Source organism: Apteryx mantelli, chromosome 3 (genome assembly GCF_036417845.1).
Source record: "Apteryx mantelli isolate bAptMan1 chromosome 3, bAptMan1.hap1, whole genome shotgun sequence".
Lineage (NCBI taxonomy): Eukaryota > Metazoa > Chordata > Aves > Apterygiformes > Apterygidae > Apteryx > Apteryx mantelli.
The window spans coordinates 19,626,051-20,172,406 of NC_089980.1; the positions used below are offsets into that span (position 1 = coordinate 19,626,051).

Below are 546,356 nucleotides of genomic sequence, written 5' to 3' on the forward strand. Positions count from 1 at the left end.
GGTCAGAAGAGACCTCCGAAGGGGAAGTGGGCATGCCCTGTTGCAGTACCTGGAGGGGCTTTCCAAACCTTCTCCGTACCCTGCTTTGCTATCAACATGTCACCCCTCAGCTGCGAAGGTCCCCATCTCCACCATGCTCCCGACTGCTTGCCACTTTTCTCTGAGCCAGGTTAGCAAAGACTCAGTATCGAAAGAAACTGCTGACGCTAACAGCTGATTTGGCCTGAAAGGAGCAGAGCGCGGTGGGAAGTGGCCGCCGGACAGGGAGGGCATACCTAGCTGGCCAGTGCATGAGTTTTTGGGCCGGTGGCCCCTTCAACCAGCAAAGGCACGGTCTTACGCTACAGACAGCATATCCTCCTGGTTTTGGCCATGCTGGTTTAAAGCTCTGCTGTCCCTAGCTTGTCCCAAGCCCACTTCAGGCCAGTCTACACAGCTAGTGTCATCAGTGCAAAGAGGCAGTGCTGCCCAGGGCCAGGGCAGGAGGACTGTCCCCTCCCATGGCTGGAAGCAAAACAGACCCACCAGGATGTCTCCTAGCCTTCAGTTGGCGTGGTGTGGCGCGTCGCAGCACGGCACAGGACATCTCCTGACTTACCCTTGCAGAGGTACCCGCTGGGGTCTAGAAAAGGCCTGATCAGGCTCAGCTCTTTTACACTTTTCTGAATAAAATGCTTCTCTTTCCCTGTCTGCTAACCTGCGCAATGCTGCCAGGGTTGTTTAAGGTGACCTGCATGACAACACGTTGCTGAGCCCAACACCCGCTTGACACACACTGAGCACCAAGCCTCGGCTGGGGACAGAGCAATCTCCCGTCCCAGACGTGACACCACTGAAGGGTCCTGGGACGATCTGGAGGGGTCTCTGTCAGAGGTACTGCACTTACCAATGTCTTTGCTCATCCGCGTCGGTCTGTGGAGTCCAGGCTCGTTACCAGGCCAGTCTCCAGCTCTCCTCCAGCCCACGCCAGCACCGCAGGCAGCCAAGAGCTGAGGGCAGATGCCGTGAGATAGAGGAGCTTCTCCCAGTGGCCTCCACGCTGTCCTTAATGACAAGATGCCTCCTGTCCCGTGGCTGCAGTCACTAGACGCCCTGGGGACTTCTCAGGGGGGAAAAGCAGGGACGTGAGCAGAGGGGCAGGCCTGCGGCGGTGGCCCCGTGCTGCTCTGGGAGCAGCTGTGGCTGGGGCGGATGTGGTGAGCTGCCCTCCCACCAGATGCCACTGCGGGAGCCGCCTCACTAGGGCAAGCCTGAGATTTCCCAACAGTCTCCCATTGGGAAATCCACCTGGATCTCAGGCTTGTCTGCAGAGGCAAACGTATGTCCCTCCGAGCTCAGGGCCCTACCGCCCCATAGAGGGATGAGCTTGGTTTCCTGTGTGTTTTTCCTCACTGACATTGCCCCAAGAGCATCTTGCTCTGCTCCAGGGATGCTGTCAGCCCCTCTCTGTCATGCAGACAACCTGTAAGCTGCCCCAGCTGGAGAGGGCCTGGCGCAGCCCTGAGTGTGTAGCTACTTGCATATTTTTGCTGCGATGAGCAGCCAGCCCCAACTTAGGGTTTGCCAGAGCAAAGCCCGACGTAGGACCAGCCATGGCCCCAAACCTGGTTCGACGCTTTCAGCTCTGCATTCAGAGCACGGGAATAAGGGATGCCACCTGGAGCGAGCAGGAGAGCTCAGAGGAAGCAGAAAGCAGGTTGGGAAGGGAGGAAAAACCCTTTTACCAACTCTCCCGAACCTGCAGCTGTCCTGCATGCTCAGGCAGGATGCGTTTTTAACTGGCAGCAATGCATATGCTTGAGAGGCAGAGGAGAGCAGCCCCTCACACAGTACTCATTTATAGCAACTCGAGTGGGAGACATGTCCCATTCTCTCCTTGGTGATGACTCAAGAGCTGCTCCTCTGGGGAGGAAGAATGAAATAACGTTGAATTTTAGCTGTTGTCGGAGCATGTGTTGCTAGGCACCAGCTGCAGGAATTGCCTGCAGGTGCTTTCGCAGGAGGGGCCGGGCCGGTTCACAGGGATCTCCGCATGCAAAACTGGGAGCGCAGCCCAAGTGCCAAATGTCTTTGAAAGGGGCGTAATCCGTTCTCCGCCTGAAGGAGCTGCTGCGCCATTTCCCTAGGATTAAGGGTTTAAATCCAAGGGGCTGTGGCGTAGCCGGGGAAGGGCAGTGGGCAAACTCCAGAGCAATGCTTTCTTTGGTGGTACGGATTAGGGAGGCTCTCTGGGGGTTACCCAACCTCCCCATGGACCTACACGTGGAGCTGGCAAGCTCGCAGGTGCGAATGGGGAGGTAGCTTTCTCCCCTATCCTGCCCTCTCTTCCATAATCAGGGTGATTGACATTTTCAGAGGGTTAAAGGGCAAAGTGGCTTTCTTCTGCTCATGGAAATGGAGCTCTCTGGCCAGCTGAAGCTTTCACGTGCAAGCATTTGCTCACACTGACTCCTATCATGTGGCATGACTATTTTCCTCCAGGCAGGATCTTTGCAGAGTTTGTATAAACACGGTCCACTTTCCATCACACTGTTATGCAAGAGCATAACAAGATGAGGCCACTTTTAAAGCTTGGGACAGAGTGCTAATACACCTGCAAACGCCAGGGCTGCCTCGTTGCAGAGATACTGCTCTGTCTGAAGCCAGCGCTCTCCTGCCAGCTTTGCCCGGAGGATGCAGCTGCTTCCTCGTCTCCTGCTGCATGGTGGGTTTTGACCTGCCTCTGTGTCAAAAACAAGACCAGCCAGGACAAGCCCTGCAACCAGGGAGTATGCACACACGTACAAAATGCCAGCATGGTGAAATCATTTTCCACCCAGGCTTTAAACTGCTTTTTCTCATCTGGCTTGGGCTTCTCGAAGTATCTCAGGGTTCAGGTCCCCTTGGTGGCATTTCCTGATGGTTCCTGAGCCCAGACAAAGCCACCGCAGAGAAAAGACTTTCCTACACCCCCAGACTCTAGCTCCCAAAGCTCCCATCCTGGATGAAGAGGAATGGCTCCAGCTGTCACTGCGACGCCTGTCAAACGTCTCACTGAGATAATCGCACCAGCTGCCGAACCGTGCTGCCTCCCTCCAGGGCGCAGAGCCGGCTCTGCTCCAGTAGTGGATGCAGCAAGGCACTTGGCTCGAGAAAGGAGGAGTCCCCAGCGTTGTCCACTCTGTCAGCGATACCAAGCTTCAGTCCCCATTAGCAGGGCTTTTTCTGGACAATGAACAACGAAACGATCAGATTAACAGAGCCAATTTGGCACGGGAGAAAGTACTCCGTGGTCACGGAAGCATCATTCTCGATTTGGGGTATCACTTGGAAAAATGCCATGTAGACATGTTGCTCTTTATTGTAATAAAATAAGACTGACTGCTTAATGTGCTGCTGGTGTTTGCTAGGAAGCGCTCCCATCAGCACTGGCTGTAGCTTTCACAAGAGGATATTTGTCCTTGCTGCTTAACCGATCTTTCATGTTGCAGGCCAGCTCCTGCTCTGCAGGGCGAAGCATCGCTGCCCGATACCGATTTGAGCAAAGCAGTGCTGCTTTACCCCGGGGGAGAGTGTTTTGCATCGCCAGAGCCCTGCGCAGGCAGGCCTGGCTGTGTAAGGGCTCGAGTATGATCACCCTGGCGTACGAAGAGTGCTAATTACGCAGCAGCGTCTACTTGCATCCTTCGCAGCGACATGACTCTGGCTCTGCTGGGCGAGATTTACAGGTCTCGCAAGGAGGCGGGCGGTTTATTCCCAGAGTTTCACGTGCCTCCTTCCCAGGCAGATTCAGACCGGCCGCCCAGAGATGAGCTGTGCTTAAAGGAGGGATACCGACATGCATTCCCACGGCAGTAACCCAGCCCAGGCGGGACCCGAGCTGCTTCTGGCAGCAGTGTGGGCTCACTAGAGGGTGCTGGGGGCACCCTGCAGGGACGGGGTGACCTCTTGGCTCTGGTGTGCACCAGGACCCGGGTCTGGAGCGCGGTCCTTAACACATGAGTGAAAGTGCCTCTGGCATGAGACCAAAGGCTGGGGTGAGTCAAGGGTGCGAACCACCAGACCGTGCTCTGCAATCTGAATTCCCAGATCCAGTCTAATCTCTGGGCCAAGTCTAGGACACAAAGCAGAATGCGCCGTTTAATCTTTCTGGATTAAATGTGGCGGATTTAATTAGCTTTAATCGACTCTCGCTAAAATCTGCAACGTGCACTAGCAAAACAATGGTTAATCTTTCTGCGGGTCCCTTTCCATGCGGCCGAGCAGCATCGTAGCCACGGGCAATTGCAGTGAAACGGGAAGCCAAGTTTTTGCAGCACTCAGATGGTGGGGCTGAGATCGGGGTCCCGTCACGGTTGGCTGCGTGCCGGTGCGATTCAGAAGTGCTCCCGCCTGCGCAGTTCCTGCTCCCGGGCCTGCTCGCGAGGCAGCCGGCTCTCCGCGTCCGTCTCCTGACTTGCAGGGACCGCGGAGGGCTGTCGGGAGAGCTGCGACAGCTGGGGGTCTCCCCTTGCGGGGCTGAGAAACTTGCACTCATGGGCCAAAGTGAAGCACATGTGTCTTCACGGAAAAGCCCCGATGTGCTCCCAGGGGACGCTCACCAAGAGCACATCTAAGTTCTCCAAAAAACACTGCTTTTTCCGGAAGGGAGATGAATTCGGGTGCTGTCCTCCATGCTAGGGCCACGTTGGGTCGGTCTCTATACCAGGTAAGTCACAAAAAGCACCGTATTGCACCGGCTTTGGTCACGCTTTGTTAGTTCGACAAAAGAAGAGCTCCAGCAGCTTATTGCAAGAAAAAAGGCATAAAATGGTTTGGCAATGTTAGTCGGGGCGGGGGGCGTTACCTATTCTGAGCAGATCAAGTAGTGTTAATTTGAGAGGTGGAGGGAGGGCATTTCTGTTCCTTTCCCGGTTCTGCCCGCACTGGGTAAATGCAGACGGGCTGGAGGCTCGGCTGCCCAAACCCAATTCGTTTGCGATCCAGGGATTAAGATATGATCATTTGAACTCCGATTAAACAGTGTATGAGCTCCACAAAGGACAGCTTAAAACATTTGGAAAGGTGTTAAGGAAAAATCGAGTGGGATTATATGACAAAATAGCCGCATTAAGCCAGCCCGCCTCCCTGGATCAGGTGAAATGGGGCACCGGAGAGCCTGCTGGCAGCGACGGCCAAGCCTGCTGCGCGCCTCGGCTTTGCAGCATTTCAGCGCTGAGCAACTCGCTGCAAGAATAAAACCAGGGCAACCTGCGCTCGGGGAGAGGTCAGCAGTAACTCGAGCGCCCTTAAGGCCAGCCAGCCGTTCCCCAGGGTTTCGCTTCCCACGCGTCCAGATTTCCCGCGGGTTTCCTGACCTCCTCCGCGTGCCTTTTGCTCTGCGACGCCTTGGGAATCGTTAACCCAGTGCTGTTAAATGGGATGCAGCCCCGGGTGGGCGGGCGGGCGGCAGCCCCTGCAAGCAGTGCCCGGCCCCGCGTGGCTGGCCCCGTCTCTAACACGCTGCTTCTCCTCGCCGGGGAAGGCAAGGCGGCAAACGCCGGCCTGTTTTCGAGCCAGCCGCCGTCGCCTGGCAGGACCAGCGGCCCCGGGCGATGATTTAATGCCGGATTATATAACCGAGCGGGGCAGCCGTTACATTTCCATCCCTGACCTCAGCCCTGGGACATCTCCCACCCGGAAAACGGCCCGTCTAATCTTTCAGACCTTGAGGGAGCAGCCTTGGGCACCTGACGGGGCTCAGGCACGCAGCCCGGAGCCCGCAGAAACCCCCTGGCCGAGCTGCTTTTGCAAATTCCCCGCTCCCAGGTAGCCAGCTAAATAACCCCCCGCTGGCGCCCATCTCCCCGCGTGGACACGGCTCTGCTGGGCGGCTGGAGAGGGTGAGCTGGATTAGAGACCTCCAGGGGCCCCTTCCCAGCAGCACCGCGATGAGCCTGCCATAAAGCAGAGAGCAATTATGCACCAAGCTGAGCCGAAAGCAGCCTCTTGGCTTCAGCCGTTGACATCGAGCGCTTCTGCTCTCGCACGACTTACAGAGCTGCGCTTGCTCCGGGATGCAGCGGGTTTTGCAGCAGCCCAAGCTCGGAAGCACATTTTGCAAACGGCCAAGGCCAAAAAAAAGGTTCAAAGGGCGAGACGAGGAAATCCGACACATTAAATCTGCAACGCTGTCGCCAGCTGGGCAAGGGAGCGGCGCGGAGCAGCTCCAGGCAGAGAGCTCACCGAGGAGCGCATCCGGGCGCGAGCGCTCCCTTATCGGTGCTCTGAGTTTATCGGGCCGAGGGCCGGCTGTCCGCGAGCTGGAGTTTCGACCGCGCTCAAAGGGCAGGAGCTCAGGGTTGCTCTCGCCGACGTGATGAGCAGCCCCCGAGCACAAGGGCAGGTCGTGCACACACGGGGCTACGGTCACGGGTCACGGCCCGGAGGCTGGGGATTGCTAGAAATGCCGGACAAACCGAGCTTTGTTTCTCTTTTCCCTCGGGGAGTTGCAAAATCCGCGGCCAAAGTTAAACACTGAAGATATCCCGACCTCTGGATCCGGGCTGAGCCTTTGGAGAGCACGGACAGCTCGACCAGGCAGAGCCCATTGCCCTGTCCTGAAAGGAGAGAGCACAGGCGAAGAGTAAACTGAAAAAGAGCAAATCCAAAGGGAAAGCAGAGCGGGAGAGAGCCTGGGCTGCAGGCCGGGAGGGAGGCAGGGCAGGGGCACGTGTGCCTTGCGAAAGCTGTTCCTCCTAAGCCAGCCCTGAAGCATCAGGGCTATCGGCGTAGGTTTGGAGGCACACCAGCTCCCTCGGGGAAGGGGGATGAAGCAGCCTCCCTGGCCTGATGGATTAAATCGCTTACACAAGCGGGATCAAATCCAGGTTTCTGGGCTACCCGGCAGAGCTGTTTTGCAACTCCGTTCTCAGGAGAGGGGTTGAGGAGGCGTCCGAGAGCTGGAGGAGACGTTCAGGCCTTCTCCTGAGCTTTCCAACCCGGTGGGCCTGGAGCAACGCACCGGATGGAGATGGGAGCAGCTGATCCCGGCCCTTAGACCGGGGCTCCACAGCCCCCGACTCGGAGCGGAGGGACCTGCGTTTCTTGCTGCCACCTGCTGTCCCCTGCCAGCAGGGCAGACCTTGCCCAGCTCTCCTGCCAGCCCTGCCCCAGGGACCCCCGAAAGCCTGGCCCTGGGCTGGGGGAAAGGACACAGCAGGCCCCCGTCTCCAGCTCTGGGCACGTTGCGTTGCTGCCTGAGCTCTTCCTCGAGCGCAGGCAGCTGAGACAGCTCAGCGTGAGCAAAGCTGGCAGGAGAGAGGGGAGCAGCTCTCACAGAAGGATCCATTTGGCCACTACAAGATCAGTTTTGGGCAACCTGCAGACAGCAACTTTACTGCGGGGGCTAAAATTGTCCTTCTGATGTGTTTTCAAGAGCGCTAAGAGGGAATTGGCTAATGTTTGCTCTGCAGCTTTTCCTAGGGGGAGATTTAGCTTGTTACAGCGAGGGTTTGCTCTTGAGGGACACTTGAGAAAGTTAAACGAAATCTGGTCTTCCAAGCACTGAAACCCCGCTCACATATGCCTTCGCAGAGTTCACGTGGCCCGTATCTGATTTAGTTTCCTTCATTTTGGAGGTGTGTGCACACAGTTTCACCGATCCACTTTAAAGCAATACTCTTAGTTAATCCGGATTAACCTCAGGAGTTCCCAGTGGCCTGGTGAAACACAGTGGAGAAGGCAGGTATCTAGGGCAGAAAACCCCTTCAATGCATTTGCTAGACCTCAGAGGAGGCTGGAGACAAAGTCATTTAGAGAGACCATCCCTCTACACCCAGGTAGATGCTTATTGAGGACCGTGCCTTGTAGACGTAATTCATCGTCCATGCTTCCCTTGGTGATCTTCAGCTGGGACTGGCTTCGTTGCGATGAATACTGGTTTCTGAGAGCAGGCAGCGCCGAAGCTCCGTCCCACCGGTAGCGCTTTCGCATGCAATGCTCTCCTTGCGCCAGCCGGTTTCTGATGCCGCACAAACACACCAGCAGAAAGACACCGTCTTGCAGACGATCAGATGTCGGGTGCGGAGAGGCCAGTCCATTAAAACGCTGCAGGCGTCCAAGCGCAGCAGAGCTGCGGTGCTTGGCCCCAAGCAGGACCCTGCCGGATCGTGCCCGTCCCTCCACGGCAGCCTTTTCTGTTTCAGAGACGGACAAGACAATCCAGACTGCAGCAGCTGGGCTGGGCCCAGCCTGAAGGGATCTATACACCTAAAGCCCTTTTTTCATCCTCTTCATTAAATACCGAATCATTTATTTATAGGCAGAAGTCTGTTATGAGAAGTCTGTACAGAAATAATCAAAAACTGCCCTTTCTGCAACAGCTCTCCTATCCGTCGCTGTCCTCACCTCCTCGCTTCCACCACCTTCCCCACGCAGCCCAGCAAGGGCCCTGCTTTGCCGCACCCGAACAACCAGTGCGGGACTGTTCCTGTGGGAAACGCCTTGGTCCTCACTGACCTGTCTGAGATCGGTTGTGTTAGGATAAGGGCAGGCAAGTGCCCTATACCTGCGAAGACCGGCACGTTCCCCAAGGTCAAGCAAGCTGCAGGTGCACGCTGCAAGGGCGAGCTGCGCCGTTTCACCACTCCACCAGGAAACCAGAGAGACCTGGCAGGAGAACAACGGGGAAACCGAAGATCTTGGGCCTTGCGCATTCATCATGTGCCAACGGGCGCACGGTTATCTTACACCAAGTCCAAAGCTACCTACATAACAACAAAAAGGAAAAAAAAAATCCACATTACAGCAAGGAGCCCGCCAGACATCTGTCTGCTAATCGAAACCCAAACAGGCTGTGCTGCTTCGCAGTCCACCAGCACAAACGCTCGTGTTTGTTCTGTGCTCCGATTGCTGGCATCACCAGGAGCCAAAGGAGCAGATAAGAGCAGGTGTCTCCCGAGTGCTGCAAGGACAAGGGTGGGCAAGTTTTTGAGCTGCTACTGAAACTAGGAGCTCTGGGCAATTTGTTAGAGCTTCGCCGCGCCAAGGGAGAGTCCCCAGCGTGCTGGGCTCGCCTCCCAGCTGGCAGACCTCAGCTCAGACCTTGCTTACACGGGACTTAAAGCAGGCACACAAGAGGATGCCATTGCTGGGATCCACTCTGCAAGGAGGTTTACCCTTAGCAGGCCGTTCTCTGGAAAGCGCCACAAGGCCAGAGTTCCCCGGAAGCTGCGTGTTTGCAGCTGGCAACCCACCATTCCCCCACTTCTGCCATTCTCGGAGAGCACGATCAGCTCTTCCTGCCACCCGGGACATCCCTGCTCTATCTATTTCCCAGGCAGTCCCAAAAACAGACAGATGAACCAGCGCTGTTTGAAACCTTTGAGAGATAAAAAGGAGGAACTCCGTATCTTAAGATACAATTTGGTGGTGACGAGGCCACGCAGGATGCAGACGTCGCACGTGACGGCAGGGGTGGACAGCAGCGGCGCTCGAGCACAAATGGCGCGGTATAGCGCATGCTAGAGAAACCATGAAAAGCAGCGTCAAGCTTGGCTGTGAACTTGGGGTCCATACCCCAGAAAACTGTTATGGGGAAGTACTATCACCTTGTTTCTCTTCACAGAGGGAAACTTGTCCTTTAGGCTGCTTGGACAGTTTGATTTATCATTATAAGAAAGGTGTAGCTGAAAGAGCTAGACTGAAGAGCATGTTATTCTGAAAGGCTTTGAAATAAATCAATAGCAGAGTCCTAACTTGAAATCCTGTGGTTAGTTTTTGTTGCTCCACGTTAAAAGAAGACAAGAAGCAGAAGACAGACACGCAAGGATTATTAAAAGGCACAGACAACCCTTCCTTCGTCTGCACAGCAGCAAAAAGATGAAAAGCCTCCACAGAATTACTAGGGAAGATGAACATAGGTAAATATAACTAAATTATTCCAGTTTAAATTCTACCTTCAAAAGTCAGAGCTTGTTTTTAATTTAAAACTCCCAGAAGAGAAATGAGAAGTGAAAGCTCAGTGTGGGGGATTCCCACCTAAACTAATGAGGAAACTTGATTTAACCATGTTTCAGACAGAAGCCACAAAGTAACTTAAAAAAAATATTACCCAGGTCAGACTCTTTCTCAGGTAGTCTTCCAAAACCTTTGGGCAGGATGCTTATCTAAAGCCACTGACTTAATCTGATTTAGCAATTTCAGTGCTGTGGTTAACGGAAGAGGAAAATAGAAGCATAATCTACATTACATGCAAATCCCTTCATCGGTGCAATACACAGGCTGTAAGCTTACACTTGCATGATGGAGAAAGCATTGGCTAACACAGCCAAAGCCTGCTGTATTAACAGCCTAAGTAACAGAAAATTAGTTCCAGAGAGGAAAGTTTTGGTAAGCAAGTACACCAACTAATAACTTCTAGGGGTTTTTGTTGTTTTTTTCTTGGACTACTGCACACTTACGTTTGAATGAAACAAACACTTGCAGCTTAAAGGAGGGGAAGACCACAAATGGAAACAGTGGCAAGAAGAAAAAAACCCCAAGTCACAGCTTATATGCCATTGAATAATTACATACCACATCCTGCAGCAACTGCTAACCTCAGCCACCCCCCACGCCACAAGCCCATTTTAGCGCTACGTTCTGGCTACCGCTGTCCTGCTCCTGGATCCCGGATGCTCTGGCAGAGAGGGTTAATTATTTTGCCTCCGTAACGGACCGCAGAGCTGCTGGCGCTCTGTCACGTTCCTGCAGGAGCATTCATTCCCCTGCGTGAAGGCCCAACTCAGTCTGCAGCTGCTCTGCGAACACCAGCGAAGGAAAAAGTAAAATAAATCGTGCCAGAAATGAAGAGCTTGCATCAGCAGCTGCAAGGGGCAAAAGGAAGAGCGGAGAACCCGTCTGAATTAATGCGTGGCTCTAACCCAGGGAGCTGGCTGCGAAACACAGAGAGGTTTGGCATAGGACGGATACCAAAGCTTTTTAAGCACAAGAAAAGGGGCTGAGGTTACTTCCTTTAGAGGATCATAGCCAAAGCACGGGGCAAGGGAACTGGCTACGTTAGGCTCCCCCACATCCTGGGGGAATTACAATCCCCGGGGAAAGGAATCTTAGATTTTTAACAGGGAGGGAGTATTATGCATAAGGAGACTTAGGGGAACACAAATATTGTGTGCTTTTAACTCGATGGTACAACTATCTAGAAATGGAAATGCTTCAGCTTTTATTGTATCAGATGCTTTACTGGTAAAACTTGGGGACCTCACCATCACCACCCCCCCGAACACTTTATTTTCTCCTCAGACTATGCTCCCTGCCAGCTTTAGAAGGAATCGGAACAGTAGGTTAGGCACGTCACCACCTGCGCACAGCTGATCACCCCTCTCCACAAGTGCCAGTTTTAATGATGCAATGGAGAACAAGATACTACCTTACTCTTTAGTGAGCACATATAGGGTGAAACAGGTGAGAAAACACAGGACTTTTTTTTTTTTTTTTTTTTTTAACAGATGCAGAAGGACACCAACTATTCCTCAGCTCAGACTTCCTTGGTAAATAAAATCAACATTTTTCACATTCTAGTCCCCTCCCAGACCATTGAAACAGTAGGCATAGGTAGGTTGGGATAAAGCCTAGATTAATTTAAAACATGTGGTCTTAACAATTAAGAAGAAAAATGACACAACAAACTAGAGGAAACGAAGGAAGTGAGGAACACATGTCTTTGAAGACAGGACAGCCTTTAGGTGAGATCCCACACATCAGGCCACTTCACCTGGCTGCAGTTTAATATCCACCTCCTAGGTGGATCCAAATTCACAGATTTGTTTTCTGAAGGTTGACAGATGTTTATAGCTGGCAGTATATTTAGCAGGGAAAATGAACTCTTCTGTGACAACATGCCAGGGCGTTGCTCGGCCATAGCATCAAACACGCGTACTGGCACGGGTAACCACCACGAGACAAGTGTCACAGCAGGACTCCAACGTTAACTTTTGGATTCCAGACCTGTAGAGGCGAAAGGCTTTGAACAGTTGCATCTAGTTTAAGGTCGAAACCAGAATGATGATATTTTCCACTTCAGGAACTCTTCACAGGAAGCTGAGCCCATACCCAATGTTTTATTTACCCGTGTCTTCTCACACGCTATTTCTGGCCAAAGCCAGGTTAGGTCAAACAAGATTTTAGAGATTAATATCACCTCTGTAAGTGGCAGAAGAAGGCAAACCAATACGCTGCATAAATATAAATAACTGGAGTGGCTAAAACCCCCAAGGAGCTACAGATGCAAGAACACACCATCTTCAAAAGAAGATGCAAAAAATCCAAAAGATTTTTAAACACATCCCAGAGATGAAAAAATATTTAAACAAGTGTGTTTGTGTTCCCAGACTTAGGTGTATTATTTAACAGAAGAGACTGAGCGTCTCTTCCTAAGCCACTGTGAGATTCAAACAAGTTCAAGCTCTGTTCACAAGAAAACACACAGCAAGAAAAAGGAGCAAGTTGCATTTAATTACAACAAGGAGGGTTTCAGCCAGTTACAAGCCAGCTTACCCCAAACATTATCCCTTACTGAAAGACAGACTTAGTGACACCACATTAAATTGCATCATTCCTTTTATAAAGCAAAACACCCAAACATTTCCTAAATGGTTTCTTTTATATCCTTTCTTATATCACCCTAGCAACACACTCTACCTACCTTACTGTGGTGGTATAGAAAGTCAAAAAGCAACTCTTCCCACTTCTTCCCCTTATAAGGGGAAATAAATAAAGATTATGGTACCATGAGAGAAGATGAAAAGATCTCCACTTCAATATATCATCTACCTCCAATGAAAGGTGGTCAATTAGAAAAAATAAGCTTTTTTTTTTTTTTTTTTTTTTTAAAGAAAAACATACTGGAACTGTCATGAATATATTACAATGCAAATGTTAACTGCTTACACGCAGGAAATCTGCATAGCAATGTTCACTAATTTGGGTGTATGGCTTATGCAAAAGGGACAGAAAAATTGCATCAAGAGACCTTAGTGCTTTAATTTAATCTAACAAGTACAAGTGGTAGGCTGCCAAACACCACACAAACCTCACCCCCTTGGAGCAACTCTTTACCTGTCCCACTATTTTGGCTCCATTCTAATGAGCAAAGATTATAGGTGAACGTGGACCCTGACTGTGGAAGGAGACCACCAGCTTAATTCCTCCCCTAGGAGGAGCACCCATCCATTTAGGCCCAGGAGAACCTATTTTCTTTTTACAGCAAAATACTATCAAGGAATCTTTCCTATTCTCAACTTTCACATGAACGCAATGATTGTTTTAAGGAGAAAGAAGTATGAACAGTTTCTCAGTCTCCTCTCTTCTCTTCCCCATGTGGTACAGGCTATTCTCATTTGGAGAATGGGGACCTCCAGCTGATAGAAAATCCTCTCGGAAACGCCTAGAACTAGTCTGTCCTCTGTCTGATCTGAGCAGCCACAGGAAAGATGCCTTTCATCAAGACATCTTAGGCACTGAAGGCTGTGATCCATGGAGAATATGGTAACATTAAAGTGCTTTTCTATAAAAACCTGAATGTTTTAGGGTCACTCATCCTACATCCCAAACAGGACCAGCAGATAACATGACTGTTTTTAATATTCAACTACAAAACTTCTGACTTCTTGAACTACATTAATACTAATACTAATGCAAGCTATGACGAGAGAAACACGTTTCCACAGAACATTCAAGCTGACAGAAGAGAAATGAATGATTGGGAGAAGACCTTTTACAGTCAAAATGCTAGGCAGCGCAGAACGTTTCACGAGCACCCAGCATTTCTGCTGGCAAAGGGCAAGGTACGGCATGTAGCCTTCTCGACTGGAGCTCTCCAGAAGCAATTTCTGAGGCAGAAGCAGTGAGGCTGAAAGCAAGTGCCCCTAAAAAGCAAGTCTGCCACAGACCGGGCGGGAGGCCATTATTACTCCAAACTGTATGCAGAAGGCAACATGAAACAAGGGCTGCCAAACGAAGTGCAGCTGTCCGTCCCTTGGTTCCTGGTACGGACATATTAGCAGCATGCTTTGAATTCCTGAAATACTCATTACCAGAGGCATGAACGAAATGGGGGTAGCCAGGATGAAACCGAATCATTGCTGACTGGAAAACCTGAAGGACAGCTGACTCATTTTCCCCCGTCTGGTTAGGTGTTTCTACCTTGAAATTAAGAGTGGGGAAAGTCTAGCCTGTATTTAAAGATGTGTGCAATACCCACCGTCTGTAAACAGACTGCAACATACTCTCTCAAAGGCAAGCGTACTTGCATGAATAATCCTGCACTTGAAGACAGGACAAAGAACATGTAAGATAAAATGCAAGATAAAATGGCTGATAAAGTAACTTTTCTTTGATCACTAAGAACAGATTGAAAAAAGCACTAAGCAGTTTGTTGCATATTCAGAAAGGGGAACAAACATGGACAATGGCTTCCAAACGTTCATGCTTGGATACCCATTTCTGGGGTTGGGCCCGAGTAAGACGGCAACTCCAGTGCTGGAACAGAGAATTGAGGACAAAACAAATCATCTTCCCCAAAACAAAATATTTCTCATTTAATTACATGACGTGAAATTAATGAGAAGCATGTTAGTTGAATCCCACCTACATTAGATCAGTGCAAGTGAGAAGCTAGCCAAGTCTATTCACCCTATGCATCCTTTTATCATCATAACAGAAGTATAAAATAAAAATCAGACAAAAGGAAACAAAACACTGATACAAACATCAAGTGTAAATCAAATTAACAATCCAGGTATGAGACAGTATGGTGGGGCTTGCCTTTTGTTTTAACTACTTTTACCACCTTTGTTCTGTTGTGATCAATCTTCTGTTCTCACATATCCAACTTTTACCATTTAATAAGTCATAACCAATATTAAAAAAGTTAAGAGGATATGTTAAACACCAAAGATTAAGTTTAAGTTATGGAAAATGAGGATGAACACACTGATACAGGCTTGCAATTTTAATTTTAAAAAGGCCCCTACGGTGGGACTAGCTATAGATAGCATCATGCTAATGCAAATGGAAAATAGTTTTTTTTAAAAAAAACAAAAACAAAACCACTTTAAATAAGTATGAATTCACACCATACACGTGTACATACTTATTATTTTCTACGTTAGCTTTGTTTGGAATATAAATCAACTAAATCTATACTACTTAAAATTCAGTATGTGCAACATTAACCTGATTTAAGCATTTTATAAATACAAGCTTTTTTAGTATTTATTGCAACATACTTCACTACTTAACATACTGAAAAACAAGTTCTACATTTAAAATTCTGATGTAATAGTTCTATCTGCCAATTAAGACTACAAATGGAAAAATACTTGCTAATCTTCAACATCAAAAATGCAAATAAATTTCATTTTTTGAAGAAAACAATTGACATTTTAGGGTCTGAATGGTACACTATCTTGTATATGTTACTGGTGTTTCTTTAGACTTTTGAAAGTATTACATTAATGAAATACAAACTTTGTAGTTAGCTTACAACATGTACTTCTCAGAGGCAAAGAGGAAAAAATCTGTTTTGTATTTATGAAGGAACATCCATTTATTATAAAACAAGATAAAAGATATTAGAATTAAGTTGAAACAAGGCAACGTTAGAGCAACCACTTTAGAGCTTTGTGAATGAAGTGTAGTTTCAGACTTGCAAATCGAGGTGAACGTAGCTCTTAACATGCTGTCCTCTTCTCTATAAATGGGATGAAGTAGAGAAGCAAAGCTTCAAGGTATAAGGGTTGGAGCCATCTGTCAGGAGGCAAAGAACATACTCAGTACACTGCACTCTGTGGCGCTCTTGCTGATCAAGGCACCTTGCACAGTCTGACAAATTTACCAATTCTGTAGGTTTAATGCTTCTCCCAAAAAAGAATGGCCTGCAGACACCTGTTGCCCTGTAAACAGGGGTTTGGGGTTTTTGCATTTTAATAGTCTACCAGCGGTTTTTTTTTTTGGTAGAGAAACAAAGGGATGGATTTGATCGCAAGGGAACGCAGACAGCATTTTAACTGTTGAACTGTATGCAATAAAAAGACACCCTACCATTATTATTGCTCCTCCTCCCTTCTAAACTATTTAGAAAAATCAGTACTTAACAGGCAAAAGGGCACAGATAGATAAGGAAGTCAAGACTCAGCATGTGGCACTTCTGTCGGAGATGGGGTGGCACTGGACAGTATTCTACATCTTTGACAGAGAGAAGGAAGAGCAGGCCGTCTACCCCTTCAGGCCTCTCCAGAAAGCAAAGCATACAACCACCCCTCTCTATTCGGAAAGGCTGCCAAGGGCCACAGACAGCAGCACACAGTTACTACTCTTAGGTCACGGAAAATACGTCCTCCTGGCTCGGCCCACCTCAGGCAACCTTATTACAGCAAGTCCTAATCGGTGGCCCTTGTTTTAACATACTCTGTATTTTCCTCTAATAAGTAGACTTGATTCTACATTACGGTATGTCTTTTTTCATGTTAAAAGAGCAAATTCTTCTCTTGTCTGTACCACCTCTCCAAAACGACAGATAAATACAAAATTGTGAGGAGTATGTTAACAATACCTTAAGAAAATTCCTGCCCCTGAAGTAATTTCAGTTCCTTATCAAGAGGATGGACAAAACGGTGGGGAGCATAGATAAGAAAGGTTTAAACAAACTATTAAGACTTGCCAGGAAGAGACAAATTCATAATAATTTGGAGAAGATAGTTTACTGTAATAAATGGAATTATTGCAGAAGTTTACAGATATAATTTGGAATCTAGCCCCGTGCCTAATAGTTTAAACTATCTTTACTGTACAGTGCAGATCTGGCCCACTGTGCATGTCTAGCAGGTGAACACCCTCTCCACTCCTATTAGACTGAGATAAACTCAGCTTGGCCCCACAGTTTGACTTGTGAGGAAGATTCTCATTCAGAAAGAGTCTAATGGATATTAACCTATAGAGGATTACATAATATACTATATACATAAAATATACACACACACACACACACGTACACACACACACAAAAAAGCAATTTTTAGCTGCAGAGATGGAGCTACTGAAGCCTCACATTTTACAGCAAAGACAATACCAAAAAAAAGAAAACATGTTTGTTCTTTAATAGAAATAAAAAATGAGCAAGATTGACTTACTTGGGACTCTTATCTGGTAGTGATTAAGTACGGTGAGGGCTTCCACTGCATCTGTCTTACATTCCCATTCCAACAGACCAGAGAGTGTTTTGGCAGAAGCTGTCAGAGTGAAGAAAAAAAAAGGGGGGGGGGGAGAAAGGGTATCAGTAATGTCTGCTGCCAGTGTATGCTCTTTTCAAAACCAGAGCTTGAAGAACCCCTTGAATAGGTCAAGATTTACTTACGTTTTGGATCAAACACTTTGTATTTAATAAAGCTGAGAACTTCATGATCCTCACATAACTGCCACAAAAATAAAATAAGAGGTAAAACTTCAATAAAAACGCACATAAATACTATTTGCAAAAATTGCAACATTTCCTGGAAGAGACACAAAAGAAAATACTGACTCTTTAAGAGAGTTTCCATGAATTTATGGCAAATGATTGTTCTGAGAAACACTAAGATTGGAAACTCTTTAGAATACCATTCTGTAGTCTGCAAAACAGGGCTTCTATATCTGTGCTCTCATGATAAATATAATCTTATAGGCACAACACAATTATTAGAGTACAAATACCACTATTGCCTCAAACAAAAGATATCTAAGTAAAAACATCTTTCTTTTTGACATTCCCACTGCAATTCAATAGCTCAGAAGTCACACACACAGACACACCATTCATGAACCAGAATTAACTTTCACATGGAGACTGAAAAGAAGAATTCACTGAACTGTCATCAGTTGTACTGCTGCCTTCATGTAAGAGGCCTAGCATCACATCCAGAATGTTTTTAAGCATCCAGAATTCATTTAGGACCCAACTATGCAAACTGTTCCATGTGCATGTTTCTCGCCATTCCGAAACATCCTAGCAGTCATTAAAGCAACCACCTCAGGGAGCTGATAAATCCCTTGTGGACTGTAGTCTTGCTCTTGTTCTACATGTCTTTTCCACACAAACCACATTAAGCTCTTCAACTTTACTTCCAAAAATCTTGTTTCTCATAATAACAATATAAAAAAAAAAAGAGAGAGAGAGAGAGAGAGAGAGAAAGAGAGAGAGGTGCCAGATATTGCAGAAATATAGCAACTTCTATATATAGAGGCTACAAGCCTATTTTAAGAATCAATTATCTTCCAGTTGCTATCCTATAACTATCCCAGTTATTTGCTTTTTTAAAAGTAACACAGGGTATAAAGCTAGGATGAAGCCCAGTATCCCTATATGCCGCAGTCGTTTCAGTTGCCTACCTTTACAAAGGTTTCTTCAGTAACACACAGGGGTACATTATAATAATGCAGCACACAAGAGGGTGGTTGGATGATGTTCTTAGATGCTTGGCCAGCACTGGTGAAGCGATTGTTCTTACTCATTGCAAAATCCTTGTAACTACTTGTGCCATCCTCCAGCTCAAATATCTGGCTTGGAACTACTGAATGCTGCTTGGAAACACTGGAATTTAAGGATATACAGTTAAAGTTTCTTAAACAATTAAGACTTTGCACACAGAGTATCGATGGAATTGGAACAGAGCTGACATTTCTTTTCAACAACTTGAAATAAAGGGAGAACAAGATGAGCTGGATTTGATATCTTCCTTAAAAGCTGTGGAAAGGGCGATAAACTGTATTCGGTAACATGTCTTATTAACAGGCAAGCTAGATAACGCCTATATACATTATTAACATAAGTTTTTACTGAAATGGTCAGCTGTCAAATTTACAACTTATTTGTATTTTACTCAAAAAAAAAAAAAGTAGTTGCAAATAGGAAATCATAACTGTAACAACGATGACAAAGCAAGGGGATACCCTCCCTCTGTAACCTCATCACATCTCCTCAGTAGCAGACTATTAAAGTAATAAACTGCATATTTACCAGACATTAAGCCTCTTCCCAAATAATTTGACATTGTTGAGATGTGTGACAGCTCTTTCTACAGCATACTCATCGCCCATTTCAACCAGTGCTGTGCCTGGAATAGTCTTCATAAATTTCACCTGAGGTAGATAAAGAAAAAATGACAATGCAATGAACAGCACAACTAAGGATTTTACATATTGTCAGACAATATTTTTAGATCATCTCAGCCATGTCTTTTCCAAAACAACTAAACTGACATATTTGGCTTCAGTATAGCAGCCTCTAAGTTTCTTATAAATGATGCCTTACCTTCTCAATGTTTCCATACAAGCAGAACAGGTTGAAGACCCTTGAACAGTTCATCTTTAGCTGATGCAACCCACTGACCATAACAACTGAACCAGAAGGATTTCCACCATGCATGTAAGAGGACGATGCCTGGGGCAATGGATAAGCAACGAGTTCTGGAGTGTCCCGAGATCCCATTCGGTACCGGCTCGGTAAGGGCAATAAAGGACCATGTGACCCTAAGGGGATGAGAGATCATGTTTTTGTGTTACTTGAAACACAAGTTTCACTACTTAATCATGCTTTGAAGCCCACATATATAATGCATAATTAAAAAAAGAGTACAGCAGTTCCATTAACTCTTTTTCTAATTTTAAAAAACAAGACCTCTTCTGTTCCCTTTAATGTTTTGAGTCTGTTCTTATATTACCATATAAGAAGGAAGATGTTTCATAGTATTGTTTTATACATGAGCAACAAAGGTATTTCACTAATCATTTTGATGATTGATCAAGTTGCAGGTTATACCCCTCCAAAAAGTTTGCTTAACGCAGTCTCTCCCCCAGCATCCTACCAAAAATTTAAACATAAAGCCATCAAAAAAAAATATTTAAGATAAAGTCATCTCTATAGTCAAGTTTACCGATAGAGCTACGTGGCACCAAAGTAAGTATTATAAAGGAGGAAGGAGAAAACAAAACAGAAGCAGCTATTTTTTTTGCCTGGCATCAGGAGACAAGGTGATATAGCTAGGTTCTGTAGACAAGACATTAAGACAGAAGACTACCTTTCTGCAAACAGCTCATTTGGAAAAAAACACAAGTACCTAAAACTCAGCACTACTACAAACAGAAGCCGTCCTAATTTCCACTACAGGTGAAATGATAGGTTTCACTGAATGAAGCAATTTTTTTTTTTTTTTAAAGGAAGAGACACTATTAGTATGCAATACTTTACTGATATTTTCTGTAAACAACAGAAAAAAAAAGGAGGTTTGGAGAGGATCTCTGTTCTTCTGAGTCGATAAATAACATGGAGTATAAAAGGCACCTTTTGCAGTTTTTTCCAGCAAAAAACAGTAATGGAAGTGAGACAATGGTAAAGGAAGAGGTAACCATATTAGTTAAGGTGAAAGGGTACATCAGAAGTGTACATTGGAAGAACAAACTCCCCTCCCCAAAAAACAGTGAATACAAGTTGGAACTTGAAAATTCTGCAGATTTGAAGAGCCTTTGGAAGACTAGGTAGAAGGTTGACCTACGTGGTAAAATAATACATTTACAAAGAAAGAGGCAAGACAAACCACATTGCCTCTGACAGTTAAGACAGTAAATAAAGAAAAGTCACATCTAACCCTTGATACCATTTTCTCATGCAAGTCATGAGAGTGGTGGCAGATCTTTATGTAGATAGCACAGGTAACAACTGCATCACTTGCTACCTGAACTTTATAGCAGTAATTCTAAAACATCCTTCTTATGTAGGGACATGGCTGTACTTTTCAGAATCAGCTACATTCAGAGAAACACAAAGCACACAAATAGTAGCTCTGCATGCAAAACCAAAGAGCTCTGGGTTGCACTAAGTCATTTATCAAGCTGTGTTGCATTTTCTAGAAGAAAGCTGCATTCCCAGTACAGATGTTATTTTCTATCCATTGCCTATGGTGATGGCAGCTGACAAAAAACATTCTTCAAAGAAATACATTTGTAAAGCCGGATGCTCTCCATGAAAATAGCGTTACTGTAATAAGTGCACTATGGATTTCAGTCTACCACTAGCATTTTTAGAATATGGACTGACAGCACCACATGTATAGTGTAATATTGAACTATACATGCTGTAGAGAAATTTATGGTTATGCATTGTCTAAATATTTAGAATTCCACATAACATGTGCAGAAGTTATTGCCACCTGCGATCCTACGTTACTTACCATATCCATCATGTCTAAATGACGATGGGTGCTCTCCCAAAATAGCTTGCCTCTGGCGGCCCTTCCCTCTGTCTAACATGTGGGAAGGGAAAGAAAACAATTTAATATGGACAAGTATGCACTTGATTTCTCAAGTTAAGACACAGTGCTTCTATATAAGAAGCAAAAAAGTAATTTGAGTCCTTGTTAACTTTATAAGCAATTTCTCATTCGTTATATGTTTAAAACCACAAGCTGTAGCCCTTGGACACCAAAATTAAAAGATTCATCTGTATAATAAATACCACTTAAGTTGATTGGGGAAGGGAGGGGATAGTGGCCAAAGAGATGCAGACATTTAAAGTCTATGGAAATACCCAGTAGTTCTCCTAAACAGACATCGCACATTATTATAGATAACACCATACAGCAGGATTTACCTATGCGTCTCTTAAAACAAATTTGAAATGCAGTACTTTTGAAAGACAGTACCTGAATCATAATATTAGCTTCAACAGCAACACATTTTCAAAGTGGGCTTCTTTCAAGAAGTTTCAGCATAAGCCAACAACAACCTGTATTACACGGTTTCATAATCAGTAAACAGAGAGCATTACATATGTGTACATATATATTTACAGAACACCTACTGTTTTAAGGGCATGCTGAAAGGATTGTACACTATTGCATTATCAGCAGCATATGACAGGTCAATTGAAGAAAAACATCACTGAATAATGCACTTAACCAATGGTCAATCCTTTAAGAAAACCCAGTTCTCTATGATATAAAGTTAAGCAAGGGGTCTACATTACTGGAGGAAAGCAGTGCATCATAGTCAAAGCAGTGTTTTCTAATCAGATACATGCTGCATGGCAAAGAAAATCTGAACTTTTTTTTTTTTTTTTTTTTTTAAGATAAGCAACAAATCATTTCTCACATTTTAAAAAAGAAATCTGTTCTTGAAAAGCCACATTGAAAAGGTGGGACAAAATATTCAATTTGCGACAGTTCCCCCAAATTCAAATATGACTGCTGAAAATGGCATCTCCAGCCCAATGCAGCTGGAGATGCTTCCCCTGAAAACCAGGAACTATTCACATTAGGCAATACACAGTGGGAGATGAAAACCCGTGTGCCCTTTCTCCTCAGGATTTTGAGGACAGGTTTCAAGTCAGACAATTACTTTGGCAATAAAGATTCGAGAGCAAAGAGTACTGACTGCTTTCAAACATACAGAAGGAAGACTACTTTTATCTGCAATTGATTCCCCAATTAAATAAAGTTCTGTTTTCCATTCCCCCTTCAGGGTGACAGCTCTGAACTTCTTAGCTGGGGAAAGTAGATGGGCAGTCTTAGTGGTTATTTTGAGCATTTACACTGTACGCAGTAATAATCTTTCAGAAGAATCAGCTTTGTAATTCTAGTCCGTGGAGCTGAATCCTTTGAAAGTGTGCACAGTAAAGGACTGCAACCTTGGAATAAAAAGTGCTGGGAGAGCATAGTTTGACAAATATTTCCTCCTGGTGGCAGAGCAGTCCACTGCCCTCTCCTTTCACCACACTTGTTGCTTCCTTGAACTAAGTCCCTTGATTGTGCCAGTACAAATATTTGCACAAACAGGCAATGAAATAGACCTAAACACTGATCTATGTTAAAAATAATCCTGAAAGAGAAGTTTTATTATAATAATCCAGCTTTTTTTTTTTTTAATAAATCAGATTCTTGAGCCTCAGGGGCAGCAGTAGGACAAACTTAGGGGAAATACAGAAGCTGAGTAAGCTGGTATTACCACCAAAAGAAATGCCCAAACTATGGTTTGAGCTTTCTGTCTAAGAAAAATATAAAAGGACAGGCTTTTTTTGGTTCAATCTAATGCAATATAGTAGCAGGCATTTGTTAGGAAGCCTACTTAAGTGGAGAAACTTTCAGGGGAAGTAAGTACTTAGCTACCAAACAGAACTAAAAATAGTCCTTTTAAAAAATCATTAGCAAAATGAATTTCCTCTGTGCCTTAAGCTAAGGGGGTGGGGGAGTGAAATTCTTACTTCAGTGGAAACTTTGTCACTGCATTTACTGATTGTATTGGATTCTGCTCAGAGCTTGATGTCTGTTCACACAGAACTACAGTAGCCTAACTCTAAGTTTCAGGAGATACATTTCAGCCTACAAGAAACAAACTTTGGTTTCTTTGAGCTTTTACTGATAGAAAGGATGTACTAGCATGCTTGTCCTCAGAATAAAGCTCCTCTGGGCTAAGATTTTGTTTGCTGAACTCAGAACCCCACCAGTAGAAGCACACATACTAAAACACTTACAGAAAAGTCCTGGATTACTTCGTGGATGTAACTGCTCTAAATACCTGCTTTCTCGACTATATTGCAGAGTTCATTCAACTATTCATATTCTCATTTTTTTTAGACCAATGGATGCAGGCCACAATTAAAGAAAAATCATGGTATATAATATAAATTTAATCCCTTTTTTCTTAGGGTTAGTAAAATCATGTACAGAAAACAGACAGGCACTCAAAGTAACCAAAAAGGAAAAGAGTAGAGTCAGAGTTCTCGAGAAAAAACAAGCCATACCTATGTTAAGTTTTCATTTTCCACTGGGTTTTTTTTGTTTGTTTGTTTGTTTTGCTCGGGGAACATCTAGTTCATACAGCCATATCTATCTGCAGACCAATTATGTAATGTAATTAGATGCATGATGTTATAGCTCAATCTCAAAACATTGCAATAATCAAAAGACACAAGGGTCGAATTAATCCTTCAGACTTTTTCTTGCCTTTGAGTTTCTTCAAAGTCACTTTTTGACTCTGGAATTTGGGAAAAAAACTTGAATCCCGATTCAAATATTCACATTCTACAAGCTGCAACCAATACTGTAGCTCCCTTGTTAACCTTTTACAAGAACTTCATTTTGAAAATTCAAACCCTGCATTTTTAGTTGTACAACAGGTTTACAAGCCCAGCGTCTCTATAGAATTACTTTGAAAGTGCACGTCATTTGAGATAGCCAAAGCCCTGGCTCTCATATAGCCTTTGATGGATAGATACTCTATCTTAGACATGTTGTCTTCACTTGTCTAACTTTACATTGCAAACATTATTGTACATAAGTTACGAAACACTGCACTCGATAGTTACAAATTTTTTTTCTTTTTTTTCTTAAGATAAACGCTTTACAAGTGTTAGGCTACACAGCAGTTTGTCTTTACATGTATAGGCATAATTTCCACTAACATGAGTTAAGCTCTGGGTAATTTTTACAGCTGAGTACTTAAGAGACAATATGCCTGTACCAGGTATGAATCTCCCTGTTCCGAATACTTAAATATAACTGAGGGGACCTATTTGATATTGCACTGCTCAGTCCCAGCTACCTACCGATAAGGATCAAGTTTCCCTATTACTAGACAATATTTACACTGTTAAGAATGAATTCAACTCTCACATACAGCAAGCAATAAAACTTTTACAACAACATCGATGATACCAACAAAAGAGGTTCTTAATTTTGGAGATTCTCAATTTTTCAGTTGTAATTTTAAGGGAAATAAGACCAGCATACATACAAACTTGAACAGAACGGGTACAGTCTATCATGTTATTCATCCCATACAAATCTGAAGTACTGAAAGTGTCCTCCTTTAAAAACTTGTGGTGGTGGTGCATGCAGTATGCAGACAAGGTGAATTGCAAGTCTGAGGTTTTTCAGAGGGTTTGTTTGTTTGGTTTTTTTTTGCTGATGCCGATGTGGTGCATGATGAAGTGTAGAGTCAGCCTGCTGAAGTCCTCTATCCTTCTTAATGCCTCGTCCAACATAGGGGGAAAAAAAAAAAAAGAGTCCTTTCCAAGGAGAAGCAGTGTGCAAGTTTGTAGTTTGTAAGGAATAGTCTGTATCAGGTTTCCTCTCCTCCAAAGAGAGAGAGCTGCTTGGAGAAATGCAAGTCCTTGAGAACTGCGAACGTGCTTGCAGGTGTGGGCTCCTTGTTGAACTAAGTGGCTCAAGCACACGGCAGTAGGGGGCACTAGGGCTCAGGGTTACTTTCCTGGGTTACAGGTTGCTTGTGCGGCACAGCCTTCAGCAGCACTGGCTCGCTTTGGAATGACTATTGCGACACAGCCTGACCACGTGTGGAGGACTGTTATTAGTATAGTCAAACATCTACAGCGATAACGTATAAAAACCTACCTCGTCGGCCCAGATACGGTTTAGTGTAGTCCCAACTATCGTTGTCGTTTCTAATGACATTAAGTCGAGTTGGCTGTTCAAATAAAGTAAAAGTGAAAAAAGTTAAGTCTGGACTATACATACATTGTGAGCAAAATTAAGAGAGAAGGTACGAGCATTACCCTTGCATATTCAATTTTTAGTGTACAGCATCCTGCATAGATATCTGCTCCATTTAGTGCAGCCTTCGCCTTCTGGGCACAAAAAACTGATTCAAACATACACATCACGTTAAGGATTTTTTTCTCCAGATTTCTCCTTCACGCCCCTTTGCCCTAAAATGGTTTTATTTCTGTAGCCTGCATGTATTTTGCCAAGACCATACCTTATAAAAATTCTGAACAGACTAATTTAAAATGACCACAAGGTACACACAGAAAAGTTCCCAAAAGTTCTCAGGTTTAACTCAAGTTCAGCATCTGTTTCTGAGGTGTAAGTGGTGCAAGGTGAGACCATTCATACATTAATAGGTTCTTCGGGGTGGATTATATAGATGCACGCTTTATGTTCTGAGCTTATGCAGTTTTTAAAAGACAAACACTCTAGGTGTGCACAAAACTGAAAGGGGATATTCTGGTGGATTTGGTAAGTTTAATCAGCGGACATAAAAAGTTACCAGCAAGCCTAGAGAATATCTGAACTGTAACCAGAAGGGAAAAGTTCAAGCTGAGTCTTTTGGGAAGGGATGGGAGCTTTGGGGCAAGAAAGCATGACTTAAGACCATGCATGCATTCTTACAGCTAGCTCCAGCTAAAGAAGGATGCCTAGGGAAAGTCATGAGCTCAGTAACTTTACAATGAGATGAACTAAGAAAGAGCACATCTTTTGTAGCTTGTTAGCCAAATAAACCACAGAACCAAAAGATATATTTTGAATGGGGGGGGGGGGGGGAGAAAGAAAATCTTGCATCAAAAATACGACAAGCAGTTTTCTTTAAATCCACTGCTCAAGGCAGATGCATGGACCAGGCCCCAACATGCAGGTTATTTCATATCCCCTAGATACTCCCAGATCAATTCTATTAGTAGCAGAAACATGTGCTTGAGCATGAAGAGCCTTGGAGCACAGCAATCCATGGCCTCATATGTATTCAATAGCATACTGTGCCAGAAAGCCCAAATCCTGCAGCAGGCCAGACATCTTGTGCCATCCTTTGACATAATTCAGTGAAATTTTGAAAGTACTCTGTACTATGTCCCTTGTGCTTTACTATATTCAATGCGGTCCAGCTTCCTCCACCAAGACGTAAATCCACAGTGCAAGTGGTTCAGCTGCCTTGAGCTTGTCAAAAAGAAAAGTGAGAAGAGTCAAGTTCTCCAAACCTCTAAGGTTAGAAGCTGGCTAGAACTGTGGGAGCACATCTGCAAAAGTGATCGGCATGGCAATTAGCAATGAAACTTAATAATTTTTGGAACCTCTTCAGATAAGGCGTGCCTTGAAGCTCACCTAAGACTTTTTTTCCCCAAACTGCACACCTATATTGCTGCATTACTTTGTTCATATTTGAGGGGTTTCTTTCAACTGCTGTTTTTTTCTGTTTGCTTGTTTTTAATAAAAGGCATGTTGCAGATTTCAATCCAAAGGAGAGGCAGTACGGTAGATTTTAAGAGCGTATATACCCAGGATCCTCTCCCACAACTTCCTTACACTTTCACAAGACAGAGAACCACCCCCCCCAGCTATACAAAAAGTCATCTGAACAAAAGAGCGCTTGCCACAAATTTGCAACACTATCATAGCAAGTCAAACCGCTGCCTGTTGGGATGCACAGCTTATGTCTTCCTCAGAGCTAAAGAGCAATTAGTTTGCTTTTATGGAAGTTGGGGCAATTCTTTGTGCCTGGCAAATGATCAATGAAGCCACGGGTTAAGTTGTTAAGTATGTTACAAAAACGCACCAATAAAGCTTGCCACACTGGTAGTAGCTGAAGTCAAAACAGAGTGTGTGAGAGTTCAATACAATTTTTTCCGGGATATCTAATTTCTCTAAATAGCAGCTACAAAAAAGGAGGGTGATCAGAATGGTCTATTAGAGTTTTATAAACTAAGGCTTAATCATATCAGACTTTGGACCTTGCAAACCGCAGTAACACATTAACAACTCTGAACATTCATCCTGCGTACGACATAGTGCTACAAATACAGTAAACAGTATGATAACAGAACAGCAAATTTCCTCAACACATGATAAACAGGTCAAGGAGGCCTAAGTTGGTCACACGTTTCATTAAGTCAGAACAGAAAGATAAGCACTACATATTAGAACTATTTTAGAAGAGTTTAAAGAAGTCAGACTACACTTTTGCATGCCCTTACCCAATCAATCCAGGCAGAAACCATGAAACTTCTGTGTACAATGTGTTGTCAAATCCATGAAATATTTCATGTCTGCAACTATTAGCCTTAGGATCACCTATAAACATGGTGACCAAGAACACTTGTCAGAAAAACAATGTAATTTTGAGACTTTTTTTTTAATCTAAGACATTGTAATTTCTAATATGTATTTGAAGTAAAATAGCACTTATACACGTCATTTTTATAGAAAAATAATGATGTCATCATTCTCATGTTAAATCCCATCTGCAACTGAGAACCTACAGGAAAAAAACAATTCCAAAAGGATATTCAACCATAGCTTGTATTCCGTTTCTCTTGAATATAACAATGCGCTGAACTTTTCCAACAGGGTTGCACACAGTATACAAGACATCCTAAGAAAGATGAAAAAACTATTTTAGTAAGATATGAAATTTCAAACATATTCAGTTCACAGAACATTTTCTTTCACTGGCATTTAAGACCAAAGAAAAAGCTTGTTAATTTTTCTTTCACCATTTTCTCTATACAATTAAACATTTATGATTAGCATTTTTATGGGTTAATTTACTGCATCAACAGGCAGTCAAACGTCTGAGAAGAAAACAGGAAGAAACCTTCTACAAGAAGCACTCAAATGTTAAAGACAAATGCCTTCAACTTTAACAGTGTTAAAAACCAGGAATTGCATCCATGCTTCAAGCTGGTGTTCCTTTTTAAGCGTGCGCTTAGTCTCACCAAAAGTTTCACCAAACAGTCGATCAAGAGTATCCCCAAAGCAGAGCGCCAAAATGACACTGTGATTATGGCATATTTCATTTTGTAAAACTCTGATAGGTGCTTTTTTCCTATTTTTTTAATTTTTATTTTCAGAAAAGTAACCTAGGACAGTCCAAGATGTAAGCTTAGCTAGCTCATCAAAGGGAGAATTTCAATTGGATTCACTTGAAGCAAAGACACTGCAAGTGGTTGCAGGGTTCCTCTACTTAAGGCAGAGAAAGCTTCTGACAGGAAACACCAGATTCATGCAAATCCACTGTTCAAGCTTTGCTTTCATCAGCTCCTCTCTACATTACATGGAACTGATAAAATTCAGGACCATTTTCAGTGCTGCAGGGAAAACCAAACATAAGGAGAAGAGCCCTCTTTACTCCCAACAACACTTCATACTGTAAAGCCCGACCTGATGCGATGGGTAATATCTCAAAGGACGACCTCTTACACCTAATAGAATTTAGACGTTATGGTACTGGAAACTAGCCTCACGTGCGAATTCAACTTGGAAAAATACATCTATTTAACAGAGTATTTAATATATCTAATATACACCCACAGGCAAAATTCCCAAGAGTAGGGCTCAAGAACCTGAACAAACAGGAACTGTGATTTCAGGAAACAATACACCTGTTAGATCATGTTCCAGTAGCTGAAAACACATAACCTTTAGCAGACAGCCCATTCTGTAGATAACCCTAGCGGGCAAAGGCACTGACATTTCAGTGAAACACCCAACCACAGTCTGTTTTTCCCTTCCTTTCTCTACATGCAAACCAAATACTTCCAAAATGCTTGTTCCAAGATCCTCACGTACATTCCCAGGTTTATTTGGGGGACAAAAAGAAGAAGGGGGAAGGGAGCAGGTACAGTATTTATTATTACCTTCTGCAAAATAGCAGATTGGGAGGCAAAAACAACAACAACAACACCAAAAAAACCCCACCCACACACCACAGCAATCAGAAGATCACACTAAAGATACTTCTGAGACATCAAGATATTAAGAAAAAAAAAAGATGTCTTATTGTCTGTGCCAGCAGCCTTGCACCTGACTCTCCAGTGACTGTTTTATGTAGCTAAATCAAACAAGCTGGGGAGACAGTTAACCTGAAGTTTTTCAGAAGACGGATGGACAATTTTAGAAAGGATTCAAGCACCCCTCACCCACAAAAAAAATATCTATAGGATCATATATAGGTATATGTTTTATTCATAGGCAATAGCACAAACACCTGGCCTCCATCTCTTCCTGCTTGGGAGAGAAGTGTACCAAAGACTTCCCAGCTCCAGACCACATTAATTTTAAACCACTTAAGTATCCTTTTCCAAATTGTGTCTCGAAATATTTCCTCATGGTTACATAAAAAAAGAAAAAGAAAAGGAAGAAGAAGAAGGAAAAAAAAAAGGCATCTTTCAAAATTTAAGTTTTACTCAAAATGCCATCAGCAGCCAACAGGCACACAGATGGCTTAATCTTTTTATTTTATTTATTTTTTAATTAAATCAGCTACCTTAGATTCCCAAATCAACCGAGTGTTCACAAGATAATCATGCAGAATCAAATTTTAAATGAAGATTTAGCACTGACTTTATCTACTTACTAGTATATCTAAAAAAAGCAGTACAGCAACTTAGGTTCAGAAGTTGGTAGTTAAGTTGGTACAGCACTTTAACCACCAAGGAACACCACACGTTCCTTGCACATGTATAGAGGGTTTAGAGGGTAAGAACTGACAGGCAACAGCAGAGATCTGCTTGAAGAGACAGTAATGACTGTAGCAGTGGGGGGGGTCACTCCAAAAATGTCAGGAACAACTGTTCTTAGAGACAAATCCCCTACAAATCTCTGCCCACAGGTAGGGAAATTGGGAAACACAGCTTCAAAGACATATGCAATGACAATTCTTGGGCAGAAGTTTTTCAAACCCTCCCCCCCCTACCCCGGAGTGGAAAGTAGTTAGGAATTAAATACAATTAACTTGCTCTTCTTCCCCTCCTTGCCACACCCCTCCAAAAAGAAAACAAAATTGTGTAAGGAAAGAAGCAGGTCACAGAACGAAGGGAACCACCTTGCAGCAAAACTGGAGACTCACTGAGCTTCTTTCACAAGACGCCCTTGAGCAGACCACTTGCTCTGCAAAAACTCTCTATTGTTTTGAAAGAGAAGTTCTTAAGAGCTGTACAACAATTTGGTGCAGTAATTCAGATTTGCCACTTAAGACTGGCTGCAATTTTTCATGGTTTTTCTAGCTGTAGAGGGTTTGAATTAATTTAAGGAGAGAGAAGTTTAGAAGAGGAAGAGGTGTTGTTGGGTTTTCGAGTTGTGGGTTTGGTTTTGTTTTGAATAATGCAAACTTTGCCTGAGGCATTCTGTAATTTTTAGTTTAACCTATTGTCCAAGCGTAAGACTTATTTTCCTCATCACATTTACACAGGCTTTCCTAGTTTCTACAGGTGCATTTGCTTTTCCAAGTTGTTACAGGTAGGGTGAGAGCCTTGACTCATCTATACTGTCTTCGATGAGGTCTGGTGCTTGCAAGTAGTTTTTGAAATCTGTCTGCGTGTAGCGTTCATTGATAAATTCTAGACAAACAGTTGTGGGTATTGGGGAGCAACAGAAAAGAAGGGGTTTTTTTGGTTAAGGAAAAAAAAAAAAAATTACTCTGCACTCGAAGCCTCACCCTCAGAGCCCCCGTGAACCTTTCCTAGCCCAGAATGATGCTTCAGATATTAGAGTTTTCTGCAGGCATCCTGGTAAAGCTCAGTTGCTTTTACAAATCAAATTTAAAAATGCATGAATACTGCTAAATGGAACTTACTTTTCAAAATTAAAATTATAGTCACATGCAAAAAGCATTTTAACTTAGTTAATGGATTTGTTTACACAGCTCAAAGCACGTGTATTTTTAAACACTGATGAAAAAACAACTCACATACTTGCCATACTTTTCTACAAAGAAATCTGATAGAGAAATAAAATTCACCACCCACTAGTGAATCAACAGGAGAAAACCTATCTGTGTTCACAAAACAGTGAAGCAAAAAGCATGATACAGAATGGATTGCTTGTCAAATTAAGTAATATCAGGAATGCTAAGCTTCAGTCAATTTGCTAATGTAATATGGGCACACAGAACTTAACACTTACATTAAGTTACATGGTTCCACACAAACCAAACACTTGGATTCATCCAAACTGCCTTATATCCACACCTTTCTCTAAGTTACGCTTATACCACAGTACAACAAAAGTTAAAGCTAATGAATTTACTTCTTTCTGAAATAGTCCTGTGCAATTTAATGGTGTATACTGTAAACCTTTATGAAAAATATAAGCAGACATTCCAATGCATGAGAAAATACACATTCTTAAATACTAGCAAAAATATCATTAAAAAAACAACAAAAAAAGCATCTGCACCATAAACAGATGGCAATAAATTAGGATGTAACTATAATATATGGCATGACTAGAAATACTGAAAACTAAGAAGTATCAGCCCAAAATAAGAAAGGAAGGTTCCATCAAACTGGATTTGATCATCAACACAAATCAAGGTTTCAACATCCCACAAAGGAAGTATTTAAGAACAAAGGACAATAATAAAATAACCCTTCTTATTGGAAAAATTACTTGCCATTTGCTATAAATGGAACTTATTTCTCAGGCCCTGAAAGCTAAATGACATTCCTATTATGGCAACACATTTGGAAATACTGCAGAAGTATGTAGCAACTTAAAATATTTCAAAATCCTGACCACTGAAGTCCTAAACGTATTGCAAAATACCCATGCAACAGGACAGACTCATCTTGAAAAAGGTTTTTTCCAGAACTTCCATGATACTTATGCGAGGATGGTTTTAAGCTTTGGTAGGTAACTGTAATTTTTGACTCAGATAAGCAGCATACAATTTTAACAAACAGTACACAATAGAAGTGATATAAAAATAGATTGTTCCCCCTCCCCCCATCCTTTTTTAATATTAAGAGAAACATACCACTGTAATTGGGTAGAGAGGATTCTGAATTGACAACAGGAGAACTTTATTTCCACCAGATGGGTCATCAGTGTTCCCAGGCCGAGTAATCCTTTTGCTTGTTGAATAGTTGAAAAAGGCTTGCTGTCCAGCAATGTATACAGGTTCGTCTGCTGCAAATGTTACGCATTTCTTGGCACTTTCTACATTCTCAAACTCCACCAGAGCCTGGCGCTTAAACGGCATCATCATGACATAGCTGGTAAGAGAAACATTACAGTAAATTCTCCCTTATGCTTGCTCAAAACAACTCTGAAAACCTCTAACTGTCATACATAAATATTGTTTTTCTAAACAATTCCAAATGAAGACATGAAAGGAACCTAGGTCTCCCCCCTCCCATTTCCCAGACCTAGTCACATAATTCTAAAATATTTGCACAAAATGACTAAGGAATTGTACCAATAAGAAAAATAAGCAATAAGCTGTTGTTTTTCTGAAAAAGTTTAATATATAAGAACACTCAATCAATACAACTACCTAATCACCAACTTGTTAGAGCTACAATTTCAATATAGAAAATGAAACTCGCCATTTATGAGGTAAAGAATCAAAACGAATGCAAATTATTAAAAAAAAATCCAAAGTTGATATATTACACTAAACACTCTTGTTGCTAAAAATTTTTTAAATACTGTTTTTCTGGCGCATAACTACATTAGAGTAAATAAACAGAAGTATTCTAGTTACCTGAAATAAGATGCAGACAAATTCAAGATGCTTTTTCAGCTAGTTTAAGTTTTGGAAAAGTAAATCTCTCAGGCTAAAATGTACCTACTTGTATTCCTGAACGAGCCTGTGCTTACTTGTTTTTATTTATTTATTTTTAAGGTCCTGGTACAAGTATAATTCAGTTATTTGATTATTAAGGCAGTTAAAAATATAATTGCAGAAATATTTTTACCGCAATAATTTCACCTCATACCTCTGAGAGGGATGGCTATACAGTTTCCTACATACTGCATAACTCGGTCTACTTCTGTGGAAGACCCTACATTCTAGTACTATTTACAAAAACCCTATAATTTTAATTAAGCATTTAATTGAGAAGAATTGCATGTTTCCAAAATGAAGCCCTCAAAGCTCAGGATAAACTGGTTCTACCAATTCATGTTTATTACTTTACTTACAGATGAGGAATCTTTAGGCTATATAATCACATCAAATATTTAAGTTTACGCACTTTGATTTGACCACTGAAGGGGCTTTCTTTGGATAATCATCTCATTCTGCAGGTCTTACCATATCATAAGCATTCCTCTTGTACAAAACAGAGAAAGCAGCATCTGCTCTGGCACATCCCTATCCTTTGTATATTCACTTATATCAAGACAACCACCTTTGTACTGTATTGCAGTTCAATTTAGTTACAGCTTATACTTAATTCCAAGAGTAGCTGTGCCACTGAAGTCTAATGGTAGACTCCAGGGCACACAGAAAGTGTAATTCTGCTTGTTCAAACTTGACATAAATAGAAAAAGAGTATCTTTACACAGTTAGAAGATCTTTATGCTTTACTGGTAACTAAATTCTGAATTTGAAATGGCTATTGCAATATATTTAAAGAAGTCCAAAATACTTTTACATGATGCCTCCAACTAGTCCAGAGACATGACTTTATACTAGCTCACATACCATATGGTTCCAAACTTTTCCAGAGCTTCCACAAGATCTGCTTCCACAACTGATTCACAGAGTCCTCGGACATGAACAACAGGCGAAACAGAGACTTTGTGATGACTTCCCCCTGCATCCTAGCAGCAGCAAAAATGAAATTTAAAAATCAATATAGAAGAAAGAGCACAGCTATCATTAACTAAAATTAAGTATTTGACAGACAGTAAGTTGGGTCCAGAAGTGGCCATCCAGACAAACGATCCAAACATATTTTATATAATTTAGCTTTTCTTTCCAAACAGATTGCCAAGTTTAGTTGATGAAATCTACTCATAATTAAATCTGCAAAGAATTTCATTTATGTGTTTGCCCAGGCAAGCCTATTCCAATGTAAAATAAAGCCTATTCTAACACTCAGTTCAATTGCAGGAGGTCTTCTACCCAACACTCTTAATAGACGTTTTTAAAAACTCTCCCAATTTCTGGTACATATGGACATGTTCTCTCTTTTTTTTTCCTACCCCATGGTTGACTAACATCAACAGATTCAGTCATGGTAAACTAGTACTCACAATTCCCACTATGAACATTTTCAGAGCTAGTGCTGTGAGAACTTAAGACAGACTTGGTTTTGTACAACTGAACAGTTCAGGCTGCAATCAGTTCATCTTTTGATGCAAAGCCTGAAGTAGGGCTTAAATGTACCTTAATTGTTCTAAGACAAAGGGAAAAAAAACAATTGAAATGTAAGCCAACAATGAAAGAAAAACAAGGAATGATTAGACATAATAAAGGCCACATTAAATATGCTGCAATTAACAGATCCCAAATTTAATATAGGTGACTGTAGTGTAAGGTTTATGTATTCAAATCTAGCAACTACGTCAATGTGTTTGAGATCTAACGGATCAAGTCTTGTTGATTTTTCGCCTTTTTTTTGTGGAGGGGGAAAAAAAAAAAAAAAGCATAGCATCTTCTGGAACTAGCCAGATATTCTCATCTTCAACACAAGCAGCTTTCAGCTGAAGTAATTAAATAGCCATGACAATTACTACTGCTACAGACATCTCTCTCCTTCCTACCACCTTTTAAAGCTACAAATTCAAGGAAAGTGACAACAAGTTCCAGATAACTACAGACTGACAGTCTTGATGTGTGTTTAACTCCTATGTTCCATCTACAGCTCTCCCCCCAAATTATGCATTTTTTCTTTAAATCAAGGATTTGCCTATTCTATTTGAACCTTAAGCCAGTACTTCTGATTTTGGTGAACTTCAAAACAATTTGCTGTTCAATCTTTTAAGCTTAGTTTACAGTTTACTCCTTTGCACCACAAAAGCATTGTAAGCAGCAACACACGTTCTTTGAATAAAGGTAGCAACAATTGTGGGAAAAGACCAACAATATTTGCATAAGATACCCTATACCCTGAATTAACTAGCTGAGGTCTACAGCAGTAGCTGTAGACAAATTAGTCTTAAAAGGTTAATACTTCGAGCTGCAGACACTTATGCAATTGCAGAAAGAACAAAAGTAAGCAGAGATTTCTATTTTCAACTTATCTGTTCTTTACTTGGGTACACACTTTTCAAAGCTGAAAGCAGCACCTACGGAAACCTTCAGGAGAACACTACAACAGTAAACAGTTTTTCCTGCAAAGTCTTGTACTCCAAGATATTAAGATATCAGGCATCTCCACTTTATTTACAGTCTACTGAAGGATCAAGAGTTATGAAATCGAATATTCATTGCTCTGCATACTTGTTACTATATTAAGGTTCTGGTTCATATTTGGAGTACACATTTCCTTTTTCTTCTTTTTTCCTTTAACGCATTCAAGAAACCTCACCTAAAAACCACATTTATCTCTATATCAAATGGCAAAAATAAGCAATGATTTTCCCTACTGAAACAAAGACTCAATACAAAAAGCTGCCTTCCCTAATTATTACCCTCTGATCTACTCCATATATGAGAAATCAAGCTTTTCAGAGAATGGATCACAAGGGAACATTATTTCTCTCTCCCACCCTTTCCCAGTTCAACCTTCTTGTTCTATCTCCAGTTTGTGCTTCTTTGTCATATATTTTCCTTTGTATTTATTTTTAGGTCTTCTGAGACTAAGTGTTTAGATTTTCAGAAGAGTGCCATATGCATTTCAAGCCTGTAGTTTGCCTGCTCAAGAGATGAAGCTTTCCAGTAGTAGTGCAGACTCACTCTCTTAAAAACAAAGAAAACACATGCTTTATACATGCATCTTTGAATCCATAATACATGAGTTAAATGCACATATACAGGCATCTACGCTACTGCATACTGGAAATATTCTCAGAACCATCAACCAATACAGATTTTGCTGTCTTTTGTAGTTAAGACAACATTTGACTGGTCAGCCAAATTGTTCCAAAGCCAAATTTCTTCCTCCCTAATACCATGAGGAAAGCATCCTTTACTTCTAGTAGGAGATTTAGCCAAAATCAAAAATCATAGTAACACTGCTGCTGTTGTAGTAACTTACGCATGAGCTTGAGAAGCGCAGAGTGAAGAACTGTGTGAAAAGAAATCTCAGTGATTTGCCATGAAATTAAGGGCTTGCCTACATACCATTTCTGTATTGCTAAGCCATATCATTTCAGAAACTAATTTATACAGATAAAACCAGTGACAGTACAACTGGCCAAATTAGAGGTCGTCTATGCCTTACTCAAAATAGTTCCTAACCAGAAAGAGCAAACAGCAGAACAAAACTAAGTATAAGTCAGTCCTGAGCCAGGAAGCCACAAACTAACATTCACAGAGCATATTGGTGAGACATGAACAGGTTCCACAGGCAAATATTTTTTTGTATCCCCCTCAAAAAGAAAGAAAAAAAAAAACACCCACCAAGGGCACATGTATGTATTATAGTCAAACAAGCTTTGCAGCTACCAAACAGCAGCATCAAGCAAATCTAGAAGCATCCTTGATTTCCTCTAAAGGGAGGAGAAATAAAACCACCAGACCACATGAAAAAGCAAGCATGTCTTGTCAATGCAGAGCATATTCACAGTTAAGGTCAGACTGGATACAGCTCATCCAAATGCTGTCATTATTTCTTTCCACAGATGAAAGATACAGGATTTTGACCAAGATTTCACAGTCGCTGTATCTTGAAAACTACATTTGTTATACAGCTGGCACACAGATAAAAGATAAATCAAAACACTTATCTATCATAAAGCAGATTGACTTAATCTCCAAACAGTTTAGAAGTTCACATACAGATTAAACACCACCAATACTTCTGTTTACAAAGGGGTCTCTCATTATTCCATCTCCCAGGACGGCACAGAAATCCCACTTAAAACTCCAGCATGACACCTGCCCTCTGCCAAAGCCAGCAGAACAGACTAGCTAATGTTACTGTATGTGCTCATCAATAAGTATGACTTAAGGGCCTTTGAAAGCTCAGTAACAATTTCTCAAAGAATCATCAGCTGGGCAGAAAATGCAATTGTTAAACAGATAATGGAAACAGACTTCTTTCTAAGTGCTCAAGACCAGTAACAGAGGGACAGGAAAGGTTCCCCTCAAGAAAGAGGCTAGCAACACAAAAATACATAACATATTGAGGTGAAGTTTCTTCAGAGAATTGAAGCATGGAGGGAAGTGTTGACATAACCAAGCACATGAAGCACAATGAAGTTATTTCACATACATAAGACTAAAATAAAAGCAGCTTCAAAGAACGGCTGTAGAATTTTAGTATTCCTTCTTTGCTGACCTACATAGTTCTAGGCAACATTTTAAATATTGCATCGGTTTCTTGCTAACAAATTCTGATTTGCTATTCTGAGAAGAAAAAAAGACGTGAAGAGTTCTAGGATTAGGTATCTCTTGCCTACTAATTTCAGATCATAGAATTTTTCACCAGTTTTTTTCCACGCACAAATTTGTTCTTTATACTCTCTTCAGATGCCTTCCATTCACTATATTCACCCTAGTTCTATTAGTTTCTATTACCTTTTTTGGACCATCTGCTCCTTTACTGTTTGCTTTACCTATGTCCTTCATCTCTCTTTCTTTCCCCCTTACTGCAAATGGATTGCACTCTTCCTTCATACTCTCCCCTCTAGATACTTAAATATACTGTCATTTTATTTCTCAGCCTTCAGGTTCTCTTATTCACAACTTTTTCCTCTCACTGCATCTCTCAAATTCTCTGATCTTTTTTTAAAATAAATACAACAGAACTAGGAGGGAAAGCCCCAAAATGTTGCTTATTTTGTATTTAAGTGCCTAAATCTTCATTAATGCCTAACTACGGGCTGGACTGCATCCAGCTGCCTTGCAGGATGTCAAGGGTAGCCAAAATTATCACTTGAGAAACCAGAAAGAGCAAAGTTATGCACCACATTCCCAGTAATCTTAGCTCTGTCCACCGGGGATGGTCCAACAGAGGAGGAGAGACTGCAATAAGAAGGTAGGCTGTATTTCCTGCACATTTTTCAACTGCTGGATGTACTACATGATGATGGCTTTAGTTAAAGCAGTTTGCCCCATCATACTTCACCTCTGCCAGCCACACCTGCCCGATTTCAGCAATTCAGAAGTCTCTTGCCTGCAGAGGTGCAGGAGGCACTTTTCTCCTTGCCACCTGGGCTTTCTGTAGTCTTGGAGTGACAACAGTAATTTCTAGGATGCAGTGAAGTAAAGACAGTGTCTCAGACTAACCAAACAATAAAGACAAAGTTAATGTTCCATGGCAGTAGAGGAATATATGACAGCTTTATAAATCCTGGGATTTAGGTTTGCTTTTTTTTGGGGGGGGGGGGGGGAGGAGAGGGAGTGAGAAGGGGGTTAACTTTAGGCAAACCCCATATTCTGGAAGGCTATCTGGCAGTCTTAATTTTGGTTTAAATGTGGGGTTTTATGGTATTCAGTTCCCCTTGTTGTATATATACATCTTGCCAGCACTCTACTACTGTGTCCCTTTCAACAATTACAGCTGCTACAGAAAGTAATATCTGCAAACTGGCCCCTTTGCTAGCTCAGAATCATCTTTACCCTCTCTGCTCAGCACAATTTGTGTATCCTGTTTCAGGGAGGAAAAAAAAATTAAAAAAAATCAAGTATCAGCAGGAGATTCAACCTGAAAGAGCTGGAAGAGAAAGAAGAAATAGTCTGAAGCCAATGGCCACTTTTTTTGATGGAGGACAATTTACACTTAGAAGATGGCTCCATAACAGATTTCTAGAATGTACTTAAGAAATGGATCTGTGAACATGTTAAAACGAAATAAGCCAAGATCTGAATTCTTTGCCATCTAGACCTTGCTACTGCAGCTGCCTGCAATAGACATGACGTAATTTACTTGAGAAGTGAGCTACTTTCCATTCACCACAGAGCAAGAACACCGCACGTCGGAAGTTACAGCAGAGTAGCTGAGATGCTGCAAGCAAACATCCGTATCTTACTTGCAGGAACTTGTTTTTATGTCTGTGTCTTTAGAGTCCATGTCTCACCTCCCTAACCGTAAGAACAGGAATATTAGCCCTTCCTTACTTCATAAAAATATTTAAGAATAGATATGCGAGAGCGTGAGGCACTCAGATGCTACAGAAAATATGGGTTGTATAAATACTGATTAATCAACCAAAGAGAAACTTAAGTGAGGGAGAGGGAATGGAGCCAAAGATCTCCCAGACACCCTCCAATACAGCTCTTAGACATCCTTTGCACCTCACTCTCTCCCACTGTTTTGACCCTTCGCTACATCCCAATTCCAACTACTCTACCTAGGCTCTAACATGACCCTTACAGAAGCAGTGCTTGGTCATTTTTCCTAAATCTTGTTTCTGCCCCATAGAATATTGCCGCAAGACCTCTTCCTACTCTTCCCCTGGTGCACGCTCTGACCTGTTCTTGGCTATCCATGCTCCTTGTCCTTCAGATGGGGAGATGGGAATAACTGTGGGCTGTGAGGAGTGTCCATACTAGTTGGAAGCAACAGAAAAGAAATATGAAATATTTTTTCCACCTGGGCCTTATACAGAGGGAAGGGTTTCTAGGCATCCATTTGCAAAAACAACAAGCTCAGAGGTGTGAAGGGCTCATTCAACACAATGAAACAATCCCAGAGGAATGAGAAAAACACTAGGACAATAAATACAGTCCAGCAGGGAGACCCCCCGACCCACTAGAACAGAAGGGTCATACCACAAAACAACTTTTATACAGAGAGAACATACAATCCTTATGGGCAGACAGTTTACCAGTATTTCAGGACACATGCTAGGAGAGAAAAAACATGTGACTGGCAGACTCCTATCACTCTTACTACCCTGGTCATCCACTTTCCCATTTCTCTCTTGTAATTCCCACTCCCTATAGTTCCTCCTGCTTCATCTTCACTTACTCTCTTTTTCTGCTCTCTTCTGAGCAACCCAACACACACTTCTTCCCCCCATCTTAGCCTGGCCCCATCTTACATGCCTTAGACCTGCACCAGAGATGTAACTGTTACATGCTAAGAACGTCCCTGTGGGGAAGAGAGGAAAAATATACATATTAGAAGAAAAAAAAAGACAAAATATATCAGTTTCCTATACAAATAATTTTTTTAATCAGAGGAAAAAATAAAATCCACATGAATTAACTCTAATGAATAATTTTGCTATTACAAATCCCAGATAAAACCACTAACAGAAGTGCTCAGCCACTCTTTTTCCATATTCCCTCTTCGTGTTACAGCTTATTCTTAAGAAACTATTTTGATCCCTATTATCAAGATAATTGCTGCCTCTCCGATAGCTGAGTTGCCAATATAGCTTTACCAGCAAGCCATCAGAACATTAGGAGAGTCAGGTACAGCAAGGACACTCTGATCTCACTCCTTGCGGCACATTGCAACTGAGACAACAGGCTGGGTAAAAATCCTCCTGTTCTAGACTTGCCACACATTTGTTTCAGTTTCTTCGGCTCATGAGGCTCAGCACGTGTCATTCTTGAAATCCCAACTGTAAAGTTACAGACATTCTCAGTATTCTCTTTACCTAAAGGGTTAGCGCGCCCTGGGATGAACTGATACACTGAGGTCAACTTGTAGACAAACAGAGCCATAGCCAGAACCCAAAATGTAGGCAAAAAAAGAAAAAACAAAGAAAAAACACCCCAGCAACAACAAAAACGGTAAGAACTGGCTGACTTTCTAGAATGCTGCAGAAAAGAGGAAAGGCAAATTGGTAGATCAGTATCTTGTTCCTATTTGAAACATTACATGATGTCCAGCTCTCCCATATGACAAAAGTTCAAGGTAATTTAAGCAAGCATATGGATTTCATTTAGAACTAGCCTCTAAGACAGAACGCACCGCTAATCCTTGACTGCACAGAGCCAATGTTCTGCCATAAAAAATTACGGATTTAAAAATAGTTCTCACCAATGATGTAACTTTGCTGCAGTTTATCAGAGAACTTTTCTAGTCAATTCAGTAGATTCCTTCTCTCCATCAAGAAGTTTAACTCTTGGAGAGATGATAACAGCAAAAGCTTCTATCATTATTCCATTCTGGTCTTAAGCAAGTTCATTTCAGCAACTAGCAAAAGAGAGGTACTTTAAATTTCAAGGTCTCATTAAATCAATGTTTTCTCAATAATGTCTTTCTCAAGCAGAAAAAAAGTGCCAACAAGAAGAAAAATGATTATAACTACCTGGACAGTTAGTTAGCTAAGAAACCACATGGTAGGCACAAAAGCATTGTTAGGGCAAATTTATAGGTCAGGGACTATCTTGACACTTAGTTACAAATTCATAAATAAAAGGTAGGCTGCAAAAAAACAGTGAACCAAACTTACTCGGGAACATTGTTGGGGGGGGGGGAGTAGAAGAATAAGTGAATTTAAAAAGGAGACAGTCATTTATGATGAGCTTTTCTGATACGCTGCCAGACAGAAAGGTAAAACAGAAGGATGAAAGAAACCCTCTGCCTCACTCTCTTCCCCCGCTCTACGTTTCTATAGCTACACTCAGCAACAGGGTAAGCATAAAACTTGCCATGGCAATATCCCAAACGGCAACAAGCTGTCCACAAAACAGAGACGATCCCCGGACTGCAAAACCCAGATCAAGTACAGCTCGCAGACTACCTCTCCTCCGGCATCCAGGGTGAGAAACAAACCGCCGCCTGCCTGCCCGCCCGCCCGCCCGCCTGCCAGGGGAGCAGGACGGGGACCGGCCCGGCTCACCACCACCACCACCACCACCACCACCACCACCTCTCCTGCCCCACGACCACGGAGAGGGAAGCAGCGCAACCCCCACCGGAAGCGCCGCTCTGCCCGGGGGAAAGGGCCGGCGGGCTCCACCCCGAGCAGGCCGCACGGCCGGGGGCTCCCGGTCCCGCGGGAAGCCCGCATCCCGCCGCCGGCGCCGCCGGGGGAGCCGGGCTGCGGGGAGCCACGGGCCTCGCCCGGCGTGGGGGGGCGGGGCGGCGGCTCGCTCGCCCCTTCCCCTCCCCTCCCCCCCCCCGCCGCCGCCGCCGGCCTCCTGAGGGAACGCGCCCCCCACCCCCACCCCAACGGCCGCCGCGTCCCTCACCGCGCCCGCGAAGCCGCCGCCGCCGCGCGACGGGGCCGCCTTCTCCCGCCGGCTCTCGCTCTCCTCCGCGCCGCTGTACTCGATCTCGCCCTCCTCGGCGGCGGCGCTGGGCTTCAGCCGCTTGGCCTGGCTCTCGTAGGCGCCGTCCTCCTCCTCCTCCTCCTCCTCGTACCGCTCCCCGGACGACGGCGACGACATTGTCGCGGGAGGGAAGGGGTCGGGAGGGGGAGGGGCGCGCGCACAACGGCGAGGATGCGAGGGCGGGTGGGGGGGAGCGGGAACCGAGCCTGGCGGCGGCAGCGAACACTAAGGATGCTCTCCGCTCCGCTCCGCTCCGCTCCCCACCACACGCACACACACACACACCCCTCCCCGCACCGGGAATGGGTCCCGCCTCCCCGCCGGCGCCTCGCGCCGCGATTGGCTCAGCGACGGGGAGGGGGCGAGGGGCGCCTGTCTATTGGCGGGACGGCACGCCCGTCGGGCGCCGCGGCCGCTGCGATTGGCCGGGAGGTAATGCCCGTCACGGCGCCGCCGGCCTCCCTCGGTGCCTCCCCGCTCCCTCCTGCCTCGGTCTTTGGTGCCTGAGAGCTGGGGAAAGGGGAAGGCGCGAGGCGAGGCGGGGCGCGAGGCGAGGCGGGGCGCGGGGGGGGGGCGGCGGGCTGCGCGCGCTCGCGCACACCTGGGGGCGTCGCGAGGCGGCCGCGCAGCCCAACGGCCGGCGACGCGCGCCCGCCCCAACGGTCACCGCGCCCCCCGGGCGCCAACGGTCCCGGCCCCAACCGCCCTCCGCGGGGGCAGCGCCTCCCGCCGCCGCCGCCCCGACCGCCTTTGTCTGCTGCCCTCGCCCGAGGGCCGGAGCGCCTGGGCTGCGGCCTGCCCGCGCGGGCAGCGATGGTGCCTCCCGCCAGCGCGGCTGGTCTCCCTTCCCCAACTCGCGGCTCTCGGGCCCTTCCTCAGGGACAGCAGTGAGCTTCAGCCCGTGAGTTAACCACGGCCGCCGCAGAGCCCCCGGAGAGCGGCGAGACAGGATCGGAGGCAGCTTCTGAACCGCTTCTCACACAGATCTGTTAGCTTCACACCTAGCGCTCACCCCACCAGCCCAGCCCATGAAAAGCAAGCTTGGGTGCTTGTTCACATAGGCTAGCATGGTCCTGCGATCGCTTCGTCAGGTGAGGAACAATACTGCAGCAAACACCTGGCGCAGCCCGCTTTGTGAGTGTGGCTAACAGCTTGGACGGCTGGCTCCGTCCCCCTCGGCTCCGCTGCTGCCATCACCCTTTCATTGGCACCGATGCATGCCCCTGAGACGGCCCTGCACTCCCTACAGATCCGTCTCCTGCAGGCAGCGTAAACCGCCGCCAAGTCTGCTCGGGCGTCCTTCTCCACCTACGTGCTGGCGACGGTGGCTTTTCGCTTTGAGCTTGTCTGTAGTGCCCGTCTTCCTTAGGGAGAGAGGCACAGAAGGAAAGCTTTCCGCGTTCGAAGTGGGGCTGACGGTGCTTTCTAGCCGAGTTAGATTATGCCCTTACGGCTGCCAAACCCAGGTGGATGCAGAGTGGAGGAGCCCTGCCGAAAGTAGGTCAATGGAGAGCGGGAATAGGGTTGTGTGAGTAATTGATTTTTCAGTTTGGCAGCCAAATAAGAGAGAGAAGTAATTCAGAAGACAGCCAAAATAAATGTTATTCATTCCTTACAGTTTTGTTTTGGTGAGGAGAAAAAAAAACAAACCCCAAACCTTACTCTTCTATCAAACAAAACACGTTTGACCTGAAATGGTGCTTGTAAGCTAGAAAGGAAAGCAAATGCTTTGCTGCTTAAATGTTTTCTGTTATTCTGGAACCCACTGGTAAAGGCACTCATCCAAGAAGCAGTAGGCCCAGGCTCAGTTTCCTTCTCTGCCTGATGTGATTTGAATCTGCATCGCTCAGGTAGCCATTCTAATCATCAGACTTTTGGGCAGTTCATCACTTCAATAAACTATTTGTACTTTGCATTGCATTTAACACAAAAATACACAGTAGCTTTCTATTTCACTTGCTGCTGTTTCACAACACCTTAGCCCCAAAGCTTGAGAAATAAGGCTAAAGGATAATCCATAGCTGGGGGCTTTTGAACTGTTGGAGCTGTTCTGGTTTGCATAAATGATTCAGCGTTCACTTGCAGAGTATCTGCCAAGGGCTCAGTTTGCAAAGTGTCCTGAACATCAGTTTGAAGAGTTTCTCTCTCTTTTTCTCAGTGAATTAGTCCACACACAGTAAAAGAACTCCAGAAGCAAAAATTGAGCCCACCTTGTAACCTGGTGGTTGTGTTATTCTGCCAGGAGACTAGCACCCTTGGTTTGGATGTGCTCGCTGTCTGTCTACAATTCAGGGATATGAATTTGGTGAATGTTGGAGCCAACATGTACAGCGTAGGCAGCACAAAGTCTTTGGCAGTTTTATAAATGTAGGTTCTAATTAATCATTTGTTTTTTCCAGCAGAAACAACTTGACTCAAATTCTTGTTTCAGAATGAACACCCATGCATTTTTGGTAAAGATTTTATTTGCCAAACATTTTCTCATCTCTAAAGGAAGTTCATAGACCTGTATAAACTTTGACAAGCAAAGGTGGTAAGTTTTTTTTTTTAATAGTGTGCATGTAAACAAATAAATATTCTAAGTATATGCATACAGACTTATCTACAAACACATACATATGATTTAATTTGCTGTTTCTTACCTTCTTGTTTTCTCTGTTGTTTTTCTTTCTTATGTTTTTCTCAGAATTTCTTTTACTTGTATCTATTTTTCACTTTTAACAAAAATTCATTATATCTTTGAGAATATGCAGTCCATGCAGCTGAACCTCTACAGCAGGTTCAGGTAGTCAATGAGGAACATGGCTTATATGATGACATTAAACTTAATTTTCTTGGCACTTCACTTCTTTTTAAAGACACAGCATATGTTACTCTACAGACATTTCTGCTGTGGACATAAATGCTTACTTGCCATATGAAGTTTCTAGTAAATTAGTTATGTGTGCTAGAGCTGTGGGATGTTAGCAGACATTCACACCTTACAATCGCAAAAAATAACATCCTGAGAAATCGCAGAACATACCAGAGTTATAGTCAGAAAAATGGCACTGAAATTTTGCAACAATTAGGTTTTTCTTCCCCCCAACATGCACTTATAATTATTTTTTTGAAAATGAAGAAATGACTTACTGTTTGACCAAATTCATGTTTACTGAGTATTCAAGCTGCCACAAGAAGGAAACAGAAAAGTTTCAGCATGCTTCTGTGCAGCATATGGACTCCAATGTCATTTGTTAACAGACTCTGCTCTGCTAACTAATGTGGTATTTAATTACTCCACAGTGGAGATTTTAAGATATTTTCTCATATTTAAGTGGCAAGATTGAGGCTTCTGCGCTAAGCTACTGTCTTGTTCCTTGTGAGCAGACTTGGAATAGTCATTCTTTCTGTTTGTACTTCATACATGTGAAAGTTGGGAGGGAATATGGAAATATATCCCAGTTATGTAAGCTTGAAACAGAGCATCTGACTCAGCAGAAGGATTTCACTGTTAGGTTGCTTGTCAGACCTGTTTCTTTTGTATAAAAGAGAGAGCACAGAAAGGCGCTGATACTGCCCAAAATAGCTATTTTCATACAATTTTTATTACCCAGAGCCAATGAGCAAAAGTTATGGTTTCAGTCCACTACCCTCCAATAAGAACGGCAATTAATATTATTTACTTAACACTGTGCAGTCAAGTGCAACCACATAATTACGTAAAGAAGAAAAATCTCCAAACTCCGTAGAAGTTTAAACTGCCTTATGCACAGTTATGGGAGTGCATGTTGTTACCAGTACAGTTTCCTCTCCTCTACTGTTCCTGTGCTGCCTTGTGTTTCTTACATCCCTTACTGTAATTTATATTACATTAAGCTATTAGCTCAATGGAGCAAGGAATGTTTCTTACCATGCTTACATATTGCACTTTCAGTGCTAAGAACAGTGCACCAAGGTACCACAGTAACAGCCAGAAGAAAAATGGGAAAAGAATTTTGTTCATTTGGTCGAAAGTGAAAATAATTAACATACATTAATGATGACATTAATAGTGGGACGTTAACAAGGTGATACCCAAGAATTATCTGTGTATGACTTTCGAATGTGAGCTGAAACCAATCCTTTAGCAGTCACACATTTTTGTGCAAAGTTGGGTGAGTCCTCCTGGTAAACGTCTTGGTCACTCATGTAAGTGTAAATTGCTGTTGATGGCGAGGGAGGCTCCCCTGCTGAGGGTTTTTATTCTGCAATTCTTCTTGCTCAGGCAGAAGTTAGCTGTTTTGACCAAGTAATGCCCGAAGGATGGGGTCTTAGAGGGGTGGGGGACAGCTCCTGGGAAAATTTGCACTGCAGGAGTTTGCATGTTCAAGGCTTAAGGCCTCCCTTCCAACAGCTCTGAGCAGGGTGGCTTTCTCCTCTTTAATCATTTCAACTCATCGCCTTTGCCAAAAACTCAGGAGCTCCCCAAGAGTCAGTGGAGTCACTGAGTTACATCACTGAAAGACAAGCACATAGCATGCATGTTGAGTGCAAGGTCTGCCATGTAGCAGTGTAAGGGAAGACTAGCAGTAGTGTTCATTAGCTACAGCTGTTGCTTGAATATGCAGGGCTTTTGTTCCTTTTGGGGGCATTTAGTCTTAACAGCTTAAGAAATTAGTGCTCTGGAGTAACTGTCCGCCCTGGAAGTTGCCACTGCCTCACCATCATACCCAGACAGACTGGACTGAGCCGTAGGCTGGAAAGCTTTTCTTGGTTCTAATTTTTGCTTATTTTGATTTGGGTTTATTCATACTATCCCCTACACCGGACAGCAGTTGCTGCTGCTTGCAGCGTTCTCTCTTTTCAGTCCGCCACCAGTTTATAGACCCCTAAATTTGGGTACCCATCACAAGACATCTGAAGCCAAAAAGTAAAAGTACTGAGCCTGCACCAAACTAGTTATTGTCAAGAGAAACTCTGGCTGCTCAAAATGTTCAACACAGGCTCGAGATCCTAACTCAAGGTGAGGTGTGCGCTTAGGTTGATAAACAGCTGCGCTACAGGTCAAATCCACCCTGACCAGTAATGACATAAAATTATTGCCTTAACCAGCAGAATTGCCAAGGCTTGCACTATTACCAGCGCTTTCAGTATGATCACAGATATTGTGATATTTATTACTTCTTAAAGCATCAGACTCTGGAGTCTCATGGTTAGAGAAGCTTTACTTTTGTTTGGAAAAAAAGCAAGATTTTAACTCCCTTGATTGCAGCTGAAAACCATGATTCTTAAATGCTTCCATGCCAGGGGACAGCCCACTCTCTCAGTCATTTCAAATACACGATGCACAAAATCTCATAGTTTATAAGCTCTTCGGCTCCTCTGTATATACAGAGTAAGCATGCACACAGCAATTAAAAATTATGAAGCTGCTTTCTTTCTCCTCACACCTATGTAATACTAGGCAAGTCACTTAAACCAGTTGCTCGAACTAATTTTCAGAACGGAATGTACAGTGCAAAACAAAATTGCATTATCTGTGGAATCAGGTCTTAGATATTTCAAATGGTGCCCTGAAAAGTATTAAGGATGAATCTGGCCAAAACCTGTTTGTGTATCCGTTCTCTATCTCTGAAGAAGACTACCACACCTGCTCTTCTCACACGACAGTGACGCACTTCCCTGCGGTAGTGAAAAATACTCAGAAGAAAACACATCATTCTTCTACCTGCAGAAGAGCTGAAGAGTGTGCACTGAGCACAGCTTGGGTTCACTTTGTGAGTGGGAGGAAAACGAAGAGCGAGCACTTGCTCGCTCACTGGGCACAGCCTGTCTGATGCACCAAATGAAGCTGGAGTCCCATGGTAAAATTAATAAGTGATGGTAAAATTAAAGTCCTTATCACTACAAGTTATGCAGGAGGGGGCCATTTAAGCCTGCATTCGCAACTTTCATCCTGGCATTTTCTATTTTGTATGTTTTTGACTCTGTACATCTAATCTTTTTTTCTTTGTAACGTAGCCATGCATCTGTTTTTCCTGGGTTACAACAATAAAAAGGCAAACTGATGGGTCACTCTGTGGTCTTGTTCAGACACGTGTACAACAGCGGAACACTGGCAAACTAAAACCACTATATTTGCCTCACAGATCTCTGACCCTTGCGATAATGGAGTCACAGCAGAGACAAAAGTCCCAATGTCACAGCTCCCACCCAAGGATGCTTTTTTGGTTTGTTTTACCTTTATTGCTTGTTTTGTTACCAGAGTTCTTTTCTTAGATAAATGGCGTAACATATCTGTCTAGTCAGTATTTCCTGTCTCTGATTAAGATGTCCTTTCTCTGCATAAATATTAGACACCCATTAGTTCTCCAAGACACTGTGAGGTCACTTTCACATCCCCGTCTGTGGCTGCTTTTGCTTCTTCTGGGCTGTTTCGTAAAATAACTGCAGTTCTGAAATTTATTCTCTTTGCTTGCAGGTTACTGATCTGTTTGCAAGTCCAGAGTAGACAGATGACTCCAGTGCCATACAGATGTGCCAGACAGAGGTACCTCATTCATGTCACAAAGCAGCCATCCCATACTCTCTCTTGGCAGTAAGGGCTAGCTTAGTTCTCCAAGGCTCTAGCGTAGGTAAAATGAGCAGCGGAGCCACAGCTGCCTGCTCTCCTAGAAAACTGTCTTTCTCATGCCTGCACTCAGTTTTGCAGCTGCTACACGCAAACCTGGTTTTATTAAATCAAGGGTTTTGAAGCACACCTGCAGTTTGTTTGCATGCACGTTGGCTGTACCCTGTGCATAGTGAGGTCTTCTGAAAGAAACACAGGCAGCTGCCCCCATCCTGCCTGACCCAGGGTCTGCTTGCACAAAACCAGTCCTGCTTCTCCCACTGACAAAGCAGACAGCAGTCCTGCTGTGTGTGGGCACAAATCGTGCCTTTAGCCCTCTCTGATACTTGCTTACAAGCTGAGCTGTCATCTGTGGGCATAATTATCTAGACACCAGGACTGTCCTTTCTTTCTCTGTTAAAATAGCTGCTCCATTCTAAAGACAAGAGATTTTGGAAGCATTTCTGATGATGAGTGTTGCATCCCCCAAGAAGGAATGGGTCATAATTCTGGATTTATATTAGGCAACAGTTCTCAAAAATGAGCAGTGATCAGTTTGTGGAACAGGGGTTGTTCCCAAGAATCATCATTTGGTAAGCTCCTGTGAAGCAGACTTACCAGAAAGGATGCACATTTCTAAAATAGACATTTAATTGATGTTCTGTGGTTTGTATCTTGCCCTTTGATGGTGAACACTGGGGGCATGAGACTCAGTGTCTAAGTGAGGGAATGTCTGAGAGCCAGGTGCTTTCCCACAAGTTACTTTATTTTTAATCTTGGTCTCTTTTGTCTCTTTCCATCCAGGATGGAACAGTGCCACAGGACTACTTTGCTTGCTGTGGCAGGAATACAAATTGGCGATGGATTTTGTGCTAAATGGTAAGAGAGGACATGTCTGCAGGGTGAGACAGGGTGCACTGCAGAGGTTTCCCCACCCAGGCACTGGGCTGAGACACTGCATCCCCAGAGCACCAAACGAACATCTTGCAGACATCGTTGCCTGGGCTCCCAAAGCAGTTTAATGTACACTTTACAGCACAAGTACATCCTCTGTGTGTTGTAAGTTCAAAGCAGTTCTTCTTACCAATGTTACTATGCTGTGTGTGGTACATGAAGATTACTGGTATTGACTATGATTAAAATGTCATCCCCACCCATTTTTACCTATCACAAAGAATTTTCTGCTAGCTAGAGCCAAACAAGACATTTTGGGCCATTTCACCTTGTTAGCTGCAAGAGCCTTGGTGTAAATCCTTTGTGATTTCCTCATAGTGTAACAGTTCTCACTTTCCCAGGCTATCTAAGCAGGGCACTAACACAAGGATTTTGACAGCAACAGAAGGGGGCGAGTTCCCAAATACTGCTTCTATTGCTTTGGTTTTGCAAGGACGAAAAAGAAAAAAAGAAAAACGTTTACCCACTTTCACTCTGCCTCCACTGGTGATAGTGTCTAAATCTTTGTCAATTAAATGGGTGCTGCTGCTTGCAGCCAAAGATGACAACACTGTAGTGGGGGTGGAGGAATGAAGCGCTCCGTGAACGCGTAGTACATACCTAAATGCAGTCGGCCTCCTATTACACAATCTGCAATACTGTTTACCGCATGAGCGGCTCCACAGCTACTCCTTCGGCTGGCACGCTCTCTCTGCCTGAGGAAACGCTCTCTGCACAGACAAGGTCTGTGGTGCCTCGTTGCTGGCTCTAAGAGCTCCGGCGACTTGGCTAGGAAGTTGCACTCGATGAAGAATGTCCTTAGGGTGTCCTTGATACACTTTCTTGGGTAACACACTTCATCTTTTCACACTCAACTTCACAGGACCATTCATGCATTGCACAGATGAGCCACACATTTAGACAGGCTATCTACCATACAGTGACGTAAGATAACTCATTTTTCTGGTATTTATGAGCAAACTTTCAAGGGTTTCTTTCCTCTTATGATGGTGTCTGTACTAAAGAGGAGTTGCTGCTGAGAGGAATTTTGTAATTATGCCGGCAACAATACTTATCTAGCGCAAACTAGTTCTCCAGTAGAGGCAGTCTTTTGTGGCCTTGCCTGAGTTTTTGCTAACATAGCTGCGTCTGTCGTATGTGCTTTTTTCTCCAAGCTTTTAATATAGCAAGGCTTCCTAAAGTACATGTGTTCTAAGCATCTTGTTAGGAATACCAAATATAAAATAATTAATTTAAAAAATTACTCCAAAATTAACATACAGAGAAATCCAGTTTTCCAGAAATAACCTCATAAATGAGTCTTTAGACCAGTACTGCCCGTCCTAGGCATCAAATGTCATGAATTAGATCTCTCCTGCTTCCTCCAAAACATGGCTTTAAAAAGTCATTTTTTGTGGTTAGATAGGACGGTCTGAATTATTTTGTTTGTGTTGGGGTAACTTGAGACTGTATATTATACTTGGATCATGTTTTTAATTGTGTTTTTAACTCCCCATGAGGGCTACTGAGTTCCTGTTTAAGGAAAGCCAAGATTCTTCCTGACACCATTTTAGGCTAAAGAAACAAATTGTGTTATTCTGCTGTAATTGCAGGGGTCGGCCATAGCGAGTACAGAACTGCTATCCAGGTGATATGTTTCAAGGATAGCTGATAATGTATAGAATCAGGTAACGCATTGGTTTGATTGTGAAACCTTGTCTTCATATGTCTTTCAGTTTTACTTTTTGTTCTTTAGAGCTTCTTGCTAGAGAAATACTTTCTTTTTTTCCTTTCTTTTAGGATTTTGTATCTTAAATACTGTTTCAACGGGAGTGCTTGGGATTTCTGCTTCAGTGACAGTTTTAAGGCCTTGATATGCCACAATCCACCAGGGCTAAAAATACAGCAAATTCTCTGACACGATAGCAGAAACCTTAGCCCAAGAACTTTATATAATGGCCATAGGAGATTCTCAGATAGAGAAATTGAAGAATCACAAGTTTAATACAGAACAAACACTTTAAAAGTACTCATAGCTGAACCCTGCACAATTGGATTGTTGCGAATTAAAAGTTTGGCCAATTGTAAAAAATAAATACAAATAGAGTCCTTGCAATGCCAGTATCATTTTTTCAGGGGTCTCCTGTCCTGCATCTGCGCCCTGCCCAGTGCCAGCTCAGCTGAAGTGTTCTGTGCACCAGGCACAGGGGCCCCCTGCCTCCACAGGGCTCTGGGGAGCACATGCAAGCGGGAGGGCTCGTGGCATGAGACAGCATGTGAATCTGGTTGTCAGAGCACTCCTGGACTCCTGTTTCACTGCAAACGCAGCGTCACTCTTGACTTTCCAGGGCCATCGCTACATGTAAAAGCCACCTAGCTTTAGGGGTACCGGTATCACTAGATAACAAGCCTCACACAGAAGCGTGCGGGCATGCCAGTCTAAGGGGGCTTTATCAGGCTTTGCCTAGGAAAAAGTGCTGGTATAACTCCCTGCTGGGCTTGCACTGCTCCAGCTGTTGTCAGTAAAGCAGCACACCTCAGCAGCAAAGCTGTACAGGCACAAAACTTGCACGTATGTTATGCCTAAATCTGTGTGTGCGTGTATATCTGAATGTCTACACGTGTGAAATACAGTCTTATCATCCGCTGCCTGCAAGTCTAGCAATAAATTCTCAGCGCATACTCTTCACATGTGAAGGCCCAGTTTTGTCCTGTGGTTTCACCAAACATCCTCCCTCCCTGCATCTTTGTATTTTGCTGTTACTCAAACAGGAACTGTTTGTGTTCACAGCCTGTTAGCATATCGTGCAGGTCTTTTATCTCCCTTTGGCATCTCCCTGCCGGCTGCCAGTGCAGCCCTGTACACATCTGACAGCGAATTTTCTAGGACAGTACAGGGTTTGCACTGCAATGCAAAATCTTTTCCCTGCTTGTTTGCTCCCTGCTTTCATCCTAACATCTCCAGCCCCTTCTCTGAGCCCTTTGCTATGTCCTCATCCTCCTTTTTTTGCTCTCTGCCTGCAAAACCGAACAGGTACTCATTGCTGGTGCTGGGACCCTACGTAGGCCATCCCCAGTAAGTCACAGATCTGCGCTGCAGCTGTTCAGTGCCCCTGCTGCTGCTTCTTGAAGCTGGAGGGTGACCTTCCCGTTCGGGGTCTCCTTCATGACCACACAGAGACATCACTGTGGGGCTTATCCCTCTCCTGGGAAATGCATCTGCGCACTGTCTTTTCAAGCAAAAGGCCCGCGGCCAGCAGCGTTGCTATTTAAAGTGGCACCCAGAGATGGTCTGTGCCTTCAGAACTGATTGCGGGTGGCAGGGGAGGTAACATCTGCCAGCTGTTGGGGTGCTCTGAAAGGCTGTTTTGTTTGCAGCGAGACCCTTCTCTAGCCTCTCCAGTACTGCATGTCTGTGGAGCATTTACTTCACCAGTGCCTTTGCCAGTGAAAAAAATGTTAAGTGATACTGGGCTGTTCTTGTCACATTCCTGCCTAACCCGCTGAGCTGCTTTTGAAGCTCCTGCAAGACCCCCCCCCCCCAACCGCCGTTGCTTCGCAGGGCCCTCGGTGCTGAAAATTGGCCTCAGCATGACCGGTCCCATTTCCTACCAGCAGAAGTGGAAAATGATTCCAAATCTTCTTCACCCCCCCATCCGAAACCTCAGCCGCAAGGCTGCCCTACCGCTCTGTTTGCTACTTTTATTTTTGAACCTGCAACAGTTTTAGACCTGCAACACATCCTCTGTAAAGGTTAAATTCAAAATGAGCTGTACAAAGGGAAATCTGTCTCAAAGTGTGCGCTTGAACTCCCCAGCCCCCTCCAAAACAAAATGGAGGTGTCCCTGGTTCAAGGCAGCCTACACAGCAGCAAGCTGCAGGAGCTGTAAGCTATTATTTTAGCTCCCGAGGAAAGTAATTACTATAGCAACCAACACATCCAAATGGCTCTTTGGCTGTTACTGAGATACAAACAACTTGCACACAGAGGCACATCTGAAACATGCTGCGTTAAGAGTGTTATTGGGTAGTTGTGTTTTTTGAAGAGCTTTAGAAAACACGTGTAACTGGCTCCTGATAAATGACTGCCAGAATAACAGCAAGCAATTGTTCCATGCCAGGTCTTAAAATAACCTAATCAATGGCAGAGTATCATTTGCCCCTGAAGAGCTGAAGCACAAAACAGTGCCGGCTCCATTTTAAGCTGGCGTGCTCAGAAGTACCCAGCAGAGCTGAAGATGCATTCAATAAGCAGACAATAAAATGGTGGGGGAAACGTCTCCCTCTTTGTTCTGTCTGCAGATGCAAGCTCCCCGCAGGCTTGAACAGCTTCAGTGCTGGCTCAGCCCCTCAGGCTTACACAAAGTTTTTCAGAGAAAAGGGATTTAATTACAGCCTTGTAATGCTGCAGGGTATAACAAGTGACGGTCTAAAAAATTTGTCTCCTTTTCTGTGTCTACGCAGCAACCAGCCCCAATGGACCCCACCTCCAACTGCAGTGTTTGAGTGCATTACTGTTGAGCCACTGAATCGCCAAACAAATAAGCCTCTTGGGCAACAGCAGACTGTAATCAGTGGCCATTGCTTAACTCAAGCATTTGGAGTGTTTCTGTCAGCTTCAAATCAAAATGCCACTGACTTAATATCATCTTGCTCATTGCTGGGTTCTCCATGCAAAGCAGCACCTCTTCATGATGCTGAGACAAGCAGCTCAGGTGCCATAAAAACAAGAAATTTAGTCATGATGGGAGCAACTTGGCACAGGAAGACTGTCCAAAGATTTCCCCACAGGGCAGGAATAGCTATTTCTCTTATCAGGGATGGTGGCTGGCGGTGGTGGCTGCATGCTCCTGTTCAGCTACATGATGCAGCTCTGCTGAAAATGAAGGTTTTGGATCTGGTAACTCAGAACAGAGTCTGATCCTGTAAGAAGCGAACACAGTACATTCCTCTACAGACCTGAACTGCTTAAGACATTTTTTTTTTTTCTCCAATCAACCAAAACCTAAATTCTTGCTCTGGGTCCAGAACAAGTTGAAAATCCCAGGTGGGTTGAAATCAAAGACAAAAGTAAGGAAGGAAGTGTATTGATGTAATTTATTACAGAAGTGCCTAAAGACCAACCATAAAAGGATCTTGTGGTAGCAGGTACCATGCAATAGAGAATAAGAAACAGCTCTTGCCCGGAAAAGCTTCCAATCTTAGACTAAGCAGACAAGGGGAACCTGTAATAGGATGAAAGATGGTGTCTCAGAGAGACACCCATTAGCGCAATCTAAAATGAAGCTACATGTCTGTCAGATACAGCCGACTTGGCGCATTCAGCAAAGCATTTAAGTGAAGTCTGAGTTTTGGACATATGAATAAGTCCAGCAAAACCAGCATGTTACCACGGTACAGGCCTGCATATCCCCCCACAGGCATGTCCACCTTCAGAAGGTGCTGGGTTTAATCTGAGACCTTGCAGAAGTCAGCACACTGACAGCTTTAAGACAGGCCTTAAAGGCCATAAATGTACAGAAGAAAGTGTAATTCGCCTCAGCAAACTCGTGCCTGGCAAAAAGGTGATGGGTTTGCTGTACACAGGGTAGATTTTGATAATGGTGGGTAACACTGCTGCCTAAATAAACAAGAAAAGAGTGTGAATATTCTTAGTAACGACATTATCAATCCTGGTATGCTCAGCTTGACTGTCCTTCCTCTATTTTGACTTCCCTATAGCTGTAGCACCACCACTTCTCTGTACAACAAGATCTCTGTGAGACCTTTTGTTGTTTGGGAAAGTCTTTAGAAAGCAATTACTTCATTGTTGCAAATCTAGCCATGATTCATGGCTCTAAGATGTAAAACTGGTGCAAAAATTTGGGTCAGAAACATCAAATCTTTTGACAAGCTACATTTTTATGCCACTGATAAGGAGCAAGCTTGTGATTTGAGTTTGAAAACCCTTTTTTTGGTTAACCTTAGCCTTTCAAGCAAAGTCACTTTGGGATTAAAGAAAAACATCTCAAATCATAAAAATAAAGTAACCATAAGAAAATAGCACTGGCGTGTGTAAAACCTTATCTTCTGAGAGCACTTGGCAGTGCAATAAATGCTGGCCTCTCCAAAAACCCGTGCCTCTTCACGATATGCCTTTTTTGTTAGTTTTTGGGTGAGGCTTTAAAGGCAGGACCATTCGCTTATGGGCTGACTTCCCAGTTTGCCTTTGCAGCCAAGGCAAGAAGCCTTCGTCATGTGCCTCTGCGATACCTGCAGGGTGAGGTGCTGTGATAGAGCTCATAAAGCCTTGTTCCTCACTAAAGCTTTCAGATTTGTCGTGTTGCAAAAGGCTGGTGAGAGCAAGGGGAAAGATGGAGCAGGGAGCTGATGCACTGCCCAGCTATCTGTGCAGAGCTGAAAGGCAAAGGGAAACGAAACCGAAGCCTCGGAGATGTGGAGAAACCTTTTCTGAAGACTCACTGGTTGTGGAAGTGCCCTGCCGAAAACGCCTGGCGTGTTCAGGCCTGGCACTGTGCATTTCTTCTTGGAAGAAGGATAAAAATGAGAAGTGCTTGCATTTGACCCTCCCTATCAGCAAAACTCAGTGCAACAGTGACTCAGGCCTGAAACAAACTCTTCCTATGAAATAGGAATGACCAAGAAGAAAATCCAGCAGGCCTAGATGCCAAGCACAACTTGATTCCTGCCTCCTCCCCAGTAAAAAGCATATTTACTCGCAATGCTGCTTTCAGATAGAGAGCATTAATTGCAACAGCGAGGCAGGAAACACTTAAAGCACAGCAGTTATGTTATACTGTGAACACAAAGCCATCACTAGCAGCCAAAGAAATGCAGGCTTCAAAACCACCTTAACTACAAGCCAGGTCGGAGGTTTTGATTCGGGGTCGACTTGGAATCTGTGTTTTCTCTTGTCTAAGGGGGATTGCTATACTGGAAATAAATATTTAGCAGCTAATGCTAGATTTTGTTGTTGTTGGGAGTTCTTAGAATTATCACTTCCTGAGAAAAATTCTGGAAATGGGCCCCCTTAAAATATAACAATATCAACTTGTAGTAAAGCTGTATCATCAGGCATTTGAGTCTTATCAATAGATGCCAAAAATGTATATACAAATTATTTCTAGTGTTTTCCTACAGACTGAGCTTGCTTGCCAAGGCCTGAGACAGCCAGGAGAAGTCAGTATTTCAAAAGAAGGTAATTTTTGATGGTTGAGGGTCACATGAATGGATAACATCTGGCTAGCGACTTCATGATTTAAAAACAGCATTTTGTCCTGTCGTACTTTGCAAGGGCCCCAAAAGCGGAACTGTAATGAAAGCGGGAGGAGAAAAGGTGGCAATGGCGATGCATGCCGGCAGCCGAGCTGGGATCCGGTAGGAAGCCAGCGCTTGGCATGACTCCTCCCCACTGCGCGGCTCTGGGAGGCCCCATGTGATTTTGCTGGCTCCAGCTACTCCCTGAACTGTGTTTGCTCCGCTCCCGGCCACCATCGCTTCCTGCTAAGCTGCCGTCTCGCCCAGAGGGGCCGCAGCTCCTGCTGAGGGACCAAACTCCGGGGAGCGATGACGGAGGTGACAAGGGAAGCATTCGGGCACCTGCCCCAGGAGGAAGGAGGAGGAACGGTGGAGAAGTTTGTGTTAAAGTCCGACAGCGTGAAAGTGGAGATCCTGTCCTTGGGGTGCATCGTTGCTGCTCTGGAGATGAAAGGCAGGGATGGGGCGTTTGCAGACATTGTCCTGGGCTTTGACAGCTTGGAAGGTGGGTCTGAATCCCTTTCTAAAAAATAAAAAAATAATAATAAACATCAGGGAATTTAACCAGCTGGGCTCAGCAGTGGACAGGGAAGGGGGACCCTGCTGGCTCTGGCGTTTAGCTACCTTCTTCTGCTGGGGTGGCTCCGTGCCACTCCTTGACTGGCAGCACTGGGGGCCTTTTCTGCAATTTTACACAGAAAGCAATTCCCACCCCCCCAACAGCTGTTTTAATCAGAGATGTGCAAGACTATCCAGTGCCTCCCTGGTCATGTCCTGTGAAACACCAGGAGCTCAGTCTCCAGGTCCATCTGGTTGCAGTCCCAACAGGCAGTGGTCCACTGCTCCTATCTTTAATGACACGCTGTTTTTCTGACCAGGTTACACCAAGAAGCACCCCTTCTTTGGGGCTGTCGTGGGGCGAGTTGCCAACAGGATCGCGAAGGGGAGGTTCACCCTGGGCGGGCAGGAGTATCAACTGGCCCTCAACAACGGACCCAACAGCCTGCATGGAGGAGCCAGGGGGTTTGACAAGGTAAATCTCAGCCTGGTGGGTCCAGTGGCCTTTAGCCTCCAGGTGACAGCGAGAGGACCCTGTGTCTTCAGTCCTGACTCTTTAGAGATTTCTGGTGGGTTAATGAGTTGAATCAGCAAATGCCCTAGCTGAACGCTGCCGATCATTGTCTGCCCTCCCCGATCCTTCTCTTTCCCCTAGCTCTGGGCTGGACTGCTGCAGCTTCTGGGGCCAGATATCACCTGCGCTCTGTGAGGGGCTATAGCAGCAGAGTATCTCCTCCCTCTGTTTCCTCTCCAGAGAGCCTTGCTGATAATCCTGTTCTTTCCATAATGGACAGAGGTTTCCGCTTTCCTGAAGCCTTGGGCTTTGTCGGATCGAGCGCATTGGTAGCCAGCAAGAGGTTGATCCACAGTTTCCCCAGAGGAACTTGTGCAAATGTACTGCTGCGGCTGCTTTCCCAGGTTAATGTTTTGCTTTGTGAAAGAACATCCAGGCTGACGGGGCAAAAGTCAAAGCATTTGTGGAAAAAAAAAAAAAAATCACTTAAAGAGCAGCATCAACTATGAACTGGCATCAAACCAGGTTTCAAACCTTCCTCACACAGTCTGTGGGGCAAGCTCAAGCATCTGCAAAAGGCCCTGCCACCAGCCTGGTCCTCTGTGGGCTGCTGCAAGCATGCCTGGGGCAGAAATTGTAAAATCCTATAGCCAGGGCCTGGTGGTGAGCACGCAGCTCATATCTCCCCAGTTTGCATGAAAGAAAACCTCTTCCCCAGTGCTCAGCAGAAACACACTGCAAGCGCAAGCTTGACATGCTTAAGCCAGATAACAGTGACAGTCCAGGGATCTGCAGTTAGCGCTGACAAAAACAAGATGCTCTGGCTCCTAGCTGTGACTGTCTTAGTCATCTTGGCAGTTTTTCCTTATCTTGAAGACCTCAGCGTTGTGGTCAGCGACTGGGCTGATGATGCAGGAGTTTGGGGGCTTTTGCGATGCTGACGCCTGACTCTGTGGCTGGAGGACTGAGGGACTACAAAAAATATCTGGGTTTTGAGCTAAGATAAATCACTGTATCTGTCTTTGCCTGCTGAATATCTGATGACCCCTCGGTGGAAGGACTCGCTGGCCAGTGGCCTTTTGGAGCTGGGTGGTGGTGCAGGAGCCCGCTCTGGCCATGCCATGCATGACCCTGGTGTCGCAGTGCCCCGGGGGCTGGTTGTCAGCAGGTACCTAGGGAAGAGCTTAAAGATGGTCTCTTCTTCCCACAGTCTGTGGGCAGCAGCTTGCAGAATATGCTTACTGGCCTTTAATGGCTTTTTCTTCCACAAACTTAAATAGCCACTCCTCCACAAATGTAAATGCACAGCATCCCATGGCAGTGGGTTCTACAGCTGAACTATGCTCTGCATGGGAAAAGGACCCACTTTGCACCCTGAATTCCTGCTTTTGGCGAAAACATTGCCTTTTGGCAAGTCTGATTTTGTAAACTCCTCACAGGGCATGGAGAGGGTGATCTCAGGAACATTGTCAGGCCCTTGCCTCTGGATCAGTCCTATCTGATTAGAGAGTAACTCTCCCTTAGAAAAACTGATCACAGCCTGCACCCTTTGAGACACGGAGTAACACAACAATGCCCAGGACAGATTCCCCCCTTCCCCATCACAGCAAGCTGCCTCATTTGTTCTGCTCCACATGGAAAAACTTGTTCCCTGGTGCTGGCCCTGACTGACTAAGAGCAGGCTGGTATTTGCATGTGTTTTTCTCCTGCTTCCCTCTTTTTCAAGGGAATGTCATTCTTCAGTCCTTCATAGGTAGAAATAGGTAGATATTTTTCCTAGGAGGAAGAGCAGGGAAGATGGCTGAGAAAAACCTTCGTGTTTGTTTGGGTGCATTGTTCCTTGGGTGCTTTTTCTGCCCAAGATCAGCCCAGCCTGGGGCAGGCGATAAGAGCACTGCATTTCCCATTGCTCTCCAGTTAACGGCCCAATGCTTGCAGGTTCTCTGGAGCCCCGAAGTCGTGCCAAATGGTGTCCGCTTCTTCCGGCTCAGTCCAGATGGTGAGGAAGGCTACCCTGGTGACCTGAAAGTCTGGGTCACCTACACGCTCAGTGGTGGGGAGCTGGCCATCAACTATCAAGCCCAGACCAGCAAGACAACACCCATCAACTTGACAAATCATGCATACTTCAACTTAGCTGGGCAGGTAAGCATGTGGAGGCCCAACACCATAGAGCAGCTGCAGGGGAAGGACAGGAGCCCTTGGAGAAAAGACTTCCCATGGGATTATTCGGACCAATACGCTGGTTTCTAGCAGTCCGGGCCTGCTGGCAGGTGCCTAGAAAAGGGGGCTGGCAGACAAAGTTAAGACTGTTTCAGTCCATTCCCATCATCAAGCATGGGAAAGGCATGTGCCTTTTTCCCCATATAGAAGAGAGTTCAGTAAGGACATGGCTTCTAGAGACACAGGGGTGGGGGTTGTCCCTGTGGCTAGTGGGTTGGATGCAGCCTGCAAGCTGGGACAGGACTGGTTCATGTAGGGCTCAAGCAAGCCTGTGTTATCCCAGTGCCTCGGGAACAGATCATGACTGTTACAGAATCACAGAACGGTTGAGGTTGGCAGGGACCTCTGGAGATCATCTGGTCCAACCCCCCACTCAAGCAGGGTCACCTAGAGCACGTTGCCCAGGATTGTGTCCTGACAGCTTTGGAATATCTCCAAGAATGGAGACTCCACAACCTCTCTGGGCAACCTGCTCCAGTGCTCTGTCACCCTCACAGGAAAGGAGTTTTTTCTCATGTTCAGACGGAGCTTCCCATGTTTCAGTTTGTGCCCGTTGCCTCTTGTCCTATCGCTGGGCACCACTGAAAAGAGTCTGGTCCCATCCTCTCTACACCCTCCCTTCAGATACTTACACACGTTAAGTGTGTAAGTGTGCTCAGCCTTCCTTTCTCCAGGCTGAGCAGTCCCAGCTCTCTCAGCCTTTCCTCATACAAGAGATGCTCCAGTCCCTTCATCATCTTAGTAGCCCTCTGCTGGACTTGCTCCAGTAGCTCCATGTTTCTCTTGTATTGGGGAGCCCAGAACTGGACACAGGACTCCAGATGTGACCTCACCAGGGCTGAGTAGAGGGAAAGGATCACCTCCTTGACCTTCTGGCAATGCTCTTCCTAAGGCAGACCAGGATACCATTGGCCTTCTTGGCCGCAAGGGCTCATTGGTGGTTCATGGTCAACTTGTTGTCCACCAGGACTCCCAGGTCCTTCTCGGCAGAGCTGCTTTCCAGCAGGTCAGCCCCCAGCCTGTGCTGGTGCATGGGGTTATTCCTCCCTAGGTGCAGGACCCTGCACTTGCCTTTGTTGAACTTCATGAGGTTCCCCTCTGCCCATCTCTCCAGCCTGTTGAGGTCCATCTGAACGGCAGCACAGCCCTCTGGTGGATCAGCAAACTTGCTGAGGGTGCACTCTGTCCCTTCATCCAGGTCACTGATGAAGAAGCTGAACAATACTGGAACCAGTATTGACACCTGGAGGACACTGCTTAGTTGCAGGCCTCCAACTAGGCTGCACTGCTGGTCACAACCCTCTGAGCTCTGCCATTCAGCCAGTTCTCAATCCACCCACTGTCCACCCTTCTTTGTGGGCAACTAGAAAGTGTCAATCTCTCCTGGTCATGGATCCTCAGAAGGATAACAGGAGGTGCAGAACTGGCATCCCCTAGCAGTGGACGGGCTTTTCTTAGCCTTTGAGACAACGTGCTGAAGACCTCTGTCAGGATGGCATAGCTGAGATCAGATCAGCATCTAGATGGCCTGATCAAGAGAAATGCCCTCATGGAAAGGGGATGTGATGGGGCCAAGGTTGCACCGTGGGGCAGTGGCAGGACCAGGAGGGCATGCAGGGGTCCTGCACACCAGTCAGGGGTCCTGTCAACTTGACTGCACTGTACCTCAGCTGCGTTTCAGTCTCACTGTGTTTCTAACTGGACTTAGAGGAAAAGGATCTGGGAAATAACATTGCTGGACAAGGAATACAGGATGATGCAATCACCCTCAGATCTGAACACCCTTAAAAAGCTCATAGATAGTGAGAAACATCCCAAGCCCTCCATGCAAGGTGTCTGCTTATGCTATTGCTCTAACTTTGCAGTTAGTTTACCCTGTTTGTCCTCCCAGCAATACAGTTATATAAGCACCTACAGCATGCAACTCAGGCATGTTTCCAGAGGAACAGCAGACCTTTGAGCATGAAATTGCTACTCAGATTAGGCGGTGCCATGCACACTCAGCTTTGATCCCGCTCCCCATCCAGCCCAGCAGGTTTCTTGCCAGCATCCCTGAGGCCACAGGAGAAGAACAGGAGTGCAACCCCCTTGCACCACACGAGATGAGCTGGGAAGATGTATTGTGTCCCCCCACACTTGCTTCCTCCCTACTTTTGCCTTCCCCTGGGTGCTCAGGGACCAGTGTGCTTTGGCTAGTCAGTCTGCAGCATGGTAGCACTTGGCAAGGCAGAAGTTCAAACTGATTGTCCCAACTCTGCAGGATTTACAGCCTCCAGGCCCCATGCAGATATTTGCCAGTGCTGGTGCCTTTGTCCTGTGCCCTCTGAAGGGGACAAGGTGGGAGAAGACACTGTAGGACCAGGCAGTACCAGACCAGCTCCAGTAGCACCATGGAGCACCACCTCCCGGATGCATTTAGGGCTGCAGCACATATACAATCCTCAGATGGTTGAACAACCACAGCAAGTATTTCCCATCCTCCCACAGGGCTCACAGGACATCTACGACCATGAGATTTCCATTGAAGCTGATTCTTACCTGCCTGTGGATGACACCAAGATCCCTACTGGTGGGTGGCATGAGACTCACTGCAGATGGGGGAAGATGGTTTCACAGATGAGCATTTGGGGGTCCCAGGGAGCAGTGAGAACAGGGCTAGAGAAAAGGCTGCAACATGGGTCCAAGAGGCTCATCCAGGAGACAACCTACCCACAACACAGGTCCAAGGACCACCTGGAGCCAGAGACAGGAGGGAACAGAAGCTGCACCTACAGCATAGCCCAGGCTGAGCTTAAATAGGGCTCCTGGGCCCATGGGTAGGGGTTTGGGAGGTCCCAGGTGAGGCTGCTCAGGGACATTAAGGCGTTTTGGTTGTAGAGGTGGAAAGCCTGGAGCACAAATCACTTCTTGAGTCCCCTTTTGCTTGGTCTCTGTGGCCTTTTGTCCCGCTTTGTGTTTGGGGAGTGCTGCTCCACGTTTACGGCTCTGATCCCCTTCTGACGCTGAGCACTGTTATATTTTTAGTCTCTGTTTAGACATGATGACGACCAAGGTTTGTCCTGGGGGTGGCTGTGTTGTACCTGACCCCAGAGGTCTGAGCATCTCAGGAGTTCAGTGCTCAGCTCCCTGGGCTTGTTCCCTGGTTTGATGCTGGCCCTTGTTACAAGTCGACAGCAGCCTTAGCGTGCACGCAGTCCTCCACGGGTGGATTTTGGCTGTGGGAGCTCCAAAGCCGCTGGGGTTTTTGGCGTTTGGGAGCCCGGCATCGTTCTCCTTGTGTGACCTGAGCTGTCAGTCGGGATGGGAGAGCCGGCACGACTGGCTGCAAGTCTGAATGCCCCAAAGCAGCACTTTTAATACAGCTTTTTTTTCCTGCCTTAAGCTGGCTTTAATGTCCTGCATGCCTAAAGGAAGAGAGCCGGTTAATGAAAACCAGCATGTTTTGCATGCTAAGTAGGTTAATTAAACAAAGGTGCTATTACCCTGTCTCAGTGTAGAAGTAGACTGTCAGCCTCTTGCACGCAGCCTTGAGTTGGGGGTAAAAAGGATAAAACAGGACCCCCCCCCCCCCAGTTCCTCCTTTTGGGTGCCTTGAGTTTAGCCCTCCAGCAGCTCCCCTTGAGTGACAACTTTTTGGTTTTGTATAAGTGACCCCCATGAATTGCAGTAAGAGCAGGTCTCACTGCAAAACGAGTCTAATTTCAAGTTTGGCTGTGAACGGGGCTCTTTTTTAAAAAGGAAATCATTGGAAAGAAAGAAGCATTCACCTTAAATTTCAAAAGCCTGAATTAGATTCAAACAACCAAAAAAGTGGACCCAGATATTTATATCCGAATAATGGATTTTTTGTCATCCCGGATGGCTTAGAGGAGACCAGATCATGCGGGTGCAAAGGCGACCGCTGCACACTGGCAGGCGAGCAGAGTGGGACCTGCTCTCGGCTCCGGCAGCGCAGGGACAGCCTGGCAGCAAGTTTGGGGTGTAAATGCCGGGAAGGGGGCACTGCTCAGCGTAGCTAGCGCCTGCGGATGAGAAGCGGCGCGTGGGGGGGCCCCAGGGGCCGCTGCGGCGCCCGCCAGGCAGTTTCTGGTAAGCGCGGGCCTGCCGAGTTTTGCTGGAAATGGCAGGTTTTGGTTCTCTGACGTCTTCGTAGGGCCGCTTCGTCAAGCACAAGGGAGAGGAAGAGCGTCTTCAAAAAAAAAAAGAAAGGCGAGAAAGCTTTTTAGTTCAGGTGTCTGCTGTAACCGAAGTCACGTTTGCTTTTGCAACCCCAAAACTGCTGTGCACACATCAGCTGGCGCCTGGAGAAATGGGAGAAATGTTTTGGGTAAAGGTGCCTGCTGGAGCTGACGAGACCGTGGCTGCTCTCAGCCCCCGGGATGAAGGCCAGGCTCGGGCAACCATTAACACTGAGCCCTTCTGCCCAGCCGCTGCTGGATTTTAAGTAGGTGCCTAAATCAGAATGGTTTATATTTTTTTCAAAGTGTTTTTCCACCCCACAGCTGCTCCTTTCAGATAGGATCAGAAGCCGCAGAGATGCGCAGTTTGTCACATAGAGACCGCTCTTTCTCTTTGCTTTTCTTTTTCAAGGTTTGCAGCGAGGGAGCAGTGCAGAGCAGCATCTGGGCTTGAAGCCCGCTGCAGCGCGCGGCAACCGCTCCCGCTATCAAGGGATAGGAAAATGCGACTTTCGGGGAAAAATCCCCTGCCGAAAATTGCCTTTGGGTTGGAACAGCTGCATTTTGCATCGTGTTTAACATGTCGTAGGGTGGTTGTTCTCACTGGGAGTGTTTTAGCGCAGGATGCAGCATTCCCATGTGGGTTCTTAAAAGAGACTTGAGAGCAAGTGTTGGGTTTATGGTCTTAAATGTTGTTTTTTTACCCCCCCCCCAAAGGGTGAGGGAGCCAGGGGTGTCAGAGGCTCTGGAGCAACAGCTCCCACACGAGGAGCTGGGAGTCCAGTGGCATTTCCAGCTTTTATGACTCAGAAAGAAATGGTATCAGCGAGAAAGACTGCGAGGAGAGCAAGATGGGCACGTTTGGTCTGAGATAGGACAGGGTTTATTTATATATTTATTTATGAGTTTGTGTAAGTCTTATATATATAAATATGCATCGCTACTAATAATATATTTGTTTATATGTCAGTTAGATGGTACAGTGCCATGTCGATGTTCTGTTATATAATTATGTATGTATTGATTATTATCCATCTGCAGTCCTGTATACGTTAAAAAAAAAAGGAGGGGCCAGAAGCTGCTGTCTCGCTGCGCAGCTGACGGCCACCGCGCTCAGCTCTCCCTGCAGGCCCACCAGAAGACGAGCTCTTGCTCGCCTGCTTTACTGCCACAGGGTACCACGACACGCCGAGGGCTGCAAATGGCTTCAAATCCTCGTCCCGCCAAAGCAAGGGGTTTCAAACCCACGCAGTGTGAGGCGCGTCCGCTCGCGGGTGCAAAGCGCTCACGCAGCCGTTCTCCTTGCTCAGGGGAGGTGGCTACTGTGCAGGGCACCGGCTTTGATCTCCGGGTGCCTGTGGAGCTGGGGAAGCACTTGCAACGGTTTCGCCTGGATGGCTTCGATCACAACTTCTGCCTGAAGCCGGGACCAGCTCGGCACCTTGCAGCCAGGTAGGACGGGCCCCCGGCGCTGCTGTCCAGCTCCTCGCCCGGGGCTGCTGGTGGGTGGCCCCTGGGACTGCGCGGCCACCCACCGCCAGCTCACCCAGCCTCCTGTGGTGGCATCTGCAGGGCTCGGCACCCCCCCACCGGCAGGGCCCTGGAGGTGCACACCACCCAGCCCGGCCTCCAGTTTTACACCGGCAACAACCTGGACGGCTCCCTGAAGGGCAAAGGCTCCGCCAAGTACCCCAAGCACTCGGCCTTCTGCCTGGAAACCCAGAGTTGGCCTGACGCCGTCAACAAGGTAAATTGTCCACTCTCCACCAGGAGAGCTCTGCCAAAAGCCTTCAGCCTCCCCAAACCATCTTCCAGCCCTTGCTTAGCTAACTGGGGTGGCGTGGAGAAAAGAGCACTCACCACCACCAGAGAGGAGAGAGGAGCTGGGATTTTAGATCTGCGCTACGGCGTGGCTGCTCTCTGCTGTCCCAGCAGCAGATTTCTGCCCTGGTGGGAGCTCACGATCGCTAATGTGCCATTTCCTCCCCGCAGCCCCACTTCCCTGATACCCTGCTACGCCCGGGAGAGGAGTACAACCACACCACTTGGCTCGTCTTCTCCGCTGCTTGAGGCCTGGCGACTCCCTCCGCTGAAAGGAGTAAGTGCGCCTAGCAGGTTAGCCAGGAATCCTGTAAGAGGCAAAAAGCTGCTTTCAAACTATACTGGATGATGTAACAGATCCAGGGACTTTTTATTCCTCCTGTGATTTTCACCTTTGGATCCCGCTCACTGTGAGTTTAACTCTTGTCACCACATCTGCTACTGTCTGCTCTGTGCAAAGCTTTTGCGCGTTGTTCAGCCTCGCTCCTAGGTAAGAGGTTTTGTTCCTTAGGCAAAACGCACGGAGAACACTCCCTTAGGCACATGGCAGGCCTGTGCTTAAACTACAGCAGGGGATGCTTGGGCAGAGCGCGTGGGAGGCCTCATGGAAGCTCCCCATCAGCAGAGTGCTCCAAGCTGTGCCCACCCCTTTGATTTGCCCCAGCAGCTAGGGCTCAGGTAACTGCTGAGGTCCCCTGCTGAGTTACCAAGACCACAAAGCTGCAGCCACCAGATCCGAAAGCAGTGTTACAAGGGCACAAGTAGGGCTAAACCCAAGGAAAGCCCAACTAGAGCCTGCGAGACAGCTGCAGCCCCGTCCCTGGTCCTGCGTAGAGGGTGGAACCGACTACTGGTGCAGAAGAGCTTTGTGGAGGACGGTGGGCCGGGATTATCCCGCCTGGCCACCTCTGACTTCTCTCCCATTTCAAAGCCGGCAGCGATAACCGCCCAAGAGCCTATTTTACACTGCACCTCTCTGCCAAGGTAAAGCAGGACCGTTCTGAATACACAACTGCAGAAGAAAACAGTAAGCCTTAGGTTGCGTTTCCAAGCAAAATAACGCCTGTCATCCTCCAAACCCCAAAATAGGGAGAGGTCTGATAAAACCCTAAAAATTTATAAAGTTTACAAGCATGAAGAATTGACACAAGCCAGCCAGGCACTGTCACCATGTTAGGAACAGCAGTGCTCAGACTGCTTGATGCCCCTCTCGCCCGGGGACACACGGGTGACCAGCTCTCATGCAAGGCAACACGGCCCAACTCCCTCCTGTTGTAATGCTGCTACCGACGGGACCAGGCAAGCAACTTCCCCATCCTCAGCAGCAGGTCGGGGTGAGCGACGCTTACGGGACTGAACCTCCTCCAGCTGAAAGCACTTGGCCTCTGGTTTTGCAAACATTGCGGAGCCCTGTTGTGGTCAGATCTTCCACCCGAAGCCCCCCCAAAGCGAGCACTCTGCTGCTGAGTGCATGGAGGCGTGCTGCTGGGCTCAGGGTTACTGTGACAGCACTCATGCCAACACGCCCCGGTGTCAAAGCAGCCTTTCAAAGCGCCCAGGAAGAGCTCTGCGAACGCCTCAGGGAGCTTCTGGTCAACCCCGTCGAACTAAGGCGAGCACTGAAGCTGAGCTGCCAGGTGAGCACCGCTGCCGAGGACAATGGCTCAAGCTGGGGGAGGGAGCAAGGCCACCCAGCGAGATGCTCATTTTTGGTCACCACAGACCCACGAGAGCCCAGATACCAGGAAGGATTTGCCACTGCCCCTTCTCTGTGCCTCAGCTATCGGCCATCCTTCGTAGCAGACCGCAGACACGCAGCCTCTGCCCTCTGGCACAGCCCTGCCTCCTCGCTCCTAGTTTTCTCATCGCTAAGCCTGGGTTTAGCAGAAACCCCGTCCGCTCTGGTAACCCAGGCTCCACCACTCCATTTTCCATAGCATCTCTGGGTACTGAAGAACAGGTACCAGTACAGCTGTAGTGTTAGTCGGCAGGTTTATTGTGGAGTAGGTTTGCCTTAAGAGTACAGAAGAAAAAAAAGCTGATCAAATTCCAGAGCGCTGGTGCAAGTGTACTTCTCATGGGTTATGCTATAAAACGGGCAGGCAATACACAACCAATAAATAGTCCAAACACAAGTCACAGGCTTTCGCTATTTCTGATAAATCATTCCAGGCCGACACGTGTCACCTCCTGCTCTCCCTTTGCAGTTACAGTGGAATTTCATGGACAGGGCCAGAATATTGGTCATTGCACCTGGCACATGAAACACTAGTTCCCGTTGCTATGTGCCAATGGAGCGTCCTGACGGACACCAAGCATCGCAACAATCAGGACTAGGCATAAAGGCCAAAAGCTTGGCTTCTTCAAACAGTGCTGCACTATGAGACACTTTCAGAATCTGGACTATTGGCTCATACACTGAAAAAGCTCCATAAAGTCATCTTTGAACAGAAAACCTGTTTTCTGGAAATCATGGGGTACCCAAGATGCTACTGAAGTTAATTTTGTAATTTTTTTTTTGCTTTTTAAGCATACTCTGTTGTGGTTTACACATTTGAAGCAATCTACCATTACCTATTTCACTAGAAGCCCAAATAGCCCTCATTTTCCATTTCAGTGCTTGTTTAGACAGGCTTGTAAGCTTTATTTTAACACTGAAACTGGCATTTATTTCTGCTAGATATCCCATCACAGTTTAAAAAAAGAAAAAAAAAGTTTGTTTTTCCCTCCACCTACCAATTTTTTTGCTGACAGCCTAACCTTGTTTCCAGTCTTTTGGTGTGATCAGTGTCAACAAAGTGCCTTATCATGCAATTTTTGACTATGGAATGAGTACAGAGTTTGACATACGTATATACAAATCATTAAGCCTTCAGCTATGTATTTGCTGTATGAAACTAGCTTAATCAACAAATTTGACTCCAGAATCTGGGCTGCTTTAAAATTGTACCATTTTCTGTGTAGCAGGTTAAAATTCCTGAGGTTGGCAAGGAGAATCTTTCACTTTAAGGAGGAAAGGTAGAGTGCACTGCAGGAAGACTAATAACAGCTTCCTCTTGCCCCTCAAACACATGTTCAGAAGTTCTTTCAGAAAGTATTGTTTCCTTAGGTCTTCCCTCAAAAAAGGAAAACATGCCTTGAGACATTTTAGGAATTTTTCTTTAAACTAAAAAAAAAAAAAAAAAATGCAAGAAAGGAAAGTAGCAATCACTGAGTTATTAATGATTTGTATTCTGTTTAGATGTTTCTGGAGATGTTATTTATTTTAAATATGCCAGTGTTTTGAATAAAAGCTCATTCTTACATTTTTGGACACTTGGTATCACACTAGTCCAACCACCACAGAGCAAGCATTGCAGAATAAAAAATAAATTGATGAGGGAGAAAAATGAATGCCCTTTAAAGATCATAGAGGAATAAAAAGGGCTTATGTAAATTTTTAACCATCTGCAAACAGAGAAGATGAAATGCAACTTCCATTTCAAAGAAAGCAGAAACTGATCCTATCACCAAAGACCATTCGACAATAAATGGGAGAAGTGACTAGCTTGAGAAGACACTAACATTAGTCATTGCCATTTTAGACATTTTTCATCCACATTACATAGCGCACAGTGAAAGTTACCCAAATGTTAACAGAAGCCGCAGGGTTACTACAGAGAAGTTTTAGTTAAAAATACACATTTTATTTCAATGTGCCAATAAAAAAGTCCCACATTTTCATATCACAGGAAGTTAATTCATACAATAAAAACAGGCCTGCGCTAGTCTATTGGTGCGACTAACTCAGAAGACCCAGATCATGCCAAATTTTCGTTGATATACTCTTCTATCTACATTCTTACATTTACAAAGACACCACAAAATCCCTTATAATGTAAGCAAAATAACTTTCTTCCCAAAAGATTAAGTTCATAACTTTAATCCATTCTTTCAGGACTTGCACTTCTTTGAGGGCTTCCTGATGGTGAACGACTGAAAAGAAAAAAATTCACAGTTAAAACTGCAATAGTGATATGCGATTCACAAATACAGGAAAAAGACGGCAGAAAGATACCCAGCTACTCCAGCACCCTTCAAGTACTGATCATCAATTAAAAAAACCCCCAATCACTATCGACAAAATTAACGGGCTGATTATTTCCACATTAGAGAGAACGTATTTATTTTACTTACGGAAAAAAGAGCATTTGAAAATTTCTGTTTGTAACAATCCTAATAAGAAGCAACTTCTTCATAATTAGCTCTATTAAACAAAGTCAACCTGGATACTTGCTTTTTCCAATGTAGACTTAAATTTTTGCATTTCTCTACTGTTCTACTGTTTAAATGTGATCAATGTAAAGTAACAAAAAGAGTACTACTGGTACTGGTTTTCAATGTAACCAGGATATTTCTTCACCATTCTGCTACAGGAGGTTGTCAAAACCTCCTGTCACCTATTATGGTGATCACTTTGATATATAATGAGCATTTATGCAAGTCCCATGTGATTGTTTGTGAGGTTAGAGTACATGCAGCAGCATTTTTAAAGGGGGAAAAAACCCCGCAAGTCTAGAAGTTCTACAAGTATGTAAAAATAAAAGCAGCAACTTGCAGGGTAGAAAGCTGACCAAAGTGCAGGACACACTGTGGCAGGACTACAGCTATTCTAAATACCACATATTCCCTCCCTACAAATCCTGAAGTTCAAAGTTGTAAAAACGAGCTATTAATGACTTCAAATTAGGAAAAAAAGTGCTGCTGATTCTGTCATTACATGCAGATACAGAACTATTTACTGACTGGGGGGGAAAAAAACAAAACGGAGTAACAGTAGTAAGAATAACAGATCAATCTTCCATAACTGACTGCCATGCTAGGTTACTCCACTGTGTCTTCCCCAATCTCACTTAGCCTTTAATGAGACCCAAACCTGATGCTGACATTTATTCTGAGCCTTGGGTTCACTCTTAGACAGTCTCTGTTCAGCAAAACTGGTAGAGAACTGAAATAACATAGCAGCAGTCAAAGGCAAGACATAATATGGCTATGCAACCAATATCTTGGGGGAATGTTTTAAAACAATGGGAGCAATAACCACAATCACATTATTTTTATCAGAGGGATCTTTTCAGCAAAATACCTTTCTAGCATTTCACTATGAGCAGCAATAAGACTCCTCAGCATAGATCACTGCAGATACTAAAATGCCAACTCGACGTACCCTAGGCTATTAGGAGAGAGATCAACATACCTTCTCTTTGGAGATGGTGATCGGGACTTTGATCGACTGTCAAAACAGAATACAATCAATGCAGCTTACAGTTAAAAATGGAACTTATATATTCAAGAAAGTAAACATCTGAGACAACAATGTATTTATCACGGGCAATCGAGCCTGAAGTTCTTTAAAATGGCAAAGTTATCAAATCAGCTTTTACAATAGTGGGAATTCTCAACTGATTTAGACTAATTTTAAGGAACCGTCTTCAGCAGAGAAAACACTGGAAAACAAGGGGAAGAACTGAGGTGAGGCTTTGAGACAAGAAACATCATCATAGATCCTTTCAAGTATTTCACTAGCAGCATTAACAAAGCTAATGCCTTTTATCTGATGGATAGTGGAATTTAATAGAATACAGCACAACAAAATCAGTACTGCGATAGAAACCACAAAGAGCTAATGAAAACCAAGAGGTGGGTAAGGAATATATTCCAAAGACCAGCAAGGGAAATTATATAGTCACAGTTGTATCTGAAACAGATCAGCAAGGCACTCATGCTTTGGGTTATTTTTTTCTAAAAGCCCCCAGAGACAATTCATAGAATTAACAAACTTCTAAAATACAACTGAAACACTGATCCAAGGACCAGGCTTTGTTAATCATGAAAAAACAATACTGAGTTCTAGATACCACTGCAGGTTTTATCTTTGTATGCTCACCTCTTAGCCGGGGAGCCAGATTTAGATCTGCCATGAGACCTAGACCTACAATAAGAGGAAAAAATACAGCTCAGCCAGGAAGCCAGTAGCATGCCCGTGTCTGAGATAGCAAGATTCACACTAAATGCATAAAAACTGTAATGCTGAACACAGACAGAATCCTGCAAGCTTGCAAGCCTTATGCTGCTAAGTTTTAGAAGAAAGCCTTCTAAATTGATGCTGCACATGTTGCTCAGTACTGTGGCACCAGGCTGATGCCTGATGTTCACTGATGCCAGTGGCAGGAATACATAAAGTTACCCAAGTTCTGGCCAGTATGTTCACAAAACTCATAAAAAGCCATGCTCTAAACTTGCCATTTTTTTTAGGCTTGAGTTACACCTGCCACTATAGTTTAAAATGGCTGCAGGCAGGATGCTCCTATGAATGCCTTCAATTCAATGCATTTAATCTTTTATACGCACTTGCTAAAAATGTTCTTTCAAATCTTAACCATTTTGAAAAGACTGTCAAAAATAACAATCTTTTTGTGATAAGATTGCTGCACCAGAACACTACTAATGTTGCCTACAACAATAGAAATTTTTAATCATCAAAGGAAATGTTTTACTTTTCACATCCAAGGCTTTCCACAGCTACTTCCAGATTTATGCTTTAATGCTGTCAACCCAGCAAACATGATGTAATACTTCAAAGTCTACAGTTTAGTACCATACATTCCTTTGATTCTTCTGTAAAGAACCCATCTTTCAATTGCCTGATACAGAAACGTAATAGTGACTTCATTAGAAATTAAACACCAACATTTTGCCAGTTTTCAGTAATTCCAGTTCTGTAATTTCCTCTACCACGATCACTGGAGGTGCATTTAAAATGAAAGAAGTTTCACAATACAGAGTTTAAAAACTACACTAACAGTATCCTGTACGCTTCAGAAAATCATCCTGGCACTTAAAAAAAAAAAAAAAAGAGAGAGAGAGAGAAAATAGTGATAATAAAAAAAATCAAGAGATTTTGCTCTTTGAGAGCCTGTTAACCTTAGCTCTTTTCTGCTCACCACTGTCAGTACATCAGCAATGAGCCAAGGATAAATCATGTTGGAACAACTAGTATTAAGATTCAACATAGTCTAGTGACAGGTAAAGAAGCTGCCTCTGACCAACAAAGGGCACTGCTTCGCTGACTCAGGGAATTTCCCTTCTTTTTTTGCTAGTGTTTGGACTGTTCACACCAGTGTTTCTGCTCTTAACTAATCCATCTCCTGGTCTTCATCTCTCCATTGCCTAAAAAATCCTGTCATTGCTTGATGCTCCACCTTCCCCCCCCTCCTTTCATCACTGAGCACTCCTGGTTTCAAGTGTACACTTTTCCACTTATCCCCCCTTTAGCTAAGGCATCCCTTCATTTTTTTTATTTCTTCACTGTTGACTACTATATTAATTATTTCAAAAAGCAACTATTCAAGCAGAACAGCAGGCCCCAGTATGGCCTGGGAAAAAACCCAAGACCCTATCCTTCACAGCAGGACTTCAATTTACTCTTATTCCCTATGACAGCTCCCAGAAGACATCCAGTCAACACGCGTCAGCCATGCTGTTCTTAACAAGTTTGCAAGCACAGCCTACATTCCTTTACTGTGGAAGGATTAAATCCCATTATTGAAGAGAACAAATGACATGCGGTATTTCTTTAAAATTTGATGGTCATACTGATGGTACATTCGATGGTACAAAATAATTCTCCAAGCTGTTATACCATCTCAAATTTAATTCAACTACCACAAATCAACACACTGTGAATAAACAGTCATGTATTTAAGACAGCTGGAAACAGTCAAACCACTCAGGGCACTAGCAAGTCCTTCAAGACTTGACTGTTTACATATATTTAATGCTTTAAAAACACTACCAGAAAGGTGTTCTAATTTCTGACAAATTACAGAAGGTGTCCACAATCTCAGATGTGCTAAACAAAACAAAAGAAAAGCACTTTTCAGATTAATTCTACATTTGATCGCCACGTCAGTTAAGTTATAATGCAAACCAATCAAAATTGTACTTCTGTTCACTATCAAGGCCCAGATATTGATATGTAAAATAAACATAAAAAGAGAAAGAATAACCTTCTGTACTGTTTTTTACAGCTTCCAACCCATGTATTTGCGGTGAGAACACTCAACTTTTTCTGAGATTTTTAAGATTAGAAAATGTTGACAGATCGTTAAGCAACTGTTACTAAGTATCCTCTGTCGCTGCAGAGATCTTACCTGCTTCGTGGCCACGTAACAGATCTGGATCTAGACCTGGATCTTGATCTAGACCTGAATTAAAAATTAAAAACATAACAAGATCAAAGAATGCAACTCAACTAGAAGTGATGACTGTTACAAAACTACTTAGATTAATATCTACATATTGAGTGTAAAATCTGCATGATTACTAAATATTTTAGACATCAAAATTCATCATGGGACATGTAGTTGTTTTGAAGTATCAAAAAGTAATCAGATCACCATGCCTATAACTTTATTCAGAATTATCAATAACTTTTTAAAGCATTCTTAGCCTGACTAATTACCTTGATCTCTTCAAGGAACCCGATCGGGATCGGCGGGGAGAGACAGATCTAGACCTACGAGGAGAAATGGACCGGGACCTGCGATAGGAAGCTGACCTGGACCTGCAAAAAAGTATTTAAAAATGAATGATGAAATTGTAGCTCCTTCCTGAGAAAAAATATATAATAATAAAAGACAAACTTAAGCATACCTCCTACCACGACTACGACTGCGTGACCGAGAATACCTCCTTCCTCGGGACCTTGAACGGGATCGAGACCGGGACCTAGTTTTAGGTTAGAGAAAACAGGTATCAGGAAACAGCCGCAGCAATCGGTGCACGTGAACCTCTGCTGAAGTCAAAACTTTCAGACAACTAAAGAACTAGCATCTGTCAGTTGGAAAAATGTCTGGGCCTACTTGTCTTGAGCATTTTTACTACCTAGAAAAATGTTAAAAGCTGAATTACATTGCAGAATTACATTAGAATAGAAAACACTGTAATGCGTATTTAAAATAAACCTTGCAAGTTTGCAGGTCGACCCTCTTTGGCCCAAGGTCTAGCAGATCTAGACGATCTAGAAGTATCTATAGCCGATCGCTGCATCTAGGTGTTCTCTTCAATCTAACGACGATCAAACTGACAGCCCAATGAGCCAGGGTGAGGCTTGATTGACGCAAGAAGATTTTTCTAGGTGGGAATGTGGTCAATCTGGTGTTCCTCTTTCTAAACCGGAGGGGGGGCCCCAATTGAAAGCCAAATTTACTGTTATGGCGATCACCGTCTCAAATTTTCTGCCCTTAAAGAATAAGGTGAAGCTACGTGTAGATGGCTCGAGGGGATCTGGCCTCTTATGCTGATCACCTCAAGGTCTAGGAGGATCTTAAGTGTCGGATTTGCAAGGCGCCTCAGCATGAAATCTTAAGGCTCGTGACATTCTGAATCAAGGCGACTGACTCAAACGAAGAAACCTGAAAGGTTTTGACCAGGTTGATTATTAAGATATTAACATTCGATAGAAATATCAACAAATTGTAATATACGCCTATACATTTATTCTAGCTTTAAAGTTAAAAGAAAACTGGCGTAACATTCTCTTCTTTGCTAACAAGAGCTACACAAGAGTTAACTGGTGAAACAACCCAGCCACTCCGGTCCCATACGTACCTGCTCCTCCTTCGGCGACTATAGCGATGGCAATCATAAGCATAGTGGCCTTTCTCGCCACACTCATAGCATCTGTCATTAGGGTCAAAGGGGCGCCGCGCCGGAGGCCTGTCATAGCGGGAGCGACGAGGCATCCCTGTTGACACTTCCACTCTAACCCTGGAGCCACAAATCACCCTGGAACAAATCCACAACAGCTATAAGTTAACTTACTGTTTGCCCGTTTAAGGCAGAACTATACAAAAGAAAAGAACCAGACAGAAAATGCCGTTTCTTTCTCTCTCTGGTTTTAAATAGATGCAGCTCTACAGACATCCGAATACACACGTACTTGCCATCGAGTCCACGGACAGCATCCTCCGCATCCCTCGGGTCTTCAAACTCCACGAAGGCAAACCCCGGCGGGTTCCTCGCGATCCACACGGTTCGCAGCGGCCCATAGTAACTGAAGGCTCTCTCCAGCTCTCCTTTGCCTGCGCCCGTGCCCAGGTTCCCCACGTAGACCTTGGTCTCTGCCGGGAGCGAAGGCCGTGTGAGCAGCTCCGGCGCCCGCAAGGCGTCCCGCAACAGCCCTGGGCTCCCGCGGCGCGGGGAAGCGGCCCCCCCCTCCGCCCGTGCCGCGCGCCGCCATCTTATTGCGCGCCCCGCTCCCGCCTACCGAACCAGCAGCTACGCGCGCGAGCGCACCCCTCCCCCACGGCCACTGACGCAAAATGGCGGCGGCGACAACGGCAGCAACGGCCGCCTCGCCTCCCTCCCCACTTCACCGACCGCCGGCGGCTCCGCTCCCCTCGGTAAGCACCCCTTTGCACAAGCTCTCCGGCGCCCCCCCCCCCCCGTCCCGCGGCCGCCCGCCGCTCGCGAAGCCCCGGCCGCTCACCGCCTCCATATCGGCCGTAACGCGACATGCTAACGGCTGCTTCAACCGCCTCTCCCCGCGCGCACGCGCCGCCGCTCGCGCCTCCTCCCTTCCCCCCCCCCCGGGCGCAGAGCGACGGAGTGCACTCGCGGCACGCACGCGCGCGGCAGCGCTGGCCTGGCGCGCGCCCTCGGGGGCGGGGCGGGCAGCGGTTGCCACGGCGACGGCGGGGGGAGGGCCGCGGCTGTTGGCGCCTGAGGCGGGAGAAGGAAGGGGCTCAGGGGCCGGTGGCGGCGCTTCCGTGCCCATCGCGGCCTGGGGAGTCGCCACAGCCGGCCCCCTTCACCGCTGCGCCGCGGGGCCGGTCCTGCAGTGCTTATTTACCACCTCAAGCCCACCAAGAGCTTCCGTTAGCGGTTAAGAGCTGGGAGTGGCGCTGCTTGAGACCCCGGCCCGGCCGGGGCTCGTGGGGGAGCGCTGGAGTAACGGGCCTCTGCCCTGGCGGGAGTCTGTCATGCAGGGCCGTGAAACTCTACCGCCTATATATATACATATATATACACACACGTGCACACACACAATTATGCTCCTACTTTCCATTGCTTTTCTTTCAAACATTTCTTACTGTGCTGCTTTGCTCTTATAGTGAAAGCGATCAGATTTGCTAATCCCTGCTTTCTAATAAACTACAACTTTGAAAGAAAGCAATAACTGAATGCTGTAGCATGCATCATTCACGAATAATCCCTACCACACTGTCCAAATTGAATTGAATCTTCACAGAAAAAAAAAAAAAGGATATTGCCTCCTTAAACCTGGAAAATAAGGCTTTATACCTCACATTTTTATACTTTTTTTTTTTCCTGCTTGGATCACAAAATCATCACATGTTTTCACTTAAACTACTGAAATGATGCAAGCTTGTTTGCTTCATCCATGGGAAGTTTTTCATTAGTAGCCTAAAAATAAAGCAGCTTTCTTGAAAAAAAATTAAGTTTCTCAACCTTACAGTTGCACAGGAAAGCTTGTAAAGACAATTCACTGACAACCCAAAAACTCAAAACCAGAGAGTAAATATATTGATATATTTTATATAGTAGATACAGCACACGTCTGTACATATTTATGCACACAGATTGCTTGGAAGGGCTTCGACCATGATTTTGCATACTGAGTTAGCAATCCCACAGTACTAATAGGACAATCAGCAAACTGAGATGATTTTAAGTGGGGCAGAAGGCAGAAAACCAGGTGTGTTAAATGCTACACCACACACCTCGTTTTGGAATTTGACCCATCTCGTGTGTGTGTTAAAAAAAAATATATATATATATTTGTTTATATACACACGTATATTTATAAAACACCCCAGATGTGGGCATTTCTCTGCCTCAGAAGCCTCCTGTTTTGTGCTTAACAAAATAAGGACGAAGGGGAGGGTGTTTCCGAGCAGCAGGAAGTGGCGGGCCACGCTAGGGAGTGTGGGCCCTGGCCGAGCTCACACCCGCCCTTCGCGGGCTCGGGAGCGAGCAGCCAGGAGCCCCGGTCGGTGAGTGGGAATGTGGGTGCAGGGCCTGGGGGCCCCAGGAGCCCAGCTGGGCCGCTGCAGTGGGGGGAGCAGGGCTGCCCCCCTGGCCGTGCCCAGCGCCCTGCTCGTCCCTCGCTTGCTGCTTCGGCTGGGAGCAGGTAGGGACTGTGGGATGGCGGCTTTGCCAGGGATGAAGGCAGAGCACGAGGGGGCTGGATAACGCCCTGCCACAACTGTAGAAGGGCTTGGAGGCAAGCGATGTCCCAGTGTACAGAGTGAAGGCAGTAATTTTCTGCCCTCCAGGGGCAGTGATCCTGAAGGTTTCGTGAGACAACACAACGGCAGAGACACTAACGACAGTGTTTAATGCTAACTAACTAGAGTGTTTAAAGTATTAAGTTAGCAGAACAATGATTTTTGAAGCCTCCCTGTGTGCCTTTAAAAACAAATGAACTGAGAGGAAACTCTAGAGAATTGCAGTAATATGCAAAAATACGTCAGTGAATGTTTGTGTTTAAAAAAAGAAAACAGGTGAATGGAAGATGGCTACCTGGAGACAAACTTAGTTCTAATGTGAAGGCTCAGAGCAGGGAGATTCATTACTTCTGCTAATTGCTCTGGCTGTTTCCTAGGTTCTAAATGTAGGAAATATGAATGACTGGCAAAGGAAAAGCCCTCTAGACTGGCAAACGTATGTGAACAAACAAGTGAAAGTTGCAGCAGCTGAGAAACACGAATATGAAGGATGGGTCTTAACAGTTGACCCAGTTTCTGCCAAGTAAGTACCAAAGCTTTTGTTTCCATAAAACTAAGAGATAACAAGTTTTTCATGAAGAGAAAAGAGGATCCCAAGCCTGAGGCAAACTTGCTTGGAGCAAAAACCGCACTGAGGCTCTGTGCCATCTTTTTTTAATTGGCAGGACTTAAGAGAAAGGGATATTGCAGGTGATAAGGCCAGTTCACCTAAAGCCAAACTGATCTTGTTCACAGGACCGATAATTTGGGAGAGCAGGTAATACCTATGAGCTTCTTTGCTCTGGACTTGTGCTGACTTTACTGTGGATCTGGGACCTGTACTTTAAATGCTGCTCCCACATTTAGGACTGCTTTTAATAATATACCAAGCCCTGCCTCACAAAGAGGCCAGGAATGCTTTTAATACGTTAGGTGTTACTGAAATCCTTGTCCTCTGTTGAGCTCTCATGTCAATGCCCTGCTTTCCCCTCCACCCAGATACTAACGGGGATATAGTGCCTGCTTTGGGGCTTTGGACAGGTACAGAAAGTGGTACCCACAGGTCCCTGTATCTCAAGTAATAGGAAAACAAGGTTTGAAAGGGTGCACCAGGAAATAGGTTGAAATTTGGCTCCTTGCTGCTAGAGCTTTTTCTTGCCTTTTTGGTTGCAAACATGTCTAACATGAGCATAAGATGAACATTAGAAACTCTAAAACATCCAGTCCCTTGATTCTGTTTTAAAAGAATTGGTTGCTGCTTCAACTCTGGAGTAGCTCTGATACTCTAATCTCTTGGGGTTGCTTGTGCTTGTTGGTGAGAACAGTCTGTGCATCTGTGAGTAATTCTGGGGATGGCCCAGGCTAAATCAAGGCATGTTTCATGGGATGTTTCCCCCAAAATTGTTTACTCAGTCAATGGTGGCAATAGTAGATTAGCAAAGTGCTGGCATCAAATTCAGGAATTTTTCTTCCCACAAGAGGAAGAAGATGTTTTCTGTCCTCTTCCTTGATTTATGTGGAAGAGATCCTAGAAATATAAGGAGTTGCTTTCCTACCTGTACTTTGGAATTTCTGGGATCTAGGTGCCTTTGGGAAAAGACCAAGCAAGAGCCTTAAGCTGCTACAACAGGTCATTACCTCTCAGTCCAAGCCTGAACCTGCTGTGGTGTGTTCCCATTGTAATACTCAGAAGCTGGCAATACTCATTAAAAAAAATAATATTAATTACTTTAGTAATGATCAATTAATCATTAAAAGGTCCTGATGCTACGTTGTTAGCTGCCACCATTGCCTTCAGCACTCAAGTGTCCAATGTATGAAGGTACTGTTGTTTTTGAAAGTTGGAAGACTTAGGGTGCTTTTGCAAAGCTGCCCCAAAATATTTGGATTCCCAGCCCTGGTTTTGACACATACTTTACTTTTTTTTAACATAAAGTTCTGCTGGATAGGACCTAGAGCAGTTCTATAGTCAGGGCCAGAAGTTACCCCCAAAAACTCACACTTTCAGCATTGAATGGGTATGATATGTTTTTCAAGAAAATTGCTGGGTACTCAATATTGCCTACAAATCTGGGCTACACTGAGCACTTACCTCCAAGATTCTTGGCCTGTGTTTCTCAATCTTCAGTTAACTATACTCAATAATATATCCTTCTTTTCTTGGCAGTATTGTCCTTGCAAGCTTTCCAGAGAAGGAAAAGGTGGTAATTTCAGTCGTCTTGGGCCATGCTATCCAGGAGGTCGAAATACTTAAAGAAGGGGATGATGAAATGGAGAAACGACTTTCTCGCTTGTTCATGCCTGAAGAGAGCAAAGCTTACAGCCCAGAAGAGCTGGAAAAGAGGAAGAGCAACTTGAAGACTTGGCTAGAAACAAATCACATCCCTGTAACAGAGCAAGGTGAATCAGGAAGAACGCTATGTGTGGCAGGTGTATTAACTGTTGACCCACCGTACAGCCCAGAGGAGTGCAGCAGCTCCAATGAGATTATTCTGTCTCGGGTTCAAAGCTTGATACAGGGCTATCTTGAAAAACAACCGTGATGTCTGCTGTTCAAAGCATTTATATTTAGGCATGGGTCTACATGTCCCGTTTTAAGAACTATCCTGGATATCTATATTCACTATATGCAAAACTGCTGGGTTTAGGTGTTTTTGTTGAGTGTTGTATACTAAGAAAAGGATGAAACAAGCAGTATAAACTAAAAGCAGGAAGCATTTTACACATACTATTCTTTTTATTAAAAGCAAGCGTTGGATAATAATTAAACTGATATATACTTATGAGCAGTTTTTGTGACAGTATCGTGAAAGATCAAATGAGAGAAATTTAAGCTGTGTTTTCCTCTGCCTTTAAAATTAATTTCGTCCCATTTTCTAGTGGTGTAGGCACATTTAAATGAACTGCTTGCCATGATTTTTTTTTTCCAGAAAGAGAATAGCTGGAACAAAAAGATGACTAAACTATTTAAGTTTCTTTGTGGTACTTGGAACTTCCCAACCCAGATGCAAAATTTGTTCTGATTTTTTTTTTTTCCCCACAGCAGTTCTCCTGTTTTAAAACATGAACTGTAATACAGGACCAGATTTTGTAACATTATTAGGCAAGGTAAGCAGGATTAAAAAACATCATTTCCTTTCTAAATTTGCTATTTTAGAGTAACGGTGGTTGGAAGACCTTTGTTCCTTACAAAGAGAATTTTCTTGAAATTCAGTAAGTTTTTTTTTTTTCCTTAATGTTTTGGTGCTGCTAGATTATACCATTGCCACAACAAACAATGCAAAAATCATTATGTGATTATTCCAGAGATGATTAACCCAGACAGGAAGTTTTTACGCCCTTTGTTTCACGAGTGTCTGGGTATGCTGATTTGTTATGTATTATTACTAAATAGCACCAAAGGCTGCGTTGTTGTGTGCACAGATGCATTTGGAAAGTCTATCTGCTCCTTGTTAACAAAAGGCCCCCATTTGCGCTCTGGTTCTTTTAAAATTACTCCAGATCAGTCAGGTTCAGGCTGATTGTGCTTAAAATAACCCCCCCTCAGCCGCTGGTATTCTCCTGTGCCCACCGCCTGAAAGGACTGACAGGAAAGGCATGTCGACTCGCGGATGCCTCAGCTGCTTTTCTGGACGAGCGCGTGCGGAGGCGCCCTAGCTCCGGGGCACCGGAGGCCAGGCGGGACGCAGCCAGGCCGCGTCCCTCTCCTCAGGGGACGCAAGGAGAGCTGCAGGCTGCCTCCCTAAGCGCAGGTGACGCACCATCTTACCTCCTGGCTGGGCAGAAGGACGCCGGTACGCGCGCCCGCCGCCCCCGGTCCTGGCTGGGCCGCGGAGGGGCCAGGGTCAAGCTACCGGCCCGGTCCGGCGGCGGGGCCCGCCGCAGCCGGCTCCCTCAGGAGAGCCGCCCGGCGGGGCGCCGGGGAGGGAGCCCGGCGGGCCGGGAGCCGCCGCCCCGCCCGGTCCGGCCCCGGCCGCCGCGGGCCCCGCCCCCCCGCCGCTCTCGCGAGAGCGGCCGCCGCCCGCCCGCGCGCGCTGGCGAAGCGGGGTCCCTCCCGCTCTCCCGCTCTCCCGCCCTGCCCCGCGTTGCCAGGCGACGCGAGCCCCGCCCCGCCCCGCCCCGGCGTGCGGCGGTTGGGGCGCGGCGCGCAGCTGCGGCGGCGGCGGCTCCCTCTATATAAGGGGTCGCGCGCGGGGCCCGGCCTGCAGCCGGGAAGATGTCGCGCTACGGGCGCTACGGTACGGCGGGCGCCGGGGGGCGGCGGGCGCTGCGGGGCAGCCGGGCGCGGAGTCGGGGGGCTGGCGCCGCCGCGTGTGTGTCGGCGGCGGGCAGGGATCGCTGGCGTGGGGCTGAGGTGCGGGATGGGGAGAGGCGAGGGGGCGGCCGTTGTTGCGGGCAGACGGCTCTGGGAGAAGATGGCGGCGGGAAGAAGAGGGAAGCGGCTGCCGCCGCCGCGGGGCCGGGAGGCGCCGTAGCCGCCGATCCGGCGAAGGATGGACCTAGGGGGGCTGGGGGGCTGCGGGCAGGGAAAGCGCGGCGGCGGGAGCGCACCAAAATGGAGGCGGTGTCAAAGATGGCGGCGCCGGCGGGGGAGGGGCGGCGGGCGCGCGCGCGGCAGCGCCTCGTGCCGGGGCCGCGCGTGCGCGCCGGGCCGCGGCGCTGACACGGGCCTCGGCGCTGACACGGGCCTCGCTCCCGGCAGAGACCAAGGTCTACGTGGGGAACCTGGGCACGGGCGCAGGCAAAGGAGAGCTGGAGAGAGCCTTCAGTTACTATGGGCCGCTGCGAACCGTGTGGATCGCGAGGAACCCGCCGGGGTTTGCCTTCGTGGAGTTTGAAGACCCGAGGGATGCGGAGGACGCAGTGCTCGGGCTTGATGGAAAGTAGGTGCATGCTCAAACCCCCTTGGCCGCTCTGGCAGCGCTCTCTGACCTTCTCACCCTGCACCTGTCCACGACTTCTGTTCTCTGCTTAACAAACACAAAGAAAAGTATTTCTGTAACTAATATCTACTGTGTCTTGCAGGATAATATGTGGTTCCAGGGTTAGAGTGGAAGTGTCAACAGGGATGCCTCGTCGCTCCCGCTATGACAGGCCTCCGGCGCGGCGCCCCTTTGACCCTAATGACAGATGCTATGAGTGTGGCGAGAAAGGCCACTATGCTTATGATTGCCATCGCTATAGTCGCCGAAGGAGGAGCAGGTACGTATGGGACCGGAGTGGCTGGGTTGTTTCACCAGTTAACTCTTGTGTAGCTCTTGTTAGCAAAGAAGAGAATGTTACGCCAGTTTTAACTCTTAATGTTGTAAGTCAACAGGTGTATATCGCAATTTTTTGCTAATACATATCGAATGTTAATATCTTAATAATCAACCTGGTCAAAACCTTTCAGGTTTCTTCGTTTGAGTCAGTCGCCTTGATTCAGAATGTCACGAGCCTTAAGATTTCATGCTGAGGCGCCTTGCAAATCCGACACTTAAGATCCTCCTAGACCTTGAGGTGATCAGCATAAGAGGCCAGATCCCCTCGAGCCATCTACACGTAGCTTCACCTTATTCTTTAAGGGCAGAAAATTTGAGACGGTGATCGCCATAACAGTAAATTTGGCTTTCAATTGGGGCCCCCCCTCCGGTTTAGAAAGAGGAACACCAGATTGACCACATTCCCACCTAGAAAAATCTTCTTGCGTCAATCAAGCCTCACCCTGGCTCATTGGGCTGTCAGTTTGATCGTCGTTAGATTGAAGAGAACACCTAGATGCAGCGATCGGCTATAGATACTTCTAGATCGTCTAGATCTGCTAGACCTTGGGCCAAAGAGGGTCGACCTGCAAACTTGCAAGGTTTATTTTAAATACGCATTACAGTGTTTTCTATTCTAATGTAATTCTGCAATGTAATTCAGCTTTTAACATTTTTCTAGGTAGTAAAAATGCTCAAGACAAGTAGGCCCAGACATTTTTCCAACTGACAGATGCTAGTGTTTGTTTTATTTTTTTTATTTTCTTTAGTTGTCTGAAAGTTTTGACTTCAGCAGAGGTTCACGTGCACTGATTGCTGCGGCTGTTTCCTGATACCTGTTTTCTCTAACCTAAAACTAGGTCCCGGTCTCGATCCCGTTCAAGGTCCCGAGGAAGGAGGTATTCTCGGTCACGCAGTCGTAGTCGTGGTAGGAGGTATGCTTTAGGCTTCTCGGGTTTTGTTTGTTTTGGGGCTTTTTTTGCATTTTTTTTTTTTCTTCCCTCCCTCAGTGTTCTGTACCAAAAGTACCTTGTAATAATTCTGGGGCTTTTCTTTCTTTGTTTTGTAGGTCAAGATCAGCTTCTTATCGCAGGTCCAGGTCAATCTCTCCTCGTAGGTATAGATCATTTTCACCTCGCAGATCACGGTCTGGTTCTTTAAGGAGATCAAGGTAGGTGTTACCTGTTAGGTTGTAGGTCCAGAACAATATTGGAAGGGAACACAGCTGTTAATTTTAAGTCTGTATGTCATGCTCTGTGTCTACAGAAAGCTTCATAGAGCTACAGTCCTGAAGCTTACCGGGACCTCTCTTCTCAAGTTAAAACTTGTGCTGAAGAGTTCTAGATTTGCTGTTCTTAAGCTTTTTGGCACTGTATCATTATTACAGCATTAATCCTTATCTATGGTTAAGAATAGTTACTTTATTTTTAAGGATGCAGAGAGTAATTATATTTACTTAACTAAGGCAGAAGGATTTCTTATGTGGACAGTTTTACTGAGCAAGTCTATTACAATATTCTGATAATACAAGAAGGTTACTTCTGCAAAACTGATGGTAGTCTTTGTCTAACAGTATTGACTTTAGAGACCTGGGTTTTAGGATGTCAGCTGTTTGTATGAATCGTATGGTAGTTGTTTTCATTGCTCTTTCTAGGTCAAGGTCCAGATCACGCTCAAGATCCCGGTCTGTTGTATGGCCCCGAAGCAGGTAAGATACTTACTTATTTGATTCAAACCAGTAATAACCCCCCTTTTTCCTCTCCCACCCCCAGGAAGTTTAGGCTCAGAGTGGTTACAGGGTTTTGCAGCATAGCTATATTTGCTGCAGTGACTTCTGCCTTTTCGCAGTCTGCTTTTGTGGTCTGTTTCTTGTAATAAACAGATGTTTTAGTCTGTGGTTAGATCTTTGTCTGTGTGTATATATGTATATGTAGTCAGAAAAAACCATACGATTTACAAAAGGGTGGGAGAAATACAAGTCCTGTGGGGAGAAGTTCTGGAAACTGATTATATGTTTAGAGAATGCTTGAGCTCGTGTCCTGCGGGAAGTTAGCAAAATCCCATAATGCTGCTTAGTATTTTCTTGGTGTGCTTTCTGTGAATTCTACATGCTGAGAAGTGATAAGAAGATTCCCACTAGTGCCCCAACTCTTGCTTACAGGTGTTAAGTGTTCCGCCAGTTTTGGGAACTGGATAGAGTCATGTTATTGTAGAGCTAAGAACCACCTTGCACGGGGTAAGGCACCTAGCTTGAGGGTTTTAGACACCAGAATGAAGAGGAATGCGAGTCCTGACGTTTTGAGGGACTGCTCTGACATGTAGTCCTGGTTTTGTGGACCTAGATGTTTCCTGCTGCCTGTGGCCAGCAGGCTGAAATGGAAGATGAGGAATTTAGAGTAAATAGTCCTGTATTATTTTCCTCTCCTTTGTGATGAGTCTTAGCTTGGAAGAAGGATGAAAGAGTAGGATAAAAATATTACAGACATGAGAGCTGACAAGTTGGAAGAAATTGTTTTCTGTGTTGTATTGGCACAGGGGAAGAGAAGAGGCAGTCTTAGTGGTCTGCCTACTACTTTGGGACCTGATGTGTTGAGCCTTTAAAAGGATGATTATTTTTTATTAGGGCTGCTATGATTGACTACAGTGCTGTAATGTAGATAAGCCAGGCTCAAACTGCTAATGTTCCTTGGTGACTTCTAGTTTTGGGACAGTCACGTTCCTGTGCAAAAGACTTTTTGATACTGACACTGAAATTTCCGAGGAATGCTGACTTTGTAGGACTGCAATTGCAGTGGTCGGAAATGGTAATTAAGGACTGGAATTATGGAAGCCCTGTGGAGAAACTTGTTATTTCTGTATTAGCCTGTGTTGCTCCTGTGGTAATACAGCAAAATGTTAGTGCGCAGCGGTGGTGCTGCTTCTAGAACTGTTGTTTTGCAGTCCTTGCTTGCTTGCCTCTGGGAATGAGTGCTTTGCCAGCAGTTCTCCCAGTAAGATGATGCTCTTGTGTGCTACCTTACAGTGTTTCTGAACAAAGGAAGTCATGCTACAAAATTATGGAGTTCAGGATAGATTTGAGCAACTCTATTCTGTGTAACTTTGATACAGTAGCAAGATTTCTGGTTATGGTGAAAAGTGTTCCAGGCTGACTGTTAAGAACTGTTACAGGTGACAAGCCAGCATGGTGGCTGAGAAGCTTTAGCAGCAGTGGAACGTTACTCTTTTGTTTAAATGGCTCTAATGGTGTCCACATAGTGTTTTTATAAACTAATGGGCAAGATAAAGGTGAATCTTGATTACCCTTTAAAACTAGGTCTGAGCAGAAATAGAATAAAAAAGCTTCATGCTCTTCTGGCCAGTTCTGTTGAACGACGGACTGTAACTGGCACGCAGGCTTGCTGACTTTCAGTAACGCTGCATGGCTGAATGCTGAGGCTCTGGAAGGAGACAAATTCTCAGTGACCCAGCCTTGAATATTTGAGTCAGCAGAGTAACATGGTGAATATGGGAGAAAGTCTTATTATAGCTTCTAAGCCATAAAATGAACTTTGGCAATAGTTTACAAATTATAAAGTCCTTCTAGTATTTGCAGATTCCAGGATCTAGTATTCTAGATCCACAGCATTTCAGTTTTCTGTTAGATGTTTTCATTGGGATGTTTGAACCTCAATATTATACTCTAATAACACTGGCACTGAGAACTTTAAACTGAAGAATGCATCAGTTCTTCAGCACTTACCTCTAGTTGATATCAGTGTCTTAAGGTGGTGTTACTGAAAGGTTTTCCAGATGGATGCTTGAAACAGTAGTTCCACCTTCATGCGATACTTGAAGAACAAACACCTGGGAACCTTGAACAAGGCTTTGTTTTGTGAAAGTGGTAGCCAAGGCTTTGCTGGGGAGCTGGTTGAGCCTGTATCATCTCCTGGCAAGTGGGGTCTCTGGACTAGAGCGAAAGGAGTCTTCTGAAATGTCCTGCAGCACTGGAGTCTTCCTCTTTGGTGTGTGATGCTATGTAGTGTGAATTTGCTGTTGCTCATTCAGCTAACTTTCATTGTACGTGCATGCCACTGGCTGCTTTGCTGAGCTTTATTTTTCTCCTGTTGTAGGTCTGGGTCCCATGGTAGATCTAAATCTGGCTTACCTGCTAAAAGGTGAGCGTGAATACAACTAGCACTCAGTTTTTTGTTTTGTTGTGGTTTTTTTGTTTGTCTGTGGGTGTTTTGTTTTTTTTTTTCCCTCCCCTCACATGATGCAAACTCTTTCCTTGGACCACTATTTCAGTTGCACTTGGAAGAGTGGGTCTTTTTTGTTGTTTTTGTTGTTTTGTTTTGCCCCCCTTCTTTTAAACATAGGATGAGCTGATTTTTGTGGCATGTTCTTCCCAAAGGGATTGGATATCTATCATGTTTTGTTTCACCGATGACTCTGACCAAAAGTATTTTTACAAGATTTGGGACACCTCTTCCCTACCCATGTTTCTTAGCTGCCTGTAGTTCCTAATCTTCCTCTCTTCCTCATTTCATATACTGCTCCTGCTTTGGAGAATTGTTGTTTCCACTTTTTAGCTGCATTGAAGCTGTGCACTGCCCTCTCCTGAGGGCTCCAGCTTTCAGCAGTATTCTTTTTCAACTGCAGTTCCTTGCTTAAAGTAAGTCTGATTAAATTGGGAATGTTTGCTTTCAGCAGCATTAAGGGCGATACCTTTAATGATTTTAGCAACATCAAGCTATTTACTGTTTTGAAAGGGTCAAGAGTGGTGACTGAGTGCACAGAATTGTTATATTTTTATGCATATTATATACATGCATATACAAGTTGTTACTTAAAATGTTACATTGATTGGAACTTTTTTTATTTTTAGTCGCTCAAAGTCCAGATCACCATCTCCAAAGAGAAGGTAGGAGTATCTTTTAAAACTGGATTGTGCTGTTTGGCTGCATTAGCAGCTGCAGTGGTTGCTACTGAAACTAACTCTTGTAAGGATAAAAGTGAAAAGTTTTTTTCCTTGTCCTAATTTAAGTGTAAGCTATGACAAGATGAATTTTCATGGATGTTTCAGTGCTGGTAGTCAGCACTTCATGACTAATACTAAATCTGCTTCTGAAAAGGGCTTTAGTGTGGCATTCGTGTGTCCACTTACTCTTGTGTTATTAGAGTCCTGTAAGGTAAGCTGCTGTAATGAACCTTTCAGAGGACAGTAGAAAATGAGGGCAAATGAGAATCTATGTTCCAAAAGTTCCTCAAAGAAATTTAGAGTCTGGGGAAGAAGTGGGTAATGGAGGAAATAAAATGGCTCTGAGTGCAGCTGGAAAGGGAGTGGTGAAGTATGAAGCAAAATGTGAACCATGTGGCAGAATTAAATTCCTGCTGGTGTAATCCTTACAACTGGCTCTTGCTCAGTTGCACAGCTGCCAGGTCTTGCTATGCAGCCTAAAGTAAAAAGCAACTTTCCCTATGTAACCAGAGAGGTACATGCTGGAATTCACGTAGTTTGACATGAATATTTGGGAGTTTAATCGTGGCCTAGCTCCAAACTGGAAACATGGAGGTTATAGCTTACCTTCATCATCTTGGCAGTGTAAGCAGCCCTCTGAACAGCTGCAGAGCTGACACCAAAGTTGGTCTTTCTGAGCGTGCTAGATGTCCTACCAAGTCCTTGTACCAGATGACTCTTCTTCTGAATGGGCTTTTCACACTTAAAGCAGTTGCTGCTTATATGCTGTAAGATGTAACACTTTTTTCCAGTATTCATGAACTTCAAATGAAAATCCTGTGCAAGCATGGGAAGAGGCAGTATGGGGGTGGGGAAGAGGGTGACTGGGTTAGCTTTCACACCAGGCACAGTGATGGCTCCAGTTCTGTGCACCGATGGCTCAACAAGGAGGAACCACCTGGGCTAGGTTAAGGAAATGTGGGTTAGCATGGATTTTCTGTTGGTTTTGCTGTGGGAGTTGCTCTTTCTTACTCTCTTCTTTCCCTTTCAGTCATTCACCATCAGGAAGCCCTTGAAGGAGTGCATGTCCTGAGAGAATGGATTCAAATTAAAAAGTTAAAGTTTAAAAAGAAAATTTATTTTGTTTACATTATTATAAGGGATTTTGTGGTGTCTTTATAAATGTAAGGGCTTAGTCCTAGAAGGCTATTTCTATCAACTAACAATTGGCATGACTCTGGATCTTTTAAAAGTCTTATTGGTAGACTAATGCAAAACTCTTGTGTTAACGTTCTGTGATCTGAAAATGTTGGGCTTTTTTATTGGCGCATTGAAATAAACTGTGTATTTCTAACGAAGAACTACTTTGTGATGACCCTACTCTTTCTGTTAATACCTTGGTAACTAAAGCAGGTCATATTCCACTAAGCTGAGAAGCAGGAATCCAAATATAACGGGCACTTGCAAATTGGAGCATAGTGCAGCAGCCACTCATGGATACCCTGTGCTTGTCCCCATTGTGCGACTTGCATTTATTCCTCCATGCCATTGATTAGGGTGAAACGTAACCAATACCGGTTGTCATTCTTACTGTTCATTCTTGAATGTTACAGTGATCTGTACCTTGTATTTTTATTTGCACCTCCACGCAGCTCAGTGAAGCTTAAATGCTGTGTGCATTTTTTTTTTTTTTTTTTTTTGAGGTGCTTTGCCTTCTAAAACTGTCTTTAGAGGGCATTAACAAATGCAAATGGCAGAAAGTTAGGTATGTGCGAACTCTGGTCTTGCTTCCCCATTGATTAAAGGACCAGTGAGCTTCAACTGAAGGTGTCTGGAATACTTCTGGAATGTAAACTGCTAAAGTGAATATTTTTTAGAACTTCTGTTTTCTGTCCTGATTGTCCAAATAGTTAAAGTACTGCTTCCTTTTTATGATGTTAATGATAGCCTGGCAGTTCTGGTGCAAAAGATAATACATTTAGACATTCTTTTTAGGAAATTCAGGCTTTTCTGGCATAGTGAAGGGTAAAGTCACAAGCACAACTTGCAGGTCACCTTTAAATAACAGTACAGGCTAGGAAATAAGAGAGCCTCTCCTGTTACACTTACCCTGTCTTATCTGCTTAGTCATGTTTTCTCCTTAGACAATAAACTGTAACCAAGTGGCTTTCTGCAGTTCTGAGCAGTTGTTTTGAATAGCTGGACTTGTATCTATATACAGACAATCTCTCTCACCATGAGTAGGTTACGGAAGGATTCAATACAAGTATGATGAACTAATGAACACTTGCTAGCTTGATTTGCAACTGCACAGAAGCTGACAGAGGCTGTTCATGAGTCTTTATCAGGTTAGTGAAGGGATCAGATTGCCAGAAACTTTTGAGTTAAAAGCCTTTTTTAGTAAGTTCTGGGCTGTGTTGATGCAGCTTACATGCTGCTGCCCACACCATAGGAATAATAATTTTCTTAGGTTGACACTATGTTTGGAGGCTTAAAACAAACTGGCAAATCATGGCTCTGAAACAGGGACTGATTGTTAGAGTACCCAAAATGGAAGAAAGCATAATGTGCCTGGGGGTCCAACCCATAGTTTTCAGATGGACTTTGTTCATTGTTATTTCAAAAGTAGTCCAGCTATTAAAAGAATGATAATTAGACCTCAGGCAAGACTTGACAAAGGCAGGCTTCCCGTGCACTACCAGCACTTGGACCTACATGTTTGTCTTTCATAGTTCATCATAGGTGCTTGCCAATCTTACCTAAGGTTAGCTGGCACTTTCCCAGCTTTGTGTTGTCCCTCCTCTCTCCTTTCTTGCCCATATTGGTACATCTTGGTGCATTGGTGCTTAGTAGGATAATTGGCTTTCCTTGCTAATAATGCTGCAATTACTATTTGGTTATAACTGTAAGTTTTAGTTGGTTACAAGCTGCAGAAGAGGGAGCTGGAAACAACAGTATTTTAAGTACTTAGATTGACTTAGCAGAAATACCCACACTATTGGCTGTCTAGCTTGCAGTGTACAGCATAAATGGTGAAAGTACCCCATGCAAAAGTGCTTTGAGGCCTGAGTTGTTTTCCCCCCCCCCTTTTTTTCCTTTTCTGTACTGCTAAGGCAAGCTGACTCCACAATAAACCTGCAAACTAAAACTATTTTAATGGTACTTTTTTTTTTTTTTTTTTTTTTTTTTCTCAGTCTTTCCACTCCTTAGCTGTGTGGAGAACTGGGTAGCAGGCCCTGCAGCTGCCTGCTCTGTGGCCAGGGGCCTGAGGAAGGCTGACAGCATGGCCAGGAGGAGCCTGCTTGGCTTTTTGTTCATCCTGCAGGTTTGGGAGAGGGAGGCAGGTCCTGTTAAGCTGATGGGAGAAGTAACCAACCTCTTCAGCTGTTGCTAGTACTGGCCCTCCTGCCTGCTGTGGGGGTGCTCTCCCTGTAAATCATGGGAAGAGAGAACCGTGGTCATTAATGCAGTGCCTTCAACTCCTGCCACTAGGTGCAGTGCTGGCCGCCTGTATTTAGGACAGTTCCTGTCATCTTGTTAAAGACCTGTCTGGGAATATTCAAAGCTAGTTCCAGCTGTATTGAGGAAGGCTTGTGAAGCACCATGTGGCAGTTTGTACTGGCTGGGAGCATGGTGGCTAGGCTCTAGCTCTTTCTCTCCTGATCACCTGCCTGGCAGGTTTGACTGGCTTTTTCCCTTGCTCAGTTGCTCATAGCTACTCGCCATTGCTTTGTGGTATTTTAAGCCTTTACTGTAAGGGTAGCAGGAAGCGGAGGGGAAGCTAGATGTTGCTACCCTGCCCATGGACTGGCAGTGATTTAAGGGTCTGCATAGTTACCTGTGTAAAAATATACCTGAGGGATAAATACAGATTTAATGCATTTCATCTGTCTGTACTTTAGATCTGTGTAAATTGTAAAAAGCACAAACTGAGATCAAACTTAATATAAGAGCAGTCACTACTCTCCTGTAACTTGGCACCAAGGCAGCGCCTAAGATGAAATAAATCATATTGTAGAGGCCGCTACACACACAGGGTCTGCTAGGCTGCCATACAGCCACATGGCATATGCATGCAGACACCAACTGCTAGGGGAGGTAAGTAAGTCCAAAACATGCTGCACTCGAGGCTGTGAAAGCAGGCAAGTACATCCACAAGAAGCATGGAAGCCAGCCTGTGTTTCAGAGGAGGATGGGGCACGATTACATTAAAACCCTCCTAAAGGTTGGTTTAGCAATAACAGGCAATCCATAAAGCAGGGGCAGGAGAGGGGTGGTTACATGGCTCAGTGTCACTTGTCATCTCATTGTATGGATGGACTTAGTTTCCCTTCCCAGGCTTAATATGTGCTGCCACCACAGCACAGTGCTAGAACAAGTCCTTCTTCCAGCTCCTTAGATGCTTCTGATTATAACCTGTGACATAAGCTGCTGTCCTTGCCCTCACCTTCACTTCAGGATGGCTCAAATAAATAGAAGAAAAATGTAGCCGAGTGTTTAGCATGCGTTGTACAGAGCCTGCTTGAGCACTGCTTTCCAGCCAAAACCCAGCACTCCCTGATGGTGAAGTCCTCTCATTCAAGCGGACGGCTGCTTTGAAGGTAGATGCAACTTGGCAGCAAACAATGGAGCCTGTTCCTCTTTTTGTCTCCACAGCCTACCTGAACGCAAATACTGAGTATTTGCTTATCCTTATCGGAGTGACTGCCCGTCATACACAGAGGCAGTGCTGGGTCTAGCAAAGTGTCACTTAACACAGAGCCAAGGCCTGGGGGGGGTTTGTCTGAAAACACAGAACAGTCCTCTGAAATGCTTTAGTGTTCCCTCTTCGCTAGCCCCCAGAAAACCAAGAGTCAGCATCTACTACAAAACATTTATTGCAGATACGCAATTACAGGAATACAAGTGCTACTGCCAACCTGTTCTTCCTGTAATTTTAAACAGATATTGGAAACATTTAGGCTTTTGTAGTTCAGCATACCTGCAGAGACCATCCTAGTGTGCCAGTACTTCAGTCTTGGTACTTGCTTCCCTTTTTCTTCCTTACGCAAGGGGGTGTCTCTGTGAAATGCTTTCTATAAACACTTGAGCGTGTTTTTGAAAAAGCAAACTAGTCATGAAAAGAAACCTCCCTCTGCTCCTTGCTCCTCAGCTCAAAGGCTATTTCTAGGTAGGTTTGCTGGTATAGACACGTCCTGTTTACTATGATTTTTACTATTATTTATTTCAGATGATAGTAGTCAAAGTTATTTATTTCACTTAAGGCACTTGCTATTATTTGCAATTGCTAAGGCAATTGCTATTATTCCAAGCAGATCAGCTGTAATTATGCAATGTAGAAGGGAAGAGGTAATATCTCATCATCACTGCAGCATTCTCCACACACTTCTGTGTCTGTCTGCTCCCCAGAGCAGGAGTTTGGCTAAAAAAAAACCCCCTCAAAACTTTTTAAAAACCTTGACTTCCTTTCAGTTGTATGGGGTGGCAGGAAGACTACCTCCCACTGGAAGAGTTTAACAGAAAACAATAACTGTCCACCCGAGGATCCATTTTTATTAGGCTATAGCAGTCCATCATCTCAGCTGTTTTGCTCTTTGCACAGTTCGGGGGGGGGCCTGAAAAGCAGGTCTTTCATTCAGAGGAAGCGTCCACCCTCTCCTGCAGTTTTACAGTTAGTTGTTTAACTAGAAGCAGTCTGTGCTGATCCAGCTAACTGAACCCAACTGTCATAGTCTCTCCTTGTTAGAGGAGGTTTTGTAAATCCAATCCAGAATCCCTTGACATGAACAAAAAGGCTCCCACCTTTTTAAGGGCTTTTGATCCTTAAGCAAGTCAATTCCTGCTCAGCCAACATAGACTACCTCAGTGAAGTCTTGGCCAAAAAGCAGGAGTGAGTATAGACCAATTTGGGAGCAGCTTACCAAGCAACATGGTGCCTCCAGCCGTTACTATTACAAGCAGCAGCTAGGTAGCAGGAATTTTTTGTGACCAGAAAACATATTGCCAGCATATAACTTCATCAACACTTTGTTTTCTGGCTTGGAGGTTTCTATTCCTCCTGTGAGAGTTTCCACTTTCCCGTTTCCCAGTTTGTACTGTAAGATACCTTCTTTTCAACCAGTCAGCTCTCTGCAAATAGTCAAAGGTTTAAAAAAAAAAAAAAAAAAAAAAAAAAAAAAAAAAGTGAATAGTACAGTTGCCAACTTGGTCTTCCAGAGATCAGCGCCATGTTTTGACTATACAAAGACACTGATGTTACTCGGTCTGTTCTTGGGCAGTAGCAAACAGCATCTTTATCGAAAGGTGTTCTCACATTACTGTGTGGTCACAAGTTTTACAATCATGCCAATGATCCGAGATCCACGGGGGCACATGCATAAGTCCATGCTGGGATTCTTGATTTTATCCTGCAGCAGCTGGTCTAGTTCACAGCGTAGCTCTTTCACCAGCTCAGCCACCTAACGAACGCACACAGTAAGACAGAGACAAGGGCGTAAGGCTCATCTCCTGCGTTCTAAACACAAGCACAGATCTGAACCGCTCCCAGGATTATCGCTTCTTTTTGTTACCTGATGTGAGGCAGCCACAAATCGTATCCATCCATCGTCAAGGGAAATGACAAATTCTCCCTTCTGCAGCTGCATGTGAACCTGCCCGCCTCCAAGGAGGACCAGCGGGTACACTGACACCATGCTGCAGTCTCGAATGAACACGCGACTGGTCTTGATCTTCTCGTGATACACCAGGTAGGGACTCTCAAAGTGCCTAGTCTGGAACGGCAGAGCCCAAAGGGCTGCAGTTAGGTAGAAAGAACACGTACCCGACCTCCTCGTTGCACGGCCACGCAATTAAGGAACAAAGCCAAGCTACTTGCTCAGGCAAATAGGGGCCTGCCTGCCTGCACAGGCCCCCTGCCACCTCCTCTAAGGGTGCATTTCTATCCCTGACATGCGCTTGCCTGACTAGCAGGCTCCCTTCACCCTGTGAGAGCTGCCAGCAAAGTCATCTCTGCCAGTTACCCCTTGCTCCTTCCCCCGTCGCACATGAGAAATCGGCTAATTTAACCAAGTTGCCTCCAGGCCCCCAGCTCTCCATTTCATGCTAAAGAGATTTGCCATGTGCAGCTGGTTTGTTACACTCTTTTAGAATAACAGTGATGAACAGATCAAAGCCTTTATAACCCTAGAGCTAATGATGTAAGACTGCTTTTTTTTTTTTAAGCAAGTAACTGACATCCTGGAAAAGTAATGAATATGGAGACAGACTTCATTAGACAAGTGTTACCATGTATCATGGTAGAAAGAGAAGACCTATCATCTAAAAATTAGCTATCAAGCTAAAAAGGAAATTAACTACATTGAGGTTATGTGAAGAAACAAAGCCATGAATAGCCATGAATTATTTACCAGTAAATAATATTTCAGCTGAAGAGATCAAAGTCCTGTGGGGGTCAGGACATCTGCTACCCCCTACATGAAGGGGGTACATGAAGGCTATCCCCATGCATGCAATCTCAGTCAGTGTGAGGGAAAGGCTGTGGAGTATTTTAACTGCAACATTTTTGTGTGTAATATCGCAGATGTGGCTGTAAGAAAACATGAACTGAGAGGCTACTGCCTCTACTAATTCTACTCCATAAGCTGGAGTTTAACTCTGCACCTGAGAGAACACTCTTACCTCTGACACACACACACCATTATCTACAATCCTGACAGCAGGATTGTTCAGTCAAGGAGTTGCTTTATTTACTTATTTTTAACATCAGTAGGGATCCTCACTGTAATCTCAACTGCTTAAGCAAAGGTGATTCCCATTAAAAAAAAGGTGTGCTTTACAGAAAAAAAGAATCTGACCTGATAATTCACAGAGGAAGGGTGAATGTGAACATAGCCATCATTTTTGGTAACAAACTTCAGCTCTTCTGCTTTTGGTTGCATTTTGACTGCTCCTGTACTAGTCTTCTGGTATTTGCCCTCCGGCGTTTTCACCTATATGATAAGATAAATACAGTTATAAATCCACTGTACTAGAAAGGTGAATTCACTTTTTTTTTTTTTAAACTTAAGTTTTTGTTTTATTTGCTCCTGGCATCTGTGTGGCACCAAAAGCAAACCTGTAGGAACAACAGCAGTATCAAACAAAGCAAACGAGTTCAGCTGCACAGCCCTAACACTATAAGCAGAAAGCTTAGTCAACTCAGAGATAAACCAGGCTCAGGATCATATTGGGAAAAAAGTCTGCCACAATCAGACCAGATTCAAAGCCGGCAGTGTGGATGTGCTATGCAAAAGAAGGGAAAAAACGTAAAAGCATTCTTTTACCTGGACAACATTGGGATAGAGTGCAGCACACAACATAGCTGAGATCAGCTTGATGTTCTCCGCATTCGAATTTGCCTGTGAAATTAATGCATATATTAGGTATTCTACGGGTAAATCAAAAGGCAAAGCCCTGCTTCTGAAATGATTTAACTGCTGAACACCGTTTCCTGTTTTAGCTGCCTTGCTGTGCACCCCCCACTTGCAGGCTGGAGCAAATTGGCCACCAATTATCTTGCTGCAGTTAGTGCCTAACCTAATTGCTCACTAATGCTTGGCTGCAAAGTGGCTTGCCCCCGAGGGAAAAAAAAGCAGAGCCTGTCCCCGGTCTGCACAGTGAGTCTCTGCAACTGCCAAACCCGTATCACCTCGTCACGTAGCGCTGCGAGATCTCTGACCCAGCAGGTAGCGCTTTCTGAGGATTTTCAGCCAATGCTGAAATATTTCACTGCTCTGTAATGCAGCTCTGTTCCCAAAATAAGGTCTGCACTAATGCCAAGATTCAGCACAGGTCATGAATCCACAGCTACAGTGAGTATGTAAAGTGGAAACTGCACATGCTGCTGTACAGAACCGAGGGCACAAAAGCCCCAGCCTCCAGTCTCTCAACCTGCATTACCATGTACAGGGCAGAATAACAAAACAGGCAGGAGGTGCTAAGGTGAGATAACAAGGCCAGGCTGTGGCTGGAAGCTCCCCAGGCTACAGAAAACAGCTCGCACTCAGGCCAAGTCAAAAACTGCGGCGTCTGTTCAGAGCACCAAAACGTAGCAAATTACCTCTTCTCCTGTGGCATCCAGCACGCCATCTCCTTGGCAACACTTCTTCTCAATGTCCCTGGCTCTTAAGCCTTCCTTCACAAACCCAATATCAGAAAGCAGTTCTGTGAATTGCCTTTTCAGGCTGGCAATTTCCTGCAAACAGACAAAGAGCTGCGAAAGGTGCCACGCTGAAGGAAAAGAGTCTTAACAGGTTGCTCATTTTAGGTACAAGGACTCTGCCTCGGTATCTCAACCAGTCCTTGTGCAAGGCCACAAAACAGACTTACTTGAAGAACTCTTCCTGATAAAAAGTTCTCCCTGCAATAGTTGTAGCTTGCCTGAGAGCCCTCTTTGGTACTTAAACGCCATCCCTAATTAAGAGGAGGGGAAAAAAACAAGCAAACAAAAAAAACCCCTTTCATAAAATGTAACAGCTTGGATTTCAGCACATCACAAACCTCTGACAGAGGCTCCTGATTTTTAGCTCACCTTATAGGCCTGAAGAAGAGCCAGATAGTCACTGTTTCCTACTGCAAACTCCAACTTCTTTTTGTTTGCTTCTTCCCTTTTATCCCATGGTGACACCTAGACAGGCAGCAAGAGATTAAGGCTCTTTTTCCTCCCGACTCAGGCAACGCATCCCGAGATCTGCACGGCACAACCTCTGCTATTCAGTCAGCAGCTCACAGGTCAGTCTGCAAATTCTCGCCATGGATAACAGAGTAGGGAGGCATTCAAAAATGCCTAGTCAACAGCAGAGCACCTAAGCCCATTGCCCTGTCTCCTAACAGCAAGAGACCCAAAGGCAAATTTGTGAGTGACCAGCTCACAAAAAATACCTCCTTTAGGGCAGACCTCTCTACAGCTGCTGAAGTCCAAGATCTGTGAAAAATGCCATTAAGAAGACTTAACAAGTTAATGAAGTTCAAATGAGAGAGCACATAATGGGGAAGAGCAGGGCAAGTCTAAAATCCACTTGGGTCTGAGAGAGTGACAGCAACTCAGGACATTCAAGAAGCTGGGCTTAAATCAAGCTATTCTAGATCATCACATAGAGACTTACAGCACTTAAAGTTACAAGGCTGCAGAAAATGCCCATCAAGTATATGGGGGGAAAAAAACGCAATTTAATAACCAGAACAATCTACTTCCATCTCTTTCACAACTATCCCCAATATAAACTAACTATAGCAATCAAAGCTTCACTGGCAAGAAAGTCTAATTTTTCATACAAGTCTGTACATTGCCATAGAAATTGCATGGAAGTAGGAGCCCCAGGAAGTACTGCAGCTGATTTAAAAGGCCAAAGTGAAAGCGAACACACAAACTGAGATCAAAACTGAACTGTGCATTCACAGCTCAGACATGTCATCTTCATAATTATCACAGCCCCATAATTATTCCTAACTGCATGTGGAATAGCGTCAAATAGTCGACAAAAGATGAAAAACACCGATTTGCAATCTTGACACCAAACTTGGACAAAATGTACTGGCTGTGCTTCTTAACTAAGTTAGAACTAAAAATAATATCCACATTATCTCTACTGTTCACTTATAATATAACTAATGTTGTTGTCCCTGTTGGCATGGTTTGGGGTATCTGCTTACAACTGGACTTTTTTCCCCCGAGGGCTGCATTAACACATACACAATCTAGGCTAAAAAGGAGAATCAAGATACTCAAGTGTAGTACGCTGCAAACTACAACAGCGTTCCCTGCTGAACGGAAACACGCCACTTTCAAAGCGCAGTACTGAGCTGTAGCTCAGAATACTTACAAAAGGTGACTTAAAGGCCAGGCTGGCTGCTATAGTCAGTGCAGGATCCAGGCAGCGGAAGATGGTGCCAAACAACATTAGCTTGCCAATCCTGACATCAACAGGCAGGGAAGCCAAGTGATATCCCAAGGGGGTGAGCTTTTCATCTGAAGTTAATGCTCCCAAGTCTTGTAGTCGCAGCTTTGATGCCCGCAAAGACTCAGTTCTTGGGGGCTCAATTAATCGTGATAAGACAGAGTGAAGACTCTGTGCAGAAAACATCTCCAGAATCTTAATTCTTAAGGGGGAGAAAAAAAAGTTCAATACACTGGTCAAAACAGCAAGCTTTTATCAAAAAGCCAGGAAACATGCTCCTAGAAGAGGGCCTGTAAGGCATAATTCAAATCAGGAAGCAATGTGAAACAAGTGGAGGGAGTTTTTACCTCATCCAACCTCACAAAGTCAGTGAAAACAGATTCCCATTTAGCACACTGGGTTTTTACTGATGCCTTTACCATAATAAATTGTGTTGAGTTTTTTGTATGAAGGGGTGCACAGAGTGAGGCAGGGATAGGAGACCTTTTTATTTAGTATTGACATGATGGCGGTGCTTGATCCAGTTTGTGGCTTTACTGCACTACGCTGCGCACAAACACCAAGGGAGAGTTTACAAACATCTGCAGTGGATCTGGAGAACAGGAATGCAGCTGCCTCTTCACGTGATGACAGACATACCCTTTTCCTGGTGCCAACTGAGAACTAAGGAACAGGAAGGAGGACAGGGAGAACTGGAGAAGGGTGCCATTAGAAGGGGCTCTGGACGCAGCAGCAAGTTGATAGCAAGCTCAAAGCGATCAATCATCAGAACCTTAAAACTCCAGAGCAAGTTTGTTGGTTTCATGATGTCAGAAAACTCCCGAGCAAAGCCAAAGCCTTGGTAACGGCAGTGCAGGTTACTCCCTGCAGTGGAGAAAGGACATCCCGCTCTTTAAGGCAACACAGGAACAACAGCTCACCTCAGACAAAGCTGCTCCAGGGGCACTCTTTGTATTTCTGGTAACTGCTGTTTTATAAGCTGGTGGTTATAGTGATGGCTACTGAAAAGATGAAAGCAGACTCCTGAGGCTACACGGCCTGCTCGCCCTTTCCTTTGCAAAGCATTGGCCCTGGACACAAATGTGTCTTCCAGACTTTCCATTCCTTTGCTTGGGTCGTATCTACAGGAGAGCAAGAAAAGGCTTGTGTCCACAAGGGCAGAGCGAACACACTGCAGCTCAAGCAGACAGATGCTGCCACCTTCTGAATGAACACAACTCCCACCCCTGCCATGAGATTTGGGAACTGGTCCAGATGGGCTTCCCCCACTTCACAGTAGCTTTCTGCAGATCAAGCTCCTCCACATTTTCCCCAGCTCTTTGGAAAATGGAAATTTGCAGCTCAAGTTTCCAAGATTAAGAAGCCCCGAGGAATACCGGTACCTTTTCTCTTTCATTTTCCCAGAATCAATCACATAGACCACATCATCAATGGTGACAGACGTTTCTGCAATGTTTGTAGAGATGATGATTTTGATAACTCCTACAGGAGGCTTGAGGAACACAGACTGTTGTTCTTCACTAGACAGTGAAGAATGAAGAGGATAAACAACACACCTGGAGGGAAAATAAGACAGTGTGCGCATCGTCAGCCTTTTCCCTCCTGGTAACAGTCTGTCTGCACGCACGTTGGCCCAAGAAGCACTAGATGCTGCATATGGACATTCAAAGGAATGTAAAAATAGGAAACTTCTCTGCCCTCTTAGGTGTAAGACATGTTCTAGGGGAAGGTGGAGAAGTTTACAGAAGGGACATGTCTCAGAATCAAGATGAGCTAGAACTCTGTCTCTGTTGAAGAATCTGGAGGATCCCACTTACAATGCTAGATTAGAAAGAATCACTTCAGTCAACCTTGCCAAGGGCACCGTGTAAGCAATGTTTAGTCAAGGAGATCCATTTACATCTCCATGTAACGATCTTAAGGCTGAATGCAAAAGCTACAACAACAACCACCAAACATGTCTCCACAGAGCTTCTGAAACAGAACAAGGGCTGAGGTGAAGTTTTCAACAGTCCACTGGATCACGCAGAGCAGAGAGTGAAGAACATTAGCATTTTTGAGAACTACAGATAAATTGGTCACAAAATTTGACACTTTTCACCTTCCTGGCTGGAAAAAAAAAAAAGAGCAATCCAAAAAGATAGTAGGAGAACAAGAATTACCCTGAATGGAGTCAAGATCTTCCTATCATAAGCTGTCTCACACATTCAATAACCTTAATTTGTCCCTGAATAAAAGTAGGCAATGTGCAGAAAGCTACTCTTAATTTACGGGTAAAGGCTGATAGTTTTGGGGCTTTTCTGCCTTACCTCTTGCTGTGCCTGTTATTGAAAAGAGCGTTAGACTGGAGCTGCTCATAAAGCATCTTGATTTCTGCTAGACCAGGCAAAAATATCAACACAGCACCTAGACACACAGATAAAAAAAAATTCACTGAGTAGAAAAGATAGAAAACATTTAGCATGATATTTTATTAATGTGCAGAGGGCCCTCATCAAAACTGCAGTTCTGTTTTGCAATTTTTGAACAAAAAGCACACAGGCTGTAACAGTCCCTCACCAAAGACTTTCCAGAGAAGTGGACAATTCTCTCATCTTCCCCATCCCATGCAAACCAGAGGCTTTGTCACTCAGACAGAACCTTATTTTTTCAGTAATAGTCAGTAACTATGGAAACTTAGCATTCAAAACTTTAGCTTGGTGCTGTCTGCTCAAGCCCACAGCCTCCATGAATCTACTTTTGTTTATCTTTCAAAGGCAGTGAAGTTACCTGGGGGGTATGAATGTCTGCCGGCGACTATCCACTCCAGCAAGGCTTCGATTAATTCCAGATTAACTTTGTCCAAGTCCATGACAGACATTGTTTTCAACACTGTCTTGTTAACTCCTGGGGACAAAAAAACCCATACACACAGTAAATCCATCTCCTGTAAAAAGCATGTGCTGGATACACTGAGCCACAGTCTGGCTGCTCAGGCAACCACACCTTAGTCCAAACAGTCCCATAAGTAGCTCAACGCACCCCTTTCCCCATTCCATTCTTTCCCCCATGCCAGCTCTTCCCTTCCTTTGTCATGCCTTAACAGGGCTCATGCCTACCCGGTACAGAGCCTACACCAGCATTTGCCTCCCAGCAGAATGGCACACACACACCAGTGGTAAGAGGAGCTGAAAGCCTTCATATGGCCATTGACAGATACTTCCAGGATGCCCTTCTCAAGCTCTCTCTTCTCCCTTCCAATGTTTCTTATGCCATATCAAGAGCAGACACACAGATCTCCTTACCCTTCTAGGAAATACATTTTCCTTTGGCTATCTCAGCACTACCATGAAAGGACCATAATGAAAAGACAGGGCTGATCATGCAATGGCGTTACCACCTTCACAAGTCACCTTCAGAACCTGAGATGTTCACTTTCTAGCCGGCATCGGAGGCTTTTAAGCAAAGTCTCTTACTCGTTATCTCTGGGGAGCTTACCATGAGGGTGTGCAGGGAGAAACTCTTCCGGGCTAAGCACATGGAGGACTTTGATGTTGACAGAGCGGGTAGTTAATGGAAAGGTCTGCCTGCCTTATTAAGCTGTTCACAGGATGACTAAATTTCTCATGAAAGGCTTGTGATGCTGAAGTGACCTCCCTGATGTGGGCAGATGGACACTGTGCTTTACATAAAGTTGCCCCAGCAAGAACAGGTACAGAGAAGAAAGCAGAAGTCAACAAGGCATCAGAAACAGGATGGAAATAGATAAGAACTGAAAACTGTCCCTCTTCAGATGCTAAAAACTATTTGCAGACAGGATGTTTGTTCCAATTTAAGAGAATGATGGGTTTCTTTTCTTTTCTTTTTTTTTTTTTTAAGTTGGCAGGAGGTTTCTGATCTCATCTAGGAAGTAGTGACCTGCTTAGCTTGACAACCACAAAACTCTGAATGATGTCCACGCATTAAATGTACACTATTATATGCTAGCACACCATGCTGGCTGGCAGGTATAATATGCCAGTTTACTACATTTAAGAGAGAACTCACCCTTATATCGTGCCAGGAGCTGTTTTAGAGTTAATTTTTGGTCTGGGTCTGAATCCTTGATAGCTATGTCAGTCTCTTTCAGGATGCCAGCACGTCTCAGGTCCTCCTCTACTTCTTCAAATGCAGTTCTTGCGTGTCTTCCATTCAGTTTGTTTTCTTGCTTTGTCTTGCGCCTGTAGGGACTGCTGTCCTCTAAAACATACCTGAAGGGCAGGAGAGCATTCAGTGGTGTGGAAAGAAGCCTAACAATCTCCTCCTAATAATGAGCTATGGAGATAGCTTATCAAAAGTATTTATACTAAGTTCCTCTCAGACTTATATCAAGGGGTTTGCAAAACCACAGACAGTAGAGAGACTGGGACTTTGCTCTTATTTCACTTCATGTTGCAGCTCTACCTTCCACCCCAAGGACAGCCAAAGCAGTACTTCCGAAATGAATTCAGTTTTACTGGGGGAAAGCCACAACAAAGCAGGTTCTTCGCCCCCAGTGGCAGCTCTGAGTTTGGGGTAAGGTCGTTCTGGAATGGACTGATGCTCAAGGAAGTCTTGTCACCCGCAGTGCAACTCTCTCTCTCTCTCTCTCTCACTCACTAAAAGAAGGTCACTGGTGCTGAAATTTAGAGCCAACTCTGGTGGCTGGCTGGTGGAGGGAGAGATGGCCTGCCTTCCTGGGATGTTAGTCTTTTAAAAGCTGTAGTGAGAAAGACGGACTGCCAGTTTGATCCTAACAGTTCAATGGACAGCTGAGAGCAACTGTCTACAGCAGTTTACAGTGGCTGATCAGTTTACTATCCAGAATATCTGAGCTGCTCTGAGTCTCTAGTAACTATAATTGATAGCAGGGATCTTTGTCTCACTTTCTGCTGGGAGGTAGGGCTTACATAAAAGCATTTGTTTTGTATCCTGCATTTTTCACCTTCCATGCTGAAATCTATCTTCACATTTCTTTTTCTTCTCAACATCTAACCATCACTGAAACAAGTGCCGAGGAGAGAAGTTTGCCAACACACAAGCACCAACAAACTCTTCATGGCAAAGGTCACTTCTTCTTGAGTAATTACGCAGTATCTAATGCAGAAAGGCTTGTTTGGGACTGGGGCCCTAGACCCCACTGCAGCATGAGAAGTATGCTTTAGATTCAGTACTTTAACAGAACTCTAAGACTGCAGGTGGTGGTGGGGATTTGAGAGGATTCACTTTTAAATTCACACACACAACTAGTGCAGTCTCAAAGTCAGCAGTGCAACTTCAAACACCAAATACATCTGAACATGTTTGGCACTTTCATACCTTGTCATTGCAATCACATCTTCCAGAAAAAACTGATCCACAGGAAACGTTCGGCCTAAAGAGGAACGCGAGAATAATAAATCGACATGCCACACAACACGCAGGAAGAGGTATAAGACAAGAGGTGGTATTATTGCATACCCTGGTTTCACAACTTTAATCCTAACCCACCTCTGTGAGCTAAAAGGGAACACGGGACTCTGAGATATATACTGCAGTCTTCTACACAACTTCTGTTTAGAAAAGCAGTGGATGTTTTCCTAGCATGGTTTGGCAATGTGCACTTGCCCTGTCAGAGAAGGGCTGATAAGCTTTTGGGAACACATCCATCAGACTAAGTGCTTCTATGATGCTCCATGTAATGACAAAGCAATTTAAAAGGCACATTTGGCTAAATGTGTACACTTTCAACTAGATCCTCTCACTGCTCCTTGTTCACAAGGATAGAGGAGAGTTTTCGGTTGTGGTGAAACTAGCTCAGAGAACTGTGTCATATATTTCTTGCCATTTTGGCATTTGGGGAAGAAAATTCTGCTGATATAGAGAGAACATCAAAAAGGCTCCATTTCCACATCTCCTTTCCAAGGAAGCTCATTACTCTTTCTTTCTAAGTCCTTGGAATCAAAGCTCTTGTATAAATCCTCATCTTGCCCCTTTGCAAATCAGCCCTTGTTTGTAGCTTGGGTTAGAGAGATCTATTCCCCATTTACCACTGTAACTACACAGGAATAGAGAAAAACTTCACAAGCAGTAAAACTGAAACCAAACCTCTAAAACAATGAATGTGACAGATAATGAAAATGACTTTTTTTTCACCTGGTATGTTAATAATTGGACAGGAGTGAAAGTACTGAGAAAAAAGCTCTGCATTCAAGGTGGCACTCATTAGTATAATGCGCAGGTCTGGTCTCTGAAACATTATATCCTTCAAAACCAGCAGCAAGAAGTCACTGAAGAAAACAAGCAAAAGACATTTGAATTTCTTCAGTGTTAACTTTCAGAGTCTCTTCTTTCTCCCCATCCTGTCCACTTTCGTGCTTTTCCCAATAGCACAGCTATACTATTACATCAATAGCATGAGCTTCGCAGAATGGCCGGCAGCTAACAATGCAGTAAATTAATGGGCGCCAATCCGCTTATTTTTTGGCTGTCCCTTACTAGAGTGTCAAGATTACTTGGCAACTTTATTTAAACAACAAAAAGCTCCAGCTACCCTATAAATTAGTTACACTAACATTAATGACAACACAAGAGCAGTAAATAACAAATTAACTCAAAGCAACAGATGAATCCTTTTTGCTTCTTCCCCACCGGAAGGAGTTATTCAAACTTACCCACTCTTCCTAGTTCACTGCATCTCCCCCACATATTAACAGTTTTTGTGCCATGCCTAGAAGATTGGCTTAAAGTGATTTTAGACCAGGAGGAAGAAGAATCCTCAAGAGATGCAAGCCCTTTTATAAGGCCAAAATATAATTTGAGCTGTAGAATAAAACATCACAGTCAAAGCTGCCTCAAAATTCACTGCATTTCAGTATTCCACAAGGAAAACATCCAAGAAAAGAGCTTCTTGTATCGCTCATTTTACAGAGATAGTGACAGACATGGTTGTTTGCCTGGCATCAGCAGGTAAGTGGGGTATAACTGCAGGAAGCTGGAGCAGGATAGGATGAGGAATGTGTAGAACTGGTAAAATCTAGACTGGAAAATAAAGTGAGCACTTGTCCTTTGCAGGTGCTCTATTGAAATCTGTGTCAGGATAAACAGTTTCCAAAAGGGTATGTGAAGAAGTGGGGTATTTGGTGAGAGCTGAAACAGGGGAACAATAAGGTCATCAGGACCAAATAAGCGTGGTTAAAAAGTTACTTCTTGGCCCGTATGCCCCATCTTAAATCTCTTTTCAATGCAACCGCAATGAGACGAGCACAGAATATTTGAGAGATGTGCTTTCTTTGCAAACTGCTGCAACACAACTCCCTGTTGTCTAAAAACAAGAACCTAAAAGCTGACACCTTCCATCATCCTGCATACAGATTACTGCCATAGGGTCATCAAGTCTGACTTCAGTTATCTGCATCTTAGTCACCTCAGTGCTGCTGACTGCGTCTCTTCGTTTTGCTTAGGGGATAAAGGATTACTTACCTTTCTTCTGTTCTTTCATGAACCTCATCCACAATAACATGTGTGACTCCCTGCAAAGTCAGATCTCCTTCCAGCCTTCTCAGCAGCACGCCAGTAGTGCAGTACAGCAGTCTGGTAGCTGAGGACTTGAATGTAGCAAGTGTTAATAATACAGTTACTAATACAATCATATCACTGTGTGATATGTATTGGTACATAAAGTTAACAAGACAAAAGCACAAAGGATTCAGTTGGACTTTGCGCAATTTAACATTGTGCAAAGAGAGTATGTGTTGCTGCAAAACATTCAGTTCCAGCTGAGTGCCAGGTTTGACAGAAAGGGAACAAACAATTCTGGCTGGAGACAATGCTGAAGATCTTTTCTTTCCATATTAGTCTTGATTAAAACTCAGAGCATCTGCTCCTTACCAAGGGGCACCACTATAAGGGGTGAACAAAAAATCTGAACTAAGTGTTTTCTATGGAAGTGGCTGGGTATTAACTCAGCTCTCTGTCCCTGGGATGATTCAGTGAATCTCTTTTTTAAACACATTCCTTGGAAAAAGCAATCAGCGGGAACGCAGACAGAACTTCACTTCCAGGACAGCAGTTTAAATTCAACCTCCCCCTTCTGGCTGCCTGAACCTCTATGGTTCAGTCTCTACTTGGAGACAAATGGAAAGGCCTCGTGCAACCTTCCAGCAGACAGAAGTGTTACTAATACTCTCAGCCCCGTCATCCACTGTTTCAGCAGAGAGTGAAACAACAGCACAACACAGTACTGTGCTCTCATGCTGTAAAGTGGACTGTGCGAGTTGGGATGAGATAAAATAGAGGGGCAATATAGACTTGCTGATCTCACTATATGATGGATATAGGACAGAGATTCTGCGTGCTGGACAAGCACTAAACACATTTTAATAGAACTAAATGAAAACCAACAAAGAAACCACACACACCTTTACACTTTCTAGTCGGATCTGATATCCAACAGTGACCCCGACCCTTTCTGTTCTTTCTTTGGCTACACGTTCAGCCACAGAAATGGCAGAGATCCTGCGAGGCTGAGTACAGATGATGTTTGCAACTCTGTTTGGAGAACCTTGCAATGAAGCATCCAAAATAAACTGAGGAATCTGAGTGGTTTTCCCACATCTGCATGACAAAAACAGGGATCAATAAAACAAAAAAACCCCAAACTTCTATCCACCTAAATTAAGATGACCTGATCCCACTTGAAATTTCCTTGTTTCATTAGTGCCACACTGCACGCAAACTTCATCCAGGATTGCTGTCACTGGTCATAAATAGACCATGACCCTAATCTTTTCAGGACACGGTTACGTTGCACATTCTTCTGTGTACAGCTTGATATATAAATTCTACGTGGCAAATCACACTCTTACCCAGTCATGCCGCTCACAACAAGAACTTGGTGGCTATTCAGCAAATCAAGAATAGTTTCTCTTTCTTGCCATGCAGGGAGCTTCTGTCTTTCCTGCAACATGGACTGGAAGTGCCTAGAAGACTGACACACAAAAATAATTTAAGAAAAGTTGGTATCTGTGGTTAGTCCTCCCTAAGTTCATCGATTTTAGATGTTGTAAATAGTCCTTTTGGCCTTAATCCAACTTCCTGCATAAAATAACCTACAGAATCTTTTTCTTGCATCAAGCTTATCTATAAAGTAGAGCAAAAGGATATTTTCTAGAAAGCCAACTGAACTTCAAGTGAATTTCAATGATTTGCCACATTCCCCTAGTAAGTTGTTCCTGTATTCAATTATTCTGGTAAAACCTGGCATTTATTTTTAGTCTGAACTCATCCAAGAGTTGCAAGATCTCTTTAAAATGCCTAATGCATCCCTAATGCATCTTGCTGCAGAACTACAGCTGCTGCTATTCTTAGAGGTATCTGATATATCTTAGCAAATAGTCTGAGCAATCTCCTACTAAAATATCTAATGTGACACTCAGATGAAAGCTCCCAGATAAAAGCTGCAGTTAATTTTGCTCTTCTGACTCTCCAACAGTGATAAAACTCAGCTTTGCAAGAGACCAAGATTCCCTGCAGGTTGCTCAAAACCAGTGGAGGCACCTGTCCCATGAGCCAGGGGTTTCTGCATCTAGAACAAGATGCATTTTGTTTGCAACAGTCTAATTAAAAAAAAAAAAAAAATCAAACTAGCCTATAACTCTTCCAAAACAAGACCCTGCACTGCATATTTCATTCTTCACCGGGAGGAAGTGTATAGCGGTTGGCAGATGTTAGAAGCATTGTTTGCTGAACTACTGGAAGACAAGCAGCTTGGTAGTAAGAACACCACTGGAGTGGAACAGAGCTGTTTTGACAGACAGTCTGTTATTTAAATATATTTTTTTCTAAAGCAAGTGTGAAAACAGATACTCTTTTCTGTATACCGTACCTTTTTCAGCCGAAATTGCTTGCAGATTTTAACATTTTCATTATACAGAGACTTTGCCTGCATATCATACTTTTTGGAAAGCTTTTTTTTGAGGTTTACATAACTCTCATTCTCCACAATGACTTGTTCAGGCTCATCTTCCTCCTCCTCCACCTCCTCCTCCTCTGCTGCCTCCTCTTCCTCCTGAGGCTCTGACACTGTAGAGACTTAAGACAGAGAATGCAGTTATTCGTATCACCAAGGAACAGGACCGACCTCAGCAGTGTAGAAAAATCGAAGAGCCACATGGTCCAGGAGCATTTTCAATAGAGAATCTTGTTAGATTAGAGCTGGGGAGGGGCAGGACTGTTTTTGACATGCGTTTAGCTCACCACCACCAGGAAACCTCCCCTGACCCTGTCAAACAAGCCACCACTTCTCCGACTCCAACCCACTCATTACTACCCCTGCACCAGCTCCGTGCTCTGCAGCGCCATGGTTTGGGTGGCCACATGGTGAACCAGACTAAGTAACTGGTTTGGCTGGAAAAAAAACCCCAACCAAAAACAAAACAAAAAAACCCAAACAGAAGAAACCTTCCCCATCCTCAATGTTTTTCATCTGCCTCAACTTCCCCGCCCAATCCAGCACATGACCACTTGAATGCAGCACAAGACTGTGATGGCAGTGCCAGCTCAAATGAATTAAAACTACATCATAACATTTTTAGGCTACTGCAAAGTACTTTTAAACCAAGGCTGAAACTGGACCAGGTGCTTTGGTGCCTACTTCCTATCAGTTTAAGTGGGATTTGCTCACACAACAAGCCAGCCCTCAAAAGTTTTGAGGCTGTATTTATCAAAACAAGAAGATAATTTATAACATAAAGAAGATTATTTGAAACCTCTATTCAATTTCAGTTTCTGGAACAAGGCTATCTTTCTGTGGAGATGTTTAAAGAAATATCAGCTCTTTTACTATAATCAAAAAAATGAGGTTGTCACCATTTAGGTGCTCTAAAATGTGATGCAATTATTCTTGCAAACTCTCTTTAATAAAGCTTGCCTTAGATAAGACAGCTTTAGAAGTGAGAGCTAGAAGGTCGTCTAGGCCATGTGGTTGCTGTCACCCTGCCATCAATGACGGGGGTCCCAACTCTGCCCCTGTGAAATCAACCCAGTTGCACGCGCATGCGAAAAAGAGATGATACCATGGGGAACAGGGCAACGGTCTAGACCTGCTTGAAACATTTACTCCACCTTTACAAAATTGATATAGGGCAGAGGCTAGGAATTTTTTTTTCTTTTTAAAGTTTCTAGATGTTTCAGAATTGGCGAGTTGCAGAAGTACCAAAGCTTGCAGACAACCTTCCCCAATTCCTTCCAAAGGCAGGTGAACTCACACCCCCTCTCTCAATTTTTAGCAATTGCGTGGAAACAGGTCTGATTCACTCCACAAACCAAAACTCATTAACTCTGCACTCCTTTAACTCAGTTCTTGCAAACAGAAAACCTCCCTTAAGGAAGGGACTTCCCAAGGCACAGACAGTTGAAGGATCTGGCTCGCTGCATGACCATAACCGACAGAAATAGATTTGGAACAGATGCCTGAATTGTGCTCTCTGCCTTCGCTTTTTTTAACCTCTTGACTGCCCTCCACCTAGAAGTGCTAGAGGGAAATTTGGTGCACCTTCCGCCACGTGATTCGAACCAGACGAACCCTCGGCACGCAGTCTTACTGATGGCGCTGCCAGCAGGGACAGAGGAGGAACGCTGTACTTGTGGTGAGTATTTTTAAGCAATTCGCTTATTTCAGATTCGTCTTCTAAGCAAGTCACTAACGCGTACACCACTGGCTCGCCGGACTCCGCAGCTACCAAGGCTTTTCCAAAGAGGAATTCAGCAATGTGTAAACGACAAGCAAGAGGTAGATTCTCATTGGTGGAGTAAAATGCCACAAGAGGTGCCTGGAGTGGATACTTGTTTTCTTCGGGAAACCTTATTTCAAGTTCATACATGGGAGAGTCATCGCTGTTAGGTCTGAGATGAGCATCATCTACACAGCTCTTGGCTGGTCGTAGGGGGTGATTTGGAGGAATTTCATGTCTGAATCTGCATTTTGAACCAAATCTGCAGCCTCCTTGGAGATAAAATTTACATATTTCTTGGGAAGTCTGCTTTGTTGTGTCTCTAGTAGAGCTACCCTTTTGTTTAGATTTGCTGAGCCTGTTTGTTAGGTACTCCAGTTCCAAACCAAAAGTCCAAACTCGGTTTTGAATTCTTTCTACAAATTTTTCTCCGTAGATTGACCGGAGGACAAAAGCCTCCTCTTGTCTCTGTTCTAAACATTCTTCTCGACTGGCCTGAGCAGCTGCTGCAGAAACCTGCATCTTCTCTCTGTATCTTTCTGCAAAGCACTGCAACAGCAAATACTCCAGTGATGCCCCAATATTACCGTTGCAGGATCTCAGCACTGTCCTACAATGCTCCTTGTCAAAACCATACCTGCAACAAAACAGAGCAAACACGACAACAGGTGAGAGACAAAAACTTATAGGAAGCAAAATAATCATAGATCTGTTCGATCAGGCTTAGAGTAAGGACACATGTATACCATGAGATACTACCTATTGCGAGAACCCCAATGTTTACATTATTTTAAATGACCCTGGCAGGCAGCAGGTTTTGCTTTCTGTAAGTGCCAGTCTGTTGTTTAGAAGGTGACAAATTAGGTTACATGGCAACTGTCTCACACCTCTGAATGTAACATGTAAGAGCTACAGGATTAGATTTCCCAGTTGCACCCATAAACTCAACTCTTCCGAAAAAGCTGAGTCCTCTTACACAAAAAGTGCTCTCTAACAAAAAAAGTTAATAAAAGCTCGTATCTGAGCAAAAAGGATGAAGAAAGCTTTCAAGTTTTTGAAATTATATCTACCTGCAAGAAACATAAATCACTGAGCAATGCTCCTGAGCTTTCACAATATCTGTTTCATTTTCTTGGAGAAAGAATTGAAATCTTCACTGAAAACAGGCTAGAATGATTTCTTTTCATAAAACTATTATTCTAAATTCATCTAGTTGAGGATTAAATTCATAAGAGATAAAATCCTAGTAGTTATGCACACACAACTTCCCTGGAGTCAGGAATCAGGCACCAAGGGCTCACAGTATCAAACCTAGAGCGATTTACTCTTCAGGATACAAACCATGCACTGTGAAAAGCATCACCTGGACAGTTTATGCACAGCAAATGGAGACACCTCATTTTCCACAATTTTGTGTTCAACTGGTTCAGCAGAAGACCTTGGAGTTATGCCAGAAACTTCTTGATCTGTTGACCAGCACTGCTCATCATCAAGGTAATCAGGTTCATCATCATCTTCACCAGAACCAGCTACTCTGATTTAAAAAAAAAAAAAAAAATTTAAATAAAACAGAATTTTATTGATGATTAGACAAAAAATTGTGCTATTCATGTAAATGGAGAATTCTACTACCCCTTTTCCTGAGTTAATACTGTACAGGAAACAAAAGCAGACTCAAAAACCAGAGGATCTGAGATCAAATTAAGTTATGGGAAAAAAGAATAGTGCTTTAATTTCTAACAGCATGCTCATCTAGAAGAGCTGGAGGTGGTGCCTCTGTTTAAACTAACTCTGATTCAGGTGCCAGCTCCTGCCCTTGAAGCTCTCGAAGAAGTTCTTTCACTCTTCTCTGGTTCTCTGAGGTCATGTGTATGGTCTGCAGCGGCATTCTGGCTTCAGCTCTCTGTCTAGTTTGCCCTCCTCTTCTGGCAGGGGCACTCGATCTACAAATTAAAATTAAAATAAAACAAGACAATGACTTTCATTTGCTTGGCTGAAATGATGTTCACTGAACAGATACGTGAAGCTGAACTTTAGGACCCAGCCCTGTATTTCAAAACAAGAAAACCGAAATAAGACTCTTCTGCCATCTAAAGAACATTTAGTTTGGTTCATCTTTGCATGATCAGGATGCTTGCGTGTCTGTGTGCATGCATATACGCATTTTTTCCTATGCCAAGTTCATAGTGAGTTAATAAATGCTTTACTAGATAAAGGTGTGGTCAGACTACAGTACAAACAAGTATTTCTGGGCTTGACTGGCTACAGGACATTCAAGAAAACAAATTTATTCAAAATTGCTTATTTCACATGGTCCAACTTCTGCTTTGTAACACACAAAAATGATTATCCTGTGTTTATTAGTGTCTTCTGGTCAAGGATGTTCTGAAATTACTTTTCAGTCAAGGAAGAAAATTAACAGAGAGGTTCAAATCTTAAAAGAAGCAAAAAACCAAAACCCTTTCATAGCTAAAAAAGTTAACATTAATTAGAACAGACATGTAAAAGTAGCATTATACTGCAACAGCTTTAGCTTGAAAATTTAAGCATCCCTTTGCACTTCTGCACATTTGAAGATGCCCCAAAAGCAGCTCCAAAACATCCCAAACACCTTTGCAGCAAATATCCCCAAATTAATGGAAGCACCTGGATTCCAGCCTTGGTTCCTCAAAGAGACAAAAATCATCCCCATCGTCCCAAATTTTTGTTGAACATTTCCTATTTCCACCAAGTTGAGACTTGTTTGAATGGCTGCTGCCTCCTCCTTTCCCTCCTCTTCCTTTTCCTCCTCCTCCTCTCCCTCTTCCTCCTCCTCTGTTGGGCCTTCCTCTTCTCTTCACTGCTGAACTCATGTTCTCTTGCTGAGGAAGAAAAATATGCCCCCCCAGTTAGGAGGATGATTTAGCAGGTCACAAGGGTCTTGGTACACACTACTGTATTTGTTTTTCCATATGATAAGAGGGGATCCCCTCTCAAACCACAGTTAACTACCTACGTGTTCTCGTATTTGTATGCACCTGAAGCAAAATATGTTCTTCCAGAAAACTGTTAAACAAGTTCAGCAGCTTTAAAAAACAAAAAGGATCCTATTTTCCCTCACAGCTTTTCCAAGCAAAAAGCGCAGGGCCTCTGAAAAAAGACTGAGCCTAGCAGCAACGCTGTCCAGCCCTGTCTCACGGACGGGATTTCCTTGGGTCCAGGTGAGCAAAGGACAAGACTTTGGGGGAACCTTCACAGAGGCGAGCAGTCTGTGCCCTGCCACTTTTCCACTCCGGAGTTTGCAGGGCTGGGAGTGAAACGTCAAAGGGAAGCTGAAGCAAGAAATCCAATTTGTTTCCACATCAGGCTGCTCCTGACCTATTCCCCTTCTGCATGGGGCTGCCCAGATGGCCAAGCGCTCTCCGGAGCCTGGGGCAGAGGTGGCGATTACAGACCTCTTCCAGAAAACAGGAACCCTCCCCTCCTTCCCACAGCGGGATCTTCACCACTGCTGACACAACAAGCCCCTTCGTTTAAAGCCATCATTGCAAGCGACAACAGAATGGCACAGCGCTAGCGTCTGCCCTAGCTTCACAGTGACTGCACTGGCAATGTTCCTGCAAATAGGAAGCTGCGCAGGGACCGGTGAGCAGCTCCAGGCGGTCCGGCAGGGGCTCACTACCCAGATCTTTGCACTGGTATCTCCAGGGCCAGGACAAGAACTGATGGGGCCAAGCATGAGCAATAGCTCAAACGAGGGCTCTGAGAGCGCAACAGTTCTGGTCTTGGAAAGAAGCAAACCTCCCTTTTTGTAGCACTTCTCTGTGCTGGGGATCAACCAGGGCCAGACAGGATTGGAACAGATGAGCTGCCCCTGCTCAGGGCCTGGATGTGCTCGCAGCAGCCCGGTGTAAGCGAGGGGGGCTGCGGGGAGCATGGCCTGTCACAGCCAGTCACAGACACTGCAGCGGTCCCCAGGGATGCTCCCACGTGGGGTCTGCGTCTCCTTCCCCTCCACACGCAGCAAGAGCCCGCGGCAAGGCACAGCATCGCTCCCACCCTGGGGGCACCCTATCCCCCAGCTGCCTTCCCAGCCCCTCCCCGCCCCAGTCCCCCTGGGGACCCCCAGCGCCTCCCTCCGCACCCCCCGGGACCCCGCTGCTGCCCACTCCCCAGGGATCCCCCCAGCCCCCCCCAGCCCCAGACCCCCTGGGGACCCCAGCGCCTCCCTCCGCACCCCCCGGGACCCCGCCGCAGGTCCCCCCGGGGGCTGCCCCACTCCCCTCCCCACTCCTGGGGGTCCCCTCCGCTCCCAGGGGCCACTGCCTGCCCCAGCCCCAAGGGACCCCACCATCCCCTTCCTCCCCCTCTCCTTCCTCCTCCTCCTCCCCGCCGGACCTACCTCTCAGGCCGGCTCGCACCGGGCCGGCTGACCCGGAAGTGCCCGCGCTCCCCTTCCGGGCCGCCGGGCTCCCTAGCAACCGCAGACACTTCCGCCTAGCAACCATGGCCGGTAGCCCCCCCCCCCCCCATCCCAACCCCCCGGGCATTAATTAAACGGGGAAATCAAAAAACGCCTGCACCCGTTTCTATACACCCACCTTCGTGCGCGCTGCGCCCCGGGGAAGGGCGGGAGGGCTGCGCTGTAGCCGACAGCCCCCGAGGCCGCCGCCAAGGCCTCGGCGCCAATGTAGCACCACCACTATAACACGCTGACACCCGCGTTTCCCTTCTGCGACAGATGCCGCCGTTTTTAGAGTGTCTTTTGTCTTCCCCAACAAGGACATGTTATAGGTAAACGCGACAAATTGACAACCACTCGGGCCGGGTTGCATAAATTCCAATTTAATAAAATAATTGAGCAAGTCACAAGTAAGCAAAACAGCGCTGGGCAGCCAGGGAGTCTCCTGCTCCACCAACGGCGCGCGCAATCCCCCCCTCACAGTCTCCTTATATGCAATTCCAGCTCCGGGTATATGTGGCACTTCCTGTAACTTCTGCGGTTGCGCCGGCTGTTGCTAGGGGGTCTTCTTCAGCCCTCTGGTGGTCGTGGGGATGAAGGCTGGAGTCTTCCTCTGCATTGTGAGTGGTGACCCTCAGGTCACGCATATATTTTACAACTTTCGAGGTCGTGCTATATTTCACAGTTGTGTGACATCGCCATCACCATATTAGGCTATCTAAACTAACATTGCCGCTTCGCTAGCTCAACTCCCTTATCTCAGGCAGGGTACATGCCCCCACCACAGGATGTAGGATGTTCCCACAGATGTTCCCAAGGCTGTTTCTTACTTTGATGTAACAAATTAGCACACATCACAGTCCAGGATGTTTCAAGGCTGTTTCTCACTTCGATGTAACAAATTAGCACATATCACAGACACGTACGGTAAGAGAGGCCGGCAGCCGGCTCCCCGCTCCCGCGCAGCCCGCCGAGGAGCGGTTTGGGGCCGAAGCCACCCGGCCTCTTATTTTTCTTTTTTCTCCTTCGAGAGGGCGAGTGCACCAGGAGCACCGAGGGCGTCCTCAAGAGGAACGGCCACGGCGTGCACACCAGCCCCAATGGCATCACCTACGTCGGCAACTGGGAAAACGACAAGGTAATCTTATTCCTTGCAAACTCCCATGGCTCCGGGAGTGGAGCCCGCTGCACTGCACCTGCCCGGAGCATCAGGCACGTGGGAAGGAAAGACCTCGCCTGAGGAGAGGAGGAACGGATCAATGCTGCGGGCGCTTCTTCCGCCTGGAAGGGGTGTTGCAGCGGAGCCTGAAGACCGCAGACGTTTGGGGTCTCGGGATGTCCTGCAGCCTCTGAAGGCTCCCGCAAGATATGGCGGTGCCTGCGGGCAGGCAGACCCTGGTGAAGCCCTGGGCAGCGCGGAGGCGGTGGCCCCCGGTGCGGGACACCCTCTGTGGAAGCGCTGCTGCGGTGGGCTGCAGCATGCACGGTGGGTGAGGCAGGGCCTCGCTGCGTACGCACCGCACGCGCACCTCCCAGAAAGAAACAGGGGAGCTCTGGTCATTAAGAGATACGCTGTTGTCTGGCAGCCCGGGATTATTAGGGTCTCCAGGAATTAGTTAGCAGGTACAGGAAACTTTTGGTGGTGTTGGAGAGGACGTAGCCCTGAAACAAGACAAATAAGAGTTTGAAATTAGAAAACAGTGTCCTGTGGCTAGACAGATCTGTCCTTTTTTTCAGTCTCTTACAAAAACGTTTGTGCAGTAATAAGAGTTAAGATTATGGTACAAATGAGCTGTAAAGGATTTAAATTCCAAGGGATGGTTTAGTGGCCTAGGGTGAACAAATGAAAGACTTACTCTGCCTTGATCTACAGAAGGAAATTCTGGAAAATTTAATTAACCCCTCAGGCTGTCAGGGTAGATGAGTTCTTTGTGGGGTTGGAGGCAGCAGTTCCCTGGTTGCATAGATTCTGAAGATCCTGTGAAATTCCCATCAGAGGAGGGGTTTATTGGGCACTGGGGTTGGCCAGAAACTTCTAAGCTCTATCTGAAGTCCTTGTAGAAGCAGGAACTGACCAAGTTTGAAAGAATAGTCACTGTCCTCTCCATTTATCTGAGTATGATAGCAGCCTCAAGTTTCAGTTATCTGAAAGAACATTGTAATGAAAGGAAGTAATACTGTAAACATAAACATTAACCCTTTTCTTTATCCTCCATCTCTCATTAAATGCAGATGAATGGTAGAGGAAGGCTTGAACATCCTTCCAGGGCAGTTTATGAAGGCGAGTTCAAAGACAACATGTTTCATGGAGTAGGAACCTACACATTTCCAAATGGAGCAAAGTACATTGGACCGTTCAATGAAAACAAGTAGGTTTAAAGTTGAAGAGTCACATAGTCTCTTCCGTTAGTTTCAAATTGTAAGGTTTAAAGTCCAATTAAAATTGACTCAGCATGGGAGTAGATTTATTTTGGTACCAGGAAATTTGCACTGGTCTCTGAGTGCAATGATCCCAGTAGTATGCTTTTCATGAGATCAGTCAAAAGTCCATGTTTTTTTCCCAGTCAGAAGTTTTCAAGATGGTTATCCCATCCACCCACCTTCTAGTTTGTTACCAAGTCTCTGGGCTTGCACACAGTTCAGAGGAACAGAACAGTTCAGATCTATTTCGGAGTTACTGTTTCAAACTGCCTGCCTATAGACTCATAAAGAAATACAGCGTTGATTTGTGCCGATAGCTGTTTGTGAAGTTTTTTGTTTACTTACTTTTGAGATAAAGTACAAATTTCAGAGACATGGGAAAATCTGGAGGTTTATTTTTATCACTCAGAATAAAAAGTTTTAGGGCTGCTCATATAAAGCAGCAGCTGAGTTCATTTCTGTTGAATAAGTGTGTGTGTGTGTGTGTGTGTGTGTGTGTGTGTTTTGAATTGCTAAGATACTGTCTTCTCCTAAAACAAAAAGCTGATACCCACTTTATAATCCACAAGGCAGATCTAATGAGAAAATTAACTGTAAAAAATGACATCATGGTGTTCATGTTTATTCTCATTAAATGACTTCTCTGTCAGATTTGCAAATTTGTTTAATTTAATTTTTTTAAGTACCTCACTAGTCCCACATCTGAAATAAATCTAAAAGGTGTATGTGTTGGTAATAGCTAGTCTTTCATCAGAAAACGGCCCTGTCTTGCCCTGCTGAATAGCCCATAGCAGTACTAGAAGCATGACGAATTCTCTTTTTAAATGACCAGACACCAAATTCAATACACGTTAGCAGAATGTAGTTGGATACAAAATGGAAACCTGTATAATCTCAAACTATAATTTGAGGAAAAAGACATTTATTTCAATGCTTCAGAACAGATCTAGTGCAATTAAATGATACCACTATCACAGTGGCATGTTAAAATCTGCTCAAGAGCTTCTGTCTTTGCTGTCATATTAAATACCATCTGACCTCTGCGTGAGGACTAGAACTGTAAATAACCATCACTTTGGTGAGGCTATTCATCAAGAGATCACAGATGTGGCTTTACAGGCATTTTCTCTCAAGAATGTTAGGGCAATGCCTCTGTTCTCATGGGAAAAATACAGCCCAACACAGAAGTGCCAGCACTGCTTGTCACTAGTATCTGATCTGTAGAGCAAAATAGCTGATGCTGATTCAAACTTGTGATCTAAGTTAAAATGCTGATGTAGACACACCCTGCTCTGCAGCAGAGACCCCATCTTTACCTACACTGCCATTTTTCCCCAGGGAATTAAAACTTTTTCTTGTTTGACACCGATTTGTGATTATTAGTACATGCTGCACCCTGACAGCCTAATGCAGGCTGTTTAGCCAAGTTTCAGGTCTGCTAGTTTCCACCTACTCACACAAGATAGGTGTCAGTTCGCCAGATCACTGCAATTTTTATGGGAGAATGATATAGGCAGCACCATGGCAACTAGCTGTGACTGCTGGGTGGCTTTATTTTTTAAGGGAAACAAATCTCCAGTAATTGGTTTTAAAGGTTACTTTTTTCTCATTTGCAAGGGATATTGGTACATAGACATTTCTTCTTTGCAGCAGTTTTCACATATAATTATGAGCTTGATCACAGCTTTCAAAGATCAGCAGAGATACATGCATTATGAGAAGTGAAATCACATAGCAGTTACATTTTTTTCCCACAGGAGGCTGTAAATCCCTGCACTTTGTCATAACACCACTTAGAGAGTGATGGGGGAAGAGTAAGAGCAGGTGATTTTTTCAGCATTAATATCACACAGTAAATGGCTGCATACAGGTATACACACCTTTAGGATGCCCCTAATGAAAGTCAGGATAAACTTCACAAGACTTGATCCTCAGTGACCTCAAATCAGGACCAGGACTATGACACTATTTCTGTACAGGCTACATGCTGGGAGGATGTTGGTGTAAATACACTTCTGCAAAGGAAGGAATATGTAGCTTGGCTGTCTAACCTGTGTGCTTCATAAGTCTTCCTAGCTTGTAAGTCAAAACTTTTATAGGCTACCATGTGGGAAGAAAGTTAAGGCAGGTACTTTAGTCTAGACAGGAAAGTTTCTGGTTCCTGGTAATTTTTTTATAGAGCTTGTGCACATTAACAGACTGGATTTATGCTGTTACAGGCTGGAAGGTGAAGGAGAGTTTATAGATGAAAAGGGAGTGGAGTGGAGCGGCACATTTCATCACACAGCAGCAGTGGGACTGAAGCAGAAGCTGAAAATGTAGCTATTTGGCACTGACAGTAACACTGATTTAAGGCAGCTCTTTGGTTGCATTCTGGGCTCAAACAGCTGTGACCAGTTTTCAACAGGCATTCATTTCTTCATTTATTTATTAAAAATAACTTCTGAAGATGCATATCACCAGCAAATAGAATAAATAGTTATTTTCTTTTCAGTTTGATCAGCTGAAATTTTCTAAGTGAAAACCTTTAAGAAATGGGGATGAATACAGTGAATTTATAAGTGGAGCAGTTAATAACTAGAATTCTTTTTTTTTTTCTTTAAATTTGTCCAAGGAATTTCTTTCTCCCTGGGTTTCTCAAGATGAAGCTGAAAAAAACTATCATCGCCAACCCATGAAGCCTAATTTATGCTCAACTTGTGTAACTTTCCCAGAAAAACAAACCTCTCCGCCCACAGAAGCCTTTGCAAACACAGTGCTCGTATAATCATGTTTACACTAGGGCAGGCTTGGCATAGTGGGGGTCAGCACAGACAGCAGGTGCAGCCCTAGCACTTAATTACTCCTCCCAGGGCAAGCCCATAAACCCCCGGTTTCAGCAACAGACTACTCAAAGATTTATCTTTGTCATGCACCAAAGCTACTTTTCTGCGGAAGGGAAATAGATGGGAGAGCACACATGGGCAGCTGAGCACTGCCACTGCCCCTGTCAGAAGGTCTAATACAGTGACAAATCTATTTCTCTTTTTGTTTGGGTTTGGTCATCAAAAATCTCTTTGCTCTATGTATCTAAATACTTTGCTTTACAAAGCAGGAAGCTTGCCTTCTAGTAAAAAAGAAAAAAGAAAAAAAGAAAAACAGTGCTGTCAGGAAAAAATGCACGTTTTGAGTCTTTGCTTGCCAGATGTTTAACAGAGTAATTTTGCAGACATGGTGCACAAATGCTATTCCTTCAGATGTGCCTTCAAATATTCCTCATTTTGCTAAGATTTGGGAAAACAAGAGTCAGAAAATCACCTCCATACCAATCCTCAGCCAGTGGGAGGTGACATTAACAGGTCCTTAAATCCACTGCAGGAGACTGGGGAAAGAAAAGTGTGTTAAATAGGCTTAGCTGCCAGATGCCACCCGTTGCTACCAAACATTGCTGGCTTGGCCCGCTGCTGTCCTCTGCTGTGGCAATAGCCCAGGTGTGGAGAAGAAAGCCATCGGAGCAAAATGGCACACGCCAGCAATACTTCTGCGACCAGAAAGCTCATCCAAGGGTATGGCTTTTCATCCATGTTTCCTTGTAGCCATGGAACAAGGACGCTTAATATTTTGCTTAGAGAAAAGCTTCTTGGACATATGAAAGCATCCCCTTCTGCTGCTGTCAGAAACCAATTGAAGGTTTAGAGGCTCTGGTGGTTTCTTAGCAAAATGAAAAAACGGCACATTATCAGCTCACTGAAACATACTTGGCCATCTGAAACAAAGCAGCTCATTGATCGTTTGGCAGTATAACTCCTTGCAGCCCTTTTTATTAAAGCTGCCTGTAGGAAAATCTCTATTTGAAATGTTTTCTTCCTAAACTGGTGAAGCTAAAATTTTTTTTTATTATTAATTTTTTTTTCTAGCTGGAACTATTTGTTGAATTCACAGGTATCTTTGACCTACCAAAAATGCATTTTCCAGCAAATTGCTTCTTCAGAATTATCATTTTAGTTTGCTTAGTTCTGTTTTGCTCCTGAAATAGCCAGCTCCAAAAAAGAAGTAGCGTTCTCTGTCTCTAGTCCTTGACTTCAGAGGCAGCAGCATCTTCCACAGAGCTTTGTTAATCCAGGAGTCTGTCCTTTCAGCTCCTTAGCTAGGACTCTGCATCCCACCTTTTTGTCTGTGCTGCACAGTAATTATACTGAACTAGGCTACACGGTTTTACATTTCAAGTTTTATGCCTGATGGGTGTCTTTGAAGATCTTTATCTTTCAGTGAGAAATTCTTCTTCCTTTTGCTATTTTTCCTATTCCTCTATGTCTCCTTGCTCTTCCACAAACCTCTTCCTGATGCTCTTGGCCTTGGGTTACCTGCTTTCTCCCCACGTCTTCTTGACACTTTTTGGAGCAAAAGCCCTGCAGGACCTTAGCAAAGAAACTGGACAGGTGCTCAGGGCTGCTGCCTCCCGCTCCCCCACCTCCCTCAACCCTCTTATTTTTTTTTCTCAGGGGGAATTTTTCATAATCTAACCAGAAACGGAAAATACACAAGTGCTGGTGGTTGCTGCTCCCCTTCCCTGGCTTCTCTGGCAACCTTGCTCTTGGCCCTTGCGTGAGGGAAGGCATGTAGGCAAGGTGCTGTCCTGGCCCTGGTGGCCCTGGGAGACTGAGGGTGCCACAGAAGGTGGGGAGGAGCCGGGCCCCACGTCCCTGTCCCCAACCGCAGGCTGCCTCGCGCGGGTGCCACGGGAGGTACTTAACAGCCACCGAGCTCGGCAAAGTAGCACAGCCCACACCAGGAGCCGGCTCGCGCCGTACGGCCCCCTCTGCCCATTGCTTTGCGAGGCTTCCCTTTGCAGCAACGTGCGAGTCTAATTAAAAAGGAAAAAAAAGTCGGTATCGTCTTCTTCCAAGCGCACAGTCCTGATTTTTGCATGGGGATGCAAGGATGTGACCCGAAGATTACATAATTAGAAGGCATTTGTTATGCTTGCATTTCAAATCAGTGATTAGCATGTGACAGTCCCATCCTGGGAAACGTCAAGCCACCATTGCTCTCCCTTCTCTCCTCTCTTGCACACTGCTAATTCCCAACTCTGGTGACTGCCAGTGCTGACGGATCTTCAACTAGCCTGGGGTAAGTTTAACATGTACTCGGCATGAAAAGTGGGATTAATAATACTGTTTTCCACATTATTAAGAAAAGCTAGAGCTGTAGCTATTAAATGTTGCATGTACAGCATATAAGATGGCATTTAAAGTATTTTCTATCTTCAGTGCCCACAGTTATTTCTGACTAATTTCTTCTAAGACTGTGCATGGAGATCTACTCAATGTGCTGGAGAATTTTGCGAGGCTGCATTTATAGTAAGGTCTCTAAAATACTAGGTTAAAAAGACCTCTTTGCTCTTACCATTTAAGAGCTATATTGAGGTCTCATGCTTGCTTGAAGTATTTGAATGATAATGCATTAGAACTAGCTGGAGACAAAGCGTGAGACTGATAAATCACCAGTTTTTTGCTGTCTGTGGACTGGGGGTGTTCTCAAGGTGGGATATTTGTAACAGACAGCAATCTCAGCCGGCAGGGTTGTGAGACAATCACCAGGAAGACTGTGAGCATGCATTTAGGAAAATTGCGGATGTTTAACAACTGAGGGAGCAAAAGTGCATTCAGATTCCCCTGCACTGTTACCCATTTCATGATTTCAGAAACAGAAAGGGATGGAAAACCAAACAAATAATAACTGTTGCCCATCCAGGCTAGGCTGTATGTGCTTTACCTAACTTTGTTTACATGCTGATGCTTGGGGTATTTGGTCTTTTTAACAAGTGATCCTATAAACAGTTGATTATTTCTCCAAGTTGGCCCATTTCATGTCTGGAGGGAAGCACTGGAAGGGTGAACACCATCACACAAGCACTGTGCAGGCTTCGGGACCTGCCTCCTCTCCCAGTCCCTTTGGCCACACTCTGGGGCCAGCTGCCTGTGGAAGGTGCCAGGGCAGTATTTTTTCACTGGACACTGGTGGCCAGAGTCATGAAGATCACTGATGGCAGAAGTGCCATTCAGCTTTGGTTCTTGGGCTCAGCAGATTTGGGTACAGGAGGAAAGATGGGGACAAAAGGGAAAAATGCTTCCTTTTGCCACAAGGGAGGAAACCTGGTGGCGTTAACGTGCTGAACGTATCCTCTGGGATACGTCCTTTGCTCCAGAGATACCATGCTGGCTCAATGAGAGCCGCAGGAGGGCAAATCCGAGCTTTAATTCTCAGCTCTGAAGAAACAAGTATGTCTCTTCCGTTTCTCGTTGTCCCTAAAGCAGAGGGTCTGCGGGCTTTGGTGGCAGGTCCAGGCAGTCTGCTGATGACTGCGTGCTGAGCCCGTACTGTGGGAGCTTGCAGAGGAACAGCAATAACTTCTCTGGAGCTACTTGTTGAGGAAACTACCCCATGGTAGGCTGGCAGGTGAGGCAAAGCTTGGACTTGCTGTGGGTGGTTTAGGAAAGCAGCCTCATGGAGGGCTTCCTCTTGCTGTCTAGTGTGCACATGCATTTATGTATGTGCATACGGGAAGGGGTTTAGGGAATGGTGCTTGCTCAGTACTGGGAAAATAAGCAATCCTCAGGGCACTGGAGGGCCCAGAGAGGCTGTGGTGTCTCCAGCACGGGAGATATTCAAACCTCTCCTGGACACAGCCCTGAGCAACCTTGATCTAGCTTTGGCTTAGCCCTGCTTTGAGCAGGGAATTGGACTAGAGACCTCTAGGGATCCCTGCTCACCTAGACCCTGCTGTGAGCCTATGATTTTTGTTCACTGCCAGCAGAGGCAGGATTTGAACCAGCAGCCCATGAATGAGGTCTCGGGGCCAAATGGCAGTCTTATTTTCCAAGCCATTTTTGTAACCTTTGGGAACAAGCCAGACACTTGTCAGCCAACTCGGATTGACTAAAACATTTGTCTTCAGTGAGGACAGTGTTAACAGCTTCCCCACTGGCACTCGGGGGGACAGAGGACAAGCACTTGGTGCGGCTCTGCTGAGCTGGCCCAAACCACAGCAAGGTGCATGTTTTGTTTTAGTACTGCGCAAGGACCAACTAGTTCTGCTCCATATATTTGATAATTCAGAAGAACCAGGGACAGGTAGACAATGTTATATATTCACTGAGTCCAGCAGGGATTCCTAATCTCTGGCAAGAAGCCAGCATAATGCAATTATTTAATGTAATGAAGAACTGAGGGGTGACTCAGGAAATTGCAGGCTGCAGCTAAAGGACACATGAAAGACAGCTGCTCTGGAATGACAAGAAGATTTTCTGGACCCACTTAACCAAGGTCAACCTACTTTGCAGCACTGTTACATAGCAGAGCTCTTGGTGGTGCTGGAGCAGGAGGGGATCACGGCATCCCCGATGTCCCAGTTCCAAAGCCTTGCTCCCAGGCTCTGCAGAGGACAGAGACCACACTCGTGTCATCCGTGTCCGCGCAAGTGGGACGTGGAAGCTTCTCGCTCAGCTGTGTGTGCTGTGTGGGTATTGCTTAGAGTTCCCTTTATAAGGAAAAGTTACTGCTGATATCAGGAACCCACAGTGTTTTCATAACCCAGGAGGCAAGATGCAATGTCGAGGGGTTCCCTTTCAGTCCTCTGTGGCTTTACATTAAAAATGCATGAAAATAGATCAAGGACGTGAATGAGTAAGGGCCCCCCTTCTACGAGTATTACTTCTCTCTCATTAAAACCCCACGTAGGTCACTTCTCTCCTCATCGGACAAATTCATCCATCTGTGTTTTAGGAGGCAAGCAAGCAAACCCTTTTCTTCCTGCTGGATCCAGGAGGTTGCACAGCCTCAGCTGTAGCATAGCGGAGGGCAGGATGCCCACCTGTGAGCTTCTCCTCCTTCCCCTCGTGAGCACCATGTTTCCATGTGGGCCTGGAGGGTCATGGCAGGTGCTGTCTCTGTTGTCCCCTGCATCCTGAATTGCCTGCGGTGAGGCTGATGGCAGAGCTCGGGGGGATGTGTTGGGTAGGGGTGCCTGCAGAAATGGGACCTAGACAAAGACATGAGCATTTTGAGGTCTCAGGCACCTGGGAAGAGCTGGTCTAAGAGAAGTAGTAGATAGCACTTGGTAGAACTGAATTATGCTTTAATTCTGGCTTTTCTTCACCTTGGGTGCCTGATATTGCAACCTGTTTCCACACAGTTTTCTCATGGGTTAGAGTCCCCTGACTCCCCCATTTAAAGCTATGCAGCAGTATAGGTTGGAGTTGCTTGTTTTCCTGTGTTTGAATACGTCTTCTGGGCAAAAAAAAAAAAAAAAAAATTCCCCTGGGTGGAGATACTTCTGCTCAGTTCCAGTCTTCTCCATCCCTCCTCAGCACAAAAAAAAAAAGTTTCCCTTCCCTTCCATGAAGGCACCGACAACTGAGCGTGAACATGCCTATGACGCTCACTAAGCAAACTGCCGTCACTAGAGCCCCAGCGATGATGCGGCCAGCTAACATTGCTCAGCAGCTGAGCGTCGAAGCTGCTGTTCCCAGTTTAGACAGCCCTGCCCTCCCAGCACAGCCCAGTTTGCCTCTCCACGCTGACAGGAACAGTGGCTCTTGCTGGGGCTGGTGCCTAAAGGTGCATCCAAAATGGTCTACCTGGACCTCTTACCAGCCGAGTCCCAGAAACACAGCGGTTCAACCTCAGAAGCAGAAATGAGTTTGGGGACTTCATGGCCCTGCCCTAATTTTTCTGCAGAGTCTAAACTTTTATCAAACGTATGTGCCAAAAATAGTTTTATCTATTCCAGTTGCCAAATTGTGGCCTTCACCCAAGAGCCGTTGGGTGGTTGTCCTCCCACTTGCAACACACCGCCGCACCAAATGCCCTTGCAGGGTACGGGCACGCTGCCTTGTGAAGGCCAGAGGTGTCAATACCACATTGTCACTGGAGATTTAGCGATCCACAGAACAACTCATCAAGTGGATAGTAAAATTATCAAAAACTTTAAGATAGGCTATGAATATAATTGATTACATACTAATTGATGACTGCTGGCGTTATTAATTAACAATTACATAATGGTAATAATTACTATAACTGGTCTAGGTAAAGGCAGAACTGGTAAAAAAAAAAAAGTATATATTTTTGTTAAAAAGAAAAAAAATTCAATAAATTTCTGGCCAAAAGCCATTTTCCACTAAACCCTAAATCTCTCTGGCACCATGCTGCAAGTCTCTGTCAGTCCAAGTCGTACCCCAGACAGCGATCAGCCGAATATGCTGACACTGTGATGGCGGCTCACTAACGTTCGGCACGGCCCGATCGCAGGGGCGCTGACGGCGTCACCGCCTGCCTCCCTGGGGATCTCGCTCATGGCAAACACCAGAAAGAGGCGGCCAGCTGGTGGGCCGAAAGCGCCTGGTCCCCAGGCTGCAGCGCTGACTGTGCCTGACACAACCACTTTTGCAGCATTTCCTAAAGCCGCACCGGGCTTTTCTTGCCTCTCTCCGGCAAGCGGTTCTTTAATACTAGGTGACCTCCTCTGTTCCTGCTTCCTCCAAAATACGGCCCCGGGGCTTCTCTGAACCACCACAGCTCTCCTGGCTGAGCTGTGTCAGCAGAGCTCTGCAGCATAATTACACCAGCCCCTCCGATCCCATTAGCAAAGCTACCGAAAACTCACATCTATCAGCATAGCCTTGGGCATATCTATCAAATAGGAATGGAGGCGGGGGACTATTTTAGACTCCTAAATCACATCTGGTTTCCTAGTAAGGCTGAACAAAAGCAGACTTGAATTGAAACCTAGGGAGTGGAAGAGTGGATGTGGGGCAGTGCCCATGCTTATAAGAGAAGTGCGTGCTTGTAAGAGAAGTGAGTTGGTGCAATCTTGTTTTTCCGGGGCCCTTCCTGCATCGTTAATCAGGCATTATCTTAAGATTGTTCCCAAGGTCCTATCCCATTACCAGACTCATGAAATGCTTTACCAAGGGAGTGACTTGGGCACAGCGTCATACTTTGTCAGCCCTGGTTTCCAGAGAGGCTGTGTCGCTACCTGTCCGTGTGCCTCGCAGCACTCCTGTGCCTCTAAAAATTAGACAACGGACAGAGAAAGCAGACGTGACAGTACAAGTGCCCCTGAAAGTGCCAGTAGGATCTCACAGCAGCACTGAGAAGGTAGTATGTCTTTGGCCCAAACACAGGTTTGCAGGACAGTTTGGGTGACCAGTTGCATACCAAAAGGCCTTTGATCCAGAGCACCCATGCAAGATGCTTATATGCTTCTGACTGTTCAGAATACATCTTGTTTTGCTTCTGTGTTTGGACAGGAGGTGTCTTGCTGAGCAGAGTCTCTGTGGGATTACATAGTACCTCTTACTCACCAGCCCACATAAGCACAAATGGCCCTGGATTGACTGGGAGGAAAGTGTTTGTACTTGCAGGCCGCTCTGCTTGTGGGGGCACTGTGGACCCAAACAAATCTTTAGGATGCCTCGTTCCCTCTCAAATCCCTCCTCCGTCTGTTTTCTGCACTTGGAGCCTCTCAGCTCAGTAAACCCTTTCTGCATCTTTCTGCACTCAGGGTTCAGGCCATCTGACCCATCGCAGGGCTCACATGCGGGCAGCTCTAAACCATGGGATGTTCCCAGTGACCAGCCAGAGCCCTCCAGAGTGAGGACAGGAGTCCCTGCGAGGACGCACACCCTATAGCAGCCATGGACTCAAACAAACAAGAAGGTAAAACATCCTCTTATTTCACTTGCTGATGGTACGAAATAGAGCGAGGAAGAAAGCCGCCCTCATATGACCTGTCAGCCCCATGAGAGCACCTCTTGAGCTGTGGCAGAACCAGTTGGGCTGTGCGAATGTTCCCTTCCTTTAGTTTGGTAGAAATATTTGGGGTTTGAAGTTTTTACTTCTTATTTAAAAAAACACCTCTCCTTTCTCCTCTGGAAAATAATCCTGTGGCACATGTAATGTGCCATATGGGAAATAGTTCTCCCACTCTTTCCTTGGACCCACCTCTTCCTTGGGATCTACGGGGACTTCATGCTGTCAAAAGCAACATCTTACAGAAAGGCACGGTGAGGATCTGCTTCTCTCTCCCACATGCACTGTCACAAGAGGTTATGGCTCATGTCAGTGCCCCAATCCAGACTCCTGCTACAGTCAGCAGCACTTCTACCAGGTCTACGAAGCTCAGCAGTTTCAGGTCCAGGGCTTTAGCTGTTACCAGCTTTAGACATTCTTCTTGCAGAGGGACATGGGGCTGGTGTTACTTGCTTTCCACCCCAAACCACTCGCAACATCGTTGTGCTCAGCCTTGCCACCTCAGAGGTGACTGCATTTGGATGCTGAGGAGCTCCTGAACCTATGAAGAGCAGGGGGAGCAGCCTTTACCGTTGCCCATGATTATCAGCTCGAGACCCTTCCTGTCTGGACTGTCGCCTTCCCTCTTAAAAGATGCTCGGTGGTGCCAACGTTCAGTCATGGCACAGGAACTGGAAGAGTTAATTTCTATATTATTGTTATTCTAATTTGACTAAATTAGGTCTGTGTACCTAGGCCCCTGCACAATAGCTGGTTGAAAAGGAAATTAACTTAAGGATTTTTTTCCAATTAATTGGTATGCCCCCACGGGCTGCAGATGTTCGCTGCAGAAACTGGGAGATAACCACGAAGCCCCTTGCTTCCCACAGTGCAGCTCAGCAGCGACTTTGCAGAGATGATTGGGGTTTTGGCTGGGTATAAGCAGGGTTCAGAGAGCGCATCTGCTCATACGTGCAAGGGTGGGAGGTAAAACCACAGTAGCAGGGATCCTCTCCCATCTTCTGCCCTTTCTCAGAGGTAGTTCCTAGCTTTGAGCGTGTCTGAGGATGTTACAGACTGATCCGGATCCAAACCCAAATGAAGATCCCTGCAGACTTCAGCAGGACTTGGCTCCAGCCCTCTGCATTATAGATCAGTTTGAAAAACCACCCAAAGGAAATGTGAGAAGAGAGAGACCATGGCCCTTCCTCACTCTGCCTCGCTTCTGCTTGACATCTCTAGCACTTCACACAGCTCAGCATCCAACACCTTTAGCACTTTGCAAAAACACCATCTCCCTGTCTTCCCAGCATCTATTTTGTATTGTGCTATTAACCAAGAAACATGTTCTCTTGCTCTTCTTGGGTCAGTCATTACCATCCCACAGTAAAAGTCATTTACATCAGAACAGACACATACCTCAAGGATTCTTCTCGGTTTCAGAGGATCTCAGTGCACTGGCTGTTTTCTCAAGCCTCGGCTCCAGGAATCATGAGCAAGTTTCATCGGTCAGGCCAAAAGCCAGTTTCCAGTTTGTAGGGTGGCAGAGGAAAACTGAAGATGAACCCAGAGGGGCCAAACCTGAAAATAAAAACAACTTGTGATTTAAAAAATGCACCTCGGCCTTTGGTGAGGGCTGGCTGATGGATTTCAAGCTCTAATGGCTGGCAGTGCTGGTCTTGGTTACTTTTCCAAATCAGCCTCCTGTCCCTTGCTTCCCCCAGCAAGAACCCTGAAGGATATCTCCCAGAGGCTCAGTGTCTGACCCTGCTGCCAAACCCCTCGGCTGGCACATGAGTGGAGAGGGGCACCCAGCCTCCCCTCCTCTGCCTCTCGCTTCCAGGAGTCTCTAGGGAATTTGCTCACATTCCTCCGAATCAGGACAAATCCTAGAGACCAGAACAGGGCCAAGTCGTAGGTGCCCTTGGCAGTAACCCATATTCCCCCTCAGGGGCAGAGTAATCAGCATGGAGCTGTGCTTTGCAAAGCCCTGTCTTCCAGGCTTCATCTTTCCACTTGTTAACTGGGGCAAAGCCTGCCCTAAACCCTTCTCAGGCCTCTGCAGGTCTGAATTTCCGTGCTCTTAAAGGTAAGGCTCTGAGCCTCCGGAGCCAGCAAGGACAGAAGGAGCTCAGCTGCCCCTAAAATGGGCCACTGGCCACACCGGTGACTGACAGTGTAGAGGGGTAAAGCAAATTCCCGGAGGCAGCAGAAAACCCATATTATGAAGGGACATTGCCAAGGGAGGTGGCCCAGACCAGGAATTGGGTGGCATAGTGCTTTCTGGGAGGGGGAGGCCAGGTAGGGAGTCTGATGTAGAGAAGAACACGGAAATCGATGGCAACTGGACTGCAATTCCCTTCAAGTGCCAGGGGAGCACAGTCAGTGACAATTTCTAGTGGATAATTGAAGGTCTCTGCACAAATGAGACCATGTCAGAAGAGGAAATAAACAAACATAGACTTTTTTCCATCAAAACCCCAATAATGCCTAGAGAGAATGCCTCTGCAGCTTTCAAATCACTTTTGCAAAACAGATCTGAGCTCCTCTGTGAGCCAACTCCGTTTTGGAAATTTTAAGCCCATCTCCATTATATAAGATCAGGTGGGATCACAATGCCACAAAATCCCAGGAATTTAAACTTATAAAAGGGTGTATTTTTTGGTGCTACAAAACACGATTACTGCTTGGGACATGTTGTGACAAAATATAACTTAGAACTTAAAATACACCGACTGGATCAGCCATTTATAGGGATAATGAAAATATGTACAACAGAGGATAAAAAAATCACAGTTTTATAAGAGAGACTAAACTGTAATGCTTGTTACTAGAGGCTGGTACATGGAAATGAACTTCTTAGGGGGCAATTTATTCATAATTGTGCATACAGGGTTTCTCATCTCTTTGTATAGATCAGCTCTGGGACAGGCACAGGGCAGCAAATGAAGTGAATGTAAGGTCAGATTTAGTTGAGCCATTCCCATTTTGTAACTGCAACCTATTGTACAACCTATATGGTGTCCACATCTCTTAAAGTGAGACTTGAATCCTTTAGAAATGATTTGTACCTCGAGAGGGACTTCAAATCCTCTGTTCCAGTTATTTATAGCAACCATAATAAGTCATTTTAATTGACTGAAGTTCTTTATTCCCACAGGAGAGACTGAAAGTGTGCCTGTGAGTAACCCTGCAACACAGATTTCCCAGGTAAAAATGAGCAAAATGCCCTGAATAATTCCATGAGTTTGAAGAGTTACTAATAGATTAGTTAGAATAGTAGTTACAAAGCTAATCCAGAGGGGAAAAAATGTAGGCACTTACAAGGAACACGGCAACCAAAATGTGCACACTGCATGAATAAATGTCATACATATCATCTCTTGGGCCTCATCTTAAAAGACATTCCAGTAAAACTTCTCCACTCACAACCGGTTGTGTTCAGACAGGTGATTTGTGCGCTCAGCTAAGTAACTACCTGGCATCATTAGCACCGATTAGAGAATGTCAATTTATTGGGCCAGAGGGAGATTACATGCCTGAGCTCTGATGAGCTTTCAACCAAACTGGATGAACTGCCCCAGGAGCAAGGACGTGTTGATTGACCTGGGGGGTCTTCTCCAGCAAGGAGCAAGTCTCCTGGGGGGCTCTAGAGTTATCCTGGCAGCTTCGCAGCTCCTTGGACCGAGGGGTGCTATTGCCTGATACTCCAGTGCAGCCGGGCAGGCCAGAGCTTTGAGTCTTGCTGCATGTCTCTGCCTGGCTCCCCAGCCAGCAGCTTGGAAACCCTGAGCTTGATCCCCCGTGTGGTTCAAGGTGCTCAGGACTTCCAGAGCTCTGCGGCCATTCTTCGATGTGGCTAATTGCAGCACGAATGTCACCATGAATGTGAAAGATTGTCTATGTTACGGCCCAGGGAGCCTCCTTCCTGTGAGATGCAGAGTTTCAGGGTCTCCACGATGATGTTTCCTAGGCATTTCCAGTCTGCGGGAAACTCAAAAGAGTTTTGAACACTTTAAACCTTGGCCCAGTTTGATCTGGAGCTGCACTTTGAGAGAGCAACATTTCCCTAACTGGAAATCCTGGCTATCCGAGACCACCCTAGGCACCATTGCAACACTAATGCCTGTAACTGCTTACAAGTGCAACATGGCAAGTGGTTGTAGAGTTACTGGATGCCCCTTGCCCATAACATAGAAGATAAAGCATTGCATCAGCAAAGTGGTTTCCCTTGTCTTGTCCTCTTTTCCCATCCAGACAGCTCCGAGAAGGAGCTGCGACTGGGTTGCTGAAGAGCCCAGTGCAGTGGGTCCAACGTGTCTGGAAAGCTCACACGCTGTAGGGCCAGTGTACTGGGTAACCTCCCCCTTTGCAGTGCTGAGGAACACTGTGCTCTTGTATTGCTTTCCAGAAAAACTCAGCTGAGATGCGGATGCCCTAAAGAATCCTTTCAATTCAAGTTACCAGCTCAGTGCTCCCTTCTGCATCAGCGAGGCCCCTAGGGACACTGCAGTTACCAAAAAAGACATCCAAGAGGTGAAATGAGCTGAGAAGTGCAGCGTGCTTGCAGTTCCCTTTAAATAGCTCCACCCTTCTCTTTTGTCCTTACCCTGCTGCTCTTTCTGTATTCCCACTGTCCTTGCCTGTAAATGCTAGATATACCCTTAGGGTCAGGCTCCCTGCTGCTGTAAATCAGCACAGCTCTGCTGACTTCCAGCTATGAGGCATCACAAGCCTTCCTAATGCTTGATTGTAGAAGTGCTGCCTTTAAACATAAGACCAAGAAGCTGTACTAGAAATTTGTTTTTTTTCCCTAGAAAGAGCATGCAACAAGCAGCTTAGGAAAATCAGATTCAGACTTTGTGGAAAGTGCTGGATTTTCTGCCAAATTAGTTTCAGGCAATGTCACTAACAAGATAGAGCCATCTTTTGCGTAACACAATATTTACTTACCTCTTCAGATCAGCCATATATATGCAAACTGATGGATAGGAGATAAGCTGGCGGAAGCTGGGAAGTGACACAGTTTCAATGTCTCCATGATGATGTTTCCTAGGCATTTCTAGTCTGCAGGAAGTTCAAGAGTTTTGAGCACTTTAGACCTTGGTCCAGTTCCACCTGGAGCTACGCTTTGAGAGAGCAATATTTCCCTGAACTGGAAATCCTGGCTATCTGAGACCACCCTAGGCACCACTGCAACACTTCTTCAAGGCCATAGGAGGTTCTGCTCTTTTCTAGGATATATTTATAACAAGAGAGCTATTCATCTGCAGTATTTCTTCATCACAGACTTGTTTCCTACTGGCTTGGACAGGCTTCAGCTCAAGGTCCCCAAGAGCAGGCCCAGTGCTAGAGTAAGGACCATAGGCAGCAGGTGCAGAACAGTGATCCCTTTGGAAGTGCAGAGCCCTGGACAGCCTGGCTGGCTGGTGCTGGGGGAGATGTGTGGCGACACAGCTACTTTTGGCAACAGGGGTTCCTCCTCACCTTCCCAGCAGCAGCAGGGGCAGTAAACCCAGCTTGCAGAGGCTCTCCCCTCTGCTTTCCATCCCAGATCCATCCTTCTGCAAGCTATCCCCATCTCCTGGCTATGACCCTCTTCCTTGGGCTGCCTCAAAGTCTCAGAGCAAAGCCTTCAAACATCAGGGACAGTCATGACATTTTGCAAATAGAACCCATCAAGCAACAAAGTCTAGCCATCCATCCTGGCTTTAGGTCTATGGGCTGTGCCCCCATGCTGAGATCGTGTCTTGGAGGGGGAGGCTCTGCAGATTTGCTGCCTCCTGCCCATCCTCTGGGGACAGCACGCCAGGTGAGACATGAGTAGAGGCTCAGCACAGGAGATTTCATAGCTGTTATCACTCCACTCTTACAAAGCAAAGTCAAAACCATGCTGAGATGTGCTTCTTGCATGTCTTGCGATCTCACCCTTCCAGGCTGTGCATGGTCATCCCCTCTAGCCATTATGTCCTTCATATGGTCATGGTTCCCCCCTCCATGTTGGGAAATGCTTGCCCCCCTCTCCAGGTGGACTTCTACACAGAGTTCATATTCCCATATGGAGGTCAAGTGAGAGTCACAAGTTATTGCTTCTCGTTATCCTCTTGATCAGAGTCACGCAAAGATGGGAGGAGAATCCTTCATTTTCCAATGGGCAGTTATTCGGTCTTGCTAGATGTCTTATATGCAGGGCTTTTCCACACAGAGCTGAAAAACACCAGGGCAGCAGGTAAAATGAAAGTTAGGCACCCCCGAAAAGACATCACCTATTACAGATGCGTGGTGCTGGTTCCCACACTGCAAGGGCAGTTGGGTGCTGAAATGTGTATCTCATACTAGATTATTTAGATTCCTAAAAGTTTTTTTGGAACATGTCTTTCCCAGTTCTTGGACAGGTTCTAAAGATTCCTTCTGACCATGCCGATCCAAGGCATTAGATAGTTCAAATTAATTTACTAGGTGTTTTCCTCTTCAGCTGTATTTGTTCCCATGAATAGGTGAGTCAGAACAACACATTACAGCTAAACTCTTGCCAAGTTTCCATGGCAGTATAAAATCTTTTTTGGTACATGATGCACTTTAGAAACTTTAGAAACACTGAATTTGCTTGACTTTCCAGGGGCTCACAAACCAGTGAGTTGTCTCTCCAGGCCCATAGGCATAAGCATATGGGCAAGCCATCAGCATGAGCCGGCACTTTGAAGGCTTCCATTCATTGTAAAAACCCAAGGGATTTAAACAATGGTTTTCTGTAGCTTGTTATTAGAAATGAGCTCAAACTAAAATCCAGTGCTCAAGCACCACACCACACTTGGCAGGAGTTCAAAGATAATGTGTTGCTTTTAAACCATTCCATCTGATTTGGGGTCAAATCTGCATCCCATGCCACAAGGCTGTTTATGCTTCCTTTCTGTGCTCCTAGCACTGAGGGCAGCAGAGGAGGGAGTTCTGGCAGGACCCAGCTCAGGGTTTCATCATTTCGTGTCCAGCTGAACAAATCCTGGTAGATGCAGCTGACTGGGATCACTGCTGCTTTCATCCATCAAACGGCAACAAAGGGAAATGAAAGTATAAGATGCATTTTGGTATCTGAAATATCCACTGCCAGCTTCAGCTGCATACTGGGCACAACAGACCCAGGCTGGGATCCGGAGCATTGTCCTGAGGAGTAGACAGAGAAACCAAACTAGCAGAGTGACTGGGAAAGTTGAGACTGGCCAACAGTGAACCCTACAATAACAAGTGACTGTGTGCCTTTAGATGCATTTGCTGAGATACAGAGGGTACTTTAGTCCAGTCTCTAGTCCAAATCTTTCCTTCAGCTGCCCAAACTCTGCTTTCAAAGAGTTTCAGTACACATGGACAGTGAATTCTCTACAAGAGCACTTTTTTTTGCTGACTTTGATGATGCCCAGCAGTTTTGGACTCTAAAACCTCAAGGTCAGCATTGCTTCCCATCCCTGTAACTTCTGCAAAGGATCCGTTTAGTTTACCCCTATGCTGGAAGCATCTGAAGAGAATATGGCCAGGCTTGTTGGTGGGGACATTTCAATTTGGGCTTATTCTCCTCAGACATAGACATCTCCAGGGCCAGCTTCCAGATTGCCTCCCCTGCTAGCAGGACTTGTAGGCTGTGATGCCTCCATCCTGAAGCAGATCTCTAAAACAGGTCTGAAGCATCACAACTTTTCACTTGGAGGAAAGTGTAGGATGCCCAGCCCTGATGCTAGGGAAATCAGCCGTACTATGTAAAGCACTGGCAAGCACCAGTGACAAAGCATGGGAATATCAACATTTTGCACAGTTGCAGCACTTTTTGTCCCCCCATTTCTCCAAGCTTGTCTGTTAGGATGTCTGATGATGCCAGGACCACCTGGTTCACCACCCTGGGCTTTGATAAATGGGCAAAGATATCAGACGTGGTGTGTGCATTGCACCCCGTAGCAGCATAACTTCAGCAGCTGCTCTGAGCACAGAGCCTGAACAGCCCCTCTACCCCTTCCGGCTGCCCTCACTGCTGGACATGCTCTGGTCCCAGTGGTGCTATGAGATCCCCGGGTGCTCCCGTAGCTAGGCAAGGCCGAGGTTTTTCCACCCCAACGTGCTCCCAGTCCCCTCTCACTGGATGCCTGCCCCTATGGGAGAGGGAGGAGGTCAGGTGAGGGAGCCCTTTGCAGCTCTGGAAACGTGTGTCCAGCCAGACCAGACTGGGGGACCGCAGGGCAAGCGCTGGGGCAGGAGTGGGGATATCAGGCAGACGTCCTCTGTAAAGACGCTGCTGGTCCGCTCCACGGCAGCGGAGACCGAGGCCGTCTTGACCAGAGGAGGATGGTGTATGCCATTGCCCTGAGGTATCGGAAGCCATCTCTGCTCCATTTACAGGACTCAAGCGCCTGAGTTCCCCGGGGTGGCTGTCCTCTTACCATCAGTGCTCCAGTTTTGGACTCAGTTTATAACCAGATGTTAGGCCGAATTTCTGTTGTAAAGGTAAAAACCACTGGTACCGAAGCGCCTTGGGCCGCGACCTAGCTGCGGGCTTTGTGCAGGCAGAACGAGAGCCTTGCTGACAGCAGTGGGCGCCGAGTTTGGGGTCGCTGGCCCGAGCTACCCCCGAAGGGGGTGTCCCTGCTTAGCCCTCCGCAGGCTGCCTCTTTCCCTAGTGCCCACCTCCAAACCTGCCTTGTCTGCTCACTCTGCCAGCCTGGCTCAGCCCGGTCTGCCTCCTGCTTCGCCCAGCTATCAACCGGCTGCCTCCAGCTTAGGTTGTGAGCTCTTCCGGCAGGGCTAGGGCCTCTAGGGATAGAAAACAGCAACAGTGGGCACGCTGTCTTTGTATGCCAGGAGAAAGCCCCCACTCCCTCCCCGCTACAAGCTAAAGAGCTGCTTCCCTCCCTGGAAAGGGCCCACTGACAAAGGACATGGCTTCTCCGCAGCCCTCAGAGTCAGGAGGCGTTAGACCTGTGCAGGGAGAGCACCAGCCCTGCGAGCACACGGGGGAGGAGGCCTTGCTCCAAAGGGGTCACATTCTGGGTTGCTCAGCTGCTTTGGGGATTGATAACCTGGCTGCTGTTATTGCAAACCTGCTCAGCGTGTTTCAGGCTGTCCTCTCCTGCTGGAGACAGACGGGCTGCAACCTGCCAGGAGCGTGGAAAAACTCTGGGGCTGGAAAGGGGCACATTAACTGTCCGAGACAAACAACTACCCCATGCTGAGGCTGCAGCAGGAGCCGAACCTCCCCCCATGTCTCCCAGCCATAACAGGAGGAGGAGAAAGAGGACGTCACCTTACAGGATGGGTTACACCCAGTCTTTGAGCCATGGGTGACCCTTGGGGACACAGCCACCTGTGTCTGGGAGGAGGGACTGAACCCACCGTGTTTGTGGTTCCTCTAGTTGCAGGCATTAGCCTCTGAGTTGAAGGCGGGTTTCACAGAAGCGATGCAGGAGCTGTCACGAATCCAGCATGGCGAGTATGCCCTGGAGGAGAAGGTCAAGAGCTGCCGCTGTGCCATGGAGGAGAAAGTGGCTGAGATGAAGAACTCCCTCAACACGTTCAAGGTAGGAGCGCGACTAGCGGGAGGGATGCCTACCTGCCACATTTGCTCTGGTGGTATGGGGCAGCTCTCTCCCATCGATCATTTCTGCTTGAGAAGGAAATGAATAGGCAATTATTTGCAGATGTAGTTGGTGCAGTTCCTTCGGCCTTGGGTTCCCCCCACAGAGAGACCTGGGACTCTCACCCAAATGTAACTTGCGCCCTGGCCCATTTGGGCTTCTCAAGGGGCCATGAGGCAGTGCCGCCTGCCGCCTCAGGCACAAGGGGCCTGTGTTGAGGGCTGCACATGTGATAGGCTACGGGCACATGGTACGCTCGCAGGCTGCTGTGCCCCTGCACCGTACATCTCCCTGGGTCAGGTGGGGGCATTTCCTGCAGGAACCGAAGCCACTGGTGGGCAGGGAACAAATACAAAACCTTAAAGCCTTTTGAAGTTGCATTCCCACGCGGCCGGGAGGAAGCGCTGCCTGGCTTGATCCAGCCCAAGAGGCTAAAGACAAAGGGCTGCAGAGAGAGCCTAGCGAGAGGGCTTGGTGTGCACTTCAAACCAGCCAGCAGCTCCCTGCAGAAACTGGATGATTGCCTGTGAGGAGGCTGGTAGAGGAACTACATTATTGTTTTTATGGTAAATTTTCCCCAAGAGGTTTTGCTGAGTCAATAATACCCCGTGAAGATAAATAGGGCTACTTACTGGAAAAGCCTGTTATTGCCCCTGTGGCAGGCAGAGACAGCTGGCACTAGGCAGAAGGTGGTCCTGTGGTCCTAGCTGAGCAAGGGAGACAGCAAGAAGCATAAGGGCACATGGTGGTGGTCACAAAGCAGCCAGAGGCAGGGTTATCCAGGACATCATTATGGGGGAAAAGGGGGTTTCAAAACCCAGATGCAAGGAGTTACACCAGGAGCAAGAGGGGCAAAGGCTACTTTCCCTCTGCCTCATGCTCATGTCCATCATCTAATAATGTGGTTGAGCTCCTGGTAAAGCCTCTTCCTTGCTAGGGAAAAAAAAAAACAACCCCTCCTGCAATTTACAAGAAACTCTTGAGTTCCTCTTCTCCAGTCTGCTGATCATGTTGATGAAACCTGCAGGAATTTCATGCCTCGGAGAGCTCTATGTCCATGCCAGGTCTGGCTGAAACTGTCTGAGGGCTGCTGGGGGAAGACATGCTGATAGTGAGCCACATGCACAGGGAGGTTACACTGGGCCTTGTTTCCTTGGGAAACAGGGCTAGAAAGAGAGCTTCAAGGCCTGATTGACAAAAACTTATACATGTGAGTGATCACACTGGGATCTGGGCCAACAAGCACAACGTGTGAATACCTATGCTGGGACACTGGGAACATTGTGCTTTTGCTTGTTTCTCAGGAGGAGCTCAGCGATGCAAAGTCAATGATTGAAGAAATCAGCGCCAAGCAGGAGGAAATGCAACAGAAAATCGAGCAGCTGCAGCAAGAGAAGAGGCGGGAATCACGGAAAGTGAAAGCAAAGTAAGGGCCTGAACTCCAGGGCTCCGGGTGGGCTTACTAATACTGGTGACCGTTTTGTTTCATTTCCTTAGGGCTTAATTTCTCAATCTTTTCCTGGCTGTGCATATGCATAAACCCTGATTAATAATGGCAGCTCCAGCCTTCAGTTCATCCCAGGCTTTTAGACATCTACTCAACTGAGCAAACAGCAGAAAAACACCAACACTCAGTGGGATTCTAGCAGCAAAAAAGTCCCAGCAGCTCTCGGGGAAACCAAGGCCTGCTGAAGTACACAGACCTACTGGAGACGCGTTGGGGCAGGAATACTTGTGACCATTAAAAGCTGTTGCTAAGCCACCCTATCTGACAATAGCAGTGGGGTTTCCCCTCCCTCCTCCCATTGCCAAGCGTGCAGGACTTGACGGGCACCTGAAGGCGCAGTCATGCTCTGTTTCCTTGTCACCAGCCTTTTCTTCTCTGAGCAGGGACATGCGGGAGCATGTTTTCACATTGCTGGACCACGCTGTTACTGTGAGGAGGCAGACTGCTCGTCCACCTTGGCCCTGATTAGCCTCCCTTTGAAAATGGAGTTTGGATGACAGATGTACAACTGTCTTGATGCAAACACTTTGCAAATCTAGGCTAACCCCTGAGCTAATTAAGCCATTTAATTAGCTGAGATACGTTCTGCCAAAGAGCAGATCTGAAATAACTTTCTCCTATAGCCAGTGGAAGTTACTTCCAGGATATTGTTCACAAACTGCATCAAAGCCAACTCCATTCCTGGTGTCTGCTTGAGTTGTTCTACTTCTGTCTCTGCGCTTATGCTGGTGTCTGCCACAGCTGTAGTGTAGCTAGAAGCCTCTCCCGTAGCATTCACACTTTGTCTCATTCTTTGTATTTGTACAGAAGAGCACAGAAGGACGACCACGGGTCACAGACAGTACCTACGCCTCTCCAAGGCAGCCCATTTCGATCCATTAACCTCCCAGACCCTGTGCTGATCAATGAAGATTTTACTAGTCTTTTGCACAACGTGACCTATGAAAAAGGTAGGAGACAGGTGGAGTAGGCTAGTGCAGCGCTTTCCTCAGGAAAAAAACTGCAGAAAAGGTCCCTAGGGTAAGAGGACACCAGGTTTTGCTCAGGTGCCAACAGCACAAAAAGAGAACAGGACAGTGCTGCCTCCAGCAGCACTGCTCCTGGGTCTGTGTGCGCACCTCAGCACTGTGTTTCAGGAAGGCAAGCATGGCCTTGGCACCGGCCTGGATGCAGAAGACACTGAATGTTGCCCCAAGAGCCATTCCTTGCCTCCTTCAGCAAAAGGGAAACAGGCTGCATCTTCTCCCTTGTAACATTAGCGATACACACACAACTGAGTAGGAACTCCTGATGGAAATACTACAAGCTGTGGATATGTTTTTGTGCAAGGGAACAGGGCAGAGAAAGGAGAATCACAGGGGACTGGGCTGAGAGAGAATGCGTGGCATCATCGAAAGGATGTACCAGTGGTTGATTTGACAAGGGGACATGGGAATTGGTACATTAGCTGGTGCATGGCAGCATCAGGCTGGTGTTGGAGATACCCACCCTGGGCTGGCTGGGTCACTGCCCCTTACTAGCTGCTGAAGGCTACCACATGGGGTTAGGGCTACACCTTGACCCAGAGGGACACTTCCAAATGTGCTTCCTTGTGAAGGTCACAATCAAAGGTGATGGCCCCAGTCTTTTTTCCCTGTGTTTAACTTCTGGGGGTTTGAAGTTGTCTATCACCCTCTTGCTGTTCAGACAGCAAGATAGTAAAAACATACACATTTAAAATGCCAGCAAAGGTACAAAAGTTGAGTGAAAACAATGTACCATTTTCTATTCTGTTCTGCTCAGAATCTGGCCAGTTATGGGTCCCCTCTGCCCTGCTCTAGGTGGTGTGTCAGCCCTCTCCCACACATCCCTCATCCCACACCTGCCTCTTACCTGCTTCTCCTGGTCATCCGACCCCTACACTCTTTGGTAAGCTCCTCCTCACCCAGAATACCAGCCGTGTCACGGTGGCAGGCCTCCCATCCTCTCACTCTGCCTGCTCACGCTCCTCTGAGGTGGTACAGCACAAAGCACAACCGGGACCCCACATTAGCTTGTCTGCAGGTGCTACTGAAACAAAGACCAGAGGCACAACGGTAAAGAGCAGCTTTTTCCTCAGCAGAGGATTTAACAGTTGTTTTCCCAGACCAAAAATGTGAAAGGCTAAAAGATCTGACCATACTGATGGGGTTTGGCAGGAGGAAACCTGCTCTACAGCCATCTCCTCTCATTAAGTTTTCCTTTGTTCTTCAACAGTGTCTGACACCAGGATCATGCCAATGGGAGAAGGGAGCGTGAAAGTGATAGCAGGTCCAGGTAGGAAAATATCCAACTGTTAAAAAACAGTAGGACAATGATTCAATTACAGTCCGGCTTTACTGCACTGAAGAACTGCTTTCAAGGAATGCATTTCACAGCAATGACTTTCTTTTCACCATGCACCTCTGTTTTCATACGGCTATCGAGCTGTCAGGGCAAATCTGGGTCCCTGAAGTGCCGAGTAACTGATGGACAATGAGAAACATTGCTATTCGGCAGGCACAGCATTTCTGCTGCTGTGTTTGTAGGTTCCAAGGGCTTTTGCAGAAAGGAAGAATTGAGGCTCACTGATATGGCAAAGACTAATCACTGAGCCATTCTGCCACGTGGCAAGAGATGGCTTTCACAGCGACTACCCACCGGTAGAGGTGGTGAGCTGCTTTATTCGCCCACCAGCTTCCAAACAGACTCCTCATAGACATTCCTGAAGACTTAGAGAACAGTTAGTTTTCTGTGGCAACATAAAAATGGGTAAGAAATAAGAGAATGATGTGGTGAGGGCACACTAAGGATCCTGGCCAAAAAGAAAGAGGGCAGATGAGAACAACCACTAGAGGTTTACAGTATTCACTAGAAGTGCTTATTGTTACAGATGGCTCTTACACCTCAATCCACTGAAATAAAAAGAGAACAAAAACTATGGAAGGTGGTTCATTGCAAACCAAATTCAGATTATTTGCATTAAAGCAATTCCAGCCCTATGGCACTAACATGTCCTCCCCTGCCTTCTCTGTGATTTAATAGCCTCAGACTACCCATCCTGCTGCTGCTGCTATATAATCACATTACACTAACAAAAACTGTAAGTCATGACAGTTTATATCCACTGAGAATGATATTTAAATCCTAATTCTAAAAATTCCCATTTCTACAATACCTGTCAATAAATGTCATATTATCAAGTCCTGAAATGTTGCAAAATCTTGGAGTGCAACCATGCCTGGAATATATATATTTTTCTTTTTTAGCATGTGTATCTAATTTTGGACCTTATTGGGTCAGAAAATAAAACAACCGAGTTTGAAAAAATGCTGGAAGGGTGCAGAACCTTGTTTTGCTGAAATGTTCATCAACTGTACTTCCGTTTGGAGTTGTAAATTAACTCTATGAGGCTATACCACTTGTTAAGCATCAAGAATGCTTCAAGCTCCCCTTTCAGTACTTTATAGGGAAAATAATACACGTTAGCTGCCTGCTTCAGCATACCTGTTGACTGAGACATCACGGTCCACATCGCTGTTTGCCATTGCAGGAGCAGCCATAGAGACAGACGACGGCCTCAAGCCTTCCTTGGCAACGGAGGGTCAGGCAAAGATGCATCTGCCATCGACAGTGTGGAAGCAGCCCAAGGACACCAAGGAGTGGGGAGATGAATATATATCCAAAGAACCACCGGAGAGAGGGAAAGATATGGGCCAAAGCAGATACAGCTCAGCAGACAACATTATATGTGAACCCTCTTTGGCTGGTAAGGGCAGAGGGGAAACCTGCAGCCAGAGAGGCTCAGAGCTGCACTCGCACCTGGTGGGAACTGGTAATGACCCTTTACAGATGGAGACAAACAAGCCAGTTTTCCCTGCCCGGAGGGAATCCCTTGGGGCCTCAGACTCCCCAGGACCCCTGGCCTTTGTACTTGCTGGTCTAGGCCACCAAATAAGATACCCCAAACACACTCTGCACCCAGGACACCCATCCTCCGTTCCAAGACCCAGCAGGTTCAGAGTGCTGGTGGGGCTGTGACAGTGGAGCTGGGGAAGTGGGTGGGAAATACAACTTCTCATTTTTTAGGAAACTGGACGTGAATCCCTGGTATGAGTTGTTTTGCCCTTGGTTGGTTGTTTTGTTTTTCCTAAGATCTTTGAAAAAAGCTGGAATCCATGAGTGGAAACATGTTTGCTGTAGCATCAGGCTAGAATATCATATTTTGAGGAAAGCTGACACTCCTTTTATGATTTAGTGTCAGATCACCAGGCCAAATGAAGTCTAACATGATGCTGTCCTTGGGTTTTTTTTTCCTTTTCTTTTCTTTTTCTTTTCTTTTCTTTTTTTTTCTTTTCTTTTTTTTTTAAACTTAACCATTTTTTGTGGAAGCTAAAAGGCAGAACATCGCTTTGGAGCTGCTGGAGTCAGAAAGGAAATACGTCATCAACCTTTCCCTAATCCTGAAGATCAAGGCCACATTGCAAGGGCCAGATGTGAAAAGGAGCACCAAAGAGAGAAGGTATTTGATTTAGTATGCTCTTTCTTTAGTCAATATTCTTTCTGTTTCATCCCCTCATCCAGTTCATCCAGAGATATTTAAGCATTTAAAGCTTATTTCTAGTTGAAAATTGGAGGCACTGGAAGGTTTTTGCAGGGATAAAAGACATTCCTGCCTGTTTGTTGAAGTAGCAAATCTCTGAAAAGCTGTAAATTTGTATGATTCAAGACAGACATTGAAGTTTCCTCCTGATAGATCGATGTGGCTGGCAGGTGCTCACTTTACAAAGCCTGCAAGGAAAAATCACACCAACTATTTTGTTTTGGGTCATTTCAGTTGGATTTGATACATTTGTTAAACTGAATAGAGAAGTTTCATTTCAAGTTTCTTAGCCCCTGAGCCTGCAGATGCTGGGGTCTCTGACCATACTGCATTTCACACAATGCACTGTGTCCTGGCTGGAGGCATCCTTGGAGTCATTTGACAGAAGGACATTGTGGGACATTTGGTACATGGGTAAATATGGACTCAGTTAAACAGTTTCACGACAGACAGTTCAGACTGAAACATTTTGATAGTGCCAAGCGAGTTTTCACTTTTCCTTTTTTTCCCTGGGAACCTTCCATCTGGCAAAATATTTTGATATTTGATATTTTCATCCTGATTCTGGATGAAATCAGCATGAAGTGACAGAAAGGCAATGGCACATTTTGACCAGCTCTGCATCAGAAAGGTGTTTTTTTAAAGGGCTCAACAAATGGGTCAATATACAAAGCTGGGGAGCTCTCCTCCAAGCACTCTGGGATTCCTCAGGACCATGATCTTGCTCCATTAGCCAAAGCAGCACTGGCTTGGGCTTTTCAGTTGTGGAGATTCTGGCTGGCTACACAAAACAGTGGAGAAGTCAGCTTAAGAAACCCTCAGAACACTAATAATAAGCCACTGGAGAGGATATCTGCATGTACTCAGCGCCTGAAGCAGGGCCTCCCGGTGCAGCCAAGACTCCAGTAAAAATGGTTAATAATACCTGTGTATAAAGCCCATGCTGACTGCCTGTGAATGCAAACTTCAACAGTACATGCCCAGGGCCTTGAGATTTGATTCAGTGTTTCTGCTCTATATAACTGGGTCTGATATTCTCTCCCTTCAGTTTCTTCCCCAACTCTTTGCGGTACCTGGTCCAGCAGCACGTCGATTTACTTCACGCTCTACAGGAGAGAGTCTTGAGCTGGCCACGCCAAGGGATCCTAGGAGACATCTTCCTGAAGTTAACAAATGATGAGGTACGTTACAGACCTCTCTGGGCTTTTCTGCTTTGATGCATGACATTGTGCTGGGGTCAGGCAAAACAGCATGTCCCACAGGTGGGCCGAGACAGCTTGCAACAGAGGGGCTGCACTGTGAAGCTGGGCCTAGAGTAAGTGATGTGTAGTGGCATGGTTGGACCAAATTCTGTAGCCCCAAGTAAAACAGCACCTTCACAGTCATATTGTCTTGTTCATCTGCCCATGGGCCAGCACCTCCTTCTCAGGGTGAAGGTCTGCCCAGCCCATAGTGAGGGGTGGGACCTTTCATGGAAGGATGCTACCTCAAATCTGATTTGAGGCTTTTAAATTTTAAGTGTCATATAGGTAAAGTTTCTTCCTTTCCAAGCCCCTCCAAGCCATCTGCTATGAAGTTTTATACACTGTATTCAACAGCTGAACCCATTTTAATAAACAGACTTTCTTGTGAAGTCCTGAGCCCTGTAAACTTTACACAGCTAGGAGCTCTGTTGAGCTGAAGAGTGATGCGGAGGAATAAACAGCTTCTTGTTCTGGCTGACTCTGTGGCTAAAAATCTCTCCTAAATTTCCTTCTTTCTTTCTTTCAAGAACAATTTTCTGGACTACTATGTTGCTTACCTGAGGGACTTGCCAGAATGTATCTCTCTCATCCACGTGGTGATCCTGAAGGAGGTAAACTTCCTTCTGTGTCTGTGCTTCACAGACACCTAAGGGCAGCGTGCATGCCTGGCTCTCCTCCTGTTGTGCCTTCCCACAGCCGGACATCCCTGCCAATCCAGGAATCCATTTGTTCCATTATCAAATACCAGTTTCCAGAACATTGCCATGGCTGATGGTTGTTAGGACCTACTAAGGGCAACTTCAAACATGTTCACCACTGTGTGTAAACAAAACTATATCCCTGCTGTGACACGAAACAGTATTTCAGATCAAACCTCCTGGAAAGTTCTCCCCTATGCAAATCCTATCCAGACCTCTCCTAGGAAAATAAGAGTGTTTCCTGGAAAATAGAGGACTCATTCAAACAGGGAGAAGAGCAGCAAGGTTTTAAGTGTTAAAGTGTTTCCTCAGAGAGACAACATTCTCTACTGTTCAGCTTTAGATATTTGGTCTCACATCCTTGATTCTTGGTTTTAACCAGGAAAGTTAAATGTAAGGGTAATTTTAAAGTGCAATAACTAAACAACACTAACTTTCTTCCAAAATATCTTAGTTCAAGAGTCTACGCCATTTTGTTCCGTTCACTTTGGGCCTAAACTAAGGCCTTCATTCTGAAAAACAGTGTCTGCCCGGGGTTTCAATGAGTGACTAGGAGTGACTCTGATTTGCTTTCTCTGTTTCAGGTAGAAGAAGAAATCAAATCTGATCTCTACATTCTGTTCTTCCATATAGTCCAGCGAATCCCCGAATACCTTATTCATCTACAGGTAGGGCCCTAGGATGGAAACTGTCTTGTTGAACTCTTATGACAACACATGGCTTTTATCTCAGAGCTGGCTTTCGGGCCTGTACAGCTACAGGGCTTCTGGACAACTCAGTGGGCTCTGTGAACAAACCTTTGAAAGGGAAAGTCAGCTGAAAATGCCTAGATTTTAATTTTTCATCTGCAACTTGTTTCTGTTTGCCATTTTCCCCATTGAGCCTGACAGGACCAGCCTCTGTTCCCTGGGAAACCAAAAGCTGTGCTGCCTGCTGCTTGGGGAGAACAGCAGGCCAGAGATGGGGCACGTCCGCTGTGAGCTGAGCTCTTGCAACAGAGCTGCCCCCTCTGCTGAGTGATCCCTATGCCTGGGGGCTGAGAGAGAGCTGCTCCTAGGGGCAAAGGACCTTTCCTGTGCAGAGCTGCCTGAAAAACAGAGTTCTGGTTTGCAGGAAGGTTATTTGAATTGTATCGAAGCATTGCAGACAAGGCAAATACCAACACAGGAGCAAAACCCAATAAAAACCAAAGAAGAAATTGTTTATCCAATTTTGGATTTATCCAAAGCTAGACTCCACTACTGCACCCCCCCACACCCCCAGATTATGTTTATGCTGGTTATTGGTGTATTTGTACTGGAAGAGCAGCAGACAGGCTCTGTCCAAGTCCCCCAGAAACTGGTGCTGCCTGGGAGAGATCCCACAGTGCCCTGGCAGTGCTGCGTGCACTCCAGAGGGCCAGTCCAGGGTCCCGATAGTACCTTCTCCTCAGAAAGGGTTAGGACATCCTCCAAACAGCCTGCTTTCCTCTGTGCCCCAGAATGTCCTGAAGTTCACGGAGCAAGAGCATCCTGATTATTACCTGCTGCTGGTGTGTGTGCAGCGCCTCCGGGTTTTCATCTCACACTACAGCCTCCTCTTCCAATGCAACGAGGACCTGCTCATACAGAAGCGCAAAAAGCTGAAGAAGTAAGCACAACATCACCTCGTTCTCTCTATCCCCAGGAAAAGGGGGTGGGGGGGGCACCCAGAAATGTGGGGTGTAGGTCCAGGCAAGATCAACAGGCACACAGCTCTGCTGAATTAAAACACAGCCCTTTGCTTATGAATGCTGGAGATGGCCAGCTGTTGGCATCTGTCCTCCAAACTGAGGTCAGACTTGGGGTGGGCACTTACCTGTAACTCAGAGTGAAGGGAAATTCAGTTTAACCCTAAACATAGCTGCTATGTGTTTTATTGGAACATTTGATTCCTTAAGCTGATAGCAAAGTCACTTGTTGCTGGCAGAATACAGGGGGGTTTAGCTGCTTCAGCAGCTCAGGGTCCTGGGGAAGTCCAAGCCTGTGGCCTGAAGCCCTTAGAGGCTACACAAGAGATCAAGAGAGGATGGTGTTACCTTATTTTAGTGGGGGAGTGGGGTGGGAGAAACAAAAGCCTCCCATAACTTGAGATGAACTGTGTCAGAATAGACACTGAACCTAGACTCCCCAGTTCTGGTTCAGGAGTCTTCCCTGAAATCTTTTTTTTTTTTTTTTTTTTTTTTAAATCAAAACCTGGTTGTCTTTGCTCCTTGTGATGATTCACTGGGGGAGTAGGATGAAGGAAGAAAAATTGCAGCCATGCTGCTTTAGATCAGACTTCAGGGAAGTTTCCCAACATGGAGGGTGGTAAAGGGCTGGAACAGACTGCTGGGGAGGGACTGCTATCATGAGAGGTATTAAGAACAGGATAGAAAGATTACTGTCTATGACAGACTAGGTGCAATGGGTCTTTCCTTGGGAGGTGCAGGGGAATATTAAGGTCCCTCCCAGCCCTTTTTTCTGTGATTCTACATGCTCGTGCTCATTCCCTGCCTTATTTCTTAGCACGACGATGGATTTCTCCTCCCTCAGGTCGTCCCTGGTGAAGCTGTACAAAGGTCTCACCTCCCAGTGTACGAGCCAAGAGGTTTCTCCAACGCCAAGCGCGACCTCTATCCGGGACAGCGGGATCCACTCTGAAGAAACCATACAGTCGTTCCCACCAGCACCTTCCTCTGGCACGACAACCCCGTAAGCCTCTTGTTCTAGCACAAGGCTGTCAAAGTAGGCTGAAAACTCTCCTCTCTCCCGTACTATGCCAGTGACACTAGGCAGTAACAGACTGTCACCTCCAAGGCTACTCCCCCAGGCACACACAGCGAGATGAGGGGCTGGCTCCTTCCTGCCATCCACTACCACGTAGCTTACAGGCAGGCAGCACTTCAGAGCTCTACCGCAGGCTGCCAGTGCTATGGTTAGCTGCTAGCTGTCCTAACGGAGCGTGCGGGGAGGGACGCATTTGTGCATGGCTGGCAGCAGGGTGCGCAGCAGCTCTCTGAATGATCCACTGACCGGCATGTTACAGAGCTAGGGAACATGACCGAACAGGAGGTTTCAAACTAGCAAAAAAAGGGGGTTTCCACACAGCATGTCATTAAACTATGGGACTCTCTGCCACAAGACGCAAGTGCAAATGGGTTCAAAAAGCGACAAGACTAATTTAAGGAAGACAAGGCTACTGGTGACGCTGCAATCCCTGGCCATCCCTAACCTACTGATAGGTAGAAGATGATCAGAGAAGAAACATGCTAGGCTTGCCTTATTTCTTATTTCAGCATACCAGGCTGAATGAACCTGTGGGCTGCTCTTTTGGGAACTGTCCCTGCAGACAGAATGACTTTTACTTTTAGCACTGTCTAGGCCAGATGCTGCCTAGGGAGACATGTGGGTTCACTGATCCTACAGCACTGTCCCATGAGTTCCTGGATCCATACCATAGAGCAACAACTCATTAAGAGAAGTTGCCCCTTTTTTTTTCCACTGGGAACCAGAAATATTTGATGAGACCTGGCAAGTGTCCGTCACCTAGATAAGTAGAGATGCACACAGAATCACAGAAATACTCATTGAAAGGGGCCGCTGGAGCCTCCATCCAACCTCCTGCTCAGAGCAGGACTATTGCCAACATTAGATGAGCCACGGCTTTATCCAGCCCGTCTTGAAAAGCCTCTGAGAAGGGAGACCCCCACATCTCTCACAATCCCCCTAATGAAATTTTTCCTCCTACTGTTCAACCTGAAACTCCAAAGCCACAATTTGTGGCTGTTGTGCTTCATTATATCGTTTGATACCACAAAAACTTTGGCCCCACTGTTTTTCTGAATGCCCTTCAAAGTAGTTGTAGAATGTTATTAAATCAATTCTCAGCCTCCTTTTCACCAGACTACCCAAGCCCAGCTCCCTCACCTCACCAGTGCTGTGCTCCAGGGCCCTGACTGCCTCGGTAGCCCCCACCAGCCCCTCTCCAGTTTCCCCACATCCTCCCTGAACCAGAGGACCCAACACTGGACACGATCCAGGTGGGGCCTCACCAGTGCTGCATAGAGGGCAAATAATAATTCCCCTGGCTCTGCTGACCATGGGGCTCCCAAAGAAACCAGGACAGGGTTTGTCATGTCTGCGATGAGAGCGCACTGCGGGCTCTTTTTCACCCTGACATTCACTGTAACCCCAAGTTCACAGCAGAGCTGCTGCTCAGCCCAAATCTCCCAGTCTGGCCTAATGCATGCAGTTATCCTGCTCTGGGGTAGAGCTCTCCAAGTCTCCTCCTTCAACATCACAAGGTTTTTCTTGGCCCAGTTTTCAAGTTGACTAAGGCCCCTCTGGACTGAAGTGCTGCTGTTTGTCATGTCAGCCACCTCCCTAGCTTAGCGTCATCTTCAAATCCTCAAATGCTGCACAGGCATTCCCAAGCAACACAAGCCCCAGCTGCCGCAATAGCTGCTGGCAGCATGCCTGCATGGATGGCCTGAAATTAAGTCAGGATCACAGCACAGCACGTACACAGGAGTATGAAAAGTGTTACTGCCTAGCCCCAGACCCCCTCCTTTTTCACCCAAAGGGAAGGGTTACCCAGACTCCCAGTGGTGAGCATAAAATCATTCCTTCCCCCACCCCATTCAATGTCCCCAGTGGATAGCAGCATTACTTTCTTAACTAGAGTTTTGTAAGTGCAGGGAGGTGCATACCTAGTACCTCCCTGATGCAGGACTCCCCGCTGACTTCTCTGGCACACATGGAGGGTAGCAACTCTCCAGGTACCCTCAACATTTTTCTAGACAGAATCACCTCCCCAAAACAGGCCCCTACATTACAGAGAGGGGAAGGAAGGTAAAAATCTAGAATGGGGGTGAACAGGAAAGAGAAGGAGCTGCCAGCCTCTGCTCTTGGTTTCTATCTGTTAGGTGGTGTAGAGCTCAAATGACCCAAAGCTACTGGACAAGCAGTCCTACCCCTGCAGGTTCGCTCCTGCTAATCCATCTAGACAGTTTCTATTAACGGCAGCTCTGTTACTGTTCTCCAAGATACTAAAATACCTTTGGATATTAAAAGCAAGAGGATGGGGGTGGGGGGGTGGCTTGTCAGGCTGTCTCTCTGTCATCCTTTTGTACTCCACTTCCTTCTGTTTTTTTTTTGTTTTGTTTTGTTTCTGATATTTAAGGCATTTGATGCCCCAGATGAAGAAATCCCAGCCAGCTGTGATGGAGAACATCCAGGCTGTAAAGCCCCCCGACTGGGAAATGGAAAGTAGAAAACATGAGAGGCCAGAGAACATCCTTGCATCCTCTCAGCTCACGGAGCAGGAACTCAAGGCTCTGACAGCCCCCTTACAATCTATCCCCGAAATGGAGTATGAAGCACCGCCAGCTGATGCAGTGGGAAACACTGAGAGAGCCATCAGGACCTCTGTGGAGCTGCTGCAGGATGCGAGGAACTTTGCGCCAAGCTATGAAGAGTTTGACTACCCTGGGGAAGTTTTCACCCTGCCAGGCCCCTATGAAGATGACGCCTTCCAAAACCTTGCTCTCTTTGAGAATTGCTCCCCAGCCTCTTCCGAATCCAGCTTAGACATTTGCTTCCTTAGGCCTGTTAACTTCACATCAGAACCAGAGAGGACAGATCATGCCTTACAGCCATTGCCTAAGAGCTGTACTCCCGTAAGCAGCAGTACTTACAAGCGTGAGATGTTCCACAGCAAAGGCAAGCAGCTGAGCAGGTCCCTGAAGGAGCTGCCGAGGAGCGCTGAGGGTGTGAGTGCCAGACTCTACAGCACGAGGAGCAGCAGTGGGAGCCGGCTGCAGCAGAAGCAGGAGAGAAATGTCCAGCCTCACATGATCTCAGCTTCATCTCGAAGCTCCCAAAGGAGCTACTTCCCCCCACAGAGAGGAGCGGGTGAAAAACAGAGCTTTTTGGAAGTAAGGAGGCTAAAATAGGAGGAGAAAAGGCACATGGTGGTGCAGAAGCAGCAGCAGGAGAGAGATCTGAGATACAGTTAGGGGAGAACATACCAAAATAGCTTTCAAGTCTTCACATTCAAAGCCCTCATCTGCACGTACATACCAAGGGAGGGACAAGATGCAGGACAGCTCCTTTTCACACATATCTCCCCCAGGGACAAACAAGGGCTTGAGACATGCAGCTGGCTGAGTGCAGAGCTAGATCACCCTGGAGACAAGCTAACCTCCCATGTTTCTTTAGCTGTCACTGAGCTCCCCTTACAAGTAAACGTTGTATTTGATCAGGGCCATGAGGTATGAGCAAAGCTGTTTGAAATGAGTGCTATTAGGTTGGCACTCAGTTAAAAATGTGCCCTTTCACCTGCTGCGAAAAGGAGTGCTGGGATAAAAACCTTAGGATCAGATCCTCAGCTGGTGTAAACCAGTATGACTCTGCCACATCAGCCCATTTGCACCAACAAGGATCTGGTCCATGGGTTTTATTTCACCTGCATTTGCTCTATGGCCCTTGGAGCCATGCTGAAGTCTGTGCGAAAACAGACAGAGCCAGCAACTGTGTCCCTGTCCCTCAGACAACTACTGGCATGGCAGGTGGCACTCCAGCCCTGCAGAGACACCAGGCCTTGCAGGAACAATGTTTCTGCAGTTTGCAGTGGCTGCTCAAAGTCAGCTTTGACCTGGAGCAGTTAGGGGAGAAGGCATGAACGAATATCCCTGTGCCTTTCACACCTCCTTGGGAAGAGGCCTAGGTGCTAGGCTAGTGCCCTCTCTGCAGCCTGGAGAAACTCTCTCCTGTTCAAGTGAGGCAAGGGATACGAAGGTTGCAGATGCAGATGATTATTGGAGAAACATTCCTGACAGCCTGACTGAAAAGGCAGCAGGGAAACCTCAAAGAAAAGAAAGAGAAAAGCCTAGCAAGTGGAGGAGGTAGCGGAGAGCTGAACAGGGGAGGTGAAGCAGAGGGAGAAGAGCTGTAGGGACACAGCCCACCCAGAAAAAAAGAGCCTGCCAGCTGCTTGGCACCTGCCTGCACAGAGCAGGGTGCAGATGGGAAGTTAGTCCAGAATAGCTGCTGTGTGTTGGCTACAACCTCTGCAGGACATGGTCTCCCCCAAAGGAGACCAGTGCAGCAGTGGTAGGCTGAACTGGAGAAAAAGAGGCCTGTCCAGAGCCACACTGAGACGGACTTGGCCATCTCCTGAAAGGGGGAGAGGAGATCTTTCAGTGGCACATTTACCACAAGGTGTGTGTGCTAACGAAAGCCTCTTGCTCCACAGATATACAACAAGGGAGCAGCAGAGCCACCAGAAGAGCCTCTCCCATCCCATCAGCTAGGGAAGCCTCCCTCTTCTAAGGTAAATGGAGTTCACAAGTGAAGAGGGGGCGGGAAGGACCTGCTCCTTCAACTCCTCATGCTGGCTTGCTCCCTCATTGGCCAAAGAAGGGGCTAGCAAGGCCTTTCTACATAAAAAGGTTAGTGAGAAAGGCTCCAGGTCCCTCTAACAGTGCCTCTCCATTCCTCTGCCAATGCCCTGGCTTCACAGAGCCAGCAGCAAGCTCTCTGCAGAGGTGCCAGTGCTGCCAAGGCCCGAGTGACATGTTGTCTCCCAGCCTTGCCAGCACCTCATCACCCACCAGGTCCCTCTTAGCACAGAGAGAGAGAGAGAGAGAAAGGGACAAGGACGTGAGGTTGCAAACGCTGGTTAAATTGTCTTTTCCCTTTTAGGAGCTCCATGCAGAAGACAACACCAGGTTCTGCCAGAAGGATGACAATGAGCAAACATCCTTCAGCGACCACAACCCGCGGCACGAGCCCAAGGGGGGTTTCCGGAGCTCCTTCCGCAAGCTCTTCAAAAAGAAATAAGCAGCCCCAAGAGAGGCAGGCCGCAGCCTAAGTGCGACAGTGCTTCCCCAGGTCCCTGAGGGTGGAGACAGACAGCGAGGCCCTGAGATCCCCCCTTGACTAACACAGTAGGTGGAGGGGTGGGGGAGAGGAGACGGTCGCAGCTGCCTCACAAATGCAGCCTGTTCTTCCTAGCACAGGGGAGGGCCAGGCTATGGGTTGAAGCAGAGCTCAGCCAGCAGGTCCAGTAAGCACAGGAACTTGCTAGCTTTCACCCCTGCCTGACTTGAACCTAGCTTTCCTTGGAATTTTGGAAAGCTTTGGCCAAATCCCAATCTCTTCTCCTCCCCCTCATCCCCCAAAGTTGCTTGATTTCCCATACATCTCTGCTCTTCCAAATTCAAACCAAGGCTAATTTGGGCTTACCCACAACAGAAAGGTTTTGTCTTTGCAGCATTTGCATCCTGGCCAGAAGTCTGAAATTCTCCTCTTTCCTGCACTTTCTAAAGAAAACCCATCATCAAAGATATTTTCCAGGAGGCCAGCTCACATTACCCAGCTGGGTTGAGGAGGTCTAATAAGTATCAGCTGAAGCACCCGGGCTTTGTACTGCTTAGCCAGCAGCATCCTTTCTTTCGGACTTCCATCACTCCCTGAAACCTTGCTCTACCTTTTATTCGATGCGTTGTTCCTTGAATTGCCTCCTACCGTATGAATCTCTACTCTTGCTGTCAGGATCACCTGTGTCTCCAGGCAGGTGGCATTGGTTGAGTCCAGGGCCCGCCACAGGAAACAAAGACTCTTCTCCACTCTCTCCCCACCATGGACCGATGCAGACACTGACACAGTCAACCAGCATCCTGGCTCCTGGTCTGTAATACATTTTGAATACACTTTGCTAACTCTCTTTGGCCTGACACCGCCTTACAAGCCCCAGCATGTGCAGTACCCTGCTTTGGAGCAGCTCTTCTAGCTAACATTGAGGCATCAGGGCAGGAAAGGTGATGGTGCCCCACGTTCCATGTCACAAGCACTCCTCCTTGTGCAACGATACCCCTCCTCCCACAACAAAGCCACGAGCACGCCCTCCCCACATCTCGATGTAAAAAGCCCTTAGCAATGCTGTTTTCTATAGAAGACTAGACTATAGCTTTTGTTAAAGCAACAATATGGAGGGAACCATAGCCCTTCTGGTGTGTTATCCATGCCACACCTCAGCAGCAAGAGCAACTGATTGCTCAGGGCTGTGACATTAGCTGAAGCTGGGGCACACTGAGGGCAGCTTCAAGAAGAAAGGTGGTTTTATCACCCTTTTTTGGCAGGGTTGGGACACTGGTCTGTCATCTCACCTGAAGAGGCTGTGAACTGTCTCAGCGGGGCCAACAGCAACCTCCTGGGGGGCAAGGCTGTGAGATGAGGGGCTTGGCATGCCAACACCAGCGCAGGGTAACTGAATCTGGTGCCCAATGATTCCCCACCTAGTGGGGCAAAAAGAAGAGCACCCAACATGCTATACGGCTCTCCAGGAAGTGGCAATGCTACAGGGAGGGCAGGAAGCCAGTGTCCTACGCTGCAATGGCTAACCACCAGCGGCAGACCCAGGGCCTGCAACTCTTCAACAGTGCTGGCTGACCTGCAATTATCAAACCTGCTTTTCCTCCTCTCGGGGAGGGGAAGAGGTGTGTGTGAAAAGGGTTTTTAACCCAACCCAAACAAAATCTGTCTTCTATCTCAGTCAAAGTTTTTCCAACATTTCAAGAAAGTGACCAAGCAAAACCCTAGAGACTAAAATGTTTTGTCCAAGCAAAACCCTAGAGACTAGAATGTTTTAGCCAATGCCTGCCCCGTATATTTTACTGGACCCAAAATAGTTTCCCAAAACCCATCTCTCCTCCTTCCAAAGGGGAAAAAAACCCCAACTTATGCTAGATTTTTTCTGGTGTGTCTTTTGGAAACTATTATGGGAAGATTTTTTTGTTGTTTAAGGTTTTTAATGGCAAAAAAAAAAAATTCAACCTCTCTCTCCCTCGCATGCTCATGAAGTTATAAATTCCCTGGCCTTTCCTCCTCAGCGCTGCTCCAGGCTGACCAGCCACTGCATCTTCAAGACACTCCTAGGACTTAGCAGCCCTCAGTCAGACAGCACAGAGTCAGGATAGCCCAATGTGAGAAGAGCCAGATACTTGTAACTGAGGCATCAATGAGGTCTGTTTGTTCTGCAAAGGAATCAGCCACAGACAGACCTATTTGTTTGTCCATGGAACCAGAGTTTTATTGATACGGGCACGTTTCCCTCCCCAACATCATCCCTGTCCAGTCGTGTCAAGATGTCTGCAAATGTTTTGGGAAAAGGGTTGATGAAAGGAAGGAGGAGGAAGGCAAAGGGCTGGGAACATACTCAGAGGACCTGAGAAGAGGCATAGTCTAGGCCAGTGGTGGGTGGTAAAAAGAAAGGGATGAGGAGTCAAGCAGAGCCAAGTGCAGCTGCCCATCTGCACGCAGAGCACTCAGAAGCATAGCCTGAAGGCCGTACACATGCTGTGCCTGCTGCAGGGGTTCTCGGGAGCGCCGCTAAGCACAGGCCTACCCACGTCACAGGTGGGTGCTCAGAGACCAGTGATGGGAACTGCTACTCAGATCTTTCAGTGTTGTCTGGCTCTCCCGTTTCTGCATGGACAAAAGCAAAACGGAGAACCCTTTCAGTGACACCAGACATCCCTTCCTTTGGGAGGGAAGGCTGACTGTGCAGTGTCAGACACTGGATGAGAAAAGGGTGGTTTGGAGACCCTGGTAATTATGGGCATAGTGAGAATGTCCCAGCATGGAGAGTTGTTACGTAGATTTTTAAGGTTTAGCTTACTGAAATACACTGATGCTGCCAAGGCCTCCGATGTTCATGTTTTTGGGTCTCATACACAACCAGACTTCTCTCTTTCACTGCACAAATTTGCTCCTCACACCTGCCAGGTAGATGCCAGGGCAGAAACAGGGACAAAAGGGAAAACCTACCTTGCCACATCTCCTGAGTGAAGAAATCCTTTCAGAGTGGCAGACCCTTGCTTGCAAAATGCACATGGATTTTAGCTTCTGTTTTACTGACTGAAGGCATGGTGAGATTGATGGATATTATTTCTTTCTGCCCCTGTGTGAGTTCTTACTTCCAGGCCTATACTTATCATTTGAGATGTCCTGAATCTTTCCTTGTACCTGCTCAGAATCTGCAAAATGTAAATAAAATGAGTGAATGATGCTCAGTACCACAACAGAAACACACAGCCTCTTGTAGGATCCAACCCAACCTCATCTTTAGTATGTGTGTGTGCTCTGGATTATTTTTCTTCCTGTGCCAAATAAATGCTGCTTTTAAATAATGCTGTTGTCTCTTTACACTGAATCAGCCATTAGGTTGCGTCCATTAAAAGGAGAAATACATGTTTCTCAGGTCTCTCTCCAAGGCAACATTACTTACAAAATCCTGTTCCCCTGCCCACACATGGAGTCACGTGAGAGGACGGTGCTCCCATACACCTGGTTCCAAGCCTCTCTCACCCACCACTCAGCTGAAAAGCTCTCTCTTTCCTGGCTTCTAGTCAGGATCCCACTGCTGGTGCAGCTCAGTGTGACATTTCTTCAGCGCTCCCCTCCGTCTCCTTTACTCTTTCTGCTGCCTCTGTTACAGACGAATCAGCCTTCACAGAAAATCCCACGAGCCTCCTCCACTCACACACATGCCACTGTAATTTCAACTATCCAACTCCACATGAGATCTTAATATCTTCTTGTCCATCAAAGACCTGTCACATACCAAGTTTCTTCATGATTAATTCAAATTCCGACTATCAACACTGTGCATGCATCTTACCTTTGCCACATTCTCAAAAGGTCCAAAGCAATGATACCACAAACAAGGCAACTCAGTCCGTTGTGCTCACAGCTCCTCACGCCACGCAGCACCAGCAAGCCTGCCTAATATCCCTCCTACTGCTCTGTGGCACCTTGCAGTCTTGCTTAACTCAGGGACAGTGGTCTCAGTGATTAGGATCTTGGTCGGCAGCGTTTTGTATCGCCAACCCAAAAAGCAGTTTTACTCCTGGGCAAATCTACTGGGGTGTTTCCTGCTCAACTCCCTTTCCACCATATGGATGCAGCATGTGCCTATCAGCTGGTGGGGAACCGCCAGTGTCTGCGACAGCTCCCTATGGGACATGTTGTCATCATGCCTGTAATTTTTCTAGATCACCTTTCCACAGCTTTATTCCCTGCTTAAGGCAGCCATCCTGAATCTCCTCAGATTATGAATAACTTTGGCTTTTAGAGCTGGCCCAAATGTATCCTCTCACCACTTCATCACTCTAAGTCAGCATAACAGAGCACACTTCCCTAAGTTTATATAAACTAGGTACCTTCTCCTACTTTTTTTTCCAGTGAGGCAATTTTTTATGGCTTCCTCCATGTGATCTTGAAGTATTTTCACCTCACTACAGACTATGCCAATATTCCCCGGCAAAAGCACAAGGATTTCAACAGATTCCACTGAATCCAGTTCTTTTCTCCAGACTCTGCACAGAAAGTTTTAGGGCCCTTTGCTCATGCACGAACAGGAGAGGAGCCGTGGCATGGGTAGTACTGCCTTTGGCTGTTGGGGTTTTAGTTTCTTTGCTTTTGGGGGTTCTGCAGGGGGGACTAGGGAGAGGAGACTACCAAGACTAACAAGCAGCTTCTACTTATGAGTGGTTTTTATTTATTCACTCTGTACTTTGAAAGCAGATATTTTGTCTAATGCCAGATACAAGTCATGAAACATAACGTCCCTTTATTTACTGTGATCTGATTCAACAAAGAGATAAGATGTAGGCTCTTTACGAAACAAACTACCTAACAGATTCATACAGTAAAATCAAGAGACAGTATCTACCCACGAACTAGAGATCCTTTGATGCAGTAAATTATAACAGAAAGCTGCAGAGCTGGATTAACACCTACAATGAACAATCCTGCGGCAGAGAACAACACAGTTAAAAGATGCTATCACTGTCAGGAAACCACTCTGTTTCCCTCACTGTACATATATCTTGCTCACTTGTCTTCTACTCCATATGGTTCTGCTGTTCAGAAGCTACTGCATATTTTAACATTTTACTATTCTGAGCAGTGCCTACATCTGTAGCAGACTCACAAGTGTCCTTAACATAAAGCACACAGTATTAAGCTCAAGGCAGCCAGTCTCAGACTACCAAGACTTTCATTGTATCTTACATATTCAAAAGTGTACACTTCCGGGATATGTAAGGCATTTTTTATTTTTAGAACATATCTTTTAATGCCAAAAGGTAACAGCCACTATTAAATTTTCACTTAAATGCAATCCGAATACCACTGCAGACACAGCATACAAAGATCACCTACAGACAGTTAGGTACACAGGTCATAAGATGTGCCAGGTAAAGTTTACCACTTTTCTCTTTCTGCTTTTTTCTTTTTACATCTGGACTGACATAGCTTTTAACATTTACTCATTTTGGCAAGTAACCATGCCATTAAACAAAGGCAAATGTACACATATACTGGAACAAACTTATTGGAACCTAAAATTTGCTCATTTCACAAACAGAAAAAAGCTCATTCCCAAGTCGATTCAAACAAATTTGTCCAAAACAATTCCAATACCATGCGACCCAGATAGTCTACCTTTCTTTTTAAAAAAGTTACAGATGTTCTTTGATAAAAGGCACATTTGGCAGCTACTAAAATTGTCATGCATCTGGCACATTTTTTAATTTTTTTTTCCCCCTTTCAACCTTTCAGCCACTGGAACATGATTTCGCAATTGCTTGCTAGGAAGTCAGAAAAGTGACTTGCCCATTACTTCGCTTGCCTTATAATGCTGCAGCAGTTGGCTACTTAATGCACTATTTTTCATTAAAGGCAAAAGGGAAATTTGCTCACAGTTGACAGAAAAATGCACTTAAAGGTGTTTTTTTAATGGAGAATAAGGCATGAAATTTACAAACTAAGTTAAAAGCTCATTCGGCTTTACAACTATATTGGGCCACATGTTTCTTTCCCTAACAAATAAGAGCAAAAAAGACTTCAGCCCATGTATCATCTAGGTTTTGAAATGACAATAATTCTACAACTAAAAAGGATATTTAGGGGCAGGGGAGACCATAAGAAGCTGCCAACTTTTTCATATTATCTTAAAGAAAAAAAAAAAAACCTTTTTGAACAAGGCCCTCCTTGCTGACCGAAAAAGGCATCAGCATTCAGGAGAAAGCCAAGGAGGGACTTGTATATACCACAGCCAAATGCACTGCTCACAGCAGCAAAGCATTAAGGAACATTTTGCTTAACATTTTTAATTTTAAACATTTTTTATAATTCTAAGATAAACATTCATGAACTATGGGCTCTTTCTAGTTGAGCTTAAATTGCAGCACTGCTAGAAATACCAGTAGTAGAGGCTGCCTGTGTAAATTGCTACGCTAGATTGAGACAACAGCCACCAAGACGAGAACTGACTCTTATTATAATGCACTGGCTTTGCCACACAGCCTGCTGTGATGCAAATTTGTTCAAGCACCTCTTCAGGCTCAGAAGAAAACTTCCCTGTATGTAACAAAGTAAAACCCTCTCCCAAAAGCACAATAACCTACTGACTGCAACAGCGGTACCTCCAGTGACATCGCTGAGTTTGAATCCGACCCAACTGAACAGAGAAAGAAAGTCTAATTTAAGATACGCACAAAAGAAAAATAACAAAACATCCAGAAATGCTAATCTAAATCCTGAAAGATCTAAATCCAGTGCACTAGGCATAAATATACTTTTACTGAGACAGACCTCTTCCTTGCCGAGGCACATCAGGGAGGCAGATTAGCTCGTGCCAGAGATGGCTTCTTGAGGATGGAGCGCTCACGATTCCCCGGGATGAATCCCGAAGTAGGATAATGGTTTCCCTAAACAAACAGCGACAGGAAAACTTCGCCTGGGCTGCTGAATGCCTTGACAGCAATATGTAACTTGGGGCACCAGGTAGCAAGATAGCTGAGTGGCCATCTTGTAGGCTGCACTGAAGGAACCGTGCACGGCTTGCAATACCAGCAGTTCCCAAACTCCCACGGGACTTTTCTAAGCTAACACACAACTATGACATCCTCTGTGGAAGAAAACAAACCAACCCAGATTACGCTATGCTGCTGCACTACACACTAAAGCAGAAACCTTGATGTGACGCAGCAAAAACTGTGAAAGTATTGCACCTGTGAAGTTCTGCCGACCTCTATAACCATGGAAGCACTTCATCCTCCACCCTTGCCCATGTAAGGATCCCTGCACCCAAAGTACTTTGCAGTCATCTGGGCTCACTTTTAGCCATAGCAGGCACTCTAGACTAAAACAGCAACTCACCCAGCTAGCCGTCAGCCTCCACATAAGCATGTTTCATTGCTCCAGGCCACTTCATCCTCTCAGGCCACACCAGACCATCCAGGGTCGTTCAACAGGGAGCCAGACAGAACCAGAAAAGTGATTCATTTTTCACGTGAATTTTCCATGCAAAAGTATTGTCACTAATGCAAACATGGTCCAAATAAAAAGTCATTGCAGATGAAATAATTACTAATGCAAATAAAGCTGTCATAAGACAAACCAGTGTCTTAGCAGTTGGGCTCAAAACTCTTACCCTAAATGCAACATGTTCGATTCTCACTCTGTCTTTCCTGTTTTGCAGCTGAGTCAACCCCATGACTTGCGCATTGTACATGACTGGACTCACTCTGCTGGGCTCCATAGGAAGTTTAAGCTAGGTTCTTGCACAGCAACTTTTATCATTTAGCATCAGAGTACCCCACCAGTAAAGAACTTTAATCCTTATCCACCAAGAGGCAAGACAGCATTCTCCCCATTTCAGAAAGGGAAACGGAGGCTTAGCAACATTCAAGAAATCCGTGGATTAACAGAGTGAACATGGGCTCCTAGTTGGGCAACGTAACCACCGGATCATTCCTTCTGCCTCGCCTGCCTTGACTACGAATTAGCACAGAACCAGAGCTAAAGACCCGAGAGTCTACATTCAAGGAGCTTTCTCTGGTAATCCACTGACGAGCTACTATAATAATTTCTATGACATTGTCAACAGTATGCCCATCATAGGGTTAACATCCAAAACACTAATAACCTAAACTATGCTTCCTTTAGCTGAGGGTTTTTACAAAGCTCCCATGATGAATGTTCTCCCTTGAAACTGAGATTTAGAGATCTTAATTTTTTCTTCCTTTGCCAGGAGAATATTTCAAAATAAAGTTGTTAAAGATACCAAAGAAGGCATACACCCAACAAATTCTCACCATTTGACTAGGATGAAAACTGCTGTTTATGTTGATGAAATCTGAACGCTTTCTGAAATGTAAAGACCACACTAAAGGACCAGGGTGCATCGATCAATGGCATTGCAGAAAGTATTAGAAAAGGCGATTTCCGTCATCATTCTACTAACACGATCTCTAACAGCACAGCCTTCCAAGATGCTGAAATGTGTTCTTCTTCCAAAGAGGAAAGGTGATAGAATTTTACTTTGACCCATGAGCCTTATTAACTGAAGATGAGATACTTCACGCTTGACAAACATACTGTAGTGGAGATTACAGAGCTTCTTTTCTTCAATAACTGGCATGCATTATTTGTCACAGTATTGGCTACAGTTGAAGAGCAGTACACAGGTTTATGGATAATCCATGTCATGAAACTTATGCCAGTACACGTTCTGTCATGTGTACTTCAGACATAGAAAGGCTACTGTAAAGATTAATGTAAGTTTGAATTTCTCTAACAAATGGCATACATGAGGTCTGAGAATTTTTATAACCTATAATAATTCACTTTGGGAGTAACCCAGCTTCTCAATTATTACTAAATTATTACTTTGTTACACATGCCAAAACTGACTTCGCTTTAGACTCTTATTACTAAAATACATATGCTGAACTAGGAAAAATACGTACCACAACATGTGCTTTTATCCCCTTCAGTGTTTAACTGAAAAACTGAATTGTACATTTGTCCATGTAATAATTTAACATATGTCAGCCAAACATATCTGTATCTTTATTTCAATTAAATTAAAAACAATCTGCAAGTATATTTATGCAACATTCACTATATACACATGATTTCTGCAACTGCAAGGCAATTCTATGTATGCTGATTAACCTATTGTTAGTAAAACATGACAATAGCTATGGAAGTTGGCCAGTGAGTGCTCCTTTTCACAAGTGACTGTTTTCATGGCATGACTGAAGAAGAATAGCTACTAGCCATGAAATGGATTATCAGTAAACCTTAAAAAGAATGTGACATAACCTAGCAGAGATTAACAGTCTTCTAAATGTAGTAGTATATTTACTTCAGGTGATAGTGCTGCTTTTTTTTTTTTTTTTTAATTTTGCTGTCATCTTAATGATGTAAGACTTTCATCTGCTCTATCTAAAGAAAGCAATAATTAGACATTATGCTTCCCGGCAAAAATTTATTTTGAACTGGCACCATAATATTTCAGAAAAAAATAATTAAGTACCTCTTTGGTGAAGCCTAGGTACCCCCTACTGCTCATTGTAACAACTTGTAAACAGGATCGCAATACAGTGCTATGCTTTAATTCTAACTTGGTTAGGTACCACAGATCTTCCTCACAGTCCTTCTCATAAATTTAGGAAAGTATTTTAAAGCAGGGAGTAAAGCAAAGGAAAATTAAGAAGGATATAAAGTTCCCTGTTTGAGATTTAAAAAAAGTGCATAATGTTTTCATTCCAAAAACTGTGCCACTGTACGGAACTGACGGATACCAGACTGTTTTCCTTCCTGTACTGGACATTAGAGCTCATTACACAAACACAGTCTCTACACATTGGCCAAAGAAGTCCCTCAAGTCTGTTTTCTGGTACAATCAGTTGTCCGATTACTTTAGAACAATGTCCTGCATACGAAAAGAGGAACAGCAAGTTAACCAGTTTTTCCACCATAATGTCTGCTTTTGCAATTCCATTTCTGTACACTGCATTTCCAATCTATTGGAGAGTTTTTAGTGTTTGGCATACACATCCCAACTCCTTGGCATCACCAGGTTCAGTGCATCCATTGCCAGCAACAGACGTAGCACCAGGAAAATGTGACTCCCAGCGCAAGGGACAGTTCAGGAGGAGTGGGCGTTCTCCAGCAAAGGCGGTCCGTCTCGATGCATCGATGGGTGTGTGTGCTCCCTTTTGTAAGTTTTTGGAGGAAGCTTTGGGATATGTTGAGAAGTGCTTTGTCGTGGAGGAACGGGTGGTCCAGCAACAGAATGGAGGTCCACGTCTTGCGGTATCAAAGGTGGTGATGGAAGATGCCTCCGTGCTACATGTGGAGAAGGTGTCTGAGGGGGAGGGGGAGTAAACGGAGAGGGACTATTCGGGAAGAAGGTGTTACCAAGTTCACTCTTTCTCCCCAACGGTGGAGGTTGGAGGTGTAGTGGTGAGCTAGAGAAAACATCTGGAGTTCGCACAGGTTCTCGTGGCGGTAACACAGGAGGGCTTTCAGGGGGGTCAGAGATGCAGGTCCGGTCAGGCACTGAGTACCTTGGTGAATACACTTTAGAGGTTGGTTGTCTAGGAGGGATTGCTGGTGGGCTGTCCAGGTGCACAGAATTAATCTGAGGTACACAAACATTTCATTCAATAAACTTTCAGAGTGGCAGCAAAGAACAGGACCCTCTTGTGAAATGGGAGCACGGTGGCTGCCCTGCAGATTGCTCTATCCAGTTAAAGAGAAGGAACAGCAAGCAAGTGCAGAACGGAGGTGGGGAGTAAGGAAGCGAAAGGGAGTGGTGGTGTCTGACAACAGCATGTTCTCAGAGTGATGCAGACAGAAAAGATGAAGAGACTGGACATGCAGGGGTATAGCAAGGATATATCAAAATGTGAGTTAGCCAGTCAGGGATGCAGGGAATGAAGATGCAGGAAGAGGGAAAAAGGCAAGGCAAAAAATGATCAGAGCAACAGTTTCCATGCTGGTTCTGGATCTGCCTGCTGACATGAGTCTGGGTATCCTCCACTACCTGTACACAAGAAGCACTCAGGATGGCTAGAACTACCAGTTATTTCCCCAAGAGAATGAGGAGAAAGAGAGAGGCAGGTGATGCTGAACAGGGTAAAAAGCTACATTCAGAAAATGGAATTAAGGAAAGGTGGTCAGGATTATTGATGGGAATGGTTCCCAGGCTGTGGCTACAATGACAGGGTAAATGGTTTCCACCATCCTATCACATTTATTATGTTTTTGATTGCATTTTGGTAAGAAAATAAAGAGATGTGTTAAACTCTGCAAGTTGACAGCAGTCTGTAGTCCAAAAAGGACAATTGCTGAAGAGACATATACAGGTCCTCTTCAAAGCCAAAGACACACACGCTCCAAAGTAATTTTGAGTGGGATTTTCAAATCTGCCCAACTCTCTGAAGTCATGAACCAACTCTCACTGAAATCAAGAGACATCTGATACTGTCTGCAACAAAGGCTGGAACAGTTCCCAAATGCCAGACAAATGTAACAGGAAAAAGCAGCAATGGCTCAAGCAGGAAGACGGACAGGACAGACAATCAAGGCAAAGCACTGAACACCACAGCACCAGGGTCAAATAGTCTATTGAACCTTTTCAGGGGACTGTAGTGTGTACATCACCTGTCATTGTTATTATTCTTCAATTCTTTATCCCTGCTTATATACTGCAAGATGATAATCTGGGACGATTATCCCAGATGGAAACATCTGCCTGGAACCTCAAGTTCTCCCAGGCAGTGCCAGGCCCTGAGCACAGCAGATCAGTAGACAAGAGGGTGAGACACGCTTCTAACCCTAAATTTAGGTCCCATCTGTTAATTTTCATTGGTTTGGGGATTAGGACATAATGAGGCAGAGTTGTGCAGGTTTGAAATACATGCTTACTCTTTCACATGCAGCTCTTTAAAAATACAGACATGATCTTTAAGAGCTTCTTTTCTACCTTACCCCACCCTCTGCTCCCAACCCCTCCCCCCCCTTTTTTTTTTCTCTCCTTACTTACTTTTGATGGGGAGGATTCAGCTGGGGCAGACTCTGGTCTTCTTCGTGGAGGAACCGGAGGGGGAACAGGAGCTTCATCTGAACTTTTGGTAAAGTTTATGGATGACACGGAAGCAGACCCTAGCGAACATAAAAAATTATTATGATAATGATGAACTTTTGTTCAATTCAGCATATTTCCCCCTACTGTGGCTAACAGAGCTGTCATGAAAGGCAACTTGCTTTTACTGAAATAAATAAATTGCTCATAAAAAAGTGTGAAAAATGAAGGTGTTAAAGAAAGACACCACCAAACAGCCCTCTGCTTCCAGCTCCCAGACAAACTGCTCTTCAGAGCTGCAATTGCCTCTGTGGCCATCAACTTCTGCACTTGCTGGGCAATCCTCAAGACAAAAAACACACAACTTGTTCTTGTATCACGAAAGCACTAAAACAATATTCTGGACCTGAAGTCAATGGGTCCATCCAAAAATGAAGAAATAACTTCTTCTACAGGGGTACTCAGGAGACCTGGCTTGAAAACTCAGCGGTGTTGCTGGTCTGCTAAGCAACTTCTGCTTTAAGCCAGTCACTTCTCCTTGTGACACCCAGCTGAAAACAGGACTAACCCTGTCCTTTCTTTGAAAGCTCTAGGACCTGAAAAGAAGCTAAGTCCACTACAAGTTACTGAAAGTACATCATAAAATGTGTGCTTCCCTGTATGTCGGTGAAGAGAGAAGGAAAATAGATGTAGATGAGTCCTGATGGATTTAATGCATAGAAATACTGATTTTAAGTTCTGCAGGAAGAAGGTCTATGTGCACTGAAACCAATTAGGAAGGCGAGAGGGCAGAGTAAGGCACCAGAATAACCTTCACTTGTATTCTCATTATTCACCACCAAACAGATATTCACCGCCTACTTTCGCCACACATATGGCAGCAAATCCCACAAGTGTTGGCTTGGGACATATATGGGCAATAAACATATATCAGCCTTCTGTTCCAACAGTTTCTCCAAAGATATGCAATACCCTCTATGCAAGATGCCTAATTCTACTCAGTTTCTCCCTTAACCATAAAAACTTATAATAAAAAAGAAATGAAATGCACTGTCAGTTTTTGCTGTTGCAAGGAGACAAAAGTGACTATTTCTTTGTCACTTTAGAAGAATAAATGTGATTTACCATTTTAAGACCATAAAATCTAATACATACATTTTTTGCAGACTATCTATTAGCACCTACTTGCATGAAAAGGACTTGAAGGATCCGAGTCGAACACACTGCAGGCATCTGTAGTACTTGAAGTAGCAGAAGCAGGGGGTGGGGTCAAAGGCGTTCGCGGAGAGTTTGGCGCAGATGCTGTAGTTTCGGTTTCACTCTCTGGGATCCGGCTGTAACTAATTTTCCTTGGCTCCTGTTGCAGGGGTGTAGGGTGTCGCATGGTACCTGGCCTTGGATTAGAGGGACGAACACCTGGGGACTTGAGAGGATAGCTATACTTTTTGGGCTGGGAAAAAAAAAAAAAGACAATATAACACAGTTAAAAAGGCCATATGAAACCAAACCACCACAAAATCAGCTTCATGTAGCTTTTTAGTTAAGAAGCTTGAGATCTACAAGGACTTCTGCTACCTGTGAAAGACACATTTAAGCACTTTCTTGAAAGAAAAAAAAGGTCTGGATACTAACAAATCTTGGTGGAGGCTTGACATTTCGTGGCTCTATTTCTAGTGACTTGTTGAACAAATAATCTGTAAATTCTGTCTCCATGCTGTTTCCCATTGGATTCAGGTTTTCAAAAAATCTCTGAAATACAAGAAGGCAGAAAATTTACATCAGCTAAGATTCTTCTACAGTGTCTGTTTCTTTTGCACAAATGATCTCAACAGTTTCAGCATGAATCCTAGACAACACTGAAGTCAAAAGCGATGACATATCTAAGTTGTTAAACTCATTTGTTGCCAGCCCTCTGCTGGACACTGCTCCTGCTATGCTCAGCCTGAGGAACCAACTGTGCAAGTATCCTAAATAAATTGCTGCATGCAAAAATCAAACCAGGTTAGCTCAGATGACCCTCAGAAGAAGCTGGAAAGAGTCCATCTTTACACTGACACCGGGGAAGACTGCTCTCAGAAAACATTCTGTCAAATCCTGAGGAGAATGAAAGACAAGAGAAAATCCTGCGGAATCTCTTAAAATAATCAGTGTAGAACTATGGCTCTTGAGAACATATAGCTCAAAAGACACCAAAATCTTAAAAGAGAGAGAGCATGCGCATGCAAGAGCATGTTCACATGAAGTGAACACAGTGCTGTTTCGGCAAACCTGGAAACAGATCACAAAGGCAGTGTAATGGAGGAGAAAAATGACAATTGGGCTCACTTTAGGCCAGTAACAAATAAAAGGAACTGAATGAAATACAGTGAGAATCAGTGGCAGTTTCTGTTCTGTTAAACGCTGACCAGTAAGACCTTCTATCTACTAATGTGCCAAGAGCTGCAAAAAGAAATAAATCAAACTGCGAGCCATGAGCTTTACGCCCTTTCTTGCAGTGAGACCTTACAGAGATTTTTTTGGCAGGCTTTCTGCTTATCTCTGTGTCAGTCTATCAGTTTACATGGTCTGTCAGCTGAGAGAATCACCCCAGAAGTAGCTCCGTATGTGGAGGCCCAAGGAAGTAATGCCACTTACTCTGATGTCAAATTCTACTCTTAAACAATATGGCTGGTTCTGGTACTGCTGGATCTCTCCTGTTATTTCAGCTACCTTTCTTCTCTTGCTGAAGTTTATAAGCTCTTTCCCATGTCGCTTTAGAAATTCAGGGTTGCCTTCTTCTGTTTTCAAAATGTTAGTTAAGTAAATTCCTAAAGAGCACACAGAAGAGATGCTAAATATACAGCACAAAACAAGGAGGAAGTCATACGGCTGGAATAAAAAGAACTCTTCAAGAACTTAATTTGTGAATTTTAATTACTTAGAAAAATGCTCTGTTAGGGTCAATAATAAAATCACACCTCATTTTCAAATAATGGCAATAATTTAATTATTTTAATACAGCTTTTCCTGAGAGCTGCCTTTTTGCATCAAAATTTCGAAGTCTATACAACTTTCTATTGTTTAAGAAGCTCACAGCACATGTACTGAACTGTAACCAGCGTTTTGCAAGACAGGAGCTCACTGAACTGTGGAGTAGAGAGACCAAGTGCTTACTCTCATCTGTTCTGTCCCAGTTCAGCTTTACTCCACCAGAGACCTCAGCTAAGCTCAAAACAATTATTTTTTACACTCAGCATCAGACTGATGCAGAATAATGTGTCATCTGCCTGTCACTCAGGTTTTATTCTTTTGTTCAAGTCTCCACTCCTGGCTTCATAATTATATCAAGTCATGTGAAGATTAGAGAGAAAAGCGTTCTCTAAAGTCCACAGATGATGTATCCGGAAGTGTCAAGGCCCACTATGACTCTTCTATGCATAGCTTGAAAGGAGAAACTAAAACTGTTCATGTGTGATCCTGCTAACCTCTGCTCATCTCTGAAGCAGGACAGAAGGTTTCTTAGTTGATCTTATCTTTCTTTGCAGAGCTCTGGAGTATGTCTTTCCCCAATCTGTAAAAGGCCAAAAAAGCCATCAACACCATTTTCTTCCAGTTTTGGCCTAAAGCCTGTGTTGGACAAATGCGATGTATTGCCAGAATTGGAAGTGATCTGCAGCAAACATTTGAGTAGCTTGCTGAAGAACTGAAATGCCATTTGCTTAGCTTCACAATTTGCTAAAGGCCAGAAATTCCAAATTTGAAAGAATTGATAAGTCTTTGATGATCCAGAGTGGGGTTCTTTCCCCAACTCTATATACATTTTTATTTCTTGGAATTCTTATGGGGGGGGGGGGTGGAGAGAAAAATTCTTTCTTTCTGTATTAGTCAATGACAGTAATATTTTTAATGTGCCCACCTTTCATTTAAGATATTGCAGGTATACTTATTTTTGCTGCAAGTGACATCTGCAATTAATAGTCAATTTAACATTTCTTTCATATATAGACAATTCACAGTTTCCCTTATACAATCAGCCCCATTGCCAGTTTAAGCAAGCCAAGGGAAATGCTGAAATTCAAAACTGATTGTCTTGTTAAAACTAACTTCTCACTATTCTTCATACTTCTGTTTAGTGCTTTAGCTCAATTCTTTCAAGATGCGTGTGCATGATACAGCTCATTCAGAACCAAAGCTACTTACCAAAAAAAGGCACACAAGGAGGATTAATGGACCTGAGTTTTGCCAAGTATTTCTTATAGTGATCCTCACTCAGTTCATAAGCTTCTTCTAAAATCTTCTTCTGGCGACTTGGAATTTGCTAAGAAGAGACGAAACAGGTTAGCCAGAAAGACTAGGCCACGAAGTGACCCATCAACAACATTCAGAGCAACAGTCTACAACTGATACTTAGATCAGTGACCATGAGAACAGTACCCCACTATCTCAGGACCTTGCTACCTTTTTCTGCATTTATTAAGCAAAGACTCATTTCTTGCTTCTGAAACCAGGAAATTAACTCTGTATTACCATCTAATTCATTCATCCATTGGGGGTTTTGCTTTCCCTGTTTCATCTTTAGAGAAAACGCTTACTGAAAAGACAAGCCTTTAGAGTAGCTAAGGTGCAATGCACGACACTTCCATATCAAAAATAGAAAACATTTCACCGTACCTCAAATGTGTGATCCAACCTATACACTGCTGCGGAGTTCATAGCACTGACAATCTCAAGGACCCCATTAAAGTTGTTTAGCTCTTGAAAAACTTGCAGGATCTCAATTATCCGGCTCACTACAATTACTCTTTCCTCTAGGTTTTCTGTTTCTACAATGCACCTAAATACATGAGAACATATGATTTTTTTACTGAAGCATTCAAGAGTTTTGCAAAAGCAAAAATTAATTTGTAACACAAATATACAAAGTTTAGCTGGGCGCAGTTTTGAAAATATTTAGAATGAAGTCCTCTTCTAAGAATAAAAAGAATAAAAAGCTGAGACCATTACGGCAATATTCTCTCAGAGACCAGTCGTAGCATCAACAGGAATTCTCCCAAAACAGAAATTTTCACAGTATATTTCTGATGCCCAGGAATGGAGTTGGTGCAGATTTAGGAGAGTCACTTACTTTTCAAACCACAAAGTGAGGTTAGTTGTATGCCTTATCATTTTGAGAAGGTTAGGAGAATTAATTTCTTTATCTTCCTTTGTCCACACACTTCCAACTAGCTCAGATGGCTGCACAGCTCTAGAAAAGTATATACACTTATTAAAATGTGCAATTAGAAGCATGAAAGATGATATTATTTTTCCAAAAAGTCTTAATTTCCAGGGAATTTGAAATTAATATTTGGAAATAAAAAGGTATCACTGCTCTCCTATGATCTTAGGCTCACCCCATGACTTCAGTGACTGGTATTCCTGTGCTTCTTTTTTAGACTGTAAATATTTGTTAGTTTACATTATTCTTAACTACCTCTGTTCATCTAAACGAAGAATGATGTCTAAGTCTCATTCATCATAATAAAACGTGATCTTCCAATGCCTGAATAATCTCTCACAGACATCTGGTCAGATCTGACATGGTCCATAATTTGCTTCACAAACTAGGATATGAAGAAAATTGATTTAATTCATGTTTGTATTTCTCAAAGGTTGGTCTACCCCGAAAATATCAAGAGATACCTGGAGCAAAACACAGTTAACAGTATGCATCAGTCACAGGTTCTGCATGTCAGCTTGGGGAGACTAGACAAATACTGGGTTTTGAGGTACATTTTTCAGAATTTTTTTGCTGAAAAAATAACAATTAATGTACAGCACTGGTAAAGTCCCTTGACCTACCGTGGGGCTTCACAGCAGGGGCCCGCAGAAACAATTTCATGCTGGAGGATATTTTGATTTGTGTCATGTGTTTTTCAATGGAGGAAAGTTACCTGTAAAAATCTGACTCAAGCAAAGTGAGCTGCCGAGCAATTTCTATTGGATGCAAAGTGAGCAAGTCAAAAGTCTCTGTGTGTCCTGGTTTGCTTATGTGCCACTCAATTGCCGGAGGCGGGCTTTCAAAAGTAATGTTGTGACTTGGCCCAATGGCTTGTGCCTGCTTTTTCCGGTTGATTATCTTTGTGATTGATTCAACCCATTTCTTCATTGCTTTGCCTGGCACACAAAGAGAAAATCACTATTTAGTTAGTCTTAATACTGTTTTTCCAAAGGGGCCAGTATAATTTGGAAATCTTTGGATTTAAATCCCCAAATGAATAAATTAAAGCAACCATTCATTCTTTAGAAGTGTGTAAGTGGTGTTCCCACAGAACTTGCAAGGTGTTCAAACACATTAAGAAGAATAGTCACAAAGTTAACCTTAATCAAATGAGCTTCACCTATCCAGGATCTCTCAACAGTCAATGCCAAGGATGCCAGGTTCACCCAAGCGCAAATCCGAACACCTACAAAAGGCTCCTGCTCTAAATTTGGAGCTTTTTTTCTTTTCTGACTTCACAATGAGTTTATGGGAACTAATCTTCTTTTGCTCAAAGTGAGCTTCTGAGAACACCCCAAAACTTATGCCTTGGAGAAGCGTATGTGCTTACCTCGGATGAAACAGAAGGGCAAAACAATGAACAGGGAGAAACTTCTCCCTCAACTGCATTCAGCTTCAAAACTGAGAATAAAACCAAGGGCCAAATGCCTGTTTAGCTCTACACCATAAGAACTTCATGCATAAGATGGCAAGTCCATTGAAAACTTACCAGTAATCTGCATTAAACCAGCTGTTTCACTCTCCTCCTCTAATTGCTAAATAACCATTAGATACTTCTCTAACATTACCTTTTCCTACAAACAACTCCTGTAGCTGTCCCAGTTTTTAATCACAAGCAAAGAGGAAAGATCTGTACAATCACAAATGGAAGGTGATCTACGGGTCTGATATGCACTGCGAAATATCTGGAGAACCCTTGCGCTAAAGACATAGTGGTTTCACCATTAATCTTTTACAAAACTCACCCCTGCCTACAGTTTAAGAGGACAATCAAAACAGCTATTCTGTTTTGAGCCTCACTCATGTCTTATCAATTTGCATTTATTTCAACCCCCTTACCATAGAGCTGAGACATATTTATCAGGATATAAGTAATGTATTCTTTCTTTTGAACACAGGACATGCTTTGGAGAATTAACAGATTTTTTTTTAAAGTTTTTTTTATGTTCTTTGTGAAGTATTTAGTAAGTAATCAGCCTTATTTCTCTTTATCTACTCACTGAAAGGAAAAATGATCCATACCATACCTTTGAAAAGGGATGATTTATGATAAATACCAGTATGTAAGAAACCATAAGTACCTCTTACTGTTCCAATGAATTCCTCCAAACGTTGCAGAAGATCAGCATCTCTTTCAAAGTCATAGAAGTGGTGTTCTACCCAGTGTCGACATACATTTAATACTCTGCAACAGTAAAGGGGAAGTAAGCACTCCGGCAATGTGACCTTGTCTTCAAGTCTAGCGTTTCAAGGCTTTTAGTAGTGGAGGGCTCACAGGACTACGAATCAGCAGACCAAATGCAATTTCTCTACTGTTTGCGTTTTACCAGCAACCAGTTATAATCATTTTTCTACTTTAAATTTAAGGAAGTCAGAGTAATGCTACCATTCAGAAAAGAACATTATTTAAAATGTTCTGTATAGCTCTCTGTGGCTAACTTATGCTTTACAGCCTTGCAGAAACATAGATTCCAAAAAAATGCACACACCAACAATCTCAAACTCAGAATGGGCTTTAAAAAAAAAAAAAAAAAATCACTTTGCCTCATATTGCTGCAATACTCACCGTAGCTGCACGGGCTGTATGTACTCTTTCCTAAATCTTTTTAACTCGGCACTAAGAGGCTGGTCTCCATTCTCCATAGCGATACGATCAGCTTCTGTTGGCTCAGGCTCTGGAATTTCAAATCTAGCACAGAAGATGTGTATAAGCACGAGTTGCCTATTAGACCAACCTTGCTCACAACATGACGAATACATCTTGATTAAAGATAGCTCAAAATTCAGAAGGATTCCACAGGTTAGAACCTTATTTCTTGGTAAACACATAGGAACAATTGTTAAATTCAGTAATAAATCTATGCCTTTTCACAAATATGAGATGATTACAATAATACCATAAAAGTATTAAAACCTCGGGACACTGGAAGTAACCAGAGCTACTTCAAAAAGCATTTTACTTGCAATCCTTGCCATCCTTAAATTTGACAACATTCAAAAGGTGTTATTAGTGAATCAAAGCCAATTTGAAAACAAGAATTTTACAAACTTTACTTGAAATAAAAATAAAAAAAACTCCACCCAGATTGCACTTCATTGAACAATATTTTAAAAAGCGTCATACCTTTCTATCAGCAGACTCAGCAACTCTTGTGGTTTACAGAAGGATCTATATGTCGTCAGAAAAGTCCGAACAAAGTTGGGGTCTAGGAAAAGAATAATTTTGTGCTCGTGTCAGCAGTTATCTAACTTTTCCTATTTTGAACTAATTTTAAGTCAGTTGTATCCTTTAAAACTAAGGATCCTGGACTAGCAGTTTGCAGAAAAGATAATGTAAAACAAAACTGCTTCTGTAACAATTCAGACCCTCGTGAAATAGCAATATAATGCAGAATTTAAAAGCAATTTTAATTCTGCTTGAGAATTCATAAAAATGACTCTGCCATCTCAATTATTAAAAGACTGGATTCTTTTTCATCAACTCTGAAGATAAAAATAGATTATTTTATTAATGAGCCATCTCGTAAACAATCTTGTTTTTGACAATGACCAGGATACGATAACTCAAATGACACAGCAAGTAACGTTGCATTGGAAAGAAATGGCATAACTCTTCTTGGGGAGGACTTCTTCCCAAAACTGGTGTAATTTATGACCAGTTGTGGTTAAGGCAGGCTAAAGATTTTTTCAGTTAACTGACAGGTATACTCTGAAGTTGTATTTCTTTCACTTCAACAAAATCATTTCATTTAAATCGACCACTTACATATCGCTTTATTTAAATATTCAAAACAGTTTTAAAAACAGGTATGCAGAGTGAAAACTGGAGTGTTTCCCTTAATGACAAAAGCAAAACCATTTGTTTTCAAGTATGAGGAAACCCGGTGACAGCATGTTGGCACCACACAGAGCTGACCAGCAACAAGGTTAATGTTACTACTGGGGCCAAAGTAACGAGCAGGTTGCAAAGGCTTCTCCACACACAGATTTAAAAACCAAACGCAAATTGGAAATGTTTCTAAGATGGAGTGGCTGAACTAGCATGCAAAACTCGTAGCAGGAGTCCCTGCAGGCTGTATGTGTAATGCAGGAAAAAAACCCTATGATATTTGACCTAAAACTCTAGATACCAATTACACTGGTAGACTTGCGCACTGGAACACAGGGTTTTAAGTTTTTTTTTTTTTTTAAATCTTCCTTAGCTATTTACATGCTTCTTACCCATTCGAACAAGCACTCTACCTTTCTTGAAATCCTACTAAGGTCTCGATCTGAGGAGCAGTTTACTGTAATGCTTTGCACAGGTTCATCACATATTGTATAACACAGCTTTTCCTTGCATTTCTGTTCCATTCAAATTCCAGTTTCTTAGACCATGTGCTGGCTATTCTGCTTTATCCTTTCATTTCCTTCATTACTCTGTCTTCCTTATGGTAATACCTCTTGCCCCCTCCTCCTTGAAACTGCATAGCCTACAAACCCTTTCAAAGGCAACCACCCAAATTCTGCTGCCGAAAGCGTGTCACGCTTGTTCCCACCATCCTCAGCATGCAAATACATGGCTTTTACGTGGTTTCCAGAGGATGAATATGTCCCCGGGTGCCCACAGCCCCTTGCTTCGTGTGTATCACTGGCCCTTCTCAACCTGCGAGGCAGCAATTGGTTTGGAAAGCAGAAAGATGTTACAGACAGAGCTACTCACAGGTAAATGAAAAAAAGGGACACCGTACACAGCAGGCACCCTAGGCAGATTTTGTCTCCACAAAAGAGAAAAAAGACTCTATAGGACCAACGTTTTCAGATCCCTGCAGGCTCTAAGTCCAACTAGGTTTACAGGTAGGGTCAGTTTTGACATCCAAAATACATATTGAATTTCATACGAAGTAAATCAGAAAATCAAATCTAACCTTGTTATCTTACTAGCAAAATCTGTGACTTAAAATAGTGTACAATATATGAGCAAGTGTTAAAAAAAAAACCAAAAACAGACAACACTAGTTAGTCAGGATGTCTGCTCATGTGATAATTCTCTCTTCAATACAGCCAATTTGAAAGCTAAAAAAGAACAATAACTTGTTCTACAAGGATTTATAAATAATCACCCTTGAATTCCTTAAGAAAGGAAACGGACACTATGATGACGCACAAGCACTCTTAACATATCAAAGCTTTAAAAATAGAAGAGCACTGCCCTATAGATAAAAAAAATTGCCATAACTTTCAAACTTTGGTACCTCCTAACCTAGCCGCTCTTACACAAATATCAGAAAAAGGAGGAGATAATGAACACAGATGCACATTAAACACGTACAAACCCCAGAATATGCAAATAGGGCCAAAATCTGAATTTCCATTTGAAGGACAGTTTCTGTCATGTACAAATATATGTAAAGTGGCTTTTGCAGAGGAGATTTCTCCTTCTTATCTGCTCCACCACAGGATGGTTACGGGTTTCCACATGTTCTGGTGTGTCACTGCACTAGCTTTGGTGGTGACTGCGCGTCTCAGCCCTTCACAGCACTGCGGGGTAAGAGCTAGGCCACCAGGCAAGTCTCTATTTTGCAGTGAAACAGGGAAAAAATTCTGCTGGTAAGCTGTTATTGTGCATGTGCCACAGAGGTGAGGGAAGGAAAAAAAAAAGGGGGGGGGGTCAAACACCCATTGCTACAAATGGGACACAGATTCTCATATGGATCTTTGTACGTGGCAAAAAAGTTGAGCCCTGATTTGAGCTGACTGCTGTCTGCACATAGCTCGTTTACTCTTCAGTGTACAACTAATTCAACTGTTCTTCAGCAACTTGCAACAAGTTGGCACAACCCATGCAGCTGTACCTGTTAGTACTCCTTGTAGTATTTGACCTGCAAAGATAAGAACCTAGCGAAGACACAGAGCTACAGCAAAGGGAGTCTTCATGCTGTCGGAGCAAGGGCCACCTACCCCGTCACAACGTACAGGAGAAAAACTGCATCAGAAAAGCAAGGGCTTGCTCTCGTGGCTTATTTATATAAAGTCAATAACATTCTTTTAAGATTACAATCGTGCGTACACAATCCTGTGCGAGGCAAGAAAAGAAAACCTACAATCTGTAGCTGTTTGGCTAGATACCGCCAGGATACTCGCTTTCCTGTGCCTCAAGTCTCAAAGCAAAACAGAAGCTGAACTCAGCGGCTACGTGTAGGAAAGAATAACTGAAGGGTTACTATGGAAAGTTGTTGCCTAACTCACTGCATCTCATAAAATGCAACAAAACACGGAATGATTTACATAGTAAACGGACCTCGCTTCCCGTGCAACAGAGCCATTTTGGCTGAGTCACTAAATCTGTACTCCTTTGTTCCCCTAGAAAAGGCAGCAAAGAATAGTTAGAATGACTACATTTTTCCTCACAGAACACTAATTATAAAACAGAAGGTATATAATGAAAAATAGGAGTACAGAGAAACGACTTTGAACTTAGCATTTCAGCATCAGATCCACATGCTGAGCTAAAATCTTTAAGGTTACAAATACAGGCTAAATCAACACATCACAAGACCAGCCTCTCTCTCTCTATTTTTTTATTTGGTCAAATTGTTCTAGCCTGTCTAACAGTACCCACATCCTTAGTTTTGTTATAGAATGGTTTGGTCATGGTCACACAAGACAGCATCTTTAGGCTTCAAGCATCCTACTCATGGCTTCGTTAAGTAGGGGCTGTTAAGTGCAGGGATTTAAATGACTGTGGAAGAGGGTGGATCTAACCAATCAATCAGGCTTCTTCCTTGCTGTCCTGCACGCTAGAAAAGCCAAAAAGACATGCAGATGCAAAAAATCAACAGAAGAGACCTACTTCAAGAAGCCACATGTTCTTTAAAAACTGCTGTTTTCATTTTATGCAACTCAAGAACATAGTTCATGGCTTGCTGAACAGAGACGAAGCTTGGAGCACGCTACTAACACTTGGAACAACGCCTAAGTCACTGTGCCAAAGCTGCCGTGTATATGTAAAGGGCAATTCTCAATGGTATGCAGGTTAGCCAAAACAAAGCAAATGCTCACAAGGGCACTAAAAGGTACTATTTTTGTTAATTCTCTGCCAAATACAATTCTACTTAAAAAAAAAAAAAAAAAAAAAAAAAAAAGCCTTCCTTTCTCTAAGGCTGAATTGTTTTATTCCAACCTCCAAAAAATAATTCTATGTCATAAATCATGCCTGTAAAGTTTTAAGCCAAAAGCTAAAGGTTTATAAAGTTACACCATGAGCACAGGCACAAAACAGCTCTGGTAAAAACTGCAGGCAAGATACTGCATTAATGTTTCTAATTAATGTTAGGAAAGCTAAACTGAAGGAAATGTGGAGAAGAGCAATAAAAGTAATGGAGTAAATAGATTTATTTACAAGCACCTTAAAAATAAAATAAACAAAACCACAAAACTGTCCTAATTATATTCAGCTTATTCCCTGCTCCTTCCAAACAAATATTCCTGCTCTCTGCTAGGTATTGAGTGCCATCAGGACTGAGCTACACAACAATTTAGGATAATCACAGTAGAAAGGAGTAAAAGGAAAGGAAAAAAAGTGGGAGGAAGCTATAGTTGAATAGGAGAAGCACTAATAGTAAGATGCATGAAGATTTAGAATAACTGCCATAAAGACAGAATCAAAAAACCCCAGGCTTTTCAGCAGAGCCGAAGAAAATACTGGGAAATTATCAAGAAAAACACCACACGCTGAGGGTGGACTGCATGATCCATTTCATGTATCTGCTTTTGATGCATCTTCAGCCCAAACAGAAACCTGTAGTCAAAAGTTCTCAAATCAAATCCCCACCAAAATTCTGATTAAGGCGAAGTGCTGAGGCTAAATTATGCAGGTGACTACCTCCAGCAAACTGGTATTCGGTCTATTTGCTGCAAATTCATTACATGTCAGCTTGGGCACAGGTAACAGTTTATAACCTTAACTGAAAGAGCTGGGCCGTAATTCCCTTCTGAAACGCTGGCCCTGCATACACCACCCCAGCATTGGAAGTCCCAAGGGAAGGCAATTCTTGTCGCCTGGGGCATACAGGAAAAAGTATTGTCTAGAGCTCAATTCCTGCAGGCGCCGCCCCCCTTCACCCCTTGCATGAGAATAGCTCCATGCACACACGTATCCCACTACGCTCAGCCAAACAGGATTCATGGTTTTAATTTCTACAGCCACAAAGCTGCAGAAAGATTTCTTCATAAAGCCCAACCTTAATTCAAAAAGCACTGCAGAATATTTGCAAGGCAAAGCATATTCCCTTTCCATATACCATATACGTTTTGCTGTATGTACTTAAAGTAATACAGAAAAAAAAGCAGCATAGCCTAGTCAACACTTGTTTTGGCTATATAAATAACACACCTCACCTGCATACATGTGGTAAGTCAGCCTCTCAATGAGCTTGACAACAGTTCCAGCCTTGATGATAGGGATTCCAGACTTGGGCTGCATGTTTTCTTCAAACACGATATTCTCCTCAGAGTCTGGCTCTGCAAACCTATAAAGCTCAGGATTTGGAAATCTCATCTGCTCCTCTTTTTCTTCCTGTAACATTGTCACATCCAACATTCTTTCCAGCGTGCTTCTATATTGCAAAGATATCAATGCTGCCATCCAGTTGTTTTTCTCCTCAGCCGATTTAGCAGCAAAAATAACACTGTTCTCATCTTTTAAGATGATTTCAAAAGCATGTCTGTACTCATTAGTGTCGTCTTTATCGTTGATTTGTACCTTTCGCATAAAGAACTTTTCTTTTAGACGATATTCTGCATTGCTAGCACCAGGAAGTCTTGGCTGGCCATGATTTGACTTACAGCAAATCATCAAGCCATCAAACAGAAATATATGTCTCTCATGCTTTGCTCCTACACGTGTGAGCGTTCCTTCCATGATGAACTCATTACAGCATTGTCCAATGTCCTTACCCTCCCAACCATCAATATTTTTCTGGATTTCATTCATTTTCTTAATTGCTAGCTGTTTCCCCTTCATCTGCTGAGTATAGAACCGGCATGCAGATTCACTTCGGTGACGGATGGGAGAAAGGCAGCCTATTAGTATATTTGTTTTTAAAAACCACAACCACCACTAACAACAAAAACACAAGATAATCTATTTTCTGAGTGATGAGAATCCCACTGAGAAGACAATTTCAGAACTGAGTATCAGGACTCTTCTACCAAAAGCACCATTACAGGACCTGACAAATGTTTTTTCTCAGCACCCCCCATCTGAAGAATTTTCTACTTATCTTGTATGCAATAAATATTTTACCTAAACACAAGCAGCCAGAAGTAGGCAAGCCGTTAGAGTACCTTCTTACCATATCCCTCACTTCCACAGCTGACAGACTGTTTAGAATGTATTAATTTGAAAGAAGCAGATTTAGAGAAAATAAGCTGTTAAATACATTCATGTCCAAGCTTAAAGATTATACTTCACAGTACAGAACTTGTTTGGTGCATACAATTTTGAAACAATTTTAAGAGCAAAGTTTTAACAAATGTTAAAAAATAGTAAAGAGAATGCTGCCAAAATTCTAATGTTGAAACAAATAGATTATATTATACAAGAATTTGCTACAACAGGGCAACTGAATACTAGTTTTCTACATATCTAGTAGTAATTTTAACTAGCCATTGTACAAAAAGCTATTCAGATTACTTTCAAGTAGTTTCAAATTCAAGCACATTCCCTCCTAGTCACACAGAAATGCACATGTACAATACTTTTACACAGACATTTATTAACTGAGCATAATTAACCTGCAAATGCTGTGATTTTCTACTTACCAGTGAATCCTCGGGACGTCGCAACTACCAGTATGCAAAAACGCATAGAAATTCGAAGGGTTTTAAAACAATAACAAATTATCTTGCCTTTGATGTCACTTCCTCTGAAAAAGCAGGCTTGTCACAAACTATTTTGTTCATTGTTTACTAAAAGCGGAAACTGGGAGCCCTGGATTTATAGCAAAGCATTAAGAGCAGAAAGCAGGAAAAACAGAAACGTGTTTACCTAAGCCTTCGTTTTGCAAGACTTTTGGAGCATATCCTTTCCATACTGCTTTGAAGATTCAGTAGGGCAGTTATTGCTTGCTTTAAGCACTCTTTATCCTCTTCATCCTCACTCTTTTCTTCTAATTGCTGCAAACATTCAAAGTCAAACACAAGAAGTGTTACAAGCATTTTGGTACACGTGTACCCAGAAGCTTGACCTAGGGAAAAGAAATCCCACCATTTATTGTTTTTGTGTGCTCCTGTTTATTACCAAGTATGATGAAGTACCCAGGTGCATTACTGACAGAGACAAGGGAGATAATTCTCCACGAACGGCCTAAACTCAGTAAGAAGAGAGCAGCAGTCACCAGTCCCTTGGATATGGACAAACTCAGGCACGCGCGTTTACCACAGAACTAGTTTGATTCACCTTGCCCTACCCAAAAAGAACCAATTAAAGGTGCTACTTTCTAGGAGGAATAAGTGAGGAAGGAGATATGTATAAGTACCATTCTACAGGACAGGATCAAACCTGTGGGAGGTAAGTATGTTTGTGCATGAAGGGAGCTTTTGGGACAGAAGAGCTAGACTAAAAGCTAAGGAAACCTCCTTCATCGCATTTATAAACAGAAGATTATAAAGGCTCTCACCTCACTGACAACTTAATCACTCAATAATTTAGGTTGGAAGGGACCTTGGAGGTCATCTTATCCAACCTCCTGCTCAAAGCAGGGCCAACTTCAATCAGGTTACTTGGGGCCTTACTGAGTTTTGACTCTTTCTCAGGATGGAGAGACCACAACCTTTCTGGTCAACCTGTTCCAATGTTCGAAAACTCTCATGGTGAATTTTTTTTTCCCCTAATAGCTAATCAGGATTTCCCTTGCTGACTCCTGCCCTTCCACTGTGCACCTCTAAGAAGAGTGTGGCTGTCTTCCCTATACCCCCCACCCCGTTACTGCCAAAGACAGCAAGAAGAGCCCTCCTTAGCCTTCTCATCTCCAGACTGAACAAGACCACTCCTACATCACATGCTGATGTATATACTGAAAAAAAAAGTCTTGCTAGTGGTAAATAGAAAGGAACAACCACTTCCCTCCACCTGCTAGCTCTCTTGCTAATACAGCACAGTATAGGGTTCATGGTATTGGCCTTCATGGCTGCAAGGGTATTCTGCTGACTTGTTGTCCACCAGGACCATGATCCTTCACACAAGGCGCAGACGGAAAACAATAACCAGACGGGATTGGGAAGAGGAAGTGTACATTCAGGCCCGAAGGGGTGGGTTGGTTGGTCACTTGTCAGCACAGAAAGTGGCACCTAATTTTAGGTAGCTTGTAAAGCAAAGGTACAAAGTCTCCATCTGAGTACACAACTACAGCCTTCAAATACTAACACAACTTTTCTTAAAGGACAAAGCAACACAGTCATAAACTAAAATTGGAGTAGAAGGTTTAATACTACTATTTTGTGCCCGACTATTGCTATAACAGATGAGTTCACTAGAACAAAACCCACTGTTCTTTATCCTACAACACTGAATGAGATTTTCATCCTAAATGCTCTAGTTTAAACATGAAAGTATTTTGGTTTATAGTCACTGAAAAAATTTCCTTGCCTATGGCTGTGGCTTAAGTATAAAACTGAGGTATCAATTATTTACAGGATTAATAAGAGATAAGTGGTTCAGATTATTACACACCATCAAGAACTGGCTCCACATGATTGAAAGATATATTTTGACAGGTGGTAAAAGCGTAACAGGCTGGCGTGAACCAGAAAGGTAAACCCCCTTGGAAAGAGCACAGTTGCGCTGTTGGCTTCCAGTGTGAAATGTAACTACTGTCCTCCAAAATCCACCTGAATACAACACATTCATGTTTGACATTTGAACGGGGTCACAGAATAGCATTAATTCTTCCCCTGACCAGAGCTCATCATTCAGTGCAATAGGTGTCTATGCGAATAACCACCACCACTGTGTTTTTAGCCATAAGGATGGCACGAGGTTTATTCTTCACAGCTCTAGTTCATGTAGCATAATCTGTCATACTCTTGACCTAAATGGAATTAGCCATGAGTGCCTACTAATGAGACGAGCAGAGAAACAGAGCTGACAATACACCACAACAGGCTTTAATTCAAGAAAGGTCAAGGTCCAAGAATGAACAGACTACTGCTGTCATATTCTGCTGAGTGCACAACATGTAGGTATCATCTTCCCTTCACTTGAGTTGTGCAGGTCCATCTATGTTTAGAGAGGACCTAAGACAAATGAGGCAGGTGCAGGACTGCTGGAAAGAGTCCTGAAACAAAACTAAAAGACAGGTGTAACTACCTCTAAGATTCTGCATCTTTCCTGCACAAGAGTTCAAAGGAGGTTCTTCGCCTCTTCACCAACACGTGTCGTCAGAGTTTGGCTCAATTTCCTATCATCTCTGGTTGGTTACCCTTCAGCAATAGTTAAGGCTGTTTCTGGCCTAGTTTCCTTGAAAACAAGGCTTAGTAGATTGCAGCATATTCTGCCATTTGCCTGAAAGGGTATCACAGGAGATGGGGCAGGGAGCAAAAGGCATGGTGTACAGCACAAGGGTAAATTCAAGGAAAAGGTAAGACTAAGAAAAATGGTAATTCATATAGTGTTCTGAACTGCTATAGAGACATTTCTCTGTGAGACAGAAATAGAATTTGAGATTTTATTTTCTAGCCTCATACAATTACCATAAACTGCTATTAGAAACAGTCTTAGTCAAAAATGACCTTAAATTACAACAACGCCCTTATCTTACACTACCCCTAGATAATTTAGAATAGGAGATTATGGAAAGTGAAACGGCATCACTGGAAATGCATTCATGTTCCTCTGCAAAACCCACTGATTTTCCATAGCTGCGCAGTGCCCCCTAATGAATGAAACAGGTAGATGCCAAATAAAAAGGTTGTTCTGTTTCTTTTAAATACAGTCTACTATAAAGAATACCATACTATTATTACAGGAAAGAGGTGCAGTTTCCTGATTATCAGTAGTACTATAATCATTAGACTATTTTTTAATAGTCTTACAAGAAAACATTGGTTTATAATAATTTTAATATAATAATCACTATTGTAGGTACAGTATCCTGGCAATTCAAGGCGAACAAACTTGCAAAACAGAATACCTACAGAAGTCTCTAACAAAAAATTATCATAAAAAAAAGGTTGCAAACACTGAAGGGATGTCAAGAAGTAGAAGATGGGATATTTTGTTCTACCTGTTGCATAACACAAAGATCAGATAATATTTATAAAACCAAGAAACAGGAAATTCCAAACAGATACAAAAGAAATCCTTTTCGCGCAGTGCACAATTAGACTATGGTATTCCTTCCCGTAAGCAGGGAGACATCTATCTAGAAAGGCAAAGAAGGAAAAGACATTTATACATATGATGAGAATATGAAGATATAACAGTGCTAATAACTGTCATGAGGATATAAAAACTTGCACTTCAGGTCCTGCATCAGGATCTAGACTGATATCTCCCTGGAAGATTAGCCTAAGTCTAACCACTGAAATTTATGAACTGCAGGTTCCTGGATTCATCTGACAGGAGAGATCACAGATTGGATTCTATAAGCAAAAGACGTGACAGCAGGTGGGAGGTAGGGAAATCACAACTGAATTTTCTGAACTGCAGTCCCACATCCGCTTATCAAGTGGTCTCTAGATTGAGGGTGCTAACAAAACCTGCTGCCCCTTGAAACATCAAGCCAAGATGTTTAGTGCCCAAGAGGTCCCACCCAAGAAGTGGAAGCCGCATGCAGCTGTACTCTCAGACAACGCTGCTTTCAAGCATCTCTTCTCAATACACTCTAGGGAATTTCTTTGGACATCCTGAATCCCACAGGCAGGTAACAAAACCCTCAGAGAGCTGGCAAAGGAAGTATGATCTGTGGCACAACCTAGCTATCTTCTCTGTAGGGAAATGCTAAATATATAAGCAGCATTCATGAGAATTTGAAAATAGTTACTCCAAATTCTATTCTAATGCCTCCCCATTTTCTTCAATGTGTTTTTGAAGATGAAGTACCTACTGAAAGGTAATCCTCCGATAGGCTATTTTATGATCACGGAGAATAAAACCGAACAGAGTTTCTCCTCTGACAAATGTAGACTGATAGATGTGCTGGCACTTTGCCATTAAACAATCCCAGTAGCCACTTTTCTTAACGACAGCCCAAGAGCTCTTCTGCCTTTTTGCGATTTGTCCGAATGACAAAAACTCAGCCCGCAGTAGTAGTATGCTAGAAAAAGCACTCTGATTCAGAGACCTCTCTATTTTTTAGAAAGCATCAAGAAATCACCTGGAACATCAACGGGGGAGAACTGCAGGGAACATCATACTTCTGGAAAATGCTAACAGTCAAAGAGGCACTTCACACTTGAAGCTTGAAGGAAACTCAACGTGCTGTGTTCCTGGAGATACAGTCACAGCTTTAACGCATTCAAATTTTAAAAATCCTTTCGTTTTCATGCAAACTCAATTTTGAGCACAGGGCGGCAAAAATATATGTACATCTGTATGTAGCTGTTTATTTAGATTTACGTTACAGAGAGTCTTATTTTCTTAAGAGCGGAACAGAACTTAATATACTGCCAAAGTATGGTAAAGTTTTTTCCTCTGATCAAAATTTCTTATCAACTATGCCTTCACAATTTAATTATAAAAGGTAAATTATATTAAAATACATAATCTTATACAAATACGTCAAATAGCAACCCCAGGTGTTAGATAATTAGTTACAAAAAATAAAGTCCAGCATTCTCTTGGAGATACAACATTTTAAGAGAGACAGGAGCTAGAAAGCCATCATCTTATTTTGTATAAAATCTTAACTCACATAATATAAACTATGGGCAGTCCATTAGGAATTTTACTGTATAAGTGTTAAAATAGAGGAAAATAAGCAGCATTTCCTATTCACCAGCTTTCAGTACAAGCCTCCCAGCTCTTTCACAGTTTTTCTATGTGATTTCAAAATATATCTGAAAGATACGTAGAAAGTTTGAATATGTCAAACTTAAGACAAGCCCAAAGAAGTGAAGCAATCTGGATTAAAGAAAAGTGTGAATTTAAAGAATTGCTACTTTGATTTCTCGATATGGATGCTCTTATTCCCAGCGGGGGGGGGGGTGGCAGGGGGATATGAAATTTTAATTAACTTGCTTCAGGAGTGATTATAATACTCTGAAATAAGTGTCTTCTTCCAAATTAGAAGAGGACACAGCAAAAAGTCAGGAAGAGCTATTTAGAAATATATACCCCACAGAAATTCATCAGTTGATGTTTCACCAATTCAACAGTTTGACGTTTTCCACGACAGGTTTCGAGATGCCAATTTGCCCCTAGTACTCCCATGAAAGGGTACAGCCTGTCAGGCAACTGTATTCCACATTAGGTCTGCTCAATTGTTACTGCAGCCTGCTGGATATTTTGACTGAGGTCTGCTCAGCAGGAGAAGAGAACATTTTGTTTTCAGTTTCTGAATTTTTAAGTAGCCAAAGAAGGGGTTCATGTATGCGACCAGTTCTGCTTATTGAGCTTACACAATTAACATTTGCTCTAGCAAGGAACAGATATAAAAATAAAGCTTTGTTTTCAAATAAGTTACTTGATGTTTTCATAACGCCATTTCCTAAATATTCAGGTTTTTGGTAGGCTAGTAGCTGCGAGCAGAATGTCTATATGTATTTTATATGCCCAGATTCCCATCCTGGGGAAATGGCCACTTTCTTTACAGGAGGCCTTCTCTTCTCTGAGTATGAAAAAAAAAAAAAAATCATTTGCTCCGCATTCTTCAAAAATATGTATTTTTTGCACATGCGGATGTCTCTTCCACAGCAGATTCATTACCTTTCTGCAACCAATGTACAAGTTCACACAGATCCTTCCAGAGCCTACATGCTCCGAAATTCTCTTCTTTCTTACTGTCACTTTGCTTTGTCTCATCATTAGGAGCAGACCTGCAGAGTACATTAGAAATTTAAAATGCATAATTAAGTTGATAACACTTAGCTCTGTATTTGAAATTTCACAAAATATTTACCTAAGTGCTTCCACACTTGTAATTGAAGTCTTCCACTTTCTTCCCCCAAATTTTCCATCACAGTAAAGACAATTCAATCTGAAAACATCTTCCCTTTCTCTTTTGTAATTCCCAAAGTGGATTAGAATCCACTTTCACTGCTTTGACACAATTCAAGTATTATCTTTAACAGCCAAGTCTGCAAGGCTGAAATGGATGGCACCACTATGTTTGGATACAAATGTGTTAACTTTTGAAAGCTACATCTGATGAATTCCGAAATTTCAGGGTTCATTGTGGGAAGCAATGGTAGAGCCCTGTTGATTTTAGAGAGGATTAAGAAAAAACAGCATAGGAAATGAAGGACAAGCAGAATCCTGTCAGTTGCTAATCAGAACCATCAACTTTGAACATTTTTATTTATAAGGAAAAAAAAAAAAAAATCTGCTGATGGCAGCTATTACCATGCTGCATTCCAGGGCAATGCTCCATATCTCTGCCCTTCTGCACAGACTTACAGATGGCACATCCTGAAAAATGATTGACAGAATGTGGAAAAAAAATGAGAGCAGAGTGTGCAAAGAAAGTCTGGTGCAAAGGACAAAGTGGGAGCTGCAGGCAATAGCTGAAACTAAAAGAGACACAGCTTATGAAGGAGCAGAGGGATGCAAGGAGCCCTCAACGAAGACAGCTTGGTCTACAGAAACCATGAAGGTAGCTTGTTGTTTTACTTCTATTTGTTATTTCCTACATTTTTCCACCAGTCTCCACTGGAGATATCAAAGTGTTGATGGAAGAGGTAGTCCATAGCACTGAAGAACTATAACCCCCCCACTGCAATGAGAGCAAACAGAGAAAGCATGCTGGTAATGGGACTAAAATGCAAGATGCAAAGCCCCATCCACATCCAAAACATTCTGGCTGAATGTCCTAACCATAGAACTGCCTCTCTCCAAGGGTCTCCCTGTGTACAGAAGGTGACAGGAACTGAGGCAGGAATAAAGGACAGGGAAACAGACTACTACTGCAATTAAAAGACCATACATCAATGCAAATGTACCAAGGACTACATTGTGGATGTCTCAACAACAAAAACAGTGTACAGTGCTTGAAAGTCTTAACTATAATAATAAATCATCTTCACACACAACTATGAGTTATTTGTGCCAAAGCTTTTATTTAGAGGAAAAAAAGATCAAAGTTTCTCCAAGTGACTCTAACACCCATCTATTGTCGTGAAAATTTGGCCTTGGGCATTCAGCATGAACTGATGCCACATGAGCTAAAGAATTATCTACCTTCAATTAGCAGCAGGCAGCTGTCATCCAGAACTGGGAATAGATCACCAGCTCCGGAGAGCAGGCCGCCCCGGTACAGCCCTCCTAATTCCTCAAGTTCCAGGGAAATTTTGCACTGTGAGTATTCCTAGAAAATGGATCAGGAAACAGGCCACTGAAACTCTAAAGTACGTAAGTGAAGGCAAAAGAGTCAGAGTTTGGTTAGTGCTTCATTTGATTCTCCAAACAGGGTATCAGCTAGATGAGAGCAGCCTGGCCCATCGCCATCCTACTCCCCGCTTCAAGGGATCAAAGTACAGCATTTGTTGGTACAGCGAGATGACAATAACACTTCGAAGTGTCAGTGAGGACTGTAAGCCAAGTGAAAGAAGCAATATTTATTTTGTGAGCTAATACTCAGCTTTTGCAGAAAAGTAATTTTACAGGATAATGAAAAAAAAAAAACCCTCCTCAAGATGATTCCTTCTCATCAGAAAATTCCCTGCAAATAGACACCTGCTACTCAAAGAAAAGCCCTGAAACACCCTTTGTAAAAAGAAAATATTATACAACAGAACATACATCCCCATCATAACTCCATTATAGATGGCATAAGTCACTGGACAATGAAGTGATATGCATGTGTGTATATGTATCTTATAGATACAGACAGATGCATAGGCAACCCACCAGTCAGTCCCACAGCTAGAAGGAAAAAAAATATACATTCTGCATAACTTGTTTAATATTTAGTCAAAATGAAATGACCTCAGGGATCCCAAACAGTTAGATTAACAATAACCAAGTTTGTGAAAAAAGTGCCCTCTGTCCCCTTCTCCCCCCATGCATACAGTGACAAGGTTTTATTTTCCTTATCATCTTCCCTTTGGCTGCTGCCAAATGCGTAGCTGACTTCAAGCAGAAATGCACCAGCATTTAGAGGAGAAAAGCAACCACATAAGAACTATACAGCCTCCTTTACATCAACTTCTGCTACGGAATCAAGGTCTGTATCTTTACAACACTGCAGTTTAAGGCTTCATAGCTTAACCATATGAAGAAGTTGCTTAGATTTTTCCACCTACTGTCACACTCTAGGAAATCTCTTCTTAGACTTGAGACTGATTTTGACACTACCCCAGCTCTTCTGCCCCAGAAACACCGAAAAATGCTATGCGGTCCTTGTCCCACATTAGCAACAGATTTATCAAGCTACATTTCCTCCAACAGCTATGCTTGCATTTGTGCATGAAACTGCACTTTTAATCTCCGATGGACATAAACCAAATTCATGCTCATCTGCAGTTACATATACAAATACATGTAAAACAACAACATTTTGCTTCTATTTTTATTTCAAAACAATATTGTACATACAAGCTACTGTGTTTGGAAAAAAGCAAGCCAGACTACAAAGTGACTTGAGAAAACAAAATCTTTTGCTGACACTAAGTAAATACTTCCTTAAAATAATTCAGAGTTGGTCTGAATCTGTGATTTTCTGTTGTTAATATTCATTCAAGGAGACTTTAAGAATAGTCTAAAGCAAGAGAACCTGTTAATTACAGTGTGTGCACTAAATACAAGCTACACAGACAGTGTTTCAAGACAATGATTTATAATTGCAGATATTGTAAAAACTCTGCAGACTGCCAAAGTTCAGCTAATTAAGAGTCTGATTCTCCACCCTGGGCTGGGTTACATCAGCTACAGATGGGATCACAAACCTGCTTCATTAATTTGTGTTATGCTCTGGATCATGAGCCTGGCTGAAGCAGGGCTAAGAATCAAAGCGAAGTCAAAGTCCACAATAGTTTGGGATGTGTTGCCCAATACAGCAATACAGCATCAGCAGAAATATACTCTCGTTCCAAACTACTCACATTTCCCCCTCCTGTGCCTTCTCTAGCACCACATAGCAAATTTAATACCATCAGGTTGGGGGAAGGGTGGTTTCTTATCTTGGAAGACCTTGTCAAACTAGATTTTTTTCAACTTACATTAACATAATGAAAGAGGCAGACCAAAAAAAAAAAAAAGTTAAATTAAGGAGTATTTCCACTCAAGCTGAACTGCCAGTCTCTAGAGAATGACAAGTCATTTGCCATCTAGAACAAAGTTAAGAGAGAAAAAAAAAAAAAGCCACCCACAAGATGTTATTGTGAAATGTAAACACCCTGAGAATTCAAACTCATTATACGTAGAATTCCATGTAAAAAATATAAGCAAAGAGATATGAAGTTTCTACTCATAAGCCATGGGAGCCAAGTTTGCACTTGGGTGGAGAACAGATTTTCTGGAAAACAGAAAGGTAATTCCCTGTTACGAAATTTAAAGATCTTGCATTTCAGAATTAGAGGCATCTACATTACTAGGCATTACTAGGAATCCACTGTGGACTTAGTCCACAACTTTATTTATTTATTTGTGTGTGTGTGTGTGTACATATGCATATATGTATATATCTCCATCCCATTTTCCACAATGTATTATTTTATCCAAGGAAAGTTTAACATACGCTTTGAAGACCTTTCTACTTGGAAAAAAGGAATTTTCAAGTAATCTTTCCTTCACCCAAAGAAAAGAAAGCATACCACACATGCACACAAATTACAATATCTGAGACAATGCCCAATTTAAGTTTTGTAAACTTTTTTTTCCCAAGAATTCAAAGCAATAAATTACTGCACTGTTCGCACACCACTCTACCTTTCAGTTAACGATTTGCATTTGGAAAAACCCATTTACAGTATCTGCAAATCTGCACAAAAAGCATGGTCCCATACAAAACTGCTATTTTATATGGTTAGTTTCTTGTTTAAAAATTTGAGGACTTTTCAGCTGCTCAAAGGAAAACAAAGCCCTTAGTCATATGCTAATTTTCCTACAAAGTTAAAGCAAGAAACTTCAGCTAAAAATAGAATATGTATTTGTGTGCTGCTGGTGCCCTGCCAAACTTCAGGAGGGCTTTAGTTTCTAAATATGATAACCATCAGCGGATAGAAATTTACTTTTTTTGTAGTCTGCATAGTTAGAAGGTAACTTTCTGAGATGTACTTTAAACAGATAACTTCAAAGCATGCAGAATTACACAACATAGCTCAAAGAAAAATGCTAACCCCTTTATCCTTAAACATCTCTCTTCTTGAAGAGAAATAACATGTTTTTTCATTACATACAACACTGTGCCAGCACTTTATTTCCTCATACCCAGAGATCCATTTTTGTAGCACTTTAACTCAATTACGGGGATATATGCCTACAATCACTACGTCAGGGGTCTTAGCATGTAAGAATTTAATAAAGTCGTGCATCAGTGAAATTGGTCGGATTCTAAAACTAAAGAATGCAGCAATTTAATCCGGACATTTGTAATATTACCAGACTAGAATCTGAAGATCCCAGATGTAAGAAAGAAAATGAGATCTGCCAGCAGAGGCTATTTGCGGGAGGTATTCACACGCTGCGTGTGCACACGTGTACGAGCTGGTAAATGATTACTGCCACAACAGCTACTGTCTCCCTTCACGTGCACCTATTAGCCACCACTGCCTACTCTGGGCATCACATCTGTCAGACCGCAGAAAAGAGCGTCTCCCTAGAATGGCGGGTGGAAAACACAGTGGGGGGACAACCTGGAAAGTTATCAGATGTAGCACAAAACCCAAGACAACAATATCAGATTACATGGGGGCAGGGGAAAGGGGAGGGTGGAGAATTAAAGGGAAGAGACAAGAATTTTACATGAAGCATGGGGCAGGAGCCGGGAAAAGATGAATAACCTTCTGGAGCTGGGCTTAGCTTAGACTCCAGTTGGCCCTACAAAAGGCACAGGTGAGCTGCTGCCTACCTTTTAAAGCACATATGCCCCCTTTCCCCTGCTAAGATACCCAACGGCAAGAAGCAGCATGGGATCCTTATGATTTAGTCAATGTTAATCTTTATGCTTTGCCTATCAAGTACCATGTTCAGGTGGAAGCTATGTAAAACCACTAGGTACCACATTTTGAGACTGTATGGTAAAAGCGTGGGCAGAGGAATCTTATGGCTGTGCAGGTCTTTATGATACAAAATGCAGACAAGCTGTCTCACACCTCTCCCCCAGCAGAGAGCCAAGAAAGGAGCAGTATGTAAAAGGTACCTGAAAAGCCAGAACAAACCCAAGAGCTACACACACAGATTGAGCATAAGTTTCAAAATTCAAAAAAAGCATGTGACACAGAAGAGCAACATCCTAAAACTGTACTTGCAGACCCAACTCAGTGTAAATGGCGTTAAGACTATAGAGACTTAGAGTAGACAGACTCAAAGATGACCCAGCTACTGGCTCATCTCAGGACAGCCAAATAAGCATCCAAGAAGGAAACACAGCCAGACTTCTTCAAATAAGCAGAGATTTTTTTTAAACTTCTCATCTTAATTCCCCCATGTAATTATGTTTGAAACACTGCAACCCTTAAGAGTTTCCATTAAGTCAAAGTGAAGATTCTGCTTGAAAGTTTTCCTCAAATGCTCTGCTCCTGAAAAATTATTATTCAATGCTGTTTGATAAATCCAACAAAAACATTCTGTAGCTATTTGCTTTGCATGTGTATGTCACACAATCTTTACTGCTACCCGATTGATATGAGCTCCTATTACAAAAAGCCCAAGAATTGTACACATCAACCAAGCCTTTCCTCTGAAGGAAGGATATCACCTGCCTACCCACCATAGGATGTGTGCTGCATGAAGGAGAACATGAAAGGTTCTACCAAAAGAAAACGAAGTCCAAAGGGGAAATCTTACTTTGCTTGTAAATTTACAAAGTAACAGCTTGAGAAATACTTAACACATTTTCTGTGAAACTGCTATTTTGCCCATAATCTTTTACCACTGTTCAACCGGCCTTGCAATCATTCTAAAAATGTGTGTACCTAGATCTCCCAGATTTCCTTTTTTAATTAATAGTTATAGTAACTTGATCATTCAACACAAAAAGCATCAGCTGCTGTACAACTTGCATAAAAAAAAAGCCAACATTCAGTTAGTTATAGAAAGCACAAGAGCATATAAAACTGCTATGATGAAATGTTGGTTATTATTCAGATTCTAATTAAAAGTTTTACATCTAACTGAGCACACGAAGCTCTATTATCTAAAACACAGTATGATTAAAAAAAAATAAACCCCCCACATAGCATGACCAACAACATTTAGAGGGACAGAGTGTTCTTACTTTTAGCAGTTCAAAATAATGAAGACAGTGGTAAACAGGGGCAAGGAGCAGCCGGGGTAGAACATATTGAACAGCTTCTTTAAAGCCTTCACCTATCGACTAGAAACAAAATAAATTTCAATCTTATAACAATAAATGTACTGAGGCAACAATACAATGTGATTAAAAAAATTATGTGGTTTGCTTAAAAAAAAAAAAAAAATTACCTGTAAATAAAACGCTGCTCCTGGCTTTGATAATTGACTTAGAAAATGATCATGAAAACCAGGTCGCAAAATATCTTGTGCATATGATTCATATGGATCAAATGCTAGCTCCTAAGAAGAAATATAGCAAATTTTTACAAAAGTGATTTAGTATCTAGACCGCATATTTCTTAAGGAAAATACATATACTACATAGGAAAGACTTTTCTACCTAGTTATTGTGAAACAAATATAGAGGAGAATGAATACTGCGAAGACTTATGTGCACAGATTCATAGAATAATTTAGGTCAGAGATCTCTGGAGGTCAGCTGGTCCAATCCCCTCTTCAACGCATGGCCAACTTCAAAGTCAGGTCCAACGTCAAAGCTGGCTGAGGTTGCTCAGGGCCTTGTCCAGCTGCGTTCTGAGTACCTCCAAGGATGGAGTCGCCACAACCTCTCTGGGCAGACTGCAATATGTTCAACTACTCTTTGTAGAATTTTTTCCAGAGTATCTCATCAGGATTCCCCTTGTTACATCTTGTGTGCTCTCTTGCCCTACCACTGTGAGCCTCCATGAAGAATCTGACTCTATTCTACAACCTCCCTTTAGGTAACCTAAGCAATAAGACCTCTTCCTCAGACTTCTCTTTCTGAGACTGAATAAATCCAGCTCTCTCAGACCCTCCTTGAACATCATGTGCTTCAGCTCCTTAATCCTGACCGTGGCCCTCTAACGGACTTTCTCCATTATGTATAGGCATATCTTGTACTGGAAAGATCAAAACTGGACACGGTACTCCAGAGGTGGTCTCAAGCGCTATGCAGAAAGAATCCCTCAACCTGCTGGCTACACACTTCCTAATCCATCCTAGTAGGCAGTTAGCCTCCCCTGCTGCAAGGGCGCACTGCCAATTCCTGAAGAACCCCAGGCCCTGTTGTGCAGCACTGCTCCCCATCCAGCTGGGCAGACCATTGTGCAGGGTCACTCCCAGTTTCAGAACTTCACATTTGCCATTATTCATCTCCATGAGGTTCTTGTCAGCCCATTTCTCTAGCCTGTTTTCAGGTCCCCCGAAAAGCAGACCTGCCCTCCAGTGTCACCATCTGCCAACTGGATGAGGTGCATTCTCTGCCTTCTCCCATGTCACTAATACAGGTGTTAAACAGCACCAGCCCCAATACCAAACCCTGAGGAATGCCAATAACAATTAGCCACTAGATGGACTTTGTATCGCTGAGCGCAGTCCTTCAAGCCTGGCAGTCCAGCAAATTCCCTGCCTACTTTATAGTTCAGCTAGCTAGGCCACATCTCACCAAGCTGATTATAAGGATACTACGGGAGACTGTGCTGAAGGCCTTGATTAAATCCAGACAAATGATACCCACTGCTCCTCCCCCCGTCCGTGGAGCCAGTGGTCTCCTCTTAAAAGGCAGTCAGGTTGGTCAGGTACAGTTTGCCCTTGGTAAGTCTGTGCAGGCAGTTCCCAATCACCTTCTAGGCCTTCATATGCCTGGACAAGAATTTCAGAAGGATTTGCTCCATAATCTTCCCAGGGACTGCAGTGAGGATGACCACCTTGTAGGTTCCAGGATCCTCCTCAGTGGATTTTTTGAAAACAGGCATAACGCTTGTACTTTCTGTGATTGGGGACCTCCACAGATCACCACAAAGTTTCAAGGATGCTAGAGAGTGGCCTTACAATGACATTAGCCAGATGCCTCAGCATCCTGTTTGCCCCATAGACTTGCATATATCCAGGTTACATAAATAGTCCCTAACTTTACCTCTCTCCCCCAAACTTTGCTACTAGGATAAAAAACTGGGAGGCCTAAAAGCAGATCTTGCCAGTAAAGACTGGGCAAAGGAGACAGTACTGCAGCCCATTTCATGTCCTCTGTCAAAAGGTCTCCCAGACTACTGAGCAAGATACCCACATTTTCTTTGGTCTTCCTTTTTATGCTTTTTTTTTTTTTTTTTTTTTTTTTTTTTTACCTATACAAGGCCTTCTTGTTCCCCTTCACTTTCCTCACCAAGTTTAACTCTAGCTGAGTTGTAGTCCTCCTAAGACTATTTCCACCCACCTAGACAATGTTTTTACATTCCTCCTGGGAAGCCCACATTTCCTTTTTGTGTTTGGCTGAACAGGAAACTCCAATATGAGCTCAGCCTGGCCTTTTGTTACACCTGCCCTTTTTTTTTTTTAAACTTTTTTTTATTATTTTTATTTTTAGGGTCTGGAAATACATTTTCCTTGTGCTTTGAACAAGCTGTTCTTGAAGGTCAACCAGCTCTCCTAAGCTCCTTCAACCCTCAAGGCAGCTTCCCATGTGATTCTGTCTACAAATCCCCTGAACACAGGAATTGCTCTCCCAAAGCCTAGTGTCTTTAGTCTGCTACTTGTCTCCTGCACTTCTCTCAGCACCTTATACTCTGCTACCTCGAGGTTACTGCAGCCAAGCATGCCATTAGGTATGACAGTCCCATCATTTCTTCCTTATTCATGAGAAAGGTATCGAGTGGAGCACCTTCCCTAGCTGGCCCATTAGCATCTGCTGCAAAAAGCTGTCCCCAGTGCCCTCCAGAAATCTCCTGGATTACTTGAGCCCTAGTAAGTTGTCCTCCCAGCAGATGTGAAGATGGTTATTCTCTCAAGAGAAACAGGGTCTGTAATCAGACTACTTCTACTTGTTTAAAGAAGGCATCATCTGCTTCCTCTTCTTGATTAGGCAGCCTGCAGCAGAAGCCCCACCATGACATCCCCTTTGGTAGCCTCCCCCTCTGATCTTGATCTGTAAGTGTTCAACAGGCCCATTATCCATTTCATGACAGCTCTGTATATTTGAGCTGCCCCTTTGCAAAGTCTCCCGACCTCATCTTCCCTACCCATCCTTCCTAAATGCTTGTATTCATTCACACAACCCTCTATCGCGCAACCTTTCCTGCCACATCACTGTAATTCCAGTGACATCAGAGCTCTGCAACTGTGCACAGTGTTCCAGATCCTCCTGTCGGTACGCAAACACACGCAGCCTGGAAAACAGACACTTCAGATGAGCCCTCAGTCATCCAGCTTTCTCAAGGGCAGAGTGCGACAGCCTCTCTTGTCATGCTTTCCTTTATGCACATCCCCTTCTCTTTCCGTTTCCTCAATTATCTGTGAGCTTTGGTCTCCATCCCCTAACGAGCCTAGTTTAAAAATCCTCCTCATCAAGTTAGCAAGCCTGCTAGCAAAAAAGCCCTTGCTCAACTTGGTCTCCCTAAAGCAGTCCTGACCTACAGCTGATTTATAGGATACTTCCATTCCTGTCCAAATCTAGACACAAGTGTTAGACTACTCTGTGTGTGTGTGTGTGTGTGTGTGTGTGTGTGTGCGTGCTCTCCCCAGAACTAAACACGAAACAGACCTACAAAAGCTGAGGTCTAAAGACTGTAAGGTCAAAGTAGTCTCAAAAATGGGACAGTCTATTCATGATGTTGGGGGGAGGGGGGGAAGCGTTGAAGAAAAGATCTCAACCTAAACAAAGGCAGCTAGAACAGAGATACTTTTAGCATCTAAGTGCAGGTCAGTAAAATGCACACAAATAGCAAAAAGCACAATTATTTTCTTACCTCAGCCATGTCTTCAAAACAGCTGCCTACTAACGGGTGAGGACTACCTTCATCTGTCATTTCAACAGTGTCTTCTATATGGCCCAATAATTTCACACTAAGTTCATGAATATCTGATATACGACTAAATATATTTTCTACATCCTGTGAAAAGCAATAGAAACAGAAAAAAAATCAGCAGAGAAACAGATACTAAAATTTTAAGAGAAAACATATGTGCAAAGCTACTCTGCTACAATACAAATGTTAAACAGTATTGCAATTAGAATAAGATTTTTTAAAATCTATTTTAGACACATCTAAATATATTTCAGACGCATCTACAATATATATATATAAATAATAAATTAAAAAAATTACACTGCAAATTGGCATAAAGAGTTATGATTCAAAAATGGCAAAGAACAACATTGACAAGCCTTAAAATACATGCCTGCAAGCGAACAGAACAAGCTGGGTGGTTTCTTCTACGAAGAAATTAGTATTTCTCAAGTGTTCCTTTGCGATTTCCATTTCAGAACTCAAGAACAGTGCTTTCTCTACTATGGATATGTTAAACTGGACAATAGTTAAGTCCTAGAAAAGTTCATCTAGACTTACAGTACATTATAGCAGGTTACAATTTTTACATAATACTTACGTGAGATGAAAATAATTTGGAGTTGGAGGCATATGGCTCTCTAAAAACTCTGATAATGAGGTTTAGTTCCCTTATATATTGTCGAACTTCTGCCATAAATGACTTCACTAGGTCATAATAGGTTTGCTCCCCTGAGGTGGAGGGTTCCTCATCAGATAAAGTTAGTGCACTTAAATCTTCTACATCTTGATGGAACATATCCATCAACACCTAGGTAACAGGGAGGGAGAAAGCCAGAGAGTGAAAATATCATCTTTTCAAAATCTACGAGTAAGTTACTGGAGAAGGAAATCTATTACTGCCATAAAATTAGACTGATCAGCAAGAGGAGATTTATGCATATCATTCTGCAATTGGTTGAGCATTACAAAAGCAACATTCACTGCTATGATTTTGCAAGTCACAGAACTATTATTTGCAGAGACAATTTCTGAAGAATCCCCAGTCATTTAGACCAATTCAGACATCTCTCCAAGAACGTGGTCCTAAAATCAATTGATCATTCTAAGAAATAAGAGTTCTTCAAAGTATACCAAGATAGCATTTAGCCATATTTTTTGTTATTCTGTATTTGCTGTGCAGAATCTACATTTCTGGAGAGATTATGTTTTCTGATGTCAAAAAGTATGTGTATTTGGCTTTTCACCTTTAGCTTTAACAGGAAGTCATACATGATTTTCCTCAGAACGCTTCAGTCAGCAATGTCTGCTGGGACTGCCCACACACTGTACATGCCCTGGTCTGTCCTTAATGGCCCCTAAGTCCTCTTGTTAAAACAGAGCCTCAAAGAAGGGCTCCAGTTTCGGAAAAGAGAGTGGCTGGGTTGTAGAACTACAGAGACAAAAGGACTTCTAAAAATTGACTACCAAAAGTTCTAATTCACTCATTTGCCCAAGCAAGGCTTACTAAACACAAACAATTAGTAATTACTTCTCAAAAGAAAGGTTTTCTAAGCAGACTACTGAATACTTCTTCCAAACATGGCATCTGAGCCAGGAATTACTAATGACTTAGCAAGTGGCTAATGGAAATTATACTTGAGGTTGCTGTCTATGAAAGACAAAAAAACAGCTTAAAGGTAAACTAGAGATGTTGACTGCAAATTAGTAAAGTGCATTCTAACTTCAAGTGTCTTTAGAAAAAAAGAAAGCCTAAATAGAGTCCACACACTTAATCTACAACAATGTAGAAAACGTTAAGAACAAGCCAGCAAAATACGCAGTTTATTACACAAGATAACTTTGTCCTGGGAGAGACAGATGGGACAGTATTTAAAAGTCTGGTGCTCAGAGCTACACCCCCCTCCAGAAGTCATGAAGTATATCAAACAATAAATAAGAACCTCAAAATAAATTAGAACTTTTACATGCTGTCTTCCTTATGAAGAGATGGAGGTGAAGCCATGACAACCTATAGCTGTATGCTCCAGGGATGGAGATGACTGCTGTCAATCACCAAGATGACAGAGGTGTGGCAAACTGGACGATCAAAGGACGATCAAATGCTCCTTTGAGAGCCACATGAAGAAAGGTTGACGCATTAAACATGAACTAGAGCTTTCAAAATGGTAGAAAACAGAGTGGAAGAGTCAAGTGTTCTGCAAAATAGATATCAAACTGGAGTTCAAGAATTAAACTTCTGAATAAACAACATGATATTTAGCCTGGTATATGCAGAAGTCTTTCTTTAAATCAAGACGTTATGTTACATTCACTTACCCAGAAGACATCAATAAAGCAAGATGTTGGGTACCCACATCAGACAAATGAAGTATTCTGCACAGAACATCTGGCAATTTAGAAGTACTAGAGATGGTCTGGTAGGTTCATCAGACCTGATTATTGGAAGAAACACGCGTACCTGGAGCACTCATTCTTCACCCAGGTCTTTTCCTAACACTCCCCAATAATGTACAGGTCTAGTGGGGAGGGAAATGGGCACGCAGCAGGTTCTTCCTCCTAATGAGTCAGAGGTCCCTGCTACACACCCTGGTCTTAAACATCTCTGAAAGCAGAACAATGGACATTTTGCATCAAGACTGACTTCTGGAAGACATACTCTAAGAACAGAAGATGAATCATCTTTTAAAGCCAGTGAATTTACATGGAATTCAGATTATAGGCAGAATCCTAACTAATTCTGGAAAGTGGGATATTACAGGCTCACCGCTGTGGGCAATAAGATGGACTAATACAGGTATTCAAGGAGGCGCCAGTGTTTGTAATTATTTCATGGACGCAGTCCTAGGGCATACTTGAGCTAGAAGATTCCAGGCTGTATTCATAAGGCACATCCAGCTCCTATGAAATCCACAGAAACTAATCAAAATAAACATATCCCAGATATATGTTTTAGTCTGTCCTCCATTCAGAGGAATGGACAGATAGTGGAAGAAAAATAGTTTGCATTGCAATAAAGTTTTTTTTTCTTTTTTTTCTTCAGACAAGGCAAAATTTTTCAGAGGAAAGGATGGTAAAAAAGTGCAAAAGCGCTTGAGAAAAAACAGGCATATGAGGCCATGTAAACTGCTTTGGTGGTTTTGTTTCAGGAAATAAAAAACAAAGTATTTTGGGGGTAGGAACCTAATATAAACTTGCTCTTTCCTTCAGAGCCTTTCGAAATTCTCTTCTGTGTATGTATTAAGAGTTCCTCCAATATAAGAGTGCCTCTTGTAATGGAAGTTCCTAAATCAACCTCATCATGGTTCTTCTGCTAACTGCTTTTCCCTAGCTTCACCTAGGATGGAAAGAACCGTGCTGCATCAGCATTGTCCCTGTTATCATGACAAACATTCAAAGGCTTTCCTCCAACAACTCAGGAAGGTACAAGAGTGACCACGACAACTGCCCTGACTGAGAAATACTTTACACTTCAAGATCTCAGAAGATACCTTTCTTCACCCTCTATTAAGATGAAGAAAGCGAGACTGAGCAGGGGAAGCAAGGATGAACAAGACACTCACTGAAACACAGAGACAAGTCCAGCTAAAGACACTGATTAAGACAGACCAAGATCAAGCACTGAAAAGAGGTGGTAAGCCTCAAAATCCCTAGACTTCAGCAAGATTAGAGACTCTGAATTCTCCTCCCTTAAGGGGTGTGTGTGTGTGTGTGTGTGTGTGTGTGTGTGTGTGTGTGTGTCTTCCATCATTTCAAAAAACAAAGCTTGAAGTAAAATTTGAGATGCTGATGAGGTGGCCATAGAAGCTGGAGTGCACAGACACCTGAAAGACAGCCAAGGGAGCTTGCCCTAGCCCTGCTGGATCACTGGGGAAAGGCAACTCCTGTCTAAAACTAGTGACTCCTCTTTGAAGCTACAGGAAAGACTACTTGCAAATGAAAATATGGACCCCTAAGGAGGATTAGGCTGACATGCCTTTTTTTTTTTTTTTTTAAACAAGCAAGACAGCTTTATTTATTTTGGGAAGAGGCCTATGCTTAAGCTTAGCTTTCTTTTTTCAAGCTATGAAATAAGTCTCCACTATCACAACTTAGGAATGTTAAATTTTGAAGTTAATGTTGCTTCCCAGCAATTTTTAAAGCATTCACATGCTGCTGGGATTAGGGAAGTAAAGACTTCAAAAAGACGACACACTGAACTACTAACCAGCATAAAGAACAACTCTGTAAACTCAATTAGCTTTTTGATAGCTTTGCTATATTACTGAAACCATATTTTAGTGCAATAAGTTATTCTTTTAAGTGTGCAACATTCCATGTATACAATAAGGAATAAACACTATCCTCTCAAGACTTAATTAAGCCTTTCTTTCTGTTAACGTGAGAAATGAGTTATGCTTACCTTATCAGCACACATTGCCACTTTAATATCTTGTTTTGTAATCTCATAATGCCTTATATTCCGCACATAGTTCCCAACCAATTTTAAGATGTCTGCAGAAATGTATTCTAATACTGCCACTATGTAAACAGATACTTGGTGGTCAATTTTGTAGCCTAGAACTTCCTGAAAGGGAAAAACAAGTGTTCCACTGTTAGTCAGTTGATCAAATATATACCATAGGATACAATTAAAAATCAGAAGTTTAAGACCCTACTCAATAAACATTCACCACATATCTACAGTGTATTCCAGTAATGCAAGTACAGTAGTCTGTAGGCCTAGAGGGGAAACAGTATCACCACAGATGCTAGTCTGCTATTAAATGTGGAGGTGACAACAGACAAGAATTCTCCCCAAAAGCCTCTCTTTAAAATGAGTTAATTCTCTGTTGGATAAACAAAGCTAAGCACTCATTTGCTACAAATGTGACTGTTCTTTTTTCATTTGTGTAACCCCAAGAAAACAATCAAGAAGTTTCTGGAAATAAAGTCCTAAATGTTTAAATGAAAAAATACATACAATTCACTAAACTGGAAACACTGAAAATGAAATTATGTAACATGAAAATACAGATAGCTTTCTTATTCCTTTTTATTTGCATTTCAGACAGCATACACACATTACATGAAACAAAGGTGATTACTTTTAGTTACACTGTGAAGGCAAAGTTATATGACTACTTACCTTTAATAAAGGATGAATTTTTTCTACTGGGAGAGATAACGGATTTCTTCGTTTCCTCTTCTCAATAGCAGACTGGGCATCAGCTATTGCCCATTTATCAATAGGGTGGGGAAAACTTTTTTGAACACGATCCTTAAAGAGAAGACAGTACTAAAGGGTAAGTGCATAATCTGAATGAGTTCAGCTATATTACTACATTAAGAAGGTGCTTTCCATTACTTAACAAAAGAATGTTTGATGTTAATATTTCAACTATAAAAGCTTACATATCTGTGAATTCAATAGTTTGAGTATCAGAATATCATTAACACAGAAAAATCTAGTGTTCAAAATATGAGAAATGCCAGAATTAAGCTCCCCTTGCAGGTGCAATTTGTTCCCTTTGTGAACATGCCTGATAATTCAGCATTTAAGTACATGACTGCATGTTATCATAGCACTTCATTCCATGTATAGAGTGGATACCGGTCACTGAATGAGATGCTATGCATTTTCTGCTTTACCTTCACTGATCAGCATGTGGTCCATATTGTGTATTACTCACACAGAAACCACTCTGAAGACAGCAATGAACATGTTCACAAACAATGTCCAACAACATCCATATTTTTCAAAAACTAGTTTTACAGACTACAGTTGGACCAAATATGCCCAGACTGTAGTTGGACCAAATGATTTCCCTCACAGTTTATTCCTTCCAGCAGACAGGGAGCCTGAACACACACCACTCTCCTATGCTTTGAATGGCTTCCCTGCTGGGACTTGCACGCAGGTCTCTGCAGGTTCAAAAACTGGTTTTGGTAGCCCTGGAGTCCAACTAAAGATGCCAGTAATCCAATTTCTTGGATAACTTCACTTTTTTCTTCTTCAGACCACAGCTCCCACTGTCTGTTTCGGTTGCGAGTGCTCACTTATGAAAATACAACCCCAATTTGAGCAACAATGAAATGAGGAAGATGAAATTAATGCCCACTTAGGAAGAACTCCTACAAGGCAAGGTATGCAAACAAAACCTCTTTTACAAAAACTGAGCTCTGTAAAGGTGGCACCCAACTTTCCAAAGTACAGCGTTCCCCCCCCTCCCCCCATCTGCACTTCAAGGAAAGGAGAGGTCCTACAGACAAGTCTCACTCACTATCCAATACTGATTCATTCCCCTAGCATAGTCTAATCTGCTGACTGAACAACGAAGGTGTCCTGGGGGGAAAATAAATGCATATGACCATATAATTAAAGACAGCATCATCATGCATAAACACAAAGGGGGTAAATTGAGGTTGCTTGATCACCTTTAATTCTTGCATTTCTCATCCTAAGGGCTTGACTTCACAACCATAGGCTCTTAATATAACACCATGTTTAATGCTGTGCTCAACAATGCTAACAAAAAAAACTTGCACAGACTCTTTCAAACACCTCTGTCACCTGAGCTAACACCAGAAATAATTGTTGCAGTACAGGCCAGCCACTAGAGGGGACACTGAAACACCATTACAGGGGTTAGCAATTAAGAGAGAAGAGAAAGGAAGGAATTCACGAATCCTGAGTTAAAGGACAGCTATTTCTTGGCTTTCCAGCCTCACTGTAATCACAAGCCTTTGTCCACAGCCTCTTAGCTCCTCAGCCCCCTGCACTTCTCTGGCAGGGAGCTGTCAGCACCGCTTTCTTCAGACCTTAAGGAAGTTGCATCTTGTTTTGTTACCTAACCTGGCACAGCCACAGCCCCCAGCTACTGGAAAAGCAGCACGCACACTGCAGATGCAGTCTGTACAGGCATACCTCGTTTTATTGCGCTTCGCTTCACTGCGCTTCACAGTTACTGCTTTTTTTTTTTTTTTTTTTTTTTCAAATTGAAGGCTTGTGGCAACCCTGTGTCAAGCAAGTCTATTGGCACCATTTTTCTAACAGCATGTGCTCACTTTGCGCCTCTGTGTCACATTTGGGTAATTCCTGCAATATTTCAAACTTTTTTATTATGATATCTGTTATGGTGATCTGTGATCTTTGATGTTATTACTGCAATTGTTTTGGGGCACCATGAACTGCGCCCACATAAGATGGCGAGCTTAATTGATAAATGTTGTGTGTGTCCCAACTGCTCCACTGACTGGCCATTCCCCCATCTGCCTCCCTCTCCTTGGGCCTCCCTAGTCTGTGTCTCCCTGAGACACAACAATCTTGAAATTAGGGCAATTAATAACCCTACAATGGTCTCTAAGCGTTCAAGTGAAAGGAAGAGTCTCACGTCTCTTCCTTGAAATCAAAAGCTAGAAATGATGAAGCTTAGTGAGGAAGGCACGTCGAAAGCCGAGAGAGGCCGAAAGCTCGGCCTCTTGCCCCAAACAGTTCCCCAAGTTGTAAGGGAAAGGAAAAGGTCTTGAAGGAAAGTCAGAGTGCTACTCCAGTGAACACACAAATGATAAGAAAGTGAAACAGCCTTATTGCTAATATGGAGAAAGTTGTAGTGGCCTGGATAGAAGATCAAACCAGCCACAGCATTCCCTTAAGCCAAAGCCGAATCCAGAGCAAGGCCCGAACTCTCTTCAATTCTATGAAGGCTGAGAGAGGTGAGGAAGCTGCAGAAGAGAAGTCTGAAGCTAGCAGAGGTTGGTTCATGAGGTTTAAGGAAAGAAGTCATCTCCATACCATAAAAGCGCAAGGTGAAGCAGCAAGTGCTGATGTAGAAGCTGCAGCAAGTTATCCAGAAGATCTAGCTAAGAGAATTGATGAAGGTGGCTACACTAAACAACAGATGTTCAGTGTTCAAGACAAAACAGCCTTATGTTGGAAGAAGATGCCCTCTAGGACTTTCATAGCTAGAAAGGAGAAGTCAATGCCTGGCTCCAAAGCTTCAAAGAACAGGCTGACTCTCTTGTTAGGGGCTAATACAGCTGGTGACTTTAAGTTGAAGGCAAGGCTCATTTACCATTCCCAAAATCCTAGGGCCCTTAAGAATTACGCTAAATCTACTCTGCCTGTGCTCTGTAAATGGAACAACAAAGCCTGGATGACAGCACATCTGTTTACAACATGCTTTACTGAATATTTTAAGCCCACTGTTGAGACCTACTGCTCAGTAATATTTTGAAAGGAATCTCTTTCTGCTCATTGACAATGCACCTGGTCACCCAAGAGCTTGATGGAGATGTACAGTGAGACTAATGTTGTTTTCATGCCTGCTAACACAACATCCATTCTGCAGCCCATGGATCAAGGAGTAATTTCAACTTTCAAGTTGTCTTATTATTTAAGAAACACATTTCGTAAGGCTATAGCTGCCATAGATAGCGATTCCTCTGATGGCTCCGGGCAAAGTAAATTAAAAACCTTCTGGAAAGGATTCTAGATGCCATTAAGAACATTCATGATTCACGGGAGGAGGTCAAAATATCAACATTCACAGGAGTTTGGAAGAAGTTGATTCCAACCCTCATGGATGACTTTGAGGGGTTCAAGACTTCCGTGGAGGAAGTAACTGCAGATGTGGTGGAAACAGCAAGAGAACCAGAATTAGAAGCGGAGCCTGAAGACGTGACTGACTTGCTGCAATCTCGTGATAAAACTTTAACGGATGAGGAGTTGCTTCTTATGGATGAGCAAAGAAAGTGTTTTCTCGAGATGGAATCTACTCCCGGGAAAGATGCTGTGAACATTGTTGGAATGACAACAAAGGATTTAGAGTATGACATAAACCTAGTTGATAAAGCAGCAGCAGGGTTTGAGAGGACCGACTCCAGTTTTGAAAGAAGTTCTATTGTGGGTAAAATGCTATCAAACAGCATCACATGCTACAGAGAAATCCTTCGTGAAAGGAAGAGTCAATCGATGCGGCAAACTTCATTGCTGTCTTATTTTAAGAAATTGCCACAGCCACCCCAACCTTCAGCAACCACCACCCTAATCAGTCAGCAGCCATCAACACTGAGGCAAGACCCTCCATCAGCAAAGAGATTACAACTCACTGAAGGCTCAGATGATGGTTAGCATTTTTTAGCTATAAAGTATTCTTTTAAAGTATGTACTTTTTTTTTTAGACATAATGCTATCGCACATTTAATAGACTACAGTCTAGTTTAAACATAACTTTCATATGCACTGGGAAACCAAAAAATTCATGTGACTTGCTTTATTGCAATATTTGCTTTATTGCAGTGGTCTGGAACCAAACCCGCAATATCTCTGAGGTATGCCTGTAACTGGGCAGACATCTTCCATAGGTGGTGAAGCACAAGGGCCACCAAGATGTTCATGAGCTTATAGCTTATAACTTAGCTAAGCTATAAGATCATAGCTAAATTAAAAAGTCTAAAATTATAGCTATAAACTTATAGCTTAGGCTGCTTCTCAGATGGAAATAAAATGTATACCCCTCCTCTCAAATTTCAGGCTTCTCCGAGCAATGCAGTTTGTAGATCTTCAAAAAAATAATTCTAAGAGGTTTCAATGTAGAGGAAAAGTCTTCCTTAACTCATTCTGAGAAAGTGACTGCACTATTTTTGTTCAAATTGCTGGGGGGAGGGGGGGGCATAAGTAAGGAGAGAAATCAGCCTAAATCATCATGCTGAGAAAGCAGCATAAAGTTTCAGACTAAGCAGCTATAGTTTGAATGCAATACAAGTGCAAAAAGGTCTTTTGAAAGAAACCAGTCAGCTTTACCCACAGACATTACACAAAGACAGTTTTACTGTGTATTGAACAACAAATTCAATTGATATGAAAAAAAGCTATTAGGTAACTCAGACCAAAACAGGTTTTATGCTGAAGGCTCTAACTGATACATAAAGATACATGATTACTGTTTTTCTTTCTTATACTGTGTATTCAATTTTACATTTTGCAATGATTAATATATTAGACTTTTCATACAATAGTTCAAATTAAGCTGTAAGACACAGATCAGACTTGTAATAAACATTCACTATACCTCTACATCCAGAAAACTTCTTGGCTGGGCTTGACACAACATATTTAACAACTGGAGAATTAACTCCTCGACATACTGTAAAGCATCTTCAGTAGAGGAAAGTTTAGGATGGACTTGCACCTGAACCTGTATGAAATAGAATTCAAGCTTTGAATTTCACTCTTCCCCAAACCACATGCTCTTACTTCCAGAGAAGCTGACAAAAAAAAAAAGATCAAAACACAGTTTAAAAAAACCCAACCAGAATTGTGTGCACTGCAGCTCTGCTAAGACACACCAGACAGATTTAAGTGAAACATTAATTTACACTTCGTAGAAATATAAACCTCAAAAGTTAAATGCACTCAAATTGCTGTTAGTAACATTTAATGTCAAGAAAACAACTAATTAATAACAGCGCTTAGCAGGGTAATTAGGAAAACTGTTTAAAAAACACTGCATACATTTGTCTTTTCCCTAGCTCTTACACCATTTTTTGTACAATCAGCTTTAAGTAGGGGTTCTCTCTCTTTTCCAGCTCATTGTATGCCACTCACGCTATCATAACATGAATACGGAACTTATTCAAAGGTAGAGCACTACGGAAACAGGGATTGTTCCTTCAAATCTCAGCAGTATTTTGCCTTCAAATGATTTAACCCATCATCAATTAGCTCCCACTAGTAAGTTTGGTTTAGAAGTGTCCGAAGTCTGCTTCTGCACTCCTCCTCCTTTAAAAAAAAAAAAAAAAAAAAAAAAAAAAAAAAAAAAGGGAAGCCAGCCTCTAGAATAGAAAACACTTTAAAAAACACACAACACTGTACTGGCATTAAGTGGCAGTTCAGACTCTTTGAAAGTTTGGTCCCCACGATAGATGAAGTTTACATATATGTCATAACTGTCTGTAAATTCCCACTGGCGTAAATCTATTGAGGCACAATCCTTCTTGCTTCTCCCAAAGGGTCAGGTTACCAATTCGTTTTTCTAGATAGTTATTTAACTTCAGAAACAAGTCTGCAGCACGGCTTTTCTTTGCACTCTCATAGTTAACAAATAGGGCAGTTTTAACCAGTTTAAATTTCAGGCATGCAAAGCACAACGCTTCAGAGCTTAAACTGACAGGTAGTTTAACCTCAGTCCTAAACAGCAATAGCAAATATTATGCCAGAGCAAGCTGACTGCTAACTTTCGCAACAGATATTTCAAGTCCCAATTTCATCATTTTACCATTCCACAGCACCCAACTCTAAATGCCTCCAGTTCACCCAGTCACTAACAAAAGAACTTAACCACCTTAAATCAAAACCCAACAATCTGTCTCATCCAAATATTAAACCCGTGCCTATATTCAAATATTGCTGCCATAATTATTTAATTTCACAGCTGAGTTTTCATTCCTATTTGCAGTTATAGCGTGAATTATATCTGTTATGAAGTTCAAATGCACAGCAGCCTCAACTAGAAATCCACTTGCCTGCTAGGGCGCTCATTAGTTTGGAAACTTCATGTCTGGGCATAGTCCTGGTGTTCATATAACTGCTGTTAAGATTTAAATATGCTAGATCATGGGTTTAGCTACTTGCAGATTGTGTACCCATACACAGCGGGTCTTAAAGAACATCTCCAAAATTTATTGCTCTAACTTAAAAGCACTCGACCAAAAACAGAACAGGAGAACTCTCCTCCAGCTGACTAGCTAAAGCAAGCATTTTGACTGTGCCGTTCATTTCATTTTTGCCAAGAAATTCACCGTGCATAGCTACAGAGCGTGCTTTTGGAGGTACCCGAGTAGCAGCATGCCCAGCAGTCCCAAGCATTATTTATAATGCAAACACTGATGCCTGAAATACTGCGCTGTCTTGGAGCATCTAAACACCACCAGAAATTACAGACTTGCACAAATGTTCTCTCAAAGATCAGAGCTGATATGAGCTGCCTGGAAGATGCTGTCTGTCTTTTTCCCTTTTTTTCAAGCAGAGCTGAACAAATTAACATTACACTGACCCTACAATATACTCTAGCATTTTGTATTTCGAAAAGCGTTGAATTACTTAGCTAATCAGACAGTAAGAATACAGAACATGGTAAACCAGGGTGATGAAGAATGGCTGTTTTCTCCTTTGCTTGGAAAACAGATTCTAGACTTAAATAGTCTCATCATACGCTTTCAGTCTGTAATACAGATTCTATATGAATAAGAACAAACAAGAGAATCGCGTCAGGCTGTGACCCGAAACATTATGCACAGTCAGCCAAAACAGAGTCAACAAAGATAACCTGCTTCTGGTTCAGAAGATAAAAGTTCCCAACGTGTCTCCTAAGCGTTTATGTTTGGGGGTAATTACATCCCTCTTCTCAAAGGCCATCATCTTCTGGCACTAGCAAGCTCTGCTCAAGCAGAATATCCACCTCATCAGAGAAAAACATCAGCAGGTACCATTTGCCTACTAACGCAGCTTGTCTATGTTAAGTAGGTAGTAAATAAGTTGCAATGCTACTCAAGTGAGGTATAGTATCATTTAGGTTTCAAAGTCATACAACAGAAAGCAAGAAAACTACTAGACTAACGAGCAAAATTACAGGATAGCGCGGTATACAATTATCACAGAACCATGTAATTTTAGTATCTGAGCTACCATAGTACCTAAAGGCTCAGATTGAGATTGAAACAGTGAATTTTAGAGTACTCAAAGCAAGTCCCAAGCAGTTAATCTAAGACGTGATGCAACACTGGATAAGATGCAAGATTTAGTAAGAGAAGACAAGAAATGAGAACATCTGTTAGCATACACTGTCACATGACCAGTTACAAAAAAGAAGATCAAATTACTGGGGGTTTCCATCTTTTTCATAAAGTCAACTCAGATTTTAAATTAAAAAAACTGGGCCACCCTGCTTTATCACCCTTGAAAGGAGGGAGCATGGCTTGAATCCCACCAGATCATTCACAATCCCGTGTTAGGAATCCACACGATAAAAAACAGACTAACAACTTCTGAAGTGTGGTGATGTTTAGATAAGATACTTATCTAAACATTTAACCTCTCCCTTAAATAATGACAGAACCCATCCCTTCCCTCCTACACACGCACACCAAAATGTCTATCTTACGATAAGAAAAAACTTCTGAAAGAACAGCTTAAGATCTTTTACAGAAACTTCAGTGCATCAAAATACCCCACCAAATTCTAATGGGCATATACAATTTAGATCCACTAGAAATCCTTGTCGCCACTGCTCCAGTTGTCACTCAACTTACCTGACTGCTTTTTTTGAATGTTCAATCCTCTCAATCTTTTCATAATTTTCAAAAGGGAGAGACCTGGGATCTTTTTTAATTAAAAGATAAGCAGAGCAAGCATTTCTTGAACAGCTTTCCACTCTCTGCTCAAGAACAAGAGCAGAGACACGCAGTGTCTGGCTAAAAAAGAAAACTTGTAGTACTTTAGGAAAATCCTATGGTATGACCACTGAGGGCTTTTTTTATTTGACAAGAGCAAACAATTTCTCTCAGGAACAGCAACAGCTTAAAAATTAGGTAACGAGCTTTCTGACAAGCTGTCAGAAAAAGTCCATGAAGCCCAATTAGAAAGTTTAATGAACAATACAAAGATAAAAATATCATATTTACCATCTTATTTTATAACTCTTTAGCAACTTATTTTACATAGACCTTTCTCAAACCACGCCCTTCAAACTTTACATCATAAACTACAATATATATGCATCCACAAGCCTCATGGGAAGCAGCAGGCATCTAAACCAAATCCAACAACAGGGTTCAGTTGAAAGAATGCAGATTAGACAGATTCAGCTTACACAGAGGTTTAGTCTCTGACCGGTCCAGCAGAACAATTCCTAGGTTGGTCACACAATAATTCAAAATAGAGTCTAGACTGATATACAGTAATTTATTCTGTGCTTAAGAGAGATTTGACAACAGGTAAGAAAGGAAGACTCGCACAGTAAATTTAACAATCTGATTGATATGAAACCAAACTTTCACAGCAACAACTTCAAGTTACCTCTTCTTCAGAGTCACCTTGTCTCCAAGAAAAAAGGCCTCCTTTATGCTGAGCATGAAGCTACAAATACAAGCTCAACGCTCCCCAGTCATCATTAACAGTCAATGCAATCAGGCTTGCAGTTCTCAGTTTTTGTTCTGCTAAATACAGAACATACAAAAAAACCCCTACGTACTAGAAGACTGTGCAGAGACAACCACAGAATTGTGTCCCAGCAGGAACAGTAGAAGCTCTAACAGCTTCCAAAAGGTGCAAAACAGAAGGAAATCATTCTAGAGTTAGTTACATAATGGAGTACCGAAATGAAAATGAAGCATCTAATGTTAGGAAGAGATCATCTTTTCCATATCTGGGCAAGACTACCCATCTATTGGGATTCTGGCAAAAAGTAGAAGTATGAATCAAATAATGATGTATGCTAAAGAACAATTCTACTTCACTACTGAGCACAGGTACCACTGTTCTTGGTGGCCGCTGAAGTGCTTGTAAGAAAGTGTCTACAGGAAACAAACAAAAAAACAACAAAAAAAGAAAAGTCACGCTAAAGAAAAGATAAAGATTGTAAAAGGAAAGAAAGACATAGCTGCCTACTGGGATGCTGAATATTATCCTGCCACCAGAGGGGGGAAAAAGGTTTAAAAGAAAACTATGGTTTTCATTACATTATCTCAAGTTGGAAAGAAGCCTGGCCTCTAACACCCCTCCCAAGTCACAGACCAAGGTACCTTCCAAAAGGATTTCAGACAGGGCAAGATTTTACTGATTACAAGTATTTTCCTAAGCCTTCAAAATACTAAGTACAGAGAGGTAGCAAAAACAGGCCTTTGCGGCTAGTTTGTCCAACAGATTTTTAATAGCACGGCAGAATTTTTTTTCCAGGAATTTTCTTCAATTAGTTTGAAAGTCTTCACTAATGTTATAGCCCTTATTTTTACTCAACATGTCTTTTGTAACCTTTCTTCAATGACTACAGTACTACTGACAAATAACTGCTTGTTACTTAAGCACTCCAAGAAGAAATATTTTACAGAAAGTTTGCGTGCGTTTTTTTATCATTTTTTGCTAGAATTCTGATGATACATGGCAATCCTGTCTTGTGTTATTACCTAATGTTTTGTTACCTTGACCAGTTAAAAATTCAGTAAATTAAATGAAATACAGATGTCTTAGATCCATACTTCAGAATCTTGCAGCCTCAATGAATTTCTTCTGATTTTAGCTAACATCTCTCTTACATCAAGGCAGCAGCACTACACAGCAGCAGTCAGCAAATGAAAGTAGTTACAGTAAGACTTGAACTGTAGGAGTGTTTTAACTTTATTCTCCATAGCCATCAGAAGTACAGAGAAGCCAAAGCCACCAGAAACTAAGGATGCCCTATATCTGCAGTAAAGCAGCGCTCAGAACACCTATTGCCATTTTGAGTAACAAGCAGCAATTGGAGTGTCATTAATTTGAAGAATCAGCTAATTAAAAGAGGTAGAAATATTTCAGTCAGCCATGGCTTCCTGAGTATTCTGAAGTCACTTAAGACACTTCTCTTGTCTCTTTTGCTCCATGAAAGGTACAGAAGACTGACTGCATAATATACAGAGTATCTGGAAGCACGCTTTTGCCTTAACTGAAGAAACAAATCCCCCTTAAGCTGTCAATCAACTTCCATCCAATCGTTTTGACCACAATAAACTCTGAGAGCACCCCTTACACACCTAGCCTTGTTAATTGCTCAGCTACTTCAAAACAGTGGAATATTTGCGTGGTAAGAAAGTCCTTCTATCTCTCTCAGTTGTTAAGTTGCTTAAGATACCAATCCGTAACATATCAGGGAAGAAGCAAGTCATAGGTGTGCAGAGAAACTCCTACTGCATAAATGAAAGTTATACAAGCAAGATGAAGCCACAAGGGAAGATGTTTAGGAAAAACTATCCAAAAAAATTCTGGTCAGAAGAAAGTGCATGTATAAAATCACTAGTAAAGGAACACCAAGGTTGGAAGAGGCATTGATTTGCAGACATTCCTTTTGAGTCTGTTCTCCAAGGTGTATTAAAAGTCACATATCTCCATCTCCAGCCACTCAAGAGCTCTGTTGTTTTGTACATCTTGAATCCTCTGTCTTCAGCACCAGCATCTCACCTTCTGTCCTTCTCCGCAATTACAATTTCAAACAACAGGTGTTATTCTTACTTCCTTTTCTTGTACCTCATCATCAAGATTACTGTCTTTCGCCAGCCACTAAGGGATCTCTTTAACACTCTTTTTTTGTTGCTTCAAAATAACAGTGACCAGGCAGAGAAACATCTCAGAGTACACATCATTTTCTTCCTAATTGAGTACACTGGAGTCTATCTTGACAGCATCTGAAGGAGAATTGGAAGAAAAGGGATTACATTATGATCTGAAGGGTACAAATGCTGCTTTTTGTGAATGCAGCTGTTTCATGCAAAGACAGTGCATTACAGAGTCTATTGTTAAGGTCCATATCTAATGAAAGACAAGGCATACTTTCCTAAGAGTTCATTGATGTAGGAAGAGATTTATTCTTACTACATATTCTGTTTTTTGTTGTTTGAAAAAAAACTTGGAATCAGAACTCCTCCTTGGGAAAAATACACATTTGCACTGGTTTAACAACGCCTAGCTTTCAAGCAATTGTTTCTGGGGCTGTAATTTGGACTCCATACTACAAGCCAACTCAAAGTTACAAAAGGGTAATGGCAGTTTAATGATTCAGTCCACGTGTGGTAGCTCTCCCTGGTGGCTGGGAACACTCCATCCTGGTATACATACTTTAGCAACATTAAATAAAAAAAAATGCTACTCTCCTAATCAAAGATATCTCTTCAATACAGGCCTTTCCAAATCATCAAGTCTCATTTCCAACACAGGAAAACATCACAATCCCGTCTGTAGATCTAACTGGCTTTAAGGGAGAGTTCAGTAAGCTGCTTGCTGTCACTACCTGAGACTGAGCATCAGAATCTGGCCAGCTAACTGGAAGTCATAAGGAAAAAGCCCTCTTCTAGTAACCATGGGATGCACATGAGCATCAAGTAATCTGACTCTGACTGAGACAGCTTACTCTGGCAACTTAGCAGAGAAAGCTGCAGGGCACTATATTTCCCTCCAGGCCAGTTCTGCCCTTTGACCCTGCTGGCATATGCTGCCACATTCTCTATTTTACCAGCTGCACAGGCTGGCCTCTAGCTATAGGCTTGGCCTACAGCACAGCAAAGGGTCAACGTCTCAAGCCCACTGACCGCAAAGCTGCAGTATCATCTCTGTTTTCTGAACAATTCAACGATAAAGAAGATGATCAAAACTGCAACATGCTTACTTTGACTGTTTTACCTGCCAGTTACGTTCATTACTTTAGGGGGCCCATCAGGATTAAACACCCTAGCCGCAACCATGTGTACCTATACAAGTTAGTAAAATACTCTATTTGGCTTTTCCATTAGCTTTAATGTTTTCATTTGCCATTTAAGTTTCCTGTAACTAGAGTATCCAGCTGTTCAGTAAAGTAGATGGCAATATGGACAGATGCTTCATTTCTACATTTACAGGGACAGGAATAGTAAGCAAAGAGGACTACGATTCTGGAGCACACTGGACTATAGCCTGAGAGAAGATAAGAAACAGGTGGTGATCTCATGAAGAACTGAGGTTAGAAGAGTTAACATCTGCCATACTTTTGCAAGTTTGAGTGGAGAAAAGTCTTCAACAGTAACTCCACTTCACTCTGCCTCCCCTCACCACCACCCCTCTGCACACAACAAGAAATAGAGCATAACACAATGAAACCAAGACCACATACCTTGCTTGGCCAGTTTGTCATCCTTCATAACTCATCATCGTTGGCCTTCTCTGTTGACTTCCAACTCCAGAATTCCTTGTCTCTTTTTCCCCAAAGTATTCATCCAGCTCCTTCAGCGAGGATCTTTAATCCAGGGTAGCTCTGTGAATGGCTTGTCCACTGGGATGAAATCTAGTGCTTCAAATGTAGCAAGTAATTCCAACGTCTCAACTCATATTTGCCTTTGGATCCTTGCTCTTTTCCTCCAGTACTTAGCACGGAGCTTCGTTCCAAACTTGACAAACCTTTGCTACACCAGCGAGTAACCCACCCATCAAAGAAACAAGCTCTCCTGGGTTCAGACCTTGGTAGCTCTGGGTTCCAACCAAGCTTCAGCTGGCTGGCTGTCCAGGTGCTTAAAAGCACCATAAGAAGCAGGGTTAGCCTGGGTCATACGGTTAGCCCAAAAGTTTATTTTCAAAAAAGTGACTAATGATCAAGGATAAGACATTAACAGCATGCACTACAGATGAGACAAGAAAGACGACTTCCAAGAACTGGATGAAACCACACAGTGCTGGAGATCTCAAAGAGCATGCCCAGAAAAACATAGGCAACGCACTGCAAGAGGAAATTAGGAAGAAATACTGAACGGGTACAACTGCAACACCCAAGACTTCCAATCTGTGCTGGGGAACCCAGCAGTTCAGCTAGCCCCAGGCGCAAGTCTTCGGCGCAAAAGTTGCAGTTAGTTGCTATAACCAAGCGGACTTGCAAAATGCGGCTGCGTATGACTAAAAAGCATTGACAGAGTCCTGTGATCTGAAGCCGGTTCAAGTAAGAGTGTCTGAAGCCTCCGGTTAATCTCAAGTCTTCCACTTTCTGCGCTCTGACTACAGGAGCGGAAAAGCAGCCCCGGCGATTTTTTCCCCTCCTCCAGATAAACTCCTTCCACGCCGCAGACCCCAGCTGCCCCCTCCCGAGGCAGCAAGGCGCCCTGCTTCGCCCCGATGGAGCCTCCTCAGCGAGGAGCCCTTACACCGAGACAGGCTTAACTAAGAGCCATTAAACCTGAACACTAATTAACCCAAAGCCTCTCAGCAGCGGCGGCTCAGGAAGACGATTCCTGCCCCCCCCCCCCCCCCGCCCCGACGTGTCACTCGGGAGCTCGGCGGGAGCGCGGCCCGCCGGCTCCCCGCGACGGGCGGCGAGGCGCCCGGCCCCACCGCGGCCCGCCCGGCCCCGGCGGCGCTCGGCGGGCACCGGCCGGCGCGGAGCCGCCGCTTCCGGAGCGCGGAAAGCGCCGGGAGCGGCGACCGGCGCCGCGAGGCGGCTCGGCGGCTCGGCGGCTCCGCGGGCCCGGCCGCCGAGGCGCCGCGCCCGGGGCGGGCTCGCCGCGGCGCTCCCAGGCCCGGCGCTCCCAGGCCCGGCGCGGCCCCCCGCCCCCGCTCACCTTCTTCAGGGCGGGCACCAGGAGCCCCCGCCACTTGGGCGCGTTCTCCTCGCTGAAGAACTCGTAGCCGAGCGGCGGCGCCTGCATGGCGGCGGCGGCGGCGGCGGCCCCCGGCGGCGCGGCCGCGGGCCCCTCAGAGCGAGGCGCGGCGGCCCCCTGCTGCCGCCGCCGCCGCCGCCGCCGGCAGGCCCCCAGCGGCGGGGGGGGGAGGCGGCTGCTGCATTCCCCTCCCCCCGGCTCTCGGCGGTCGCCCCCGCGGAGGGCGGCGCGGTGGCGCGGCGCGGCCGGCGGGCCGCGAGGGGCGGGGTCGGCCGCGGGGAGCGCCGCCGCCGCCGCTCAGCGCTCCGCGCGCCCCTTCCTCGCCCGCACGGCTGGCGGCCAGGGCGCAGGCGCGGCGGCGGCGCCCCGCCCCGCGCGGCGCCGCCCGCGCATGCGCCGCGGCGACGCGTGGTCGGGCCCTCCCCCACACCGCCTCCCCCTCCCCCGCGCCGCCTCGCGAGGCGGGCGCCGCCCTGCGCGCGCCCCCTGCGGGCGGGGAGCCGTTAACGGCCGCACAGGCCGCGCGGCGACCCCCGGCGGCGGCGCGGGCCGTACCGGGCTCAAACGTTGGGATTAAACGCGGGGCCGGCTGCTTACGCACCCCTCGCTTGCACCTGCGGCGCTGTCCCAACGGGACGCGGCGTTGGGCAGGAGAGGAGGGGGGAGGAGAAGGGAGTGACGGAGAGGGGCCGCGTTTCACAGCCCTGAGGGGCGCTCGCCTCCCCTCAGCCCCTCACTGCGGCTCCTTGTGGGGAGCGCTGTTAGTGTCCCCGAGGCTTCGCTCCCAGCAGACCGGCACCGATCTCCTCACAAGCCTTCCTTGCCCGGGGGACCTAGAGCACCGTCGGCCCTTGCAGTAACCGACTGCCTCTGCCGGGCTGGAGGCCGTGGGGCTGTGCGACGCCTCCCTGGGGACTTCAGTCTCTCGCCGCTTGACACGTACAGTCATCTCACACGTGGATGGAGGTCAGAGGTAAATAAACACCCCGTTAAAGCAGTGCAAGAACAGCCGTAAGGGTGAAAAGTGAGCCTGGTTCTTGGGGGGGAAAAAAAGGCCAGGAAAAGCAAAGGCAGAGTGCAGCTAAAGTGCAGTGGCTTAAGCACCACAAAGTTCGCGGTAGTCTGCCTGACAGGCAGGATGGAGGGAGGGAAGGATGATGCTGGAGAGAAGTTTTTGCTCTGTTCTGCAAGGTGTGAGGCCAGGGAGAACCCAAGGGCCAGAAGAGGCAATAGTGAGCTGCTGTTAGGGAGCACAGAGGGCGAGAGGGATAGGAAGGATGTATGAAAACCTGTGCTGATTGCTGAAAGGAAGGCTTAGGACCAGCTTTTAAGCTGGGAGGAGGGTGAAGTACCCCCACAGATTGCTTTGGAGAGACTGTGGAGTCTCCCTTAGTCTCAAGGACTGGTTAGACAAACATCTGTCAGGAATGGCATGCATGTTGGGAGGCTTGGCTAATTAATGTTTATGAAACGCTCTGGGGACAGGAGACGTTCTTGAGGAGCTAAGCAGTACTTTGGTAGATAATGTATCTAGCCTCTCAGAAGGAGCTGTCTTCACCCCTCAGCCCTGCCTTGGGCATTTTTCCTCTACACAGATACTCCTGTCTAAAGGAGTCAGACTACTGCTTTGAACATGCTGGAACAGGGATGAAAGGAAAGAAATTTCACATCTCAGAGCTATTATTTCAACCTGCCAGGCTGCCTGCAGATTCAGGAACACTCAGTCTCAGCATCTGATAGACTGGGAAGATGTTGTACTCATTACCTTATGGTGAAAAATCAGTCTGTCAGAGTTTAAATCCTGAAGCATAATACTTCAGGAACTCCTGAATGTGCATAACACTGGGTGTAAAACTGCACCAGCATTCTGCTTTCCAGCCCCTCTATTTGGAAATGATGGTCAGGCAGTGCCAGGACTGTGATCTGAGACCCCTGAATACCAGTGAATGACCTACAGTATCTCTTCCCTTCACACAAAAGAGCATCGGGTAATGCAAAATTTCAGGTTCTGTGTTCACAGTTGGTTCAAATGTTTGGTAAGGCCACAGGACACCTCATGACTGTGAGCTATCAGCACCCAGTCCCCCTGTGTTTAGCCTTCTTGCTCCTGGCTTTGAATGCCTTAATGCCCACTTTAAAATCCCTTTCGAAGGACACTGAGGGCCTGGAGGGGAGGGGAATCCTGTCTTCCATCTGAGCACCGAGTATTGCCTAAATGGTTGTGACCTGGGCTGTTGGTGAAAGCCTAGGGTTGCTTGGTTGACATTTTACACAAATTCAAGGCTTCCCTTCTGACACAGCCATTTTCCACAGCAGGGCCAGGGCCCTGGCATGCCCAGGCCCACCCAGCATGGACCATGTGCTCCCCATGCCTGGGGGCCCCTGGGTTTGTCAGTGGACAGGGCAGTCCAGGTTCCTCACTGGCCCCTCATTCTCTGCCTAATCACGGACACACTCCGTGTGCTGCATGGGAGGCTGCGGTTTCCCTTGTGAAGCAACTTAACAAGCTGCAACTATTGCTGGGGCTGTCTGGGGAGCTGTTGTTTCACAGGTGGCAAAATTAAACCAGCATCTAAGGCAGGATGGGAAAAATCCCACCTATCCATTGAATGTGACTGAGAGCAATAGGATGTTGTTCGCTCACCAGTTGCAGTCCCAGATCTCTGGATTAGTGCTCCAACATCCATGGAGGAGAGCAGAGGCAGCCAAAGTGCAATCAGGTGGAGGTGCTGCCAGTTACTTGGTGTGAATGTGTGCATCACCACAGGCAGGGTGCCTAAGGACCCAGAGGGAGGATTGCAGCCTTCTTGGCGTTCGCTATGGAGCAAGCTATTGCAGGAAAGCGCATGGAGTTAAAAGCCAGAGGCTGCTGAGGGATTTAATGACAGAGGAATCAAAGCATGAGGGGAAGGAGAAAGCTTGGTGGCAAGGGGAGGTGCAGGGAACCTGGCAGCGGGATCTGCCCTGAAGCCAAGAGAGGCGAAGATGATGCTGAATGCCACTGCTGTCAGAAGGAGCAGAAGTGAAAGGTCGCAGCCGGTACGGTGGTGGCTTGCAGGGCTGTCTGCGGTGTACGATGTGCGTGAGTGGGATGGGGATGTTTGGGATCCCCAGGGCTGCTGCTGGAGGGAGAGAAGGACAAGCTGGAGGGGCACAGTAGCCCTTTGCCATACTCTCCTCTGAGGGCTGGAAGAGCGGCTGGGGCTTACAAACAGTGACAGCACGCCTCCAGACTGAGCGGCCGCCTGTGGGGAATGGGAGCGGATGCCACCAGAAGGGCCTGACAGGGGCTGAAGACGTACACTTGTATTTGGACTGCAGGATGCCACTGGGAGTAGCTGCTGGTCAGACGCCAGAGCAAAGGAAGGGGGACCTGAATGATGTTGGATTTAAATTAGCTCCGGGGGGAACATCTGCACCCAGGAGGTATTTCCCAAGGAGGGAAGGAGACAGTGATGCAACCATATTGCAGAGGATGATGCTGGGAAGCAGACAAGCTAATCTCTCTCTCCAGCATTGCTATCCGCAATGGGGGCTCGAGAGTCCATCAGGGCCTGCGTCCTCCCACCCCCCGACACATGTTCCCCAACAGCTCCCTCTGCACCCCTCAATACAGGCCTGGAACATGGCTCTGTATAACCCATGTTTTAGATCAACCTGGACTGTTTCCTCAAAGGGAGGCAAGAGGTTTGGGTGTGTTCCCTGGTTTTATCAGCTTCTTTTCAACCCTTTTACGCAGAACCCGTTAAAACCCAGCGGGGCATCGCTAAAGCTGAAGCCTGTGGTGAGGTAAGAAAGTCACCCTGCCTGTGCGCAGCGCCTCAGCCTTGGGGATGCATCCATCCCCACCGCTGCCCAGAGACCACCTGATGCCCCCAGCCCAGGGCACGTGCATTCTGATCTCCAGGTCATGGTTGCAAAGCCATAAGGAACAGGTAGGTAGCAACAAGTGTGTCACCTTGCAAAGCTCTTGCTTTCAGTTGATGGCAATGGAGTGCAAAACCTGAATCTGAGCCTCTCCCTTTTTGAGAATGTCCCCATTTCTGATGGGGGCACAGAGCACTGTCTGTAGAGATGCACAAGAACAGGATAAATTCAGCACTCATTCCCCTGCCCTCCATGCTTCCAGGAACATCTCCGCAAAGGATCAGAATATCTTTAAGAAAGCTCAGTTTGAACCAGGACCAAAGCTTGGCCCTTGCACTGATCAGAACTTTGCTACCTGGTTGGTGAATGTCCTATCGTTTGGCCACATCAGAGCACACTTCCGCATGTGAGCGGCTAGGAGCGAAAGCAGCCAGAGTAGACGGGGCTGGGAAGAGAGAGAAAAGCAGAACCCATGCAGGCTGTTAGAGTAGCTGCTTTAACTAGCTGTAGGCTTGCCTGTAATTCAGTTTCCTGGCTATGAATCTGCTCCTTTCAGTCAGCCGCACAGTCTTACATCAGGAGGGGTGGTTTTGGAAACTGCCACTAAGCATGGCTCTAGGAAACTGTTGCTTCAGGGCAGCTGCAGTCTAGCAGAGGAGACCTCTTGCTCTACCAGACATCCAGGCAGCTGCCAGCCCAGGAACAAAGCAGCTTGGGAGGCTGGAGAAGCAGTCTTGCAGCACAGACCCCCAAATTCTGCAACAGAACAATTCATCAAAAGCAGGAGTCCTGGCACCCTTTGGAGTCCTCAAGATTTCAGGAGCAAGCCTAGTCTGCAGAGCAGCTCCCCACTTCCATGGCTTCTTCATGGATTAGAGAGGAAAAACCTCTGCTTCTTCCTCATCTTTGAGAGTGGAAAGCAGCATGTGGAAGCCAAACTGTCTTTACCAATACATTGGAGACAAACCTGTCCTAGCACAACATTCCCCTTCCCTTCCTGTCACATGCCATTGCCTTGTCCTCTCTGTTTTTCATCTGGCCAGCTCTTCCAGCTGCATCCCAGATTGCATCCATATACCAAAAAAATGCTCAGCCAAAATCAAGCAAATGCCCCTGAGCTCCTGTTGCCTGTAATTCAGCAATGGCCCCAAAGCAGCAAGACAATTGGCCACAGCTGCTGCAGAAACCCAACAGGAGGAAGCATGTTCAGGGAGCTCTCATTTGCACATCAGCTATATTGTATTTTAGGGGTGTTTTGGTTAAGATTCAGCTACTTTTTGTGTGTTTAAGTGAGGAACAGCCTGTGAGAAGAGAGATGGAAATCCCCCTCGGGCAGCAGCAGCAGCAGCACAAACATGCTGTGAAATGCACAGAAGTTCTTGCCTTTTCTGAGAATTCAGCTTCTCAGCAGCGGGGCTTGTGTTACCATCTCTCCCGTGGGGCTGCTCTGAGGTTCAGTACAAGGGAACAGAGGAGATGGGGCTAGCAGAGGCAACACACCCGAATCCTGTAGGCAGAAAGAGCCCTGTTGGGGGAAAAGAAAAAAAAAAACCATTTTTTGCAGCCAATGAACTTGGAAAACTAGGCGAGGGAGGGAGGGGCCCTCAAGAAAGAATTGAAACAAGTAAGCTGAAATTGGGGAAGACAAATTCTAAAGTGTATAGGTCTGGTGCTTAAAGGCCAAAAGGGTAGTAATACCTACCCTCAAGTGCTAGCACAAGCCAAAATTCAGTTGAGCCCCAGCAGTCTGACCATTCGTACATTTGGAACGGCCAGCTTCTCTGTTTGGCATGTAAACATTTAATAGGAGAATTCAAAACTTGGTATGTTCCATCAACACGTTAGCTTTATGTGGAAATTAGTGCAGGTGGTAATCTACTTGTACAACAACGTGTTAAAAAAAGTTTATTTTACATTATATACATTAGGGAACATATTCCAAAGCATTACCAATCACAACAATAATGCAGGCCATAAATCACTTTAAATTTAGTTTGTTTTTTAGTGTATATTATCACAATAAAATATAAAGAACATATACAAAAAAAGGAGTCAAATGTGTGCATTTTGCTAAAACTTGGCATTTACATACTCCATTGGAAAATAGCAATCAAAAATACTTCTGATCAAAACTAAGTTCCTGTGATGCGTAGTAACCATTGTATTGTTTGAATGAGGTAGTAACTAAATTATTTTGGCCATGTGTTAACACCCTAAATCAAGAAAAGTGTGAAAATGGTTAAGGCCAAAAAAAGTCAAAATGACAAGATCTTTGAGCCATTTCCACAGTGTGGAATGTTGCTACTTTTCATTGTGATATGAAGCTATTTAGTAAGACAAACAGTAATACTAATTTTTAACCATTGTATACACTAGTAATTCAAACACCTATTGCAGTGTTACAGCAAGGTACCACTATTCTGGGACTGACACCCATCCAGGAAGTATTGTTTTCAAGCATAGAGAAATAATCGTAAAGAGAGTTTTAATTAAATATAAAAATACAGGTGTTTAACTGGTTTGTTTCACAAAGAAAACTACCCAAGTAAACTAAAAAAAAAAAAAAAAAAAAAAAGGAACTCTGAAGCCCAAGTCATATCCACAAAGTCACAGCTTACCTTTGTGACTAAATACATCACATCTCAATACGTTGTGCAAACGTGAACACCAGTGTGTTGCATCAAAATTAAAAACAAGATTGTAATCTGATTACAGCCTTGGTTACAATTTCTAAAAGTTAAGATTTATTTGTATTAGTAAATTACATATAATAAAATACAATAGTGTTGTTAAATGTACTATATTTGTTGCTAGCATCCCACTTTATAATAAACACACAAGAAGTCCTTAAAATAGTACCCCGATTTCATTTTTGCATCCTCAGTGACTTTTACATCTGTACAGGTAAGACACTTGTACTTAATAGGAGGACCACTATCTACATAAGGTCAGTGTAGGTCTTCAGCAAGAAGTTTCACTGAAAAATACTGCGTATGTACAAAGATTACATAACAGTAAATTAAGCACTTCTGTGGTATCTTAATGCTAATGTGTCCATACCACAAACAATTCTCATCTTCCTCTCATGCCACAATAAATTATAAAGTAACTGAAGTCGGGTTACTGCAGCTTTTGTGCATTTTCAGCCTGCCATGAATGCTGCAGCAGGAGTGTTATCTTGTCATGGTGAGTTGCCATGCACCGTTCTCAGTAACTGTTCTCATGCCCTGCCAGGATATATAAATTGCTGTTGGCTGTCGGGTTATCTGTTGGCCTACTCTCCAGCACCACGACCCTAGGGGGAAAAACAAAACAAAACAAGCCACAATAAGTCAAGTAATCCTTCATTTAAAGGCATCCCTGGATATAGCTGTAAATATTCTTCCCACTTGTCCATTTGACTAGCAGTCGTTTCTCTTTCCCTGGAGACCTCTAGTCTAACCCCTGCTCAAAGCAGGGCCAATCTCAAAGCCATCTCAGGGTCCTGTCCAGCCATGGTCAGGGGATCTCCAAGAATCTCCGCAGCCTCTCTGGGCTTTTAGTCCAGTGTTTGACCACCCTCACAGTGATATTCTCCCCCCTTTTATCCAGTTGAAACTTCCCTTGCTGCTACTTATGCCTATTGCCTCTTGTCCACACCTTTCAGCGGGTGCTTCTGAGAAGGGTCGGGACACATCACAGCCTACTGCTTGGGCTCGTGCTTCCCTGGAGCTTTGCAAAGCTAACCTGCTAATCAGACACCAGTCCTGGAACGCATTAGCCCTTTACTGAAAAAGGAGAAAAGTTACCCTCTCTCCTCTCTCAGATAGCGTGCCCGATAAGAGGTACAGGAGGTTTTTCTGACAGAGGCTTATTTTGCAACTGAAGAGGCAGCCCTGAGTTGTGAGAGGCAGTTTGTGTTTTGTCCTGCTGCAAGATATGGTGAGAGGGGAACTGTGCCTGCTGTGCTGTGCAAGACCTGTGTAGGGCACACTGGACCACTCAAAGGTAAGTGTGTGTGTAAGACTTGGGCATGTATATCACACCACTCTCAGCACTGCACACAAAGAACTACATTCAGACCACTCTCAGAAGAGGAATAAAAAGGATCATTGCAGTCACCCTGAACACTCACTGAAGGCAAGCATATCAACATAAGGGAGAGCTGGTCACTTCACCTGTCCTTGGCCATTGGACATGACAGACCCCAAAAGTTGACATTCTGCAAGTTTCTCCCTGAGCCCACATATTCCACAAAGGATCACTAAATCCACAGAAACTTTCTCCAGAAACACAGAGACACAAAGTCTTGTAGGCTGAGACAGTCTCCAAGGGAAGGATCACTATATGCATAGTCTCCTCTCATACTCTTTTCTTGGCACCAACTTTTAGCCAGCATTGGAGACAGGAAAGTGGGTTAGCTGGATCTACACTACCACTAGAAAGACCGTAAGGAACATCCTAGATCAGACCATTCTCTTCAAAGGAGGGAAATTAGCAATCACAACTCAGTTTCACAACCTATCCAAGATGTTTAATCAGGCACTGAAACTGCTGAATGGAGCAGGGTATATGAATTGCTGTTGGCTGCTGGGTTATCTGTTGGCTGTTCATGACCAAATTCTGCCCCACAAACACTGAAGAGTGAAGGTAGAAACTGTGGGAAATTCAAATCCATCCAACTGTTGTGAATTTGACCAGGAAGAGGTTGCTTGCTTTAAAACTAATGTTCAGAAAACCCAGCCTCTGCTTGACATGCTCTAAAAGAAATGACATCTCATGCCACGGGGCATTCCTTGCTCGCCAGGAGAAAGCAGCAAGCAAGCTCTTATCACACCAACGTCAGTGTTTTGGCTTCTCAGAGCCCCAGTTCCTGTGAACCGACTAGGAAGTGACGTGTTACTGAGGAAGGTTTCAAAGCTAAAGCATGAAATATGACAGTCCTGCAAGCAAAATGATGTCTGAAGAAGTTGGAATTAATATTTACTGCAGTGCAAAAATCTTTTAACATTGTCTCAGATTTGGGAGAATATTAGTGTAAGCTGGAAATAAATGGACCAATAATTAGAGAAGAAGCTATTTTTCCAAGGCAGTGATCTGCAATGTGACATTCCATTCTGAAGTCAGACTTGTTTTTAAACTGAGCTGCACTCTCTCTCAACAACTAAGAGAAATGGCATAATAAAGCTGTGCTCCACGCACACCTCACTGGCAGAGAAGTCAGTGATGAACGCATTTAGTTACATTTGCATTACATTACATGCATTTAGTTTTGATGCATTTAGTTTTGCACTTAATTACCTGTTACCAAAAAGCTATCAGGTATCGCACATAAGGCAGAACCCCCAACCTCCGGCCAGCAAATATAGCCGGCAGGTAGCTAGCTGGTAAAGCCGTGGTGCTATTCAATACTGTTGATGTTATGGGCAATGACAGGGCTGCGCATCAAGCTTGGACAAGCAGATAAGGGGAAAGCCTTTGGTTGATGTGAAGCTTCTCAGCATTTCTGAGATGCCACACGAAGGTGAGGATCCCTCTAAGTGGCGTAAGACAGAGGCAATTCTCAGCAGAAAAATGAGTCTATCTTTGCACTGCGTATGAATACATTGCTGGTGAAGTTGTCACGTCAGCACACACTCCCCAGAAGACAGAACATCTGCTGTCTTCATGACTGTTAGAGAAGTACAAAGTTCGACAACAGGGCAGAGAAAGTTGAGGAAGTCAGTAACGCTCCTAAAATAGCAGTTACTGACTAGGCAAGCTGATATCTGATGGGTCAGACAGAGGCATAGTGTTACAGTCCTGCGAGGCAGACACCGAAGAACAGCTACACTGGGGCTTATGAAGGGCTCTCGAACACCTGAGCTGTCGTGTTAGGAGGACAACAGTTAGAGCTCCTTTCTGGGGGAAGAAGTGAGATATTTACATTTTTATGTATTTTCTGAATTTGTCTCAAGAGGTAGATCCTGATGGGCTGCTGCAGCAGAGCATCTGAAAAGTGAAGGTTTTGCCAAGTTGAACGCAAGAACTGCAGTGCAAAAAGGAAGATGTTCCCAGAGACTTGTGATTGCAGCCAAATACAGGCTTACTACTACTGAGGCTGAGTACCTTCTGGAAGCCCACAAGCAATATTTGTATTCTTTTAGAAGAAAAAGTAGTAAACTTAAAGGGCTGAAAGGCATACATGCACGCAAAAGGAATGAGTAAGATGGTTGCAAAAGGGATCACAAGAAACAAGCAGAAATACTTTTAAAAGGTAGAAGGAAAAGATAACAGATTAGTCTTCTATTTTAACATTCTAAGTTTGGTTCTGTTCATACCTGTCAGATCCCAGAAGCCTGAATATCCTTGTATTATCAGAAATTTCTTGTGTGATCTAGACAACAAAAATAAGACAGGCATTTATGTGTGAAATGCATTTTTTTTTTAATCAACCTAGAGAAAAGAATCGACCATGACTGATGTTATGAATTCACTGCTGATTTAAGTCAGCTAGAGGATTTAAGGTAACTGTCACTCTTAAATGAGGACTAACAAAGTTTTCTGCAACTCCTGCCACATTATGTGAATTTCTCTGGTAGCAATTGCAAGCATGACAGCAGGGCTCAGCACTGCACTACCACAACATCTGAGCTACTGGTGCAAATCTCTTTAGAACCAGGAGTGAAACAGGTACCTGTGGGGTGAAATTTGTCTCACTCTACAGTAGATATCCAAAACAGTCAGGTAAATGGCACACAAAATACCTACGCATTTCATTTAAATTCTGAATCATAATATTGCAGGAAGTTCATATTCTGAAAAGCTTAACAGAGAAATATAATCTAATTTGTGACACATTAAGTTTTCTTTTCACAATGGGCATATTTTCACATTTGAGAAATAGTGTAATAGAGCTTTGTTTACTGCAAGTGACTTGCACTACTGTGATGTCTTTACGATTATGTGAATGCCAAAGCACCAAAGAAAATATCAAGTCAAGTCAAAGCCCAGTACATACTCCAAAGGATATCAAGTCACCATGTCAGCAGGCAGCACCGTTTACAAAGCTCCCTTTCTACACAGCCACTTTTCACATTTTTGAGAACAGAAGTGACTCTTCTCTCCTTCCCAGATCATAGCAGGTTTAGTTGACTTTGGAAATTCACTTTTGGCACAAAGGACTACAAGAAAAATTTTAATTCACAACAATGAACTTCCACACTTCTGTGTTGGGGGGCTCAGTCTGTACAATCCTGGCACAAATTCTGAGAGTTTTGTCTCAGAATTCACACAGTTCCCTGTTGTTTCATTCTTCCTATTGAATCAAGCCACTGTGGAAGGTCACAGTTGTGGAAGGAAAAGGTGAAGTGACTTCACAAACAGCTGAAATCATCTCCAATTAGATTTACCAATATTAGAATAGAGAATTCGAGCTAATGTGTTCAAAGACAAATGTGCAGCAAAGTTTGGTTAGTTAGGTTTTACACAGTAAAAATCCCCACAAAGTAATGAACACAGCCAAGATTTGAGCCCAGTAATGCAGGCCTTTCACACTTGCAGATGAAAATGGGTTTATTTTCTTCTTAACAGTTGTGGCAACCAGGAGAGATATGGATTTTAACAAGACCTGAGAGCTTGCCCTAGAGATGTTCTACAGAAAAATGTTTGGGTTGGCTTGCTTTCTGACATTTTGGTCTTGCCTTCTGTTCTTCATTTAGGTGCTGGCTTGACAATAACAAAGCAAGACGACAGTGTTCCTTATGCTTATGTAAACAATATAAAGCATCCACTTGGGCTGCAGCACCCTGGGGCACATCCTCTCACAACTGGATCAGAGATACTGAGTGCCAATGGGTGGAGTAATACACTGAGACTTGCAGAATGCTGCTAGCAGCATTTTGGGGTTGGAGAAATGCCGAGAGTCACCATCTCCTCCTCGTGGGCTGTGCTAAGAGCAGGGATATTGCAGTTCACCATTACGGTAAACATTCTTGGGAGAAGGACAATCGTGTCTGGTGATCAAATATACACAGATGCCACAAAAAGCATTTGTAAACTTAGAAATAAAGAGTAGTCTGACTCTAGTCTCTAGCCCAGCTTCCCACAAAGAGCAGGATTACTGTTAGCACAGATTAGGTCAGCTGTGGCTTCGTATAAATAAATGTAATTGTGTAATAATGTGGAATATCTAAACTTGGCATGGTGTGAGTGTATGGGTAGTTTAAAATACTGTTAGCTATAGTGAACTCGATCTCTCCAGCTGATGTGCCGCTGATGAACTAATTGGTAGTTTGTAAATATTCTTTAATGACCAAATCAAGAGATTCATTAAAATCCAACAAAGCACAGTGCTTCCACCAACACATAGGTTTGCAACAGGAAAAAAGGTATAAGAAAGGTACTTATAATAGTTTAACTATGTTTAAAACTTGCATGGAACTGGCTGAAAAACAGGACTGCACAGAAATTTTATAAAGAACAATCTTTAGGTCAGTCTGATACTGTTCTCCTGAGAATACAAAATCTTGTGAAAGTTGGGCACTAAAATTTTTAAATGACTCATAAGCAAAATGATCATGGAGGAGACCAAGAATGATGGGCAACCACTGTTTGGCACTGTGACAAAAAGCTGGTCTTTGAAGCAATTTAACCTGAAGATTAATGTAAACAAGACTTAAGCCGTGGTTACTTTTTACGGCACCAATTCTGCTGCTTTCTGCTTTGTATGTTAGACCTGAAAGGAGTTCCCAGTACAGCTTCACCTCAGCTGCAGCCTTGCAGCATATACCAGCTCAGCTCATTTCTCAACTGCAGAGGCACCACTCACCACTACTGCCGATTCCGTCATGCAGCTTTCTTCAAGGGAGTGCAAGGGAGGACCAACACTTCAGTCACATGCCAATTTAGCAGAAAAAAATTCTTGGCCTGAGTCAATTTCTTTGGCGGGCTGGATTCTCCAGTGCTTCCCTCCACCTATGCAACATGGGCATCATATCCCACCAAGCCAGAAGGACAGTGTGTCCAACTCGGCTGCTTTATGCAGTTTTCCACTAGGGAAGAGTAAAAGGATCTTTGTTCTAAAGAAATATTTCAACATTTACACTTTCATCGTTGGAATAGCAGGTCTAATTCATTTGTAGCTTAGAATCCAGCTTCCAGGTCTAACCTAGGATGTTACTGAAATGTTTTATTCTTTTTCAGATCACAGCATTATCTATTTATCCTAAACTTGGGTTATCATATAAATACTAGAATTTGAAGCAAAATGCAGCACTCACCTCATTAGATCTAAAACTCCTTCCTTGCATTCCATGTTTCCAGAAGGCTAACACACTGTCTTGTAGACAGACTGGTAGAAAAAGAAGACTGGAATCAGACATAATGTCAGCTCATTCTTTTGAGGTGAAAAGCATAGCATTGCAATTTTGAAGTTTGTGCAGACTGAAAAGTGTCTTGGAAGAATGACTGAATCTGCCTCCATAGTAGTTCTGTGTGTGTTTGTATGTATATAGATATATATTTTTAAAAGAAGAGTAAGGTTTACAAATAATCACACCCAATTAGAATCTCTTTCTAGTTAAAAAAAAAAAACAAAAACCCCTTTTCCTCTAAACAGGAACCTCCTCTCTATTTTAATGTTAGCATAAAATGTTAATTGAATTTTAGCAGAAAAGTTACAGGGATCCTGCAGTGATATGTCACTTTACAAGTAACTACGGGCTAAGACAGTCCTTATGTAACAGCAGCGGGAAGTTTTAGGGAGACCTGCTCTCCCCAGCCCTTCCACTGTCACCTAAACAGAACCATGCAACAGGCACACCTGCATTTTAATCCTGTGAAAAGAAATGGGTTGAGGGCCTCCTCGGAGACAGCAGCAAGTGTGTAGGTCACCAGGAAGAGTCTGTCCTGTCTGCTTCCAGCCTCCTGCCTCTGTGAATCAGGGCATGGGTGCAGGAAATGGAGCAGAGCTCTTCAGAGACACTGCCAGGCCAGAGCAGGACACTGGTACCTCATTTATGACAAGGTGAAAGAGGACCACAGCATGTGCAGAGTTCCCACAGGGAGCAGATTCAAGTACACTTACTCCTTCCTTCCCCCATTCCTAACCAACAGGAGGCATAAAAGCAATGTTTTCCATGACAGTGTCTTTTTTTCCTGTCCTGTTCTCTGTGGGAGATTATGTTTGAAGTGCCCAAAGCTTCAAAGCGTCTCCTCAGGGAGAAATTCAGTTCACCTCCCTATTATTTTTGTTCCCACCGTTCCTCTCGTTCTGGTGCTACTCTCCATTGTGCACACATCCTTCCTCATCCTTCTCTTCCCCTTGTGGCTCCAAACTATTTCCTTCATGCAATTCCTTCCTCTGATCACCTCCTACCCTTGGGCTCCTCTTCTCATCCACTCTAGTAACAGACTGGGACTGGAAATGCCTTCAGCTCTCCCAGCAATCTCCCAACTCTCTACCCACTCCCATCTCTAAAAAAAAATACCCAAATGAATGTATTCTGTCTTTCCGTTTCACAAATCTAATTAATTTTGATTCTTCCCAAGAAAACAACTAGGCTCTTTTTACATAAAGTGTGACATATTGTATTAATTTGGTGTACGAGCTGCTTTTTAGAAACGGACTGTGTGAACACACATGCAGAATGAATCGGCCATGAGTGATTCACAGACTTTGAGCAGGTTGTGTTAAGGTTTTCCTTTAGAGGCCGAATGTCTCCCTTAGAGACTCCACGTCTCCAGGCTGTCTAGCCTAACCAGGGAAAACTCTGGGGTTACTGCTCTGTTTGCTCTTGGGGAAGCACATTGTACCGTGTGCTGAACCTTCCACTGAGCCTTCTGACACAAGTGGAATGCATGAGTTCATGTGTTTCACACGTCAAAGACCTGACAGTTAGCATCTTTAATTCTGTACCATAATAGTAAATACGTGAATCAGGATAGTCAATATTAAGACTGAAATCTAACTTACCTATCGATTCAATTTGAAAATCAAACGTGAGCTCTGATGACAGTTTTCGGCTGGATTTTAACCTGCCTTGTAGATTCACTATTTTTATGCAGCCTAGACAAAAAAATAGGATGTGTCAACCAACAATTAATCTTCAACATATGGCCTAATTTGCAGACAGACAGTATGCATGTACATGCATATGTATATATTTAATTGGTTCTAAAACTTACAATCCAAACACACCAAAATGGTATCTCTCTCCAGCTGTGTTACATGTACAACACTTGTCTCTGTAGTGTCTATAAAAAAATGACAGTGTTAGTTTATAACATAAATTACCATGAAATTTGAAATGGAAGTTCTAGAGTTTGATACAATTTAATGGGTTAGTGTGTTTTTAATCTACTGAAAATTATCATCTTACCAGTGACATTTCTCTTCTCTTAGAAGGGCATGTCCACTTATCCAACATGTTGACTGTGACGGGAAAACTGAAGCTGTAATATTAAAGTATGGACTTAATCCAGCCTTTTCTGAGCCATGTCACAAAAGCAAACTCATGTGTACATTGTTGTCCTTTTATTATCTCTTGGTCTCTCTTAATATTGCTGTTGCAAAAAAATGCATGCGTCTGAGACTGTCCACACTAAACCTGAATGCTCTTTCATTCCATTTTTGTTTTGCCTTTATTTCTAAATCTTGCTAGGGACTTTTATATTATTACCCAATCCTTGTTGCTATTTTCAGACTTTCCATCCCCAGACTTTACAATATGGGGGAATATTTTTCCTTCTCCAAACTCCTAAAAGGAAGGGTTACCTTTTCTTTCTTCTGAGTTACAGCTGCAGCAGCCTCCATCACAGAAAACAGGGGGATCTGACCCACAAGTGATCAGTGGACATGTCAACTCAAAAGAGAAGTGTGATTGTGATCTGTTTGTTAACGTTAAAATTACACAAAAAGCAGCTCTTACTAATTTGGCATTGATGCCAGTGATTCTGCAGGCATTCTTTCATACAGAAAAGAGTGAAACTCATTAAATCTGTTAGAGATGAGAAATTAGGGCATGTTACCTAAAATACAAAAGCAGCTCTCAGTTAAACAATGAAATCCACAGTCCTGTTAAGAAGCAAAAAAACTCCCCAAGTGGGATGGCAGAAATGTGGTCCCTGAGATGGTCCCTCCATCTCTTTTTGGCATTTGATGTCTTGGAAGGTATATATTCGTGATCTTAACCAATTTCTAATGCATGACTTTAACCAAAGGTGGATATAGCCACGATGAAAGCATGCAAGAGAGGACTGGACTATATACATCTATGCAACCACATTATGATACGCAGAAGCATGCACTGCACTGGCTGAAGCTGATGAGAGAAGGAGAGGAATGGGAGAAAGCAAGCCCTTGCTTTATGTCTGGGCCTGCTAATATAAATAACTTCCTTTTTTTTTAAATGTCTTTATCAGACATTCACAAACAAATACTAAAAGTCAGACAAAGAAAACTATTTGATGGAAGCTATTTGTGACAACATGGTACACACTTTCCTCATTCAAAAACACTGAAATTTTGTTTGCTTGCTCTATCTCCATCCTGCCAGCAGGGGACAGGAAGAAACCAATATAACAAGGGTTTAAATTAGCATCAAACAAATAGGAGAAAATGACAACATAGACACAACAAGAGAACATACAAATGATTCAAGAAGCTAGAAGTATTTAGGAAAGCACAATGCAGTGTTAAGTTAACCACATAAAAAACATGGGAACCAGGAAGGTATTACTGTTCTTGTATTACACACCGATGCAGACAATATTGAAAGAAAAATGACAACAGGGCATTATAGTTCAAAGAGTTTTTCTTCAGTATGCTACTTTTATTGACTCAACTGAAGTCACCTAGTTACATAAATATATGTATAAGCTTGAAAATACAATGCATTAACTTTGAAGTAGTAAGTGCATTAATTGGCCATCCACTGATCACTTTGTTTTTTGCAGCTATTCTTTAAACTGTATCAAAATCTGACAAGTACTTTTTAGCAGCAAGAAAGCAGGCCTCTTTCTAGTGGAAACTGTACTTTTCAGTGAGTTCCACAGTATCCGGTCAGCTGGATCCATGCACATGTATATGCCAGTACAGGACTACTTACAAATTCACCATGGATCAACAACGGAATTCTGTATTATTTTCTCTGTGCCTGGTAATAGCTAAGTTATTCACTGCTTTTAAACCTGCAAGCTAGGACTGGGGTCCACTCACTACCGTAGCTAGTTTTAAAGGAAACCCTGCAAATCTAGAAACATAATTCTTAGCACACTTCCTTAAGACAGTTTCTACTGTTGCTTAGGTGGTGTCTTCCTCACTCAGTAGCACCCGGACCAGTGATGGACAGGGGCTTAGTTTCCTGCTAGTTCTTTTTTCATTCCACAAACGTCAGAAGAATAGAAATACTCTCTCTCTTGCTTAGCAGTAGGCTGATAACAGCATTTTTAACCTTACTGGCTTATTGCAGCAGAGCCAAACCACACCTAGAATGATTTTGAAAGAAACTACTCAGACTGAAATTGTATTAAAATCTCTTAAATAAATAAAAGTCATGGTGCCAGGCTAGAGCACAGAACACCTCAGTGGATGAGAGGCATGTACAACTTGATTTATGGAAATGCCAAGGAACCACAATTCTGTCCTCTGTTATACTCGAAAGCTTAAAAAGTCAAATCAGTGCAACAGTAGAAACATTCAAAAAAAAAAAAAGTGAAGGTGCTACAGGTACAATCAGATAGCCCCTTTAAACTGCAAATTTATAAGGATCACTTAGCCTTAATGATATGACCATTAGTTTCCTTAGAGGAAACTGTAACTTTCTGGTGTTTCAGCTATAATAAAAGAGCAAGGAACATTTCTGAATGCAATCACAGTAGCACACAAACCTGTTTCTGTAAACCATGAGGAGGTAGAATTTGGGTTGACAGTCTCAAACTTCACCACTTGGTTGAAGTCTCTCCCTCTACTGACACCAACACAAACTAAAGGGAATTCCTGCTCGGGGACTACCAGCATTTCAAACAACCTCAGCGGACAAGGTACAGGAAAATCTATGTGCTGGATTAAGAAACAAAAATAAATGTTAGAAGAGGAACAAGTAAAAAGTTTAGTCCGAGTTGCTATTAGACATTTAAACAGCATAGCAAGTTTTATCCAGTACGTTTTGTAACATTAAGTTTACTTCTTCAGATAACAGTAACTGATAGATGCAGAATGTCCGAGTTGAAGATTATAGAGCCTTCATGCCAATTTGGTTAAAATAGACAGGATCTGTCTTTAATCATGTGCTTTCCTTGTGGCTGCCCACAGATGAGTACGATACCCATCATTGCTCTCCCTAGCAATAAAGCCTCTAAGCCATTGCTTCCAGGTTGATCAAGTCATAGTAGCTGCAGATGTTTAAATAGCTACTTTCAGTGTAATTTAACAGAAGCCAAGAGAATTAAAACAATAATTAGCTAATACTAATTCTTAACAAATCACAAGATAAATACAACTGAAAACCAGCAGAAGAGTATTTCACCTTATCGTAATATTACCTTGATTAGCATAAATTTTTGCATTGGTTCAACCCATTCTAACAAAACAATGCTAGACTGTAGTGCTCCACAAAGGTACTTGTGACCTGTGTAAGGATTCCTCACTGCCAAAAAAGCAGAGGTAAAGTACATTAGTATGCTGAGCAAATACAGCTTCTAAACCATTTTCAACTAACAGTCCATACAATTTTGGAAAATAACCACCCCCATCCTAATCCTATATAAAAGGAGGCTGCTGAAAAGTCAACATCCACACTACAGTGGCAGCAAGCACGTTGAAATAGTGGCTGCCCTTCCCCAGGACATAAACAGTAGCTGGTGCCAAATAAGCCATATTAAAGTTTAGTGTTGTTTTTTAAATTGGTAGATGGGATTTACTGCTCTAGATAGTCTACAAGCTAGGTCTGTGCATGCACTTCAAGTATCTCCCTCCACGATGTTGGCTTGCCTAAGCCATCTCCCAATTATCACAAGAAGCTGTTAAAGAATGGCTTTTTCTATGAGACGCTGACTCTTCTCCAGCAGGAACTGAATAATCACTGTCATTTAGGAATTGCTCAGCTGCCTTTCAGGCACTGTCATTGCAGGTCTGAAATCCAAATACTCTGTATTTCTGATGACCACTTGTTCAGATCAGCAGGAAAGCCAATTTTAAAGTGATACCATCAGCTCCCACTCAACTGCTCTTCTTCTGCTGTTTATCAGAGCTCAAGTAGAAACTTGAAAAAAAGCACTCAAGTTGCAAAGTTGAGCACTGAATAGTCAAGAAATGCCAAAGTCAATTTTACAACCTTAATTCTACAGACCACACAGTAATGACAAGACTTCATTCCTTAAGCACTGCCAGCATACCTGTTGTATAAGATGAACAAGTGTTACTTTACACCTTGTGCAGCTATGCCTAAAGATCCGACTTTAAAGCGCAATAGAACAGCCTTGGGCCGCTAGGGAATTAACAATGCAATTCAGATAACGAGTGCCTACCACAATACTATCTGCATAAATGAAATATGCTCATGCTATTCTATTCCCAGGGAAATCCACTGGCAAGCCACTGGCACTTTAGACACCAAAGCTTAGTTTCATGAATCTGTTTTCTCGCTCAACATCAAGCAAACTGCAAAATGCAGGAAATAATGCTTGGTGTGACCCTTAGTAAGGCTGAACACAGCAGTAGAAACTACAAAACATACAATTATCAACACCAGTAAGCTGAAGAAACAAGACCAGAAGTTCTGGTCTTTCTCTGCCTCCTATGGCACTGCAGCTTCTCCCAGGCCATGGGATACTTATGCTGCTGCCAGGAGTTGAGAGTTAGGCTGCACATAAGCAAGGCAGTATAGGGGGGCCGGGGGATCTAACCTCTCCCCTTAGGCCTGTCTTTTGCAGCTGCCTGTGTTGCCATCACAAACTCTCCCTCAGTGCCTATCATGCAAGAAGCACTACAGACTTATTAGGTTAAGCTATTTCTGAATGCCAGAACAGCAAGCTCCCCCTCCATTAGCTATGCCAAGTGCCATGGCACGCTTGTGCAGCTCCAGGCCAGTTAGTACGGAAACCATAAGAGTACGGAGGAACGTACCACCAGGTTTCTCATTTTGTAAGTGGAGACCTTAAAACATACGGACTTTGAAATGAACTTCCATGTCAGAAAGCCAGAGGTCCTATCTACGCCGATTCCCCCCCACTCCCCGGCTGGCTTCCATCCTTGCACAGGCACGAGAGGCCGAGGATTTTTCCTTTCATCAGTCTATTAACGTTCACAGCTTGACTATTAAGTCCAGGCCTGGATGTACACAGTACATATTGTTAACACCCTACCGCACCCTAAAGGATTTGTATCCCAGAAAAAGTCAAGTTTTAACAGGTGAGCTGGACAAAGAAGTGGTAACAAACAAAAAGGATGTTTCAGCAGTATCTGGGAGATTTTCATCAAGATAAATGACAGATGGATGCTCACTCACCACTGAGCCTCTGAAAATCTCCTGCATAATACAACTCCTCACAACAAACACTTGATTATGGAACACCAGGTGAAACATTTCCAGGGACAAGAGCTTGCCTCTGAGAGATCATGCATAGGTACCTTTCCTGTTTTTTTTTCTTTTTTTTTAAAACTATCTGCTCCTATCCCCTTTTTCAAACACATTTTAACACATTGCAGCTGTGACTCTTCAGCAGCTGGCACTCTGAACACACTATAAAGGCTTCAGAGACAACACTGCCGCAAAGAATTAAAAATACTCCTTGTTTTTATTATCTGATATTAATAATTTGAACTTGTGCGCTGGAAAGCACACTGCAGCTGCTGCTGCTTCTTTAAGTCAATCTGTTTGGGGAAATCAGGTTTTTCCTAAAGGTTGGTTTAAATTTGACATGTGTTCTGCTTCTCTGCATTTCCTGAGAATTGTCTTTAAATATGAAGAGAGAAATGGGGAAGTTTTCACTGGTTAAATGCAAGAACTAATCTGAAGGAGTTCTCTGCCTGGAGATGCAGATTTTCACAATAATGTCAGAAAAGCCTTTTCTTCTTGTACCTCCAGAAACTGACTCAGAAGTCTTAATACTGCTACCATTTGTACTGCTTATTGGCATTTATTCTGCAGATCTTTACTTACCAACACAACACTTCTGACACCACTTAGTGTCAGGAATTTTTGTAGACACTGCAAACTTCCTACAAGATATAAATACAGGATTATCGGTCAACTAAAACAACTGAATGAAATTGCTTTTCAGAAAGTTTTTGGTGGGAAAATTATATTCCCTCCCCCTGCCCCGAAAAACTAAAAATATAATTTATTTGTATAATGACATGCCAGCACATACATGGGATCCCCCTGTCAGCTCTGAGATGCTGCAAAATTCTGCAGCCTTATGAATGCATTTAAAGGTCAGGAATGGAGGGAAAAGGCACTTAGCTTTCAAGCATCATTTACCACTGTCTCTTGCTATTTAATTATATGTATTTATTACACACGCCTGGATAGTCTACTGGTACTCCCATGATCATTACCCTTTGTAATGCTGTAATTTGTTGCATCTTCTTGTTCTGGATGCTGTACAGACAAAACAAAGGCCATTCTTGCCCCAAGAACATCACAGCTCGAGACAAGACACACGGACCCAAAGGATGTGGGAAATGATGTCATACTCGATAGCTTGCTGTGCCACAGTCTTCACAAACCAACAGCTTGAGTGTTGCAAAGTTTTTTTTTCATAGGCAGCACAGCATGAGTTTTAAGAAAAGGTGTGAAGGAAGACAGAAAAGCAGCTTTGCAAGATCTCTTCTTATGTGCAGGGGACACTCCCTGAGAAATCCTGAAAATAACTGCTTGAAAGTTTAGCAGATACGTCAGGGGAGATGGTGTAATCTGCCAGAAGTGGGAATTAGTATTTCTCTGCAGAGTAAAAGACAACAGACAGTATGGAGTAGCCTCGACAGGAAAAATAACCGTTTGGGCTGATGCTGCGGCAAAGATGCAGATAAGTGGAGTAACAGAGACAAGCATTACAGGCAAAGTTATGAACCAGGAACATATTTGCATAGCATTTCAAATGAAGTTGTCCCGAAGTGACTGATAAAGCAGCAGGATTGAGCAGTATGAAGACTAAGTACTGGTCACAGAGCTTGGCCTTGAAGAAGTCACAAAAGGCATGAAAAGAACTGCTCAAGGATGCTCGAGGGAAAGAAGCTGAACAGGAGATTTATCACAGAATTATTTTCTGCTGCTAAATGCTTGTCTACTAAGTATCATAAGTTAAGCTTAGAGCGTTTTGCAGATGAACACACTGAACCTCACATAACTACTTTGAATTCTATTTTGCTTTGCATTTTCTGTTCAGAAAACTTAATTTTTAGTTTATTTGGATTTTTCATGCTGCACCATGGTATCCAGGACCCTGCTGCAGAACATGCTTTGTGGTCTGGTAGGAAAAAAAGTTATTATGCTATCTGCATACTTCAACTTATACTTCTGGTAGTCTGCCTGACTAATGCTACTCTGATGCCTTACAGCCAAGGGGAAAGACAGCAAACAGGAATATCTGTATGAGTGTGCTCTGCCTTGGAGTGACTCGCACATTCAGGTTGCGCTGCATTTTTCTTGGGACGCGACAGGACCAGACAGGAAATTTCCTGAGCCCTCTGGAACTTAGGCGCGGCATCATTCCAGGCTGAATGTCCTCTGAAGCTTTTCCTCACAGGGCCCTTGGGATAATTATGGTTATCAGCCCACTGCTGATATGGTCATCAAGCCAAAGTCACTCAGCCACAGTTAGTTTGGAAGAGAAAGGAACAGAAAGGTGGTGCAGGCACACAGAACACAACAATGCAAAGCATAAATTATCTCTTTTCTTAGATAATCAGAGTTTAGCTTCTAGGGAAAACACAATTTTGGGCAAGCTTTGCACCATTAAGTTTGCAGAGGACCAAACAGAAGCCTTTCCTGGATCTGATAATTAAATGCTAATAGCCTGTTAATAGAACCACAGGTAGTCGAGAATCAAGTCTGCTATGACCCAATTTCCTAACCGAAAAACCTGTTATATGAAAGGATTCTGTGATTCACTATGCTCTTTAAGAATCAAAAGTTGCTTTGCAAACTAGGTTAGCGTTACTGCTTCCTCATCTTAGATTTGAGCGGGTTCCTCAGGCTTGTTTGGCAGCCAGCACCACCCCCGGTCTCTGGGATTTTGTATGCCCCTTGCTAGTAAATAAAGTCCGGTGGGACTGCATGCACAATCTGTTGTAGGCATAGGGGGATAAGTAATCCATTACAATACCTCTCAATGTTGTTTTAATCAAGTCTACCCTTCTACCCAGGCCTGAGAGAAATGACTTGCCAATGATTAATGTCAAATCCGTGTTCAAGTTCTGCTACTCCTAGCTTTCAAAATCACCCATCAGCACGATCCCTCTGCCATGAGGGCTGTCTTACTCATCTTGGCCCTTTTTGAGAAAACTAGTTTCACCTCTCCAAAACACCCATTATTTCTTACATGATTACTTGCATTTAAATGGATTTCCTCTGCCTTTTTTTCTTTTTCCTGATAGAATGGAAAAATAGCAGCACAGTGCCCAGAGTTCAGGCAAGTTATCTAATGTCAGATCACCATTTCTACCTGCTTGAAGTATCACGAGTACAACACTGATCCTAGATTTTGTTTCACAACAAATACAACCAGGACTTGCCATGCTAGGCTATACCTGACAAGAGACTTCCTGACAAGAAGGGTAAAATATATGGAAAACAGGTTCTCTAGTAAGAGTATATTCACATCTTGATTCACGTAAATTTAGGCGTCTACACTCTGATTAATGATCGTATGAATTATTCATGGCAATCTATCAATTTAGCTCCAAATTATTTGGGATTCCCAAAGCTTCACAAGCATATCATGAACTCTTCGAATCAAGCTGATCTATCTGATTAATGTATATTTACCTGGGAAGTATTCTGTCAGGGAGTTTGTGTGCTGGAATAGCAACAGGTAACTTTTGCATTTGCCTTGCATAATCAAAGAGTCCTGGTAAATTATGGGAATAAAGCTGAGAAGCTTTACCTAGAAATTAGAAAACAAAAACACACTTCAAATACAAAACAAAAGGTATTCCAGCACTACTGATTAAGGATAGCAGAGTAACTCACCAGATATTGATAACAAACAATTATTCATGACATATAACCATGTACACCTTCGAGGAAACAGCTGATAAAGGAAAAAAATAAATTCAATTTTATATACACAAAACACGATTACATTAAGCTGATCAATTAATATCTACATAGACAATACAACAAAACTAATACTGACTTGCCTTTTTAAGCAGAAATTAGCTTAAGCCACGTAATATTTACCTGGATTCCAGAGTTAATTCAGAGTAAATCTTAGGCACACAAACTGTTTTACATACACATTAACATTTAGACAATTGAACATTTTATATCCATGTGCTCAGTATACTATAATTAGCCCACAATACGTCATTATAAAGATCAATCCAACCTTTTGCCAGAAACTTTAATGACCAACCTTTCTCCTTCACAGGAGAAACGCTTAACCACAAACCTCAGCACACAAAGCATCTTCAGTAAACTACAGCCATTCTCAACACTATGGTATTCCAAATCGCTTGAAACAATTAAAACTGGCACTTGAAGGGACCTTCCATACAATTACACGTTACACCTAAGTGACCAAGGGAGGCAGCAAATGACTGAGGCAGAGCTGTCATTTGTTAAATCCTGTAATTATGAGAAAGAGGGGGCTGAAACTGGTAGCACATCCTTTGGGGGAAAAAAGAAAAAGAAAAGAAAGAAAAAAAAAAGATAGATAAGGACAGTACTTCCCCCCTGCAACACTTCTGGAGCTTGCTGCCACAAGAGGTCGTGGAGATGGACAGTACCAACAGGCTAAAAAAGGGATTAGACATCTTCATGGACAACAGGTCCATAAATAGACACAAAAGGGAATAGGCAGAGACGTACCCTCCAACATCCCTAATTCAACGACTGTAGATACTGGAGGAGTCAAAGGGAATGGGCAGCAGATAGCGGCTGGGCTCATGGGCATCTCCCACTGCCACTGCTGGAAACTGGCTATTGGGCCAGACAGACCACTCACTGGTCTGACCCAGCAGGACACTACTTATGCTTCAAACAAAACAAACAAACAAAAAAAACCCAACAAAAAACACATCCTCACTGCCGATATATTAGAAAGATTTGAAGAACTCTGGAGATTAAGTGAAAGATTTTTCCGCCAAAGCTTGAGAGATTAACCTTAGAGCTGTACTAACTCCTGGAAATTTGCATTATTTATGCTTCATCCAACAGAAGAGTGAAATGCAGTGGAAAAAAAACCAAGGACACAACTTTTGTTCTTACAGTGAATTTTACCAGACCTAGAGGGCAAACAATGAAGTGAAACACAGGACTGGAAAGTGCTACATGAGTTAAAGCCCAATTGACTATAATTATAAATAGCCATGTAATAAATGGTCAGCACAGGGGGCACGTAGCGCTTTTATTCCTGATGTCGCCTTATAACCTAAGAACACATTATAAAAACCTACAGCAATAAACTAACAGCCTGGTTGCATCCAAATTCAGTTTACAGGTTTGACTGGCACCGTACTGCGACTCTGGGTTTGGATTTGAGGATTAGAGACCAGCAATACTCTAAACTCCCAGGTTGCTGGCATCTGCACCCCTCCCCCTGCTCCACACACTGCTGGCTAAGTGTGCTTCCATCTCTTCTCGCCTCTGCGTGCTTATTACAACACCTCTCAAAAACCTCACCAGATACCACATGCAGAGCGCGGTGCTTAGAGAAGACACGGACAAATACGAGAGCATGAGGTTCATTATATCTACTCTCCTCGCCATTTTTAAGACACTGCTGTTGGTGTGCTTGGCCTACAGAAATTATTGTATTAGGGATGTTTCTCAGGGTATGTTTTACAACTGCAGCGTAGCAGAGAGGTACCTGAGCTAACTTTAAGCTAGCGAACTCAAGCACCAGTAGCTGATTACGGATTACACGGAGCTCAGTGCAAGCTAGCTAGGCCGCCTGCTCAACACAACAGACAGATCTACAAAGTCTGGACCCTGGAAGATGAACAAACACCAGTGCCTCCAGCTTACAGTGTGAAGGCTGTCCTTGCAATTTCCTCCATCTTGATGGCAGATGCATAGCTCCCTAAGTTAGGGAGAAGGCAGGAAAGAAAACAAGTCTCTTAGAGATTAATAGAAGAGCCAGAGAAGATGCTATACAGAAAAGCCTGCAATTGGCATTTCCCCCCTCCCCACTTTCCCCTCCAAAAAATTACTATTTATGAGATTCTGCAAAGACCGAATTTTAATTCGGATTCAATAAGTTGAGTCTCATCTTCAAAGCTGCTTTTAAGACCACAAGAATGGAACCTAGCAAATAAAGGATCTCCTCACTTTGTAGCTGTAACATATGTTTGCTGTAAAATATTCTATCTTGTAACACAGCTTTAAAGAAAATGGGAACCTTTACCCAAAATATATCAAGGAAATTCCATACTACTAAGCAAATCATTTAACTGCTGGATAATGCACTACGTTGAAGTTCAACACATTAATATGTGCAGACCTCCTACTTAACCATGGTTCAACCTACGAAAATCTTAAACATTGCACACAACTGAAAGGTATCCCTCATAGTAAACATTTAAGGTAAATCTCAGTGTACCTAGTGCCTATGTAACTGCAGTAAAGAGGATTTTAAAAAAATATATACAGCATTAATCTGAGTGGCTAAAAAATGACGAAGATGTAATTTTTTCCAAAACTTCACAACAGAAATATACCTGCTCCATTGATGTTTCATGAAGTTCATTGAGGTTCAGTGTGTAAATACCTTCTTCTGCACCAAATATCAAGTACTGGTCTGTAAACATAAATAAATCCAGAAATTCTGATTTAAGGAAGGTGTGTTTTATAAGAGTATGCAACTTCTGTACCAAACCTTTACACACACAAACAAAACAAAAAGAGAGAGGGAGACAGAGAGACTGACTCAAAACAGTTACATGTATAGTCACTGTGTTTCAAAGCACTGAAAATTAATCTTGCCAAGGAAGCTTAAATTTGTGGATGGAGCCGTTGTAAGATCTTAGGAAAGATCAGTCTTATGTTTGTGGCTAACAGTTTGAACAAAGAGAGCAGTGATACAACCGTAAGCAAGAATTCAGGTGAATAATTTCCACTTATATAGATTAGCCAATTTAAACATTTCCCTGTATTGTCTGACAGATCCGTAGCTATTTCCTGGAGTGCTTGAACAGTAATAGGGAGTGCAATGTTTTCATGGTATCTCGGGGGTGCCTCACTTCTGGAACATTGTTCCTCTCTTCTTTCTTACAGTTGCAATGGAAGTTAATTAATACCTTCATTTGCATTTGCACACACAAACGAGACAGACATCTCACATGAAGACATCAACTGCAAAGACTGGCTTTAATAATTTCAGCTTCTAAAAACACCTAAGCATTTTCTTGCTCACTTGCTCAGTAGCATCCAGCTATGCAGCCAATAAGCAAAAGGCGGAATTGCAGGCATTACACATACAGTGTTACCAGTTATCCCTTTCACCAGGCTACTGAATAAAGCACTGAAACATATGCCTATATGAAAAGAGATCCAGAAGCCTGCATGACCACAAAGATTTAGAAAAATCAAACAGATGATAGAGACAAATAAATCTCAAGTAGGGCCTTGGGAAGTCAGATTTTTTAAAAATCAATTAGGATTGGCATGTTTGGCATCACCTACAGTGTGGAGAGAGTTTTGAATCTCAACCAAAGAATGTTTCCTTACCTTTATTCATATGTAATTTATTCTTTTTAATCAAAGCTGAAAACTGCACCCCTCATATCTTAATATAATTAGAAAACCCACTGAACTTCAAACAGCAGTGTTGCAATTAAGGAAGACTTTCTGCCTATACAAATAAATTTATTTTAAAAGGAATAGCCTTGCTCATCTAAACACTCTTGAAAACTTCAGGAGGATAAAATGGGTAAAATATACATAATATAATACCTCTTGTATCTGGATTTATCCATGATGTTGCACAATGAATTTTTAAGGGACAGCCATTGAAAACCTTCGAAAAGCAAGCACCCATCTGTAAAAGTAAAAACAAGTTTTTCTAAAAACAATGAAAAAATTACATAGGAAAAATTAAATTGTGACATTTCCAATAGGATTATTTTGACTTAAAGTAGTATTAAAAAAAAAAAAAGAACCCCCCCCCCCCCAAATCCATACAGTTAAGAGCACAGCTTCATGTCATGCAGAAATAATCTCATCCAGACAACATATGCTGGCAAATGGGATTTTTTTTTTTAAGTGTTATTTTCTTTGTCTGTACAACCTTTCTGAGCAAACATGCCAGAATTAGTCTTTTTTAGGAGCTCCTAAATTAAGAGTCTAAGCATGTTTTTACTGCAAAAATGTGACAAAACTGAGGAAGGTTCCTGAATTTTGTGATTTTAAACCAAACAGTCCCAACAGTGATGTTCTATTCCTGCCACATTTAACAAATTTAAAATCAAGGGTAACTTGTGAAATATTGTACCTGTAACTTAACACCTGTAAGAGATACTGGCTTTTATACATTTCCCCCCCCTTTTTTTTTTGAACAAACAACAAACATTCAAAAAATGTCCTTTCTCAGCTTTAGTAGAAAAACATGTTCTATCTGCAAAATGCATTGGTATGAGTCAGTAATACTCACATGTACTTTAGGTGTGGGAGGAAGGCCATTACTAATTGGTTTCTAGAAAATAAAAGTTAAAAAGTATGTTTATACATCCATGTGCACATATTCTCCCCCCACTTGCGTAACTAAAATACAAATTGAAAAAAATAAAATAATAAAACACACACGCGCGCCCTTTTTACACTCCTGTTAAAAGCAGTTGGTAAATAAATAACTATAATTATACCAGCAGAAAATGAAAAGCCAGTACTTTTTTTGCATTACAGAAATGTTTACAAAATCCTCCTTGCAAATGTTTTAGACAGTAAGTAGAATCGCGCTGTGTCTTTCTATGCTAATGCACTAAGCGCCTCCTGGGACACCCGCTGTGTTCGACGTCACACGTACCACATCGGAAAGCCACGGCTGACCCGATCTGGTGGTGGCTACAGCCCCATTTTGGGCACAAGCTGAGGCTGGAGACCTTCCTGCCAACCAACACTTTCATAATTCCGTACAAGTTTGCTGACCACCCCTCCCGAATGTCCCCACACCACAACCTACTCATATCATTTTCTCTGGTTAAGGCCTCTGCTATGATTCCTTAATATCCCCAGCTGAATTTCTGCCCAATCTGTTACACATTTTTACATTAGGAAGATGCATGAAAGAAATCAGAATGCCATATGCAGCAATACAAAGTTTAAGCAATATTGCAATTGTTCAGCTGCTCAATAATCCAAGTAGTGACCTGAATTCTATCATTCAGCACTAAACTCACTTTACCGTATCAGTAGGATTTAAAAAAAACAAAAACAAAAACAAAACAATGCCAGGAATATCATTTTCTCCTAGTAAAAACACACGACTGATGAAATGCTTGTTACAGGTACACAGGAAATTTCAAATGTACAATTTCAAAGGCCAAGTTCAAAGTAGTTCAGGAAACCATACTTTCTAACGGATTGCCAATATTACTGGCACTTCCTTAAAAACAAAACAAAACACACAATGTTTCTGCCCTATTTCCTCTTCGCTTCCCTCAAGAGCGCTGCATGTCCAACATCATCCTTAGAAGGAGCCACCGACGGGTACAGTTCCAGGTTACATTTAAGCTGATCTAACCACAGGCTTCCCACTCTCTTCTGTCCCACATTCCCACTTCCACCTTTGCATCACAGTAACGGGGTGACCATCACGCAAGTCACGCTGCTTTGATGGAAAAACTCCCTCGGGAGAGGAGAAAGCTGTCACGATGCATGATCTCTCAATCTGACGCAGAAAGGCTGCAGGAACGGGGGCTAGAGGGAAGCAGGAATATTCCCTTTCCTCAGTCCCACAGCTGGATCCCATTACGTACAATGGAAAACCCTGCATTCGCTGCTTGAGTGCAACTTCACCTGAGCGTACGTAGCTCAAGTCTGACACCGCACCCAAGCTCCTAAACCCTGAAACCCGGAGCTCCAGAGGCCGGTAGGCAAACAGTACTTATATCTAACCTCCTGAATCCAACTTCTCAATCTTTTTTTTCCTCTAGACACTAAGAAGCTTGTATGCCTGTACCTGGGATACAATAGGGACTCATTCAGGAACAGCCCTGATCCGGATCCTTTCCCAGGGCCAGCCAAATCCTCCAGCAAGCCATCAGGTGGCAGCATATTCCTTAATTTCCTCATTTGCTTATACAGTATCTGCTCAGTAAAATACATCTCTCTTGCATCATCTCTCTCTCATTACATTTCACACAAATATGTGAATACAAGCAGTAAACCTTCTATACCCATGATTAAGTTACAGTTTCTAATGAGAATTAAATACTGATTCAAACTTCAGCTTAAGACTATAGAATCCATGACTAGACAATCTAGTCAAAATGTGCTTTGACTCAAAGCAAACGAGATGCCATCCAGCGTTGTTTCTAAAGACTTTGCTTGCTCTTTTCCATTTGCACACTGAAAACAGTTGAGACATTTTTAAATAATACCTAAATACTTAAATACCTACCAGTATTTCTTTCTTCTCTTTCCTTGAAAAATTAGTGTCTCTAGCTTCATTCTGTTGATGTGGTGATCCCTCTCTTTCACCATTTAACTGTACAGAAGTGACTCCATTACCTTAAAAAAAAAAGATCGACATTTCAAAAGTGTGTTCCTTTCTTCTACCTACAGACGGAAGGGTAGTCTAGTCTACAAACAATTTAAGGGCCAAAATCATGTCATTTCCATTGATGCCAGAAAATGGTCCAATAGCATAACTTATTTCTAAAGCATACATATTCTTACACATGCACATATAACTACCTATAAAGCCACATTCAGTCTCATTCCATGGTTTTTGGTAATTAGTATAACAAATCTGATGTGGGCAGAGAAAGGGATATGGTTATGGTTATGAGGAATAATGTATTTAATACATCTAATTCAAGAGAAACTTGGAGATACCTAACGATTCAGTTATCAATTCTTTATACATAGCATCAAGGCATTTCTTAGTGCTGGATGTTTAAGCATATTACATACTTCAAGGTCATACATCTACCACAGTAGTAAGGGAGTAATAAGGAAAAATTAGTAAGATACCAATTACGAGTCAGATGCTAAACTTGCTTAAAACAAACCAGTCTAGTAGAGCACTCAAAGCATCAGACCTTAACATAAGCATCAAAGAAACCGCCTGAGTGAACAGTAAATAAGCACAATTACCTGCCATACCACCCTGCCCAGTTCATTACATATGAAAGGGAACTCTGAAAGCCAAACTCTATTCCTGACACATTTACAGAACTCAAATGACAACAGTGGACATAGCGGGGCAGAACCTGGAACTTACATACAAGAAAACTTATTTTATTCCCTGTGACAATCTTGATAAATTACATTATGAGCCTGTTGCTTAGGAAAGCAACTGTGCTGCCACCGACATGAGCAGGAATCCTGTTTATGGCTTCACTGGAAGAGGAATTCCACCCATGTGGAGCTTAAGCGTGCAGTCTTCATGCAATTTAGTTGTCATGCACTTTCTGCTACTTGCCCACTACAGAAAAGTTACCGCAGTATGTTTTAATGTGTGCATAGGTGAGGATGTAGAAATAAACTGCACTACATTATTTAAGAAATACCTGTACACTTCTTGGTGTCACTCTTATTACCTAAAACATTAGATTTCTGTGGAGGTAACCGAGGAGGTGGTGGTCTGGGTGGAACCTGAGATGCAGATTTTGCTGGACTCTCTGATGTCGGGCATCTCTTGATTGTCCCTTGATTATCATTTTCAGAAGAATGAGTTTCTTGGGGGATAAAGATGGATTTAGGCTGAAAAAAAGACATAGTAATACTAATTACGGAATGAAAAAGATTCAAAGCATCTGTGTTGTTCTCAATGAGAACACAAATGCAATATCTGGATCCGGGAATTTTCACCTATAAAGTGATGTGTTCTGCCATGCAAACAAAACAAAAAACCCAAACAAACAAAAACCCCATCATGCTAGGGAGAAATGCGTAGCAATAAAGACAGATCTTCCATTGACAATTTATTGAATTATTATATTCAAACCATGCATTAAACAATAACTGTGCACACTGACATGTCACAGTTTATGACTATGGATAACCAAACCAGAGGTTTAAGTAGAAACTCAGGAACATTTAACGATATGGCCAGAATTTTAAAGGAGAGAATCCCGGATAGGGGTTTTAATCACAAAGGACAAAATTGTTTAGACAGTGGCTGCACCAATGCTGCTTGTAAAATCCTTCTCAGTTATGCAAAATTCATTAGTGCAGGAAGAAGAGTAATCAAACCTGCAGCTTTTGCCCGGGGAACTGATAGCCATCAGACAACACCACCACCACCACCACATTTAGCATTTTTTTTTTCCCCCTTTTTAATTTTGCTCATATTAAGATAACTTCAGTGCAAGAAGATTCAATTAATCTTCAAGTGGCAGTATGCAAAACCTAATCTGATCCAGGCACACATCTAAAGATCACATTCTTCCACCAGAAGTTAGCAAGCAGATGCTTAATTTGGCGGTCTTCTTTTTAAATTACTTCTGTGGCACTAAATTTTGGAACTACCCAATTCTGTTCCTTTCCAAGTATCAGAAAGGCAATTTGTCAGAAAATGGCACTTTCACTTTGGTCAGTATGGTACAGTGCAAGACTTTGTAGCCTTTAATTGCAAATCTACATAAACATATGGGTCAAACCCCACCTTGTTATACCATTGACTTACAACTTGATTTAAGTCTTCAAGTCATGGCTGTGACAAAATCCAAGAGAACTGGCGGCACCTTCATTTAGAGACTTATACTTTTTTTTTTTTTTTTTAAGTCATTTAAAAAAAAAATTTAAAGCCTTTCTGTATGTTCCCTTTTATCTGGGAAAACAACCCCCCCCACACTTACCTTTGGTGGTAAAGGAGGTGGCACTTTAGGTTTCATAGTAGCACTATAAAGAAAAGAAACAAAACAGGTTGTTATCCAGTCTCTCTCTCTGACCCTCATATCACAGTGTTTGAGAGAATACAGGATTTTATAAATGCTATACAAGTAAACACCATTAACATGTCAACAGCACTATTATGTCCAAATAACTGCGTAATTAATACTTTCAAATCCTGTTTTCTCACTGCCGTGCATACCACAGACACTAGCAGGGAGAACTCCAGTGACACAGATCATCCCCTGGAAGGCATGAATGTCTTGAGCTGATCTGCTAAAGATGCACATACTTGTGCAGAAAATTCCTTCAAAATTCATTCCTTGAAAAATTCACCATTGACTTCTTTGAAATAACTTCACACAGGAAAGCAAAATCCATCTGCAATGTACAGCTAGTCTGCTGTCTGGTTTTATTTTCTTCTCTCCTTTCTTTCTTTCTTTCAGGAGTTTCCTTTTTTCCACAGAACTCTGCTGAGAAAGACAACTTTTTAACATGAGAACCATTCAACAGCTTGGTTCTGGAGCACAAGGTGTCTGCACGAGAGAGGAAAGCTGAAGCATCAGGGGCTTTCTTCCTCTGTCAGTTTGGTGTTTTAAAGAATATGCTGTGTTTTTCTTAATCCTAAATTCCTAATGTTTTTACAGAGTCTTGTGCTGTCCTGTTTCCTCATCTTTTGGAACAGAAAGCTGTTTCCATTAAATAAACCAGGAATACAGCTGCGAAAACTTGGCATTCTTGCACAGTATTTTGCTTATTTTTAAATTATGCTCCTCCAAAGTTTTAGGAAAATATCCAAGAAGTGAGATGTTTGTTTGTTTACAGATCAACCACCTGTTTGGTTTGCTTCATTCTTTTCAGGAGTTTCTGTCATGGCATCCTATCAGCTGCCTTTTTTTTTTTTTTCTTTTGGAGAAGCTGGAAGGGGAGTTTGGAGAACAGGTTACCCTGTGATGTTTGCTTCAACCACAACGATGGCAGAAGTTACATTCCCTTCACAACGCAGAACGAGGCATAAGTCCTCAGAGTTGCATGCGTCCAAGCTCCATTCCTATTTTGTTCCGCATCCTTCCTTGCTTCTCACAATGTTACTGGGCAGTCACATGTTAAAAAAATGCCAAGGACTTGGCATAAACGTTACAAATGTTTGTGCAAAGGACTGCACATCCTGGTGTAAGCAGCAAGGCTTATATGGAATTTTTCACCGTTGATGATGCAGAGCGGTGACCCCAATAATTTTTGATTTCAAAGCTTCCATAACCAGGAAGCTCAAGCATCGTCAGCTTTGCTACATGAGAGAAAGAAAAGTATCAAAACAATCAAAATGATTAGAAGACGGAAAACACTTTATATTATTCCCTGAAGTGTGTGGGTTCTCTGCTGCTATGAATCACTCAGTTTGAGAGTCATGCAGTGGCATCAATTTGGACTGGCAAGGGTACAGCTGCTTCATTTGTTTGAGTTCTGGATCTGAGAGAAAAAATGACTGATGTCACGTGTGGTTTTCAATCGCAGCTCCATCGCACAGAATACAAATCAAACAAAAGCCCTGAATCTTCAGTGGGCTCCAGAGAGATATGTGAGACTGAGTTCATGTCCCACATACTGATGCAGAGCTTTGGGCTCAAGCTGATACCAAGAGGAGAGTCATGGATGCAGAATCTATCTGATTCACAGTTGAGGCTGTCAAGGCTTATCCCATGTTTACAGGAAAATTTCAGGCCCTCTCCATAGGACAAGAATACTTAGGATGAAACACGGGAAGAAGCAAAAAACCCCAGGACTTTCCTGGAACACCAACTGTGATTGACCTTAGGGTCAGACAAATTGAAATCTCCTGGAAGCTCTCATGCGCTCTCTCGTTCAGCCTGAAAAAGAAAATCCACAGAAACACGACAGCAACAGAAACGCCTAAAGAAGCCAATGCTGCATGAAGGTTTTAATGGAGCTTGGGTGAGAAACCAGGACCTCAAAGCAAAGCAGTCGGCGCAAGCACTTCAAGAGGTTCCAATTCCTGGAACATGACTGAAATAGATGATACTGGCTGCAAACAGAGTAAGAAGGGGGAAAAGCAACATTAAGCAAAAATGAAACAGAGAGACACAGCTGTACACAAAAACCAGCTAGAGATTAGCACAGATGGAAGAGAAACCAAGCTGAGCTGGCTTGCACAGCAGTGCGGATGTCCAGAGCATCTTCGATGAAGGCCATCAGAATGGAGTTGGTGGTAAGGAGCTCTGGGGGACTGTTATATTCTACTGTACGAGAAGCCTGAGTTACCATTACTAGCACCAAAATCTATACAGCTATGAGCAAAGCAGGTTCTCAGCTTGGTCCACATGCTGAGAACAGACCGAAGAGTAACATTATCACACTTTTCTCTTCAAAGATAACACAGGGGAGTTTCATTTTATTGATGAGCTGTGTAATTGAGCACGTCTTTAAACAACCACTTAATAATGAAACATGAGAAATTTCTTAAGCAATTAGCAAGGGAAAAAAGCCTGCTAAAAAAATGACTAAAAATTATTTTTCTTCTATAATTATCACTTGTGTCAAATGGCAAGCCTGCTTGCATTTTGAGATCATTAAACAATGCAAGTTTCATGTGCTGGCACCTAACTAAGATCAGACGCTATAAAGATCAGTAGCCTTACCCCTCCTCTTGAAGAAGACTGTCCCTCCTGCTCAGTACACAGTAATAAAAAACACTGCCTTTGTTACAAGAGAACAGCAGTAAAATAACGCAAGAAAAATTTTACAGAGATATTTGGTTCTCTGTATAAAAGTAAGCAATCCAGCAATGGATAATGCTTGTTTTATAGGTTTCTGGTATGAAGCAACAGCTTTCAAAATTATCCATTAACAGGAAAGCAAACAAGAATCCTGTCTCAATAGCACCTTTCCTCTCTATCTTTACACCGGATTTATTTAGGACTGCAGAATTCCACATGGTGGCTGTGTGATTCACTAAAAATGTTTCAGCTCTCATCTGTCAATCAGAAAAGCTCAAGAATGACATTTATTCCAGTGGAATTTAGTATGAACATAATTACTTTAAGACTTGTTTATCTACAGGGTCTTTGCCAACACATAAGCTTGCTCCCTCTGTGATAACAGAATGCAAGCTAGCGCTGTTCCAGAATCAAGGACCTGCACAAGCATCCACCTGGCTGAAAGTGCAGACAGAACAAACTCAGATGTCTTGAGAAGATGGTTACAAATATATTTTACATAAAATTTTTAATGAGATTTTTTGAATATACAGTCATTAGTTCTAAAAACAACAACAAGACTAGACTTGGACGATTTACTGGCTCAATATAACTATGCGAAGATTTTGTTCAATAATAGAAGATGAGAGGACACTGGAATATAAACCGTACCAAGTGAGGAACAAGATTTTTTCCCCCTAACTTATCACAAATTTATCCACAGAATAAGCAAAATTCTGGTAATGTAATCTATAAACTACTTTAAATATGTACCTTTAAAAAGGCTACAGAAAAAGAATCCTGAACTGTTATGGATAGGACACAATTCAACCAAAATTTTATTTTGAATCAGACTTTCTTCTTGGGGAAAAAAAAAAAAAGAGGGACTTACTGTTTAGCATCATCGTCTGCATCATCATCATCTTCTAAATGTGCCACATGTCCCCTAAGGAAAGGAACAAGGTACTATGGCTGAGTGAATTTTATCAAAAAGACTTTGGCTACTGTGAAAAATTCTGAGCTCAAGGGCTACTACCTCTTCTAGAGTTTTATTGTCTGTTAGATTTTTATCATTATTATTACTATTATTATTAAAAGCACAGCTGCAATCCAGACAACTAAGCCTCTCCCATATCTTCTTGGCATGTAGAGGGACAAACAACAACTTGTTGTGACACACATAAGAAATCAATGCACAAATGACTGAAACGCACAAGAGGAAAAAAAAGAACAGAATTACCGCTGATGCAGTTCTTCTTCAACTGATTTTAAGAGACTCCTTCAGCATTAAATAAGAAATAAGAACAGAGTTAATTGCTGCACACAAACTTAATCATCAAAAGCCAGGGCAAATGCTCCTGTGATTCTATCAGTAAATAATCCAAAGCATTTTAGCTGGCTTTCAGAACATATATTGACTATCTACATATGAACAAACGCTGGTGCATTTTTTAATCTGCACACTTTAATCTGCATTTGTTAATGTATTGCTATTAAGTGAAATGGTCCTTGTTCCTTGTGCTGTAAACCAAGGACTGATTTAACTCGATTCAATTTAAAACAAAGCCATAATATCCAGGAAAATTACTATCACCTCCCCCCAAAAAAAGGTCAGACTGACAAGAGGATTGAATTAGTATTGGAATAAATTCCTTCCTCCCCAGTTATTTTTTCTAACATTAACTTCATTTTTGTGTCTTTGCCTAAAAAGAGATTTCAATGTGGCGTAAAGATGATAAAGTCCAAGCAGGGAGGAAGAGCAGGTGTAACATGGGGATCAGAAACATCAGGATTTCTGAAGGTATCAGTATTCATATTTCCCCCAAATATGATGTCTACAAATAGTATGTTCTATGCTTAGGTTTTCTCCATTTTTTGCAATTTAGCAATGCAAAGCTAGGCACCCTAGTTTCAACGTGCCTAGCTAGGAATTAAATTAAGAAGTTGGGTAGAAAGGCATTATAACATGAAAAACTATTTCACATGATTAATACATCAAAATTATGACACCTACAAACATGAAGTTGAAGGACGTCTCTGAGACAGGTACATTTTATTTTTTAAAGAACCTACAAGTGAATGTTTCTAGTGTCCTACAATGTGAACAAGGGGTTCATAAAGCAATTTCAAGGAGCAGCACTTATAGTTCCTAGGTGGGATAAGATTGCGCTCTGTGGGACCTACCATAACAAGCATTTTGGTAAGAAGCAGACTGAGATAATGGCTCTTCTAGAGAGAAAGCTCACAGCAGCGCTGCAGCAATATAGTCAATACATCCTCAAATACTGAAAAGTCCTGTAACTCTGTATCATTGGCATTGCTATTACAGTAGAAATATATAGTAATTTTGGAATTGCAACTGATGTAAACAAGCTTAACACATCAGTTTCAGCTAATGTGTTTAACATATACTTGTGATTTTATATTAAAAGAGATGTGACTGAATTAAAGACAGAAAATGCCATTGCTTACTCACTTATTTGCACCCAAGAAGTAGCCACCCTGAGGACCATGACCATATTCTAGCTGCAGATCCTATAAATACAAGAGAACAAGTCTTTAAGGTGAGCATCAAACATACCCTGTGTCGTGCTGTCCCCCATCCTCTCTGCCACACCTGAGCCACAGAACGAGCCCGTTTCTCTGCCCCTCCTGGCCCCTAGCACTGCTCTCAGGCCCATCACGCCCAGAAATTTCCTCTCACCCAGCTTGCTGCACTCCTAACTCCTCTGGAAATTCTGACATTTGTCCCTTCCTTGGGCACACAGACATTTGCTTTAAAAAAAAAAAAAAAAAAAAAAAAAGCGCGGCAAGGGGGAAAAAAAACTCAACCCCCCCCCCCCCCAAAAAAAACAAAAGGACTTTTGGGTGTCCCATACCCCAACAAATTTATCACACTACTTAACAGAACCCAGTCATCTCTGACTGGCACATTGAAAGTATTATTCTTAGATGGGGACTTCTTCTGGCAAGGAGCCTGAATGCCTTTAGCATATGGGGATGTTAAAGAAATAATTCAGAGAACACTAAAAGTGTTTTTGTAATTCTGGTTATACCGATGTATATTTTAAGGATAACTGTACATGGCTACTTTAACATAGCCTTTTGTATTGAACGGAGAAATGCAGTATTAACAGAACAGGCAGCAAAGTCACCTGCTCAAGCGATCATGGTGTGCAGGTTACTTGCAAAAAAGCGGCAAAAGGCCTAAGACACTACTATTCAAAAGATGCTGTATGGCATATAAATTTAATTCATTAATGGGACTACAGAGAGGCTATCTTGAAGCACCATCAAATTAACATCTGCCAGGAAGATATTACTACAATTACAGGGTATTTGTTTCTGCAGCTGGATCATGACAGGAGAAATCAGTGCATAAACTTGCTCCCAAACTACTGGCTGCACCCACCATGAGAAGTTAGTTATTAATCACTTAAGTTAGTGATAAGTGAAGCTACACTGCTGCTTTCCAGTTAACATTGCAAAGGTCTCTTAACATCTGTAGAATAGGCTTCTTTTAGCTGCAGCCTGAATCAAAACATGCCATCCGTCCTAGAAGAGATACCCAGGTACCCAGGCTAAGAGAGCAATAAGCTTGGATTAGATAATGGTGACAGCTCAGAGGTTTGATCTCCCAAAGAGCAGTTGTAAACATCAGGGGAAAGTCTCATGCTAGACTTGCCTGTGCTCCAAGCTGACAAATCACAAGCCACCTCAGCTTTCAGCTGAAGGGCAACCACTTTAATAGAAAGCTGTATAATATTGTTTGCTACTCAGTAAGTAGTTCCAAGTTTTGTTTCCTGCACCCTCAAGTCTGCTCTGTAAAGGCAATAGTTTCCACATGAGTGTTTCTACCATATCTCAGTAGCATTTGATTGCTTCAGTGACCTCTCATATTCTCCCAAGACATAAGAGATATTGTGGGAGTCTCCTTCCCTCAAGAAAAGTTGTCCTAAGCTCTCCTCATTTTCAGTCTCTTCATTATTCCCATCATCTGTCACCTCCAGCCAATTCCTTTTTGCTGGTCCTCACCATCAGTTCACGTTCTCCTGTCCAACACAAGGCTACACAGATTTAACTTTCTTTACCATGAATACTTATATTACTTCTAAATAACCTCAGAAACTTCCACTGAAGTTAGACGCAAGCACCAGTATTTTTGTCATTCAGGCTTTAGGCTAGAAAACAACCTGACTGGAAACATAAGATGTCACTAGACCTCCAAACAAGGAGGTTAAACGGGTTGTGTGAGTTCATGTGTAAGGACTAAGGACTGCAAGGCTGTTGGGAAAAAAAACCCTAGAGTGCTACAGTGAAATCTGAGATTGCCACCTTAAGTGACAAATGTTTTGCCTACAAGTTCCAAAATCAGATTAAACAGAAGGGGGAAATAAAAGTCTTATGTTGGGCAGAGCCAAAATGTCTGTCCATTTTAATTTACACAATGTGCAATGCATGACTATATATACTGTACAGCAATGACAGGAATATTAACAAGAGAAAATAAGCAAACCTCCATAAAACATAAAAAGCCTTCATCTGTCTCCAGACCTTACAAGACTTACAGGCATTCTCTTTATGAAAAATGACATCCGCCAGAGTTACTTATCTTTAAATGCTTTAAAAGGACAAAACCTTCATATTTATTCAGTTTACTATTGTGCTGTCTACTAGCATTCCTTAGACTACGATTAGAATAGGATATGTATATTTTTCTCTTCCTGCCCTTAACTTGCTTGTTAGCGTTCTTGCAAGCCTTTTAAACATTCCTGCTTTCACCCCCAATGTGGATGCAATTCGTTGCTAGGGAAATTCATTTTTTTCACTCTTGACAGATAAATGCTGACAGCACGAGAGTCTTTCCAAAGTTCAATATATTTTTTCTTGTACCCTCAATTCCAAATATATCCAGCAATTATAATTTTACAAACCTTCACGCTACATATTTGATATACAAACAGAGGTAAGTACTCTATGCATTCTGCAAAGCCTCCAGAGAGCTGTTGTACTTTATCAGAACAATCAGTATAATTAGATTTTTTTAAACCAAACATAAATGTATTTCAACTAAACTGAAGTCTTATCAGGTCTGGATTCCTCCTAGCAATAACAGATTAGCATTAACTATTAAATGATGCAACTGTCTGTTTAGTAAAAGCCTTTACCTCTCTTGCATCCTTAAAGTATCCCAACAGCAGTATTAATCTCCATGAATATTTTCATTTAATGTATGTACAATGTCGATTAGCATTAGTTGACTGAAATTCTTTTTAGATCAGACAACACTAGATCTGAGTGACCGGACAGATATCTGCCAAAACAACCCTGAGGTCTGTGGTTGGTAGCAATGAGAAGAGTGTCAACAAGCTTGATACCAAATCAAAGCCGCAATCCCAAATTACTCTGCAGTCTAGCACAAGTTACCGACGACCTCCTCCTGAGCAGCTAGATCCATGTACAAGTTACCATGCTGTTTGCTGACAGCGATCACTTAAAAAGACGATAATACAGGGAATAATTACTGATTCTTCTCATCATTCTAGCTATTATTATATGAAGAACTCTTGCAGAAATGCCATTCACACCTTCCTGAGAAATCAAGATGTACATCAAATTAATCAATGACTGAAGAAATATGGAGATTTCTCAAAGTGAAGACAAATTTGGGGATATGGCCATGCTGTCAAACAAATTTCCCGAGACTGATCCAATCTACAATACCTTCAGCATTTTAATTTCCAAAAAGTTATAATCATTTTCTGCACTATTTCACAAAGAACTGATTGCTACTTTAACTTTCATAGTCTTACTTTCCTGATTAAGGGATTTATTGCCTAGGGCTTAGTTGTACTGGAAATCCATTTTTGTGTGTTTACAATCCTTCAAAAAACAAATCTGAATGTATACAGTGAACCAGTAATTCACAGTTACTTCCTACATTTGCTATTCCTCAAATTTTAATCTAGTGATAAACAAGATTATTTGGAGTGACAAAATTAAGACTTTAACTCCATCAGCTGCTGGGGAAGTAATTCTGAATTTTAAAGACTACAAATCACCTTTGGACTATTAACATATATGAAATAAGAAGGTACAGACACATCTTTATCTCAGTAAAATGAATGATTAAGCAATTCCTACCACATTCCTCCATACAGAAGGATGCTTATTTTAACAAGAGCCTAAAATTACTTAATACATATGCTGTACTTCTAATGCCCAAATTGCATTCTTGAATTTCTTTGGATAGTGCCAATAGTTTAACACATCCAAAATAGGAAATCCTATTTTATTAACGTGACCAAATAAATCTTCAGTCAATCACCAGGGAGGAATCACGTGCATTACTGCTGCGTAGCTACAGTTCCTTGTCTTCCCTTGTTTGTACAATGGTACAATTCTGTCCGCGTTCTGTTTATGCACATCCACTTGGCAGAAACCATATTACTTCATATCCATATAATGGAGAGGAACATCACTTTCTAACTACTTATGGTAAGGCCTTGACACACAGCATTTTTAAAACTGCTTCCCAACAACAAAATTGGAAATCTCATTTTCTCACTTACTTTGGCCAAGGCAAGAAAACACCCAAAACTTACAGGGAAGGAAAAGATATGGCAAAAAACCCACAACCCAATGACCTGAACAAAGCAAACAAAGTCTTCCAGGGAAAGTTCTTCATCATCTGTGTCAGCCACTCCTCCTTATCTAACATTTTCCTACTGGTACTTCAATTTCTCTGCCACAAATAATCAATTAACAAGTAATAGCTACTCTGAAACACTGCATTCTTAAAACTAATCGTTGCCAAAGTCTTCATGACAAATGATTAAATCCAGAAGATGTTTATGAGCCACAGAAATAGACACGACCAAAGCATTTAAACAGGACCAAACGTGTAAGTGCATTTGGCAAATACAACAGTGCAGACTGAGTGGTAACTGTAAACCTCTAATTGAATTATTTGCTAAAGAAGTCCAAAATAAATGCTAAATTCATAGAACAACTGAAAACAATCTTAGGCTGGGAGCTGACATATTGAATTCAGGTGCTGCTCTACTCCTCTGCCCCCACTTCCTAAAAAGGTAGAATTCAATACTTTTCACTGTGTGTTGAATAATGCAGGTTGAATCAAGTCCAATGCAGGAACATTTAATTTTTCCCCCTATTGCAAAACCAAAACCAACAAGCAATATCCCCCACCCAACTGGCTATAGCGTTACCAATCAGTCACTGTGATGCAGACTAGGACCACGTGGGACGCATCCAAGGTGCTGAGAAAGCAGGCTGACATCATTGCAGGCCCACTCTCTATCATCTCTGAGAGGTTGTGGTGAATGGGGAAGGTCTCTGATAACCGGTAAAAGGCACATAGTACACAAATCTGCAAAAAAAGGCAGGGCTGCTACTCAGAGAAACCTGAGCAAGCTGGAGGAGGGGGCAACAAAACCTCACGAGGTTCAACCCAGCCAACTGCAAAGTCCTGCACCCGGGACAACAACAGCGCGCACGAGGGGAGGCAGAGGACTAACTGGCTGGGGCCAACTCTGCGGAAGAGCATTTTGAGGTTGAGACAAGGAGCTTTTTGAGACAAGGAGTTGACTACAAGTCAGCAGCAAGCACTTGTGGCACAGGTGGCCAATCACATACTGTGCTGTATTAGCAAGAGCACAGCCAGCAGATCAAGGGAAGGGATTATCCCCCTGCATTTGGCACTTCTGAGAGCACCTATGGATGCTGCATCCAGTCTGAGGCTTCCCAGGACAAGAGAGACATTGATAACCTGGAGGGAATCCAGCAGAATGCCACTAAGATGGTTAGGGGGCAGGAGAAAGTGAGCTAATAGGAAAAGATGAGGAAGTTTTTGTAGCCTGGAGAAGAACAGGCTAAGGGGAGAAAATAATTGCTATCTTCAGTTCTCCTCACTAGCCTAGACTATCTAGATTATCGAGACCAGAGATCTCCAGAGGTCCCTTCCCACCTTACTTTTTTGTGATTCTATGATAGTATTTACAGTTTAACAAAGTATGCGGCAAAGTCTACTGCATATGAACTGGAATGATTTTTCAGCTAACTATGACAAGCCCACAAACTCGGGGGGAAAAAAAAGATTTTTTTGCCACAGTATTTCATTGTGGGTCAGTACAACCCGAATTAGAGTACTTCCGTTTGCTCAGCGTGCCCTTCTGTTTAGGATCGGGTTGGTGGTAGGCTCCATTTCTCAGAAATGGGGCTTCTGGGACCAGCAGCCAGATTCTCCTACAGATTCCCCTTGACAGACTGCATCTCCCATAGGTACGAGACAGTGCCTCAGAGAGATGGGACGCAGCTACCCATGCAGCAACAGCTCTGCAGAGGCTGGGTGAAACAGCCCTTGCTCCTAGCTTCTCTGCTCTACCCCATGCACCTCTCTCAATCACACTGACCCAGCTGTTTGCAAAGCGGCACAGGGAACCTGAACAGGGAACTGATATGGTTGAAAAAACAACCCGAAAAAGAGTTATGCACTTTTCCCCGCAGGATGTTACATACTTGAGACTATTTCTGAACATGTACTTAATAAAAAAAAAAAAATGTTTTAACTGACAGAAATTTGGTCCGACTGTGCCAGTTCATGTAGAGTGCTGAGACTTTCATCAGGGTGGTTGTCCCAGTACAAGACGAACAGTCATCCAGTTAGCTAACCATTTGCCCTTCAGATACTTCAGCCAGGAACGACAGCATAAAACTTGAGATTTGTTCTAGAACAAAGGTGTGCATATTTTTCAAGAAGATGATTTTGATTTAAACAGTTTATTGAACTCGGGGCAAATGCAGTGCTCAGCTCTCCTATTCACTGAGTCCACGCCCAAACTGCTCTTAAAGTACATAGAAGGGCAATGAAAACGTGGGCGAAGCATTCGGTTGAGGTTGACGCTATGGAAAGTCTAATGCACAGGTAAGACAGAACTGTTTTTAGAACTGAGCAGACCTCTGCTGCTTCGGAGGCAAAGAGGGAGAAGGTCAGAAAACAGTGGCCAAAACACAGCGCAATGCCCAGAACAAGAACATGAGGAACCCTAAATAACAGAACGGACTATGTACAAGAAAACCTCAAGCTACGGAAAGCACTGGGTAAGTTAGTTGGGGCTGACTAGTTGCAGAAAAAAAGAATTTATCCCGAAAAAGTGAAGCGCCTTGCACCTTGAGCAAAATATTCTCTGTTGATTTGTTTAGTTATGAAGCAAAGTTATATTTGTAGCAGATCAAAGAGTAGTAGCATCTTGTCTGAACCCCCCCGCAAACAAGAACTGCACTGAATTTTCCCATTCTTTTGGCAGCTCTTGGTAGCTGTGTCTTGTTGGGAGAACCCCCAGATGAGTGAAGCACTATTACCAAAGCAGAATTCCCCTTCTCGATTCACAGTGAGCACAGGGAGTTGTGAAAAACCCAGGGAAAGTGCTGTTAACCTACTTTAAAGGCTCTCTCATAACTGCAACAATATTAATTCCCTTCTTTACCATAGTCATTACTGAGAGAGTGGTAAACAGCAAGGGGCAAAAGAGATGGGAAAGGGAAGGTCCAGTTAGGAGGCACATCCTCATTCATCTCTTAGACCCACAGATACTAGGCTAACAGGATTGGCAATAATGCTGAAAGCGACCTGAAAAAACACAAAACAAAAAAGCACCAGAAACTGGAGGAGGAAAAAAACAAAGCGAAACAAAACCCAAAGCAGAGCAATTGTACAGGATGGAGCTGTTCCCACTACACACAGAAACCTAAGCTACTGACCTCAAAACAACTTGTGAAATGTTTAAGCAGACCTACATGAAGTTACTTCCAAGACCAAGATGACATAGCCCAAGCTCTCAGTAATTATGGTATTGACAGATTCAAGTCACACCAAGCCAACCAATGGAGGGGGAAAAAAAAAAAAAGCCACACAGGAAAAAAAACAAAACAAGAAATCCCCAAACACACAGTTTTTCATTCCCTCCTCTCTCCCCCGTGGACTTAAATTATACAACTCACAAATCAAAGAACATTATTAAAACAATGCAGTTCATCTAGTACAGGATGTTTCTCAATTTTTTTCTTGTTTTCCACAGTATATGAAGATGTCAAATATTTAAAAACATTGCTTTTCTAGCTGCATAGCTCCCAAAGAGCAAAGAAAAAAGAAAGCTCACTTTCTACAGTAATTTTTACACTGCAGTGCTAACAACTGAATTTTTTAGAAGTGCAGTAAGAGAAAGTTTGGAAAATATATCAGAGTACAAACGATGCCAAATGCCACTGAAAGCACTTATGACCCCAGCTTTTTAAATATTCTTTGTTATTTGTATTGTTTACATTCATTCTGTGACATAATTGTTGGGAGACTTCTGAGATTTAAATTTATATAATTTTAAATGCCTTTCATGGGACTAATTGATGGAACTACCAAACAAAAATATAAAGAGAATGTCTTTTCTATTTGTAATCCACCCTCCCCCAAAATTAAGAAACTATGCATTTGTAAGACAGTTAAATAAATTAGAACGAGCCCCCTCAATAAAAATGATTCAACTAGACATGAATGTGGGCTAGATATTTTCAATACTAACATACTAAGAATTCTTTCCTACATTACAGAAACATGCATATAGACTAAACCTTGCACTGAAAGGCTCTAACACAGATGAAGACACTGGTACAACAACAGGACAAAACACAAGCTTTGAAGAAGGAAAATAAAGACAAACCCAACATTGACAAAGAAAGGCATAAGATGAAAAATACCAGGTTAGATCTTGCAGTGTAGTATATTTCTTCTGAATTGTCCAAAAAATCGCTACTGTCAGGCTGTTCATTAGATAGAGATCAAGAAACTTAAGTTATTTACATTGTGACTGAAAGGCAAGTATACATAAAGGGAAATTTTCTTGCTAAGAAAGAAAAAGAAAAAAAAAAAGAGTTGTTAGTTGAAGCTTAAACCATGTTAAAACAGTTCTGGGGTGAGGGGAAGTATTTCAAAACACAGCTGAGGGTATGGTCACATCGCCAAACACTATCGAATTACACCAAAATAATGAATTATTGTTCATCAGCTGACCTGTGATAATGGGCAACGTACCACCACCAATAACTCACTACGCTGCAGGGGTCCAGTCCTTTGGCTTGTGCACTCATACCCTTAAGTAAATTAGCATAAAATTTAAGCATGCCTTAGTAAGACAGAAGCAAAAGGGTCAGAAGAATTGCTTAAATAAAAAGGGATCTGCATTGTTTTCGGTGGAGCAAGAGACAGGCATTTCTTGCTCCCGTTTCCATTTAAAATAATTTCCTCTCTCCGAGAGCATGTACATTATTACAAACTTCTTACTCTGTCTTCTGCTGAGGCTCTTCACTAGAGCATCCACTCTCTGAATAGTTCTCTCGCAAGCATTTGACATGCCAATTTAAATTGTCCATAAGTTTCAGACCTAATGATAAAATATGGTTTTTCTCTGGTCTCTAAATCCAATGCTCTCACTTACAAAATCATAGTTATGCTTCCCTCTTGCCTGCAGCAGTTGCAAGAACCAACACAACTCTAATTCAGCATCTACAGCTAGCAGTATATTACAAAAACAGCTAATGTAGATACAAGTATCTGATGTAAGCAGTTACCTTTGCTTATTGGAACTATCTATCTTGCTTGCAGTGGCATTTTTATGTACATCACAGTAATTCTGTGACAGTCAAACTGATGATTGTTTCATAAAAAGGCATTCTTTTCCATTCATGCTTACACTGAAAACAAACTCAAATAATTGTACTAGCATTACACAAAAACTTCTGCCGAGTCATCAGAAATAAGATATTAATCTTTTAAAGATGAAAAGTATACAAAGTGTCCTAAAATAAAGGAATTTTTTATCCTGAAAGGCCAAAGCAGGTCTGCATGCTTCATTCTTACAGGGGCAGTGGGGCAGTTAATTTCCCCCTTCAGAAAGATCCAAACACGCAGTTACAGATCTTTCTTACGGACAGGGAGGTAAGGCAAGTTCTTTGGACAGCTTGGAAAGATGTAAACTCCGACAGGAATACACAATACAAAAAAGATTTCCTTAACTGCAAAATTAGTCTGAATAGTTTGAGTCCCCACTTGCAGCAGCAAGAGCTTTGGGGATCCAAAGCACTACGGTCCTGCTCGTTAATATAAAATGTGGGGAAAAGCTCAACCCCTCTCCAAGAACACCTGCCAAAGAAGTGCTTTCAAAAGTTGTGTTTTAAACCTTGCAGAAAAACTTCTCCTCTCAGCTTAGCAACACAGGTTGAAAGGGTGCAAAAAAGCCACCTCTCCATCCCACGAGGTTGTCCAGCTCAGTTATTGTTTGTATAGTCAGTGATGGATAAAATAAAAATGAATACCAGGAAAACTAACTGGAAAAGTGTTTTTTAAAACTTCAGTTTCTCGATTAAGATCTTTTTGCAATTATGATCTTATACATAAAATGAAATTCTTAAAGAACAAAAGCATGATATTGAACTATATGATGTTACCAAACATTTTCTTTAAAATCCAAACAATGCAGTAGGGAAGGAAAGTCCTGATAACTTGAAATCACTCCAAAAAAATCATTTTGAAGTGACAGGTGAGTTGATGGTTAGAAACACTCACCTTTTACTATCATGCTCAACAAACATATTTATAATCAGGGCCCCTAAACAATGCTATTAAGCAGTTAAGTCAAGGGCTATATAGGGTATCTGAAATTGTTGAGCAACTCCTGAGTGTGACTAGGTAAGCTGTTTTCCTGTCTTGAACAGACACCAGAAACTGCAGACTACCTGTCCAGCCAGTTGCTGAGGAAGAGTGAGATTACATACCACCTCATCCACCCACAGTCGCCTGGCAGACTACCAAAGGACAGGGCACAGCGAAGCAGACCTTGGTACACTACAGAGCCACACAAGGAAATCGGCGTCAGAAATCCCACGCACGCGGGGTTTGTAGACTATAAGAAGAGAAAGTCCATGCCTAGGCACACACCTTTCCCAAAATCAACTTGAGGAGCAGAGCTGGTGTCCCTCCCCCCAGTAACAGGCCAGCCTTTTCACCTTAACACCTGCCTTAGATAAGCAGAATATGGAAGCCTGCAGTAAGGAAGCAAAGGAGTGTCTTTCATCAGGAATGAGAAGGAACTGCCCACATGCACAAATGTGGAAAGCAACAGTCGCCATGGAAGAGAAGAAGTTACAGCAACAGCATGTATGAGACAGCACAGACACCTTTTCCCCCACTGCTTGCATTCTCATTCCCCTTGTACTGACAGACCAGTGGGAAGAAAACAACGAAACAGTGGCAATACATCTTTACAAAATATGCCAACTGCTAGACTCAGCATGGCTCAGGTGTGATTTAAAGACTCAAAGTGGGGCCACAGAAAATTTATTTGTGTGGGAAAGTAATAATCCCCCCCAAATCCATTTCTTTAGGGCATCATAGCTCTTTCCAGGCTCTCAATTTTATGATTACAGTATTTCTGATATCAATCACTGTCAATGAGAGCTTGAGGGAGAGCAAAACTTGAGTAAGCACAATAATTCTATAAGTAAACAAATAATTCTATAACTAAGGGGAATGATATACTTGGCAATGAGGTATAAAGGATAGAGGAAACCCACAAGACAAAGAGTTGTTGCTTACCACAGACGTCACACCTGACAGAACCCCAAATAAGGGGTCTTGCTGCACATAGTGTAGTGGCACCAAAAGATTTAGGACCAATATGTTACCACTTACTAGAGAAATTGCTAATGAGTTTAGGGGTGCTAAGGAAGTATGCCACACATCTTAGATTTCTCCTCCTCCATGAGTATTTGCAGGGATTAATATGCAAAGCCCACGCTACTTGTTACTCACAAATTCATGATGTGGCTCTGTCTCCTTCCGCAAGGGTGGATCAAATTTTACTTGACCAACTAGAGAGGAAAAAAGAAAACCAAGAATTTAAGTTGGACTGAGATAAGAAAGAATTTAGCTCCAAAGGTTAATAAAAAGAAATAATTCAGTTGAACAAGTCCATCTTATCACCATGGATGAAAACTTTTGACATGTGCACAGCTTGTGCCCAGTAGAAAGCAATGGGCACAGAAATTGCTCATCTTCTATCACAAAGACAGCACTGTCATCGTTTGCCCCAACTTCTCTTTAGATGGACCGGGAAAAGGATTTAGAGAATAGGACAGGGGAGCGCCCTCTTTAATGGAATAATACAGCTGTAACTTACAGAAAAACACATCCATTGTGTGAATTCACTCTTGGATCTGTTCTTCTGGGAGACTCACTAGCACTAATGGTCTTTGAATGAAATTTGGAGAGTGCTAATCATACCTTGTAGGACAGCTCTTTGGCAGATACTCTTAATACTCCTCCTCTTAATTTTAGCTTAAGAAAAAGGCTTCAAGTATTACTCTGGTTTAATTTAAGCAAAGGAATAACTGCATTTTAGGGGATGGAGTCTGGTTTTAACAGCCAACGATCGACCTCCTCCTTTCCTGATTTCAGCATGACTTGTTTCAATTTGAAAGTAAAAATGACAAAAAGATACTAAATTAATGAAGGATGAAGAAGCTTCCCCTGCAACACCTATAAAATGGTAGAGATTTTCATTTCAGCTCTGTGGGAACCTTTGTCTTTTGACCGAACAGTCCAAGATTTAATTGCAATACTTTTCATGTTCAGACACCTAGATACAGTATACTTACTAAGCAGCACTGTAACAGCGCGCTATTCAGCAGAATCTGGCCTCACTCTGAATGCCCATTCTGGACTGAAGATGCATTGATCAGCTCAGGTTATACCCTCCTCATTTAAGATGAAGCACTGCTGAGATTCGTTGGAGTGCAGACTTAAAAGACTGTATTCAAGTATTTTGCACTAATATTTATTCTGCAAAGTCATCTGGAGCCTATCTCTGTAGATGAAACTGCACATGTTTTTATTTTGCTGTATATCAATAAAAATGTTTCTATATATGCCAGATACCCAGCAATCCCAGTGGAAGTTATTGGTGAACATCAATAACTAAATTGAGAACATTTAATATATACATGCTTACAGTTTATTTCAGAGCGTGTTTTTTCTTCTCTCACATTTCTACTTGTTGAATGAATTCTATGAGGCACTACGAGAGGCTAGAAAAGAAAAAACAAAAAGCTTTAATACCAAAGTATATTCACTTCAAACAAAGCATCTTTGCCCTGTATTGTATACCTCATCTTTAGCATGTTTCTTCAGCATAATATCAAAAAAGAAGAAAGAATTGACCAGAATCATTTGGAGACCTTTCATCTGTAGAATGTCTTCAATTTCAACATAAGGGTTTTTGAACTCTGGATTTGAGGAGATAAAGTCAATGCTGGCCAGCATTTACTTTTACTCGTATAACATTTTCTTTTTGCACCTTCCAGTTCAATGGTATTGATAATTTCCCAAATAAGCAGCAACATTAACTCCAAAGTGATTGGCAGTATTTTGATTTGTTTAGATAGAAGTATCCTACTCTTATCACATTCCCAGCTTCTAACCTAAACTTTTTCCCCAACACTCATTGATTAGCTTCTCTAAATAGATGACAAGGTAGCTTGAGCTTTTCAGAGCTGAACATAGGACAGAGTATTCCTGGTATTCTTATGCTGGGTGGCAAGAATGATGCCATCATAAATATCAGGGTGAATTTGTAGTAATGTTCCACTTCTACTTTTCCCTGGAGTTCTGTTTACTTCTGTATTGAACGAAGTGTCATGAACTTTAAGACTTGGCTTTCTTTTCTTTCCCTGTTTTGGGTTTTCTCTCTTCCTTACACATCAACCACTTCAGGTTCTCTTGGAAACTACAGCATGAACTTTCTTAACAGTAGTACAAGACCAACTGACTGCTGTACAATCAGGCCCACACATTAGCAACACAAATCTTAACAGTACTTTCTCAGCATGTCTTCTGTGATAATTATTATTATTATTATTTTTTTTTGGAGAGACAGTAAAAGTTAATTCTTTCTGATGTTGGCCCAAGTAATCTAGGAGTAACCCAAAGAACCTCAAATTTAAACATGCAAAGTGTATGTTTGCTACATCTCTCTGTTGAACGTGTGGCAGCAAAGTAACTTTTAATGAAAGCAATCCAACTAACTAATGTCAGAAAACTGATATGATGATATTGTAACTTTGCTTTTATATATATTAATCTTCACTTGGCAACTTTTGATTCAGAAGTAATGACAGAATTAAAGAACTTCAACTGCTATACAATCACAAGGAGTCACGAACCATGTTTATCCCTAAAATATTATCTGAAAGTGTTATTGCCCTCCTCCCCTTTTCATCTCACACAACCTCCTTGCTTTATATTAGAATCCAATACACTCATATTGCTTCACCTCGCATTTATGTTCACTTTGGTCTTTTTTGAAATTGCAGTCGCCAAGATTATGGGTATGTATTTTCTCCTATTTATCTCACAGGCAGATTTTCACCTTTTGTAACATGTCTCACTCCTCCCCTTCTACAGTTGTCTGGTTTGTCTATTATGTATTCTTCTGAGCTTTAAAAAAATGGTTCACTGTAGCTCAAGATGCATGTTGATTTGATTTTCTACTCAAGTATTTCAAACACTAAGTGCTCAAAGGTTGCTTACCTACAACTCTGTTGACAAGTGTCTACTTGCACACAGTGCGTGCATGTTTATAACACAACCATCAGGAGCCAAAGTTTGGGGGTGGGGGACATATTTTTGTCTTTGTAGCATCATTGTGCGAGTTCCTCGGATCCCATCACAGATGTCTGCGCTGCGCTACAGGCAGAGCCTGCCCTTACACTGGGTTCTCCCAGCCCACAGAACTCCTGGAAACCCCCTTGGGAGCCCACAGGACAGAAGAGGAGAACAGGTTGTGAACAGACACAAACATCGGACACTAAAGAAGAGTTACAGTTGAGGATGTCCCACACCCACACCCCTGAAGTGCTGGCCTACATGTCAATTCACACACTGAGCAGCTCTATCCACTAGAGCAGCAATGGGGAGAAGAGTCCCAGAGCCTCTGGCTGAGTTATGAACGAAGGACAGTTCAAAAGTTGGCTGGAAGCACCAGCACCAGCGTATTGCTCAGAGGGTCAGCGCAGAGTCCGAGCAACAGCTCTGTGGGTCCCACAAGCAGGAGCATCCCAGAGGGAATTACTGCTTGAGCTCTGGTAAGATGGGTCACAGTTCTTGTGGGAAGGAAGGCTCTTTGCTATCACCTAACAAATCCAAACGCAGCTCACTATCAAATCCTCATCACCCTGTCACAGAGGCAAAGTTCTCAAGTCACCCTGAATGCCCTACCCAGGTGACAAACCGATAGAAACAGCTGACGTACAAGGTGTGCAAGCTGTGATCGAGTACAAAGGAATATAGGTTAACTCCCTGACACAAATGCCATCCAGACACAACTTTAAGCGCAGTATGGAGCTCAAGAGCAATCTTAGCCCCAAAACATATAGTGCATGAAGGAGCAAACAGAAGCACTTTCCTCTTTGCAGCCCTTTTCACTAACACTATATCCATCACAGGAATCACTGTCACAAAAATGAGGTGGAGAAGCAGTTTCCAACAGCTCCAAAGGTTTATTCATCCAGGGGTGAATGCAGAATTCCGGATGGAAATCCTTTCTTTGACTGAATGGGAAACCAAATGGTCCTTCATTACTTGGGTGGGGGGAAACGATGGAAAAATGGCACAATCGCACATATGTTGCCAAATGAATAATGACTATATCAAGGGGAGACCTGTTTGATTACATTTGAATAAGCAGATTGCATGATTGTTATCTTTTGTTCTTCCACAGTATTAACCACAATGAATATGTTACCTTTGCCTGAACATAGTTAAGAATGATTTGAAGAAAGTAAGGTACTCCTCAAAGAGGCAGCAAATCCACATCTTACTCTCTACCTCACCCACATAACTCCCCAGAGTATCCAAAGAGTAACAGATAGCATCCCCACAAAAGCAGCACAGGCCAGGTGAAGAGCTGGCATTGCAGTGGGCAGTAGACTTCCCTTCAAAGACCACTGATAACCAGAAAAGCTCTCTAGTTTTCAAAAAAAGACATTAGGGAGTAGGTCTGAAGCTCAAGATTCTCACCAAGGTTGTACCATCTTACGTTGCTTCTTTCCATTTTTGATGGATGCATTCAGGTGATTGCCTCTAGTATAGAAGCAGATATTTCCCAAGTTCGGATGAGCACCTCCATCTACCTCTATGAACAGGCAGGTCTTGGAGCAAGTTCAACTGTGTATAAAAAGAGCATGCACATTTCTTATCCCCTTTGATTTATTCGGGGAATGACCACAATGCCAACAACTGCTTTATCTGTGGCAGGACTTCTTCCTCATCTGAAATACAGACCTTGCTCAAGATGCATCAGATAATCTGTTATCTGCTTTGTTCACAGAAGAGGATTCTACCTTGCTTATTGTGCAAGAGAGAGCTTTCACAAGTGCCACTATCAGTTTTATTTTGCAGGTGGATTAAATGCCCCAATGATGGAATGTTATCTGGTAACATGGTTAGGAGAGAAACGAGAAGAGACATCTGAGTCGTCTGCCTGATGAAGAAGATTCAGCACTACAGATAATGGTGACTGAAGCCCACTGAAGAGCTCAACGCCACATGATGAACAATGATGGAGAAATAACAACAAACTTGAACTAACTTTGTAAAGAACAAAAGTCAAAAGACATGTGAGACAGCTTGCTTAGCCTCAGTACTGTCAGCCAGCCCAGGTCCTTTATAAATGATGAAAATAAGTGTCTTTGATCACTGCTGTGAGGTTGTTTTCTCTTCCTATTATTTTCTCCCCAGACAAGGCATAGCTTTTCCCTGATACCATGCTTCATATATACTGAACAACAGAAGAACCTTCTTAATAATAAGGCAGAAGTTACATGAAAGAGTGAATACTATTTTGAAAGCTACAAGTAACTGTCAATAAAATGGGTACTGAAGTGATGCCATACAGGAAGGGAAGTGAGATTCTTCACCTGAGTGGCCCAAAATAAAGATGTCTGGGATTCCTGCTGAAGATGCACGCAAGTGACACAGGGAGATGGCACATGGATAATTCAGTACAGCTTCCAGGAAAGCAGGGAAGAGCCCAGGGCAAGCTACTCTGATACGAGCAGTCCACTGATAGGAAGCACACCCAAAACAGATATCTTCCCTTCTTATGATGGCTCATGAAAGCATTGGCTTTCCGGTTTCAACAGAATTTCTGTTTCAGGCAGGCCTCAGAGCTCTCTGTCATCACTGAACTAAGGAACACCTGATGCCGGGAGCTTACTGTAAGGAAGAGATCTGAGCTTCTCAGTGCTGTCTCTGTCCACAGTAAGGAATCAGACAGCTTTCTCTTAACACTGATGTGAAAGTCTAATACAGTAAGAGTTTCTGTGTGTGTTTAACTTCACTGAAGAGTTTTTATAGAAAAATTTACTAAGGGCTCTCTTTCACTTGCAATTGTTTTAAGCATATCGACTATTCAATCTTTATGCCTTCCCCCGCCCCGAAATATTTAACAAAAACTAACATTGCACTCTACAATAGAAAACCAGATTTCACTTTTGCTTTTCTCCAATTTCATTTCAACTTCTAAGGAAGACAGAAACAGACTCGGTGCACGTCAACTTGTCTTTGCTGTTCTAGAAGGTGGAAGCTCATTTAACTTGTAAAATCTGAAGATGAATCCCTTAAAGTAGTTGCTCCTTGTGAGACTATTTTCATTTGAAGGCATTTTGAGACTAGTTTTTCTATAAAGAAAAGTAAAATACCTAAGTATGCAATTAATGAATCAGTGGAAGTTATGGGAACTGTAAACATTTGGAAAGTCTTCACTAGCATAAAGTTAACTGTGAAGATGGGATGCAGTGAAAGTATTTATCTTCTCTTATTTGTGAAACACTTCAGTCCTGCTGAGTTTCTCATTCTTACATAAGCATGATATTTTTTTCCCCAGCTGTTAAAGCAGAAAAGCAGAAATTTTGCCTTTGACAGAAGTGAAATCAAATCTCCTAAATTATTCTAAGACAGAAAAATATAATCTGCAAGAAACACACAGCAAAACATTTGACAAAACACACCTATGGGATCCTTCTTTTTCTTCTTCTCATGTCAAAATTGAGCAGACAGTAGACTATGAGCAAAAGACTAAGTTCTATGCAAGTGTGAAATGATTTTTATGAACGCTTTCCTTGCGGATGAATGCAAACATCACTCCATGAAGAAACAGAAGGCATGGCAGAACTCAGGACTGGGGAAGTAGTCCACATTTACTTTTGCAACACAAATTCTTACAAGGAGGACAATAAATGAAATTTTAAAAATATTTAAATCTCTTGCTCTTTGAGCTTCTCCCTTCCCCCCCCCCCCCACTATAATAACTTTGGTAGATGTCTGTACATGTGATGGGGCAGCACAACCAGAAATAAAAATAACCATTGAGAGTATTCTGAGATCACAAAAGGTTCTGTGGCTCAATAAATAGTATTTATGTATCTATTTATGATCTAATCATTTTGTTTTGTTGGCAAATGAAATCCCAATCTGATTTTATGATTAAAATGTATTCCTACCTCAGGGTCATCATCATCAAAATCATGGTAAGTGGAATGATCAGGATTGTTCATTTTATCCAGAAGTTCAATAGCAAGACTTCTATTTAATGGCTGGGTAACAAAAGGATGCTGAAAGACAGAAGAAAAAAAAACACATTAAAATTTTCAGTCATTTTAAGCTTATTTTTATTTCATAACATTTAAGAAAGGCATACACAAATTTATACCTGTAGTAATTTTTCAGCTGTAGGTCTTTTTTTAGGATTTTTTGTAAGTGCCATTTTCACAAAATGATGGAAACTATTGGACCTGAAAATGAAATGGTAAACATTAGAATTCCTTGTCCAGTGAAATACATGATCATTATCAACTGAAGCAGAGAACTGCTTACCATTTCATTTTGTCCTTTAGCTTAGGAGGCTGGAAGTTGCTTTTCGTCATTAGAAAGAGTGCCCTGAAAAAACAGTATTTCTGTGGTTTGCATCGCGATACAAATACAAGACAGATTATTAAATTCACTTTTTCTGTTGGCAGTAAGAAGTCCATCAGTTTGAGAGACACTACCAGGAAAGGTTACACATTTATGCGCCAGAAGGAGTTACAATTTCTGTCACATACATTCAGAACACTTAAAACTCAATACCCTTGCAGCAGCCCCAAATACAGCAAGCACACGTAGCCAGCTACTCCAAACAGATTATTTATGAAGATCTATTGCTGAAACAAGCTTTAACCATTTACTAACCTCATTGGATGCAAGTCAAACATCGGAGGCTGAAGTTCGGCAAGTTCTATAGCAGTTATTCCAACTGCCCAAAGATCACACAGTTGGTTATATCCACCTTTTCTTTCCACTGCAGCAACTTCTGGTGCCATCCTAAAGGGCAAGACACTTTTCTTTTAGATACACTTCCCTCCACAAACATTCCTTTGTATGCAGCTGTTTTCTGTGCATTCCTCTATAGCTCTCTATTTATAAGCTTATAGTATATACATTTATATTAGATATATATGTATGCATATATATGTAAAGGTATATAGCATACACATCTTAATTTTAAGCTTCTAAATTTCACAAAAATTTGGAAAGTGCAAGTTTTTTTCTTTCACTCTGTCCCTTTCTTTCCAATGAATTAACTTTGTGGTACTTCTTCATTTAATTGAGAGCAATGATAGGAAAATAATTCCCAAAACAGAATCCCTCCTTCACTGGAGCGAATGTGAACTTTTCATCAACCATCTTCCAGTGACTAAATGGGCAGTTTTGAAAACAGATGTTTGGCAGGAAGTGGATGAAACCAATGGTTTTGGACTTTTTTTGCAATAGCAAAAGGAACTGTCGCAGTCTAAGATATAATCATTCAACTAGAGTAAAATTGAAACAAAATTATGCACGTCATTCCAGAAAGCGATCAACTGACTGAGGAGAGGCATTCAAAAGAGGAATGTAACAAGCAACAGCTTTGTGGTCTCCAGAAAGCATGAGACCTGAGGACTTATCGTCAGCTCTAAACAGAGTTCTCCTCATCTGTAACATCTATCTCATTGTAATGTTGAAAGACCTCATTTAAGTTTACAAAGTAGTTTCAGATCCTCAGGTGGAAAAATTTTACATTCCTAATTGACCTGCATAAATAGGAATACCTAAAGAAAATGATTCAGTAGGCAGTGTCACATGTTTTGGATTCCTGAAGTAAATCAGGGATTTGATTGTCCTGTGTAGCCGTATCAGACAGCAAATGTGTTAATGTTTTTAAGCTTTGGACTTCACTAGCCCAGGAGACCACCAAAAACAAACAAACAAAATCCATTTGGATAAACTACATTTACAAAAATTTCCTCCAGAGTTTCACCTGTGCATGTTAACCTATACCATGAGTCCTCAATTACTGCCTGATGTTACCAGAGACGGCTCAACTGATTTTTGTATATATTAGACTTTGTAAAGAAATCTCCCTACTTTCAAAAAAGATCACAAAATTAAAGAGTTCACAGAAGCGAGAGCAAGAGAGACAGACAGACAGACAGACAGACAGACACTTTAAATCAAAAAGGGAAGCTACTGAAAGAGGAACAAGGAGTTACTGAGGTAGAGGGGGAGCAAGGGATAATTTTAAAATTAAATGGAAGAGAAGCGAAAAGGTAAATAGATGGATTACTGGAACTAAAGACACTGCACGGTTTTCCCCTTTGTTTCTCTGCCATCCAGCCACCATATCCTTGCCTGCTCGGACACCTCTGATAACCACTAAAACCTTCACACTGCTGTTTCTCACTCAGCTTTCCCCTCTGCAGTCTCAACAGTTTTGCTTCCTTGCTTCTCCTCCCAAATCTCTGAGAAGCCTCGCAAAGGAGAAGTGGTGCTTTTCATCACTATTTAACCTACGTAATGCTTTCAAAGTTACTGTTTAAGGTTCTGGCGCGTCATTCGAGAAGCCTGGCACAATTTGGAAGTTATCCAGTGACAGAGGTCGGGACCGCAGTCACCCAGACGTCTTAGTCGGGAAAGAGCCATGGGCCCCTTACGCAACCGCGACTGAGGGATGCTTGCGTTACTCTGAAAGGGAAGCGAATCCATGCCTTGGCGTGACTTCCACTACACAAGAATGCTAAAAATGCTCTGCTTGAGCCTATTTCAAGTCTGAATATTTGGATTATTTTTCCTTTACATATGCTTTTTCTTGGACATGCTATACTTTCATACGGAAAGCTCTGAATACTTTGCAAGGAAAAACACACAGCAGAAAAATGCTATTTTACAGTGAAGAGCATGTTATTTACTTCAAGGCAAAAGGGAACAACCAACTCCCCTAGAGAGAGAGCAGAGAAAAATTAAAAAGTTGAAATATAAAAAGTATGAATTATGCAAACTAGTTTATGGAGGGAAAGATTAAGATGCAACACAGACAGAACAGAAAGGTAAGTTTTAGTTCAATCAGTCTAAACAAGGTAAAAAAAACAGAAAGAGAAAATAGCTTAAAGGAGACATTTCAGACATGGCAAAAGCATCTGCGGAGACAAAAGTGAAACCTCATTATGAACAGAAGAGTTGCAGAAGAGACAGAGCTGGGGTGGGGGAACGTAAGGCACCAAAATGGATGATCAGGAAAGAAAAATTTTTAAGATCAGAGACATGCAAAATTACAGATAATTTGAAATGGACTGAATTGAGATACATTAGGCAATAGCAGCACATTGTTTCAATTTTTCAGAGCATTACAACAGCTTGTCTGATGTTCAGTTAGTTCAGGATTTAGCACAAATAATTCAAATATGATAGCTAGAAAGTTTGACAGTCTTCAGTGATTCATCTACCCAGAAAGTTATATAACTTAAGTTTTCAACAGTGGTGCATATTTTACTACTATACTAACAACCAAAGAAAGCAATTACCAATATGGGGTGCCAATGAAAGATTTCCTTTTGGCAATTGTAGCTGTTATCTGTGCAGATACTCCAAAATCAGCTGTAAAAAAAAAAAAAAAAAAAAAAAAAAAAGATGACAGTTCATAACTGAAGCAATGATTCAGTGTAATTCATTGCTTATGAACATGACAGTTTGGTTTCCCCACTGTAAGATTTTTTTCTTTAAATATACTGGGAATATTTAACAAAAAACAAACAGTAAGAGCAAATAATGGAAAATTGGTGACTCTCAAATTGTGGGTCAGCCCCGCTTGATCACCTGCCAAATACGCAGGCTGCACACAAACATGTTAACACAAGAAAGGAAGTGGCTGGCATAGAAATCCTAACATGTGCTTTCGTAATATGAAAAAATATGTCACTTAATACTCTCTAAGAGATTCCTTCAGGGAGTATTTTAAACTACATTTCATACCTAGGAACTCCAGATGCTGCATTTTATTAAAATTAATAACACTCTCTGATTTGATTTTTAGCTTGCCTTCACAACACCATTTGGTCTTTTTTTTTTCCTCCAACCTCAGTGTTCCAAAACTATACCCCAATTACTCCTAAAGTACTAATTTGATGGTGGACAGTTAGATATTACCAGCAAGAGAAAAATAATTCTGATGTGTTCCCCACTGATGTTCGTTAATTCCTTACACAAACCATTACATGAGATTAAAACTAGAAAGTCTTCTGCATTATGTTTAGAGTACATACAAATTTAACAGAGTTTTATTAACAGAGTTTTATTAACTCACCTAATTTTACATGGCCATTATCCGTTAAAAGAATGTTTGCTCCCTTAAAAACAACAACAAAAGACCTTCAATTAAAACATGCAGATTTTTCTGATACTTGATTAAAGTTTTTTTTTTTTTTTTTTTTTTAATGGGAGATCCATGATAGCCTAGGGGCCAAAGGCAAACCAAGGATTGGGCGTTCAAGAAATCTGTAGCCTTATAAAGGAAATATTTGTGAAACTGGCAGCTTGCCATTCTATTATCTAACGGAACTGGGATATACAGGGTTTCTCATGACATTTAAGTTTAGTCCTCTCTAGCCTATGGTACTTCAGAGTTCCCATTGTACACAAAACCCTCTCAAACAGCGGAATATGATGATTTGCCTATGCTGATGAATTCTTACTTTCTTTTTCCTATTTACACTGATTGAAAGGAACCAGGAACTGTAAAAGGTCAAAGTGGAAGTAGTTTAATTTTCTTTTCCATCTGTAGGAACTGGTTTTGTCTTGTTTGAGCGCCTTGGTAATTATAGCCTTAAGGACAAGCCTTGATATTCAAGTGTTTAGCAAAATTATTTCCGTCCTTATGCGATAGAGATTCTATTGTTAAAAGTTCATTTTTTTGTGACTAACGTATCTTTTACTTCAGTTTAATAATAAAAACTAACCCAAAACAACAGTTGGTACCATAAAATTACCACATAAAAGGACTGAGGACAAACCTGATCTAAAGAAGGAAACCAGCTACAGGTAGATCGGAGCAAAAGTAGAAGTTGGCTAAACACAAAGCTAAATGCAGAGCTATGAATGCCAGCACTGCCCATAAACCGGACAGAAAGGAGGCAAAGACGGGTTTCCAAAGGACTTAGGGTTTTCCAGATTATGTTTTTTTACAGGAGAAGGGAAGTCAGGCCTGCAGGAATACTTGAGCAATGCAGCCTACTCTGGCAAGCATTGCACAAGTATAGTTAAGGAGCCTTATAAACGGAGCTTGGTAAATACCGCGACAGCCCAGTAAACGTTCTCAACCTTATCTGCCCTTCAAGACTAACAGGATAAGTATTCTAAAGACATAAAACTTTGCTATTGAAGGAAGCAGGTATAATTTGACAGTGAGATCTGCAGATGACGATACTGTTTCTCCATGCTTGTGTGAACAATGTTTTGTAAAATCTAACTGTAAGTATTCCGGGCATTTTAATTAGCACAGTTCTGTTCAGAAACAGATACCTGTGCACTGTGTCCTTTTAAGCATCATTTAGCATTCTCTAACTTGTGACAAAAATATCCAAGTTTCGTGTCCAAATTAATATCTCATTCAGAAGTGATTTTCATGAGTGCTCAGAACCCAAATATCCTTCTGCGGTCAACGAGAACTACTTGGAAAAACTCAAAACTAGGCTACATTATGCGGTTGAAACTACCACGTGCATTGCACCCTCAGTTTCACAAAAAGCACAACACAAAGGAACATCATAATTTACTGTCAGATATCCAGGAGGAAGCCTGCCAGGTTTAAGCTGGAGTCTGAGCAAGGAGGAGTTTGGAAAGGTGAAGAGCAGGTAACAAAACTCTCCAGGGACAAAAAGTGAATGGGAGGCACCAGAAGGAAGCTACAACAGAGAGTATAACAGTCTGAGCAAACCAGCTTTGGTACAGCCTTGTTGAGATTAAGTTTTAAACAAGTCAGTGGTAGGAATCTGACTTGCGGTCGCCTCTCTAGTTTGAGCATGGGCTGGAGGAGACAGAAGAAGCAGCCTCCCATCTCCAAGAACCATGTAAAACAGCCGCCACTGCCCTGCAAACTGCTCACCAAAGGAAAGGCAAGAGGCCAGAGCAATGGCTCTGTTTACTAGCAGGTGCAGAGAGACGGGCATGTCAAATTTCTTGAAGAGGCCAAAGCTCTTTCTTCTTCCGCAGAGAACGCACTCTTATGTCAAGCTGAACACGAGCTGCTCCGGGCACCAGCTGATGTCTAAATTTCACAGCACCAGTCTAAATAAGTGCTCTCTTTGGCTCCCATTAAAAGAACAAACTATTACCATGAATGCATTTTAAAGAAAATTTTTTCTTCCCTTGAGCAAAAAATTTAGTTTTATTCTAATAAGCAGAAGAAACAAGCTATTTAAAAATATCTCCAAAATATCTCCAACAATAAAGAACCATAACAGTTGGTATATCTGATTTTAAAAACACGAAAATTCCCTTCAGCTTTGACTTACCTTAATGTCTCTGTGCATTTTTCCTTTACTGTGAAGATAATATAGTCCCTGCAGGAAATATTTAGGTAATAATTTAGTCCAGTATTTTTCATTTTATAGACATCTCTTATTAAATTAACAGGCAGATTTGGGTCCAATTCAGTCAACTGAATGACTCTGTGCTTGAAGTACACTCTTATTTTTCAGTGCAAGTTAATTACATTTGCAAACTTGGTATTCTTAGTAGCATAATATCTAAACATGGATAGAAGGAAAGAACAGCAGGCACCTTTTGTAGGAAAACTCAACTTGAGAATGTTTTTCTTCTGGACCTGCTAAGTGTCACCTTTTTAGTCCATGCTAATTACTTTTAAATTGCCTATCACTGTACTATTCAACAATCTGATCACAAGATACCTGGCGCAGAGATGTTCTCCTATATCATTACAGGTTTCAAGTAACACTAAAAGCGTACCAGCAGACAGCGCCTTGGGGCTAGCACAGGAGTTCAACTCTAACTCATGAATTTCTGCAGGAAGTATCAGATTGACTTTCTGGGTCTTGGTGATGGCACCAAAGGATTTGGGGACTCAGTGCCTCAACCCAAGTTAGACATTTTAAAATCTTTGGATGAATACAAGGAGACTGAATCTTTGCAAGAAAAATCACAGAGCATGTCACTTCTGGCATTCCAGGCTTATCTCTAAAATATTTTTCCACAGGGCAAACTGCAGGTAAATATCTGTGTCACTCTGAGGTCATGAACCTCCATAATGACTACGTTTCACTGGAGATGCTAATGGCACAACAGACTTTTTTGCCAGCTTGTGTAAGACATCACAGAGTTGATTCCAAAAAGAAATTAGGACTGTTATCAGTTATCAGCATTTTCATGGATAGTCCAAAATAGACTGATGGAAAAAAAAAAAAAGAGGGGGAAATACTTACTTACATGACTTGGTACTTCAAATTTTCAAGTAAATAGCATTGTACAGATAGACAACAATACTACTGATGATATATTTTAGGGGTATCTTCTCTTTGTCAGCTCATGAAAACCTGAACGTGATGTAGCTGAAGGCCTAATCAGTTACGAAATCCAACTCCTTAAATGAACTACAAAAGTGAGAAAAAAAAGCAAAAAAAAAAAAAAAAAAAAAAAGGCAACCCCCCCCCCCCCCCAAACCCAACCCTGCTTGCTGATATTTCAGCCTGGGTCCTTCAGGGGAATGACAAAAAATACTCAGCTGGACCTATGATTTTTGAGCTCCTCATGGCAGGGGTGCAGGCAGTCCCAAAACAGAACTCATTTTGATTTGCTTCTGGTACAGAAGTGTAATTAATCAAAGCATCTAACTGACCATTGCAACAAATGGCATTAGCTGGCAAAGTCCCATTTATATTCCTCATACTTAAATCTCTGGATGTCTCTGGCACAAAAAAATCCAACAACTCGCTCAGTTTTACTACTGTCCTGAAAGAATTTGAGGCCACCATTTTCAGAACTGAATGCCTGGAGGCAAGTACTTTAAAGTTCATATTTAAAGGACCTACCTTTTCAAAATCATTCCGATTCCAACCAGAACTGATAGCGAGCATTTTTTGAAATCAGACCATACAACAGGCTTATAAATATAAACATCGAAAGCTAACTTTAGGCATTCGAGTGAAATTCTGGACTCAGAGGTAAAATGAACACTGGACAAGTGACTTACGGACTGACAGAAGGACTATATTCTCAGATTTTTGACAAAGAAAAATGACTGCTGGGTTATAAACTATAACAAGATATCAGAAACTCAGGGTGCAATAAGCACACGGTTACAGATAACTTCAGAATATGCAAAAATGGGTACTGGCATAACACTTAAAAAACACATACAAAGTAGCAAACTCGTAAGCAATTTACACAAATTGACCAAGAATTCTCCCCAAATAATAAATAGTGATTTCACAAATTCCATTTTATATACTAAACACTTCTCAGACTTTGGAGAAGAGGGATTAAAGGTTTGAAAACCAAAAGAAGAACACTCCCACGTGCTACGTAAGTCAAGTAAGAGACTTCACTGTAAGGACAGAAAAAAACAAAAGCAAAAAAAAAAAAAAAAAAAAAAAAGTTGTGTCCCGTGAGTCAGAAGTCAGCAATCTCTGGCACACTGTATGCAAATCGTAAAGGGCATGTGGCAGAGTTGGCTCAGAGGCGACAGACAGAGGTTGGACAGAGGTATCCTGAGAGCGCGTTTGGAAAAGGCAGCAGCTCTCCGCTGCCAGCAGTCAGGAGATTCACATTCAGCAGAAGCCGAGAACTGCGCTCTCCAAAAAAGCTGTGTCTGATGAAGTTTTACTGGTGGGCTTAACCTTTAATTTGGGAAGGAAAGGTAAAACCTGGCATACCTGCGATGGAGAGGCTGACTGCCTTAATTTGAACATCTCTAGTACACAGGCAAATTTTTTTTTTTTCCTTACAGGCACAGACCAACCATAAGATATGTAAAACCAAATCTTTAATTTTTCCTTCGAATGTGCAGCAACTAATTTGTATTGCAAACACAGAGAAATAAATATGCCTCTTTTTTCCCTTTTTTAAGAGGAAGAAAAAAAAAAGACAACAGAAAGAATGGCAGCTTTCATCTAAATGATGTGGGATAATTTGAGGTTATGCAGATTATACAAACCAGCTCTAGGCTATAATAAAGGACCTCCTAAAAAATCAGAGGAAAATGGTAAGTCATCTAGACACTGCACTTCCATGGCATCACACAGATATGTTTAGCTTTTATTTTTTAGCTTCTAACACTTTTACATTAAAAAACAACTGTACACAAATTATAACACAAGAGCCTTTGAACATACTACCTGTAGTGTTTCTCTGCTAACATAGGCAATCTGCTGTTCTGAAAGTGGTCCAGTCACTGAAACGGAAGGGAAAAAAAAGAAGTTATTTCTTTCTCAAAATCTGGTAAGATACTTTTCCTTCCAAGCCTGTGCCTCAGTTACTTCCCATTCACACTGGGAGGATCTGACATCAGATGCAGCCAGAGGAAAGCACCATGCACCTTTCCAAACTCTCCCTCCGAGCAGCCTAGGCGCTTCCCAAAGTAAGGAAGAGTCTGCCTCTCCCCCCAGGTCCCCATTTTACTCATGCCTCTTAAAGGAGGAGGATTTAATTGTAAAGAAAAGCATAAACCAAACACCAAAACACAAACAAGGACTGGCCTATGACCTGTTCCTGGTCACAGGACTTTAATCCTGAAATTAAAAGATTTTAGGAACAGGAAATGCTGTTCTCACTGCAAGCTTCTCAGGTTTTGGAGAGAAAACAAAGGAAACAAACATTGGCTGGGGTTTCTCAAAGGAAACTGAAGGAGGAGGGAGTTAAAAATTAAACAAGAATTAAGCACCTAACTGCTTAGCTTCTTCAAAACTATAACCATACAAGAAATGAGTATCATGCAATATATATCTTTAAAACAGATCTAGAGTCATCTACCCTTTTCTGAAAGAAAAGCTCCAAAACCATGTAAAACTAAATATATTAGCACCCAGAGTATATACTTCTAGGCATGTATGTTTATTTTGAGCAATTTAATTCTGACAAATTTAAATGTTATTTTACTTAAGATTTAATTGTTGAGGCCTACGGTCCAATTGGAATAAGGCACTGTGGAAATTAGTTAAGATCAGAAAAGAGCCTTTCACTCTAGCTAGCAGCAGAGAAGCCAAAAGCCAGTTGCAACAGGAAGCTGTTCCTGCAGGACATTTGTTCGGGCATGTGTGTGACGTGAGCTCGCTTCCTGCTCTACAGGTGTTCCACAGAAAACCTATTAGGCACGATGCTCTTATCAACGCTGGCAGAGATGCGAGGGATTGACCAGGCTGTGCTCAAATGACTAAGCCATTAGAAGAGTCTGAATTTGTACGCTGGTGTCTCGTTTTCATGGCATCGGAGATAAACACAGAAACGTTTATACACAAGATAAGGATGTGAAGATACAAATGCAGAAAATCTTTGCAATTCAGAGTTTGGACCAATTTCCTGTCTGAAAAATATCACTTCAGAACCACTACTTGTTTATGGCTTTTTCTTCTTCCTAAACACACCTTATTGCCAGGGCATTATAACCCCTTAAAACCGATTTTGCCTTTTGAAAACCGGCAATCAATTGACTGATCCTCTCTTTATGCAATAGATTTACACATCCCTTGTTTTTCGACCACTTGTTACACCTAAGCCTAAAGCAAATATATAGGTCACCTTTGCTTTTCGCATGCCTTGCATCTGGCATAAAAAAAAGGCCCTCTTGGCACTACTGCAATACAAACATACATAAAGTCACTGCTTAAAAAGCACAGGAGCATCCATGCTAATCAATCCATTTATCTAGGTATCTGCAGGCAGTGGTATAGATTATACTAAGACAAAGGTCGAAAGCTCAGAAACAAAATGGCTATGAAGCAAAACTGCACAAGTTCTTTTTACAATACAGCATTGTTTAATTTTTACATGTTTTTTAAAAAGTAGTGGTCAGTAGATGAAGTGCTGAAGGAAGGAAATAACTTGTTCTTAAAAAAAAAAAAAAAGCAAACTACAGATAATTTTGTTTCAAAAAAAAAGTTACACAAATATGTAAGCACGCTAAAGCCGACCTTCAATGGATTATTATGTGTTCTAAGTTTAAGATTCATCCTCTTCCATTCCAAAAGACTGTAATCATCTCCTTTTTTGAAAACAAGCTTTACTTAGCTTTTTACGGAAGTGTGGTTTTGACATACCATGATAAATGTCCTGTAGAGAGCCACCTCCACAAAACTCCATGCAAATCCATAGCTTGTCTCGTCTATAAAGGGAATAAACCATTCATTAGCTGTCACACTTGAAAACCGCACCTTATGAAAGATAAGTCAGAGGACTCAAACATCACACAGCACAATATAACAAGCTCTGTATCATGAAAAATACAAATCATAACAATGAATATGATTTAATCTTTGTGATAATGCACTGTCAAAAATAATAACTAACGAAATATCCAAAAAATATTCTAGTGATTATAGGAGTAATATGAACAGTATTAGTGAAACATGTGCACACTAAATTTTGTAAAGATTGATACCAAAATGAAACACGTTTCTACTGATAGCGGAGAGAATGCAGATATTGGGTTCTTATTTCTTCCTCATTTTCACTTCTCCACTTCTTCTAGAGCAGAGGAGGTTTAAAAACAACAACAACAACAAAAACCAAACACACAAAAACCAAAACAACCCCCCCTCCCCCCCCAAACACAAAAAGCCCTAGCGCCATCTCTCAATTCCTTCCTTCCTTCCTTCCACAACAAATGGAGCGAAGCTCTAATGCTCTAGCCAAAGCTAGGCACAGCACAGCCCATGTTGTGGACAAGTGCCTGCTGAGATTATGTCTTTTCCCTCAAAATACCCGTGGATATTTTTGGTAGTGGGGGAAGAGGGAAGCTCTTTTGATCCCTCTCTCCGGGGGAACTGATTCAGCCTGACTCACTGCGCTCTCAGGAAAGGGTGATCTCCAGTTTAAGAACAGATAAACAGGCTGAAGACCTCAAAGGAACAGCACAGTACAAAAGGCACAGTTATGGTTTTCTTCTTTTATTTTCACTCAGTAATTTTCATTGGTAGGACACATGTACCAAGCGTGGTCGCAGAGGGGCATTTTGGACAGCAGAAAATCTGAGATGTGCCTGGTCATTCCTGGCAGCGGAAATGAACAGGAGAAAGAGCAATTGCATACACGGGACACAGGACAACCAAAGGAAAGACTGATGACTGCTCCACAACTCGCCCACAACCCCTGGTTTTGGGTTGCCTGTGTTCAGGTTTTGTTACAATAGCCGAGAAACTGCTTTGGGAAACGCCAACGTTCCTGGAAGTGTTTTGCAAGGCAACGGTGTAAATGCTGAGCTTATCCCCTGGGCTGGCACTTGCTAATGCTTCTCACCAGCAGGTAACAGCTTAGGCAGAGCTGTCTGCCTTGGGTGTCCTCCCTCTCTATGTCCCTCCTCCACATGCTTCTCAAAGCCAAGCCCTAGTTGCTTCCTCTAGCGGTGGGAAAGATGCTGTCAAGGCATTTCAGACATTTTAGGCAACAGAAGTCCCCAGCTCTTACTCCATACCTTTTCTAGGGGTTAAGTAAAGCACTGCTACTTTGACATAATATGAAGACTTTTCACTGAAATAAGGGATCAAAAGCAGACACGGAAGCAGTCTCAGGTACTCGTGACAGACAACAGAATTAGCAATGGCAGCAGGGGAGCATGAGTGAGAAAGGCGCACTGGAGACAGGCACCTGCAATCCCTTATTCATTCCCTACAACAGTACAGGGCCCAGACGGGGACATGGAGGTGGGCACAGGACATTCGCACCCTTGCTTACTGTGCGCTAACTTTCCCCCATGGCCAAGCCCTACAGAAAAGGGAAATGTAAGAGGATCAAAAAAGGAGACTGCATTTCTAACCCTCTCTCTTGCCTTCTAGTAATCTGCCGCTTGAATCCCAAGTGCTTTGAGGCAGGTGAAGATCCATGTCATGACAGTAACAAGGTACCCCGCTGCCTGCCTTTGCGGAGCATATGGCAAGCGCAGCAAACAAAACGGAGACAGGATCAACAGTACCACTTAGTGTCTGCAACCTAACACCTCCCTTAACAGCAAGGCACAAATTGGCCTCGCGGGAAAATCCGTACACAAACAGAAGAGCAGCATGGGGAACAACGTGCAAAGCAGTGCCAAGTGCAGGATGATGGTATTTTTCTTATTGTTCCTAGTATTGAAAGACGCTGGCAAAACAGAAGGTCAGGCAACGAGAAGTCTCTTGAACGCAGCTATTCAGTTGTCCAGACAAGAGAGTGGTGGAGCCCCTGTTAAACAGAGGGGAGAGCACCAAGCGAGACCAGAAGAGAGCGGGCGCCTTAGCGTATGTGCCAAAATTAAATTTAGGGTCTACAAAGGTGTATCTTGATACCCTGAGACTGGAGGAAAATAAGTTTTTAAAAGAAAAAGCATCACAGCCCAAGTACAGTGTCATGAGGAGAGGCACCATTTTCAGTCTCAAAACCTTCATTAGAGTAGAATGCAATGATAACATTTGTTCACAATCTATTTTCACATAAGTCTTAAAAATTATCAGAAACAACTTTTTATTAGTTATCCTAAACAATCCAGTCCCACTACGACTGATTTAAAAAAACAGTCGGCAAGACAACTGGATACTTTTGTCAATACTCCTACAAAACAAGTAATCTTTCCTCCAAAAACAAACAAAAACAGAACAGTCACATTCTGGTCAGCAGTTCACGCATTAGAAAAACAACTTGGGATAACTTCAAGAGCACGACAGAGCTCCAGCCTTCCCTTCTTGTATTCCTCAAATACTACTTCTTTGTAAATCCACCTTCTTAAAAAGTTTGCAACAATGCCTTTCAGGTTTGCTGAGCGTGCAAGACTAATGTCATGTATCAGGAAAAATGTCAACACAGCTTCCTTGCCAGGACTGTAGAAAGGTAAAAATAAGTGAACTTTAGCACCTGACAAGCTGTGAGTGGCCAAACAGACTAATAACTACACAAATTCAGACCAAACCAAACAAAACAACAACAACAAAAAAAACACTTTCACAAGATTTTGAGGTATTTAACAGTAGTAAGACTTGATTGCTCATGTGCAAGAAAAAGCCTACCAATACTGAAGAGAACACAAGTAATTCACAGTTTAGGTTAACCTCAAAATTGACCTAAATATTGAAAACTGAAGTGCAGACACTCCCCGGGAGAGTTTGGAGCACCAAGCCCCTACATGTACATATGCTCTATCTGTCCGCCCAGCCGCACAAACTTGCACATAATGCAGCTTGCATATCAACTCCATGCTGAAGAAAGCATTAAGGCTGCCAAGACAAGCACCCTGCAAACTCGGGAACGCCAGAACAGCACGGCTTATTCATCTGATGATCGTGCTGCCCCCTCTGTGCGTGCGTATACGTGACGGTACACGCAGGACACGACTGCCTGCTCTTGGCCGCACGACTCCCTGCTTCGCTCAGCGTCGAGCACAGATGGTGTTCATCTAACGAGCTATGCCACGGTTTGCTTTCCTCTTCAATCCTACTCTGAAAACTAAAGTCCTCTTGGAAACTTCCTTCATGCTCCACACTAAACTATGTCTGCGAAGTACTAATATGACCAGGTTTTCCACTACACCCCTTTGAAATGACTATAAAACGGAGATAATTCAAAACACAGATCCCACTGGCTTGAATCATACCTGTAAGTGTGCAACAGTTGCATTCAGCAGGCAAAGGCTAACAAAGCATTTGAACTGAGAGAGGTGACGAATCCCCACCGGTGAGAAAACACGCTTTCGGTGAGTGTCCAGGGCCACCCGGGACACTGAACACCAGAAGCAGGGAGAATATCAAACTCCTCGGGCCACCACTGCTCTGCCTTCAGCCTGAGACCTCCCCTCCTCCTCCACACTCCTCGCCCGGGCTTTCTCTCTCCCCCTCTGCCGACTCCAGCTCTGGCATGTTCACAACATGGCCAATTTCCGTTTGCTCCAACTACACAGATATTCAGTGTCGAGGTGTCTGAGAGCACACGAGAGCACTCCACGCTCGCCGTTTCAGCATCTCGCCCCAGTTCCCCCCCTGAGCAAAACAAGGAGCCACTTAACTTCGGCTGAGCGAGCTGGGGAGTGCACCTTCAGCTGCTCTGCAGTGCTGCAAACACACACCAACGCGGGCACTGCTGGCTGTAAGGAAAACTGTAACTCTAATAGATCTTGAACAAAAGTTAAAAAAAAAAATAAAATAAAAAATTGCAGTATTTCAGAAGGTGACTTGGCCAAATTGGAAAGGATTTTCGAAAGGGAAAGACACATTCCGAACACAAAAGCCACCTCCTGTCAAATATTAAATTCCTGCTTCAAAGATGGTGCACAAAAGCCTTTCAATATAAAAGTTACCAAGATTTTTCATGTGAAAATATCATCTCTTTCTTCCTAGCCCCAGCCTCCGAAGCACCTGACCTATATTGCTGAAAAGCTTTAGGCTATGGCAGATACCCATCATGGAAAATTTCAGCTTGAGCTGCTGAAGTCTGGTAAAGGTACCTATAATTGAACTTGGCATCTCTCCATGAGGGATGGGGTCTAGCAACCTTGACAGCATGCAGAGCTATCATGTCCCACCTATACCGTCCCCAAGCAGAGAGAATATACGTAAATATCTGAAATGAATCAGAAGCCTCTGAAACTGCATTAAAACGTATCACACGTTTTCAAAAGCCTGTATGATATGACTAAAATTATGACAGTATTAGGTTCACAAAATCCATCATTAAAAAAGGGGCAGTCCTTACTATCAAGCAATCGATATATCTAGCATAAAACATGTATCAGGCTGTATTAAAAAGAATTATAATATCAAATGTAATTAAGAATTTGCTATCAATTTTCTAAATACAGAGACTCTGTATGGAGTTTATTGCTACTGTAACAAGTAAGCATAACACCTTACAAAAGGGACTACAAAAAAAAAAGAACAAAAAAGACAAAACGATTGAAATGTACATTATTACATATACTAAAGAACAATGCAGCTCAAGAGGGAAAAGCAAAGATTAAAGAACCAAAATATTAATCTTTCTTATATTTCAAGGCAAATTCAAAACACAATCACCAGTGGGATTTTTAAAGGCTACATAGTTTCCACTTTTGTGTGCTTCAGTACAGATTTGTCTTTAAGATTTAACGTAGCACTACTACTCCTAAGCAAGGAGAGGAAAAAACAAAACAAACAGAAAACCCCAAAACACAAACTTTTCCTCCTTATTTCTCCATAAAACTCAAATTTAAGTTCTCAGACACTTTCACGTGCCAACACCAGTAAAGTCAGAATATTTCTGAGAATTGTATTATGCAGTGTGGTACAAAATATATACTTCTCAAAGTTTTGCAACTTTAAGATACTTTTCACTGAAACAGATTTAAACAGATTACAGATGCCTACTATTTCTTTACACTTTTCACACTTCTGCTTAACTCTTCCATTTATATTTTAAATGCAAAGCTTTTCAATGACAACTCATTTCCAAGGGAACATGACTACTTTGTCACAGAAGGATTTTATCAAAAGAAACATACTTATTTATAGAGGGACACTTCCGTAAACAGACCAGATTTTAAGGTAAATGAAAAATATACAAGTGAATAATACAGATTTGGTAAATTATGTTTTGTCTAAGAATCCTTATGGACCTGTCCTTTTCAAGGAGATAGAGGCATTTGTATATGAGCAAAAGAAACAAACTGTACCTGAGATAGCTGCCAAAATAAGCAACAATGTTTGGATGTTTACAGTCTTTCATCATAATGATTTCCTGCTGCACAACAGCAAAATCTTCTCCTGAAAAGCAGAAGAATAAATATTTTCATCAGCCTGGTCCATACCCGCCTCTGAACTAGACTTTCAGCACATGTTTTAAAAATAAACATTTTGAATAATTAAAACTAATGACCCGCCAGTTTCACATACATATAAAGCAGCTATAAATCAATATTTGTCAGCAAGGTCTTAGCAATAAGAAACTGAACTCTTAAGGTAAGAGGTCTCATTCCAGGCCAGATGGACTTCACATCTGCTATCCGATATCTCTTATGACATTGGCCACAGCTCTTTTTAAACTTTGTATTTTCCCTGAGACCCCACTGTGTCCATCTGCACATACCCTGTCATTAACCTAGGTTCTTAAAAACACGACAAACCTTGCTATTTTTGGCCACGTGTCCAACCTACATTGTATCACCTTCCTGAACAAAAACCCTTCAGTAGCACACTACTGCAACTTTTCAGTATACTCAGCGAGCACAACATTTTATGGCCTGTGTGTAGCTTATGTCCAGATAAAACACTGGCATAGTAAGGCCCGGGTAAATGCCAAAACTATTTCATGCTCAGGTTGCACCTGTCTTTCTATAGAAAGTTCTTACCAGATGCATACATCATGAAAAACACATGCCAAGAGGAAAACCTGAGATGTTTGCAAGCGGTGTTTTTGCTTTGGGGATATGTGCGGGGATTTTGTAGGCAAGGTGAAGAGAGAAAAGGGGAAAAGATATCAAGATGTAGGAGAGTGTTGATAACAGAGTTCCCCCCCCCCCAAATACCTATCAAATGTTATTTTGCAATTCAGTATCTCATGCTGGGGCTCCGCTGAAATTTCTTAAGTCATCAGGGCAAATTGTAGCTATTTTGCATTTGTTACTGTTATTTTTAAAGTAGTTCTCTGGAAGTCTGTTTAGCTCCTAGACAAACGCAGTTCAAAAAAACCCCAATTCATCCTTATTAACTTTAAGGACTTCACAGGTAAAATAAGCATGAAGGTCTTGAAAGAAAAATTAATGTCATGAATAAGAGACACTAAACAAACTGAAAAAGCATGAAAATTCAAACTCATCCTCTCATGATGAGACATGTCAAAATTCCCCTTTTGGCGTACTGTCATAGCACGCTTCAGCATAATTTGAGAGCTTTTAAGCCGGAAGCCAAAGCTTTTGTCCAAAGTCTCAGTATAGACAGCAAGCTCATGTTTATCAGTTATACAGCTGCTAATAAATTCCAAATGTAACACAAAATAAACTCCAGGAGAACTGGCCAAATTATTATTTAAGAAGACATTTGTTTTAAGTTTTTACCAATGCATTACCAAATTCTTAGGTCATCAAGATGTTACTTTTTAACCACAGATCTGATATGTATGTGTATTTTATTTACTGAAAGCAAATTTCAGACTGCAGGCTGCAAGGTAATGTCACAGTCCACTGTTTTCTACTCGTGGTGTGTTGCCAACAGCTTAAATCGTAGTGCTGCTGCTGCTGTTGTTCCCCGGCTCGGCCTTTACACGTGCGAACCCCTCCTTCCAGAGCAGGGCCCAGCACCGCTCCTCGTCTTGCCTGGATCGCCCACCCAGCACTACGTTATGCACAGCCAAACGCTTCGGTGAGGGGAACCTCCATAAAAAGTTAAAGCAGAAGAACTAGCCAAGATAATGAGACCCCCCCAGCTTTCAGTTGGAATAAAAGATGCATCATGAACATATTTTTTGGAACTCAAGAGTAAAATACTGTTTTGAAAAAAACAATTTACATACATTTTACACATATTTCTAATCACTTCCAGAAATAAGAGAAAATAGAAGAAAGTAGTAACTTCTGTCCTTCTCTGGCTGCATAGACCTTAAGGACAAAACCAGGTAATATTTAAAGCATTTTCCTCCCTCTACATTTATTTTGAAATGAAACACCAACAGTGGCGAGTTAAAACACTCGGACGTGTTACTTCCCAAATTACAGTACTTATGTCCAACAAGTCTAATCACATTAATCAAACAGCACTGGCACGCTGATAACTGACCTCTAAGGGAGAGGCACTTTGTAAAATTAGGACATACCCACAGTTCAAGCATTAATCTAGCACATCCCAAAGTTTTAGCCAGGCTCCCTGTTCACCCATCATTTCACCCGTTCTTCTTAATACTTCTCCTTCTACGCTTCTGCCAGCCAACTTCTTTTCTATCTTGCAGTCTTCCTCATTTCTCTTGTTCTGTGCAGGTTTTTGCATTACATGAGTTGAAAAGGCAGTACTCAAGGCTGAAAAACCCCATTCAAACTGAAATTTTAAATCAACTTTCCTTTAACTGTCCTCCAGTTATGTTTTTTTCCTTCTCACATCTTGCTTGTTACTTTTTTTTTTTTAAGAACAAGTATTTTGCCCTACACTAAGAAGAAGGCAACAACAATCATCCCTTTTTTAAATCCTCAACATGAACCCAACTGATTTTGTAAAAGTGTATTTTAAGCATGAAAATATTTAGTTTCAGTAACTTATTATTTCACATGAGAAACACTTACCTGGTTCTAGTTTTATTACTTTAATTGCTGCTAGCTCACCCGTGTTAACATTTCGGGCCTACAAAAAAAAAAAAAAAACACAACAGAAAAACAAAAGAACACACAAGAAACAAAACCGTATTTAGAGAGCAGAACACAGCAATAGACTCTGCAATCTCAACTGGAGAGTCTCTGACAACGCAGAAGGAAAGAGCAACTGAGACGCACAAGGGTCCAAAACAAAGACTTTTCTTTAAAAGCAAAAACAGTCTCAGTATGAGCCAATACATCAAAATATTTTGTACATTTATTTCACGTAAGGTTAGATTTTTCTTCTAAAACACACTATGTATTTATTTTTTATTGACCTTGCAGCATATATTTTCATTAGATAAGCATTGCTACTGAGTTTTGTTATAACCAAAACACTTCTTTAAAATAATCCATGTCTTTGCTTAATGACAGTAAACCAAACAGTAAGAATTCAGTGGCTAACACGCTCTTCCCCAATACTCAACACAAGGTCTTTTGCCTGCTTTATTATGCCCTCTTTTTGAAGAATTTAACTACCAACTAATCTTTAGACCTACTCACGTGACTCAACTGAAAAACTCAAGCTTGGACATTTCTGAAAAGAGATACTTTTGTAGGAAACATTCTTCCAACAACACTTCTTGTACTGGATTTATTTTCTAATGACAAAGCAAACTATCTCGCAAAAACATTGAATGGCTAATTTGTACCGAGGTCTCGAACTCTAACCTTTAAGTGTGCTCAAGCAACATTGTGCTGGCACACAACAGTCCTGAATTATGCATGGCCTCGATTATGCTATACCTCCATATTAAAATCCGCAACCAACTGAGCACTGAGATATTACTTGCAAAGTACTTATAGTAAACGTGGACCCCAGAAAAGCAGGGCCATGGAGCACCAGGTGCCCCCCGCCCCCCGCAGAGTATGCGACTGCTTCTAACGAGGGAGATGCCTTCTAACCCTCTCTCCGACCACGAGAGCAACATGTCTTCTGCTCTTGCTTCACTACCTGCCCCTCGATCCTTGCTGTCAGCCAGTGAGAGCATCCTCCCCTTCTGTAAGGGTGCTAAGCAAACAAGCCAATGAACGAAGGGGTGAGAAGGCGGCATTAAAATAGCCTTCCCCTCACACACACAGCAACCTGATCTCAGCAGCACTGCGGCCAGCTTCAGCAGCCATCGCTCAACAGCTTAACTGCACCCTCCCTGGGGCTCCCTCGTGCTGGAGCCTACATTCTGCCAAGAAAGCAAGGAAGCTAAGTTTTTAAAAAGCCACTAAGAAACAACACAAAATATGACAATAATAATTTCTCTTTTTAGAACTGAGTACCAACTTGGGGGGGGGGGGCATTTCCCCTGTATTTGCAGGATACTTCTGTACCCCTGCACCCAGCTGCAAGGAGAGGGCAGCAAAGCTGCTCCCCAGCTCCGAGGCAGCAGCTCCTGAAGGATGCTCAGCGATCGCCTGACGGAGACCTGGTACCCACTGCTGCACCACACTGGACCACTCACAAGGGAGGGCACAGAAAGTGAATCCAGTTTCCCATCCACTTTCAAATGAAAGATCAGATCTGTAGAATTATTATAAAATTATTACAGAATTGAATGATGCAGATCATTACCCACCTGCTGCACTGCTAATGACCTCATTTTTAAAAGTCGCTTGGGAGCTCACGAGCTGATGGCTTGGATGACTGGAATGGCCAATGTACATTTTAAACGGACATTTTTTTATTATTATCAAAGAGAACTGATTTACAATACTACTTTGCAAGAGTGTAGGACTCACCAAATGCTATAAGGTATTGATTTTTTACACAGCAGCTTGACAGTTGGCTCTGGAACCAGAAAGGGAGAAAAGAGCAAGACAGAAACCAAAATGCCATGGAAAATATCCAGTGATGAAGCCCAGAAAGAAACACAGGGCGTGTTCCTGCGTTTAGAGCTCTGGATAGGTCGTAGCACAGCTGACATCCAACCTCTCACTGTTCCTCGGTATGGCAATGCTCTTCTGTAATGCTAGGAGTACAGCCATTTGCAAGATAATCTACACACAGATACTTAAGAACAGATTCTAAGACCAGTGGGAATCCTAAAAAGTCATAGAATAAAGCAAACTTGATAGATTGTGGAAAAAACAGTTTAAAAAACCCCCAAGATTTCTCTGGCAACCTTCCCTGTAAGTAATTATTTGGTTACCCCACTGATGGCAGCAGTGTCTCCAACTGTCACCTTAGGGTGGACCAAGGATGCTGAAGACACAAAGAAGAGCTAGAATGAGTCCCTTTAACCTGCACCAGAGAACAAGGGTAGCACAAGAGAGAGAAAGGCATCACCTAAACATGAGCTAGAGATGTTTATTCCTGATTTCATTTCTTTCCCCAACACATTCTTCTCACAGGGAGAAACAAACATAGAGGCAAGATGTTCATGAATCAAAGGTCAGTATTTTTTTTAACTGCCAAGATTAACATTAAAGATTGCCTAAGCTTTGACAAGACGACTGTCAGGGAGTCTTGTTACCACTAATAGACCTGCTTTGGGGCAATATGTACTAGCAAGATAATCAAGGAGACACAGTGGTATTGGATAGAAGTGATGAGATCCTGAAGCTACATATCCTGCATTCAGCTGGAATGTCCAAGACTAGAACTGAAAACCAACCAATTTCAGAGGCTTCAGGGATTTTGCTCATCCAACAGGAAAAATAAGATGCTTGGTAAAATTTTTAACAATATGGTGTTCAACTCTCAGGAATTTCTTTGCCTGGCTATGGCTCCACAGGTCGCTACACTTGTGACCACTAAAGCAAGACAGAAGGTGGGTAGGCAGCTGATGAGAACTTCAGAACAAAACTGCTTGAAATACGTGAGGATACTTGTCACAAAGTCATACGCAGTGGCAATGCCAGAAAGCCATCCATAGTAAGCAGACATATCTATAGACACATCTACAGTAGGACATGCAAAATCCCAGCCAAAGGACTAGATTTTGAGTGGCAGGCGACCTTGCCAAACCTACACTGTCAACATTCAACCCCCTTCCGCTGTAAAGGAATTTCTTTTGAGAACAGGATGTTGAAGAACTGTTCAAAACGTGGGCAGGAAAGAACAAATGCTGTGGCTTTTCATTTTCAGCTTAGGCATTTATCCTTTCCTCACTACCAGCAGTAATGTAACTCTTTGGCCAGCTGCCTGTACTTTGGACCAAAATCCTCCTGGGTTCATGAAAACCAGAAAGGAGGAACAAAATGTGATTTAACTCAGGTTGCCAATGCCTTCAGGAAGGGTAGACTGTCAGTTCTTATGGACATGAACTGTTACTTAAGAAAACATGACTTGAAGTAGACAGTCTGAATAAATTAGCAGTTTGTATCATACTCCATTTGAGTTATCAGCATTGAAGGTGTTGTCACAAGTAAGAATATGAATTGCCTTTGTTAATCTGGGTGTAGAAGAGACATCGTCCTGATTGTAGCGACACAAGGGCTCCTTACAAAGGCTGAAGATTAGGTATCCCTGACAGTTATTGTTAGGTCACATCGACTACCCTTAAAATCACTGGTTGTGACATGATTCCTTACCTGAGCTCATATGAATGACAGATCAAGAAGCACCGGGCAGTTCAAGCTTTCTCAACACATGCTGAAAATGGTAGTTGGCTTTGACTCTTACTTTGAGGGTACTTGTATACCTAGCCTACAAGTAGGGCGAGGATACTGCCATATGCTTTCATTCAGTCTAATTAGGGTAGATTTGCCGATTACTTGACATTTTTGAGACTAGAGGATAAATAAGGGGTAGATGACTGAAGAACAATTTCAAAAAAAAAATATAGATATATTTGGGTGTTGGAAAACGCAACCAGAAATTTTGGAGAGGCTCACACTCTCTCTGTAAGAAAATACACATTCATTCTTGGCTTCCACTTGCACCTCAAGTGCTGTAATTCCTAGCTCTTTTGATGATCAGGTAAGAGCAGAAGTCAAGCATTTTTACTCTCATCCCTGTTTCTATGAGCAGGAGCCTGCAACTAATTCCTGCAAATGCAGATTTCACAAATATTACCCCTGCTTTGCCATCATTACTGCAGCGTGACCCAAACATCATCTATCTAGAAATCAAAACTGTCGTACAATTCACCTGCCCATTTAACAAGTGAATTATGTCAAGGTGAACGCATTACACAGGTTTTCCAGAAGTAAGGATATTGCTATTTGCATACAATGTCTGCACCAAGATGCAATTACAGCATTGAATGTGTACAGTATTTGTGTATAGCAGTTATACAATGTCTGCTCTGGAAAACTGTAAAAAGATGTTGATGCCACCACTGGCTAAAAGAGTGACACTCTTCTGGAGGTCTAGACCACCATATCTTTGCAGGGGAAGGAACCAACAACCTTTTAGTCAAGCTGGAGAAGCACTGCCTAATTAAACAGGAAATAATGGAAATAGTTGTTAGTGTCTCTGTGACAACAGTAGGATGTCAGATCAAAACACTAAACAAAAACAGGCACCTGACAGAAATAAGAGCTAGAAGAGTCTAGTTTTTTATCGTTACTGCATTATATAAAAAAATCTTTAACCGAAATGCCTCACAATTGGAAAGACCTTACTACTTTGAAATTGAGAATGATAAAGCAATGCAATATGGCAGTGCCCAGCTAGGATCTCTTCAGAAAACACCAACCGAGCAAAAACGTGTGACGTGTGTCTGAAAAGAAAAGGAGGGGAAGGAGAAAAGGAGGAGAAAGGTTATTGGTTAGTACTGCACCTATGCCACAACATTAAACTTAAAAAAGGAGAGGTTCATGCAGTTGAACTAGTATAGACATAAAATCCAAGGTCCATGGAGGTAAATCTTTTGCCAAGATTATATTTGTCCTTCAAATGGAAGCTGGCAATATAACATCCCTAATGCTGCAACAAAAACTAGGCCAAAAAGCAATGTCTAAGATGGTAACAACAGGCTGCATCTGTTTCTGACCACTTTAAGTGAGAATTGTTGAATGGAATTTAGACAAGCAATTATAGAGCAAGCTACTGCTTCATGGGATAGCTCGCTCCATAGTGCAAAAAGAGAAAAACTTCCTGATTCGGATTAGCTCAGCTCTTCAGGAAAATGGTTAGGTTTTTTTTTTGTTTTTTTTTTTGGGGGGGGGGGGTGTTGGGGTTAGTTTTCTGCCAGGGTAGCTAACTGCCCTGGCACCAGCAGATGAGCTCCAGAGCTAATGCAGGGTGAGCTGTGGGAGTGTACAGCCAGGAATCAGGTCGGGAATTTCCCCTTAGAGCAACCGTGAACTGTTATATCAGTTTGCCCCATCTCACAGGATGTAACAAATGGGAGCTGAACTACTCAGAATTATGATAAGAATTATTAGGTTCTATATTCTAGTAGGAGACATGATACCAAAACCCTATAGAACTACAATTTTAGAAAGGAATGCTTTGATGAAAGGGATGCTGTTAAACAAAAAGATCCTAAATTAAGACAAAAAAAAAAAAAACCCTAAGCATGGCACGAATTCTTCTTTAGGAAACCACAGTCACAGACAGTAAAGTGTATACCACCCAGGGCAGTAAGAACAGGATGGCAAAACATCCACCTGTCTGGCTGATCGGCAAGCTTCAAAAGGCTATCAAAGCTGAAACAGAGATCCTTCTAAACAGCCATTTATTCCTAGCGAAATCAATAGGAGCTTGAACAGTAATAAGATATATCAAGAAAGCAAGACTGAAATGGATATCAAAAAGCATACAACTAAAAGGCATAAAAAACTCAGGACGCAGTTGAAGTATGTGAGAAGCAGAGAACCCATACAAGAATTGATGACATACTGGATCACTGCAGGAAAGAGAAGCAAGGAAGGAAAATGAGTTAATGGCACTCAGGAGGAAAGAAGCCTGTGTGTCACGCTGCAAAACAGAAGGTTCTTCAAGTTAACCTGGTCTGCACATATTCTCTTCTAGCAATACATAGAAGCAATACTAGAAACCACAGACAAGGTTCTGAAACAAATCTGATTGACAGAAAAAAGGAGTAACAGTCATGAGATGCTCCTCAGAGACTCTGAAAGGGTTTCAGAGGGAAACAGCTGAGCTGGTAAACACATGGCTTCCCTCACTAAAAACAGCTCCTATACCAAATGACTGGAAAACTGAAAAAAATGCATTTTTCTCTTTTTTTAAATGAGACACAAGCAAAGAGCACCCTACAACGTTCTATGTCTTCATCTGTTAACTGGTTGAAACTATAATGGAAGAACTGAAATACGACAGACATGATATTGTCGATACCCTTGCAGAGGAGCAATGATAAATGAGATGAAATTGATACAGAGCAAAAAGAATAAAGCAACCACTTTGTTTAACTCTAGAAATATTTCTTGAAACTCAGCAGGACAAAACAGTGTCTCTTTTCCACAACAGAACATAATTCCTCTTTCACACTTTGCTCACCATCCTACACAATGCAATTCTTCCTAACAGTGAAATACAGAAACACAGAAGGCAGAAATAACTTGTATGACAGCAGAACTAGTTTTCACCCTTGCGAGCAGGTGTCATTTTGGATGAGAAAATTTGATAAAAATAGAAGGTGAAATTCAAGAGTTTTCCTGACATATAACTGCAATTGAAAATTCTAAACCAGACTTTATATTGAAGCTAAATTACTTGAGCAGTAAATTTTATTAAGACATAGAAAACAAAAACCATACAAATGAAAACATGATATGCAAAACTGAAGAAAAGCTCAACTCCCAAAATCACTATTAGGAGGCTGCCTCTCTGTGCTTTGTTACAGAAACATCAACTGTAATAATTTGTAGTAGTAATTTGTAAAAATAGTAATTAGATTTCATCATTAACTCCTTTTGGCAACCTTGAGAGGGGACATCCCTGGACAAGGGAACAGATTATCTCCAAGTCCTGTGTTTTACTTAAATGTGTAATGAGGACTTTGTAATATTAATGTTTTTGTCTATCATGGCAACATAGCTGCAGTGAGGAGAGGAAAAAAAAAAAAAAAGGCATTTTTCCTATCTCTTTCAAACCATCACTGAAAATAATATTATGTCCAGTATTTATGTTCCCATGATACATAAAAATTAAGGAATCCAGATCAAGTTTCATATCCTACAACAAGCTTGCATTGGTGCTAGTTAGAAGAGACACTTAGTTGTTCACTGAGCATAGGTGACACAGAACAAACTGCATGCCCAAGAAAAAAGAATTACCCATTACCTTCCTTACAACAAATTCATTATCACCTTCTCCAAGTCCTCTTTGAAAGCTGGTTTGTGGGAGGGCAGATGATTACAAAATATTGGTTTAAGTCAAAAATCCCTACTTTGTGGTGCACTAGCATGTTTCCAGGTACCAGCCAAACAGCAGAACTCATAAGAGTAGGATCTTATCAGTTTGACCAATATCCTCATTTCCTTTATAGTCTCCTTAGTTCAGCCCGCACCCCAGGTTTTTACTTTAAATTCTAAGATCTTCAAAGTAGTCCACCTACTTTTTTAAAAATCGTGTATTTTACTCATAAAACTGTAGGTCCATGCACAACTCAGGTTGAAAGCCCGACTGAAAAAGATCAAGGAAGTAGATGCCAGCCTACCCTGCTTTCAGCTCCTCAAAACTTTGCCAGGAAAGCAGGTTATGGAAAGGTCAGCATTTAGCAAGAATGTCAACATAATAAGATTGTCATCTTATTAAGGCAATAATCCCTACTAACTAACAGAAAAAATACGTGCCTACATGGCTCTCCTAGCTAAGCGGGAAAACACACAGTTCTCAGACAATTTATACGGAATAGTCTGAGGCTTCCCAAAGTACATTCAGGCATCTGCGAATCTAATTTGCTGAGATTTCACCACTGATGAGCACCATCATCACTTGGCAAACCTCAGCTTTGCACATTTATTTCATCAGCCACAGACCAAATTCATTTATAGAAGCCAGGATGAAGCAAATGAAAGAGGTTTTGTAAGAAAACGGACAAATTTAAGATAAAGCCCTTGTAAGCTCACATGTGAATGACCCGTAAGACATTATTTGCTCTTTGGGACATTAAAAGTAGCCTTCATTATTGGTTTTGGACTAATTTTGTGCTTCTCTTTGAAGGTACCTTGGAAAAGACCTGGCCTCAAAATGAAGCAGTCAATAATTCATCCAGGAGAAAAGCACATCTCGTTTTCCCTACAGTGTCCACAACCTACAGTACCGAATCAGAAAGCGCCCATCTCCGTCTAATCTAGGAAAGATAAATAATTATAATACCAGCCTAGAGTATCCATGTTCTGACATATCACCTTCTAGCTCAACTGTCACATGTAGATGGTGAACAAAAACAAATCCATTCTTAGGAAGGAGAGGACTTCTATGCCTCAAATTAAAAAAAAACAAAGTTAACAGCAGTACCAAGTATCGGCTACTAACAGAGCAGGGAATGAATAATTACAGCAATGGTTAGCAAGCAGGATAATCCTCAAGGAAACCTTGACAAATTCAATGAAACGTGACAGGTTTCATATGCATAGCAGTATTACAAATGTAAATATTCATTCTATGGTTGGCGTTAACATTCTCAAAATTAAAAAGTAAACACAGATGACTTAGTTAATTTGTATACAACAAAACTGCCCAAAGAACACTCAGAAAAACTGATCAAAAATGATATCACCAGAGTTAATAGGCCAGTTTCAAACTGCACTAGAAACAAGCTGAACACATCAAGGTAACAATTTGCAGAAAAAGAAACAAAAAAAATAGAGCCTGAAGTAAATAGACATGGATAATTTAAAAAAAAAAAACCAAAAACAGTGTCTTATGCAAATACTCAAAGGAATTGGCAAGGTGGGGGAAAAAAACCCACAGAAAACCTTTTCAATTAAGTAATTAATAAAGCAGGGAGTTTGCGCGCTAAGAGTGTAACAACAAGAGGATTTTAGGTCCTGAAACTTTCACAACATTTAAGTGAGCTTAGATTAAACCAAAATTGCCCCAGACACGACGTTGTTTCTAGGCACATTCACTTAAAGGCAGAGGTGGAATCAGTGCTACTTCTGTGCAACAGAGCCTCAAATTGTGGAATATCTCTAAATGTTTTGTTACGGTCTTGTCTACCAACACAGCTTGCTTAAATAAATAAACACTGCGATGACAAAACCAGAAGACATTTGGAAAACGCATGGCTAAACTGATGCTTCCAACACACTACATGCAATAAACCTCAAGTCTCTCCTCTGTTGTGCCGCAGAGCGGAAAGAAGGTAACCAGAGGTGCAATGCTACCTGCGGGACAGGTGCCACATCATGTCAGTCAAAATACACAAAATAGCAACATACGCTACAGATGAAGAGGAAATGTCCAAGTAGGCTAAAATCAAAGAAAGCTGAAGTTAGGTGTGGCAAGAGTTGCTTTGGCCATGCTTTTTCTACCTTTCTGTCATCAGGACAGGATTATTAAAGAGACTGAAATCACGTCAGACAACCTTGATAACGCCTTTCGTGACCCTCCGCCGCGCTTTTGAAGCCCCACGCTTTGCAGAGGCCAGCGCGAAACAGCGGCATTCCCACCTGAGAAACGGGCCGCCGCGGGGGGGGAGGAGGGGGGATCCCAGATGCTCCCCGGGCCCGCAGCGGGCAAGCGGGCACGTCCCGCCTCTCGCCCAGGCTCCCGCCGGCCCTGGAGGGCGGCGGGCACCAAGGCCCCGTCCGCGAAGGCGGCACCGCGGCGGCGGCCGGGCCGCAAAGCGCGGAGACGACACTGTCACCGCGCCCCGGGCCCCGGGGGGGGGAGGCACCCCGCTGCCTGGCAACAGGAAGAGCCCCCTCAGGGGTGGGGGCGCTCCGTCGCTTGGCAACGGGGACACTCTCCCCTCCGGGTTGTGGGGCGGGCGGGGGGGAGCGACCCCGTTGCTTGGCAACGGGAGGAACCCACCCAGAGGGGTGTGTGGGGGTGCGGTGCCGCCTAGCAACGGCCCCCCCCTCCCCGCCACGGGAGGCCGGTGTTGACAGGGCCGCGGCGGGGCCGGTACCTTGTAGACGTCGCCGTAGGTGCCGCTGCCGATGCGCTGGATGAGCTCGAAGTCCTCCTGGGGGTTGCGCCGGGACAGGTCGCACACCCGCCCGCCGCCGCTGCCGCTCATGGTGCCGGGGGAGGCCCCACTCGGCCGCGGCCCCCAGGGCGGGCGGGCGGGCGAGGCCCGGGGGAAGGGGAGGGCGAGGAGAGGGGGGGAGGGAACCCAACACCGGAGCGCTCACCGCCTCCCCCCGGCCCGCTCGGGCAACATGGCGCCGCGCCGCCGCACCGCGCAGACGCGCACCGCGCCCCCCCACTCCGCTCCTCCGGGGCTCCGCGCCTGCGCGTGACGGCGGGGCGGGGCAACGGCCGCGCGCATGCGCGGGCGGCGCCGCGCCGCCGCACGTGGGGCGGCGGAGCCGCGAGGTCCGGCGCGGGGCCGCGGGGGCGGGTCCCGGCGGGGGGGGGGCGAGCGCCCCCCGGCGGCCGCGGCGCCGCATGGGGCGCCCCGCGCCGCCCCCGCCGTGCCCCCGCCGCGCAGCGGGCTGAGGCCCCGCCGCCGGGCGCGGAGCAGCGCTGCGGAGCGGCGGCAGCGGCAGCGGCGGCCGGCGGGGCGATGCGGGCGGCCGCCCGCGCCCTGGGGCTGTGCCTCGGGCTGTGCGCGCTGGGGCTGCTGCTGGCGGCCCTCTGCACCGACCACTGGTACGAGACCGACCCGCGGCGGCACCGGCGGAGCTGCGAGGCCGCCCGGCGGCCGCCGCTGCCGCTGCGCCGCGCCCCGCCGCCGCCGCCGCCGCTGCCGCCGCGCTGCGCCCGGCCGCTCTTCGCCACGCACGCGGGGCTCTGGCGGACCTGCTACTACCTGGGCGTCGACACCCGCCTCGACAGCCTCGTCCGCAGCGGTGAGCCGGCCGCACCGGCACCGGGCCCCCCCCCCCCCCCCGAGCCGGCCCCCCCCGGGGACATCCCCCCCCCCAAGGCAGCTCCCGTGCATGCAGCCTCCCCTCCGTGCTAGCCCCGGGCATTGGGACCGGGTCCCCCCCCCCCCCGAACCCCCCCCGGGCATTGGGACCAGGTCCCCCCCCCCGAGCCGGCCCCACGGGCATTGGGACCGGGCCCCCCCCCCCCCGAGCCGGCCCCCGGGCATTGGGGTTGCCTGGCGCTAGCCCCCATGCGCGGGGGGAGCCAGATGCCTCCCCGGACGTGCGGCCCCAGTACATGAAAATTGGGACCCCCCCCCCTTCATCCACAGTCCCCTGTGTATAGGAATGAGGGATCCCCCCCCCCCCCCGGTGGCCCCAACCAGGGTGTAGGGCCCCCCCTGCGCCACCCTCCGTGCTGGGGGCCTGGGAGCCCCTCAGGGCCGGGGATCTCCGCAGCTCCCTGAGCTGCTCATCATCGTACCTGTCCTTCGCTAGCGGGGCTCGGGAGCCACAAGTTCCCAATATCGCGTGTGCCCCCCATGTGTGTACCACCCCCCCCCCCCAGTGCACTGTGCGCTGCCTGCGCATCACCCCCGGCACGGCCTCCATGCACCCCGTCCGCGCGCCTCGTCGCTACCAGCCGGGCTGAGCTGAGCCGCGCAGCGCCTTCCCCCTCGGCTGCGGGACCGCGGCCCCGTCTCCTGGCCTGAGCGTTTCCCCCCTTGGGCTCCGCGCTGCCGAACCAAGCGCCCCTCTCCCCGTGCCCGCCACCTCCTCGCGCAGCCGCCGGGGTCCCCCCCGCTGCGCCCCAACGCGGCCCGGCCGGGCACCCTCCTCCTGCCCGGCACCCCCTGCCCACGCTCCTGGTGACTGACGGGGGAGAAATAAAACGAGGCCCCATCTGCCCGCCTCGCACCAGGTGCTGGCGCGCAGGACCCCCCGCACCGCTGGGCACGCGCGTGGGGGCGCGGAGCTGGGGCTGGCCCTGGTCTGGCGAGGGATTATCGGAGCGGAGGAGGAAACGAGGCGGGTGAAGCTCGGACAGGTATTTACACAGCGTCTGTTGGTGCGTTTGTCCCTCCAGCCTCTCTGGGCCAGCCATCCTTTGCTCGGCTTAATTTTTTATGACTTTTGCTCTATTTCTACATCGCCACAAATAAAAATGGTTTAAAACCTGCCAGAATCGGATTCGGGCTGCTGTGATTTTTGCTGGCGAGTGAGTCAGGTCTTTGGAGCCCGTTGGGCTGCTTTCTGCTGCCAGAGGAGCCAGGAAAGGCAGCAGGAGGAGGTTAGCTGAAGAAGTCACCACAGATGCTCAACAAGCCGATCCAAAGGCACTGGGCTCTGTTACAAGTTTGGGAATAGCAGCAGCTGTGAATGAGTTATGGAAGGAAATGCCAGGGAGTTTGAGCTCTGTCCGGAAAGGCTAGAGGACATCCTGCTGGAGAGCACCGATATCCCCATCGCAGCCTGCTCTTGCCTTTCAGTCGTCTTTTTTATCTCATCAGAGGGGAAATGGTTTAAATTTGCTCCCATTTTATGCTCTTGCCAGGTTCTGCTGGGGTAGAAATTGATATGAATGAAGCAAGCAGGATATTTTTTCCCTTTAAATCCTGCTTTCTATCCCTGGCAGCTGCCTGCGCTTTCTCTGTTCATGTAAAAACACCCACGGGTTTCTCCGGTAGTGTCTGTAACTTCTCTGTGGTGAGAGAGACAGATGGAGTGGAAAGCGATGCGCTCCCCTCTACCTTCAGAAACGGACCAAATCGGCAACAGGCATCACTTCATTCCCCGAGCTGTGGGGTGGCTTCTGCTGCTTCCTCCTGTTGACGAAATGTGGCTGCGGAGGGATGGTCTAGCCCCGTGCTGCAGCAAGTCAGGCTGAGCTCTTCTTCAGTGCCTTTCGGAAGGGCCAAACTCACTCAATAAAAGTTTCTTTTGGCTCTGGGAGTGAAAGCTCCTTGTGACACTTCAGCCAAATGCCTTCCTGTTTCCTCTCGTTCAACGCTACTGAATGTGCGGTGATGTGCTGGGACGTAGGTTTTGCCCATGGTTTCATTTTAGGGTCAGTAGATAGCTTGGCTTTGAGGTGTACCAGCACATACCCTGTTTCATGATTAAAAAAAGCCCCCTCCTAAGGGAGCAGCTCCCATGCTGTTCCCTCTGCCATCCCATTTTTGGAGGTCATTACCATGCCCCACAGGGAATCTGAGGCACAAGAAGTAACACGGGCACCTTTCCTTGAACATTTTCAAGGCCTGCCCCCCAAAACACATTTACCAGATGGAGAGTAAGGTGAACAGCTTTCTGTTAGGCCACTGGAGGTGCAAATGTTAGTGCTGCAATTCCTACCAGTTTCAGCCAAGCTCACGCACGCCAAGGAACAGAGATGCAGAAAATAGCTCTTGCTTTAAGAGTTCTTCTGGTTGATGTTGGGAATTGTTGTGACATTTTACTGTTGTGCCTCTAGGGATCACAAGCCTTATCCATAGTCATCTGCACCCTCCAGCCACAAAAATACCTTGCTGAGGCTGGACACGTTGTTTTTTCCAGGGCCAGCTGTGCTCGTGACCCATCCATGCTGCTGCTGCTTAGATCCAAAATGCCACTTTGTTCTCTGCAGCCCCAAAGCCTGGCTGCTGCTCAGTGCTGGAGCTCCTCCGCGGGTGTGCATTGGCAGGCTCCTCTTGGCTTCGGCCTGGCGATGCTGATGTGGTTCGCCTCCGTTGGAGGCGTCTTCCCAACCCTCCCTGCCAGCATCTTTCTGTGCTGGATGAGAAGAAGTGCTGTATCTATCCTTGTTCACAGAGGTGGCCTGGGGCTAGGCCGTCCTCTTTGCTAGGAGATCGGAGGAGATGGAGGGTGTCCTTACAAGGGGCCAGAGAGCATCTGCTTAATGGTGGTGTGATCTCAGGATTAGACATGGAGGCAGGCAAATGCTTCTGGGATGCTGAAGGATGCGGGGTCAGGGGAAAAGCTGCAGTTTGTGTTGGTCCCAGGGCTGGTTGGTCATGGTCGTAAATTGTACCCCAAGGAAAACACATGAGGGAAGGCTAGTTTAAGGGCCCAGCTGGCTCCGGAGGTGAGAGGCCAGGAGCTCCCCACACACCAGCCCTATACTGATACCCTCCTCCTGAAATCAATCCTGAGGTCCAGGGAGAAGAGCTAAACCTCAGACTTTTAGGGATGACTAATGTAAGAGTGTAAAAAAGCAGTGCTGCAGCCTGGCCATTTTTCTCCCTCTCCTCAAACAGGAGGCTTTTCCATTGCACTTCACAGTTATGCTCACACACACACACACACACACACAGTTGTGCTTTGCATTAGAAGAAAAACACCTTTATCTTTCCAGGATGATAATGCAGACAGTCCGGAGACAGTGACAGCTTGTTCTGGCGTTTGCTCCGCTAAGAACAAGGGCAGGCAAAAATGCCTCGAATATGGAAAGGGCACACCGGGGCAGCCATCCCTGCGGCATTTGCCGAATGGTGGCTGTTTGAGGGTATCTATCACTGGCACATCACATGGCAGCTGGAATCCAGCCAGATCCCTGCACTTCTTTTTTTTTTTTTTCCCCTCACCTCTGCTCTTGCAAAAATTAATGCCCATTCAAAGTCCAGCGTGTCTCCCCCTCTCTTCCCTCTCCCCTGCAAATTCACTGGTGACAAGGAGTGGCTTGGCCAGTGCTGCCACCAGCCAGCGTGGACTGCTTGGAAGAGATTAGCAATAGCCACTTCCCCAGCAGGCAGGGTTCCTGCCCGCGCTTTTGCATTAGTCAGAGCATTGTTTCTCGTGCTGCAGCACCAGCCTTTTCTGGGAAGGTTTCGTCTTTGCCGGGAGAGGCACGAGTTCAGCGTGAGAGGAGGAGCAACGCATTGATTGCCTTTACTCGGCAGCCTAGGAGTAAGCATCTCCCCCTGTTCCTACATCCCGGTCTGGGAACCCTTCTCGTCTGTCAGACAGAAGCAGGACCCCTGTATTTGGCAGGGTTGGGGGGCAATTAAGGCTCTCGTATCGTGGGTAACGTTTCCCAAGTGCAGTGGGCCAATGGTGGTCTCCCAAGGAGCCAGGCCATGGGTGCTGGCATTGGTGGCACGGACTAGAGCTGAGTATTCGGAGAAGAAGGGGAAGGGCAGGAGCTGAGCATGTGGCATAGGGCCGGGGAGGATGAGGACAAGGTGACAAGGACGAGCTGTGAGGAAGGGGACTAACTCCCAGCGCTTTGAGGGGAGACAGGGGTGTTTTCAGTTACCTGATCTGGGAACGCCTCGTCTTCCTCTCCGGCAGGCATCGCTCAGAGATGCACCGCTATCAAGTACCACTTCTCCCAGCCGATACGCTTGCGCAACGTCCCCTTCAACCTGACGAAGGCGATCCAGCAAGATGAATGGCATCTACTCCGTAAGTGTTCGGCGCGGCCTGCTCCTCCCCAGGGAGGTCGCTGCCACGCGCTCCCCATTTCACATGAGAAAGGCAGCAATGGGACACTAGTTTGCAAAGGAAGGGGCTGAGGAAGCAGGGTCCCACCGGGGCCCAGCCATCAGCCATTTTCACCCTCATTTCTATTTGTAAGCCACAGTCATTCCAGGAAAGCGCGAATACCACACGCAATAAATTTTAAGCTTGTTGCATGTAAGCTTGCTTCTCTTAGCCACCTTTCACAGGCACATCACCTTTCCCCTCACCTCCCCAAGGGTCTGCAGATGCTGAGTCAAAGACCTGTGCTTTGTTGTCTCTGGAAAACATCCAGTAGCAGATGTTTCAGAAGCTGACGTCAGAAACCACATACTAAATGATGGCAGAACCTGTCTGCAAGGAAACTCCCCAGCATTTAGAAAGTAGAGCAAGAATATTTCTGCCCATCCAAGTTACTTTAAATGTAACTCTAGAAGGAAATAGAGAACAAACAGAAAATACCACTGTGCGTCTGCATAAATCCATGCTGCACCCGCATCCTGAATGCTATGTATGACTGAAGCTTCATATAATATTGGGAAGTTTATAGCACAACTAGAAAACAGTCTAGCTGTTTTGGTCCTGGAAAGGATCACCACCTACTTAAAGGTACTTGCAGGTCTGAAATTACTCCTGCTGTGGGTCTGCCCAGCCCGGGCCAGCTGAGCTTGTGGCTCTTGCCAGGTATCACTCCCCTTCTTCCTGCAATGGAAGGCATGACCGTTGTACTGCCTGCTCTTTATTTCTTGTTTTCGGTGGAAACAGACTTAAGAAGAATCACAGCCGGTTTCCTGGGCATGGCTGCGGCAGTTCTTCTCTGTGGGTGTATCGTAGCAGCAGTCAGCTTCTTTTGGGAAGAAAGCCTCACCCAGCACGTTGCAGGCCTTCTGTTCCTGATGACAGGTAACCCGTCGCTCTGGCATGCTAATTACGGATGAAGGCTTCCCCAGGTTCCCCTTGGGCGGGCAGCGTAGGATGCCAGTAAGCAGAGCACACCTTTCCTTCTGAACTCCAGTTATTGCCCCTTGCATGAAATGAGTCGCTTACTCAGACAAGTGCAACATCCAATAATTAGAAACAAAAACCTGTGAAAAAAATTTATAAGCCTCATGCAACAGCAGGAGAGGACTGCAGGGCTAAAGCAACCCCCCACCCCTTTACATATTAAGCGATCTCTTTGTTCTCTACGCTGGAAAGGGTCCCTTGCTGCAGTTTTCAGTCCTTGGTGTTTGACTATATGATTCCTTTAATAATAGGAAATAGAGGAGGGGGATACGTTTAAAAAAGCACTAGTTACAAAATTCAAGGTTAGTTAGGGAGGGAGAGAGGGAGAAGAGGTAAAAATCCCCCCAAAAGAAACCAGCAGATGTTTGAAGCATTCAAACTCACGAGGATGAGCGTAACACTTTCTCTTGTGCCAGAGGAAATATTTTGATTTGAGCAGCTATAAAGCACAGCATAGCTTTTTTTTTTTTTTTTTTAATAAATTTGGAAGGCACTGGCCCAAGGAAAGGCTCATTGTGCATGGCTAATTTAGCTGCCTAATGAAAAACATAGCCTAGCGAAAAACGCTTAATGAAAAGCAACCCAACGGAAAGCCTAGGCTGGGAGAAGGGTGCCTACAGACAGCTGGAGAGCGATTTAGCGTGAACGGTTCTCGGCAGAGGTATGTTGGGGGGGGGCTGGCGAGGGCCGTGCACAGAGGTAGATTACCTGCACAATAACCTTCAGATCAGATTACACAAAGCACATGCAAAACAATTTTTCCTGGCTCCTCTGAGGTGAACAGCAGGCACTGCTCCCACGGAGGGGATTCTGCGTCACAACCCTAGCTTCCTTGGCGCTATCTTGACATGTGGATCAGATCTGATCGCAGATGGAGGCTTTAGCTACCTTGCTCTGTTTGTAAGGGCAGGACAGACAGACATGACTGAAGTCATGGAAGAGATTTTTATTCTTAAAAGTAGCAACCAGGAAGTTCACAAGATGCAATTCGCAGCCACAGAGCTAGGGCTCGGTCTTGCATAATTGGGTAATATACTAAAACTTTGTGTGCTTCCCAAGATAACTTAGATCAACAAAACTGGGTGCAAGTTATTTGATTAGTAAAGGCTTAACATTTGTTTTGTTATTCACCCTATGCTACATCTCAAAATACCAATGTGATTGTTTCACTTACAGGAATATTTTGCACTATATCTCTGTGCACTTATGCAGCCAGCATATCATACGATCTAAACCGTCTCCCCAAATTCATCTATAGTCTTCCTGATGATGTAGAACATGGATACAGCTGGTCTATATTTTGTGCTTGGTGCAGTTTGGGATTTACAGTGGCAGCTGGGTGTCTTTGCACAGCTTACCCGTTTGTCAGCAGAAGCAAGATTATGCAGCTGAAGTCCGCCAGAGATTCCTCCGTATGACCGCCCACCCATCGCCAGCACGGCTCAGTGGTGGCTGAACAGTATTTTTCAGGACTTACTAAAAGAAACAGAAGTGAAAACTGAATTCAGGATTCCAAGCACAAAAACTTGATTCTTCAAAATCTGACTGTCGTGTTTTGCCAGTCCAACAAACCGCTCTCCCATGCTGCCCAGCAGACAGATGGGAAAAGGAGACAGCTCAAGACAGAATCGGCTGTTTCAGTTCAATATGCTACATGCGTGTAAAGGAAGATATCTGCACTAGATGGCTAAAGGGGAGGAAAGTCATTGCAAGAATTTAGGGCTATTTCTATTTTTGAAGTGTCTGTACATAAGGAAACCAAGGAAAAGTCACTGCTGCCAAATGAATACTAGTCAGAGTTGTCCCCCCTTCCCCAGGGCATGCATAATGTTTTAATTCAGCACCTTTTGCACTTGACTTTAAAAGGAGGATTTTGGTGTGTCCCCTGCCGCTGCCCCAACAGACCCTTCTCTTTAAAAATCAGTGTGTGCCTGTGCCTTTTTGTGTGTGTATCTAGAGCGAGTGTTTGCTGTAACAATACTCCAGCTTGACTCCCTTTTGTACCTGAAGCTCCTGTATAATTTAAGTAACCAAGATTTCCATTCTGAGCACTCGAGCTGCACTGTGAGAAAGATTAAGTGACTCCTACCCATTCCTGGAAGGCCTCTTGGATATGAGAACATTAGCCTCTTTGTTAAGCTACGAGATCTGTAGTAAAATACCTGCCTCTGTCAAAAGCATCTGTGTCGACTGCAATTTCATGACTTGGAACTGGGCTCTTCTGCAAAGCAGAGAAAGTTCATAAACCAGGAGGTTGATAGCCTGGATAGTGCTTATGTCAGTGAGAGTTGCGCGACAGCGTGGCATGCTAAGGCTAGAGCCCCAGGGAGCACGTCCTCCCTGGGCCAAGGAGCTACCCATGAAAACAGAAGGATGGAGGTGCTAGAAGGGCTGGGGGGCGGGGGGAGGAACAGTGGACAACACTTTGCATTTTCCATTGCTTAACTGAAGTGACATGCAAGTTAACGGATCACAGCTCAAGCCAATCCATCGGACAGCACTCAAACTGACAGTGCCAGCCCCCAGTTAGGAAACTCCAGTGCCATGTTGATGCATCTGTCATAACTCATCCAAACCCACCATCCTCTGCCACCACCTAACCCACTTTGTCTCAAAGCACACCATCCACGCATTCATTGCCAAAGCAGAGCTTCACATCTACTGAGCACAGGGACAGAGCTTGGCCGGACCCCCAGAAGGTCCGGGAAGCCAAGCCTGCATTGCAGAGGAGCAGACCAGACACTGCTGAAGCAGCAGGGCGATTGGAGAAGTCATTTCGGCAATAAAGTGTCATGGTACAAGACAAACACAGGAATGGTGAGGGAGAAGTTCAGATACAGACTGTTGTAAGCAAAGGATTGGGAAAAGAAGGGAGAAGTGAGAGAAAGGAAGGTTGATTGAAGGGATGGGAGAGGAAGGAAGGGGAGATGAGAGGCAAGGGTGGTGGAACAGAAGTATCACGGCTTAATGCAATAAACGTCAATTAAATGAAAGCAGAAAAAAAAAAAATCAGTGGCAACTTAGGCAAAGAAACACAATCATACAAAGTGGATAGAGACCCAACAGATCAATTAATTGATCTGGGAGCAGTCAAGAGACCAGGAAACAGCAGCAGGATAAATCAAAGCTAAGCACAGCTTTGGGGCTAGTCTTCCCTATGTTTTTGCACTTTGCTCTACCACTGAACACAGAGCAGTGTTTCTCAGCAGTTAGGTCCTGTTAGTCAGCTCTTACCTGTTTACACAGCCTGTCTTCTGTAGTAACCAGCTTCAGGCAGAAAGACTCTCTCCAGATGCATTTATACTATTTGATGGGTCTTGATCCTTATTGGATAAGCTGAGTGCTAGATCATTAAACAGTAATCTAATATAACAACAAAAAGGTTTAAAAAAAAAAAAATTGATTCCACCTTGGGTGAAGAGGAAAAAAAATGCATGGGTGACACTAAACTGGGGAGGTGGCTAACACAATGAGTGGCAGAACTTCAGTCCCGAGGGGCCTCAGGCAACTTGAGAACTGGGTCAACAGGAACCTTGTGACATTAAAGGGGGAGACATGGAGCTCTGCGCCTGGGGTGGGATAACCCAGTGCATCGGGCCAGACTGGGAGAGCTGTGCTGAGCTGCAGCCCTGCTGAGAAGGGTTTGGGGTTATAGCAGACATTGGGCCAACTATAAGGCAACGGTGTACCCCCATCACAGATAAGGCAAACCCCATCCTGGGCTGCATTAGGAGCCACAGGGCCAGGGGGATTATTTCTGTTCATCACTAGCGAGACCCCACCTGGACTGTGTCCAGTGTTGGATCCTCCAGTTCAGTGGGGATGTAGCTAAACCTGGAAAGGGGCTGGCAGAGGCTACCAAGGCAGTCAGGGCCCTGGAGCACAGCACCGGTGAGGGAAGGGAGCTGGGTTGCCTGGTGAAAAGTAGACTGAGGGGGAAATCTAAGGGGAGCCTACAACAACTTGAGTTATAACAGAGCCAAACTCTTGCAGTGTTAGACAATGTAACAAGGGACAACAGCCAAAAATTGTAGCTTGGGAGGTTCATACATCAAAAAAACTTCTCCCCTAGGAAGGTGGTCCAGCCCTGGGACATGTACCCAGACAGGTGGGAAACTCCATCCTTGAAGGTTTTCAAAACTGGTCTGGACAAAGTCCCAGCTGATGTGACCTAGCCCTGGCAATGGTCTTGCTCCAACAGGGAGGCTGTGGAGGCCTCCAGAGGCCTCTTCCCATGAACACAATGATAGTATTGGTAAGACACCTCATCATTGTATAAAGGTGGAGGGGCTCCACAAGCAGTTCTCAGCAACAGTAAGTTTTATTTTCCAGAAGCACAGTTAGGCTGAAGGTTAAAGTCTCTTTCCTTACTCAGCCAAAGCACCTTTTCAGGATCAGGAAAAAAATACCCCAAAACAAACAAACACCCAATCCACAAAACCCCCACACCCCCACTGGCACTGTTAAACATGTTCTCTGCACTAATCATGGCAGAGGAACACGATGCATGATTCCATCCCAGCTTGCCAAGCTGCAAATGCTTGTCCAAAATATCATCTGAAAGCAATTTGCAATAACTCTCTATAGAAATTCTTCAGTGTTGGCTGAGCAGCTGTGGGAAAGCCTTGAGTTAAGACTGTGTCCCCCCAAATATCTTTTGTATATAGTAAAAGAATTTCTAAGATCAATCTCTCTTCAAGAGTTTTTCCATATGTCTCTTTGCAGGCAGAAGTCACCTTTCAGCTGTTCATCCATCCTGAAAGTTTTCCCCATCTTCCATGTTGTGCTCTTAGAGTAACATCATCAAGTAAGGCAAAGCATTACTGGCAGTAGAAATGTCTCTTCAGACTTAAACTGAAGCATAAAGGGCCTGTTAGAAACATGCTATAGCTGCAAAGAAGTGATATAGAAAATAGTTTATTTTCCACTCCAATAGATCTGAATAGTGACATTTCAAATGAAAACTAGCTTTAAAAATAATAAAAGACTGCAGTGCACACAGAGCAGAGCAGACACCCAGCTCTCAAGAAGAGCTAGAGACATCTTCAGACAAGAATGGCTTCTTAAAAAAATATTGCTAAAGGTGAAAATACATTTAATATTACCAAATTTGTTTTTCTTACTGCTGCAAACAAAATCCTTCTTTGTCAGGAGGAGTTTCTTTGGGAATGAGAAGTTTTGCTTGAACAAGGATTTGAGGACTCTACCTCATTACAGTATTTTACAACAGAGCATTCAAAACACTAGCAGGTACTTTCTACCTCTCCCAGATACTGAGGGGAGGAAAAAACAATACCTATCACACCCAAATCAAATAAGGTGAGCTAACAAATAGCATGGGCTTCAGATTAGCAGGGTTCCACTGGTTCACCACCATGCTGCTTTCAAGTGTATCAAGACTCAAGTTCACTCAGGCACAGCACAAGAAAGCTACTGTTTCCCAGCAGTAGAGATCTTCTTGTATTTGTATATGAAAGCATCTGTCTTTCCCAGGCTAACCCCATAGATGCCATCTGGCACCAGAGACCCAAAACGCATCTGTCCGCTGCTAAGAAAGGATTCTTCAACACCATTCACCACGGAGGAAGAATTCCCATCAATATTCAAGGCTTTCACAGCAGTGGTTTCATTTGCACCATCAGAAACAGCTTTAGGAGACCCATCATTTTCAACACGCTTCATAACGCCGTCCATGTGCTTACGGAGATCTTGACTGAGCAGCAATACAATAGTCCCTCCAACACGAAGTACCCTGGCAATTGCAGGAAAATAAAGGTTAGGTGTTCATCCCCCGGCATTCATTCATCTGTGCAGAACTCAACATTACTGATACTTCAGATGTCACTGACATCCAATAAAACATCTAAGCATGTTAAGGGTCACAGCTCAAAGTAAGCTAAGTTTCCAAATGGTATTTAAATTACCTATCTTTGTAACTCTTCCTAAATGGGAGAGCTGGGCCCTTTACTGACTCCTAAACATTTCTGACCTCAAGAGTTCTTTCCATTTGGCTAGCAGGGAAGATGGATACAGTTTTTAATCTTAATTCCTCCAAGAATTAAGGACGGTATCACCTTCAAAACCCCTTTTTTGGGGCTCATTAAGAGAAGCAAGACCTGAGCCTGCATCAATTTGCAAAGGACCAGTTTCCCATTAAAGCAAGAGGAAGAGCTTTTCAAGTGTGTAAGGCAATTCAGAAGCTGACCTTTCCCTCTGGAAACTGTAAAAGGCCTGCCTTTTGAGTGTTCCACTCATAACTGAAGTCTTTCAAACTCAGGAAACTGAGGTAAATTAACCATTGTTTGCAATCTATTTATTTCTTAGTACGTGAGGAAACATTACACTTGACTTTGAAAGAGGAAAAGAGACCACATGGGCTCTGTTCACAGCAAGCGGATGGAAAAAGTATTATTGTTGGGGCTCTCGAGATAACTGTCCCTGCCTCATTTCCACCTTCCCAAGGAAATATTTTGCTTAGGACAACCCAACAAATAAAGTGAGACCAGAAGGTAAGAATGTCAAACAAGGCCAAAGGGAGGGATGGTCAGCGTAAGCTGACCTAAGATTGCCCTGATGCTCTGTGGAGCTACCCCACCTTCTTCACCATCTTCCCACCACATCCCTGGTACTGGGTGAGTCAGATCAATACCCAGCTGAAGACTAATCTTGCAGAAAGAGCTTGCTTTCAGCCAAGAAATGCAGGGGGGCAGGTGGTTGGAACTGCTTGTTAAAAGCAACCCACTATTGGCTTGGCTTAACTCTGCCACAAAATGACAGGGCGAGATATGCAAAGAGGCATTTAAAAAGAAAACCAGGTGGCTAGTTGGATATTCCAGTACACTGACAGAGGGGAACATGCATATCACCATTTGCTGGTCTGAAATCTTTCCTGCTGAGGCAGGCCAGTAAAAAACTTGGTTGTGAACTCAGAATGAAAGCCTATGATTTAATACAAGCAGACATCAACTGAAAAAGGATTATTGTTTAATTTACCTAGCCATACTTCAAGTTTGGCTAGGTAATCCTCTCCTCTTTCTCAAAATCTGCTCTTCCCTCTTTTACCTTTCTGTCACCATCATGATTTGTAAAGAATGCTTGTGAGCGTGGCTCAGGCAACATGCCCACCCCCTAGCAGCCTGCGCTGCCACCAGCACTTCCACAGCTTGCAAGACAAGCCACAAGAGCTTTTAAGGGACAAATAAAAAGTCTCAGACTTTCATAGCCCTCACAGGATCAGGTTACAGAGCCAGAGAGTGTTTAGAATAGAGCAAACTTGAAGCTGACTGAATGCTCAGGATTGCAAACCATCATTACATTTACACCACACCCCAAGCATGTCAAACACCACACATACCTCTCCATCTCCTGGAGAATATCCGGTAGGAACAGTATGTCTTTTGTGATCTTGAACTTCTTCCCAAACGGAATATCCGAAATCACAGTATCGAAGCTTTCTGAAGGCAATGGCAATGCTGTAGAATAAAGGCAGGTCTTTACATCTGACTATCTGAAAAATGAACAGGAGCTACACTGTCATTCACCTTATAAAACCATCTGCCAGCTCTTCCAAAGGTTATGCACCCAGATTCATAGCTCCTTCTGAGACTCTATTTACCCACACAAACAGCACTATGAAGCCAATCCCACACACTACCAACCCAATGCAGACTGGGTAATGACAATGGCGTGAGAGCATGGTTTAGCTCACAAATTCTGTTACTGGTGATACATTTGCCCCATCAGTAAGACTCTCCAAAATGGGATGTTTCCAAACTAATTGCTGCGTCTTAACAGGCAGTAAATCTTTACAAGCAACATGTGGGAGAAGAGTTAAGCTCGCAAGCACTTTACATAGCGCAGATGTTCAAATGCACGCATATTAATGGCAAGGAGCCAAATGTTAAATCTGCCTCCCCCCAGGAATAGTTAGTTTTCTCTTCCTGACTTATGTGAGAAGGACAGATATGTTGGTGGGTCCAGTCTGGCAGCCAACTGGCTGGGGAGCAGCTCTGCAGAAGAGGACCTGTGAACTGCTGGTGAACAAGAAGTCAACCATGACCCAGCAGAGCACCCTTGCTGTGACAAAGGCCAACCACATACTGGGCTGTGCTGGCCAGAGTGTAGCTGGCAGGTTGAAGGAAGAGACTGCAGGTTCCCCATCCCTGGGGAAACTCAAAACTGAGCAACCTGACCTGGCTTTGGGGTTAGCCCTGCTCTGAACAGAAAAGCTGGACTAAAAACCTCTAGAGGTCTCCCCTACCTAAACCCTGCTGCGATTCCATGCCAGCCTTTCCAGAATGGCTAGAGGTGTTTCTTGAATCATCCTTGGATCAGCACTTACAGTAAAACATTTTATCTACAAGTGGAAGGACAAGTTACCTACAGTCCTTCACAAAACATGCAGAAACAACAGCTTCTGACTTGTGCCCAAGACACCAGCTATAGTTATTCAGCATAAGGAAAGCCTGACATCAGAGTACCTCCTGGAAGTCAAGCTTCATCAGGGCTTTATAGCTGATTGTTCTAATAAGAAATAAATATTGCAAGGAAAGAGAAATGTTTATACTCCATCCATCTGTGCACAGGGAAGAACAGCTAGCTTCTGTCTGTCATGAATTTCACATAAAACTAATTCAGATTCAGGCTCTGAGGTCCAGAACAAGGTCATAAAATGATTACCTTCTTCCCAGACTAGTTCATGAACTGAGAGCAAACTGATTCCCTCTTCCAAGAAAAAGCCACCATCATTTAAAGTACGCCCACTGCAAAACAGTAATAATTCAACACTACACTTTATGAGCCCCTGCTGTTATTCATTTGGTAAAATTAAGTTACAAGCCACACTATGTACAGATTTGCCTTTGTTGTGTTCCCATAATATACAAAAACTCTTATATGGCAAGTACTCTGTGGTTGCGAATTGCCCATTAAGATACAAAATTACTGCCCGTGTCTGAAAATTATTATTTTTATTGTCTTCTAGCTGAGTTTATTCTTGCCAAAGTTCAGAGGGGGAGAGAACAAGCAAGTATCCAGTCACTAGCATTACGGAGGGTAACCTCTCAGCTCTTTGTTGAAAGTTAGCTCTAGTACAGATCATCAAGAATAAGCACACTACCTGCACAACCCCAGAACCACAGGAGACTTTAAACATGCCTCACTTTGAGCATTTACAGACGTACCTTTCACAGAAGCTTTAAGTAACTCAATCTTATCCATCAGGCCTGCAGTCCTAATATTCACATATGCACCCTCTAATTGTGAATCACTTATATCAGTACCCCAGTAACAGGCTTCCTGTTCAGAGAAAAAGGGAAGAGTCATTTCGTTGACAAACGGGTATATTTATTTTACAAACCCTCCACAGAACTGTTTTGTTTCACAGCTCTTTTAGGACAAACCCCTTGCTGGGAGACCCATTACTATTACACAAGAGCAATACATAGACCAAGAGGATGGAGGAAGGGGGGAAATTTGTGACATCTCCACTTCCTTCATGTTCTCTGCTGCTCAAGAGAGTAGCAGTTTAGAGAAACACAGGGGCTATGTCCTAACGGCAGGATCCCAGCCACTTATGGATAGCTGCACTGCCTCTAATGCCAACAACTCATTGTACTCTCCCATTGACGCTTCCATTCCCACAGTAAGCCCAGGCATTTTAAAAGAAGGCCCATGGCTGACTCAAACCCTGCACACATACAGGGCTCCCAGCACCCTTCCGCACAAGCGTGTAGGACTGTTTTACATTCTTGTGGAGGAAGTGTCAGTACTAAAACATTTTGAACAACTGCCTAGAAAGACCCATTTGGTTCCAATTTTCCAGTAAGAACATGGACTTCAGTATAACTGTGGTACAGATTTTTCCTGATGCAACTACAAGCAGTCTTGCAAGGGTCCCACTTATTGCGACTGTCATACTTACAGGCCACTCTTTTGCAGCTTCCAGCAGTATTGTTCCTAACCCGCACATGGGATCCAGCACAAAGGCACCAGCCTACAAAAATAAAAGGGTTTATTGCATCCCAAGCAGGATGACAAGACTCCTCTCCCAATGCAAAGCCTACTCTGATGTGCTCATCACCTATAAATTACTGCTGAACCCAACGTGGTTAACAATGATCACTGCTTTACCACACCAAAATTGCTTGTAAGACAGTATAGCAAAAAGCTTGAATAACTTCATTAGAAACAATACATCAAATGCATCCAGTCTTGATGTGACACTTAAGAAAAAAAATGACTGGAGTGCAGACAGATATTGGTATCAAATTAATCTGTGGGAAAGATCACTCTTGTTCTCCTTGGGGGGGGGGGGGGAACCCCAAACAAATTTTAAAGTATGGACAGTGAAAAAAAGATGTGCAATTTAGATGTGTCAGTACAGGAAGGAACAGCCTGACTGAGAAGAACCTGGGGTTACAGCAGACATCAAGCTGAACACGAGCAGACATTGTGCTCTCGTCACAAATCTGGCAAACTCTGCCCTAGGCTACATTAGGAGCAACATGACCAGCAGAGCCAAGGGAGCTCTGGTTGGGTACAAGGTAAAACTGCTTCCCTGGAAGGGTAGCACAGCCCTGGGATAAGGCAGACAGGTGGAGGTTCTCCATCCTTGGAAGTTCTCCAGACTCAGTTAGGCAAAGTCATGGTTCCTCTGATCTACCATTTTGGCAACAGTCCCACTCCAAGGGGGAGGTAGGACTAGAGATCTCCAGAGATCCCTTTGAACCAACGCTATGTCCCCTATAATCTGTCTTTAGTATATATTGTTTTTCCCTAATATTCCTCTTTGTTTTTGAAACTCAGCACCAATACTACGACTTGGATCAGAGCATAGGTATTAAAACCATAATACTTCTTCAGTCTCGCAGCTTCAGCCCTGACTGGCAGCAGTACTCCTTCATTTGGGTCTCCACACCTTTGCCATGAACATTCACTTACACTGATTTCAGCCAGAGATGCCATGGCCCATGCAATCGTTGATCGCAGTCCTGCTGTTTGGATATACTCCCTGTTGGCTAATGGAAGCCTGCAGACAGTAAAAGCAACATGAGATGATGGTACAACCAAGCCAGAAAAGCCCATATAACATGAAAGACCAATGGAAGTGGACTTCAGATCTGCAAACAGAAAGACAGTCTGCTTTCATCTACGAACTCACTGCAAAGTCTGCTCTGCATGCTCAGGAAAGCTCCGGACAGACCACACAACTGTCCAATGAATATTAACCCAGACAATAAATATTCATGGTGGACAATAGGATCATTTAGAAATTATGCTAGTTCTGGTACTGCCAAAACAAATCTGGTGATGAAAACGCCTACCTGAAAAGAGGAATCCCCACAACAGAGTGAATGTCATTCAGATGTACAAAGATCTGAAAGACAGAAAACAAACGAACACACCAACATTAGAATCTCCCAACTGGAGATGACGTAAATTTAGCTCCTTTAAACCAGACTCAGAGGATGTTTCTATGAATGTCTGATCCTAGCTTAACAACAAAAATACGTGCTTTAGAAATTATGATTAACTGGAAGAAATCACACAGTATAAGAATTGAAATCTTTAAGGGAACCAATTTTTTATAATGTCAAAAGGATACCTTTAACTGTAAAACCTTTAACTGTAAAACCATTTACTCTAAGCAGGAGAAGATAGTTCACTGTATACATTGGCACCAGGAAGAAAGTTCATCAAAAATTGCTGATTATTATTCATCTCCCTCCCCTCTCCCCTTCCTCTCCCCCCTCCCCCTTCAAACTAGTGCCTTTAACAAGCATTTCAGATGGAAGGCAGAGGTGGGTAGTACTTCCAGAAATACAGAGAGCTTCAAGAGTTTGTCCTATGGCTTGTGCCATAGAGAGCATCCCAAAAAGAGAAGGCTCTGAGCTCTCCAACAGGTGTTGCATGACTGCAATCACTTCCCAAGAAGCCCAAAGGAAAACATGCTACTTTTGAAGAGTTCCAGTCCTCAGCACTTGAAACAGTTTCAGAGCAAAAATCTGACCGAGCAAGGAGCAAACCCTTCATTCCTGTTTCAACAAAGCCTTATTCGATGCACAGTCTGGTAAAAACAGAACCAGTGGATGAACTGGGAGCTTTCATGGAAGGCCTCAGGCCTCCCAGCATCAATGCTGACAGCAGCTTCTGTATGCCAAGTGCAGGGAAGCAGAAAGCTTGTCAAGAGCAACGAGTCCTTCCCAAGGTCCCAGGCAGTTTGCACCATGGAGGGTGTCTTAAGCTAGCTGCTTGCAAGAGACAGGGTCTAGGAAGATGCATAAGGTTGCAACCTCTTCCCTAAACTGAGTTCTCAAGTACAGAGTTACTCAAGAAAAGGACCTTGCTGCTTTCTCTTCCCTTACAGAGGCTGAACCAGCTGCCCAGTGGCTCAGGTGAACTCCATCTTTAACAGAGTCAGCCAGAGTCCAAAAGTTTGTAAGGGTGCAGGCTTCTGAGCTGTCCCCTGGGCAGATCCTTCCCCTGACAGTACAGGCCCATGCTGGCCTTTATGGTATTTACGCTGGGAGCTTAGGTGGACCGGAAGGCCTGAGCATACTGGTTGGTGAAGAGCTTTGCTCCTTGCTACCAGATGCTCTCTGGTGAAATGCAGTGGCAGAGAGATAAACAGGGAGAGTCCACAGTGTGGTGTGCAAAGGAAGCGGAAAACAAAACACAAGAGATGCCGGGCAAATCTGGAAGCAGCAAAAGACCATCTGGCAGACAAACAGTGCTACCTCTAGATCTGGATTCCGCAAATCAGCCCTCCATCCAAACTGCTTCATGAGTGCTATGCCAACTGCTCTTCCAATCTCCTGTGAGAAGAAAGAATAATAATTGGCAATAAAAATAACACAATTAAGAAAACTACAGCTAAGGGGAGAAAGACATCCCTTTAGTCCTTATATAACATACAAAAACCCCAACAACACAGCTTTGATTGTACAGTCCTTGTAAACACCTGGGAAGAGAAACAGTCTCTCTTTAATCACTACAGAACTGTTCATATAAAGGCCTGAAGAGACACAAGAGGATAGGACAAGAGAGACACAGAGTAAACACACTGCAGGACAAAATGACTATTACTCACCTGGAATGCGGGAGACTGAAGTTCAAGTCCTGCTAAAGTTACAACAAACACCTATAATCATCATCTTCATGTCACACACACACACACACTTTCTCATGGCTGTACCTAAAGGCAAACTTATCAGCGCACAACCACAACTTACAAAAAAGTTGTTTTTTTAGACTAAGTTCAAACTCACACTACCAACTTAAATAAGCATTTGTGTTGGCATGCTCATGGCATCCCATCTTCCCAAGGCACTAACTTTACCAGGGGTGGAGGGAAAGAAACGCCAGTTAAACCACTTATCTTCAAGAAAGAGAAATGTAAATAAACTGCAGCTACACTGCTTTTTTATTTTATCACAGTGGAAATACAGTATAGACCATAAAAGTGCTGGTGAGAAGAGGCCTCTGGAGGTCTCCATAGCACTGCTCTCTGAGGGTGGCTGGAGCTCCGTCTAGCAGAGTCCGGACACCCCAGTGACCAAGACCCACCCCTGGGTACATGTCCCAGGGCTGCACCACCCTTCTGGGGAATGAGTTCTTCCCAACACCCAACCTGTACTTCCCAAGCTGCAATTTGTCTTTGCCCCTTATTACACTGTCTGCCACAAATGAGAGGAGTTTGGCTCTGCTGTCTTCGAAACACTCTTCGGGTAGGTGTAAGGCGCTAGCAGATTGCTCCTTAGACTGCACCAGCTTTCACAAGCCCATCTACTTCAGCCTCTTACTTCTGTCTACCTCTCCTCAATAAAAGGCACTGAGATGGAAAACATTCAGGGTAACATCGTACCTCAAAATGAACACCACTGCTTGTATTTCTATTTGCTGAAGGTAAAGCAGGTTATGTTCTTTTTGAGAAAAGACACAAGAAGGTTAGATCAGTTTGCTATTCCAGAACATATAGCACAATTTAAATTGCAAATAAACCACACATTTCCTTCCACCTTTACCAATTTGTTTTAAAACACAGATAATTTAACATACCTGTGAAGTAAATATTTTGGCAATTGCTCCACTACAGCGACAAGAAACTCTGAAACTGAAGCTATGCTCCTCATTATCAATGGCTTTCTCTTCGCTACTTTTGGAAGTGTCTTCTAGAGAAGTCTTGCTTTCAGCTTGAAAGTCCTGATCACTCATTCCCTCTGTTACCACACAGCTCTCTTCTGCTCCTGCTTGACATTCCTCAGAATGAATCTCTGTCTTCTGTCTTTTAGTTACAAGATTCACCTCTTCTTCTGATTTTCTCTTGAGAGGCAAGGGGTTTTCTTGAAAGACATGGTCTTTTTCCCCCTTGTGTCCATGAAGATTTTTCCAAATAGAGATAATATCAAGCCAGTATCTCGGTTCCTCAATGACAAGGCTTTTAATTTCATGCAATGCTTTCCCTGCAAGAAAAGGAGCTTTCTGATTAAATAGTTCAATCTCAACATTTGATTTTCCTACATATTAATAACAGATGTTAACAGAGACTGTGTTTAGACTTCATTAATGTTTGAACCCAGGGACTGCAGCAGCACACATCACAAATGCAGCTGAGCTCTCAACACTCATGTACCCCATCAACCGAAATGTACGTGTCAGTCCGATTGCAGGCTCTGCAGAATCAAGACTAAGTTTTGCAAGGTTGGAATGCAGATTTGTAGAAATTCAGCTGCACTAGAAGACCAGACCACTTCTAGAGTCATTCCCAGAGACTGAGAACTGGCCCACCATGTCATCCCCCCCAGAAAACATTTGGTCCAGGATTAGAGGCCTGGGACACTTTCCAGGATTGAAAGACAGACATGAACACAAATCACTTAGGTTTCCTGTATAAACAAATACATTTGTGGCTTTTATTCTGAGCTGAATCTATCCACGCTACTGATCAACCTGCCTTCAATCCTGCAAAGTCCCTCACGCATGCCCAAGCTTACACCTATGGTTAGTCCTGTCGACTTAGCTATGATAAAAGGGAAGATAACCCAAGGAATACAGAAGCTAATTCAAGAAACCTTGAAGGTGGTCAAGGAAAAAGGTTTAGATGTCCCTATTTCTCATTTTATGTTTTAGAGCCATGGATAAACTGGATCCTCGAAGTTACAGGCCATCTGTAGCCTCCCACATAAAACACCATCAGCACACTGATATCCATCCCTCTTCTTGAGGCTTTAACTCCAACACTGAGACAGGATGTTACCTGAAGCGCTCAGATTTACAAGAAGTTTGTGTCCCAAACAGTTATGTGACACAGGATACATGTTTAGGTCTGCTTGGCCTCAGAGAAAGTGTAACACGCCTGAGGGGTCCAGAACTGCATTTGAGTTTCAGAAAGTTTTTCAGGTGGGGATAGGGTTATACACACACATATACAAATAGCACCAGCAGAACATGAGCTAATACAATTAGCTATTTAAAAACAGTTTTCTTTAAGCCATTTTCAGCACAAAAACACATGTGGGAGTCTCTGAATGAAAAATATGTCAGAATTAATTATTCTCTATTAGAACTACAGCAGTTGAAATCCATCGAAAATTAATTTTGCCCACAGGATTTTATCTAGGGCTCCCAGTGGGCATCTCGGGTGCAGAAGGCTGAGGTGACCGGAGGGGAAAGGCGAACGCAATACCTTTATTTCTAGAGACAGGGAGCGGGGCGTGTTTCTTAAGCAGCAGAAATAACCGCTCTCCGGACTTCAGTTTCTTCAGGTCGCTCAGCTCCGCATCAGTGGTGAAGAACACCTTTCCCGAAACGTAGTCCACCTTCGGGAAAAAAAGGAGGATAAACAAACAAACGGGAAAGCGTTTTGCCACGAGCCGCTTAAGCGGCTCAGCAGCGCCACCGCACGCTGCTGCGTATCTGCGCACGCAGCACACAGGTGCGCACCCCCTTCCCCTCTCAGGCGGGGCTGAGGCGACTCGCCCCCCCACACGGCCGCCGAGCGCCCCCTCACCTCCGTAGCGCCGAGCCGCGCCCGCACCTCCCGCGCCACGAAGGGCTCCAGGCCGCGGCCCGCCGTGCAGAAATACCGCCCGGCCCCCGCCATCGCCGCCCGCCGCCATTTCGCACCGCCCCCCCGCGCTGCGGCCCGCCCCCTGCCGCCATTTCGCACCGCCCCGCTCCACCCGCGCTGCGGCCCGCCCCCCGCCGCCATTTCGCACCGCCCCCTCGGTCTAGCGGCGGCGTGGCCGTGTGAAGGGTGCCGGCTGTGAGGGGCGGCCCAGGGAGGGGAGGCGCGGGGTCTTGCAGCCTGTGAGGGAGCTGCAAGATGCACCCATACTTCTTAGTTCCTACCCCTTTCCCTGGAGTGATGCTCACCCGGCCACTGCTGCTCGGGGTCCTGAGCTTGGAGGTTTCGTTCTGGTGGCAGTGCGGGGGGGGGGTTGTTGTTACGGCGAGTTGGCAGCATCTGGAGCCCTTTGCCAGGACGAATATGATGCTCGTGTTGCTGGTTTCTTCCTTGCTTTAAGGACCCATTTGGGGTCATTTTTGTGTGCTTACTAATACACTTCTACGCCTTTCTCTCCCGAGGTCTCTGCTATTGTACCGGGTCTGAGTCACCGGGCTGGGCCACGCCATGTCATTGTGGTAGAGCCATAACTGTCTCATTCTGCATGGAATAACTGCCTGTTACAGCAGCCTGTGTGAAACCATGGTTGTACTGCGTAAAGGTAGAACAAATTAGCCATAGAAGACACTTGGTAAATTAGAGAAACTGCTGTCACAGCTAACCCATAGCAGCCGCTACTGAACCAAGCTCTTCTGGCAGGCGGCGTATCTCGGCCCCTCGGGCTTGCCGCAGAGTTTCTGTTGTCGACAGCTTCTTGCTCAGAGAGTGGCAGGGCTCTACAGAAAAGTAAAAAACAATAAGCTAAATACCTGCTGTAGTTACATAAGCAGAAACATTACTACTTAAGAGTCATAAGATTACAGCAGATGATAGGCAAATCTAATACGTCCACAGGCTATTAACAATAATACCATAATACAAATCATGGCTCCTCTGGATACGACACCCACTTGTGGAATATACCCTCCTTTTGAGGGATCTTAATCTTTATATACCCTGTTTAGTTAATCTTACACACTCCTGATTCTTTTGTGATACGTATCTTTGCAGAAGCGTAATTTGTTTCCAACTGTTACAAAAGAAGATAATGATTATCTCAACTAATAGTAATGGCATACTAAGCAAAACAATGATAAGATGTAAAAACACGTGTAATGTGTTCTGTGTTCTGGGGCTATACTACAGTCTGTCCTGCCAGGAGTTACTTGAAACAGTTCAAATTTCTTCAGCTACGGAGGCCAATTCCCCTTGGTTACAATTGATGTCAATTCTGTTTCACTGAATTATACTGTTATATGCATTTATTATATGTAAATATAAACATACTATATCAACATATATACATAATATACATGGTTCTTATGTCATTACAGTTTCTCTTGATTCTGAAACATAAATGAAATAAGGGAAATCTACCCCCCCCATGTTTATCATAGATGTAAACATTTTTAATTGGAAGCAGGGTACTCATTTACAGAGTTCTCTTTTACCAATTTAATAAACTGTTAACATCTTGCGTGAGAGAGAGACACTCCTTGAGTGTTGATTCTGGCACTCCCTTTGCTTTTGCTTTCTCCTCAAAAAAAACAATCTGCAGAGCAGTCCCCTCCCCCTGCTTGGGGAAAACAGGGCTTTTATTCCCATGGTGAGAAATGGGGATGCGCCTGGACTTTGTGGCCCTGCCACGCAGAGACCCAGCTCCACGCTCTGTTTCCCAGGTCCTGGTGCTGTGCAGCAGCCGCTCTCTCGCCTCCCGCACCCCCTCTGCCTGCTGGCGGGAGCCGCCTTGTCCGACTCCAGCTGCTGCGGCCATGAGCCGGTGAGGGTGTTTTCCAGCCCCGCTCCGGCAGGAGCAGAGCCGCAGTCGCAGCCCCGCACCCCTCGCGGAGGGGCTGCAGCAGGACGCAGCCCGCGCTCACCGCCGGCTCCGCTCCCGGGAGCTGTGTCCCACCTCACCGCGGAGCTGCACCGGGGACGGGCCGAGCCAAGTGGGACCGTGCACGGTCACAGCCCACTGCAGGGTTTTGGCTCGGGGAAATGCACACTGGGGTGATCCAGCCCGAAGCAAAGCGACACTGGTGCGTTCAGTCCAGGGTTTGCTTATTTAACCCCAGCGCCGCTCTCGGCAGGGCCCCTCACCCTCCCTCCGCATCCCTGGCTTGTCCTGCAGGGCTGGGGCGACCCGGGTGCGACTAAAGCCCGGGACCATCTGCGCGCAGTGCCTGGGGGGAGGTGAGGAAGCCACTGTTGCTGCCAAGTCATGCACCAGCATCCCACAATCTCGGGGTTTGGGACTTGAAGACCCTCACCGCCCTCAGTGATAGAAATGCTCCCTTTCTGGCCCCCCTGCCACTGGGCCTGGCCTCTTTCTCCAAGGCACTGGGCGTGAGGCCGGTGCTGGGAGAGGCTGAGGTGTGTGGGGACAAAAAGGCAGCGAGGCTTTTCTGTCCCCAAACACGTCACTTAGCCTCCTTCCTCGAGGAGGGCTGGGTCCAGGCAAGAAAAGCTCTTCACCGTGACTGCAGCTTGGGAGCAGAGGCTGCTCAGGGCCCCAGGATGCGAGTTCATCGCTGGGGCTCGTCCAGGCCGTCTCACTTTCTGCTACAGCTCCCCCTGTGCAGCGTATGCTGCAAGGAAAACAAACCGCACAGCTTTATTTGCCCCTTCAGTGCCCCTCCTGCTGCCCTCAGCCTCGACCCCTCTCAGGGTCGAAGTGCAGCGGGGTCTCCGCTGCCCCCAGCCCCAAGGACCTGGCTTCGCCCCTTTGCTCTCCTGGCACCTCGGCCCTGCAGAGCCACGGTGGAGGCTGGGCCCCCCTGCTCGCCCTGTCTCGCACGCAAAGCCCAGTGGTGCGGGGCACAGACCCTGCTGGGGACTCAGCCCCGTCACCAAGGGGACTCCCAGCTCCGGCCCTTAGAGAGCAGCAGAAAGGGGCAGTTGTAGGGAGGATTTTGGCTCTTTCCTCACCCGTTTCCCTGGCCTCCAGTGCTGGGGTCTGCAGTGAAGCAGGATCCTGCCGGCTGCTCCCGCCACCGCCCCCGCAGGATCCCGACCCAGCTCCCATGCTCCCGCTGGGGCCCGAGGGATGGACGGGGCCCTGCTCCGGCACCCCAGGCTTTTCCTTCTGGTGCCCCCAGCGAAGTGACCCCCCTTGGGCTCCTTCCCCCCAGCCCGGGACCCGCCACCGACACCGGCGGCATCTGCCCTCTCCGGCAGAGGCTGCGATGGCCACGGAGAAACCCCCAGTCGAAGGGCTTGGCCACACCTGTGAGTTCGCAGCTACCTTCACCTGCCAGCGGGAGGGCAGGAGGGAGGGAAAGAGGGAGGGAGGAAAGGAGGGAGGCTGCGTTTGGCAGCCACCTGCGGCGGCCAGAGCCAGAGCGGCTGGCAGACACCGCGGGAAAGGCTCGCCATGTCCTCGGCCACCTCTGCCGCCTCTTTGCCCAGCGGCCTGGCCGTCTTGACCACCTTCCCCGATGTGCTCTTCATCCCCGAAATCGTGAGTGCCTGCTTGCCGCCAGGGATGCTGCTCGCAGGGTGCCCAGCCCGCATTGAGCTGCTGGCGCCCAAGAGCCGCGCCGTAACGCCAGGGAGCCGCGAGGGCTGGGGGACACCGCACGCCCTGAGCCTCCCCTCGGTCTGCTCTGTGGGCGAATTTAACGGGGAAGGGGGTTTAGCAGCTGCTCTGGGCGTGCGGGCATGGCGGGAGAGGGAAGGCTGGCCGAGCTCCTTGCTGCTTCTTCCCGCCTTGCAGTCTCATCGGGCTGGAGAAGATCATAACCTTGAAGGGCTGGGCAAGGCTGATGCAAAGCGGTTAACTGTGAGTGCTGAGGGAAAGACGGCGAGTTTCCACTAGAGCCCTTTCCCCCTGTGCTTCCCCCTCCAAACCCACTCGTCCCACATTTCGAGGGGCTTTTGTCAAACCCTAGTGCCTTCATCCAGCATCGAGGTGTCCGGCCGAGGGTCTGAGGAGGGGGCTCATGTTATTTCACGCTGAAAACGTCAGCTTTGCCATCAAAGCTTTCCCTGCCCCCCCACCCAATCCACCTCCCCGGGGTCGACACCGTTCACTTCCATCTCCTAGCAAAAGCTGGCAAGCGAAGAGGAACGGGGCTAAAGCAGACGTCCCCAAGGCCTGGAGAAAGGCTTTGCCCCCAAATGTGCTCCAGGGGTTTGGTCTCTTCCCACAAGCCCTGAGAGCAAAGTACAGGCTCACCACGGCCGTGGGAAGGAGGGCACGAATTCCCGGCAGCGATCCCAGGCTCAGAAAGCCCTGGCGGCGTTGCGGGGTGAGCACAGAGCCACCGAGGCTGGGGCCATCCACCCGGCCCCCCTGCCACTGGCTGCCTTCATCCCAGGCCCGAGGCTGCCGCCTGTTCCGGCGCCTTTCGGCACCGACTGTGCCCCCGGCTGTCTCCTTGTAATTCCTGTCTCTGAGGAATTTGGCCAGGCAGCTTAAAGGAGGAGGAAATAACCCACAAACTATCCTCTGGTTTGGGGAAGGCTTGGAAATGCGTGCCCTAAAGGCTCAGGCACCGTGGGGGAAGGAGGAATGCCGAAAAGCCAGGTTTCGGTGTTTTATCTCCATCACGGGAAGTTTACGACTAGGTTGTGCCGCTCTATTCTCTCCACTGTGTACAAAGGAGGAGGCTCCCCTGAATCACAGCATTCATAAAGTGTTTCTCAGCCCTCAGGAGGACCCAGGGTTGCCTGTAGTGGGTTAATATGGGAACCACAGGGGAAAAAAAAGACATTTCAAGTATTTGGACAGTTGCTAAAATGCCAGAAGGGCCTGCCCGCAGCTCGGATGATTGCCACATCTGGCTGCGTTGATTAAGCGTTGCCGTATTTATTCTGTGAGGCTGGGTTTAATTCTTGTCATCTACTTTATTTGAAGAGCTTTCTGCATAGCTAGATTAAATTTAGCAGCCAGGCCTATGTGGAGAAGCTGAAAAGGGCTAAAATCAGATTTCTTTGGATTGTAAAAGTGACACACCATTTAAAAGACAAGGTTTTCTCAGACTGCATTGTCCATCCTGCTGCAGACCGTTGCAGAAGGAGCCTCTTGACCCTTTGCTGGTTTTTATGAGTCTGCTGAACAGCAGCACCACCAAACCAAGGTCACTAACGAAATCACGTTTGCCTGACTCAGAAATCACATCGTGCAGCAAAGAGACATGGGAAGAGGCAGGATGAGAAGTGGTGCTTCTCCCCCTGACCTCATAGCTCACCCTGATTTTGCTGGATTTTAATGGAGCAATTGCGTGCTTTTCCCAGGATCTGTAGCTGCAATGCAGTCATGTAGTCTCCACGCAGGAGTTATTATAGGGCCCGGGTTTGTTTTCAGGTGCTGGTGTTTGGTTACGACGGGACACGCCAACGCAGCAGCACTTTGGAAGATCCTTTTTCTTCCAGGGGGTTGGCAAGATCTCAGCCACATCCATGATCTAACTTGCACATTTTTGCTATGAAAACAATAAGCTGTCTCCTCCTACAAATCTGGGATGACACAAATGACGTGACATTTTCTGAATGTCTTAAAGCAGAGGGAAAACCTCTTTCCCACTTCCAAAATGCCTCCAAGGAAATGGAAATGCCATGATTTATACGAGTCAGCACCTGGATGGTGGTGAAGCCTGGCCTCGGGATTTGCTGATGATCCAAGTGATCCTAACATCAGCGGGGCTGACTTGCCTCCGGGGGATTTACCTGCAAAATTGAGAGTGACCAGTGATGAGCGATGGGTCCCCATGGTGGCACTGCTCTCTGTGCTGTGAGGGTTCTCCTGAGCAGCTCCTCGTTGTAGGGTGCTGTGGCGGCCAAAAGTTTGCACGCGTTCAAAAAACTGGGTTGATTTGTTGCAGAAGAAAGTTACGGAGTGCATTTCAGTGCAAAGACACTGCTTGCTGCTCCGAAGTCCCACGGGGCTGGGTGTCCTGCTCTCGCCCTCTTGCGTAGGAGCCTGTCGGTGGAGAAAGGACAGGGTAGATACAGCTGTTCTTGTGTTCCCCACTCTGCTGGACAATCCATTGCAAACTCCCAAGGCTGGCTGAGGATGGGGGCCTGCCGCTACCTGACCAGCGGCTGGGAGCTCGCACAGCCCCTGTGCAGCCTGCGGCAGAGGACCCCTACGGTCCAAGCAGCAACACAAACCCTCATTCCCAGGCAGTGCTCCTGGGGCGCTTGGAGTTAGGTGCTGCAACCCTATTTCCCTCAGCTTAGGCAGTAAAACTGGCTGCACTATCTCTCTTCAACCTATTCTGTCTGCTTTTGGGGTGGCATTTGCATGAGGTCTTTGTTAACCCACGAGTCTGTTTGAGTGGGCGGGCCGGGTTTGATATGGCTCCTTTTGGTCATGCTTTGTCCCACTTTGGCTTGCAGATCTTTGGGGGCCTCGTCTGGATCCTGGTGGCCTCTGCGAAGGTCACGTTGGCCATGCCACAAGGCTGGGTGATGTTTGTCTCTGTGCTTTGCTTCGTCATGTCCACCACCCTCCTGTGCCTTTACCTCTGCGGGGCGCACGGTGGCAGCTGCTCCTGGGTCACCTTGGTAAGTGGGGGTGAAAGACCTTGATGCCTGTCCCCTCCCTGGTGTCACTGGTAGAAAACTGTCCCTTTTGTTCCTGCCATGCTTCACATTGTGGCCCAGGGCTTGGGGAGCAGGTTGCTTTTCATTCCCCGCTGCAGTGCACTCCCTCCTGGGTAATGACCGTGGCAATCCTTGTTTCTCAGGACGTCATCTGCCAGGGCACAGCTGCTCTCTTCTACCTCAGTGCCGCTGTGCTGCAAGCCTATGTCACCTACAACTTCAGAGTTTCGTCTTCCACCTTTCCGCACGCCATCTACAAGGAGAACATTGCTGCGGTGGTGAGTGCCTGCCTAGCGGAGGGGGGGAAAGCAGGTGGGTGACCATGAGGCGGCCTCGAGGGCAAATCTTTAACTACACCAACTGTCTGGGGAGGCGAGAAACCCGTTCCAGTCCTATTTTGCACGAATGTCTCCCAACGGGCAAAAGTCAATACTAACATAATGCGTTACGAGGTGGTTGCTCAATCCAGGGAAATGTGCCCTGTAATAAAAAGTTAACTGGCTAATGTATTTTTCCATTGTAGGTATTTGCATTCTTAGCTACCCTGATGTACGTGATCCATAAGGTGTACTCGCTCCGGCGATGGAAGTCGTCCTGAGTCTCCTCTCGCAAGTGTGCCGTGTGGTCACCCACAAACGCGAGTTGTTCAATGACTGCAGTTTCTGGGCTGGGTCTGGGTTTTGTTTTTCAGTGTATAGACCATAAACAAGCAGCTTGGTATGTGGGACCACGGCAATGAAGAAAAAGAGCCTGCCAGAGAAATCTATATCCTGGCATGATCTGTTCCCCTTCAGTCTCTTCTGGGTTGGGTATGATGTGTTGTTCACAAGTGAGACTCAAACAGAAGAAAAATCCAGCTTTAAACAGAATAGTATCATTGGATTCAAAGCGCCAGAATCTTCCTGAGCCCCCCCTTATGCCTTCAAGGTTGTTCTTGCTATCAGAGGAAGCCTGAACAACCAGCGCTCAGGAGCACGAGTATGAAATCTGTCCATTTTAAGTGAAAGCCAGCCATATATTTCCCTCTCTGAGTTGGACATGCCAAAAGAATATTTCATGCAGTTTCCAGAAATGCATTCTCTGACTTGTGATGAGAAATGGGGCAATATATAGCTTGCCTCTGGGGAAATACAAATGCCTGCAGCCCCTGATGGGTATTGCCAAATTACGAGGCACAGCCGTAACCCCAAGAGTTACCACTGCCATTAATCTCCCTGTGAAATACAATCAAGAAAATGCACTGTAGAGACTGCAGGAGAATTATATGGATCATTGGAATAATGCCTCGAATAAGCAGAGACAACTCTCATCTTTGGTGCACAGCTGCTCACAAACCCTCTGTCACTAATAAAAATAGGTTTTCTGTAATTTTGCACACGGGCAGGAGTCATTGCTGCTGATTTCCCTTTGCGGCGCGCAGGTGCCAGCCCCACGGGGTCTCAGGATTGCTGCTCTGTAGCAAGGCAGCACCGAAAGAGGAGGCGCAGACCTGGGCACCAGGCTTTTACAGTGAGAGGCAGCCTGTGGGGCGCTGCAGCCAGGGCCAAAAGGCACTGGAGTTCATCTCAGTGATCATGTCCATCCGCATGATTAAATTACTCCACAGCGTTAACGCGAGTGAGTTAATTTAAATGGGATTTAGGCCCAAGAAGGGGTGTTTTCACATGTTACCTAACATGCAGTGGTTTCGTATTAGCTCTCCCAGCTTGCAGAGCAAAAATTGCTTCCCTTTTGAGTCTGAAGTTCCTGGATGATAACAAGGGCTGGAGAACGGGAGGGGAATAACGGTGGACGAGAGACACATCTATTGTTTCAGATCCTGGGGGGATTTTTGAGCTGTGGTCATGGGTTTGCGTTGATGCTTTTTAATTGCAATATGGGGCAAACATTTGATTTTTTTTCCTCGTTTTTCCATATTAAAAACCGGCCCGACCTGTTTTGCTTGCATTGGTGTGATAAAAGCAAGCTGATTGCAACAGTGGCGGAAAAGAAACCCCTTTTCAGAGCACAGAGGGAACTCGCAGTCGCTTTGACAATGACGCTTGGTTCTGAAGGTTTAACCTGCTCCTGTTGGAACTGGTTTCAGCATCGCGTCATCATGGGGTGGGGGAAATTTTAATGCGCAGATTTGCCCTGATGCTATTAACGCCCCAGAATTTAGCATTAAAGCACAAAGACGCCTTCCTTGGTTGGGGCTATTTACAAAAAGAGGTATTTGCAGTCATGCCCTGGGATGTGGTACCTGTGGCCGCCTTTTCCTGCGCCCAATGCTTCCCTCCAGCCTGGAGCTCCTCACTCTCCTCCCCATCTTCTTCCGCCTTGCTTTGCCCTCTGCTTCCCCCTTCCCTGCCACACACCGGTTCACACCAGTTCATGCCAGTTCACCTGCCCATCCCTTCCCCTCTGGCCCCAAGTCAGGCACCTCCCTTCCTGCATTAGCATGTCGCTGCTAGAAACCAGCACTGGAAAAAACCAGCGGTGCACTGCTGGTGCAGAAAAAGAGAAAAAGCAGATGCAAAAAGCACTCTGAGGTCTCTGTCACCCATCACGCTCAGTCCTCCAGCCCTCGTCTGCCCCAAATGCCCCAGCAGCGAGGCAGCCTGAGACAGGTGCTGCCTGGGAAACAGTGCACCTTGATGCTGTGGAAATGAAAGATGCTGCCCTGAGACTCCCCTGGGACCTCCGAGCACTTTCCTACCCCATGTGTCCCGGGTCTGGTGCCCACAGAGAGCCCCAAGGATGGCATCGGCCTGAGAAGCTGCTGGGAGCATGCTGGAAACGTTGGATCAGACGAACACAGTGTGCTCAGATGGGCTGGAGTTATTGTGTTTTAACCCAGGAGGCGGAAGCAGGCTTTGTCTTTCTCCCCCAGAGACACTTGTCTGGATGGGTGCAAACATCTCTGGAGGGGATGATTATTCCCATAATGGCACAGGTGACTTTCAAGCACTTTTGGTGGCAATCTCCACCTCCACCTCACCACAGTGACCCAGCCCAGTTCATGGGTCAAGACTGGCAGCAGCTTTGAAGGAGCAAAGTGGGGAGGAGTCCAAATCTGGTCTTTTCCTCTTCTTCCTCTGCCATTTGTCCGTGCTTTTCTCTATCTATCCTTTGTCCAGGGGCCTGAAACCTGGGCAAAACCACAGGGAGGGCTGTGGTTGAAATTCCCTGCAACAAATCCGTTGTGCAACATGGGGAATGGATTTGACTGCTGATCGCCTGCTGCGAGAGGTGGTCGTGGGGTGCAGGGCCCCATCTGCTCTATATGCCCCTGAGCCTCCTCCGTGATGCACAGTGCAACCACGAGCCCCGGCGATGCCCAGAGCACCTGTCTGAGAGATCCCCCCTCCACAGGCAGTGGGGTCAATCCTGCACCATGTAGGGCACACTGGCATTTCTTCCTGTCTGTCCTCAGGGCAGTTATCTCAACCATGCTATCTAAAACCCTCCATGGAGAACTCTACAGGATCAAACTCCTCATTCTTCATTTGTTCAAAGTGATTACCCTGACCTAAGACACCAGCAGGCACAGAAATGGCTATTTCTTATGGCTATTCCCCCAAATCAGTCACTTTTTAGCCAAGGTCACTTGCATCTTTTACAAGCCCTGTGGCTGGAACTGTTTGGTGGAGGAGTACAATCAGAAATATTAGCAGCAAAGCACGCGGCAGTTTTGCAGAGATGACTGATAGGTGGCTGTGAGCATCCAGTGAGCCAGGGCTGGATCAGCAGAGCTGCTGGACACCTGCAAGACAGGCAGCACTCCACTGCGCAACAGGCTTTAACGCAAACAGGCATTGCTATCCACGGGGCAATGCCTTCAGTGATTGAAACCACCAAGCGTGGCACCAACCCAAACCACTGCACATCACTGCACCGCCCAGGACAGGGAAATGACTATTTAATTGAAATGGAGCGTGGTGAAGTACCTCGCTGGGGCATGCCGGAGTTGTGTGCTGGATAACAATATGCCGAGGTTTGCCCTTGCTGCGGTCCCTTTCCATCCTCTTTGCCACTGCTGAGTTGCAATTGCAAACCTGATAGGCAGGACAGAGAGACTTGAGGGGAGGAAGGTGTTACACCACGGCAGGACAAGCCTGGGAGGTGGGCAGGGACCTTGGGGGCATTTGCTGGGTGCACTCACATGTAAGTGGCTTGCTGCCCACCAGGCGCCAGCAGTCCTTGACTGCAGAGCTGCTCCCAGCCTGGCCCAACACATGGGGCTACTTCATCTCAGGGTCTGCATTTGCTCGGGTCTATTCCCGCAGCCATGATCAGCTCTCAGCTGGGAGTGTGACTGGAGTTTCCACCTCTGCTCTTCTCCTCCAGCTTCCTCAGCAGCAAGATGAAGCCTGCTGGCATCTGCCCCAGAGAGTGGGAAGCTGCATGCTAATTAGAAACAAACCATCCACCTGAAGGCAGGTAAAACCTCAGCTCCTGTGATACAAACAAACAAACAAGATTACAGGCATATCATTCATTAACTACATCCAAATTGTTTTCGTGGTTGCTCTTGCTTAATTAAAGAATACCTTCTTAAGGTATTCTTAAGGTACCAAACCTCCTCCAGATCACAGAGGGAGGGCAAAGGAGTGCTGGAGACCCTCCTGGGAGCAGACGCAAGTGCAGCTAGCATGCAAGCCTTGCAGAAGGATGGAAATTTGTGGCTGCTGCAATACTTTCTTCAACCTCTGCAAAGGCAAATGATGTTCCACCTACCGCTGCTTTCTTACCTTGCAGCTCCTAATTTCTACCAGCCAAACAAGGCAGACCTGCAAGGCTTGTGTGGATGCTCTTGGAGGCACAAGCTAGAAATCACCACTGGCCACTGTGGAGAAAAGATCCCCTGCAAAGAATGAAGTGTTGTTTTACTAGTGCAGTGAGAGCAAAAAGTACTGAGTGACCAGGAAGGGTTTGGGGAGATTTATGTTTGCAGACCTCTACTCACTACAGAGAGGCCGGGACCCTTGCTGTTTTGAGTGATGGCCTGCACATCTCGGGAGCGGGGAAAATGTGGTGCGAGCCCCGAGTTTGGGTTGCATGAGGAACAGCACTCAGGTCTGGGTGAGCTGGCTTTCACAACTTGCTCTGCCCTGGGTAGAGCTAGCAAAGGACCTGCCTGCCCCTACAGCTTGTTTTTCTCCAGCCCTTCCCAAGACGACACACGGGCCCACCCGATCCTATCATCCCACCCCGCTATCCAGACGGGGCAGCTGGAGTGCTGCTGGAGACCCTCTCATCACCCACATCCCCAATTTTTGTGCAGCCTTGACCCATTATGATCTCCTGCAGCACTGTCCCCATGTACGTTGCCATCCTTGTGCCAGAATACGGGCGCTTACCTGTATGTTCAGGGTGAGGAAATACAAGCGCAGAGTGCGAGGAGGCAGCAAGACATCTCAGAGTGCAGAGGCAGTCACTCATTTGCTACGGACATATAACTTACTCCTGAAAATGCTGGCATGTTCCGTCTGCTTGCTGCAACGCGGGGAGGTGAATGACGAGCAGCTGGTCCAGTCAGTCGCTGTAGACAATCTCCATGACCTGAGGAAGCAGAGGCTACTTCAGCTCAGTGGCAGAACCCGGTCACTTCAGCTTACTGCGTTTCTGCAAGGACAGAGGCAAGTTGAAGTGCAGCTAAATGATGCAAGATTTGGTTGCTTTAGCCCAGGTTTATTCATCCTTTATCCCGAGTTACATCAGCAGTAAGAGGCAAGCTAAATGTGAGCCTGCACTCTTGAGCAGCAGTTTGATATGCTGCTTAGAAGAAAGTTTGCAAACCAAACTCTGCATCCTGAATTTAGATTCAGCTGGCAAATCAGAACAAAGCATTTGGCCAACTGCTCAGCAGGCATGACTTAGAATTTTGATTAACAGAGTTGGATAAAATTCAATTAAACTCACCATGCCTGACTGTACATACGCCACTGCTGTCTTTAGAAACCTACAGAATTTACATCAATGAAAACTTGCTCCTAAATGCTTTTAACATCAAATGCAGATTCCCAGGCTGATCTTGAAGCATTTTTAAGATATTTTTTTCTGTACTGACAACATGTGGCAAACATTTTTGGCATACAGAGAAATACCTGGCAAGTGCTCACAGACCTTAAAAGAAATGGCTACTGTGTTTGAGCTTTGGCCACAGTTCAGACAAAAAAGAAGGCACTGAAGTAAACTCCTGAATTGTTTTATACCCTGGACTGCTTTAAGACTTTGTCATGAAACAGTGTTCAGTTCCAGCATCTCTTTTGCAATGCCTAAGACAACAGCTTGCAGTTGCCAAGGAGAGCACCATGTCCTTGTATGTAGATGCAGAGCCCTTTTGTCCTCTGGTGGGACTTGGGTGATGTCTCCTCCAGCCAGTGGGCTGATCTAGCTTCTAGCACCTACCTCTGCATGCTTCACTTGGAGACCTTCTACATGAAGGGGTTTAATTCAATCTTCAGTCAGAGGCTGGTCTGAATCACGGCCTTTCTCTTACTCCTTTAATTCTCTTACAGCTGAAGCACTTTCGAATTCTGGGCTGGGCCCCGAGACTCTAACTTGGTACCAAATTGGCAGAGAATGAAGCCAGGTCCTATCCCAGCACATATGCAGAGGAAAGTGCTATAGGAAAGGCTGGACAGTAGGTTTTGGACTGCATTTCCAATGCTTGTCAAAACACTAAAGCATCTCACAGGAGAATGTGGGGTGGTTGTCCTCAGATATTTGGGCTCTGCTTCAGTTGGGGAACTCCCCCACTTGCGTGATTAGTGTTTGTGCACCCCCAGATGTTGCTCATCACCACCTTTTCTCCTCTCCCCCAAGGCACACACTTTCTGCCTTCTGATTTCACAGTTCCCCCAGCATTATGAGTGAGCCTTGGGAGGGAGATGGAGAGTGCACACATGAACTCCCACAACTGCTGCTTGCTCCGAGATCTCCCACACTTAAGAAGACATTGGCATTTTGGAAAAAAAAACAACAAACAAACCCACACTAATCTCATTCTGAGGATTCTTTATTGCTTTGACAACCTCATCTTTTCAGTAGTTTCCCAAGAGCTTGCGAAGGAAACCAGGGAGCTGCTGATTACACAACATCTTCTGGAATCGAGTAAATGCATGCCTGAAGTCAATGTCATGTCCACTGGCCGTTTCCCTGTTAATGTTCATAGTTGAAAGTGGCCAGAAGAAAAGAATATGGTGTCATTGAATGGTAGTCATGTGAGCAGCAAAATGAATGGCATGAGTGAGCTACCGGTGCCCTCATCCGAAACATAAGCCTAGACAAACCGTCCAATTCAGCTGGACCTTCCCAGCTGCACCTCTGAAGAGAAGAGACGGGGTGACTGAGGCTTTCACCATGCTGTCCGTCTGACATTTGCCCAGGGAGATTTCTTCATTCCCTGAGCTTCTTTCACCTCACTCCACTCCAGCTTGGTGTCTGGAACCTCATCTTCAGGCTCGGGATCTTCGCGGATGGCTCCCTCGGGTGACGCCACAATGATGGGCAGTGGGCCCTGCTCCTCCCGAAACTCTACAACGTAGAGGTTCTTCTGGTTTGCTAATTGCTGGTGAGTCTCCTGTGGGGACAGGAGGAACAGGAAAAAGAAAACACAATTAGAAAAAGTTTCAGGCTAACAAACATCACAGGAAAGGCTGTTTTGTTTTCCACTTCTGGCTGATCCCTGTTTAAATCATACCTAGATAACATTAATCTCAGGAGCAATGATGCACCATGTTGGTTTACTTGAGGTCAAGCTTTATATGGTTGTGCAGGCTAGAAAAAAAAAGGTAATTTACTAATAAACAGTTTCAACACTGCATAAATTAAAGGACTCATCAGGTACATCCTTGTGGATTTCAAAAGAGCTAATAGCACAAGCAGCAGGAATTCAGGTAGCTAGACTTCTGATCTTCCAGCACTATAATGTCACCCTAGAGCACCTCGCTTCTGGAAGGGTTCTGGCTAGAAAAGGTGCATCCTGCTAATAAATGTGTGTGTTGGCATGTTAGTAACCTGTAGCACCAAAGTGCAGTATCGTGCCATCATTCTGAGGAGGAGAAACACAGATAATCCTGCACTGTCAAGAACAAAGCAAAGGAAAATAAAACAAAGATCCTTTTCACACATATCCAGCTGCTGCTGGACAGAGATGGATGGTAGACGTTATCTGCTGAATTCCCATACAACAAACTTTCCAGCACTAAATTATACTTGCCATTAGGCTGTTTTATAGTTTCATATGAATACAAATTTTGCTTTGACAACAGTAAAGCGCTTGTTGCTGCTTTAACAGATAATTTTAGCTACTAAAATCATATTAATTCAACATTATTTTCAACTGTACCTCATCCCCATATACAGGTTGTTTTGTTAATGCTCAGATTCTACAGAATGTTTACTGGGACCAAGGAAACTTTTCCCTTTTAGGGCAGACAAGAAAGCTGTCAACTGCACATCTTTAGGAGCAATGATCTATACAGCAGGCCCTTCTTTCATTTCTTCTGTGGAAGACTTCTCAGAGACAATGCATCAAAAATATACGATAGACTTCCTCAGGTCTGAGTATCCTCAGATACCGAAGAGTCTCTATAAGCATCTCATTGGGCAAAGAGAATTGTAACTGCCTCCTCTCCCGAGACTAAACTGAAAAAGTTGGCTAGGACAAAATGACAAATTTGACAACTATAGCCTTGCAAGCAGATCCGGCCACATTTAAATATTGGGAATGTAAGTAGCTACACCCTGGCAGCTGCCAAGACCCTATGGCCAAATGAGACAACCAAGAATTTCCAAAGGACTGACTCATCCTAAGGCTGGTGTTCAAACTAAGTTAGATGAAATGCTGCATGCTGGATCTCTCTGTTAACTACAGACAGCTGACTCAGGCAGAGAATCTGCATTGCGAGCACTTTATGTTAGAGGAAATGACATCCCCTCCCTGATTTATTTCAGGGATCTTAGTTACACTAGCGATAGAAGCCGCTGCTATGTTCAGTCCTTCAGCAATGAAAACCTAGTATGCAAACAAACAAGCAGCAGGAACCAAAGCAAGGCCACAGTTTCCTCTGCCCATGCTTTTTAAAATGTCACCAAAAATCCCACAAATGAAAGCCCAGAAGCTCAGATCTCCCTTGGAGGCACTTGGCTGTGGAACGAAGAGAGTTACTTACTGCTGCTCCTGACTGGACAACTTTATACAGCTCCTGCGGAGGAGGCATAGTAGGAGGAAATAGTCACATAAGGATTTTGTTTGTTCTTGGAAAACTTTCTCTACTTTAAGACTTAAATTCAAACTGTGTGGTTGACCACAAATTATTATGGTATCAATCATGGTCTGTCCCCTGATCTAACAACAAGACTGTTGACTGTACAATTTACCTGTTCTGTTAAGCCTTTAAAGAGAGCTCTGGTGATGTTAATCAAATTTTTGGAACCAGAAACCTTGGCGTACATGTCTTTAATGCCAATTAGTTTGCAGATGGTGATGATAGCTCGGTGGCAACGAAGACCATAGCCTGGAGAAAAAAAAATACATTTAAGTGTAAGCATACAACTTAGTTCAGAAAAAACAGATCTAAGACCTCTTCTTAACCATCTTCATTACCTATTATGTTAGAACACATTAACATATCTTAAAAATGATAACATAGTGTAAATGTACCATTTTCCCCAGTCTTCACAGCCATGCTAACATAAAAATCATATTCTTTCTATATTAAATATTTCCTACTTAACGTATTGCAAAATCAAATGGAAAATGTCACCATCTATAAACTCAAAACAAGAAAACGTTAAAAAAATGCAAACCCCAGGTCTGGGTAGCATTTCTTAGTAGAGCCATTGGCACCTTCAGAAGCGTTTACTGTTGTTCACAAATGGACAACTCACACCTCACCTCCCCAGGTAACATTCACCAAATGTAAGGCAATTTTCTTCTCCCACTTGGCAGACAAATAAGAACCTAGTATTCCCCAAAACTAAAAATCAACAGAAAAACGAGGCAACAAGCTTACTTAAGAATATTAAAATGAAATGTTTAAAAAGAGAGAGGATCTAAACGTAACTGGATCCTGGTGTTCTGGGATGATCTGCTCACTGGGGTAACAAGACTGTCTCTTCTAAAGAGCAATACCTTCATAGCTTCAGACCTGCTTTCTCTGCCATTTCAATTGACCAACTACTGAGCGACAGCTTCAGTAACTCCTAATGATGGCAATCTGAGTTTAAAGTCCTGGTTTAGATACATAGTAGAGAGGTGTAAATTGGTCTCCTACTGTGAAGTTGCTGCTCAAAACAAATGACAGGCTTCATGCAGTGCTGCCCTTTGGACTCCCTGCTCCCTGGTACAAAGGAGAAGGACCTCGCAGTAGAAGCAAAGTGAATAGGTCCCAATCCCAAGGAGGTCGCTGCTGGATCAGAGAGGCCAGCAGTGTCTTCCTAAAGCCCGAGATTGTGCTCAATACCTCTGTCACATGCAGCACAGAAATCAGGGAGGGCCTGGGGAGGCAAAGGAAGGTCCAATGTTGTCTGTGAGCAATAAGGCTCCAGCAGAGAAGTCTGGCCTGAAGACAGAGCCACTGGGAAAGGGGTTGAGCACACACTGGCACTGGTCTCTCTTGCTGCCTACAAGCCTCTGGGTAGCCAAATAAAACTTACCACATTTTTATTTTATTTTACTCAGCTCTTGGTAAGCAAAACTCTGAGCAGCTGAGGTGGGACTGGTTGAGGAAGGCATCATTGCACCCACTTACACCAAATTCACACTCTGTAGTTAATCTTCAAAATGTGAACTTGTTATGTGCTGCCTGACCTGCTACACATCCTGGGCAAGATACAACAGTCCCTAGACAACAGCCACAAAGAAGTCACGCTAGTCCTGTCCACGTTACAAAGGCCAGCAGACTACTATATATTGTGTAAGCGAGTGGAGGAGATTGCCAAGGTACTGTGCAGAGACAGCACTTCCTTCCTTCTGGCCCCAAAAAGCGGCATGAATTACACTCCATTACTACCTTAATGGCACGACATGAAGGACTGGACATGGAAATGAAGCGGATAACAGATTCTTGGGAGCTAATGCTACATTGGAAAGACAGTAAAATAATTCCACTAATTCTGGAAGAAACAATTATTTTAATTAAGCTTGAAGAACAAGAGAGTATTCCATGAAAGCAAAAAGAGCATTCAAAAAAAGCCTGGGGTGTGTGGAAACCGCTGGTGAAATTAGAAAAGGCAGTAACAATCACAATTTGGAATTTGTAGGGGAGTGGGAGGGAGACACAACTATATTCCAAATCCCACAAACGCATATAGGTTTGCATCTCATTTGCACCCATCTCCATCCTAAAGCGTTCCATTAGCTCAAATGCATAATTACGTTGCACTAGCATTAATTGCAAATGCTTTCTTAGACTTGCTAGATTAGGGGGTTATTTTTTGGAGAGTCTAGTTTTGCTCTCTCGCTCCCCAAGGAGACTTGTTTTATGTGGCCTAGCTCTATTAATCTTTAAAAACGTGTTTGTGATAGTTGTAATGTATTTTACTTAAAAGCTACAAAGACAGCTTACAAATTAGTCCATTCTGCAGGACAGTCTTGTTGCTGAGTAAATGAAGAAAAAATAACATATTCCAGTGCTGCATGCTTTACTGTGCCAATATTTCCCTTATTCTTCTAACCTATAATTGGTAAACAAACTATAACCCTCCAAAGCCATTTATTCTGACATTTGAGAAAAATATTGTTTTCTATGCTATGAGACACAATCAAGTTTTAGACACAATTACATGTGAACGATCTCTGAGAGGCTGTTTGTCAAAGTTTCATTTCCAGGGACTTAAAGCATTTCATTTTTGGTCTTCTGCATCTCTGCTGTTCTCCCACCTTAATTCCATCAGGCTTCTGTAGATTTTTAATACATGAAACTCATCAGCCAGCAAATTAGTCAATCAGTCACTGAACAACATTTATTCCCAATACAAAAGCAAAGGATTTCAACTGCAAACTCTAACTGTGGAGAAAAAGTTGTGCTCAGACATTTTTAACTTGCCCCTGGCACTCATGCTGCATTACTGCAGTTTAACCAGTGAGGCCTATAAAAGACAATAGAGACATCTAAATATTACTGAAAGTTTCTCGCACTGAAAAATACACACGGGTAACCAAGAGAAGACTCATTTAAAATGTATTCCTCCTATGAACTAAATTTTCTGAGTTATCTCTATTCTAAACGCAACCCGTTATGAGTAAACTATGGTAGATTTTCTGGGTAGCCAACTAACATGAGTTTGGAAATAGAATATCCTCTTTAAATCCACATTAAGGGACCAGTCTACTCCAAATTAAGTTCACATATAGACGTTCACATTACACAGCTCTTTAAACCTGGATTTGACTTGTCTAATATATTGTCCTGACTGTAAGACTGGGGTATCTTCCGTTTTACAGAAATGATGAATAAATTCAAGAAAGGGACACTTAAGGGTCACCTTAGCTTTTCTATTAAACCATTAGGCTTTGTTGTGATTATTTGTTGAGATAGCTGCCTGAGTCCTACGTACAGGAACTGGGAACAAGCCGAATATAGGAATCCACCAGCTGTAATTAGGCAAAGTGAGAGGCTTCAGCACACAGCACTGTACCGCTGCAATGCCACCAGCAAACAGGAGGAGTCATTGATACTTTAAAGGAAGAGAGTCTACATATACCGCATCTAGAGACAGAAATAGGAAGAACAAACTGTAATTTCTCATTGAGTACGGCTACAAGGTAGCGGTGCTGGGCTTCACAGCCCCCTAAGTCCATTTGACAAACTGGTTTGCATTTCCCTTTATTAATTGACGTTAGGAACTGATGTACACTGCTCACAGATGCCTCGGTGTGGCTAGCGGGGTACTCTTGTGACTGCTTTGAAGTGTAAAGAACAGTCACAGATGAAGATTAAGAGCTGTCCACACCCCAAAACACAGCATGTTTTGCAGCGCAGGCAAGCAATACCCTGGGCAGCTTTCAGCCCTCCAGCACACGCTAGAAATAGGAGCGCCCTGGCATGGTGGCAGACACAAAGCCCAGAGCCCACAGCGAGCCCGCCCGGCTCAAGTTAAGTCTTGTTCTGCAACATCTCCACTAGTCACGTAACTGCTAAATTACAGCCAGCTCCCTCTGTTACCATGAATCTGGCCTTTACGGTGTACCACAGACCCCAAAGCCTGGCAGGGATTAAGGCAAAATCAGGAAGGGCTTTATCTAGACCGCCCCTACAAACTCCATTTTTGCACAGACATATGACTTGGAACATTATGAGGACATAGCGATGCATCTCTCTGTCTCCGTCTCTCACACACGCACACACTCAACCTGTAGTATTTTACGTACTGATCCGTTGTTACACTTCTGAGTGAGCCCAGTGATGCCCCTCCAAAGCATACTGGACATGAACATGGATTTTTTTCTCAGATAACATCAAACCTGCTTCAAGAAATAAGAAATGCAGGACCTATTCCATCAGTTAAACAGGAGGGAAAATATTTATTATGTGGAAAAGGGTTTCCTGGTTTTAACTGGCAGCTAGGGAGGACAGACGAAGACCCGAAGGACTGGTATAGCTTTCAAAACAGAAAAAGGGGGACTTGGGACAGTACAGATCAGTCAGCTTAAATTCAGTGCTCAGACAGGCACAGAACATGCTATTATCAATCAGGTTTTAGGTGCTTGGAGAACTGTCCAAAAATGCCCAACACAGATATGCTCAATGTCAAACTAACCAGATTCCCTTCTCTGGCATGGATGCTACCTTAGGACTAAGGTGCTAATGTGACAGAACTGGATTTTATATTCCGACACAGTTCTGCATGATTTTCTCACAAAATAAACAAGGGAAATAATGACCATGCAAAATCATCATTAAAGCATGTGTCCCCATTACCAGCAGTCTGCTGCCAAGCCGAGAGCATTCCCCAAATAGGATCCTACTGAGGATCTCTTCTGGCTTTAGTTCCTGCTAATACCTTCACTAACAACTTGAATAGTGGAAAAGAGACTGAAAAAATGGGTGGAGGACATTAACTCAGGAAAGGCTGCAAGCACACTGGGGGTGAGGAGGAGAGGTCAACATGGGCCTAAAAAACTGGAGACACAGTTTGAAGTGAAAACACTGAAATTTAACAAAGATAAGTGCAAAGTGCTGTGCTGAGAAATGAAAAGCACAAATACAAAATGGGAAAGACTGACTGAACAGCAACAGAAAAAGGACCTGGGGGTGGACCAAAAACAAAACAGAAATCAGCAGAATGATGCTGCTACAGCACATTCAAAGCCTAGAACAAAATGCAAACTAAATATATTTTTCCAAGCAAGATCAATCAGTGGTCTTCACACATGATGTTCAGTGTGTAAGAGGAATGAACAGTCTTACTGGGCAGGGTAAGAGTAGTATGTTAGCTACAGATAGGTCCTCTCTGGAAAAAAAGAGAAGGCAGTGGAGAGGCAGTTTGCTTCTTAAAGCCAACAGTAAAATGGCAATAAAAGGGGACAACGGTGTGGTGAAGCGATATTAGTTGTAAGGTGGCCCTGGCTGCTCTTGCTTCTGAGGTCCAGGAATGGAACACATCAGACGAGATGGGAAGGAATGCCTTATTCTGTGTCCTACTGCAAGAAGGTAACAGCATCTAATGAGGACCTTCCTTTGCCATTTAACAGCAATAGCATCATTGTTTGTAGGTGGATGGTCAAACGTGTAGTTCGGTTGTGTTACTCCTGTTCTTTGTATGTTTTTGCTTTAATACATTGAAGGCTAAATTGAAGCTTGTTAAAACTGGTTACCTTAAAAATCACAGGCCAAATTATTTATGACCTTGAGGGGTCATTAAATGCAGAACTGCAGAAACTTAAATGAGAAGACAATCTGACTCGACGCCTGCTGCTTTGAGAAGATTTTTCTAAACCCACGCTATCACTTTTCCGTCACACTGATTAAAAAAATCCTTATCTCAGAACCAAAATAATGTCATCTAGTAAAAACTGTATTGAAGGTTCGTAGCAATTTTAGATGCTTGCAAAATACATATTAAAAACTCTGAACATTAATAATTATATTCTCATATTATTAACATGACAGTGCAGAACAACAATATTAGCTACACAAAATCAAACGCTATGTCCAAAGTGTCAATGCTTCAGCTTACTCAAAGGTTGCAGAAATTGATGAAATAATTAAGTAACTGAACACAATGGCAGTTATTTCTGAAAAATTATCCCAGGTCTCTGACTCATTATGAGCTAATCATTAAATGCTCTTGCAATTCAGGTCTTACCATAACAAAACTAAAATGATTTATAAAGGATCAGTCACGCAGCTGAATTTATTTCCTGTTTGCATGTTAAAATTACAGGACCAATTAGGACATTCAGCTGCAACTAAATCTGTTCTCTGTGAAACAGCCACTACCTACATCTGTTCTGAAAGCAAAGTTATGCTAAATGAGTTGAATCAAACACTTGTACATAAAAGTCTAGTTCAAAGGTTCATGCAAAGAAATGACCTCGTATCATCACTCAAGCTCTTTAAAACACAAGTTGCCTAGAAGGTAAAATGAACCACACCCAGAACTGCAATGCATTAGAAATAAGCTAACCTTTAACTCTAAAAACTGCTTCATATGATAAAGAGTTTTTACGATGCAATCCTGAAAAGCACGATGCCAGGTTACAAGGTTGCTGTGAACGTATCCCCAGCATCGCCAGCGGCTGGCAAAGCACAGATTGCAACAGCTCTGAAGGTGAGGAAAGGGATAGTAGAAAGTCAGCACTGCATTCCCCGCGTCTTCAAAAGGTCAGCGCTTGAGTGGAAGCTGGTGGAGACAGCACACACACAACTGAGTGGCAACGTCTGGTGGACTGTGCATCTGTTTGGCCAAAATTGTGAGGTGAAAGCTGCCACGGTCCTCCCTCAATTTCCTGCCCACTAACACATCAAAGCTTCCCCAAATAAATCTATATGGCTGTGGTCCAGGTTCCTTTTCTCTTGAGTAGGAGCAATGGCAATGATGGGAGCCTGTGCTTGGGCAAGTACATGTTCCTCATCTCTACATACTATAAATTGTATGAGTTCCATCATCTGGGAAGGAACGAGACATTCCCTTTTATCATTTACCAGGAGATAGTCCTCTGAGAAGACAGACAATCATCTGAGTGTTTGCTGTGTCTTGCTGGGACATGCTGGGATGCCATACTTCACAACTATCAACAGTGACTTAGTACCACTGTGGACTGAAAATACTTTTCTGAAGTACTTTTAATGGACTGGTAACCATATGGAAGAACAGATCAATGAGCCGAGAGCCACCAGGTGTGGACTCAGTACTACTTGTATCTAACCTATGGGAGTCTAAAGAAGTATCTGCCCTTACTACGATTGGGATCAAAGTGAAGGTGAACAGCTTGCAAAGATAGAGAGATGAAACTCTGCTGCTACGCAACAGCGAGATGGTCTTTGTACTGGTCTGGTGCAGGGCAAGAAGCTAGGGTAGAGAATTTCTCTAGACAGCGTATCAGTTTCCACACTGGGAGCTCTTGGTAGGCTTTTATTTTAGGGAAAATAAAGCAGTAACGGTTTTGATGGAGCAGCAGGTTGGATGCTGTCCTGGTTCCAGCTCATGGCCACAGGTAGTCTGAGACAGCGGAGGGAGGATTGCTGCCCACTCTACCCCAGCGTGGGATTAGGAGGAATGGGTACATCAGTGGGGCTTTGACAGATGCTGCTCTTCAAAAGGCATGGATCTGAGGCACTTGCACTCTGATTCACATTTGAAGCACTCCCAATATTGCAGACTAAAATATCTCTGAACTTTGTCTTGAAAACAGTGATTAAAAAGGTTAAAAATACTGGAATGAGTCTATCAGTTTTCCACAACATGCATGGGATTATGGTGGGAATAAATGCCTGCAAGATACTTCTAAAGGCCTTTGCCTCCAACATTTATGCTATTAGAAGGAGATTAAACTTTTCCACATTTAAAGTAATTTAGAGCAGGCGGAGCTACATTTTGGAAACCTGAGAGAGAAGAAAACAAAGCACATGGAGAGACACGGACTGGGAGCCAAAAGGAAGGGGAAGCAACAAGGGTAAAAGAAAACCAGGAATTAGAGCATCCACCAGTGGGAAAGGGAGAAAACTTGACTGACAAAAACAAAAACAAAGTCAGCTACAGCAGGAATTTCTAATGAAACACAGTGGGTTGTCTTCAACGTTTAAGACATGATAGACTAGAATCAAATGATATGTCTCTGAAGTAAATGAACATTGTACAAATTTACCATCTTCAAATAAATACTAGTCCATAATTAATAAAACTTCAAAATTTCCAGGCAGCTTTAGTTACCTTTGTTTTGCTTCTTCATGCGGATGGTTGTCCTTTTAAATTTCACACTAATGTCATGGTAAACTGGAAGGGAGGAAAAAAAAAAAGCATTACAGTATAATTGTTCCTTGTAGAAAGCCTTTAAGCTAGCACACCTAAGGAGTACGTTTCTTTTTCAGAACACTGAACAGGAAGAGAAGGGTTAATCCAGGTAAAGTTCTGGAGTAGATTAAGACTGTTTACACACCTGTGAATATTACTTTACTGTTCCATAAAAAAAATAATCAGGATTTACTTGGAAAATCTGAAGTATGCATCTAATCATCCTCATTTAACTTTGAAGAGAGCTCACATGTGAGGCATTTGAACATTCTTCCTGGTATTTACATTTTCTAGTAATTCAGCCTTTAACCTAAGATTTCCCCTTAGGCTTCAGTGTTCTTGGATTTTCCATACACGAGAGTTACCATTTCAGCCGTCTTTCTGCTTCATAAAGAACCCCAGACTCATTTTTTGGTGCAATGTTGTTATATAAGAATTTCTTAAGAGCCTGAAATAACTAGGTTCCCACTATGCATTAAGTATATACATTTTAAACATGGTGGAGGAGGGAGAGTGCAAGGGAGATAAATCTCTCAATTTAATATTTTAAAAACAACAGCTTATGTTATGAAATGGTAACACAACTTTTCTTCAAGGCCCTTCCTGTAATTGTTGGTACAAGTCTGAATGAAAGTAAAGAGTAAACTGCACATTCATCCCAGATAATGGTGACTTGTTTTACACAGAGATTGACAGACTCCGTACTCTGACACTACTGCTGTCTAGCTAAAATAGTCTGGGGCCAAGATCTCAGATAGCATGCTGGAGAAACAAAACGACGCACAAAGAATAATACAATGCATCAGCCCAAAAAGGTTTTAGTTAACATCTTTTCATGCTATACAACTAGTTGCAACTAGTTCTTGTTTGTATATTCAGTACTTATTGAAACTTAGAGAAAGAGTCTAAGAAAAATCATAATACTTACTTGTGTGGTTTTGATACAGCTCTATAAAATGTAAACAGCGTATCGCTTTGTTCTTTGCCTAGGAAAGAAAGGCACAAAATGTTTTTTTTCTAGAATTTTTCTGCAAAGCATCTGGAATTTACTTTTGTTCAGTTAACTAGACAGAAAAAACAAGGAAGGAACCTCAAGAAAACAGATTAGCCATATCTAATCCACTCAGTTTATGGACATCAAAATGCTCTATTCAAAGAATGATTTTCTCCTAACAGATTCAACATTTCAAAAGGCTTCTTAATCTAGTAACAACTGTATCAAACTTTGTGTATTTTACCATTGCTATTGAGCATTACAACACAAACTAGAATAATGTAGATTACAAGTAATATATTGACATCTAAAGGAGCCTTAATAAACTCATTATGTGTATATAAGAGAAAAATTCCCTCACAATTATACAGGCATGCCTCGGAGATGTTGTGGGTTCAGTTCCAGACCACTGCAATAAAGCGAATATCGCAATAAAGCAAGTCACACGAATTTTTTGGTTTCCCAGTGCATATGAAAGTTATGTTTACACTAGACTGTAGTCTATTAAGTGTGCAATAGCATTATGTCTTAGAAAAAAACCAATGTACATACCTTAAATAAAAAATACTTTATTGCTAACACATGCTATCATCTGGGCCTTCAGCGAGTTGTAATCTCTTTGCTGATGGAGGGTCTTGCCTCAATGTTGATGGCTGCTGACTGATCAGGGTGGTGGCTGCTGAAGGTTGGGGTGGCTGTGGCAATTTCTTAAAATAAGACAGCAATGAAGTTTGCCGCATCGATTGACTCTTCCTTTCACGAAGGATTTCTCTGTAGCATGTGATGCTGTTTGATAGCATTTTACTCACAATAGAACTTCTTTCAAAATTGGAGTCGGTCCTCTCAAACCCTGCTGCTGCTTTATCAACTAGGTTTATGTCATACTCTAAATCCTTTGTTGTCATTCCAACAATGTTCACAGCATCTTTCCCGGGAGTAGATTCCATCTCGAGAAAACACTTTCTTTGCTCATCCATAAGAAGCAACTCCTCATCCGTTAAAGTTTTATCACGAAATTGCAGCAAGTCAGTCACATCTTCAGGCTCCACTTCTAATTCTAGTTCTCTGCTGTCAGTCTGTCCTTTGAGGCCAGGCATTGACTTCTCCTCTCTAGCTATGAAAGTCCTAGAGGGCATCTTCTTCCAACATAAGGCTGTTTTGTCTTGAACACTGAAAATCTGTTGTTTAGTGTAGCCACCTTCATCAATTCTCTTAGCTAGATCTTCTGGATAACTTGATGCAGCTTCTACATCAGCACTTGCTGCTTCACCTTGCACTTTTACGGTATGCAGATGGCTTCTTTCCTTAAATCTCACGAACCAACCTTTGCTAGCTTCAAACTTCTCTTCTGCAGCTTCCTCACCTCTCTCAGCCTTCATAGAATTGAAGAGAGTTCAGGCCTTGCTCTGGATTCGGCTTTGGCTTAAGGGAATGTTGTGGCTGGTTTGATCTTCTATCCAGACCACTACAACTTTCTCCATATTAGCAATAAGGCTGTTTCACTTTCTTATCATTTGTGTGTTCACTGGAGTAGCACTCCGACTTTCCTTCAGGACCTTTTCCTTTGCCTTCACAACTTGGGGAACTGTTTGGCACAAGAGGCCGAGCTTTTGGCCTCTCTCGGCTTTCGACGTGCCTTCCTCACTAAGCTTCATCATTTCTAGCTTTTGATTTCAAGGAAGAGACGTGAGACTCTTCCTTTCACTTGAACACTTAGAGGCCATTGTAGGGTTATTAATTGCCCTAATTTCAATATTGTTGTGTCTCAGGGAGACACAGACTAGGGAGGCCCAAGGAGAGGGAGGCAGATGGGGGAACGGCCAGTCAGTGGAGCAGTCAGGACACACACAACATTTATCAATTAAGTTCGCCGTCTTATGTAGGTGCAGTTTGTGGCACCCCAAAACAATTACAGTAGTAACATCAAAGATCACAGATCACCATAACAGATATCATAATAATGAAAAAGTCTGAAATATTGTGAGAATTACCCAAATGTGACACAGAGACACAAAGTGAGCACATGCTGTTGGAAAAATGGCACCGATAGACTTGCTTGACACAGGGTTGCCACAAACCTTCAATTTGTAAAAAATGCAATAACTGCAAAGTGCAATGAAGCAAAGCGCAATAAAACGAGGTATGCCTGTATAGGTATGAGCAATAAACAAGCAAAGGAGGACAAGCATAGGCCATAAAAAGAAGGAAGAAATCTTTTTTTAAAAATTATTTTTAAAAGCACTTTTTCTTCTTCCTACTTTCAAAATACCACAACACGAAATCAAAATAATGGGGAAAAATACAAAAATTATCTGAACACTTTGTGCGTACAGATTATGTCAGAAAACAAGTGAAAAAATGAAGTGTGTATTAACAGAATCTCATTGCATAGCAACCTCATTACATGTACCAAGATGGACAAATCATGTACATGGACATATCTGTACATATAGACAACGAAAGATATTGAATATTTCCAAAAATGCATAGGTATGAAATATTTGTGCTTATTTTTAATCAACATACTTTCCGTAAAGCATTCATCCTGTCACCTGCTTTTCCCAGTGCAAACCCTGCAAGACAGAAAAGAGTCATTTTATTACTGAGAAATGCACCAGGCAGGACCTTGAGAAAGCCAACTGGGGGGGGGGGGGAGAGAATTTTCACAAACAAGTTTAGTCCCTGGTATTTCCACTCCATTGCACAGATCATCCTCAGAAAATGGCTCAGAGAAAAAAACATTTAATAGAAAGCAACAACTTAGCTGTTACAAATACCTATCAATTGGATGCTGATTGGCTGTATCAAACAAAGATGAGTAAGGTTTAAATTAAGACATTTCTTTTGTGTATTTGTTCCAAATAATTGAATAACGGTGATCACTTCATCCAAAAAAGCAGTCTTCTGCCTAGAAGGAAGGAGAAGGAAGGACAAGAAGGAAGGCGATGCAGATATACCAACTGCATCTGTACAAACAGCGGCTCCAAGACCCAAGAGACAAAGACGACTGGGTTTGTATTAGCAAAATAGAGAATGTGAAAACCAGGTTTTATGAACAGAACAGTGCATTTGCAAAAAATACATGCCTGAAGAACAGAGGAAAACTAGACTGTCAGCTTGCAAACTGGTACTTGATCCTCTCTGACCTACTGATATTTACCAGGTGAACTGTGGTAGCGATGAAGAGATAGCACAGCAGCCTCAAAATATTTGCAGTTGGCTCAGGGCAGGGCATCAACTGACCATGTTGAGTGAACAGGAGGATGTGACAACCACCAGGATCAACTCTGTAGTCCACCAGTGTCAAGACAGATTGACTTCAAATCGCTTAACTTCAAATTGGTGGATTTAGTTTTTTTGTTTTTTTTTTGGTCTTTCTGTTGTTGTGTCAGCTGGGACTGTGGGTTACCTCTGCCACGGAGCCTAATCCAAAAATCAACAGGCTGTGACCCGATAGCCAACACTGACTCCTTAATTTCTTGCAGTCCTCAGCAGAAATGGGCTGGAAGAGATCTAGGAGAGCAACAGCATTGTGAGTGATGCGGTGCTACGGGCGGAGAGGACAAGGCAGCAAGCCTGGGGGCTGGTGTGGAAGCAGCAGACAGTCCAGGGCAGTGACTGCCTTTGGCCTCCACCCAAGGCAGCTTCTTCTATGCACTCGCCAGGCTCCCAGAGGCAATGCAGCTCTATCACCTCCTAACTCCTATGCAAGAAAACACAAGGAAACTGTCCTATTTTACACACACACACACGCACGTGTGCACACACACACACACAGAGCACATTAACAGAGTACTAACACTGTGAAGTCAAACATTCAGAATAGAAAATGCCAAAAATGAGGTCGCCCGGGCAACCTCAATTCAATCATTCAACAGATATGCATTAAAGTGAGCCTTTAATAACATGTTGACATATGTTTCATGAAAAAGCCTTTCAGAGAAGAGGTAGGCAGCCTTTTTCAGAGCCATTTTTTTCTGCAGGAGAACTACACCTTCCTCTACATATATATTCCCTCTTTCCCTCCAAACTGCAGTCAAAATTCAGCTTGAGGCAAACATCTGGACTTGAATCTTTCAAATAGACAAAGTTCTGCAAAACTGTAAGCAACTGGAAATATGCTTGGCTTATTAAAGCTTCCACATACGTCCCATAAGCAGTGGTAGCTACTCAGCTCATAATAAAAGGAGACTGTTTACACCCAAGAGGTGAATGCTTTATGAATGCATATACATCCAAAATAGAATTTACTCTGCTACAGTCACATAACAATGCAAATGCAATTTCCTGTCCTCTGTCATCAATACAATGCATCCTCTTTTCCTCCCTCCTGATAGATGCATATGACTTGGATTGTTTGCCTCAGAACTATTCACTTTTTTTTCCCCCCAGCTGAATCTCATTTTCATTCTGCATAGCTTTCCTATTTCAAAGTCTGTTTGAGGTCTAACAGGAATTTTAATGCAGATTGGGGTTTACATCCTCAGGAGAATGTACAGAAAACTATCTCCTTCAGGAGAAAAACTTAGTGCTTCATAATCAAGGGTGCTTCTTAAATAAAACTTACCCTGCAAAAAAATGACTTTTAACTCATGGTATTTGAAAATTGAGTGAAAGATAAACACCATTTCCTAAACAACAGAACTGGAAACATGTAAGAAACTCAGTGCAGTGCAGGGTGGCTGTATAGCTCCTTTACAAATCACTTTATGCTTAAGAGCTGTTAGCACTATCTTTTATAATTCTGTCCTCACATCCTAGCCCACTGGCTCAGAATCCGACCCTTCTCCAACCCTGGCTACCAAAAGCAAAACATGTCCTGTCAAATAAAGGATGCCTAATAATTTTTGTAACTGACATAATGAAACGCAGGACCTCAAAGGCACAACTGTGGGGGAAATTTTCATTTTTTTATTTTTTAATGGGACCTGCTCCTTCTCTACATGAGAGTTCCTATCAACAGCGATAATTGAATCAGCTAAGATGGTGGGGAATTTTTCCTGCAACTCTTTACTTTGCACGTAACCCCTTAAGAAGCTGCAGGATAGTGAATTTTTGTTCTCCTCATTGAGTAAAGAGCAATTCTGACCAGCTCAAAGGCTCCTCCGGCCAAGATTGTTACGCACTTCACTTGAAGAAAGAACCATGACTACTTACTGCAGCATTTTGCAAACTTCTGGGAAGGGAACACTGTACAATATGCCTGGTCTCAGCCATCTATGTCTTTGCTGTGTGCGAGCTTGCTGACATATGAAGCAATACTACAGTGTCAGCTGGGACCCTCTTGGCAGGATTGGTTCATCCAAGTTAGACGCTGCACTGAGATGGTTTGATTGCTTCTAGAGATCGCTTGGACAAAGCTACTCTGCAGCATAGTCATGCCTAGAGTTCCCTTCCAAGGAAAACAAAACCACACTGAATCCCTCTGGCCAGTATTCTTTCTCCAGTCTTTGTTGAGAAAATAAAAAAAAAGTCTCTATTTACAGCTGGTGTATTAGATCCTTCATAATCTCATGTTTCTTTTGATTTGTCTCATTTACTTCATGCAGTTGACAGCATTTCTATGGTTAGACTTCATATCAGTGGCTGAAGAGACCTTTATAAATAGAAAACCTACAAATGGGTCAGGCCATGGATCACTCAAGTTACTATGAGACTGGACTCAAAAGGCCACGAGTATTCTATTTTTCACTAGAAGTCTCAATAAAATATTTATAGGAAGCTGAGAAAGTGCATTTCTTATGACTGAACTTCTATAAAGTAAGGAAGTTTCCTGAAAAGGCTCAATGTTAAAAGAAATTTTAGGGTCTTCTGATTTGACAGATTTATTACAAATTTCTGAATCAACCATCCATGCTAGCTGAAACTACCAGTGAACAAGCCTTTACTCTTAAACTAGAAACAATAATATTTGCAAGGTATTACACTGAGGTCTAAGGTGTCAGCTAGTTAAAAAACTAATTCTAGCTAGAAAATAACCCAAGGAAAGGGTACAACCAGTCATACTGTCCTTTGCTGCAAAGTGATCACAGCTGTCAGGGCAAAGGAAAAAAACAACAAAACAAAACACCAAAATACTCCAACAACTTGAAAGTGATTCTCAAAACCAGAAAACGAAACCCACACCTACTGAGTCCCGTTTCCTCATTACTCTACCTGCTCTACTAACTATGGAGGCCCACGTCCAGTTTAGTCAAGGGGATGAACATCTCCCTGGGCCTGTCAGCCTGCCTGCGATCCCAGGCACCTTCTGCAGGCGCCCGTCTCTTTGCTTTACCTGAGAGGAGACAACCACGCTCTGCAGCTAGGTGCTTTGGGTTAGGTGGAATGAATGCAGATTTGCACGGCTGAATACCATCCCGCTTTCAACTGTTTTGAGCATACACATTACCTACAGCAAAATGAAACAGTGTACAGGAAAGCCTACACAATCCCTTCTGATAAGATCTGCCACTGGCTGGTTATATCACTCTAGAATTAAATAAATATTGTTTTTAACCACTGGATAGGATATGCCCCAATCCTAATCACATATTATTACTTTTCCCATTATCTTTTATACAAAATAAAGTGTCCCAGTGAATACGTACACAATTTGATTATAAAGCATACATTTATAGATGAATGCTCTCACAATTCTTACAGGTATTTCAGTACTGCCTAGTGGAAAAAAGAGTAAATTTTTTTTTGCAAAAAGAAAATGTGTAAAATATCCCTTTAAATCACCATGCCTCCTAAAGTCTTATTCCAAGCAATGATTAATGTGGTACCTTTCACACACATTAACTGCACATACCTGCAGCCCCTTTTCCATTTCCAATAGCAACTATGGCACGAATTGATTTTTTTCTGCCTTCCTTTGCTTTCATACAAAACACATTTTTCACCTGAAGAAAGAAATACAAAGCAGCTTGTTATGACACAGTCCAACTGTATTTTTTTCAAGAGTCAGTTTACTAAAGACTTTAGAGGTTTATGATGAGACCTCACAATACATACTGCCTTTGTGAATGAATATCATTTGTAGTGGGATGCTGACTTTGAGGCATTAAATATTTAAATGCTGCAAAGAATCTATACTCAGATACGCAAAAAATTATTTCAGGGCAGTTTCACTAAAATATCCCCTCTGTTGTGTTTATCTGCACAGCAGATATCCTCTAATGCCACTAGTTTCAAGTGTGATTTTAATCGTGATGAAAAAGCAGACAGCAAGGAAATAAAAGAAGAGAAATGAAAAGTGACATTAACATCCCCCCCAACCCCCTTACATTTTAACACATTTTAGAAGCGCTCTCAGGAATTGCTCAAGGCAGGTTGTTGTTTTACATGGGTTAAGGCCTGGGATTCAAACCTGCTGCAGACAGCAGAAGGCATTGATTTGTAGCTCTCCTCATTACTGAGATGGCAGCTGCTAAAAAGATGACTTCATTTAAGAGAGGGGAAGAAGAAAAATGGTATCTGATTCCTGGAACCAGAAATGTTAACTGAAGCTCTGCAATAATTTCAAACAGAGATGCAAGAAAGCCATTTAGGTTGGAGTAGGGGGTCACAACAGTACCTGGGGAGCCAGATGGCCTTACGGTTAGTATTCTGGAAAGCTAGATTTGCTTCTGGCTCTCTCCAGTCTTTTAATCCCACTGTTTTATAGTCTTCCCCCTTTAAATGGTCTAATATATCATTTGAGATCCTTTGTCTATTTAGCTGCTGCTCTGGTTTCCTTGGTTTTGTTTACATACCTACCTACCTACATAAATATATATATGTGCTAAGATATGTGTCTCAGAATTTCTAGTCAACATACACAATTTACTTCATGGTCCATTTCTGTCTTTCCCCTCAAATGTATCAAGGTCTACTTTCCTGAAGCACCAATACGATTTCTGTAAATTATTACAATAACAGTTAAATTAAACATGCATTGTTAATACATGAATCAGGCAGTGTTCCCCCCTTTTCTCCATGTATAGTTCTTCAGTAAGCTAGTTTGGTTGTAGCACTGTACATTTGTAAGTAGATTACCACAAAATACTTGGTCACGGCTTAACCATTCTTGTTGACATACACAATAAAAAAAGTCCACTGACTTCACTGGGTACAGATTAGGAACGAGTACTTCCGAAAAGTCCTGCTCTTGTTTTCATTAAAATACAGATGCTGTTAAATTCCAGATGCACATATGTTCCAGAGAGTGCTTCACAGAAATACCAGCTTTGCTACTTGCTTATTCCAAGCTATTTTTCTTTCAATGATCTTGCAGCTTACAATAAGGAGCTAAAAAGCAAGCCCCCAAAGATATAAGTACCTGTGAAAACAGCATTACACAGAAAATGTGTAATGATGGAAGATAGAAAAGGGATTTAAACAGAGTGATGTTCTCTCCAGAAGCATCAACAGTACACTGTTTTTGCTCTATGTATACTTGTGTCTCCAAACACCAATGTGAATAGGTACTTGTACAAAACCAAAAGAAGCAGCTGGCATGCAAAACTGTCAAAAATAAAGGACATCATCTCTGTTGGAATCTCCTTAAAGCTTATTCTTCTCCCTCTCCAGAAGGTGGCAACAAGGACACGCGCAATGAGCTTCTGCAGAAGCTGCCTTCCAGAAACTGCACTTGTCAGCTGTTTCTGAGCAGCTCGGAAGGAAAACGTGTTCAGTCACCCATCACCATCGGTGCTATTGCATCGCTCTTCAAATGCCACAAAGGCCTTTCAAGCTTGCTCATGTGCACAGGCAGCTACGACTGCTGGACATGGGTGTCCTCCGATCGTCCCCCCACCCAGCTCCGGGCCACCTCACGTTGAAGAGCTCCTTTGGAGCGTGTTCAGCGGTGCTTCCCTTCCTGCCTGGAATTAAAGCCTGTAGCCCAAAGCGTATCATTAAGCTGCAACAGAATTAATTAATACACAATTAACAGCTTGTCACTTTTCAAACAGCATGGCCTCCAAAAAGCGACTGAAACTAAGGCGCAATTACCCTTATTTACTAGATTTTAATTTGAGCCAGATTTAAAGCCTGCTTTTTAAATTCGCAAACAGATGCATGTTCAACCTTAATCACAGCGTACCTCAAATTGACTGTCTCCCTGCATCCACCATTCAATGCTAACAATTTAAACGCGGCTTTCTTTGGAGGGCTGGGGGAAGAACAGGACCTCTGAAACAGGGAACGGAAGCACTGCGCACACTTATTCAGAGGAGAAGAGGAGGAACAGAAAGCAACAGTTTCAAAGGTGGACGCACAAGAGTGCAAATACGGAGGCTGCAGGTGGGGGGGGGTGGGGGGGTGGCCAAGGGTTACCGTGATTTCAAGCACTCATCAGCTCTGGGCCACCCTCCTGACACTGCTGGTGTCTAGGGGACAGTGTCCATGCAGGCTGACCCTCTCCCAGGGTGAAAGCTCCTCTGGTCCAATGCTTCTCTACGGTGCAAGGGCAGAAAACAGGGCTGAAAGAAAAGTGCTTCCATGCAGGTAAGCCTGGAGAGGCTCAGGGACACAGCTAAAAGGCTTGGGATGCCAGTTATTCAAAAGACCTGAATATTAGAGCTGTATCTCTCGTGTTAGCTCAATCATGCCCTTAACAGCCTTCTCTTCTCCATGAAAAGCCAAAAGCAGAGCAGAGATACGACCCAAAGGCTTTTAACCATGGTTACAGAACCTCTCCCAGTTATACCTTAAACCTACAGTAGCAAAAATTTCCATCAGAAGTTGCCCAAGCTAGCTGGAGGGCTCAACTAGGTTTGCAGACAAGCGGCAAGTGTGTCATATGGGTTCCCTAAAAGTGTGCACACGGTGGGCAGCGGCAAGGGCAGCGCTTCAGGAGAAGTCAAATTAATCTCTCTGTTGCTAAGATTACTAAGATGTGACCTTCTCAAAGACCAGTCACCCAGCGAACTTATCAGTCCACGCCATTCAATGTATGTACTCTCCCTGTCTTGGCTACTAGTTTGAGTAAATAAAGCATTTCTCTCTCACAGAATCTGATTCACTAGCTGTAACCTCTGAGCAGCTGGAAGCATAGGACAGATTAGAACCAACTATCTTGTACATCACGTATATCAAACCCCCGATGACAAAGTAACTAGAGATGCAGCAATACCAAAATAACCCGGACGCCCCCAGCCCTCACTCAGCAATACAGATGAAGGTACCACCCTCAAATTCTACTTTACCAGCAGGCCAAAATGCCGAGAACTCCCAGAATATCAGGAAGAAATGCTGTGTACAGCCCTGACCTCTCCTTGTCTTCTGTGACAGGTTGCTTCAGGTGCCAATAGCAGAGCTAGAAATTGCCGACATAATTTTCATCATCCGTCTACAGACACTGTCAACATCATCCAGGGGAGAGAAAACTTCCCAGTAGTTCTGAAAGCCCAGTCTAGAGCTACAATACCCCCAATATACATTTTAGCCAACATCTCATTTGAAGTAAATTATTACTCAGAGAATACCACATATACCATGTAATTTTTCAGTCAAGTATGTCAAACAATGGATCTCAGACACTGTAATTTCATGCAGCATTTCCCTTTCACAAACCTTTTTTGTGCCATTTGCAGAAACAATAGCTGGAAAACAATTTCCGAAGACTTACAAAAAGAAATGAAGGTTTTGGATTCTGTGCATTAAGGAATTGTATTTTTGCCACAAAAACTACACTGTGGTTTTAAATATGATTATCTATGGTGAGGCTACCAAGATTAATTCTGTGCTTTTAAAACAAACATCTACTAATGGGTTTCTTGCTACTTCATGGAAAATTGAAGCTATGGCCTTGCATTCTATTATATTAACAATCTCCTGTTGCATCTGGACAATTTATTTTTGTTTAGTGGATGCAGAACAAATGACTACAGTGATGTGGTTATCTCTTTTCTGTGTTCATACTCCCTACAGATAGCTCTCCATAGTTGCATGTACTTTTGAAACAATCCACGTATTAAGTCGCTGACAATCCACTCAGTGATACTTAAGGTCCTTCACATCGTTTTGGCCCAACAAACTTTAGTTCTTCTCAATTTACTCCTGCTTCCCTCATGCCATCATAAAAGCACTGCTCCTTAGGCAAGTCGTTTCTCCACGGCTTGGTAAGGAAAGTCATCTAGCATTTAGTGCCCCCGTCCCTGAACAGTGCCAGAACAGAGAGTCCCCCAGTTTTTGCCAAGGGCTGGATTCAGAATGACCAAACCAGTACAGGTGACATTCAACTGCAAGAACACAACCTTCAAAAGAAGCATGCTTTAATGCAAATGGGTGCTTGGAGAAAAAAAGGGAAGAACAAGCAAACAACCAGACTCACTTGGGCAGAAGCTGCCAGCTTTAAGAAATTACAGGTCTTGCATGAACTCTTGGCACATTGGGACCCAGATATGAACTGCCAATACTGTGATACACTTCTGTGAAGTATATCCAATCTCAATGTAATTGAACTAAGAATAAAGTCTGTAAAGGACTGGAGATAACATTCAGAGATTCAGATTGATTCAAGATTCAGATGAGAGCCCAGGATGGGGCTTCATTTACTGCACACTATCTTGACTATCAGACAAAATTATTCCTTCTTGAAGGCTCTCATCGCTATCTTGATTCTTGGGAAAATATCACCCTCCCACTTTTCAGAATACCCACTCAATTAGTCTAGTACCTGGAAATATGCTATTTACGTTGATTTATTCTGTCTTAGGAAGAACCACTTAACTATTTTTAGTACACAAGTGTTAAAAAGATCTTTTGTCCTCTCTTCTTCCCTCCCTTCCCACACTCCCAGTAAGTTAAAAAAAAAAATTCAGGAAAAAAAGATGATAGGCAGTTCTACCTACAATATAACAAAGAGTGAGAGAGAGAACCCTGGACTAAAACAGCAACGTAAAATGATGTTGACATCAAAGGACCAGGACATAGATAATACCAACATCCCCAGTACTTAGCTCATGTCATGCTAAGCTCTGTATATACTGAAGCACCAGTGTATTCTTATCTGCAGAGAGTGCCTCTTGCTCCAGGGCTAACACCAGTGTCTTTACATTGCAGCCTTTTGCACTGTTTCTGTATACAAATTGGGTATATTGCCTGACCTGAACTTTTTTATCTAGTGTATACCTTCTTGTAATTAAACACTCGCACACAAACCAGTGTTTCTTTTGTTTAAAAAGGCCAGTACTGTATTCTAACCATTTGGCTGAAAAAGGGAACTATTCCGACACTGGAAAGATTGCACCATAGATCACTGACCCAGTTACAATGTGGCCATGCTTGCACAAAATTCTTCAAGTAAATTGACCTATATTAGAATCAGGCAACAAAAAGAAAAAAAAATGTGAACAGACAAGGAAGGGATCAAAAGGCAGAGCTTTTGCAGCCGGCAGAGGACAACTTGTCAGACAGTTGCGACAGAGTTATCACAACAGTATCAGACAAAGTAACAGATCTGTCCTTTGCAAAGGGCATTATTTTTTACTACATCTGCTCCTTCAAAAAGCCCCCTTTCGTGCAAGATTTAAAAGGGCACTAACCTCATGTTATGAGCTTTCAGGCCTTATGATTAGTAGGTCTTGCTTTGTAGTTCTGATCGCATGACATGGCAAACGATGCCGTAATACATGATATCCTTTAGGCTGCTTTTTTACTATGTTACTGTATTGATTTTGGAAAAAAAAAAATAGAAGAAGAATTCATTTGACAATGGATGATAGACGATATAAAGCCTTCCAGTTAGAATAAGAATGGCACATGCAACCTGTCAACTGCAGCTGTAAATTCATGCTAAACAACAGTAAATGCTACGTTCGGTTTTACTCTCACAGAACTTACTCCTACGCATAACGTACAAGCAAAACAGGAACTATGCCTTCAGGCCGGTGGGGCAAGGGAGGAACGGGTACCCCAAGTCACCTGGCCCGAGGCACACAAAAATCTAGAGGAAAGCCAGAAACAGTGACAATATGCAATTCTTGCTGCTCTTCCTTACCACCTGCCCCAGTAACTTTCTCTGTGACAACCTTAGCTCTAGTTTACATGAAAACCGCAGCCTGTCTGTACTCTATTCTACAAGCAGGGACAAATCAAGTTAGCTTTTCCACTGACACTTTATAAGGAAATACCTTCACATACAATTTCTCTCTCTTAACAAGTGAGCATATCCTTCCTACTTAACAAGTGAGCACAGCCTTTTGATAGCATAATCTTACCAGAAAGGGGCTTTTGTATTTTTGTTCATAAAACAGTCCTTTAAAAATGGGAGCTTTAATGTCCAGAGAACTGCTGAAAATCAAGACAAAGTTAGAAAAAGAACAAACAGGCTTTCAGCTTCTTTCTGCAAATTATAATTTCCCAGCAATTGTTGTTTTAACCTCTTGTGCTGTAGTGAATACAAGAATAATGAAAAAGGCATACAAAAATAGCATTATGTATGCTATCTATTTAAAGTAAGAATATTAATAAGACCTGTTTATTTCAAAACCCGCACTTGTTACCAGAAAATTATGGGACTCATAATTATCTTGGGCTCATTGCTGGCTTTGGATATAGAAATCTTTGCTGCTGCTGACATTTTTCTGCAAAAAACCAACACTCCTACTTTCTCCATTCATATCTGTGGCAACCTTATAAAACAATACAGCCCCAGCCGGCTCCTAAAAAGCTTTTTTATTATTCAAATATAATGAAGCAATGAAGCAGATTTCCATACTACATGGAAGCATTGCATAGCAACTTATTTTGTTATTTAATCTAACGAATTTGACTGTAAATAATTACGCAGGCACAGAATGGCCATCTTTAGTACACATCTACTGTAGTATCCAAGCCAGCAGTCAGCTGGGACACGTCACAATAACAACAACCACTTTTCTCCAACGTGCCCTTGCAGCTAACTAAAAGCTCTGCTGCATGCAGGGCTGATGAAGGTTTTACCACTTACCTGCAACAATTGCAGCAGAGGCACAACCAAAACAAAGTCAATTCTTATCCCACATTAACTTGAGTATTAAAAATAAATGTTGAAATCAGTAAGCTAAATGTCAGGTCCTGAGATAGCAAAATGCATATCGTGGTTTTACAGGAGAGGCCAAACCCTTGTTATTATACTCAGGCACAGGAAACCTGAACAGAACTGACACTCTCCCCGCCTCCTTTGCGGTGTGGGGACGATGTCCCATGCTTCCACGATATACAAAGCTGCACAGTGACGAGACACACCATGAAGAAGTTACCTGCGTGCGCCCAAAGTGAGACAGAAAAGAAGAAAGATTCATCCTTATACTCCCTGCAGTCTTCATCCAACAACTGGCAGATCAGAGCAGGGACCTAGTGGGGCTAAAACTGCAATTCTGCCAGGAGAGAAGCTCCCTATTAATGCATTGATTTGCAAACCACAAGTCTGTCTGGCAGGGGGGTTTACTCTAGTAGCTCCCTGCCCTCTCCGAGTTATCCTCAGAATATAAGAAAAGTTGTAAGAAATCAGACTGTAAGCGCTTGCAGTCCTGTCTTTGACAGCGGCCAGTGACAAATGTCTGAGGAAGAGGTCAGATGTGGAATTGTACTTCCTCCAAACATGGTCCCAGGTTTTAGCACTTTGTGGCTTAGGGACAGGGGAAGACCCGGGAGTTGCAGGGAAGTGGATCCATGTTCTTAAGGAAATAGGTGGTGTTTGAGGGCAAACTCAACAATTCATCATTCTCTGCTGCCCATCCCAAATCTCAGGATTGGGTTATTTCCTCTCCTTGAAACAGCTGTAGCACTGCACACCCTTCATTTATGCTTTATCATCTCTTCAAGAATATGCACCAAGGATTAGCACACCCTCGGCAGATTATCTGCAGAAATCTGCCATGACCAGCACGCCATGGAGATTACCTCTCACGAAAGAGACTCTCGTTACTTCAGGCAGCCACTTCTGAAGCAAGAACTGCTTTACTAAAAGGGTGAACAGCATGAAAATGGTGTTTGACCAAAGAGACCATCTGCTTGCTCCTCCATCTATTTCCTTCCCTTAGGGAGGAAACAGACAGGACTGGACTTCCTTGTAGTTGTTATAATCCCCCAAAATTTGCACTAAGGAGGTGTAAAATAAAACTTAACATGCAGAATAATTACAACAAGAACATGATTTATAGAGTTAACCACACCGTGCATCAGACTCTCCATCTACTTTTATCAACAGAAATGAAATACTGGCTGCAGAAGACAGCATCATTTCACAAGGGCTGAATGAAGCAAAACTCAGAAAAGCAACAGTCTGAAAAGATGCAGTGTCTACCTAAATAAAACACATACCTATTTCACAATATTTTATAAAACATCACAGCACTTCCTAATTAATCAACTTGTTTCACATTTAACCACTAACCTATAACTGAAGCATCTTACTAATTTATACAGACTCAATTAAAGAAATTTTAAATAAACACACCAGAATTTTTTTTTAGTAAAGAAACTGAAATTGCGCACTTACGGTGCTGATGTTTCATTACAAGATAAAACAGGGCTCAGAAAAAAGAGGAAAAAAAAAAGAGAAAAATCTGTATCTACTTTTATGGGAGGTGCCCATGGAACTCAACTCTACAAGTTCCCTGCAAACACAGACCAAGCTTAAAGCTAAATGTCCAACCAGACTTTGCTACATCGCTTTAAAAGCCCCTCAAAGTCCACTCCAAAGATTCATTTACTTAAAGGAATTTTAATAAATTGTGAGTTTTTTCTAAAACCCACCGTGATAATTCTACTATAGGCACAGCTATTCCCACTACTGATTCGTCTGAGAGGAATTAAAATGAGTTTCTCTGTCTCTTCAGCATCTCAAAGACTATTCATTTATTAAGAAACTGAAGAGAAGCACACATCTGTTCAACCATTCTTTTTGAACCAATGATTTTAAACCTGAGATCAATGGATTAATTTTGCATTTTAAAATAAGCCTGCATACAAAGTATATGGCACAGATCAAGACATATTATTATTGCTTACTTAAATGATTTTTGTTGCATCCATCATTCTTACTGTAATCCCTAAAATATTATTAAATAGGAATTTGGTACGGAAACAGATTTACATATGATCAGACGATCACCAGTGCTTTTTTTAATAATACCATCCTTAAAAGTTGTTTTTGGAAGCCCAGACATATGCACACCAGAATATATGATATGCTATATAAGCATGCAATAGATAAAAATAACTCATCTACTGCTGCAACAAACCATCTGTGACATTAAGTGTGAGTTTGCTTCTCATTCTATTTTCTATCATCTCTTATCTAGGCACCAATGACAAATCTCACAAGAATATACTAAAACACTTTAGAAAACAGCAAAAATCTTGATACTGAACTCAATTTTACAGGTCTGTATTCATGTCAGTTTAGATATACTTAACTGCAATAAGTGGAATCATTCCCAGTTTGCATTAGTGTTGCAAACTCAGAGATGGGATAAGTGAACATAACAATAACAGGACATATAGAACATTAAATATGAACTGCCAGTTAAGATCAGATCCTTTGAAAATACATGTTCCCATAAAATTTAGACTAAAGCTCATTAATGGAAAAAATATCCCTCATTACATTAACTTTCAAGTGCCTTTAATTTAATCTGTTCTTGTGCGTACCACTACCACTTTACACATTTGAGTCTTTGAAAACTCAAAGTTGATCTTAAATAGAGATTTAGTTTTAAAATAGTGACCATATCCAAAGAATAAAATAGCTTTGTCAAGATAACAGAAGGGACCCTGCAAATATTCTTGACCTTACACAAAGGGCTAAACTAAAAGTGGAAGACTAAAGAATTCAAAATGAAAGCAGTGATCAGGATCTAAATTCAGGAGAGAAAAATGACACTGGAAGCAAGGCAAAGAAAGGTCTATACACTTAAGTTCAAAGACAACTGACACAAAACTTGAAAAGGAAAATAATTTCCATTTGCAAAGGTGCAGTCATCACTCTGAGGAGTAGATGCTGGAAAGTGATTTTGCTCAACACCTTCACCATAAAAGACCACTGCCAAGGAGGGGAGACCTCCTAGGCAACGTCTGCACAATGCTGCTTCAGGGAAAAGAGAACCAGAAGAAGGGACGTGAGCTCAGCGATGGAGAGATTTGTTACATTTAGGGGGAGAGGGGTCTTTGGAGATGATGAGAAGGAAGGACAGGTATTTTTAACTTGGGGAGCACATTCTTGTGAGAGCTCTTTGGAAGTTCTGCAGGGACAGCACTGCTCTCAAATGTGTCCGATACCCCTCGCATTACACGAAGAGAACAGTTCAACTGCTGTAGACATACATCCATGGGCTGAATTACAGACTATTCCCCACTGCTGCCAGGGAGGAAAGCACAGGTCCATGCTGCTTCTCCTTCCCTACATATACTGTTCATTCGGAGAGTAACACAGACCTAATTTCACTTCATGATAGCGTCAGAAGACTATCCTTTGGGAGCCGAGTGTGTACCTTTGAAGGTAAATCTGCCCTAATGTTAATAATTACACTACTTATAAAGTAAAACAAGAGGAAGCGTACAAAAATGTCTACAGATCAAATGAAACAGACCTGAAAAGTCATAAAGCAACATGCCCTCAAGTAGCACTTTTAAAACCACAGAATCACAGAAAAATGGTTTAGAAGGTTACTGATTTTGCCTTATTCTGTTCTTGACAGATTTACCTAACCTGCTTTTAAAAACCTCCAGTGATAGAGATCCTGTGTACTCCCAGGCCTAGCGTTCAACTTTCCCTACTGCATCTTTTTCTTCATGTCTAAAGACAAATTTCCCTCTCTCACTATTTAAATCCATTGCTTCTTATCCTTATCACAGCAGACATGTAAAATAACTTGCTCCTTTCCTCTTTGGAACATTTTTGTATATACGTAAAACACCTCATGACTTTTAATTTTCCAGTATGACATTCCAATACAACATCATCTCAGAAGATAAACAAAACCACTGTGACAAGGAATGGTTTTGATCTGTTGGACTCTTCTAGTAAACACTCATGTAACCGGCTGGAGTCTCGACTGGTGGCCCTCTCAGCAAAATGCAGGAAGAAGAGAGTTAAGGACAAAAAGCATTTGCTCATTTATTAGAAGTGGGCAGAAACCTTGGACGCTTTTCTGGAGTAATGCTCTCAGTCAGCTCAACTCCTATCTTGTTCTTCTTTTAACTTTCAGATAAGGAGGGGTTGTGAATCAGGCTATTCTGTTTAACGAAATGTTTTTCATAATCCCTCTCTCTCAACTCAACCAAGCTTTTGAGTCACTTGAAATAACTCACTTTCCAATGAGTTATGCTTCTACACAGTTTAAGATTGATCACAGTTATATTAACTTTGCTATTGCTCTTGCATCCTGCACACACTATTTATTAGTTACCCAAGGCAATTTTAAAGATGTTTGATTTTAACTCCAGCAAAATCTTCCCTACTCTGCCCACATGATGTATTTCAATGAAGATAAAGGACAGGCTCCTATTACCACATCAAATACAACAGGGAAATTCTCAGAAGTTGCTGAAAATAAGTTCTGAATTCAACATTTCTTTGTAGAAAGAAACGGCAGTATGATTTCAAGCAAAAGGCAGTTGGCCATCATTTTTAAATACAGGTGACACAAACAGTGACAGACAGTCGAGAAAGTGCTAAAAACAAAAAAGGCAGAAAGCTGTCTCTTGCCTCCACCTAGGAGATGTGGTTCACAGCTAATACGTTTCCACATTTCTCCCTAAGCCCCTAAATAAGAAAGGGTATTATTATTAAAAGACATTATTTATTTCCCTAACTTGAAGTCTCTGCTTCTTTCTCAGAAGAGACAGTGATGGAAGCTAGATACCGATGCTGTTTTACAGTCTCTTTTGCACATCCTGCATCCCACTCCTAAATCCTATGCAGCCTTGTGTTGCTATAAGCCCTGAAAAGCTGATATATAAAGGGATTGCCCACTAGTCGGATTTTCTGCTCATCACATTTGGTACTGTTCTGAGCTGGGACACGGCCATCTCCTTCTCTCTTTGACTGCCACCCATTTAACGAACATCCTTTTCCTTTCTCTCCAAACCAAGCGAGTGCTGCTTGCTTTCACAGTTCCTTAGCCAGCAGCTCTGATTTATGGTCAAGGAACTGGTTCACTTTTTCCAAGGCCTTTCTCCAAAATAGGAGGTGTTTGGCCATGCTCCAAGAACAATACACCAAGACATAAGGTCTTGCATGAGAATCAGTGTTTGGCACTTGCAGCTTACTTAGAGATATGCACTGCAGAAAAAGAGAGTTACAGTCCCAAAGATGAAAATCTCAATATGAGATTTGACTCTGACCATAATGCAAAATCTTGAGGCAGAATAACTGTTTTCGAGTGCATCCTACTAATTAAGAAAATGTTATTCCTTGCCAGTTTTGTCAGAAGTGATTTGTTTTTAAAAAGGTTTTGCATGAAGAAAAAACAGCTGTTCCAGCACAACAGCATATAATAGGACACAGAAGGAACATGATTCCAAAAAGGGCATCACTGGTGAGCTTTGGCAGGGGAGCACAAGATGATGTGCTTGTGAGTGAAACTAAGCCGAGATTCAAACACAGAGTGGAACAAATACCTTTCCCAGACACAGCCTTTATCATAAAGACACAGGTACAATATGAGACTGCTAAAAATGCAGGCAATATTTCATAGAACTGCTTAATAAGCAAAGCTGTAGTAATGGTGAGTAATGTGATGAACGGTCACCATTACCCATTTAAAATTGCAATTTGTAAAAGCCTGCTGAAAATATACCAGAATACAAAATAGTATCTTTTAAAAGCTAACTTTCTATCTGCTACTGTTGATTGGCAAAGCCACATCTGAAAGGGTAGTGAATCCTCCTACTTGTTTAATTTCTCTGGACTGAAACCACAGTTCACTCACATAACCATCAAAAGGCAGCTTCAGAGATGCATGCGCTTAGTGACAAATTGTTGTTTACTTTCAGGCTGTGTCATCTCTGCATGAAAATTTTAAAAACAAAGAAGAGGTTATGACTGTGAAATATTTATTGCCCTTTTAGTCACCCCAAAGGCCTTTGAGAGGACTGCTGCATATCATGAAGAGAGATCCAGCAAGCACATAATGGTTCGATTTCATAAAACTCTCCTGCAAGTGACCACACTTGCATTTTACTGCTTTAGTTATCCTGTAATTAGGCATTACTTTCCAAACTAGTTTTTCAAACTGTGATAGCACTAAGTGGACATGAATGTTTCTCAGAGTGCTGGGTTTGAGCATCTTTTTACTTATCACAGTTCTCCAAATCCCACCCTTTTGAGGAAAATTTTGCCCTGACAGAGACTGCATCAGTAACACTGGGATGGGAATTTAGCTTCCTCTTTCTTGATTACTAACGTTTCCCAACAAGTGGTAGAGGCTCCCCTGAAGGAAAAAACAAAGAGCATTCTGGACTGAGAACTGCCAAGCAGATAAAACAGCACAGCAATACACCTAAACACCCTATTTCATTTTTTTTCCTGGGCTTCGGGGGGTTTGACTTGTATATATATGTACATTTATTGCTCCTAAAATTTCATCTCAACTACTGATGCAAGCAGAAAAATCATGCTCCATGTGTTAAGTAATATATTCTTCGGAGCAAATTAAAACCTGTCTTGAGAAGCTGTCTTTTCTTTTAACACACTACTAAGAGGAAAGAACCTCCTTCCCTCTCTACCCATTTCTTTAGCCTGGCACCTTTAATCCTACCAGATAATCTACAGCTGAATTTCCAATATTACACAAACATCAGCTCATGCAAAGTAGCAGTGCTTCCTTTATCGCGGCCATGAAAAAAACCACTTGTTTATTAAAGTGGAACATGTGAAAAGTCTCAGATGATACTGCATTTCAGCTGTTTAAAATAAAAAAAAGTTAAATGGGACCACTGGTGCCAGTAGTTGAGAAAATACATACAGTCTTGCCTTCCTGACCAAAACAGTGGCTTGAAGAGTTCTGCCTCTTTCATCTCAGAATATTAATTACTTACCAACGACTGCACTTCAATACTTGCATTTAACTATTTCAACAATAATTACGTTGTCAGGCAGACCAGGAAAAAATAAAAGAGAGAGTGACTTTCTGACAGTAGAAGGTATAGAAACAAGAGAGGAAGAAAGAAAGAAAAACCAAGAGGTTAAATGCCATGGTGGAGCCAAAAAGAAAGTCCATTTTACCACTGAGCGATGCTGAGCAGGGAGACAATACATCTGCATAACAACTCAATGAATAGCCACTTTATTTTACAGTGATAAAAGGGTCATACGTCAGCATTCATATGTGCAAAGAGACCTGCTATGTATCTGTCAGAGAATGTATATTGATCCAGGTCTATACCTTGGCTCTCAGATCATGATCAGAAATGAAAGGAGTCTCTTTTCAAAGAAGCAGCTAAACATGTATTTTTTTTCAATAATGAAGTAGTTAAATATTAATAGCAAATGAATGTTCTGATGATAACCCTGAGAGGAGCGCAAATCTAATAAGCAATTTCATCTTTTGCTAAGTAAACAGCAAGAGAACGTTAAAGTGACAAGTTTATACAATTACTTTAAACACAAAACCACTGGGTTGATTTGTGCCACTGAGTATTTGTATAACAGGATTGAATTTAATTTACCAAAGCACAATGCAAATTTCAGTAAAATGTCCTTAGGAATTCATTTGGTCTCTGACAGTTCAGTGGCAGTTACTGGAGGCTCAGGTTCTTCCACCCAGGGTGCCCAATTAGGCAGAGTCACCTTAAAGTGAGGTCCTATTTCAGTTATTTCCAGAATTGCAGAGTGCTCTGACAACCTCCCCTGAAGAACGCTCTGCCAGGATGTCTTCCTCCAGCCGGCAGCTCACCTGAAGACTCACAGGCATGGTGTCCTGCTTTGGAGGGCACGTCGCCTGCGTGGCTCTACAGGCTGCTGAGCTGGGCTTCAGGGCATGAAGCCCTGAGCATGGCTTTCAGATCTCAGCCTATCGAAACCTGCTGCAGGTAACACTGAACTTCTCCCAGTGTCTTCTCTTTCACCATTAAAAGCAATACCTCTGAATAAGGAACACTCAGCCAAAGCTTCTCATTAATGCCTTCTGATGGCCCAAATTGGAAGTGGTCCATTTGCCACACTTTAGAAGGTCTTCTTTGCAAATGTCTCAACTGTTTTGGCAAAAATCAAGCCCTTTTAACACATCAAGTATTTAAAAAAAATCACAACCAAATTGTGAGAGTTCAGCTGTCTAAAAAAAATAAATCACAAACTCGTGGACTCAGATGTAGCTGGAAATGAGCTGACCACTGCTGCCACCAGTCTCGCTAAAGTCAGGATGCAAGTAGAAGGGAAGGGAGCAAGTAGGGACAGAGGGCAAAAATTGCTCTCACTTCCAGAGCTGCCACCTTTCTGGATGCTGTGCATCGTCTGATTCTGAACTGGTAGCAAATGAGTCACAAGAAATCAATTTATATCTGAAGTCATGATTCCCCCTCACCAATCCTTACACGAGTGCCATTGTTTCCATAGCAACTAATGTATTTCAAATGAGAAACAACCTAATAAGAAAAATAACAAATAAAGATAAATGAGAGGTAAAATATATCTTGTGATAGCATGGACTTCTGTAGTGCTAAGTATTAATGTTCTGCTTTGGAATGAGTTGCATTCTCCAGTAAAGACTTTTCCCTTGAGAAATAATAAGGGTCCATGTACCTGCAATACCAACACCTTATGTTTCACCACCAAAAATCTATTTCTTGTTTTCCAACCAAAACCCACTTTGACTATTATCAATGGATTATCTTCTTTTCCAAACAAAACCCACTTTGACTCTCTTAAAAATGTGTTTTCTCTGACCCCATTCCTACGGGTGCTTCTGCTGAAATTACTACTAAGAATTTGGGCGGCTAAAAAATTTTTTTTGGTAGCATTAAGGACCTTAGTCTGCAGCTTGAAATTTTGCTGTCAGTTAGCAAACATCTCAAATGGCATGGATTTAGTTGTCAGCTAATACCACTTCACACCAGTCAAGGGATTGTATACGACCAGTTACACATTGGAAGAGTTGTCTCGGTCATGAAAAGGAAGACTAAATATTTTAAAACCTCAGTAGCTTCTTAACTTACTACAAAAGAATTACTTATTGCTTTTGTTTATAATACCTTGTAATTACAAAAATAGTTTGGTAAAGTCCACAGAGTTTATAAGCTAATTTTGGCTATGTAAGTTTATGGAATGAGTTTACAGTCAAGCAATAATTCCAACTCCAGTACCACTTTAATGTTTGCCATTATCATCAAGTGCCAGCAAAAACTTAAATTCTTCTAACATTTGCTAAGGTGATTCACTGATTTCATTAAATACTTAGGACATGCAGAATGCTTTTCAAAGCATTTACTGTTCTTTAAAATACTCCGCACTTCCATTATGAGATGTCATCCAGCCAACCACAAAGTTCAAGAGCATCTAGAATAATTCCACGATGTTCAACCATGAACAAATTTGTGACATAAGCATATGGGAGTCAACTTTACTACTTGCAAACAATAAGACAGTAGGATTTACAGAATATATTAGATCTTATTTACTAAAAGTAAGAGACAACAAAAATGCTGGATATAAGCACAAGCAGACACCAGCACCTTTTCCTCAGTTATTAGTTCTGTTTGTTAGCTATTTTTGAAGTGAGATGATGCAATGTCAGCTGTTTAGAAATGAGGGTGAAAACAAGACCTGCATTAGTCCTGGTATTATTTGCTCAACACCGAAGATGCAATTGCAATAGAATACTGGACTAATTCCTATTGCTATAAGACTGACTTATCAAGGGCTGGTTAATAAAGCACATGACCAATATAAAACAGTGATAACTAGTTGAAGTCCTTGAACACTTTTGTAACACCTACCTCAATGACTCTTGTTTCAAAATCTTCGTAAGTCTCTGTTGGGAGAAAAATAAGGTATTACATTTCTGTGTATTAATTATCTATCAGCACAGCTCCCTGCGGGTGGTGTAATTTAAAAAGGACTTAATTTTTATATAACTGCAATTTATAAATTAACCTCAGTATTAAGTAGAAAAGGTAAGAAGAATTTGAACATACGTATCTTGAGTGAGTTGCTTTCTTTTTAAAGATCTCAAATATATTTTGTAATGTGACTCCATACCTTGATTCTCCTTTAGAATGTCGGTGAGAAAACAACATATAGCCCTTATTTATAAAACATAAGGGTTTTTTTTCATTTCTTTTGTAAAAAATCAACATTTGTGAAGAAACCTAACTTAAAAAAATTCCTGTTCAAATGATGAACTTCCCAGAAAGTCTAGTACAGCTCTTGTTATAATTACAATACTGCTTGTTACAATTAAGAGGTGACAACTGTTAAACACGCTCATTGTGCTCTATTAGGGACTCTGACCTTCAACCGCAATCAATATCTCATCTTTTTAAGTACTGTATACACAGAGAAGTAAGAGGGAAACAGTATTCAAAGAATGTCCAACCTAAATAACCAGAGCAGTGCCCAGGAAGGAAAAACACCTCTAATTTTCTAAACGGTAAAGTAAGATATACAGATTGAACTCCTTTGCTTGAACATCACACAGAAAACTACAGCAGAGCTGATAAAGATCCCACATGTCCTGAGAATCTGTCCCATATTTTGGCCATGAGGTACACCTCCTCTCTGAATTTAACCTGAAACTTCCTTTTGGAAAATGCCGCAAAACTCAGCATTTACGCTGAAGTATTTTTGTTAAATCATACCTGATATTCTTCCCAATTTTCTACAGCTGCAGAAATGCTATGATAAATAATTTTCCACAGCATGCTATGATAACAAAACATTTTGGGTTTTCACTGGCTGGCTTGGGTGAACTGCCCTAACCGTGCTCTAAGACTGTGAGCAAACTCAACATTGCATGTACACTGATCAACAGCTGTAAATGATTAAAAAAAAAAAAGGTAACCCAGAAGAGGTCACTTCCCTCATGGTCACATTATCCATTTTTACTTAGAATATTTTGAAGCCTGTATTAGACAATCAATAGGGATTCAAGCAAATTGCAAGTATATTTTGGTAGTATTTCTGTGAAATTCCAGAACGAGACACCCCCCCCCCCAACCCATAGCTGCTTCAAATAACCAAGAATTTCAGAGTGAGACTATTTCTTCTGTTTCAATTTCAAAAGCTGCTGGAAAAAATGTCTTTGTAATCAATCAAACACAACCATAGCATTATTTTTTTCTGTCCAGTGACAGTTAAAGTTTTTTGCCTTGCAAAATAAAGATTGCTTTCGTGGCACATCTGTGTTCTAGTCTTGTCACCGCAGCAGTAATAAGAGCCGTGTTCAGGTGTATGGCGTGTTACTCAAGTCTAAGGGGCAACTGCATCCTTTCCATTGCGCAGAAAGATATTACATTTCTGCTTTGTCATTAGAAGCGACTCCAAAGAAATAAGACATTTCAGAAATGGCTTACAACCTTGCGGGGAGGAAAGAGCAAAACCACTGCAGTGCTCTGGGCACGGCGTGACATCCCATCACTGCGCACTGCCTCCCAGGACAGTAACTCAAGGGGGAGAGCTGAAAGCAGGCAGACAGGGAGAAGCCCAGGCAGATCTGATCCGTGGGCCTTCACCCTCGCACGCTCTGTAAGGAAAGACAGCGAGCAAATCCCTTAGGCTTGGCTTTCAGCAAGCCTGGCAACGCGCACCATCCATTTTATAGAAGCAGGCAAAAATGCTGCGGGTCAGGAATGCTGTCAGAAGAACGCATTTTCTCCAGGGTCCTGTTTCAAACTTGATGACTACACAAACGCCTCAGTATAAATTGCAAATAACTTGGTTTGCTGTTGTGTAATTGAGAGCGCACTTTTATTCATCTATATTTTAATACACACACTTTTTCCACGTGTACCTTTTTAACATGCAACACAAGGAGTCACCTTTTACTGCTCTTGTGGCAAAAAACCCACTGACTTTTAAACCACTGGGCAACGGAGTGAAATGCAACATCTCAGTACACGCAGGATTGATGAGACCCTTCCATCCTCTGGCTTTTCCAACTGACCTCATGAACTACAGCATTTCAACTTTACATAGAAGACCAGGGTTAATTAATTATTTGACATGTATTTAGTTCGTATAGTCACACTGAGGTTCTGGAGAAATGCTTGGGAGCTGAAAACAGCGCAACGCTGAGAACTGGCAACCCATTCCTTTACCAGGGGTTGCCTTATGATTTGCATATCATCTCCAAAACAATTACAAACACCGCAATTTAGAGTCCTGTTGGTCCACAGGAAGGTCATGGGAGAGTGTACAGATGCCAGCACACACCCTGTCCCTTCTCTGAAGCCTCTTCAATTTCAAAGGAGTACTGTCGACTTGGGGGAAAAATAATCATATTTCCAACTGAAGAGTACTGTTCTTTCTACACTGATAGCTAGCACAGAAAGTAAAGGGGTTGCAGGAGAAGGCCCCTCAGAAAGAGTGACAGTCACAGTCTGTCCCCCAATTTTTTTTAACATGTTGGTCAATATCAACCAAATTTGTCAGATGTTGAAGTCTCAAAGCAATGAGATTCCAACAAAATTCCTGTACCTGTTTTCATTAGAAAATATTAATGGCACTGAAGGGAAGGCAAAGCATATGCTCAACCGCTATTTGGTACTAGAGAAGCCTGACCGGAGAAGAAGGGCTGAACTGCAGAGCCTCCATCAGAGCTCAGGCTTGCTTTGACGCCAGGGAATCCAGCAGCGCCACAGTTTCAGGACAAAAGGATTCATTGGGTTTGGTGGCTTTGGATCTATTTGTTCTATCACCTTGACAGTGCTTTGCACATAGTCAATGTCCCAGCCCCCCTGTAAAATCATTTAATTAATTCCTCTGCATAAAAAGATGCTCACAGAATCATAGGGGACTTGAAAATCCCTGTGATTTCTAATGGATTAAGAGGAAATTAGTGCATGCTAAGCAGAAACTGCGTTTCTCAAACATATTTAAAATAAAAGCTGGCAGTTTCACTTTTGTATTTTGCTTGCGGCACCCTTTCCTCTTTTTGTTTGAACTTGACCTGACTACTACAGCCCCAGCATTGCCAACTTTAATGCAAGTGTCCAACATCAGTAGCATCAGCCATACCAAAATCAAGGGGAATACTGGAATGTAAAACTCATACAGGCATATATGTTGTTTGCAACAGCTGCCCCTTCTTTTAATGGAATAAACTATTTGTAAATGCATTTCAAGTTAAAAACAGCATAGTCTTTTATTCAAAATAAAGAACTAGAACTATGAAATCTGGACCTTCTCTATATTCCACCACCAACTTTATGGGAAATTTGAAACAATTTATTAACTTCTCAAATCATCTCTTTATCCAGTTGTAAGACAGGGGCCACTCAGTAACAGGCTGCCAGGTCCATCCTCCTATCACTGCCTTTCATGAAATGCTGGCTTTCAAGTCAATAAAATGAAATGCAAGGGAGCAGCTTTAGCTAACCTTTCATTTATATACTTCAGTATTATGCTGGTATTAAAATACAGCAGGATGTTCTTAAAATTCAAGACAAAATAACCTCCCCAAAGAGATCAATAGGCAGGCTCTCCATAAATTCACAAGATAAGTCTTGAGGGAAACAACATAACTCACATGTTACTGTGACATAAGCCGTAAAACCTGTAAGCCACAAAGCTGTAGGAATGGAAAACCTGGGAAAGGGGGGAACAGAGGAGTAGTAGATAGTAGCAAGGGCATGAATTTACAAGAGCGAAAGCTGCAAAAAATGCCAGTAAAACTTCAGTCTACACCGACAACGGCATTAACTCACACTAAAAAGATAATGCTCTCTCTTCCTTATGACCTGGCACAAGGCACACATGGAATTTTGAATCCAGGTCCAACAGCATATCACCAGAAAATATTCACAGACAGGAAGAAATTCATAAACAAAGTACCAGGCAGACTGAGGAGCAAACGTGACTGAAAAAAAGATCAGAAACCAATATGATTGTGATTCCACGCATGCAATTCCCCATTTATGTTTGTCTTGCTGCAACATATGTTCCAAGATCCAAGCTTTCACTGGGAGAACGTATTACTAGACAAAGTGAACTCTGAAAATAATGAACCTATTTTAACTATTAAAATGACTGGAGTCTGCAACAAGCCCAAAACAACAGTGCTAGAAAATATGAACTGTCTCACTTATCTCCCTTAACTATAAATGCCTAAAGATGACAATAAAAATACAAGCATCATTAACTGCTTCAGCTGAGTACGAGTAACAACTCATTCTCATATTTAACTAGTTGAAAAGGGTTGTTTTTTCTAATGTTAAACAAAGCTACCACAGAATTTCTAGTGGTCTCAAGAACACTCGCTGTAACAAAAGTTAAGTTTACCTTTCCAGTCTACATGTAGGACCTCCAGTTTCACTATGAGATTTAGGTAGGCAGAATATAAATAATGAACATCTATTAGCTACATTCCAACTACATATTCTTAAATCATACTCCATTAAATAAACTAGAAAAGAAAGGCTCATTTATCTCACAGGATCCTTTAAAAGACTATACAACAACATGGCTACACTTTATACTCCAGATCACTGATGTTGAACACAAAAAAAATGTTTCCATACTCTAAGACTCCTACAACAGTCTGTAACATAATATAGTCTATTTAATAATATGCCCATAATACTATATATAATATATAATAATATAGCTATAATACAGTATAACATAATGTAGTCTATAATATAATGTACTAGTCTAACAGCTATATTGAACTAAGCAGTAATTTAAAAAATTTCACTTGTGTTAACACAGCTTGTTCTTGGATTTAGCTGCCTTGGTTTATGTATGGGAGTAGGTACAGATAGAGATGCATAACAGAGAAATATAAAATGGATTTTCAATCACAGGAAAAGTCCGGATCCTACTTTCTCCTGGCCCCTTAATCAGTAAGATCAAATAAAACTAGAAAGATATTCAGCCTTCTTACCTCCATTAGGACCTGGGTCAGGGGGGTCCAGAATGACACCTCCCCAACACTTTCCACTCCAACCTCCCTCTCTCTTAATTTTTATTTTTCGTCTCTTCTCCCATGTATCTCTCTGCTGAACAATTTCAGACTGAATTCTCTCTCGTTCTTCTTTTTTTCGTTGGGTAACTGCCTGGACTCTCCCACTTTGTATCACAGGAGTATTAAGACCAGGCCAGAGGAAACCGGAACGTCCTTGAAAACAGCAAAAAAGAAAAAAAAATGCATTTTCTTCCAAATTAGGACTGAAACTCTGCACACTGGGAAAATCCAATAAAATGGAAGGGGTAGTATGCTCATGTATTTAAACTGCGTTCTGTGATACAGAATTTATATTTAAAAACCACAAACCACATCAAACAACCACATCAGGATTTTTTTTTTAGTAAGACAGAAACCTCTAAAGCTGTTCTGACACTATGGAAATTAACAGCAATTTGTCAGTTTATAAAACCAAGAAATACTACAAATGAAAAAGTCAGGACATTTCTTCTTATTCATGAATCTACCTTCACCGATTTCCTGGCCTCTATTGAGATTCTTCCTTAGCTTCTTCTTCCTTCTCTTTCCTCTTCCTTTCTTTACTCCCACACCAGTCTCTGCCAAAGCTCCTTTCCATAGCTCATCAGCTGTCACTGAAATGAGAAAGCTTTCATAAGTAATGTACAAGTAAAGCTTATACTGGAAAATGAAGCGGAACAAAAAAATTCAGAATGTTAACCCTTGCTTGATCTTTGCTCTGATTTGGTACTAAGCTGTAGGACTACTGCTTTGCTAAGAAAGTAATTTCCTACTACACATACATACACCTGCTGCAGATGTGCCTCTACTGCCGATGATGACTGCAATAAGATAGGCACCCAGCCGAGTGCATGGTTTTTAAAAAGATATTCAAAACCAATTTAAAGGCAAACAAGGCAAACAGTTAATTTCACCCTACTGTTTGCCCGGCTGATAGAAACAGGGGGCTTCACAGAATCACGAAATGGCTGAGGTTGGCAGGGACCTCTGGAGATCATCTGGTCCAACCCCCTGCTCGAGCAGGGTCACCTATAGCACATTGCCCAGGATTGTGTCCAGACGGCTCTGGAATATCTCCAAGGATGGAGACTCCACAACCTCCCTGAGCAACCTGCTCCAGTGCTCAGTCACCCTCACAGGAAAGAAGTTTTTCCTCATGTTCAGACGAAGCTTCCTGTGTTTCAGTTTGTGCCTGTTGCCTTGCGTCCTATTGAAGGGCACCACTGAAAAGAGTCTGGCCCCATCCTCTCGACACCCTCCCTTCAGATACTTATATGCACTGATAAGATCCCCTCTCAGTCTTCTCTTCTCCAGACTGAGCAGTCCCAGCTCTCTCAGCCTTTCCTCATACAAGAGATGCTCCAGTCCCCTAATCATCTTCGCAGCCCTACGCTGGACTCTCTCCAGTAGTGCCACATCCCTCTTGTACTGGGGAGCCCAGAACTGGACACAGTACTCCAGATGTGACCTCACCAGGGCTGAGCAGAGGGGGAGGATCACCTCCCTCGACCTGCTGGCAACACTCTTCCTCATGCACCCCAGGATACCATTGGCCTTCTTGGCCACAAGGGCACATTGCTGGCTCATGGTCAACTTGGTGTCCACCAGCACTCCCATTACTTCCTCATAACGTAAACAAAAACTAACCAAAAATGAATTGTTGACGCAAGGAAGACATTTCACAGACAGTATTGCACCCTGGTAGTGCAGACAAGAAGGCTGCCACCATGGAATCGGCAAGCACAACCACCGCTTTATTTGCAGATCGATGTTATCGTGTGCTTCATCCAGTGGCAATGTTCCTATGACAATTTCAATCTTTGTCTCAGACTAGGGACTGATTCTGTTTTATCTAAATTAGCCATCCGTAAATGTTTTTAACCAGGGAGAAAAATAACTATACTTCAATGCCTACAGTTTCTCAGCAACAATTCCACCATGCTTGGCAGATGAATCCGCGTGAGAGATCCTGTCCTGCAGACTGGCAGCTGGACTGGTGCTGGGGAAGCTCTGCTATGGTGACAGCAAGGTGAAAAATTGGAGTTGGCCAGGATTTCTAGAGCTAACGCTAACTGCCCAAGATTATTTTTTCATTAAGTTTGAATACAGTATCTAGGTGGCTCTTTCAAAGGTGTGAGCTCCCCTTTCTCATCAAAAATCCTTTTCAAACTGGGACGCATAAATGTAACTCCTATTTGAGAAGTACAACTGTGAAACAAGTAGTCAAAGCTCAGTACATTAGAAAGGATGCAGACAAGGAAAGACGTGCAATACTACAAGTCCAGGAAGCTACAAAATAGCATTCCCACAAGATGAGTAAGAGCAGAATGGCCTAAAAAGTCACCCAAATGATATATATTGTAGGAATAGTACAGCAAGCCAAAAAGAGTAATACAGATTTCATGTCAGGCTAAACAAGTGGAAATGTCTGCGGACTGCAGATAACAGCGACATTTATCACACTTCTTACACGCTGCGATGCAAGAATTATATTTGCTCCTGGGCAGGCTTTATTCCCTGCACAGAGGAAATAACTATCTGAAAATATGCTTTCTTTGTCTGGACACTCAAATGAATGCTAATGTTGAGATGTTAATGGTAAAAACACAGTAACTTTACCAAATGGCTAGAAACCAGTGTCTGAGCAGCCAGCCACAAAAAAGTTTCCAGCTGACTACAAAGAACCGCTGGACATAACTGTGTGCTAAATGTCAAAAGTACCAGAAGAAAGAGGAGGAAAAGCTTTATTGCTCCCCGGAGAGCAGGTACAGGTGAGTGAATGTTGTCAGGCATCAGGATGGGAAATAGAAGAGGAAGGAGTTCAGATCTTGCCAGGGCATGGCTCAGTGTGGTGACTGGGCAGGACCAAAACACCACCGAAGAAATGTGAATCTGCACAGAATTCACCAAACAGAAAAACTTCGGTGTTGACTGAGCACGTTACTTCTAATAAAAGGCATAAGCTGCAATGGGTAGTAGACAATAGATACAAGTTCTGAATATTACCCTAATTTAACACTACCTTAAAGTTTAATAAAAAAAATTACTGGTAGGCAGGTGATGTATCAAGTTATGCAGCTTTTCACGTTTTTAAAGTGGACTGTGAGACTGATGCATGAGTTGGAAAGCTGACGATTGATCACGCAGACTTAAGCTTCTTAGTTTCTTCAGAAAACATTGTGTAACTAGCAGATTCAGTGTATTTATGATAATGCTCCTGCCTGGAAACATGACATTACAATAAAGATGTGGTTCATGTATGTGTTTCTCTGCAGGGTTGTTTTCAGACTGGAACAGTTCCCCAACCCACTTCAGTTTGTGTGGCTCACAAGCAGTCCTGCTGAATACCGAGGAGGCTGCAGAGCGGCAGGAACAAGCAGCTGAGAGGCAAGAACAGGGAGCTCTTGAGCTGGTAACGCAGTCAAACCCAGTACTTGGAACTGTATTCTAAATATCTAGATGATAAAAATCACTTAATCTCAAAACAGGGAAAGTAGCAAAAGTCACAAAGGAGATTGCTTTGTACCAAAGGAGACAAGTCAATGCCAACAGATTCAGCAAAGACGAGGTCAGGCTGAGACTAGTATTGGCCTCAAGCACCGCACAAAATCTGACAAAATTAGAACCAGAGGAAAACGTCACATTTGGTACCAAAGTGCAGTTCAGCTAATCAGTCTATAATAATATCATCATGAGTTTGGAAATCCGTTGAATTTCATGAAACACATCAGAAGCCTGCAGGCTACCAAGCTGAGAGTTTTTTGTAAGATGGGAGATATCAAACTGATTTTAAGACAAAGTGACAGGAAGGGAAATAGGCTGCAGTCAAGATGATTACAATGGTGGGGACATTACTGAAGACGGACAGACAACACAGCAATGGAAAAAAAAATCAAAATCTGACCATAAGAAAGGTCAATCTGACTTGGCAGCTATCAAGATGATTGGAGAGCATATACAGAGGCAGGAGCAAACCCTGGTTAATGGAGGATATAACCCCGTACAGAAATGAGTATCTCCATCCCGCTTTTCACGTTTGCAGAGATGCTCTGAAATGAAGAGAGAACAATAGGTATGCAGCCTCATAATGATTTGTGGTCTTACCTTTATTCTGCCTTTGCGCCAACTCAGTAAAATGGGAAGCTGTGTTCACTCTTCCACAGCTAAAATAGCCCCAGTCGTTCAGGGCCACTGCATGTTTCCAGACAATTACCAAACAGCACATAGCTATTAACTGAAAAAGAGACACTGTGTGACGTGTAAGATTTTATTGCTGTGGCCTAGGAAAAAATCCACTATTCAATTTTGTTAAAAGCATGCTTTATGCAAGCTGATCACCAACAACTGCCAATAATAGGTTTGTATGACGCCACTCCGTTTTATCTTCTACATAGAAGATGGCTGTAATGTTCCGAAAAGGATTTGTTTTTGTGCACTTTTATACTATTCCCCAATTTTTGGAACCAGACAGTCTTAGTGCTTACTTCAGTGGAAGATGAATATTAGACCATACCTCAGTAACTCTCAAGTACTACCACAAAGTCTTGCTATAAACCATGTCAGAAAATGGAATACAAGGTCTTGATAAACTGTGAGATTAAAAGCAGGTTTCCTTGCCTCCTGCAAGATGAGAGTTCCCGGCTTGCTTAGACTATAAACTTAAAAAAAATAAATAAAAAAATAAAAAAATAAAAAAATAACAGTAAGTTGGAAAACTGATGGGAGCATTACTTGTAGATTTAAGTAAAAGGGAAAGAAAGGATTAATTTTGTAAAACAGCTAAAGAGGCTGACATTTTCCACTTACAAGCAATTTTTGCTTAAGGTTTTCTGATGACAAAATTGTCTTGCAGCAGAACAGCAGCAGAGATCCAAAGACATTAATATTACTGACATAATAAAAAGATTTATGAACATGTCATAATAAATGTGCTTACTCCAATGCACTATTGCCCGCGAATGCCATTACATCTATGTATCTCTATTACCTTAAGAAACTTTATAAGGTCTTTCCAATTGCTAACATTAACTTCCAGGTTTTGGCTGCGAATACGTATTTTTATTAGCAGATGAATTCTAGGAAGGTATGATATTTTAACCGCTCCCCTCCAAAATAAAAATAGGATTTGGAAAAAACACTCCATGCATGACATGAAATATGAAACAGCATCTTTAAAGAGTATATGCCGCCTATTTATCCTACTGCCATTCACATGAAGTTTCAGCTTTAGATAAATGACACAGTCTAGACTCAGCTGCTTAATGACCAAAAGCAGACAATTTTCCCAGAGGCAGGTCAGCGGCTTCAGAATCAACTCCTCCAGGGACCAAGCATCACAGACCCCGACATTTCACACTCAAGTGCAGAGAGCATTTCCTTGACCTTGTCTTCTCTAACGAATACATGCTTCTCCACCTCCGGAAAAGAGAACGCACTCATGGCAGAAAGTTTATGCAGGTTCAAAAGCAGCTGAACAAATTCACAGATGAAAAAGCCACCTAGAGCTATAGATGCACAAAATGCCATGTCACAACTCACTGAAGGCTGTGAGGACTTTTTGAGGAAGTATTCCTACATGCTCATCCTATTCTTACACTCTTCCCATAGCATCTGTTGCTGCTGGAGGCAGGATGCTGGGTTAGACGGACATTGGTCTGATCACCAAGGTCATTCTCAAGCTCTATAAGTTCGCTTGATTTTTAATTTACTCTTAGAAACCTCTTAGACGCTACTGTAGTACAATCATATAGTTTTTGTATTGGATACCTGTTGTTTTTGAGAGACCTCTTTGAAACAACAGTATGGACTCTAAATTCCTGGAAAAAACATGCACTCCTACTACCTCACCACAACCCGCAGCTCTGAGGATCAATTAAGAAAAGGCCCAGGTATGAAAAGCAAATGCTGGGCCCATACTCAGAGCTGGCCTCCAGGTATAGCTGAAGTAGGAAGAGATTGGAGAAAATATAGTGTCACTAACTGTACAGCTTGGTGGCTCCAAGATGCCAAGATGATTCAAGTTGTAGAACAAGATGTCATCACTGTAGAGGATGTTAAAAACAAACTCACTCCCGCTCTTCTGTTGTTTGATATGGTTCTACTTTCAGAAGTCTACAGCTCTGACTAACATTTTAAGGATGTGTGTCTCTGGTAAGAATCATGCAACTACACATTAGACAACAAAAAGTCTGTCTGTGTCCCAGACAGGTTTTAAACAAATTCTTCACTACTGAGAATTACATTTAAGCGTTTGTTCATTTGTTCAAGCCTCCGGAGAGGTCATCTTGCCGGTGTTCATGAACAGTAAGGAGTAAGTAATCCTTCTAAAGCAGGATTTGGTGAGATTTTAGAAACTTAATTATCTAAGTTAATCCTTCTACCATTTTGATTATATGGCTAGTATCTAATACTGGTATTAATGAGAACACAGCAATCCACCCATTTTAAAATTACACAGATTCTCAGTGACAATTTCACTGTCAGTAAATTGATACCCTGTTGAACAGGAATTTTTAATGCAGGGCACTGACACGATGCAACAAAATTATTCAACAGTCTCATCACTGAGGTGCAGGCAGAGCTGGACTGTCCCAATTAAAAAGGGTTTTATGATCTTACGTACCAGAAAAGACAACGGTAACCCTGTCTCATCAGAGCTAACTGGAATGGTCTACAGGAATGACAACATTCTTCAGAAGCCTGAAAAACCCAATAGCAGTTAATTTTTCAAAACTTTGAACAGATCTAGCTTGCATTGGATTTGAACCTATATTTCTGTTATTTTCAATAACAGCTCACAATGACATTTCAGCATTTTTTCACCAATTTTTCCAAAACCAAGTGTATTTCTTAATTGCCAAAGCTCCAAACCTGAGTGAACTATGCTCAGATGCCTTTTCCACTTGTAAAATGGAAGACAGCAATGGCTGAAATGCTCTTTGGAAATCTTATTAAATCTCTCAAACTTCTGGTAAAGTGATACAGCCAGTAACAGACACCCTCCTGTAGAACTGATTAATGCATAAACCTCCTAATTCTGGTGACCTACATCAGTAAACAAATTCCCTACCACGAGCCATGGCATCCCTGTAAACCTGAAGGCGCTGTACTTGCATTTAATACATTTGTACGGTGCTGATGAGCTCAGAAAATTAGTCATTCTGACACTGTCCTTCTAAGTTATGTACATGCCCATTATGGCAAATAATGCAAATATGCCACATAGCAAACAAATCCCTCGCCACTTTTTTTAATGTTTAAATTGGGCCAGTCTAGAAAATGTCCCTACAAAGATACCTCTATGTATTAAGTTTAGTACTTTGGATTCTATGTCACAGCTTCCATGCTAAGTCACCTCCATAATAAAGCAGTTTTTCTAACAATTTAACAGCTGCTACAAAAAGACAAATATGCCAATTTATGAAAAAAAGGTACCAAGGGAAATTAGGGGACACAGACAAATGCTCTGCACATTGAGTTTGTTTTCACAGTGGCCACCGAAAATCTTCACTGTAAGAGCAACACACCTCTGCTCTTCTGACAGTTTCCTTTTTCATGAGCAGCACTTCTCCCTCTTACTGCTAGCTGGGTTTCCACAATATTGAAACAGGAAAGAACCTCATCCACTAACAAGCTTTCTGCCTTCTATTTGTTTCGTTTTTTTTAATGTTAGTGCTAGTTCCTGTAGGTATTCTTATACAAGCAAACTTTAAAAAAACCCTCTGTGCACTGCTGAAGTGCTAAGGGCTACCTGCTTATTTATATAAGTTCAATAATACCATTAACCCCCCCCCCCCCCACAGGTCTCATTATGTGCATTGCAGAACAAACCTTGTTTAGGCGTGTTTGCAAATTTGCTGGAAGCAAAGGATGTCTCTATAACTTATCCATTGGTCTGCTCTACCTACAGGAAAGTTTGGGGCAACCAGAAACAAAACTATTGCATTCTGAAATTACAAAGAAATCTTTGCAGTTGGAAAATACTATCCCGAAAGATGCATTCATACTGCTACACAATGAATAACTCTGCATAACTGCAAACTTCCAGTGTGCTGCCACCGTGCATTTTGCAGGAGAATTTTACATTTCTTTAAAACCAACAATTCAGCAACATGTTAGTGGAAAGCTACAGATATGGGTTCCTCAGAATAACCGTAAATCAAATCCTGAATAAATCCTGCTACAAACCTAAACAATAATAGATAAAAACTTGTTAACTGAAACAAAGAACCAAAACAGCTGTAAATAACAGCTGTAAACCCTGACAAACAACTGAGAACTTGCATTTCTTCTTCATAGCAGCTTACAAGGAAAACAGGTCCTTAACTTAGCTAATACATGCTGTGTTCAGGCTACTATCTTTTAAATCTTTCATTTCCAGCTTTTTGTATTTTAAAGAGTATTAAGAAGATGGTGTCAGTGTCACCAGACAGATTTGGAGAATGCCGATTTCAGTGAGGTTTGCAAACTCAACACCCTTGGTCTGGTTCACTTCCTCAAAACAAAACAAAAAAACCAGCGGCTGCTTGCCTGAGATGACTTCACCAAAGATGTACTGCGCAGTCGCAAATCAAAACCAGAAGAAACAACTCCATCCATCAGCACTATTAACTTTAAGGCATTTTATATTCATTCTCCTTCTCCTGACTAAAAACAATAAACCAGCTATTCTTCAACACATGCGCACACAGACATCCCCCTTGCAAAAGGGAAAAAAAAAAAGGCAGTTCTACATTTGGAGATCTTAATAGCATTGTTAATGCTGAAACAACAAAACTGTTCACATTTTATTGTTGGCAGTGACTAGTGGTAATTTAGCAATTGTTTATATGGTGTAGTCATACTCAGTTAATAAAATAATCTCTTAAAATGGAAAAAAGGATTTTTTTTTTCTAAACTCTGATCCTCAAATTAGGCCAGACAGAAAAATGAACAATTTTATCCAAAGCAAACTCACATAGGAGAACTGGGAAAATTTAATATAAAATGTAATTTAAAAGTATGTGATGTAAAAAGTGATGTTTCCAATAAATAACCCAAACACAAAGGTTTATACTGAGTACAATTCCTTACAGTAAGCAAAACCTCCAGAGACAACACATGTTTCTCCTCAGTATGATTTTACATGACTGGCCTAAATGATTTCCCCTTGGTTGTTACAAACTAGGTCTAAAAGCTCTGCAAAACAGTCATCTTCTGTACTCCATATTCTAACCTAATAGGAGACATCATCTAGCAACAAAGAACTTAAGCTCTTCCTTTTCATTTGTTTCCAAGAGTAATCAATGCAATTAATACATTAAGTGGGAAAGCATAAATTTGATATAATCACAGTTTCACATAAAAGCTCATTAGTCTCACATACGCTTGGATATACAACAGATGCTGAGGAAATTGTGCTTGCTTGGTATTACCGCAGGATTTGGATGATTGGGGTCAAAGCTATTTCGTACAGGTATAATTCTACATAACAGCCTGATATTGTGTCTGGGAGCAAGTCAAATGGTTTCAGTATTCAGGACACGTCTGCGTGCCTCTGCTGCCTTCGACAGTGACAGCCCCTATATTTCAACCCAAATCTGTGACTATCCAATTAAAACAGGGTCCATACCTCACATTTGCCTCAGCTATACCTCAGACATAGACACATACTTCTTCCATGAAACGTATACAACACTTTTTTAATTAATGCTTGTCAAAGATTGGAAGCTTAAGGATCTGTACAGAAAGTCTGGATCAGTGGGATTTCCCAGCCTGTATGCATGCACATGAAAGCACGTAGATATACTGAGAGGCAGGGAAAACAGATCTGCCCTATCCTCTCAGACAGAATTTGGGCTGAAACAGCTACAAGCAAGACGTTATTTGCACATGCCAGGGTCTGTTTAGACACACTGGAAAAGGAGGCAAGATTTTTCAAAGGAAGGTATTCAATATGGTTTGAAAAAATCAGGCCCTTCCATAATATCTCTAAGTAAGCATGTGAAATCTCTTAAGTATTTTGGAGACTGTAAACCTAACTGCTTCTCATAGTAGGTGGGTAGGAGGAGGAAGAGAGGGAGGGATAGAAGCTAAGCCTAGGATAACAAGATCGGTTTAAATTACTTCATTACAGACTCACTGATATATGTCACTGGACAAGAACAAACCCCTGTGTACGGTTCTATTGGAGTGCAGTAGCCAGCTGCTACTGGAGAAGGACCAGATAATTGCAATTCCTCCTCTTTAAATGAGTTAAACTGCTTTTAAAGGTCAAGCTGAAGGTACAGACGACCCTCCTAACAAGAGGTTGTTAACATTTTTAAGACTATGATGGAAGAGAAGTAAACCTTCACTAATGAGATAGAAAAGTACTGTCACCTTCCTCAGTCAGAAGGACTGTCATTTGGTTGACACTTCACTTGAAAATTGCTTCATATAAAACGGTCATATCTGCATTTTTTAATGTTGCCATACTTTTGAAACAACTCCACTGCTAGAGAACATGAGTGCCATAATGTGATTTATATAGCTAATATCTTACTTCATTTGAATTTTGATTTTTTTTTTTTAACTATTCAAAGAACACTAGCATGGAAAAAAGGAAGGGAAAGCAGCTTAGCAAGAAGAGCAGTTATGAAACCCTCAGCCTTCCACCAAAAATATTACCAGGTAGGAAAAATAAAACCAACCTACTGCTTTGAGAGCATTTCTAGAGAAGAAAGAAGGCTTCATAGAAGTAAAAAAAAATCATCATAGTAAAGTACTAAAAGCCTGGCAGCACTTGCAAAAAGAAGGGGAGAGATGCAGCTGTGAGTAAGGGGACTGGCCAGCATGAGCAGAAGACAATGTTGCTGACAGACACCATCATGAGGAAGCTTTGCGACGGTGCAATTTCATGCATACAGTTGGAGCATAGGAACAGCCGCCACTGGAGCTCTTTGGTCAAAGGACTCTGCCTGTCAAGGCAAAGCCATTTCCTTTTTATTGTCTCACCACTTGTATCGTTGGGACGGAGCACAAAACTGTACCTAAGAGAATCTGAAAAGCTGCAAGGGCAGAAGACGCTGCAAATCGAAAAAGCAAACATCTAACAGCTAAGATAAAACCAGCACTGGCCTCAAACCTTCTGCAAACAAGTCAGCCCCACAGGGCTCCTCTTCTAGTCAGTTCGATAAAGCCCCAGAGTTCCCCTTCCCCTTGGCACCCACAGAATCGAGCCAATGCTTTGCCACGGCCTCACCATCCATTTAAACGTCCCCCTCTTCTCCCAAAGATACTCCACAGAAATCGGCTATTGGGAGTCTCCCACATACCTGCTCTCCCCAGGCGCTAAGCCAGCCTACCTTCCACTCACGCAAATGCAGCTTCTGTTTGCTACCCTCAGCACTTAAATATTCTTTCCAGATACCTCCAAAGCCCAATTCTCCATGGCCCATTTCAGCATATACCTGTTCTCTGACAACAACCTTTCCGATTCACGTGCTCCCAAATATCCTTCAGAAAACACCATACAAATATGGCAGGCAGGTGATACGTCCTCAGCCCCATGACAACCTGGGGCAAGACATCCTGGTCTGTAATACTTAAATTTACGTTCACAAATGGAAAGCTACATATGAACCGCACAAAACCGCTGCTTTTTTAACTCAACAGCATATCTGTTCAGTGCATGCATCCAAGTGGAAAAAAAACAGTAAAAGTTTGAGAGTAATCATAACTGAAAGAGTAGCATCGTACGCTCCATATATCATTACCTTATTAGTATGGGGACTCTGTAGAGTTGGCTCATGCTTGAAATCAACAGAATAATTTTACATTTCCAAATGAACTGCATGATGAATTGAACAAAGAAAAAACAATTACTCTACTCTCTTCAGTCCTGTGGGATCTCTTATTTATCCAGCTTGCTTGATTGCTTTGAAAAGCAGAAAATGGTTCTTAAGAACCAAGTTTTTTATGTCCAACACATTTTTGCAACCTGCCTTTTTAACAAAATGGCCTTCCAACAGCTTATAAAGTGAAGTAGCACAGCACTTTAAATGATAGCATCATATTGTTTTGTCCAGAGTTTGTTTTTTTTTAAGAACAAACAAAACCATAGACTGATTTCTATAATAGAAACTGATGTCAGAAGAACAGCACTTTGAAACATAAAACTCTCAGTCTTCCAGATTTGATGGCTACAATCTCTGCTGGATTCATAAAGGAGGTACACTTAAATTCTTGCAAGCTGTTATTAAATAAGCTAGTAGTTTTATGTAGTTTGCCTAAATGTAGCTTGTTTAAAATGTTATTAAGTCAAACAATAGGATGTCATTGTAGCAAATGTTTTGAATGCAGTCATTTAACAAGTGAAATGATGGCTGGCAAAACTCCTGGTAAGACAGACCTCATCTAGGCTTTATGAATATGAACAGAGGCATAATTAAGAAAGCATCTAACCTACAAATTATAACCACATTGCAATGACTTGCAGTGCTACACTTTTAATTTAAGATAAACAAAATAATAACTGTGCTTAGCTTTGTACAGATTCTTATTTTGTGACTGCCTGGCTGCCCAAGAGAAAGTTCCAATTGAATTTTTTATGCAGTTGGGATGCTTAGAAAACCTTTCCTGCATAGAGTCCCTGGTTCATGTTGCAGCCCTTTGCTGGTTTTTGAAGATCTCTCCACCCCTAAGTTGGTTTGAAATGGTCAAAGTTTACTGAGTAAGAAAGAGGAACAGACAGACAGCGTGATTGTTTAAGCCCTACTTCCTTAGAAAACGTAAGGAAAAGAAATACAGTATTTTCTACCCGGACATCGAGAAGCATAAGAAAAAACTGTCAGTTCTGAAAGTCTGATCTAGCAGAGCTCTTGTATTCTATGGATTACAAAAAGTCAAAGAGCTGTGATCTCAAATTGTTGCAGTTACCTCTGCCAGAGATGTTCTCCTGCTCCTTCCCTTCCCCCATGGGAAACTGCCACAGGTTAGGGACAGCTGCCCCTCAGCTATCTTACTTCATAGTCCCAAGTGTGAATTTAAACAGCCATCATTTCTCAATTATGTTAAGCATCTGTGTAATTCCTTTCAGGACTGGAGGATAATAATGCAGCTGGGCAGACAATTAGCAGGACATTGTCAACACTTTCTGTTTGGCCCTTTATTGCTTTTTAATTAGTTAATTTTTGAGACAGCACAGCTTGAATAGTATGTCTTGCCTGTAGCTCAAAAAGCATTTGGAAAATAAACATACAATTTATATTTTCAATAAAGGACTAAGAGACCGAGGGGAAGGTGTTTTCCCCTCCCACCCAATGAAGTATATTAAATGTATTCACTGTGAGATGAAGCCTCACTTGCTATTAAAAGCTAATAAACTGACCTTGTGCGTGCAATTCTGTCAATAGCTGTAGTTACAACAGTAAGCTTAGGAGATATGTAACTAGAGTAGGAACAAAAAGTCACTATAAATAGATTGTCATGATGACTATGTCTGTCCAAAGCAAAGTTTTCTATCCCTCTTCTGTTTTTTTCAGATATTAATTGCAATCCAACTCGAGACTTACACATATTGAAGAAACTGCTTTGTCTGCATTGCTCTACTGTCACGCTCCGGGGGACGGAGATGGAACACCGTGTCTGCAGAGCCCATGCCAGGCTAGAATAGGAACAGCAACTCCCTTTCACTGGCACAGAAGCAAACCCTGAGGATGAAGACACAGAGGTGTTAAGATACAGAATATTTTCATTTTGAAAATAATATTCCCCTCAAATACACACAATGGAAAAAAAAAATGGGAACATTTACTCATATAGTTTAATTTCTAAAGGGAATTTGATTTACACCTTCTGTCTTGAAGTGCAAAGCAAGTTGCAGCAGGGGGGGAACAATATTGCAATAGAAAATGTCACAAACAGAAGCAAGCCAGAAGGCTTCTAACATATAGCTGATAGAGCGAGAAACCACCCTCTAAAAGGAGAAATATTCTCTCAGCAGCAAAACATGCAATAATGCTCCTGAACACAATCAACAGAGATAAATAAACACATCACAAAATACTCTACACACTGTGAAATCCAAACCTGAAATCAGCCTACTGAAGAGTGTAACATCTTTGCCTAAATAATTAAAGGTGACTGCCTGGTTTAGTTATGTACTTGAGGAGGCAGAAAGAGTAGCTCCACATTCAAAACGAGAGGCTCTGCCCACCATACTGCGTTATGCCAACCCAGCTCACTCTGGGCTCCTGAAAGGGAGAACGTACCTCCAGCAATACCTGCCCAGTGGCCCTCTGGATTTGGTGCAGATTTGATTATTATAAACCTAGCCAGTTATACATGCACTTGTCATCTACACACCAGATTACTTCAATACAGCATACATGGTGGTACAGCTTAAAAAAAAAAAATCATTCAAGACATACAGATATGCTATTTTATTAGCCAAAAGGAGCATATTACAACTGGGGCTTACCTACAGCAATGAAAGCAAGATACATACTTCCATTTATTGCCCAGCATAGAGTGGTGTTTCTTTAGAACTAAGAACATGAGTTATCCAAAATCAGTATTTTTCCTACCTACAAAATAATCAGTCCACACAGTATGCATACTCAAGAACCCAAAAAAAGCTATATACTCCTCTAGTTTTGAAAGTAACTATTCAGCTTGTTAATCAGAAATTATATTGTAAATACAAAAAAAAAAAAAAATTCTACTTCTTCCTAAAGGAAAGGCATTTAAATTCAATCTTTTCAAGTAGACTTTAAATGCAAAACATATGTATGACTTCTGTCCTATTCTGTTAACATCTATTATCAATAAAACAACAGCCCATCTTTTGAAGTTAGAATAGTACCTTCTCCTAGGCAAGTAACAATTAATTCAGTTAACTGGGGTAATGAAGCAGGAAGTTCTAAAAATTTCTCTCAAGGTAAAGTTTATAATAATGTTTATAATGCAAATTTATCTTCTTTCATTCCTATCAAAAAGGTAAAGTAGCTAATAAAACTCCATTATGAAAATGTTGTGGAAAAACCATTAAATTTCATGAAATAAAGGGCAGCCTAGAAACACACAAAAATAAAGAGGAAAACATTCTTAAATATCTGGTTAAATTCAAAGAGAATAGAGAACAGTTCATTTAGAGTCGTAGCATGAAACACCCACAAACAATATACTAGTCACCATTCAAATGCTTCCTTTTATTTCAAAACTTCTACTGAATTAGCAGTCATCCCTAATATAGAACTTCATGCAGGGTGCATAGATAATGTTAACGATAAACCTACAAGCACCCAATTCTTGAGCTGTTTTGTGTTCTTAATATGCTTTTAATGACAAATTGTTAATCTACAAGATTAAATGAAGAGTTCAACTGAGAACAATTTTTATGAAAATTACATGAGAGATTTATCTGTTTTTTGGAATCGCATGCAATTAGAGAATCTATTTTTTTAAAAAACCATCAATTATCTACAAAGTAATTTCAATTTGCATTGCATGGCAGTACTTATAATTTCCCTTGTTACATCCTTTAATTGCCTACAGCTGGAAATTACTTCCAAATAACTTGCAAAATTGCACCCTGTCTTCTTCTCGCATTTATGACTTTTGTCATACCTCAAACATGACCTCAAGTGGCACAATTACTTTTTCCCCACTGTTACACTTCACATGCTTCCTACAGGCCTGTAAATGATCTGTTCACATACATGAGCACATCGACTGATAATTGCCAAGAACGAACTTTTTTTAACACCAAGACTTGATACATCTGGTTCTTAACACTTTTCCTAGAGAAACAACCTCATTTGGAGATTGTAAGAACGGATGTATTGGTTTGGGCTAATGGCTTTTCTAGTTCAGTATTTTGTCTCCAACAACAACTTGCAACAGCTGCTTGGGAAAGTAAAAACAGCAAAGACGTATGATACTGTCCTCCCTACTATTTTTTCAGTCCCTGACTACTTTAGGTTCAGGTGATGTCCTCAGAACCATGTAAACATCCTGCATCCACAACATCCTGTGTTGAGGTGTTTCAAAGTCCACTATTCATTGCATAAAGAACTGGCTCCTTTTGATTACGTTCAGCTTGGCTCCTAATAGCTCCACAGCCTAGTCCTCAGATCGGAAGAGACGGCCAACTCCTATCTACTCTCTCTGTGCCATGTGTAACATAGCAGACTTCTCTCATACGTCCCCAAGAAGCTCTTTTCCAAGCTGAAAAGTCCTGGCCTGCTCAGCTGTTGCTATCATACTTCTGGCAACCCTTCTCCCCTTTCTACCAGTCTTCTCTAGTTTTAATTTAGCCTTTTGGATATTAAGGCATTCTTCATCACTTTATCTATGCTGTAATTCATTCACCATTTTATTGCTGACCCACTCAATCTTCTTAAGGTCCTTCAGCAACTCTCCACAATCAGTCTTTCCTTTCTGCTTCAAATAACTTACTATCTGCAGCAAAATTAGTTATTTTGCTGCTCTCCCCCTTTCCCGGAGGGTTTACGAACATAAAACCTTTACCTCTACCAAAAGAGCTCTGACCCTCTTTCCTGTCTTTCAGCCAATTACTTATCCATGCTAGGACCTCCTCTCTTATCCCATGTCTGCTAAATTTCTTAAAAGCCTGTGGTGAGGGTCTCTGCAAAAACCCATTTGGAAATCTTGCAGAGTGCATCAACTGGATCACCCTTATCTTCATGAGTCTCTTAGAAAAAACAACAAACACACACAAGCTCTAATAGATTTGTAAGAAATAACTTTCCTTTACTGAAGGCATGCATAATCTTCTTTTTTATCCTCATCTCTTCCAGAAGGTTTTTTTAAAATTGGTGTCACATTACCACCTTGCAGTCTTCAGCTACCAAAGAAGTTTCAAAGGAGAAGTTACAAACTACTATGAGTAATTCAGCTTTTTCATCCTTGCTCTTAGAATTAGTATGTGAACAGTGTCTGATCCTGGAGGTCTGTTAATGCTCATCCTGCATATTTGTCCCATAACCTCATCCACAGTTACTTAATTTTCAGAAAAAGAATTAATTTAGCTTCTCTGTCCTGCTCCTTTTATATCCTGTTTGTCTACAGACATTTCATTTTTAGTTATCTATTGGAGAAACACTTTATTATTAGCTAAAATTACGTAAATGACTGATCGACATTAAGCTCATCATCAGGAACAACACTAGCAGGCTGGGCCAGACTCAATGGTACATGCTTTGTTTGCCTTGGTCATTGGCACTTCTAGCAGCTAAGCTGTTGGATCCTTTCACAGTTCTGTACTATGAAACCACATCCTGAAATCTCTGCCTAAGAAACAATACATTCATTTGGAAAACAAAACATAAAGAGTACTGGACAGTTTACTTCATTGTCAAAAGGGTTTGCAATGCAAGTTGGGGTTTTTGTTTTTCTTTTTACTCCTACGTTCATTACCAAAGAAATTGCACACCCTAGATACCAATCCAGCTTCTTCTGAAACTACAGTGCAAATATGAAAAAAGTCTATGTAGAGGCAATAAAATCAGGATAAAATGACAACAGTAAGAAGAATCAAGAGGCAATGGTATCGGATGAGCAACTGCTACAGAAAAAGAATTTTGACGGAATAGTTGGGGCACAGAAGAGAAGAAAAAGTCAAACGTTAAAAAAGGAGAAGCCAAGTAAACATTGGTATTACATAAAAAGCGTCAGAAGACCTCCAACTGACCTCAAGAAGTCTTTTGATCCAAAGCTATGTTAAAAAGTACTACAAAATCAGAGTATCTTAATTCGTAACAGAAGTTGCTAAAAATCTTGGGTGAGATCTTGCTTTCACTGAAACATATGACAAATCTCCTATTAACATTTTCTATAAAGATTTAATCTTTTTTAAATAGAGTGTTACCAGGAAAGCAATTTATATTTTTAAGACTTGCAGTTAGAGAATACCAGCTGTGAGCTGGAAACCGAAATTAGATGTCTAGGGAAGCCCAGGGACTGTGATAACCATATTCTGGACACTGGGAGAAGGGACAGTTTTGGTCTCTGAACTGTAGCAGGACAAGAGATGGAGAAGGAAAATGTGGCAGAAAAACATGATTCCCAAAGCCTGAAACACTGAGTGCTGATATTTAATAGAGTGTACCCACACACTGCTGTGCACATACTGCTACCAAGGGAATAGACACTTCGAAAGCAGAGCAAAGAATAAAAATATTTATGGAAGGTAAACAGTTTGAAATGTCACATCTCAGTAAAACAGCACTGTGACATGTGAGTATGTTCAGTTAATGCATCATATCCTCCATTTCCTATAATTCTTCCAAACACCACTACCCATGACAGGTTTTAAATTTAAAATCTAACATTTTTCCTACTGTAAGCTATTCAAAACTGAATTGGTACTACAGATGTCTGTAAAAGCAAGATAGGTCATGAGTGCAGGACCGATGTCTTGCCACCAGCAAAAGACAAGTCAACAGAGCAGAAAAAAAATGCATGCTTGCTATACACAGGTCCTTCTCTGCACTAAAGGAAAATTAACCCCTCAGTGCATACTTATTTCCTGGCTATAAACAATACAACAATTAAAACCTCGCATTGATTTTAAGTGTCATGCTTCATTCTTTAAAAAAAAAAAAAGAAAAAAAAATCAGCACTAAAAAGTCACCTAATAAAACCCTTTCATTTTTCTCACAAGATGCAACAGTAACCACAGGAGAATGAGCCTTGTGATACATGGATATGTAAAGCTAATGGGTGAATAATTCTCAGTAAGGGACAGCTCCTAGAAAGTAACCATCTTATTTCTGCAAACTTTTGGTTCCTAAAAATTTTCTTTCTAACACTCACTCTAGCTCACATACAAGTCTACTATTTGGTTGTACCCACTTCATTATAACTTTCCTAACATTTACTTCAGCAACATATTGGTTCAACTCACCACCTTTAGGAGATTTATGCAGAGGGTGCAGCACCTGTCACCACACGCCATGCCCCAAACTGGCACACATTACCATTTGCTTTCTACATCACCTAACATCTTGAAAGACAGCAAGTATGCTGAACACATATTTACTTTACCAGTGAATGCAGCGTTCAGCAAGTTTGAGCCCTAACCAATTTTTTTTTTATCAATTGGCAACAATTTAATAATACCCTTAATCCTGTAATTATTTTCAAGAGGAATTAAATACAGAAAAATGTTCTTAGCCAGTTCTGTACTTGAGAGAAAGAAATGCTGCATGAAGTTAGTTTCAGCAGTGAGAACTGCATTGTGAAAAAACTCTAAAAAAGAGCCTTCAAGAAGCTTATTGTGTGGTTATAATTAGAGCTTAGTAAAAATTGCCTGGGTGTAGTTCCAGGCATACAAATGGGAGGCTCTAGCCTGAAATAATCACAACATTCTTAAAAAGTTAATTTACAAGAAAACAGAGATGTTCTGATTAAATTCCAAGACTGCAGTTCTGAAGATATCAAGTGCTATTAACTTAACATTTACTTGGCAAAAACTTTTTTTCGCCTAGGGTTTTTCTGTTTAACATTTTGCTTACTTTTTTTATTCAAATAAAACTTATTGCACAGAAGTAATATAATCATATGAATGTCACAACAGAGCAGTTATTTCAGAATGGTTAGTATTTCTTATATCATCTTGTAAGTGCTCAAGAAAGCCACAAGGTCCATGGAGTGATGAAGTCAGTGCACTGACATTGCTTTTTATTAAAAACCTCCAGCTACCTTGGAAAAACAATTGGATCTGAAGAACTTAATTCCTCAAGCTAAAAAATGTATTTAAAAATCAAAGCATGTGGAAGAGGCCACTACCTACCAGGACTAAATGTGGAACACAAAGGTAAGCATATCAGAGAGTCTTAGAGGGTCACATCTGAGAAGACACAGATTACTTAATTGCTTTAGAAGCAGCTGCAGCCTTCTAGTTTTCCTGGTCTGTCTGAACATTTTTATTTTATTTTATTTTATTTTTTAGGAGAAACGCTTTGACTGAACACTGAAAAGGTTTCCCTCCACCAATGAAACACCTCTGGCCTGTTTTCAAACCTTCCTAAGAGCTAAGACTTTGATTGCAGATTGGCTAGAGAATAGACACTACATTATATATCGCCCTGAGGAAGAAAGAGCCCAGAAATTCATGAACTACATTGTTTTATTTTGTGGTGGAGGAAGAGGAGGAAGTTTTCAGAGGACTACAGGAGCTGAAAAGGCTAGAGAACTTTATTTCGGCTTTGAGGGTGGGAGAGAAAGAAGGGAGGCCCTCTTGTGAATGCAAAAAACGATGCCCACCTTCCAGGTGTTCTAATACAAAGCTTGAATAATAAAACTTTTACCAATGTAATCTGACCTTCCTTCCCACCTCAAGGCTCCAGCAATATTTACTATTTAGAAATCTTTCCCTAGAGGACACACAAGCATTAGCGTTGTTAATTTTGATTTTTTTGCCTAGGATTTAAGTACATGAAAACTATCTGTGCTGCATAAAGGATGCTGAGACAGGTTCACAGGCATAAAGATTTATTAGTGGGTCCACAGCTGATGGCATACATTGATGACTGAAGTTACTTTGGGGGAAAAGTGAAACAGAAGGAGAGAGAGAGAGTGAGTGAGAGTGAGTGCGAACATGTGTTCCAAGGTGAGTGGTCTCTCCAGTGCAGCAGATGGTTTCCCCCGTAACAATTTCCCATAGCACGTATATAGTTTTCATCAGGACCCCCTCGAATGCCCCACTGGTTGCATGCTTGTTGGTTGTTAAACTCTGTAAAAGCATATCATTGCGTTCCCAAATGAATCCAAAAGCAGCAACCAAAGGATAGGCAAAGGGGGATGAAGGGGTGATTTTCCTGCTGGTGGCAGTTGCTTCCCAGGAGAACCCACGAAACACTACTGGGGTTCACAGATGCAAGGCCTCGAGAATAACAGCCCAGAAACAACAGCGTGAGAACAACAAGGGAAAAATACTGCCCTGGAGGCTCTGCAACACACTGCCAAGGCAGCTTGCGTCAAAGGAGACAGAGCCGCAGGGAAAGGCAGGCAGCAGAGTTGCAATGGAAGGCCCTTAGCAATACAAAAGGTATCTAAGGCGCTATGCAATAACTACATTTACATTGCCTTAAGTTTGTGCCCCAAAAATCTCAAAAATACTCGCTGCCTAAAATCATTGTTAATGAAGATTTCAGTATTCTCCTATGAGAAGCATGTCAACTGCAGGTCAAACTGTAGCATAAAACCTACAGCAAGATTAACTATATATTCAGAAAATGCCACCCAGCAACAATTTTCAGTTATACAGGATTATTTCTCATATAGCAAAAAAAAAAATCTTCCCAATTTTTTAATCACAATTTTTGAAGGAGAGATTCAAGTCAACTCTGATCCTTAGTAGAAAAAAAACACATGTTTTTCCTTCCTCCTAAGTATACTTTAACCTTTATTGGGACAAATAATACATTTGAGTTTTGGAAGGCGACTGAAGATTAAAAAGCAGGAAGAAAGGAGTGCTGATGAATTAGAGAAGTCTAAAAAAACAATTTTATATTCCCACCTGTTAAAATGTCCAGAAAGAGAGAAGAAAAGAAAGATGGAAAGAATGGGAAGAGAAGAGTACTCAGATTAGAAAGCAAACCATCTCATTCCATTTATCTTAAGACATATATTACCATCCTCATTGTTCCAGTGGGACAATAAGTGGCTGAAATAGAAGGTTTCTGGGGCACAGCTGGACTGCCCCAAACCCAGAGAAGATGAGTGAGCTTTGAGTGCCTAAATCCCATCTGTATTTTGATATACATTTTTACTGCCTAAGAAAAAGAGACATGGAAGCTGCGAACTAGTGACAACAGCAACCTTGTCCACTGATGACAATGTAACTGTAAAGTCAAGTGTTTTTAAGACATTTATCACACTTGCTAGATAAGTTGCAAGAGCGACTGGGTTCACGTTACTTGGCAGAACACAGGCTTTAAAAAATAGCTAAAGTTTATAAAGTTTGATTAGCTTTGCTTAGATACAACCCAGAATTGATATGTGGTTATTGTAGGAACCAGAGCAATTGAGCAGACAAGGGAATGCATTGCAGCTGCAACGTGTCCAGATCCGTACCCACATGGAGCAACTCCTGGCTCTCTGTTGCTTCCCTATCTGTTATTTCTAAGGTGATCACCAACCACTTAATACTGTGCTGCACTAGCCGCTGCTAGTTTCACAGATAAAGGGCCTGCGGCCAACGGACAGAAAAGCACTTTTCTCTCCTCGTTAAAACTAACGTGATGAAAAGAAGTCTGCGTGTGCGCACACGGGGAGGCACCGGAGCTGCTCCCCTCCCAGCCACGTCCCGGTAACCCCCCTCCCGGCCGTGGAGAACTGCTCGCCGACCCATCTCCCTTGGCAACGGCGCGGGCCCGGGCCGCTGCCACCGGGGAGAGGTCCGCGAACGGCCGTTACCGCCTCCCCTCACGGAGGAGGCGCCCCCGATACCGTCTCCCACCCCCCCCCCCCATCACCTCGCCACGCCACTCGGAAGACACCGTAGGCGCACGCCCGGCCGGCCGCCACCACCGCCGCCATGTTGGCCCCCTTCCTCCTCTCCCGGCCACCGTACTTGGCTGCCCCACACACTGCCGTATGACAAAGCCAGGGCTGGGAAAGAGCCGCGCGGCGACAAAACGGGGAGGAGTGGCGAAAACCAACGGCTGCCGCTTGGCCAGAACCTCGCCGAGACGCTCCACCCGCACGGCCCCCTTCCCCCGGGCGAGCCGCGGGGCCAAACGGTCGATCAGGCAAGCGGCGGGACGGCCGCGCGGCAGGACCCCAACGGTCTCCGAGGCGTGGGCGTGCCTCCGTCGCCCGGGGGCGGGGCCGGCCGCCATTTTGGGGCGCTGCGCGGGGGGGTGGTGAGAGGCGGCCGCAGTGACAAGCGGTTTGACTCGCGTTAATGAGCGGAAACGCGCGAACCGGCCGTTTCTTTGTCACGCGCGGTGGCTGCTTTGTACCTTATGGAACAAAAATACGCCGCCGAGCTGTAAAATACAATTTCCCGCAGGACACTGGTGGCCTGGCTGCTGCTGCTGGCAGAAAAGTGACACAAGACATAATCTGTTAAACAGGATTTTTATCTTATCTTCAGGTGCTCTAGGTACGCCCGTGCTCACAGCATTGAGACTCCACATATTTCAGGATGTAACCCTGGCGGTGTCGCTAAGGATAAAACCAATTAGCTTCTCATAAATTCTTGCAGATAGGTTCGCCACAGTATTTATTTTCAGTTCTGCCTTTTGGAAGTAACTGTGCCATGTAGAGAATTCAACTCTTACTTAGGCACTGAATGATCTAATGGAAAAGCCACTTTCTGTGCATCGTTGAGAGGAGAGGAAAGAATTTGCCTTGTACAGACTTGTGGAGAAAAAAATCTTGCAGCTTGTGAAATGGCTGTTTAGCACCTGTACCTTGTCACATTGCTGCAGCTGGTTGTTGCCAGCGTATTGGGGTGAATGTGTTTTGTCTTGTGTCAAAGAGAATTGGTTTAAGCATTTTCCAGTCTCTCAGTATGCTGGGTAGATGAAGGATGGAGGAGGAGCAATGTGCAGCTCTGAAAGCCAGTTCCTGGAGTTCACCTCTGGTCAGCCAGCATCAGGGTCCAACTCAAAAGGGACCCATTTCCTCCTACGGGAGAACTGCTTAGTGAAATTATTTTCCTCCCCCTACTTTAAGAAAAAGACTTTCTAAAGGGCTAAATCACTTGAGAGCAAAACCTTCAGAGTCAGACAAGATAAAGCAGCTCTAGATTGACTCAAAAGGGCCTTGGGGTGCTTTGTTTCACTAAGACCCTTGTGAAAGATCTGTTTCCATTTGCTCTGAACCAATATTTTTTTCCCCAGATGAACCCAAAGTCCTCTCCTTAGAAGTGGAAATAGCAGGCTAAGTCTCTCCACGTGATCTCCAGAGAGACCCAAGTGGCCTGCAAGAGCCTCTGTGGTGAGGCTGGGGCCCCAGAGAAGCACCCAGTGCTTGGTTGCTGTGCAAGAAGCTGGAGAGAAAGCTGATGACCTGAGCCGCCACTAGTGCCCGACCAGCCCCAGGGCAGTGCCGTCAAGGCAGACAGGACACTTCGGGCACCCCAACCTCCCACCACGCTCCTGTGGGATACACGTCTGGGCTGTCCAGCTGTGCCAGCTGATGACCCACCAGAATAGAAAACAGGTACAGTGAGCCTGCTGTGTGGGCATGCTGCCATTTACATCTGTATTTGCTCTGATTTTTTCCCCCCAGTGATGACCAAATACCCTGGCAGTAAAACAGATTTAAAACACTATTAGTCATTGGCATGTGAACAGTGTTGTCTGGGAGGGACAGCAATGCAGGCTTATAATGGACCGTTCAAAGGAACACTGCCTGCTCCAGTGAAGGATGAGCAGTGAGGTCTGTAATGCCAGCAGACAAAACTTTCAGAAGGGACATGATTTTGAGGGTTTTCTTATCTTTGAATAATGGCAAAGTCTCACTCTAGCTCCTTTGTTTCAGCAAAAGTGTCAAATTTTAAACAATTGATAACATAAACACTATTCTCTTGCCTGGCATATTGCCTTAAATCACTGTTTAATGTTGTTCCCCAATGGATGCTTTCCCATTATAATACCGACGCAGACTCAATGCATCACACTGCTTTGGCTCCTCCTGGGTAGGCACTTCAGACGCGCAAGAAGAAGCATCTCTAGACAAGGTGGGCTAGGTGGAGTTAGCAAGACTTCACACACTTTGGGTCAACTTCAGCAGGGAAGAAGCAGCTGTCTTGAACAGCTTCCAATAAACAAGTTTCCAAAACAGCAGCTCCCTGCTCCCAGGGGGAGTCATCCAGACCCTGCCGCCAGGGCTTGATGGGAGGGGAGACAGCAGAAGGCAGGTTGCAGGAGACTTTGCATAGTGGAGGAGGCTTTCAGCTTCAGGAATACATAGCCATTTAGCAACAAATGCAAAGTAATGCCTTTTTAAGAAGGTGCTAAGGAGGTCCTCCAGGTCTGGTGGAAACAGCAGGGGACAGTGAAAACCCCCAAGCAGCGAGGAGCTTTTGCACACTCCCTGCCTGCCTGGGCCACTGGGTAGGGGGCAAGTGGGGAGCCTTCAGCCCAGATGCTCACCTCAACCCCGAATCCAGCCCCTTTCTGCAAACAAAATAGCCAGTTCCTGGTGTTGCCTAGGGAAGGGTTGCCAGGGGAAAACGTGATACATTCTCCATAGAAACCTGAGCTTTGACATTTGCTTTTGTGTACATTGACAACTGACAGGCACAGTTGATCCAGTTTTGGCAAGGTACTGTTAAAGAGGCCACAGCAACGCCATCAGCAGCGTCCACAAGGGCATCGCTACTGGATTTCTGCTGCCTTTTAGTACAAGAACATACCTAAGGTTTCTACCAAAACCTCGTGTTTCTCTCCAGATGATCATGAGTAGCAGTGGCACTTTATCTCCCAGGTGGTCCCTCCGTCGCTCTGTGTGAGGGAAATCATCTATTTCCTTCCCAAACACTCCCCTCCTGCCTGGGGCCAGCAGGTAGCATGGTGCTGCCTTTTCTCCTCAGCTGTGCCAATCTGCCTACACTGCAAAACCCCAATATTGCTACATAAGTCACTGTACCCATGGACCAAAGGTCAGCTGCAGAGGAGTGGCAAAGATGCTACAGCTGTTTGTTAAATTTACAGAAGTTGCACAAATGCAGCAAGCAGTCAGCTTTCAGTGGTTTGAAACCTTCCAAGGGTGTTTAGTACACTGGCTTGCTGAACTGCACAAGCCTCCCATCTCTGGCCTGCTGCCATCTTCAGGGAGAGAGATCAGACCCGACAATCAGTTTTCACCTCTTTTTTTTTTTTTTTTTTTTTAAAGCAGAGATTTTTATAGGCCAGGGGGTCTGACACTTGTTTTCTTCACTAGTTCTGGGTCCTTCACTTTTCATATTAGCTGGGCATATGCACCATCAATGGAGGAGGTGACACAAATCCCAGGTGTCTGCATTATTTTGGATATGCATGACAAAGTTACAGTGACCATAGCAATGCTGCATCCAACAATGTTGTATGATGTGGTGCCAGGCGAAACCCTTGCTTCCTTGTGATGCATTGTACCAACATACAGAGCAATTGCTGTCTGCTCTGCCTCTTTGCTCTTCCACTTGTGGGTGGTCAGCATGGGCCTTGCAGCCACTGGTTGTGCTCCCATTCAAGCAGCGAAATGAGCAGGTGCACTGGCCATCCAAAACAGTTAACATGCAATTGCACAGCAGTGGTGCTAACGAAGCCAAAAAAAGGTCATAAATAGACTTGCAGTTCTGAAGGTGCCTGCACATTTCTGCCTTCCCCATCCATTGCCATTAGGAGTCTTTCAACAGTGATGTTCCTCAGGATTTAATAGTTTCAAGATAGTATCTGCGAGTCCCAAAAGCCACTGCCAGGCTCTTAACAGAGGGATGTGCAACCAACACGTGGCAGATTATGCATGTGTGAAAAGGTTAATTTGACTGCTACCATCATTACTCTACCACGTTGCTGTGCTGCATGATGTGTACATCAATAACCTGCTGAAGCAAAAGCTGGAAATAGGTGAATTGAGGCTTTCCTGTGGCCAGCTCCATGAAAGTACACTGAATGGCAGGCAGAACAGCAGATTGTTTGGACGCCTCTTGAAAGAGTTATGCTGGGTGCCTGGTTTGAAGGATGTGCAATCAGAAGAGGAGTCAATCGGCTATACAGAGCAATCGACATGTATGTAAAGCAGGGTCTGGCAGGCTCAGAAGGCTGCTAAAAGGGAGCCCAGGTGGCATTCACCTGACACCACTGCTCCGGCTTTGAAATAAATGCATTTACCCAGAGATCTAAATATTATTGCCACCCGGTATCAAACATATCACAGTCAGTTTCTGTACGGCAGCTGCTGGTGATAGGGGAGTAGAAAACAGAGCGAGCATTAAACCCTTTACCTTGCCTGTGTGTTCTCCCCCCCACCACTTGCAGTAATGAACTGTGCTCCACTTGTCTGGCATGGCTCATTTACTAAGCAGAAGGCTGCTATCTCCTAAACCACCTGCAAACAGTCAGATGCGCAGCCGACCTTGGCACTGTGATGCTGCACTCCCTCCCAGCAGCATGGCTGGGGACACAGACACTTGTCCTGTCAGGATTAGCATGGTAACAGCGCACTGGACCTGTCCAGGGTCTTGGCACAGTTGCATTGTTGCTGCTGTGCTGGGATGGATGGACTCTGGGAGCGTGGGCTCCCAGCAGTCTGCCACACCAGGCTTTGCTACTGATGTTCAGCACTTGGCTCCCCAGGGGCTGATGGAGTGAAGAGGGTGCAGGGAGATGTCACATAGGAACAGCAGCTGGGGAAGTACACGGGGTGAAGACAGACCCTCACATCTGCTGACCTTTTCTTGCAAATACTGACAGCAGGAAACACAATAAAGCTGCAGGCTCTCGTTTGCATGCTGAGATCTCTGCCTGCATCTGGCACATGAGTATAAACAGCAAAGAATAAGATAGGCAACTTGGATATTGGTCATCCTGAAAGATATAATTTGCCTCCCTAAGGGGGGCAGAAATTCTATATGGGACATTTGCTACCAGCACTAAATCCACAGGGGCAAAATTGGAACTGCTCCTTTGACTACTAGGGTGCTTTGCTGTCTTCAGAAACACTATACTTAAAGAAATAAAAGCAAGTAATGCAGTGTTTGTCATAAGTCACCCCATATTCATCTTTTATTGATATGGTTTAATGGTGCATGTCAGACCAATAGATTATTTATTTTCCTGCAGCATCTCAATTTTTGCAATGAGTTGGGACAGCTTTCTCTTGCATGTGCTTAGGCTGTTAAATAAGCTCTAGCCTTCAGTGCTGAGAGTAAAGGGGAAACAGTCTCAGCAGGTAAAGACAGTTTAAAGTGTTCTCACCCTGCCTGCACTTGGTCACTTGACTTGGCAAGGACATGTTATGAGCTGGGGAACTTACTGGCACAAGGAGTATTGCCTTTTTGGGTGGTACCCAGGGCTAACAGGCCACGAACCTTCCCAGTGTCCTGTTGTCTGACAGCCAAGCCTCCTATGTTCAGTTACTTGGTGTGACTCGTCTTAATAACACCCGGCTCACGCACCGAAGGCTCATCTCTTGAGATAGCAATGTAGCAAAGAACCAAGCAAAAAGTATTCTCATGTCCACTGACCCCATTAAGAGCATGAAAGAAAGAGGTTGGAGTGCTAAGAGCTGGTGCTGGAGGACTACGTCTCCCACAGCAGCAATGGGAACCAGGCTTCCTTGAGGTCTCCAGCATCCTCCCAGGAGCCACTCAAGATCGGTAGAAGCCAGTCCTAATAAGTCACATGTTGCCAAGGACTGGGACATCTCCAGGGATGTCAAGAAACCCAAGGACAGCTTATGAATAACGGGGTCTAGAAGTTATGGTCAGAAAATGGATGCTTTCCAGCACAAAATAAATATTCATCTTGCTTGAGAGAATTTCTAAAAAATTAAAACATACTGTCATCTCCTCTTTAAACTACATTTCTAGAGAAAAGAGTTGATGAGATTTTTCATACTCTGACATCTCAGGGAGCAAAGGAAGAAATTTAAAATTAATGCAACACTTATGAATTCAAAAACACTCGCTGTCTGCGGCTCCTGTGAACTGCTGGCAAAGATCTGGGCCAGGGCGGCTGAACTGCCTCATGCCAGGGTCTGAAATACAGAACGAACGTGGGCAAAATAGATTTAAGACTAGTCTGTCTCTCTCTGCCTCAGATTTTGCAGCGTTTGGAGGGGGAAATCTCAACCCTCTTGGTGAGAGCCATGAAAAAGCATGGCTACTGGCTTTGGGAGAAGAGCTTGGTAAGAGCAGGCTCCCACGAGCCACTGGGCTCGGCGAGGAAATGGGCTAGGGAAAATCCACAGACAGATGGGAAAGCTGCAACATTTTCTAACCCAATCTGCTTACGTGCTCCTCTTTTCCATTGCTCCCCAATTATCTGGGTTTTCTGCTCTTTGGCATCTCTATGACTGGCTTACCGGATCCACAAGGCAGCACTGCTGGAGGGACCTGGCTGACATGGTGATTTGTGTTCCCAGCCTGGGACCATCCTGTGTCCGCTGCCGCCCCCAGAGGGCGACCACCGGTGATCACTGGGAACTGGAGCAAAATTCAAAGCAATTTAGCTGTTGTGCCAGCTAAAAAACAAAAGCCAGGGCAGGGAAAATCCCAGGAAGTCTGGAGACCACATACTGCCAGGTCAATACAAAGTTTATGGCTTTCCCATTGGTAGTGGCAAGGTCTTATTAACTGGGCTACAGTTCCCCTTTTGACCATCTGCTAAATGCAGGCTGTCATCTCTCAAGTCCAACAAGGATGCTGCAAACCCTCATATGACTCAAGGTTCTGGATCAGATCTTGAAGGCTTTGGCTCTTTCCTATCCAGTCCCTCTTACCTGCAGGGATCTGAGGGTAGCCCTATTTCTTTGCCATTACTAAAGCTACTGGGCAGTTTTTATAAAGAATAGTATTTGTACAGTCACTGAAACTAGGATGATCTCTGAAATTACAGTTGTAGGGTACAGAGCTAGGTTCAAAATTCCTGTAGCTGGAGGAAACCACAGTGTTACTTCCAAAGTTACAATCATGTCCTTCAGCATAGGTTGTCTTGTGTACGCACCTATTATCGGGGAAGTTATAAACAATAAGACAGTTCACAGTCAGAGTCATTTAATAATTTACGCTGCAAAGGAGTTCTGGAAGTCTTTCAGGCCAAACCTTGCTCAAAGCAGGGCCAAAGATTTCTGGACATATGGTACTCATAACCAGCTGCATCCTACACAGACAATTATAGACTGACTGGAAGTCAGTAGAACAACTTTTCAGGCAGATCTAGTCAAATTTTGATCTAATCAATTGTTTAAAAATTGAAAACTAGCATCTTCTCATATATAATGCTTAATTTGATTTCCTGCTTGCTTGGCATCCTTCTAAAGAAGCTGCCAATGTATTCCACCAACAAAGACTTAAGCAGACGCTTGTGAAAGGACACAAAGAGAAGAAAGCAAAGCACATGAAAGCAGATTATCAGTTCAAGCCGTTTTCCACTCCTGAACATTTGTGCAACAGATCTCAACCTACAAAGAGTCAGACACACTGATGAGGACCCAAGGGCCAACGTGAGGGCTGACCTACTATGGAATGATGCCATTTAGAAAGACATTTAACCTCCAGTGCTTCCAAAGCTTCAGAAAGTTAAGAAAGGTTTTGCTGTGTTATAGATGAAGGCAGCAGGAATGACTCAGGACCACGAAGCAGCCCTGCCCGGGGCTAAAGCCAGCCCTTCTCTCCCCTCCAGCCTCCTGCGGCAAGGGGAGGGCTTGCTGCAGGTGTCTGATGGGGAACACCCAAAGGTTTGGGAGTCTGCGGCAATGCCCATTTCCAGCAAACCTTCACATGGCCAAGCCTTGCCTGTCACTTGGTACGTTCATCTCCTGTTTGCATTAATAGGAGGGTTTGCTCTCATGCGAGTGGCTCAGGTGCTGCAGCAATGATGGTTGTGGCATCTGTTCACGTTCACAGTGCACACCGCTCCCTGGGGGATTTAACACAGATTAAAAACTGGGGGAGCAGTGTCCCTGGGGGGCACCCTGCTGTATGGGCTGTTATGGAGCACTGTGCACAGCGCTTGCAGAATGCAGAGCTGCTCCTGGAACCTCCCAAGGAGTAACCAGCAGCAAAGCGAGTACTGGCTGTGCAGCAGCCAAAAACAGAGATGCATTTGTGAAACAGAAGTGCAAACCTGAGCTAGGCTACAGGTGATGCTGGGAGAGAGCAATCAGCAGTATCACAGTTGAATCTCCTGCTGGGTGTAAGAGGCACAACACTAATACTTCCAGGTGACCAGTCTTCACACCAGCTGTGAGACACACATCCCATATGCACCACATGCATGGAAGAGCTACCCTCAAAAGTCTTTTGGGGTTGACTTGCATGCACAAGACTCATCTGGTCTGCTGGGGTAACATCCAAGGAAACACTGCACTGAGCCCCAGCAATGAGAGTTCACTGCTGATGTTTAATTTATCTTTGAGTACCTGCACCCTGAAGCACTAAGGCTTCTCCCATTTTCATCAGGGTGCAAACAGGAGCCATCAGCCAGGGGAACACACCCTTCACTTACATGTAACCAGGCTCTCCCACATTACACAGGCTAGTGGAAACCTTGCCCCTTTTCACAACCTAACAGACTGAAATTCTGGAGGGAACACTGAAGCATTTAGTAAGGCAGCACAACAGCAGTCAAAAAAAAAAAATCTGTACTCATTGCTCTGTGACCACAAAGATAAATTTCCCAGGTTTTGGGATGAGGGTGTGAGATCCATTTCTGCAATCATTTGTCTGCCTTTGCAAACTATGTTGAAAAACTTGACTGGAACTCCAGCTTCAGGTAAAATAATACTTTTTTTTTGCAGTATGTCTAGCACCAGTAATAAAATAACTACTTACAATAGCTTTTTTGCCTCCCCTCCCCACCAAGTGAAGCAATGCAGTTTAAGTGAATCAAATAATATTACATAGAAAGTTGCTTGAGCCTTTGCAAATAATTGAAAGGGATGGTCTTGAACAGCATGTTTGGGGTGCCCCACTCCAGAACATAAGCCATGGGAACCTCTTTGCACAGAAGGCAAAATCGTTCACTGGTGGGAATTGGCATAGCAGATCACATTGACCCCACTCCTTCATCTCCCTCCTCCTGCCTTTGCAAAACTGGGCTTGTTGGCCTGACACAGGCAACTTCAGCCTTTGAGGGGAAAAACCTCAAATTTAGGAGCAACCAAATCAAGGAGGCTCTATTCCCCTTGGTCCGGGTGCACACAGATCCTTGCAACCACTCATGGTGCCCAGCTGCCCTCCATTTTACAAGGGAGGAAACAGGTCAGAGAGCAACGCTGAGCCCGAAGGAGTCCCGTGGCAGGGTAAGGCTGCACAGTTCAAAGCCTTTAACTGAAGCTAACCTTGTGGGAGCTTCAGGGTTTACCCTGCACTCCGAGCCCTATCAAGGAAGTATGGTCTCGAGTCCAGAGGGCCTCTGGTGTGACTGTTTCTCATATAGCAAAGAATAGAGGTCTCCCCTGATGAAGGCACATTATGTCCCCAAGCATCTTATTTCCAAGCAATAACAATTCTATGCAGAGATCTTTGCAAGACTCCATCTTCAGGCTATCTGGAAGGATTCCCAGAAAAACACTACCACCACAGAAAAAAGGCCTAGTCACTGTATGGTTGTGCTCCAGAAGTGAACGGTGAGTTGCTTGCATTTCTAGAAATGACTCTGCTGAGCCACTTAGTGCACAGTGTAGTTCTGTTCCCTTGTTGGAGGGCCACAGAGGAAAAAAAAGGTTGATATCTTATATATCCTTGCAAGGCTATGAGGCTGAACACTTGACTTCAGAAACTAACAACCCCTTTCCCAGGGAAATGAATTGAGGGCCTTTTGCTACTGAGAAGTCAGAGAGCTGTATTTTTATTTTTTATTTGCCCAGTGCGTTGCTTTCAGTGTGTGCACTAAAGGCACACAGAGGAATATCCATTCCCAACCAGGGCAGAAAAGGATAAATCCTTAGGCTGAGCCTTTCCCTGACAAATGTTATCAGGGGACAGAGTTTAGGATGGATTATGGAGATTCTCAAAGGCCTTGTAAGCAGCCAGGGCCCCAACACCACCGAACCTCAGAAAAAACCCCAAAACATGATTTAAGTATTGTTTCAAGAATCTTCCTCTACCTCCTAATGAATAAGGTAATAGCCTCAGTTTTCCACTACAGCATGGAAGATTACATGCACCAAAATATGTTCATGCTGAAGCCTCCAAACAAAGCCTTAAACACTCCAGGAGTTATGTAAATATATCACTAGCTTCAAACCCGATTAAGAACCAGTGAGCCTTCTGCTGTTTCACCAGGAGTTAATAGCATCAAATAAAGAAAAGAAGAACATTGCTGAGGAGTTAAACCATTTCTCTGTTTAAACTTATCAAAGAAGATGCATTTTAAGACTGCTTTAAAAATCAGTAGACCAGTCAGGAAGAAGCAAGGAGTTGAAAAATGAATTAGCCAACCTGCTAGCAAAAACCTGATCCAGACACTCAAAGTATGGCAAGTGCTGTTCTCTAAAAGGTTGGCCTTGGGAGTTTATTTAAGTGGTGGGGCTCTCAGCAGCTGTATGAGATTAACAGCCTCCCATGGACTGCCTGGCTGCATCAGTCAGTGACTTGCATCAGCTGTACAGGCATGTAAAAGCCTCAAGAAAAAACAAATCTAGTGTGTGTGTGTGGGGTGGGGTGGAGTAGATGACCTCCAGAGGTCCCTCCTGGACTAGATGACTTTCCTTCCAGTTGAAATTATTCCAGGATTAGTTAAGAGTGAACCTCAGCAAGCCAAGTGATCTTCTCAGCCCTTGTCTTTGGACCTCTGGCTACAGATGATTTGGGCCTGCTGATCAGAATGTGTTCATCTATTGTAAAAAGCTATTTGACATGGTGTGAAGGACTGGGAAATGTTTCCTCCTGCTCTGATACATGAACAATCTCCTGATCCATTCCAAAGGCAAGGCAGAAATGCAATGTGAGTGCATGTGCCTTTTCTCCAGCACGGCTAATAAATTCATTGCTGGCATTCAGCCTACTCTATCACTACAATCTCTCTTTTTCTCACCACTCTCATAAACATCCTGCCTTATTGTCTCCAACCCTGCCAACCCAAGCCATGCACGCATGATAATGTCTCATTTTGATTGACTGCTTTCTCTTTGCTCCTTTTTTCCCAGTTTTTATGCAGTTTTTCTGTTTTTAATTTTTCTTTGATGACTTCATATTCCCTCTGAATGGGAGGGTCTCACGGGGAAGGGTGCGAGCAAAAGCTCCCCTTGGGTTGCTTTTGCTCCCCCTGTTTTCTGCCTGCGTAGATGGTGAGTTGTGCAGCACCTAGGCACTGAAACGCCAAGCTCAGCCAGATACTTGGAAGGATCCAGGACATAAAGACCAAGACAGAACATTTGACTGCATGCAGATTATTATTAAATTGCACAGAACAAGAGAAACACATTCCCTAAGAGAACCTGTGTCTTTTTTTTTGTGGATCTGGGAGCTATGAGAAATCTGCTGAAGAAAAAAGCATCTCATCTCCATTTTCTTTGTCCCCCCCCAAACTTGTGCTAAGTGAGTTTGAACGTTTCCATAGTTACACGGCACCTTCCTTGCACTCAACAAGAGGGAAAAATAATACCTTGGGGACAGTGCAAAATGAATGATGTTTATTAATATTCATATGATCCAGTTTGCCCAGTCATGATTGACTATATTGAAATTCAATCAGCTGTTTAACAGAGAAAGGCTGCTAATGGTAATCCCTTGAATGCCCTGTTCCCTTGTGGGTGGCAGACTTTGACTCCAGAGGTATTTCAAAGATGTTTCTATCGACTGCGCTTCACTGCCAGGCTGGTGCTGCGAGTGCCTGGAAAGGCAATGGTGAGCGTTGTCACAGATTCCCGCGCAGCAGCACATTAAGTAATGCCACGAGAGCTTCTTAGGGGATCCCGTTACAGCCTGTCACTGACACACAAAACGCCATTTCACAAATTAAGTGGAAGAAGTCAAGTAGTGAAGTTACAGTAAACCCTCAGAAGACAAGGCAAGCTCCTAATCTTGCTCTGCTTTCTGCTAAAGGCAGGAGTTTGCAGGCTGTGTTGTAATTACAAGGCAAATAAATGCCAGTCTACACCAAAAAGTCTGTAATGAAAAGTGGCTTGATCCAGGGGTTTTCTGCCTCCCTTACAAACATCACATACACATACTCTGTACTGGTGGAAGCAAACAAATGAAAACTTTTTGAATGTTTCTGTGATGAGGCCAGGATACTCCAAAGCAAGATTTGCACCAATTAATTTTAGTTCTCTGGTTACAAAACAACATTCAGGGAAGCTGCTAAAAACTGCACCCACATTATTATGCTCAGTGCTCTCTTGGAGGGGGTCCATTATAAATTTAGGGAATATCCCAAATATCCTGAGGAACGTTGGACATTGCAGTGTAATGATGTACTCCGTTTTTTCAAAGGATGCCTAGGTCGCATTGCTTGTGAGGAGAAACAGAATCCCACTGGTGGTAATTTATGAACAATAGAAATGAAATTGTGACTTGGATGTGTGGCGGCAGCTCTGCAGCTAACGCTGAATCCCTTTTCTTGTCAAGGGCGAGGATGCAAGCGCTGTGTGGACAGGACCTCCCTGAATCTGCCGCACTTCGCCATGGGCTGTACGAAGGGGCCGCTCGCGACGTGGCTGCTCGGCAGGAGCCTGGCTGCAGGAATGGCCTGCCTCCCTCCACTCGTGAGAGCATAGCCCAACGCTGCTGAGAGCCCTGGGGTGTCCCCAGGGTTCCCCTGCCTCAGGGTGCCAACGAACGCTGGAGATGACCCAGAAGGAGCCACTGCCGTGTGTGCCCGGCCAGGTGCCTGTGAGTGCTGCGAGCTGGGAACCGAAGTGCACATCGCGCCGTGTTGCGCCATCCATCATGTGCCGTTGCAGTGCTGGGGATGCGGGGAGCCCAGCACAGGACAGGGTGGCCAAGGGGCGACTAATGCATCCCGTGTAGCTCAGGGGACCGACAGGTCCTAGCACGCAGGTGCTCCAGCTTGGCAAAGCATGCGGTGCCCAAGGACATTGCACGGGGGAGAGCAGCCCTGGCTCTGCCGCCCAACAGTCCCAGGGGGCAGACACCCACAAAAAAACTGGCAGATCCAGTGTGGAGGTGGACACTCACTTTGGAGAAGGACCTGGCATGCTCAGATGAAAACCCAGTGTGTAGACTGGCTGTCAGGGAGGTGTGGTGGCCTCTTGGACTGCCCCCGCTGTGGACAGCAGAGTCAAGCCTCCCCTGCTGTGCCATCGACTAAAACAACGCTAGATTGAGATGAGAGACAATCACTCGCACGAGAAAAGCAGTATTAGTCAAAAAGTCTTATCATACATTTAGTTAATTACTAAGTGAATTGCTTTAATGCTACACAAAATATGCAGCTGTGTTTAATGAGCTGCTAAAATGCTCTCTGGGCAAACTTTAATATCACTATTCTTGCAGAGGAAAATTGCTGCAGGGGAAAATGCATCTGTTCGCGCCTAAAATGTTCTGAGTGACAGCTCGATGGCTATTATCTTTAGAGCTCACAGTAGTCAATTTCATTAATATGAAATGTTAAAATATTTATGCTTATCGCTAGCATGCAGCCTCCAGGGCAGCCTCCAAGCCCAACTCTGCCAGTGACAGAAGAGGCAATTGCAGGATGGGTTAAATAAAATTGGAGAGGAAAGTCGATCCCTGATTCTTCTGGCTTTCTGTCGAATGGCATGTTTCTGGGGCCTCAGCCAGGGAAACCACCTCAGCTGAGCTGCGTCTACTCCAGTTTGTCCAGAATCAGCTCCTGAAGCTGCTGCCTTGTACTTCTGCTCTTAGTGGTGGAGAAAAGGAATTCGGCACAAATGGAAGAAAAAAAGCCAACACGCTTGAGAATAAAAGGCAGATTGGTAGGCAGGAACGCGTTCACTCCTATTAGACATGCTCCCGGTTCCCAAGCGCTTCTTATTCCCCACTTGCCCCTGTTTGCTTCCCCAGCTGCATGCATCCATGGTCTGGCATTTGAGACAGACCCTCGGTGCTGCTTTCAGCCATCAAGCACCTCCACCATCATGCTGTCCACTGTCCCTCTTCAGATTTGGATTGCCCCAAATGTTGTAGTGATATACCTATGATGTACCTTCAGAGATCGTGAGAAAATCCTGCAGGTACGAGGACGTGTGTTGGATGGCTTAATTGGCTGGGTGTTGAAGATAGTCTCATTCCTGTACCTCCTTGCAGTTGAGAGTCTTGATTTATGGGCTCAGCAGTCTGGATGGAGAGTCCATGGCAATACCCTGATGGCATTTTTCAGAAAACTTGCCCCAGAGACTTTTACACCCTCAGAAGTGACTTTCTGTATCATCATGGGCTGAGACAACCTGTAAGACTCGGAGATCTGAGAACACCTTGAGAAGCATTTGTTTATCTCTACTTAGAAGAAACTAGTCACTTGGGAAGTCACTTGGGAAGACAAATTTCAGAGATGTTTCAAACATCTATAAACAAAGCCAAATATTTTGACTGTGGAGATGTAGTGACTGCTGTGCATTACAAAAGCAGTCAAAAGCATGTGTTTCTGAGTGCATGATCAGGCTGATGGATACTTGGTCCACCTGCTATTTTCTGCATCATTCAGAATAAAGTACCAGCACTCTGAATATAAAATGTGAATATATTATTCTATTTTCTGCTCAGAAGATGTTTTAGTCTTTTATGATTTTCAGAAAACTTGAAAGGGACGAAGTGCAAACATTCTTGCCTGTATCATTTCTTCAGGAAAGAAACCATTAACTGCAGCAAGAACTGTCTTAATTGTGCAATTACACTTATGGTCTGTCATCTGCCACTAATGCCTAGGGGGGGAACAGGTTTACTGCAGAATTATGCTGAGAACGAAGTAACACTCCTGCATGCTGGGGAAATCCTGACTTGGCTTGCTCAGCAATAGTGGCCAGGCTTATTAGCTCCGTCTCTGGATAAACAGTCTTCTTATGAGCTAGTTCTGGTTTATGGCTCTCTGCTTGGGTGTCTACGGCTCGTCTGTGACACCGCTCTGAAGGTCCACGCTTGCAGCACAGCACACTGCTTCACTGGCCGTCTCTTCCTCTGCCCCCCAGGAGACCCGGCCCCAGGATCAGAGCCTGCTCCGAACTGGCTCTCTGCCGCAGAGCAGAGCACGGAGCGAGGCCAACAGTCTGCATCCAGGCCATGAGCGGTGTCCCCATCTTGCCTTTTATATCATCCACTTGCTGCGTTAAGCTTTTGCGCTGAGCCTCCACAAAGAGTATAAGCGCATTTTGGAAATATGCACAGGGCCATGAATTCCCTCTTGTGTTCTACTCTGCTCTTTTCAGCCCACTGATCTAAAGGAGGCTCACAAGATATTGCCCTGGCTAAGTTGCTGGATGGGAAATGGCTTGTGGATGGAGCTAAGAGCTTTCTGGAGATTTTTTTCCAAAGCATGCAAGACTCCTCTGAGCCTCTTTGATCTTCAGTTACAAGACCTCCCAGGAGACTTACAGCTCTTCCTGGCTACTGCCAGGCTAAAGAGAACAGTATTTTTATCTCCCTTTTCTCCGCTACTGAAGCATTTCCCCTTCGGGGCACAGCTCCCCTTCATCACAACCTGATTTCACTTTTCTTTGAGAGAGAGGGAAAAAAAAGGCAAAAACTGAGGTCAGACAAATCTTTGTCAGAGCACTACTAACCTGGAAGGAGGTTAAGGAGGAGAGAGAGCCAGGGCACAACACGGCGGGCGGCCACATGTGCAGCGCAGGGTTCCTGGCTCGCTCCGTGAGAGACACCCCCATCGGGGGCAGCACACCATGGAGATGCTCAGTGCCCAACAAGCTATTGGACGCACTGTGGCATATTCAACTTCGATATAGTACCCTGGGTTGTGTTCTCTGCACAAGCAGGGGCAGCATTACATGGAGACTCACAGCCTCTGCATATCCATGGGCCTTGCTGCTTCTCCCTGCCCACCAACACAGACTGAAGGGGCTGTGAAGAAGAGGACTTCTACTGGCATAATTAGCCAGGCAACACTGACATCCTCTTTTCCAAGCTCACTCAGGCTAATGTTTGACTTGTGTTAAACCAGAGACTGGCTGTATCTCTGGTTTCAAAGAATGCTTGTTTTGTATGTACTGAAGTGGGTATTTAAGGCATTGCAAAAAGCCCTTGGATACCAGTCAGGTTCCTGAAAGCTGCTTCTTGGTTTGGATTGACCTCCTAGGCCTGCGAAGTGCAACCTTGAGAGCTGGGAAAAACTGCTTGAAGCATAACTAGAGAAAAAGGAGCAGCAGCATCAAGGCCAGAAAACACTCAAGTTGGGCCAAGGCACCTGGCTGCCTAGGAAAGTTTATAAGGGGTTGTGCACCTTATAAAAGGATAAGATCTTGATACTGGGTGAGGGAATTGTTATGGGATCATCAAAGCTTTGAGCATGACGAAATAGCTCTCTGTCGACAAACCATTTCATCAGTGGAGTGCTACAGCTTAGCTCAGCCGTGAGGCCTCCTGCGCAGGAGAGAGCAGAAAGGCTGCCTGCAGTGACCCTGCCCTGGGTGCCAGGCAGTGGCACAGGCAGCTCTTGCATCCCTTGGCATGGATGCTGGGGCAGATGCAAGCTCTTCAGCCTATTTTTCTGCTACCTTCCAGTGCTGTTACTACAGCAGGCCAAGGTCCCTGCTAGGAGCACATGGAAAACACAAGAGAAGCACAGATCCTCCCTCCAACCTTGATCCCTTTGGTGCTTACAAGCCCAGGGCTTGGGTTTCCATGACACCCACGAACCTATGAAGAGCACATAGCTCTGGAGCAGCTCCTCTGCTCTGCCATAGATCATAGAGGTTTTCTTCTGGGCATGGAGCACATGGCAACAAGCTCTAGTCAGAGCAGAGAGGAGCTGGCTAGTGCCCCTTTTTTGGATCATCATATTACGTAGGTTGCTCCAGATCAGAGGTGAAATCTAGGAAGGACTATAGGTAAAGTCAAGGAATTTGCAGGCACTGGGAGGAGTGCTGAGTGCATGGAGGCTGAGTACCAGTGGCATTTGCTCGCTCTTGCTGCAAAAGGCTCAGGGCTGGGTTGAGTTGTAATAGCAATGATCATGCACCATCAAGGGGAACCTAGGAGATGAGATTAGGCCTCAAGAGCTGTTGTTCCTAATCCTCCATGTCACCGTGAGGAACCCTGCACAGACAACTCAGACATCTCGGTGCTTGCAAGTGTTCAGGAATGAGTGAATGACTGAAATCTCTCTCGTCTAGAACGAGCATCGCCTTCCCCTTCTACAGCATCTCACTTCGAGCTTTGCCACAGCTCTGCTATTTCTCCACCACTTTTGCCTGCTGACCCACTGTGGGAGGAGTTTCTCTTCCGACACCAGGAGTTTCCTGAAGTGCTAACGTTTGCGTTGCTTAGCTTGGCATCTTCTCCAGAGGCTGGTGCTGCCCAGCCACAGGTCCCCACTGAGGTGGGCACAGCCAGGACTCAGCCAGACAGAGTCATTGCCATCCTAATTGAGCACTGGCGTCGGTCCTGCTGTGAGGATAATATAACACAGCTAATGCACTATCTTTATTTCTAAAGACAGGGTGGGCACCTGCTTCTTTGTGCTCTTCTTATCTGTGTTGCCACCCAACTGTTTACAGGAGGTGGCCAACAGCTTCCTTGGTTACCAGCTGCAGTAACAGCTGAGTTTGGCAGCTGTGAGCTCTTTCTCTCTGGGGACTTGCATCTAACAAATGCTGAGAGCAGTTCAAGACCATCTCCATCTGAGCCGACCGCTAATTTTTCAACTGGAGACATGTACTAGAAAAAAATGGTAACAACTAAAAAGGCCAACAATGCTGGTAAAAACAGTAAAAGTGATGCATTCCTTCTTTTTACAAGTTCATATGAGTAAAAGATGTGTATCATATCTGTGCTACACTTGTACACAGAGTACCCAGTCTTCACAACACCAGGTGGTCCTGTGCAGGAAAATACCACTTGGATTTGCCATGGAAAGCTATATATTCCCAGAGCAACTCCACCCCACCTCCAGCCCCCTCAAAAATCCCTTTTCAAAAAATAATCTTTCCACCCCAGTGATTTTACCCCCAAGTCCAAATTTCAGGTTGGGACTCCCTGAGCTGCAACTCAGGAAGCCCTTGTCTCGCAAGGCCCTGCCTCCTCACCGTCATCTAATGTTCCTGCCAAGACATGTCCTGCGTGCCCCCATGCACACAGGGGACCAGAAATGGTCCCAGCAGAGATTTCCACCTCTGGAGGAGAATGGGAGCATGAAGCCCCCAATCTCCACAGCCTGTGAAACACTGAACACCATGACAGGATGAAAACATTTTGCTCTGTGACCAGAATATTCCTGGTTTGAGTTTTCTACTAAGAAAAAAAACATTTTCTATGGAAAGAAAAAAACAACCACTGAGCACTGGCTAGACATTACATGACAGTGGAAGGGAGGCAGGACCCCAAATGCTTCGTGCATCCCAGCCTGTGCCTACATGATACACGATGTGCTATGGGTCAGTATTTCACAGGAGCTGACCGAGCTGAGACAATGATGAAAGCCTAAACAGAGTGTTCTGCACCCAAAATCACTCCCATTACTATAGAGAAGGACATACTGAACTCATGCACAAACCTGTTTGCTTTCAACCAGCTGCAGAAACATCTGTGGTTCAGTTTGGCTTTATCTAAGTGCCTGTCCCCCTTAAGCAATCTAAAGCAGAGGGGAGCAAGTATTACTGCCTTTTAAAATAAACTATTTGTTTGTGTTGTTTTTTTACTAGTCAGTCACATTTGATATCAGAGAGTTTCTAAGAAGATGGTTTCCAGGTGCTGCAGACCCGTCTGCAGCGTGGAGGGAGCAGCCGGAAGCGGATGGAGCAGTTCTCGGCATCAGCATCTTCCCAAGACACTAGGTCGAATTTTGCTGCTTTTTGTTCTTGAGGGACTGGGTACAACTGAAAAGCATTAAGCATGTTTGTTGCCATCAATACCACCTGATATTTCCATTTTGGGGAAGATTTCAGAGCAGCAGTCTAATTTCTAGGTTTCTGAAGTGAAAATGGATAGATGCAGGGTCCCAGGCATGGCTTTTCCCCCTTAGATGCCATGTCCTGGGCTGACACCTGAGCTAGTGCTATGTGAGCAGGCTAATCTCAGTAGGAAGGCAGATGTATCCCCGGATAAAGGGAGAACCTGTTTGGGAAGAGGTACTCAAGACACCCTGCCTGTTGTGGTCTCACACTCACACCCTTGCACACTCGCAAGAACCTGTGCAGCTGCGTTTTGTAGCCTCTGCAGTTGCTGCCCCTAAGATTAAAAGGGCTGGATGTGCATCCTGGTCAGCACGGGGACAAGGACGAGGGTGTCCGGAGGGCTCCGTTTTGGGTAGATCGGAGTGGGGTGCCTGCTCCTATTCGTACACTGATGGAGAAGTGCAAGGAGGTGGCTCAGGGGGTTTGGGGTGACCCAAATGTCAATGGAGAGAAGCAGGAAACATGGGAAAGCTTGTCCCATTTGTTCCAGTGGCTCCCTCTGTGCAAGCGCTCTGGGTCCGATAGCCATTGGTATGACTATTTCCTGTGCAGAAGAATCTCAGTATCATTTTGCTCTAGGATTTTTGCGACTCACAGCGACTCATGCATGGGGAAGCAGAGCTGAGCAGCAGATCAATGCCCTGGAGGGGAGCTTGCAAAAGGTGGGTTTATTCCCAGCTCCGGGACAAAACAGGTGGTTGAGCCAGCTCCTCCATTTGTAAAGTAGGCACCTGTACTTGGAAAGCCAGGTACTTTACCCATCTTTAACCTAAGATCCAAACCATCTGAGAGGGCTAGAAACAATGAAAGCAAAATGCAGGTCTTCATCCAGTTACTAAAACTGATTGAAGGAGAGGGTGATGCCGGATGAGGATATCCAGCTGTACACACCACAACAGCACATAAAAGTGTATCTGGCAAACCCCCCCCCCCCCCAACACACAGCAGATGGGGCAGACCCCCAGTCCTGGCATTCACAGCAGATCCGTGCAGTTTGTTTAGGGATATTTCAGCCACAGCAGAGAAGTTGAAGGCTTTCCATTTTGCAGGGAAACGGCTTTTTTGCAATGCCCACTGGAACAGCGGAGATTGTGGGATCTCCATCCTTGCAGATATTCAAAACTCAGCTGGACACAGCCCGGGGCAACTGGATATAACTGGAGCTGCTCGGAGCAGGGAGCTGGACTTGAGCTTTCCAGGGCTCCCAGCCAACCCACGTTACGCTGTGACTCTGCGGCATCAGGGGTGGGAACAGGCTTGCTATGGCACATGGGAATGCAAACCTAAGTAAGCTCCTCCATTTCACTCTCTTCTCCACATAGAAACATAAAAAAGCACAAAATGTTAAATGCTGAAAACCCCAAAATATTCCACAGCGCTGTCTCATTTGGCAAAAGGGCAGGTGGGGTCATTTGGTCTTCTTTTTAATTCAAACTTTTTTTTCCCCTCCCCTAATTTAACATCAAACAGCTCCACTCTCAAGCGAGGCCTGAAGGATTCAGCCTCCCTGGGCTTGGCCTATTCTGGCGTCGGTGCAACGGCGCAGTCTCGGCTGGAGCTTCACAGCACTCGGCACAACGCGTGCAGCTGGGGCTGACAGCAGCGGTGGCTTTACTGCCTCTGCTTTTCCCAGCTGCTTTCTCTGTGGATCCGAATGGGATTCTTTGCCTTCGCAGCGAGATCACCACATGTTCCCATTCTTTCATGTTAGAGGCAACCTCCTTTTAAGTAGATATTTATAGTGCACAGCACGCGGCACCAGCTGGGAGGCATTACTCCAGATCCAAGTGCTCCCACCCAGTCCAAAGAGCTATTTGTGACTTCGGGCCCCCTAATGCCATTCATTAACTTCAAGTTTAATAATCCTCAAATCGCTTCTACTTCATCTCAACTTTGTACTGGAAAAGCAGTCACTTCTCAGCTTCCACTAACTCTCATCCGTGTAACTAACATGATGGACATATATATTATACGTACATGCAGTATGAATAGGATAGATCATTGTGCTATTCAGTATATATAATTCCTGCCTCAGCGAAGCAAAACGCGCCGCGGCCACCCCTTGGCACTGCCAGCTCTGCCGGGGTGAAACCCCCTGGGGGCACCGATGCTGGTAGCGGCACGGGACACGGAGCTGGCTGGGACCCTACCTGCCGCGCTGTGAGCACAGGAACGAAGCGCAGCCCAGAGGGTATTCCACTTTCAGAGCTGCAAGCCTCTGCTTTTTAAATGCCGTTGAAGGTATTCACATGGTTTCAGGCAGAGCGTGGATTTTTTGGACGCATCCTTAGACCTGAGGTGTGCTCCTCTCTTTTCCGAGGCAAGGACAAACCTGGTGGCTAGCTCTGCGCTCGTGTCCGCAGGCAGCATTATCCCTTCTGCTTGGATATTTCATTGCTGTCAAAGTTGGTGAGTTCTGTACCCTTTATGCACTCAGCATTTTTATTATTCCAGTATAATTCGGCAGCTGGTGAAATACCACAGTGCAGTGCCATGCTCTGGTCCTTTGCAGACTCCCTTCTGGAAGATGCTAATCTCAACAGGCCCTAATCTATAATTAGCTCTTTCTCTCTCCGAGTAATGACAGGTACTGGATGTTGTATATAGCAGACCCTGCGTACTGTTTTCTGCTACTTCCAAAGAAAATTAAGCAGAGCACAAACCTGTGCAGCTCAAGTGTCGCAAAGAAAACTTCACAGCCGCTTTCGAGTTGTCGGAATTTGTCACCCTGACTGCTTGGCAGGAATTTGCATTAACAATATATTATAGTTTAACATTATGTAATTTAAAAAAAAAATCAAATTTCCTCCATGAGAGAAACATTAGCAGTGTGGAAAAAACCCCCACCCCAAACCAGTACATGGTGTCACAATCAACAACTTTAATGATGTGTGTGTGGAGAATGAAGTTTGCACAGGCAGCCTTACATCTGTCACTTGCTAAATTCTGAGTACTTGACTTTTGCAGTGGCAATTACTTTTCCTTTAATGTCATTTCTTGTTGTGTATTTTATGGAGCCGGCATTTACTCCAGGCCAGAATCCCTATGGATCCCACCTCCTGTGCTTATTTCCCCTACAACAGATTGGAAATCGAGCTGTAAGTTAAAACTTTTGGTGTAAAAACCTGACAGGCAGGTTTACACCATAGGTGTGTATATGGGCACCTGATTCTGCCTAGCAAATTACAGGTGATGAAGAGCCAAATACTGGAACTCAAATCCTGCGGCCCGTGGGCTGCGAGGGCACCGGTGAGGATTTTTGGAAGCTCACCAGCTGCTGGCTCATCTGCAGAGGCGTCCTCACTGCAGCTCGCACTTGTTAAGGCCAAGCAACAGCTTTTTCCTGCAGATCTCTGCGCTAATCTGCTTACTTAATTAAATAAATCCCCAGATGCAATTAGCACTGATAGTTAAGACTTCTGCAGATGATAGAGCGAAGGTCCTGGTGATTTTTAATGAGCGCCTGACAAGGGTATCATGTAAGAATGGTTGTGTCTGTTCCCTTGGTTTCGCTCATCTGCCTGACCCTGGTAGTCTCGCACCCAATTAAAATGTAGCAAAGCCATCATGAGAGGAGGCAGCCCAGGAAACAGCTGCCATCGCAGGGCGTCTCATGGAAAGTTACCCAGTTTCCACATGTCCCTGCCTTCCTACCCCTGTTTAAAAGCATCACAGTGTCTTTCCACTGGGGTTTCTGCAGCACAGGCAGGGGAAGGGGGCATCTCAGGCAGGTCAGTGAAACAAGCCTAATTCACATTTGCTACCCTTGACTTCCCCAGGGATCATGCAAGAGTCTGTTCCCCCCCCCCCCCATTTCCACCCATTTGGTCCCGCTCCAAAACCATTTCAGTCTCTCGCTGTGGATTTCACTGCTTCCCTTTCTGCTCCCTTTCCAGCGTGTGCCACAAACACAGCGCACATGCACCAGCCCGCACGCACAACCGCAGCAGCTGCTTCTCGAGGGTTTAGCACTTTGGTCCCCAAGAAATGTGACAACTGACTCCTGTGCCACCCTCAGCCCGCCTGATGCAGGACGACTGTTGCTTTGCTCACCTGTGCACAGTAGGAGGAATTCAGGTTTGCAATTGCGTAGTCCTTCCGCCACCACAGTCACAGCATTCTTGTCCACAAAACCTAGTTTGCATTTGCAAGTGCTGCATGAACCAGACCCTTCTGGCAGCTGACTTTATTCCTAAATCACTCCAGGGCTTGGGGATGCACCGGTTGGTCCCAGGCACCTGCACTCCTCCTTACTAGCTTGCTCTTCCACCTCTTATTTACATGAGTTGCACATGTTGGGTACTTCTAACAGCTGAGAAAACAAAGCAGTACCTTTTGCTACCTTCCTTTTTCTAAGGCTGTTGAGTGCAATTACATCTCAGCCGTGGTCTCAGCGATTTCTTAAGCAAGCCCCTTCCTGAAAGCACAAAATGACTGATGCGGTAGTTACAAGTGATGTTTTACAGCAGATTTGTCCCACCTTGCAATGTGTAGAGAGGTGAAGTAAAGAAGCTCCATGCTATTTACAGGCTGTGCAACTGAATCATCACTGTGGGTTATTCTAAGGGTCACTGCTACACTTGCTGTTTTAGCAAAAAGAAAAGAAGTCTGGAGGAATTATTCTCAAGGCCCCTATCTCAGCAGGCTCTTCCTTGTTTTCTCCTTTATTGCTGCTTTCTTTTCTAGCTGAGGAAGCAGCAGATGTTATTAAGCTTCGTTTGTGTGAGATTTCAGGGGATAATCGCAGTGATTTGAGTCTCTGTTTTCCTAGATGCTAATGCAAACATTGTTTTGGGCTTGGTTAATTAAACTGATTTATTCTAAGATCAGCGTTTACCTTAAAAGCACTAAAAACTTCTTTCTGAATAGATGGTAGCTATAAATACTGGAAATGCTCGACATATATTCTCCTTAAGAATACACAATATTTGCTCCTCAGCATTCCTGATGAACTTAGACTTCCAAAATGCTTCAAGCTTCCCTTTTTTCTCCCATTGCTTCTATCCAGAGCTGTGATTTTTCATTTCCCTGACAATTCAGGAAAAGAAACAATTTCTGTGACCATTATTGTTTTTACCTGAGGCCCCGAAAAGTTAAAGAAGATATGTATTTCACATTGGCCAATGAAGTGTAGCTGGAACAGGATTAAAAAATAAAATTGGACGAGTATAATTTTGAATAAAAAGCCCAAAGCACTGCCTTGAAAAAGGCGAGACCGACATTTTCTGGTCTGCCGTGGGCGATCTGGTGAAATGGCGCAGACGCTGCTGGACTTCTTAGCGTCAGCTGGACCTGCTTCGGTGCTTTCCTGTGCTTCTCGGCCGATGGCGCTGCTTCGCCCTGCAGACTGCGACGCTGCTTGGGCCGCAGCCCCGCGTCGCACCGAGCGGCACGCGTGCTCTTGCGCAGTGTCTGCTCCCGGGGTGCTTTTCATCACTGAGCAAAGAGCTCGCAATTAAGCATCAGCATAGGAAACAAAACTGGTGTTGGCCTGGCTCTGCCCTTGGCAACGTCCTGCTAACTGCAATGCGTTTTAAAAAAATCCTTTCCAGTGCTAATGGTTGTGAGCTTTATATTTCGCCACCATGGGCAATCCTGAGTCCTGCTGAAAACTCACCCTTGCGTTCTGCTCGTGTTGGCCCGGGGCGGTGCTTCGTGCCCCAGGCTCACCCTGGTATTGCCCAGGTCTGGGTTTTGCCCTGCGCGGACGTGCGCAGGCTGAGGTCGCTGTTAAAGCCTCCCAGCGCAGCACGGCTGGCAGGATCCGGGCCTTCCTTACATCCCAACAGGGTTTTGTAACATGAAGTTAATTGCATCCGATGCTTCAACTCCTCCGTTCTGTAGGGCTCATAATGAGAGTCTGGCAAATAATTTCTTCTGAATAATTTGTTGCTGGAATTCAACCTCTTTCCTCGTTGACAAAAGCTGTGAATAGACGGCGGTTTCCTCCACTGTATGCGGCGCTGCCTGAATGCTTGCAGATATGTTTTTTCCCCAGCTTGCCCTTCTTGGCGAGGAGGTCGGTTACAAAAACAGCGCTGCCCTTTTCAGCTACTCTGATCCTGGATCGCTAAGGAGGCTCGGCCACGTGCCCCGCACATCGCACCTCTGGCACCTGAGAGGATGCGCTAAATCCCCCCTCCCCGGCCGCTATGCTACGAACCAACCTGCAAGAAGTAACACCCGTGCGATCGTGCTGCCTAACCAAGCTTGGGACACGAATACTCCCGCGGCGAGGCGGCGAGGCGGGCAGCCGTCGCTGCTTCGCGCTGTCCCGGCAGCCGGGGAGCCCATGGTAAGGGCCCGAGGTCCCCACTCGCACCCAGAGGGCCCCTGCCCTGTTGCCGCAGGCCGAGGAGCCCCGGATGTCTGCAAGGAAGGCTGGCTCCTACCGGCTCTCGGTGCAACACCCAGCACAAGCACGAAGGTGCAGTCTCATTTTCTGGGGAGAAAGGGCTCCCGAGAGAGCCGGCATGCGCGAGGGGGCTGTGCTAAGCAGACGCGGGGACCACCGCTCCAGCTGCGCCAACATCCTCGAACATCCAGCCTAACCACAGCCTCCAAGCTCGGATCATCCAGTTCAGCATCAAACCTTACTTTGCTCTCGGCATAGCTTCTTCTCATTGCTGGTTGCTGGGATATATGCATATATATATAAAAGAATCGGTGATTTTCTTTCCTGCCTTACCTCTGTCTTGTTTTAGTGGCCACGAGTTGCGCTGCAAGCATGCAAAAATTCAAGCATGCAATAATACTGATAATAATGCAGTGAGACACATCATCAATTTTCTTCTTACTTGCCATGTGGGGTGTTGTTTTTTTTTTTTGATTCAGAGGGACTATGGCCTTCGGATGTTACTGCAGTAAAACCCCACAGCAATGCTGCCACCAGACAGCTGCACTGTCCTTGTGCATCATCCGACTTTCTCACCTCTTTCAAAAGAAGAAGAGGACGAGTATATCTGGCCCCATACATGTCTGCAGCCCTAGGGCAAGCCATGGGTGAGTTACAGAAGCGCCGTGATGGCCTCTATTTCATCTCTATCCTTTTCCTTACAATTCCCAGCTCTTGATTTGTGTTTCTGGCTACTGTGCCTGGAGCTGATACTTTCATGCCTTATTTCTATCATGCCTGCAGGGCTCTCCCTCCTGAGTGGTGACAGCCAGCTCACAGCCCAGCAGTTTAGACACAAAATTAGGATTGCTCCTCCCCTGTTGTACCACTTGGTGTCTGCTTTCATCTGCTCCTGAAATTCCTGCTGTTTTCCCAGCTCCAGTAAGAAATGGTTTATTCTTGAAAACAATTTCAGAACAGCATTCTCTTATTTGATTTTTGATCAAAATTTTGGAAGGCTTTGCTTTTTTTTTTTCCTAACTGAACCCCACCCCCAAAATGGAAAACTGATGTAACTTTGAGAAACCTTTGGTGAGAAAAGCTTGACAGAAATACTTTTTGCCAGCTTTTTCTGACCCCCACCAAACCTCTGCATTTCCTTTATGGCTTCAAAAGTTTAGCTTCAAAGCAAATCTGGGCAAGCGAAAAAGCCTTTCTTAAGCAGGCACAAAGATAAGGCACAAACCATCCCAGCTGCAAATATCCCTTAGATGCACTTAGGGCTCATGTGGAGAGCAGCAAAATTCATCCGGACTTGACAAAGGGGACTGACGGAAATTAGCTGTTTAATACAGTTGATCGTTCGGTGGAGCAGAAACCGCTGCTAATGGAAGCAATTGCTTGATAAAGGCACCTCCTTGTACAACAACCTGCTGCTGTGCCTTGGTTGAGCGATTACATGGTATTGCACTAGGAAAGCACTGCTGTCGAAACAGCTCAGCGCTGCAGCCTGTCACCTTCTCATGCCTCCCAGACCATTGCGTAGCGGCATTGCAATTAATCTTGGTGAACAGCAATGTTTTTTTTCCGAGAGGTTTCCTACTTCTCTGCTTTACCCCAGGGCCATGTGGTTATGGGCGAAGGCTAGGAAAGTAGGCCTAGCTCCTTTTGGCAAGTGAATTCTCCCAGGGTGAATGGCGAGATGAGGATCCCTACAAGCTGGCAGAAACTGCAATTTCCACGTCCCACAGGTGATTTCAAAAGCAAAGGTAGAAAAAGAGTCAAGAAGGCTTTCCCCTGCTGTCCCCAGGAGTGCTAAGTCACCTTGTCACTGCTGCTCAGGGAGGAGAACACAAAACATTAACTTCTCTCCATCTGACTGAGCTTCACCAGCTGCGGCCACGGAAGGCGTGAGCGTGCCTGGAAGCAGGCGGCACCATTTGCGGTGCAGGATTCATGGCCGGCTATTTTATTTCTTCTCTCTGCAGTGAGTTCATTCCACCTAGTACATGAATTTCTTAGCAACATTTGTCTTACAGCTCACCCAGCTCCCTACTACACGCAGCTGATAACTTGGTTTCTAAAAAAAATAATATAAAATAAAAATCCCCCAATGATGCTTTAAAACTACTAAGAAGGGTGAGTCATCCCTTTCATTTAGGCCTTCATTTATCTGAAGCAATAACTTCTTTAGCACGGAGGGAAACCAGAGCTGCCCATGCTCCCTCCCTTCCCTTCTGCATTTCAACCCCTTCGGAGAGTCTCGCCCCACATGGCTCCCACACTGGTCTGCTCTGCCCGCATCGGACCTGCCCACGTTGCAGTCGTTTCTCATCTCAGTTATTTAATACTCCCTTTTTCCCTTGTAAGAGATCACATTAACCCAGTTTCTTCATGAAAGAAAAATGATCTTTCTCACAGATCTATGAGGTGCTAATTAGCAGTCGTGGCTGGGTGTTCCCAGCAGACACGCTTCTTCTGTCTGCAAAGTGTTATCACTGTGGACGAGAACACAACGCTTTGCATTAGAAAACTGGAAGTTTGCCACGTCAGACTCCCTGTCTGCTCTCTGGCTAGAAAGGCTGAAAAGAAGCGTCTCCAATTGAAGCAGGAGTCCCAACGAGCCCTCTCCATTTCACTGCTCTCTCACACAAGTTTTGGTTGGTGGAGTTTCATGAATGCAGTGCACGCAAGAGAGAGACTGAGATTACCCTGCTATTAGGCTGAGGAGAGGGGAGCCTGCGCGTAACATCATAACCTGGATTAGCTTTGCTGATGCAAAGCCCTGCACCAGGGGTGGAATAACCCCAGGCAGCAGTACGAGCCAGTGGTGAGTCCTTGTGATGATAAAGGCCAAGCACATATGGGGCTAAATTAACCACAAGGTCAAACAAACTGATTATTCCCCTCTATTCGACACTAGGGAGGCTGCATGTGGAGCATTGAGCCCAGTCTGGGGTTCTCCAGGACAAGAGTTGTCAACACAGTGGAGTGAGTCCACCACTGCACCACTGCGATGGTCCAGGGGCTGGACTGTGCATGAGGAGAGGCTAAGGGAGCTCAGTTTATTTTGTCTCACAAAGAGAAGTCTTATTGCTGTCTTCAGCTGTCTAAAGGGGGCTATTTCAGGCATGCACAGCGAAAGGACAGGAGGCAAAGGAAACAAACTGCAACAAGGGAAGTTACAGACAGAAATGAGAAAAAGTCCTTCACTGTGAGAGCAGTGCAGTCTTGGGACCCCCCCCTTCAATAAGAGAAGGTCCATAGAGAAGTCCACGTGCCATTTCCAAGACATTTAGCTGGCCACTCAGAAGAGAGGTTCGTTCTCATCTCAGTCCTCCTGCACACCTGCAAGCCATGCTAAAGACGGCTGCAGACACCGCTTCATCAAGATGAAGGCCCAACTTCTTTCATCTCGGTGGAAGAGAGCTGCCCGCCGCGGGGACTGCAGGGCCCTCTCCCCAGCATCGACCCTGCAAGCGGCAGGGGCTGCCCTGCTCTGGGTCTAGGACGCACCAGCCCACACCAGCAGGAGCAGTGGAGGAAACCCCGGCATTTCTATTTATGCATTCCTTGCCTGGAAATCCAGTCCTAAAATGTAATAGCCACTTTCCAAAAATCCCTGAATATTTTGTTTTCTCACGAGAGCTACGACTCCTCTGACCATTTTAAACTCAGGAAACATCCGACTACAAAACTACTGAAAATGACCCCGATGCCTTGGGGGCAAGGCCCATCTCTCTGCCGTGTCTATGTAGCGCCAAGCACAAAGTGGATTCTCCCCCTCAGCAACGTCTCTTCGGCACAACTGCAACAATTTTCAAGGAAGGTACATTCAGGGGAAGAAGTAACATCTGTGTCTGGACCTGGGGACTTTTTTCTCGAGGCTTGCCGAGTCAGCAGGAATTGCTGAAAGCCCATTAGCAGCACCTATGGACCTGCCTGATCTAAGGAAAGAATGTAAAATAGCCCTGTTTATTGGGGCTTGCAATCTAAAGTTCATCTCTGCCTCCCAGCTCTCGGCTGGGCAGAACGGGAACAGCTTTCCTGTGCAAGACTTCATTAAGGTTGAAGAATTGTTGCCTTGCGCAGAGATATTTTCTGTAGCAGAGCTCGGCTATGACTGATGCTTCGTATTAAACCTCATTAGTATTCACAGCAGAACAGATGCGGAGGTTCAGAGCGAAACTCTGACGCGAACAATAAAATGGAAAAAAACCCATAACTTGGAAATGCAGCGGGTAGGTCCCCCCCAGCCAGGGTTAGCTCTGCACTTTCATTACGATTCCAAATGCCGCCTCGGAGGAGCATGAGGAAGCAACAACCTTTGCGATAAATCACTTCTGCCAGGCAGCACCGCCGAAAGCAGTGGGCACGGTTCTGCCCTCCGCTGTGGCGCCCGCCTGGATTTTGTGGGTCTGGGGGGCTGAGCTTCCCCATATTAAATGCAGCTATTTCCTTTGGAGCTCGACAAATTAATTTCAGTAACGAAGCAGGAGAAAAATGCTTCCACGGGTGACGTCAAGCATGATGCCGTTGTGGGAATGACAGGAGCCCTCCCTGCGGGGAGCCTGGAGGGACACCGGCGCTGGAGCCCTCACGGCAGCGAACCCCTTTCCATTCGGAAAGCCAAGGAGCCCGAATGGGAGCGGGAAGCAGAGCAAGCTCTGTTTCCGCCTCTGAACTGAAGAGATCGCTCAAGGGAAGTTCGCGAACGCACGAGAAGCCTCTGCTGTCATCAAGAGTTTTTATTCACACTACTGTATTATTTTATTAGAGCCTGCCTAAATGGATTAGAGCCTGGCTGCGTGACAAGTATAACATGGAGCTATTTAGTGTTGTTATCAATACTGATACCATTTCCAGAGGAGCAGAATTCTTTCAAGGAACTATATATAATAAAATATATGTGTGCATAATAAAACATATAATAAATGCGATGGGCCATTTAGTTAATCTATATGATAAGTGTATCCCATTCAAACAAGTGGATTTTAATTAGAGCTGGTCAGACAACAAATTTCCACCATGCAGGAAATGCTAATGCTTCAATACTGGATTTAATTACAAAGTGGAATGAAAAGGCAACATTTCAACATGGCTTCTGGAAGATAAATTCCCTCTCCCATCCAAATTTCTCCAGCCGCATTGAAAGATTGGATATGCAAAAGTCACGTTGTGGTTATACTGCCTAACCAATGTAATGGAGCGCGCCTTATGGACTGCAATACATTAGTCCTAATGTAGAATATAATGTATTGCTGTAGTCATATCAAACTGAGATTAATCAAAGGATCGGATACAACTTTATTTACATGAAAGCAGAAAGCTGGAGGAATTGGGCAGGGTGGAGGGGGCTGCTTCTCGCTGAAAATCTCTGCCACAGAAAAATGTTCTGTCCAGTTTTCACTGCTTCTGGCACTGTTCTGCTCAGCCTTGATCCACAGGCATCTTTTGATGGGGGGAAAAAAGAAAAAGAAAAGGTTTGCCTGGCCCTGGGCAGCTTGTGTGCCTGGCTCGGGTCTGTGCTCCTCGCAAGGGCACTGAAACATTGGAAGGGGTTCAGAAAAGGACAACAGGATGCGGCCAGGGGCTGGAGACTATATTTCGCTTTCAAGGAGAGCGAGAGCTTGTTCTGCTCCATTTATGGGAGAGAGGAGCAGGAGGCGCCTGGGTTTATTGCATGCAGCCTTCAGGGTGCAAATGTCAAAAGGCTCCTTCAGCTGAACAGGGGAAGGAAAGGCTAATGTTTCTGGCAGTGCTGTGGGATTGGGGCTGGGGTTTTGCTTTAAACCGACAGCAAGTCCTTGAGGTTGGTGCAGGGGAAATGAGTGATGTGGCTGCGTTTGGCTGGCCAAGCGCCCTGGGGAAAGCAGGGCCCACGGTGCAGGAGCAGAGGTGGGAAGGGGGAGACCACGGTCGTGTCTGCCCCCTCCTTCCTTCTTTCAGCCTCCTAGAAAAAGGCTGAGGTCAGTCGGCAACATCTGGCTACGAATGAGTTAAAAGCGGCTCCTTGATTTTAGAAGGCCCCTTAAATCTCTGCGCATCTCTCCCATCCCGTCTCAGCCTTCAAAACATAAGTAGGTTTAAATGACAGCCCCAGGCCGCTGCTCTGGTTTTAAACCCATTATGCAATGCTTAGATACCATGACGACAAGCGCATTATGAATTTGGATAGATACGCTAAGACCGTGTTCCCCTGCCATGCAAGGTGTCCTTGAAAAGCTGATGTTCTTCAGCCTTTCTCTCTGAGCAAGATTACTGCCTTTTCCCCTTTCGCCCCAGAGCAGTGGTTTGCTGCCTGTAAGTACAGACAGCCCTGAAAGGTCTCCAAAGAATAAGTCCATTGCCAGGGAACTTAAATGTACTTGCACTGAAAAATGTCTCGGAGTCTACAAATTGAGAAAACTACATGTCAGTTAGTTTGTAGCTGTGAATATACTTGAAAAGAGAATCTATTGTGGCCTTTGTAATGATGTTCAATGTCTTAAGTTAAATGCCCATCAATGAGCCTGAGGTAGAAAGGTCTAGGAACACTTCCCTTAAGTGACTATAAATATAATTTGCTGTAATTATGAAGTCCTTTTCCATTACCACACCTGCTTAAAATGGCTTTACTCTATCTGAGAACTGAGTTAATTGATTTTGACTTTAGCTCACATATCTGTTCTCAAAGAAGTGGTATATTATCATCATTATTTCCTAGGGTTGCCCAGAGACAGATGAGGACCCCTGCATTGCACTTGGAGCCGTACGAGCACAGCAGCGCCTCAGGACAAAAGCCCACTCCAGTTTCAGAGAGCCCAGTGTCTGCATGTAAAGAGAAAGGAGAGGTGGAGGTAGCAAAATAGAGCACACAGGGAATGGCTTCCGTCAGGCACGGCAGCAGCCGGGCCCTTGCCGAGAGCACTCTGAAGAAAGGACTGTTTCTGTCTTTGGGAAGCTGATGGAAGCAGCCAAAATAGCAAGAACAAGCACGAGGCCAACCCCTCTCAGCCCTGCCCCACCGTCAGGCGTTCCTGCACTGCCCAGGCATGGACACTATGGAATCCTGGCTTTTACAGCAGGGGATGGGCTCTGGAGCCTAACTCAGCACCATTTGTATATCCGGCGCTAACTGGACTCAGTGGCATATTATCTTCGATACCAGATAGCCCAAACTGCTGAGACCCCCAAAGAACATTGCTGTCTTTAAGGTTTGCCATCAAACGCAAACATTCACTATCACCTCCACTCCTCAGCTCCATAGGACAGTAGAAATGTATGAAATGAAAAAGAGTGAGGATGAGAAACTCACGGAAATGGCCTTTTCGGACTGAAGTGGCAGCTGACAGCAGAGCTGCAGTCTTAGGTTTCAGGTGCTCCATACTGAGAGGTCTCAGAGGCACCTTTTGCAGCAGTTCAGCAAATACCTGATCTCAGGTACATCAGGGTTCCTGCACTAACTTTGTGTTCAGCTGTTTGAGCTCTCATTTCAGTTGCTGTGCAATGTGTGTCCTTTCCCTGGCTAGACTTGCTAGTTTACATCATTCCCCCCGATTTGACTGATCTCCAATGTGACCTGTCACAAGAATGAAGAACTCATTGAAGAGGCATGACTTCAAAAAGTCATGTGAACAGGGGTTTTTCTTTTTTTCTTTTTTTTTTTAAATGATCCTCTAGTGCTAGATCCTTAAGTGCAGCAAAATACCAGATATATTTTGTTTTTTTTTTAAATCAAAACAAGGATAGCAGGGTTTTGTTATAATTTGTGGAAATTAGTTTGTCCTCCTATGGAATTAATCTCTCTTCCCTTGAAACATGCCTGAAGTAGGGAAGGAAGGCGGTGAGACATTGACATTTTTGTTGAGAGTGCAGGGAAAGTGTCCATAGCCAATGGACACACTGTCGTCTAATGATGATCCAGATGACATCTTGTGAGCTGAGCTATTGCCGATGCGCTGTTTTGATTTAATAGGGCACAATCTGTTTAGCTGGAGCACTTGGCTTCTAGGTATATGAGCCTGGGAAATAGCTGAATGTTAGCTTCCACATTTCTGTCTGCTTTCTAAGCTTGTCCGAATGCTCAAATACCCACTTGAAGTTGCCTGTTCTTACTCCAGATGTCATCTCATTGGAAACAGTCATGCCTGATGTGTGTAAATAGGCTGTGATGTGCAGAAATGCTTACTAGGCAACCATAGGTCACCTGGCTCCTCCGGCTGCTGCTGAGGGTCCAGCACTGCCTCTCCCAACCAAAGGGACCATCTTCAGTGCCAGCAGTGCTCTGGAGAGCCACAGACACACCCAGTGACATTTATTGCTGGCGATGGCTGGTGGCACCAATGCACAGCCCTGCCTAGACCATAGCACAGGGCTTGTTTCCCCATGAAACTCTGGAGCCCCCTGCTTCAGCAGGTGCTGCTCTGCCTGCCTCCATCCCCAGCTCCTGTAAGCAGGCCCCATAATTGCAGCACCAGCACCAGCCACACCTCGACCAGGGGAAATGACTTACATGACAGAAACACCTCCAGCTCCATTGCTGCAGGAGCAACACCCTGCCAGCATCCTACTCCTCACCCCCAGACTGGAGGAGCTTAAACTCATTCAAGCCCAGTTAAAGCATTAAATGCAGACACCTGCAGGCAGATAGCCTTTGCGAAGGAATCTCCAAGCTGGGGGAACGAAGGCAGGAGAAGCAGATCTGTCTCCAGATGAAGCCGGAGAAGTCTGAGGGTTAATTTACAACGAGGCTGTCTGCAATGGCCAACAGCTGGTGCATTCAACCACATGGCGCTTTGCCCTGTGAGGGTCTAGGAGAACGTGGAGAGAAACACCTCTCCTGCTATGCCTTGGCCTAGCATCTCAAGCCCAGCATCACCACCAAGGGCTTTCCAGGCAACAGGCATTCCCGGCGGCTTCAGGAACATTTGAACAATTTCCACTCTGAAAGTCTCTGAGCTCTGGCCATAGCCTGCCCCATGCATGGTTGAGTTATATGGCCTGTATATACAATTACTCCCTTGCCAGGAGTAATATTTATCAGGTCATTTAAGCTGGCAGCTAGAGGTTCCCCTGGATTTCAGCATGCTTTGAAAGAAGTGTCAGGTAACTCGGGTTCACACAATTTTTCCATTCTTAGGGGGAATTACAGGAGAGGTGGGGCAAGAGTGATTTGCCTAGGTATTTGAACTCTATTATTTTTCCAATACCTGACATTTCCACATCTTGCTTAGGGTCAGATTTGGTCAGGTCATTATGGCCTGACCTTGGCACATTCCAAGATTTTTTTTCCCCATTATTATTATTTCCTTCTCTGCTTTAAGGAAATTCTCCATCTATTTTAACTACCCACTCCACCAGTTAGAAAAGCTGGACATTTTTTAAAGAGCTATGTGGCCAGGAGGGTTTTTCCAAAGTGCTCAGATATCTGCTAGAAGCGATCCAACACTATAGCTGTCAACATGGAAAAATGCTAACAGCAAAAGGCTAAGATGAAAATTTAAGATATACTGAGGTGAAGATATTCGTTTTCTGATTCACTGCCTGAGCGCCTCGCTCAGCTGCTCTCTCTTGGAAATACCATTGAGTGAGAAACATTACCTGCAGAGACAAAACTGTGTGGGATTTGCTTCTTTTCTTAAGCTTGCAAAGACAGTGGAAAATAATGGGAAAACGGCATCACGCGCCCAGACTGCTGCTGATCCTGCAGCAGGATGCGTCCGCCTCCCACGCGGGGCTCCGCCAGCCGGGGGGCTCAGCCCACGTCCCCGCCAGTGGGGTGCTACTGGCCTTGCGCAGGGGTGAAGGGGTTCGTTTTAATTCTCCCCACAATAAGGGGACTGTCCCCAGGAAGGGCAACGGCCTGGAACCGTAGTTTACCTGAATCGCACCCCTGAGCTGGAAATCCAGACAGCTCGTATTGCCACCTCCGTTTCTCCGTTCTGTTTTAAGCCTGGATCTGCAATGGTAAATGCGGGTCCCAGTTCCTTTCCTTTTGGCCTGGGAAATAGTCTATCAGTAGCAAGTTAATTTTCTCACTTAGCTCTTGATATTATTATTATTGTTGCTGTTAATATATATAATTATAATAATTATTATTAATCCGGGCTGTTGTAGCATCGAGGGCCAGGCAAAAGCGAACAGCATAAAATCCTTTGGGGCTGGGCAAGCAAGCAGCTGCTCTTCTGGCACCTGAGCAGCGCGGAGGAACTCCGATTTATTGTCAGCGTCCCACCTGCAATTTCCCTGCTGGGACGCGCTGGCCCGAGCAGCTGCGCGTGAGACCGGGGAGCCTGCCGGGGCGGCCTGGCTGCTCAGGGCATCGCCGCAGGGCATCTCCACTGGCTTGGGGAGGCAGGAGCAACTCGCCCACGCGTCCGAGCCGGGGCCACCCTCCGAGGCGGGGGACGGCGAGCGGAAGCGCCGCTGTTGAAGGCAATCAATTCCAGCAACGATTACGATTTCAAGCCTGCTTCAAGCTCGGTTCTCATCGATTTTGATTTTTGCCCAGTGGATCTCCAGCAGAAATGGGGACTCGGCAGTGAGGTGGGAGCATCGGTGGAGAGATGAAATCAGCGCCTGTCAAACAGATAGAGCCACAATAAATTGCCGATTAACATCAGTGGGCTAAAAACCACAGTGATTAGCTGGAGACAGAGCAAACGGGAGCTGTGAAATTGGAGTCGCTCTCGCTGGGCAGTGAGTTATTAATGAGACGTGGCAGTAATCAGAACGGCCTCGTTGTATTAAAATACTCCCTCTCACGTGGATCGTGTTAGTGGACTTGTCAACAGCATATAAAACAAAACAACAACAAAACAAAACGGAGCTTCAATTTGGAGACCGCGAATTGGAAGAGACAAGGTACAAATGCAATTGCTTCCGCTATGACCCCAGCTCAGGTAGCGGCTGCGGCGCTGGAGCCTGCCTGCAGCTGGCCGCTGTGGTTAGCTGCAGCCGTCGCATCTGTAGGACGGCTCTTGGGAGCTCCAGCATCCCGGGGGGGTTATTTGCCTCGGGAAACTGGGCTTAACCTCCTTTCTGGCTTGTTCTGGTAGGACAAGACCGCGTTCGTTTTAATGGAGGCTCCTGCGTGTGCCCTGCTTCCCCCTTAAGCTGAATTAAAGAAGGAGGCTAACGTGGCCACGCTCAGCGGGACCGGAGAGCTTTCCCTTTTCTGTTACAAACAAAAAGTAATGCATTTTATTACATTAAATAATCAAGATGAGAAATGGCTATAGAGTGACAAGTGGAGCAAGAGGTGAGCCAAGCCCAGGTCTGACTGCTGGAAAACTGTGCAAACAATAAAAGCCACTGATACAGCCCCTTGGTCTTGGCTTTTTAATAGCAAATAGTGGTCTGAACGCCTTAAACTCATGTAGAATATTGAAGAGCTGTTGCGGTAAAGCGATACCAAGGAAAACCAATTACGGGGTTTTGCATCTCCCGTTGGTCCCGCTGGGGCCGGCAGGCAAGCGCAGCCGCGTGCGCAAGCGAGCCCAGCTCCCACCGGCAGCTGCAGCCCCTTCCGAAACGGCTCCCCCAGGCCCGTCCGTGAGCGAGGAGCCAGCCGGGGAAAAGGGCTCCGGGACCATTCAGGCGGCGACGGCTGCACTGTTTTTTCCTTCGACTCGCTGGGACTGGCTGATTTGGAGGCAATAGCCGCCTTAGGAGAAGTCAAGGAAGGAACGGCCCAAACGGTGACCCAGCCCTCAGCCTCCTGCAGACCTGCCACGGCTTCAGAATTAACATCAGGGACCAGGAAAAAGAAATATATATATATATATACACACACACACACACACACACACACACACACACATATATATATTGCACTTTATCGCTGGATTTTTGCCTTTGTAACACAGCGGAATTTAACTCCTTAAATCTAGCTCTGCACAGAAGCAGGTTTTGGCTGCCGGCAGGCTTTTTCAGTCTCACCTGGACACAGGCTCGCTTTCTCTTTAGCTCACAGCGCATGCGACGCGGCTTGAACCAGAGCAGCTCCCCTGCTCCCTAGCCCAGCTGCGTATTAATATCCTTCCCTTAGCCAGGGCGCGATGTCCTGCTCTCCTGTACCTCTCTCAAAAATCATCAAGACCAGCAGTTCTAATAATACCCAGCCCTGAATTTTCAATGGCGGATTTCAGGAGGATTTAATATTACAGCGTGGTTGCCAGATAAAGTTAAATCCGCAAACAAAATCCTCCTGCTGTCTTAAACCTTTCTGAAACACTCTCAGAAATGTGCACTACGTATTTTTCTTAGTAAGCCCATTACATGAAAAAAATTACTCTGTCTCCCTGGAACGGCAGGTAAGAGGGATTTATTGTGTTTGGTGGCTATTAATAGTCATAGCATGTTATCACACTGAGCACTGCGAACGGTTACAGTACATTACAAATGGAAAAACAGTGTAAATGGTGACACGTTAAATGAAAAAAGAGGGGCGCGTAACTCTTGCCTTGAGTCTGGTTTCGGTAGCGGAGAGCAGGCTAGCTCTAAAGGGGGCTTCTGTCGTTTCTTGCCTTTCTTTGATGTGACATATGTTTAAAGCCTATAACAGTGATAGAAGCCCTTTGCTAATTAAGCCGCTGTAAAGAGCCGCTCTGGCTCTAGGCCCTTTCACAAGCTGGTTTTCAAATGCACACGGCCAACTTCTCCCTCCTCCATTCGCCTCTGTAGTTTCCTTGCGCAATGACTCTGCACAGCGCTTCAAATGGCTCGGGGCCGGAGGTTGTCTGTTTGGCCGTCTCCTTCCCTGGACAGATGAAAGCAGAGAGAAATTGCGGTAAATTTTCCTATTTTCTGCTCTGGGAGGACGGAGAAACGCAAATGGAGCAATTTCCTCGAAAAAGCTGCAATGCACGGAAAGACTTTGCAGGCTCACTATTACTAAATTCGTCATGTTGTAAAGCCATCAATAGATGCCCAAATCATTACGACGGATTGCTACAAATCGTCTGGCTAGGACACACTTCCTTGAGACAAGTTCACCAAATGCAAAACCTTTTACTGTTCAGTGGAATTATTCAGTGCTCTTTTGACAGAAATGCACTGTGGGATCAAGGTGACCTTTTCTGCACTCAGATGGCTCTGGGTTGCGGCGTACTTTGCCAAGCTTTCCTGCCGTCTAAGCAGAGACACTTTTCCATACGAAGGCTCTTTCAGATTTGCATGAAATGGAAGCTGCATTCAGCAAGTTTTTCTGTCTACAAAGTTTATCAGCCCGTCTGAGGACGTGTCGGCAGGGCTCAGGAACAGGGTGTAAGGAACGGAAACCTTGCAATAAAAGGCAAAACAAATTCACTCCCCTCTCACATTTCAAAACTACCTTTTAAATGAATGCCCTGGGAATTGCCTTGCGTGCAGCTGCAGGCGAGAACAGAGAGCAAGCCAAAGTCCAGAGGGACAGTTTCCTACAAAATAGGAAATGAGTTTGGACCGGCTTGCGGTTTATTCCTAAGGAAAGATGTTCGATAACCCCTTGAAAAATCTGAACACTGACTCGCGGTGTCTTTACAGGGCCTCCGTCCCACCGGGGAAGTGCCGACGTCTCGGCCCCGCTGCTGCCTCCCGGGGTCCTGCCGGCTCTGCGTGAGCGGCTCCTGCTTTGCTCCCCTCCTTCCCGAGATAAAGGCTTGCATTTTCTCAGCCTCTTTCCCCGACAGCTTTTCCAGCTCTTGCCTTTTTTTTGTTTTGTAGAGAATAATCCCCTTGTGCGCGTGGCTTCGGCTTGGCCGCGGGGGAGCATTGCTGCCTGCGGGCAGATACACGACTGACTTTGCAGCCTGCCCAGCTCTTGCGACGGGAGCGCTCAGCCGGGTCGCACGGCTTCCCCGACAGCCTGCGCGCAGCCCGCGGCGCTCTTGACGGCGAGCCCCTGCCCGGTGCGCGGCCACTCCTTGCTGCCTCTGCCGAATAAGTCACGCGTGTTTTCTTTAAAACCTTTGGGCTGGTTTCGGCAACTTTGCGGAGGCGGCTTGAATGAGGCTGGTAGGACGCGCCGTGTCCCAGGACGGTCCGTGCCTTGGAGCAAGGGCTGCTGCCAAACACCCTTGCTGCAGCCCTTTTCCCCGGGGGGAAAATCCTGAGCGATGGGAGAGGCCGCCGTGGCCGGCAGGGGATCACGTGCTTGTCAGAAGAGATACCCGCCGTGCCCGGATGGCTTTCACCGGCGCCTCGCCGTCGAGCAGGGCGCGCGGCTTGACGTTTTGCTAGCTGAAGGAAAAGCTCTGGGGCCACAGCGGAGCCGGGGAGGCGAGGGACGGAGGAGACGCTTCCCCTTTCCGGGCTTTCTCCGTCTTCAGGGCACGTCTGTCTCCGACTCCATCGCAGAGGCTTATTCCTTCCCCCTTTCCCACGGGGCAGCCCACGTCCGCAGGCAGCGAGCAGAGCCGGCTCAGCAGCAGCAGCAGCTCCCGCAAGACACCCATGAAGAGGGGTTATGCTCCCAGAGAGCGTAAAACTGCTCAAAAGCAGTGTTTACAGACAAAATACCATTTTTGCACCACATTTTTAGCTAAAACCAGCAGTGCCAAGCCCTTGGCTCTGTCCCTGGCAGAATCTAAGCAAACCAAGGCAGGAGGGTTTTGCATGAAGCCAGGCTCCAGCCCACTGGGGCGTCTGCTCGTGGTGGTCCTCCAGCTTGCCAAAGGTGTGCCTGGACCATAGCAAGGGCTGCAAGGCCGCTAGTGGCTGCAGCCCCTCTGACAGTGAGCTGGGGACGTGCCAAAACCTCAGCCAGCGGCAGAATTTGGCAAGGGGGAAGATGCGAATGGATGGAGACCATCCAGTCTATTAGAATAAGATAAAACCCACCCTGACTCCCGGCCTGGGGACAGAAAGCAAAAGGTGATCCCTCAAAAAGGGATATCAGCAATTAAACCCAGCCACTTCAGGGACTGATCAGGGATTGATCTTGTCCATCCTGGCTTGGTTTTTAGCTTCTTAACATGAACTTAACGGAAAGGAGAGCTGCGAGCTGATGGAAGAGATGATGGTAGGAGGTTATTTGGAGAATGCCAGCCAAAAAAGAAGAAAATTTGTAGGAGGGGTTCGAAGGCTGGAAACAGGCTGGTTTGTTCCAGGCATCATCTGAAAATAGTCCTGGGGCTCAAGGTTGGGAGAGGGGGCTGCGCACCAGGATAACGCACTCAGCTCCGGCCGGACTGGTTTGACACAAGGATGCGCGCCCTCTAAACGGAGAAAAAGCTAACAGAAAAAGGTATGTTTGCTTTGTATTACACCGAAGCATTTTTTCCCCCCTCCATTTTTGGGTTATAAACACCCAAAATATCCAGTTTCGAAAGGTTCAAAAGACTTTGGGGGATTTTTAAAACTCACCTGGAGGGAGCTCCTCCCCGGGGAGGAGCCCATGCCGCAGCTGAGCAGTGCGATGCCGGAGGGGCTCCCTCGCGGATCACGCTGCAAACCAGGAGCGGAAGCAATGATCGCCGGGAGAGAGTCGCCCGCTCCTTTAGCCCAGCCGGGCCTGAGGAAATCGCTTGCCCGGCAATCACGCTGCTGACACCAGCTACTGCCTCTATGTCACCCGAGTTCCTAGCGCCAGAGGAGAGGATAAAGCACGATGGAGCCCTCTGCAGCAATTTGTAATTTTGCTAGGTCTGAGATGATGTTTAGCACTGTAGCTGGCAGGGGGAAAAAAACAAAAAAACCAACAACAACCAAAAAGCCCAAACCAACTGGCTTTAATAATAGGTTTTGGAGGACTTCAAATTGTCACCAAAGACATTTTCTAGTGACAGTTTGTCTGAATCATATTTGGCACTGGTAATACACCACATCTCCTGTCACTCTTTTAATTACTTCAGAGCCTTTTAAAAAATAATTAAGAACACCTCTGCTTTCAGACCAAGCATGAGAAAATAAGATATCCCCAGCTGTTGCATTTTAGGCAGCAGATTGTCCTGGTGCTGCAGAAAAGCTTTCTGAGCAAACAGCGTGCCGACGCGAGAGCAACCCCCAAAGATAACTTAATTTTGCATCTGCTCAAGGGGCTGGGAAGGGAAGTATAACGTTTTCGAGTTTAAGGAGACAAAGGAGCTCGGTTAGCTAATTATGTTACCAGTAATCTGTGCTAAATGGATTGGTTCCACTCCTGGCTGGTGAAAGCTTGAAAAGAGAATAAAGCTCGACCGCAGCCAGCACTAGCCTAAGGTAGAAATCATCTGCAGATGTCTTGTGCGCAAAAGCAGGGGATATGAGCCCTTTGGAAAGTGGTAGAAATACCAACGTTTCGGGATGCATACGAGAGCCAAACAAATCGTGCTTTGTGAGCAATCTACCCGATGAATTTACCTCGCTGCCCAGCGTCTGAACGCTCTGCAGTGCCTTGCAGTCGTGGTCAGGCCATTTACTCAGGCGCAGGTTTTTGGGGCGGCGGAGCTGTTTTGCTTGGTTGGAAGCAGTCAGCAACGTCCCAGCAGGGTGGTTGTAAGAGGGGACCTCAGTGTTGCTAAAACCCCACAGCCTGCAACCTCAGGACCACTTTTCTCCCGGAGGAGGAAGCCACGCAGCTGGGTTAAGTTCAGGACTGCCCTCAACCCCTCTGACCGCCACGCAGGGGTGGTGTGTGTTACATCCCTGCTTATGACTCGGAGGAAATAACTGCAGGTGAAACCAGTGGCACCCAGGTTCCCAGAGCCTGTTTGCAAAGGTAATCCATTAGCTCGTGATCATGATCCAACTGCTCTGAGATTCACGGCGCTTTTCCTCCCTGAGCTGCCTTTGAAGCCAGCCCTGCTTTGAGTTTGGGCTGGACCAAAGAGGCCCCCAGATCCCCTCCTGCCTAAACCCTGGGATCCATGTTAAAAAAAGAAAAAAGCGTTGATGTTTTCAACACATTTTCAATGTTGCAGGGCCTTATCTTCAAAGTTTCTCTACACTGCAGGTAGAATTGAAGGGTATTTAAAGTATCTTGCTCAATCACAACCTTGCCCTCTGCCCTGAACTCCTTTCCACCTCGACGCCGTTGGTTTACCTCACCAGAAGTTGGTGATGCTCAGTTACAGTGAGCTTGACGTGGGGATTCAGAGTCATTGGTAATGCAACGACCGTGTTTTTGCACAGCTGAGGAATAACTCGGGGCAATTCCCGGCCCTGCCGAGGTAATGAGTTTGCCAGGGCTCTGCCCCCACACGCCCGGTCCTCTTTGCCCTGACAACCCTCCCAGCGCACAGGTTGTCTCCCCTTCGCAGTCTGACATCAAAAGCTCACTGTCAGGGTCGCACCCAGTCACCGTCTCATTAAGGTGGCAATTATTTATTAATCCCTAATTGGCAGCAAATAGCAAGGAAATTAAACAGAACATTTTCAGTTATTTTGCTCGTGCATGAACAAACGTTTTGAGGAGAGCCGCCAATAACTCCAGCCCTGCCGCAGAGTCAAAACCCCATCGTGATGCTGCAGAGCTCTACTGGTATGGCTGCTGGCTACCTGGTCTTCGTGAAATAAATACTTACCCAGTGTCACTGCACTGACACTCTCGGTCAGCTGGGAGCCGGATGGAGGAAAGGGGACCAAAATTTGCAGAAACAGCTGAGTATTTCTGTTCAAAAGCATCTGAGCTGTACTTACGGCTGCTGCACTCTTACTTGAAGGCTTAGTTGTCTGATGCAGTTTGAAGTCATGCCAGTTAACTACGAGGTTTAACTAATTGCTATATATAAAGAGAGTGCTTGAGGGTCTATTGCTGGAAATGTTAATAACTGCCCAAGATAGAGTTATCCTGCGTGTCTTTTCTGCCCTTTTTCTCTGGTGCTGTTATTCTGCACAAGCTTTTCCCTGCGTGACCTTGGCTCTCAGAACGAACAAGGTTAAAGCATGTAAATGAGAGGCTCTTTGAATGTTATTGGGAGAATTGATCTTGGAAATGGTTAGAAGTTTCTTAGCTGCCGTGAAGCATCCAGAAACATCTCTGGAGAGGCTCTTACCCCTCTGTGTTTTCCACACAGTGACTCACATGAACCAGTGTGGGCTCAGATGAAACGCACTCGTCTTGAATTCTGCAGCAATCCGTCTGCAAGCTGAGGAGGAGAGGGATGTGTCGGTGGGGTCTGTGCCGCCTCAACAGATGCACAGCTCTGGAGGCCCTGGTTGCTGTTAAAGACAGGCTGAAAATTTTCATGGCCACCTAAGAGACCTGAGACCTCAGCTCTCCTTGCAGAGCAAGGATTTGAGCATCCACAGTGCACAAATTGCCTTGAAGTCACAACCCACCTTTGCTTAGGGGCCAGAGAAGAAGCAAGCCACAGGGGCAGACTTCCCATTTCCACTGTCCTGCTCCCAGCCTCCTCCCCCAGGGAGGAAGAGGAGCAGGTGAAATGAGATGGAGAGGAGGGAAGTGCAAGGGGGAGAGACTGGGCTCCTTACCAAGCTGAGGGAGGGAAGAGCTGGTCGGGTGCACGATCACATCCGTGCACAACCTCCCCTGGTGGATTTGGACCCCATAGACATGCTCATCTTCCCCATCAGCCAAGGACCACACCACTATGGACTCTCACAGGAAGAGGATGAAGTTGTGATAACTGGGGATAACATGGGGATTAATTAATTATAATGGAGTGTTGTCCTAACTTTACTGCTACGGGGTCAAGAATAAAACTCCAGGCTGCGTGTTGGGTCCTTCTACATCACACCCTCCTCTGTCCTGGCAGACGCTGTATAGAGGATTTACGGGTTGCCTGAAGCAGCTGTGTCTGTAATGGCACATCTCTACATTATTACAGGCTCTATGAGAAATACTTCATGCAAATCCTCTTTGAGTTGAAATACGAAGACAATAAATGATTCTGTTATATGGATACAGCCTGGAGCTGCTGCTGGTTTTGGTCAGAGCTTTTGTTCTTCCTTGCAGTCAGAGGCAAACCTGCCAAATGGTGTTTGGTCGGAAAGGGATGAGAGCAGAGTGTAGGAGCTGGGAACAGGTCTCTGTCCTGATGACCTGGAACGGCCCTCCCTGATGGTTTCCCTGGTTGGCTCCTTTCAAGTCGCCCCCAGCTGCCTACTGCTGCCCCACCACTCTGGTCTCTAGTTGGCCCCAACTACCTGCCCAAGGCTCCTAATAGATGTCCTTGTAGTTTTGGACCAGGATTCATCAGAAAAGTTACTTGCCACAAACCATTTGCTCCTGTGGGGGAAGTATTAGAAATGGTAATGTGCTTTGAAAAGAACTTAGTACATGACATGTAAAAACCCCCAAACAAACAAACATAAAAATTTCAAAATGCATAAAGTGTTAACAGAGTTATGAAAAAGATGGCACCTTCCTCCCCAGCACTACTTGTCCCATGAAGTATGAATCAGTGGTCACCTAGCCTGAGTGCCACTACAGTCTGGAGAAATTCATCACAAAGTTACCCTCCATTCACTTAATCACTTAGAAAAGGTTGTGTTTATTTCCGTCTCAATTTATCCCGTTTGTATGTTGGACCCCACCACCACCTACTTGCATCTGCACCCAAAGAGAAAACACGAGGTTTCCTTGGGCTGCCAGCTGACCCCTCTCCTGGTTGAGGCACAGCGAGCCTTCCGCACCTGCCCTGTGGGACATGCCCTGTCCTCCCTGAAAACAGGCCACGTGTTGTGCGTGCCGGAGCATCCCTGGCAGGCTCTTTCCAAGGGGCTGAGCTGGTGATTCAGTGCAACTTAGGCACATTGCTGGGCTTCCTCGAGTCGGGCTCTGCCACTGCTTTGCGCTCTGCCAACAGCGCTGTGGTTGCTCCCCTCCATACACACACAGGAGAAGGCAGAGGCCCCTGCTGGCTCCCTTTACATTAGCAGGGGGAAGATTTAATCCCAAATGACTGTTCTCAATTTTTACTGCAGCACCGTTCTGCATTGCAAGTGTTTTCTCTGCTTGGGACACATTTGTAGTCTCACTTTTGAGAAGAGAAAAGCAAGTTAGAAGAGGTAAAAAGTCTTGCCACAACTGGTAAGCAGCATTAGGACCAGCAAGACTCCTGTTCCTGGGATCTGAACCACCTTACAGGCTTAAGCTTTGAGGGAAAGGTCTGGTCCCTCTTCTCCCTGCACCCAAGCCTGCAGGGTGATTTCTCAGGCCAACCAGTTGTTATTGCACAGGGGTCCCAAGAGCTCGGGGGCCGAACTGGTAGGAAGTACCAACGTGAGCAAACACAGCAGCATTTGGCTGTACGAACACACAGACTGAAAGCAGGTGGCAACTGCCTAGGTTATCACTGCAAATGTCATGGGGGGAGTTTGTCTCGGGAGCCTCCTTTCCAGTGCAGTCCTTCCAGACAAGCAGTGTCACGGCACCTTGCAGCCTTGCACCCCATGAGGCTGGAGGTCCCCCCTGCTCCACCTGGCTGAACCTTCCTCTCTGAGGCTGACTTGCTTTTCCTCGTCTCCCTGTCTCCTGAGTCCCAAACTGAAATCCCCATCAGTTCTTTGAAAAGCATATACAAAATGGACCAGCTGATTACAAAAACGCTGCACGGAGAGATTTCTCCCTCCACAGTTGTTTCCTCTGTCTTCACCAGAGTCATTCTCTGGGTGCTTTGTTAGTTCTCTGAGGCAGGCAGGATTTCCATCTTATTAGCTGGGAAAATGCCGCTTCAGCAAAGATTTCCAAAGTGATGATTAACACACACAAAAACAACAAACCCTCACATTTTATAGCAACACATTAGGAAATCCATTCTCTGCAAGGTGGAAGAAGATATTACGCAAGAGGGTGAAAATCCCTTTGAAACCTCCTTGGTGGACACATAAACTACTCGGTAAGCTATTTAAAAATTAGCACTGATAAGGTATGTGTCAGCCTCCAGAAATGCTAAGTATCTAATTAGAGGTGCTGAATTGCAACAGCAGCCATGTTTTTCTATTCCCTGCTCAGGAAGCCCCAGGCGGGAGAGTTGAGCAGTGAAGGAGATAATGTAGCTACAAGCCTGGTGCTCGTGGCCGTCCCCACAGCCCGGCTCCAGAGCAGCTGCTCATCTCTGCCTCCCGTGGCAGGATTGCAGGGACAGAGAGGGTGCAGATAACCCTCGTCCCCTGGTAACTCCAGCCGTGACTGAGCAAGTGCTCAGGGTCTAGGCATCTGGGGAGCCACGTGCTGCTGCCAGGAGAGCTGAGCCAGACAGCCTCAGTGGGAGTCGCTTGGTAAATCTGCAAGAGGAGGAAGGATGGTGCTCGTGATTCTTAGCTTGAGCCACGTAGAAATTATGCAGGCGACATGTACTCTCCAGTTAGAGTCAACGGAGGGACTTAAACGCCTCCCTGGGCACATCTTCCTGTGTGAAGACAGGGCATTGAGGGCAGGAGGAAAAAGCGGGGACTGGATACAAAACCCTGTGGTACTCTCTGTAGAGGACAAGGACAGAACATGAAGAACATCGGATGCCGAGCTATGTTCATAAAAACTGCCCAGGAAGGCATTTTCATGGCCTCTTTGGCCATGGCCTCTTTGGCCAACCTGAAGGAAGATAGTTTAGCAATTTTTGTGCAATCAGCAGAAATGGTGTTTTTAGCATTCAATCAGCAGCTTCAAAAGAGAATGGGTGTTTGTTCTGAGATCTAGCGAGGAAGAAACAGTGAGTGGATCTGGTGGAGCCGACCAGGAACATGCAGGGAGAAAAGAGCAGAGGTCTTGTACAGCAACCCTAGAAGAAGACCATCCCATTTCTGAGAGATGTCAGGTATGGCAAGACCAGCTGAACCTTATCCTGACCCTGGGCTGGTCTAATTAAGGTCACATCCCATTCTGGATAGAAAAGAAGACCCACATATTTGGGCTGCTGTTGAAAGTGGAGGAGTTTTAAGAAGACCCATTAAGCGTCCTAGTTCTGCACAAATAAATTCACAAAGAATAAGAGAGAAGTATGTTGTCCTCCACCATTTTTAGTCCCTTCAGGCACCAAAGGAACAAGGCTAGAAACAAGAGCTCAGCCATCTTCAGAAAACTCTTCCCATAGGAAACCCTCAAATTTCGTATCTATTAAACATCAAACTGACTCCAAAAGAAATAAAAACCCAAACTTTCTTTCCCCCCGAACTGGAGTTTTAGACTCATTTGCACCAGAAACGTTGAAACTTCTTATTGCAAAAAATTCAGTTCAAAGGAAAAACCTGTGATTTTTCTTCCCTGGTTGCGCCAAGAAGTTTACTCTGCTTCCACCAGTTCTCAGACTTCCATTCTCACTTTATCCGCTGCTAATACAGGTTTTGGGAAGGGGATACCTGCTTGCCATGACAAGTCATGACTCATCGGCTCCAGAAAGCCCATCCTGTCTATGCCACAGTGACATTAATACATCAAGTGGTGGCAATGAGAAACCTTTTTTGGAAAAGATCTTTTTCTACCCCACCTTGAAGAAGAAAGCAGATTGGTTTGAGCTGAAGATTAGCATCAGTTGTAAAAACGCATCCATCCACAAGGGAGATGGAGATCATTTTTCTTCTTCATTTCAGGTAACTGCACGGACCATCAGGCCACCTTGCATTTTCTTTTGATTTTTTTTTTTTCTCTTTGGTAATTTAAACGTGGTGTTTCAATAGGCTGCACTGCTCGTAGTTGGAGGGGAAGCAGTGGCGGTGAGAAGACAGCGCTCGCCGGGAGCCCTGGGCTCCTGTGTTTCGAACTGCTAAGCTGAAAATGAACATCTGCTGCTGAAATGCTTTTCTATTATTTTTGAAATGCATTTTCATTTCAAGAAGTTCCCAGCAGCCATCCTTTTTTAGCTGGAACACAAAACACACTCCTGAAAACATCTGGGAATTGGCAAGATGATACAAAAGTAAAGGACATATTTAAGAATGACTAAGCATTTGCAATTAACTGCAGCTGTCACTATGTTAAAAGACCCAATATTAGTTAAAAAAGACAACCCCCCCAGTCTTATAACTAAATCAGCTCTGTAAATAGGCAAAACCAGGAGGTAAGTTTGATATACTTCACTTATATTGTGTTCATCTTTTAAGGTTACATGGCTATCCGTGGGAAACAGTTCAGCCAACCTACTCTGGAGAAGTGCAGGACTTTGCAAAGCATACAGTGATAGGAGACAAAACTTGGGGCTGGGATTTAAACCTTGGTCACACCACTGGTGCGGTCTCTAAACTGCTGGAACAAAGGTGGGATGTGACCCAGCTCTGGCAGGAAAGAGCTTGTCGCATTTTTTGGAATTTATTTTTTTTTCTGTGGAATATATCTATATATCTAAAATTCTGACAAATTTATTCCTCAAATGAAAAGTTCAAGATATCTTTTTTTTGGCTTTCAACCAGTCGCAGAGCCAGATGGAACACTTTCACATTTTCAGTGAAATGTCACCCTGGGGAAAAAAACAAAAAACCACAATGATAATAATTTGGGAGAAAGGGTAACATCAATTCAACCAATCCTTTCCAGAGAAGCCCACTGGAGTCTTTTAATCCCTCCTGTGAGTAGTGGACCAGTACTATCAAGAATAAAACAAGGACTAGAAGCATAGAAAAGCAATCAATAAACATGCTGCTACACCTTTCTTGTATCAGCAGGGAAAAGAAGTGCCATGAACTTTGTATTTTGTGGAGATGCATGGGAAACCACCCAAAACGTAGCGTGTTGAACTCCACACACTGCGTTCTGTGGAAAATTTAGTTTCCGGTTAACTTAAAAGGCCTTTTGGCACTTCTCACCTCCTCCCTGTATTTTGTGAACCCAAAGATATAACTGTCTTTGTATGCTCTGAGATTATTCCCAGCACCTTTTCTGCAGGGGATTTTCACGTAGACCTTTCCCATAAAAGTCCTCTTGCTTGGGACGCCTATTCTGGGTGGGTTTGTCCTATCCCAGATGACAGGAGAGCCCAAGACATCTTCACATGTGCGTCCCAGGCCCCTCAGACAAACCAAATTCCTCAACCGCTTTCCTGCGTGCTCCAGACTGGTCCCTGCTCATCCTTCCATTTCATTTAAGCTGCAATAGCACAAGCTCATTTGATCCAACTTTTGTGTTTCTCCTGCTTACCGTGTACAAAATAGCACTGCTGTTGATGGACCATTAATTACTTGGGAGAAAACTCCCAGTTCTTACATCTCCCCCTTGGCATCATCTTGGTTTTTCCATCTAGGATGTTCACATCTCCCACCACTTGGCAGGAGTCATCTCCTGAATAACAGCCCAAGACTTCTGCATTTTCTGGAGAAGAACCAAGAGCTTACACCATGACGGTGGACACGTGGTCTAGCAAAATTAATACCAAAAAAAAGAAAAAGCAAACGTTTGTACCTCTGGCCAGAAACTCTGACTGGAAATGGTAGGAACAGTGTCTGGTGCAGGTGGTCAGCAGTTCTTTCTACCCGCAGATAGAAATGCAGCGGAGCAGATGCTGACCCGAACTGCGTGCTATGGCCGTCCATAGGCCATTGCCTATGGCCAGCTTGTGGCTCCCTTTCACTCCTGGGAGGGCAGGGAGGGTAATTTGCCCTTTGCCGTGAGCTTGCATGGGGCTGAGCAGAGGGTCCTGCCCTTCCTGCCTGGGACAGTGCAGTGGGCCTCGTGACTGCCCTGCCAGCGATGCTGGGGGCTAAGCTTGCAAAGATTTGGCATGGAGTACGCTAGTTCATAGCAATTACAGGCGTGCTGGTGGGAAAGGGCCTCTGCAGATCTCTAGTCCAACCTCCTGCTGAGAGTGGGACTATCAGCCGCGCTAGGTCAGGTTGGTCCTGACTTTACCTTGGAAACATCCAAGGACGGAGATCCCTCATGCAGCTTAAACCTGCGCTTTGCTCATTGGCTCTTTAGAAGAGAGAAACTAGACAAAACCCTTCTGCACAGATACACGTGCTAATCCCCCATGGAGCACGAGTCCTCTGCTATTATGTGGCATAATGGAGCCCCATGGGGAAAAATCACAGCTGCTTTTGTCTTTGTGGCAACCAGCGGTCTGAAGAACTTATTTTTTCTTACCACGGCGTGTGCCTGCTTATCACAGGCAGAGCGGACTCACAGCAGACTGGTCTCTACACCAATTTGCAAGAGAGGGACAGCGGTGGGTTTGTCAGCAGTCTCCCAGAGTGCTCCAGCAAGGCTCATTTAAATACGCAGAGCGTCATCAAAAGAAGGGAAAGACTGGAAATCTGGCGGCACGAGCAGCACTTAAAGGGAGCAGCCGCTGTCACTGACCTGGCAGCAAAACTCAAGTGCTGCTCGCCTTGCTCAAAGCTCAGGGTTTGTTGGTAGGTCAGCAGATTTGCTGCGCAGGGGCAACGACCATGGCGTAGCGACCTTTGTCGCATACTACCCACTCTGCCAGGCACCTCCAAACCTCCTTCCCGCCCATGGGAATAACGCCTAGCTGCCAGGGAAGCGGGCCAGCCGCATGGCCTTCCCACGCTTGCAAGAAGCACAGGCAACCAAAGCTTGTGGCCCACAGAAGCTGGGGTCGGCCACCCTCTTTTCAAAGGCAAATTAATTGCCAGTGAAGGAGGTTTGTGCCAACTCAGGATTAAGTCATCATTTGGACCATGAGATGAATGTGTCATCCCACGATGGTTTTTGGTATCAGCCCAAGCAACGAGCTCTGCTTTCTCTGACCCTGTTTATTCACTTGCCATTTGAGAAGCTTCAATTAGCTGCAAATTGCACCAAGCCCCCCCACCCCCCTTTTTTTTTAATAAATCATCATCTAAAGAAGTCAGAACATCAGCAGGATTTCATGGTCTCAGAAGATGCTGGCCTCTTGATTTCCCAAGGAGGTTCCTCTCCAACCTCTGTCAGTCAAATCCAACACAGCTCATGGGCATGTACTTCAGCTGAGTACATGCTTCACCCCCTCCCTTCGCAAGCTGACTTAGCTTGTATAAGAACTATTTCAGTCCAAAACCAGGATGTTTCCATTTGGCAGGGCTACCACAGTGCCTCATGGGTTTGTGGTGGTCTTCCTCAGTACCTCTCCTTAACAAACTGAACCTCCTAACTGATGGCATGCATCAATTTTCCCACTGGTATCAGGAAGATGGCACATTATGATAAATACAGTCTGAGCCAAGTATCTGGATCAGAGGGAAGAACCAGAATATGAGCAAACCAATCCACAACTCTCTTGTGGGTACACAGTTTGAGCTTTACCAAAAAAAAAAAAAAAAGGGACTTACTGTTGTAAATCCAGTATACCATTAAAAAAGTGTTGACAGAATCTTTTTTTTAAGGCTTAGTAAACAATTCACCCTGGAATTCTGTGAAGTTGCTTAAAAGACTGGAGAAAACAGCTCCTGTTATATGAAGATTAAGTAAAATGCCATTTCCACGATTTCCCCTTGTGCTGCAGAAGTCCTAGAAAGCCCTCTGACGTGCATCGATTTCTGGCTCAGCTATAAGCTCTCCCATGTCATCACAATCTTTCATCTGGAAGGTGAGCAGGATGAAAACACCCAGGGGTGCAGAGAGAGAATAGCAGTGGGAAAACAGGGTATCTGCTGGCAATGTCCCCAGCCCAGCTGCTGGAGACCGCAAGTGGTTTGCAGCCCTGCCCAGGAGCTTGGCCTTAGGATTTTAGCCTGCTCTTCTTGTTACACCAGAGTAGTGCAAAATTTGATTTGCCTTGGCTGGCTAAGGCACCTTCCTTATGTGGAAAGCAAAAGAAGCAGAAGTCAGAGTACTAGTGTGGGTTGTGACACGGGGGGCAAAGCTGCCCCAAGATGCATCAGGAGAACGGACAGGAGTGCAGAGGACGGATTTGCTTGCTGCCCTGCCGCAGAGAAGTCCTGGCCACCAGCACGGTGCTGCCTGCCTGATTTCTCCAAGAAGCTGCTGGACCTTTTAGCTAATGTGGGAGCATCCTGAAGCAATGGCCCAATCCCCGCCTGCTCACAAACCAACTCACTGTGCAAAGCACGGTCGACACGCATCCCTGCTGTCACAGCCCTGCAGCCTCACCCAGAGCTCCGAAAGCCCTTTAATTACAGCACTCAGAGCTCAGATACAGCATTAACATCACTGCTTCAACTCTGCTAGTCTGCCTTTCAACAGAAATTATATGGTGAGCAGAAAGAAATCAGAATGACCTTTCTGCTGTATTTTACTAGTTTAACCCATTTTAGTGCCTCTCCATGAATCATCACAGACATATCCTGAATTCACTCTTCCACGATGGACATATCTTCCCAGCTTACTCAGACGGCGAATGGGGCTAACACCACTGCCCAGCAAACGCAGAGGTGGCATCGCTGCTCTCTTGGATCCCGTCTGCGTGCTTGAACTGCTCTGTAGGCCATGGGGTGAGGGGAGGGTCTGGTTGCCCTGGGAAGGGCTGCATGCGTCTCCGGGGCTGTAGCAGGAACTGCTGTTAAGCTTGCCTCAGTTTATCATTCTCAGCCAGGCACCCACGTGGGATCTAAGCTTTCTTTTTCACCTGACTTACTGACTGCAATGGAGATGGGGCCGTTTCCCAGGGACTAATGAACAGCGCAGAGAACTGACAGCTCAAGGAGCAGCAGAGACCATTAACCTTGCGGACTGCTAATCTTCTGCTGTCTGTCAAGGATGTTATTTCTGTTAGCAGTTGGAAATAACTCCCAAACAGCCCCTAGATTCCCTTTTTTTCCTCCCTTGCTTTGAATGGGCAGTGCTGCTCTGTTTGGGCTTGCTTGGATCATTTGTAGAAAATCTGCTCTTTACTCCATCTGCTCCTATCTGTCCTCTGTGTTCCAGACATCCCAAATTTGCAGCCTGCCCCAGCTCGCTGCAGACCCTCTGCCACCCCGCAAAACCCTGCAGCCAACGACGAGTCTCAGATCCACCCCAAAACCTTGCCAAGACGAAGGAGGAAAGCATCTGAGCTGGTGCCGCAAGACAACTTATTAGTCATTACTGATCTTGGCACAAAAGCTGCTGTGATCAGTTTTGCTGATGATACAAAGTTGGAGGCTTCTGCAACGCAAAAGATGGGAAGCGGAAAGATCATGAAGACTTTGAGGCTTGGAGTGATAAGAAAAGCTGGGAGGAAGGGAAGGGTTTCAGCGGTGCAAAGTGCAAGGCTGTGGTCTGGGGTCCTACCACGCACAGCTCCTACAGGAAGGGAGCTCAGTGCATGGAGGCAGCAGAGCAAGAACACCTGATCATAGGAGTCGGATGCATCCCTTCAAGGCAGGCATGAAAAGGGTGAGTGGATGAAGCCAGCTTTTTTCTGTACACATCTGTTAGGGTCCCTGCACACAGACTGGCGATATTGCTTGCAATTCTCACCACGCATCTGGGAAAGAGCAAGTTGCTGGGATGCATGGGGAGACAAATCCCGCTGCATGGCCCCAGCCTGCCTTGCCTCATCCCGTCCCTCTGACCTGCAGCATCACCTGCGCTGGTGGGCAGGGCCCTTGTAGGTCTCCAGTCCAACCTAGCTATGGGAGCTTTGGAAACCTCTGAGGATAGAGACCCCCCACCTCTCTGGGTGACCGTGCCACCCCAGGAAAGGATTTTTACCTTTTACTGTATTTTTACTGTCCAATTGCTCCATCATGTCTGTAACATTCCTTCAAATACCTAGAGCTGCTCCTTGGTCTGGGCTCTGCAGGAGCAGAAAGGAATAAGGGTAGAGATAACTGGCCACTTCACCACACGCTAGGTAACCTAACCCCCAAAGAGACATGTAGCATGACCACATTCCTGCTGAGACTCTGAGAACAGCTGAAGAAATGCATCATGCCAACAATAATATAAAAGCAAGCATGCTGCAAACAGGCAACTGTGCCGATGAAGCTCAGAAAACTTTCTTTAGCCCTTTGCAGAATTCAAAATCAGAAAAGATCACTTTTTCCAAATCTCCCAAATAAGAACCCCTTCAAGAATATAATCATTTTCCCCACTTTTGATTTCTCAGGGCTAAATATGGATGATTCAGGGGCTCCCCAAAAAGTTCTCCTCCTTTCCTCCCTCATCTTCAGGTTTGAGGTTTTTTGTTTGCTTGCTATCTTTCCCCTTTGACCTTTCAAGAGGCAGAAAGCAGATAGATGGCTTTTTCTTCAGAGCTCTGATTCTTCCAAAGTTGGGGATATTTTGACAGCTGGAAAAGATGGAAAAAGAAGGGGAAAATCCTATCCCAGAACCACCCCTCCCCTCAGGTTCAGGGGTAAGATCTCAGATGCTGACACCTTACGAAAGACAGACTGGAACAGAAGTATTCACTCCCATTTCAAACTTTGCTGGCAATTATTTTGACTCTAATAAGCCTTCTTTTCGAAAAGGCTCTTTTTAAACTCAGCTCCCATTGTCCGAAGGGGTTGTCGTTTGAGTCTATTAACAAGCCTCCGGGGCCAAAAACGGTGAACTCTGAAGCAGCTACAAAAGAACGGGACCATCACAACCCGCCAGAACAAATTGCTGTACTTATTATTATCACACGTGTATTATCATCAAGAAAGCCATGAGCAAGGGTCGGGGCCTCCAATAGTTATCTCCGGAGCAGGCACGTTGGGACTACTGTGAAGCTGGAAGGCAAAAAATAGGCCAGCCAAAGCCACCTTTGCCCACAGGGATGAGCAGAGCCACCCGTGATTCAACTGCTGGGTCGTAGAGGAGCAGAGACCAAGCACAGCAGACAATTTCTCGTTAATTCAATTATCCGGTAATACTTCAAGCCTTTCCACCTGCTGAAAAAACCTAAAGAAATAAACACAAATACAGCGAAGTGACATATGGTGTTTGCAACTCCCGGTGCAAAGGGGATCCTCTTATTATTTATCATTGCACAACTCCCCAGGCCTTGAACGCTTCTGATTTCTTGCTACACCAAATGCTACAAAGTGATTACATTTGAATGCCCTGCCTGCGCTCCCTCAGCTGACTCGTGATAAATACTCATCAAATAGCAAGAGATAAAAGCAGAAATGGGATGCAGATAGTGGACAAGCAGCTGCCCATCGGTACAAGGCAGAATAACTGGGAGATACTCGGAGAAGAATTCACCAGGAAAAGGTGTTCCCTTTTCTCCTTTTCTCATTAGCAGTACAGGAGGGGAGAGAAAATGGGGAAAAAAAACCAAAAAACCCAAACCAAACAGGAGGGGAAGGAAGGAAAGAAGGAAGGGAGGACAAATGTTATTTTGAAAATAATAACAATGAAGTTAAGGAAACAGGGACATTTTAACTACCAGATCTTGTTGAGAAAAGCTCCAAAAATTTAAACAGAAGAAAAACTGATGTGGAAATCTTTGCTCCGCAAAGCTATCCTTCCAAGAAAAAAACACAAAGGTACTACTGGAAAATCCCTGACAAGGTGCATTTTTTGAGAACAGTACCAAAAGGAGATATTCTTGCATGTCCCAACAGCAAGAAACCCAGTGAAACTTTTGCAAAGAGGTTATGTGCAGCACTGAGCTGAAATACCTATGATGCATCAGAGAAAGGCTCCTACAACAAGGTACAAGAATGCATCATTGCTGCTACTGAACATCCAGTACTAAAGATAATCATTATGTGCATTTTGCTTATTTGAAAGGGATCCAGTCACTCAATGTATATATCTAACCCTCAATATATCAGTAGTGTTTCCTCCCGCTTTAAGTGGCAGAACAGGAATCTTGTTTTTGCATTTCCTACAGGTGCTGCGCAGTGCCAGGAGAGAGCAGGGTCAAGAGCTTATCCCAGGGGTTGGTATCTGCTGGCCCCACTGCGATACTTCGGATGGGTTTCCACCAACCTTGTGCTGGGAGGGCTGGCTCCACTGTCAGCTCTTAGTAGTGCCGTGAGTTACCACCCATCAGTGGACTTGCAGGAAAACTGTCCGGTGCATCCCTGCAAGCCTACAGCAAATGCTTTCTAACTTTCCCCGCATTCGCCGGGACTGGCAGATGTGGTCTCACGAGAGCTCGACACTGGGAATCTCAGGTCTTTTTCTGCAAAGCTGCTCTGTAACCGGTCAGCCCCAGCTTGTCCTGCTGCCTGGGGTGCATGGGTCCCAGCTGCAGGACTCTGCACATGCTCAGCCCAGCTCCCAGCCCACCTGGCTCCCTCTGGACAGGGCCCTGCCTTCCAGCAAGTGATCCACACCTCCCAGTTGGGTATCATCTGCCAGCATGCCTTAGGGTGCCCTCTGTCCCATCATCTAAGGCGTCAATAAAGACATTAAACATTATCAACCCCAACACTGACCCCTAAAACACACCCCTTGTAAGCAGCGGCCAGTTGAATCTCAAGCTGTTGAGCCTGACAAACTCTCTGAGCCCAATGGGCTGCTCACCACCACTGTCCATGCCCTCGCGCAGTGCCAGCGTAAAGTGCTCCGATCCACCATGACACTGGACCTACGGATAAGCCCTCTCATTACGCACTTCCAAACAAAGAAAATTTCAGCATGGATAGTATGAAACGTTAGCACCCTTCGCTGGGTCCTACAAGACCTGTTTTCTTGGTTAGCATCCCATTCTCTACCAGCAACTGAGAATGTCAAACTGTGGCCACAAAACTGTTGTGTGCATACTTAGGCATGTTCCTATACAAGCCAACAAGTGACAGAAAAGAAAATAAAAGTAGGCAATGACCACACAAAATTTTGCCCCATTTTTATTAGCTGTAGATGCAAATTGTTAGGACGGTAGTGCAGGAGACTTTTTCTCAAGAAGGTGAGCAGCCCTTCCATGTAAATAGTCTGGCAAACTCTGTTGTTGGACAGCAAAGAGGAGAGAGTCTTGCTTCCTTATTTCCCCTTTTTATGTGCTAACAGGAAAACATAGAAAAGTTGACATTTTTCTGACAAATCCTTAGAGTGAAGCTGTTTTATTTTGGTGGCTGGTATTGGAGAAATTGAATCTCCACCTACTTGGTTCTTGCTTATACTATATTAATATTTTAAGATATTTCAAAATCTGCCAACCATAAGTTGAAAAAAAAAATGTCAGAGAGGAAGCAACAAAGTCGGGCTCCTTTAATGTCAGTTTTCTCCTGTTGGCTGGTAAATTATTGAAAAGGAGTCCAGGGAGACTGAACGCATATGTTTTAAAAATACACAGAGAGGTTTCCATCCATGCAGGCAAACGAACAAACTAAACAGGGAAAAAACAAGAGCCAGGAGAGGTGGTTCTCCTAGCAAGAAAGGCTGAGAAACTCTATGGTAAAAATATCAGTGCACATTCTGGCACTTTTTCCTTTCCCAGGATTCAGGTTTTGTGTTAATTTCCTAATTGCACTATAATGTGTAATGCTTTATTGAGCCTATTTGACTAGAACTGTAATCCCTTTAATCCAGCCATTGCCTCTCCTCGCTGCTGCAAAGCATATATCTATTGCTCGGCCCATGCAGCCCGGACAGCCTGAGGATGAACAATAAGGAAAAGAGCTAACCCTGGGCTAACTTGAAAGGAAAACCACCTCACCAGGACCCTGGAGATGCTGGCAGAAGCCAGGCTCTCACCAGTTTGGTGCACTGTTGAATGATAGATATAAAAAACCCAGTCTGCATAGCTTGTCTAAGGTGAACTGCTACTGAGCAGCTGGTCCTATGAGCAGCCTCAAAAGCCTTTATAGGCTATAGATGCTGAGCTCACTAAGGGACAACCCTTTCCAGTCTGCTTCTAACCACATATATCAGATCAACACAAGAGAACAACCACCCAGCTGGATGCTGGTGTCTACCTTTAAATCCCCACTGCTGACATGATGTAACTTTTGGTCACGTCTCTGGTTTCCTAAGGCTCCAAGCAAACACAGCCAACTTGCCCCATACACTCCTCCATGTATTCCCTGGGAATTTGCTCTTTTTGCTAAACACAGGGATGAAGGTACAGAGAGAAAACTTCAGAGACTGGGACGAGCATGTGCTAGAAATGACAAGTTTGGTGCAGCAACTGAGGCCTTGCCTTTGGCAGTTCTTTGTCAGCAGTTACCCAAAGCTCTGGGAGACAGTGTGTCGTGGTCAGTAGCACGTCAAACAGGAACCAGAATTTAAAATCAAAGAAATGCCAGGTTTCACTGAATAAGAGATATTCCAAAGAATCACAGACATGCTGGTTGGAAGGGATCTCTTAGAGGTCTCCAGACCTAACTCACCTTTGGAGCAGGACTATTGCCAACGCTGGATCAGGTCAGCTATGGCTTTGTCCGGACCTTGAAAGCCCCCAAGACTGGACAATCCAGCACCTTGCTGGGTGCCAGAGCCTCTCTACCACCCAGCATCAGAACTATCATTTTCAAACAAGACCCAAGGAAGCCGAAAGCAACCATACCAAAGAAAAAAAGCCCTAAACAAATAACCTCACAGAGAATAGGATGCATGATAATGTATCCAGATGAATTCCTCCTTAATTTTTCACAGAGTGACCCAATGGACAAGTAGCCAATGAGATGGGAGAGCAAAACATTGCTTTTAATAGTGGAGATTTTTTTTTGGCATGTGCATGCCTTGTCTAAGGGGAGAATTTGAGATGTAATTGTAACTGAGTACAACACCTCTGGAATTCTTCCTCAGGCTTCTTTGAAAAAATACTCAAAGAAATGAAGAAATTCTTTAGTGGCAGCTCGACTACTGAGAAAATGTATTGGGGTGGAGGGTAGAAAAGAAAAGCCTTGAAGAAAGGCTCAAAAAATACAGAAAAAGATTATTACAGAGAAAGGACACACAGAGACCTAGATGTCTGTCTGCAACATCTCTGTCTCTTGGTGACACAGGCCAAGAGGTTTGGCTGTCAAAAGGCAAGCACACCTGTCCAGTTATTTTACTAATTTTCAGGCCTGTCTGATAAATAAAAATGCACTGAATTTAAAAAGCATCACCAGAAATAATACATTCTACATACTATAAAGAGGTTCATCATGTAAAACAGTAGTGTCATGACCAAGGAGAAGATTACTTAATTAGCTCATTATTTTTCTCAAAAGCAATGGAAAAAATTAGCTGACTGCAGTATGGCTGTGTTTCCAATAGTTACAAGGCAAAATTTTAAACTGCTTAAACTTTCTAGATTAGTAGTTCCTTTTTTTCTTTTTTTGATGGCCATTTATTTTGTGTGGACAGCATGAGCTTTAAGACCTCCAAAACCCTGCCTGAAAACAACCCACAGAATAAACCTATGAGCCTTCCTCGCTCCAGGGCACCAGCCATGGGATGAAGTCGGGAGGAGACCAGGCTTGGGGAGTGGGCAGCGTCCAGAAGGACCTTCCCAAGCACTGAGCAAAATGAGCTCCTCAGTCCAGGGCCGCTGAAGTGTGAGGAGCACGTCCATCCCGCACATCCCTTTGGCCATGCCTGCTCCTTTGGTGGGTCAAGTCAGCAGGATGCGAAGGGTTTCTTTGCTGTGGGCAGTGGCTCCTTTCCAAAAGCTGGAGCTCATGGTTCAGCTCACGGTTCAGTGATGGCTGCATTACTCCGGCGGGTTTTATTTGGCTCCGGCAGGTGTTATCAGAGCGAGCGCAATCTGTTCTTGGAGCGAGGAGACGCTTTCCATTAGAAGAATTGCCATTTCCTCCCACTCGCGAGGCTGCCTGCGTAGAAGGAGCCGGCAGCAATGGTGCGCGGGGCGGGAGAGCTGCTTCCAGACGCCGCGTGCCGCCTTCTCCCTGCACTTCCAGGATGGGGCTGAAACGACGGCTGCCATCTATTCACAGGCGCAGACGTGGATTTCCCCTAGCTTCCTTTACCAACAAATCTAGGTGGAGTGACTTAAAAACGAGCACGGTTTGGGACTTCAGTTATTTATTTTTAAAGCAGCGCAACCGTTAAGGATTAACTCCTTATGGGGAGAGTGATAAAAATTCAGGAAGGAACTGAATGCCCTAAAGCTGACAAAATCCAAATATAGCTGTCACGGGGTTCACACCTGTGGCACCCCGGACATCCTACTCTGAGAGAAGACGTGCCATTTAACCCTGACCTTGGCTATGCAGAAAAGGGGAATTTGCTGTGCTTGCCAGTAGCTCATGCCAGTGGCTGGTCCCCCTCCCTGCTAGAAGTTGTGGCTCGTTTCAGATGGATTTTCCTGGCTCTCATTTCCAGGTATTGTTTTTTGTTAGGCTTTGTTTCACTAGATTAATAAGGCCTGTATTACCTGCTATTTTCTCCCTACAGAGTCCTTACACCCAGTAATAAAGCTACTTCTCCATCTTCTCAAAAGACCAAACAGATTGAGCTCTAAGAATTATCGCAAGGCATTTTTTCCAGAACAGCACCCTTTCTTGCTGCAGTTGCTGGTTAAGAACAACACGTGCATCGTACGATTACCCCGCGTGCCACAGAGGATGCCTTCAGCAGTCCTGCTAGGTAACAGCACCACAGAGTTGCACAGCACTGCAAAAAAAAAAAGACCTTAGAGCTGTGTTCGTGTCCAAGTGCTTTGGCTCGTGTTCCCTGTTGGGTTTAATCTACCAGAGTCGAGGGGCTTCCCATCCCCAGCTGCCCACCCCAGCGCTCTGCCATGGGAACAGCTAGGCTTACTGCCTTAGCAGCATCAGTTTCAGGCGGACTCGCCTAAGCTTCAGCTTCGAGGTGTGAATTTGCACCACTGGGTGACCCAACATGCCACCCTCTTTTAGAGGGATGGGCACCTTTGCCAAAGAAGCATCCTGGGCAAGGCAGAGGAGGCACCAGCTCCATCTTCCAGGCATCCTTCAAGGCAGGAGTGCAGCAAATGATCACTGCGTGAAAGGTTAAAGCCTTCAGAGCTTTGGTTCAACAGAGTAATTACATACACATTTTCCTTGTCGACACAAGGCCACTTGACACAGAACTTGAGCATTTGGCAAAAGCTGAGCAGAGAAATCGTTGCTGAAACCCAATAAAATTCTCACGTAAGTTTTTTCCTAAAACCCTACAAGCTGATCAATGTGCTTGATTTTTGGTCTCCTTTTCTTCAAGCACTAGGAGAAATGTTTTAGAAAACTTTCTTGTGGGGACCAGTCTTTTTATTTACCAGCAGAGCTAAGCACAGGATAGGCCACTGTGGCAAAGCTCTCTGCACAAAGAGATCTCAGGTAGCATGGGAGATATTTGCATAACAAATGCAAGAAGCAACCAGGGTGATCTTTGAATTGGCATTTAGGGGGATTAAACACCTGAGAGAAGAGCAACGCTTATTGCTGCTCTTGCCATTTAATACTACAGAAGGGGTAAGATGCTACAGCCAAAACTGTGCTGGCCCAGGATGGTAGAGACAAGGAAGAGGACCTCTTCTCCTGGCACAGTAAAGCTAAGACAGACAGATCTGCCTAGATATGCAACCAGAGGTAGACGCTCATGTAACAGGGTTAACGCTATGGGATCAAGGCTGGCCCAGGAGGTTTCCTCTTGTGCAGGCGCTTTAGAAAGTGCCATAGTCCTGAGGACATGGTTTATCAAAAACAAGGTGAAGGACAGGATGAGCCTAGATAGGGTCAGCTGCATGGTCTCGGCTGCCAACACAAGGTCGAGACAACACAAAAGACGGTGCTATCGGAGCTGTTAAGCACTCATCTACACCGCTGGTGAACTGCCATCTGGGCAGCTAAAGCAGACACTACGGGCAGCAGGGTGCTCTTAAGACAGCCAACCAACCAAGGATGAACAGGGCAAAAAGATGGGTTTTATCCAAAGCAGAAGATGGGTAAATTACCATATGGAGCTTATAAACAGCTACCAAGACACTGATTTAAAATCCAGTTTTTAGTCCGATCCATACTTGGACCTTAGCTCTCCAAATATGAAAGGTCGTTGTGCTGCCAGATAAACCCCATCAGTCTGTCTTCTGCCATAATTGAGTTTCTGCCTCATCATCCAACAGAGAAATGACTCAGTGTCACTTGTGGGAGGAAAGGGTGCATTTTTTGTCTCATCAGTGATTTCTTCCAGAGCCTCTGTCTTGTAAAAAAAAAAAAAAAAAAAAGGAATTTCCATCCTTGAGACTACTCCAGTATTTTAAAACTTGGTTTTGTCCAAAATGCTCTGTGGTCCAGGATGCATCACATCCTTCTAACCAGAGGTGAGACATCATAGGAGATACTGTTCAGTGAGTGAGCCCAACGCAGGGAGGAGAATATTATTATTGCCTTAATTTTATACTTTTTAGAAAAATTGAAAAATTCCCATGAGAAATAGTGGCTTTTTTTTAAAAAGGCTGCAGTTTCCATCCCTCAGGAAGGCTGAGCTGTTCCCAAACAGCTCTCCTCAGAATAGAATTTATAACTCTTTTTTCCACTTGGGTTTACCCAGAGCTTTGCCTCTTGCTAGTCAATTAAATCATCTCTTCTTTTATTATGCAAATGGATGGGCAGTAAAAGGGCTCTGATATCTAAGAAGAGTCACAAAAAAAAGACTCCTTCAAGGATCTTAAAATGACTAGAAATGAGAGATTTTAAATTCTACCCCGCGATTTTCAGGTATCCCAAGCAATTTACACCCCTCCACACATATAGATATTGACTACGTTATGCGTGCAAGCCTACTTGTGGCATCTTAACTCTTGATTAAGAAACTTCTTCATCCCTTTTGTGAAGCAAAGGCCTTCTCCAAAGTGTTTTGGAGCCTTAAATATTGTTGAAAAAGGCCATTCATTGCAACGTTATCAGGTGAGAGCGCTGCAACCATTTACACCTTGCCTGAAATGCTGCTCTTAGACTTCATTAGCATGGATATTTTGGTGTGCTCTCATCACTTTTGAGGGCATTAGCTGATTTCAACCCAATTTCATAGAGAAGCCTGAAAGAAAATCAAATTCCTGTGTGAGAGCTGGTGTCCCTTGGTTGGGGCTCTAGCTCGCAGGTTATTCCTCCTCGATGCCAGCACAAGGGAGAAGAGAAAAACGTCGCAACCTGCAAATGCATTGCTTGCTGAGGGATGTGAGCGTGAGCGAGCAGCACCGTCGGCCGAATATTTGCATTGCCCAGATATGGTCTTTCCAGAAAGAATTCAATTCCCTCACCGTACGTGCTATTTGCAGCTATGGAAATGTTATCAGTTTTCACAGGGGGATAAAGAGACGCATGTTTTTCACTAACGGCCCTGCAGATATTCTCCCTCCTTTCCAATATTATCAAACTGCTGTTCAAAAATCTGAGCGAGATGTAGCCATCCCACTAGTCACATGCTGCCAGTCCCTAATGTAAAGCACATATGTTAAGATACACACTGAAATCCTCTGAACTGAGCCCGCTTTTATGCCTTCACAGACATTTCATCCTCCCTCCAACTTGTCCATGTGTCCCCTCTCTCCTCTTCCCTCCCCACAACACCCAACACAACAGAGCAACTTAACTGGACCAGATGGCATCCACAAGAAGCTGAAATAGGAGCACACATCAATTACTGCAATATTCAGCCCTCAAACTCTCAACAAATATGTTCGCATAAACAAGATCCTACATTCTGCATCCTAATTAATTTTCACATTTGTACAAAACCTTTTCCAAGAACAAGAAAAAATATTAAAGGACCACTAGCTGCAATCTTTTTTTTCCCCTCTCTTCCCTCAAGTTATTGAAAGAAAATTCTGTTTTTTCTGTTTCAGAAGAATACTTGAAATCCATTCTCAGTTTTTATAATGAATTTGAAGGAGATACATTTTTTTCCCACAGGTGAAAAATGGTGTGGCTTTTTCCTCTACAAGGGGCTCCTAGACATTGAGATGAGCAGAAAATTTGGTATTGTCTGGGATTAACACATCAAAATCAGGCAGGAAAAGGGAACCTGAATGCAAGAGCAAAATCCCAAGCCAAACTGCAGAGAAACAACAAAGTTCCACAAATACTCGATTTTTTGACTAACTAAAAAGGGGGGAGGAAGGATGAAAGACTTGCAGGATGAAACCTGGAATATTTGGCAAATCCAAGTGGTTTTGGCCGGGCTGACAGCACTGGCACTGCTTGCTGCCCCAGCTCCAGCAGCCGGCATGCTGCCATCGTGCGTAAGTGATATAGGGTCAGAGCCTCAGTGAGCACCACAGATGGTCTTAAACTAGGAAAAATTTGTAAAATCATTGGTGGAGAGTGTAGCATGTTTTCTCACCCCTCAGAATAAGAAAAAAGATATGTATTTTTATACATACGTATATCACACCATGGCTTTGCGGTCTGGTTTGAAGCGCACTGCCGGCTCTGCCCCCAGCTTGATCACCCCTATCGCCAAGTCTGCATTTTACCGAACCGCCTCCATGTAGTTTGCGGCTTTGCTGTGTAAATCAGATACAATGCACGTCTGCATGCTCTATGGCTGTGTAGGAGTTTGCAAAATTACATGTTTCAGCTCTGATAAAGACTTTTGTTACCAAAAAAGCCCAACATAGAGCTAAGGGCTGTAGAAGAGACAATGGTTTCTATTTAACACAGCAGAAACACGCCATAACCTCTCATTTGTACAGAGATGGAAAATATGGGTACGCCATTTCCGAGGACATACGACCGAGCTGTCGAGGAAGACAAAAGCCAAAAGGCATGCAACATTTCACGTGGAGGAGGCTGACAGAAGTGACGTCAGCGCCATCTCAAACCGCCACACGAGTGATCAGACAACCACACTTCTCTGTGATAACTGACTCGAGGTACTACGGGGCTCCACTTCAAACTCTATAGAGTGATGCTGGATTAAGAGCTTTGCTTTTCTTCCCCCCACCGAGATTCAGTCTGGTGCTAACAGCTCTACAACCGAGTCACAACACCAGGCCATGCTTATTACATTTCTTTTTTTCCATGCATGCAGGAACTTTTCCCAAAACATGTGATTGCTGAGTTCCTTTCCCTGGCTCAGCTACTGGCAGTGATCTTGTTCAAATTTGGCACTCCTGCTCTGCAAGAATTTCTGACAGTTTTTTCTTTTTTTAAATTTTGTATTTTTTCCCCTTTCCTGTGAATGCTTTTCCCTTTTCTGGCTTTTCTCCCTTTCTCATTCTCGGAACACCTCCTTTGCCAGACTCAGGGCACCAGTTCAAACTGCGACTGGTGCACAACTTCCTACCAAGACTTTGATGCCTTCTCCAGAGAAAGAGTCTTCTCTACGCAGTGACACTTACCTGGGACAGGTAAGAAATGGAGAGGAAAAAAAAAAAAAAAAAAAGCAACAGCTAAAGAAGTGCCAGGCCAAGGTTGCGAAAATCTGCATGACACTACTTGCTTAGCTCTAGATCCAGCTCCCACGAAGATGGAAACTCCCACCAGGTTTGTAGGACCAGGGCTTAAAATTAGCATGCAGAATTTGAAATGGAAATGTGCAGCATGTAAAGCAGAGCGTAACCAGGGAATAATCCAAGCAGGAGTTAGGGAAAGTCTTTGGGATGCCCAAACATACAGCGATGGGGACCACAAATTCCCGAGAGCTTTGCAACAGCCCATGGAGAGATCCCCTCCTCCCACAGATATTTGGGCCAGAATCTGTACTGCGCCCTCTCTGGCATTCAGAAAACTGTGGCAGGCAGAGAGCTACAAGAAGGCAGAGGGAAACCTTCCCAGGGACCGGGTCTCCAAGGGCCAGCGCGCTCATCTGGAAACAGATTAGAAACAAATGGCTGCGTTTATCAGCTCCAAAACGTCTCCTGAGCATGGGCAGGAGGTAAGATGCACCTGCCCAGTTGGGAAAACACAAAAGGTGGTGTGGTTTTTTGGAACGGGGCAGGAGAGCAGCACACAGAAGGGCTCAGCGGGAAGCCCTGGAGCAGCGCAGTGCCTGAAGCTGCAGCATGGCAGTAGCTGAGCACCTGCCTTTGGCGTGTTAAGCCACACATCTGCAGCCCGTGAGGAGCCATATGCAGGATGGGGCTGTTACTAAATAATGCCAAGGTGTGGCCATGCATTTCTGTGCAAGGAAAAGAGGAGGATAGAGGCCTTGTGGGACAAAAATGCAGCAAAGAGTCCAGCCTCACTAAGCAGCGGTGGCCTCCATGAGAAACACTGCTTTTGTCACCCATCCCACAGTCCGCATAGGACTACCAATGCATTAGCTCCCATTAACTTTTACGCATGTATGTCTAACACGAGATAGGTCTTACAAGGATGAGTATTTTTTGCAAGAATATAAACTCATCCTTATTCCAGATCAGCACACCTCATCCTAACTTATCCAAACTTTCTTATCAACGGCAGCTTAACTCCAACAAGCGAATGACATATCTAGAAATCCAATATTGCAGGTGCACACCTACAGCTAGCAGCAACACAAGAGCATGCAAGTTCATCCTGCATGTCAGTGAACGATGAAGTCTGTGCTGGCCGCCATGGATCTGCTAGTGTCCAGGCAGCCACAGGCTGTAGAAGATGCCACACTTTCCAGCCAGTCATGCAGAAAGGACCGGTGTGGCTATATCCACACCTCGCCACCATTGACTCCATGGGCTGACTTGAGGTTAGATCAGCTGGAAGCAGCCTTAAGCACAAAAGCAGAGGATGCTTTGAAGTGCCATACATCTGCTACCCTTCAGAAGAGAGATGAGGGGCCAACGAAGAGGATAGCTGGCTGCAGATGTGGTTTCCCTGCAGAGCAGTGTCAAAAGCCTTTAGTTTATGACAATGCAAAATAAATACTGCTTTTTGTAGGCTGGTGACCTCTTTAGGAAAAGTCAAGCAGCAGACCTGCCCAGACTGCTTGGAAAGGTGCCAGGAACAGCACTACCTACATTTCTGATGGGGCTTTTTGGGGACAGCCACAGCCCATTGTGCCTTTGCTTTGGCTCACCCAATCAAAGCAGCACCAGCCAGAAAACACTCTTCCCATCTTGCTTATCTGATCTTTTGCTACCAAAATCTCCTGTCAGCTTCCACCTGATCCTGGTGGGATCTCTCATCCCAATCCCAAGGAGGACCACCACACCATGTGAGAGCTGGACCTCCATACAGGCATGAGCAAGCCTTACTCCCCTCCTTTGAGACAGCAGCCTGAGCTCTGACATACCTGTTGCTTCTCTCCCAGGGATGATCAAGATGACCCATGGGAGAAAAGACCCCTACAACTATGCCTGCTCCCTCGCTCCCCTCTCTCCTGTCTGTAACTCTACAGCTCAGCAAAACTACTGTCTTCTCCATCCAAAATCTCAGATATCCTCCTTCCCTTTCCCAGCAGAACCACAAGGGTGGGCACACCATGTGGAGCTGGTGGTCAGAGGTTGAACCGCAGAGAGCTCCCAGACTCATTGCTTTCCAGGCAGAATTTAACTAAGGCTTAAAGGTCTGCGAATGTGGAACGAGGGATCTGCAAGCTAACTGGGACTTGGGGAAGAGACTTACACCATTAGGCTGCAACAAGGAATGGCATTCAGTTGAGAAAAGTTCTTATTTACTTCAATGCTACTTTTGCCAGGGCCTGGTATAATTTGGAAAAATGCACTCATCTAGAGCCAGCCAATGCAATTACAAATACAGGAAAAGCCTGATTGTTTTTCCATGCATGAAACATTAAGAAAATTAAGGCATTTCCTTCCAGTGCAAGTATTGACTGTAATTATAGATAGCAGGCAGCCTTAGCCGCTATAAAATATTGAAGTGCTTTTATATTGCTACCGCTATAGTTTACTATTTAGGGCCAGCAGAAAGGTTGCCATTTAATGAAGTGCAGTTTCACTGAACAATGGAAAGGAGGCCCATTACCACATAATACTGCTGCCCTTTCCATTATTAGCATGAAAGCACTTGCTAGATGAATAAAAACTGGTTTAAACTTATTTTATTACTTCTGTAATGTTCACTTGCCCTGAGCTGCTCGCCCTCCATGTAATCTCTGCTTGAGAAAGAGAGGCACAGATTGCTATCGGGAAGAACCGTCTTCAGAACATTTTCATTCCTCAAAGTTTGGAGCAGTTCTCCTAGTATGGCCAGGGTGGTAACGGATCAGGAAAAGCAGGTCCTCCTGCAATGTTTCTTCACCATCAAGCTTTGTCCTCCAGTTGCTGGCATCAGGATGTACCTAAGAGTTCAACTAGCTGATGCCGTTATCCAGAATCCCTCTGACTGCTCTTTGTTTTGCAGGGGAAAGCCAGCTTTGGAGACACTGTTCACAGCTGCAGCAGGGAAGGTTGGTTGGCAGGGGGGCGGTTAAACCATGGTGAGACCTCGGACAAGTCAGATGGACTGGGAAACGTGTCTTGAAACTTGAGACACGTTTCCCAGTCCATCTGAGGACTTCGGCTCCCCAAAGTCTTTTTGTGCCTTAACTTTCCCAGCTGTGAAACAGCACCTCTCTGCTTCTCACTCGTCAAATTCTTCTGCGCATTACATGGGCTCAGCAAGTGCCCCAGCTTTGCTTGCTCACAACAATAATACATCATTATTATTGAAGTAGATCAAGAAACCTCAAATAGGGTCCAAGGAACCACTGGGCTGAGCGGGGTATGCACAAAAAAACCCACAAAACCCAAAAACCAACCAACCAACACCCCCCCCCCCAACTCCACAAAAAATATCAGTGACTCAAAAGCTCCCAACCTAGAGCAACATACGATGTTTCTCTTCTAAAAGATGTCAGCCACTATAGTTACAGCAAGACCTTTCAGCCCTGCCCCAAGACGACTCAATCACAGCGCACAGTATTTTCCTGAACCCATCACCCCGAGCCCCAGCTTTCTTAGAGAGACGAGCTGGCGATTCCCCTTCCCTCGTTCAGACTCTGGGGCATGAGGAGGCTGCGGGCACCTCTTCTCTCACGGGGAGGGAAGGGGCATTGGAGACCTCCTTGGTTCAGGAAGACAGCGAAGTCTCAGGTAACCTAAGATACTCCCCATGGTTCCTGTAGCTACCACGTAAAGAAATGCGAGGGCCTTCCAGCCCCAAAAAGCAAGCACAGGATCAAAGAGAGCCCTGACACCATAGGAACACCAGAACCAAGAAGACTGAGCCAAGTGGGCTGCATTGAGGCAGGTAAAGCTTTTAATTTGCTTATTCAAATTGCACCATTTCACTGTATGGTGTTCCTCTGTAATGGCTTGCATCAGACCATTTTTTGCTCCTATAACTCACACTAACTTCAAATATAAAAGGAAGGAACCAGTTATAACTCTCAAGGAGCACTACATGCAGTCATACCTTACTGCGACTTTGTATCCACGTTGTTAAATAAAACATGGTAAAAGTCAACCTCTGGAGTTTAGCGCTTTCGAGGCCTACCAGAGAAAGTTGTCCAAGCTAAGGTTAAATCTGAATTTAGTTACCTCTAAGCACTGAAAGAATAAACTGAGAAACTAGGCCAGACTAAAGTAGTATTTACTTATAAGAAACCTTTGCTGAAAGTCAGATTAGCTTGAGGAGATAGGAACTACTGCATTTGTGATTTTTGCTCTGCTAAAATTATTACAAGGAAACATATGCAAAAAGCAGAAGGCAATGCTTAATCCTGCTAATCAAAGGATATTAAGAACTATTCTTACAATAGGAGGAATTGTTATCTCTTTTGTACTCACAGCTACCTTTGTTCAGTAAAACGCACAGCTAGCCCAAATGAAGTAAAATTAATCTCATTTACATGTACATTTAGAACAATACAGACATATATCCCACAGGCTCCTTAGAGCCCTGTCTTCCACTGCTTCAATATTTCTATTAAGTCTATCCATTAAGTCCTTACCCCATTAAGGCAACAGTGACCTTCACAACTAACAGACTCCAAAATCTCTGCATCAAAACTGTCCAGGCCAACCAATGTCTTACCCAAGCCTCCTCTTCCTGCCATGACATCCTAATTGCTCAGTCAATATGCATCTCCAACACAACCAATTAACACATCAAGTCTTTACTGCCGTGCTACCCAGTTAACAGAACCTAAAGGCCCTCTTTGTCAAAAGAAAATCACTGCCATTTCCTTTCCTGTTGCACTAATTAAAAATAAAATTCCACAGGTAGGCACAGCTTTCAGGGGGCCAGCTCTTTTCTGCTATTAGGAGGGCCAGACGATCTTTTTCAGCCTGGAGTTTGGGGCGGTTTGCACCACAGTTGATTTAAAAGGATAGGTTGACAAAAGCTAGGATCCTGCTAGGAAAGTCTTTTCAAAAGGGGCTTAGAGGACTTTGTTTTTCAGACTTACAGTTTAAATCCTAATCTCTGAAGTCTGAAGATCAGCGGTTTCAGTGCAATCCACTATTTTAGCGAGCAAGATTTGCAGACAGTGGCCCTTTTTCTAGAAGTTAAAGCCATTGCCATGTCCTTCTTGTGAAGCTCCAGTGACCTGGTGGGCCAAGACATTCATCCCAATTTCTTTCTTGAACAAGCACCTTGAGCATCTAGAGGAGCAAACCAAGCTGACCTACAAGGATGTTGGTCCAAAAGGAGAGAATTATTTCTTGAAGACTGTCTTCTGGAAGGAAAGCAGTTACCAGAGCAACTGGGTCTGCTACAGAAAGCATTAACCTTTGGAGCAAGCATCATTCTTGTAAAGAAACGGATCTTTTGTAGTTGTCAAGAAAAAACCTCTGAAATATCAAAATCATTAATAAAATAATTTCCACACTCCATTAGGGATGTAGCCATGGTAAATAATGAGTTTATTTTGTTTTCTCCTACTGGCAAATTGCCTTTTAAATTTTAATCACTTCTCTAAAGCAGCTGCCAGAATTCCTTTTTCTCTAATACATTTATATACTGCATATTAATTTCATTGCCAGTTTTGATACACATAAAATGGTATTACATTAGAAATATAAATAAAGTACAGTGGCACACCTGCTGGAATACAAAAAAGCAGTGATGATTTCATCAGTGTTTCAAAGGAGATCCCAGAGTGCTCTCCTTTCTAGCGAACATTTCTCCCAAGAAAACGAGGCGGATTTAGCGATAGCTGAGCATGAAGCAAAAATTTCTGTCCTGGACTTCAAACACCCTGTGAAAGATATTAAACAATTTTCTACTCTAAAGAGATCTCATGTTGTGCTTTGGAGAAAAAAAAGACACACTGATGTGTAAAAAAATGTTGAAAACCTTCATGACAGGTTACATTTACCCCTCTGCTCCGCAACAGAGGCTCTCCTGAATGATTTAGCTGCTCTAGGAAAGCGCACAGTGAGGATATGGCTTGACACCTTTCTGGGTAGCTTGCCTGGTAGATCTACTCATGGGCATGTCCTCAGGGTGGTCAAGCAGTGGCAGATACCAGCATCACCAGAGTTTGGGTCCTTGCTGGCTTATTCACCATCATAGACCCAGTGCACAGCAGATAGCAGCTAAAAAAAGTTCATGGACAGGGATGGAGATACTCAGCAGCTCAAAATAAGCTTTCGGTATTGCACCAGCCTAGGAGCCATCCCTGATACCCAAGGGCAGCAGCTCAATACACATTTGCTGCACTAGGGCACGGTGAGTATCACAGCACACATGCTGAGAGATACAGAAGATGCTCAGAGAAGGGGAAAGCATCTACAGATGGAGCAAGGCAGGTCTACAGAGATGTGTGGCTTAATTACAAATTGCACCTTTTTCCTTTGATTGTGTTTGTCAATTTACACATGCTGAGGAAGAGACTGTTACCAGAAAGGGGGGGGGGGGAATAAAAACCTTCACTGTGAACTTCCCAACATGCAGTATTTGTCCGCAGCAGGGAAACCCCATCTCACTCAGGAACTGGCAACCTCACAGGCAAGGCTGCTGTGTACAAACATGCCACAACTCCTTTCCCCCTCCTCCATCAAGAACAAAACAGCAGAGAGAGAGAGAGAAAAGAAGAGAAGAGAGCAAGGGAAGAAAACTGCAGTGCTTTGAGTCCTGCAGGCAACTGGTGAAATAGATGAACAGAAGAAGAAGAAAAAAAAAGAACCAGGAGCAAATTTTAGAAGGAAAGAGGAAAAGCAACACCCCCCTCCACTTCCCAAAGCAATACTGAAAGACTGAATACATCCCCATTAAAGAAGATACTCAAAACTCTTGCAGAGCAGTCAACCTAATGTCTCTGGGAACATCTGTCCATTCAAGAACAGCTTCTAATAACGACAGCACACACTTGCAGCCAGCACCCATATGGCCCCAAGAGGCCTCTGCTTACTGCAGAGGGCACCAGACAGGTATATTTGGGGAACAACCGGATGCCAGGGCCACCAGAGTTCCTGGATAAGCAACTGCCCTGTGAGGTGAGAAACTGCAGCCCATGGAAGAGCTCCTCAGGGGAGAGGGTGTAAGTGAGGCTTGTCTCAATGTAATAGGAGAAGGAAAAGAGATAACGCAGGAATTTACAGTAGCTCACAACTGGAAGAAGAGTGACAGGGAAAGAGGAGTCCATGCATAATTTTCCATAGAAAAATCTTCAGCTTCTCAGCATCTGGGAGTTTGGCCAGAGTCCTTTGCTGACAGTCAGAAGATGTCAGTACATCAGATCTGGAGAAGAAAGGGGTAATAGCAACAAGAGCAGTACTAAGACCCTAGGTGTTGTCACTCAGGCTCCCAACAGTCTGGGGTTACAAGGACACACCGAGGCGAAAGCAGGAACAAAGCCTCAGACTATTCTGTGATCAGCCTGATTGCCTGGGGAGAAGCGCTGCTTGGAAGGGACCCCCAAGGTCTCCAGCCCAACCTCTCACTGGAGTCAGGACCGTTGCCAGCACCAGGTCAGGGTGGCTGCAGTTTTGGTGCCACGGTGGAGGGAGCCATCTCGGATGAGAGCGCAGCTCTCCTTCCAAAATGACTTTTATGTAATTAGTCTGTCTGGGTTGGATTTGTCTCCTGGACCGATTTCCTACTTCCATACCCTCCTGGAGGATCTCTGCTGCCTCGTGTTCCTCGCTCTCTTCTTCCAGGCACTTCAGGGTTGGCCTGTTGAGGCGTCCCAGCCCCCACTAGGCCCAGGGAATTTGCGTCAGGCACTATCCCTGTTCTGGCTCACACCATCTCTCTTTCCTAATGACTTGCACTGTCCCTGGAAGTCTCCTTCTGAGATGCATTAATTTTTCCTAAACTTTTTTCTACTCTTTCTTAAACTGAGAGACTTTTACTGGAGCTTTCATTTTTCCTACTGCCCCAGAAAGTTGCAGGAAATTACTTTGGCATAAGATTGGGGGGGGGGGAGGGAAGAGGGGAAACCGTTGCACCTCTACATTCAACTAATAAAAGCAGAAAAATAGAGGGGAAAAAAAGTCTCCAGCTTGAAAAAGGGGTTCCCCCTGAAGCTTCACTCGGGAAGAGACAGCCATTCTTGAGCACAGCTCTAGCTTTTTCTCTGAACATCCCCATTTTTTCCTGAATCCATAGAGGTCCAGCCTCAGGCACTGTCAGGTTTTACCCCAGCCTGATGCATTTGCTGAAGCCCACATATCTGTTTGCATGGGGCTTGCAGACTTTGATTAGGGAGCTGAAGTGATAGGTGTAAGGTGGAGGTGGAACGTGTTTGCTGCTTCACTGCTCCGAGTCTCTGTCTTATTGCAATTGGGATATTAAACTGCTCCATGGACAACCACATGCTAGGAAAGCAGGGACTGGAGAGGGTTGATGGTTAAACCACCTATTGCTACCAGATAGCACTTGTTATTTCTCTTCCCTGCTCCTTGTCCCTCTCCTTACCGGAGAAGCTCCTCATCACAGACTTTTTCTTCTTGCTCATGCACATAAGACCTACCATATTATTAACCACAGGTGATGCAACATCAGAAACGGGTTTAGATGGGCAGGGACCTCTGGTGGTCTCTGGTCCAACCCCCTGCTTACAGCAGGGCCACCTTCAAAGTTAGATCAAGTTGCTCATCCAGTCAAGCTTTGACTGTTTCCAAGGATGGAGACCCCACAGCCTCCCTGGGCTTGCCTCAGGGCTGCATCACTCCTGTGAGGAAGCTCTCACCCCTCTCATGTCCAGCTGGAAATTCCCATCCTACAACTCAGTGTTTCACCTTGCACCTTTGCCACCACTCTGGCTGTGTCAATAGCCAGAAAACTGAAGTTTTCAGAGGGGTGAAATTTCTGCATGCCAGATACAAGAGCTCCTCAACTTCCCTATGCCAAGGCAGCTTTCTCCCCTCCTCTCAGCTGCTCTCCCCAGATACACATTGCTGTTGAGGCACAGCATGGTCCTGGAGCAGAGCTCCATGAGGCCACTGGAGCACAGGGTGGCAATTCTGACAGGTGGCAGAAGTCAGCTAGAAGCAAAACCAAACAGAAAACTCAGATTTCCCCACACCAACATGCTTTCCAGATGTTGTCTTCAGCCCACCCTGAAAAGCAACCTTTTGGAAAAGGCTACTGAATGAGAACATTAGGTCTTTGAATGTCAGAAGACGGAAACAATTGACTCATTTCCGTTTGGTGATGGAGTGTTTTAGCTGTCCTGATGGGAAGGGAATTAAGGAAACAACCTTAAAAAAATTCAAAAGAGCAAGAAATAGTGGAAAAGTTATCAGCAGCTCTAAACAGCTAATTGCTATAACCCTGAACACAAAAATCAGAGAAGACCACATTCCCAATTGCAAAAGTTTGCTTAACCAGGGGCTTAACTGTAACCAAACAAGTGGATTTCCTAAAGGCGAATTTTAAACACAGCTGTAAGTGCAGGCATATGCTCTCAACGGTCATCTCTGAAGCTTACTGGAGGAAAACTGAGAAAATGCTGCTATGTTTTAAGACTTAGTATGTGCCTCAGTTTCCCCGTCTGCTCTGCAAGCTCTTTGTAATGTCAAGGGACAGGTCAAAGTCTTGTCTTGGGCTGAGACACAAGAAATCCAAATATGTTTTTCCCTATTTACTCCAGAGTCACTGGCCTTTGGCAACAGAAAAAGGCTATTGCCCATGGTGACAGCTTTTCGTTAGCAGTGCACCCCACACCAAAGTCTCACAAGGAGCTAACAACTAGCCCCAGCAGGGAGAGGACCAAAGCCCCACAGCACTGCTCACGAGAAGCATAGGGAAGAGATACAAGGAGACATGTCAGAGGCAGGAGTAGACTCCAGGAGCCAGAAAGGACTCTGCACAGCCGTCTGGGCATAGCTAAAGGGTTGAGCCCTCATTTCAGGCCATTTTCTGCACCAGCTTTGAGCTGAGTGAGAGCATGATGACTTTCAGGCCTGGGCTGAGTTGAAGGAGCTGGAGCACCTTGCACTGCAGCAAGGCTGTGCTCAGACAAGGCAGATGGAGGTCACCTGGGGAACCTGGGTAAGCCCAGGGTCTACAGCAAATATTGACTATAAGCAACATGCTTTACTGACTGACCAGAGAAAAGTGGGTTTGAGCCTGAGCTTATCCTGCAAACACATGTTTTGCTGGCTCAGTGCCTCCATCACACAGATATTCAGGGTAGGATGCGTTACACCTGTTTGTCAGCTTAATTCCCTCAGCTGAAGTGCTGTCAGCACCAATGGATAACACATATTTAACATGTGCCCACTGCCTGATGCTAATCCTTGTAGACATGCAGAGTTCTGTTCCTCTGTGAAGAAAGTGATATTGAATACACACAAGTTTAACCAAGGCGCCAGAAGAAGGCTCTCTCTTCACGAAACCAATTAGGCCTGCCTTTACATGATTATAGACCATCAAATGCAATATTCACCATGCTCAGTGTCCTTTCAATGCAGGAATCCAAAAGGAGCCTTAGACCTATCTTTGTTACCTTAGAAAAACCTGATATGGAACTGAAAGGAAATTGTTTCTTCTTCCCCCTAAGCAAACAGAAGTTACCTCTGCAAAATTCACACTTGTATTCTTCGGCATTTCTGACATTCTCATTCCTGGGTTAAAAAGCTGAAAAATCAATTGCAAAAATAAGACTCCAGTAATATAGCTTCTCATAGATGCATGTTTCAACTTTTGCCTTAAATGAAGTTTCTCTGGACAGAACTGTAGGTTCAGACAGCAGAATAAGGATCTTTGTTATCAAGGGAGCCAGTGAGCTGCAGTATTTTAAAGGAGAGCGCTGAGCTTTCATGGTAAAGATGAATTATTGCAGCAGGAGGTGGCAAAATACTGCATCAGGCTGTCCTAGTTAATACCAGAACTGGCACATGAACGGCAGGATAAATGGCATGTTTTCACATCATTCTGCAGCTGCCTGTGTTTCTAGGTTGTTTAATACTGCTACAGAGACAGTGCCAAGGGGCATGTTCATTTGGGCTTTGCATCCATGAACTGTGTGATGACCCCAGTTAACAATTGCCACCACCACAATGTTTGATAGGATTTCTCTAAAAGCTTTCGCACTCCTCACAGACCATAACAACATGGGTTATTTATATTGCTGGAGCATCTATAAGGAGGAGAGAGGAGTTGTATTTAGTTGAAGAAGAAAGAGATGGACATCTTCCCATCTCTTCCAAGAAGTGGGTGGCAAAGACCTAGGAGCTGAATCTAAATTGGCAAGAGGGAATCCAGAGCTCCATGTTGTTAGGCACTAATCAGTTCAGAGAGGCAGTCCCAAACCCAAAGAATTTAAAGCCTGGACCTGTCTGGCTACAGGGTTATCCTGCAGATTTCCTTTTATGCGGCTAATTTAGCAAGGAACAATATCTTGCTGACCGAACAGCACTAGAGCTGGTATAGCCATCCAAAAGGACAGTGACCAAGACCACTGGCTACCTAAAGTATGCACCCCAAGTCTCTGCTATGCATCTACTGCCTGCCTGTATGGTATGTTCAGGCTGTACCCACACCCCACTCCTCTCCCTTTTGGGTTCATGCATGTATCCTTGTTGTGTTTTTGGCTAAACCAGCTTGAGGACAGTGTTTTGATTTACACAGTGCACATGGCTCAGATAAGTTTCTCAAAGGCTACTAGGATTATGAGCCTCAACCCAAGTCTCTCAACACTCACCAAATTCTCTATTGATACCTGGCATATGACTTAATGCATGGACTCCTGCAAGCTGCAAGGCACAACACTAGAGACAAGGGCAGAGCATCAGCCCTCCCAACACATCATTTGCTTTTTGCATTGCAAGAGGTGCCATCCAGGCTAGCAATAGGGCAAGGCACGTTTAAGGAGATGTCAGCTCCTTCTCCAAGCACCCCGCCTCCACTGGATGATATAGGGAGGAAAATATCTCAGCAGAGCTAGTAAGCAATAGAGAACTATAAAGCTAACCCACTGTGCATAATAAGGAAAAAACGATCGCTGCATTGCCACTGTGTGAAACAAGAAAGCCTCCTGCACCACAGAAAGCAGAGTCTTTTGAAACACATTCTCGACCAACACTTTGATTTAGTATTTAATTCTATATCCCTACTTGGAGCAAAATACCTCACTCCTGAATGCTGCACAAGACAGCTCGAATGCAATTCTCCCGACCAAAGCCTTCGGCTGGCTGATGGAGTCAGCTGGAGTTCATTGCCTCCACGTGCCAAGGTAAAATTAGTTACCCTGAGAAACTTTGCAGCAGAACAATCGGGAGGCACAACTCGGAGCTGAAGGAGGGTCGCTAGGAAATCATCCAGACGGAGACGCACAAAAAAGCCATGTCCTGCCTAACCCAGCACGCCCTCCTTTCCCCTGCCCACCCCGAGGAAGAAGGTGCAGGGAAGCAGCAATTACGGCTTCAGCTCGAGCACTCTGGCACAAATGCCACAATCGCTTAGAGTTGGCGGGGGGTGCGTGCGCGTGTGCGCGTGTTCAGCTCGCAAGCAACAACCCCGCCGTAATTGCGGCTGTAATTTGAGGAGCTTGGCCCCCACATTGTCACCTCCAGCTGCTTTGTTTAAAAATCAGCCTGAGATTATAGGTCTTGTGCGACAATAGTCTCAAGAGCAAACGCAGAGTGACGATTAGCTGGGCACAAAGGCATCTTGGGAGGCCGCGTTGGTACTAATATCCCACACCCACACACGCTGGTAACAACAGCCCTGAGATGATTGATGCCTTGGAGAGACATTAAATACCCCCCTTCCCCCTGCTCAACTTCTAGAAATGACATTTCACTTAATCCTTCAAAGCAAAAGTGCCCGTGCTGCACATGTGAGTAATCAGAGATTTTTGGGGTGTTGGAGATTCATACTGAACACCTGGGTAACAGAGCCCAGACAAGCAGTTACAGCCCTCCTTGTGACCCACCCAGGGACTCGGCCCAAGAGCCTGGACCCCTTCAGATCAGAGCTTCCACCCGGGAAGTGCCCTTTCTGCAGGAAAAAGGTGCATGCCCCAAACCCCGAGGAAGGGCAGTTTCCCCTCCAAGGCAGGTTTATTCTGAACACAGGTGGGATAACCTGAGTGACAGCAACCCACAAGCCTATGGGATGTTAGGTGAGGGTACCCAGGACAGGGGACAACAACCAACCCAACCGTGTAGCATCCCCCCCACTCTTATACACAAATTCCTGTGTTTTTAGCAGGGATGTCAATACCTGTGACTGGGTGCAACAGACTTTTCCAGAAACATTAAGAGTTGCTTGCCTCAAAAAACAGATTGAGGATTGCTGCTAGATGGAAAGGGCCGAGCCACTCTTGCGGAGGAGGGCTGAGCTGACGGGGGCACACCAGCACGGTGCCAAGAGCTGGCCGCAACTTTCCAATAGGAACCTGCTGCCTGATGCTGAAGCTCTTCTGAAATCCTCGCTTGTTTTAAAGAAATGGAGATTAGAGTGACACTTGACAATACCCAGCGTGTGGCCTGGGTTGTCAAAGGGGCTGCAATGCGTGCCTGCTCACACTTAGCGACACTTCAACACAAGCAAGGCTTTTTGGTAGTTTTCCATTAGTTTCCAATATCTGCCATATCTCAGCCATACCTGTCACAACTGAAATTCCCCTGGGCCTCACCATTTCCATCTTTCACTGCCAAGAGGTACATTTTGATGGTTTGCTTTTCTGGTCGCCTGCTGCAAAGCAGCGCCTCTAGATTGTACAGTGGCTCCACGGTACGTACACTCTCACAAGGAAAAGACCCTTTGACAGAAAACAGAATAAAAAGGCTGGACAGAAAAACTTGCAGTTGACCACAACTGGCAGTCCACATGGCTGGAGCTCTTTATCTGCTCAAGGGAAGAAGTGAAAGGACGATTTTAATACTTCTTGTGTTCAGTTTTAAGATGGCTACTCAAGCAAATAACTCGATGGGAGGAAGGCACCCGGTGACCAAGAGCTGAAGGAGTTACTGCAGCTTTGATGCTGGTAATTTGTTTACCAAAGGGAAGTATTGCATCTCACGTGTTTTCTCCCCATAGCTATACAATAACTATTTTTACCAGTGTCTGGCCAGAAGGACTCATTCAAATTGAATATTTCTTCAAACACCCAAGACATCAAACCTGAACCCCAGAACTGGTGGAGCTCTCCATACACTCTAGAGTAAGGACAGACTCACGAAACAGCATCTCCAGACCAGACACCATGATGCGGCACAGAGCCAGGTTAGTGGCAGCACCACTTAAAGTACTGATCTATACAAGACAGTGAAAGCTGCTGCCAGCCTCCACAGCAGGCCCGCTCAGTCGTGTTGGAAGTGGTAGGCGAGAGCCCAGCAGAATCAGAAAATTACGGATTCAGACAATTACAATTCAATCAATATTAACAGTCACAGTGAGGCTAGACATCGCTCTCAGTAAATAACCACGCTTTACTCAAAGCAGTACTCTTTACTCTTTCTCTAAAGAGCCACCAAAGCATTTTCCTCCAGTGGCAGTTTTCAGATAGCTGGAGGTTTAGATAAAAAAAAAAGGGGGACTTTTATTTTTAATTGAAAACCTCATCATGCTTAATGGATGATTCACCCTTCTACCCCGCCATGCCCCAAGGCTTGCAGACTCCTGTAGCAACCTCCTATGTTGAGGCCACAGAAGTGGCCAGGCTCTGTGCAGCAGCGAGGCAGAGTTACCGCTGCGCCTAACGCCTCCCTCTGCATTTCCAGCCGCTGCCTCAGAGTGCTTCCTTCCATATGGCCACCTGGGCACGTCTCCATGTTATCATATGCTCCCCCCATCTATTCCCTACAGGATGTCTCCTGCTAGGAAAGGACCATTGGCTCCCTCCATGCCCGGAGCCAGCAGGGAGGTCACCCTCCTGGGGAACGATGCCTTCGCAGTCCCCTCTGCCTCGGTAGAGGTCCCAAGTACCCAAGTGTTTACAGTGGGGAAATTCCCACTGCCCCCTTGCCTATGCTCCGCATTGCATCTGGTAACCAGGCCAAATCCAGCTCCAGGCAGCCTCCCAACATCCTTCTTGGCCACATACATGCACACACTTGTTGGGGTTGGCCAGTACAACTGAGCTAAGTCTCATTGCACCAGGCAGCTGCTGCATTCACCCCAGCGGGGCCCATGGCCCATCTGTCTTTTCCAGCGCTTGCAGGGACCCTGTGGATCCAAGCTTCTGCTCATTGCAGATAAACAGCCCCCAGCAGGCCTTCACAGGCATCCCTTTTTAGGGTCAAATCAGGAGCACACAGGGTCTACTATTGGCACACACTAAATCCATGCACACAGCAGCGAGACCACAGTGCAGTGCCCTTCGTGCATCCGGAAGATCCGCACCACCCCCTTTCTCCCAGCAAGGCGTTGCCAATTTGGACAGATGCTGCCAGAACCTCCTCTTCAGTCCCTGCTCCTGAGGCATGGCCCACCTGGTGTGGGCATCAGCTCTCTTCTCCCTATGCCTTGGGGACATAGGCAGTGGGCTGGCCTGGGACTGCAGGTAGAGCGGACATGTCAGAAGGGAGATCAAGTCCTGTGCGATGGAGGCAAGCTGTACAACATTGCAGAGGACTGAAAAGCACTCTGACACTGTAGCAGCAGGAGAGGTACAAACTCATTAAAAGGAAATCTTCCTTTCTCAGTCTAACTCATTAACATGTTTGTCCATTAGCGGAATTAATTCTAGCCTATTTGCATCCTTTAAGCTCTTCTCTCCTGCCCCTTTTCCCCACTACAGTAATCCCAGTTGCTCTCCATGGTGCCCATGACACTTGTCACTGATCTTCCCACTCAGCAAGGGAGGACACAGTCCGCAGCTTGCCTGGATGCTGCTCTGGGCTGACCAACAGCAGCCGGCTGGCCTAACACAACACAAAACCACAGAGTCCATCAGGATTCTTTTCAGCCACTAATTTTCACAGTGTTTGCAGAACTTCATTATGTTGGGAACTCTGCTCATTTGTCAGCTCTGTCAGGTTTGTCAGCCAGGGTCAGGAGTTATTGGGAGCAGAAAGACGACCAGACAGACAGTGATCATGCAAGCCTTATTTCTTTAGGAAACGAATCTCAAACAGAGCATTGCTAAAGCTGGGGAATAGTGCTGATTTATAATAGCCCGTCAATCCACACAGCCCCTCCAAACCACTGTTTTGGAGAACACAAGACTTGCTTCTAGCAATGTGCTAGTGTAGGTATGTCTCCCTGGGCACCTGACTCAGCAGCCCTTCACCCCATGTGTAAATTACAGCACAATCAGTCAATTTATTCTGAGTTGGGAGAGTGGTGAAGTACCCACTCAGACCTCTCCTTACTATCAATCTTGTCACCCTGTCAAGCAGACTTGAAATGACAGATATGCAATCAGGACACGAAAACAAGGACTGCTGCATCAGACCTTGCTTCCAGAGATGGATTAAAAACAAACAAGAAGAAAATGCAGCAGTTTGGAAGTTACCAAATCAAGCACTCACTCAAACCAGGCAGCCAAGTCTAGCTTGGGTTGTCTGTTGAGCAGACATGCTCTGCAATGACAGATACACTTCTGCTGTTAATGGAGTGACCTTGCACCCTAGCTTTAAACCCTTCCACAAAATGGCAAGCAGGAGGAGTCTTGAGATGGAGCAGCCTCTGTTAATTGGTCCTAAAACATCATTGTCCACTTTCCCCTGCTCATCACAACAGAATCACTTCTAGCTAGTGGAACTGATGAATTGGAGGTCTCAAAGCTGGTATTTTCTTTGCTGTTCTCCTGAAGTATGAAGGAATTCAGAGTTTCAGGATTTTCATCGAAATGTCAGTTCTGAAAAATATCTCTGAAATGTCAGCATCTCCTCCTTCCCTGGAGAGGCAACTGAAAGGCTGGAGGCCCTTGTGCCATAGCTGTAATTCAGGCTATGCTCTCCTCAGCCACACTAGGCTTAGGCTTTCACTTACTATTAGAGAACTACAACCTATTTCCTCCCCACCACCCCAGGAAAGGAGATTATGCACACCTGGATGAGAGCTAGGATAGGCTCCAGACCAGTCTCCAGAGGGAGCCTCCGTACAGCAAAGGCCCTAGGAAGCTGAGGAAGCTCAAGGCAGATGCGCGTGCAGTGCTCAATCTTCTGACCTCCTGCCATCTCCCTTGGGCTCCCATAACATAAAATGCCCCCTTCCCCAGGCAGGCTCACAGAAACTATTGATCATGATAATGTCCCCAGTCCAGACCCACAGGGCACCAGGAGCCATAGCAACAGCTGTTGAGACTCCACATGGAGAGGAACTCCAGACCTGCCCTGGACTTTATACACTGGGCAGCAGCACAGCAACCACTGGGAGCCCCAAAATCTTCTCAGAAAACTGTCCCTCCCAACAGGCTTGGCAACCCAACCTCCCCAGCACATTTGTGTGCTTCTCAGCACTGCAAGAGCAAGGAAGAGCTGGACACAACGGCAGGGCCAAAAAGTATCAGTTCCTTTTTCCTGAGCTTCAGTCCAGCTGTCAGGGCACTCCTGTCCTTCATTAAATTGGGGTTACATTTTTAATACTAAAGTTATTTACCCATTTTAACTCTCCAGGTGTGACATGGCACTTAGGTCCTGGCCAATAACCTCATTTTCCATCTTCAACTCTTCCATGCAGTTGCACCAAATCTGAGAAAGGGATGAAGCCTGACTAATTCCTACGCACAAATTCTACAGCCTTCATTTCTACTTCTCCACTATTTCTTCCTATTTCAGAATTACAACTGAAAGCCCAGTATTTCCACTTCTGTAACACTCCACGTTTGCAAAACATTTTCTATTACATTGGGAGGAGAAAGAAAAAAAAAGATAGTAGGAGTGTTAGGTTAATTCAGTAGTTCAGAGGGCAAGATCTGATCTCCTTCCAGCATTTAAACTCTTGATCTTGCAAAGTATTTTTTAATCAAGGCTTTTCTTTTTTTAATTCTTAATGTTCTACATCAGTATTATGCCCTGCAGTTGCAATGAGTATTATGTATTCTGATACATGCTAGGCTCACATGGCTCACTGGGAAGTGACAGAATTCTTGTTAAGAAGTGATCTAAATTCTGGAAGAATGCCTGGAAGGATAGTTTTATACGAAGAATATAATTGCCTAACATTAGCACCTGATTTTTTTTATATATATATATATATATATATAAAAAACCTTGCTCATACCAAATGAACCAGGAGCCAGAACCTGGAACTGCTCTTACTTAAGACAGGCTACATTTGAGAACAAAGGACAGCAGCTAGAATGGGAAACCAAATTACACTACAGATCATGTGCCAGGTAACAATCAAAGAAAAGAAAAGAAAAGAAAAAACCCATTGCTGCAACCCCGTGGCTTTCCCAGGCTTGCAGTAAACACCTCCATAGAAGTGAGTGCCAGAAGGAGCAGAGCGCTGCGTTGGGAGCAAGCCTTACTCAGAGCAGAGAACTTGGCTGCTCCCAGCTTTTGCAATTCCATCTCAAAGCTTCCCAACTAAAAACACCGAGCTAACCCATATGATCTTTCTCACTTTCTGCTCTGCTGCTGCCAAAAAGGTTCAGAGCTGTTCCCAACCACCTGCCTAAATCTCTCTTCTCTAGAAGTGTCCCAAGGGTTTGCCCAGAGCACATGTATGCTTAAGAGCACCCTTCCTGCAGAACCACGTGGAGGAATCCATTGCACTGTACAACTCCAAAACCCCATAGTTTTGCAGTGCCTTCAGTATTTGCTCAATTTTTTGAGTTTGGGCTGTTGCTGTCTCTACCTGACATAGTGTATTTAAGACAAGAATTGTACAAGGACCCGCTGGTTCCAGAACTGGCCCAGCTCCACCACTGCTCTGTTGAGCTGGCAATGAAGCTTATAGATGGGAGGCAACTCTAGTCCCAGATCTTTGACAGGATACATCCCCCTAGAAGTTTGCTCTCCCAGCCCTACAGTAGCAAGTTCCCTCCACTTGCACTCAGTGAACTGCGGATGGTGAGAAACACTCCTGCCCTCTGAAGCAAGGACTAGGCACTATTACTACTCTCACCTCCTTATCAATAATTAGGATCAAGTGCATAAAGGCATCCACCCACAGCAGAGGCACTTAACTTGACAGCAGGTAAAATCAGACCAAAACACCCCGCAACTCATCTGGAAATAATCAAAACATTTGCAGTTTTGGGGGTGCAAATACAGCCTGTGCTTTTAGAAGCCTCTTAGGGCACCCAAAATTGTCATCCTGCTTTTCCTCAAGAGCTGTTACCTGGACAGTTCCAAGGACATCTGCCAGCAAACCTCTGGGTACCACGTGAATTTCATTGGCAAAAAAAATTGGCTGTGGAACATGTAGAGTCTGGGCTTTGCTGCCTGGAGCGGCACCCCATAGTTTCACCTCCAGGTGTTGGGAGGACGGAATGGCCCAATTCCAGCCAGCAAAGTCCTACAGCTCTCCACCAACCCCAAGCACTGCCAGGGCTGACAACAGAACCAGCTGGGCTTTTTCCCCCCCACTCTTGAACAAAGTTTTAAGAGTTAAGAATTCAGCTGGTGAAGCCTAGGAGATAACCTCTGCAATGTGCATTTCTGCAAGGACATGTCCTGAAGCAAGGAACCTGTCTGAATTTGCTTTATTTATGCCCTTCTGGGGGCAGGCAGAGAAGAATCAATTTAATCAGGTCTGGCTGGATGATATATGACGAGCTTAGTCACTTGCTAAGTGGAAGCGCTAGGGGTCTGAGTTTTCTCACCAGCACAAGATAACAGAACTAGCACACATATGGGAGTACGATGGTGATAACACTGTCTCTGTAGTGTGATTAGGCTTGAAAAACCCAGCTCTCAGTCTGCTTCTAGTCAACTGCATGCAAGTTTAGGCAGCTGCCTAGGTTCAGATTTACTGAAAATTACACCAAGCAGAAGAGGGTGAAAAATAAAGCAAAGCCAGCAGTATTTTGGTGGCAGGCTTTGTGCCACTAAATTTTAGTCTGTGGCAGAATTACTTTCCCTAACTCCCCTGTTCTGAACCACAGATATTCACAGTGCAGCCAAAAAGCTCACAAAAGCCTACCAAGTGCTCATGCCTTCCTCCCTAGGCTTCATGTTCAAAGATGTTCTTGGAGACCTGCCAAAATGCCAGAACCCATCCAAGCAGTGGGAGCTGCTCCTGCCCCTTCCTTGCAGGCTGCCTCTGGATTAAGCTACTACAAGCTTATAGAGGACCCCTTTGTATCAATGGAAAACTGACTCCTCATTAGAGGGACTATCTGCAGATGTGCCACAGCTGGCACCTCAGCCATACGCCCAAGTGCCTTAGAGTTGAGCGTGTTCCTCTGAGGATGGAGCAGGCCAAGCATTGGCACAATTCCTCTCCTGCTTGCCCTGTGAGGTGGGCTGAGCCACCTCCACCCTGCACTGGAGCTGGGCAATGGGGAAGCATTGCCCACACGTTGAGCTTGGAGCAGGGTCAGCTGCCGAGGGCTTCATCTACCTGCTGAAATAACCGAAGGTTGGTTGTTTCCCCTTGAGGGCCATATGAAGGAGAAGGCCCCTTTCCCAGGGGCTTGTCGTATGTTGCCACACCTCATCCCAGGGCTGAGGAGTCGAAACTCCTCTCCTGAGCCAGGGACTTCCCCAGCTGCAGCCCTCCTGGACCCAATGCCTTGTCAATGTGCATCTCTGCTAAGGCATGGGGTTGCCCCTTTACAAGGCTCGCTAGCCCTCAGAGACCGTTAAACTCCACAGCTGAGGCACCACTGCAGCTATAGTTAGCTGAATGGCGCTCATTAAGAAAGCCCAGACAGAGCAATGGCATTGCAGGAAGGAACAAGGCTCCCTATCTCGGAGGGCTAATAATACCTCAGGCATTCCTGCAGAGCCATGCAGCATGGAGAAGATCAAAGCAGGGTCCTGATTAAAAAAAGTCTTTTCTGAAAATGCCCTTAAGTCATTAACTCTGGCCTGTGCAGGCATTCATCAACAGTATGCCAAGCAGGGCACATTTTCCATTCAAACATTTCTAACACTTCACTCTTCAAAATAGTCACAGAACTCCCCCCTCCCCCTCCAAGAACACTTTTGACCATTTTCATTAATTGGTCTGCAATATTTTGGAAGTGATCAACAACTCATCTTTAAGGTTCTTATTAAACCCTTACAGAACTCCTGAAGATCTTTTGGTAACTTTTTTTACTTAGAGAAATCTGCCTGTTAGCACTCAATGCACATTACTATATTTAGTTTCCAGAAAATATGACATTCATTCCACAGGATATTTGGAAGGAAATAGAAGAGCTGCCTACTTCTTTATAATAAACCTGTTGCTAGAGTATTTCCATTGATTTTTCTCTCTAGAATATATTTCTAAAGCATTGTAGGAGTAAATTTAGGATCCACAGCAAGAGGAAAAAAGTTTCTCTAGCAAAGCTGAGTTTGATCAATCAATCATTACGAAGAAAAAAAAAATTTCTTCTTACCAGCCTGATGAAGCAATGCACTGAAGTTCCTCAGGGCTGCATAGGCCTCCTGCAGATTAAACAAGATCCAGCAGAAAGGCTTGAGACCAGTTTCCTGAGAAATGAAAGCAATAAGACACCAAGCACATACTATGTCTGCCACTGTCTGCTATTAATCACAGGCTTTCCCACTTTACGCCATGCACAGCAAGGCCACACAGTTTGGGGCACATGTGCAGGGAGCCCAGGTGTCCCAGATCACCTACATCTCATTTTTAATTAAATGGCCTACCGTGTTTCAGTACATTCAGAAGGTTAAAAATGAAATGAAGGCTATCTTAATTCAACTTGGTGGAGATTAATCATATACAAGATAACAGACAGCCTCATCAGTACTGTTTACAGAGTCCACCCATGGCATGACAGAAGAGAGACTAGAAATAATTTAAGCTCATATATACAAGCAATAAGCATGTGCATCCGGGAGCTCAGCACCATATTCTGTCTTACAAAGCAAGCTCATTTAGCAAGACTTAATACAATCTCTTTTGACAGAATGCACAAGGTTCAGTTTTCTTAATAGACAGTACCATTGCAGCAGCAGAAAGTCCAGTGGGTGATGTAGCTCCAGGGCTTCCTGGTTGGGTTACATGAGCAAATTGCTTCTCCAGCTATCTGGGGCAGTGGTTTCCAACCCCAGCCCAGGGGTTCATGGACTTCTGAGGGTTGCAACTAGGGACTGAAATCAGGTACACGTGATCCAAGTATGGGAGACTTCCTAAATGGTCTGGCCCTCTTTTGGGCAAAGATTCAGCAGTCCAGAAATTAGGGATGGCTGAAACCATCACCAGTCCAGATGGTAAATTATTTGGGATGATGATTGCATCTTACAGTGTACAGCACCCTGTTTAACTGGTGCTACAGGATTTGAGGAGTCAGATCTCCTATGAACAGGAGGAAAACAAATGATGTTGGTGGACTAACAAGATCTGCTTGAAGATCACAGTTTTCCTCCAGGGAGGAAAAAGCTGTCCGTTGATACTAACTTGGTTGTCAAAACATGACAGAAAACAAAATGGGGGGAAGAGAGCTGATAAACCTTCCTTGACCCCAAAACACTGGTTTTTCTCCAGCAAAACACTCAGTCTGGGCCCAAACCCTCCTGCTCAGATCCCGCCAAAGCCCATGGAGTCAGGCCAGCCCCGCAGGAGCTGGTGCCTGGCTCAGCTGCTGACTTCAGCACTTACTTCAAGTCTTCACCTACTCTTAATTACTTGGAGGCTGTACCCTCGTGCTCAACTTGCACGACCCTCATAAATAACTCGTTGCTTTCAAGCACCTCATTAAGACCTGAATCTCCTTTTAGCTACGCTCCCATAAATCAGCAGGCTCTCTACTACAGTCAATAAACCACATAAGCAGGGGTTAGTTCTTAGCACCTGGCTCAAATCCACCTCTGCTTTGGCTAATTGATATCTCTGAGAATAACTGTGTAGAAGCAGCCTTTAGTGGCAAGAGAAACTTAAATCTCAGAAAAAAGCTCCTGATTTTACTAACCCACACAGCTGGCTTCCCAGAAAAGTCAGCCTCTTGTTCCCAGCATAACTGAGAGCAGAGATTCCCCCCCCCCAAAAAAAAAGAAAAAACCCACATTGTTTTCTCATTCTCCCTTTTCTACCAAGCCTGGAAGCCAGAAAGGGCTGGATTAAGTTAGCTAGAGCCTTTCTCTGAACAAATCTTAGTTAGCACCAACACTGGCAACTTGGCAGCATCCTGCAGATGACCTTGAAAGGAAACATGCTTGCTTTGCCTAGCTCTGAGCAGGGGAGATTAATGCTCCCACCCCACCTGCAAAAGCTATGCTGGCAGGGACAGAGGAGCAAAGGCCAACAAGCGCTGCAAAGCCAGGCTGTTGGCTTGGCACAGGCATCTAACAACAGCATAACTCCATGGGAGCTCCAGCCCCAGCCCTCCTCTCACAGATAGGAGTGAGGAACAGGAAAACACATCCCACCTGCAGCCACCTCCCATACCCCACACATGGTCTGCAGCATCCTAAGGACAGGCAGGGCTGCTTTTCACCCCTAGAAAATACAGCAACAGTGCAGCCATCTCTTCCAAGACCAAAGCCTGGTGCTCTTACCCTTGCAAACACCTCTCTTCCCCCTTCTCTTCTCTAGGTTGCCTCCCCCATTTACTCCAGTCTGTCCCATCAATGGGGTGACTTCTAGCCCTAGGTAACTCTAGGTAGTAATCTTCTCTCACCCTTTTATTCTTCAGCAAAACCCATCATGAGCTACTTACCTCCAAAAATCAATCTAACCCCCATTATATCTTCAACAGAAATATGCCAAACTGTCAGTCACATAATTAACACATAAATAAAGCCTTAAACCACACCTCAAGCTCAGAACTTTCCCCCCAACTACAAGCTGCTCTTGTCTCTGTCCACTAAATAGTGTCACTGCTCTGTTGGGGGTAACTGAGCAATAGGGCTCACCTGCCCCCAATTAGGGTGATTATACCAATCAATGCAATTTTCCACCCCAGGTTTTAGACCAGGACATCCCAAACAAGCTGTACAGTGATGCGAGCAGGGCAGGTGGTGAGCAGGGAAGGGGAGCTGTGAGCCTCTTCCTGTGGGGGACGAGTCACTTCCTAAAATTGCCAATTAGTTTCTTTACACAAAATACAGCACAAAGTTACCCAAATGCCATTTTTCAGCTGCGCAGTGCTAGGCAGAATGGAAGAAATACTGGCTCCCAAAGGCATCTAGAGCCTAACAGTGAGATACGCAGCCAGAACCAGCAGTTGCAAGATGCAGTTTCTGAGGGAGGTGGGATCCCTTGTCCCATTGCATCCATGTCTGGGAGTTTTCCTCTTAGCCAAAAAAGGCTTATGGTGCCAAGGGAGCATGTGAGGCCCTGAAGCAGATGGACAGTCAGAGCAGGTGATCTGAAAGCCCCTTTGGGCCTCAAAACCCGTGACTCCAAGAGAGCTTCTTCCAAGCAGCAGGTAGTCATGAATCGCTGGCAACTTTCCGACACAGCAGTGGCAGTGGCGCCTTAAGTGACACTGACAAACAAGTCTGTTAAATTCGCCTTGCTATGCTGCCTTTTGTTTAGCTTTCCCCCTGATTTAAATGCATAAAATACCATCAATATGAAGGAGAAGCCAGGTGTGAAATTAAATAATTCAGATTCAATGCTTGATCATAAAGGTTTTGGCATAAAGCAGAGGAAAGCTTATTCCAAACAAGAGCTCCAGAAGTCCTATGAGAAGCAATATCCATGTGTGATTTTATGTAGGTTAGTTTGTCTTGTGCCACACCATGCCCCCTGCAAAGAGCAGTTTAGCTGTATTAATTGTCTGCTTTCATGAAAGAATTGGGACATTTCCTGTGCCAGAACTCCAGCCCAGACCCAGATCTCGGCAGAGCTGCCCCAGAAAGCGATGGCTAGTGGGGCTTGTTTTGCCTTTAGCATCACTTGCCCATAAGTGACTGGGATGGGGCTGGATCTCGGTGCCCAGGGGAGGGTTAGTGGGTTTTCAGGCTGGCTCCTAACAGCTCCAAGGGGTCAATCTGCGGGACTGTAGCATGGCAGCATGGCTCTGCCCAACTCTGGGGCACACTGCAGGCAAAGGTAGTGATGGAAACCATGACTCTCGTGGGAAATGCGAGGAAAGCACTTGTTAGCAACATTGCTAACCAATAACGTAATTTTTTGGCTGTACACTCAAGAAAGGCTGGTGAATAATCTTAACTGTTTGGAAACTGTGGTTCATTTGACTATTTCTTAACGAAAGTGCCCCAAAAAGTGATCCAAGTCCGAAAGACCTTCTGAAAAATTAAGTCATTCTTAAGGGCACAGAATAAGCTGCAATAAGTTACCTTGGCTTTCAAGATAGTGAGATGCAAATTTAGGGGAGATACAGAATGTTTTTCACATCAAACAAAGAAACAAAAGTCCTTTTTGTAAAGAGGGAATTGAACTCTACTCAGAATGCTTATGTACATTTTCCTATAATAAATGTAATGGTTATGCAAAGATTAGAAGAAGAAAAAGAAAGATTTAAAATTACACACGGAACTAAAAGACTTCCTTGTAATCTCCCCAACATCCTATAGTAACAACAAGTTGGATACTCTGCCCAAACCCCATCTTTTCTCCGTTTTTTCTTCTGTCCTCCCAAGTCTTCCCTGGTGGCAGGAATGCCTGGCCGTGATGTCTCATCTTTTGGACCCCAGCAAAATCCAACTCTACTTGCTGTACTAGATCTACGTATTTGTTCCTCACCTGGTAAATCAACAGTGTGACTGCAGAGAAAAGTTACAGCCTCGGTGCTGGATTACAGCAACTTGCAAGTTCTCCATTATCTCAGTGGTGTCTATCTGGAGAGAGCAGGAAACTATTTTAATACTGTTGGCATTCTCAGAAATCATTTCTGGAGAGAATTTCTATTTGCATTAGTGTTACTACTCTGCACGGTTACTTCCCACGAGAAATATGGGCTGTGTTAACAATAAGGCAGTCGCTGGTTTTCCGCTCAAGAGGCGGTGTGCAGCCATTTAAGGCTGATTCCTTTGGCCCTATTCATTATCCATGGCCCTCACTCCAGCCTCCTGCACCCCAGGGTCAAACTTTGCAACTCTGTTTGAGGACACTTAAGCTGGATTTGTCCCTGAGCACAGTGCATCCAAGCAGGGCTGCTCGGAGCATAGCTCAGCGTGGGAGATCACACCTGCTCCCACTGAGCGATCCGAGACCTGGAGGAGACGGTGAGTGATGGGATGCTGGAGTAACTCCTGGAGGCCTGTGCGCCCCCATAGCCCAAAGTAGTCCAAGTTCTTCATTCTTGTCACCGGTCACAGCTTCCTCGTTCTTTGTTTGATGGTGGAGGCAACATCTGGGAAGAGTGACGCAAAGCCATGGCAAAGACAGACAAGGGACCCGCTCTCCGTCCTGGTTCTCTGCCCTGTGCTCCTGGGACAGCAGTGGGGGAAGGAGGGCAATGTTGTGCCACGGAAGAGACCCCTTCCCTGGATGCCGTCCTCTCACCGTATCCAATCGTGGTGTGAGCCAAGTGATCAGCCTCAAACTGATGCTCCAGAGGGCTATTGGCAGCGTGCAGTCCTGCGTTGCATGTGCAGGACAAGCAGGTTACCAAGTCCTCTTGTACAGGATCGTAAGGCAGAGTTTTTCTCTGCCTCTGTCATGTGCAAACACACTCCAAACTAAGAAAATCAAATTAACTCCCCCACTAAAACAATCAGAAAGGTGGGAAAACAAAAAAGCGAGCCCTCAAAACAGAGTAATTATTGGACTACCAGCAAGCTGATTATTATTATAAAAGCACCTCTGTGATAATGCAGGCGAGACGCATCTTGCTTTCACTCTGTGGGCTAGCTTTAATATGCTGTTAAATCACACAATAGTCCAACTCTGGCAGAGAAAATTGCTGTGCACACTGAGAACTCCCAGGAACAATAAAATGCAGTTCAGTCCTGCTTATTCATCGCATCCCCCTAACCTTGAGATATTTAAAAAGATAATTAAAACACCTGAGACCTCCAAGTCTGAAAAGCTCCATGCACATGCAAAACTCTTCCTTTGCATGAGGGCTTTGTTCAAAATTAATAAGGTGACTACTATGCATGCTAAAAAGTGAGAGCAACAGATGACTAAAAAACCAGTATTTCCTAACATAGAAAACTAGGTCATATCTGGAGTGATTTTCTTCCCAAACCCGAGGTGCTTCTGTTCTGTTCTCCTCACTTTCTTCTCCAGCTCTTTGTGTAAATAAACTTCCTGAGAAGACAAAGAGCCCTTTTTCTTCTCCCGATGAGGAAATATCTTCCCAGTTTGCTCTGCACCCCTGCAGTTCGTTTTGGGGGATGAACTCTTCACTGACTCTCATGTCTTTGATACTCGGTCACTGGACACTTTTCTTCCAACACCAGCACCAAGAAAAAGCCCCAAATACAGGCTCAGGGAACTAACTGGTAATGGCCATTCAGGTCAGCTCAAAATAGCCATTTGACTGCAAGCAAAGGCACTCTGTGAGCTTTCTCTGGTTTGCACGATAATAATCTAATTAACCACAGGCCTCTTGTAAAACAGCCTTGTGTAACCCCAGCATGGTGCAACACCAGAGCCGCTCCACTAAACCTAAGCCCTGGCGCAGAGCCAGCGCTTGCTGCAGATCGTGCCACGAGGAGGAGATCGGCCGGCTGCACCGTCGCGTGTGCTGACAGCATCCCACGTGCAACATAGCAGTGTCCCCATTAACCCAGCAGCCTTTGAAACAGCTGATGTTTCCATTGCCCTGCTCTCACCGGGGGGCAGATGAGCACAGCGAAGCCTCTCCTAGTCCCTGTTCCCTGGTTCCTGCCTCCTGGCTCTCTCCTGACCAACCTGGATGGTGACTGCAGCTGAATACCTTCCTGTTGACCTTTTCCTGGGTATCAGCAGGCTTTTGCAGAGCCCTTCTTGGGAGCAGAAGCAGATTTGTTGGTCTCTGGGGTTTGCACAGCGCTCCCCAGCTGGTCAGTGAGCACGCGCTTCCCCCCAAAACAGTGACTTTCTAAGGTGTCCCCTTTATTCAGGTATGAACAAAACTGATAAAATATCCAATTGTGGAATTTGGCAATGTGAAAACAGGAAGCCTCTTCAACTGACCTGGAAAGAGAAAATGAAAGGATATGCTGAGCTATTTAAGTTGCGTCTGATCGTCTCATCTGCAGGCTGTGCAAGCAAGGCACAGTTTTCGCATACTGGTACTTTTCTCTCTCTGACATTTTAAAGAAGTCACTCAGCAGTCTGGTTTGTTAAAAATGGAAATACTTGGGCAAAACCCCCCTCTGGCTTGTATGAGACTGTAGAGAAAAGTGGCATGGTGAGATGGGGCTCTGAAACATCGATGTGTCCATTCTTGGCAGAACTAGGGCTGCAGGCTCAACTTTTTGGGCCAGGACACCTTGTTTTACTACTTGCTTTCCCCATGTCCAGCACAGTGGGGCTCTGGGCCTCCAGGCACTGTCACACCACACATCACTCCAATGCATCATTTCATAGGTTCAAAGAGTCCCTGAATCAGTGGCGACCAGCTGGTGGCATGCTAGTGCAAAGGAGCACCAGTGACGGCACTGGCATGGCATGAATCAGGCTGGCAGCTGGCTCCGAGTCACACGGTGCCAAAATCCCCTTGCTGTTCCTGGAGAGAAGAGGTGCTGCTCTCACGATGAAGCCCACGGCATTATTTCATGCTTGCATTTCAGGAGGCTGAGAAAGCACCAAGATGCCAAAGGACAGGTCCTTTTTGAGGAAGGGCGGAGCGAGAAAGACGATGCGCTCCTCCACAGTGGCAGTGGCAGTGGGTTTGGTGGTGGTGCTATACATCATACTGTGCAAAAACCTGGAAATAAACTGTGCCCTTTGCCACTAGCAGGGTATTTAATTGCAAGCAGCTCTGTCTCTCCTCACCTCCAGCTCTATGAGCAGCAGTCTCCACTACTGGAGGAGGAGGCTCTTGGAGGGGGTGTCATGAGCTCTGATAGACTGGGTTAGATTCACATACATTTTACCCTTTCTGGTAAACATAAAGTGGCCAAGATTGCTTTGGACTTTGAACAAGGGCTTCAGAGTTACTGGGTAGCTCTGTTAGCCCTGTAGCTCTTTGTGCCACAGCCCATGTGGGAGCACCCAAAGCACCGGGACTCCTCTTGTGCGGGCTGCTGCAGTAAAGCAGCGACGGATGGCTTCTCGCTAGTGAGTGAGATGGATGGGAAAGTCTGTCATTTATGAGGTTATGTTAATTTAGCTCCACTGAACCTCTCCAGGGACCAATAATATTGATTTAGGATTTTGTTCTGATGACAGCTGAAAGGTGTGAGCTAGAAGGATCGTCTGTGTCTTGCCAACCGCTTCCCCCAGTTACTGCCTGCAAGAGCAGCCTTGAGCTCTCGCTCCTTTTTCACCTTGAGTCTGCAGATGAGAAACTGCAAGGAACAGAGCTGCCTCTCCGCGGTTCCTGCACCAGGATTCCTGGTGCCATGTTTTGGGGGTGATGCTCCATGGAAGGACCGCTGGCTGTGGGTACCACACTGCAGCTCCTGACATGCATTAACAGCTCAGTTTGAACAACATCTTCAAGTGAAAATCAGTCCCTATAGAACTGAGAATAAACTTGCCATCCTGCAAAACCTATAGTTTTGTGCAACCTAGGTATTAAGAGAGTGGGGGGAGAAAAAAAAAAACCCAAACTCCAAGCAAGCCCCGAAACTTGTATTTCTCCTTAGGGGCGCAGAGAATTGGTCCCATGGGGAGGAATACCTAGGGACAGTGTCTTGGCAGTGTCTGTACCCCATGCAACAGTAGGAATTCCCTCTCTCCTTGCAGTTAAAGGGGTTGATAGCAGTCCTCCAGCTGTCTCTGGACCCAATGGGCATTTTTAGCTGCCACCTGGGCTGCGACAGTGCTGCCCCAGCTTCCCTGCATGGACAGTCCAGATCTTTGTGGGTCTAAGTTGGGTGTCCCTGGGGATAGTGCCTCTGATTGAGCCACAGATGCTAAAACAGCCTCGTCTTTCATGAACAAGGAAGCCTTCCTGTCACATCGCCCCGTTCTGTATAGCAGAGCACGGAGTTATCCTCTCGTGTTCTAGCTTAATGGTTTAATATATCCTGTGAAAATGTTGCAGCAGGAGAACTGGACGTGACACACCAATTTCCTCCGATAATAGGAATCGTCAAAGCTCCTAAATTTAATCCTTGGCTCTGTGGGAAGCTGGCGGAGAGCAAAAGCTCAGCAGATCTACAATAAAACTAAAGAGCAGGGACCAGCTACAACCCACGTGCCCCAGCTGCTCTGCACTGTTCAGCCTTGCAAAGCACCCCCTAAACCCCCCGTAGCTCAGCTTACAACTGATGCATCATCTGCGCAGCGGAAGTAGCTACCTCGCATTTGTGCATGGGGCTTAAAATTACAAATCCTCTCCTTGAGAATTTTTCTAATTTGTAATATGTTTCTCCTTCCAAAACAGGAAAAGCATGAAAATAAGACACACATCGGACCCTCTGTTAGGGTGTCTGATGTCAAGTCTGCCACTTTTCCTGAAATCACCTCTGTCCTTTGAAAATAAGAAGTGTTCAACCCTTTTGCTTAAGAAGAAAATATTGCAGACACTGAAATAAATATTAGTGGTGCAGAGCTGCTTTGCTGATTCTGCAGAAAACTAGACACTGTGTCTTGCAGAGAGTAAATGCTCCCCTTTCATCTCTGCTCAGAGGTCTAACGCTCCTCTTTTTAATGCCACCATTGCTGACTGTTTCTTTGCTAACGAAACCAGCTCAGGGAAGTGAAAGAGATTCCCTTACAGAGCCTGCTGCCCACGCAAGCACAGACAGCCACCTCTGATCGTATTTTGAAAATCTCCCTAGCCGGTTGTGGGCAGGCCTTCTGCTTTTAACACAAAGCTGTTCTCCTCACTCCATTTTGCCTTTAACTTGTTCAGGTAAGGATGGACAAAAATTGGCTTCATCTTATCTTTTACCACTGAGGATGGCAGGATGATGTCTGGGCTCGGTGGGCCCGAGTGTTAAATCAGCCCAAGGAGGGGTGTTGCCTGGCTCTTTGCTGGCATGAGCAGCCCTGCAGCCCTGTGCTCCCTTACCTTGCCCTGGACGCTCGTAGCCAGCCTGAGCTCCCTTCTGTGTCCAGCCAGGCAGAGCAGCTCAGAGGCACGGCAAAATTAAAAGCATTCATCTTACAAAGCTAGGAAATTATTGTCTGGAATATCCCTCTAGGCTACTAGGTGCCTTTGCTTATCGCTGCAGTAAATGCAGGAAAAGGGGAGGGGGGGAAAATCTCCCTTCATTTAGTTGAAAAAGTTCTGAGTAACTTATTTAGTTTAATGTTGCGTTTTGATTAATATTGTGCCTGATGCACAAGGCACAACCACACAGTGTGAGAGGAGGGCACTGAGCAGGAGTCAATCAGTGCAGGTGATGCCAGCAGGGAAATGGTGCATTTTTCCTTGGCAATCCCAATAAATGCCTGTCTGCATCTTCCAATCTGTAAATGCTGCTAGATATCTAATCTAAGAGCACTGCGTGCCTGTAAACGAGGGCTAACAGCAACCTAGAGGTGAATGTGGCGAAGCTCAGGAGATGCCCTAAGGTGAGCCCTGCTGGCGGTGATATCCCGCCAGTCCCGCTCCCCTCCCTAGGGCGCAGCCGGCAGCAGCAAGGTTTGGGCCCTGTTGAGGGAAACACTCTTTGCAGCATACCTAAATGCAAAAGCTGTTGGCAACCGTGGTCATTCAGCGGAGCCTGGGTTTCTCCTCCCCAGCAAAAAGAGGGACACAAAGATATTCCCCTGCTCGCATGCAGCGAAGGGCATTTTTCGAGCGCAGCCTGCAGCATCCTGAGCTATGCCCTGGACGACAGCCGGCGGCTGCTTCTTCTGAGAAGTGGCTGGGGCTGGTTGGAGCCCTGCAGAAGGAGCAGGTGAGACATTTTGGTGCCTCTATTCCTGGGAGCCACATCTTGGCTTACAGCCAGACCTGAAAAGACACACGGGTTCGACATTACCCAACAAGTGCCAGTAGTTCTCATCTGTGACCATTATCCCTTTAATATAAAACAGCGGGGAGATTAAATAACCTTCTGAAAACGCAGCCAAACTTGGCTGGGTCTTGGAAGAGCCCTGGTGGTGTGCTGGACGGCTCTGCTGTTATTGCGTTTCCCCTGCTGGCTCGTTGTGCATGCGAGCTCATTCAAAAGCATGACATAAATGAAATGCACTCAGCTTTATGGGGATATGTGCGAGCCCAGATGTGCCAACACCATCCATCCTTTTACGAGGTCGTGAGCAGAGGGAGAAGGTGCCACTCAAGAGCATTGGTTTCCTCCCTCGGTCACATGCCAGCCAAGTAATGAAATGGGAGGCTAAACTGCTGCAATGATCCAAGCGGGAAACGTTTAAGCTAATGTATACGTCCCAAAAGACATCATACTTCTAATGATTTATTCTTTTTTAGAAGTCATCTGATCACTCTGGGGCCCCAGTGCAGTGCGATCTGTGTGTTTGTTAAGAGGCATCCCTGGCTCTGAAAATGGCATCTCCTAAATAAAGCAAGCAGATAAAAACAGGGGTAGAAAAGCTGGCAAAGAGCACTGCCCAACCTTTGACTCACATTAGCAACTGGAAGTGAAGTCTCATAGCTCCCAGCTGCTTGGCCCATGTTGGCTCCGGCACCATACATCAGCAATATTTTAACTTACACACAGCACAGGACCTCTTCTAAAGTAACTTCACTTGTTTGCCATGGTCCAGACAAACTCACATGCGCCAAGGTGTGCTGCTTATCTTGCTATTTTTACCGGGGGAATGCAATAATACTGGAATTTAAAGTGCTGGAGATGATGGAGAGCTTCAGTTCTTGTTAACTCTGCTGGATAGAGTTACCCAGTACCCAGCTTCTGGATATGAATTTCAACTTGGAAAGCTGCCGCAGAGCCCAGAGAAAAGGGTGAAGCAAGTTCCAACACACCTACACATAAACACGTATATGGATGCCTATCTGTTCAGGTAGTTCGCTTTATCCATCTCTTTTTAAATCTTCCTTAAAGGAAATATTGGACTTGAAAGAAAAGAAGGCAAATTACACACAGGTTTGTAATATAGAAACAACGTAAATTCTTCCTTGAAGTTGCTTATGATGTGTTATTAATTGCTTAAATAGACATTATCTCCCCGACCAGTAGTCTCTCGGTACTTTTAGCAATTTTCTGTGATCCAGCCAAGCTGACAGTGAGTATAACATTTTTTCCATCACTTTAAAAAAGCTCAGGGTGCAATTCACAGAATTCCCTGAGAATTTTGCCCTTGGCTGCAGTGACACTCAAACTTCCCCCTTGGCCTTTATATCATTGAGGCAACAAAGAAATAAAGCGAATGCTCAGCATTACATGAATTCAAGCTAAGTAGGTGGTTAAGCGTTATGCAGACCTCGACCCTTGACAACATCCCTAGACACGGTCTTTGGCAGACTTTCACGTGACCATGTGGGCTGGCTTCCCCGTATGGCAGAGAAATGTTGAGGAGTTGAAGTTCTCTTCATTTTTTTCTATATTTCCTTACAGCCCCCTCCCAACTTGTTTGTCCGCAGTATTTTTCCGCTGCGTGTGTGAAAATTCAGCACTCCCAAATCCAGCATCTGTAAGCTCCCCTCTCCTAAGCAGCTTCGGTTTGCAAAAATCATCCCACAAGGTGTTCCTCCCAGAAGATACCTTCTTAAAACACATTTTCCCTTCCATTCGGCTCGGCAGAGCCCAGCTGAGGAGCAGTTCTGCTGTGCGTGAGTCACGCGCATCTTATGAGATGCCCTCCGTGCCTGTAAAAGGCACGTGGCCACTCTCCCTTGCCCCCAGGCACAAGCAGAAGACAAAACTGAGTGAGAAAAGTGTTTTATGACTCATCTCTAAAGAGATTATCTAGTGTTTTACGGAAGGTACTAAACTAAGAAATAAGATGTACCCTAAATCATTATTTTAAGAGTTAACTGGCTTCAGCCAAAACAATAGGAGATTAATATTATGGAGTTTTAAAGTTAGTCACATAATTAACCAGAACAGTGAGAACAGCAGTTTGTTCATATCTTCTGTAATGGAAACAGTAAAGAAGAAACTAGGAAAAAGAAACTGGGAACCAGAATTATTTTTTAAAATGAGTCTCTACAAGCAACACTGAGCTTTAAAAGAGAGAGAAATTATAGGTACAGGCTTAATGTGTTTTTATGGTTTGGCCCCTAGGAAAGAGAAGAAAGAAAAACGGACTCTGCTTTTTACCATGCTCCTTTAAAGCAAACCCATCTAAGCTGCATGAGAATGAGCAGCTGGGGCTGGCTGTCCATAATTCACTGGAAAGCGGCTGCACAGAAAAGCTTTCCACCATCTGCAGACCTGCCACGAGGCTGTCTGGTGAAGAAAACCACCTCAAATTGCAGGTTCCCTGGGGCAGAGTCACTGCCATGGTGATGCTGGCTTGAGTGAGGGGTGATGGAGAGAAGACCCATGGCTGATCAGCAAGGCCTGACGTATTTTTGCAGCAAGACCCTTGGATTTGTCCAAATCTGATAAAACTCCAGGGGAATGTCATCTCTATATTTTGGTTGCATGGCAATGTGCCTATCATGCAGCTATACGTGCACTAAACATGAGCACAGCTGGTACGGTTGGCCCATAGACCCCAATGTAACAGACATTTTGCTTTTGGGTGGTTTCAGGGTTGGTAATTGAATTTTCATGCGAAGGGGCATGTAGGCGCATTGGTTATGTTTTGGTTCCCAGGGGAACCAAAGGGCTTGTTTTATTTATCTGGTTAAGCCTCGGGGGAGGGAGAGAGGTTATTGTTGGAGAAAACAGGCAAGTCGTTATGCTGTCAGCAGATACGCAGGTAGCACACGTGGTTGACTGCTGGCTGTGTTAGAGACAGAAAACTCAGAGCAGCTCATTAATAAAAAATCTCCCTGACTAAGCAAACAAAGCAGCTGTCCTAATATAGCCCAGAAGCAAGGATAAGGTTGCATCCATGACCTGCTCTTGGACCACACGTGGACCAGGAGAGCTGTAACAGAGTCAAATTCTTGTGCGTGGGAGGGGTGCCTGGGTGATGTGAATCCAAAAGGAGAGGACAGTGCATGGGGCATATCCAACACTGCTCTGTGGCTGGGTATGAGGTGCTCAGTACACACGAGAGAGGTTAGAAGAGCTTCCTGTGACTGCACTGAGCAGAATTCATGGTGCACTCCTAAGTGACCAGCCCCCAATGGACAACGGGATCCTCTGCTCCCAGTTACGGCACATGCCTGCGGGTCACAGACATCTCTCGGGGACCTCTGCCACTGTTTGCCATTGGGGATGCCACAAGCCCTGGGAAGCTGTAGACTGTTTTAGGTCTGGCTTACCCCACTACCAGCCAATCTAGGGAAGGCAGGGCCTAGTTTCAGGTTACAAAAGGCATGGCCCCCCAAAGGTTTAGTTCTTCCCAAAGTGCTCGTCCTGCCCCGCAGTGTCCCTGAGACCCTCTGCCAGGGCACTACGTCAGAAAAAGACGTGGGCTGATGTTCATGGCAACCTTTCTCTGCACCCAGCAAAGGCAAGGGATGAGTGAAGCTAATGAAACTTGCTTTCCTGTGGGCTGCCATCAGGAGCGTGAGCGTGTGTCTTCTCTGATGTCTCATAGGGGTTGAGGCTCCGGTGCAGCCTCCCTCACTGGTGCCACGAACAGGACTGCTGTCTCCCTGGCTCTTTCATTTCACCAGATCTCAAGGGACTTGGTGTCTGTAGGACCACTGTCAAATTTGGCTGAGATTAGTCAAGAGGCTGAGCTGCTCTGAGGGGCACCTGACAGACAGACTGCATGATCACACATGCCTGGTTTCCAAGGAAACCATGCTAAACCCCAGCATATTAAGGCACTGCCTCCGAAACGTGTGGGCTGCCTCTGGGGCGGTCCAGGCGTTCCTGCGTCTGTGACGGCTCTCGGAGACTCCTGAGCCTGATTTCCAACAACCAAAAATCAGGTGGCTTCAGTTTTCTGTGAAGTCAGCAGAGTTTTGCTGAAGAGGCTCACGATATTGTCCCAAACGGCGTCGTACCAAAGGCACATTCTTAAAATCTGTTGTGCTGCCGAGAGGCATAATAAAAGCCATTTTGCTGAGCTGAGGCTTTTGTTGGCCACAGAATGAGATTTGTGGACGTTAGCATTAATAAGCCTGGCGTTCCCACCTGCTGGAGCCACAGCTCTTGTGTCTCTGAGCTGCAAACGTGGGACAATGTGGCAGGAAAATTGTCCCGTGCCCCTCGCTACGAGGTAGAGAGGAGGCCTGGGACTAGGCTGTCTCTGACAAAGACAACTTCTCATGGGGCCTTTTTGAGCCCAAAGCCCTATTAAGTGCAAGCACAGGTCCCAGCCCCACGACCCAACACCATGCAGCAAGGACCACGCAACAGCACTTTGGGAGAGCTCTGCAGGAAGAGAAGCACCAGGTAGATGAGACACAGCCAGAAATGTAGGGAGGCAAATATTCAAAGCCCACCTGCGAGACTTTCCAAGGCTGCGAAACCCATGGGAACCCCCCAGCTTTTGCTGGTTTTGCAGATGGGCATGGCCATGAAGCCAAGGGGATCACTGAATTTTTGGCTTGGGTGCTGCATAATCTCTTGTGGAGGAACCCCGTTTTTCTTACGCACCATTTCTGGACTGTGCGGAGGAGAAAGTGAAGGTCATCCCAACTGTGATGCTGCAAACATGATTTACTCTGACCAACGAATTATACTGCCAGGATGCATGTGTGACTGCAGGCACTTGAAAAAAAAAAAGTGCATAAATATTGATTTAGGAGCCTTCTGTTAGGCTCCTGGTTTTTTGAACTGTTGAAGCTGAGGGGCAGGTATGCAAACAAACAGTAGTATATTTAACTTATTGCTTGTTATGCAGCCACCTAAACATGCCACTCATATGGCTACATGTATAAATTGGGCTGCTCTCCAGAAATAATTCATGGCTCCATACACATCTTGCTCACTGGCATCTTTATGGAGGCAAAGGTTTGTGTAAGGAAAGACAGAAGGTATGTAGGAAAAATCAGGGGGACTTCACTGCGGGGCAGCAGGAAGGTAATTTTGGTGCTACAGACAGAAAATCTGACATGCAAATGTATCTTAATATGCATGTTGGGCTTACTGTCAGAATGATGCAATTAATTCCAACTTCTGACTTCCAGCTATATTAAAGTTTGAGGGTTTTTAAAGGAGAAGGGATAAATTGTTTGGACTGGATTTTAACAGCCTAGGTGCATCTCAACTTAAAATACACAAATAATGTATTTTTAACCCAAAACATGAAGGAGACATGGGACTCTGTGAGGATATCAAGACCATACCAGGTTATTACTCATTTTTGGAGAAATCTGATCCCGCAGCTCTTTGCTGACCCTACAGAAAAAGCATGAAATGACAGCTGTGTACCTAACTCCTTTAGGCTATTCTTAACCCATTGATATGAATGGGAACTTCACTTGGGTGAAGACAATGAGATAGAATCCAAACCGGGTTAAATTGTTGTGACAATAACATGATTCCTTTGTGGGGAGGGCATTAGAGCCTTTTAAAGCCCTGATTTTATCGGTTAGTGCAAAATGCAGCATCAGTTTAGCTGGACACATCTGGACTTGCTCTGATAAAGGAATAAAAGCTTTTGTATGCAGAGGATTCTCAAAGGAAATAAATTCACTAGTGGGTGAATAAAACATGGAATAAATTCAAAATACCCAGGAGAGAAAGAAAAACCCTACATAAAATTGAAAAAAAAAGATGTAAAATTCTTCCTAAAGAAAAATAACAGAATGCAACGCATGTTGAAGGCTACACAGCCAGGAGAAACAACAAAAGGTGATGTTAAGCACTGCAGAATCCTCATTAGTTTTGCAATAGTGTGTAAATCTGTGAATGCACAACTTCAAAAAGAGCATTTAAATGTCCTCTCTAAGCAGCTTACCAGAGCTCCATTTTTGAAATCTTTGTTATTGTTTCTTGCTAATTTGTTTTTAACAGATTCTCTTACTATCTCCTGTACACTCCAGTTAGGACATGTTAAAAGGAGTAGGAGCCCATGTATTTCAAGAGCAGTTGACCTTTTCTACAGATTCTTGTTCCAGGAAACAAAAGCTACATGGCTAAACTTAAAATAAACTCAGAGCAGAAGAATATAGGTAATCGCTTGCAAAACACTTGTAGAGAAGATGTATGCAAATAGCTCTGTCTACCACTGCTGATTTGCAGCTATTTTGGGGTGGATAAAAAAGAAATCGGAGGTCCAGCATACTCACCACTTGAGCAAAAATGCTGCCCATGTTTCAGAATTATTTTGAGATCATGATGCCCACCAGCCCTAATTAGTTGCTCAACCAAAAATGTCAGAAAGCAAAATCATTTCATCCTTGAAGAGTAAAATTTAAATCCCAGATGCCCTTACTGTAAACCACGATGCCACTAATTGCTGTGGTCCTACAAACCAGAAGAAACAATTCTGCTAAGTCCAGGTTTTTATATCCAGCCCCATAGTAAGGAACACCTTTTCCCACCACGCATTGAAATGACGTCCTTGGAGCACATGGGGATTGAGGAGCTGTTCTGTGTTGGTCCATGCCCAGCTCTTACAGCCTGTGCGCTGGCTTCCCCCCAACTTACACATGCACCATGGACCCAGCATCTGGCAGTGGGATACATGTCCCCCAGACAGAACAACTGCATGGTGTGGAGGAACACCTTTGAATTTTTCTGCTGGTTACTGAATCTGTAAAATCAGGCTTGAAAAAGAGGTATTGGATTTACAGCATCCACTGCCTCAGCAAATCCACCACTGGTCCACAGACTGCTGGTCCATTTGCTCCACACCAAAATGATCCTGGTTTGGAGTGCATGAAGTGTGAGGTGGGGGTGGACGGAGATGAACTGGGTTAATCTGGCAACACAGAGGCCAACGGGAAGTCTAATCACAGCCTATAGCTACCTGGAGGGCAGGTACCAGGAGGATGGAGCAAAACTCCCCTCAGCAGGTCCAGGTGCTGTAACGAAGGCAACAGCCACAGTCACAGATGGGAAAAATCTTTTTCCCAGGATGGCGGTGCAGCCCCAGCCATTGGAGAGGTGGGGGATCTCCATCCTCGGAGGATTTCAAGACTCAGATGGATGAAACCACAGCTGCCCCAATCTAGCATTTGGTGATGGTCCTGCTCCAAGCAGATCCCTTCCAACCACCATTTCTGCGAGTCCGTAATTCTGTTAATAACTAACTCTTTTTTCATCCCACAAGATAACATCTGCGTCACCTCCTCCAAAAGTGTCAAGGACCATTTCTCTCAAACTGTCCTGCTGATGAACAGAATTCAGTTGAATTCACAATTGTTTCTTTGACAGCCAAGCAGGTGTGAACCTGTTCCGTAGCCTGGCTCCGCTCACTCACTCCTTCCCCACACCACAACGTACCATTCCCTCGTTTGTGTCTGTACAGCTGCTTTGGGGAAGATCCTCACCTGCGAACAAGCTGCAGACAGCGGAAAGCACATTTACCACCAGAGCAAACGTCACACACTGCACCCTTGGAACAGTTACTCCCAAGGTGAGCTTGTCTTGAAGGTCACTGCTTGTCTTTTCTGTTCTGAAGGGTCTGCACACCCCAAACTGGGTCTGTTTCTTCCAAGTACATTAGCTGGTCTGATAGAATTTATTTCCTTTCTCTATAAAAATTGGTTTACTCTTTTCAACAAACTCTTACTATGGCTCTAAAGGCTCACCCACCCCAGAAAATGTCTTTAACATGTTAACCAAAAGCTCATAGACAGAAAAATAACATGGTATTGCTACAACCATTCCATCTGACTAGAGAATAGGAAGCTTTTGTTTTTTCCCTTTCAATTTAAAAGGCTATATGGTTGAACCTGACAATTTCCTGTTGAATTGGAACATGTCACTTCAAAAGATCTCCAATCCAGGATCTCAAGTTTTGGAGACCACCCCCATTCCCAGGAAAGTCACTACAATATCTAGTTACCCACACCAATACCAAAAAAAACCCCAAACAATTTCTCACACCCTCCTCCATGAGTTGAACAGACTCATTTTGCTACATGCTTCCCACAGCTGCAAGCTTCTACAGCTCTCCGATTTTAAGTGTGGAAGGCAAAATTAATTTTTCATTAGGCAGACTACGGTGTCTTGACTATTATTATTTTGAAACGCAGGTAGCCATCTGGCTGGGACTTTTCATAGCGGGGCAACATACTACTCTTCCTGGTTTCGCCCTTCATCTCTGCTGTGATTCCTGATACGGAGAGGCAAAGAGGCGAGGAGAGAATCTGAAGGAGTTTTTTTCTGCACGTGACTTCTGGGGATAATCCCTGAGATCCTTTAGCACAGCCTGGAGCAGGAGGAAGCAGAGCTATTTTCATCACGGCAGTGCTGGGTGGCGTAAGCAGAGAGGTTGCCATTTAATAAGAACTAACTCCATTATTAATTAGCACATAAATCTCTTAATTTAAAAGTTTTATTATTTCATCAATAATTCAGACAGCCTCAGTAGACTCAGATTCTCTGTCTCACTGTGGGAGTCCAGACTCTCTCCCTCTTCTTTCCTCCCTCCTTCGTTCATTTGTTTCTTCCCTCCTTTCTTTCTCCTGTCCCCCTCCCCGAAATTTGCTTCTCATGGTTGGTTCGATTGCCCCCCACTGCAGACTGAGAGTCTATAAGTAGTTATGAGGGATCACCAAATACCACGTTATACCAGGAGCAAAACGGACAGCACTGAAAAATCCTGAGTGGAAGAGCAGAAAGTGCCTCATCAAAGCTGAGACACTGCAGAAAAGTGGAAGACAACAGAGAAGACCAGCAGAACTTCACCCTCTACCCAACAGCACTGGCTGTTAGCCAAAAAGATGACAATCGAGCTTTATTCCTGAAACTGGTTTGGAAATACTCCCTCATATTCATGAACTTGGGCAAAGAAGGATAAGAAGAGTACACAAACTTGAGTAGTATACAAAAAAATGGAACAAGGGATTGGAAAATGGGATTGGGATGGGACAAAGGGGTTTGAGAGAGAAAAATGGATAAGCAGAAGACCCATAAATAATGTCTGACAAAACAGTTTTCATTTGCCAAGCAGAGGAAGACTTGCACAGCCAAATGAAGCTTTTAAGTGGTGGATGCGATTGAAAGGGTAAACACTGGAAACAAAGGATCTGAGCCAAAGATGACATGCAGAGCTCTGTGTAAGAGTACCTGTGGGTTCACAGCTCCCCTCTGAAGTTTTGCTGGCTGCAGGAACCCTAAGACTATACCCATCACTTGGAAAAGGCTGAAGCAGAGGATAGGATGAAGCAAGAGTTTGCAAGGAGCAGCTGTGAACGTGCAGCCTGGAAAAAGAAGATGGCAATGGTACTGCTTGCTTGGGGGAACTCTTTAACAATGCCACAAAAAGTGGACAGGCCTTCAGACGAAAGGGAGATGGCACATATATTACCAGTGAGCTGGAAAGATATATTTTGGGACATTAGTGGAAGAGGGAGGAAACTAACTTGGTTAGGGTCATGTTGAACACTTGGTCTCACCAAGTCTGACCTGTGTGAGACCAAAACAATCAAGAAGAAGCTTTGAGAGAGATGAGCTTTCAGCAGGGTCCAAGTCAGAGCTGAGGGAGCCCCATTCACACACCTATCAGGGCCCTGGGAAATCCCTCCTTGCCATGGGGCAGAATACACTGATCAGATAGGCATGCCTGCTCCTCTGGGAGCCGAAGGGGCAGATGCAATCCAAAGAACGGGCTGTCCTCACTGCTCAGGCTGCGACAAGAGTCTCCTGACCCTCCCAAACTTGCACAAATACATCCAAGGAAAAAAAAAAAAAAGAGATTTCTGCTACTCACAGGGGGAAAAATTCTGGAAAGATGTATTTTTATTCTTCAACAGGTCTACTGGGCTGAGAGTAAAATTGTAATGGCAGTTAACGTAGCTGGGACACGGGCCAGGAGGTCACTGCTTAGGAAGCCATCACCAGCTCCTGTGCCCAGCAGACGTGCAAGGGTGGTTAGGAAGTCAGTAATGTCCCTGGGGAAATCTGGGCTCCGCTAGCATCCTGCACTGGCCCCTTAGAGCACTCCTGTGTGGCCAAGGGCTGGGGAATACCAGGTCACAGAAGATATTGAGATGCCAAAAAAAAGTCCTCATGGGGTGGCAGGTAGGTTTAAGCTTGAGTGCCCACTTGGGCTTCGCAGATGCTGCCCCAGTCTGTGGGACAATATGCACCTTCAGGCGGTCAAACGTTATCCCTGCTCAGCCAGGCTGCTTCATCCATGGGGACAGAAAAAAAATCATGTTTCTCTGCCCTAATCAGATCTGATCCAAATGGATCAGCCTTTCTTTGCCTCCTGCTTAGGTAACCGAAGCAGCAGCAGCATCTGCCCATGACGCATGCTCAGCACATCTGGCTCTGGGAGCATACTGCACTGTGAAGAAAGGTGACCCATGATGAAAAATCCTGGCTCCGTAGAGCTGAGAGAATCCATCCTTATTATTCCCCGACTCATTCGGCCTGCTGTGGACAGGAGATTTCTTGTTTAAATTTTGATCTGACAAAGTCACTTTGGGAGTTGTGTATCAGAAGGGATTTTTCAGGGGGAAATTATTTTGGAGTGACAGAGAGATGCCATTGCATGCACCCAGCTAAATCTATTTGGAAAGAAGCATTCATCATAGACCAAAGCATCTCTTTCCTCTCGCTACAGGCAGAAGAGGCTGTTTCAGGAACAAACTGCAGCTTTTTCTTCCTTTTGCACTGTAGCCACTGTCCTGACAGCCATGCTTAAGCTCATTAGCCAGCCACTCTGAATTTGAGGGTGGAGAGAGGAGCCACGCTCTAGTCTTCATTGCAGCACAGTAAAATCCATGTGTTTCTAGGGTTCACCAACAAATTCAAGAACAAAATTCAGCTCACGGATTCAAGAGAAAGGGGTATGTGGGAATTTACCTTCCTGTCATACAAAACAACTTGTCGTCCTTTCAGGAAGGAAGAGATCTGCTAGAATATAGACCTCTTTGAAAGTGTTTTTAATATATAAGCCTCTCCCTTTGCTGATAATTAACAGCAGCTAAAATCTGGCATTATTTCTGTAGCAGTGTCAGGCAAACCTGCCAAAAGTGGTGCTGTACACTAGAGAAGGAACTCCGCTGTTTTAAAGAGCTTGTAAATGGTTTAGGGAGATGAATAAAGCAGCAACCTCCCCAGGTTCCCTGGTTTGTGTTCTACATGTGAATATGTGAATATACCTCTATATGTGTGCATGCCTGTCACCAGCCCCTCTCCTTCAAGATGATCAAGCAAAGACCGGCAGCAATAGGAGAGGTTACTTGAGGGGCCACGCTGGCAAACATCCCTTGTACTCAATGCAGCAGGTCAGGATCAGGTTTCCCCACGGGATGTTTCACTGTGAAGGCATACTTCCCAGGGGACATTTAACAGGTTGCCCAGAGCGGTTTTGGAGACTCCATTCTTAGAGATATTCAAAAGCTGTCTGGACAGTATCCTGGGCAACGTGCTTTAGGTGACCCTGCTTGAGCATGGGGGTTGGACTTGATGATCCCCAGAGGTCCCTTCCAACCTCAACCATTCTGTGATTACGTGACTTTTGCAGCCATCCCCAACTTTACTGCACGACACAGGGCATGCACACAAAAACCTTACCAGAAACTTGGCTGCTGGCACCATCACATTGAAATCCGCCCAAGGGAAGACGTGCCACTGGGGAAGCTAGAGTCAGCATTTCTGGCTGTGGGCAAAGGGCATTCTTCTGGGGATGTCTTGGAGTGAAGAGGTGATGCAGAGCCCAGGATGGCAGACTGGTCATGCCTTTACCTTCAACCTTCTCCTCGTCCTGGTGACTGTGTAACACTGGAATGAAAAGACATGCAGAACAGTTTTTCGCACAAAGTCCACAACTTCCACACACAAGCTAATGGTACCCACAGCTGGTTTGCAATGTTTTATAAGAACAAGATGTCTTTTAAGCGTTTTTTAGGAGAAAAGAGAGCATTAGAGGGAAATATGCTCATCGGCAGGACATGTGACACAAGTGTATAGCTAGGATGAACACAGACACGTACTCAATGTCAATGCACAGAGCTGCCTGGAGAGGCCTCTAGGGACTGCCTGGTCTGCCATCAGCTTGGTGAACATGGGGAAGTGGCTGCTGGCTAAGATTATTGGGAATTAGCTGCTTGGTTGATACAAAACACAATTACAATTAATGCAGGTTGGAGGTATTTTTATGGAGAAAGAAACAGTCCAGGAGTTTTACGCATCCCAGAAGGAACAGCTGAAGATGTAGTGGAGCCGCTGATGTGCATGGCTCTTCTTTGGACGGTGCTGAGCCAAGGATATCAAGAGTCACTTTGTACCGTTGAATTATTCAAGCCTCCTTCACAGCTGACTGCAAAAGAGGGAGAACAGGAGGTCCTGGAAGAAGTTCAGGAAGAAATGCAGTATTCAAGGAGAAAGTTAAGCACCAGATTTTCACAGAACTTCAGGCCAGGAAAGGAGGGCAGGCTCTCCTGATGGACACGTAGGCTGCAGCAGAGAAGAGGCAATTCCATCCTGCCACTGAAAATCTTTGCAAGTGAAACTTTAGGGCAATGAACACCTTACCCATAAACTAATCAAGCCAAGGTAACAAAGTGGAAGCCATCAAGCTAAACATCGGTAAGGTCAGCTGAAAGTCACTTGTTCTATTGCAGCATTTATGCAGCACCTTTGATGGCTTTATCTGACCCATCAGCCACCCTCCGAGGAGGTGATGTTAAAATTGCCTGTGTTTTTCCTTCCAGATGCGTGAAAGAAATAATGGCAATGTACTAAAGCGACTTTTGACCTGCTACTCAGACAAAGGCTTAGACATGGTGTCCCCAAACAGCTTTTCAGACCTCATCTTCTAGTTTCCTGAGAACCCACACTTCTGAGGGGACACAACGGCCACCAGACCTGCTGGGGCAATACTTGGGTAGAGATGATGAGAAGGAAACACAAAGGACCCACTTGAGAGATATCCAATTTGGGCAGCTGCATTTACTGCAGAGTGGCTTGCAGCTTAGACAGCCCTGCATCAGGGCTTGCCTCTTAGACAGCCTGGGTCCTGAGAGATATGGTCCAGCAAGTCTGCTGGCTGCACTGAACAGCCTGGAAGATTGCCTCAGCTGGGCTTTTTTTGTGTTTTTTGAAATAAGAGATTTCCCTTCAAGGACATGAGGCAGGTATTTAACGATAAATCATGTGTCAGAGACAACCTACAAGGCAAGCTCACAATAAATAAAGCTGACTCTATCTATTTATCAGGATGTCTGCTCTCTGCCAGAGGAGACCTCGGAATCTGTTTTTTTTTTTTAATCCCTTTTTTTTCTTCTGATGTTCTGCTTGGTTTTTGGTTTCCCCCCTTTTTAGCTCTGCTGCACTCAGGAGTGGCCAGGCTTAAGAAGGGCTGGCTTTGGGGATGTTTCTGGTCATCAGGGCAGTGAGCTGACATCGGAGAAGGTAAAATATTTGTCAGATATTTTCACTGTGGCCTTCAGGAAAGTAGCAGCTCTGTGCTGCCATTGGCAGAACTGCGGCCTCACTGTCCAGGTGCCAGCAGAGGCTGGCAGGGAGCTGAAAATTTCAGCAGTGGGAGCTGGTCCGGGGTGTGTGGGGCACATTCATCCTTGTGAAAGAACCACCAAAACACATTCACACCAAATTTCAGTTCTGATGAATCATAGCCATTTGCAGGCAATAGATACACCATCCAAAAGTTCTCAACCAGCGCTAATTATAATAATTTTGCTTTTCCTTCAGCATCTCAGCTTTTTTAGACAGAGCATCAAAAAACTCACCCCTTGACAGCATTCCTGTGATGAGTATAAATGTCCTTCTCATCACTCAAGTAACAAGAAGTGTCAGAAATGACATCGTGCTGTTGCTCAGGAAGCCACAGAGCTGCCTTCTATGCTTCATTTCATTTTTTTCCCCTGTCTAATTGAAGTTCAGAGTTCCTACTAATTCTTATCTGGATTATCATTGGCTGTGAGCCAAAGCTCACTTTGCTCAGCTTTCTGTAAAATGCAAATTGTGAGCAATCCAACAGCATTCCGGAGCATCTTGCATAAAAGGAGGATGGCTCCACAGGAACCAAGAAGAGGGAGCTGCTCCATGCATGGTCCCCTGTGGGAGGGTGTCAGCCGGCTCTGAAAACCATCTACTCTGTTAACCTGCCTCCTTTTCAACCCAAGAAATGAGGCTCACTCTGAGAAACAGCTCAAGCAGGCTCAGCAGGGGCCATGTAGTTTGGAGAGATGCCCTGGCCAGGGTGAAAGCTTGGTACCACAGGCAGGCCAGCATTGCCCCATCTCTCCTGATCTACAAAATTGCTGCACTGGGGGATCAAACATAGCTCCTCTGTGGAATTTGCTTCCCTGCACAGAATTTTTTGATTTTGTTTTTTAAAAAAGAGCTGAACAAGGGTTTTGTTGGATTAACTGGCTTTCTCATAATAAAAGCCTTGAGTAACTCTAATTGTATACTTGGCTTTGTTTACAACAATTATATCTGCTTCTCTTTTCTTCACAATTTATTTCCTAATGTTGTTATCTAGAACACGTGTATACAATTTTTTTTTCCAACTGGGCTGATTGTTCCCCAAATGCCTGAAGTCATTGCTGTGCTAATTGCTTCATTCAAGTTGCCATGTCCTATGTCTCTGCCCTTCTTGCGTCCCCTCAGCATGAAGCTGGAGAGGTGGAAGGTACCTTTACCCAAAGATCTGAGGGGCAGGCTGGGACCCGATTCCCAGCAGGAGGATCGCAGAGGATGGATTTGCCAGATTTTGTGCCACTTTTTCTGCAGAAATTATAGTCCTTTTTGCAGCTGAGATGAAAACATTTCTCAATCTCTGACACTGGGAGTTTCCCTGAGTCCGAACTACTGGATGTAGCTTTCCGTTTCTGTTAAAAGAGCAGCACTGTGGCATTGCTTTTAGTCTGTTAAAGGTTAGAAATACAAAACCAGCACTGGTCTCCTTACCCAGCCATTCCCCTTTTCTGGCACACCCATGCTGATGGGTTAAGCTCCAGCATCTGGGTGGTGCTTGAATGTGTAGCTAAATATATGATATAGTATGTATATAGAAACATCTGTAGATATAGGTGCTTAAAAATATAACATACTTGTTGGAAGTATAGACATTTTACTTTCGTTTTTCAATCTCATAGGAAAACCATAAAGCTGTATTTCAAGCCTGGTGCTCTGGAGAGTGTCAGTTTGACTAGAGGAATTAAACTTGATGTTGGTCTATTTGCCCCGAGTTCAAGCCCCTATGATCACTACAGGTCTGAGCTCTGAACTAGCTCTTCCTACGCTAGATGACTGAACTGCACAAATAACTACTAAAGCAGGAGACAGGAGGAAGACAAAAAAATCCCCTCAAATCAAGTAAGCAATCTGACAGCCTTCTATGATGGAATGACTGGCTGGGGAGATGAGGGGAGAGCAGTGGATGTTGTCTACCTAGACTTCAGCAAGGCTTTTGACACTGTCTCCCATAACATCCTCATAGACAAGCTCAGGAAGTGTGGGTTAGATGAGTGGACAGTGAGGTGGATTGAGAACTGGCTGAATGGCAGAGCTCAGAGGGTTGTGATCAGTGGCACAGAGTCTAGTTGGAGGCCTGTAGCTAGCGGTGTCCCCCAGAGATCAGTACAGGGGACAGCCCTGTTCAACTTCTTCATCAATGACCTGGATGAAGGCACAGAGTGCACCCTCAGCAAGTTTGCTGATGATACAAAACTGGGAGGAGTGGCCGATACACCAGAGGGCTGTGCTGCCATTCAAAGAGACCTGGACAGGCTGGAGAGGTGGGCGGAGAGGAACCTCATGAAGTTCAACAGAGGCAAGTGCAGGGTCCTGCACCTGGGGAGGAATAACCCCATGCACCAGGACAGGTTGGGGGTTGACCTGCTGGAAAGCAGCCCTGCGGAGAAGGACCTGGGAGTGCTGGTGGACACCAAGTTAAGCATGAGGCAGCAATGGGCCCTTGTGGCCAAGAAGGCCAGTGGTCTCCTGGGGTGCATCAGGAAGAGTGTTGCCAGCAGGTCGAGGGAGGTGATTCTCCCCCTCTACTCAGCCCTGCTGAGGCCACATCTGGAGTACTGCGTCCAGTTCTGGGCTCCCCAGTACAAGAGGGATGTGGCACTACTGGAGCAAGTCCAGCGAAGGGCCACAAAGATGATTAGGGGACTGGAGCATCTCTCTTATGAGGAAAGGCTGCGACAGCTTGGCCTGTTTAGCTTGGAGAAGAGAAGGCTGAGAGGAGATCTTATCAATGTATACAGATACCTTAAGGGAGGGTGTCAAGAGGATGGGGCCAGACTCTTTTCAGTGGTGCCGAGCGACAGGATGCGAGGCACCGGGCACAAACTGAAACACAGACAGCTCCATCAGAACACGAAGAAAAACTTCTTTCCTGTGAGGGTGACAGAGCACTGGCACAGGTTGCCCAGAGAGGTTGTGGAGTCTCCTTCTCCGGAGATATTCAAAACCCACCTGGACACGATCCTGTGCAATGTGCTCTAGGTGACCCTGCTTGGGCAGGGGGGTTGGACTTAGATGACCTCCAGAGGTCCCTTCTAACCTCAACTATTCTGTGAAGCAGTGGGCAACCTTCAGTAGTCCAGATCAAAACTAGCACCTCAATATTCAGTTTTCTTGAATTTCTAGGTTTTCTCATGCCTTTGCTTCCCCCTTTCTTCCCCACTCCGGCCCATGCTTTTCCCCTGGTCACTCATCTTCCTTTTTTTCGTATTTGATCTTGTGAACATCAAAGTCAGAGCGAGCCTTGCCCTGGCTGAGACATCATTGGCCGCTGCATGTGGGCCACCTCTCCTCCCGGAGACCCTGCTCCTGGCTCCCCGTAGAGTGGATACTTTCAGTGACAATCTGGTTTCAGTGATTCTGATTCCCCAAAGAGCATGTCCAACCCTTAGGAAAAATTATCCTCCTTCAAACTCCAGGTGTCTTTACAGTCCCCAAAAATGTGGTGACTGGTGAGCAGGGCTACATGAACATCTTCCCAGCTCCGCAGTCAACTGTCACTCTTTTCAGACATCAATTCTCTTTTCGAAAATGTTTTGCAAATTTGGTTTGAGAGTTTCTCAGGCTTGCCAGTTCTTGAATGCAAGAGCTATAGGGTGCCAAAGTTCATTCAGTCCTGCCAAACAAAGATTGTCCTGCAGGGCCTTCAGCTCGTCCAGTAGCAAAGTGGATCCACCTCTCCATCCCCCAAGGCAATCTTAGCTCCCCTCATCAAGAAGCCCAGTATCTTGTGCTTGTTACCAATAAAAATTAACTACTGTTAACAGTTCTTAATATCTAGTCTCAACATTGCTTGCCACACCTGTAAGATGTTCCTGATATTTTGCCCTATCCCAAGAGGACATGAAGAACAACGAATTGCCCTTCTACAGAGAAAGGGCAGCTCTTCATGAACATGGAGACTTTTGTCATGCTCCTCTTCAGTCTTCTCTTTCCTAAACAGTGAGCCATTCCTGTTCTTGCACAGGTCAGTGTACTTTAAGCCTGTGAACCAGCAGAGCACCTTGGTACCTTCCTGCAATTTCACAACATGCTCCTCACTGATTTTCAATTTGGCAATCTATACAACAGATAGTCTTTGGAAATGAGTATTCTCCTCATCTTTTTTCCAAGCCCTATTCTCCCCCAATCTGAAAGCTTACCCACCCCAGAAGAGCCCAAATGAGCTAGTATCAAGCCTCCTCTCCTCTCCTGCACAAACTGGAGCCTCATTCTCCCAGGTACAACTATCCAGACCTCAGGCTATGATCTGCTGCAAGCCGACCCCAGCCTTGTGGGGCTAGGAGTGTGAGAAATGGGATGTAAATCATGCCAGATGGCTGAGGACCAATGAGACTGGCTGACAGTTCCTAAGGAGCAAAAGAGCCCCTCAGGAAATTGGGAATTTGGCTAACGCTTCTCTGAGGCATTGAATCATCTTCTAAACCCTGTTCTGCTTATGGTATGTTCCTCCTCTTTCTCCTCCAGAGGGGCAGCTTTTCATCTGATGAAGCCCAGCATCCCTGCCACAAAGCCTTGGAGACCATGGGCTTCCACCGAATTTTAAACTGGAGATAGGTGGCTCAGGTGGAGAGTGCAGGGGCAACTACTGCGAGCTCCCTGTGGCACGTGATGTGCCATGCATGTGATTTTACATGATGCACGGCCACATGTCTCAGGATATTAGAGGGTGAGACCCAGACTCAAAACTGGATTTGCAGGCCTGGATGAAAACCCCAGCCTGGAAAATACATGAGACACTTTACTGCTTCTCTGTCCTCAGCAGAGTGACATTTCTGCCTATGAACCAAAGGATTCAGTATGTGAAAAAAATCCCAAAATTGTAACTGAACAAGCTAATTTTGCTGTGAAGGTGCTTACATGTAGAGATCATCTCAGCAATTGACAGTACCAGCCTGAACTCTCAAGGTGGAAAAAAAAAAGTACAAATAATTGCTCATTTTCTGGAGAAAGGGATAGGCAATAGAAATACTCCCAGGGTTCACAGCGCACTATAAAAACTGACAGATAAAAAGTACGCATGCTATTAATCCATCAAGCAGCTAGTATTACAGCAGGGAGAAAACACCAGGCACAGTAGTTAGTACCTCCAGGAATCTGGAAGAAACAGCAAACATGAAAACCAGAAACTTCAATTATCCTGCAGCTCGCTTGGGACGCGGGGGACTTCTGTCGACCACAGCGAGAACACAGCAAAGGCCTGAAGGAGCCAAGTGAGGCAGAGGGATTACAGCTTCCTCGAGCTCCAAGAACTTTACAATATTTATGTCATTTTACCTCTTTGCCTGGAAAACTCCTGTGAACAAGTTATCCAGTAGGATTTCCTGCTTTTAGTTTTCCTGGCAAGGCTGCCATGGTAATAGAAATTTCCATGTCAGAAGGAAACCCAAGGGCAGTGAATTGTGCAAACAGTAACAGGGGAAGAGAACTGCAATCAGATTTTTTTTTTTTTTTGAGTTCAAGAGTTCATTTTGACTATTCCCAACTTACCTGATCCCACAGAAATACTATAACCTAAAAGACAAAAAGCTGGATGATTTTAAGGAAAAAACCCTATTCAAACACCACAAACCTGCCATGAGCTTAGCTGCAACCCCGTGCCCCAAAGCTCCTGGTGATACTCCTGTACTCAGAGGGTTTTATCCAAGTGAGGAGCTGGGAAGGACTTGCTGGGTAGCCCACCTTGTCAAGATCTGAGGCTCTATGGAGCTGTCCTGACGGCTCCCTGGCTTTGGATTCCTTCTATTTTCATTTTGGAGCATGTTCACTTTAATAACAGCGGCTCCGAAATGCATGTTCTCATTATGAATGAAAATCTGCTCTCCAAAACGTAGTCAAACGGCACATTCTTGCCCAAAGCAGCATTTTAATGGAAGAAAAACTTCATGCACATGTTATTAAAAGTCATCTCCTTCCCATCTCATACTCTTTCCATTAATAGGCTTTCCTAACACTCAGCCACACTGACAAGCATCATTTTTCACCATAACGAGAAAGTGGGGACATTTTGGATAGGTGTTGGCCTATTTCATGTGCCTATAAAAAATATATATTTTTTTAATAAAAATTCCTTCCATTCCTTGTAATATCACAGGGCAGTGCATTTCCCATGCTTGCGTCCTCGCACCTACATGTCCATGTCCTGAATACCAGTAGGCAAAGTACAGCGTACGGTGGTGCTGTCCCCAAAGACGTCTACAACCTAGGGGACCTGAAGATTGTACTTTTCTCTTAGTGAGTAGAAATGAGCTGATTTCTACTTAACTAACACCTAAGTGGCTAGCTTAGCAGGGTGGCTGTATTTATAACCATTTTGTTGTCTGCAACATGCTAAAAGACCTTCTCCTCCCCCTCTTTACTCAGTAGAGACACTTCACTTCTGCAAACACCAGAGGTTTGCTAGCTCCCAAAAAGTGAATGCACTTTTCCTCCTGGTAGCCAACGACTCAAAATAAAGCACTGCAGCTGCTGTTACCATGTGCAATGGCAAATTACAATGATGCTGTCTAGGATATCAAGGCTGTAGACCTGGTTATGCGGCATACAGCTATGCTACAACCTTGCCAAGCCATACATTAGAAATGATAGCTTTACTGATGACACCCTCCCACCCTGTGGTAGATGTATCTTTGCATTAAAAAGCTTAAGCTATAAATATAGAGCTCAAAAATAAATTCTTAATACGAAGCTGGAAATTTTTGTTAGACGTTTAACTGTGCCCTACCATTAAAGGAAAATGGAGCATAGGTCTGAGTGAGTTAAACCACTCCAGAGACCGAATAAATGAACAACACAAAGGAACTTAATGCAGGAGCCATCTGCTCATGGCACTTACACATCTGACAGACAAAACGGGCAAACTGAAAGAAGTCCTGAGCTCCTGACTCGGTCGCTCTGGGTTTTGGGATTAGAAAACTACGAAACTGGAATTACTGAGTGGGGAAAGGAAACACCAGCTTGTCTCCTCAAGTCTTTCATTCGCAAAATCTGGTGATTTGGTAGCATCTGCAGATGGCCTAAAGCAAGATGTTTCACAAAGAGGGCTTTCTCAGGGTGGATTGACCCACGGGGCACACCTGACATTAAAACAGTCCTAATCTGTTAGGTGCTTAGAGCCTCTTTTTTAGCTCCACTTGAGTCTGGAGCAAAAAAAAAAAAAAAAAAAAAAAAGCTGCATTTGATCTAATTGTAGTGAAATCCATCATGCCTCCCACAGCCTGTCTGCAGTTAATCACTACACGTTCTGGTTTTGCATGACACAGGAAACCTTCTTGAAGGACTGTCTGAAAGGAAGTATTTCAGCACTAGTGGAAACTATTTTCTCAGATAAGACCACTTGCTAAATTCAACCCATGAATAGTTTCCATCTCCCTGAAACGCCTTTTCTTTAGTTTACTGGTTTACTACCCAAGTTTCCCTGCTGGGATGCCCCAAGCTGTTCCACAAGGAGAAGGAAGGAGAAACATGCTGAGATTCAAACCTGTCTCTGCAAATATGCTCTTTTCCCTTGGGGAGGAAAAAAAAAAAAAACCCTCCTTCCTGCAACACTGGAAAAAAAGGGCATTATAACCTAAGCAATTAGCATAACCTCCTCCTTCAAAAGAAAAGTCAGTTTGCAAAACAGCAGCAAAACAGGAAGGAAAATCTGCTGCTGGTTGGTCCACAACAACAGTTTGCCCATTACCACTGGCGGCAACCCCCAAGCAGAACTAAATCCACAAAAAAAAGTCAAAAGAAATATAGACTGATACAGGTGAGTCCTACAACAGAACTTTTTTCACTACCCCTCAGCCAGGCCAGGAACTGGCTGGGAAGGAAAACTTCGCAGGACATCAGTGAGCCACTAAGTAACGTCATTTCTCGCTCTTTTAACCTTCTGGGCCACAGCGGTCTGGGCTGACAGTGGTATTTCCATGCATTGGTAACTTTGCCCCAGTGCCCAGGCGGTACAATGCTGCTCCTCAGGTTTTATAGCCCGTTTCTCCTCCAGAGCTGCAGGGCAGCCACCAGGATCAGCAAGGGGATGGCAGAGACCCGGCGCTCCCATTTACCGTTTGAGCAGGTAAGATCTGTCATTGCCTGCTCACTCCTTAGTGCATGCCCTGCTGCAGTACCTACTAGATCCCAGATGCGATACGTGCATCCCCTGCTGCGCTACCTGCACCACGGGCAGATGCTACCATGGCTGTAGGACCGCTGTAGTCCTTGCGGGGGGTGCTGAACGCAAAAAAACGCCAACCAAGAACTTTCCCAAAAGTCCTTTCTCACATTGCTCGTTCTTTGTGGAAAAATAGGAGAACCTGACGAAAAGCACGACTCCCAGGGAGCAATGCTCTCAGGGCATTGCTGCCCAGCACCGGCACGCCTGGCACGGCCCCTGGGCGCTTCTGAGGGCATCTGGTTCCCTCACTTCCAAGGAGCACCCCCTGCTCCTGTATCCTCAGCCACCACTGCTCCCGAGGCAAGACGCTCCAGATTTGGGACTTCTTTTCCTCACAGGGGAAACAAAAGCAGCCAGAAAGACCATGAACAACTGCTGCTCAGTGTAAAGCCTCTTTCCCCAGTATTAACCATCTTTCAGCCGCTGGCTACATAAAAAAAGAAAAGATGATCCTCTGCATACAGCAGGCAGAATCACCCAGCAGGCTTGAAAAACTCCCTAATGTACTTTTATCGCTACAGCTGCGTCACCTCAAACATAAACAGGTGATACCGAGGAGGGGAAGGCTCAGCAACACCATCAGGAAGTCATTCGAAGGACCAGCCCAGAGCTGCTTCTGCTGAATTCGGTGGCAAAAAACACCTTTCTGAAAGTGCTGAGGCATCTGCTGCAAATGAGACCCAAGAGATAAGGTTGAGGGAACAGAAACAGCAACACACACAGGCAATAACCAACACCTCCTAAAGGCCAAGAAAAAAGAAAAACCTCAGAGAAAGATTTCCAAAAGGACTATTTAAAAACTTAAAGGTCTGAAAGCCAAACTACAACAAAAAGAAACCAGAATGTACCATACTGAAAATGTTCATTTCAGTGCAGTTAATTCCCTGTCTTTTAAAGGAAACAGTTTGTCTAAGAAAAGGGAGCGAAGGAATGAGGAGAGAGTTTGTGCAGATTCTCTGATGTCTAATAAGGGCTGGATCCATTCTCCAGTCTTTTCATCAGCAGGAATACTAATAGGATTTCACCTTCCTACTTAACCATCTATTATGCTTGTAGGGCCTTTCGTCTGCTGCTCCAGTGCCAAATTTGTCTGAGATGGGTCCAGTTCCAAAGTTTTGGCCCTTCCCTACCTGAAGAAAATCTGCAAGCTTTTCCCCTAAATGCTCCCTTCCCCACCCCCAAATCAGCAACCCTTGAAAAGGATCTAAAAAAATTACACAACACCATTGCATTAACTGTCCCCTTCCTTCCCTTGACTTACCGCTGTTCTTTCAACCTGGACACTCGCAGGAGCATGTGTTTGACTGTGCAAATAATTAACGGCCATCCCACAAAGAAATTCTATTGCACGGTCGTTCATATGTTCTTTTTCTGAAATGGATTGCAGGTATGTGCTGCTGAGCGCCGCGTATTAATAGCGCGGGGTTAGACATTGCACAGCAGCAGGGGTGCTGCTGCCAAAAACAGCTAACAGAAAAGCCAAGACATCAATTAAACTGTCGGCTGCTATTAGGAGGAGCGCTCTGATTTAAAACAATCCTGTCAGAGCGCCTCCACTATCCTAACCTGCACAAAACTAAGGAAACATGGCTAAACAGCAGGATCCCCGTTCAACTGGGTGCTCCTTTGGAGCACTTGGAAATATCATTCACTGGAGTCCAAGGAGAAAGCTCCATCCAAACAAGCAAACATAGAGTTCATCTCTGGGAGGAAAAATGACCTATTTTGCTGATTTCCTCCAACTATGAAACTAGATTTGATGGTGCTTTATTACTGGCAAATGACCTTTAAAAATAGAACAGAAGTGACTTCCAAGTCATTTGTAGTCTCTATAAAGTGGATGGGTTTGAAATGAATGACTGGTAACAGGAGATTGATTTGGGCACTAAGTAAATATAAGTGGACAGAACCCCCCCCCCAGCAAAATGAAAAGAAAAATGGATTATCAGGGAGCCTGACAGGAACAAGACAATGCCAAGAAAACAAATGAAATGTAATAATGGAATCAAGTTTTGCCTGCAATGCTTCAGTCTACACCAAAACAAGGTTTATTGTGCTTGGCAGCAGGCTGTGAGAGAGGGGAAGCGCATTAGTTTGACGGGAGCTGTTTCTTTTTCCTCCGGTCTCACAAGAATCTGCCTTCAGCAGAGCATGACACGGAAGACTGTATTTCCTAGAATTACTGTATCCTCTAACAGAAGATAAATACTGGAGGTCTTCACGCTTGCTCCTGAACAAAGACCACTGGACCTGCGCCCGCTTCCCCTACAGACTGGGCAACCAGCCTTGCAGGAGGGAGCTCGATGGCTTGGCTAAGTGGGTCCAGCATGCACACAGCCTCGACACTACCTCCTCAGAGGGCCTGACCAGCGCCAAAAGACCCCAAGGGCCTCTCCTTCCACCAGAATGAACATCGCGTCGGCGCCACCACGAGAAGAGCTTGCCATGCCAAAGCAGATCCGTGCATTGTGGTGCAGAAGCAGAGTCATGGGGACAGCAGCTGGCAAATCAACTTTGTCACATCGAAGGGTCAAGGCTAGCTCTGTTGGGAGACACCACAATCTGCAAAAACATTCTTGTGTGAAAGCACCCAGGGGAAGGCTGACCTCGCTTACAAGGAGCTACACAGCACGGTTTCCAAGGCGAGAGACAGGGGGTTGCAACAGACACAATCGAGAGCAGTCACAGCTCACCCACTGGAGATAAGGGATGTATTTTAAGTGCTGTGCTGAAAATACATGACCTTGCTGATGCGAGGAAGCAAGAGGTTGAACCTAAACCCCTCAAAGTCAGTGGAATGATCTCAGGCATCACTGGATCATCAAAATAAAGGAAATGGTGAGGTTTAGCTCTATGCTTTCTCTCCGAAACATGCAGAGGGGCTGTGATGAGGGAGCACACAGGCTCCCAGAAGCTTTTAAACCTCATGTTTATTGTATACATGCTCATAATCAGAATTATGCTATATATGATCGCATAGTCCTTAGGGGAGAACAGGTCAGCTCCATCTAAGACAAGGTGAACAGGCACACCACCATTTAAGGATTGCCTCCCCCCTCCCTCCCACCAGGAGTGCTCTATTGCCTTGGTAAATCAAGTGCAGGAAGCTGCGTATCTTTAATTTTGTTGTGAAGAAATATTTTTATGTCTTCTTTTCAAAATTCAGGCTGTGGAGCGTTTTCAGTGAGCACTGAGACTTGTCTTGCGTAGGTTCAGCTGCCTCCTTTTCAAGTTACTTGTCATGTATATCTGTTTCATAAGACAAATCATTAGAGGACTTTTGGTTAATGCTATATTTATCAGAGCACAAGGGAATCTCCCAGCTCTGTGAAAACTTCATTTGTCATAAAGCAAATCTGAGCAACAACACCAAAACCTGCCTTTTTTCCTCTCTTGAGGTGATCTGGTCACCCTCAACAGAGTTTATGGGTTCTGCTATGGTTCATGGGAGGCTTTTCATCCTTCTCAGCACCTCGGATCACACAATACAAAGCTCACCTACTTCTTGGAAACAAAACCCTGAGGCTGGAACACCAGCACTGGTTACCAGCTCCAACCATTTAAAGTAAAAATATTTCTTTGCCATTTGAAATAATTCATTAGAAACATCAGCTGTTTGCTAGGAATGATACAGAGATGCATTGAGTGAATTCCTTATTAAAAAGCACACAAACCTGCTTATACCTCTATGTATCCGTGGTGCCATGCACACAGAGGGCTGTCACCCCAAGCTTTTACTTCTACCAAAATAATATGAATTTCACCCAACATGTTCCTATTAGGCACTAACTTTCAGGGACTGGCACACTTAGTTCTTCACCATTTAAGATCTATTACGGATGCATCCTTCTCCTTCATCCCAAAGGCACTCCATAGGATAATCACTAGTATTTGTACACTTCATTTCCAAAATAAAACCTAAGAGGTGCATATTTCAAGCAGAACTCAAGGAGGGAAGAGGTTGTGCTGTCTGGCTTTTTAATGGAACAGGAGAAGTAGTTTTGTGTATGCTGGACTCCACGAGAAAGCGCAGAGAAGCCAAAGACACTCCATGAACTTCAAGAAAGCTTGGAATTAAACCAGACAGAACAGCAGGCACTTGTAAAGGCTTCAGGAAAGGGGAGGGGTTCCCAAGCTATCCGGAAAAACAAAATCTAATCAGCCTTTTTTCTCCATCATGACACAACCTCCTCCTACTTTTGAGCTGGATTACTAAACACAGAAGGAGAGAAAACTTGGTAACTTGGAAAATCACTTTCTACCATTGAGAGGTTCAATACATCTATATGTGTTGGACTAGACGGTCTCTGCAGTGGAAATCCAAGTGCAATAGGTCTTCCGAAACCTGCAGAATGGGTGGGAGCAGAAACAAACTGTTCATGGTTTTGCTTTGCTGCTGGTTTCTTTCTTGCTTGCACCGTCTGCCATGCCTTAACTCAGGAGTGAAAGGTCTCTGCCATTCCACATCAGGTTTTGTACCACACGCCCCACTGACATGAAGCTCTCCACGGTTCTTGGACTTGACTATAAGCAATCTCCATGCACAATTTGCAAAATTAAATTAAAATCAAACTCAAGCAAGACTTGATTCTGGATGTAAAACATGCAAGGCATCTGAACATCCACTGGCTTGCACAGAGTGGGGTTGACTGCAGAGTGTCATTCTGTCCAATTCAGTTTGTCTTCTCATGTATTACTGTATTCCGAGCAGGACTCGCATGGAAAATTATTCAGAGAGTGGCTGCAAACATTGACATTTTGCTACAGAAAACATGTCACTGCCATTACAGGAGGCTGCATCTGCCCAAAGCCAATGACAGCTTTGCCATCAAGACCAGCAGGAGCAAGAGGAATATCCTCTAAGGCCTCAAAGCATAGCTGGGCCAAATACTGGCCAAAGCCAGGAAGCTTAGAGTAACAGATAGCTCAGGGTGATGTTCAGGCAGAACAGAGGTAATGAGGTGAGATGAGTGTCATGGTGCTCATGGGATGCTGTAATTCAAATATCACTGCAAGTACGACACACCACATCACAGCAGTTTAGACTCAGTGTATTGCAAGTCTTCATCTAGACTTTGACTGACAGAAACAGTGTTATTTAATCCCCCAAAGAATATAATGCTCTTTCCAGTGCTGCTACAAGAAGATATCTTTTGGAACAGACACTACATAGATGCATGCACATCAGGTGCAGATGAAACCAGCTTGAGCTCTGCTGCTGTATTTAAGAGAAATTCAGAGCAATAGGTTTTAATGGGGCAAAGCTAAAGTACTTAAGCAGTTCTTGAGGAGCCTGCATTCAACACATTTTCTGCAGCAGGAGCAACAAGCGAAAATATGAAGTTAGATTCTGATTCTTGAACAAAGGATTATGGAATTTACATTGTGTTGCAAGAAGTCATCTTCTGTAGAGAGAGAAGAGAGATGAAAATATTGATTGCACATGTAATAGGCACTGCTCTCCCTAAATCTGTAGGAAACCAGATGTAATTAGCTCCATTGCTCATTGAACGCCTTGTTTTATAGGCTATTGCAATCCTCCTGGCAGGTCCTGCCATGGTCCTTCTAATACAAGGCAGTGAGGCTTGGAGAAGGAGGAACATGCACAGGGGGAAGACATGGAGTGCAAACGCAAGTCGGTGACTGCCAGGTCAAGTGACCGGTCCCTGCAGGGTGGGAACACTGTGGGGAATTTTGGGGCAGTGGGGAAGCATTTACCTGTACATGCCACTGCACCACACCAGAACAGCCAGAAGCACCCAGCTCTGTAGGGCGCTGAAGGACAGCAGCTCTTCTGGTGAAGATCACTTACTGATGGGGAGTCCAGGGGCTGTCAGTGCAAGTAGGCACCAGGTGCACCACCGGCAAGGATCTAGTCTAGACAGCAGCAAGTAACTCGTTTGGATTTTCCCTGGAAAGCCTTCACCCAAAATGCAGTGTGGGAGGGGGGGATTTGTCCCTGCACACATTATCTGTTTCTTCTCATAGATGGAGCAGAAGGTATTACAGCATCAGTTATTCAAAACCCCCATCTCACTTCCTTAACTCTTTCCGCTACATGTAGCCAGCACTTAATTCAGTAAAGTGTTGGGGCTAAAATTTCCTTTTGTTCTGTGCTGGAATACTTATTTTGCACAGCTTGAGTAAGGCCAGTTTGATTGCTCTTAGGGAGGAAATCATATCTACCATCCCTATAAACCAGCTTTTGAGCTTTATTCATGCAGGTCCAGCAAGTAGATAATGGTTTAATAATCCACAGTGACTCACAGCCCATGTTGAGGAACAAACTGCATTGAAACTGAAGCAATTCTGGGCCAAGAAGTCACCAATTTGGAAGAGCTGAAAAATAACTGGCCAGAGGAAGCAGTAGAGGGGAAAAGAAAGCTTGTGCTGGAGCACCCACCACGGAGAGCAGTCCTGCTGTGTTCGAGGGCACTGGGTCTGAGCCTGCTGTCAGCCTCCGCAGTTTCTCTTCAAAGGCCAAAAACTTCCTGGCCATGGCAGAAAACAGAGGGAAAAGAAAATGCAGCATTTAAGTTACACCTTAGAAGAGGAAACGGTGGGATGTGATTGCCATTATCAAATAGGGTAACAGGAAGACCTCTTCAAGATATATTTTCAAGAAAACTTCTCCCTGCATTGAAGATCAGGCCTGGAGCTGCCCTGACTTCAGTTCGCACCAGCCCTGGGTTTTACTCAGCCAAGACAGCTAGACCATAGGTAGCATTTCACAGATGACTCAAACTAAGATACCTTATACTGAAAAAATTCACTCAGTCCCTCAGAGGAGTCAGCCAAACCCCATAATTTAATCTGGGAAAGCCAAAGCCAGGGCACCCGAGGTGACTGTTGAGGTTAGCCTGCGTCTGGCCCTTGCTTCTCCGCTGGGGATTGGCGAGAAACAGGCTCCATAAAGTGACATTCCACTTCATTTCCTGCATGCCTGCACCTAACACAAGGCAACCCAAAGGCCTGCTGAAGATCTCCGGGCACAACTGCAACGTAAATAATGAATTAGCTTAACAATAGCAACGCCTGACAGCCCCGTAGGCCCTTGGCAGCTAATAGGGCAAACGTGAATTTTCCATAAGATCAGGACAATCCTGCCAGTCTGTAACACCCTCCTCTCCATTTCTTGTTGAAGAGGTACCAACATCTCCAACTCATTTTCAATCATCATCACATCCTGAAGGAGGTTTTCATTACCTCCAGTCATGACTCATAAGAGTGGGAAACAATGCTGTTGCTTCTGCTCCGAGTATAAACAGTAATGACTTAAAAGCCTCCAGTTTATGTCTTCCGAACTGTCTGATTCTCAATCAATTGGAGGATTATCAGAGCGTATTTACTCTGAAGAGTAACAGATGTTTTCATCTTAAATTTAACTTAACTCAGCATCAGTCTCCCAGAGAGACAGGAGATATCGCATGATCTCCTTCAGACTTTCAAACACGCCAAAGTCTCCCTGAATTCGGAGCCGGTTAGTGGCTATACCCAGCTCGACCTGGCATCTGCGCAGGGGTTCGCTCTGGTTTCACTGACTCCGTTTCACTGTTGGACCAGAAGCAGCACATAGGCAAGCATGGGGATATCTTTTTTTTTTAAATCGGGTGCTCCTGGAAGGACATGGCACCCAACAGTCCAGGTCATACATGAAGCAATAAGTTCTACCCGGACGAAGCAATGGTTGTCCCCTCGTAAGTGCCTTCCTGGGCCTTGCTCACGCTGTGCTTGTGTGCACAGGTCTGCCTCCCTGGCTTCTTCAGCAGGCACACGAACGATTGCTCCTGCGGTTGTGAGCATCACTTTAGAGATGGCTTGGGGATTTGCCCTCCATTTAAGAAAGATGCTCCTGATGCAAAATTAGACCTCTCATATACCTGAAGTAACACAACTATGAATTTTGCAGAACAGACCAACCCCTCTGAGCCTAGAAATTGCCTTTAAAAAACTCACATTTGTGGTTCTTATCTAGCTGGGTTTTTTTCCCCACTTTGCAAAGGCACCCTGTAGCATTATTCAAGACCTACAGCCAGGGAAAATGAGGCACTCTGAGGTCCCAAGATTAGCAGCTATCACTTGACAGCACAAAACCCAATCTCACAATGGATTAAAACCATATCCACTTTTTCCCCCTCCCAGGAAGAAAAACAACCCTACCCCAAAGGATACAAATGGAGCATTGGGCAGCTGATGACAAAGATGACCCTGAATCCTCAGGGCTTTCCTTGAGCACAGCAGGATTTGCCATGACCACATCCATTTTGAAAGCGAAAATGAAACAGTCGGAAAATGAATGGTCAGCATTTGGGCATGAGACTTTTGAGCTAGGTAAGCAAGTTGTCTTCACTACAGAGAACTACTAGTTAATTTGGCTCCATATCTCCAACATTTCCAGGGGGCTTTTGTTTTGGCTTCAGAACCTTCTTTTTTTTAAAATATATATATATATTCCCACATCCCCAGAAGGAATAACGATAATGAATTCCTAATTGCACTTAATCACGCAGGGGTAAAATGAAAGCTTTCATCCAAATCTCTCTTCTTGCTAGGGATGCTGGAAATACTGTTTTAGATGAGCTCTGATAATCTGGGAGGGGAACGGATGCATAACCAGTAGAGCTTTATTGCAGTCACTATGTAGTTACAGAAGGCATTGCAGCTCCTTTTGCAAAACCAGAGGGCAAAAACATCCGTAAATGGTACATTCTGAACTGTTTTCAGCACGAAAGCCAAGATTTATGGCTTGCAAAGTCTCCCTGGAGTGCAAAGGAGGGGGAGGGCCTGTTGTTGCAGCAAGCCTTTTTGCATGCCCCCTGCAATGCCAGTCATTACAGGGACACGTGCATGTCGTTACATGGCTTTGGCACTTTCACCACAGCCACGTAAAACTGTCATGTTCCTAATTGCAAACTCCACTCCAGCAGCCGAGAGCTCACTGACAAACTGCTTCTCTCTGCGGAGCAGTTTTCCTCTACCTCCACTCTTTCCACACTAAAGCAAACTCTGAATCGACAGATAAAAATATTAAAAAATAAGTAGGTATGACTAATGTTTTGAAGGATTTAAAAAAAAGTCTTTGGAAATCATGAGAAAGTTACCCTGGCAACATTATTTTCCATTCCCCTTTTGCTCTGTTTTCTCATGTGCCTATTTCTCTAGCTTACGTTTCTGCCAGCGCATGATACAAAGAACGCAGCTCTGGAAAGGGAAGAAGAAAATCAACATTCAGTCAACCAGATTTCCCCCGACACACATCAGCATGGAATAGTCCTATATGTAATGACAATCAATTATAAAAAACTAGTTTAGAAGTTTTCAGAAGATGAAAAAACTTTCAATTCAGAAAAAATGTTTTGAATGGCCTCAACAGGACTAATGACCCAGCTCATACGAAAGGGGCATGGGCTGGTCTTAGCCTCCTCTAACTGAATGTGGGCCCAAAAGGAGCTCTCACCTCCATGCAAGTGCCAGGTTTCATTAAGCATTATAGTAGCTAGGGCAACTGGGGTATAATTGAATTTGACAGCTCTGAGATCTCTTCCCTTTGGTCAGATCTGATTGAATTTGGCAAATGGGTGCAAAAGCTGTAAGGGTGCAGGTAAACAGGTGAACAGGGCGGGGGGGAAGACATCATGCCCACTTACTCCCCCACCAGAAATGGGGCTAAAAATGTAAAACGATGTTTCAAAAGGCCAACAATAACACCAAATCTCTTGGACTTTCTGCATGTGTTATGAAAAGTTATCAATCGTATACAAATGCAAAAATATTTTTCAATGTGACTGGAGCACATCTCAAATTAGAAACCAGCCTCTGCACAGTGCTGCCTTCTCCATTACACCTCAAGGAGTATGCATCTAATTAAAGATGCATATTTATGACCACAGCACATAACATTACGTTTACACAGGTATTTTTGTTCCGTTGTCTTTTAAACAGCTCTCAGCTGTGATTCAGTATCCTGGTTGCCCTGCAAAGCTGTATGTGGATGAACTGCAGGAGGATGGATCTCAGCATCAGAAATGCTGGGTCCCTTCCATGACTTCAGCCAAAATGCCTGAACTTCCCAGTACAGAGGCTATTTGCACAAAGCTTGTAGCTTTGTGGGATGTACTGTGCTAATATGTGACCTGGCAGGTTAAGTGTCTGCCAGATTTACATCTTTCCAAGCCAGGAGATAAATTGCCTTTAACACCTTGACCTCTTTATTCTTCTCCCCTTGAAGTAGCCCACATCTAGGAGTTCAAAAATATTTATTGCTCTCTGTAATTACCTACCAGGAGGGAACTGACAGTGTGTTGACATTGTTTTGCCAAAATTAAAGCCTCTAGGTTTTCTGAGAAAGCATTTAAAACCTTAGTTATTGCTTAGAGATTAGCCAGACTGCCAAATATTCCAGCACTTTATATATAAAATTCTATTTTATACAAAGTTTGAGGTGTTGAGTTCTCTTGCCTTGAAATTTTCCAATACCTTTATGTGACCTTGCTTTGGGGAATTAAAAAGAAATAGAAAGCTAATTCAAAACAGTCTCAGTGAGCACAGATACGTTCATTTCCCTGCTTCCTTTAATGCTGCCAGATCCGGCAAAGTTCTCAATAAGGGAGAAGAGTCATCACAGCTTCTCATTTATAGTGTGCAGCTCCAGATCTGTTGAAGGTATCAAGGAGCAGATTGCTGTGTCCCTGTCAAAAACCAGAGCTCACTTTTTTCATGATGGATTTGACCACCACTGCAAAGTCACAGCTGTGAGGGTGGGGACGGACCACTGGAGGTTTCTAGTGTGGCTTCCTGAAGCAGAACCACCACTGGTGACTGGTGAACTGCATCCCTTCTCCATAGTCCTCCTGGGTCCTCGCACCAGCCACCATGGTCAAGGAAGCCAAATCCCTGTGGATGACACCAGCTGCTCACCTCAGCATTGGCCTACTGGATGCCTCTGCCCCTCATCTTGCCTTGCTAAAAAAGCATTGAAGCTCAGTTTGGTAAGGTTGTGCCATAGCTTCATATTCAACCATGACCTTCTGAACCCCAAGAGAATGGTAATTTGGATGGCTGATGTCACTCCAGGATATATCAAATTGACATTTTGCATCTCCTCAGCAGGCTTTGCTGCTTCAGCAGGGCAGCCAGTCCTGGTTGTATCCACTTGATACAGTTTCTCCAGCCTCCAGTGAGAAAGCAGTATCCTACATGATGAGGCTTTTCATACACTCCAAAGTATCCACGTGGTCTACCATGCACTCTTTCCCACTTTCTTCCTCCAAAGCCTGCTGTTGACCTCTGGGCAGGGGTAGAGACTTTTCCCCAGCCCATGCAACATGTCCATCATGACACAAGGCTCCTTGAACAGCAAATCAACTGTCTCAGTTCTCTTGTGGGGATCTTTTCCCTTTGCACCTTTACCCAAGATCTTTGGTGGCTGTGACATCTACAGTCTGAGGGGATTAGGAAGGAGCTGACTGATGTCCAGGCAACTGCAGGACTGCAAAATCTGTGTTCACAAGCAGGGCCAGAACTTGAAGAAAGCTGAGCACCCACCACACCATCATGGATGTTTCCAGAACTAACAGGTAGGCCTGGAGACTCCATAGATGCTTCTGATCCTGTTCACCTTCAGGACTCATCAAGTCTGCTTCTGTACAAATCCAGGGAAGAAAGTGCCCAAAAGCACTCTGAAAATCCCTGTGTATGAAGCCCTCTTTCCATTTCTCCGCTGTCCCAAGGACTAAAGTATTGAAGAGAGGCTGTGGAAGTGGGAAAGGTGGTGGGTTGCCCATTCAGGGAACCAAAAGCCATGGTCATCTGAAGGCTGCCCTTGAGGAACTGGAAGTTGTCATTGTGTCTCTCAATAATCAGCTGAGATTTGATTTGCTTCCTCTGAAGTGTGAACAACCATTCCAATTAATTTCCCAGCTTGCACAGCAGATGAAAACCCTAAATCAAGGCAAATGACTCCTAGCCTTTCATACTGGATGTCTTTGCAACTTGATGGACCATAGCAAGAACTGGAGCGACTGCAGAATATATACAGAACGAAAATTAGATTTTACATGACAGGATTTATTATTCAATTTAGGTTGAAAATTATTTATGAGACATGTAGTCACTTAGTCACTTGCCCTCAGGAACCGGGACAACTTAAAGCCACTTACAAGTCACATTTACCTTTAGCTTAATTCCACATGCTCTAATATCAGTGTCACTCACACCACGGGAAAAACTCCTTTCGTTGTCCTTAACGGACAAGTACTGCTTCTCCTGCCGGGGAGAGCAGCTCCAGCATAGGCAAGTAGTACATTGGCCTAAGAGAGCTTGTCACTGGCCCTTTAACAGCCTGCTGCCATACCTCTGCAGCAGCATGGGTTACTCACAGCCCTGCCACCCACTAAAGAGCAAAAAACCTGGTACATTAGGGCAAAAGATCCCAGTGGAAAGCACAACAGCTGCTATAGATGAACATCCAGAACCACATTTTCAGCCATGCTAGCAGGAGCAGCTCAGCTTTTTGCACTTGCAGAAATTTTCAACTCTATGAGAACAGGGTAAAAAGGGAAAAAAGCTTGAATCAGTAAAAAGAGGTTATGTTTTGCAATGTCCGAAACAGACCTGGATTAAAATTTAAAAATTTTAAATTTAAAAGACTTGGAGCTAAACCTCATTGTCAGTTTTGGAGCTGTCTGGCAAGGAGACCAAAGGACAAAAACGTCTTTGAAAGGAAGTACAAACATAAGATCTGCTGTGCTAGATGAGGCAACGCTCAGCCTCCAATCCATAGCAGTGGCCAAGGAGCACACAATTTGGAAGATAGCTGCAAGCTGGGCTTGCACAGTCTGGTGAAGGAGGCCACAGGGACATCTGATAACAGCCTAGAACTACCTGAAGGGCAGCCACAGCAGCAGTGAGCCAAACTCTTGGAAGATGACATAGCAGGGAGCAACAGGAGTTGCAGCCTGGTTGGTTCAGATGGGACAGTAGGAAAAACTTCTTCCCCAGGATCTAGGTCACTGTAGAGGTTGAACAGGGAGAAGCCCCATCATGAGCTGAGTCATGACAAAACCTCAGCCACCCTGATCTAGCGTCAGCAATAGGATGCTGGATCACAGATCTCCAGCAGTTGCTTCCCACCAACACTGCTGTGAATCTATAAAGCATGACAAAAATGCCTCTTTCCTTAGCACCCCTCCCACCTTCCAGCAGCCAGCGATTTCAGCACATCTTGAGTCACAGGTTGCATCTCTGGGTATAAGCTGTATTTTGAACAGATCACATCAGATAATCACAGAGAACTGAAGAAAAACTGCCTTATTGAGAATAACACTATAGGAAAAAGTCAGCTCAGAGAATAGACAGGGCTGTTGGGAACTGGGAACAAGTTTTGAAAATTATTTTAAAACAATGAGATTTTGCACTTCTCAGGGGGCTTTTCTAAAAAAAGTCAATGCTTTGTTTAATTTGAAATAGGAAACCTACAAAGTTCACCCTTAAATATTTTTAAAAGCTTTGTAAATGGATTATCTGAGCACAGCAGGCATCGTGCTTTTGGTAAGTGCAGTATGATATAAGCCTCAGGGAACTTTTGAAGATAGTTCATTCAGTAATTCATTCACTTCCCTCTAATACTGTGTCGAAGAAAAGTTAAACACTGGCTTGCCTTTAATAAGTGAATGAACACTCCAAATGCAATTTCCTTGCAGGATGAGTCCAATTTGCCATCTTCCTCAAAGTAACCCTCTGCAACTGGACAATACCAGGGAAGAGGCTTAGAAGCCAAGTACAGCACATGCACTGAGAGATATCTTACCACTGACCTAGCGTGAGTCCTTTTCTGCAATATGGATACCAAGTCTGAAGTGCAGACACTACAGGTGTGGACATATTGTGATTTAAAACAGCCTCTGAAGCTCCCTTCTGGACCAGATAATTAGGTAAGGGCAGTTTTCTACATAGGAGGAAAGACTTCAACAAATTTTTCATCAAGGTTTTATCCTGGGAACTACTTAACTGATTCTAGGCAACATTCAAGAGAACACTTGGCTGCTGGAAGGTAGGAATTTAAGGACAGGAATAGTGACTCCATCAGCCCATTACATTCAAGTCTGCAAGCCCTGGTCAAGCCCTTTGAGGTATCCCAGGGCCCTGCTCTGGCACAGGGCACGCACATGAAGCTAGCAAAGTTAAACAGAACTGATTATGAGTAGACAAAGTATTTCCAGAATCGGTCATTGTCTTCAAAATAGCTCCAAGAACACCACCAAGAAAAAAATAAAAGTCTACAACACAAGACTGTTTTGAGCCCTCTGAATTGGCAGGAGAACAAAAAATCCAGAATATTCAGACCTGAAAATCTGTTCTCCTTCACAGGGGACCAGCTCTGATTTTCAAGCTAAACATGGCTCCACTTGTATTTTCCCAAACAGGGCATTTCCAGCCACCCACAGCCAGCCAGGCTTCAGCCAGTACCTTTTACTGCACTGATGTCCTTTGTCATACAGTCATCAAGTCTTGAGTCAAGCTGTTTCCAAAGCATGGGCCCTCCCCAAGGCATCTGAGCACTTGAACATGTGCAGAAAGAGCTGACTTTTCAACATACACCCTGGCTTAAAATGAACTTTATCATGATTGTTAGTCTGGTACAAATATATCCTTAGGCCTGGAAATCTACCCAGCCAGGCTGCTCTCATGCCTTGTTCTCCAGTTCCAAATGCTCTCCCGCAAAGAGGCTCTTAATATTTTCAGCATAACCCTTGTGGACTGTAGATAGCCTGGCGCTAACTCACTGCTTTTAGTCGCTGGAGTGCATCCTCTGTCTTTTGGCCCAGGATGAGACTTTCAGCAGTTTGTTATAAATATTTGGGAGCTTGCATTCCCCTAAAGATTAAGGCTGGAAATGTCAAGTAAATCAGGCATGGAAAGTTGCTTCAGTGTTGGTGAACTAGCTGAAGTAAGTTCAGTAAAATTCCTAAAGTCATCAGTATCAACAAAAACAAATTTGGCTCAGTGATTCCTTCTTGCGGAGTCTTCGAGGAGGGCTGAGAAGGCAAAAGGCTGGAAGAGTAAAGAAAGCAGTGTGGCACACATCTGCTGAGCTGCTCTCAGGTGCTTTACAGGCCCTCTGCACAACCTCCAGCAGATATTAAGAACTATTAATAAATACATGGGATGTTTATGAAGGAAGACTTTTGATGTCCAAGTCAAATTTTATGTAAGTGGGTGTTTATGGGTTCATTGCTTTTCCAATGTAGGAAAGCCCAGAATTAATTCTCTTGGGCTCAATTTAAATTTAGCTACAACTCCATTATCAGCTACAACTCTGCTGACATACAGCTGCACCAAATTTTTCCTATTCCAGTCAGAATCATGCTTCTCTTGCAAGATCTGTGGACCCCTTGGAAGTGGGAATACTACTGTATACTCCATATTCCCTTTTGCTGAACAACTGGGTTAACATGCATTAAACCTAGGCTTATGATTTCCCCAGCATAAAACTGAGGTGGGTCTGGCCATCTCAGACTGCTCCTGGCCACCTGCTTTGCTCCTTCCATCATCCAAAGCAACCAAAGGACACGAAAAGAGTTTAAGAGAAAACACTCGAGCTTGAGAAATAATTCAGGAAAATTCACAGAATCACTGAGTAACTTAGGTTGGGATAGCTGCAGGAGTCCCTAGTCCAAGTCACTGCTCAAAGCAGGGCAACGTCAAAGCTGGATAAGGTTATTCAGGGCATTGTCCAGTCAAGTTTTGACAATATCCAAGGATGAAGATAGTTTTCCTCTCTTCCCCCCTTTCCTCCTTTTTCTGTTTGAGTGCAACATTTTTTGTGATGATTCCTCACTAATACAGTGCAAGTGACCAGAAGACAGTCAGAGGGTTCTTGCAATTCACAGCCATTTTATCGGCCTTGTCAAAAGTGCTGATTCATCCGTAATTAGCCTCAGATTTCCAAAAGGGTTTTCATTTCTTAGTTTCTAAGACTGTTTAATAAGATTATCAAAATGGAGGTTAAGAAGTGTCCAATCTGGTTTTCACTGAAGTAATGGCAATATTCCAATATAATTCAATATGTCAGGAGAGTTTCCAATCCCACAAAGCCAACATGGGTTAAAGAAATTCCTCAATAAATATTTCAATGCCAGAGATTTTTTCCAGGGCACCAAACAGAGCTCCAGGAAGTTTCTGTGTCAGGCTGCCACACACCACTCTGGTGAGAAGTCACTATTTCCCTGTCTGTAGTGCCTGTCCTTTCTAATATCTGAACACAGATGCGATCCAAGGACAACAGATTCCAGCTCAGTTTGCTGTGCTGAGTTTGACATACCATTAAATGAAAAGTGCCATCATTAAAATAAAGTGAAGGGCTAGGGCTCAATCCACCAAATCAAAGGATCTGAGAATGAAGGCCACGTTCTTCTTGATTCGGTCTCCGACATCAAATCCCAAATGCACTGGCCTACTGCAACTTTCCCTTTTATTCCACAGGCAAGACAGACCTTTCTGGTCTGAAAGAAAAGAGAAGATGGTTTTGGCATGAGTGAGTACAATTTCTCTCTTGCTTCAGAATTAGTCCCTGTGCAGCAACTGCAACCATGCTCAGGCAGAGAAATTCAATGAACAGCTGCGACCACAGAAGAAAAGAAGGGCACAGTGGACACAGTGAATGATCATCCAGCATTTACGACAGATACTCCCACTCTTTCCTCAAAATCTGGAGGTCACAGACTCACAGAATGGTTGAGGTTGGAAGGGACCTCTGGAGGTCATCTAAGTCCAATCCCCCTGCCCAAGCAGAGTCACCTAGAGCACATTGTACAGGATCATGTCCAGGTGGGTTTTGAATATCTCCGGAGAAGGAGACTCCACAACCTCTCTGGGCAACCTGTGCCAGTGCTCTGTCACCCTCAAAGTGAAGAAGTTTTTCCTCATGTTCAGATGGAAGCGTCTGTGTTTCAGTTTGTGCCTGTTGCCTCGCATCCTGTCGCTGGGCACCACTGAAAAGAGTCTGGTCCCATCCTCTTGACACCCTCCCTTAAGGTATCTGTATACATTGATAAGATCCCCTCTCAGTCTTCTCTTCTCCAGGCTAAACAGGCCCATCTCTCTCAGCCTTTCCTCATAAGAGAGATGCTCCAGTCCCCTAATCATCTTTGTAGCCCTTCGCTGGACTTGCTCCAGTAGTGCCATGTCTCTCTTGTACTGGGGGGCCCAGAACTGGACACAGGACTCCAGATGTGGCCTCAGCAGGGCTGAGCAGAGGGGGAGAATCACCTCCCTCGACCTGCTGGCAACACTCTTCCTGATGCACCCCAGGATACCATTGGCCTTCTTGGCCACAAGGGCCCATTGCTGGCTCATGGTCAACTTGGTGTCCACCAGCACTCCCAGGTCCTTCTCCACAGAGCTGCTTTCCAGCAGGTTAACCCCCAACCTGTCCTGGTGCATGGGGTTATTCCTCCCCAGGTGCAGGACCCTGCACTTGCCTCTGTTGAACTTCATGAGGTTCCTCTCTGCCCACCTCTCCAGCCTGTCCAGGTCCCTCTGAATGGCAGCACAGCCCTCTGGTGTATCCGCCACTCCTCCCAGTTTTGTATCGTCAGCAAACTTGCTGAGGGTGCACTCTGTGCCTTCATCCAGGTCATTGATGAAGAAGTTGAACAAGACTGGACCCAGTACTGACCCCTGGGGGACACCGCTAGCTACAGGCCTCCAACTAGACTCTGTGCCGCTGATCACAACCCTCTGAGCTCTGCCATTCAGCCAGTTCTCAATCCACCTCACTGTCCACTCATCTAGCCCACACTTCCTGAGCTTGTCTATGAGGATGTTATGGGAGACAGTGTCAAAAGCCTTGCTGAAGTCTAGGTAGACAACATCCACTGCTCTCCCCTCATCTCCCCAGCCAGTCATTCCATCAGAGAAGGCTGTCAGATTTCCCCTTGGTGAAGCCATGCTGACTACTCCTGATCACCTTTTCCTCCACATGCTTAGAGCTGGCCTCCAGGATGAGCTGTTCTATCACCTTTCCAGGAATGGAGGTGAGGCTGACTGGCCTGTAGTTTCCTGCAGGAAAGCACCTGTACTAAGAGTTCCCCACACCCTTGATGCACAATTCCTAGGTAGAAGCACCATCACCAGAAGACAGTGGGTACTAATGGGCTCTTTAAACAGCAGGCTAAAGGTTCTCCCACCAAAGGCAAATTAGAAACTGGTGCTGTCCTCTGTGCAATTTTTTTGCTGGCTCTTACAGCAAGGACAGTCAGAGCAAACTATCAAGAGCAATGGACAAGCCTACAGTGCTTGGCATCTTTGAATCTGCATGAGGTGTCTTGCTGGAGTCAGACGGGCCTTCTTGGGAGCCCAGTAGCTGGAAACAGGGTAAATTTTGGTGGCCTACATAGAGTCACTTTTTCCTGACATAAACATGAGTTTCTGCAGAATTTAAAATGAAAGAATAGGAGTATTTCTGCATATGGCTCTGTCTTGTGAATCACCACTGATTCAAATCCTGGAGCACTGCAACTCCAAATGGATCCAGATGCATTGAGGAGATGGAAGTCATATGATACCTTCCTTCCACGATTTGGATAAAGGTATGGTAAAACGTACTAGCAAGAAAAATCTAGTAAGGTTACTAAAGGACATGGCTCTGGGAAATACTGCAGATAGATCACAAAAGATGTCTGTTTGGTGTTCAGAGACAGCAGCATGACAAAGCATCAGGTTAAATATAGTATTTGAGCGAGATAGAAATCTAATCTTACAGTGACAAGAGTAAGAAAACCATACCAGCAAAATACAGTCATTAAACTGCACATGTGCATTGCCAGGGACAGGACACAGCATCTTCCACCTCCCACAGAGACTTTGGCCAGTCTCCTAAAGGAAAGCCTCCTTCCACTGCAGCAAGAGCATGGTTTCAATGTTCCCCGGGCATGACCCAAATCATCTCGCCCACCGCGTGCCACGTTTCCATCCAGTAGAGGGGAGTGCAGCCTGTGCAGCCGGAGTGGCCAGAAAGCCCAGGGGAAGGGGAGCGCTTGACATTTTCCACCAAGCCTGTAACAGCAATTTCATCCTGTGCAAATATCAGTGCAAAACACCACATTCCTTCTCATGCAGCTCAGGCACTGGAGCAAAAGCAGGCTGAGGTTAACAAACTTTCGGGGTAATGAAGTTTGGAAAGAAGCTGTTGATAAATGAGAAAATTGCTACCGATCGGTTCCCTACTTACAAAGAACCAGTCACATATTTTTCTTCTGAATTGGTTTATAGAGCCAAGTAAATACTTGGAAAATGTGTTTGCAAACTCCTTGGCTAGGTCTGACTCATGGTTCAGTCTAACTCTGCCCGCTTTGCTTTTCTGTATGCATTTGCTCTCCGCACTTCTGCTAGTACAGATGTTTAGCAAGAAGTTTTTAATCTACATCCCCATAATAGATTCCTTTTTTGTCTTACGTGTTCCAGAAAATTTTCACTTCACTCTACAAAGACACTAGAGAGTAACATATACCTTAACTTCCAGCCTTTTGCTATAAACAGGTAAGCACATCTATCTCTCAGTACACATCTTCTCCAAAGATTAATAATCCACCTTGGTGTCATTGAGGGCACCACTAAAAGTTTTGCAGGACAGAAGTCAGACAACTGAGAGCACCAGGCACACACACACTTGCACATTTTTCCTTGCACTTCTCATTCCAAAAATTGATTTTCAAAATGCATTTGCTTTAATACTGAGCTATATTGTCTCATTATTGCTCTTTCAAGATCACATTTATCCATATCAATCACCATAATTGCCGTGCTGTAAAGAAACTATTAGGCTCATGTCTGCATAGATTTCACAATTCAGTGCTAGAAAGAATCCAGAACATTAACAAAGCTTAGAGCAATCTGAAACCCAAATGTGTCTAGGAGAAATCCCCTTTGCCATTGGGTGCATTTCATCCATTTTTCCAAAGGGGAACTAAAGAATCCTTTTTTCCTCTGTGCCGGAGAGGCTGGTTTCATTTCAAGTCTCTTATTTCCTTCAGAGCATCATGCTTTGGTCCTGCCTTGCCCATTTCCTGACTTGGGGTCAGTCATCTGCTTAGCAAGGCTCTGCAGATCTTGTGATTAAGCAACCCACTTTGTTCCCAAGGGAATGATGCAGCAGCAGGTGTAGACACCAGTCATGGTAACTCTAGTTTCACTTTGGTCTAGAGGACTCACATCTGATCCAGTACATAAACATATGTTTGCCAGACTCATTCACTGATGAGGGTAAAAGGAATTGACAGCTCTCATAAGGAATATACATCAGGAAAGCAAGGATGTTATTAATATGGAAAAGGTAGTAAAAGTAATAGGCCATATGGAGCAGCTACCAGAAAGAGCTCCTCAGCAGAAAAGCACAGGCAGCACAGTTTGTTCCTCAGTCTGCAGATGCAGGCCTTGATACTAAACTAGCATACCACGAAGATATTTAGATATTCCAAAAGCAGTAAATCTTTCTTATATCTGGAGCATATTTTGCTTAAATTTTTCTATCACCACTTATGGAAAGAGGTGCTATGGCTCTTGGAGTCTCTCCCAGTTCAAAGTACAATGAAAAAAAGTCTCTAGAAATGAATCTGCAAGTCTGTCCATCAGTCAGTACTCAGCCCCTGTGTGTGCATGTTGGCTCTTTTTAACTAAAATATTTGTGTCCACAGGATGCCTGTCTCATTCAGACCAGACAGATGGAGGTCTCTCCACCTCATTTAAAATTCAACATTTTGCATGATCCACGCTTTTGAGCACCTGATTCACCACACAGCCCAAAGCCTTCCTTGCGAGCAGGCTTGCTCATTCCCCCCAGCTCAAGAGTTTTTTTTTTTTTTTTTTTTAAAGTCCTTTACAACAAGTCACTTGCCTTCGCCACACCACTAACCAAGGTGATATTACTTCCCTTTCACCAAATGGGAGCTATGACAGATGTGTAAGCAGGGAATACAACAGGGAATTCAGGCTCAAGGGGAGAGCCATGGGAAGGTGCACCAGCTCACCTGCCCTCACCTCCCCATGCTTTGCCTTCTCTTATTTTATCTCCACCTGTGGTTCCATGATCTGGTCTCTCTTCTGAAGCCCATCCTAACCTCCTTCCCAACCAGTCTCATGTCTCCCACTATCCATACACAGTCCCATCCTCCTTCCCAAGCCCTCAACCTCAGATCCAGGCCCTTCCCTTGCTTTCCACCCCAAATCCCATCCCTTCTCATCCTCCATGCCTATTCCCACTTTTTTTCAGCACCTGGCATGCAGGAGGAAAAGGGACAGTGGTTAGACAGCACTAGGGTGCACAGTTGCAAGTTGACCTTCCTTTTGAAGCAGCTGGTGCTGGCCACCGGCAAGAAACACATAATGATACAGCAATTCCGGTGTGGTTCATTTGTGAGCTTGCCAGCCAGCTCCAGCCTTCTTCCAATTTCCTCTTTAAACAGTCAAATAGCCCATTTTGTTTGCCTGCACACCGCCAGCTCATCTGCTACCCATCACGGGACTGGTATGTGCCAAAAACTGAAAGCAGGGACAGTTTGGGGGGCACCTGTGACATTTGCCTGGTGCTGAACCAGGGAAGGTTAGCTTGCACTGAGAAATTCAAAGACTTAAAACTTCCCTGGGGGAAGACTACCAAATATAGAACAGAGGCAAAATTGTCCATGGCAGGGAAAGGGATAAAATAAAACAGCTAAGAGTTTTTCTCCTTTTTGCTAAATTGGCAGATAGCAAATGCTCACCAGGTTTGCTTTGCAAGTGAAACACTTCAAAGCAGATCAAAGCCCTTCCTGTATCTCAGCAATACTACGGTGCGTTTCAGAGTAACACATCCTATGGAGAGAGCTCTTTACAGGGACTGCACCAGCCAAAACAGGATGAGCAAGTGGCAGAAAAACAGAAATTTTCACACTTCTGAAAGCAATCTCCACTAGAGCAACTCAATGTGCAAAGTGCCTTTACTCCAGAAGACAAGAAAACTCAGGAAAAAAAATACGTGCAACAGGATCCCACGCCACCAAAATGCCACCACTTTCAAGGGCAAGCATTGAAACTGTTAAATCACATTTCACATTCTTGTTCCAGATCATTCAGGGACACATGGAAGATGTTGACTGCAAGACACCTTGTACTTGGGCTCTTGAGATTATGTAGAACAAAAGACTTCATTGTCTCAAATACACCGCAAGGATTTCTCTGCCACCTGTCCTTGCAGGCTACACTGTGATCCTCCTTTGTAGGAATTACATCCAGGAGTCTAACCAAGGCAAAGGTCCCAACATATATACTGCTAAAAATTCATATAGTGACTCATTCCCTCTCTGAACAGCCTGAAAACTCAACGTGCAGGAAGGAAAATGCACAGGGAAAAAAGTTATATTCTCTTTAGCAGATGACAGAGACCAGGTAGAGTTGTTGTACACCCGCCTGCACTTCACATGTTTGATCACACATTAATTAGTGCGTTTTTAACTATTATCTAGAGGAGACACCACACAAGCCATTCTTCCTAGACATATTTGCTTAGCATCTGAGCTGCAGTGACAGCCACAACAGCTGTTGCCATGTTAAATAGGCTTTGATAGATCAATTTTGGATGAGTTTTCTCATCCCTTTCTGAAACGCTGTCTCTCATTTAGACTTTAGTCTGTTGTACACCTTTTGTCAGGGAGCTCCCTAGCTTTGTTATGCAATGTGTGAAACATCCTTCCTTCCACCTTTTTTATTACTTTTTAATAACTGGTCTAGTGCTTTTCATTTGAGAGCCTTCCTCTGTTTTTGCTCCTGTTCATGAATGCAGTGGACTTTGTCAGCCCCTCCAGTTATCTCCTTCCCAGTTGTATTTAAACTTCTCATAAAAGAGCATTCCCCCAAGCTTTGACTCCCCAATCACCTTCTCCCATGATACTCTCTTCAGGACAGTGCACAAAGCTTCATGCCACATGCAAGTTTGAGGCACTCCTGGGATCTATGCAACAGGGTAACAGCATTTTCCATTTTCCTCTGGATATCTTTCCCGGTAATTACTCACATCCCATCTGCCTTTTTGACCACGGTGAGCTATGCACCCATGGTTTCAGAGGGCTACACAATGTTTCACCCATCATTTTTGTCAGTGGTTAAGTGATAATTTAGAGACAAACAGCATGCAAGTGTATCAAGGGCTCCCACACACAAACATTTTGCAATTAAATACAGTGAATGCTATTTGTGAGATCCTTCTGCAGCTCCTCAGGCACTTTGGACTACCCAGACTAGGTCTGTATCAGCAGCAAGCTTGGCAACCTTCTCCTAGACTGTTTTCAAAGACAAGCAGGAGATTCCACAGGCAACCTCTCTCCACAGAGAATAAGCACTTATTCCTCCTCTATTTTTTAGCACATTACTATGCAAAGGACTTCCCTCCTAGCTTCATCACAACTGCATTTCTTATCTCCATGTCCACTAATTCTGTTCTTTATTATGATTTCCATTAACCTGGTATGCCTAGTACTTTACAACACCCAGAGCCACAAGCAAGTTTGTAGAACATTTCTGAGCTAAACTGAGGAGTCTGGTGTCTTTAAAGGTTTGCTCACCAGCTTCATCTAATGTAGCTTCATCTAATTTTCTTCCTTCTTTGCCGGATAGCAGGGATCCAGTTTTAACATCCTGCCAATCATGAAGATCTTTCAGAACATGACTCCAGTTACTGGTGTCTTTATTCCAATTTCCTTCTTAGATAGGATATGAAAAAATCTCATTAGTTTCATCAATGAAAGCTTCTGTCTCCTAGCAGCTGCCCATCTCTATAGATAAGGGAAAATTAAAAAACCTCTCAGAAGGTCAAAGCTCTTAATTAAGGTATATGTGGGTGGGGGGGAATCATGCAGTTAAAGTTAACAAGGAAATGGCAAATGAAGTGGCTGCACTGGAGAACATATGTTCATCCTAAAGAGACACTCCAGCTGATGCCAGCAGCACACCGGCTGCTCCCATGCTTGTCACAGTACCAGTTGACTCCGTTCCAGGCAGAGAGGAAGCTTTAGCAGGATCACACTGCAGCTTATATCTGCAGACTTTAAATTAAGAATGTCGCTGCTTC

The 546,356-nt window shown here is 44.3% G+C and overlaps 14 protein-coding genes and 2 long non-coding RNA genes across 32 annotated transcripts; 8 read left to right on the forward strand and 8 right to left on the reverse strand.

Moving 5' to 3' along the window:
• Positions 1 to 12,452: 12,452 nt before the first annotated feature.
• HNRNPLL (heterogeneous nuclear ribonucleoprotein L like) lies at positions 12,453 to 43,026 on the reverse strand. The gene is made up of 13 exons (XM_067292839.1): positions 42,769 to 43,026; positions 34,210 to 34,328; positions 32,536 to 32,773; positions 28,067 to 28,152; positions 25,562 to 25,658; positions 25,401 to 25,473; positions 21,222 to 21,293; positions 19,307 to 19,524; positions 19,013 to 19,134; positions 18,385 to 18,586; positions 17,375 to 17,432; positions 17,151 to 17,249; positions 12,453 to 15,768 (listed from the first exon to the last, which is right to left on the reverse strand). The coding sequence occupies exons 1-13, from the start codon at positions 42,964 to 42,966 to the stop codon at positions 15,713 to 15,715; spliced, it is 1,638 nt and encodes a 545-aa protein (XP_067148940.1). The 5' UTR covers positions 42,967 to 43,026; the 3' UTR covers positions 12,453 to 15,712.
• Positions 43,027 to 48,828: 5,802 nt separating this feature from the next.
• LOC106497194 (uncharacterized) lies at positions 48,829 to 51,990 on the forward strand. Of its 2 annotated transcripts, XR_001294774.2 has the most exons (4): positions 48,829 to 49,040; positions 49,292 to 49,360; positions 50,225 to 50,299; positions 51,967 to 51,990. It is a non-coding gene; the product is annotated as an uncharacterized lncRNA (long non-coding RNA). The 2 variants fall into 2 exon arrangements; XR_001294773.2 differs by lacking the exon at positions 51,967 to 51,990 and having other exon boundaries at positions 50,225 to 50,535.
• A 5,815-nt stretch (positions 51,991 to 57,805) lies between these two features.
• Positions 57,806 to 75,597, forward strand: GALM (galactose mutarotase). 2 transcript variants are annotated; one of them, XM_067292840.1, is made up of 8 exons: positions 57,806 to 58,115; positions 58,489 to 58,643; positions 60,621 to 60,827; positions 63,393 to 63,474; positions 66,394 to 66,535; positions 66,656 to 66,830; positions 67,076 to 67,198; positions 75,423 to 75,597. In XM_067292840.1, exons 1-7 carry the CDS (start codon positions 57,920 to 57,922, stop codon positions 67,151 to 67,153), a joined length of 1,035 nt encoding a protein of 344 aa, XP_067148941.1. In that variant the 5' UTR covers positions 57,806 to 57,919; the 3' UTR covers positions 67,154 to 67,198; positions 75,423 to 75,597. The 2 variants fall into 2 exon arrangements, with proteins under 2 accessions (XP_067148941.1, XP_013816759.1); XM_013961305.2 differs by having other exon boundaries at positions 67,076 to 67,181.
• LOC106494823 (serine/arginine-rich splicing factor 7) lies at positions 70,569 to 77,536 on the reverse strand. 2 transcript variants are annotated; one of them, XM_067292842.1, is made up of 9 exons: positions 77,436 to 77,535; positions 76,887 to 77,067; positions 76,556 to 76,732; positions 75,599 to 75,673; positions 75,408 to 75,509; positions 75,097 to 75,150; positions 72,831 to 72,875; positions 72,141 to 72,176; positions 70,569 to 70,879 (listed from the first exon to the last, which is right to left on the reverse strand). In XM_067292842.1, exons 1-9 carry the CDS (start codon positions 77,461 to 77,463, stop codon positions 70,825 to 70,827), a joined length of 753 nt encoding a protein of 250 aa, XP_067148943.1. In that variant the 5' UTR covers positions 77,464 to 77,535; the 3' UTR covers positions 70,569 to 70,824. The 2 variants fall into 2 exon arrangements, with proteins under 2 accessions (XP_067148943.1, XP_067148944.1); XM_067292843.1 differs by lacking the exons at positions 70,569 to 70,879; positions 72,141 to 72,176; positions 72,831 to 72,875 and adding an exon at positions 72,882 to 74,795 and having other exon boundaries at positions 77,436 to 77,536.
• GEMIN6 (gem nuclear organelle associated protein 6) lies at positions 77,255 to 82,072 on the forward strand. 2 transcript variants are annotated; one of them, XM_067292844.1, is made up of 3 exons: positions 77,255 to 77,349; positions 79,575 to 79,720; positions 81,344 to 82,072. In XM_067292844.1, the coding sequence occupies exons 1-3, from the start codon at positions 77,269 to 77,271 to the stop codon at positions 81,717 to 81,719; spliced, it is 603 nt and encodes a 200-aa protein (XP_067148945.1). In that variant the 5' UTR covers positions 77,255 to 77,268; the 3' UTR covers positions 81,720 to 82,072. The 2 variants fall into 2 exon arrangements, with proteins under 2 accessions (XP_067148945.1, XP_013813398.2); XM_013957944.2 differs by lacking the exon at positions 77,255 to 77,349 and adding an exon at positions 78,894 to 78,963 and having other exon boundaries at positions 81,344 to 82,065.
• A 1,202-nt stretch (positions 82,073 to 83,274) lies between these two features.
• LOC106499736 (serine/arginine-rich splicing factor 7-like) lies at positions 83,275 to 90,713 on the forward strand. Of its 2 annotated transcripts, XM_067292845.1 has the most exons (9): positions 83,277 to 83,414; positions 83,879 to 84,059; positions 84,202 to 84,378; positions 85,277 to 85,351; positions 85,486 to 85,587; positions 86,071 to 86,124; positions 88,526 to 88,570; positions 89,281 to 89,316; positions 90,404 to 90,713. In XM_067292845.1, exons 1-9 carry the CDS (start codon positions 83,393 to 83,395, stop codon positions 90,426 to 90,428), a joined length of 717 nt encoding a protein of 238 aa, XP_067148946.1. In that variant the 5' UTR covers positions 83,277 to 83,392; the 3' UTR covers positions 90,429 to 90,713. The 2 variants fall into 2 exon arrangements, with proteins under 2 accessions (XP_067148947.1, XP_067148946.1); XM_067292846.1 differs by lacking the exon at positions 88,526 to 88,570 and having other exon boundaries at positions 83,275 to 83,414.
• Positions 90,714 to 94,189: 3,476 nt separating this feature from the next.
• DHX57 (DExH-box helicase 57) lies at positions 94,190 to 116,401 on the reverse strand. The gene is made up of 24 exons (XM_067292847.1): positions 116,376 to 116,401; positions 114,641 to 114,855; positions 113,785 to 113,937; positions 113,358 to 113,528; positions 111,817 to 112,631; positions 110,149 to 110,354; positions 109,130 to 109,251; positions 108,683 to 108,878; positions 107,745 to 107,869; positions 106,419 to 106,552; positions 105,603 to 105,657; positions 104,313 to 104,515; positions 103,056 to 103,172; positions 102,596 to 102,692; positions 101,669 to 101,842; positions 101,207 to 101,407; positions 100,212 to 100,488; positions 98,921 to 99,016; positions 98,719 to 98,802; positions 98,450 to 98,584; positions 97,674 to 97,748; positions 97,206 to 97,340; positions 95,922 to 96,122; positions 94,190 to 95,810 (listed from the first exon to the last, which is right to left on the reverse strand). The coding sequence occupies exons 2-24, from the start codon at positions 114,844 to 114,846 to the stop codon at positions 95,667 to 95,669; spliced, it is 4,122 nt and encodes a 1,373-aa protein (XP_067148948.1). The 5' UTR covers positions 114,847 to 114,855; positions 116,376 to 116,401; the 3' UTR covers positions 94,190 to 95,666.
• A 447-nt stretch (positions 116,402 to 116,848) lies between these two features.
• On the forward strand, positions 116,849 to 121,178 carry MORN2 (MORN repeat containing 2). Of its 2 annotated transcripts, none has more exons than XM_067292851.1 (4): positions 116,849 to 117,362; positions 117,467 to 117,573; positions 118,668 to 118,804; positions 121,076 to 121,178. In XM_067292851.1, exons 1-4 carry the CDS (start codon positions 117,302 to 117,304, stop codon positions 121,176 to 121,178), a joined length of 408 nt encoding a protein of 135 aa, XP_067148952.1. In that variant the 5' UTR covers positions 116,849 to 117,301. The 2 variants fall into 2 exon arrangements, with proteins under 2 accessions (XP_067148952.1, XP_067148953.1); XM_067292852.1 differs by having other exon boundaries at positions 116,849 to 117,055; positions 117,469 to 117,573.
• LOC136991549 (uncharacterized) lies at positions 117,573 to 135,666 on the reverse strand. The gene is made up of 3 exons (XR_010883658.1): positions 134,583 to 135,666; positions 131,049 to 131,210; positions 117,573 to 118,097 (listed from the first exon to the last, which is right to left on the reverse strand). It is a non-coding gene; the product is annotated as an uncharacterized lncRNA (long non-coding RNA).
• Positions 129,536 to 155,133, forward strand: ARHGEF33 (Rho guanine nucleotide exchange factor 33). Its single transcript, XM_067292850.1, has 16 exons — positions 129,536 to 129,557; positions 132,790 to 132,839; positions 133,887 to 133,934; positions 139,022 to 139,186; positions 140,548 to 140,669; positions 141,558 to 141,700; positions 142,986 to 143,045; positions 144,301 to 144,516; positions 145,140 to 145,269; positions 146,399 to 146,531; positions 147,122 to 147,205; positions 147,877 to 147,960; positions 148,773 to 148,921; positions 149,818 to 150,003; positions 152,474 to 153,227; positions 154,996 to 155,133. Exons 1-16 carry the CDS (start codon positions 129,536 to 129,538, stop codon positions 155,131 to 155,133), a joined length of 2,484 nt encoding a protein of 827 aa, XP_067148951.1.
• A 9,059-nt stretch (positions 155,134 to 164,192) lies between these two features.
• SOS1 (SOS Ras/Rac guanine nucleotide exchange factor 1) lies at positions 164,193 to 218,279 on the reverse strand. Of its 2 annotated transcripts, none has more exons than XM_067292853.1 (22): positions 218,193 to 218,279; positions 208,943 to 209,068; positions 204,019 to 204,150; positions 203,293 to 203,457; positions 199,492 to 199,701; positions 198,852 to 198,995; positions 195,259 to 195,369; positions 195,053 to 195,151; positions 182,509 to 182,636; positions 180,858 to 181,513; positions 175,603 to 175,684; positions 175,045 to 175,167; positions 174,560 to 174,663; positions 173,152 to 173,374; positions 172,344 to 172,463; positions 171,890 to 172,052; positions 171,419 to 171,536; positions 169,874 to 170,046; positions 168,872 to 168,988; positions 168,425 to 168,689; positions 167,201 to 167,319; positions 164,193 to 165,793 (listed from the first exon to the last, which is right to left on the reverse strand). In XM_067292853.1, the coding sequence occupies exons 1-22, from the start codon at positions 218,277 to 218,279 to the stop codon at positions 165,299 to 165,301; spliced, it is 3,960 nt and encodes a 1,319-aa protein (XP_067148954.1). In that variant the 3' UTR covers positions 164,193 to 165,298. The 2 variants fall into 2 exon arrangements, with proteins under 2 accessions (XP_067148954.1, XP_067148955.1); XM_067292854.1 differs by lacking the exon at positions 218,193 to 218,279 and adding an exon at positions 209,503 to 209,518.
• A 5,711-nt stretch (positions 218,280 to 223,990) lies between these two features.
• MAP4K3 (mitogen-activated protein kinase kinase kinase kinase 3) lies at positions 223,991 to 304,082 on the reverse strand. 8 transcript variants are annotated; one of them, XM_067292857.1, is made up of 34 exons: positions 303,953 to 304,082; positions 293,895 to 293,952; positions 291,300 to 291,390; positions 285,733 to 285,797; positions 283,816 to 283,871; positions 280,978 to 281,025; positions 278,772 to 278,814; positions 277,993 to 278,065; positions 275,345 to 275,476; positions 274,991 to 275,053; positions 274,827 to 274,908; positions 274,618 to 274,728; positions 269,070 to 269,145; positions 267,872 to 267,930; positions 264,763 to 264,825; positions 256,469 to 256,527; positions 255,233 to 255,271; positions 254,885 to 254,938; positions 251,245 to 251,287; positions 249,985 to 250,147; positions 248,841 to 248,950; positions 246,873 to 246,914; positions 246,176 to 246,260; positions 244,942 to 245,021; positions 242,252 to 242,312; positions 242,048 to 242,165; positions 239,219 to 239,277; positions 236,601 to 236,704; positions 235,947 to 236,118; positions 233,244 to 233,312; positions 233,032 to 233,124; positions 231,338 to 231,408; positions 228,398 to 228,453; positions 223,991 to 225,393 (listed from the first exon to the last, which is right to left on the reverse strand). In XM_067292857.1, the coding sequence occupies exons 1-34, from the start codon at positions 304,061 to 304,063 to the stop codon at positions 225,306 to 225,308; spliced, it is 2,697 nt and encodes an 898-aa protein (XP_067148958.1). In that variant the 5' UTR covers positions 304,064 to 304,082; the 3' UTR covers positions 223,991 to 225,305. The 8 variants fall into 8 exon arrangements, 7 of the variants coding, with proteins under 7 accessions (XP_067148958.1, XP_067148957.1, XP_067148956.1 ...); XM_067292856.1 differs by having other exon boundaries at positions 242,048 to 242,159; positions 249,955 to 250,147; XM_067292855.1 differs by having other exon boundaries at positions 249,955 to 250,147.
• A 446-nt stretch (positions 304,083 to 304,528) lies between these two features.
• TMEM178A (transmembrane protein 178A) lies at positions 304,529 to 312,497 on the forward strand. 2 transcript variants are annotated; one of them, XM_067292863.1, is made up of 5 exons: positions 304,529 to 304,838; positions 308,661 to 308,762; positions 309,147 to 309,260; positions 310,080 to 310,217; positions 311,496 to 312,497. In XM_067292863.1, the coding sequence occupies exons 1-5, from the start codon at positions 304,553 to 304,555 to the stop codon at positions 311,735 to 311,737; spliced, it is 882 nt and encodes a 293-aa protein (XP_067148964.1). In that variant the 5' UTR covers positions 304,529 to 304,552; the 3' UTR covers positions 311,738 to 312,497. The 2 variants fall into 2 exon arrangements, with proteins under 2 accessions (XP_067148964.1, XP_067148965.1); XM_067292864.1 differs by lacking the exon at positions 308,661 to 308,762.
• Positions 312,498 to 315,220: 2,723 nt separating this feature from the next.
• Positions 315,221 to 326,424, reverse strand: THUMPD2 (THUMP domain containing 2). 2 transcript variants are annotated; one of them, XM_067292866.1, is made up of 10 exons: positions 326,329 to 326,424; positions 326,005 to 326,137; positions 324,378 to 324,781; positions 323,057 to 323,134; positions 321,644 to 321,696; positions 321,261 to 321,348; positions 320,242 to 320,313; positions 319,502 to 319,616; positions 317,674 to 317,791; positions 315,221 to 316,071 (listed from the first exon to the last, which is right to left on the reverse strand). In XM_067292866.1, exons 1-10 carry the CDS (start codon positions 326,419 to 326,421, stop codon positions 315,750 to 315,752), a joined length of 1,476 nt encoding a protein of 491 aa, XP_067148967.1. In that variant the 5' UTR covers positions 326,422 to 326,424; the 3' UTR covers positions 315,221 to 315,749. The 2 variants fall into 2 exon arrangements, with proteins under 2 accessions (XP_067148967.1, XP_067148966.1); XM_067292865.1 differs by having other exon boundaries at positions 323,054 to 323,134.
• Positions 326,425 to 329,791: 3,367 nt separating this feature from the next.
• On the forward strand, positions 329,792 to 335,106 carry MAL (mal, T cell differentiation protein). The gene is made up of 4 exons (XM_013961210.2): positions 329,792 to 329,944; positions 332,827 to 332,994; positions 333,177 to 333,311; positions 333,557 to 335,106. The coding sequence occupies exons 1-4, from the start codon at positions 329,858 to 329,860 to the stop codon at positions 333,629 to 333,631; spliced, it is 465 nt and encodes a 154-aa protein (XP_013816664.1). The 5' UTR covers positions 329,792 to 329,857; the 3' UTR covers positions 333,632 to 335,106.
• Positions 335,107 to 340,020: 4,914 nt separating this feature from the next.
• Positions 340,021 to 403,096, reverse strand: MRPS5 (mitochondrial ribosomal protein S5). Its single transcript, XM_067292868.1, has 11 exons — positions 402,996 to 403,096; positions 394,065 to 394,202; positions 381,021 to 381,146; positions 380,473 to 380,706; positions 375,368 to 375,402; positions 358,272 to 358,362; positions 354,002 to 354,048; positions 351,410 to 351,467; positions 350,401 to 350,463; positions 342,403 to 342,539; positions 340,021 to 340,600 (listed from the first exon to the last, which is right to left on the reverse strand). Exons 1-11 carry the CDS (start codon positions 403,057 to 403,059, stop codon positions 340,376 to 340,378), a joined length of 1,218 nt encoding a protein of 405 aa, XP_067148969.1. The 5' UTR covers positions 403,060 to 403,096; the 3' UTR covers positions 340,021 to 340,375.
• Positions 403,097 to 546,356: the final 143,260 nt, after the last annotated feature.

Coding starts and splice junctions, on each gene's coding strand:
- MAL (XM_013961210.2), top strand. CDS start 329,858: ATGTCCTCGGCCACCTCTGCCGCCTCTTTGCCCAGCGGCCTGGCCGTC. Junction 329,945..332,826: donor TGCTCTTCATCCCCGAAATC/GTGAGTGCCTGC, acceptor TTTGGCTTGCAG/ATCTTTGGGGGCCTCGTCTG. Junction 333,312..333,556: donor AGGAGAACATTGCTGCGGTG/GTGAGTGCCTGC, acceptor TTTCCATTGTAG/GTATTTGCATTCTTAGCTAC.
- MRPS5 (XM_067292868.1), bottom strand. CDS start 403,059: ATGGCGGCGGTGGTGGCGGCCGGCCGGGCGTGCGCCTACGGTGTCTTC. Junction 381,147..394,064: donor AAGCAGTTTCTTCAATATGT/GTAAGTCTCGAG, acceptor TTCTCATTTCAG/TGACAGCTGATGAGCTATGG. Junction 354,049..358,271: donor AAATGGAAAAGGGGCTGCAG/GTATGTGCAGTT, acceptor TCTGTCTTGCAG/GGTTTGCACTGGGAAAAGCA.
- SOS1 (XM_067292853.1), bottom strand. CDS start 218,279: ATGCAGGCGCCGCCGCTCGGCTACGAGTTCTTCAGCGAGGAGAACGCG. Junction 198,996..199,491: donor CCAAATTATTTTCATCTCAC/GTAAGTATTATG, acceptor TGCTTTTCACAG/GATGTAGAAAATATATTTAG. Junction 175,168..175,602: donor CTGAGTCTGCTGATAGAAAG/GTATGACGCTTT, acceptor CTTCTGTGCTAG/ATTTGAAATTCCAGAGCCTG.
- LOC106494823 (XM_067292842.1), bottom strand. CDS start 77,463: ATGTCGCGTTACGGCCGATATGGAGGCG. Junction 75,510..75,598: donor AGTCGTAGTCGTGGTAGGAG/GTATGCTTAAGT, acceptor ACTTTTTTGCAG/GTCCAGGTCAGCTTCCTATC. Junction 72,876..75,096: donor GTTACGTGGCCACGAAGCAG/GTAAGATCTCTG, acceptor CTCTTATTGTAG/GTCTAGGTCTCATGGCAGAT.
- DHX57 (XM_067292847.1), bottom strand. CDS start 114,846: ATGAGTTCAGCAGTGAAGAGAAGAGGAAGGCCCAACAGAGGAGGAGGA. Junction 113,938..114,640: donor GAACCAAGGCTGGAATCCAG/GTGCTTCCATTA, acceptor TTTAATTTGTAG/ATCGAGTGCCCCTGCCAGAA. Junction 106,553..107,744: donor CATGAAAGAACAGAAGAAAG/GTAAGTAATCCT, acceptor TGTTTTCTTCAG/TGACTTCTTGCTGCTGGTTT.
- THUMPD2 (XM_067292865.1), bottom strand. CDS start 326,421: ATGGCGGGGGCCGGGCGGTATTTCTGCACGGCGGGCCGCGGCCTGGAG. Junction 326,138..326,328: donor CGCGGCTCGGCGCTACGGAG/GTGAGGGGGCGC, acceptor TTTTTCCCGAAG/GTGGACTACGTTTCGGGAAA. Junction 319,617..320,241: donor AAGCTGCAAAAGAGTGGCCT/GTAAGTATGACA, acceptor TTCTCTGAACAG/GAAGCCTGTTACTGGGGTAC.
- HNRNPLL (XM_067292839.1), bottom strand. CDS start 42,966: ATGTCGTCGCCGTCGTCCGGGGAGCGGTACGAGGAGGAGGAGGAGGAG. Junction 25,474..25,561: donor TAAAAATTGAATATGCAAGG/GTAATGCTCGTA, acceptor TTATTTGAACAG/CCAACTCGACTTAATGTCAT. Junction 19,135..19,306: donor TGTATGGAAACATTGAGAAG/GTAAGGCATCAT, acceptor TATCTACCTCAG/GTGAAATTTATGAAGACTAT.
- LOC106499736 (XM_067292845.1), top strand. CDS start 83,393: ATGTCGCGCTACGGGCGCTACG. Junction 84,379..85,276: donor AGTCGCCGAAGGAGGAGCAG/GTACGTATGGGA, acceptor ACCTAAAACTAG/GTCCCGGTCTCGATCCCGTT. Junction 85,588..86,070: donor GGTTCTTTAAGGAGATCAAG/GTAGGTGTTACC, acceptor TGCTCTTTCTAG/GTCAAGGTCCAGATCACGCT.
- ARHGEF33 (XM_067292850.1), top strand. CDS start 129,536: ATGGACTCAAACAAACAAGAAG. Junction 129,558..132,789: donor GGACTCAAACAAACAAGAAG/GTAAAACATCCT, acceptor TTATTCCCACAG/GAGAGACTGAAAGTGTGCCT. Junction 150,004..152,473: donor TCCTCTGGCACGACAACCCC/GTAAGCCTCTTG, acceptor CTGATATTTAAG/GCATTTGATGCCCCAGATGA.
- MORN2 (XM_067292851.1), top strand. CDS start 117,302: ATGTTTCAAGGCTGTTTCTCACTTCGATGTAACAAATTAGCACATATC. Junction 117,363..117,466: donor ACATATCACAGACACGTACG/GTAAGAGAGGCC, acceptor TTCTCCTTCGAG/AGGGCGAGTGCACCAGGAGC. Junction 118,805..121,075: donor GGACCGTTCAATGAAAACAA/GTAGGTTTAAAG, acceptor ATGCTGTTACAG/GCTGGAAGGTGAAGGAGAGT.
- MAP4K3 (XM_067292855.1), bottom strand. CDS start 304,063: ATGAGCGGCAGCGGCGGCGGGCGGGTGTGCGACCTGTCCCGGCGCAAC. Junction 283,872..285,732: donor TCTACAGGACATTTATCATG/GTATGTCAAAAC, acceptor CTTCCGTTTCAG/TGACTGGACCACTTTCAGAA. Junction 233,125..233,243: donor CATTTTGGTGTGTTTGGATT/GTAAGTTTTAGA, acceptor TTTTTTGTCTAG/GCTGCATAAAAATAGTGAAT.
- TMEM178A (XM_067292863.1), top strand. CDS start 304,553: ATGCGGGCGGCCGCCCGCGCCCTGGGGCTGTGCCTCGGGCTGTGCGCG. Junction 304,839..308,660: donor CGACAGCCTCGTCCGCAGCG/GTGAGCCGGCCG, acceptor CTCGTGCTGCAG/CACCAGCCTTTTCTGGGAAG. Junction 308,763..309,146: donor CTTTACTCGGCAGCCTAGGA/GTAAGCATCTCC, acceptor CCTCTCCGGCAG/GCATCGCTCAGAGATGCACC.
- GALM (XM_067292840.1), top strand. CDS start 57,920: ATGACGGAGGTGACAAGGGAAGCATTCGGGCACCTGCCCCAGGAGGAA. Junction 60,828..63,392: donor ACTTCAACTTAGCTGGGCAG/GTAAGCATGTGG, acceptor ATCCTCCCACAG/GGCTCACAGGACATCTACGA. Junction 66,536..66,655: donor GCTCGGCACCTTGCAGCCAG/GTAGGACGGGCC, acceptor TGGCATCTGCAG/GGCTCGGCACCCCCCCACCG.
- GEMIN6 (XM_067292844.1), top strand. CDS start 77,269: ATGGCGGCGGCGACAACGGCAGCAACGGCCGCCTCGCCTCCCTCCCCA. Junction 77,350..79,574: donor CGGCGGCTCCGCTCCCCTCG/GTAAGCACCCCT, acceptor GCTGTTTCCTAG/GTTCTAAATGTAGGAAATAT. Junction 79,721..81,343: donor GTTGACCCAGTTTCTGCCAA/GTAAGTACCAAA, acceptor TTTTCTTGGCAG/TATTGTCCTTGCAAGCTTTC.